Source organism: Lutjanus erythropterus, chromosome 11 (genome assembly GCF_056507025.1).
Source record: "Lutjanus erythropterus isolate fLutEry1 chromosome 11, fLutEry1.hap2, whole genome shotgun sequence".
Lineage (NCBI taxonomy): Eukaryota > Metazoa > Chordata > Actinopteri > Lutjaniformes > Lutjanidae > Lutjanus > Lutjanus erythropterus.
In genome coordinates, this window is record NC_139327.1 from 1,145,894 (window position 1) to 1,722,609 (window position 576,716).

The window sequence follows — 576,716 nt, forward strand, 5'->3', positions numbered from 1 at the left end:
TGTCAAACACCAGAGAGAATCCACATGCAGAATCACCAAAGCCCAAAGCTTCAAGAACTCTGCATTTATAGTTTATCCAAAACACATCTGCGTGAAGTAGCGTATGATGGATTTGCCTTCAGCGTTGGCTGTGGCCAAAAGCACCCCTAAATGCTCCTGAAGAATCCAATCGAAGCCTCACACCAAGTGACTGGGAGCTTTTTATAGTTTTGCATTTTAACATGGAGTGATCATTAACTTTATTAAGCCTATGATGTTGAATAGTGAAGTGTGCATGGTGGGAGCCATCTGCTGCACTCAGCAGCCTCTGAATGTAAACTGAATGTGGAATCTGTTTCAGCTCAATATCAGGACTTTGAAAACACCAAAGGACTTCATTTAATTTCATTTGTTTAAAATATGAAGAATTGTAAAATATCACTCCCATGAGGCTGTTCAGTCAGACAGTGACAGATCACAGGCTGAATTTGACATTTCATCCTTGCATGCAGCCACAGTGAAGGTCAAGCTGCACACAGCCTGCACAGTTTATGTAATTTATTATGTTGATTAATGTTGAAATGGCATTGCTCTGCCTCAGTAAATATTATTAATACCAGTGAGGTATATTTCTGGTAAGATGGTTGAGTTATGATAATAATGTATGATATGTATATGTATGATAATGTAATGATAATATATATTAACAGGAATGAAAAAATGAAACTGAAATTGTTGCGACACTGCAGTAAAGTACTTATTCTGTAAGTACATATTTCTATGCAGGCACGTGCAGAGGGGGGGGCGGAGGGTGCTGGAGCACCTGCCCCTTTGACCCTTGATGCCCAAAGTGCCCTTTTGTCAAAGTGTTTTTTTGTTTGTTTGTTTGTTTGTTTGTTTGTTTTTTGTAAGTGTGTGTGTAAAAGTCTGTCTGTGTGGCCCAAAATAATAAATAAAACAAAATAATAATAATTCAGATCTACCCTCGGTTGGTCACATGATCCACGTAGACGTGCCCTCACTGCCCAGATGTGCCCTGTAGCTAAGCGCTGCTAAGCAACGGATCGCCCTCTACAGTTCGGCACGCGTGTGATCCGCGGACCACGTGTGAGCATCATAGTTTTACTGTCACTGTTACTTATGTATAAGTTATAATATGCGAAATCTCAATGCAGAGTTAGTGAACAGACAGGACAGATGCTGCTGTGTGCAGCGCATCTCTGTGAAGAGCGACTGATTTAAAAGCCGTCACATCGACTTGAGTGAAATCCAGACCATAACTTTTTTCACTGATGTAACTATGCTATCACCATAGAAACAGATCATCAAACTGTGATGTTGATTGAAACTTTGGTGATATCAGCTGTCTTAACTTCTACACAGCTCCTCTCTGCTCACCGGTGCAGCTCTGTCTCACCCCGTCTGTGACACAGTGTGTCTGCTGATTGATTGATTGATCATGACTTCTAACCAATCAGATGTGCTGCTGTAGGCGGGACATTGAGCCAGACTACAGAGCGTAGTTGTGTATTATACTGTACAGTCCGTATGATCTAATATATGTATAGTATATACATAGTACAGCACTGAATAAGTTTGAAGTTTTTAATATTATTACCATTATCATTACTATTATCATAATTATTACATTACATATGGTGATAATTACAGACAGACAAAGATTAGAGACAAGTGCATAATCCCACCACTTTTTTCTTTTTTGCTGATCCAAAAAATGATCTGATCCATGACTCAAAACCGTGATAACGATCCGTGAGCATCCTGTGTGTGTGTGTGTGTGTCTGACTCTGCACACACCTCTCATAAGTTATAGCCACTAGTTAACCACACACAGTGTGCTGAGAGGAAAAAGTATGTCAGGCCTCTTTTTGTTTCTATGTTTCTTTTGTCATGGGCAAAGTGCATTAGAGATCTGTATCATTTTACTGTCAAGTGAGTTGCAGTGTTTTTCCTATGTTTCTAGAGACAATGAGGCATAGGCTGTTATTTCACTAAAACTATGCAATGTACATGCATATTCACATAATTTTGGACTATTACAGTATAAATACAACATCAATAACAATAATAATTAGAAGAATTTGAATTGTGATTTTCTCAACCTCTCATTTAAACATATTAGTACTTGTTTCTAACATTTGTATATATACACACAAATTCAATACAATATGCATAAATATAAAATATATAACTTTTATAGCCTTGCTGTCTGGTGCAAAGTGGATAGTCAAACTGAATAAAAGCACAAATACATTTAAATACATGATTTCTATATCATTTAATTCTTTTTTTTTACTTTATTATGAGAACTACAAATAATAAAGGGCAGATTATGAACCAGCACCATGGAGCAAATTCGTGGCCCCCTTTTAACTTTGAGCACCTGCCCCTCCAAAGGTCTCTGCACGGCCCTGTTTCTATGTATATACTTATAATAAATACAGCAGGTATATTTAATGATCATCTTTTATTATTTGCACTAACAATTCAGTGTAACATTGAATAATAAATAACAGGCTCAATATATAATATATATATATCAATATATCAAATTATGTTGACTGTAGAACAAATTTAAAATATAGAACATACTTTGCAATATAAGAATAAGTAAACTATAAAACACAGAACAAATAAAACTTTTGGTTAATGCTCTGATGATGTACATACAAGTTTGTGAGTACTTGTGGTGCTGTATTGACACTCCAGAGGACCTGAAAGGAAACTCAGATTCTGGGTTTGAAACGTGTGATGTCCAGAGGGGTTGGGGAACTTGTCCCTGATGCTCCAAATGCAGCAGCTGAAGATGACAACTTGTTTCCCTGCGCTAAAGAGCTATGTTGCTTAAACATAAAATACCTATAGGCTGTGTAAGGCTGTATAACAGTACTCCTGGTTGTCATCCCCAGGCCCCCTCGGCATGCCCCTACAGTTACCACAAGTACACCATGACACCCCTGATACTCTGAGCTGATGCATCATCAGGGCATCAAACAGTCCTGACTGCTTCTCCAGGAGCTGTTTGGTGAGCTGCCTGTGCTCCTCCAGGGCTTTCTCTTCAAGATATCTCAGAAGAAATAAAACAAAGGAAAATACATATAAAGTTAATGAGATGTCTGATATTATGTTGGTAATATGTTAATATGTTAATATCACTGCAATTTATGGTTTGTAATGTTTGCATGATGCTGTTCCTCTACAGTATTTATTCTTACTCAGTAACGTCCTTGACGTTTCACAGGTTATGATGATTCAAGTTACTATGAGATTACTCACAAATTACAGACAACACTAACATCGCTACATGTAGAGCATGGAGCTGTAAACATAACTTTTAGTTGGATTATGATTATTCATATTGCACAGACCACATAGGAATATAACAAAATAATTTGCTAAATACATACCATCGTTACTTTGCTCTGGTTCCTTTGGAGGGCTTCTAATCGCTTCTTTTCATCCTCAAGTGAAGCTGCTGCTCTGGTCACCCCCTTGGCATTTGTCCCTCCTCGAGGCCCTGGCTACACTGTAACCTTGACCTCTCTGTCCCCTCAATGAAGAGGTCTTCAATGCCCTCTAACCCCAGACCTGTAATTGACACTTTTACTCTGTAAATGGTGAATAAATATGCATCCATCCCTAACTATCTCAATATCACACCAAACAACTACATTTACTTTGCCAATGCCGGCTTACATTACCATGCAAAGCAGCTCACTAAACGACAGCCACAATGTGGAGCAGTAAGCAAGTTATATTCGCTATCTTGCATGAAAGCTATGACCTAAACTTTTACAGACTAATAATGAAATACAATTTCTAAAAATGTTTAAATAAACAAACCTCATCACTTGACAGACAAGTTGATATGAAGTTAATTAGTTAACTTAGGTTCAGGAGCAGGGTTAGGCCTCAACCACACCTCTAATCACCTGACAAGCCTACTTATACCTGGCCAACCCATCCAGCCCCGTTTGTCTCAGATCTCTCGACAGATCCTCTCAGACAGACAGTGCTTTACAAACAGCTAAATGCATTCCTCGACTCGAGTTAACTTAGTAGTTAGCAATTATTTACTCACCATGGACGCTGAACTGCATATCATTCCACCTGATTCCGACAGCGATCTGTACGATGACCTGTACGAGACCAACTGTCCTCCACCAGTACAGCAGCCGGACCACAGCCAAGCATCCCACAGGAGCTCGGTGGTCCTGCTCGGTTAGGTCGTATGTCCCCCTGTGCCTGCTTCCTCTGTCATTGACTTCTCTCAGCTGATATCAGCTTTCTTTTCATCCCTGTCTTCAAAGGCTTCACAAGATCCCCATGCACATATATCCTTTCATCCCATCATCCCTTCCTCTACCCTTCCTTCAGCCATTCAAAGCAACATGGCTTCTGCTCCTTCACTTTCTTTCACCAGCAGCATGGCAGCTCAAGAGCCCACTGCAGAGACTTCCGGGTATGGAGGCGTAGGAGCAGACGTGTGGTACCACACCTGCTAAAACTAGTCTTTTTTTGATTCCCATCTTGAATAATTTGATACCACCTTACTTTAATAAGTAGGAACACTGAAAACCGAACTATGCCATTGAAAAAGGCTGAGGCTATAACAACCAAAGACGACAAAAGTAAGCAACTATCCCTGCCAAAAGCTAGCTGCAGCAGCGACAGACCTGATGAGCCCCCTCAATGGTTCATAACTGAGATGGAGAAAGGAATACAGAGAATTGAGATTGATTGAGGGATGCTTATCTAAACTTTCTGAAACTTTGGAGAAAGTCGTCAGAAACAACAAAGCCATCGGCCACCGAGTCAAGTGCATGGAGGGGAAACAGCATGAGTTTGATGAGGCCTTATCCGCCATGCAGCACGACCTCGATGGCTACAAAAAAGCTGCAGACGATGAACTAAAAGAGCTGCAGGAACAGTTGGACGACCAAGAGAATAGAGCCCATAGAAACAACCTGAGGCTGCTTGGCTTCCCAGAGGGAGTTGAGGGGGACACCACAGTGGCATTCATACAGGAATGGCTGCCCAAGATGCTCAATCTAGAAGGGGAAACTTTCGAAGTTGAGCGGGCACACAGGGCACTGCTACAGCGCCCAGCAAATGGTGCCAGACCCCGTGCCATTGTGATACGCCTCCTTCGATTTTGCGACACTGTCAAGATTATTGATGCTGTCCAGAAAAAAAGTTCACTACAATACAGCAATTCAACTATTATGATTTTCAGGGATATGTCTACTGCCCTGTACAAAAAGAGGAAGGCCTTCGCTCCACTCAAAAAAAAGCTTAAAGAAAAGAATATCACGTTCAGGCTACTACATCCGACCACCTTTACTGTGGACCTGGAGGGAGGAAGGCACACCTTTACAACCCCTGAAAACTACCTGAAGAAACATAATCCAGAGGTGCTATCACAGGATTAAGCAGCTAAATGGATATTACAGTTACTTACTCCGGCTGTGCTTCACGTTTTGTCTACTTTCTTCTTATTTTATTTTTATCTTGGGAAAGAGGTTACAAAGTCAGCTCTTGATGGACAGATTTGACTTCTATTGGTCGGGGAGGTTTTCTCCACCCTCTTCTTTCTTCTCTTCCTCTTCTTTCATGACACAGAGCTAACTTGGACCTATTCATGGACTACGGTGATTGCAGCAAATCTACTCTTTTGGACCTGTTCTTTTTGTGATGCCGAATACTGGTTCTCTTTCCTCTTACATCGATATGGGCAAGACACCTGGTCAGCTACTGTTCTTCTTTTGGACATTGCCCAGAGGAGCTTATTATTTACTTCATGGGTCACAAATACAACAGGAATATTAATCATTATTGGAAACATCATTTTGGCTATGATTCATATTACTGTTACAGTGCCTTTGGTATTTTTGTTATCACTATGGCCGTTTTGTTACCCATCAGAGAATGACTTGATGTTCAAAGTTTATCATGTGTTTAAATTGTTCTCTGTCAGTAAGATTAAGTGTATGGTACTTCCTCATTTGGGGAGGAAGTGGGGTAAATAGGATAGGGTTTGATTTGACCTTATTGGTTTTTGTTTTTTTTTCTTTTGGAAGTTTGAGACATGGCTTGGTCTAGACACTGACTTATTTCATTGTATCTTATGTTGCCATATGGATAAAAGAGAAGACTACTACACCTCTTAAGTATTTTACATGGAATACTAATGGCATCAACAAACTATCAAAATGTAAAAAGGTACTCAATTTCCTGAAAAACATAATATTGACATAGCTTTACTACAGGAGACTCATTTAACCAACGCTGAACATGCCAAATTGACACATCAGTGGCAGGTGCAGACCTTTTATTCATCCTTCACATCCCAATCTAAGGTAGCTGCCACACTAATAGGGAGAAATGTCCCACTACACGTAGAGAATGTTCAGAAAGACAAATAAGGCAGGTATCTGATACTTAAAGGGTCCATAACTGGTGAACCCATGACATTAGTTAATATTTATGGCCCAAATTATGATTGCCCGCAATCCTTTCAAAGTCTATTTTTTACACTTACCTGTCCTGCTTAATGAGCTTATTATCGGTGGAGACATGAATCTTGTTTTGGACCCACTTCAATATCGGCCATCCACTAATCCCCAAGTTCTAACTCAAGCAGCTAAAGTACTAAAGAAAGAAATGGTAGACTTCAAGCTTGTGGAGGTCTGGAGGGAAAGACAAAAACTACCACGTGAGTACACTTTCTACTCACATGCTCATAAAAGCTATTCCAGGATCGAATACATGTGAATACCTACGGATGACCCATTCAGATCATGCTCCTCTCATGCTTGTGCTAACTCTGAAGAACATTGCAAGTACTGACAGACTATGGTGATTTCCACTACATCTGCTAAATGATGCAAATTATGTTAAACTTATCAATAACAACATAAACAGTTTCCTAAGCATAAATAAAGGGATTGCCTCACCATCCATGGTCTGGGAATCCTTAAAAGCTTATTTGAGAGGGGAGACCATAAGTTATGCCTCATGGAAAAAAAAGCAGCACCAGTTAAAAATCAAAACACTTGAATTAGAGATTGGGAATCTCAAAAAGGAACATTTTCGAATACAAAAGGAAACTACTTTTGATTTGTTAAACAATAAAAGACTTGAGTATGACATGCTAACCACTAGGACAGTCGAGAATACCATGGCTAGAACCAGGCAACAGTACTATGAACATGGGGATAAAAGTGGTAAATTACTTGCATGGCAGATCCGAAAGAAGGACAGCTCAAAATGTATCCCAGCCAGAGATGATACCGCTGTAGTCCATGATCCTAAACTCATAAACAACACTTTTAAGGACTTTTATCAGAATTTGTACTGCTCACAGTGCGTAGACACTCATAAAATGAATGATTTCCTGGGGGGTCTTGCCATTCCCGGGGTGACGCAGGAGACATGGGACAATCTGGAGGCTGATATCACCAAGAAAGAAGTTCTAGATGCCACAGAAAGCTTTCAGGAGGAAAATCGCCAGGGCCAGATGGGTTCCTTATGGACTTTTATAAAGTTTTTGCACCTAGTTTGGTTACACTGTTAATGGATATGTTTAAGCATGCAATTGAAGGGAATCAGTTACCTAACACTTTGGAACAGGCTCTGATTACAGTTCTACTAAAGCCAGGTAAAGATCCAAAATTCTGTGGGTCCTATAGGCCCATTGCCCTCCTTTCATCAGAATACCAAGTGTTTACCAAGGTAATAGCTATGAGATTGCAGAATGTGATCCCTAGCTTCATAAACAAAGATCAAACCGGCTTCATCCAAAACTGGTTTTCCTCAGATAATATTCGAAGATTCCTCAACATAATTCATTGTGCCAAAAAAATAGATTCCCCTGTAATTGCCCTTTTGTTTGATGCTGAAAAAGCATTTGATCGCTTAGAATGGCCCTTACTTTTTGCAGTTTTGCAAAAAATGAATTTTGGTCCAAATTTGATACGATTGATAGGGGTACTGTATCTAAACCAGGGGTCGCATTAACCGAATATTTTCCGTCGTTGACCAGTTTTTTAAAACGGTGATGGAAAAATCTGAAGGTCATCTGTCATTTTGACAGGTTGCAATTCACGCCCCTGACCACTTGGTGGCGAGTGAGCATATTAATTAGCTATTAGGTACGTTCGAGATGAACTGCGCCTCGCCTAGAGAGTAGATGAGATCAGGCGGCCACAGCAGGAGGTGGAGACAAAAACCTGCAGTCAAGTTGGACAGTTTTCAGTAGACTTACGAGAGAGTAGAGGAAGAGACGCAAACATCCTGATAGATCACCTGTAGGTTACCTGTAGTCTGCAGATCATGTTCATAGCTGAAGAAAGAAAGTGCGTTCTTGATCACTGATTGACGTTAAAATAGAAGAGATCCTCCTTTTGACGCTTGTAACATCTGTTCTTTTATCTGCCTTGTAAAGCACTAAAATGTTCTTTTGATAAGTCATATATATAACCTTTATTATTATCAGACACAAAATATCTGCTTGCTGATTAAAACTTCATTGCACAACAGAAGACCGATATGTCCAGCATTAAATATTACAATTACACAGAAAATTAGTATTTTATACAACACGTGGTGTTTGTTGTCAAAATTAAGAGCCAATCAGAGCCTGTCAGCTTGTCAATCAGGTGACAGCCAGGCGTTTGCAGTTGGTGGAGAGCAGCTGCGGCATCTGTCTCTACAAACTGCGGCCGCCTCGATCTCGTGAGGTTATCGTTGCCCACATGTGCATGACGTCAGTGCAAGTCAGGATTAAGTTGGACACAAATCTAACCAGCATGCACTATACTGCGATCACCGCTGATCAATTCTGTGCAGGCCTGGATCATCTCAAATGCACCTAGTGTCACGGCAGCTGAGTGTCAGCAGCTGAAGTTTCTTCAAAAAGCCCAATAATGATGATGGTGTTGATAAAAGAGGTACGGTGTGGATTCTCTGTTCAGCTTGTTCGGACTGAATATTAATTAAAAATGAATGAAAAGTAAATGCTATTGAATATGTAATTATTATAATTTTAATAATTAAAGTGACGGGTAAAAATAGATTATGACGGGATTTTTATGACCCTGTCAGTCAAAATGACAGACAACGAAAAAGTCTAGCGCAACCTCTGATCTAAACCCATCAGCTATGATTTGAACAAATGCTAACATCTCCTCTTCTTTCCCCCTGCATCGTGGCACACGCCAGGGTTGTCCCTTGTCTCCGCTTCTCTTTTCGTTGGCAGTTGAACCTCTTGCAATTGCAACAAGACAACACTGTGTTATAGAGGGCATAACAGTGGGTCAGGAAAAGCATGTCATTTCGTTATATGCTGATGACATTACATTATACTTAACCAATGTGGGGTCATCGCTCCCAGCCCTTTGCACTTTATTAAATGACTATAAGTGCATCTCTGGGTACAAAATAAACATGCATAAAAGTGTGATAATGCCTCTAAATTCAGCTGCCCAAGAATTATCAAGGGAAAACATTCCTTTTCATTGGGAACCTTATAAGCTCTGTTATCTTGGTTTGCAAATACCCAACCATTTAGACCAAATTTTCTCCCTTAATTATGACCTGCCATTTAAAAAAGTGGAAACTGATTTGGAAAGGTGGAAGTCTCTACCAATATCCCTAATTGGACGAATAAACTGTATAAAAATGAATATCCTACCCAAATTCCACTATCTTTTCCAAGCGCTCCCAACACCAATCCCCAAAGCCTTTTTTAAAAACATGGATAGACAGTTCTCCAGACTCCTGTGGAATGACAATATTCCTAGAGTCAAGCTCAGCACTCTTTGTGGTTCGACTGAACAGGGAGGGCTTAACCTACCTGATTTTCAGTTATACTATTTGGCTGCTCAATCAAAGCTATCTGGACATGGATTAAAGACTTAGAACATACTCCGGCATAGAAACAGATTGAACAGTCTCATACAACAGAGGCCTTATCAACGATTCTGTTTATTTACTCCTACCACTGACAGAAAGACATAGCTTAAAACCCAATGATAAAACACACATCTAAAATATGGCATGAGATTAGAGCAAAATTTCAAAGCATCCGGAAAATATATAGATCCACCCCATTTCATTTTAATCACGTTTTACCTGGGGCATTGAGGGATGGTATCACCTGAGATTGGTATGACAGAGGTGTACATACATTCGGACATTTATATGAACACAACAATTTGAAAACCTTTCAACAATTGAGATCCTTCTTTTGGGCTTTCAGTGACACATTTCTTTAAGTATCTACAGGTTAGAGATTATATCAGAGTACAACAGGGTGGGAAACTTACTCCACTAGAGGATTTTCAAATGGATATTATGATGCAAGAAAAACATAACCCTAAAGGCTTTTTATCCTATGCCTACAACAAACTCATGAATCTTACAGAAAGTAGAGTTCTCAGTGCAAAGGTTAAATGGGAAGTGGGCATTGGTCATACATTTGAGGACTCTGAGTGGAAGTTGATCTGTGATAGCTCTCTGTCATTCTCCTGTAACAGTCCACACAGAATCTTAAAGTTTAACCTAATACACAGGGTTTATTTGACACCATATCGCCTCCACAAAATAAGCAGTAGCTATACAGAGTACTGTCCTAGATGTAAAACTGAAAATAGGGACTCTTGTACACATGTTCTGGACATGTAGATGTCTGAAACAGTATTGGAGATCCATCTTGGATATTATAAAGAGTATTGTCAGGGTGGAGATTCCAACCAACCCAAGACTGACATTACTGGGGGACATATCTGTTTTGCAGTTAATAAGAGAGGCAATATCCGCTTTGTCAGACTAGCCCTAATTGCATCTAACAAATGTATTGCCATCCGCTAGAAAAGTGAGGGGCCCCCCAGTGTGTCTCTGTGTCTTAAAGAGCTTTCAACATACCTACCTTCAGAGAAGATTATGTATAATCTCAGAAAAAAGCCATTACTTTTTGAGAAATGCTGGGGAACCTTTGTAACCTTTTTACAAAACAGAACTTCTCCTGACTCCAATGTACATGATTAAACCTAATGCAGCTCTGCAATTTTTTGGCTTATGTATGGTTCTGTTGACCAGTCAGTGTCTGGGAAATTTATCTCAGATTACATGTAGTGTGGTATTATGTAAAACTATAGTGTATTCCGTATGTCGGAATGTCTATCTCTTGTACGTACAAGACACGTACATGGACACTGCTATTATAGTTATTACTGTTAATATTTAACTTGTTTTAATCTGTTTTCTTGTTTTGTTTTTGTTTTTGTTTTTTTGTTTTTTGTTTTTGAATATTACTTTTGTTCATTTTGACATTTGAGAGGGGGTGGGGGATGGGAATAGATGTTTGATCTGTAATTGAACTGAATTCAGTTTGTTCGGGGAAAATAAATGGAAAATTCAATAAATATATTGTTGAAAAAAAAGAGCCCACTGCAGCAAACCAGAGGGCCCCACCACAAGCCGCACAGCCTCTTCTTAAGGCGGAGATATACTTGCTTTTAACTATGCGTTCACATACGCATGACGTCTAGCTCGCATATCCTGCATCCATTCAGAGTGTTGTTTGTGCACGTCCTCAGAAATTAATGCTACGAGTCTGCAAGATGCAATACATACCTGACTGATGGGGGCAGTGTAGGGGCAGAATGCAGTGACACAGTCAGAGGTTAGGAGATATGTCAATAGCAACAACAATGGCGGAAAGTTTTGAGGACAAGCTCATTGAACAAGTCCGCAGCTACCCTTATCTGTATGTCGTGTCGTTGCCACTACACAGCGAAACATGCTGGCAAAATGGAAACAGGCTCGAGACCACTACATACGAGCACGGTGGAAGATGATGGAAAAAAGGAGTGGGGACGGTGCCGATGGTGTGTTTTGCCTACTAGTCATCAGATGGAATTCATTTTCTTCTTCTTTTGTTGTTACGGGCGGTTTATGGTCTGAGTTCTCTGTTGTGCCCTTTAGTGGTGTTTTGCAGTAACACACGTAGACAAGCAGCCATGTCAAGAACAGCAAGTATATCTCCACCTTTACCTTTCCTACTGGTCTATCTATCCTAGCATGGAAATACTTCCCGACACTTCTCACATCTGTCACAACCTCCAGTCCACTCTCGCTGAACCTCACACTGTCGACACCCTGCTGGCTAAGGAAGTAAGGGAGGGTTTCATGATAAGGATTTTTGACAGTTCCCCATTTCCAACATTCTGCATCAGTCCCATAGGTGTTAAGGCAAAAAGAGGTTAATCGTTGATCTATCTTCACCACATACTACTATATTATAACTGATAACACAAGTAACTGTGATTGGTATTTCAATGATGAATGATGATGATTGTGAACAAATGAGCTGTGGTAGCGGACAGTTCTTTTTCTATGTCTTAAGTACAAGGCCTGAGTTTTGCAAGTAAAATATTTTGGCCGTGTGTAGTGTAGTGTATCTACTTGCCACTATTAATAGGGATGCACCAATACTGCTTTTTTTCAGACCAAGTACAAGTACAAGTACTTACGTTTGGTTACTTGCCAATACCCAGTACCGATACGACTACTTAATAATGCCATTTCAGTTCTTACAATAACTTTTATTTATTTATTTTATATTTCTGGGGGCATTTTATGTATTTAATGACAGGACAGCTGAATATCTGACAGGGAATGGGGAGAGAGAGTGGGGGAATGACACACAGCAAGGGGCCATGGGCGGGAGTCAAACCAATGGACGCTGCAGAGGACTCACAACCTCCGCACATGGGGTGCACGCTCCAACTGAGCTATCCAAGCGCCCCTTACAATAACTTTTTCATTAGATGTTCTCTTTCTAAATGTAACAAATCATTGTTGCTTTTTTGTGCTACAAGTGTAACCATGGTAAACTATACACATTACATTTTTAGGGTAGTTGTAGTAAGTCACTTTACTGATTTAATGTTTCTTATTAAGCTGTGCAGTTTACTGTGTATGTGACATTTTTTCAAGTTTAATAATTTCACGACATTATTATGGACTTGCAGAAGTAAGTTTATAAATCGTGTTACATATGATAATTATTTCATTATCATTTACAGCATTTTAACTAGTATTTTAATGACACATTTAAATGTGTAATATTTAAGTTTCTTCTTCATATCCCTCTTGTCTAGGAGCTAATTAGTTCCTACCTGTCATTGTTTAGGGGGGACAGGTATGAGTGTGGTGCCATGTGTGCATCAGTTTTGTTTACCCTGTTGTGAACCCCAAAGAGTGAAGTTGGGTGTACTGTGCTGTCATGCCATTTTAGTGAAGAATAACTACATAAAGACAAAATGTAGCAGCTTATTACGAAGAAAAGCAGGTTACAGACTGGTGGTGTTTTTTCTTCATCTCTGGATTAATTTTCCGAGACATTCAACTAGTTTACTTTAATTTCAGTTTTACATGGACTTACATGGAATTTTACAGACAAAGTCCAAAGTCGCTGCAGTCATTAATGGATGATGTTGAGGACAGCAAGTCCCTCGCTGATGATGACATGGTATCGGGTGTTGGGTATCGGAGTAGTTTTATGAGTATGAGTACGAGTACATGAGGACAGTATCAGACCGATACCCGATACTGGTATTGGTATCAGTGCATCCCTAAATATATATATATAGATATACATATATATATATATATATATATATATATATATATATATATATATATATATATATATATATATATAAAAATCCAAGTAACAGCATAAAATCAATCAAGTAACACTGAGGTATATTGTAGTTTTCTTTAATCAAAACACAATGTTGGCACAAAATCTTTCTTTCTGTACAGTAATGTATGTTCAAAACAGAATCCCCAAATGAAAGGTAGGCTTGCCAAACATGACAGTGATGACATTAATTTTATTACACAGTAGGAGTGACCCTAATACACCTCTAAGTGCTGAGTTATGACAGTATATCAACCCATGCTATTCAGTTATATTTATTTGTAGAACATGAGTAGCTATGCAATGTACCACTTTGTGCTTTCTTCACTCCATTCACATCCCTTTCTGACAATCTTATCTTACCTTTGTCACCTGTGTTACACTGGAATTGACCCTTCACTAAGCTTTACCTCCAAATAGCAACTGTCCAATCATATGATATCAATCATAACTAGGGCTATCAAGCTTTCCTTTTCTCTACTTGTTAAAGGTGTGCAGGAGGCTCTGAGAAGAGTGATACTCAGCTTTTCAAAGGCTGGACAGTGTTGTCTTTTTGTCATCTTTCAAAAATGTGAAACACAAGAACACATGTGGGGAATGGATTAAACTCTGTCTTCATCTGCTCTGACATAAGCTGCAAATGTTAGCATGTCTGGCTAACTCATGCTAACTTCCTGGCTGCAGTAAATTTACCTCCAGCCAAACCTGTTAGATCCCACTGTATCTACTTTTGTTCTGTGGGGGTTTGAGGAGGAGGATGTGGGCTGAGACAGGATCAAAGCGGGCCAATGACAATGCATCTGTCTCAGGTCTAAACTGGGTTAGTTTAAGTCTTATTCCAGCTCTCTTCTGCAATCGTGGTCCAGCTGGTCTGGCTGGGGGAGGAGTCCACTGCACTAATTGTGTCCCTGACTTCCTTTTTCCACCTTAATGAGTGTATTCCTGTCATCTATCATGTCAATATGCCTGCCGTATTTCACCATCCAACCACCCTTGGCTGATCCTCAGTCTTCAAGTATTAATGTTACATCATGTGTGCAGCTGCTAGGTAACTTTGCATAAACACTTTCACAGGGTTCTTGTTTTAAAATGTCAGATTAAAACAGCTGGAGACTTCTCAGCTGGCTCAAGTTGAGTTAGCAGTAGCTTACATTAGCTAGGTACACTCATGGAATCTGCTTGTGAGTCATTATTTTAGCCGATAAAATCCTCTATTGTCAGCTAGAAATAAGAATCTCCTTTTGTTTACTCCTCTAAGGAATCACAGACCTTGTGTTTCAATTACTCCCAATTTCAATGTTAAATCTGCCACTGTGTTATCACTGTAAACTGCATAAATGCAATGTGAGAATGGAAAGCTTGGCTTAACAACAGTAAGGAGGGCAGTGCTTGGTGAACGTTTAATCATTTGTATTGGCTGATTTGCCTTTTGGATAATAAATGCTTCTGGCAGCATCATTTTCACTAAAGACTACTTCAGATAGGCTTATTTTAATTTTAATTGAGTAACAATCTAATAGTCAGGTATCAACTAATGATAGCATTTTGTCTCCAGCTCATTCTCGCTCACAATGGGCATGAGTCTCCAGAAGATCAGAAAGGGGAAATGTCATACAGCTAGAATCTCACTTTATCTTCACCCATTGTTATTCAGTACTTAAATCAGAGTACACAAAATTCTGGGTTTTACAGAGTTCTAGTGTTAAAAACACAATATCAGCCAAATATGGAAATGAAAAGCCTGCTCTGTCAGCTAGCTTCCCAGAGATATGGTACACAAGCTGCAAGTGTCTCACATTAAATGAGAGAAAGTACAGATCTCAATACTCTTGAGCTACTCTTGTAAACAAGGTCCTTTAAAAAGGACAGAAAATGGAAAGAGATACCTCCCCAAATTACCTAAAAGTTGCCTTTTTGTGTGTATTACACAAGATGACACAGCCACTTGTCCATGTAGTCTGTCATTGGTTCATGAGGAATGATCCATCCCAAAGCATACAGCGAGAGGTGAAGAAATTCTCACGTTTGAAAAATAGTGGCTATTTTAGAGCCGAAACAATGCACAGCACATTATAAAAAAGAAACACCCATTTCTAACGTAGCTGGCATTTTAAAGGTGATGTGGTAACTACAAGGAATTTAACATCTAACAGAGCTTTCTGCTGTGCCAGCTCACAGTTTTTACTCTAAGATGCTCATAAGAAAAGCCATTTTCTTATTTCCAAATCATTAGCTTGACTAGCAGAGGGGCAGCTGAGTTTTCTCATTTAAAAAACTGCTTGTTTTTTTCTCTTCTTTTTTGTCTGATATTCTCTTTGTAACTGACCATCATTCTGCAGGTGCATGACGTGTGACATTGTTGGGACAGCAGCAAACCACTGTTTGAAGTCAGTTTATGAGCAGAGAAAGCAGACAAATGATTTATGATTGTCATAAATGATTTTTTGTTGGCTCAAGATTAAGAAATCATGCTTTGATTCCAGCTGTTTCAACCAGTTGTATAGCTTCAAAAGTCACTCTGTCTGAAATACCAATTGCTGAAAAAAACATCTAATCTGTGTAGGTAAAATGGCTCTTTGGAACATCCCTTTCATCCTCTTTATCCCAGACAAGGCCCCACAAGTTAGACATGGGTCTGCATGCGTTTCTGCAGGGGCCTGGTGAGGTCTGAGTTCTGGGAGGAGGACTGAGAATAGTGGGAGGAGGACGAGGCAGAGGTCTTGCTGTCCTTGTCAAACTGCACATAGCCATCCTGCTTGCTGTAGCTGCTGACACTGCTGTCACACTGTGTGTCGATGAAAGAGCTGGAGTCGCTGAGTGAACTCCGCTGAAATTCCCGCTCACACAGCTCAATGGAGCTGCTGCCCATGCCCAGGACAAACCGCTGGCTGTAGTCATACAGGCGATTAGGGCCAGCTCCAAGGGTGTTGTAGATGTTGGTGAAGGACATGCCAGTGGGCACCCGCTGCTTGCCGATAGTCATAGTTCCAGTGGGTGGGCTTCGGACCACATCGGGTGTTTGGCTGGGAGCCAGGGACATGGTGGGGTTGGTGTGGTGTTCGTTGAAGGTGTTGACACTGTAGTAGCCATTGGTGGGGTCCTTTTATGTGCAAAAGAACCAAGAAAGGTTTATTCCCAAAGTTGCAGTGGGACAATAAACAAAATAGTAAAATAATTATTAAGTAAAATAAATAGTCATTGACTCTCTGTACTTTCTCAGTTCCTCTGAAGATCAAAAGTAGACCTTAATTTGGAATTAGAAGAAGATGAAAAAGAAAGAAATTAATAAACAAGCAACATAAAAGAGCAGATGACATGCTTTAGTGGTGTGAGTCATGTGCTTGTGACTCAGAAAGCCTATGCAATTAATTTCTTAAGTAATTTAAATTCTGTAAGACTATAGTGGTCAAACCAGAACATTAAAATTTTGGATAAAGTATGTATGTTTTAAGCATGAAGATGCTACTTTCCAAAGCCTTTCTAAAAACTTCCTCCCACGTGACCTGACAGGTTTCTGCAGGATGAATGCTGCAACATGTAATCCCTGAGATTAAGGTTGCAACAGGTAAAACATGGCCACCTGTCGAAGTTAACTCAAAATAAATACGGTGCAGCATATCACCAGTAACTGCTACCTGCTGCTTATTATACACCCTGCTATCTTTGCTGTAGCTACCCTACTAGCTGTTTTTAGCTCAGTTAGCCATGCATGCACTCAAGTCTGACTAAACTTGCCACCTGTCCTGTATTGAAAAATAAAATTCATTGTCCCTTACTGAATGAATACACTACATAATTTGCACACCCTACTCTAATGCAAGAGTTTGTTTTCAGACACTTAGGGCCCTATCTTACGCCCGGCGCAAAGCCATTGCGCCGCCAGCGCAAGTGATTTTGCTATCTTACACCAGCGCAAGTGCCATTTTTGCCATGTGGGTAAGATAGCAAACGCACTTGCGCTGGGTCTGTGCCGCTGTGGGTGTGAGGTCTAAACATGAAGGCAAAACGAAGGCATGGCCGGGCGCGTTTGCTCAGCGCATTGGGGTAAAACGTGCTTGTGCCTTAGGGTCGTGTCTTGTGCTGATCGAGAGCAAGCGGGAGGCGCAATGGATTTAATTTATTCAAGGTGTGTCCAAATCCACCTTTGCCGTCTTGTGCCAGGGGCAGGAGTGATATTTTGCCCTGCTCCGCCCTTTGCGCCACCAGCACAAAGCAGGATACACCTATCAGATGTGCCCAAGTGCCTTCATTAATTCACAGGCGAGTTTAGGCCGAACATGCAATAAACCAATCAGAAAGTCAGCTCTCATCACCTTTTAAGAGGCAGGTGCCCAGAAGCGCAAGCGGTGTCAGCATGACGGCGGATTTACCAGGAGGAAACAAAGAGAAAAGATTTACAAAGCAAGAAGACAGATCTCCTGGTTCGAGAAGAGAATGTGCAAGAGCACGCAATATATAGAGACAGCAGGACGTCTCCAAAGCAGCTTCACGCTGAAATAGTTTACAGTAACGCCTGCAAAAACCAATACAATAAATATGAACTGCAAATGTCATGCAGATATGAAACTGGTAATGTTTTACACCGAAGCACCTTGAAATTGTGTTGTATTTTATAATTAATTATTAGCATCATCATCATTATTAATTTTACTGGCTGAGGAGCGGGGAGAGAGATGGTGCAGTAGAGAGGGGAGGCGAACAGATCCAGAGGCCGCGAAGCTTCCCGGTTCCGCTGGCCCACCTGAGCCAGGTGGAGGAGCAGTTAAGTGGTGGTCTGTGCTCCTCCTTCTTCTCCTCTTCCACCTAATCCTCATCTCCTCCTCCCATCCTCCCTCCTCTGCCCTGCTGCGAAACAAGTTGTTCTGTTCTGAAGTTTGAAGTGCGCAAAATTACGCACAGATCTATCCAACCAGCTCTGACAGAAGCACACATAACATTTTCTCTCAGGTTGGGCTGGAGTCCTGTGGTCAAATATAGTGTCTTGTACATTTTGTATGTTATAGATCATAACTGTTCAATCCTTGTTTTTCTGGATCATAACAAATAGGCAGACACAAACACTACAGCTGCTCCAGCTGTCATGCTGACTCATCTGATAAAGACGATCAGACAGCTGTGATCGTGGCCGTGCTCCCTTCATCGTCTATTTAGATTTATTAGGCTTTAAAATTATAATTATTTTCCTCTTTAGAGAGTTTATCTTTAAAGACACATGCGCACACAGCTGTTTAACATTGATGAAAAGTGTTACGCTTGAAACGCTTTTAATTTCAATATTTACATTTTATTGCTGATAAAAAAAAATATGTTCGAATAACACTTAACTAACCCACACTCACGTGGGAGGAAGAGAATGACCATAAATGACTGTGTTTTGTGATTGTAAAGACGTGTGTGTGTTTCGGCCAAGCCCGCCGGGTGCTATCTTGTGCTGAAAGACCACAGACTTTGCACTTCGACCAGGTTTTGGCTGGTCTAAGCGCAAGCGCGTTTTACTCCAATGCGCTGAGCACAAGATAGCAAACGCGCCCGGCCACGCCTTTGTTTTGCCTTCATGCTTAGCGGCACAGACCCAGCGCAAGTGCGTTTGCTATCTTACCCACATGGCAAAAATGGTACTTGCACTGGCGTAAGATAGCAAAATCACTTGCGCTGGCAACACAATGGCTTCACAATCACCAAACACCTTAATATACATGAGTCTTTATTCTCCACAGGAGTGTCGATTAGTGAAGTGTCCTTTGAACATATCTACCGGCAATAAAGTGTGAATATTGAAGTTAATAGTGCAGGTATGTGTGTGTCTTGCCCTTGGCTGAGGTGCGTACACTCATCTCTACAATCACCAAACACCTTTCATTTATGTTTAAAAGTAGTGCACGCGTGTGTGTCTTTGAAGTTAATCTCATTAATAAGTACAACAGTACTATTATTATAATTATAAAGCCCAATAAATCTCAGCAGACCTGAAAACGGGATCACAGCTGTCAGATCGTCTTTATCAGATGAGTCAGTATGACAGCTGGAGCAGCTGTAGTGTTTATGTCCGCGTGTTTGTTATGATCCAGAAAACCAATGTTTAAACAATTATGATCTCTAACATATAAAATATACAAGACACTATATTTGACCGCACGAGTCCGGCCCAACCGGAGAGAAAAAGCTCTGTGTGCTTCTATCAGAGCTGGTTGGATATATCTGTGCGTAATTTTGTGCACTTCAAACTTAAGAAACTCTCTCTGATTATTTCGCAGTGGGTCAGAGGAACGAGGATGGGAGGAGGAGATGATGATTAGGTGGGAGAGGAGAAGAAGGAGGAGCACAGACAGCCGCGTATCTGTGCCTTCACCTGGCTCAGGTGGGCCAGCGAAAACCGGGAAGCTTCGCGGCTGGACTGGATCTGTTCGCCTCCCCTCTCTACTGCACCATCTCTCTCCCCGCTCCTCAGCCAGCAGAGTTAATGATGATCATGATGAAAATAATTAATGATAAAATACAGCATACTTTCAACGTGCTTCAAGGTTAAAATATAAGTAGTTACATATCTGCATGACATTTGCGGTTCATTTATTGTATTGTTTTTTGCAGGCGTTAATATAAAATAAATTATTTACACGTGAAGCTGTTTTGGAGACGTCCTGCTGTCTCCATATATCGCGTTTTCACTCCTCGAACCAGGAGATCTGTCTCCTGGCTTTGAAAATCTTTTCTCTTTGTTTCTTCCTGGTAAATCCGCTGTCATGCTGCCTCCGCTTGCGCTGCTGGCGCACCTCTCTCTCAAAGGTGATGAGAACTGACTTTCTGATTGGTTTATTGCAAGTTCAGCCTAAACTCGTCTGTGAATTAATGAAGGCACATGGGCAAATCTGATAGGTGTATTCCACTTTGCGGGGTAGGGCAAAATATCACTCCCGCCCCTGGCAAAGGTGGATTTGGACACGCCTTGAATAAATTAAATCCATTGCGCCTTGCGCTTTCCACTTGCGCTTTCGATCAGCGTAAGATAGGGCCCTTAGAATGACATGAGAAATAATAAAACCAAAACAGTTTTATGAGACATAGTGAAGAAGTATTAAATTAGAATGACAGGCAAGTTGTTTGTCACTCAGTGTCCTCCCCCTGGTCACAGAAACTCAGACATAGTTTTTTTGTTTGTTTTAATGCCTACAAATACCTTTAGCTCACGTCCACCTGTAAAAAGAGAGAAGCTGTCCAAATACAGATCTAAAGGGCAGACAAACCATAAGTAGACAGACTCAGTCCTGTCAGTGGCTGTGAGTACAAGGCAAACAGTGCAGTTTGCCATAAAGTATTTTCTGTTGGCTACGGTCGACTATCCAACCTGGAGCAAGTACAAGTGCAGAGGTCCAAGGTGGAGTTATATTGACAGACCAAACATTTTGCCTAATATCTCTAATCTGATGTTTGAATCCTTAATATAATTGATGCATCTGTGCTTTACTCTTATTGACTCATTTCCTGTACATTTATGTTCAGAGTAGCAGAAGGCTTTGAAATTGATGCATAAAAAGCACAAATTAATGCATAAAATTTCACCAGAATGCAGAAAATAAAATATCTGACACTCAAAATCTCATGGAGGAGGACTCCATCCACAGGGAAGACCCTGTGTTTGATCTGTGTCCCTGTGCTTGAGATTGCTGTCCTTATTTTTCCATGCTGAAGGTGGCAAACCTAAGTCTGACCAGGCTTTCAGCTTGGATCACCAGTGGAGTATTTGTGTTTACACACTGGGTGATGGAATCCATACAATGACTCCAGCCAGGAATCTGACTGCAGGAGCACAACAGGCAGGGATAGGAGAGACGTGAAATCACTGCTCAACATGCAAGATGTGTTTGGTGGCTTGTCCTGAGGAATGTCTTTAAAAACATATTTTACTTGTGCAAGGCTGTTGTCTAAATGACTCTGAGTGATAAATTCGGTTAAAAATAACCTACCCTGTACCACACTGCTGTTACAATGTCTTGCCATGTAAACTGGACTTACCTAAGGGAAGCAACAGAAAGCCTCAGCCATCGCCTGAACATGACCTCCTTCACTCTCCCAAGAAGTTGCCTGATGCTAAAGAAGCCCTGCTTTTCAGTATCAAGCTGATGATTTACGAAACACATACTGGTATTACTAACAAGCTTGAGTCCATCAAGTCAAGCTCAAAGCTCAAATTTGCAAATTGGCCTCTTTGGTTGATTCTCAGATCTTGAGGTGTGCTCACATTGGAATAATATATAGATTGTAGGCATACCAGAAAAGTCAGAGGGAACCCAACCAATGGATTTTTTGGCACAGCTTCTACAGGACTTGCCTAAGTTTGACAACAAACCCACTTTGGATTGGGCGCATCACTCTCTGCGAGCGATGCTCAGGGACAGAGACCCACTGTGACTGTTCATTGTCAGGGTGAAATTATTTCAGACTTGGAACCAAGTACTTTGGCGGGCAAGGGAACCTCCCCTGACCTACGGAGGCAAGTTTGGGCTACTCTACCCTGCTGTGCATCTCCCTCCTCAGTAGACAGTCTCACAGGTTGATCCTGATTCCGCATTAGCCTTTGTGAATGAAAACCTAAAAAGGGGGTTACACCAGCCTCAAAGTTTAAGCTAAAAAGGTAACACATTTTGTCACTCTATTATAATATTCCTGACTCTTATGTTCAGAACATAAATGGCTCATTTGACTCCCTTGCTTGAATTGCTTACATTCTCTATTCAGAGATTTAAAACATGTCAGCCTCCATTGTAAAGGTCTCAACAGTCTCATAAATCACAGTAAAATACTGCACTATCTTCATCATTCTGAGGCTCAGGTGGTTTACTTACAGGAGACTCATTTTAAAGCTGCCGACTGCTCTAGGTTAAAAAGTGGTTGGATAGGACAAGGACAATGGGAGACCCGTAAAGCCGACATTTGAGGGGAAATAATCACAAATAACGACCATGAAAAAAACTCAGAAAAATTAACTAGCTTCTTTGGCTCTTTGTATTTCTCAACTTGAAGCTCTATATGCCTTTTATCAGTCTCCTGCAATATATAAGTCACATGCATCTTTACAGTTGGAATCTGATGTGCTTACATCACAGTATGGCACTAATTTCTATTAAAGACAAGGTCTTCCTTCTATGAACATGGTAATAAGGCTAGTAAGCCACTGGCATACCAGTTATACCAGATGACCTCATCTCATAAAATTTCTTAGATTCAGACGGGCACAGATAGAACTACAGACTCCCTTGAGATTAATTATGTATTCAAACAATTTTGCATCATCCATGCCTAACTTTGATATTTTTTTTTTTTTTTTTGATAATTTGAGCATTCCCTACTTTAAACATTTAGCTTGTGAGGAACTGGAGACACCAGTAACTATTACTAAGATTAATACTCATCCCTACAAACTGGAAAGAGCTTGGAAAGCCTGATGAGTTCCCATCAGAGTCTTTTAAAAAAAATGGCATCAGCTGGCTCCATTGCTTTGGGATATGTATAATGAACAGTGTTAGGCACGTTACTTTGAAAAAGTAATTAGTTATAGTTACTAGTTACTAACTGAGTTACTCCACCATAAAAGTAACTAGTTACCAGGGAAAGTAACTATTGTTACTTTTTTTTTTTTTAAGTTTAAAAATGTCAAAGAATTTGGATATTTTTTCGAACAGGTTTCACAAGCCAGGTGCATAGAGGAGACTTGGACGGCGTGGCTCTGTGTCCTTCTTTGTTAGCGGAGCTCACATTAACAGCACCTGGCCTGCTATCATCATTACCGGGGTCAGCAGTGTTTTTGGCCACTAGTTTAGTAGAAGCGTGTGCCGTCGAGAGGTGCTTCATTAAATTGGAGTTGCTTACACCGGATGTGGACAAACTCTTTGCTCTGGGACATAATGTACACTCAACATGTACATTTTTACCTTTTACCTTGATGAGGTTAAAGAGGTGCCTGCATTTCCACCTCGAAAACGCCGTCTTTCCCTGCGACTCCTGACTCACCATCTCTGATAGTTTGTGTGTGTGCTGCTATGTGCTGAGTTTGTGTGCAAACACCCGCCCACCTGATGTCTCTGGTTGGCTTAACATGAAATCTTACTCTACCTTAGCCAATTATCATTACTTAGGCGGTTATCTCGTCCCTCCCCTCCCCCCTCACCAAAGGGAAAAAAACACACACATTTGCAGCTCCTGTGTCTGTGTGAGCCAAGTTGGATGACAGCTTCAGTGAGTAGCTTCAGTTACATGCAGTAATGGCGTGTTGGTAACAGTAACGGTGTTGTAACGATAGAAAAAGTAATTAGTTAGATTACTCATTACTGAAAAAAGTAACACCATTAGTAACAGCATTTATTTTAACGCCATTATTCCCATCACTGATAATTAAAATCAGACTTATTTGCACATACGTTACAATTTCTGAACATGTATCTTAATTGATTAACAACATGCTGTGTGCGCTGTTGTATGTACCACCCAGACTACTGTGCTGTCCGTGGTTCTGACACAGAGCAGAGGTGATGGGCAGACAGACAGAACATGTCACTTATTTTTCTTTTCGTTGTTGAAGTTTGAACTTTCAGCCCTAATGCACTTTCTTCTGATTATAACAATCCACAGACAGAGGGGGAAGGGAAGGAAAGTAAAGGCAATGAGGCAAGAGAGAGATACGCACAGCAAAGAAAAGATCAGACTATGATGTTGACATTGAGCCCAAAACACACTAAATGCAAATTACACGCATTGTTCGAAATGGCAGAACACGCAATGAAAGCGTATTGACACGCATCGATCCCCCTTCTCTGCCTCATCCTTTTCTTTATATTAATACTAAAAAAATAAATAGATGCATGTAAATAGTGACTTTTTCCTAAAATACTGCTGGTTCTGTGATGTTGGAATTTTTAATCTGAAGTCTACAATGTCCCATAGAAGCTTCAATCGACGTGCGTCAGTTGAAGCTCTCAGTGTGTTTCGGCCTTTCGTGATTATTGTTCTTGTTTTTTGCTCTGATTAATAAATGCAGTCTTTGATTTTGAAACAGTAGCCTTACAGTCTTGTTACTTAGTTACTGACAGTATTTATGTCATAATAACAGTAACATGATTTTCAGAGTCATCCGTAAATTGGCCATGCTGATGCGCACATCCCTGTATGGTATGTTTTAGAGGCTGTGTGCACCAGGAAATAGGTATCCTCTGAAAACCACTGTGTAATTTGAACCCTAACCGAAATGTTCAGTAGTTGACCACTTTAACTGAAACACAGGTGACAGATCAGCTGGCTGAGTGAACAGAGAACAGATGTTCAAGAAGGATAAGTGACTGGATAAGGATAAGGATAAGAGACTGTTTGTATGTATATTTTTCTGACATTTACTTGATTGGGAGGGAGGGAGAGGGGTAGGCTGGAGCTGCTCAGTGGCTGTGTGTGACTCGGGCTCCCATTCACTGTGCAGTATGTTCAGGCATGTTGTCAAGTTATGAGACTTACACCAAACAAGTATGGAGGCATTTTATGTTTTTTTTTTTTACATTTAAAAAAATTAACCATTCATTTACATTGTTTGGAAGATTCTATAATGTCATTTTCCTGTGAATCTCCAGGAGTGTTTGTGGACTACCAAAATAAAAATGACCCTCAACTGGCATGAGGGTAAGTAGACTATAACTGATTTTTTTTGTGTGTGTGTGAACTGTGTGAACTAAGATGTGCAGCTGAATTGGCTTCAGTGTCAGTAAGCTTTAACACGGAAAAGTTAGGACTTAAGCTGGTCGCATGCTACACAGACCCAGCTATGCTAGTATAAAAATGGGTGAGGTGACAGACATGGTTCAAACTTCATGTGAATGGGAAAGGACTTTTCATCAAAAATGATGCAACAGATGCCACAAAACAGAGGAGAAGGGCTCTACTTCTTTACCTCTGGAACTGACATGCAGGATATATTTTCAACCTTGCAGAACACATTAGTAGCAATGGACTACACAGCTGCAGTGGAGGCGCTGAATATGTACTTTGGTCCCCAAGTTAATACAGTGTTATTCTACATGTCTGAAGCTGTTTTTACACATGCACTCTGAACATTCTCTTTGTGAGGATTCAGATGTCACTGACCTGAACTTTAAACTCTGAGACACTAGAAAGAACAGGGTTGACTAAATGAGAGTAATAATACCCTGACTTATCAAATCAGAGAAACACAGTGTTCACTCACCTTGGTGTGCTGGAATTCCTTCTCTTCCTCCTGGAGCACCTCCAGCTGCTTCAACACAGGCTCCTGCTGGAACTCACCATGGTCAATCTGCATTATATTTAATCAGGGTCATCAGTAGTCATACACAGTGAATACAGTAGCCTTAGAGAATGATAATTAGTTTTTGACAAGCTGATGACAAAAGACTATGTCAGAGCACTCACCATCATCTGTTTAATGTTTGTGTGCTCGTCACTTTCCCGTGCTGCATTGTGATCCTTGTGGACGATCTCCACCCGAATGTCATTTTTTGCTGAAACCACTCCTTTGAGATCTGGAGGAAAGGAGAGACGGAGCAGTGCAGCTGATGCGCATTGGTCCTGTATCACACCATGTCGCTGCCTAATTCCCTCACGACAGCTCCAAAACTCACAGCTTTCCTCAGATCTCATTGCAGCGGCAGTAATGAAGACTATGGTGCACACAATTAAGTAAAATAAGTGTTTCCAGCTAACTGCAGTGTGGCATTAGCTTACTACATGAGAACTTGGATAAATCCCATCTAGGTAATACTCGCTTGTCCTTTAACCTCATGGAGCAATACTGATTAATATGTGTATTCTAATAATACAGCTGTATGTAGCAGGGCAATGAGAATATGAATATAAAATGTCTGGCCTGTCACAATGATCAGGTTACTTTAGCTAAACAACAGATTTGCATGATCCTGATATCTTCTTTTCTGTTGGCTTTCTGAAAGTGTGTGGAAAAGTTTTTGTTAATAGTGGCTGTGTATTTCAGTTTGTAAATGCTCACCCACTACTATGGCCATTAAGCTAATTACTAACAGTCCAACAGTACCAACAGTACAACATTGTTAAGTGGAAGAAATGTGTTATGTGTATGGTTCAGTTCTTGTTTTTCTTGGTTTTGGTGTTCTCAAAAGTTATTACTAAAATATAATAATATACTGTTTAATAATAATATTTAATAATATTTAAGATAAATGATACAGGCCGGCTTGTCAATAAAGTAGACATTTTTTTTGTGAAACAGAGCTTGTCTGAAAGCAGATTTATGTCACTGAGAAAGGAACAAGTGGCTATTTACCATAAGTGGCATTGATTTATGTTATATATTTTAACTATGTAGTAGAGGCCAACAAATGTAATTACCTGAGGCCCCCAGAATAGTTGCTGTGGCTGTGCTATGAAATAAATTTAACACAGAGAAATGACCAGCAAGAATTAGAATTACTAATTCAACTAATGAACCCATATTGAATAACAAGATTTTCCACTGAAACTCTTCTGCAGTTTTTACACAGAGATCCTGTAATATTGCCACAACAAGGGCTCGCCTTTAAGCTGACTTTCTGTTTTCACATTGAACAGAGCAGTGCCAGTGTAAAGCTGCCCCAGTGTGTCCTTTTACACAGCGTGCCAGCATCGTTGAATCAAAACAGGCATGGCATAACACAACAGCAAGTGATTCTACTCTTCTACTTTTGTCTTATCAGACACAGGGCTGATGACCTCATGGATTTATACCATAAAGCTTTTTATGTGTTCCTGGACAAATGGGGCATTGCTTCTGCTGCAACAGTTAGGATATAAAGATCACTTTGTGATGATTTCTCTTTTTGGGCTTGATTTCTCTAGGCCTGCCTGTTTGCTTACTGCATGCAGCTCTGTGTCAGTGTTGTAAAAAGTGTCTGTTCTTCTTTCTTTGCTTAAAACAGCTGTCATGAATTTGTTGGTTATTTCCTGTTAAATTTGATAGTTTCTGTTCCTCCCTCATGTGTTTTGGTTTTACTTCCTGTCTTTGTCTGTTTTCCCGCTCCTTTTGATCACCTATTATTTTCACCTGTCATTGACTGCCCTCCCCTGTGTCTTGTTATCCTCCCCTCCCTAGTGTATTTAATCCTGTGTCTTGTCCTCTTTTGTTGTTGGTTCATACTCGTTTCTTGTCCGTGTTTCTTCTCTTAGATGGATGTGTTTGGGCTTTTCCTTCCCTGGAATTTTGATTATTGCATCTCCTGGAGTTCTAGTTGCTTTGTAAGTTTTTGTATTTGTTTTTCTCTGACTTGTTTGAGACTCCCTCCCTTACATTGGTGTAAGCTTTTGTTTGTTTTTGTTAATCATTAAATTTCTTGGAACTGCTCTGCTCTCTGTTGTCTGCATTTGGGTCCTCCACCTAGTTGAACTGTAACACTAACAGGTATGTGGAATAAGTGCATAATTTAAAGAACACAGTCAGAAACAGCAGTGAATGTGCAACTCAGCAGCATCCTGATATGACATGCAGCCTTACCCTTTTACACAGACATTGACTCAGCTCTGTTACTGCCTCCCTTAGTGGAACACATGCAGAACGAAACTGACCCCTCCAGTCTGCCTCTACCTTTTACACAGATGGTAAGCCAAGATAACGATGCAATATTCTGGCCTGGAACAGGTTGTGTAAAAGGGGCTTTTATTTCTGTGTCTCTACACGTATACTGACCTAATGATTATATATTTAGTGTAGGCTCAGTCACACAGTGAAGCTATACTGCTGGAATGCTTAAGGTGGGGCTGGCATTTTATTTTTGGCATCACTGAGCAAAGGTTCCATAATAACATTTAAGCATAATGCAATTTGTCTGAGAGAAAACTAGACTTCTGCTCCTCCTCTTGGGTCTGTTTTCAGGCTTTAGAAAATCTAGCCCATGATGAGAGACTTTATCTCTCTCAGTAAGATAGTTGATTGTTGACTTTCATTCTCCAAACATCAGTATTTGACGACCTGAGGGGTGTACTACGAAGGAAGCTCAACACAGCCAGGCTTTCTTTGCATAATCTGGATCGACAAAGCCTAAAACCTCAGAGATAACAGGTATCATGATGGTGGTTATCAACTTGCTTTGTTAATCCAGGCTCTCATCTTAAGGCTTTGTGCACGCTCACATAAAAGGGGCGTTTGTTGCGTCATTTGACTCTTCTTCCGCATGAAATGAAGCGATCGCGAGCCACTTAAGTCAAAATCATCAAGTTGTTATAATTATGAGCTGTGGAAAATATACAAAATACATTACGGCAAAAAGCAACACTGTTGCTGCAAATAAAGCAGGAGAAGAAGAATGATGTCAGAAAATTACTGATGGACTAAATGTGGTCTTAATGCTGCCGTTTATTCTAACATGAAAACTGCACATTAAACAATAAAACTCCATACAGCAGATTTAAACATGAGGAAGTCTGTCTGACACTGTCCTATGATGACAGAGACGTGGACATCACTGAAGTTTTTGACCAAACCAACGTAAAATGAGTGTAACTGATTTAAGATTGTCTGTGATAAATGATGATGAATTTTCTAATCAGTGATCTGAGCTGCAATATCACCAAGACAAAACAGATAACAGTAAAAAGTATTCAAAGTGTCTGTAGTTGCTTCATCATTATTTTACTGTGTGGATTATATACCATGTCAATAAAATGTTAAAATGATCTGGAGCAAACGGGGAAAAATGACTCTGCATCACCAAACGGAGGTTACCATGACAGCGTGATGCATTCAGTTTGTGCTGCTGTTACATTTTTACATTATATGGATTTGTTCTGTGATATTACGAACATACAGCTCAACAACTTTTCATTTTTAATGTCTTCCCTCAGTTTAAAAGCTATATCGCTCATAAACAACCTTGTTAGAACAATAATTAGTTAAAGAACAGCACGTTTTACAGACAATTTAATCATAAACTCTGAACATAACCTGCTCCCGACCAGGTTATGAGTTTAGTTACCATGGTGATCTAGCCAGGTTAAAAGAGAGCCACCTTCGTGACACTGAAAATCCTGGCTTTAGACTCAACATAGCTCGCTAACCCATTAATCTCGCTTCGTAGTACACCGCTCTGGGAATGAGACTTCACAATCACCCACCTTTGAGCCACCAATTTAAAGCATGGGTAATTTGACAACCTCTGAAAAAGACTCAACAATTGATTCTTTCTCTACAATTGCTCTTTGTAATTTCATAGTGAAACAATGACTATAAAAGTTGCATAAAACCACACGTGGATTGAAACACAAATGCTTCTTTCAAATGTATTTACACTCCAGCTAACTTTGACATCACACAACAACATATACAACATATGGTATGTTTTCATTTTCCAGTTTTTGTTTTTGCCAATTGTTATCACTGGAAACTATGCTGGCATGTATCCATGTATGTAAGTGGACATGCATGTTACACTATGCTATGAAAATGGTTGATGAGGAAATATTACCGTGTGATATTTTTTTTTTATTTATACAACAGCAAAGTTGGGAAAAAGACAACACTCGCCCAGTGAAAGCATCAGCAGGCATTGCTTATCATGCTGAGAGCACAGACTCATTCAAACACTTTTTAAGGCCTTACTCTCTGTTTTCACATCTCTCTGGCGTGAAAGGGACACAGGAAGAGAAGACATGACCAGATGGACATCCTCTGTGTGACAAAAAGAAAAGAACAGTTAAAAGTCACCCTTTAAAGAACAAGTGAGAACAAGACCAAGTGTTCTCTCCGATGTTCTCCCTCTGTTCCAGCGACAGTGCTACAGGCCATCAGGCTCTGCCTGAACATGTAATCATATGTGGGATGGGAAATCCTGCCCTTCACACAGTGAAGCAGATATGAACAGAGGCAAAGAAAATTCTATATTTAGACAAAAACTTTAGAAATAAAAGAAACAAGGTTTTCTTAAAGGATCTTATCGGCCAAGCCAGAGCTGGAAGCTGGATTGTGCATGAACCTAAATCAAAGGTTACAGCAACATTAACTAATAATAGCAGATAGTTCTCTCTGATAGACTGTATAACATTATGGATAAATTTCATGAATGGGTATGTACTGATATGTTGTTTTATGTATTAACTTGGGATGGTGCTCCAGTCTGTAGAGTTTGAGAAAGTGGTTCTTTCTCAGTAAAGTTTATTTTGAATTAATTATGGGACTTATGAGAGGTATATGTTTTCTATTACACTCTACAGGGATACATAACAAGTCTGTTGAACAGTATGTGGCAGACCTGAGATTCAAAAGCCAGTCATGTAATTCTGGCACACAGTGTGATTGTGCCAATTCCCACTAAAGGTATGTGCAAACTGACACTGAAATGGAGAGAGAAAAGTGATTCATGCACTGTTTTCTATAGTAATGGAGAAAAGACAGCCCATTTTTGGATCACGAGCATGTGAGAAGCAGTGGCTAAAGAAAGTTTGCATTATTGACAGGAATTCAGTGCAGCTAGCCACTGAGTCAGAGGACCAGACCCAGTTGCACAATGAAATCATAGCAGGGTTCCTAGAAGTGTTTGAGGGGATGAAGACGCTAAAGACAAAATACAGCTCAATTAATGCATCAAACTCTTAAGCTTTAAGCCAGGGGATGCAAATCAGACTGGATTTTTCTGCAGATGGTCATATTCAGCCTTCTTCACCAAAACTCAAGAAGCAGCATCATTTAGAAGCTAGCATGATGCATGTTACATTAAGGGATGGGAATCTCTTTGTTTGACTTTTTATTTTAAGAGTTAATTGCATTAATTAATGAATGAATCATTTTGAAAGCATCATACAGTCTCCTGCCTGTATATGAATAACAAAATAAAGGGGAGGTACAGTGTTTTGCTGTGTGTGTTGTTATTAACATTCTGTCTCCAGCAGAGAGCAGCCTCTCTACTGCACTGTTAACTCTGAGGCAAGACATCGCTGTCCAGCATGCAGAGCTGGTGTCGAGTTTTAGTGGTGAACAGACTGAGCAAACAGTGATTTTCTTCACCACAGTGGTGTTTTAAGTTGTGTAATGCTGTAAGCTACTCTTGTTTGTTATAGCCAGTCGCTGGTCAGCTCCTCAGCTCTTAATGTCTCTCAGCAATGGTAGAAAGGATTTACAGTACACTTCCCTTTTGTCTCACAAACATGATTATTTAGAAACTAAATCAAAACATGATTGCCCCCACTGCCTTTTGAGAATATGAAGTACATCTCTCCTTATTAACTGCAGTGTGTGTGTGTGCTGTAGATGATCCAGGTGCTGCGCTGCCCTTGAAGCAGAGTGCCTTTTTTGCTCTGTCAACATCATATTAATTAACATTTAGAAAACAGATTTTTGACTTTTATGAACTGATTCAGAATCTTCCACGTCCGCATCTAAGAATCAGTTATTTCCATTATTTCTCCCACGCCTAATTATTCTTATTCCATCCAATCTGAATTTAAATGGGAATCTGCATACATGTTATATTTTGGGTGCAGCATGAAGAAACTACAATTCTAATTTCTTTGAACAACCCTATGTTATATATTGATAATAAATTACCTTGATTCCTTGATTGATTTATTATTCAGACTTACCCTGAAAAAGCAGAGTGGCAGAGGAGATGCCACAACCAACAAACAAGACTTGACAACAGAGGCCATTAGGTTAAGTTATCTATGTGGGCAGGTTTATTCCAAACACTAAGGCACTCACAAGTCTGTTGTAAGAAAATACAGAATGGCCACATAAAGTGCAAAGACTGTCAAGTTGTGATAAAAAAATCTTCTTCACACATGGGATCCCGAGACAATTTTATCTGATACTGCCAAACAATGTGATGTTTGAAGTTGACACATGAAGTTTGCCTGGAATTATGGATTCACACATGTAATGTTGAGCCACATCTGTGAGGTCCTATGAATTGGAGGCAGAACAAGGAATTGTTTCACAACAGGACAAATGACACCTTTTGGCTGTTCCAGGCACATCATCAGCTAAGACAGGACCCAAGGTTAAAACTGAGGGCACACTAGAGGGGGCTGAGCGAGGTGAGAGCGATCTCAACACATTTCCTAAGAAATTAGGTGAAATCGGCCCCCAGGTTGCTACACCATATAAGAAAAAATCAAGTCTCAGGAAGCAACGAGAAAGAACAACAACAACAAAAAAATACAATAAAATAAAATAAACAAAAACAAACAAACAAAAAGACATGGCTTCAGAAAAGCTAATGGTGTAAAGCTATATATGATTATAGAGAAAGAATGATTTATGTAGCTTGTTATAAGGTCTGGGGTTTAAAGCTCCTTCTTTAAAGAATCTCAAGAATCTTTACTTCCCAATAATAAAGAAATGTTTAGTGTTATATCTATTATCCATAGTAATGAAAAAAGGGAAGATGTGTTGATATGAGACTCAATTTATCTGTTCAGGAGAGCACAGAGAAAGAAGTGTCTGTGTGTTCAGCTCTCAGTACCTCTGGAGCTTTTGACTGAATCTCTGTGGTTTGTAGTTTGTGTTTTTTTCTCCTGCATTACTTTTTGTACCTTCTGCTTTATTTTATTATATTATTACATTTTTTCATGCTTCAGCTGATAATAATAATAATAATAATAATTCATTATACTTATATATCGCTTTTCAAAATACTCAAAGACGCTTGACAAAAAGAAAAGAGAAAGGAAGAAACAACATACAACAATATAGCAAACAACAAAAAGGAAAGAGAAAAAAACAAACAAACAAGGGATGAGGAGAAGAAACTGTCAATGGTTGAAAGCGGTGTTGAACAGATGAGTCTTGAGCAGTTTTTTCAATATGGGGAGAGAGGGCGAATCTCGAATGGCTTATAGGGAGTGAGTTCCAGAGGGTGGGAGCAGCGATGGAGAAGGCCGTGTCCCCCCAGGATTTGTACTTGTTCCGGATGGGTGGGGACAGGAGATTAGCATCAGCAGAGCGGAGTGCACGGGTGGGAGTGTGTCGGTGAAGAAGTTCAGACAGGTAGGGTGGGGCCAGGTTATTTAGGATTTTGTATGTAATAAGGAGGATTTTGAAATGAATTCTCTGGGAGATGGGCAGCCAGTGGAGTTTGTGGAGGATGGGGGTGATGTGGTCACGGGTGCGGGTATGGGTGAGTAGTCGGGTGGCAGAGTTCTGGATGTACTGGAGCTTATTGAGGGTTTTTGATGGTGAGCCGTAGAGGAGACTGTTGCAGTAGTCCAGACGGGAGGTGATGAGGCGTGGATGAGGGTTTCTGCAGCTGTGGAGGAGAGGGATGGACGGAGACGGGCAATGTTCTTGAGGTGGAAGAAAGCTGTTTTGGTGAGTTGTCTGATGTGCTGGTTGGAGGAGAGGGTTTGATCAAAAATGATGCCAAGATTACGGATGTGAGGGGAGGTTGGTACTGAGGTGGCGTCGATGTTGAGAGTGAAGGTTTTGGGTGGATTTGGTGAGTGCTTTTGGACCAATGATGATTATTTCGGATTTGTCGCAGTTTAGTTTGAGGAAATTGATTTGAATCCAGGATTTTATTTCAGTGATGCAGTTAGTCAGGGTAGAGTGGGTGGCAGTGGAGATTGTCTTGGTGGAGATGAGGAGCTGGATATCATCGGCGAAGCAGTGGAACTGGAGTGGAACTATCACCATGGTGATAGTTCTATTTAGTTAGTACTGATGTAAACGAAAGTTTAACTACGGTTCTATGAATCCTGGATGACCACCAGAGGCAGCACTTTAAGCACTGAATAACTCCATTTCATGCATGCGCAGATCAAGTAGTAATACCAGCAAAGTCACCTGTGACTTGAGAGGCTATGTTTTCAGGTGTCGTCAGAGGCTCTGTACTTTGCAGAAACAGGGTCCTAATTCCTGCCTGAACATGAAACAGAGAACAGCCGCCACCTGTTCCCATAGCATCCAGAACAGTGTCATGGACGGTGCCTATATATTCGTTCAGCAGCGGGCTGGCCCTTGCAGAGGCAAGGGTTGAGATGCCAGTCCCGGCCAGCCAGCTGAGACCTCCTGTCAGGAAGGCACTATGGCGAGCAGCAACAGAGTTTGTGCAGAAGAGGAAACCACATATGTCCTGGCCAGTTGCTGGCCCTGATGAAGAAGAACCCACTGATATGATACCATAATCAGAGGTACTGGCGGGAATGCATAAAGAAGATCCTCTGGTCACTTGAGGGCATCCTGCCCTGGAGGGCTGGGCTCCTCCATCCAGGTAAACCAGAGGGGACAATGGGTAGTCTCTGCCTAGGCAAAAAGATCCACCTCCGCCTTGCCAAAGAGGTCCCAGATGCGGAGCATCACCTCTGGGTGAAGCCGCCACTCCCCTGGAGGAGGCTTGCAGCGGGAAATGAAGTCCACTACCTTGTTCTGTTTCCCCAGTAGATACATTGCCCTCAGGCTGGCTAAGCCTCATGCGGGCCTGAGCAGACCACTGCCCCCGAGCTGTTCTGTTCTGCCACACTGCACCCTACCCTGAGAGGGAACCATCTGTTGTGATGCTCTCCCGGGAGGGTGGAACGGAGCCCACGGGCGTGCCCAGTATCATGAAGGCCCTTTTTTGCCATGGGGGATAGAGCAAGGAGGCAGCGCTATGACAGGGTGAGCATAAGATGTGACATTGAGTTACTTTGGCGGCTCATATGAGATGCTGCATGCATCATGTCATCTCTCTGACACAACATGGGGATGATGGACACACCATTGTCGTCTCAACAGCAGTTGCATGGCCGCCAGTGTCTGGCCATCAGACATTGCGTGAGAGAGAGCTCTGGAATCTCTCCAATGTGCATGCAACTCCTTCAGGTATTCCTCTGAAGGAGGCACAGTAAATGTAGCTGGGACCGAACTGCGCAGCTGGTTGGGCTTGCAGCACATCTAGCTGCAGGTGAGCCTAGGCCACATGAATGATGGCCCCATGGAGCTACCCTCTGAACATCCCCCTCTGAGCATCCCCCTGAACTGTGGGAACCTGCCTCTGAGGTATGAGAGACAGTGTCACAGGAGACTGAGTCTGCCCCATATTCCACAAATTCCCTGTCGTCGAGAGAATGTCATCCTCTGGACCCAACATTGAGGAGTAGACACATGCACACTGTTCCAGTCCCAGTTTGGAGGGCTAGAAAGATGAACTTAATCTGATTAAGTTCTGCTGTCAGGAGGTCCACTCTGGAAGCAAGCTTACACTCCTTCTTCCTGGAGGAAGTGCCTTCAGTCTTCACAGTGCAATGCTTTGGCCAACTAGGTCGGGCTATTGACAGCCTGTGAGCTTGAGATAGCTCTTCTGCTGAGGGGACACCACCTAAAAGTTGTTCTACCTCAACCAGTCTCACAGCCCCCACTGCCAGGGGCATGAAGCTGCAGTTCATACAAGGGTCCTCTGAAAGGCCTTCCTTCAGGTGCGCAAGACCAAGACATGAGGGCCAAAGGTCATGACCATCTTCAGGCCGCAGAGGAGTCATACAGGTGGTACAACAATGAGAATTCATCATAATGGTGGCCACCAATTATGAAGAACAACACTTGAAAAACAACGTATGCTGGGAGTGGGAGCAGAAACACTGTCTTCACCAACCAAAGTTGTGAAAAGAATCCAAAAGAAGCAAAAATTAAAGCAGCTCAAATGAAAGTACTGCCATTACCTGTAAAAAATAAAACCCATCCACATATGCTGTGACTACAAAAACAGCAAGTATGATCAAGTCTTAAAACAGATTAGCATAGGTACAACTGTACAAAACAAAATAAGCCAAAATAAGGAATGCTGTAACTACAAAAACAGCATAGCTACGACCGAGTCGCCACCAAGAGAAATTAAATTAGCACAGCAAAGCACTGCTGCCAACCGTTAAAAGCTAAATTAAATCCAAAGAAGGAATGCAACTACAAAAGACAGGTATGGTCATGTTGTTACCCAAACAATCAGATTAGCTCAAGCAAAATCAATGCAGCTAACCATAAAATAGGATAAAACAAACTACACCTTTGCTAGGAGAGGGACCAAAAACACAGCCTCAACAACAGGTTGTTATTGTTAAACTACTGAGTAAACCAGGTACAATCAAAGATGCTACCATTCATAATAAAGTTAGCTCAAGCGGACACACTGTCGCTAACCATAAACAAGATATCAGAGCACAGCTAAGCTGGTAGAGGGAATGAAAACACTGCCTTCACCGACAAAGTACAATATGCTCTGAGTTTGGTCAGGGTCCGACATTAACAGCTGTTGCCTGGGACAACTAACAATAACCAGCAGGCAAGCAAAACCTGCCCAGATATGCCAGATTGGGCAAGCGCCGACTCAGATCTTTTTTTTATTATCATTATTATGTTTTTCCTCTCTCCTTTCTGTTACTTTGGAGCCCCGAAGTGGTCAGTTACAGCGTGCCTCTGCCTCCATTGGCTGAAGGTCTCTGCTAACGTGCAGACGTCAGACATTCATTCAAATATAATGGTAGAAAGCTGGAAGCCAAAGTCAGCAAAATTAGCTTATGAAACAGAAAAGAGATGCAGAATGTTTCTCCTTTTGTGGAAATAAATATATCCGTGCCTGTACTACAATGCTACAATACCGGCTATGTACTGCACTGTCTGCAGAGAATTCCTGGCTAAAGCCGATAAAAATGGATAATTTTGCTGTGGCAATGACAGTGTTAAACAGGTGGCTCAACTGTTCAGAGAGTGTACGGAGGGTGTAACTGGTAGAGTTGGGCAATATGTAAAAATTTTCAAAATGATCATCATTAGCCCATCCATCGGATTGGCAACATCTTCGTCCCCCTCCCACCTCCTAGCGTCCTCTCAGGTCTCTGCTGGGAGATGTGCGCAAGTGGCAAATTCACTATGTTATGAATGCTGCATGCGTTCATTACATCCAATAGACAAAATAAACTCACAAAGTGTCTAGAAATTACATGTTCTCACACTTATTTTCCATTTTAAATGGAGAAATACAACCAATCACCTTCTGAATTCAAGTTTCTCTCTTTTACTAAACTAAGACAACCTTAATTGGCTCGTTAACTCCTCGGAAAATACTGTTGCCTTCTCAGCTTCGTAGTTCCTAACCGTAGTACGGAACAGCTGGTACCTTAGCTTGGCTCGTTTGGCGCTGGTAACAAGCAGTCCGGGCTGATTTCGCACTCACAGAGGAGGGGAGGCGGAATACCTGAACACATGAACCGGGACTATTAGGCTCTTCTCTTTCTTCCAGCATTACAACACAGTACTGTTATGGCCGTAGACTTGAGCTTTATCACTCTGAATATGCAACTTACAGATGCTATAACTAGCGTAACTTCTACATAGCTCACCGGAGGGGAAGGACACGCATGCTCCTCTGCGGGCGTGCACACAACAACGACACAGCCACGCACTGGCTACTAACAAAAACACACTACTCATAAGGCCACCTTCTTAAAGGGGAATGCTCAGGCCGGTAACAATACACTTAATTCAAACTTGACAGAAAAGCATATGGAACTCACTAAAACCGTCTTTGTTGGTCTGTCCACTCTTCCAACAATCTTTGTTTTATGGTAACAACTTTGGTTTGGTCAAAATACATCCTTAATTCACCATGCAAAAACAGTGTAAACAGTCTAACTCTGCAGGCTGTTTTCCTCTCACTCGTCACCCAGCCCAGTGCACTCATGGTCAGCTGAGTGGATGTGTACTACGCTGCTAGATGAGAGCGCGATGCAGAGCAGAGGCTTTCACTCTACAGACTATTACATTAGCAGAATAAAATGATTTTGCCCTAAAAATCAATGCCCTAAAAAAAAAAGCAATCGGTGTTGGACTCAGCCCATCATTAATAGACGATATATTCCTCCAACCGCACAACCCTATTAACCGCTACTGTTTAATTACAATGGAACAGTGCTTAAACATTTCACTGATCTGACTGCACTGATCTGTACAAATTCACGGTTAAATATAATGTTGAGCTGAGCTTGAAGTTTACTGAACATGTTAAAATAATACAAACAAGATCAAAACAACAGCACATTAACGACAAATAATGAACATAAATTATATCATATATTATATTATATATAAATAATATAGGAAAAGAACGTCCTAGACAGGGCAAGTAGGAATTTAGATGGGGCAAGTAGATTTGAGGAGTACTTGCCCTGCAGGGCAAATAGGAAAAAAATAACGTCGGACCCTGTTGGTACTTTACCAGTCGAGAGTCCATTTGTAAGATGATGATGATCTGAAGAATCCAGCATCCACAATGCTGGTGAAACAGCAACACTCCGCTTCCCAGAGGGACAGTTTGCCGCAGCCCTTTGAGGGCGAGCACCTCACAGCTCCGACTAACAATGTGTGATCACAAGGCTACCAGCAACAGGCTGCTAAATACTTTGACTTCAGCTACTGTTAGCTAGCTACACTTAGTTAATAGCAAAAATTAGCTCTGAGCTAATACTATGACTGTAGTACACCTGCAAAAGCGAGAAGGAAAAAGGAACAGATCCTCTGACAACACTGGAAGATATAGCCTGTCTGGGGTCATCAAGGGGGGGGTCACTCACAGGTGACTTTGTTGGTATTACTACTCGAACTGTGCACACGCAAGATGGAGTCATTCAGTGCCTAAAGCACCTTTAAACAGCTTTAAGGTATCAAAATACCTTCAATTGCAAATAATTTGTTTAGGACATAAAATGTTTATCCACTGTTCTGATGCTCAACTAAAAACAAGGGTGTCATCAGTCAATGCACACCTTCAAGTAAGTGCAAACTCCACTGAGTCAAACAGAGCCAAGCCAAGCAGGACATGTGCATGGATACAAAAGGAGCAAAAGAGTTGCAGTAGTTATTGGTGCTGGCAACAAACACTCGTTGCCTCCACCAAAAAAATTTGCATGTCCACCCAGGTGTCTTGTTTACATCACTGCTGATTTAACACTTGGTGCACCCTCAAAAAAAAATCCCCTTAAGCACCCTCATACATATTTTGTGTGTATATATAATGTATTTTTCCCCTTTTTTTTTTTTTGCTATTTCTTTTTTCTGACTCAAGTTTTAATCATAAAAATCATTTCCGTCATAATTTTTAGGATTTTAACCCTTTAAATGCCTGTTTGTGTACAAGATGCCACTGTTTTTAAAATGAAAAAAAACAAACACAATAAATGAATTAAAATTAATATACTAAATGCAAAGTGGATTTTTTGAGGGGGGTTTATTACAGTCTAGTATATGTCAATAATTAACAACATTGACTTAGATGCATTTGCATTTTTTGTGTGCAGGGTCAGATTTATAAATTACTCCCATTAAGCTCCCTCATACACATTTTTGTGTATATTCATATTCATATGAATGTAAATATAAATATAATAAGTATATATTTTTCCATTTTTTTGTCTTTTTCCTTATTTCCAACTCCAGTCTTATTCATAAAATAATTTTAATCAGCATTTTTAGGATTTTAACCCTTTAAATACCATTTTGTGTACAAGATGCCACTGTTTTTTAAAACAAAAAAAAAAACACAATAAATGAATTAAAATCCATCCACCCATCCATTTTCTGTAATCGCTTATTCCCAAAGGCTGGAGCCTATCCCAGCTGATGTTGGGTGAGAGGCGGGGTTCACCCTGGACAAGTCGCCAGTTCATCGCAGGGCTGACACATAGACAGACAACCACTCACACTCACATTCACACCTACGGGCAATTCAGAGTCATGCATATCATGTATGTCTTTGGACTGTGGGAGGAAGCCGGGGAACCAGGAGAGAACCCACGCAGACACGGGGAGAACATGCAAACTCCACACAGAAAGGCCCTGCTCCAGCCAGCTGGAGGATCCAAACTCAGGACCTTCTTGCTGTGAGGCGGAACTGCTAACCACTGCACCACCATGCCGCCCTATGAATTAAAATCAATATACTATATGCAAAGTAGATTTTTTATGGTGGATTATTACTGTCTAGTATGTGTCAGCAATTAGCAACAATATTTATTTTCATTCATTTTCATTTTTTGTGCAGTATTAGATTTAGAGTAAAGAATCTCCCCTATAGTCCATGTAAAATGACCATTGTTTTTTATCACTCTTACTACACTTAAAAGTTTTCACCTTCTTCCTCAGCTTACACAAAAATATCATTCAATCTTTATATAAATGCAAGAAATAGACTACTGAATATAAAAACACAAAATTTATCACAGACAAGCACATATATAAATAAATAAATAAATAAATAAATAAATATATACCTGATCCACGGTGTCGACCACTCCCTTCCAGAGATTGTAATCCTTGATCAACTGGGGTTTGCGCTTTTGGTCATCCACGACTGCTGGCTACTTACCTACTTACCTACACCTACACCTACTTACCTACACGCACACTTACTCACTTACACCATCCACACCTTCACTTACTTAGTTTTTCTGTGAGAGCACCTGCACAAAGTCACTGTTCTCAATATCTAAACAAACCAGACTTTCTTTTACTTTTCCCACACTGCTGCATCTTTGATGCATGATGCTGTTATTACATGAAGGTGTGTGTATGTGTTTGTGTGTGTGTGTGTATGTAAATGTGCTGCTGCAAAATGCAATATTTTTATTGCTTGACCAATCACATGACTCTGAAGTTAGATGAACTTGTTTTAAAAGCAAAAGTCAAACTCAAGCTGAGGTTACACTTCACATATGGGTTTACAGTGAGCTATTTTTGTCCATATGGATTTTAATGTCTGTACTTTGGATACACACACAAACTAATTTGTTAAACATACATATGCACTAGATGCTGACATCACTGGCAACAGATAGAAACCACTTAAGTTGAATTTATTATTTCAGCTGTTTTGCAGGAGCTTGCAGAATCAATTCAGCTCAAGGGTTGAAACAGGGCTGTAATGAAAACCAATGGCAAATATGGGAAAATGGTGTCATCTAGTAGTAAATATTTTCTTTGCGTTTTTAATCCTCTTTCACACTGGACAGAAAAAAAATTGAAAGAAATCAATTTTTAAGGTTTTTTTTAAGGGGATCAAAGAATTGTGGTTTTAATGGAAGTCAATGAACACAAAAATGTGTCGAGGGAGCTGAAAGGAAGTAAATTTCTGACACAGTGTTTTTTAGACCTATTATAAAAGCTGATGCTGAATTTCAAAAACTGACCAAAAAAGACATAGAAATAGAAATTTTATGCCATTTGCATGAACACAGCCAAAACAGTTGTAAAAACAAAACTCAAAAACACAAAAATGTGTATGAGGGTGCACAGAGGGTTAAAGTGGAACTGACTACTGCAGAGTCACATGACCTGGCAATGAATAACAATTACCCTTTCCCATTGGAAACAAAACCAAGATGATAGTTGATGTCAGTGCATTTTCATCTTTTACAAAAGGGGCTGCAGTGGTTTAGAATGAATTATGCTGGTGTGTATGCTTGCTTCAAAACAGTGAGCCTCATGCAAAAACCACTCATATGGAAAGATTTGTTCTTAAGTGGTGTGTACTAGAGATTTAAGAGAACTTGTCATAGTTACTAATTTTCTTGTATTTTTTTTTTTTTTCCCACATACGAACACAATGTACCAGATCCAGATCTGTTGTAGGGCCATGTGCAGTCAGTCTGCTGTTATCACTCATATATATCTGCAAATGCAGGTTTATGAAGTCTCTGTCCAGAGAAATATCCTCTCTTATTCTGTCCTCAGTCTCTGTGATGGAAACTTTCCCTTCACCCCCTTCTCCTTGCAGTCATCTTTTGCCCCTTGCTGTGGCAAGGCGTGTTTTTCGTCTTTGAAGCCATTTTTATATTGAGACATTTCTTCTTTATTTCAGTGACAGTCTGACCCTCAGGTAACATGGCATAAACAGCACTTTCCTGTTCTTTTGTTTAAGCAGGTCTTTTCATTCCACTGCTGATGCTGTTACAATGACAGATTTTCCTTCATGGATCTCTGAAAGCAGGATGTCAAACTCTGAACTTGTAAAGTTCTTCTTTTTACACTTTGATGATACTTTTATGAATGAACACTTCCTGTCATATGGGGCATGAAGTGCAGTCTTATATGGTGTTATTGGGGCATTAATTATGATAATTTACAACTGTCATGCATGTGCAGTCCAATACACACAGGTGGATCATTTACACAGTTATCTTAAGTTACGACCATTTGTTGAATCTGACGCGGTATGTTCATACGAGCCATTCATATGAAAAAAGTAAGAGAAACTTAAGATAAGAACATGAAAATGTTCTTGCATGAGGTCCAGTGTCTTTCAATCCTGTTGCTGTAACCTTGACTATGCAAACTATGCAAAAGTGAAACATTTCCAAAAAGCTGCACAGAGCCAAAGAAAATATGTTTTTTCTTGTAACTCAAAAGGCATTTAAGACTTCATCACACAATTCAAGAATTCTCTTGTTGTCTCATGAATAGGATCCACCATGTTTACAAGACACTAGCACAGAATGAAAAAACTGAAAATAAAAGCTACCTTCTGGTGTCTATATGTGACCCAAAGTTTTAATTCAGAAGAATCTTACTTCTGTGGAATCTGGTGCAGCAGAAAGCTCCTAATGTCCCCAGGAGGATGGAGAGGGCAAGGAAGGCACCCACTGCCACACCAATGATGACGGCCAGTCGCAGAGTCTCTGAACAAACACAGCAGGACATTTCAAAGGGATTTAGCTGTGCTTCTTATTTCTTCCTCATTTTCTTGTTTTCAGACACACAGACACCTACACATGTGCACTCACGTACAAGCACACACACCCACACAAACTGACACATTAGCAAGTGGTTTGACAAGCTGGTTAGGAGATGTAACTCAAGTGAGGCACTTAAAAATCTTCAGTTTGAACCTCTTTGGCCAGACTGAAAATTGGAAGTAATGTTGAAAAGATGCTCAACTCAATATAGTGTCTTTAAAGATCAATAGCTTTGAAAATGATGCTGCTGATTTTAAAACATTGAAATATGTTCATCAGTAATAAAAGAATTGCGTCCTCATTTTCTTTGTTCACGTCCTCCATTTGTTAACTTTTTATAGTTCTCATGCCTGATTGGAGAGTTTACAATTTAACACCTGAGTGTCTGTATACCTGACAGCCTTGTTTGATCCATTGTTTGAATTGTGTGGTATTTTGACAAGCAGAGCTTTGAAAGGACAAAGTGACATAATGTTAGATTTCTGTATCTAATGTGGAGAAGTGTATTTAGTGATTTTAAAAGCACTGTTTAGCGTTTGGAGTGAAGTTTTGCTTCTTTAGTGTCAGGTGTCACTAACTGTGTGTCATTTTTCATTTTCGTGTGCAGGAAATTGTAAAAAACTGTAAATGAACTCAGGAAAATCCTCCAGAAACTAGACAGGCTTTACTTTGTGTTATCTAATCTCTTTTTATAATGAAGCTGTACCACACACAGACAGATGTTAGTGCACTTATTTATATTAGTATTAATTTAGCAAGGGGCTGCAGAGACCCCTACATTTCAAGGGGTTATCCTTCAATAAATTCTCAAATAAATATTTATATGAATGCATCAAAATGTTGTTTATATCATGCATATGGATGCACATACAAAACATGTAGGTAGTTTAAAACATTCTCTTCTTCATTGAATTCACGCTATTCCGCTGAATATCATTTGGAGGCGTGAATCTACCATGAAATCTTGCAACGCACCCACAAAACAAATGAAGTTTAGTTAATTGTAATGTAACTTTAGACTGCAGATCAGAAAACACTGTGTATTGTTTTTTGAAAGCACTTAAGGCTATAATAAACTTATTTTGTTGTGAATTCAGCAATTTGTGGTCATGTAGCAAGCATAGATGCTAGGAAGCTGCTTACACAGCTGCTCCTACAAGAAAATGCAGGGAACAATTCAATAATTTGTGTGTAAAAATTGTTGACTAAATGATAATTGAGTAACAATCAGCCATGTCATGTTCATCTTCATTTTATTGTGATGACTTGTGTCCTGTTCAGTTGCAGAGAACAGCAAAAAGCTCTTAACATGAAACCAGCTGTCAGCTTTAACTACTGAATACCAGCAGTTTAACTGCTGTCAGTGATTTTTGGAGTGATAAGACTGTGTCTATATTAGGACACTACATGCTGGTTTCACAGACAAGGCTTAATCCTAGTCCCAGACTAAAATAAACTATTAATTTAAAGTGACTGATCTTAAAATAGTCCCAAATTTATCCTGTTCTGGATCAAAATAAGCCAATTACAGGGGGAGAATTAGAGCTACACTAGGACTTAATTAAAGCTTAAATTAACCCTTCAAAAAGACACGTTCAACTTCTGCTTAGTTCTGAGAGCAAGGACTATTTGGAATCTAAGTCAGAGATGCCCAAACCTTTTTCCCTGGAAGGCCAAAGCCAAAAGCAAACACCTATTGTATTGTTGTATTGGATTGTGTAGTTAAGCTGCAAAATGGTGCCATGATCCAAACTTTTCTTAAATAACTGACTTCCTGAACTAAGTTTCACTATGCTTGACTGCTCAGATTATGAAAATAATTAATAATTATGAATGAATTATTACAATTTTCAAAAACTGAACAATATCCGGCGGGCCAAATTGAACCTTATGGCAAGCCAACTTTGAAGCCTGGGAACCACAAGTTTGGTTGTCTCAAAAATCATACCAGTCCTACAGTTTTCTATTCCATTCTAGGTTTTGTCAGCTCCATTAGTTACTTACCTTACTCCACTACTCCATAGTCTCTGACTAAGCCAAATTTAAGCCACTTTCCTGAAAGGTTATAGTTTAAAGTGTAACTTGCAGGTTAAATGTCCTAATGAGATTTATGCATAATCTTGTGTAAAATTACATTTTTAAAACTTAATTTAAGATTTCTTTGGCATTGTGGTCAGCAGACAGTCAGACCGCTGTTTTAGTTACAGAGGCAGCAGTGAAGGAGTTTGTGTCCCTGTAGCTACATAATGATTCGGCATGGTCACTGGAAGTGAAATGCACTGTAAAACTAGCTAAAAAACACCAACCCAGAGAAAGATAACCACTCAGACTCAAGACAAACTACAAACAAACTACTTGCCCGTAGGTCAGAGGCAGACTCTGGCACAGCGAATACGTCTTCTTTATGTCATAGACGCGACATTGAAAAAAAGTGTTTTTTAAGAGCTTTGCTCCAACAGACCGAATTTTCCTATAATTTTTGGTCTGTATGTCAAAAAAACTTAACTAAACTTAAATTAAAGTTTTTAAAATGTCATTTTACACAAGATTATGCATAAATCTCATTAGGACATTTAATCTGCAAGTTACACTTTAACTAGTACAGATCAAGGCCTAGCTCGTGGATCAGTCTGTCTGTGACACAGGTTTTATGATTTCTGTCTAACATGTTGTTGTCTTCACCTTGTTCTTTGAGTCTTATGATCTCAGTATCAGAGCCAAAACTGTTCCATGCTGTGCAGTTGTAGATAGTCTGGAAATCAGCAGGGACGATGTTACTCATTGTCAGTGTGGAGATGACCCCTTCCTCCGTACTGACTGTCTCCACTGTGTAGCGTCCAGACGTCCCTGACTCTAAAACTGTCTCTTTCCAGGACCAGGCCTGAGGGACAATATACACATGTTAGTGGGAGCATACCTATAACAAAGAGGTGAATGCTTATTCACACATACAGAAACAGAAAAAACCCACACTCGATTTCAAGTGCCTCATTCAGCAACATTCTTTTCAACTGTCTTTTATATTTTCTCATAATTTTAATTGCGAAAGTGACTGTGAAAGTCTTGGTTCTGTTTTAGTGTAATCACATTTCAGACGTATTCCTTACATTGACAAAAACTCTTTAATATGGAAATGAATTAATAAGTAAATGGAAGGAGGGACTTTGAGACTCACAATGCGGTCAGGAGGAGGGGTGCTGCGGATGAAGCACTTGATCTGACCTTTTTCGCCGTAGAGTGCCTGTTGAGTCTGGGTGCTAGAGATAGTGGGAGGACCTGCAGAGGCACAGCCAAGGCAAAAACATTCAGTCATCACAATAAAAAGTTGCCTAAATAGCTTCCTGCTGATGGTGGACAATGGTTTCCAAACTGGGGGCCCCCCTGAGGGGGCACAGAGCCACTGCAGGGGGTACGCAGAAGACTCAAATTTTTGTAAGCTTCTGAAAGAGGGGGCAGGCCAGAAAAAGTCTGAGAGCCACTGCGATAACCTGTCCGTGATGGGCAGCTCTAATGAAAGGGCCATGCTCTCGTGCCATTAAAATTAACTACTGGCTTCAGCTAATACAGCTCTCATACTAATAGACCTATCAGCCTACATTTTATGTGCACACTTATGATGATACACTCACTTCTCATGGTTGTATAAGTGTAAACAGCTGAACTTGACTCCACTTTACTGAGAGCACTCTCCCTCATGAAGGCAGAGTTGAAGAGCTTAGAAACAACACACACAGGAGCTCTGCTTTGGTTTTGAGAAGCTGCAGCCTTTATTCACTGACGAATTCAAACTGAAACTGTTCAGGTACAGCGCTGTCACTGTACACTTACTGCCAGAGTGATGCGCTTGTGCCTTAGGGTCGTGTCTTGTGCTGATCGAAAGCGTAAGTGGAAAGCGGGAGGCGCAATGGATTTAATTTATTCAAGGTGTGTCCAAATCCAACTTTGCCCCGCCCTTTGCGCCACCAGCACAAAGCAGGATACACCTATCAGATGTGCCCAAGTGCCTTCATTAATTCACAGGCGAGTTTAGGCCGAACTTGCAATATACCAATCAGAAAGTCAGCTCTCATCACCTTTTAAGAGGCAGGTGCGCCAGCAGTGCAAGCAGTGTCAGCATGAAGGTGGATTTACCAGGAGGAAACAAAGAGAAAAGATTTTCAAAGCAAGGAGACAGATCTCCTGGTTCAAGAAGAGAATGCATGCAATATATGGAGACAGCAGGACGTCTCCAAAACAGCTTCACACTAAATAATTTACTTTACAGTAACACCCGCAAAAACCAATACAATAAATATGAACTGCAAATGTCATTCAGATGGTTATGTTTTACACTGAAGCACCTTGAAATTGTGTTGTGTTTTATAATGAATTATTATCATCATTCATTTTCTGTAACCGCTTATTCCGTAAGGGTCGCAGGCTGCTGAAGTCTATCCCAGCTGGCATTGGGCGAGAGGTGGGGTTCATCCTGGACAAGTTGCCAGTTCATCACAGGACTGACACATAGACAGACAATCACTCACACTCACATTCACACCTACGGGCAATTTAGAGTCACCAATTAACCTAGTATGCATGTGTTTGGACTGTGGGAGGAAGCCGGAGAACCCGGAGAGAACCCATGCAGACACGGGGAGAACATGCAAACTCCACACAGAAAGGCCCTGCCCCAGCAAGCCGGGGAGCTGGGAGATCGAACTCAGGACCTTCTTGCTGTGAGACGGCAGTGCTAACCACTGCACCACCGTGCCACCCTTATTATCATCATCATCATTATTAATTTTACTGGCTGAGGAGCTGGGGAGAGAGATGGTGCAGTAGAGAGGAGAGGCAAACACTACAGCTGCTCCAGCTGTCATGCTGACTCATCTGATAAAGATGATCTGACAGCTGTGATCACGGCCGTGCTCACTTTGCAGGTCTATTTAGATTTATTAGGCTTTATAATTATAATTCTTTTCCTCTTTAGTGAGTTTATCTTTAAAGATGCATGCGCACACGGCTGTTTAACATTCATGAAAAGTGTTCTGTGATTGTGGAGACGCGTGTGTGCCTTAGCCAAGCGCAAGACACACGTGATCGCTTTTAACTTCAATATATACATTTTATTACTGATAGAAAATATGTTTGAATAACACTTACCTAATCCACACTCCCGTATGAGGAAGGGAATGATCATAAATGACAGTGTTTTGTGATTGTGGAGACGTGTGTGTGTTTCGGCCAAGCCCGCCGGGTTCTACCTTGTGCAGAAAGACCACAGACTTTGCGCTTCGAGCAGGTTTTGGCTGGTCTAAAGCGCAAACGCGTTTTACTCCAATGTGCTGAGCACAAGATAGCAAACACGCCAGGCCACGCCTTCATTGTGCCTTCATGTATAGACCTCCTGCCCACATCGGCACAGACCCAGCGCACTTGCGCTGGCATAAGATAGCAAAATCACTTGCACTGGCGGTGCAATGGCTCCACAATCACCAAACACCTTAATTTATATTAGTCTTTATTTTACAGAGGAGTGTCGATTAGTGAAATGTCCTTTGAACATATCTACCAGCAATAAAGTGTGAATACTGAAGTTAATAGTGCAGGTATGTGTGTGTCTTGCCCTTGGCTGAGGTGCGCACACTCATCTCTACAATCACCAAACACCTTTCATTTATGTTTAAAAGTCGTGTACGCGCCTGTGTGTCTTTGAAGTTAATCTCATTAATAAGTACAACAGTATAAAGCCCAATAAATCTCAGCAGACCTTCAAACGGGATCACAGCTGTCTGATCGTCTTTATCAGATGAGTCAGTATGACAGGTTGAACAGCTGTAGTGTTTATGTCTGCATGTTTGTTATGATCCAGAAAAACAATGTTTAAACAATTATGATCTATAACATATAAAATATAAAAGACACTATATTTGACCACACAAGTCTGGCCCAACCTGTGAGAAAAAGTTTTGCAAAGAAATTTTGCGCACTTCACAATTTAAGAAACTCCCTTTGATTATTTTGCGGGTCAGAGGAGCGAGGATGGGAGGAGGAGATGATGATTAGGTGGGAGAGGAGAAGAAGGAGGAGCACAGAGAGACGAATATCTGCTCCTCCACCTGGCTCAGGTGGGCCAGCGGAACCGGGAAGCTTCGCGGCTGGACTGAATCGGTTCGCCTCCCCTCTCTACTGCACCATCTCTCTTCCCGCTTCTCAGCCAGCAGGGTTAATAATGATGATGATGATGATGATGATGATGATTAATTATAAAATACAACATAATTTAAAGGTGCTTCAGGTTAAAATATAAGCAGTTACAGATCTGCATGACATTTGCGGTCCATTTATTTTATTATTTTTTGCAGGCATTAATGTAAAATAAATTATTTACACATGAAGCTGTTTTGGAGACGTCCTGCTGTCTCCATATATCGCGTTTTCACTCCTCGAACCAGGAGATCTGTCTCCTCACATTAAAAATCTTTTCTCTGTGTTTCCTCCTGGTAAATCTGTCGTCATGCTGCCTGTGCTTGCACTGCTGGTGCACCTGCCTCTCAAAGATGACGAGAGCTGACTTTCTGATTGGTTTATTGCATGTTCGACCTAAACTCGCCTGTGAATTAATGAGGGCACTTGAGCACATCTGATAGGTGTATCCTGCTTTGTGCTGGTGGCGCAAAGGGCGGGGCAGGGCAAAATATCCCTCCCGCTCCTGGCACAGGATGACAAAGCTGGATTTGGACACACCTTGAATAAATTAAATCCATTGCACCTCACGCTTGCCACTTGCGCTTTAGATCAGCGTAAGATAGGGCCCTATATCACGCTCACTAAAGTTACACACTCATTGCAATTAGGGATGCGTGCAATTATTTGACTATCCAATTAAACAGCACCACCCTTGATAGTCAGCTGCAGAAACACTAGTCGTTTAAACTATTTATTAATATTTTATTCATGCACAAAGCCAGTTAACTGTTGCCTCTAAGATGTTATGCAGCCGTCCGCCACTAGTTGAGGCTGCAGCCCCATCAGACAGCAACCCCTCTTGCCATACACTGTAAGCCTGTTGCCCAGGCAAGCCCTGACGTTTATATCAACAAAGTTGGACAGATGATAGCTCGTAAAACCAGCGTGGTTTGGCAGTATTTAATCCAGACAATGGAAATAATGTTGAATGTAGACAGTGACAGAATAATAATCATGTGACCCCATTAAGCACGGACACAGACATTAACCTGCAAGCAAAGCAGCTGCTGCTGCTTCTAGCACTGCACTGTGTAGCAGGCTGGCAGCTAACATCAGTTCATTTACCCGCTGACACTGTGATCTTCAGCCTGAAAAGGTGAAGCATTAATTGAGTTGTTGTCATGTTTTGTACGTTAATGTGTAGTAGTAGTAGTAGCGTGCCTTTCAGGGGCATTTTAAGTACAATTTGGTCATTGTAGACTGCACTTAACGGCTTTGTAGTATCTGTTGTTCCATTAGTTGTGCATGTATAGATGTGTATCATAGAAGAAGTTAAGATTGAGTATATATGTGACCATGTTGGAATGTTACAAGGTTAAAGGTTAAAAGGGTGGAAGTGAATTAGGTATAGGAGAGGGTTCAGTCGTAGGTTTATAGGGGTCCTGTTTACAGGGGGCAATATATCTGTAATTCCTTTGTTTGGAGAAAGAGATGCTCTGGAATTGACAGAGACCATATGCTAAGAGAAGCCCTGTTGTTTATGCAATTATATGTTAAAGAGATGTATGCATACTCCTATAAAGGTTGGTTGAAACCACAGTTCTGGGAGAGACTCATCCTGGCTTTAAGTCATCTCCCAGGCAAACCATGGTGCCTGTATGATAACTGGTCTTTTTGTAATAAACCTATTTTATACAAAGCCAGTGTCAGCGAGGTTCCTTCATCATCTACACATCATCAAGGTTGAGAAACAACAGCTTCAAATGGCTTTTAATATGCACAGTTTTTTTAACATTATAAATTAATAAATTCTGATCAATTTTAACTGCTTTCTGAGTGTTTTCTTAGTGTTAGACTCATTGACTAGTCTAAATTAAATATTGTGTTTATTCGACAGGGAAATTAGTCGCCAGGAACATCCCTAATTTCAACACACTACTCTGACCGATGAGTAGTCTGCAGTGTTTTGCTAGCTTACCTTTATCACTGGGACTTAACCAAAAGTACTCCCAAATAGGGGCAGAGGTCTTTTTTTTAACTCATTAGTCAGGATAGTCATCATACATTCTAACATTGAGATCTGTCATTTTAAAATGTATTTCCTCCTCTTCATTCACAGTAACGTGAAGCTGATGTGATAGTTTGCAGTGTGTGATGCACTTCCCCCCGTCTGTCTGTGTCGTGCTTACAGCCACATCCAGGGCTGTTCTGTGACTTTGTCTGACAGAAATGACAATTAAATAAAACTATTTATCATGTTTGATGAGCACCAACATGCAGTAGTGTTCATAATCTATAGCTCAGAAAAGAAAACTGCATTTCATATGCGCATGCACACTTTACCGCAGCAAGCTCTGAAAATACCAGTCTGTCTGTCTGTTCAGACAATATATGGACATGATGTTACTCGTCTGAAGTGTACATCATTTTAAAACAAGATTATCTGTCACTCAATCAAGGTTTAGTTACAGCCAGGATTGTAAAAAGTATTCAGATCCTTTACTCCAGCAAAAGTACTAATACCACACAGTAAAAATACTTCACGACAAGTAAAACTCCTGCATTCACAAAACCTTACTTAAGTAAAAGCATAGAAATATCAGATGTATGTACTTAAATAAAAGTAGTCATGCTGCAGTGAAATGTTCTTTGTCAGTGTTATTATATCTTATGTGTTTGGATTCATATTATTGCTGCATTAATGTAACTGGTGTTTACTGCTGTAGATGTTTAAGTTAGAGGCCCCTTTTGGCTACTTTAATCTACGATGTGTCATAGTCTATAAGACCATGATGCATTCTAAAAAGTAAATAAAAGAGCCTTTTTCAGCTTTGTGAATCGAGAAATCCAGTATTTGCCCCTGGGATGTAGGGTAAAGGGATATGGCTGGATAAAACAGAACTCAAGTAAAGTACAAAATAATTACAGTTCTTGATGTAAATTTACTTAGTAACTGTCTACCAGTGATTACAACTAATGCAAGATGGAAATTAAAAGACTGACTTTGACTTCTGATTGATTAAATATTGAATTTAAAATCAGTTACCTAACTTATTCCAGACCCAATGCTCATTGTTATGTTTTGGTATTTTCAACTGTTATGACCCAGGTTGTAAAGAGTGTTATTGTATGGCAATATATTCTAGGCAATAAATATCTATTTTTTTGTAGCTCATTCTGTTTTATATAGATCAACTTCAATCAGTCAATCGATTAAACTTTATATAGCACTTTTCATGCAAACAGAATGCAACACAAAGTGCTTCACACAATAAAAACAATAAAACACACACACACACACACACACACACACACACACACACACACACACAAAAGACATTGTAATGGTAAAGACTAAAATAAGAACAGCACTCATACATTTTTTTTTAGATCAATCAATAAATAATGAATAAGTTAAAATAAGATGAAATAAATAAGTAACAAAATAGAAGGATATGCCAGCTAGAAAAACAAATTAATACAAGTAAATGAATAGATAAATGCAGAAGAATAATAAATACAAAATAAATAAAGAGATAAAGTTTAATTAAAAGCCAGAACAAAAAGGTAAGTCTTGAGTTTGCTTTTAAAAAAAGATTCTCTGCAGCCCTCAGGTCTTCAAGCAGGCTGTGTCATGGTGTTGGATTTTGTTGGTTATTTCCTGTTTTATTTTGGTAGTTTCTGTTCCTCCCTCATGTGTTTTGGTTTTACTTCCTGTCTTTGTCTGTTTTCCCGCTCCTTTTGATCACCTATTATTTTCACCTGTCATTGACTGCCCTCACCTGTGTCTTGTTATCCTCCCCTCCCTAGTGTATTTAATCCTGTGTCTTGTCCTCTTTTGTTGTTGGTTCATACTCGTTTCTTGTCCGTGTTTCTTCTCTTAGATGGATGTGTTTGGGCTTTTCCTTCCCTGGAATTTTGATTATTGCATCTCCTGGAGTTCTAGTTGCTTTGTAAGTTTTTGTATTTGTTTTTCTCTGACTTGTTTGAGACTCGCTCCCTTACATTAGTGTAAGCTTTTGTTTGTTTTTGTTAATCATTAAATTTCTTGGAACTGCTCTGCTCTGTGTTGTCTGCATTTGGGTCCTCCACCTTGTTGAATTGTAACAGGCTGTTCCACAGATGTGGACCATAGCTGTGAAACAATGCCTCACCGAGGGTTCGTTCTAACTTTGGGGATAATTAAAAAGCCACTACCTGAAGACCTGAGGGTTCTAGAGGGCTCATATGATAAAAGCAAAGCTTTAAAAATAAAATCCAGTTTTTGTTATATTTCTAATATGCGGTTCAAAACTAAAATTCAAATCAAAGATAACTCCAAGGTTTTTCACTTGTTGACTGGCTTTTAGTGCCAGCTCTTGCAGTTTTGCACTGAGTCTCTCTCTCTGAGCTTCAGGACTAATAATTAAGACCTCAGGTTTGTCCTGGTTGAGTTGAAGGGATTTTTCTGCCATCCAGGACTTGATGTGTAAAATACAGAGCATCAGTTGGCCCAGAGTCATCAGGAGACACAGCGATGGACAGCTGTGTAGACACCAAACACTGCATATGACCACAAACACACTATCATCACTGTGGAGCATGGTGGTGGCAGCATCATGCTGTGGGGATGTTTTTCAGCAACCGGCCCTGGAAAACTTGTAAAGTTGGAGGGTGAACTGAATACAGCAAAATATAGTGAAATTCTGGAAGACAATCTGTTTTAGTCTGCAAGAAAACTACAACTTATTTATTTATTTATTTTCCAGCAAGACAATGATTGAAGCACACAGCATAAGCTGAGTCAAAGCCCAGACCTCAATCCAACAGAGACTTTGTGGCTGGACTTGAAAAGGGCTGCTTATACCTAATCCCCATGCAACCTGACAGAGCTTGAGCAGTTTTACAAAGAATGGAGTAAAATTGCACCGTCCACATATGTAAGCCTGATTGAGACCTATCCACACAGACTCAGTGCTGTGATTGCAGCCAAAGGTGTATCTACTAAATACTGACTAGAAGTGGGTGAATTTTTATGCAATCACTTATTTTACATTATATGTATATATATACTACCAGTCAAAAGTTTTAGAACACCACAATTTTTCCAGTTTTTTTTATTGAAATTCGAGCAGTTCAAGTCCAATGAATAGTTTGAAATGGTACAAAGGTAAAAAAAAATGGCTACCCAAAACTGAAAAATAATGTACATTTCAGAATTAGACAAAAAAGGCCTTTTTCAGGGAACAAGAAATGGGTTAACAACTGAAAGGTGTTCTGCAGCAATGGAGGTTGATCAAGCCTTGAAAGTTGGTGCTACCAATTTCTACAGGTGTCCCAACTTTTCTTGATTCCTTACAACCCCCTTTGTCTGTATAAAAGTAGTGTTGGAACACACTATGGTACCATACCTTCATGAGCACTATTTGAACAGTACTGTACTGCAGAAAGTAGTGTGTTGCTATAAAAATGGCGAGAAAAAGGCAATTAACAACGGAAGAAAGACAGACTATCATAACACTTAAAAATGTAGGTCTTTCCTACAGAGAAATAGCAAAGAAAGACAAGGTGTCAGTGAGTACAGTTTCCTTCACCATCAAAAGGCACTCAGAAACTGGGGGAAACTCTGACAGGAAGAGGTCTGGCAGACCCAAAGCCACAACAGAATCACAAGACAAGTTTCTGAGAGTCAACAGCTTGTGTGATAGGCGGCTCACAGGACAACAGCTTCAAGCACAGCTTAATGTGGTCGTAGTAAACAAGTCTCAGTTTCAACTGTGAAGAGAAGACTTCGAGTTGCAGGTTTGACAGGTTGAGTTGCAGCAAGAAAGCCATTGCTAAGACGTCAGAATAAGAAAAAGAGGCTTGCCTGGGCCATGAAACACTGCCAATGGACTACTGAAGACTGGAAGAAGGTGTTATGGACTGATGAATCAAAATTTGAAATCTTCGGTTCATCACACAGGATTTTTGTATGCCGTCGAGTAGGCGAAAAGATGGTTCCTCAGTGTGTGACATCAACTGTCAAACATGGAGAAGGAAGCGTGATGGTCTGGGGCTGTTTTGCTGGATCCAGGGTCAGTGACTTGTACAGAGTGAGAGGCACCCTGAACCAAAACGGCTACCACAGCATTCTGCAGCGCCATGCAGTAACCTCTGATATGCATCTAATAGGTCAGGAATTCAACCTACAGCCAGGGGCGTTTCTAGTCACCTTGGGGCCCCTAGGCCAGAGTGACCATGGGGGCCCTCCCGGCCCAAAAACACCAAGAAGATCATTCAATCCAGAAATCTTTTATTTTAAATAACAGAAGTGCACAATCATGAAAGAAAACTTTAAATACAATATAATATAACAAACACAACTGAAATGTGCAAAGTTTTCAGAATGACAAAAAAACAATTAAGCAAAAAATAAAAAAGTAAAAAAAAAATAAAAATAGTTAGTGGTCTTTGGTTCCATATCCACATCCACGTCCTGGTGAAATTTGTTTTTAAAACTTTTGCTTGTGGGCCTTGGCTTGTGCAAATGCAGTAATGATGTCTTCCATGTCCAAAGAACGTCTCACATCACGTTCTATTGAGATCAGTGCCAGTCCTGTGAGCCTCTCTTGACACATGGTTGACCTCAAGAAGGCCTCTTCTGGACTGCACTGAGTTTGCTCAGCACCCTCATGCTGAAATCGTTTTGCTGCTTTTCTCTGCCCTTTCTCTGGAAGCTTCTTTCCGATTTCCAGTTCTTCAGCAATTTCCACTGCATCAGACTGACAAGAAGCAAGCCCGCTGTCCCTGAAGTTTTGAAGGTACTGTCTCACTCCCCTGTTTCTGCTTTCAGTGTTTCTAGAGAAACATCTGGACTTTGCAGCAGCTTACTCACAAGGTTAACCTGGTACAAAACATTGTACCAGATCATGGTACACAACAAGAAGCACCAGGACTTAAGCTCATCATGCAAACCATTGGCAGTGGACATTGTTTCAGAATCCTTCTTCTCCAATGTAAATGTCTGAAGAGCCGACAATGCTTGCAGAATCTGTGGCAGCTGGTACCGCACCACCTTCACACTTTCAATCTGAGCCTCCCACCTTGTTGTTGACAAAGGTTTGAGAGAAAGTTGCTTAACATGCTCCTTCAAAATTGCCCAGCGATGCACAGATGAACTGAAAGGATTTTAGAGTCTTTGCAGCACACCAAAAAAAGAGATGGACAGGACTGAGGACTTTGTAGCATCGGCCACAACTAGATTCAGGGTGTGGCTGCTGCAGGGGACACACAATGCTTTGTTGTTTTGCTGCAATATTCTTGCCTGAACTCCTTGCTTTTGTCCCATCATGTTGCTCCCGTTATCATATGACTGGCCACGACAGTCAGAAATGTTAACGTTGTGTCTCTGAAGATGTTCAAGCAGAGTTTCAGTCAGACCCTTTCCAGTTGTGTCCTCAACATCAAAAAATACAAAGAAATGCTCTGCAACAGAGGCACCAACTGATAATTCACAATTCACAATTCTCAGAACAATGGAAAGTTGTTCCTTGTGACTGATGTCAGGTGTGCAATCCATGATTATAGCAAAGTACTTTGCTTTAATCACTCTTCTCACTATTTTCTCCAGAATCTTGTCTCCAACCAGTGTTATAATTTCGTTTTGTGTGACCCCACTTAAATAGTTTACCTTTGTTTCTTTGTTTTGGATCCTTCTGATATGCTCGCTTAGCACTGGATCAAACTGTGCCATCAGTTCCACTAATGCAAAGAAATTCCCCTTGTGAGGGTCATAGAGCACATTTGAAGGCCCCTTCATATCTTGATTGTGCTCAGTCAGATGGCAGATGATCGAAATTACTCTTCTGATTACACCTTTCCAATGCTCAATCTCAATCTGCATCAAACTCTGGTGGGTTTGATCTATGGCTGTCTGAGTTTGCAACGTCTTCTGCAGATCATGCCAGCTTCTTATGTTCTCACAATGTGTTTTTGAATATTCATGATCTTTGAGGTGCTGAGCTACATTTTTCCATGCACAGTAGCCAGTGGTGCTTAAAGCATTTTCCTGCTTTCCAAACAGTGTGCAACAGAAACAGAATACTGAATCTGAACTAACAGAATACACCAACCACGAGCGTTGTATTTTCTCACCATTTTTCACTGGTATTCTGTAATTTTTTTTGGTGAATCTCCTTAGTGGGATTTCTGAATTCCATGAAGTCCATGTCTGTGATTTGGAGTGGTCCCTTTGTCACAATTTGACAACAAGTGTTGTCATCGATGAATTTTGGCCACAACGCAGGGTCATCTGAAATTATTTGAGGGCTCAGAGTAGCTTCTATTGATGTGACGTCAGGGGTTGGTGAAGAGGACGTGGTATGATGATGTGGTGTGGCCTCAAACTGTGATGGTGGTGGGGCTGCCATGCTGCTGCTGCTGCTGCATGAAGGCATGTCCTGCTCACCTGAGGCTGATAGAAAAAAAAAAATAAAAATAATGCATTTAGTTTATATAGCGCTTTTTCATGACACCCAAATACCCACAATGTAAAAAGAAGAAAAAACATACTGTAATTGTATGACATTTATTTGTGTTATTGCATTAAATCAGATCATATCATGATAGATTTAAAAGGAGAGCAAATCACTGTAATTTTAATTTGTTTAAAAAAAAAACATCCTACCTTCATGTGTAGAGGTAAGTTCTTGTTGTTCTTGCTGTTGTTGCTGTTGTGGTCCTAAGAATTTCAACAAAGAACCTCCGGGGTGGAAAAAACAATGGGAGAAGCACAACGTATTTAGTCAGCTGGCTTTATGTTCATGCTGCAAGAATTGTGTATGCTACACACTCAACATTAAGATCTGTTTGGAATAATTAATGAACAGCAAACTTCACTGTTCCTGATAATATTTTTGATTAATGTGACATACAGAAAATTCAAGGAGATATATAATATCGCCCTCTTCCAAATACAAATTAGTTACTAGTTGGCTTACTGTTAATTACTGTTTAAATAAGCTAGGCTAAGGTGCAGTAAACATCATGTGCAGTTGTGCTTCGTGAGACTACAGACTGGGACAAAGTGGCATCACAACTTTTTTTAAAATAATGTCAGATTATACACGTTTGAACTTACCACTTTCCTGTTTTCTTTTTTCTTCATCTTCTTGGTTTTTTTTTTTCTTTTTGCATGCCCTGACGGATATGCTCGCTTCATTTTTCCTCGAGTTTGAAGTACCGCAGAAAGCCGGCCACGGGCAGTCGGGGCCCCATTAGGGGGGTTCCAAACGGACTGTCTATGGAGGTTTCAAGTTGTGTCATTGATATGGATCGATATTGGCCGTGTCTCGGGGTCCCTTAACACACTAGGCAGTGACAGCTAGTGGGGGCCCTATGCAGGGGGTTTTCCAATGCATCAACGTTGCAGTGTCTAAAGCAGTTCAGTCATTTTGTCATTGACAAAAGGACCAATGTCAGCACTGTCCTGGGGCCCCTTCCACCTCGGGGCCCTAGGCAATTGCCTAGTATGCCTACCCCGTTGCGGCGTCTCTGCCTACAGCAAGATAATGACCCAAAACATAAGTCCAAGCGATGTCAGAACTAGCTTAGGAAAAAAGAAGAAGATGGTAAGCTTGAAAACATGGAGTGCCCAACACAGTCTCCAGACTTAAACCCCATCAAGCTGGTTTGGGATGAACTGGACAGAAGAGTGAAAGCAAAGCAACCTACAAGTGCCACATATTTATGGGAACTTCTGCAACAGTGTTGGGAAGAACTTTCTGAAGAATATTTGATTTCCATTGTAGAAAAAAATGCCACTTTTGATGAGTCAAAAGTTTAGGATACATTTTGGTTTATAAATTGATTCCATGATTTATTTTTAAACTTCAATTGTTAATATTTTCTATGCTTTCATTTCAGAGTACAATGAGACATTGAATTTCACAATTCTCAATTAAAAAACTGGAAAAATTGGGGTGTTCTAAAACTTTTGACCGGTAGTGTGTGTGTATATATATATATGTATGTATATGTATGTGTGTATAAATATATATATATTTAGACCATCACCCAGTGTAAGATTTATTGGTAATTACCAAAATGATTTTTTTATGTTTCTCTAATGGTTAATACACCAGTATGTAGAAGCTCTTTAACCATAATGATATTTTTAATGCTAAAATATAATTATTGTTATTCATGAATTTTCAAATTTACTGGTTTACAAAAACAGAAAAAACAGTAAAGCACATTATGATTTCTTGATTAAGATGTCAAATTACAGTTATTTACTTGCATTCCTGAACAGAAAAATTTGTTTTAGTGGTTGAATATTATGTTTGATTTATTTCTGACTTCTCAGAGAAGCCCAGTGAGCCGGCTCAAATTTAAAAAGGTGAATTCAGTTTGAAATTCCTCATTCCTGTTCAAAATGGTAAAATGTCACTGAAAATGAAAGAGTCCACATTAAAGCACTTCAATCACTGAGACTGGTACTTACAAAAGGCAGGAAACAAAAGTTAACTAAAGCAGATGTCAGACACCTCAACATTTGAAGTACTAGAGACAGAAGGAAGACCACTGCAGATCTTCAGGCAGAGATAAATGCTTCTAGATCAGAGTCTGAGAAAGTCTCCAGAATGACCACAAGCAGATGACTGATGGAACAAGGCTTAAAGGGAAAACTAGCTGCTAAGAAGACATTGCTGAGGCCTGCAAACATCCAGAAACACCTCAGATTTTCCAGGGAGTACAAACACTGGACTGTTGATGACTCTGGACGGACGAGTCCAAGTTTGAACTCTTCAGTCAACATCGTCGTGTTCATGTCTGCAGAAAAGCTGGAGAACGTTTTGATGCCAGATGCATTTCACCCACAGTGAAACACAGTGGAGATTCCATTATGGTATGAGGTTCCATTTGTGGAAACAGCGTGGGCAAATTAGTGAAAATCAACTGTATCATGAACAAGAACGTCTACCACAACAGTGCATGATGGAATCCCCTCTAGACTGAATCTGATTGGTTGTGGGTTCATATACCAACAAGACAATGAGCCCAAGCAAACTTCAAAGCTGTGCAGAGACTATTTGACCAAGAAAAATGAATCTGGAGTTGTGGAACTGATGGACGGGCCAAGTCAAAGCCCAGATTTGAATCCTATTGAACAAATTTGGGATTTAGTAGGTTCACAGAATGATCACACAAAAGTAAGTCTGTGGGTCTGCTAGAAACTATTTGGAACTCAATAACAAAAGAGACTGTGGAAAAGTACAAAAAAACAATGCCAACAAAAAACCAACACTTCACAGACTCGCTCCCCCTCCCTCCTTCTTCTGCAGCCCATCTCTCCTGTCACAGTTGTGATTAATCGGCATGAAGTAATTAAATATTTAAAAGTACACAAATTGGACTTGGAGTAAAAAATCGTGCACCACAGAAGTGTACGGTACATTATGATTCATGATCATAAAGTTTTTATATCAAGTTGACACACCTGTCCATATTTACATGCTTTCCCTCTCTGCTGTGGGTCAGCTTTATTTTTACTTTTACCTGGTGTATACATATATATATATATATATATATATATATATATACACACACACATATATATATACATATACATATATATATATATATACATATATATATATATATATATATATATATATATATATATACATATACATATATATATATATATATATATATATATATATATATATATATACACATATATATACATATATATATATATATATATATATATATATATATATATATATATATATACACATATATATATATATATATATATATATATGTATATATCACATCCCGTCACAGTCTATGGGAAAATACAAAGGTCTGTAAAATTCCAAATAGTCCAAGCTGTTCTAAAGCATCCTAATTACACTGATTCATTGGGAACAGCAGTTTTAATCAACTCAACAGGTGAAAAACAGCAGCTCTCTGCAGTTGGTTTGTGAACAGTCATGGCTAAGACAAAGGAGCTCACTGAGGACCTGCGGCTGCGCATTGTGGCTGCTCACAAGTCTGGAAAGGGCTATAAGGTCATATCTAAATGTTTTCAAGTTCCAGTGGCTACAGTGCAAAGTATTATTAAAAAATACAACACGTTCTACACTGTGGAAAATCTCAGAGGACGTGGTCAGAAGCTAAAATTGACACCTGTGCTGGCCAGGAGGATAGTGAGAGAGGTGAAAAAGAATTCAAGGATCTCCAAGGCCATCCTGGTGAATCTGGGCTGTGCAGGTGGCAATGTCTCAAAGCAGACCGTCCAATGGTCCCGCTTGGCCGTTGCAAATGCTCATCTGGACAAAGAAGAAGACTTCTGGTCTTCTGTTTTATGGTCAGATAAAACAAAAATTGAATTGTTTGGCCACAATGATGTATCCTTCATTTGGCATGAAACAGGAGAAGCCTTCAACCCTAAGAACATCATCCCCACTGTCAAACATGGTGGTGGGAACCTAATACTTTGAGGGTGTTTTTCAGCCAATGGACCAGGGAACCTAATCACAGTAAACGGCACCATGAAAAAAGAGCAATACATTAAGATTCTCAACAACAACATCAGACAGTCTGCAGAGAAACTTGGCCTTGGGCACCAGTGGACATTTCAGCACGATAACGACCCAAAACACACAGCAAAAGTGGTGAAGAAATGGTTAGCGGACAAAAACATGAACATTTTGCAGTGGCCGAGCCAGAGTCCTGACTTGAATCCAATGGAAAACCCGTGGAGGGAGCTAAAGATCAGGGTGATGGCAAGGAGACCCTCCAACCTGAATGAGTTGGAGCTCATCACTAAAGATGAATGGGCAAAAATACCATTGGAGACATGCAAAAAGCTGGTCAGCGATTATAGGAAGTGTTTGATTGCTGTAATAGCCAATAAAGGTTTATTACGATTGATTATTGAGAAGGGTATGAATAATTTTGGACATGCCACTTTTTGTTGAAATGTAAATTAAAGCTGAGAAATATTTTTTTCCACAATGATGCCTCTTGTACATCGTCTTATTATCTTTTGGGAGAAGCCTGTGTCATTTCCGGTCCCAAAAAAAACTTGCTGGTTGAATAAAAGTAATTTTAAGCAAAATTTGCCAGGGGTATGAATAATTTCGGGCTTAACTGTATATATATATATATATATATATATATATATATATATATATATATATATATATATATATATAAATGGGGGTGATGAAGCTGTAGAGAAGAGAACCCCCCGGGGTCTAGACACTGGTGGTGAAGAAGTGCAAAGCAGAGACTGGTGAGGTGAAGTGGCTCTGGACTCCTGCTGCCTGGACCTGAAGATTGGAGGAGAGGGTGTCAGGGAGGATCGAGGTGAACATCTTGTGGCTCTAGACTCCTGCTGCCTGGACCTGAAGATTGGAGGAGAGGGCTTCAGGGAGGATCGAGGTGAACATCTTGTGGCTCTAGACTCCTGCTGTCTGGACCTGAAGACTGGAGGAGAGGGCTTCAGGGAGGATCGAGGTGAACATCTTGTGGCTACCTGGGTCCAATGACTGGAGGAGAGAGGGGTGGAGGAGGGTCGCGCAACTGACTGAATGACAACTGATGGAGCAAAGACAGAGGCGATTTAAAGTTTTGGCAGCAGCAAATTGACAGGCTATCGCGACCATGGCAAAATCTGATTGGATAGTAAAGACGAAGGTGAACGCCCACAAACAGCTGATTAGAGGGAATAGGAGGAGAGAGCTGGAGTAAAGGAAAGTTATGAATGAAGGCAGTGTAATAGAGGGTCTTCCTGATTGAACTTACGCTGAGCTTCATTTGGATGAATTGTGACAAAAGTTTGTCTCACTGCAACCTGTGGACAATTCAAAACTCCATCACTCTGTATTTTTCAAAATATGAAAAATCAATGAACATCTGTATCTTTACAAGTTTTCTTTTCAGTACTACCAAAATGGACATAGACATTCGATATCAAACGTTTCAAATTGTGTTCAGATTAGTGAGACAGAGAGACTGCAGTGATATTTAATATCTTGCTTTAATTTGTACTGTATGAGCAATATTTTCATTTTCGAACTATTTGACAAAACACCTGAAGCCAGCATAATGATGTATGATTTTTTTCAGAATTATGTCACCAAGATCTTGACTTTTGAAAGCACTTTAAGTTTATACAGATAAAAAAGGCTTTTTGGCAGTTTTGCACATCTAATGTGATTGCCCCAAGCTGAAATGATGTGAATGGAAACCATGGCTTGACAGCGCCGTCAGCCCAGCCGAGACAGGAGACGGCAGCAGCAGCGGCCCTGCCAGGACAGGAGATGGCAGTGCCGTCACCGCCGCTGGGACAGGAGACAGCAGGACGGCCCCGTCGGAACAGGAGACGGTGGCGGTGATGACAATGACCCCACTGGGTCAGGAGATGGCGGCAGCAGTGATGATGACCCTGCTGGGAAAGGAGGTGGCAGCGGCAACCCCACTGTAGCAGGAGATGCCGGTGGTGGCGGCAATAGCCCCGCAGAGACAGGAGATGATGATGGCGGCCCTGCTGGGACATGGGATGGCAGCGGCGGCAGCAACGTACAAGTCCAGGGAAAGTAATAATCCAAGTGAATCCGTGCAGGGGAAAAAGACAACCAACAAAATTCCACAAGAAAACACAGACAAACTGATGAGTACGAACCAGCAACTAAGGAGGAAAAGACACAGGATTAAATACACTAGGGAGAGGGAGCATAACAAGACACAGGTAAGGGCAGTCAAGAACAGGTGAAAATTATCAGTGATCAAAAAGAGTGGGAAAACAGACAAAGTCAGGAAATAAAAATGACAAAGACTATGGCTGTTTTCGACTAAGGATTTTCATAGTCGAATCTGATTCGTCAGATTTTGCCGTAGTCGAAGAATAGTCGAACCTTTTTTCCCCCTCTTTGTGGCTTTTTCTCGTTTCACATACAAGAGTTAAAACACTCAAACTTGGTAGGTTTAACAAATACCTTTATTTAAAGCCATGAACAAAACTGAACTTCAAACTTCACACAAAATAGGAACAAAATGGTTAACAATAATATGCCAAAACCTGCCTTTGCTCAAACCTCTTGGCCCTTTAATTTACAGTTCACACGGGAATCGGGATAAAATAAACGAACAGCGCTGGCACTATAGTGCAAAATTTAAATACTAAATGCAATAAAATCTGTCTGAATAAAAAACAATCATAAAACAACGAAAAAATAAACATAATAGAAGTCAGAATCTTCAGAAAGTGCACAACATGCGGCAAAAAAGACCGAGAAATATATAGAGAGAATTGTCACTGAGACGCTCCGTGCGCAGCCTTCAGCTTAGGTTTACACTTACAGTCATTGTCCCAAACAAAAAATAAAAATAAAATTCTTCACACACATTAACAGCCCGTGCTCTACTTTGGTTTTCTGATTTTTCTCAAGTTGTGTGCCAGGAAAACCAGCTGGTTTACATTACCCGGGAAAAGTGCGCTCCTTGATTTATTTGCGATGAAACCCGCCTTTGAAAATATCCTCTCAGCTGGCGTGGACGTGGAGGGGATGCTGTGAAATCTTTTCGCAGCTCTTGCCAACCTGGGATATCTGTCCTCATTTTTTTGCCACCATTCCAGGGGGCCTCTGCTGCATTTCGTGAAGTCCTTCAAATACGCCTTCATCTCGCTTGTGTCATCCTGTTCATCCTCATCTTCATCGCTGGCCAGCAGCATAGCCACCACAGTGTCCTGTTTCGGGGTGGTCGGCCCAGGATCCACCGTCACCATGTCACTTTCCACCTCCTCGCAATGTCTTTCAGTTAGACTCTCCGCTGCCTCTGCTACGACAGAGTAAGCCTCATCCCTTTCTTCGTCCGAGAGAAAGGAGAGCTTTTTGAATCGGGGGTCAAGCACCGCAGCACTGATGTATACGCTTCTCTCCAGCCCTGGTCCTTTCAGTTCCCAACGCCTGTCCATCTCCTCAGCCAGCGTACACTTGAGTGTCTTCGTGGTGCGACTGTCGTCCTCCTGCACTATCAAATGTCTTTTTTTAATATTCATCAGCATTGGAACAGTGGCAGACAGTGATGCGTTGTTTTCTTGAGAGAGAAGCTCTGTCAGAGTGATCATTGGCTTCAGCACTGCGACAATGTCCTCTGCTGTGCGCCACTGTGCCGTGGACAGCTCCAGGTCACGATAGGCCCGTTTGCTTACAGTATCATCGGTGAGGACGGCTGAAACGGGCCCCTTCTGCTCTATTAAACGATCGAGCATCAAATAGACAGAGTTCCAACGTGTAACAACATCCTGCACCAGTTTATGCTGTGGAATATTCTGTTGCTTTTGCTTATCTTGAAGTGCGGTGGTGGCCTTTGCGCTTTTTTTGAAATGTGAAACCAAGCGCCTTGCAGCAGCAACAGTGCGGCAAATTGGGTCCTGCTTCAGTGCGGTATTTATGCATAACTGTAATGTGTGTCCGGCGCAGCGCACCGCTTTCATATTTCCCCAGGATGGCTGCTGGACCAACTTGTTGGTGCACGCAACCATGTTTGCTGCGTTGTCATGCACCACAGAGACGATCTTGGTACTTGGGATGTCCCACTCGCAAATGATCTCCGTCAGCTCTCTTGCGATGTGATCGGCTGTGTGACTGTCCTCCATTTTTTTTGTTTCCAAAACAAAACTCTCCATTCGCCAGTCTTCGGTGATGAAATGTAATGTGACTGTGAGATAAGCCTCCATCTGAAGCGAGGTCCAGATATCAGTTGTGAAACTGACGGCTTCACAGTCCTGTATTGCCTTGTGTATCTCTGACCGCGTCGTTTGATATTTTGTGTGCACGACATCCATCACTGTAGCTCTTGTAGGGACAGTGTAGCCTGGCTCAAGTGTGCGCAAGAGTTCTTTAAAACCCTCACCCTCAACAATGCGCACAGGCCTCATATCAAGTGCAATAAACTCCGCAATTTTATCTGTAATCTCCCTTTTTCTCTTCTCTGTCAGGGGGGGTCTCAAATCAAGTTTTTTTTGTGTTAGTCTCGGGGCCGCTGCTGATGCTGACGTGCTGGCTGAACTGTCCTCATAAGTCGGGTGTAACTGTCAGAAATGAATAATATATGAAATGTTAATAAAAGGGTTTTATGCCTGTATTGAAAAGGGTGGCAGAACAGTTTTTTGTTTGTTCATTGATGTTGTTTTTTTTTTTTTTTTTTTTTTTTTTGTAAAGTTAGTTAACAAGCCTTACCCGTTTCAAATGATACAGCATGTTGGTTGTCGTTGTATGATAAGAGAGAAGCTGCTGACACAACTTGCACCTAACTTTCTTTGGGTCATCTTTAACATGTTCAAAGTACTCCCACACTTTCGATGTTTTTTTACTAGCCATTGTAGGCTAAGCTAATAAATCAGTCGATCCCGTTGTGTGCTGCTGCTCACCTCCGCTCATTTGGATCATGCAACTGCAGTGGGTGATTTAGGCTATTAAGGCGTAAGGAGCTATAAGTCTAGATCTACACACATAATTTTGAACTCTTTATTACAAGAAAGTACACAGATTTTGTATCAAAAATAGGCTTTTATATATTGAAAAAAAGACATTCTATGTATCAATTTCTGCTCAGCAGTCATGGGCACCCCTGTCTAGTCAGAATGGTATGGTCTAGTTACATAACAACATTTTCCGACTATTCGACTGCGAGGTTCATAGTCGAATCAGACCTCTCCGAATCGAATCACCGAATATTCGACTATTGAAAGTCAGCCCTAACAAAGACGCACAAGGGAAGCAGTACCAAACAAAATAAAACAGGAAGTGACTATGAAAAACCCAAACCATGACACACACCAGCCCAAACAAACCGCACTAAACAGCCATGGTCCATTTTAACTGGACCAAATAGGGCAGGTGTGAAAACACCTTTAGACAGCTATCTGTTTTCTAGTACTGATTAATTTAACAGGTGTTTTTCTGTCACAGGTGTGTTTTGGACCCAAATGCAGCACACAAACATGGTAAACAAGGATAGTTCTGATGACCTTTATTAAAGGCTTTGCAGCAAACTGTAAAGCAGGCAAATACCAAACAATTAAGTTAAATATACAAGCCTTGGACTTCCAGTGGCTTGGGGCTGTCTAGAGAGGTCCTGCTGAATGAAACAACCAGGGCAGTAGGGAAGTAGGGAGTGGAGTCTGAATGCTCACACAGAACAGTTCAGTGATGAGCAATGGTACCAGAATGGGGTAGGCAGGAGATGCTGTCAAAGAGGCAGTGGGTTGTAAACCAGGTAAGTACAGAGTTCTGGCAAACAATCCAGCAGGGAGCACAAAGAGGGTGAGTCAAGGCGAGGCAGAGTCAGGGATCCAGTGGAGAGGTGAGTAGATACACTCCACTGGAACACACAGGCTGGGAAACAGAGACACTCACAATGCAACGTAATTGGAGGGAACACCCAACAGCCCCGGGGACAGGCAGACAGGAAACAGGAACGCTGAGGCAGATCTTGTGGTCAAAGAGCACATGAATATCTGATTAAAATTGTACATTAACTCTTTCCCCACACTTGAAGAGACACTTGTTAATTCTTGTTTTCACTGCCAAGCGGTAGGGGACAATGTGACAGATCATCTGACAAAAATTTGTCCTTCAAAGACGATGGGAACTGCCGGAACTGAACAGCAGAAGACGATTATTTTTTGTAGCATGAAAACATTGGTGTGCAACTGCAGGTCCGTGGGTCAGAAAGCCCTGCGACCTGGCCACAGAGCCCAGACACAGAGCAGAGCTGCCCACACTTACAATCCCCGTAATCCACAGCAGTAGGCGGCACAGTGAGACTGCTAACATACCAGCACCTGGGACACTGCAGTTGGGGTAGAGAGCGCCGTGATCTGGGCACAGAGTAGGGCTGCATGCACTGCAGTCCCCGAACAGAGTGTTTTGTATGGGAGGCGGGGGACACACACAGCCAAAGCCAACGTTAGCCACACTTTTGTCACAAACGAAGTGAAAAAAAATAAATAAATAAATAAAAATAAAAACATGAAGTCAGTATTCTGCCTAAAAATATCTCTTTCACAAAAACTCATTTTTTTGTTTTAAAAGTGTTTACATATTCATAGAACTTTTTCTCAATAGGAAAGCGTAAAGATGGAGCCAGTCTTGGAAGCAGTCTTGTGCATGAACGTGCTAAACAAGTGGCATTATATTTTTGGTGAAAAGTGAACTGAATGAATCAGTTCGCAATTGAATGTGTATGTCGTTCACTCCTGAGAAAGATAACAGCACTCACATCATCAGCTGATAAAAAAAATGTGATTCCAGCAGAGAGAGTGTGTGAATATGGACAGAAGTGTCTATGTGATATAAAAACTTTTTTGAACAACAAAGCCTCATGTTTCCCCAAAATCAATCAATCAATGAAGTATATAAACTATGCTGCAGGCTGGAGTCTCTTAACAGTGAAAAACACACAGACAGATCCACATTATATGCTCTCCAAATGTCTGTATCCAATGGAAGCCCAGTATGACAAAAAAAACTTGTAAGTCATTATAAGAAGAAACTCTGTCAAAATAATGTCTTGGAATTTCAAAATAATGATTTAGAATTTCAAAATATTGACTATGTATATCAAAATTATGAGAAACTTACTCAATATTACATACATACTGAGTCATTATTTATTTAAAAATTTCCTTCATAAAGCTCTGACAACTTGAAACATGCAAGTTATACATACATGTATATATATGTGTGTATTATATATATATGTGTGTGTGTGTGTGTATATAGAGATAGATAGATATAGATATAGATATAGATATAGATAGGACAAAACTATAATATTAAATGTCATGCAAGCCAGAGTGTTACCATGGCCCCCTTGGTGGGTTTATTGTTACAGTGGTTGGGGGCAGATAACTCTCTGCATTTCAAGTAAAAACACACTTCACAGTAATCAAATTACTGTTGTAGTATCTAATAATGTTACTCAAGTTTTATTTTTTTTTGTATGTAGTTCGAATTATTTTAGATATCAGGTATCGTTTGCATTCAAAGCAAAAGTCTGTCTGTCTTTTCAGAAGAACATGCTGCTTTTTGAATATTAAAATGATCTGAATTGTAGTAAATATTTTTTATATTTACAAAAACATGAATGTTGCACACCGTGTAGCATAACATCATTGTATAGACATAAAAAAAACAAGAAAGAAAAAAAAGAACCTGAAGACGAACTAATGAAGATGAACTAATTTATGTATGGAACTTTGAACTTTAGTTATAAATTAAAAGTGTTAATTATGAGTGTGAACTAGTTAATATTAATAACTAATTAATTTTAATCTCTGTGAGCTGAACTTAGAGCTATCTCTTTTAAAGTGTGAACTTACACAACACTGATTGTAACTAACTCCTGCTAACTGCTAAGATTTAGATCATCACAATGCATAAATCTGATTTATATGTGTGGCCAGATTTTCTTCCCCCTAAGCACCTCAAAAGTAATCTGTTTCAGGTTTGTGTTATTCATTCAAGCTTCTTGCATTGCATTACTTTTAGAGTGGATCACGATGTGTACGAAGTCCCATTCACATTCAGTGCATGAAAAGTCACTGTACTTACCATTCACAGTGAGCGACACCTCCTTCTCCCCGGCGCCCACCCTGGGGACTACAGCCCGACACACATATTTCCCAGCATCCTCTTGCTTTACTGCTTTCAGTGTCAGAGTGTTCTTGTTGCTAAGCACCTGTGTTGTGAGGGAAACCATTTCAAAGGTTAGAGGAGACAGTAGACTTTTCTGTTTTCTGACTATATAAAAGTATAGCAACATTACACTTGATGCTGAAGATGCTGCACAGTTTGCAGAGCAAAAGAGGCGACTAGCTGAGTGATTCTGTCATTTGTTTGATTCTGATTAATTCTGTTCTACTTAGTTTTTATAATGAACACTCTATCAGCTACAAGAGGAAAACTCTATTCATTCTTTTGAGCCTTCGGGCATTCTTAATAAAACATTTGTTGAGAGTTGTTCAAAATTACAACAAAAAATGACTCAAGTAATTGAAACACTGCTAATACCACTTAATCACAGTCCAAGGACAGCTGGGTTTGTCTGCTGAATATCTAGCTATAACAAATTTGTCCTTTAAAACATTTTTCAAGTACAGCTTAATAACAGAACATTGGAGAAGTTGCAAAATTTTGACTTCTATAATTATTATTATAGAGAACCACACAGTCCTAAATTAAATGTGTCATAAAACTTTGTAGAAAATAAAAGAAAAACAAAAGAAGTGGAAAATAAACCAATGAAGATTACAGGATGGATAGTGATGTCACTGTAAATTACCTCCATGTGTATACAACACCTGAACTGAATCTTGAACCACCCTGCTGCAGGTCGAGATCATTGTTCTGATGCCCTATTAAATGGTGACAATGAGCTGCTGTGCACAATGAACTTGATTGTGAGTAATACATACCACTCCTGACCCACGTTTCATCCACACGATGGTTAGAGAAGGGTTTCCTGTCCAAGCACAGTTGAAAACAGCATCTGATCCCAGGTCCACCTGCAGAGACTGAGGCTCTGCTGCCATCCTTGGCCCAACTAGACAAACACATGACAGAAATGATTTGTGCCTTGTAATTAGGGGTACTTGATGTTTAAGAAGAGAGTAAATTTTAGAAGTTCAGCTGACAGCAGACAACACAAAAACAATGATGTGAGGGCATTCTTCTCCAATTTTCACTGTATATAGTGTTGCAGATTCAACTTATTACTAAAAATGACGGAGCGAGACTCTTGGTTTAAATCAATCCTTTAGTGAATTAAAAAAGAGAGAAACATACATATAGCATGTGCTACACGAGAGGCACAGCATGGCTACCCACAACAACAACAAACTGATGTCATCACGTCACATTCACCCTTTGCTCCTAGAGCATCCTGGGTATTGAAGTCTGTTATATCTAAGTCTAAATAAAATGAACTGGAATGCAGTCCCTTATTAAACTACATTTTAACTGTTTTTATGAATATTAACATTAACTAACTTTTAACTTATTCATTCTTACAAATAATATGTTCCTTCAAAATAAATTCTCAACATATAGTCAGTATTGAATCTGGATAATGCTTTCCTGTCTTTTTTACTTGAAACCTGTGGCTGCTAACTGAGAAAAACTATTTTATCAGCATTATAGTACCAATTGCTTTCTTGTGGGAAGTTGCTGGTATATCATTAATTAATGCATCTTTCAAGTTGCAAAATGTTACTTATGAATGTATTAGAAAACTGACAATGTATTTCATTTTTCATCACAATTTTCTCTTGCAATATGATATCTGCTTGTAGCAAGCACAATTTAACTAATGGTCCTGTTCAGAAGTTTATTCATGTTCTGTTTAAACACCCAGCACTTCTGGTTAGGGAAAGATGGTGATCTCCATAAAAACAGAAAAAGTCAAAGTGATTTGAAGTGTGACACAATAAATAAACTTACTTCATTAATAGTTAACTAAAACTATGATTTTTCTGTAACAGAAGGGCTTGCTACCTAAAACTAACCACACACAGGACTCAGGACATGAACCCTTGTCCCTGATATCAAATATCTGCTCTCTATACATACACACACTCAGCATGGACCACCTCTCTACAGCTTGTGGGCAGTATATAGAACAGATATAGTACATGTATACCTTTTCCTTCACTAAAACCACAATTCAGAAAGCAATAATAATCCAGCCTGTGATTATGTTTACTTACAAAACATAACTGGGAATGTTTTGCTGTGTTTTCAGATCTTCCATTTTTCCTGGTAAATTTTTGTTACAGAATTATAATGTCAACATAAAACTAACACTACCTTTATCTATTTCAAATAAAGAGTCACTTAGCATTTTAAAGAAAATAATTCCATCATTTATCAACAAGGCTTTTATTGCGAAATATATGCAGGAACATATAAAAAATTCAGTGACTTGCATTGTTCCACAGAAGCACTCAAAATGTAGCTACTGCCATCTTGTGGCATAAGTGCACCAGTACAAAATACAACTTGGCTGAGACATGAACACACAGTGACTGAAATAGAACAATCATCGCTTAGATGAGTTATCCAGAAAAAAATGTAAAAAAAAATGTGTTGGTGAATTAAATGCAGCAGTTGTTAGCTCTCTCAAACTTAACCAATTAATAAGAACTTTTAAAAACAGATTTACAAAGTATTGTACATAAAAAGAGCAAAGCAAAAACATTGTATCAGTTACCAAAGTAGGTAATACACAGGTACATTCAAATGTGAATAAAAATGGGTAGAGAGGCAGAGAAGTAAATAAACAACAACCAAAATAAAATAATGAGGATGACTTTTGATTTGGTGCCTTTCAGCTGGAGAAAAATGTCAGACATTCAACTTTAAATGTCTCCTGAGAAATTTTGAAAGGTTTGTAAGCTGGATTTATCAGTGGCATGGAATACCTCAGTGGGAAGCGGGTAAAGAGAGAACAGGATGGGACCTAAAACTGGGCCCTGGTGGATTCCATGGTGTATAGAAGCCAAGGATGACACAGAATCATCTATTGACAGAAAAGTGTCTGTTAAATAGGAGGTGAACCACTTAGGGTCTACACCAGAGATGCCTTTGTGTGTCTAGGGTGACTAGACGTCCTGAGAAATTCAGGACAGTCCTGAAATTGCAAGCACTTGTCCTGAATCCTGTCCTTATTGCACCAAAAATTAACTGTCATAGCAGGGGTGGGCAGTTGTTTTTCATGTGGGGCCACATGAGAAATTGATCAGGCTACCGTGGGCCAGACACAAATGATTAAAAGGTCCTTATAATGGCCAAATCTCTAACAATGGAATAGTCAGAGGTGCTCTGTATTGGGCACTTCTACTGTTGGTCACCCTTTCTGAATTGTCATGTGATGAATTGTGGGCTAATATTTTGTTGGTAATGTCCACAACCTGATGTTTTACAGTGTACCATGCAGGCTGCATACAGGTTGTAATGATAGCTGCAGTAAAAGTAGAAGAAGAACAGCATAAATAACATGGATGTACAGCATTGAGTGAATAAAGTTACAGTTTAATATAAAACATACAGCTCATTAACATGAACAATGAACACAGCACAGACCCCTTTCAAAATAAAGGTCTGATAACAGTTTAATGGTGAGCAAAATGATATTGTCTGTCTTTGCTAAATTTTTAATTTTTAGTATATCCATGATGACCTTGTGAGTCACATGAAACCCACATCCAGCCCCCAGACAGCAGCGTTTAGTTATTAAAATAATGTCCTGTTCTTTTTTGTGAAATATGTTAGAATGTGTTTGTAAGCTCCACAGCTTACTGACAGTCTTATCTGAGAAGAGAAGCTGTTTAAAATAACTGTAACATACCTGTCACCTGTAATTGCTAAATATCATCCCTGGAATCTGGAACTGATCTTCTTAATATTACTGACAAATTAAATTATTGTATTTTAGTTCTTCTGACATGACAAGTGCATTCCCTACTCTCAGTCCTGAATTTCACCCATTCTCAACTGGTCACCCTAGTGTCATCAACTGTGTCAAAGACAGAACTCAAGCCCAGGAGGACCAGGACTGAGCAGTTATCTGAGTCAACAGCCAACATGAGGTTGTTGCTCACCATCAGGAGTGCAGTTATTGCTATTGAGACTGTGGGATCAGTTGATGGCATACAACATTTTCAATTACTCTGGAAAGAAATGGGAGTTTGGAGATGGGTCTGTGATTGTTAACAACAATGGGAGGAAGTTGGTAAAATGTCCAAAGTTCTTAATTTTATTGAGTATTTCCAGCAGAGTAAGAAGGGAAATTTGAGGACAGCAGGTAACAACTAATGTACTTCAGTGCTGTTAAAAGTTGATATAACTGAATCAACTTTGTCTTTAAAATGGGATAAAAACCACTAATTTTGTGTGAAGCAAACCTACCAGAATTCTGAGGTGCACTAACAACATGGTCCACAGGATTTTAGGATTGTGGTAGTCACTGTAGATCAGAGTGGACACATTTTTTGCTGTTGCATTTTTAACTGCAGCATTATAATCCCTCATGCAGCCTTTAAAAATTTGGTGGTATACCTGTAATTCAGAGGATTTCCACTTGTACTCAAGTTTTCTGAGTTCTCCTCTGAGTTTATAAGTATGTGTATTCAGCCAGGGAGAGCATTTATTAGATTGATAGGCACAAAGTTCAAAGTAGGAAAACAGATGCTCTTGAAATGATTTAGCTGTCAACAGTGGGTGGATGAGTCACCGGGGCAGTGGCAGAGGTCAAATGGCCTGGTTAAATGTGCTGGCGGTTGAGGGGTAGACACCTTGCTAGAAGGCGGGACAGACAGTAGATTTAAAAAGATGCTAAAATGGTTAGAAATACACATATGACTGGTTTCTAAGTCAATAATATACACTTCACTAAAGGTTTACACAAGTCAAGTTTGTGACCTTGAATGTGGGTTGGCCCAGTATGAATAACAAAGTTAAAAGTTTGTGAAAGTTTGAAAAACTGCAGCTAAAACATTGCTTGATTAATATATGTGGATGTTAAAATGACCAAGAATGATATCTCTGCTATATTTTAACATGGCCATTAATGACAGGTCTGAGAGTTAATAAAGGAGCTGTCTGATTTTGGAGGTCAGTAAACTAAAATAAATCAAGTGGTTTGATGCTTCTCATAAAAAAGGAAATGCATTTAAACGATGAGAATTCAGCACAAGGCACAATAGTGCAGGGTAAGTTATCCCAATAAATTACTGCTACTTTTAGTGAGCAGATTGAATGATCTTGCATTCAACAGAACAGTTTTAATGTGAGTGGGAGTCAAGTGTGCCATGATGGCCATGATAGACAACATGAATTGAAATTGCTGTACTGGTGTGAGGTGTAGTATGGAGTGACGAGCCTGGGGGCGAGAAGAATGCCCAGATAAGGCTGGTGCAGGTGGGGTTGAAGGTGATGAGATGTGGGACCCACTTGATGTGAGGGGAGATGGGGGATGCTGGGATACCTCAGCTAGAAGCAGAATGTCCTGCAGATTTGAGGATGTCAAATTCGTTTTCCAGCTAGATTTTATCGTTATGAGGTGTAAAAGAAGAGTGCCTCATTCTCCTCCTAGGGTGTGAAGATGATGAAGAAGATGATGGTGTCCATGAGTTTTTCAGCTTCCTAGATCTGGTAGAGTGTGATGATTCTTCCCTCTAGCTCTGTGATCTTATCAGTAGGACAAGCACAGCTGGCACAGCCAGATGGGGAGGTGAGTGGAGCCATGGTTTATAAGTGAAGTCGCCAGGGAGCAGGAACAGAAAGGAAGCCAGTACAAAGGCTATACAGTATGTCACAAAAGTGAGTACATCCCTCACGTTTCAGCAACCATTTTATTATATGAATGATTTTTTTTATTATTGTGTCATGCACCAGCAAGTGCCCAGCCCAAACAGGCTTACAAGACACCATTATTTAGATAAAACAGACCAGAAACCAGAAAAACAAAACCAAACAAAACAAGAACACAACCTAGCTCACAATGAATGTTAATTAAATAACCTTTCCTGACACTTTTTCCAAGCTTTAGAAACAAAATTGGCCAACTTATAAACATTAAAATTAAACAGCCATTCCATTCTGTCATCATCAGAGCACCAGAGCATTGCTGGATTTTAACCTGTCATCCTCCTGGATGTTTTTAAATCTACCAACTTTAAGGTTCAAAGGAAGGATTCCTGTTCTCAGCTGTGCAACTAAAGACCTCTGTCTCCTTTTAAGAATGGCTGTCACTTAAAATTCAAATTGTATCTTCTCAAGGGACAACACTATAGAAATGAAACTTGGATATAACTGAGAGTAGTCAGTGTACAGCCTGTATAGCAGTATAGATTTACTGTATATAACTCAACACACAGCCATTATTGGCTAAATAGCTGGCAACACAAGTGAGTACACCTCACAGTGAACATGTCCAAATTGGGCCCAAAGTATCAATGCTTTGTGTGAGCACCATTGTTATCTCGCACTGCCTTAATCCTCTTGGGCATGGAATTCACCAGAGCTGCACAGGTTGTTACTGGAATCCTCTTCCACTCCTCCATGATGACATCACGGAGCTGGTGGATGTTAGACACCTTGTGCTTCTCCACCTTCCGTTTGAAGATGCCCCACAGGTGCTCAATTGGGTTCAGGTCTGGAGATATATTTGGCCACTCCATCACCTTCACCTTCAGCTTCCTCAGCAAGGCAGTTGTCATCTTGGAGGTGTGTTTGGGGTCATTATCATGTTGGAAAATTGCCATGTGGCCCAGTTTCCGAAGGGAGGGGATCATGCTCTGCTTCAGTATGTCACAGTACATGTTGGAATTCATGTTTCCCTCAGTGAACCGCAGCTCCCCAGTGCCAGCAGCACTCATGCAGCCCCAGACCATGACACTACCACCACCATGCTTGACTATAGGCAAGACACAATTATCTTGGTACTTCTCACCAGGGCGCTGCCACATCTGCTGGACACCATCTGAGTCAAACAAGTTTATCTTAGTCTCTTCAAACCACAGGATGTGGTTCCAGTAATTTATGCTTTTGGACTGCTTGTCTTCAGCAAACTGTTTGTGGGCTTCCTTGTGAGCTAGATTCAGAAGAGGCTTCCTTCTGGGATGACGGCCATGCAGACCGACTTGATGCAGTGTGCGGCGTATGGTCTGAGCACTGACAGGCTGACCTCCCGCTTCTTCAAGGAGGAGGACTCAACTTCTTTGGTGAGGCCTGTTCAGAGTGGAACCTGTCTTGGAAAACCGCTGTATGACCTTGGCCACCGTGCTATAGCTCAGGTTCAGGGTGTTACCAATTTTCTTATAGCCTAGGCCATCTTCGTGGAGAGCAACAATTCTATTTCTCACATCCTCAGAGAGTTCTTTGCCATGAGGTGCCATGTTGAACATCCACTGGCCAATATGAGAGAATTGTACCCAAAGCACCAAATTTAACAGCTCTAATCCATGACACAAAAATTTGTATGGTCCAGTTAAGCAGGAAAAAACATGAACATGATGAATAGGACAGGTGGCTTTGCATGTTTGAACGACATGTACAGGTATCACTAAGGGTGTACTAACTTGTGTTGCCAACTATTTAGGCAATAATGGCTGTGTGTTGAGTAATTTTGAGTGGATAGAAAATCTATACTGCTACAAGCTGTACACTGACTACTCTAAACTATATCCAAGTTTCATTTCTATAGTATTGTCCCTTGAGAAGATATAATAAAATGGTTGCTGAAACGTGAGGGGTGTACTCACTTTTGTGTGTTGTGTAGTGGAAGCTTCAGATGATGACCAAGTGTGTCTTTTTCATGATGGAACACTTTACTCTCCAATGTGCTGCAGTTTTACAAAGAAGAAAATTGTAGAAAGGTAAAAAAAACCCCAAAAAACAGGGCCTTGCATCTGGCAACTCGTGTTCATAGCATCATTAAGCTTGAGACAAGCACTCAACACATTACTTCTTGCACTTCAAAGCTTCAGCTGACATGGTTCAAATTACTATCAAATTACCATCAACAAGTAACAGCTTCACATATATTTACTGTAAATAACATAAATAGCATATAATAACATTTCTTTTAACTGCTTCTAAACTTAACATAAATCATGTTATTTAATTATCATAAACTTCACTTAAAATAAACATTTAATGATAATTCACAACAATGTGCTTAACCACAAGTTAGCAACCAGTCATGGGGAGTAGTCTCAGCTTGCAGGGAGGATTCAGTCTCAGGCTAAGTTAACAGAACAGAAACCAGAGGACTGCTGTGCCATCATTCTCACAGAGACCTGGCTCAACACCAACATCCCTGATGAAGTTATTGCATTAGATGGGTGGAGCATGTTCCAGGCTGACATTACACAAGACTCTGGTAAGATGACAGGGGGCGGTCTCTGTGTTGTTGCTACTGTTAATATTCCTCCTGACGCAAAAAAAATGCACCTTAGTAATTAAATGAGGTAACTGACAGTTGCATGTTGTATAGTTGCAACTAGATGGTGTTTTTATTGTGGCCGGTGATTTTAATCAAATAGACCTCTGAACTGTTCTGTTCCCATCTATCAGCCTGTCAGAATTCCTACTAGGGGAAAACAATACATGTTCCTGGCAGCTACTGTACAGAGCCCTCCCTCATTCTCCTCATCCTCCAGACTGCCGACAGCCAGCTGATAAAAAGTGTCAGACCATCACAAAAAACATTCAAAATTCAACATTGAGGAATATGCACATCATCAGTGAAATCATACATCAGAAAATGTGTTGATAATGTGGTGAAAAAGTACAATAGTTTTAGTAAGAAGTAAAATAATAAGGCCTGAATTAATGGAAAGATGAGCACTCTATTCAAAACCCAAAGCTGTAATCAAGGAGGCAAAGCGGTGGTACCAGGAGAGACCAGAGAGAGACTTCAACACCAGCAACACTACAGGTATGTGGGAGGCAATTAAAAATCCATCCATCCATTTTCTGTACAGCTTATTCCCAAAGGGTCGCGGGGGGCTAGAGCCTATCCCAGCTGACATTGGGCGAGAGGCGGGGTTCACCCTGGACAAGTTGCCAGTTCATCGCAGGACTGACACATAGAGGCAGACAACCACTCACACTCACATTCACACCTATGGGCAACTTAGAGTCACCAATTAACCTAGCATGCATGTCTTTGGACTGTGGGAGGAAGATGGAGGACCCGGACACGCAGACATGGAGAGAACATGCAAACTCCGCACAGAAAGGCCCTGCCCCAGCCAGCTGGGGGATTCGAACTCAGGACCTTGTTGTGAGGCAGCAGTGCTAACCACAATTAGAAATGTCACAGGCTAAAAAGGCAAGAGCGCCCCCATCATTTGTGAGGCCAAATTACCAAAACACTTTTAATGCTTACTTTGATCTCCTCAACAAAGAGTCTACTCCGTCTCCTGCCTGTCAGTATCCACAGAGGATGTGAGAAAAATCCCGATGAGACTTAACATGGAGTAAAGCTGCTGGGCCTGATAACATCCCTGGCCATGTACTAAAACATGCCAACCAGCCAGTAGAACATAACATAACATAACATAATAGAACAACATATCTGTCACAGGCAAGTATTCCAGCCTGCTTCAAGACAGCCAACATCGTCCCTGTGCCTGAAAATTTGCAGTGTCTAGTGTAAATGACTACCACTCAGAGGAAATCACACATTCTGATGAAGTGCCTTGAGAAGCTGGTTCTGTAGCATATTAAGAACATCATCCTAGCCAGCCTGGACCCTCATCAGTTTGCATTCAGAATGAGCAAATCCAAAGAGGATGCCATGTCCACTGCCCTTCATAGCATTCAGATGAGCATTCAACACAATCTCCTTCATGAAGCTGATTGGCAAACTGAACACTGGGCTTGAGTACCACACTTAAGACGGTTCGGATCCACACTAGGGCTCAACAATAGAGGCCCCCAAAACCATCACTGCAGCCAAAATATGTTGAAAATGCTATTGATAACTTTCCACCAATACTGACTGGATTTCAAAGAACAATGAGCCTTCAACGATGAGGAAAAAAAACAGTCTTGCAGAGTGGTGCACAGAAAATAACCTACTGCTTGATATCAGTAAAACCAAGGAGCTGATTGTTAATTTTTGGAGAAAGGAGGCAAAGAGAAGGTGAGGAGGACAAGGAAGGTGCCTGTGCAGAAGACAATACTCACCCAAGCTACAGCCTGTTCACCTTGCTGTCTTTGGGCAGGAAAAACACATTTATGTGACAAAGTTCAATTCATCCTCAGCATTTCACCTAATTTATTGTTTGTTCAATATACTAATATATCTCAGTCAATTCCAATTAATCAGTCAATCAATCAAAGAAGGAACTACAGTCAAATCTGTAAATGAAAAATATCCCAGAGGGGCAATTTGTTATACAGCCAGCAGTCTCACACACATAAAACAAAACACTTACAATAAAGGCAGAAGTATACAACATTCAAAGTTAAAGTGCCTTATTTAGGAGGCCAATGGCAGTTGAACAAAAGAGTTCCTTAGCCTATTGGTCCTGCAGGTAACTTGGCTGACCCATACCAGCTGATAAATGAAAACATTAAAACAGATTGTAAAAAACAAGAATAAAACATTTTCATAAAAGTGTTGTCCTAATTAAAAGCACATAATTTTCGGTAAAAAAAAATGCATTCTCTGGTGGGCTTTCTTACAGACAACATCCACCTGGAGTTCAAAGGTCAGCTTGTTGTCAAGAATGGTGCCAAGATACTTGTAATGCTGAACACACTCAATCACCTGATCATTTATCACCACAGGTGAGACAACTGTCGGCTTCTTCCTAAAATCAACAATCATCTCCTTGGTGTCCAACACCAATTTGAGAATTCTGTCACTACAGGGCCATGATCAGGACGGTCACTATTTAGGATACTAACAATCACCAAATCATCAGCGAATTTTAAGATATGCCACCTCAAATACTGGCTTCGGCATTTGTTTGTGTACAACACAAATAAAAGAGGTGAGAGGACGCAACCTTGGGGAGACCCAGTGGAAGAAATAAGAACATCAGATAAAAAACTGTTAACTCTGACTCGTTGCGGCCTTTCAGTAAAAGGAACTTTGTGTAATAATTACAGGAATTTATTGATATAAATGGTATATACTATGTATAAGCCCATCACCCGCGAGAGGGTTCAGAAGGGGCTGATGCGTTATGATTTGGGTGGCAGTCGTGGGCAGGGGCCCCGACAACCCAATCCCAGGACATGGAATCTCACAGTGGGGACATGGAATGTCACCTCGCTGGGGGGGAAGGAGCCTGAGCTGGTGCGGGAGGTTGAGCGGTACCAGCTAGAGATAGTCGGGCTCACCTCCACGCACAGTCGGGGCTCTGGAACCCAACTCCTTGAGTGAGGCTGGACTCTTTTCTACTCTGGAGTTGCCCACAATGAGAGGCGGCGGGCTGGTGTGGGCTTGCTAATAGCCCCCCAGCTCAGCCGCCATGTGTTGGAGTTTTCCCCGGTGAACGAGAGGGTCGCCGCCCTGCGCCTTCGGGTCAGGGATAGGTGCCTCACTGTCGTTTCGGCCTATGGGCCAAACGGCAGCACAGAGTACCCGGCCTTCTTGGAGACCTTGGGAGGGGTGCTGGAAAGTGCTCCGACTGGGGACCCCATCATCCTACTGGGGGACTTCAATGCTCACGTGGGTGGCGATAGTGTTACCTGGAGGGGCGTGATTGGGAGGAACGGCCCCCCCCGATCTGAACGCGAGTGGTGTTCTGTTATTGGACTTCTGTGCTAGTCACAGTCTGTCCATAACGAACACCATGTTCAAGCATAAAGGTGCCCATCAGTACACGTGGCACGGGGACGCCCTAGGTCGGAGGTCAATGATCGACTTTGTGGTCGTGTCAACTGACCTCCGGCCGTGTGTCTTGGACACTCGGGTGAAGAGAGGGGCTGAGCTGTCAACTGATCACCACCTGGTGGTGAGTTGGATCCGCTGGCAGGGGAGGAAGCTGGACAGACTTGGCAGGCCCAAACGTACTGTGAGGGTCTGTTGGGAACGTCTGGTGGAACCATCTGTCAGAGGGATCTTCAACTCTCACCTCTGGGAGAGCTTTGACCAGATCCCAAGGGAGGCTGGAGACATCGAGTCCGAATGGACCATGTTCTCTGCCTCCATTGTGGATGCGGCCATTCGGAGCTGTGGCCGTAAGGTCTCCGGTGCCTGTCGCGGCGGCAATCCCCGAACCCGGTGGTGGACACCGGAGGTAAGGGATGCCGTCAGGCTGAAGAAGGAGTCTTATCGAGCTTGGCTGGCTCGTGGGACTCCTGAGGCAGCCGACGGGTACTGGCAGGCCAAGCGTGCTGCGGCCCGGGTGGTTGTGGAAGCAAAAACTCGGACATGGGAAAGGTTCAGGGAGCCATGGAGGAGGACTACCGGTCGCCTCGAGGAGATTCTGGCAAACCATCCGGCGTCTCAGGAGGGGGAAGCAGTACCCTGCCAACACTGTTTACAGTGGTGGTGGGGAGCTGTTGACTTCGACTGGGGATATTGTTGGACGGTGGAAGGAATACTTCGAGGACCTCCTCAATCCCACTGACACATCTTCCGTAGAGGAAGCAGAGGCTGGGGACCCAGAGGCTGACTCATTCATCACCCAAGCTGAAGTCACTGAGGTAGTTCGGAAGCTCCTCAGTGGCAAGGCACCGGGAGTGGATGAGATCCGCCCTGAGTACCTCAAGTCTTTGGATGTTGTAGGGCTGTCTTGGCTGACACGCCTCTGCAACATCGCGTGGCAGTTGGGGACAGTGCCTCTGGACTGGCAGACCGGGGTGGTGGTCCCTCTATTTAAAAAGGGGGACTGGAGGGTGTGCTCCAACTACAGGGGGATCACACTCCTCAGCCTCCCTGGTAAAGTCTATTCCAGGGTACTGGAGAGGAGAATTCGGCCGATAGTCGAACCTCGGATCCAGGAGGAACAATGCGGTTTTCGTCCTGGTCGTGGAACACTGGACCAGCTCTACACCCTCCGCAGGGTGCTTGAGGGCTCATGGGAGTTTGCCCAACCAGTCCACATGTGCTTTGTGGACTTGGAGAAGGCATTCAACCGTGTCCCTCGTGGCATTCTGTGGGAGGTGCTTCAGGAGTATGGAGTTCGGGGCCCTCTGCTAAGGGCCGTACGGTCTCTGTCTGATCGGAGCAGGAGCTTGGTTCGCATTGCCGGCAGTAAGTCAGACCTGTTCCTCGACTCAGGCAGGGCTGTCCTTTGTCACCGGTTCTGTTCATTATTTTTATGGACAGAATTTCTAGGCGCAGCCAGGGGCCAGAGGGAGTCCGATTCAGGGACCACAGGATCTCATCTCTGCTTTTTGCAGATGATGTTGTCCTGCTGGCTCCTTCGAACCAGGACCTTCAGCTTGTACTGGGGCGGTTTGCAGCCGAGTGTGAAGCGGCTGGGATGAGAATCAGCACCTCCAAGTCTGAGGCCATGGTTCTCGACCGGAAAAAGATGGCTTGTTCCCTCGGGTCGGAGAAGAGTCCCTGCCTCAAGTGGAGGAGTTTAAGTATCTTGGGGTTTTGTTTACGAGTGAGGGGAGGATGGAACGCGAGATCGACAGACGGATTGGTGCGGCGGCAGCAGTAATGCGGTCGTTGCGCCGGTCTGTCGTGGGAAAGAAGGCTCGATTTTCCGGTCAATCTACGTTCCTACCCTCACCTATGGTCATGAACTCTGGGTCATGACCGAAAGAACAAGATCTCGGATACAAGCGGCTGAAATGAGTTTCCTCCGCAGGGTGGCGGGGCGCTCCCTTAGAGATAGGGTGAGGAGCTCTGTCACCCGGGAGGAGCTCGGAGTAGAGCCGCTGCTCCTCCACATCGAGAGGAGTCAGCTGAGGTGGCTCGGGCATCTATATCGGATGCCTCCTGGGCGCCTCCCTAGGGAGGTGTTCCGGGCATGCCCCACTGGGAGGAGGCCCCGGGGAAGACCCGGGACACGCTGGAGTGACTATGTCGCTCGGCTGGCCTGGGAACGCCTTGGAGTCCCTCCGGAACACCTGGAAGAAGTGTCCAGAGAGAGGGAAGTCTGGGTGTCCCTGCTCAGACTGCTGCCCCCGCGACCCGGCCCCGGATAAGCGGAAGATAATGAATGAATGAATGAATGAATGAATGTATAAGTATGTTATTTATTATTATCACTCAACTTAAACTCATAATCAATAATAAACTCATAATTGTAATAATTATGTTTGCATTACCTTAGAAATAGCCATTTATAATTACATAGGGAGCGGGCCGCCATCTTGCACCGCTATGTTTTCTGCGGCTGCACAGAGCGGACACGTTACGCAAACTCCTCAGCGACAAAGAGGAGGACAGACTGCGGTGTTTACTGGTAAACTATCTTGTTTTCTGAAGGCTGACAATCACAGTTTTGACCAGGGATGATCATAGTTGTTATTTACCACAAGAAAAAGAAGCAGACTGTGAACTCTTGTTCTCAAAGAAGTGAAAACATGAAGAAACCAAACGGCAGCGTGAGAGAGACGGCAGAAAACAAGGACTAACATCAGTGTGGCGTTTACCACATGGAACATGGAATTACACATGTAACTGCACTTTATTATGAGATAGCTTTAGCTAACAATACAACATGGCCACGGGTATAATGCTAATGACTCACATAAGTAAAGTGTTCATTCTGTGTTTCTGTCGATAATATGTATTTGTTACCATTTTGTATGTTGTTTCAAAAGTTTGATCAGGAGCTGAAATATCTGGTGGCGTTACCGAGAGTATCTCACGGCTGCTCGAAGTTATTGTCCATAAATGTGTAGAGCTAATGTGGCTGTAGCTGACTGCTGGTTATGAGTTATAGCTTTAATTTAGTGTGGTTATGTATGTCTCTCTGCACCATCAGATGTAACAGGAGGTGTTACAGGTGTGTGTGTGTGACTGTCATGTAGCTCGTATTTTCTTTATGTTTCTGCAGCTATGACAAACATCCTGTAACATCACCTCCTTTGAAGAGAAAACCTTTTCATGTCTCAGCTGCAGCTTTATCTACCATCAACACTGCTTCTACTGGGGCAGACAGGTTAGTCATCACAATGAAATAACAGTGCTGTCCTGACAGGTTTGATTATCAACAAAACATCACTAGTCAATAGGTTTTTCATCAATAGCCAGTGGTGGACAAAGTACTCAACCCCAGTACTTGAGTCAAAGTACAGATACTCCTGGTCAAATATTACTCAACTACAAGTGAAAGTTGCTCAGTCAAAACTTTACTCAAGTTAAAGTATTAGAGTACTTGCTTTTAAACATACTTAAGTATTCACAAGTACATGTTTTTAAAAATACTTAAGTATTCAAATGTACAAATTACAAAGTACATTTTCTAATATCAATACATGCTGTATTGTTTTCATGATGCATTTACAGAAGCTTGTAACTCTCTGAAACCATCTAATGATGCACTGACCTGCTTGTAGAACCACTCTGCTACACAAAGTCTATAGAAACACCTATAAAAACTTCAGCATAGAAATACAATCAAAAATTTAAATAACTGAGATTTCTTTCTGTCTTCAGAGGCAGTATATACATGAATTATGCTGTATTTTTCACCCTTATAAAAACAATCCAACTTTAAAAGCTACCTGGAATAATTAATAATTATAATAACATCTTGAGATTTAATTTTGTCTTTCTCCTGCCGTCACCATTACTGCTTTTTGTTTGAATGAAAGAGGGAGAGCTTGCTTGTTATTGTTACAGAGCGCGCCTGGACGTATTTTTGCTTTTACATCAGTTTCATTTGAGAGGAGCTACTGTGATTGGTTTCCTTCTGTGAGGAACACAGCATGTGACCAATTGCATTTTAGAAAAGAAAAAACAGCAACAGCTGACTTCAAAGCTCAGTCGAAAAGTAACAACAACCTTCCTAGAAATGTAGTGGAGTCAAAAGTACAATATTTGTCTTTGAAATGTAGCGGAGTGAAAGTCATAAGTTTCCAAAAAAACAAATACTCAAGTAAAGTACAGATACTCAAAAAATGTACTTAAGTACAGTACTCAAGTAAATGTACTTCACTACTGTCCACCACTGTCAATAGCTTATGTTTAATGTTATATTTCCATATGTGTCATGTATAGAAAATGCTGTGGTTATTTTATTATAATGAAAATGTACCAACAATGCAGGAAAGAACTTAATATGAAAGTACATTTATATGTATATAATTAAAATAAATACAGCAGGTATATCTAATTATCATCTTTTATTAATTGCATTTACAATTCATGTAATATTGAATAATAAATAATGGACTGAATAAATAAAATATATATGTAATATTAGCAGAAAATGAAAATATGGAACATACTTTGTGATATGGAAATAAATAATCTATATAATCTAGAACAAATAAAACTTTTGGTTGATTCCCTGATGATATATGGACAGGTTATTGAGTACTTGTGGTCCTGTATTGACACTCCAGATTCTGGGTATGAAACTTGTCTGATGTCCAGTGGAATCAGAGAACTTGTCCCCGATGCTCCAAATACAGCAGCTGGGGATGATAAGTTGGTTTCCCTACACTAAAGACCCATGTTGCCAAAAAATAAAATGCCTACAGGCTGTGTGTTGGTACTCCCTTTTGTCAATGTCCGTACAGTTACCACAAGTACACCATGATACCCTGGTACTCCAGTAAAAGGTGGGGCACCATGTCTGAGCTGATGCATCATCAGGGCATCAAACAGTCCTGCTGCCTCCTCAGGAGCTGTGTGGTGAGCTGCCTGTGCTCCTCCAGGGTCATCTCTTCAACAAGTCTCTGAAGAAATAATACACAGGAAAAAATACATTTAAGGTTAATGAGATGTTTGATATTATGTTGGTAATATGCTAATATCACTGCAGTTTATGATGTACAGGCTGTTCAGAGTTGCTCAGAGTAACACGTGCTGCATGATGCTGTTCCTCTGCAGTATTTATTATCATTCAGTAACGTCCCAGGTAATGATGACTCACGTTACTCTGAGATTACATGTTCTTCTGAGATTACTAATCAGACAACAAACATCGCTACATGAAGAGCACAGAGCTGTAAATATAACTTTGTGTTGGATTAGTATTATTCATATCGCTCAGACCAGGAATATAACAGTAATTTTCTAAATACATACCTTCATTACTTCTCTCCGGCTCCTTTGGAAAGCTTCAAATTGCTCCTCTTCATCCTCCAGTGAAGCTTCTGCTCTGGTCGTCCCCCCGCACCTCTCCCTCAAAGGCAAGCACCTTTGCGCAAAGGTGCTTGCCAAAATACGACCACATTTGCCATTTTACATGAAAATTATGACCTATAGAGACTAACAACGAAACACATTTTCTAAAATTAGCCGTAAACAAACCTCATCACTGGAAAGACGATGTGAGCGTCACACCTTTTTGTTACGTGACGGCCTTCTTATGCTCAAAAAGGGAGTGATGGCGTAGGGGAAAATCCTTTTGGTTGCAATTTGAATTTTGACTGCCAGATGCCACTGAAAATCACACACTTCTCCTTTAAAAAAATCCACCAGCCAACATATCAGTCCATGATCAAAATTGTGGATGATCAACTTTTCTGCTAAAATGTGAGGTTGTATGCAATTAAAAGCTGAGGAGAAGTCAATAAAAACAAGACGTGCAAAGGTCTTTGCACCCTCAAGGTGAAATAAAATCATGTTTAGGAGGGTGCTTGTCACATCAACAAGACCTCTACTGGACCTATAAGCAAACTGCAGCGGGTCCAACTTTTCCTGCACTGAACTCATCCTTCACAGTCTTCTCAAGTGTGAAATACAGTATTCATATTAGATTTCTGCTATGACGTGCACAAAAACACACACACACACTCTGTGCTCAGGTGTTTGATGAAGTTAACAAATACTTACAGTAGACATCCACGTTCCTGCTGATGTTGGTGTTGCCCAGTGCATTCGTGACCTCACAGGAAACAGGTTCAGTGAAGAAAGAGTGATCCACAAGAACCTCATAGGTGTCACCTGACACGTCTGGAATCGCCTGACCTCCTTTCGCCCATCTAAAATCAGCAGAAAAAGCGCACAGAACAAAATATAAATGTTTTTTTCATGGCCAAAACAACGGCCTATTTATTTCAGCAAGGATTTTTCTTTAAATGTGCAATGGGTCCGAGATGAAAATGATTAATTCTGAATTCAAAGATCATTCTTTAAATCCAGAAGTGTATTAATGGGAATGATCCACCTGGCTAAATAAGCACCTGTGAACTAAACACTGAATCCCTAGCTGCTGACCTTAACATGTATGTGACCTTTGGTGGAGACAGCAGGTGAATTTCCCTTACAGGGAGCAATAAAGTATTGCTATGAATTAAAATGTTGACAGGAAGTCAAGTATTCTATGGGACAGAGTATGCTGAAGCCTTTCTGTTTCATCCATGAATGACTTTAGGAAGGTTTAGATTACACTTGTCCTTGTGTGGCATGATCATCTGCCGCACCCTACAACTGGATATTGAACTTCCTCACAATCTCAGATATTCCTGATTTGCGGTCTCACCTCTTCCACTCTAGTGCTCAACACCAGAGGGCTGTGTGCTCAGCCTCTTTCTGCTCGGGCTGTACACCCATGATTGCAGTCCCTGACACAGAGAACTCTTTTATTAATTTTTCAGATTGGAGTGGAGCTTAGGTGGAGCAGACAAACAGTTTTTGGTTCCTGGGAATCAAAATCAGAGAAAAACTTATAATGGACATCATCTCCACTCTGGTAAAGATGCCTCAAAACAGCTATCTTTCTTATAGAGACATTAAAAGGCTTAATTCCTGTGCCATGTTCTTGTCAATTTCCACAGAGGAGCAATTGAAAGCATCCTGCCTGAAAATATCACAAACTAGCATCTTGGGATCTGCATGGCCCAGAACAGGAGGACTCTACAGTGGGTCATTAAAACTGCCCAGAACATTATTTGTACCTATCTACCGAGCAGCAGTAATACTGGAGACAGAAGGTACCTGCACAGAGGACAGAGGATACTAAAAGACAACAGCCAACCCTGTTCATCCAGCTGCCATGAGGATGGAGATACAGAAGTATCCACTGCCATACCACCAGACTGAAGAGGAGCCTCTTCCCTCTAGCTGTGAGACTACTTCATTCATCCTTAGCTTGTTAAGAGAACTACAACAAAATCTCACTTTACAAACTTGTTGTAAATGATAAATACATATTCTTGTATCTTTTCTCGCCAATAACTGAAACAGCCACATAATTATGCTGTCAAAACACCCCCTACCTCCCCTCCCCTCTCCTCTTTAAAACTTAACCAAACATTTGTCAGCAGATGTTTTCATTTGTGGTTTCTTGAAAGGGACTGAAAGTAACACAGAACAACTGCATGACTTTGAGCTCATTTGATGTGAGCTGTGTTGGCCATTGCAGAGATGAAACAACATCTCTAGCTGCTTTCCAGACAGATTTGATTATCTTTAGTCCCCTGTTCTACCTGATGACAAGGCAGGTTTATGTTTGAGCCATCCTGTATTGATTTCAAGCTGCCTGTCAAAAACATGGACTCCTTTTCCTAATCTCAAAATCAGTCATTGTAAGGTCATGTGTTTGCTGCTGGTGTTATAGCCTCTACATCATGTTGAGGAAACTGAAAATATTATAGAACATTGACAGGGCCATTGTCTATACAGCCTGCACACTTTTTGATGCTAATATTGCTGCTTTAAAGGCTTTCTTACTACATGTGGATAAAAATATTATCAAAACTTAGTGATGCCAAACTACAAGTTTGTCAGTGAGAGCAAGAATGTGTTTGTACAGGTACTAACATTACAAGGACAGACAGCATTGAGAACTGATGCATTCCTTTTATTTATATCCTTTTATTAATACTTTACCCAGTAACAAGTAGTGTAAGGGATTGCAATTTCCAAAACAGTGATTATATTACAGTTACCAATCCAAGTAACTGAGTTACTTTTTGACCTAGGTAGGCTATCTTATGATGTTGTGTATATGCAGTAGGTAAGGACTATGGATGTGCACAATTACTTGACTACACTAGTTGGCACCACAAATACTAGTTGGTTACACAATCAGTTTTTTATTCATGCACAATGCCAGTTAAGCCTTGCCTCTAAGGTGTTACACAGCTGCCTGCCACTAGTCAAGGCTGCAGCCCCATCAGACAGCAGCCCTTCTCGCTGCAAGTGGCCCAGGCAACCCGGATGTTTTTATCAGCAAAGTTGGACAGATGACAGCTTGTAAAACCAGCACAGTTTGGCAGTGTTTTAATCTCGAAAATGGAGATAACGTTAAATGGATTTAGTGGTTTTAAGACTGTGACAGAATAAACTGGTATATAATCACTCGTCTGGAGCAACATTTGACCACATTCAGCACAGACATGGGCATTAACCAGCAAGGAGAGCAGCTTCTGCTGCTAGCACTGCTAATGCTAGCCACACTGTGTAGCAAGCTGGCAGGTAACGTCAGCTCCGGGTCATTTACCCGCAGACACCGTGAGCCTCTTCGGTAGGTTAATGTGCAATGTTTTTATTGCACAGTGCAAAGCATGTAAAATACGATTTGGCAACTGTAGACTGTAATTACTGGCTTCAAATGACTCTTAATACACACAGTATATTTCCAGACAGTGTTTAACATTATCATTTATAAAAATTTTACTCAATTTTAACTGCATACTGAGTGGTCTTTTACTGTTAGACTAGTCGACTAGTCTAAATGAAATTTTGCGTTTAATCAGGGAAATTAGACGTCGGGAACATACCTACTCAGGACAGGGCATGGCAGCTGCTTGCCAAAAGGCTAAACTAAAAATGGAGAATGAGAGACAGAGGCATACTATACACATGTGGAACTATTGTCATTACTTTGAGTTTGTCTGAGAGGTAGACTTTCTTACTACCACAGCCAACATCTGGACAGCTAACAACAAAAGCAGTTCCCTGGATTAGCAGTTCAACTTTGGAGCACAACAAGGCTGTTAACAAGGTACAAAACTGATATACTAACAGTGGCAGCTGGTCAGTAGAGGGCACCGCCCCACCTCTCCCCACATCTTAAAACTTCGGTGGAGAAGACTTAATTACTTTAAAATGTATACTGTACATTTCTTTAAATGAGCAGCGACATTATTGTGTGTTAGTGAGTAAAATGTATAATCTCCACTAAAATGTGCTGTTAAAAATGTTGTACGATGTCTTAAGTTATGGATAGGTCACGTGTTTCGGGGTTGGATTGTGGCTTGCCACAGGGTAGCTGTCTAGGACCACTCCTGTATTCCATCTTTACAAATGATTTGCCATCAGTTTCACAAAAAGCAAGTATACAAATGTACATGGATGATTCTACACTGTACTATGCAGAAAATACTACCAGAGAATTAGAAGGTGTCTTATCTTCTGAGTTAAATTTGGTCCTTGATTGGATAAAACCAAATAAGTTGGTGTTAAATCTCTAAGACCAAATCTATAATTCTGGGATCGAGCCATAAGCTGTGACCTATGTCTATACTGACCCTGAACTTGTCTGGTTAACCAATACAGCAGGTGAATAAGGTCCTGCAAGTGCACAATAATGTTGTGAAATTATACTGAAACATACACAGTAAACTGCGCAGCTAAATAAGGACCACAAAATCAGTAAAGTAACTTACTACAAATAACCTAAAAATGTAATGTGTACAGTAACCATGGTATTACCATTTAATGGTATTAAGTACTTGTATCGGTACTTGGTATCGGCAAGTACCCAAATGTAAGTACTTGTACTTGGTCTGAAAAAAAGTGGTATCGGTGCATCCCTACTATGAAATATTACATCAGACTGAATCACTAATGTACGTTTTAAAGAAAATGACTGCCAACAGCCAAAATTAACTGCAGACAAACTTCTAACTGATTTCTAATGTGAAATTTAGACATGCCACCTTAGAATCAAAAGGAGAATACAAGAGGAACAAAACAATGGGCTTCATACAAGAACTTTTTCACACCATCTTAAATTTCTTTTACTGTTTTAGACAAGTGCCTCGAACGAACATGCCATATTTGTAACTTAAGAAAACTGTAAATTATCCACCTGTGTATATTTGACTGCACGTGCATGAGTTGTACAAGTTTTGAGTTTGACGTTATGCTTTCTGAGATCCATAAAGGAAAATCTATCATTTTAATAGTGTCAGCAGTAGAATTAAAAGACCTGCTAAAGCAAAGAAATGGGAAAGGGAGAGCTGGTAGTGCTATATTACCTGAGGGTCAGACTGTCACTGAAATAAAGAAGCAGTGTCTCAATATGAAAATGACTTAAGAGGAAGGAAAAAAAACAAAACAAAAACAAAAAAACTCAGCACACAGTAAGAGGCACTCAATAACTGCAGCGAGAGGAGAGGGTTAGGGGAAATATTCATCATTGTAATGGGTGTACTTTGGACCCAATGGCAGCACACAGAAAATCTGGGACAGTTGGTAATGACCTTTATTTTAACACAAGCAGAACAGGAACTAGAGCTAACAAAGAAACACAGGTTACAGTTCGCTCTTCAGGTTTGGAGCCCAAACACAGTCTCAGGGTGTCAGACTCGAGGAATGGGTAGAGCCAAACCTGGACGCAGGGACCAAGGGAGAAGACGTGAACCCTCAGACCCATACAGTTCTGTTCTCTTACAGGCAGGAGTGACAGAGAGAGGCTTACTGGAGGCAAGGTTGATGAGGCGACGAAGCAGAGGAGCAGATGAGGAGTGTGCAGCAGGGAAGTCAGGACCAGATGACACTGCGATGACAGACTGACGCACCAAGCAACCACAGGAACAGGCAGGCAGAAACCAGGAATGTAGAGGCAGATCTCACGGTCAGGGACAGGGACAGAAGATTGAGGTGAACGTCCAGGAACCAGGCAAGACAGGAGAGTCAGACAGGCAGAGTAAGCAAACAGGAAAACAATCCAGGAAAAAAGGCTGGAGAGTCTTTCAGGGAATACAGAAGAACTGTCGGGTAAGAAGTGAGAGTGCTGGAGAGGCTTGTATACTGGGCTGATTGGGGATGAGCTGCAGCTGAGCTTGCAGGTGGGTAGAGTTGGGTTGATGAGGTGGGAGTGGCTGGCAGGTAGAGTGGAGCAGAAGCAGGGAGAGTGGAAATTTACCAAGGAAGAGTGAGAGGAGGGAAACTGGGCCTGCAGAACTGTGACAATCATGGAGAAAGACGACAGAATGAGTGAGGATGTTTGCCTGGACAGAGACTTCATAAACCTACATGTGCAGATATATGACCAGTACACCTGACATTATAATTGGAAATGTAGTCAAACAGGATAATGTCAATATAATTATGAAGTGTAATTTCTTTTTCAAACTCAAAATGTCTTCAAACTAACAAAACATACAATCATGTGAAAACGTGTGGTTTGGCTACCAGCAGACTGACTGCACATGACTTTAGGACAGGTCTGGACATAATAAATTGTGTTTGTATCTGAAATAAATTTCTAAATACGAGAAAATTGGTGAATGCCAGAAGTTCTCTTAAATGACTTATACACACCACTTAAGAACAAATCTGTTCATGAGTGGGTTTTGTGTTACATCCCTGAACAGGGGAAGAGATAACTTGGATTAAAAACAGTAGCGACTGTTCAGCTCTCAAGTCTGCGTATTTAATGATTTGTACACAGCCTGAGAGCACCCCCTAGTGACTACATGCTACTTGCAGCTGTTTCCAGTGGAGAGGACTGTGTAGCTGTAACATGATGAAGTTACTGAGACAGACAGCTCCTCCTCAGACAGACAGCTCCTCCTCTTCATGCCTAACTGTGCAGCCCTGCTGACACAGGAGCCTGTGTGCTCCTGACCCACCAATTGTGTTTTAACAATTTTTTGATTTTTAAGTCTTGAAAGCTTTAATTTTTTTTTTGCATGAAATACTTTTAATCAGCCAACAAAAAGAAGAATTATACAAAAACATATGGATGATTTTGTCCAAACTTTGATACTCTGAGGATTGTTTGGCATTGGCCTGCTCTCTCCTGTGAGCCAGCTTGAGCTGTTCAGCTGCTTAGGCAGCCTGGCCTAGCATGGCCTAGCACCCATTCACCATTAGGCCTTGCCATCACCACCAGGCATTGCTGCAGCCATCACCACCAGGCCCTGCTGCAGCCATCACCACCAGGCCCTGCTGCAGCCATCACCACCAGGCCCTGCTGCAGCCATCACCACCAGGCCCTGCTGTTCTTGACACCAAGCTCCACTTTGGTCCCTGTGGCTACTAGCTTTGGCCACAGCTGCCTGAATTTCCATTTCAGCGGTAGCCACCTCAAAGATGGGTCCAAAAAAAGTGCAGGCTGACTTGAGAGATGAGAAATCAGATGAAGATGTTGTCTTGCTTGCTCAGGTAAAAGAGATGCTCCAACAGCAGAAAGTCATGTATTCAGCGCTTCTACAGCAGCAACAGGAGAATTTTAAAAGTTCTGTAAAAATAATTTTAGACTTAATTTTAAACTCTAGACTGGACACAATCACATGGGAAGTGCAAGAAATTAAAACGAGCATTCAGTTCACACAAAAGGAAGTGGACGATATCAAGACACATAACATTAAACAGACAGAACATTGTAACTCCATGCAAGCTGACATTATGAAGATTTGTGACAGCCTGCTAGCTGTTTCAAATAAAATGGAGTACCTAGAAGGTCACTCTCGTAGGAGCAATCTGGTATTTGATGGTATTCCAGAGCAGCCTGGGGAGACCTGAGTTGATACAGAGGGAATGATTAAAAATGTCCTCGTGGATATTCTTCTAAAGAAGGAGACAGAAATTGAAAGAGCGCACCGCACTGGGAAACCAGTAGCTGGTAGCAACAGACCCAGATCCATTGTGGTAAAATTTCTGAGATATAAGGATAAAGCTGATGTTTTGGGAAGAGCCAAAAACTTGAAAGGATCTAGGATCTACATTAATGAAGACTTCACTGAAGCAGTCAGTCTGAAAAGAAAGGAACTGCTCCCCAAAATGAGAGAAGCACGTGATAGAGGCGAAATTGCCTATCTGAGACATGACAAACTAATAATGCGGCCACTTAACAGTACCCCAAAGCCACCTCAAAACATCAACATCTAATAGGTATACCTGCTAATGTGCATTCTTTCTGTTTCACATACACATGTCAATTAACAATCTACCTAAGGGTTTGATTTGTAGTCTCAGGAATAAAATTCATGAACTCTCTGTATTTCCGCAACTAAACAAAGTTGACATTCTTGCTGTGTCAGAAACACATCTAGACAGTGGTTTTCAAGACTCAGAGTTGATCATTAATGGTTATTCCATATACAGAAAGGATAGAAATAAATTTGGAGGTGGAGTAGCAATTTACACTTGATGTCATTTTCCTTGTAAAGTCAGGTATGATCTTATTAAGGATAACATTGAAGCTATATGGATTCAAATTCATCTGCCACATTTAAAACCTCTTCTAGTTGGCTGTTGTTATACAGGGTGTCCGCGGGGTCTTAAAAAGTATTAAAAGTTGATAAATCAATTGTGGGAAAATTAAGGCCCTTAAAAAGTATTAAAAAGTCTTAATCGCAATTTTATGAGGTATTACATTTTATTGGTATTCAAGCTTTGACTCCAAAAAGTATCCATGAATATTTATTTTCCTCCTCGCGACTATTACAAACAATTATGTGTAGGTGGCGTACTCGGAGCTAGATCGCCTCGGGGCCATGCGTGTACGGGCGAGACGTCACGCGACTGTGAATGTTCTGGCGCCCAAACAGAGGAGAAGAAAACAAAAATGGGGAAGTGCAAGTTCTCGGACTCCTGGCTCGAGATGCCCGAATTCAAAGACTGGATAAAGCCGGTCGAAAATAACAACCGGGAAGCCTATTGCAAGAAAACAACAAGCGTTGCATCGATGGGCATAAATGCAGTTAAGTCTCATATGCAAGGTACTAGCCACAAGACTGCGGTTGGCCGCATAGCATCTTTCTGTGCTCCACCAGCAACACGACCACCTGGTACCGTGACAGCTGAGCTAGAGAAAACAGCTACGACCGCGATCTCTGCTTCATCGTCTGCTGACATAAGGGTGGCTATGGGCGGCACGCCAACGCTCCGTGCGGAGCTTATTTGGTGTCTCAACACAGCAGTGAATCACCACTCATTGAACTCAAACGAAGGCATTTCTGATATTTTTAAATCGATGTATCCGGATTCGGACATTGCTAAGACATTCACCTGTGGCAAGGACAAAACTGGATACGTCATGAGATTCGGGTTAGCACCGTACTTTAAGCAGTCCAACACTTTGCGCCGAAGGCACAAAGAAAAGCTCAGAGATAGGGTTGCCACCTTTCAGAAATGAAAATGAGGGACGCCCACCACAGCTCCTCAGGCCCATGACCACCACGGGCCAGACTCCCTGGGGTGGGGCGCCCGCAGCAGTGGTATGTTTTATTTTGTGCCAGTGTTTTTAGTAAAGGGGTGATGGTGGAGTATCGGGTGTAGTGGACATTTTTAAAAGGCGCGGGTGTTGTGAGCAGCACTGGTGTGTGGTGTCTGCCTCTAGGCAACCGTGACAGCAACACACGCAGGCAGCCAATCACAGACACACAGAGGACTGGAGTGGGGGGTCCTGCGTAGATCCCGCCACGACAATTTTGCTGGCCTTAGTATTTCCAGTGTTTTATTTTGTTCATTAATGTTAGATTTAGTGTTGATGTGTGTGTGACAGATGTGTATTGGACATTTATGAAAATACGGAACAAATCGCGTCCCGCATTGGTTCAATACGGGACACAACATTTAATTGTCAATTAAAGGACGATTCCGTATTTTACGGGACGGGTGGCAACCTCACTCAGAGAGCTGATGGAAAGCAAGTCACACAATCTCAGGCACATGTCCTAAATTTTGATTATGATGTAATAATTTCTTGTTGTTTTCCGCAAGTTGGCCTTGAATAACTGTTGTTACTTGTTGTGACCTGAGGGGAATGTCAATAAACCTGCCTTTAGTTTAATTTATTCTTTCGAGCCTTATTCCTTCTCAGCTTACCTTATTTCTGTTAAATTGCAAACTACAACTTAAAGTTGCGATGAGGTCTTAAAATTTTTTTGAAAGGTTTTTTAAAAAGTCTTAACCTGTTATAGAGCTCCTAACTCTGTGGAATACCTCAATACTTTGTGTGAAATGATGGACCATATTACAGAAGAAAATAGAGAAATCAGATCATATTTACAGTAACAACTCTGAGCTGTGCTCCAGACCTGTTACAGTGCCAGTAGGTTTCAGCGACCATAACTTTGTTGCATTCTCCAGGAAAACCAAATTGCCTAAGGCAGGTGCTAAAGTTGTTCTTACTAGAAATTTTAAACATTTTAATAAAAACGCCTTTCTTGCTGACCTTGAAAATACATCGTTGACTGACGTATGCACTATTGATGATGCAGAGCTTTCTCTGGATACATGCATGAATTATTTTATGGTGATTGCTAACAAACATGCTCCAGTGGTGAAATTTACAACAAAAACGATGACTGGAGGCACTACTGCAAGTTGAGAAATAACGTCACTAAGATAAATAGAGTTAGTAAAAGAGCTTATTATCAGAGGAGACTTGCTGATAGTGGTCAACATAGTAAGAAATTATGGAATGTTCTGAATGAAATCATGGGTAGGAAAAAGTCTGTTAGTTATTTTATTGAATCTGAAGGTGTTTATTTAACAAAACCTTTGCATATTGCAAATTATTGTAATGACTATTTCATTAACAAGTTGTCTAGAATCAGAGATAAAATGGGTTCTATGGTAGTCTCTGTTTCTGAGGAGCTCATTAGAAAACATATCATGATTGTTAAAAACTGCACTTTTGAATTCCAGCAGGTTGATGTTGTTACTGTTGACAAAATGTTAAAATCCTTACCGGGAAATAAATCAGCTGGCACTGACTTTTTGGATAGTAAATTGCTGAAGATCTCTGCTTCGCACATTTCTTCAGCAATTTGTCATATCTTCAATAGATGCTTAATCAGTGGCACATGTCCCAAATTGTGGAAAATGGGCAAAATAATTCCCCTGATCAAAGACACTAAATGTACATTTAGTGGTCCCAATAGTAGGCCTATTACCATCTTGCCTGTTCTAAGAAAACTGTTGGAAAACATAGTTTATGAGCAGATCCAGAGTTACTGTTTTGACAATAATTTAATTTCAAATCACCAACATGCATACAGGGTCGGTTATTCTACCTGCACAGCACTGACACAAATGAATGACAATTGGCTAACAGCCATGGATAATTCAAGGCTTGTTGGCGCAGTATTAATTGATTTTAGTGCTGCTTTTGATCTGGTGGATCATGATCTATTAATGAAGAAGCTTGACTACTATGGTTTTAAAGCATCCAGTCTTATGTGGGTTAGTAGTTACTTGTTTAACCGAACACAAAAAGTATTTTTTAATGGCACTTTCTCAGACAGTAGACAGCTTGAATGTGGACTTCCACAAGGTAGTTGCCTTGGGCCACTCCTCTTCTCGATATTCACCAATGATCTCCCATTTGTTTTAAATAAGTGTGATTTGACTATGTATGCAGATGATTGCACCATGTACTATGCTTCACCTTCTTGTGATGAATTGAATAATACCCTATCATCAGAACTCAATGTCATCTTCAATTGGATAGAAACGAACACACTCAAATTAAATATATCAAAGACGGTCTCTATAATATTTGGATCTAATTATTATATGGCAAGAATCCAATTCTGGACTTACAAATAGATGGTCAACTGATTCAACATGTAAGAAAAGCAAAGCTACTGGGACTCTGGCTTGATAACACTTTGTCTTGGTCTGAACATATAAATAAGATTGTTCTGAAGATGGGAAGTGCAGTTTCTATCGTCAGGAAATGTGCACCTTTTATTCCTTCATCACTGCTCTGTCAAACAGTTTGTTCTCTGGTTTTGTGTCATCTGGATTATTGCTCAGTTATCTGGTCATCCGCGTCTAAACAATTAATAAGAAAATTACAAGTGGCACAAAACAAGGCTGCTAGACTTATTCTCCATTGACAAGTACAATTGATATGCATTGCACTTTGGGTTGGCTCTATGTTGAGAAAAATATTTTAATGAATTTATTGGTCAATTTTTATAGTGTTGTGAAAAAACGATCTGCACATTTTCTTGCCATGTCCTAAATCCAATTTTTTGAAGAAATCAGTCTTGTATAGAGCCACAAGTTTATGGAATCTACTCCCAAGATATATTCACGAAGCCAGGGACAGGAATTGTTTCAAGAGAAAACTGAGACCACACTTGATGATAATTTGAGTTAATTCATTTGTTGTAACTCTGTCATTTATTTTCTCTGCTTTCATCTTTTCTTGTTTTAACATACTCTATTTTTCAATTTTGTATTTCTTGTTTGTATACTTTTTGTATTATGTTGTGAGGGTGGACCCCACTGGACTAGCTGTTCGCCCAGGTGTCAGCTAATGGGGATCCACAAACAAATAAACAAATAAACATGCCGGATTCTGCGTTACTTGTAACTTACCCTTTCAGTTCCCTTCAAAATAAAACACCAAAACAGCAGCAATACGAACATTCACCACTACAACAAATCAAACATTCAAAAGTGCACTAGTCCATACTGTACTTTAAGTACCCACCACACACGCCCCTTCAAAAACAGATGTCGTCCCGACATCTTGCACTGAAAATATGGCTTATTATGTCTACCTGTAGCAACATAAGCACTCAACTCTGACCAAGAATTTTAACGTTTGTGAACACTTTTAACAATCGCAAACCATACTATTTTAACACTTGCTTATCATTCATAAACATTTATCTGACAGTCTGACATTAATACTCTGGTCAACAACAGTCAACGTGTGTGACACACATTTTTTTTTTCTTTTAAGGACCAATGAATTTCTATGTTAACATCCATCCTTTCCACACAGTACATTACAATATGCTGTAGCCTATACTGTGTCCTAAACTGTTCAAACTTTTTTTCGTTTCTCATGCTAGGTACCTCAAACATTTCACCAATATCCATATGCATATTTTCAACTTTTGAAAACAATCGAAGTATGCATGAATATTCTTCATGTCCATCAAGTGCGTATATAAGTGTTATCTATTCTTCAACCAGTCCACAAAATAGCGAGGATGTGAATATGCTCTATTTTCAAAACAGTCTGTGAAATGTGTGAACGAGTATTTTCTGTTTCCTCAATACAGTCCATGAAATGTGTGAATGTATATTTATTGATCAGCGAACAGTCCATAAAATGTATGAAGGTATATTTGCTGTTCAGGAAACAGTCCATGAAATGTATGAATATGTATTTGCTGTTCAGGAAACAGTCCATGAAACCTATGAATGTGTGGTTGTTGTTCAGTATGCATGTAAGGGCACTGGTTGGTGGTGGAGGAACAGTGTAGTATCCCTCCATTGAGTCTCTGCTGTTCTCTGTTCATATGGCAAAGGCTGGTACCAGAATGTCTGAGGGGCAGATGATCCGATGCTGTTACAAACTGGTTTACCCAGTTCGTCGTAGGTGAAGACTCTCGGTGCTCATCTCTCCCTCCTTGGCCTCCCTGGAGTCTGCACAGCATCGTTGTTATTTCCACTTATACCAGGTGATGAGGGCGTCATTATGCTGTCCTCCAAAGCAACCTCATCTGGAAAGTTGGTCTCCACTTGATTTGGCATGCTTCCTTGATCCAGCACATATGATTCACTCTGACCCTCGTCCCTCTGTGGCCCTGGTTCCTCTCTGGACTCAGAATTTATTACAACATTGACATATTCCATTTCAGTTAGGTCTGTGTTTTCAGCCACCTGAGGCTGCATTGCTGGTAGAGGTTGCACTGGCAGGTAACAGTACCCGTCTCCTTCATCATCACTGCTGCTCTCAGGTTGTGCTGCACTGTTTTCATCTTTGTCTTTCCTGTTGTTCCTTTTTTTTTGACTGTTTGGCGACTCTGAGTGGAACCTCTAATGGTAAGTGGCTACATGGAAGCAAGAGGTTACGGTGCAAGATTCTGCTGTCTCTCCCCTTCCCTTGCCCAGGCACAACTTCAAGGTCCTTGTTAACCTGATGCACCACTTTGTAGATACAGTCTTCCCAGTGACTACGAAGCTTGCCTGTTCCGCCCCTGGGAGTCATGTTCTTAACAAGGACGTGGTCGCCACCTTCCAACACAGAGCTCCTGATTTTCTTGTCATATTACCGTTTACCCCTCTCCGCAGATCTCTTTGCATTCTCTCTGGTAATCTTGTATGTTTTCCTGCATTTTCCATCTTTTCATGTACTGCTGGTGGTCTGGGGTTCCAGTCTCTGGTGTCAGCCGGAACAGCAGGTCAACAGGAAGTCATGGGGCTCTCCCAAACAGGAGGTAGAAGGGAGAAAACCCTGTAACCTCACTTCTTGTACAGTTGTATGCATAGGTAAGCTTGTTTAATGACTCTTTCCAGTTGGATTTCTCCCTCTCTGTGAGTGTTTTCAACATTTGCAGGAGCGTTCTGTTGAAGCGCTCAACTTGACCATGACCTTCTGGGTGTTATGGTGTCGTTCTTGAGCCTGCAATCCCACAGTTCTTTGCCAACTGAGAAAACAGCTGGTTTTCAAATTCGCCCCCTTGGTCATGATGTATTCTCAAGGGAAATCCAAACTTCAAGGTGTAGTCATTAAAGATCTTGTCAGCCACTGTCTTGCCTGATTTTGATGTTGTGGCATAGGCTTGCGCAAATCGTGTGGTCGATTATGACTAATATGTAGCATCTGGAGGGTACATGGAGGAAATCAACAGACACCAGCTCAAAAGGTTGAATAGTGACAATGCTGGTGAGTGGTGCTCTGGTTTCTCTGCTGGGTTTCTTACTCTTTAGGCAGGAGCAGCTCGAGGAAACATACTGCTCAATCTCCCTCTGCATATGCGGCCAGAAGAATCGATCTCTCACCAGTGAGGCTGTTCTTTCCACTCCACACTTGATGTCCCATATCGTTGTGTAATGCTTTTAGTACTGTGCTCTTATATTTTTCAGGGAGGACAAGTTGTGTTCTTACCACTGTTTTGTGATGCATAATTCTATCCTCGTCCAATGTCAATCTCTCCCACTCACGTAACAGCCGTTTAACACTTAATCACAGGACCCATACACAGATCCTCTCTTTGGGCCCAACAGATCTCTTTAGGAGGGATGGGCTGATGCTCTGATTCAGTTGTCACGGCAAACTGGGCTGACAGGGCCATAGACCAGGTGATATTGGACTCCTGTGTCTCAACAGACTGTACTGTGGCTTGCACTGATCGGGATGATAGCTCTTCTGTACACTCCTCCATCATAGTCTCAATATCAACAGGCATTCTGGAAAGGCTGTCGGCATCAGTGTTCTCTCTGCCTGGACGATACTTGATAGTGATGTGAAAATCTGCCAGCTTGGCTACCCACCGACATCCAGTAGCATTGAGTTTGGCTGTTGACAACACATAAGTCAGTGGATTGTTGTCTGTGTACACAGTGCAAGAGGAGCCAATCAGGTAGTCTCTAAATTTTTCACAGGCAGCCCACTTTAGAGCCAGGAACTCCAGTTCCAGCACTCCAGCTCAGTGTCTTTTAATGAACACAACCTTTAACACAAACTAAATACATATCACCATAGCCTTGCAAAGAAAGAGACAGAAAACACATTTGTGTATCTTGAAGACTGTGGACACCCCCAGAGGCCAAGTTATTGTTGGAATGTGGACAAGACTTCTCTAGTAGATTGTAGTTATACCAAACTGTAGAACTGTCACAGTGTGAGTTTGACATGATACCCCATATACTTCTGAACAGTGGACCAAGCTGCATAAGATTACCTATGATTGGGCCAAACATTCTATGTGCTCATCTAAATTTCACTCAACAGAACAGAACGTCTATCTGATGCCAAAGTAGCTGCTTCCTTGTCATACCAAATTGTCAGTAGCTTCGTCTTTGACTATACCAATGTAATTCAAAATCAGGTACCACCAGACCTCCAGAAGATTTAGAGTGATTCAAATGCAAGTTAAGTTGACTGACTCAACTAATAAGCTGTTTGAAGACTTAAATCAGTTGATTAAATGAGTTGAGCCTGGCATGCGCAAGCTTGGTAGGAATGAAAAACCATGGCCACATGGCCCTTTGTGGAATAGTTTGGACATGCCTGATTTTGACAGAATATTACTTGTTTGTACTACTGCACAATGATTAGTTTAAAGTGTTTTAACCATTAATATATGAAATTTCTATCACATACAGATTCCTCCAAAACCACCCAAAGGTATTTCCAATCCACCCTAGAAATCACAATAGAAATTACATAGAAAGTGTTACCGAGATAATTATACCAAACAGGGGATTTCAGTGCCAAAACAGTCAAACTGTTTTTTGTTCATAAAGAGACAGAGCAACTTTGCATCCTTGTGTTCACATCAAATGGATGACAGGCAAAGCTTAACCAGCACAATCAAGTCTCTCATTAGACATTGAAAAAGTGACAAATGAAGAAACCAGAGATGACAACTTTGCTTCAAAATAAAAAGCCCTCAATGGCAGCCATGGCAGCAGAAGCAGTTGACAGCAGTGTCATAGCTCCCCATAGAGGCACTTGATTTGTGAAAAAAGTCATTTCCTTTTATGATTCTCTTCTGTCCTTCCTTTCTGTCTCCCATCCTTTACAATTCAATTCAAGTCATCTCTGGCTCCTTCTTCCCTTTCCCTCACCCTCCTTTACATTCATCCTCTGTTCTACTTTCTCCTCCTCCATCCAGTACTTCATTTCTTTTCACCTCCTTGCAGTGTTTTGAAAAACAAACAGGCAATAATGAGACTGCCTCCAGATTCATCCCATGAGCCTGCCAACCAGCCAGAGGTGTGGATGTCTGTGTTGGGTTATTGAGATAAACTGTTATGGTTACCCCTCCCTCTTGTCTTGTATCTATCTGTCTGCTGACAGGATACTGCTCTTGGCCTACTGTTGTTTCATCCCACACACCCAAGTCTGGGCAAATAAACATGCACAGATAGCACAGAAATGGCAATAATGCATGACCCACAAATGTATACACACAGAGGCTGGCAGACACACAAAGATACCACAGGATACGTATCATCAAGGTGAATGATCTAATATCCAACATTGTGTAGATTAAAATACACCACCCTTTTTCAAAGTCACGAAGCTGCAAATTTGAGATTAAAAATACCTTTGCCTGAATCCTGTCTGAGTGCACAACGCATGAACAACAATTAATAGATAGCCTGATAAAGAGCAGTAGACTGATGAGTCACTGTCAGCCTCCAATCATTTCTTTCCCTCTGGATTGACCTCTTTCAGTCAATCTGGGATTTGAGAATAGAAGAAGTGGAGGCAGGAAAGAGAGATGAAGAACATGTGCAGCTTATGTGATAAAGAGGAGCCACAACTGAACTTACTTCCACTTCAAACATATATATAACCAACCAACTCCAGAAAGTTTTCCCAGTGTTTTAGGGCGGGGGCAGCACACCTGCTGAACACCTGTTAATTTTCGCAGTAACTAATTACTTTTATAATGCAGTAATTCAGTTACTTTTTGAGAGAAGTAACTAGTAACTAACTAGTTACTAATTTTCAGTAACTTGCCCAACACTGATCATCTCTAACCCAAAGCAAACACAGAAACTCTTCAGACATGAACATTTTTGGTTTTGGGTAAGCTGTGGTGGCCGGGACATTGTCATGTTTTGGTATGAAGTTAATGTTGCAAAAACTAATCATGGTCATATATAGGCTGTCTGTCAGGTGTGGTGCACTGGGATACATATAGGAGCTAGTAAAGGCACAGCTTCCCAGATGAACAACATTCTGTCAATACTATTTGTGTCAGTGAGGGTAGACTTGAATATTAGAAATACAATACAGCAACACAAACAGCCTGAATTAACACCTCTCCAAAAACCTTTAGCTTTCTTGAAAGCAGGCTTTGTTGCATAGCTCTTGCATTAGACTGAATTAATTCATAAACTGGCAACTAAATGTATATTATTGTTGTAATTTGTGCTGTGGTTTGTTGTAATCTTTTTCATTTTGACTGTAGAAACAACAGGATTGAATAAAGTTATGTTGTAAGAGCTCCTGTACCCCACTAGCATAAAATAACATGACACCATGGTTTGGTTTTCCTTCTTTCCTCCCCAAACTATTTATTCATGTGATTATTGTTTGTGAGCTCCCAGCTTTAGGATAATTAGGATATTTAGGATATTTTCCCACTTTGATTTTATAAGAAAAGTCAGTAATTGTGAACCAATGAAACAAAGGCAGAGTGTGTCTGAGAAGAGAGACAGCAGAAGTGAATTTGACGCTCACCTGTAGTAGATAACAGGTGGGTTGGCTTTGGCAGCGCAGTGGAATCTGACCAGGTTTCCCTCCAGAACAGGCTGCGGCTCCACGGTCAGGTTGACAATGGGAAGGTCTGAGAGATGGGGGATATCATTAGAGGATGAAGGAAAAAAGCAGTAAATGGGACTTGGTCATGATTTTAAAGTTACCAGTGGCTGTGGTTATACACTGTTACATGTGCAGTAATGGAGTCAGCAGAAAGATATTTGATTCCCAGGTCGTCATATTATCTAGACTTTGAATTGCTGGCATGCAGGAGGTTGACGTTGGAGTCTCATCCCAAGTCCGTGAAATATTGATGTTTTGAGAATCAGACTCAATAATCGCATATCTTACCAACATGTGACTGGGCAAAGTCTCACAAATTAATAAAGCCTGAAAACAGAGCAAAGAGAAGAAGCAAAATTCTAGTGTTCTCTAATAGACAGTTCTCTACAGACTCCAGTCTAGACCAGTATTTGACCTGAATGAGTGTGACAAAGCAATGCAGGGTTAGATGAGCTCTGTCTCAGCTCGTGCTCTGAGGACATGCAAACACTATGGGGTATATGAAGGCATATGTGCATATGCAAGGTGGTTATGGACAATGAATGAATCAATGTATAAAATATGAAGGCATTCAAAATATGCTAATTATAGTTTCCTGTAATATGTATATTTGGTCTCACACCTATGTATTAAATTTATAGTTTGCCTTGTAAGGCCATTTGGACTGAAAGATACTAATTTACATTCATATCCCAATACAGACCCCACACCCCGCGAAATGTTCACAATACCTTGTACTACTAGTAAATTTCCTCAATTCCCAATACCTAATTCGATACCAGTAAAAGACAAAAATGAGAATAAAATTCAACCAGTTTTAGTTTAAATAATATAAATAATAGCCTATGAATATCAACATTCATTCATTCATTCATTGTCTGTAACTTATCCTAGAAGGGTCACGGGGGACTGGAGCCTGTCCCAGCTGAATAGCAACATATAAACTACAAATGTCATGTAATAAATAGCTGATTCAAGGTGATTCTCAGGCTGGACCATGGAATGATGAACTCACAGCTTTTAGCTCTCAGTTCAAACAGAAAAACATCTCACCAGTTTCTTCTGTCTTTAATCAAAGTCAACTCTGATGAAGACAGAATAAGCTGTTGAAATGTTTGTTTGTACACTAAAAACTGCAAGGTTATGATGGTAAGACAGCATTTCTCCTTGTATTGTCAAGATTGACAGGGATGACCAAAACTGTTTGTGCAAATTACAATTTATATTGCAGGTGTCATTACTGTCAGTGTTGTTCTTTTAGATTCATCTTTTGATTTAAAATTGTACAGTACAGGTGGTATGAAAATGAAAATGTATCAACACTGCAGAAAAGTACTTATTCTGTAAGTGTATATTTCTATGTATACTTACAGAATAAGTACTTTTCTGCAGTGTTGATACATTTTCATTTTCATACCACCTTACTTATTGGAACTGCAGATGGAGACAGATATTAAAGTGATAGTTTGGATTATTTGAAGTGGGGTTGCATGTGATACTTATTCTGTAAGTGTATATTTCTATGTATATAATTACAATACCCCTCCTTGAACCGCCACCTTATCGTGGTGGAGGGGTTTGAGAACCTAAATGATCTTAGGAGCTATGTTGTCGGGGGCTTTGCCCCAGGTAGGGTCTCCCAAGGCAAACAGGTTCTAGGTGATGGGTCAGACTAAGAGCGGTTCCAAAGCCCCCTATGGAAAGTTCGACACCAGGGTCAGTTACGTCGCCCGGATTGGCGTCACCGGGGCCCCACCCTGGAGCCAGGCCTGGGGTTGGGGCTCGCAGGTGAGCACCTGGTGGCCGGGCCCAGCCCGAAGGAGCGACGTGGGCCCGCCCTCCTGTAGGCCCATCACCCGTGGGAGGGTTCAGAAGGGGCCGATACATTGCGATTTGGGTGGCAGTCGTGGGTGGGGGCCCCGACGACCCAATCCCAGGACATGGAATCTCAGAGTGGGGACATGGAATGTCACCTCGCTGGAGGGGAAGGAGCCTGAGCTAGTGCGGGAGGTTGAGCGGTACCGGCTTGAGATAGTCGGGCTCACCTCCACGCACAGTCGGGGCTCTGGAACCCAACTCCTTGAGAGAGTCTGGACTCTTTTCTACTCTGGAGTTGCCCATGGTGAGAGGTGGCGGACTGGTGTGGGCTTGCTTATAGCCCCCCAGCTCACCCACCATGTGTTGGAGTTTTCCCCGGTGAACGAGAGGGTCGCCGCCCTGCGCCTTCGGGTCGGAGATAGGCGCCTCACTCTTGTTTCGGCCTATGGGCCGAACGGCAGTGCAGAGTACCCGCCCTTCTTGGAGACCTTGGGAGGGGTGCTTGAAAGTGCTCCAACTGGGGACTCCATCGTTCTGCTGGGGGACTTCAACGCTCACGTAGGTGGCGACAGTGTTACCTGGAGGGGCGTGATTGGGAGGAATGGCCCCCCCGATCTGAACCCGAATGGTGTTCTGTTATTGGACTTCTGTGCTAGTCACAGTTTGTCCATAACGAACACCATGTTCAAGCATAAGGGTGTCCATCGGTGCACGTGGCACAGGGACGCCCTAGGTCGGAGGTCAATGATCGACTTTGTGGTCGTGTCAACTGACCTCCGGCCGTGTGTCTTGGACACTCGGGTGAAGAGAGGTGCTGAGCTGTCGAATGATCACCACATGGTGGTGAGTTGGATCCGCTGGCAGGGGAGGAAGCTGGACAGACTTGGCAGGCCCAAACGTACTGTGAAGGTCTGTTGGGAACGTCTGGTGGAACCATCTGTCAGAGAGGTCTTCAACTCTCACCTCCGGGAGAGCTTTGACCAGATCCTGAGGGAGGCTGGAGACATCGAGTCCGAATGGACCATGTTCTCTGCCTCCATTGTTGACGCGGCCATTCGGAGCTGTGGCCATAAGGTCTCCGGTGCCTGTCGCGGCGGAAATCCCCGAACCCAGTAGTGGACACCGGAGGTAAGGGATGCCGTCAGGCTGAAGAAGGAGTCTCATTGAGCTTGGTTGGTTCGTGGGACTCCTGAGGCAGCCGACGGGTACCGGCAGGCCAAGCACGCTGCGGCCGGGGTGGTTGTGGAGGCAAAAACTCGGGCATGGAAAAAGTTCGGGGAGGCCATGGAGGAGGACTATCGGTCGGCCTCGAGGAGATTCTGCCAAACCATCCGGCGCCTCAGAAGGGAGAAGCAGTACCCTGCCAACACTGTTTACAGTGGTGGTGGGGAGCTGTTGACTTCGACTGGGGATATTGTTGGACGGTGGAAGGAATACTTCGAGGATCTCCTCAATCCCACTGACACACCTTCCGTAGAGGAAGCAGAGGCTGGGGACCCAGAGGTTGACTCATTCATCACCCAAGCTGAAGTCACTGAGGTAGTTCGGAAGCTCCTCAGTGGCAAGGCACCGGGGGTGGATGAGATCCGCCCTGAGTGCCTCAAGTTTTTGGATGTTGTAGGGCTGTCTTGGTTGACACGCCTCTGCAACGTCGCGTGGCAGTTGGGGACAGTGCCTCTGGACTGGCAGACGGGGGTGGTGGTCCCTCTATTTAAGAAGAGGAACCGGAGGGTGTGCTCCAACTATAGGGGAATCACACTCCTCAGCCTCCCTGGTAAAGTCTATTCCAGGGTACTGGAGAGGAGAATTCGGCCGATAGTCGAACCTCGGATCCAGGAGGAACACTGGACCAGCTCTATACCCTCCGCAGGGTGCTTGAGGGTTCATGGGAGTTTGCCCAACCAGTCCACATGTGTTTTGTGGACTTGGAGAAGGCATTTGACCGTGTCCCTCGTGGCATTCTGTGGGAGGTGCTTCGGGAGTATGGAGTTCGGGGCCCTCTGCTAAGGGCCATACGGTCTCTGTATGACCGGAGCAGGAGCTTGGTTCGCATTGCCGGCAGTAAGTCAGACCTGTTCCCAGTGCATGTTGGACTCAGGCAGGGCTGCCCTTTGTCACCGGTTCTGTTCATTATTTTTATGGACAGAATTTCTAGGCGCAGCCAGGGGCCAGAGGGAGTCCGGTTCGGGGACCACAGGATTTCATCTTTGCTTTTTGCAGATGATGTTGTCCAATTTGGTCCTTCAAACCAGGACCTTCAGCATGTACTGGGGCGGTTTGCAGCTGAGTGCGAAGCGGCTGGGATGAGAATCAGCACCTCCAAGTCCGAGGCCATGGTTCTCGACTGGAAAAAGGTGGCTTGTTCCCTCCAGGTCGGAGAAGAGTCACTGCCTCAAGTGGAGAAGTTCAAGTATCTTGGGGTCTTGTTTACGAGTGAGGGGAGGATGGAACGCGAGATTGACAGACGGATTGGTGTGGCGGCAGCAGTAATGCGGTCGTTGCGCCGGTCTGTCGTGGGAAAGAAGAAGTTCAGCCGAAAGGCGAAGCTCTCGATTTTCCAGTCAATCTACGTTCCTACCCTCACCTATGGTCATGAACTTTGGGTCATGACCGAAAGAACAAGATCTCGGATACAAGCGGCTGAAATGAGTTTCCTCCGCAGGGTGGCGGGGCGCTCCCTTAGAGATAGGGTGAGGAGCTCTGTCACCCGGGAGGAGCTCGGAGTAGAGCTGCTGCTCCTCCACGTCGAGAGGAGTCAGCTGAGGTGGCTTGGGCATCTATATCGGATGCCTCCTGGGCACCTCCCTGGGGAGGTGTTCCAGGCATGCCCCACTGGTAGGAGGCCCCGGGGAAGACCCAGGACACGCTGGAGTGACTATGTTGCTCGGCTGGCCTGGGATCGCCTTGGGGTCCCTCTGGAACACCTGGAGGAAGTGTCCAGGGAGAGGGAAGTCTGGGTGTCCCTGCTCAGACTGCTGCCCCCACGACCCAGCCCCGGATAAGCGGAAGATAATGGATGGATGGATAATTACAATAAATACAGCACATATAACTAATTACCACCTTTTATTAAGTGCACTTACAATTCAGTGTTTGTTAAAATAACAGTCACAGTGGGGAGGCTTGGTGGGAAACATATAATGGTTGGAAAGCTCACCATCTACATCTGTTGGTTAAAACATGAATGCACTTTCAGGAGGCAAAGTCCCTCCTCGCCCAGTGCCCCCCTTGGAACCCCATTTTGGAAAAAAAAATATGTATGGTAGTCAGCGGTGAGAGACAAATAATTGTTTTTCATCATGTTTGCATTGTGCCATGAATTACACATATGATAACTTGATAAGTTAGCAAAATATAATTTGTTGTTAATACACAGCATTCCTGTAAACAGTGCATTGTAAGATTCTTTGTAATTTTTTTATAATGTGTCTTGAATAAATTACTTGAGGCTGTGATTATGTTATCACAGAAACTATAGGGTCCTACCTTGATAGTGCCATCAGTCTGTCACTGGCCCGTGCCGGGCCCTTATCAAAAAAGACACTTAGACACCAGCCCCCCTTGAAAGACACAAGGGCTAACAATTTTGCTGGGGGAGACACCCTGCTTTCATATTCAAAAAACACATTTTCATATGGTGAGAAGCTCTGTCATCCTTTGGGGACTTGGACTAGAACCACTGTTCCTTTGAGTAGTAAGGAGCCAGTTGAGGTGGTTCAGGCACAGCTGGGAGGAGGCCACAGGGCAGACTGAGGACTAGGTGGAGGGATTATATCAAAACACTGGCCTGAGAATGCCTGGCCACATTAACCAGTCAGAGCTGGTTAATGTGGAAAAGGGAAGTCTAAGGTCCCCTGCTAGAACTGTGACCCAACGGATAAGCCCTTGAAGATGGATGAATGGGTGGACATTGTTTTTTCTTACCGGTCACAGCTGTAGCACCCCTTTCACCCTCCGTTTTAGCTCCTGTCCCTTTGAAGGTCCCAAATTATGCCCCTTTCTGACATGTTTTTATATGTCTCAGAAGTCCTTAAAACATGCTTTTGTTTAGTTTCTTTCTTAAAACACCACTCAGATCATGCACTTCAGCATGCCTTTATTATTTATTTCAGCCTCTCTCAAAACAAGCTGTTTCTGTGCCTGTAGCCTTAATGTAAATGAGCTGTTACTAGTTGCACCCCTCTCGGAAGGTGGGCGTGACTGGAATCAACCGGGTCCATTCTGCTATGTTTAAGCTGAACGCTAACACAAACATGATTTGTATCAGATGCGCTGAAATTCAAACGTCCAATTGTGATCCAGAATGTGATCCAGACGGAGAGGCTCCTGCAGAAGTTCAAACACTGTGGATGTTGCAGGACGTGTCTGAATGGTAAGTCAACAATTCTGTGTCTCTTGGTACTTTACAGGTAGTCGATGTGTGTGTTGGTACAGCATGTACCTTGGTAGCTAGTTCATTATCGAGGGAAATTTTGGTGAATAAGTGACATCATAATTTGTGAATATAGTTAACCGTCATGCCTCCAGTAAGACACGTTAATACTGTGTGGACAAAGGACCTCTACAAGTTTTATGTATCCCAATTACTAACATTTTGATGATTCCTGACAATAAATTATTTTCTTGTTTTGCAATATTCTCTGCAGAGATGCTTATCAAACAGCATCCTTTATGTAGCCAGGTTTTTTAACATAATACTGACCTTGTTTTGGTATACATAAAATTTGTCAGTATCATCATTTATTATTATTTTTATGATCAGTTTTCAGAAGTCGAGGCTGTGCAGTGATCTGTAAACTACACTGTCCTCCATCTTCACATAACATGCAATAATTTACCTGTTCCAAAGTTCCAACATTATGTATTTGAAATTTGGTAAAACTTCTTGCTCATCCACCACAGCTTGTCTAATGTCTTTCAGGTTTGAGTTTCAGAGGGTTTATATTTTGGGTTTTTTTTTGGGTTTTTTGGATGTGCACAACAGATCTTAGAGTAGACTCAGGATGAGCTGTAAAATTATTTTAAAATCTATATTTTGTGTCAAATTATGGTAAGTTATTGTATATTAAGTAGGATAATGTACAGTGAGCAGGTCAGTATTGTAAAATAAGTGTGTCAGGGTCCTGCATCACCCTGTCAGGGTTTATTTCACAATACTGACAGAAAAGATTTTCACAATATATTGTAATATTTGTATTAATGAAGATTAATATGTAAGGTTCTTTGCAGTTTGCTTTACATCACTTCAGTGGGCATAACATTACAATGTTCACAAAACACCATGAATGGAATAACACAACATCCCGAAATAAGCAGATACTGTGCATATTAAACATGAATTCACACTTTTTTTACACATACCGTGAAGCATTTATTGAATCATATATATATATACATACATCATTCATGTAATCTATATCAAAAAAAGTTCAACACACCAAAGAACCAAAGATTGATGTTTGTGAGGCTAAACTGTTAACTGGACATCTTCTCCACTTGCTTCATTCGTTACAGGCATCAGCCTATCAGAGCGTTGTGAACTGATGCTGGGTTTTCCTCATCACTCCTCATCAACGCCTGTCTGGTTCTTCAGATTTGCACCACGTTTCCTGACGCCCAGGGCCTCTATGTTGGATTCAGACCTCCCCTTAGTTGAACCAGGACACACAGGTGGCGATGACCTTCTCCTTGTCTGGCTCCTCATACTGTGGACTCAGGTCCTCTGGAATGGGGATCTTCATCCATGTCTGGTGCGCATCCATCAAGTCAGCCACATACCCTATGCAATATTACACAAAGGTTTTGTATAGACTTTTAAAATTTTTTCCTGTGCATTATGTTCATGTGTGTATTTATATAATTTATTATTTTTCTTTTTTTTGTTTTGTTTTACAACAACTTTTACTAACTGTTACAGTGAAACAGTAAATACAGCATGTACATGACTTAATTTTAGTGACAAATAAAAGAATGTAACACTTACGAAATGTCATACATGGCAGTCTGGTAGAGTCTGGAAGTACAGCAGTACAGAGAAAATCAAAGATGTAAATAATAAACTGTACACATATTCACAAGTTCAAAGTAACCACAATTTCATTTACCTGCACAGCATTCTGTTATTATCTTAATAGAATAATTCTGTATATGAGTAACACACCTGCTGCCAGTCATTTATTCTTGTCCCTTGTCTCATCATAATTAGTACACTGCAACTGTAACAACACCAAAGGTCTTTCAAATGCTATTGAGATGATATATGCAATCATACACTGCTATTGGCCTAATACATTTATAACAGTTGCTATGTGTGTGACTTGGTCATTGTTACAATGCCAGGCAAGGCATCGCCGTCCACGTGGCCATTTGGTTCATGTCAATCATTTTATAAGGACAAACTTCAGTCCGCTTGATGTCCTCTCAGACAGTGCAATCCTGTCCCAATTACCGGCTGCTACGTGAGGAGATCCTGAATCTGCTTGCACTTGTGCCCCCGTACATTTAGAGCTACCAAGTGCAACTTCGCTCTCAGCCCAGAGGTACAGCTTCTGGCAGCTTTGCGTTTTTACGCAGTGGGTAGCTTCTTGGAGGTGGTGGGAGACGGATTCAGGCTGAGCAAGGCATCAGTTTCATGGAGTGTTGAGGCTGTGACCAAGGTCCCTGTGCGTCACGCACAAGGGGACATCAAGATGCCTGCGAGGAGAGAGGACATCATAGAGGCACACCAGAGCTTCCACGTTCTGGCTGGCATTCCCCAGGTTATTGGACTGGTGGATGGGACCCTTATCCCCGTGTCCAACCCATCCATGTACGACCAGGCCTTCATATTTTCATCCTGCGTAAGGGATGCTCCGCCATCAACACCCAAGTGGTGATGGACCACAGAGGGCTCTTTGGGGATGTTGTTGCCAAGTGGCCCGGCAGCACGCACAACAGTTAAATCTGGGCCGACTCGGCTGTGGGACAAGATGCTGCCAGAGGAGCATTCGGCAGAGGTTTTTTCCTCAGGGTTAGTGGCTACCCGCTCCGAAGCTATCTGCTGTCATTGTTGTCACACAACATTGCTGTGTGTGTGCGCGAGCATGTCTTCCTCCGGAGGAGAATGAAGGAGAAGATGACGACGCATACGATGATGGTGTCAACCCCCCGCCCGAACATCGTGCAGCACTGTACAATGCCGGTTTTCAAACGACAAAACATCATAAATATTTTTGCCTGAAATTCCTGATTTTTTTCTCCTCCACTTTTCATATGCAAACGGTCCATGTCCCACAGTCACCAAAGCATCACAATTGCCCTTTATTTCTCCCCACAATAAGCCCACTATCATAAAGTGTGGCACCCAAATTCATTTTTAAAACAATTAGCCAATAAAATGTAGGGTGGCCAAGATAGGCAAAACTTGCTGTGTGACGGACCTTTCCTTATATGGACATGAGTGAATCTCTTGAGCGCACCTGGTGCGCTTCTGCAGCTCAGCTTTGTCTCTGGGAGACTGTAGAAGCGCGCTCAAGAGACCCCCCATACCCCTTTGTTCCCAATCTCTAAAGTTAAGTTTTAAATAAATGAGTTGCAAAGATGTAATCACATATCAAGTGTTTCCCTTCATTTTAACAATGAAAAGCGGCATGGTTTTACTACAACTTCAAAATGTTTATACTACACAAGCAACCTCATTTCTCCCCACAACAAGCCCACCATTATCAGTTTTACCATATATATATAGAGAGAGGACAACATGATGTAGAGCATAAGTAGGACGGGGATTTTGCATGAAACAGAGCCAAAACACTCGTCTGGACGGAGATTTGGTTTTAAAACACTGTTTCTAAAAAAGACCTGTGTATGTGTGGACTAGGTTTCAAATAGTTTAGCAGATGATCTCTGGGAGGCAGAGCATTTATGATATAATATTTGATGGAGGTAAAATTATTGTGGCAAGGCTTGTAATATTAGAACATCATTTATTTACCTTTATAAGTGATCAATCAATGCGCTCCAACTTATGATGTACCTTAACAGCTCCTCGTTAGAGCACGTGCTAAGGGACAGTTTGGGAAACACTCGTAGGAAAATAAGTTCCTTTGCTAAGGTATATCTTAGAGACCTAAGATACATCGAACCTGGGAAACGCGGCCCTGTTTAGTTAACTGGCTTCATATGAGGCTTAACGTTCACACACATTATCTTGACTCTCCCTCAATATTATACTGCAGTGTATGGAGCACACAGTAGATGCTACTCATATTAGCCACGATGCTAATGGCAGGATCGAACAGCTAAATACACAATAAAGCAGCATAAAGATGATAAAACTTACCGCTCCCATGTCCAGAGCTGGGTCACAGACGGTACTGTTTTGAAGTGAATCCTGTATTGTACTGGCTCTTGTTGAAGAAGCAGTTCTAAGTAAAACGGTTAGCGCACACCCACAAACACACAACACTTTACCGAGTGTTGTGGAGACATTTCATTTAAAAATAAAATAAATCCACTGGGTCTTCTCTGGGTCAGATGAGGAAAACACATGAAGACCTTTGTGCTCGTTCCTGCAGCCAACAACAGAGCAGTTGGTGTGCTTTGCTCGAACCTTCTACATCTTCATTTGTTTGCTGGAGCAGCATTAGTGAGGAAAAAAAGGTGACTGCAAGGCAGACTCACAGGGATTCAGTGAGTGGCACAGACAGCCAGCACAGGGAGTGTCAGCTGCCTGGAGGAGGCGCTTCTCCCCATTTGATGTCACATGGAGAGCCAAATCTAAATGGAGCATTTTGGCACACATTCACTGAAAGGTGGAGCAAGCAAGAGGGGGAGTCTGTAAGGCAGGCCGGGGACACATATTTTCACTGGAAAACCATGAAAAAGTGCATTTTGCATAATATGGGACCTTTAAGGCCCCAAGCCTGTTGAGGCTTTTTCCAAACTGGGTGTACTAATAAAAATGTTTTACCTAGTCATGTCAACAAGTAACAAAACCAGGGTGGGAGGAGTGTCTGGCAATCCAGGAGGAGTGTTTTTTGTAGTAGTGAGTAACTCCTTTTGACATGGACTTTGCAGAACTTTGAAATGCAAAAAAGCTATTTAACACAGTAAGAGCTCACATTGGGAAAAATCTGAAAAGCAGAATATAGACAGTTTAACTGTTTTTTGTCAGATTTTGCTTAAGATGTAGCAAATGCTTTGAGATTTTTTGGAAAGAAACCAAACAGAGCAGATGGCAGAATGCAGGGACAATTTGGCAATCTAACTGTAGTTTCTGCCAGGCTTGGCATCTCTCAAAACTTTCATAATTCACACTTAACGCATCAAGGCTCCCACTGACAGCTGTGTATTTGGCTAAAAGCCATTCACATTGCAGCAATATGAGTAGTTAGGTCAAGTTGTTATTCTTTCTTGACAGATATATATCAGTCAATTTGAAATACATGTCATCTCACAACAGGCGCACACCAAAACTAAGCTAATACGTTATTGCCTTAGAATTTATTGTAGCTGAGTTTCAATGCTGTTACCAACTCTCAGTGATTTACAGAGTTTCTGATGACAGGTATCTTAACTTGTTGCTAAAGTAGCTAACTGCTACTGCTGGTTAGCTTTGTACTAACCCAGTGTTTGAGCTCGCAGCATGAGCAGAGTCAGCTGCATGGCTACCTGAGCTAACTAGCAGTTAGTGGCTAAAGTGGCTAACAACAAGTACAGCTTTGTCCATCAGGAAACTCCATAAATCAGAAAGTTGAGGCAGAGCAGCTGAATGACAAACCTGAAAATATTATTCATTTTCACCAAACTCAGTGAATAAAGTTATAAAGTTGTGTGGTAGCATACAGTAATCAGCCCCCTAAAACACTCTGCTGTGGCTGATTCTATCATTTTTCCAACCTAATTCTTGTTTCATTTGTGGTCTGATAAACAGTAATTCAACCTATCTGGCAATTTAAAAACTTAGTAGCACAAATTACTGAAAGCGGAGGCAAAGAAGCCAGTGGACATTTTTTGACTAGTTGATCTGTCTATCAGTAAGAAAATAGTCAGAAAGCAGTTAAAATTGAACATAACTTACTAATTGATAATGTTAAACACTGAAAAAATACTGTGTATTAAGAGCCATTTGCTACAGCAGCAGCAGCTGCTCTGTCTGTAGGTTAATATCAGTGTCTGTGCTTAATGTGCTCACACATCACTCCAGACGAGTGGTTATATATCAGATTATTCTGTCAGTCTACATTCAACTTTATTTCCATTTTCTATATCAAAACACTGTGAAACCCCGCTGATTTACAAGTCGTCATCTGTCTGACTTTGCTGATGAAAAACATCGAGGGTTGGGTGGGCCATCAGGGCTGCTGAATGATGCGACTGCAGTCCCGACTAGTGGCTTGTGGCTGCATAACACCTTAGAGGCAACAGTTAACTGGCATTGTGCATGAATAAAATACTGATAAATAGTTAAACCAACTAGTATTTCTGGGACTAGCGAGGGTGGCAATGTTTTAATCGTGTACATCCCTAGTCTGTCTCCATCCCTAGGCTGCAAGTAATGATTATTTTCATCATCGATTAATCTGTTGATTAATTGATCACAGTTTTGGTCTGTAAAATGGTGAAAAATGGTGAGCATTGTTTTCCAAAGCCCATGTTGACATCCTGAATGTCTTATGTCCAAAATACAAAACTGTTCAGTTTAATGTTATAAGAGGACTAAATAAATCAGACATTATTTACATTTGAGAAGCTAAAAATCAGAAAATTTAGACACTTTACGGTTAAAAAAAAGACTGGTGATTATGTTAATAATGGATTAATAATCAATTAATCATTGCAGCTTTATTAGCAGTTACCTGAGCAGAAGACAGTTTCTAGAAGCTGCAGCTAGACTGCAGAAGTTTTATTTTTGTTTCTGAGGATGGAACAATTTCACACAAATACAAGGAGGCTAGACCTATACAATTTATTTATTTATTTTACAGTTTAATGTTAAGACTTTTATGTTATTGATTTCTGACTTTCTAAACAATAAAAAAGGGAGTTCATATTTATCTGACTGCTTGCATTCACTGATGAAAAAGTAGCTATGTGCAAATTAGGGATGCACACGATTAGTCGACTATACGATTAAACATCCACACCCTCGCTAGTCGGCATCAGAAATACTAGTCGTTTAAAATATTTGTCAATATTTCACTCATGTATGATTCCAGTTAACTGTTGGCTCTAAGATTTTATGCAGCCACCCACCACTAGTCGGGGCTGCAGCACTGTCAGACAGCAGCCCCTCTCGCCCAGCTCGTATACCCTGACCGCCTAGGCAACGCTGGATGTTTATATCAGCAAAGTCGGACAAATGACAGCTTGTAAAATCAGCACGATTTGGCAGTGTTTAAATCTAAAAATTGGAAATAAAGTTTAATGTAGACTGTGACAGAATAATAATATGATATATATTCACTCGACTGGAGAAACGTGCCCACATTAAGCACAGACACAGACATAAACCTGCAAGCGGAGCTGCTGCTGCTGCATTAGCCACACTGTGTGTCAGGCTGCAGCTAACGTTAGCTCTGGGTCCTTTACCCGCAGATACTGTCATCCTCTTTGGTCTGAAAAGGTGAAGCATTTAGTCATTAGTCATTAGAGTCATTTTCAAGTGGCTCTTAATACACAGTATTTTTTTGACAGTGTTTGACATTATAATTTAATAATTCTGCATTTTTTTTTAACTTTAATGTTTTTTGGGTTTTTGCTTGAACTTTCGACACCATAAATTGTGCATGTCAACTTCTGACTTTTTCACAGAAAGAAAGAAAATAAATATCACATTCAAGAAAATAAAAACACAGTAAACAAAATAAAAAAACATAACAGCCATGGTTATGAGTGTCTGTAGTCCAAGAAGGGCATACTCAAGTTCATTATCTTGAGGTTTAGATATCAATAGGTCATGCACATTTTCCTTTTTGTCATAGATCCATTTCTTCCATTTGCACATACAGACATTTTCTCTTAGTATAAGCAAATAGGTCATATTTTCCATGTTATAAAGCTCTCTCACAATTGGTAGGGGATCTGCTTTCTACCAGTTTCTAGTTATTGCCTTCTTGCTTGTTACCAACAATATCCTGGTTAAATATTCATATTCATTATATTCATTCATCATTATCAATGACATAATCATTTATATTACAAAGTTACATAACTTTGCATTCCTTTGGATATATTGGATATCCCAAAATGTCTTTAATTATAATTCCCAAAATAAATTTAATTTATGGCACTCCCAAAAAAAAGGTGTGTGGTTTGCCTCTCTATTCCCACATATCCTCCAACATGTTTGTTGTGAACCACTTTGTTTCCACCCAAACTCCCTCCATGTCCTTGAACTTGTAGGAGAGTGTTGTGCTTCGCACATGTTGAGCCATTCATCTCTTGTAATTTCAATGTTTAGTTCTGTTTCCCATTTAGCTTTGATGTACATAGTTGTGCAAGGTTTACAGTCTCTTAAATTTCAGCACAGTGTAGAAATAATTTTGATGTCCCGTTGTATGTCTGAATCATTATCTCAATCATTCCATTTAACGTTTTCGTGTATTGCATTTCCTTCATAAAATTATCCCTCAGCTGTAAATATCTAAAAAAAAAAAACTTTTCTAACCCATTTCTCTCCTTGAGATCCTGAAAACGAATTATATTTCCATCTTTCATTATCGTAAACAGTGCTATAATTCCCTTACTCTCCCAGTTTCTTCAATTTTGGTCATTCCAGCTCGGTTTGAATCTGTCATCATAGGCAAACCAACTCAACACGTTCAAAATATTCAATGTTTGGGAACTTGTTGGGTCTACTGAGTTTTGTAAAACCTTGACCTGTTTGATATTACCAATTAGGGACTGGACTGGAATATTAGCCACGGTCATTTCAATATCTTTTCACTTTGCACAAAAATCTTTGTCACACCATTTGATTATTGGTGCAAGCTGTGCTGTGTAGTAGTAAGCTTTTAAATTTGGGAGTGCCCTACCACCCTCACCTTTGGTCAGTTGCAATGTATTATGTTTGTATTATGTTAGATAGTTATGTTATTATGATATCTGTATAGATAAAAACAATAATGTATTGGTGTGACTTAATCCGAGTTCCATGTCAGTGGAAAATTTCTCTTAATTTCTTGAGATGGAGTATAATGAAAGGCCAAACTGTGTTTTATTTACATTTATGTTGTAACCTGCATGATCTCCACATATGTTTATAAGATGCATCAAATAAGGAAAACTTGCATTAGGGCTATCTAAATATATTATAATATCGTCCACAAATAAGCTAATTATGTGTTTCTGTCCTTTAATATATATATATTCCTCACTCTGTCATGGTTTTGGTTTTTGTTGATTTCCTGTTTTATTTTGTAGTCTTGGTTCTCCCTCATGTGTCTAATCTTTACTTCCTGTCTTTGTCTGTTTTCCCACTCTTTTTTGACCACTGATTATTTTCACCTGTCCTTCACTGCCCTGCGAGCTATTATTTTTCAAAATTATTGCCACAGCCCATATAGAACCACAGACAGCAATTATTTTATCAGTTTTAACGTTGGAGTGTCTTTTGATTTTTTTATTCACTTGCACATACCTTATGTGCCTTAAGGCTACAGGGGGTGCTTGAGTTCAATGTGCCGTTTCAGGTTTGCTTCAGGGATGTCAAACTCACTCACAGAAGGGGCCAAAATTTAAAACACAGTCTAAGTCGTGGGCCAAACAGGATTAACATTTATTAAACTGTCTAAAACTGACTATGTTTTATTCAGAAATATGAATTTAAACAGCCAGACTGCAACAACTTCTTCCTCAAAATAAATAAGATTTAAAATATTTTTTTTCAACAATAACAAAGGAAAACAAGAATATTTCAGCTCAGAATATTTCAACTCAACAATATCCAGGTGGGGGTTACATTTGAAAATGCTTGCGTTTTGTCTATCACACACTTTAATCATGCAAATCCTCAATGGCACGGCATATGACAAAAAATATGCTCATATAATAATATTACAAACCCATCAGCCCATCAGGTACAGATGATCATACTGACCCGCTCAATTTAACATTAAGGCCAAAACACACTGAGAACTTCAATAGAAAAGTCAACTGTGGCTTCTATGGTGCACTGCAGGCTTCAGATTTAAAATTTAACACCACAGAACCAGCAGTATTTTAGGAAAAGGTTAAACTGCACACTGACACACACTGAGGAGATGAAGAGGAGATAGTCTGGACTCTTCATCATGACTTACAATAATGCAGCAATTAAGTATTTAAAAGTACACACATCAGACATCGACATTAATATTATGATTCATGATCAGAAAAAGTCGACACATCTGTCCATATTCTCTCTCTCTCTCTCTCTCTCTCTCTCTCTCTCTCTCTCTCTCTCTCTCTCTTTCTCTCTCTGCTGTAGGTCAGTCTTATTTTTATTTTTACCTGGTTTCAGGTGGAGCTGCAGTTCATCTCCCTCCTCATATACTTGTGTTTCTTTGCACTGAGTCCGTTGCCTAAACAGACAAACCTGTTTACATTGTCGTTTGACAGAAACTCGCGTCTTCGCGCCTGCGAGCTGACTTATTTCTCGAGTTGCGCGGCAGCTGTCGCAGTGCATTGTGGGACTTGTAGTATGAGTGATGGGAGTGCTATTTACCGACGGGCCGTTCATAATAGACACGTGAAATTATCTCGCGGGGCGTATATAATTGAATCGCGGGCCAGATGTGACACATCAGTTACATGTGTGCTGAGGTAGTGCTGCTGCTACATGTTGCTGTTGTTGTCGCCTTCATGCTGCTTTGTGTTCTGATGATGCATGCAGCGGTGCGACACTGTCGTGGCTGGTGTTGCCAGATTCGTTTTTTTTTTTCCCGTTGCATATTAAGGCCTTTTTACGGTGTGTTTTAGCCGGGTTTTCGCCTGGAAGGCTCTATGGAAATCTGGCACCCTATTGAACGACGTTAAAATGAATGAGCGCCGTTCACAGACATCAGAATGAACGCGTTCACAGTAACGTTCATCAGGCAGAAATACTGTACGTTCAGTTCACGTTCGCCCAAAATATGAACGAGTTCATGAACTATCGTTCATTGAACGCGTTCAGGCACAACACTGCTGATCTGGGTGTGTGTGGCGTGACTATGTGAAAACAGCATGTAGGGACTTTAGGAGACTTGGATTAGGCCAGACAAGCAGACAAGGCATTTAATGTTTTTTTTTTTCCAGTTGTTTTTTACGTTTGAAAACTGGTCACCATTCACTTCCATTGTTTGAGAGATTCAGCAACACTTTTCATGTCAAACTCCAGCAGTGTTAACCTGTTGGTTTATATCTGACAAATCCCCCTGTCACTCCACAACCTACAGTGTATAACCAAATGTTCACATTAATTGTAATAAGTAGTGAAAACTACTTCCTATCTATCAAAACCCTTTGATTGATTGAAATTTACCAAATGTTAAATAATTGTTTTTATTCTTAAAATTAATTGTTTCCAAAACTAAACAAAAAAACTAACAAACAAAAAAAAACCCTCATAATTTCAAGGCAGTTGCCATCACTAGATTTTGGAGTTTTGAATCAAACTCAACCAAAAACTCACAGTTTTCAAATAAAGAAAGTTTTGCCGACCTATAATGTTTTGTTGAGATACTTTTAAAAATTGTTCAAAGTAAACTATGGTTCTTGTCTCTGTTTGGGTGCTTAGTTGCAATTAAAAATGTTATATTAATAACTGTCATTCACTTAAACAATTTTTGAAATCCACATTTTTTTTGTTTCTAAAACTCAAAGGTTCATGTTTATCCAAAGAAGAAGCAAACTAAACTCTATTGAACTGAGTTGCCATGAAATTGTATCAACATTTTTTACAGTGTGTTAACTTGCTGCAGTGAGAGTGGTGAATAAAAATTGTATTTACTAAAAATATTTGTGTTGGCTTACATTTTTTTTACGAGTGCTTACACACTCAAATTTAAAGTAAGACAGTTAGTGAAACCTGACACTGAGCAAAGCCTCAGCCCAGATCTTCACAACTTTATAGTTGTTCTCAGCCTCACACTTTTTGCAAAATACTACACAGTGTTTTTCAAATCACTAAACACACTTCTCTATATTAGACACATAAATCTAATATCATGTCACTTCTTTGCCCTTTAAAAACACGCCTTTCAAAATACAACACAATTTAAACATTGAATCAAACACGGCTGTCAGGTGAACAGACACTTAGCTGCTTAACTGTAAACTCTCCAGTCAGGGATGAAAACTATAAACAGGCAGCAGGTGAGTTCACCTGTACCAGATTTATCAAATGTGCACCACTGTGCACCATATATTCATGTACTTTACACAGTGGTTCCCAAACTGGGGGACAGAGCCACTGCAGGGGGGGATGCAGAAGACCAAGGGAGAAATACTGAATGAACCAAAGTTGAATGAATATGATTTATGTTGGTGAAATAAACAAATACAAGTTTGCTGATTTTATCCCTCTAAACTTTATTTCACTAAAATTAATCCTTTGAGTCTTTTTTTCATCAGTTCCACCCCTGATTATTGTTAATGATTGATAACAATTGTGAGGTTGGGGGTTTGGCTTCTCAAAAGGGGGGCAATGCCAAAAAAAGTTTGAGAACCACTCCCCTAACAATATCTCGAAAAAACCCAGACTTTTCATAAAAAAGAAGAAAGGTTTAACATGTTTTAGATTGAGCTCAGCAGTGTCTAACTGCTTCAAACAAAGTCAGTTTGTATGAAGCATGTGTGTGCTTATAGTGACAAAGTGGGGTTTATACTCATTTTTGTACAGTTTTGAATAAAGTGTTCAGATCTGAGGTGTTTTGCTACTTGTTTGTGTGTGGCTGTGTGAATTGTCTGTAGTGTTTTGACAAAATGAGCCCTGTTTTAAAAATTGTGCTGAAGCAATTGTGAAAAACTGTAATCAGTCATTTTAATTTAATTGTAAGAGTTCATGTAACACTAACTATACTAAATATAGCTCTCCAGCTTTAAACTCAACTCAAAATAATTGTGGTAATGTTTGAGTACTGTTAACAAATTTGAGTTTACAATGTGATTTACTGGTTAGCTTCTTTTTTTTAAAACATCCTATTAGTTATTATTATAGGCCCTTCTTATAGACTCTTGTCTATAAGAAGCTTATTGTAAAACACTTGGAAAAAACAAAAGCTCCTACTCTACAGATTTGGAAGGATTTGATGAGATACCATTTGCCATTGTCTGGAGATAACAAAAACAAAGCAATTTATTAAGGTTTGAAACACATACTGTGTGTTGCTTTGTAAGATTTAAAACAGTAATAATGGCTCTGAGAAGGGAAGGGGGACTCTGGTGGAGATAAAGGGCATAGAACGATTGTGAGGTGTGTGTGTGTGTGTGTGTGTGTGTGTGTGTGTGTGTGTGTGTGTGTGTGTGTGTGTGTGTGTGTGTTTGAGTGTTGTAGGCAGGTAAGTTGAAAGGAGAGGTATGTAAATTGCATGTAAGATGAATGAATGTAATGTGAATGTTTCTCCCTTTCCTTCTTCCCTAAGAATCTAATACACTTATTCCCCATCTGCACACACATGCACATGTACACACACACACACACACACACCACAAATGATAATTTGCTCTCTTGCTTCCTGGTTAACTATTCTGTCTTGTATTTGCTGTTTTGTTTTGTCTGTACTGTCCTGTCAATGTCCTGTCTTTTGTCTTGGAATTAATAAAATAATGTAAAAAAATCTAGGGCAAAAGACAAACAACAACAAAAAACAATTTTAGCAAGGTTTCTGGCTAACCAGTTAAAGATTCTGGGCTCTATCTTATGGTGATCGAAAGCGCAAGTGGCACGATGGATTTAATTTATTCAAGGTGTGTCCAAATCCACCTTTGCCATCCTGTGCCAGGGGCGGGAGTGATATTTCGCCTTGCCCCGCCCTTTGGGCCACCAGCTCAAAGCAGGATACACCTATCAGGTGTGCCCAAGAGCCCTTAATTCACAGGCGAGTTTAGGTCGAACTTGCAATTAACCAATCAGAAAGTCAGCTCTCATCACCTTTGAGAGGAAGGTGCACCAGCAGCGCAAGCACAGGCAGCATGATGACAGATTTACCAGGAGGAAACAAAGAGAAAAGATTTTCAAAGTGAGGAGACAGATCTCCTGTTTCGAGGAGTGAAAACACGATATATGGAGACAGCAGGACGTCTCCAAAACAGCTTCATGTGTAAATAATTTATTTTACATTAATGCCTGCAAAAAACAATACAATAAATGAACCGCAAATGTCATGCAGATATGTAACTGCTTATATTTTAACCTGAAGCACCTTTAAATTATGTTGTATTTTATAATTAATTATTATCATCATCATCTTTATTAACTCTGCTGGCTGAGGAGCGGGGAGAGAGATGGTGTAGTAGAGAGGGGAGGCAAACAGATCCAGAGGCCGCGAAGCTTCCCGGTTCCGCTGGCACACCTGAGCCAGGTGGAGGAGCAGTTAAGTGGTGGTCTGTGCTCCTCCTTCTTCTCCTCTTCCACCTAATCCTCATCTCCTCCCCTCATCCTCCCTCCTCTGTCCCGCTGCGAAACAAGTGGTTCTGTTCTGAAGTTTGAAGTGTGCAAAATTACGCACTGATCTATCCAGCCAGCTCTGACAGAAGCACACATAACTTTTTTCTCTCAGGTTGGGCTGCACTCCTGTGGTCGATTATAGTGTCTGTATCAGTGGTGGACAAAGTACTCAACCCCAGTATTTGAGTCAAAGTATAGATACTCCTGGTCAAATATTACTCAACTACAAGTGAAAGTCACTCAGTCAAAATTTTACTTGAGTTAAAGTACTAGAGTACTTGGTTTTAAAAATACTTAAGTATTCAAAAGTACAAATTACAAAGTACATTTTCAATATTCAAATTAAATTCAAATTCAAATTTCAATTCAAATCAATACATGCTGTATTGTTTTCATGATGCATTTACAGAAGTTTGTAACTCTCTGAAACTATCTAATGATGCACCACTCTGCTACACAAAGCCTATAGAAACTCCTATAAAAACTTCAGCATAGAAATGCAATCAAAAACAAAAAGGACAACTATTGTCATTTTCTGATGTAACTGTATTAAAATCACTGCATAAAAACAGATTGAAGTTAACTGTAAGGAGTTCTCCAAGTCTGTTAAATAACTGAGATTTCTTTCTGGCTTCAGAGGCAGTATATACATGAATTATACTGTATTTTTCACCCCGATAAAAACAATCCAACTTTAAAAGCTACCTGGAATAATGAATAATTACAATAACATCTTGAGATTTAATTTTGTCTTTCTCCTGCCGTCACCATTACCACTTTTTGTTTGAATGAAAGAGGGAGGGCTTGCTTGTTATTGTTACAGAGCGCGCCTGGACGTATTTTTGCTTTTACATCAGTCCCATTTGAGAGGAGCTACTGTGATTGGTTTCTTTCTGTGAGGAACACAGCATGTAACCAATTACATTTTAGAAAAGAAAAACAGCAACAGCTGACTTCAAAGCTCAGTCGAAAAGTAATGACAACCTTCCTAAAAATGTAGTGGAGTCAAAAGTACAATATTTGTCTTTGAAATGTAGTGGAGTGAAAGTCAGAAGTTTCCAAAAAAAACAAATACTCAAGTAAAGTACAGATACTCAAAAAATGTACTTAAGTACAGTTCTCAAGTAAATGTACTTCGTTACTGTCCACCACTGGTCTGTATATTTTGTATGTTATAGATCATAATTGTTTAATCATTGTTTTTCTGGATCATAACAAACAGGCAGACACACACTACAGCTGCTCCAGCTGTCATGCTGACTCATCCGATAAAGACAATCTTTAGGCTTTATAATTATAATTCTTTTCCTCATTAGTGAGTTCATCTTAAAAGAAGAAAAGTGTTCTGTGATTGTAGAGACATGTACGCTTCAGCCAAGCGCAAGACACACGTGAATGCTTTTAACTTCAATATTTACATTTTATTGCTGATAGAAAATATGTTTGAATAACACTTAACTAATCGACACTCAAGTGGAAGGAAGAGAATGATCATAAATGAAGGTGTTTTGTGATTGTGAAGACGTGTGTGTGTTTCTGCCAAGCCCGCCAGGTGCTATCTTGTGCTGAAAGACCACAGACTTTGCACTTCGACCAGGCTTTGGCTGGTCTAAGCGCAAGCATGTTTTACCCCAATGCGCTGAGCACAAGATAGCAAACACGCCCGGCCACGCCTTCATTTTGCCTTCATGTTTAGACCTCCCGCCCACAGCGGCACAGACCCAGCGCAAGCGTGTTTGCTATCTTACCCACATGGCAAAAATGGTACTTGCGCTGGCGTAAGATATTGTAATACACGGTACTTTGTGTGTTTTAACTGTTACCTTATGTATTACTTAATTAAAATATAGAAGGGCTGTGGGTGAAGGAAGAGCACGAGGAGAGCTTCGACTCTTTTCCACTTTAATGTCCGCAGGAACATAGGACAACTGACTACTGACAACAAAAGTGACATTTCACATCTAATGTATCACTCCGCCAATCTTGATCACAACTCATATCACCTGCACATAAGGTGCGCCACATTATATAGGTCCAGATTAAACTTTAACAGCAGAATACAACTGTATTTACCATTAATCAAATTATGTGGACACAAAATAATGAACAGTGAAAAATAAGAGAATCTGCTGAATATATCCTCACAAAATAAGTCTCATCTTACAATAGCAAAATCACTTGCCCTGGCGGCGCAATGGCTCCACAATCACCAAACACCTTAATTTACATAAGTCTTTATTCTACACAGGAGTGTCGATTAGTGAAGTGTCCTTTGAACATATCCACCAGCAATAAAGTGTGAATATTGAAGTTAATAGTGCAGGTATGTGTGTCTTGCCCTTGGCTGAGGTGCACACACTCATCTCTACAATCACCAAACACCTTTCATTTATGTTTAAAAGTCGTGCACTCGCGTGTGTGTCTTTGAAGTTAATCTCACTAATAAGTACAACAGTACTATTATTATAATTATAAAGCCCAATAAATCTCAGCAGACCTGCAAACAGGATCACAGCTGTCTGATTGTCTTTATTAGATGAGTCAGTATGACAGGTGGAGCAGCTGTAGTGTTTATGTCTGCATGTTTGTTATGATCCAGAAAAACAATGTTTAAAAGAGTTATGATCTATATCATATAAAATATACAAGACACTATATTTGACCGCATGAGTCCGGCCCAACCTGAGAGAAAAAGTTATGTGTGCTTCTATCATAGCTAGTTGGATATATTTGTGCGTAATTTTGCGCACTTCAAACGAGGAGCAAGGATGGGAGGAGGAGATGAGGATTAGGTGGGAGAGGAGAAGAAGAAGGAGCACAGACCACCGCGTATCTGCTCCTCCACCTGGATCAGGTGTGCCAGCGGAACCAGGAAGCTTCACGGCTGGACTGGATCTGTTCGCCTCCCCTCTCTACTGCACCATCTCTCTCCCCGCTCCTCAGCCAGCAGAGTTAATAATGATGATGTTGCTAATAATTAATGATAAAATTCAACATAATTTAAAGGTGCTTCAAGTTAAAATATAAGCAGTTACATATCTGCATGACATTTGCGGTTCATTTATTGTATTGTTTTTTGCAGGCATTAATGTAAAATAAATTATTTACACGTGAAGCTGTTTTGGAGACGTCCTGCTGTCTCCATATATCGTGTTTTCACTCCTCGAACCAGGAGATCTGTCTCCTCACTTTGAAAATCTTTTCTCTTTGTTTCTTCCTGGTAAATCCACCATCATGCTGCCTCTGCTTGTGCTGCTGGTGCACCTGCCTCTCAAAGGTGATGAGAGCTGACTTTCTGATTGGTTTATAGCATGTTCGGCCTAAACTCGCCTGTGAATTAATGAGGGCACTTGAGCACACCTGATAGGTGTATCCCGCTTTGCGCTGGCGGCGCAAAGGGCGGGGCAGGGCAAAATATCACTCCTGCCCGTGTTTCAGGACAGCAAAAGTGGATTTGGACACACCTTGAATAAATTAAATCCATTGCGCCTTGTGCTTGCCACTTGCACTTTCGATCAGCGTAAGAGAGGGCCCAATGTGTCACACTCAATCTCCACCATCCAGCAATCGTGCAAACAAAGACAAGTGAGATACATACTGGTATGGACTGGATTTGCCTCAAGGCACACCGTTCTGGAGCTACTAAACAAGACTTTGCTGACATCAGTTGGCAAACTATATGTCAAAATGCATTCTCCCAGTAATCTAACTCAAAAATTCAAATACTCCAAGACAATGTCCTACAGAGAGCACACTTCACCACTCACCAAATTTATGCAGAGAGAAATGCCTGCACTACCACTGCAAGAGAACTTCTATGCATTCTGGCTCTGTATACCAGTTGGGCAGTTTTTGGTTGGTGGTCATGGGAAAGCATTCCCCTCTCCCCTTCCATCTCAGCTTGAGGCTATTCTCTCCTCACTTGCAATCACACAACATCTCTAAACCTTTATCTAGCATTAAATGTGGCAAAAAAACATATCTGGAAAGACAGAACAAAATAATCAGTAAACCACTGGGCTCAATCTGTTAACAGACCATGTCATCTCAGAAAAGCTCACAGCAGTCCTACAGACAATCCGATCCCATTCCAAAACACGAGATTTCCATTGCTGCAGTTCATCCAGAGCTGATTCCTTTTTTCACACCTCACTCACTCACTCTCCCTCAATCTTCCCAAAGCCAATATGATAACCTAGTTAGTTAGTTTGCCTTTTTGTTTGTATCATAATGTCTAGGTTTATTTTGTTGTGTAAATACATTTGTTCTGCACATGCAGTAAAGAATAAAAGGGAAAAAATACATGTGCCATTGTTGTCCATTCTTATGGTTTGTATAACATATTGTTCCACATGCAACCCTGGCAGTCTCAAACAGCCTTGGGAGAGAGGGTCGCACTGATTATTTAATACATTTACTTGATAATTTGTCTTGTCATCCGATCTGCCAGACAGATGATTAAACATATGAAATGATAAATTCATGTCTGAAAGTGTCACTTCTTTCTATGTATATACAAAAATGTATATTTCTATGTATTTATGTATTTTGCAACAGTCACTCAGATGCAGACATTAAACAGACCTGGTAACAAATAAATACTCTAAAAACACTCATAGCAGTATGTAGGTTTACTTTCATATCTTATTAGTAAGTACAAGGGTTTAGTACTTCAATCAGTCTCTCTTGTATGAAGATATTGCTACAGAAAAACACAATCAAATGACTTTGCCAAAGCAAAACAAGCAGATGTACACTGACAGTATGCAATTACCAGCTGGGATTATTCTACAGCCTGTTACACTGTGTTCTTGCTGAATACTGGGCTGCTTAAATGTTCCACAATTATATGGCAAGTAGGTGGTAATTAGAAAGTAACATACTTTAACCTTCTTTAAAATGACCCTGAAATAATCTTAACACCCCAAATTTCATGGTATGTGAAAATTATTAACAATATATATCAACATATTTGAAATTATGCTGACATGACCCCCAAATTATTCCAACATTTCTATATATTTTTCAGAGATCAGATCAGTATTGATATTATTTAATTAGACCTCATTTATATCTAATTTTTACATCAGGGCAGCAAGGCATGAATTGTAACTGCTTATCTTATATGTTAACTACTAGATAACAGGCATGTAACTGAATTGTTACAGCAACCTGGTCAAATTTAAAGATATTGAACAGCTTTAGTAGAGACTTCTATATTAGAACCCTGTTTATAAATCACTGCCAAAAGTTTTGATTTGACAAGTTGGGAAGGGAAAATATAGAGATATCTTTATTTAACAATTTGGGCTCTATGTTTACTGTGCAAGATAACTGGATTTGTGAGATATTGCAAAGATCCATCTTGCCAGGCTTCAAATGATCTGTTTTTGCCCCATCAAAAGTGGTGTAACCATTCAGTATCCTTGGAGGGACCACTGGCAGCTACAGACATGGTTTTAGGTGTGATGACAGTGAGAAGTGTCCATGGAAGCGACTTGTCTTAAACAAACAATGGCGGCTCCTGAAGAGGTTAGTGTAGAAGCTGTGATAGCGTCAGTTATATCAGAACTGGAGAGTATTTCTTCATTGAAAGAGCGAAAGGCTTTTCTCCATGGAAAAAATGTTTTTGCCCTTCTCCTGACTGGCTTTGGTGAGAGTTTGACCAACTGGCTCTGCTGGTAGTAAGCTGACAAGCCAGATGGTTTGTTACCCAGAACTGAAAGATTCTTGAGACATCTTGCAAATCCAGCTGCCTTGCAATGTAAATCTCCTATGACGTCATATAGTTCTTTGATCTGATTGATTTTTTGAAAGTGCCTGCCCCTTTTCAAGCTGTGTCTAAGGATTACTGCCCAGATGGTTCTGTGTAAACAACCATGTTGTGTGTCAGGTTAGTAACTAAATGAATTACAGTGCAACAGCTTCATGATGTAACTTAACCAACACACACACACACACACACACACACACACACACACACACACACACACACACACACACACACACACACACACATGTTTTCCTCTTTTAGTGTTTTTAACAATGCCCTGATCTTTTGGTTGTATCTCCTGACACGTCATTTTGACCCTGTCAACATTCTGCCTCTGCAGCCATCGATGGCAGTAGCCTGGAACAACGAAACTGCTTGACTGAGGCACTGGAGCAACAGAGTCGGAATTACACCCTTTTTACTCTGAGGATTGGCTGGCATCTTGCTATCAGCATCATTGCTAATGTCATCATTGCTAACACTGTTAACATCATCACTGGTAACATTAGTGTATACTATAGGAATGGTATTGCTACCTAGAAGCTATATTTTGTCTGCAATGTGTAACCTCCATATCACTTCAAAACAGATTTAACATCAATAAACATCAATAAAAAAGAATAGATAATCAGTGATTATCAGTGATTGCAGCTTGCAAGCAGCAGCATTTATGAGTGCAGACAAAATGAAGGGCATTCTCCTTTTCCAGTGAGCTACTGTCGGTATTTATATGCACCTTCTTATTTATTTAGTATTATTATTGTTAATAACAGTTTATTTCTTTAATAAAATATTGTCCTCGGAGGGGAAAAATCCTCATTTTTTTCAGGTCAGTCTAAATAATGAATTAAATGGTGTGTGATATTCCTGTTTTTGTATGGCAGCAGGATCATTTACATCAGTTTAAATCAATAAGGATGTTTTAGACCACAGCAGACAGGAAATTGAACACCGAGGAGATGACGAGGGAGAGATGACAGCTGGACAGTTCATAATGATTCCCAATAATGCAACAAATTGACAGATGTTTCATTAAGGAGAAGAGCATCTGTCTGTTACTGAGACAGATATTTTAGTCACAGAACTGTACAGTAACATCAGGATTTATCATCAAAAAAGTTTTGATATCAGTCAGCACGTCACACACACTCTCCCTCCCTCCCTCCTCTCTGCAGCTCGTCTCTCCTCCCTCTTTGTTATGATTTATCAGCATGAAGTAAGTAAGTAAGTAAGTGTTAAGTGTTAATTAAGTGTAAAAGTACACAAATCGGACTTGGAGTAAAAAAATCACACACCGCATAAGCATACATTAATATTATAATTATCGCTATACCTATTTATATCCCTGAAGAATATTTTATTTGTTAAATGTAGTGAATTCTTTAATTTCTGTGAATTCTTTAAAATTCTATTTTGGTTCATGATTTATGTTGCACAATAATTGGATTCTATTTCTGTATTTAATGATGTTGCACTCTTGTCAATGTTAATTTTATTTATTGTAAAGTTGTCATATCAGTAAAGACTCATGTCAGTAATTAGCCTGTTCAGATATTAGCCTGTTAATGATAAGCCAACAGGTTAGCCCAGCTAGCTTGCCCTGCATTTATGTGAACTAACTGTGGTTACTGAAACATTAACAACAGTATTTACAAAGTCACACAGAGAGTACGCTGATCTCATTTTACAGTCCTTCAATGCTTTTAGTTAATGACTGTTATTAGTAACAAGTCACAGATCTGCAGTAGTGAGCTGAAATCCAACTGAAGACATAGACCAGAGCCCCATTTGGCCCTTTTCCATACACAGAGCTGGCCTGGCTTGACTCAGTTTGACTTGACTCATCAGTCCAGCATGGCAGGAGTAAGCATTTACATTACAACAGCGCTACCTGCTTGAAGGTGTGTCTTTTACCTGAAGACCAGCTTGAGGAGGCTCAGGTTGAGCAGCTGTAAGGCTGTGGATAAACTGTTCATGCATGTCTTTGGAACAAATACACTATTTCCTTAAATTCCTCACAAAAAGTCCTGTGTTGTTTTGTTATTTAAATGCTTTTATTATAAAGGAACACAAACAGGAAATGTCGGTTTTTACTCCAATGTCAGCGCATTGGAAAGTCTGTGGTCTTTCAGGACAAGATAGCACCTGGCGGGCTTGGACGAAACACACACACACACACACACACACACACGTCTTCACAATCACAAAACACTTTCATTTATGGTCATTCTCTTCCTCACACCGGAGTGTGGATTAGTTAAGTGTTATTTGTACTAACTTTTGATCAGCAATAATGTGTAAATATTGAAGTTAAAAGTGTTAGCGTGTGTCTTGTGCTTGGCTGAGGCGCACGCACATCTCCACAATCACAGAACCTCCTTCATTAATATTAAACAGCTGTACCCGTGTGTCTTTAAAGTTAAACTCACTCATACCAGAAAAAAATATAATTATAAAGCCTAATAAATCTGAACCGACCTGCAAAGTGCACATGGGACAGGATCACAGCTGTCAGATCGTCTTTATCAGATGAGTCAGCATGACAGCTGGAGCAGCTGTAGTGTTTATGTCTATGTGTTTGTTATGATCCAGAAAAACAATGATTAAACAATTATGATCTATAACATACAAAATATACAAGACACTATATTTGACCACACGAGTCTGACCTGACTATTAACATATTAATATTTCTCCTTTTTTTCAATATCACAGTTACTGTCAATACCAGTACATCTGTAGGTCTGCTGTATGTCAGTCTGTCTCACTATGGACAGATTTTGTGAACATGACATCATCACAAATGAAGCTCAGTGTAAGTTCAATCAGGAAGACTTTCTTTTACGCTGCCTTCATTCACAACTTTCCTTTACTCCGTCTCACTCCTGTGTTCACCTTCCTCTTTACTATTCAATCAGATTTTGCCACGGTCACGGTAGCCAGTCAAATTGCTGCTGCCAAACTTTAAATCGCCTCTGTTTTTGCTCCATCAGTTGTCATTTAGTCAGTCCCGCGACCCTCCTCCACCCCTCTCTCCTCCAGTCATTGGACCCAGGTAGCCACAAGATGTTCACCTCGATCCTCCCCAACACCCTCTCCTCCAGTCTTCAGGTCCAGGCAGCAGGAGTCCAGAGCCACTTCACCTCACCAGTCTCTGCTTTGCACCTCATCACCACCACCACCAGTGTCTAGACCCCGGGGGGTTCTCTTCACTACAGCTTCATCACCCCTCGCTTTTTTGGGGATTGTGGCAACTGTTGGTCCTGATTTCATGGCAGGTTTTCTAAAAAAATTGCCATGCATGTTACAAAGTTTTTAGGCATTTTTCATTTTTTTGCAATGAAACTGCAGGAGCATGTGAAAAAGTTGCAGTTTTCTTTCCTTTTCTCTTTTTTTAACTGATTAAAAATCAAAGGCAACTTGCTCTGGTGACAATAAAACCAGATGTTCTGGCTGTTCTAAGTAACCTTGCCAAAAAGGATTACAGGATTATGAAATTATTATTGCTAAAATTCTAACAAAATATGCATTATTTGTAATTAAAGAAGAGTACTGGTAAATGTCAATAACAATGGAAAACAGTTATTTTCAGTCCCCTCAGCAAAATGTATATGTATGACATTTTCATGGGCAACTGATTGGTGGAACTTGTGGGAAACTAAAATGATTGGTCAAATTTGTGGAAATTGTAGGGTCGTGCAGAATTCACTGGGACTGGTTGAATTTGCATTAATTGTTGTGATCACAACATTGCAATTTCTTGCAGGGATTGAATAATTTAACTGCAGCACACTGCTGGCTAAGGATAAACATATAGTCAGTAAGACTCTTATACACATTAGTGGTAATGACTTAAGTGCTATTTTTACCTTGTCTGCAAGATAGCAAATGCACTAGCACCTGGTCTGTGCGGCCGTGGGCTGGGAGGTCTAAACATGAAGACAGAACAAAGGCGTGACCTGGTGCATTTGCTATCTTCAAAGTCAAAGTCAGCTTTATTTGTCAATTCTTCACATGTGCTTGACATACAAGGAACCGAAATTACGTTTCTCGCTGTCCCAAGCGTAGACAAGGACAACAGTAAAAGTGCAGATGCACAACAAAAGCAACAAGACAAATCCTAAACACTAGGGTAGTATTAAATAAACAGTTTGTAAGTCGCTTAGGGCTTATCCCATAGCTAGTGCTATTAACATAACAAGATGTATCCAGACAAGACAAGACTTAAGTACAGTAACAGTGCAGTAAGGTGTTTCACAGTGTGCATTGAGAAGTACTGTATTGTGAGGTAGCTCCTCAGGTTGTAGTAGTGGATGTAATGGTTTTTAGTGCAAAGACAGTCCATGGCAAATGTAGTAGCAGTAGTAATAATAGTAATAGATGGTAAAGAATAGCAGCAGTTGTGTGCAAATTGCATGTGCAAAGGAGTGCAAAGTCTTTACACATTCAGGCTCAGTTCCAGTCCAGAGGGGGGGGGGTCCAGTGTGTTCACTTAGACTCCTAACAGTCTGGTGGTCCTGCTGGCTGAGGCTGAGAGTGGGGAGAGGAGAGAGTTCAGCAGTCTCATGGCCTGGTGGATGAAGCTGTTGGTGAGTCTATTGGTGTAGGAACGGAGGCTCCTGTACCTCTTTCCAGAGGGCAGGAGGCTGAACAGATTGTGTGCAGGGTGGCTTGCATCGTTGACTATTGTGATAGCCTTGCGGGTGAGGCGGGTGGTGTATATGTCTTGCAGGGGAGGGAGTGATACACCAATTATCCTCTCTGCTGCTCTCACGATGCGTTGTAGAGCTTTCCTGTTGTAGTCAGTGCAGCTCCCGCCCCACACAGTGATGCAGCTGGAAAGGATGCTCTCGATGGTTCCTCTGTAGAATGTGGTCATGATGGGTGGTGGAGCACTTGCTCTCTTGAGTTTGCGCAGGAAGTAGAGGCGTTGCTGTGCTTTCTTGGCCAGTGATGCAGTGTTGGTGGTCCAGGAGAGGTCCTCACTAATGGAACTTGGTGCTGCTCACCCTCTCCACTGCAGCGCCGTCGATGGTCAGTGGGGGGTGTTGTGTGAGGCCTCTCTGGAAGTTGACAACAATCTCTTTGGTCTTACTGACGTTCAGCAGGAGGTTGTTGTCTTTGCACCACTTGGTCAGGAGCTCGACCTCTTTTCTGTAGTGGGTCTCATCGCCCTTGGTGATGCGCCCCACCAGGGTGGTGTCGTCTGCAAACTTCACAAGGTGGTTGGAGCTGTAGGTTGGTGTGCAGTCATGCGTCAGCAGGGTGAACAACAGGGGACTGAGCACACAGCCTTGTGGGGCCCCTGTGCTCAGGGTGATGCTGTTGGAGACGTTGTTGCCAACACGCACCACTTGAGGCCTCTGGCTGAGGAAGTCCAGCAGCCAGTTACAGAGGGAGGTGCTGAGGCCCAGTTTGTTCAGTTTGCAGATGAGTTGTTGTGGTATTATGGTGTTGAATGCTGAGCTGAAGTCTATGAACAGCATTCTCACATATGAGTCTTTCTTGTCCAGGTGGGTGAGGGCTGGATGGAGAGCAGAGCAGATTGCATCCTCTGTGGATCGTTTTGCCCTGTATGCGAACTGATATGGGTCCAGGGTGGGGGGCAGGGTGGATTTGATGTGTGACATGACTAGTCGTTCGAAGCACTTCATGACGATGGAAGTCAGTGCCACAGGACGGTAGTCATTGAAGCAGGATGGGGATGATTTCTTCGGCACAGGTATGATGGTGGCAGCCTTGAAGCCTGATGGGACAATGGCTTGCTTCAGGGAGGTGTTGAGGATGTTTGTGAAGACATCCTTCAGTTCCTCTGCGCAGTCTTTCAGCACTCTACCAGGGATGTCGTCTGGACCCGCTGCTTTCCGGGTGTTGATGGCAGAGAGTGTCCTCTTCACGCTGGCAGCAGTCAGGCACAGGGGCTGGTCGTGCGGAGGTGGTGATGTTTTCTGTGGCCGAGTATTGTTCTGTGCTTCGAAGCGTGCAAAGAAGCTGTTCAGGTTGTTGAGCAGAGTGGTGTTACTCTCACAGCTTCGCAGCGCCTGCTTATAGTCTGTGATAGCTTGAATGCCCTGCCATAGGCTCTGTGCATCCTTGCTATCCTTGAAGTGGGAGGTTATCTTGTGTGTGTGGTCTTGTTTTGCTTTCCTGATGCCACGGGACAGGTTGGCTCTAGCTGTTCTCAGGCCTGATTCGTCCCCAGCTCTGAAGGCCTTGTCTCTGGCCTTCAGCAGCCTGTGGACGTCCCCTGTCAGCCATGGCTTTTGGTTAGCTCGAATCGTGATGGTCTTCATATGGGTCACGTCATCGATGCATTTGGTGATATAGGAGGTCACCGTGTCTGTGTATTCCTCAATGTCTGTGATATTGTTGTATGTGGCTGCTTCTCTGAACATTTCCCAGTCGGTCAACTCGAAACAGTCCTGGAGAGCAGAGGTGGCCTCCTGTGGCCACACCCTTACCTCTTTGAGAGCTTTTTTGGTGACTTTCACTCTCTGTCTGTATGCTGGCATTAGCATAACAGTGAGGTGATCCGAGGCGCCGATGTGGGGGAGGGGGGTGGCTTTGTATGCTCCTTTGTGTTGTGTGTAGACTAGGTCCAATATGTTGTCACCTCTTGTGGGAAAATTTACATGCTGGTGAAACTTTGGGAGAACAGTTTTGAGTTCAGCATGGTTGAAATCGCCGGCGAGGATGATGAAACCGTCTGGGTGTGCGGTTTGTTGTTCACTGATAGCCTGGTACAGTTCATTCAGCGCCGCATTTCTATCGCCGTTGCTGTTAGTTGGGGGAATATAAGTTGCGACCAGCAGGATCGAACTTATCTCCCTGGGCAGGTAGAAAGGGCGACACTTCACGATCATGAACTCTGCTAGTGGAGAGCAGTGTTTGCATACTATAGTAGCGTCTCGGCACCACGCATCGCAGATTAAAACACAGACTCCGCCGCCACAGGTCTTTCCTCCTTCTACGAGAGCTCTGTCGGCTCTGTAGCATGCTAACTGCTCCAGTTGTATAGCTGAGTCCGGGATGTTGTCATTTGGCCATGTCTCCGTGAAAACTAGCACACAACAGTCACTCACTTTGCGATTCGCTGATCTCAGAAGTCGGATGTCGTCCGTTTTGTTGTCCAGTGATCGTACGTTGGCCAGAAGAATAGATAGAATGGCTGGGCGAGTTGGCTTAGCCTCTAGCCTAGCTCGGATACCTCCGCGCTTGCCTCGTTTTCCCGTCCTTGCACACCGCTTCCGATGCCTCCTTTTCGGGGGAAAAGTAGCAGGTGAGTCCGGTGAGGCGGCAGGCCAGTGTAGTATTCCGAGCTCCCTTAGCGTCTGTATTTCCGTGTTCGAAACTTTGCAGTTCTTGCTTCTCCGAATGTGTAGGAGAGCCTGTCAACTGTACCTATATTCCGACGTAGATTGTTGAGACAAACTTGCCGACAAACACTTACTTGATGAACAAAACATCGCTTTTCCGGGAGAGCGTGAGGTCGCTGCGTCTACACGCGCCGCCATCTTGATACATCTTGTGCTTGGGACATTGGAGTTAAAACCCTTTGTGCCTTAGACCAGCTAAAACCTGGTTTTAAGTCGGTGGCGGAGTTAGTCTGAATGCACAGGATAGCACCCGGTGCGTTTGGTCAAGTCACACACACACGTCTCCACAGTCACAAAACACCTGTCATTTATGTTTAACAGCCATGCACACGTGTGTGTCTTTAAAGTTAATCTCACTAATATGGAATTATTATCATAATTATAATGCCTAATAAATTTCAACAGACCTGAAAAGTGCGCATGGAACCACATCACAGCTGTCAGCTGGGGCAGCTGTAGTTTGCATTTGTGTGTTTATCCAGAAAAACAAGAATTAAACACTTATGATCTGTAACATACAAAATTAACTTTATATCTGACCACACAAGACTGATTGGATATATACTTCAAACTTCAGAATTACTTTGATTCTGCTTCCTGCACCCACGGGGTTCGCCTCTGTCCTCGACCACACCATTTCTGTGCCCCACTCCTCCCTCTTCTCTCCCACTCCTCAGCCAGCGGAGCTGCATAATAATGATGATGATGGTAATGTATTATAAAATACAATACATTCTCAAGGTGCTTCAGTGTAAAACATAACCAGCTACATATCTGCATGACATTTACAGTTCATCATTGTATTGTTCTTTGCAGATGTTCAATAACCTATTTATACATGAAGCTGCTTTGAAGACGTCCTGTTGTCTCCATATATTGTGCACTCTTGCACTCTCACTCCTTGAACCAGGAGATCTGTCTCCTCACTTTCAAATCTTTTCTCTTTGTTTCCTCCTGGTAAATCCATGCTGCCGCAGCAAGATTTTTTTTCATATAGTCCTTCAAAGTGATGAAATAATTATTGTAGGTTATATTTATATTCATGTGGACAATGGTAATGATAGCCTTAGTACTGCGTTTATCTCATTACTGGATCCAGTTGGCTCTCATCAGAACATGAAAGCACTCTGTTTCAACCACACCCTCAACCTAGTTCTGGCATGTGGCATGGAAATTGAACATTTACATGACAAATCTGTCTTCTACCAGACCATAATTTAATACCTTCTGAATTCCTATTACAGGACTACATGACCACACTAGGTGTCTTTCTGATAGTGCTGTAGCTAAATTTAAGGAAGTTATGCCGTCCGTATTTGAAAGTCTCGATATAACAGAGGACTTCTTTGCCAACACTGGTCCTCTCAGATTGATTTTGTTAATAATGCTGCAGGCTCATTGTCAATGACTTGACACAAATGCTCCCCTAAACAGGAACATACTTGTGGAAAATCCCCCAAGCTCTCTCTCTACCTGTTCCCTCTACCTGGATGGAAAATCCCCAGCCACTCCTACCTGCCTTCACCTTCCTGGATGGGTGGAGCCCAGAGGCTATAAAGCAGCCAGGCCACATGTGGCCATCCTCTTTTCCCCTTCAGAACAATGGAGCATGTGGATGTCTCAGCCTGTTGAAATGTTTGAACTGCGTATCTGATATGTGAGTTACCTGATTTAAATGCATTTAAATGACTTTAGTTAATGACAATTCAGTTTTCTTTGATGTATGTTTTTAGATTCTTAGGTTTATTGTATTCATATTTGACGTCCAATAATCTTTTGGATTATTAACTGTGTTAAAGAGAAATTATGTGTAGTTTAATATTGTTTACTCCTTTCTTTCTGTTGTCAGATGAAACCAGTTCAAATCACTTCAGACGACCTTACAACAATAAAAGATTCAATTGGAACCTCCTGTATGTGCTCATCTGTCCTCACCGACACACCATTGAGTTGATGTAACTCCTTAAACCAGTTCAGCCTAAACCCTAAATAATCTTCAATACTAAAACAATGGAGATTAGCTCCATGGAGCTTTGTGTAAATTTGAAAGGATACGATGTTCCTCAAAACAGAGAGAATCTCATTTAGTCTGGAAAGGAAGTCTTAAAACATATAGCAAGGCCCTCCATGATGTTAGAGCAGCATATAATTCATCATCCATAGAGTCAAACAAGAACAACTCACAATTTTTTTTCAGCACTGTTACCAGGCTGACTGAGATTCATAGCTCTGTTGAGCCATGTATTCCCATGGCCCTCATTAGTAACGACTTCATTAGAACCCTGACTGATAAAATCATAACTAAACAATTAGACAAAGTTCACCAACTTCTGGCCTCAACAAGTACTGATATATTTATTTCCAGAAACACTAGAGACAGCTGTAAAACCTGACATATATTTAGACTATTTTTCTTAAATTGATCTGCATCAAGTAACTGTTTCATCATCTAAACCTTTATTTATCCTTTACATGCTTCCTTTGTTCCTTTGGGAAATATTATTAGGTGCTATGCAGATGATACCCAGTTATACCTACTGATCAAGCCAGATGAAATCAGACAGGTAGCTAATCTTCAAGCATATTTTAGGGAAATAAAAACCTGGATGACCTGCAAATTTCTGCTACTGGACTCAGATGAAACTGAGATGAAGGTATGCTGCCCCAAACATATGCAAAATTAACTGTCTAAAAATTTTGTTACTCTAGATGGCAATGCCCTGGCCTCCAGCTCCACCATAAGGAATCTCAGAGTTATCTCTGATGATGTTAGAATCACCAGTACAGAACCCAAATGCACAACAAAGGCCGTGGTGTTTCAAGCAAAGTTCTCTTTACTGGTAAATTCAGGCGGAGTCAAAAACCAGGAAAACAGTCAACAAGGCAAACAAATCCGACAAGAAGCAGGCAGGGAATCCAGAGTCCAAAACAGGCAGGGTCCAAAAACAGGTGATAGGGAGAAAAGGCTGGATAGCTTGGCAAAAAAAAAAAAAAAAAAAAAAAAAACACAAGTCGATCTGGCAGAGAGCAGGGGAAAATGGACTGGTATATAAACACTGAAGGAGTGATGGGAGAATGGGCCACAGGTGTGGAGATGGGCGGGGAAAACCAGGTGCAGGCAATGAACAAATGCATGGGCTTAGAGAGAGGCGTGATCTGAAATGACTGGAGAGTTAGTGATGAGGCAAGAAAACAAAACCAGATGAAAAACAAACTAAGAGTTGGGATTCCTGACAGATGATATTTCATTACCTCCCCCATAAAACCTCAAGGACTGTCTGTTTTAACCTCCATGGCACTGTTAAAATCAGGCACTTCCTGTCTCAAACATGCAGTCAACTAGTCAGTGCTTTTTTGTTAGTTCTAGGCTGGATTAGTGCAATTCATTACTATCAAGCTGCACCAGTAAGTTTCTTAAGACTCTCCAGCTGGTCCAGAAAGCTGCAGCACATATACTGACAAGAACCAGGAAAAGAGATCATATTTTTCCTGTACTATTTTCTCTGTATTAGCTCCCTGTAAAATCCAGAATGGAATATAAAATCATACCCCTCAAACACAAAGCCTTATCTTAAAGAACTCATGCTGTCTTATCATCCCACTAGAATACTGTGCTCTAAGAATGCAGGGTTACTCATGGTTCCTAGAGTGTCCAAAAGTAAAAATGGGAGCCAGAGCCTTCAGCTATCAAGCTCCTCCCTTGTGGGATCAGCTCCCAGTTTGAGTGGCAGACATCCTCTCCTAATTTAAGAGTAAACTTTAACCTGTCCTCTTTGATAAAGCCTATAGTCTCTATCTATATGTACTCATATCCTATTAATGCTTGTTATTAACTCAACATATTCTCCTATGGTTTTGTGCTGTCTCGTTTCCTCTTCCACTTTCTACAGGTACCTCTGCCTCCAGAGCTGCAGAGTCTGGATTTGTGGCTGCAAGACACCTATAATGGCTGCTCAAAACCCACTACTTCAACTAATAGTATTATTTATTGGTGGTAGTAATGGTTGTGGTGTTAGTATTACTGGTTTCCCCATATTACTGTTGCTGTTATTATCATTATTGCAATTATTGTCAGTATTACTACAACCAGTACCACAATTGCTACCATCACTATTACTATTACTTTGACTCTGGAAGTAAACATTTCATTGTGCCACTGCATGTTTCTTTCCTCTCCCCTCCCTTTCCTCTCCAGTTGGGTTTATAAAGAATACTTTCTAGACCTGCTGTCTTTGAAAAGTGTCCTAAGATAACTTTGTTATGATGATACTTTGCTTTTTATTATTATTTGTGGTTGAGGGAGGGTCTTGCATTTCCCCCTCAGTCACTCAGGGATGGTCAAAGAAAAACATCTGTAGGTCACGTGCGGGTCAATATGAAAAACAATCAAACAAGCAAAACAAAACAAAACAAACAAAAAAACAAACAATGTCACCCCCTCCCTACTGTAGCCCTCCTACCAAACCATTGATAATAAAGTCCGTTGGACAACGCTCCAATTTCTTATCAAGCACATTAACCAAACCAATTTACATTAAAGTATTTATATTAATATCAACATAATTTGGTTAGGAAACTATTACATGATAATTGTTTGTCAGAGTATGTTTAGACTACACTGTAAACCTGAATAAGTTAGCAGAACTCAAAAAAAGTGAGGCAATCAGTTGCCACATTTTTTTTGAGTTCATAAACTCAAACATTTGAGTATATCAGAGCTTAAATATTTGGAGTTGATATTAGATATACTTTTAAATTACTCATAAATTGAATTACTGATTAGGCCAACTCAAAAATTGTCAGTGAATGGTACTCAAATAATTCATTCATCTTTCTCGTTGCAATAACTCAAGATAACTTAATAAACTCAGGATTTCATGTTCAATGAACTTAACATTTATTAGTTTTTTCTTTCAATCTTCTGATTACACATGACTCAAAAACATTGACTTGCTTAAACTCAAAATCATTTACCTGCACACTTAAAATATTTGTGGCAACTGATTGCCTTAAACATATCAAGTACTCTTGATTTAAAAGTAGTAGTGGAAAATATTCAAACTATTAATACAACATTACCCTTTGAGTTTAGAAGAATTATTTACCCACACCTGTGCCTTGTAGCATAAAATGAAATATAAATAATATTTGAAAGTAAACAATTACAAAGGCACAATTTGGGCCATCTGGTTGTAAACTTGCAGTGCAGCAATGTAAACAATTTTCAAAACCATACATACACAAGACACAGTGTGTAGCCTTCCTTTGGCTATCTGGTTTAAATCTAGTAACTTCAGGATGCACTGTGTAGTTTTAGAAAAGAAATTCAAACTCAAAAGCAAAATTCACAATATCCCAACATCCCATCCTCGGGTGATAAGAAAGTCTCTATAACACTGTTTGCAACTAGGTAGGTAATTACTTTACTTCAGTAAAACAGCCTGAAACTTTGAGGCCAGATTCCTTCCCCAGACTACACCTTGTAAAAACAAAATGTCATAGTGTAAACACTTTGCATATCAGTTCAACAACAAAAAAAAATGTAAATTACATTAACAACTTTGTGCCATTTGGCTGAAAACCAGTTGAATACTGTAGAGCAGCAGCTTGAACATCAACAGTTGAACAATAGTCACCATGGACCATGACATGGCTTGTTGTGGACTATGCTCTAACAGGGTGAGCCCTCAGAATCCACAACTCCTTTTCAGATCTAGAGTTACACATGTAACATGAGGTCATTTTTGAGAGTCTGTAGCTTTGGTGACAGTTTAGAGTTATCCAGACCAAGCAAGATTTTCTGTGTGAACTCTAACGTGTTGGTCAGTCCCTTCGGATAGGCGAGATGTAGAGCATAAATCAGGCCGAACATTACCAGAAAGGCATCAGCAAGTCTGGGGAGGTCGACCACCACATCACCCTCTGGGATGACGGAGATTTTTGCTGGGTGTTAGTGAACTGGGCTTGTGGCATCGTCACTCACGGTTGTAAGGAGGACCACTGACGCATCCCCCAGGTCTGGCTCATCCATATCATCCTGGAAAAATGAAAGGGTCAATAAAAATATTAAAAACCAAAGAAAAATAGAATATTTAGTATTTTTGGAAAGAACAGAGGTTGACTGAAAGAGCTGTGAAAAAAAATCTGAAAAAAAATCTTTATCTCATATGTTTTTAGAGCAGTTGTTTTGAGTGGACAAAATGTCCTAAGGGTCTCAAGGGATGGATTTTGAAAGAGGGTTAAGGTTTCTAAACATCTTGCCAAACGTTTGCAGTTGAACACTGGCCCATTTACAGAAATGTTAATGTGTGTTTTCCTTATACATAAGTAAATGAAATGAAAATATGAATAGGTTATTTACACTAAAATAGGTAGTTTCTTCTTCTTTCTTTAAATTCTCAACATTACACAAAGACTTCACTTGTGAAATGTATAATCACCTGTGTATCATGGACTTTGAAAATGTCAGCCAACGCGTCTGGAAGCTTTCTGCCTAAATAAGGCCATTAAACGAGGAGTGTGGCAATCAAGTTCGGCATAGAAAGTATTGGGAAGGTTCTGGTTAGTAATGCGTTGAAACTCTGCATACACCTGCATTGTGGAAAGGACAGTACAGAAAGCAGAGAGAAAGAGGAAAGAGATTATTTAATCTAGGATGAATGCATGGATAACACTGCACACAATGTGATATACAGTACTGTGTGGTACAGATGAAAACAGATGAATGAGTGGATCAACATTACCTCGGACTGCATACGAAGATCAGGCCACAGCTCCATGAGTTCTTTGATTGGAGGGCTGGACATCACAATAGTCTGTCGTCACGAGGTAAATGTGGTCTGCATCATCTTGCTAATAAGTGGGAGATTTCTATCAGTCTTCTTTACTTCCTTCACAATGGCCTTCCTCAAAACTTCAAGACTTGAGGGATACTCTCCTTGAGGAAAGTTGGGCAGAAAGTTGACTTCTGCACGCCTAGGTCTTTTGATGTTGGAGTGTGAGGGTTCATTCTCAGGGTTTCTTTGACTTCTTTTCCTAGCATTTACAGTGACCTCCTGACATCCAGCTCTTCTCATCTTGGTCCTGTAGTTACCCATTTTAAACTTGATGCTGTTTTTCCAGCCATTCCATCCACTGTCAGATCCTGCTTCTTTTAAACAGGGATGTTTCCTCACAAGAGCTTCAGCTACCACTGCTATCTCTTTATCACTAGGGTAAGCCTTGAAACCATATATGGTAGATGCCAGTTTGTCTAAGATATTATGCTTTTGATCCCTTGACAGCTAAAGAGTTTTTTCATTCTTTTCAAATTCAGCATTCCCATCTTGAAGTGTCAGCTCAACGTCATATGCAAATGTGGGAATTTCAAAAGCACCTGGAGGCCATCTGCTTAGACGTTCTGGGGATGACACGTCTGAAAGGGTATCAGTTGATGCAACAGAACTGGAATCCTCTGTAAGTGAAATATGAACACAGGCTTTTTGTGGTAATTCTTGAATGTCAATGAGGCAAGTGAGTTTTCCATCGAAGTCTGGATCTTCATATTTCAAAGTGAAGTCACAGTCCAATCCCAGTTGTTCTTTTAAAATCTCAATCAGTCCATCAACAGAGGCTGGACAGGAGCCGAGTTTTAATTTTCTGACACGGTCCGCCTCGATGACACGAAGGATCATGTTTTGTGGGGCTTCAGCTGCCATCGCTTTAATAAATGAAATGAGAGGTTAAAAGCACATCAACATGTATTATGGTGCATTTATAAGGCTTTTTAAATGTTTATAATCATTTATGACAACCTCTAATGTGTTCAGCATTGACAATGCTTTATACCTCACATGCCAAAGTGACAGAAAATTGTGAGACCTGGGTTACACAGTACATTATAACTACCATAAAATTAGCCAGCTATATTAATGTGCTTTTAATGCAGTATGTTCTTTAGAATGTGTTACCAAAGAGTGCAATCCCAAAATTGATGTATAATGATTGATCATACTGAGCACATCTTCCAATAAATGTGCAATTACTGATTTGTGAAGAATTACTTACCATAGAGTGGTCTTAATTTTGTCTCACTTGTATGAACCTCTTGGGAGTCACCAACAGCAGCCCATCTATTTTGTATGCAGAGAGTGGGCTTGTATCATTGAATTCCGATTGCAGGTGGATAGACAGGCTTCCCTGTGTGGCTGACAGCTCGTAGGATCAAAGATGCTCTACATACCAGGAGTCATAATCATAACGGAGAAAAGAGACATTGTGATTCACAAGGTAGATCTGTGTTAGTCTGCAAAATTTAGGCAGTCCCCCACTGACTCCAACAGACACAAACATTCCACTGGTATAGTCTATGCCATTAATGGTCACCTTTGATGTACGATAGACAGTGTCACTAGTTGTTTGTCCTCTGATGTGAGCCTGAGCTACTTCTGGTAGAGTTGAAACCAAAACAGACTCAACCCTGGATGTTTGCGTTTTTGGAAGTTTTAAGTTTTGCACATCATGCACCACTCTCTTGAAGAGGCGATGCTTAGCCTCGAATCGCATCGTCCAAACATGCACCAGGGGCCCAAAGCACTTAACTAAGGTGGGATAATGCTCTACATAGTGATGTTTAGGACGAAGTCTAAACTCGGGGAAAGCTTCTTGCAGTATCTGTCTGTGGTCACTGATTTTGCAAACAAAGTAGTCAAGTGTTTCATCAGAAAATGATGGGCACAATGCTAATTCCACCACCTCCTTCAAGTCCATCAAAACCTCCCATGCAGCATTACTCTCTGGTACTTTACTGCCTACAAGTAACTGAAGTAGAGAGTGGCATTTTCATGCCCGTTGCCTCCTATTGTTCCTCGGGTCATGAATGTTTTGGGAACTGGATGAGGTTTATTTACTTTATCAGTGTGCTGATATGGGAAAGATGTGATCCTTTGGTTCAAATAGTCTAAAGTGAAGAACTTAAGCCGAATCATTTCTTTAATGCAAAGAGCAAGTTCAATTGGAACGATTCCTTCCAAAAGATCATGTAGTAGATCTGGAGGAAGACCTGTGATAGGGTGGAAGTAATCAAGTGACTCACGCAAGACACAACCACCTTTAACCCCAAATTGGCTGCTTGAACTCTCATCTTGGAGGACATTTTGTACATGAAGGTCATGACTAGCTTTGGTTCTCTGGACAAATTCATCCTTTTTTACCTCAGTTGCTTGAAACTGTTCACTTGTGGCCATACAGAATCTGCAAACATAATCTGCTCTGAATGACTCCATAAAGCCGCCTAACCCATGCGCAGCCAGATTGTCAACAGAAACACAGAAGATGGTGCCTTTCACATTCTGACCAACAGATTCAATGAAAACACCATCCTGTTTGAGTGTGTGAACATCAAGGACCAGTGGAGCAAGGTACAGCTGCAGGTCTGTCACTTTAGCTAGCACAGCCAGTTGTATAGTGTGCATTGCTCATCGATACTTGGGCGGCACATTTGCTAGGACCCAGTATACAGCACAAAGTTTGCAAACTTTACGTGATGTGCCGAGAGGGTTAGCTATTTCCAGATCGTCAATATATAGCTGGATTGCTAGGTGTAGATCTTCTGTTGAGAGTAATTCATTCTCCTGGAAATGAGAGCCATCACAATATGACACATAATAACCAGGCTCAGCGTTTGGTTCTCTGATCTTGCTCAGAATATCTGTTTTTAAACAGTTCCTGAAGCATTTGAAGGATTGGTACATGATGGTATGACCAGGTGATTCTAAATGGTACTCTACTGGCATTACCAATGGATAGTTGTGCTCTATAAATGTCTTTCTTCGCTTGTAAGAGGACAACTCTGCACCTTTGCAGGTGGCACTAAATACAACAGAGTCCATGACAGCACTGACAATGTCATTGAGTGTGGAATCTGTAATATTGTGACCATGTCTCTGCAATATATCATTAATGGCATCCTTGATCAAGGGCTGAGATAAAGAGAAGATCTGATTCAAGTTGTCAACTATTTCTTGTGTAGCTGTGTTCGACACATGAAAGATAGCCTGCATCTTTAGAAATAAAGAAGCTGCATTAAGTTTGAGCTGATTTTTTAGTTTCGAAGTATCACACTGCTCATCATCCTACATTTGTGTGCTCTGAACTGGACATTCTTCATCCGAATCAATAGTGACATTAGAGCTGGTAGCATGGAGATTCTGAGTATGCTCATAAACGATGTCACTAGAAAAGTCTGATGCAAGACTCCCTTGGTGCACTCTACTTTTATGGGAGTTAAATGAAGAGTATACATTTGTGCTATAGTCACAACCTCTGTATGGGCATACCACTGTCTCATGCTTTTTTAAGTGTGATCTTATGTGAATGAGGAGTACAGACTCTGAAAATGGTTGCTCAAATGTGCATAAAAGACACTTGAAAGTCACAAGTTCCTGATTTTCCCTTGCACTGCTGTTTTGTTTTTGAGTATGATATCTTGACAGATGAGTACTCAGTGCACTAAGTGTCTGAAATGTGCACATGCAATCATCATAGAGGCATGGGAGTGGGCTAATTTTCGAAAAGTGGCTGTGCTGCAGTCTACAGTGTTTAAATAGATATGTTCTTGTGGTAGAAAAAGCTGAACATAACTTACAGTGCCAAGTCATGTTCGTTGCAGCAACCTACAAACACACACACAAAAAAATGTTTTACAGGACACCTGTTATGAAGTTTAAACCTCTATCAGAACCATCAAAGTACAACAAAATACACCAACATTGCTTAAAACAATATTAGATGTGTTAGCCTATTAGACTATTCAATCTGCAACATTTTACACAAATAGCCTACATTACACACACACACACACACACACACACACACACACACACACACACAGACAACCTGGCAGTTGAACCTGAATTTGCCAACAGGGGAAAAAAAAATGTATCACCTATCTGTGCTAACCACAAAGAAAAAAACAATTTCATTTAACCAGCTAATTTAACTTTTAGCTAGACAACACGAGGTGCTACAGTTAGCTTTCTGCTGCAGAGAATAACTTCTAGCTAGACACAACACATGGTGCTAGAGTTAGCTTTCTGCTTTCACACACTGATGCAGCTTCAACACAGATTAAGAGTTTTAATTATGAGCAGTCACTGCATGTTTGGCATCACCAGTTTTTACAAATACATGACGTTTGCCATGCAACACAGCTAACATTAACTGGCGAGATGACTTTGCATGTTAGCTTGCTGCTAACCTAACGGTTAACAATTTTACATGGCTAACGTGACTCACTTAGTCCGTTTTAAAAACACGTTGAACCGCCTGAAACAAACATTCAAGCGAGTTTTATGTTGACTACTTACATTTAACCTAATGGTGCAGAGCTCAGTGCTAATGTTGCCTTCTTCGGTCGGTTGGTCTGTTCCCGCTTTACTCCCGAGTCCTCCACCAGTCCGCCTCGCTGTCTGAAGAGGAAGTGCACGAAAATACTACAAAATAAAATCTTGTGAACACTTCCGGTGGAAGGTGTGCGTGTGTAACCTACACATTACAAATCCATCTGATGCAACGGATTTATTCTTAATTGATTCTTGGTTTGATTTATTCATGTTTAATAGATAATTTTTTTTTATAAGTAACTATGAGGTAATTATTTTAAGTAGGTTACCCAAATCTGCAAAAAGTTCATATTAATCAAAAATTACAAGTTTAATAAACTGAAAAGGCGGACAATGCTACTGGCAATCAACAATTATAAGTAGAACTTTTAAGAAAATTTTAAGTTAACTATACTTACACCAATCAATTATTTTGAGCATTCAGATTTACAGTGTATTAAGTTGTATGTAAGCTATGTTTTTAAGTTACTCTTACTTAATATAGCCATAGTTCAATTTAATCAAAACATATTAGTTAAAATTACTCAAAATGGAACAAAATGTTAAATGAACTTGATATAATTAAGTTATTAGAACTTTTTTTAAACTTTGAGTATGCATAGTATGCTTTCACAAGAAACCCGTCCAAACCACTGTTACATACACAGGTACATCAGTAGGCAGTAACACAGGTGCAGTTATACTGTAGGTGTGCTGATCAGAGTTGGAAGTGTCCATTACCTGAGCAAAAACACTCCACTACAAGTAAAGGTTCTCCATTCTAAACCTTACCAAAATGTATGTAAGTGTAATATAATATAACTGCCCAAACCTCTCTAATTTAAATTATTTGTGCTTGATGAATTAATGTTTCTCTAGAATTGTAAAAATAAAAAAAGAAAAAGACATGCATTTTGAATCTTATCAATTAGTAATGATTAATCAATGAATCAAATGTTCACGGTTTTAAGTGTTAAGTTAAGGAAGAAATTTGCAACCCTAGTACAATAAAAAATAGTTAGGATGCTGTGTAAAACATAAATAAAACCAGAATGCAATGATTTGCAAAAACCCGTTTTGACCTATATTCAACTGAATACATTTAAAAAAAACAAAACAAAAAAACTATTCACTAGGGGTGTGTATCTCACTGACTGAGATGATTCGATACGTATCTCAATACATGTTCAACGATACGATATACAGTGTTTCCCCTATAGTGTATTTGGCAGGTCAAATGACAAGAAAAAGAAAAGGAGAGGGTTCATCTAGAAAGGAAAAGGGAGCTCCAGCAGACATAAAAAGAAAAGGACAGAGAGGAAAAAGTAAAGGAGAGGGCCCATTTAGAGAAGTTTAGAGGAGGCCAGGTTAGAGGTTCAGAAAGCCACTATAACTTGAAGCAAAGCTGAACAGAGTTTTGATATTAGAGCACACAGTTTCACGCTATCTTGTGATGAAAGCATTGTTGATATATTCTTTGAAATGTTTGAGAAGGGGGCTAAGGAAGGTGAGTGCCACGGAGGCAAAGTAGCCATTTCTTTTTAAAAGCTCAGAGAGAAGTGGCAGCCTCAGACAATTCCCGTGGGCCTTGAGTATGATGCTCTGAGTAAAGCTGTGTTAGAAAGTTACAGCAGCATACAAGAGGCCTACAAGTGACAATTATGTGATGTAAGATGGCAGCTGGGTGAATCACACTGGGATCTGTGGCAAAAAAGGAAGTCACATTCAATTGCTGGGGTAATTCTTAATTCTGCAACTGAAAGATCTAACACTACTGGAACAGCTTAAAAACTGTGTCCCCAGTGAGACAGAGGTCTACTGAATGTGATTTTACCAGCCAACGGCATTTGATGGAATTGGCTGATAGCTATGAAGTGGCTTATGGTAGTAAATCTGGTGGAATAGTAGGCAGGAGAAGACCCAAAGAGAAGAAAAGTGGAGAAAAATACCAAAAGAGGAGGACAAGTGAAAACACAGTGTGGTGCCCTTCAGCAGCAGAGTCAAACCCTCATCAGAGTCCCCCACTTCATTGATAGAGCTTTGCTGCCACTGATGTCATAAATTGGGCCACAAGAAAAATGGTGTCCAAACTTAAACAACAGGTTGGGTCCAGCTGAGCCAGTTGGGTTAGCATTGGTAGTTAGGGAGGCTGTGGATGACCTTCGTGGCTTTGATTATTTTACCTCCAAAAGGGCAGTTTCTGATTCAGTAAAAAGTCTACAGGTGTAGATGATATTGTTAAGTTCTTCTGGGCAGGCTTCAGATTTAAAATTTAACACCACAGAACCAGCAGTATTTTAGGAAAAGGTTTAAACTGCACACTGACACACACTGAGGAGATGAAGAGGAGATACAGTCTGGACTCTTCATCATGACTTACAATATTGCAGCAATTAAGTATTTTAAGGTACACAAATCAGACATTGAGTAAAAAAATCACACACCACAGAAGTGTGCATTAATATTATGATTCATGACCATAAAAAGTTTTTTATATCACTGCCGCCTCACAGCAAGAAGGTCCTGAGTTCGATCCCCGGCTTGCTTGGGCAGGGCCTTTCTGTGTGGAGTTTGCATGTTCTCCCCGTGTCTGCGTGGGTTCTCTCTGGGTTCTCCGGCTTCCTCCCACAGTCCAAAGACACGCATGCTAGGTTAATTGGTGACTTTAAATTGCCCGTAGGTGTGAATGTGTCAGCCCTGCGATGAACTAGCGACTCGTCCAGGGTGAACCCCGCCTCTCGCCCAATGTCAACTGGGATAGGCTCCAGCAGCCCGCGATGGCGGAATAAGCGGTAACAGAAAATGAATGAATGAAGTCGACACATCTGTCCATATTCTCTCTCTCTCTCTCTCTCTCTCTCTCTCTCTCTCTCTCTCTCAGGTGGAGCTGCAGCTCCATCAGCACTCGCTCATCTCCCTCCTCATATACTTCTGTTTCTTTGCATTGAGCCAGTTGCCTAAACAGACAAACTGTTTACATTGTTGTTTGACAGAAGCTCGCGTCTTCACGACTGCGAGCCGATTTATTACTCGAGTTGTGCGGTAGCTGTCGCAGTGCATTGTGGGACTTGTAGTATGAGTTGTGGGAGTGCTATTTACTGACGGGCCATTCATAATAGACACATGAAATTATCTTGTGGGCCGTGTATAATTGAATTGGCCTTGAGTTTGACACGTGGGCTAGGGGGTGGGCTTACCTGGTCACACACCAAGTGTTGATTTGAAAGTAGCATGCTAAAGTTAATGTAAAAGAGACAATGGGGAGCAGCTAGGAGACACTGAAAAATACATCCAAGTGAACAACTGTTTGTTGGAGCTCTGCATCAAGTGAACTGGAGTTTTCCCACTTATCAATGCAAAGATTTGTTTTGAATTACTGTCTACATGTTCAATGTCTACAAAATGAACAATCAGTTGAGCACTGACAGAAAGAGCACACACTTTACCTGCAGCCTTGCAGCCGAACACTTAGTTTCTCATTGTTTTACATGTGCATGGGTGACCAAACCCGGGAAGCCTAGACAAGAGCCAACAATGATAATGTGATTCAAAAAAAAAAAAATAAAGGGTGGTATGCAATTTTGGAGACAAAAAAAACTTGCTTAGTACACATTAGTCTAGTTGTTGGCTTTTTTGGGGGGTTAAGGGGGAAGCACACACTTTACCTGTACACCTAAACACCAAGTTTCCCCAGGGTTGTGTTGCCATGACAATTTGGACATTAAATATCTTGCACTGTATTCAACTGAATACAAGTTGAAATGTATTTGCAAATCACTGCATTATGTTTTCATGAACGTTTTACACAATTTCGCAACTATTGTGGAATTCTGTCTTTTTCAAAGTAAGGGCAAAAAAACACTTTACACTTCACTCACTTTACAGCCCCCATAGTCCCTGTACGTAAAAAGGCTGCAGTATCTAGTCTAAACGACTATCATCCTGTGGCACTCCCCCTTTCTGATGAAGTGCTTTGATTAACTGGTTCTTCAGCACATCACACACATCCCAGTTTGATGCCATGTTTGTTGATTTAGATCAGCATTCAACACATTTTTCCCCAAAAACTAATTAGCAAATATGTCACTCTTAAATATGAACATATGGTGTTTTGCATGACTGTAAAATTAAATTATTATTAATGTGTCTACAGTGGTATGAAAAATGGTAAAAACTGTCTAGTAGTATCAGAGTCAGCTTCAGTCTTGCAGATGCAGGCAGTGATGTTGATAGGTTTTCAATTTAGTCAGTTCCCTGGTCCCACAGGTGGTCATCTGAGTGGGTTCCAGGCAAATTAAGTGTCTTCCCAGTTGAATTTTTAATTTTAAGGGGTTTTTTTTTTCCCACTAATTACAGTATTAACGTGCTGGTAGAAACATGTGCTCTTAAAATACTTGCTCATGCGTGTTTCTCTTAGACCTAGCATTAGCAGTGCTGATCTCAGCCTCTTTAATCCTTGTATCTATTAGTCTTACTTGTATATTTGCCTTACTTGTATATTGCCTTGTGTATATTCTTCTCTTGCCTTACTTGTGCTCTTTAAATACTTTGTTTTTAATTATTTATGGCTCAATCCCGGACCCGAGTACCAATTTCGTACCATAAACTGTAAAGGTGAGCTGGTATGACAATAAAGTACCTTGAATCCTTGAATCTTTGAATTAAAATTTTGTTGATGTTATATGGTAATAATTATAATGTTTTATAGATGCAATTATAATTATGTTGTATTATGTTTTAAAACCTTAAACATCAACAGTGGTAAAATGCAACATACATATTACTGCAGCAGTAATAACCTGCAGTGTTAGACTAACAACAACAGCCACTGTTAGCTTCCACGTAAAGGCTGACCTGGACCTGGCATCATGCGGTCAGAAACAGGGAGGCCAGACACACATCATCACTAATTTCAGTACTAAAGTAGTCCATGCTGACACCAATAATATATGAATGAGGTAGTCAAAGATCACTTATAAGAGTCAAGCCATGATATTTGAGGTTGCCAAAAAAGATGAGTCAGCATTGATTAATGGTGTCTGGTCCTACACTTGTGCAGGGTAATGATAAGAAATACAGTAGGCTTTCATTAATGAACTGCTGGCTGGAGCATTATCATAGGGAGCAGAGATTTGGTTTTGTGGCCAACTGGCCTTCTTCTCTGGACTTGAGTATCTATAAACAGGTGTTTCAAACATTAGGGAATTAGCACTCGGCAGGTTGCAGGTGATTAGAGAGTCTGCTAGATTTATTATTATTGTTCATTATTTTAGTGCTGATTTGGAGTCCACTAGGTTAATTAACGTCTAGCCAGATAATTTGTACAGATGATCAGACTGATAGCTCAGTTTACACTGTTGAGACTGTTAGTATCACAGTAACATAATTATCCTCCCCTGGCAGTGAAAAAAAAAGCACCTGAAGTCTCAAAATTCACTTAGGATAATCCCTCCTTCTGTTGTCAGATATGTAGGCCACCAAAACAATAATAAACAGTATCGTGTTCCTGTTATTACCTTAGTTATTAGTAATAAATACTTGAATTTAAAAACCCCAGAATATTGTATTTAAAAAATTATAGCATAAACCACAGTTAACTGCGACCAAATTTTGAAAAACAATTTTTGAGTTGTAGAATTTGTAGAATTTTTTTTTTTACTACAAATGTATCTTAGTATCTGAGTTGTACACCAAATTTCAACAAGTATACTTATATATTTATTATATGTGTGTGTATACATATACATATGAGAGGAGAGGGAGATGAGAGTGTGTTGATCAAGCTGCAGCTCCACCTGAAACCAGGTAAAAGTAAAAATAAGTCTGACCCACAGAAGAGAGAGAGAGAGACAGTGTGTGAATCTGGACAGATGTGTCAACTTGATATAAAAACTTTTTATGATCATGAATCATAATGTTACCACGCACTTATGTGATGTGTGATTAATTTACTCCAAGTCTAATTTGTATACTTTTAAATACTTAATTACTTCATGCTGATTGATCACAACTGTGAGGGAGGAGAGACAAGCTGCAGAAAGGAGAGAGGGAGGGGGTGTGTGTGTGATGTACCGACTGATATAAAAACTTTATTGGTGATGAATCCTGATGTTACTGTACAGTTCTGTGGTTTATACACTACAGATTAAAATATCTGTCTCTGTGACGTCTAAACTTACAGGCGCTGGTCTCTTCCACAAAACGTTTGTCACTGTGCTGCATTATCATTGTCATGCTCCCCTCTTCATCTCCTCGGTGTGTGTCGATGTGCAGTTTGCTGTCTGCTGTGGTCTAAAACATTCTCATTGATGTAAACAGTCAGAGTGACACTGATGTAAATGATCTTGTTGCCTTAATACAAAAACATGAATATCACACAGCGTTTCATCACTATGTAGAATAAAAGTGAGGATTTTTCTCCTCAGAGGACAACATTTTATTAAAGAAATAAAATATTATTAAAAATAATACTACTAAATAAATAAATAAATGCATATAAATAGTGACCTTTTCCTAAACTACAGCTGGTTCTGTGGTGTTGGAATTTTAAATTTGAAGCCTGCAGTTCCATAGAAGCTACAATTGACTTTTCTATTGAGGCTTTTAGTGCATTTTGGCCTTCATGTTAAATTGAGCAGGTCAATATGCTCATCTGTGCCTGATAGGCTTTTCATGTTATTATTTGAGCATATTTTTTATGCCAAATGCAGGGCCTTTGAGGATTTCTGAACAATATTTGTCATTGTTTTTGGTTAATGTATTTTATTTAATAAACTTAGATTTGAATTACATTTTGAACACTTGAAAAATATCCCATTAAGGTACATTCTGACCAAACCTGTGATTAATTTGCGATTATTGTGATTAACTACAGACAGTCATGCAATTAATCGCGTTTAAATATTTTAATCGATTGACAGCACTAATATATACACATATATTAGCTGTAATGTACTAGCCACATAATCAGTGGTCATCCTGCCTGGGGGACAGAGCCCCACACAAACCCTGCGTGGTCCCTGAAAGCATTCTGCCAGAGCAGGGTATAAAGTTTTGGCTGCAGAGTGCTTCTCTAAGACTGCAGCAGCTGCCTTCCATCAATATTAAGAGCCAGTGGTTATCATTGGCTGCCCTCAGAGGTGAGGTGCTGTGCTTTCTAAGACCCCCAGGAGTCTCTACAGCTTCTCCATCTTGACAGCACCACCATCACTAATTCATCCAGCACCTGTCTACTCTTAACCCTGACCATCAAACAGCAGAGCTCATAAACTCATGGCTGCCTTTCTACATTTGCTGAATTACTTCTTTGTATTTTAACATTCCCCTTCCAAAGCCATCTCTCCCAGTGTACGATATCACCTCATGGCTATACAGAATGTGCATGTTAAATGCAACAAAGGGAACATGTTTAAGTGCTTGGCTCAAAAAATGGTTTGACAATCACTTAGACCAATGTGAAAAATTACTTGCAGCATTACTTAACACACACCACATCACCTCACCAGGCAGAATGGATTGGTTGCATCCTAAAGACGGTTACTTTTAAGTTACTTTGAGGGTGTTTGGATCACTGTCAGCTGATGCCAGGGAGTTCTATTACCAGAACTACAGTTATAGTTCAAGGCCATCCAAACACATGAGCGGACAGTATCGAGTATCAAACACTTGCGTCTCAAGTCTTGACTCTTGAAAATAGTGCTAGGATTGTTTTGCATGACAAAAGGATTGAACAACTTTCTTACAATAACCACAACAGCCATTAATTAGTTAGCTCATGCATCAGTCTCTCCAAGCTGTACACTATAAACTCCATTCTTTAAATGACAAAACTGAAGTAAAACACTGAAAAACAATGCATGGAGGTGGGGGTGCAGGTGGATAGATTTGTCAAGAAATATCATCTCTGAAGAGATTTTTCAGCCTTATTTGTCATGCCTTGAGTTTTGAAGGAGTTTCCAAATCCATAACTTGGAGCAGATTCTTTTTGTGACCAAATAATATCATCTGACAATTGAATTATTCATTGAAGTGTCTGGATCACACTATGAAGAGGTAGAGAAAACACATAGGGTTTTTATTAAATTGTACATAATTTTATGGCTCAGATAATTTGTAATCTTGATCTAATTTTATTTGTGCCCATGTGTTCCTGTGCTTTCCCCCACCTCTTTGAAGATTTAATTGATTTCTGATGTTGTTTCTTTGGCTATTTTAAAACTGTATTAATGAGAGTATTTCTATTATCATCTAAAGAACACTATGAGGACATGTTTTATCTAAATTATTTGAAGTCTGGGTGATTTTTACTTACGCTGAATGTCGATTGTGACTGTCGCGTCTTTTCCGTTGGGGGCTGCTTTGTTTGAAGCTCGACAGGTGATCTGCTGACCTGACTCAATGTTGGAGGGAGAAAGGTAGAGTGTGCTGACTGTGCTCTCCCTCTTACCATCCCGCAACAAGGTCTGAGGAATCAAGGACAAAGAGAAGTGTTTCAAAAAAGTCATATTCATGTGTTATCCATGTGTGAGGAAGCCTCAACTCCCTTTTGTATTTGCTAAGCCCTTGTGTTTGTTAAGCAAGGTGGACAGATTCACTCACACAACTTCTTTATTTTCTTTATTAAATTTTTAGTTTAATATTAACAAAGAAATACAACCAATTGTACTCAGCATTAGAAACACACTTTTCTTAAGAGTCTATTAAAGTAATGATGTAATCAAAGCCAAAACCTGTCAGGGTGTGAGTCCTTGCGGAGGCCATCTTGTCCTGGTGTTTAAAGAGGAAGCACGCCTGAAAAATAGTCCTTTTATGTGCTGCAGGAGTAGGCGGATTCTCAGACTTGATTGGCCAAAGGGTGAGTGATGAAATGACAGGTAATTAAGACAAATACTGTTTGATACTCAAATGATTTGATTATTTTGAGTGTATGGTATTTATGAAAATCTACTGAAGAATGAAATGAGGCTTTGTTGGTTTGAGCAAGCTAAGAAGAACAATATATATTTGTGATTAATCTTGTCAACCTCCTTCCTGCAGAGCTGACCTGATAGGCCAGTTTGAACTGGCAAGGCAGGCTCTCATGCTATATATGAGAGAGCACTGAGAGAGAGAGTGGACTGGTGTAAGAAGAGCAGCACCAGATTTGTTCTAAGCTGAGTACTGAAAAGAAAAGTGTATTGTTAAGTAATTTTTTTTGTTTTATTTTTTTTGGAGACTGACAACAAAAGTTTGACGAATTTTTGCAGCAAAACTCCCTGCCAGCGTCATGTTTTTGTCCTCCTCCTGTCTCATCATGCTTCCCTGCACCTCACCGTGCAACACCATGTAAGAACATCATTTCCTCAACATGGAAATAAACACAAAGAACTTTGGTAATGGTCAATTTGACCTTGAGTTTATGGAGAATAAAGAAATGTTATTTTTAAACTTTAATTAATTCATTTATTTAGAGACAAGTGAACTTGTGTGTCCCTCAACGAATCATTATCTTTCAAAAGAACTGTTTTCTCAGAGCAGATGTTAGACTGCCTTTTAAATAGCTGGATAAATTATTCACTTGCAGGAGAAACCTGAGATACATGAAAGCTGTCTACTATAAACACAGTGCTGGTCTAAGAGCAGCAAATGGTGAAGGGGGTCTTTCCATATCAGCTTATTTGAACAATGAGTGCTTTGAACACGTTAATTTAATTTACAGGTTCTCATTTACTGAACCCTCTCAAGGCCACTATGGGAGCTGACCACATAATAATCACAAATATGCAGACTCCATTTAGCCATCGAATCCACTTCAAAGCCAGGCAGTGGTAAAAGGTTGTCACAAGTGAGGCTGTTTTATGTTCAAACAATTTAACGCAACAAAGAGCTGACAGGTCCACAATTTCAAATGAAATGAGTAAAATGGTGTTGAAAAAAGACCAACATATTATTTTTAAATTATTACAGGGAGTCCAGATAAAAAACATCCTGCACTTGTTTTGAGGTACAGACTACTAAGGTTTTTCACCTTCTTGTACTCAGTATTCATGAACGTGAAAAGTCACCATGTGACATTTACCTTGATTTTTCATAGCTCCAACTTCCACTTTATCTCTGTAGAACATACGACTTAGGTCTGGGCGATATAGCTGAAAAGTCTACCACAATAGTGATGTTTTGTATCAGAAGATATCGAAAATTATCGACCATGTAGATTGTGTACTCCAAAGGGTGAAAGCAGGTGAGGTTGTAAAAGAAGTTTGTTGTATTACCAGTGTTGATTAGGATGCTATTCCTAAAGTTTACACACAATGCTGGACTGATGCTGTCGATCCATCCATCCATCCAGTGAGACCTGGTGGTTTAAACAATGGGAATGGCTGTGTGAGAGCCATGTGGTCTGTTCATGTGAGATAGTGGTGCCAAGTTAGCAAAAAGGATGGCTAGTTGCATATAAGACCCCTGATACATTACTGCAGGAAGGTGCCACAGACTACACCAGTGAATATCCAGGGTTTGGACATTGAGATCATGGGAGAGTACAAAGACCCGGGTGTTCACCTCAACAACAGACTGGACTGGACTACCAACACAGATATTCTGTAAATATTACATTTTATATTTTTTAAAGCATTCTTACTTTACAGCATTTCTTCACACCTGCCTAAAACTTTTGCACAGTACTGTATATCCATACATTTGTCCATATAGCCATATTTTTTTTTTTCACATATCTCTATGTGAAAGCTGTATATTGTGTATATAGTATGTATAGCCTTTTTAAAAGTTAGAATCTATATTTTTCATATTTTTATTCTTTAAGGTTTCTAATCAATAATTTTAAGCCTGAAATGTAAAAAATGTGTTTTACATTTGTCACCATCAGTGGCAGAGTTGACAACTGGCTCCAGACCAGATCAAGATGTTTTTATTTATTTATTTATTTATTTTATTGCAAGACAAGGGACAGAACACAGAACAGATTACAAAACAAAACAGTATAAAAGATCACCATGAATAACACAAGTATGAGTCAGTTTTGTCACATATAACAGCTGGTTAGGTGCTGATGGGTGAGCTGGAGGAGGTGATGCTGCTGTGATCACAGCTCTCACAAGACAGTGTGAGATCCAAGATGGCAGCCCCCAGCTGCTAGTCTGCTGAACTACACAAACAACTTTCATTGGAATCACTTTTTTTCTTCTGCTTTTCCTCACGCAAAACCGGACAATATTAACAATTGACCTGGATTGCCTTGAGGAGTATATAGACAAGTGCTACAACGGACTTTGCATCATGTATAAGGAAAAATCATCCGACACATCAGAAGCCAAAACCTCATCTACTCCAAATGCCAAAAGACTCCATTCACACTCACTCTCCAGCTCAAGTACCAATCCATCCTCTTCTCCCAAACCACCATGCTGCAATGAGGTATGTGACATTTTCATTTCAATCGAAAATAAACTCTCTGGTTTGCACAGACGCAAACAACTACTCCCAATGTGTAAACAGATGATTATACAAGTCAAAAAAGAAGTGCTGTCAATGGACAAACTACACATAGATGGACAGCTGTATAAAAACAAAGACATAACCCCCTGGCTCTTCTAACAGCCCCACCACTGAATCACTCTGCCACACACTATCACCTCGCTCCCTCCCCTCCCCACTGCTCTCATTCTCTCTACTCCCCTCCCCTACCCCATTACATGACTAATAACACACACACTCATGCATATACACCCCCCTCCCCATACCTATCTTTACTCTAATCCCCTATCTCCATCCCTCTCTTTCTTCTTTGAGTATTGATCAATATACCCTAACGCAGTGGTTCCCAACCTGGGGGCCATGCCCCCCACAGGGGGGCACCAGAGATCACAGGGGGTGTGCAAGGCTTTGTCTGCTTCGAGGTTGTGAGGTTGCCAAAATTATATTTTTGCATGTTAAACATAACATCATAATAACACACCTACTGGGATATTCAAAAGCCTGTATATTACCACTTAAAATGATTTTTTTTGGTCCGCAAAAATATCAACCTATTTAGTAGGCCACATCTGTGAACTGTGAACCTCTGTGACCTGGCGGCATGAGCAACGTCAGTCAGTCACATCAGGTCAGCTAGCATCCAGCTGGCTAGTGCTTCTCAGACTATTTTCTGCTGTCAGCGGTTTGCTTATGAATGAAACACCATGTGCCAAAGACTCATCCGTATCAAAAAAAATTAAGGCAATATCTCGAGAGTTACCTTAACTTTGCTTTTATCGAAGGACAGGACAGTTTTTGGCCAGAATGTGTCATTTGTAGTGAGAAGCTAGCTAATGACAGCATGAAGCCAAGCAAAATGAAACGACACCAGGAGACTGTGGGTGAAAGTCTGGATTTTTTTGAGAGGAAGAAGCAGTTGGCACTATCAAAAAGATCCACGGACATCAGAAAAGCATTTAAAAGAGCAGGCAGTGACAGAACCACGGAGGTGTCATTTGAGTGTTCGCTATTAATTGCCAAAGCTAAAAAGCCGCACAATATGGGAGAGCAGCTAGTGAAACCTGTCTGCCTGAAAATTGTGGAGAGACTGTGTGGATCGCAGGTGGCAGACATAGTGAGAACTGTCCCACTGTCTGACAACACTGTCAAAGACAGAATTGATAAAATGGCTGGGGATTGCCAAAACCAGCTCAACGAGAAGCTTAGGACTGTTCCCTTTGCCATTCAGCTGGATGAAATGACCACAGTGACAGACGGGTCCGTGCTCATCGTCTATTTCTAATATATTGACTGTGATGACTTGAAACAAGACATTCTTATGTCTACAAATCTAGCAACAACAACGGACCAGGATGTTTTTTTTATAGCTGTGGATTCTTATTTTTCATCCAACAATCTGCCCTATGAGAATCTTGTCATGTGCAGCACTGACGGGGCTGAAGTGATGATGGGGGAAAACAAAGGAATTAACTTGCAACTGAAGGAAAAAGCCCCGGGGTGCATTATATTCCACTGCATGTGTAGCACTGGCCACTAAAAAACTTTCAAAAGACCTCAATAACACCCTGGCTACTGTTGTTAAAGTTGTTAACTTCATTAAAGCTTGCCCATCTAACAAGAGACTGACTGCCCAGCTGTGTGAGGATGAAGCGCATGAAACGCTGTTGTTACACACAGAGGTATGGTGGTTGTTGCTTGGACAAGTGCTTATGTGTTTTATGGAATGGAACTGCAGGAAAAAATAAAAGAATTCTTGCAAGATGAGATGAATAAGTGGATGCAGGGGCCTGAATCAAACATCATGCAGTGCAAAGATGCTCTGGATTCTGCAAAGTGCAAAGATGCTTCTGTCAATTCTGTGTTGACATATTTTGCATGTGGATATGCAACTTCCTGTTTAAGTTAATCTTCTGTAGGAGATCTATGACAGAGCTGTATGTGTAGGCTTAGCTGCTGATTAATCACTTAACTCTGAAAATTAATCATTATTCCTTTGTAAGTAGGTGTGTGTGTGTGCAGGCCTACTCTCTTATGTTGTTAATGAAAACTGCAACCACTGCCCTAGAGGAACCTTTTACTGCACCCAGGTCTCACTGTGATGTACTTTGTTTTGTATTTGCTGGCTCACAGGCAAAAAATATGAAAATATTTAATCACCTGTCTAAATTACAAGCAGATATATGTTTATCACAGGAAACATGTTTCTGATCCAGACTTCAAAACATTAAAATCACCTCAATTCACTCACATATTCTCAGCTCATTACAACACAAAACAAAGAGGGTATGTATTTTTAATAACAAAAAAAATCTCATTCATCAATCATAAAACCATCACTGATCCTGAGTCATTTTATAATCATTAACATATCAATCAGCAATAGTTCAATTACAATCTGCAGCATCTATGGCCCAAACAATGATGATCCATCCTTCTTTAATAACCTTTTCTCAAACATTTCAAATGGCCCAGTCACAATAGGACGTGACTTTAATACAGTTATTCATCCAACAATAGACAGATCAAATTTCTCAAACAATAAACGTACCTGGCAGTCTACAGAAACAATAAACCAGTTCATGAAGGATTCTGGTCTTGGCGATAGTTGCCGATTGCATCACCCAGACACAAAGGAATACACTTTTTTTTCACCTGTTCATCACTCATATTCACGCATTGACTTCTTGCCTACCAACAATTCAATTAAATCCAATATCTCAGACTCAAAGATCCACCCCATCGTTATAAGTGACCATGCACCCATAACATTTACATGGAACAGAGCCACCCTACATATCCCCATCACTAGATGGCGCTTCAACACATCCCTGCTCAGTGATCCCGTTTGACAGTCTCATTAAGAGGAAGTGGGCATCCTTCTTAGAGACGAATGATTCCCCAAAGTCATCACCAACTCTTTTGTGGGAAACAGGTGAAGCAGTATAAAGAGGTCAAATAATAGTGATGTGTCGGTCGCGAACGATCCGGATCTTAGAGCCGGCTCTTTCAAGTGAACGATGGGAACCGGCTCTTGATTGGGAGCCGATTTGTTTTTTCTCCTCTTTTTTCTGTTAAAGTCGCACATGATTGGTGGCGTGTGTGTGTGTCCACACTGAGTAGAAGGGGGAGGGGAGGGGTTATAGAAACACAACACAGTGAGCACATAAGCAAGTGGGAGGGAGACGAGAGAGAACATGTGCTACAGACAGAGACAACACGCTTGAAAGGTGAGAAAATACACTTGTTTGAGATGAACTGCGCCTCGCCTGGAAAGTAGACGAGATCAGGCGGCCGCAGCAGGAAGTGGAGACGAAAATCTACAGTCAAGTTGGACAGTTTTCAACAGACTTAAGAGAGAATAGGATACCTGTAGTCTGCAGACCACGATCATAGCTGAAGAAATACAGTGCGTTCTTGATCGCTGATTGAGGTTAAAATAGAAGAGATCCCCCTTCTGATACATGTAACATCTGTTCTTTTATCTGCCTTGTATAAGTCATATATATAATCTTTATTATTATCAGACAAAATATCTGCTTGTGGACAGATTAAAACTTCATTGCACAACAGAAGACTAATATATCCAATGTTAAATATTACAATTACACAGAAAATTAGTAATTAATATAATATGTGGTGTTTGTTGTCAAAATTAAGCACTCTGCTTAAAATTGTAGCACTCTCCTCCATTTTGAGTATATTGAGTGTATAAATAAAGCCATATAAATAATAAACATTTGATATAATGTATGTTTTTTACATTACTAATTCATTTATTTTGGTTAATAAATTAATTTGAGCAACAAAAAATCTGAGGAGCCACTTGGGAGGCAAAAGAGCCGGCTCTTTTTAGGGAGCCGAGCCAAAAGAACCAGCTCGCTAAAAAGAGCCGGAATTCCCATCACTATCAAATAATTTACTTCTCTGTTTATAAGAAAAAGAACAACAAGCTAAACTGGAACAAAAAATAAAAAAAACTCAACAAGCCACAACCCAACCGAGACAAGTCTAAATGAATTAAGAAAGTATAAATTTCAACTAAATGAGATTTTAAATAAGAAAACTCAATTTCTGGTGCATAGACTTAGACAAGAACATTTCCACCATAGCAATAAATTGGGCAAATATTTGGCAAATAAAATTGAACATAATTAATTTTGGACAAAGCAGGTAAATCCACAAATTCACCAGATGAAATTAACAAAATCTTCAGAAATTTTTGTCAATTTATATTCATCAGAAATAAATCCAAATCAAGAGGACATCAAATCATTTCTCATCAGCATTGCCCTACCACAGCTTAGTAAAGAACAAATCAAAATACTTGATTCGCCACATAGACAATGACCTCTCTACTGCTCTCAATCATATGCCTGATAACAAAGCACCAGGTCCCGATGGCTTCCCTGCTGAGTTTTATAAACATTTCTGGCTCATCCTAGCTCCACTTTTCAGCAGAATGATTACTGAAATAAAACAAAATTCCCATCAAATATGAACGCAGCACTAATTTCACTCCTCCTCAAACCTAACAAAAATCCAACTCTACCATCAAGTTACCGTCCTATCTCTCTTCTCAATGTAAACATTAAAATCATCACCAAGGCACTAGCCTCTAGATTAGAAAAAATCATCCCATCTATAATCCACCCAAATCAAACTGGCTTTATGAAAGGTAGACATTCATCCAGTAATACACGCAGACTGTTGAACTTAATGCACTATTCATCACTACAACAAACAGGTACCATCATAGTCACCCTAGATGCAGAAAAAGCCTTTGACAGAGAAAACTGGTCATTCCTCATATCCACAATGCAGAAATTTGGGGAATCATTTATCAATTGGATCAGGATTTTGTACACTTCACCTTCAGCCACTGTTATCACTAATGGACTAACTTCACCAAGTTTAACACTGCACAGAGTGACTAGGCATTGATGCCCATTCTCTCCCTCTGTATTTACCATGTTCAGTGAACCTTTAGTTGCAGCCATTTGTCAAAACATCTACATAAAAGGAATCCAAACACCCACTGCACACCATAAAAATCTTTATGCAGAAGACATATTGCTGGTCTTACAAAACCCTCACTCATCATTGAAAGAAACAAACTTATTGAAACATTCTCTAATATCTCCAGCTACTCGATTAACTGGAGCAAATCATCAATCCTTCCATTACATAGTAACAGCTGGGATGTGGCAGCCCTCACACCACCTATTTCTTCATGCACTGGTCATATCACATATTTAGGCACTGATATCTCCCCCAGGCTGTCAGAGCTGCTTAGCCTCAATTTTACCCCGCTTCTCAAAACAGTAAGTGACGACCTCCATTGCTGGATGAACCCTCCACTATCCATTATGGGAAGAATAGCGACCATTAAAATGACAATACTTCCAAAAATAAATTATCCATTTACAGTGATTCCAATTCAACCTACCCCCTCCAGGTTCCAGTCCCTGGACTCAAGAATTACTCAATTCTACTGGAAAAACAAGACACCACGAAGTAAACTGACCACCCTACAGAAACCAAAACCAGAAGGAGGACTTGAAGCTCTTTCTACCATTACTCCCTGGCAAATCAACTTCAATATGTATTCAAATGGATCCTCCCCAATCAATCAGATAGCACAAGGTTAGATTTAGAACAAACAGTTTGCAAAGACATCCAAATCTCAGATTTACCATTTCTCAGCCTGTCTATCAAACACCATCGCTGTTTCAAAATGCCAATAATACCGGCAGCTCCGACAGCCTGGTGGAAATTCCATAAAATCTCAAACACAACTGTTGCACCTTCTTATTTTATTCCAATCTGGAACAATCTTGACTTTTAAGTAACAATAAACCACTCAGTTTCTAGAATATCTACAGCTTAAATTGACCATTTCCATTTACCTTCCAATAAAAAACTCCCATCTAAAATATATAGGCTAATATCAAAATCAGACACAACACTATCTATACCAGCAATAAAATTGGAGCAAGACCTGTCAATCTCCCCTGATGCCAGCTTCTGGATCCAAATTTATAAAAACATCTACTTCCTGACAAAAATGCCAAATTACAACTCATACAATGTAGGACACTTCACAGAACTCACCTCATGGGGCAAAAACTGTTTAAAATGGGGCTTTCACCTGAAATCTGTTGACACTGCACTCAAAATAGCCTGTATCACTGTATTAATTAATTAATGAATAAATGTTATTGTTATAAATATTATTATTATTATTATTATTATTATTATTATTATTATTAGTTTTTATTTATTTTTCTTTTCTTCCTCCCTTCCCCCTCTCCTCCGCTCTACCCTGTTTCACACACACCGTACACCAAGGGTGTCAAACTCATTTTAGTTCAGGGGCCACATACAGCCCAATTTGATCTCAAGTGGGCCAAACCAGTAAAATTAAAGCATAATCTATTGATTAGTCTTGAGTAAGGACAGAACAGTTGACATAATGAGTAATCAGATAAGAAATATTGCGTGGTCTGCATTTTTTTCTTTTACATTACTTTTGCTTTATTTAAGAACAGTGGTAATATACAAAAGAGAAGATAAGACAGGTCTATTAAATGAACAACTAGAAATTGCTAAAGTAAAAATACTCAGTAAAGTAACTTTACTTTTACTGTAGAATAACTTTTACTGTATTTACTTTACTTTCTACTTTTTTTTTCAAGTACAAAGGTAAAAGTAAAGGTAGTAATGTCTGCAGAAACCACAAACAGAAGATTGAACTAACTCTTTTAACTGAAACAGTCACCACAATGTTTTGTTAACATGTCAAAATCAAACATTTTTCTTCTGGAGCAGGACAGACGCTCCCAGACCCCCAGAGGACAGGGGACTGGTTTACCAACATGCCACCTTTTTCTCCTCTCATGAGTTTGCAGGTCTGTATTTAGTTATCAAAAAATACCAATAAGAATACCATTAAAGTACAACAACAGCAATAAAAATGTTGATTTTTCAAAACTGGAAACAATAACATACAAGAATTTTAAATCGTAATTAGGTATTTTTACATTGTGGTATTAGTGCTTTTACTTAAATAAAGAATGTGAGTATTTTTTCCATCACAGCAGGTCAGTGATCAGTGTTTCAGTGACTCTCTGTGGATCAGTGAATAGTGTTTTATTTATGGCGGCCCGCCACATTAAAAACATCAGCACCACAACATGATTTTCTAGTTTTTCAGCTGCGCACCTTTTCAGTTGTGTCTAGAAGGTAACTTTATTTGCACAACTCTCAACTCTATTTCCATAGACATATATACGTAGAGGCCGCATTGAGTGCTGAATCATACATCGACGTCACCGCCATATTGGATGTGGCAAGAGCGAATGGAGAAGATGCCTCATATATATGTATATATGTTCATCAGTGCCCCCCCGTACAGATAGATGTATGTATATATGTTCATCAATGCCCTCCTGTACAGATAGATGTATGTATATATGTTCATCAATGCCCCCCCATAGAGATATATGTATATATGTTCAGATATATGTATGTATATATGTTCATCAGTGCCCCTCCTGTACAGATAGATGTATGTATATATGTTCATCAATGCCCTCCTATACAGATAGATATATGTATATATGTATGTATATATGTTCATCAGTGCCCCTCCTGTACAGATAGATGTATGTATATATGTTCATCAATGCCCTCCTGTACAGATAGATATATGAATATATGTTCATATATATATATGTATATATGTTCATCAATGCCCTCCTGTACAGATAAATATATGTATATATGTTCAGATATATATATGTATATATGTTCATCAATGCCCTCCTGTACAGATAGATATATGTATACATGTTCAGATATATGTATGTGTATATGTTCATCAATCACTGAATATCAAAATGATTAATCAAAATCAGTTAAATGTAAATGTCCGTGCTCTTTATTCAGAAAACCCACCTGTCACATCTATGTTTCAGGATCTGATTATTATAAACACAGATGTTTAATATTAATATTTCAATATTTATCATCACAATAACAGTGTTACATACATTGATAGCTGTAAAAACTCATAAAAACATTAGAAAAATACATATGTTGGTTTGGTTCTTACCTGTGTCCTAAACATGTAAGGAGTAAACATTTCTAATCATCACATTAAAAGTTACACGTGTTGTTTTTGATGCCTATTTGTTTCCTAAATATATTAGTGTGTGTGTGAATGGATGAATAAAAGGCATTAACTTAAATGACTTTGTAAAAAGGTGCTTTATGAAGTTCGGTCCATTTCCTTGCATTAGTTTACGGGGCAGATCTGCCACATCCAATATGGCACACATGCTCACGTCAGGTGTTTTGGCCCGCGGGTCATACATTTGACAACCCTTCCCTACACCCTACATACTGGCCACAAACACTTACACCTGCACACCCATCAAGATGTTTTTAAATTACTGATCAATAATGAAATACTGAGAAAAAGAAAACATACGTCATGAGATCTTTATTTATATTTGTAAAAATGTTAGAATTGGTGAGAAAAAACGATTCTGCTATTCTGCCATGGTTCCATGAACTCGGCAACATCACGGAAAAAACTATGTGGCTTAGTATTAAAAAAGAATCTCAGGGTATCATTTGTGTCTATGGGACTCTGGTGTATTTAACATATTAGCTTGTAATATATTAGTGGCCATCATGGTTAATACTAAAGTGTTAGAAGGTAGCATTACACCAGTACTTGAATTGTTTGAAGAGACCATGTTATTTTTCCTCTTGCACAATCATTAAATCAAACATTTGATTCATCTCCTCATCCATTAGTCATAAATGCACAATACTTGTAATGCACCCTCATGCTTTAGACAGGAGGCAAACTTAATCTGGTGCCCTTATGACTTTTCCTGAAGAGCCAGCTTCACAACACATTAACTACTTAACCATTTCAGAAACCGAGTTAAGGGGAAAAACAGTGTCTTTTTGACCAGTGTCATAATCAGGCAACACTTTAAATTTCACAACTTTTGCTCTGTGAATTAATTGTATAAAGAGACAGAAACCAGATGTGTTTTGACAGTATGACATTTCCTCCAGAGCTATCATTATGTCAACTGTTCTGTTCTTACTGAGTACTGCAACTCTGCCATCTTTTCAGTTATTCAGGTAGATAAATACTCCCATTCATCCACCAAGAAGCAGTCCATATGATCTTTAGCAGGTTTTGATGGGAAAAAGTATTAAACTAAAAAAAAAAAAAAACTATTAATTTAATATCTTTCTGCTGTCAATAAACCTAAAAATGTCTTTTAAGTCACTGGTTCTCAACATGGGAGCCCAAGGGTGGGCCCAAAAATCCAAGGAGGTCCCCAAGGGGTTGTCTGGTTTGCACTGTAAAATAAAGGCACAATCTTTCAAAAAAAAAAAAAAAAAAATCTGCATACAAAACAATTTATTCATCCTCACTTTGATTGAAGATAAATAAAATGCAAGGTTACATTTTAATTTATCCTCAATGAAAAAATAGTATGCCACACCTCTGTGACAGCTCTGTGATAATGAATCATTATTATTCTTTTGGTAAAGATGAGAGAATGTAAACCTAAGATTATGCTAGAAAAATTACATTTGCTAAGGGTAAAGTTTCTAAGAATAGAAACCAAAGACATAAATAAAAGTGGCTTCCTCCCACTGTACAAAATTAAAGCTAAAATCTCCTGGATACTAGCAATACTGCTAGTGCTGGTGACACAGTTTGGAGCCAAAGTCTGTGCAGTAATGAGCTAAATTGGCATGAAACCTTGTTTTTATATCATCAAAAAACTAATTTAAACCAAACTGATCAGAAAATTATAAGAACTACCTAAAAAGTTTGATGTTTTAATTTGGCCTCATCCCACCTATTAACATTGGGGAAGCAGGATTTATGACCTGTACTCGAGCCTGCCACCAGGGGGTGATTGAGATGCTTTGTCATCACTTTAAAGGAGCTCTGAGGTTGTCTGTTTGTCTATATACAGTCTATAATGCAAAGAATTATAACTGATGTTAATTTCTGACAATAAAACTTTGGAATAGATCATCATTCTTTTGGTGTGTGCATATGTGTGGGCTGAGTACATGGTGAAAACTGAAGGAGAAATTTAACTTGCAACTAACAAGTTTTTCGCCATATGGGAGAAGAAAGTATTTAAGCATAAGTGATGCCAGTGCGCCTAGAAACCGGTGCCAAAGGGCAGCCCTGCCGGAGTCCAACATGCACCGGGAACAGGTCTGACTTGCTGCCAGCAATGTGAACCAAGCTCCTGCTCCGGTCATACAGAGACCGTACGGCCCTTAGCAGAGAGCCCCAAACTCCATACTCCCGAAGCACCTCCCACAGAATGCCACAAGGGACATGGTCGAATGCCTTCTCCAAGTCCACAAAACACATGTGGACTGGTTGGGCAAACTCCCATGAACCCTCAAGCACCCTGCGGAGGGTATAGAGCTGGTCCAGTGTTCCACGACCAGGACGAAAACCGCATTGTTCCTCCTGGATCCGAGGTTCGACTATCGGCCGAATTCTCCTCTCCAGTACCCTGGAATAGACTTTACCAGGGAGGCTGAGGAGTGTGATCCCCCTGTAGTTGGAGCACACCCTCCGGTCCCCTTTCTTAAATAGAGGGACCACCACCCCGGTCTGCCAGTCCAGAGGCACTGTCCCCAACTGCCACGCGACATTGCAGAGGCGTGTCAACCAAGACAGCCCTATAACATCCAAAGACTTGAGGTACTCAGGGCGGATCTCATCCAACCCCGTTGCCTTGCCACTGAGGAGCTTCCGGACTACCTCAGTGACTTCAGCTTGGGTGATGAATGAGTCAACCTCTGGGTCCCCAGCCTCTGCTTCCTCTACGGAAGGCGTGTCAGTGGGATTGAGGAGATCCTCGAAGTATTCCTTCCACCGTCCGACAATATCCCCAGTCGAAGTCAACAGCTCCCCACCACCACTGTAAACAGTGTTGGCAGGGTACTGCTTCCCCCTTCTGAGGCGCCGGACAGTTTGCCAGAATCTCCTCGAGGCCGACCGGTAGTCCTCCTCCATGACCTCCCCAAACTTTTCCCATACCCGAGTTTTTGCTTCCACAACCACCCGGGCCACAGCGTGCTTGGCCTGCCGGTACCCGTCGGCTGCCTCAGGAGTCCCACGAGCCAACCAAGCTCGATAAGACTCCTTCTTCAGCCTGACGGCACCCCTTACCTCCGGTGTCCACCACCGGGTTTGGGGATTTTCGCCGTGACAGGCACTGGAGACCTTACGGCCACAGCTCTGAATGGCCGCGTCCACAATGGAGGCAGAGAACATGGTCCATTCGGACTCGATGTCTCCAGCCTCCCACAGGATCTGGTCAAAGCTCGCCCGGAGGTAAGAGTTGAAGACCCCTCTGACAGATGGTTCCACCAGACGTTCCCAACAGACCCTCACAGTACGTTTGGGCCAAGTCTGTCCAGCTTCCTCCCCTGCCAGCGGATCCAACTCACCACCAGGTGGTGATCAGTTGACAGCTCAGCCCCTCTCTTCACCCGAGTGTCCAAGACACATGGCCGGAGGTCAGTTGACACAACCACAAAGTCGATCATTGACCTCCGACCTAGGGTGTCCCCGTGCCATGTGCACTGGTGGACACCCTTATGCTTGAACATGGTGTTTGTTATGGACAAACTGTGACTAGCACAGAAGTCCAATAACAGAACACCACTCGGGTTCAGATCGGGGGGGGGGGGCTGTTCCTCTCAATCACGCCCCTCCAGGTAACACTGTCGCCACCCACGTCAGCGTTGAAGTCCCCTAGCAGAAAGACAGAGTCCCCAGTCAGAGCACTTTCCAGCACCCCTCCCAAGGTCTCCAAGAAGGCCGGGTACTCTGTTGCACTGCTGTTTGTTCCATAGGCCAAAACGACAGTGAGGCACCTATCCCCGACCCGAAGGCACAGGGCGGCGACCCTCTCGTTCACCGGGGAAAACTTCAACACATGGCAGGTGAGCTCGGGGGCTATAACCAAGCCCACACCAGCCTGCCGCCTCTCACCGTGGGCAACTCCAGAGTAGAAAAGAGTCCAGACTCTCTCAAGGAGTTGGGTTCCAGAGCCCTGACTATGCATGGAGGTGAGCCCGACTATCTCTAGCCGGTACCACTCAACCTCCCGCACTAGCTCAGGCTCCTTCCCCCCGAGCGAGGTGACATTCCATGTCCCCACTATGAGATTCCATGTCCTAGGATTGGGTCGTCGAGGCCCCCGCCCACGACTGCCACCCAAACCACATAGCATTGTCCCCTTCTGAACCCTCCCGCGGGTGATGGGCCTACGCAGCCAGGGGCCGGAGGGAGTCCGCTTCGGGGACCACAGGATTTCATCTCTGCTTTTTGCAGATGATGTTGTCCTGTTGGCTCCTTTGAACCAGGACCTTCAGCTTGTACTGGGGCAGTTTGCAGCCGAGTGCGAAGCGGCTGGGATGAGAATCAGCACCTCCAAGTCCGAGGCCATGGTTCTCGACCGGAAAAAGGTGGCTTGCTCCCTCCGGGTCGGAGGAGAGGCCCTGCCTCAAGTCGGGGAGTTCAAGTATCTTGGGGTCTTGTTTACGAGTGAGGGGAGGATGGAACACAAGATTGACAGACAGATTGGTGCGGCGGCAGCAGTAATGAGGTCGTTGCGCCAGTCTGTCATGGGAAAGAAGGAGCTGAGCCGAAAGGCGAAGCTCTCGATTTTCCGGTCAATCTACGTTCCTACCCTCACCTATGGTCATGAAGTTTGGGTCATGACCGAAAGAACAAGATCTCGGATACAAGTGGCTGAAATGAGTTTCCTCTGCAGGGTGGCAGGGCGCTCTCTTAGAGATAGGGTGAGGAGCTCTGTCACCTGGGAGGAGCTCAGAGTAGAGCTGCTGCTCCTCCACGTCGAGAGGAGTCAGCTGAGGTGGCTTGGGCATCTATATCAGATGCCTCCTGGGCGCCTCCCTGGGGAGGTGTTCCGGCCAGCAGAGCTGCATAATAATGATAATAATGATGATGATGATGATAATAATTCATTCTAAAATGCAACACAATTTCAAGGTGCTTCAGCTTAAAATATAAGCAGTTACATATCTGCATGACATTTGCGGTTCATTTATTGTATTGTTTTTTGCAGGTGTTTGTAAAGTAAACCAGTAAGATTCAGGCTAAAAACATAGCATAAATAACATTTTTAAGCCAACTTTGCATGTTGAACTATTACATTTGAATGACATCACCTATTAAAACAATTGAAACCAACATGCCACTTAATGATATCGGCACCAACTAGGTGTACTTACAATTTTTTACAAAGCAACTGCATAAGTAGGCATCATAGCCATGGGAATGTACATGTTTCACATGTGCAAGTTTCACCCATATAGAAAAAGATCTGAATAAATAATATATGCCAAAATGTACACAGCATATTTTCTTACATGATTATGACTCTAAAAATTAAATTGTATTTGTCGATGAACACCCAATATTTCTCAATGAAAGGAATTAAAAACTATATAAGAGGGTCATATCTAGAAGGGAACATTATTGATTTAAATAACCTTGTGAGAGTTTTGCAAATCAAGGGTTCCCTTCTAGACACAGCCAAGGAAGGTACATGCAGCTCCAAAAACAGAAAATCAATATGTCGTGGTTGATGCTGATATTGTGATGGCCAGCCACAAAAAAATGTATGTGTGGAAAACACTGAAACACTCTTTCTGCTGCAGGCTGGCTTTTTTTCTTTTACCTGGTTTCAGGTAGAGCTGCAGCTCCATCAGCACTCATTCCTCACATCGATGCCTTTTTTATTCCATTTACTCTCCCCAAACACAAAGTGCGGCTGCAGGAAAAAAGCTCTGGTTCTCATTTGATGCTCCAAAATCAAAACAAGTTCGAAGTGCGAGCATCAAGGCAGTTAAATGTGCATCAAGATGCTTTCAGTGCATGCTCTGCCTTTCAGAACAATGGGTGTACTTGAAAACGCAAGCATCAGGCACTTTCAGTGCAATGGTTTTTTTTAAGACATGTTTGGGCTTGTGTTGTTGAGTGCACTAGGGTCATTGATATCATAAGATGACAATTTTTTAATCACGTAAAAAATTATACCTGTGTTTGCCCTAGTAGTGATGTAGTGAGAATTAAAACATTTAATGGGCAATTAGATTCATGCATTGCAAAAGGAGGCAAACATAAGTAGTTGAAAATTAGCAGGAGGTTGGGTCAGGTGAAAAGGCAGCTGAGAAACCTTTAGAAAAGCACTGGCCGAGATTATGAGAACAGCCTTCAAATTCTACTACAAACAACTTTAATTCCTGTAACATTGTAAGACTGTGGTGGAGGAAGACTATATGGATGAGACGAATGGATTGAATCAAATGTTTCTGGCTGATCGGATGCCTTTACAAGACCTTTGTGAAATGAACACAGACAGATCCTACAGTGAGGAGCCAATATACTCTCACTACAGCAGGAGGATCATTTCTCTGGTGCTGGTGACTGGTGTCATCACTATTTTAGGCACAACATTCTTACTAAAATTAGCATAATTCATCTTACATGACAATACAGGGTAAAAAACCTATTTGTCAAGGCTGGTCATCAATGCAATGTCAGGATGGGGCAGCAGGGTGGCCAAGTGCTCAATGAAAATGGACTGTAATCGCAAGACTGATGCTGGTTTGCATCTGCTATGCCAAAGCGCCCTTATGCTGTACACTTCCAGCTTTGTTGAGGACTAATACTCACTTCTAGAGGCCCTCATGGAAAAATCCCAACTCTACAAAACAGTGGCAAACAGTGACTATCATAGCTGGGACTACAGTTTGGCCAAAATTTTGCTAGACACACCAAAAAAGCAACAAAATGGAAAAAAGATTTTGCTGTAATAAGTTGTGTGTAATAAGTTGTTAGTGTTTTTTGTACTTAAACTTGTATTAAACAGTAGATAATTGCCATTTACTCTGTTACCATTGTTTGGATAAATTAGAATTAAGGTTGTGTTTGGTATTAAGAGCTCTAATAATCTATATGAATCATTCTGAGTTTCTTTTTATCATTCTTATTTCTTTGTTTCAGTACCACACAGTTACATGTAGCATAGATATCCAGATCTATTATTTCTGTTTTCCGACACAGCTCTGTCTGCTGAGCTTTGCTGTTGTAAGACGCTTTCATAAAGAAGATTCAAGTGTCTGAAAATTGTCTTCTAACAGACTCGGGGATAAGCGTAATTTCAGTCTCCTAAATAACACAGTCCTTTGCTGATGTCCACCTTGAAAAAGGCAGCACTATAAAGGCACCTAGCAACAGCACTGGTCTTGCCTACTTCATCTCAAGCAAGATATCGCTGTCATTCAGGAAGGCCCATGGGGACTATTTTTGGTCCCACCCAGTGTAAATCAGAATGTGATTGGTTAATTCACCTGTCACTTCCTAAACAAACACACAGGCTGTGGCCTTCTATCCCTATGCTGAAGTCCTAACCAATGAGTGAGCCAACACTCACACTATATATATATATATATATATATACATATATATATATATATATAGTGTGAGTGTTGGCTCACTGTCAGAGAGAGAGAGAGAGAGATTGAGGCAGTTCATATATCTAACATTGCAGTTGTGCAGCAATTTTAGGATGGTTGCATTAATAGCCAAATGATCTTTGCAAAAAGTTAACATGAACATGAATATAACACTATTTGTAACAAAAAGTGTCACCTCTGCCACTCTGTGAGCCCAACACCTCAATTAAACAGTATTTCAGTTTGTACACAAATTGAATAGATTGCTTTGCACTAAGTAAACTTTCAAATTATGTTCAACAACTAAATCTCAATTTAACCTTGTTCTTAAATGATAAATAAAATCACCTTGCATCCTTGAATACTGATTCTAAAAAAGAAGGTATAGTAAACATTATTTTTGTAGTATTTTGTAAATCCAGAGATCATTTGAAAATCAGAAATCTGCCAGCTGATGTTCACAAAACACCAAGTGGCAGGAGGGCGGACCATTTCAGGAAAATCATCTAATACTCTTCATACCACACAGCACCAAACCTCATGTGAGAGGGCTAGTCTCATGCCATACCTTAGAGTACATGGCTCCACTCAGCACTACACCGTTGCGAATCCAGATGATAGATGCAGCAGGTTTGGCGTTGTCTGCGTGACATGTGAGGTTGAGGTGCTCACCAGCCCTTAAACTTACCACCGGGGCCCCCACTATCACTGGGTCATCAGGAGAAACTGTGGAGGGACAGTTAGATGTTAGATGGTGGCATGTTTAATTACTTTGTTAAAATTAAATACTGCATAAATGTTGTGAAACTACCACCAAGGAATTGCTATGCCAACACCCTAGTGTGCACTTTTTGTGCACACTAAAGGTGCACAAAAAGAAAACAAAAAACAGATTTATCACATATTAGAGTCCTTATCACAACCAAAAAGATCTACATCAGGGTTGGCAGGACTCCAAAACAAAACAAAGGACTCAAACAAATGCACCTGCCAAGGATGCACTCTCTAAAATATTAATAGAAAATGTTTCAATTTTTAATATGAATTTGGATTCTGATCCACATCAGCACACAGAGTGATACAAAATACAAATAAAATATGGAGTGATTCTTAGAGTGATTACTTTAAAAAGTGTTTTTCACAAAAAATAAAAACAAAGGATGAAAATCTGCTTAGTCAGACATTGGTCAAAACAGCACTGATTGGTTTAGAACCAATGAATGCAGGAGAAAGAGTTTTGCTTCGATGGCTTCCTTTAGATCTTATGAGCCAAAACATAGAATATTTCATAATACCAAAAACCCAACAGTTCTTCACTGGTCTGTAGAGTAATGTTCCCACAAATGTGTTTGAGGGATGCTGCTAACAGGACCAACATCAGAACCTCCTTTGCAAAACATAAAACACAAAAATTCACTACACAAACAGGAAAGGCATGTAACAGACAACAAAACAAATAACTGCTAATTGTAGGTACCTAAAAGTGAGATAATTAGAAATGCTTCAAGCTCTAGGTTCTTAGCACTTCTGTATTCCTTTGAGGTATGAATTTGATGGTTTTAGGGTTTCCATAAAGAGCCACAAGTATGCACAAGGCCTGAAGCTCTGTTTTTTAGTGTAATCTAATTAGCAAGTTAGCTAATAATAATGTACAGCAAAAAGTTTGTGTTTAAGAGCAGAAACATTTCTTTATTTTCTAATCTATCCACTGTGCTATGTACTCTAGTAACAGAAGTAGGCAGCAATACCATGTCTACTTTCTTTACAGTGTGGTCAGTACATTATTTGTACAGACCACTGCAAGATAGAGGCCATTTCCAGTTTGTCCCTGGTAAGATTTACGGCTAAGCTGACATAAAAAATTCAAACCAGACAAAAATCGGACTCAGGGGCAAACCGTGACTGCTAAGTCTTGGATTTTAGATCGGTGAAAACTCAGCCAGACACACCAAAAAGCAGCAAAAAGGCACAAAAGATTTTTGTTAGGAATAAGCAGCAGGCAGCCAGGTAGCTAATGACAATAGCAAGTGTCTATAGTGTGTATTTGTAACATGTCAAACCCATAGACTTATGTTATAATTATTATTATTATTATTATTATTATTATTATTATTATTATTATCTTTGTTTATTTATATTTAATTTCCTTACAATATATGTGTGGTCAAACCCACTAGAGGGCAGCAAACACTGCTATCCTGCTATCAATCACACCATCACCCGCCATACTGATGGAGTCCGTGCTGCTGTACACATCGCTGTTCGCCACTGTAAGTTTTTTGGAGGGTGACGATCGTTTTGCCTCGGTCACGTCACGTTGTGCAGAGGATTCATTGAGCCTACACTGACGTTTGAATCCATGTGTCTCTGTGTTTGGCCATTAGGCGCAGCCAGGATGTCGAAAAAAAGAGAAGTCGACATAAGAGTGTAAGGAATGCATGACAGCAATCCTGCAACACCTTCACTGGCTCCCAATCCACTTCAAGATCCTCCTCATCAATTACAAAGCTCTCAGTAATCTTGTAAATTTCCTTCTTCTTCTCCTCCTCCTTTTTCTTCCTCTCCCCCTCCTTCTCCTCCTTCTTTCTGCTCCTCCTCCTTTCTTCTCCTCTTCTTCTTCTCATTCTTCTTATTTTTATTATTATTATTATTATTATTAACCTCAACTGTAGAGCCTCAACAATGCAAAGATTTATATTTTAAAAAGCTTCCATTTAATGCCAAAGAGATACCCTTTTGATTATTTATTATTTTCATCATGTATTATTTCTGTGTCCTTAAAGTATAAAATTGATATAAAATTGATGACTTGCATTCATTACCTGTGTTGAATTATAGACATTTTATTCAATTTCTCCCCTCCTGTCCCCACGACCATAGATATCCAGTTCTATTATCTCTGTCTACAAACACAGCTCTGCCTGCTGTGCTGCACTGTTGGAAGTAGCTTTAAAAAAGAAGATTCAAGTGTCTGAAAATTGTTTTCTAACAGACTCGGGAATGAAATTTCAGTCTCCTAAATAACACAGTCCTATGCAGATCCTCTGCTACACTGTGAAAGTCTGCCTTGAAATGTCAGCACTACCAAGTTAGCCACCTAGCAACAGTGTGTGTCTCGTCTGCTTTGTCTAGAGCAAGATATTACTAAGAGAAGGCCTAAGGGAATTATTTATGGCCATGCCCACCGTAAATCGAAATGTGATTGGTAAATTCACCTGTCACTTTCTAAACAAACACAAGGGCCGTGGTCCTCTGTCCCTATGATGAAGTCCTAACCAGTGAGCCAGCTCTGACCTTTAGCTTAATTTTACTGTTCTGAGGAGAGTAACCCTTTCATCTCTGAAGCACAGTTGCTAGGAAATGAGGTTAAAGCTAGAATCAGAATCAGAAATGGTTTTATTGCCACATAGATTTTCACTTACAAAGAATTTGCTGCGGCATGTTGGTGTATACAAACATAATAATACTAGAAATATGAATAAAGATACTGTACTGCAAATACTGTCAGAATAAACAGCATAAATAGAAGAGTAAGAGAATACACAATGTACCATGAGAAAAAAAAAAAAACAAAAGTACAAAAAATTTACAATGCAGAAGAACAATTACAAGTGTTACTGATATTTAAATAGACAGATGAGTGAGCTGAAAACCTAAAAAAATGAACGATATGTAATTTAGAAATATAATACTATATATATTATATGAGCTGTATATTACAAATAAAGTATAACAATTGAAATGCTGATATGTTAGGCCTTCTTTGAAGGGTTCCCCTCTGACTGGACTGGACCACTAATGCTGTGCATGTGACTCAGATGCTCCTGAGTGAAATGTAATGAGAACCTATGCCAATAAATCAGAGTGGAGCTGTAAGTTTACCACAACACAGTCTTGTAAATGTTTGACAATACAGGAAGCGTTGAGTTGGTATTCACAGTGGTATTCACAGCATAATGTAGCAACTTTGTACGGGAAAATGGGAGCGGATCAAAACAAGGCTTCATATTACCTTTCTTATTAAACTTTGTTACTGACTGTACTGACGAATTATAGCTGGCTAGCTATCTCGCTAACAGAGCAAACAGTCAGGGACAGGGTTATATCGGACTTATATTGAAAGCGGAAAATTATGAGTTCGTTGTATATTAAAGGGATAGTTTGCCCAGAAATGAAAATTCAGTCATTATCTACTCACCCTCATGCCAACTTAAGGTTGGGTTTAGTTTTTTAGTCCACAAAAAATGCTGGAGTCTCACAGGAAAACAGTATTGCAGAATATCCCAAACAATGGAAATGAATGCTGACTATTTCTCAAATGTAGAAAAATAGCCTCCATACTGCTCATCTGGTGTAATCCAAGTCTCCTAAAGACCCAACATGCCAAGCTGATGAAAATATGTTATTTACATCATGTTTTTACCCTGAATCTTCACTGAAGATACTTAGCTTGGAGCCCCGTTCACATGCACACTGTCTGAACTGGGTGTGTGTGGTGTTACGGTGTGCAAATGACACATCAGGGCTTCAGAAGACTTGGTTTATGCCAGAAAAGCAGTATGGTGGCAATTTTTTTTTTTTTTTCAGTCATTTTATACATTGAAAACTGGTCACCATTCACTTCCATTGTTTGAGAGATTCTGCAACACTGTTTTCCTGTGAAACTCCAGGAGTGTTTTGTGGACAAACAAAATAAACCTGACCCACAATCAGCATAAGGGTGAGGGGATGATGACTGATGGGTGTTGGGTGAATTATTCCTTTAACTTTCCAGCAATGCATTTCACAAACTGGTTAGCAACTTAACTCCGTACCGCCAACTGCTGTCACTCTCACATATTCCATGGTAACTTCTAGGCAAACACATAAGCAAACTTAAAAACTACAGTTGTAAAGTTTGCTATTTTGTAGGGATGTAACAATGCATTTGACTCACAATTCAATACAGTTTCCGATACTGGCTTCACAAGCCGATTTTTTCACACAACACAAACTATGCAATGAATGCATTTATATATTTATATATATATATATATATATACTTCCCTTTTAATTTTTTTTTTATCCCTGAGGTAAACTGTGCTAGACAACCCATGTCCTCCTCTTAAAAGTGCAACTGAAATGATATTTTAAAACAAATTCCACATCAGTGTAACTAAATGAATAAAACAAATAAATGAAATCTCTACAAATAAACTAAGTAAAGCTCTCATGTTTCTAACAGTTTCTTTGCTCAGGTGGTGTTGACTTGAGCTTCTCACTATGCTGCCAGGTGACATGATGCATCATGTTGGTTGTGCTACTTGTGTAAGTCATCGCCCTCTTGTAATATTTGCATGCAGCTTTAATCTTGGCTGTGATCTTCTTGTCCTTTTCATTTTTGAACACAAGTGGCCCTATCTTACACTGATTTAAAGCACAAGTGGATTTAATTTATTCAAAGCATGTCCAAATCCACTCCGTTTTGCGCCGGGGTGCAAGGGTATCCTGCCTTGTTCTGACCCTTGCACCACCAGCACACAGCAGGATACACCTATCAGATGTGCCCAAGTGCCCTCATTAATTCACTGGTGAGTTTAGGCCTAATATGTAATAAGCCGACCAGAAAGTTGGCTCTCATCACCTTTAGAAGCAGGTATGCCAGGAGCGCAAGCGATGGCAGCATGACGCCGAACTTTCCTGGCGGAAACAAAGGGAAATGATTTTCAAAGCGAGGAGACAGATCTCCTGGTTCGAGGGGTGAAAGTGGGAGAGTGCAATATATCATCCTCATCTCCTCCTCCCATCCTCACTCCTCTGTCCCACTAACACTACTGTGGGTGTAGGAAACAGAATTTGAAAGTGTTTCTTAAGTTTGAAGTGTGCAAAATTATGCACAGTATATCCAACCATGTCAGAAGCATACATACCTTTTTCTCTCTTTTGTATCGATTTTTAACTGTCTCACAATGCATTGTGTACTTTGTGTTCCAAAAAGCAACATTACTTTTTGTTCATGTTCATGCATAGATTGATTATTTTCTTGTTTTATCAATTTGTTATTTGGTCTGTTTAATGTCAGAAAATGGTTTAAAAAGTTGGCCAGTGTTTCCCTAAGCCCAAGATGACATCCTCGGATATTTTGTCCACAACCCAAAGACATTCAGTTTACTGGCAGACAAGTAAAGAAGACACAAAATATTCGTATTACAGACACTGAAATTAGAGTATCAAAATCATTTGTGACTAATTTAATAGTTGACAACTAATCAATTAGTTGCAGCTCTAGATGTCCAGAACGTTTAGATTTATGTTGACAATTTTCATTTTTGTGCTGGATTATAGTTTTAACAATGAGTGAGGTGGCTGTAACATTTCTTGAAGCTAGTTATGTTATGTATGATTATGCTTTATTGTGAGTCTAGCTCCTGTATTTAATGTCACTGAAGAATTATGACTATGCTGAAGGTGTGACTAAACTGAGGGTGTCCTTTTACATTTTTGTTACTTACCAGTACTTTACATTAAAGCTAGAGATTTCAATTTCAATTTTCTTGGCCGATTCCGATTTTTTTTTAAGGGTCTGACCTGTCGATTCCAATGTTGGCCGATTCAGATTTTTAGTCAGTAATTAACAGCATTCACAAATATCTTTGCAACTTTTCTTGTAAAAATTTAATTGGATGTTCATGGGTGCCCCTAAAGCGTGTTGGACCGCTTCATTTTCTCATTTTCTTACAATCCAAAAATCCCCCCTCTCCATTTCTTTCCAATCAAATAAATCCCCCCGTCCATTTTTTTCCAATCATAAGACACCTCCTCTCCATTTCTTACCAATCCAAACACTTCACTCTCCCCCTGCTGCTTCAACCAATCACAGTCCCTGTTCGGTGCGCTGTTACTAAGTCAGAGCTGGCAGAAAAAAATCTCACCGGCATCTGTCACGGTAAGTTCATTAAAAGTTTTTCACATTTCATGCTGTTTATCACAAGCAAATATCGTGTGTTTAACTTGTAAAATGCTGATTTAACTCGCCCACAGTCTTACTTCGCTAGATTCGCTCTGCTAGCCGAGAACATAAAGATGTTAAAGATGATGATCATAAAGATGATGACTTATAGGCTAGCATTTCAACTGTGACCCTACAATGCAGTATTATGTTGAGAAAAACAATGATTATAATAGGAAGGGCTAAAGGATACATCAAAAACAAAAATCATATTGCAATTATCTTGACAGATGTTGTGATATGACACATTATCAGTGTTAATCTTTTTTGCATGACAATTTTCATTTTCACCAAAAAAAAGTTTCAGTCATGATGATGTGACATTTTTGGAGGTCTGTACAAGGGTTTTTAGGCCAGAGCATCTCTGCAGCACTACTCGACTTCATTATAATGCATTCATAATAAGATGCTTCCTGTTAAGCAATTTGTAGATGATAGAAATGACTAATTTATGGTTATTTTATTTTATTATATAATATTATACATAAGTTTTGTGTCTTTGGAGAGGAGCACCTCCTATTGCCTCACATGGCATCCCAACCCAAGCAGCACCACGCCATGGAGAATGATGGTGAAAAATATTGATCAGTTTCCAAAAGTCCAAGATGACATCTTCAAATGTCTTGTTTTGTCCACAACTCAAAGATATTAAGTTTACTGTCAGAAAATACTCATATTTAAGAAGCTGACCATAATATATATTATTAAGATTGCCTTGTATTCATGGATGTGGGTTTGTTTGTTATTTTTTCAGACACCTCAGGAGCACACGGTCAGAGCTGCTGCTGCTGGTCCAGCTTCTTCAGCAACTGTGGCCTCTGCTGCAGTTTCTCCATCTAATGCTGCACCCTCTTCTTCTACAAGTCACGTTGGACCCAAACTAAGCCTTCAAATGGTACTTAAAACTGCTCTTCTCTGAAAAATCAAATCAAGTTCCACTTTTTAAATACATGTGTACAGCTTTGACCTGTACACCTCAGTGGTTGTTTAATTTGTGATATTTTATCATTCCCCAGTTTGTCAAGTCGCAGAGCGCTGCACTCAAGCCTAACCTCGGCCTTGCCATAAACCTCAGGTATGATTCCATATATTGCTTATGAATGTGGTAACCATTTCCTAATGTTATTTACAATACTTAAAGAAAAACTAGGATCTGCTGTTGTGTATCTCTTCCAAATTCTGTGAATCTCATAGTGTCTGGTTTCATTTCACCTCACTTTATTATCCCTTGAAGAGGAGTTTTCTTATCTTATGTTTTTTTTATTATCCATTGTGATACATGAGAGTTTATCTAATTGTATTGAAAATTTTAAAATGTGTTGGAATAATTTGTATTGTTATGCCTCTCATAGAATGTCTGTGTGTGTATATATGATGCCTCTTGTACATCTTATTATTATCTTTTGGGAGAAGCCTGTGTCATTTCCGGTCCAAAAAAAAAACTTGCTGGTTTAATAAAAGTAATTTTAAGCAAAATTTGCCAGGGGTATGAATAATTTCGGGCTTAACTGTATGTAATTTCTCTTTTCTCTCAGCCCTCATCCAGCACCGTCACCACCTCATCTGACAGTTCAACCTCAACAAATCCCAGCGTCCCTGGGACAGTGTGGACAGTTTGGGACTGCAGAGACTGGGCACAGCCAGTATCAGGGCTCTATCTACTGCCTCAGTACAGAGACAATCCTAAAAGAACTGTATTTGGAACAGATCAAAAAATCCAAAATGTAAATATGTAATGTAAATCCAAACAGTGTGTTATGTATGGTGCTTTAAACTGTCTTGATCGTTTATTTTTTTATTTATTTAGAGTTTTCAGGTATTTGATAATTTTCTAGCTATTTTTAAGGTTGAATGTGCAGCATTGTAAATGCACCATTCAGAGTTGAATGTTTACCTCACATTTTTAATGCCTTATTTTCTGATTGTTTCACAGCGGTTACATTCCAAAGCACAAATGAACACACTGACACCTCTGCTCAGTACCAGATGTTGTATGAATGAAAGTGATCCACTGTCTTCTCTGTCTGTGTGTGTTTCTGCAATTTTCATACAGAGAGGAGGGGAAAAGGTAGAGGAAAGATGTGTAGAATGTGATATGATTTTTATTATTGTTGTTATTATTATCATTATTATTATTATTATTATTATTAGTAGTAGTAGTAGTAGTAGCAGTAGTAGTATCATTATTATTGGTAGTATATATCTCTTTCCTAACTGATGTGAAACAATAAATGTTGATACAGCTGTGCTCTGAAACTTGCAGTCAGTCATTTCTCTGAGTCAGAGATATTACTTGAATAGGACTTATGGTTTTGTTCAAATCAGTAAAGATAACACAAGTGTTTGTCCCAGCATACACTTTATATAAACTAGTTGTCCACTTGTAAAACAGTCTGTCTGTGGGTCGAAAAAATAATTGCATTAAATTCAACAGACCGATACTAACCCTGTAAAGCCTGACCCATCAAAAAAGGGCCAGAAAATTCAAATTTTTTGGAACTGAGATTTTGTTTATGACATTTTTTTGTATCACATATGATACATTGGGCGATTTTGGCAACTTTTTGCTTACAATGTTAACTTTAGATACAAAAACCAATTTTGCCCATAACAATTTGACAATATAGAACATTTCAGGAATTTTTTCTCTTTGTTTTTTTTTCCATAAAATTTTTACAGCCTTTTTATTGCTTAAAGATACACCTTACACTTCTCACAGTAGACATGTGAGAAGTGATTGCCGGTGCAGTGCTTGCATCTCTGTCGGGTTTCCCATGTTGGAAAATGATCAATGCCATCCCTTCTCAAATCAAGAGGCACTCTGCAGCTTGCATGGCATTCTTCAGGAGGTATGCAGAGAAACTGTTCTCACAGTTTTTGTAACCATGGCCTGAGCTTCCACAGTTAGGTATCTAGGTATCTTTCTTTGCATCATCAGACACACTGAGGTTGTCCTGAAAGTGAATTATTGTCAGCAATTTCAGAAACTGATCTTGAGACATCAGATCACAAACTGCAGGGAGTTTTGTTTCCATCTCCCAGTAGGCTCTCACACAAAGCATCTGTACTAACCCCATATGCATGTACATGCCTAGAACCTGCTCTATCTCTTTGTTTACTTGCACTCTTTTTGTACACTGTGCAGGTTTGTTTGTTCTGCATTTTCCTGTAGCATTTCATCAGTGACAAACTGTTTGAAATACATGTATGGTGTCCAGTCACACCTGTCCTCTGTGCCTTCCTCAACACATGCAATGAAATCGACCGATGGAGCTTGATATTGTATTTTTCTTCATCTGTATTCTTTGCTTTTTGCATTGCCCTTCACTGACTCCTTTCTGACTGTGTGTGTCCTGTGTTGTTGTTGGGACCTCAACTTCTGTGCTTGTCTGGGCTACACTTTCATCTCAATAGTCTTCCTCATCACTGCTATCTGACCTTTCATCATCATGCATGGCCTGAGGAGCCCATTCCTCCTCATCCTCCTCATCATCTTCCCCTAACTGCCCCATGTCACTTGAATTGTCATCCATTATCATGTTGATGACATTTTCCATGTACTTTCTTTGTCTCTCATCTTCTTCTATTCTTTTTGACATCTAAAAATACACATAACAAAGACACATAACAAATTGGTCAATATAGCATAACGATTATGCTTTCAGAGGAATTGTTATTGTGAAAATATCCAAAATGTATTTTAAGATGGCATTTCAATCATAAATTAGATTAAATAAATCATTAAAATAGTATGTGTATTGTGGTAGGAATGATGTAGATAACATCACAAAAATGTGACATGACCATTCAGCGATAAAACACCTTATATACCTGGAGTATCAAATTTGATATACACATTTTTAACACGATTTTTCTGTAATATAAAGAATGAATTATTTAGTAATTATGCATTGTTTCAATACAGAAAATATTTATTTTTAAAAATGAGTTACAATATAAATGTTATTCTTACTGTAACTTCTTGAAAATTAGCAAAGATTTTCCTGCCAAAAGTGTGTGGAAGATTTAATGACAGCAGCCATTTTGAAAAGGCCAAAACAAAAGCCCTTCCACTGCCTGCAGTGGAATGATAATCCACTAGATGGCAGAATACATGTATCAAGTCGTATACAACAGGTTTTTACGTAAAGTATTGATCATGTTGATCAAACAGAGGTCTCAGAAACTCGCGTAGCAAATATGATACAAATTGTTTTATAGGTCTAATGAAGGTTCTGTTCCATTCAGAGTGAGGATGCTGCTATTGTGCATGTTGTCTCACTGGAATGGCTCTGCTGCACTAAATGGAATGGCACCATTAATAGTACTGAGAACACCTGTGTTTACCCTACAAGTTCATATCAGTATGGCTACTATGAAATAGGTAGATTTTTTACAAACATTAGGCAGTGAAAGTCATTACAAAGAACATTAATTTACATGAATTATAATGAAGTCTACACATAACAGCCTTAAACCCTCATCTTTTGAACCTAATATTTGCTTTATACTCCCCTGTTAATGAACCCTCATACTTACCTGTACAGAAAAGAGAACAATCTAAGAAAAAAGTTGGTTTTACCTGTCAGACAATTAATTTTATTACAGTGCCTGGAAATCTGACCTAAATAAAACTGTTGTTTACACACTCACCTAGTTCATAGCCCAAACAACCTTTTAACATTGAACAAATATAGTAGTATTACTAAATTTGTACTCAATCTCAGATTTTTTAGAATTAAATTCATAAGTATCTTAAACATTTCTAAATAAACAAAAACAATATTATTGAGTACAACAACACAGTAGTGGACAGTGTTTCTTATTAAGGTCAGACAAGGTCAGACATCTCACTAATCTCAACCAGTAAACTTAAGCTTCTTTGTACTAGGTGGGAGTCGAACCAGCGACCTTCAGAACTATATCAGTCTTCTCTCATCCAACCAAAACCCTAACATTTCAGCAATTAAATTAAAATTCTGCTATGTAGCCACCATTGGCAACTATGTAATGTTTTAATGATTTGGGTATTTTGGACTGTCTCTCATTTTTTCTCTCATTTTCTCTTTTCTCCTCATTTTTATTTTTCCCCCTTCTTCCCCTTTTTCCCTTTTCTTCCCCCCTACTTACAGAGTTTCGATCCCTAGCTTAAGCTCAGTTGGTAGAGCAAGCACACCATGTGTTGAGGCTGTCAATCCTCTGCAGCAACTGCTGGTTTGATTCCTGCCTGTGGTACATTTGCTGCGTGTCATCTCTTCTCTCTCTCCCTTTTTCCTGTCATATCTTAAGCTGTCCTATCTCAATAAAGGCAAAAAGCCCAAAAAATAACTTTTTAAAAAAAACTGAAAAATTAAAACACTGACTATTTAATTTTCAGTATTCAAATACTATTTTACATTTTCTCCAAAGTCCTCCAGGTTACAGCCAAGCCTTATAATAGTTTTATATTAAGATTATGAATAGGGGGAACGCAATCTCATGAGATCTTGGAATTTTGCGGAACACAATTTCACGTGATCTTCTGTGGAAGCAGATGTAAACAAACCGGAGACAGACATTCTCCAGTTTGCTGCACTAAAGCTTTGCCATGAGAAAAACAGATGCAAAAGTTAAACGAGTCTGGATGAGAAAATGTTTGAGGAGACACATCAACACAGGTTGTTTATTCTTCAGCCAGAACAGGAAGTGAGATTTTAAGTGTCCCTCTGTGAACAGCAGTCTGCTGCTGGCTAACATTAGCCTGAAGAGGTACAAAGTTTACGGCTGTTTTGCAACATTCTCAGCTGCTCTGTCTCCTTGTAACTGTCTTCTCCTTATCCTACTGTTGCAATCTGTTGCTGACACCAACTTCATGCAAGCATGTGTCAGAGTTGGAGCTGTGTGCGGTGGTGGGTGTGATATCATGGTCAGGTTGTCTGCTGCGCGTATGACGTGACCATTGTGCAGAAGACGTGTGTGACACTGACCGGCCGGTCACTGGTCAGGGCCGGTCACGCTGAAAACCAGCCAGTTCCAGTCTCTGGCCGGTCGATCAGTGCATCCCTAATTAAAACAAATGCCAGTTTAAACAGTTGGCACAAGTTCAAAGCAAATTAAGTTTGTTCACTGGATTGGACCCAGCGCAAGAGAGAATGTACAGAGTACTATAACTGTAACTGAAAGCTGTATTTGGAGATCAATTCTCGGCTATATTAGTGGAATGCTGACCAATAAGTTGTTTCAGTTTGACCCTTACATTACAAGCACTGCACAATTTAAACTATGCTTTCAACTGTGGCAGAATTTTTGCAACAAAAATTCAAAACCTCTGAAAAATAAGCAAAGACCAATTTAAAAACTGACTGTGCTGTTAACTATCTAACATAATTTTCTCATCTTAGGTCCACCTTTTGAGATTCCATTGCATATACTTTTAATGCCACAAAATCTTAACACAACCTCTAAACACAAGTGTGGCTAAAGCCAAACAACTTTGAGACATGACATAAAAAGCAGGATAAAGCAAATGGCAGGAGCAGCAACAAGACTGCTCAAAGACCCTGATTATGTTCTTGTATGAAACTGGATCTGATCAGCCTGGATTCTATTCAAACTTGAGTGAATTATTGATTGAGCTTTCAGGCTCATTAGATAGCAGATCGGGGGCAAGCCTAAATCAAAGGGAACATGCAGATGGCACATTCTGAGCTCTGAGAATAAAGAGGGAGAGAACCAGTTCAACACAGTTTTCAATTTAAAACTCATAATGCACTTCATGTGCAAATTTGAACTATGTTTGGAACTGGAGACAGTCCTAACGCCTGTACTTTTAACGTCCAGATAATACTTCATTTGGTGCTGTGTGTTTTCAGACATGTTATTCAATGTAGCAAAACCACCAAACCCACTGTTCCATGACACAGTCACTTCAGTATGGAAAATGGATTTCTGCTTGTGAACAAATGTGTAACAAATGATTTGATAAATTGCAATTTGACTGAATTTTTTGAGTCACATCTGCTGCCAAAATAATTAGTGGTCTGAGAAAGAGTACGAGAGGCAATGATGGTGAAAACTGTCTACCAAGCCTTATGTGTACTGACTGGATAATGAATGACATTTATAAATAGAGTACAAAGGTTTTATTTTAAACTGACATACTACTGCAGCTGTTAGTCATTTTAACAGGATACACACACACACACACACACACACACACACACACACACACACACACACACACACACAGACACTTGGGGTGCAATGGATTACAAAAATTTATGGTTCAGGTGGGATTAGAGTTTTATTATTTTTAAAAATGCACTTGATTCAGGGATGCTCAATCCTCACATTCCAATAAGTGAAAAGAAAATATGGGGTCACCAATGAGGATTTCTTTAAATTCTTACAAGTTCGAAATTTTATTCTGCATAATTTGAAAGGTTTCACTTGTGGACTGGCTATTTCTCCTATAGAATCCCTATTGGTAAATAATATGCAACTTAAATCTTTCACTAAAAAGCTTTATAAGAATCTCTGTAATCTCAATGTAGATAATTCTGCTAAAGTAAAAGGCAGACGGTAATGTGACTTGGGTACAATAGAGCCTGAGGACTGGGATGCCCTGTGCAGCCAGCCCTCCAAGGTCCTCGTGTCTAATTCTGCCTGGGAGAGGCAATTCAAGATTTTGCATAGGCTGTACATCACTCCTGAAGCCAGACACAGAATGAATCCAACTCTGTCAGAACTTTGTACCAGTGTTGAGAAAGTTCATTTTCTACATGAACTAGTTCAAAGTTCAGTTCACAAATTTTAAAATGAACTAGTTCAGTTCATAATTCAAAATTTTGAACTAAGTTCACAGTTCCAAAAATGAACTAGTTCATAGTTCTTTTTTTTTTTCAATATGTTGCTGCGAGCTATTATTTTTCAAAATTATTGCCACAGCCCATATAGAACCACAGACAGCAATTATTTTCATCAGTTTTAACGTTGGAGTGTCTTTTGATTTTTTATTCACTTGCACATACCTTGAAAGGCTACAGGGGGTGCTTGAGTTCAATGTGCCGTTTCAGGTTTGCTTCAGGGGTGTCAAACTCACTCATAGAAGGGGCCAAAATTTAAAACACAGTCTAAGTCGCGGGCCAAACAGGATTAACATTTATTAACTCTAAAACTTATTATTTTATTAAATCTAAAACTGACTATGTTTTATTCAGAAATATGAATTTGAACAGCCAGACTGCAACAACTTTTTCCTCAAAATAAATAAGATTTTAAATATTTTTTTTCAACAATAACAAAGGAAAACGAGAATATTTCAGCTCAGAATATTTAAGCTCACATATCCGGGTGGGGGTTACATTTGAAAATGCTTGCTTTTTGTCTGCACACAAGATATCACACACTTTAATCATGCAAACCCTCAATGGCACTGCATTTGACAAAAAATATGCTCATATAATAATATTACAAACCCATCAGTCCATCAGGTACAGATGAACATACTAACCTGCTCAATTTAACATTAAGGCCAAAACGCACTGAGACCTTCAATAGAAAAGTCAACTGTAGCTTCTATGGTGCACTGCAGGCTTCAGATTTAAAATTTAACACCACAAAACCAGCAGTATTTTAGGAAAAGGTTAAACTGCACACTGACACACACTGAGGAGATGAAGAGGAGAGACAGAGTCTGGACTCTTCATCATGACTTACAATAATGCAGCAATTAAGTATTTAAAAGTACACACATCAGACATCGACATAAATATTATGATTCATGATCAGAAAAAGTTTTTTACATCAAGTTGACACATCTGTCCATATTCTCTCTCTCTCTCTCTCTCTCTGTTAGCTGTGGGTCAGCCTTATGTTTATTTTGATGTGGCCCGCGGGCCTTGAATTTGACACGAGTTACATTGACACATCAGTTACATGTGTGCTGAGGTAGTGCTGCTGTTACAAGTTGCTGTTGTTGTCGCCTCCATGCTGCTTTGTGTTTTGATGATGCATGCGGTTGTGCGACACTGCCGTGGCTGGTGTTGCCAGATTGGGTGTTTTTCCGTTACATATTAAGGCCTGTTTACGGTGTGTTTTAGCCAGGTTTTCACCTGGAAGGCTCTATGGAAATCTGGCACCCTATTGAACGAAGTTAAAATGAAAGAGCGTGCCGTTCACAGACATCAGAATGAACACGTTCACAGTAACGTTCATCAGGCACAACACTGCTTTGTACTACATATCAATCTGCTGTTGGATCATTTATTCATTGTTTGTGGAGCTGTCCTCATGTCCAGCAGTTCTGGATTATAATTGTTCAACAGTTTAATGCAATTTTCAAGTGTCATCTACATCTGAGCACAAGGACTTGCCTGTTGGGACTAGATGATGAATTACCTGCCAATTTTCGCAACGGAGACCTTTTACACATTCAGCTGCACTGTGCCCGGAAATGTATCCTGGCCTTATGGATCACTAATAAAGCTCCCACTCTCAATCAGTGGAAACAAACTATGACCAGTATTATTCCATTCGAAGCTTACTCTACAGCATTGAAGGATAAACCCTTATTTTACCAGACCTGGGATCCATTTCTTGACTACCTGAGCACCACTGCACCTCGTAGGATGATGGCAGGGCTTATAGACCTGGCCTGGGAAAAGGATCACACTTTCTGAACTCTTGTCGTTCATTTTTATTGCATTTTATTTTATTTCATTTAGTTATTTAAGTTCATATAAAAATTAAACTGTACAAATAATAATACTATGCAGTATTCTTGGAATACTATGGTATTGGTATTATACAGTACTGTACTATTTATATTGTTGGAGCCACAGTAATATTTTTTGTTTGTTTTATTTCTTGTAAAGATAATTATATCTAAAATGCAGAAATGCAGTTTTGTTGTTTGAACATGGGGTGGAGCACTAGGTAAAACACAGGTAATATTAGGTGAAGCTGATTAGCAGCAGGTGTGTGAACAGGGGCAAGCAAACAGTTTTTTTGACCGTGTGTGTGGCAGCATGGTTTTGTTGGACAATGTATTGGAACCGAAACTGTTAAATGGACACTGTGATGGAAACCTGTCAAAGAAAGAATAATTAATTTAATGATTTACCTGTGTGAAGGTGAGCATGTGAAAATAAATGGGTCACTGCACCCAAAGAGACAGGCGTATTGGACACTGGTTTATTGTTGTTGCCAAGAACGGGCGTCAGAACAAGTTCTCCCTGTCCACCCTCAGTGGCTTTAAACGTAAATGTTCGAGTTTTTATTGAAAGACTCTACATTTAAGTCACAAAACTCGCTTGATGGACCTTGCCGGGAACGCTGTTCACAGGAACAGCTGATCGATTGGACGTCATCGCTGGATTTCTGTGTTTGGAGTTGGATCGTTTGGACACCGTGGGAAAATCAGGACAGTGCCTGCTAGGATATCGAAAAGGACAACGAACTCAACAGAAGCCACGGACCACCACCGGGACACTTTTCGTTGCCGACCAACACGTGAATGGACCGAGGTATGTGTAGCGCTACCAATTATGGCCATTTAAATGTTGTGTGCACACATTATGACTGAAAATCCAATGCATTGGTACTGGTTGACTGGTCATTAAATAAACTGTGGGGTGGTCTATATAAGGACTTTGAGTGTTTCTGATTGTGTTAATTATGGATTCTGATAAAAGGGTAAATCAGGATAATAATGTTGATAATGGGTCCGCCGCAGCTGACACGCAGCCCAGTGGGGGCACGGCCTGTGGTGAAACAGAAAATCAATCTGTCACCAAACGTCCCATCAAATTAACACAAAAAGCATTCATAAATAAATTGGAAACATTGCAAAAATCACGAAAATCAAAACTAAACAAAACATCTAATCTAAAATGAACAAATTCAAGAGCTCATGCAGGACAGAGAATACGAAACTGAGGTGCACTGTGCTTTTGATAAATACAAAACTCTGTGCAATGAAGCAAAGGAAACACATGAATCTCTGTTACAGTTTTTACCTCCTGCAGAAAAAGAAAAACATGAAATATGGTTCAAAGCAAAAATGCTGAATGTAAATGAATTTACTGACTGTGTGAACAAGTGGTTGTCAAATCCAAATATTCCCAAACTTGTTGAGAATGAGGACAATGAGGATTGTGAGGAAAATGAAGTGAAACCCAGTGACAGCATCTCCAATGTTGAAACAAATGTATCTGGTAAAAAATCAAGCCGGAAAAGTTACACCAGTTCAAGATCCGGCAAATCTTCTACTGCATCAGCCCGCATTCAGGCTGAGGCAGAGAGAGCTGCGCTTGAAGCTCGCGCTGCAGCCTTAAAGGAGAAACACGCTCTGGAGGAGCAAACAGAGATGCTGAGGAGGAGGAAGGAAAGGCTGGAGCTCGATACGGAAATGGCCGCTTCTGCTGCTAAATTAGCAGTATTATCAGCTTCCAGTCACCAAGCGCTCTCAAGTACACACTCAAATGGAATGGAGTCTTATTTTGAAAAGACAGCAATATCAAAGGATACTTCCACCACTCTCAACCCTCATGAAAAAGCAGGATTAAAGGACACGTCCACCATTTTCAATCCTCAGGACAAAGGAGCCAGATTAAAGGACACGTCCACCATTTTCAACCCTCAGGAAAAAGGAGCAAGGTTAAAGGAAACTTCCACCACGCTCAACCCACAAACAAAAGAATATCAGCCTACCCGTGTGGACTCACAAAAACCACCACCACCACCTGTACAGCAACAAAAGCAACATGCATATAGGAATGCAATAAAAACCAACAATCAGGAAGATCATTCAAATAAAACATGGAAAAAACATGGAAAAACCTTAAGTGAACCTCAGCGCTGTGTAAGCTACTGCAAAGACAAAATGAAATATCAGCATTTCTAATACAACAACAAACTGCTCATTTACTACCACCAAGAGAAATTCCATTTTTTAATGGGAATCCTCTGCAGTATAGTATGTTTATCAGAGCCTTTGAACATTGTGTGGAGAATAATGCAAGCAATAAAGGTGATTGTTTGTATTTTCTGGACAAGTACACAAGAGGCCAGCCAAAGGAGCTCATACGTAGCTGTCAGCATATGGCTCCAGACAGAGGCTACGTTATGGCTAAACAACTGCTAGAGGAACACTTTGGCAATGAACACAAGATCACTGCAGCATACATGGAGAAAGTTCTCAGCTGGCCAGTAGTGAAACCCGAGGATGTCAAATCTCTTCAAACATATGCACTCTTTTTGCGTGAATATTGTAATGCAATGGAGGATGTGCAATACATGAGAGAACTGGATATGCCAATAAATATGAGAACAATGATTTTGAAGCTTCCATACAAGCTAAGAGAAAAATGGAGAGTTTCTGCCTGTGAAATAATGGAAAGGTTCAATCGCAGGCCACAGTTCATTGACATTGTCAAATTCATCGAACATCAAGTGAAAATAGTGTCTGACCCAATCTTTGGAGACATTCAGAATACACAACTTGTCACAGTAAGCAAAAATATGAGCAGGACAAAATCACAAAACAAGCCAAGATTTAAAGGAGACAGCTTTGCAACCACTGTAACATCCATTGAAACCCCTGCATATGAAGAATCCAGAAAGTCTAACATGGTTCAACAGCAAAGTAGTGCATCTGCTAAGAACACCAGCATTTGCGTGTGTTGCTCTCAAGGTCACTCACTGGAGCAGTGTCCACGATTGGAGGAGAAAATGCATAGGGACAAGATCAACTTTCTAAAGGAGAAAGGAATCTGCTTTGGCTGCCTTCAAATTGGGCATAAAAGCAAGGACTGCGATAAGCGCTTGACTTGTAAGGTGTGCAGCCAAAACCATCTCAGCATCCTTCACATCCATCAAATGGTGAAAGCAAGCAACACAGATCCAAAACAGCCAAAGGAACCATCCGTGAGCAGTGCATTGGTGTCTCTGCAAACGTGATCATACAGGGGCCGGGAACAATGATGGGATTCTTTCCATCCTACCAGTTCAAGTGAAGTCCAGTAAAGGAGACAAAATCATACAAACGTATGCATTCCTTGATCCAGGCAGTACAGAATTTGAATGGAAGGAAAGCTCAAATCAGTCTACGAACCATGGGCTCAAGAGCATCAGTTTCCAGCTACAGGTTGACAAAAAGGATCTCATGGCTTATGCAGTGATTGTTGAGGACACACCAAGTGCTACACATCGGCTGTTTGAGAAGGCCGATCTGTACATCAAAAGAAGATGGAGGCAAGTACAGTACATCTCCGACCTTTTTTGGAAACGCTGGCTAAGAGAATACTTACCGTTGCTACAAGAGCGTCAACGATGGACTAAAAGAAGACGAAGTCTGGTGCCTGGAGATATTGTGCTTATTGCAGATCCTACAGCCCCATGCAATTCCTGGTTGCTTGCAAAAGTCCTACAGACATACCCAGACAGGAAAGGACTCGTGTGTTCTGCACAAGTGCAAACTCAGACCAGCATACTGGACAGGCCAGTGACTAAACTATGTCTTCTTCAAGAAGCTGAAATATGAGTTGTATCTAAACAGATATTGTTGGTGACCTCTGACCTATGAAAGAGTTTTTGGTTTATTGACTCATTTTCAATTGATTTATTGGCTCCATTATGTAAATATGTACTGAATTGTTTATGCCCTCCTGCCATTAACAATTAGGGGCCGGTGTGTTGGAGCCACAGTAATATTTTTTGTTTGTTTTATTTCTTATAAACATAATTATATCTAAAATGCAGAAATGCTGTTTTGTTGTTTGAACACGGGGTGGAGCACTAGGTAAAACACAGGTAATATTAGGTGAAGCTGATTAGCAGCAGGTATGTGAACAGGGGCAAGCAAACAGTTTTTTGACCGTGTGTGTGGCAGCATGGTTTTGTTGGACAATGTATTGGAACCGAAACTGTTAAATGGACACTTACCTGTGATGGAAACCTGTCAAAGAAATAATAATTAATTTTATGATTTACCTGTGTGAAGGTGAGCACGTGAAAATATGGGGGTCACCGCACCCAAAGAGACAGGCGTATTGGATAGCAAATGCACTTCTCTTCCTCACACAGGAGTGTGGATTAGTTAAGTGTTATTTGAACATGTTTTTCATCACCAATAAAGTGTATATATTGAAGTTAAAAGCGTATGTGTGTGTTTTGGAGATGTCCTGCTGTCTCCATATATCGTGTTTTCACCCCTCGAACCAGAAGATCTGTCTCCTCACTTTAAAAATCTTTTCTTTGTTTCCTCCTGGTAAATCCATCATCATGCTGACACTGCTTGCGCTGCTGGTGCACCTGCCTCTCAAAGGTGATGAGAGCTGACTTTCTGATTGGTTTATTGCATGTTCAGCCTAAACTCACCTGTGAATTAATGAGGGCACTTGGGCACACCTGATAGGTGTATCCTGCTTTGCACTGGTGGCGCAAAGGGTGGGGCAGGGCAAAATATCACTCCTGCCCCTGGCACAGGACAGCAAAGGTGGATTTGGACACATCTTGAATAAATTAAATCCATTGCGCCTCACACTTGCCACTTGTCGCTTTAGATCAGCGTAAGATAGGGCCAACAGTGTGACATAATAGAAACCTGCAAATTTCCTAAACAAAAAAAAACGAAGGTTATAATATTGTAACCCTTGATCTGTTACCTCGAGCGAAGCTGTCAGCTGGACTCTATGGGTAATATACAGTATCTCACAAAAGTGAGTACACACCTCAGATTTCCGCAAATATTTAATTATATCGTTTCATGGGACAACACTGAAGAAATGACACTTTGATACAATGTAAAGTAGTCAGTGTACAGTTTGTATAACAGTGTAAATTTACTGTCCCCTCAAAATAATTCAACACACAGCCATAAATGTCTAAACCGCTGGCAACAAAAGTGAGTACACCCCTAGGTGAAAATGTCCAAATTGGGCCCAGTTAGGCATTTTCCCTCCCTGGTGTCATGTGACTTGTTAGTGTTTCAAGGTCTCAGGTGTCATTTCTTCAGATAGGAGCACTCCAAAGGATCAGGCTGAACCTACCTTGAGGTCCATAAACGCATCCTAAATGATTCATCCTATTCTGTCACAGCAGCTGGTGCATTACTGGTTGGTGTAATGCTGGTGAGATAATGCACCCCAACACACCACTCTCAACTGGTGGACAAAGCAGTGTGAACTGGATAGAAAAAGGCAGCTAACACAGTGGGAACTAGACACGTTTCTCAATGTCACTGTGTTGGCGAGACGTGTTTTCTGATGGCATCCCACTGAACATTGCACTTTTGAACATCTCAATTCATCGACATCCCTCATTCATCTGATTTATTTCTTGTGACTAAAGTAAACAATTACAAATTTTGAAATAAAAAATAATAAAATAAATTAAAATAAAATATAACATGCTTTCTAATCAACAAATAAATCCAACGGGTTCATTTATATTTGTATGTTGTAAATATGTGTGCCATTTATGTCTCACTGGTTTTTGTTCAAATTCAAGTGTGTGTATAGGACCTTTTCATACAGATGCAGTTCAAAGTGCTTTAAAACACAAAAAGAAAAAAGGGCAAGAAAGTAAGACAAACATGAACAGAACAGAAGTAAAATCAGAACAGACGCATTAAAAATTGCAAAAACAAAAACAATTCCATATGTACAGTAAATATAAGATACAAACATAAAAGTACCAATTCAACAATATAAAATACTGTACTCCATTGTAAGTAGAAGTCCTGCATTCAATATCTGACTTCTGTAAAAGCAATTTAGCCAATAATAAGCAAAAGTATCAATAGATACTGCAGAAAACCGGTATATTGTTGTATATGCTGTTATTGTTGACTCTGATACATTTATGTGCAAGCAGCCTTTTGCTGCTGTAGCCCCCTCCTAAGGATAATGAGAATCTTAATCTAAGGGGTTGCGAAATGTTTAATAGCGCAGTAAAGTAGAAAAACAAGGTTATCAGTACAGAAATTTGCATTTATGTTTTTTCTCTCTTTGTTCTAATATTTGCTTTGTGAAATACTGTATAATTTGCTGTATTTAGCCAACATTATCAAAATGAAAGCACCAAAAATGTCCCTTTGGTGGTACTGTTAACTGATCATCTGACACAGAGCCCCAACTAGACACTCCTCCTGGCGATATCTGATCAAACTCCTGTAAATTATCCTTTAACATCACGGACAGGAATACCTAACTCCTGTGGCAATTCTGCAGTGTACGCCTGTGTCATCATGTCGCCAAAAAAGGTGAAGACCAAGTCTAAAACCAACTTTTTCATGCTCGAGGAAGACAACAATATGGATGCTAACATCCTAGCTAGCTCAACAGTATTCAGAAACTTGACGTGATCAGAAACTACTTTGCCACCAAGACTGATTTGGTCCTGAAGGCAATTCAAGATGTTAAGAGGGGCATATGAGACTTCTCGGGTCGCATGGATGAAGCAGAGGAGCATATCAGCAACGTTGAAGACACCGTTAATTTGGAGAAAGGCAAAACTGATGCTCTAATTAAACAAGTGGCTCTCCTCACTAAGAAGCTTGACAACCTTGACAACCGTTCTCGACGATCCAACCTGCAACTGGTTAACATGCCTAAGAAAATGGAAAACAATGATGCAGTCGCTTTCCTCGAGAGGTGTCTACCTGAAGCTCTGGGACCCACAACATTCCTGGCACCTCCTATCATCGTGAGAGCGCACTGGCTCCCTGGCCGATCACAGCCAAATAGGCTCACCACAACAAGAGTACTCATCTTGAAGTTTTTAAACTTCCAAGATAAAGTCTGAGTAATGTGAGCAGCCAGGGCCAAAGGCAAAGTGCTGTGTGGCGGACAGAAGGTTATGTTCTTCCTGGACATATCAACGGAGCTTCACTAGCAGAGGAGGTGCTTTGACAGGGTAAAACAGCAGATGAAATCACTGAACATCCGCTACGGAGTTGTTTACCTGGCCAAGCTTCATGTAACTATTGATGGACAAATAAAGGAGTTTGAATCCTCATCAGACACTGAAAAGTTTGTCCAACAAAATACAGCACACAGAGGATTCACAGACTAACTAAATTGGACTACTATTATTATACTCCAGTGCCATGTAAGTTTTGATATTATTAAATCTGTTGGCCAATAAGTGAACATACATGCAAAAAAAGGTTATGTTTTCACCACCAGGTTGATGTTTTTCTTTTATTCTGTTTGTTTTTCTTGATGTATTTATATATCATGCGCTCAGTTTTCTTAAGATTGCTAGTATTAATTTTGTTATAACTAGAGGTGACTGTGAAACCTGTGAAAGAAGGTCTGCCTTTGTTTATTTGAGAATTGGACATGAACTATTTTGTAGGCTTTTCTGGAAGAGTTCTATGCAGCAAGAGAGTATTTTGATCATGTTATAATTGCTTGTTTGTGTTGAATTTACACTTTCGCCAGGAGACTCATATGTCTTGTTAGTTTCATTTTTGTTAAGGATATTACCACTTTGACTGCTTGGTCTGGTTTAACTGCTCGCTTGGTTACATTGGATCAGTGTGTACACTTAACTTCACCCCGTGGTCAAGGGGAGGGAGGAGGGGAACGAGAGGCTGTCTTGTTCAGGATGACAACTGTGGCGACTTGTTTATGGCAGGTTTTAAGTTTTATTTGTGTTTTTTTATATTCCTCACATTATGATATTGTTTACTGGTATGCCTGTACCAAATGTAACTTCCAAAAAAAAAAAAACCCTGACAGGTTTATCTACATCCAACAAGTGATAATATATGCACAGTGTAGTTGAACACTAATTTAAAATTATTTCACAAGAATTAAAAAATCACTTGGAATGTAAGCGGGGGGGGGGGGGGGTGATTAAGGTTATTACTAGGATTAAGCAACTTGAGTCATCTATAGTTTTTATTTAGGAGTCACATTTACTTAGAGAGGACTTGGTGAAAGTATGAAGGAGATGGCCAAGTGCTGGCATCATGTTTCTCTTCCTACTGTAGAGGAGTCATGGTGTTGATTCACAACTCTGTGCCATTCCAAGTTAACAACACTAGCCGTGATACAGCTGATAGATATGTTGTGGTTCAGAGAACCCTTTTAAGGGAAAATACCAATTTGGTTCATGTATATGGCCCCAATGACGACAACTCATCATTCTTTGGAAATCTGTTTTTGCTGGTGGCCACACTCTCAGGTAAAATAACAATGGCAGGCAATTTCAACTCCAAAGCTTGATCGGTCATCAGGGCTGGACACCTGCCATTCTCAAACCAGAAAGAAAATACAACAGTAAATAAATGATCTTAATCTAAGCACCAACATCGCTATTCTACAATGATTTTCAACTAAACAGATGTTATTCTAATTGGCGCTTGCATCCTAAATGGTTACATAATTCTGATTCCATAAAATTTGTAGGGGAACACAATGATATCTACTTCTCATTAAATACGAATCAAACAACTGTGGCCATTAGGTGGGAGGCATTTAAAGCATATATTAGAGAACAAATGATTAGTTTAACTAGGTCCAAATTTAACAAATTTAAACAAAGAATGAATGACTTAAGGGGCCTTCACATGACAAGAAATTTGCTCTTCGCTCACCACCAGGTAGGGCGCAGAGCCCAGCGCACACGGTGGAGCTCAGGTATACATCCTCACCAAGTGTGAGCTATTCACCATTGCTAGGCAACACCAAACAGTACTTGTCACTTCGGAAAGAAAAAGGACGAAGACGACAAAGCAGACTCCTCTTCTGCAGAAACAAACCACAGCTCTATGTAACAACATGATAGGATTTACTGTTGCTGAGCTAAAGGACAGTTTATATAGCTACAAAGCACTGATCCTGTCACTGTGTCTGCCTGGAATAGCGAACGTACACAAACAGCTAAACTAACGTTAGCATTGTATTTAGCTTAACAGTAGCTCGTAAACTCTGCCGGCTTTGCTTCCGGCTTTCTTAGTGTGTAGACGCTCTGCTGCTTGCGCTCCGCTTTGCTTACATTCTTTTGCGGATATACTTGTTTTTTCCTGCTAAAAGCTACAGAAAGTAGATCCTGGATACTTATAAATCACTGGGTTTTTAATTTGTGATAGATACAGAGGACTACTACCATATTTTTTGCCACTTTTTTCAAGTGTACGAACAGGGCTGAGGCACAGTGCAAGCCTTTTGCTGTGTCTGTGACTGGAGCCTGTGATTAAGACAAGGACAACATGGCAAAATCTGTGAGCTGCACAGAGTGTGAGCGACTAACCGAGACGATAAGGCAGCTTCAAAAGAAGAATGAAACACTACAACAAATTCGTGAGAGTGAGCAGTTCATTGACTCTGTGGCAGCTACTATACAAGGTGCTGATGGACAGACTTCTATATACGGAAATACATCAAATGTGGAGCATACCACTGCTGACCTGGCTGACACAATCCCATGGATATGTCCTAACACCACTGGATCAGCTGCAGAGGCTCCCAAACTGGCCTTTCCTAACGACTCTTCCTACTGGCACAGGACTGGTGCTCGACCAAAAGCATCAACTCCGGCTAGATCTTGGGCTGATGTTGTTAGACCCACAGGCAAATCCAGCAGGCAATCAGTCAGGAGAGCCCCAATGCTCACCCCTCCACTCGAACTGTCTCTACAAAACAGGTACGATGCACTGGCTCCAAATGAAATGTGTGATAATACTAACTACACGAATCCCAGGGAAGCCAATCACACTCGTGGTATTAAGGCTATCCAAAATCCAAACAATAGCCCAAAAAACAATGCTAGACGAAGGGCCAGAAAAAACCTTGCTAACTCCACACCTGAGAAGCCAAGGGCAAAGAGAAATATCCTCAACCCCACATCTGATCAGCCAGACACCATCCTGATCGGGGACTCAATAACTAAGCATGTAAGAATGGCAAAGACTGAAAATCTAACAGTGTCTGGCACATCTGTCAGGGAGCTAACAGAGCTGTTGCCAGTGATCCTCTCTACACACCCAAGTAACATGAGGATCATTATCCACGCTGGGTCTTTTGATATTCTCCGAAGGAAAACTGGCTCTGAGACCCTAAAAAAGGACTTTTCCCTGCTCCTGGAGAAACTGACTGATTGTCAGTCACAAAATGTGTTCATTTCTGGCCCCATTCCAACTCTGGGGAAAGGAATTGAGTCTTTCACCAGACTCCTTGCCCTGAATACATGGTTGACATCGGCGTGCTTCACTCATGGGATAAAGTTTATTGACAATTTTAACATCTTTTGGAACTGTAAGGACCGCTTTCAGCGAGATGGGATTCATCCAAACATCACTGGATCCAGACTACTCGGGGCCAACCTACGTCATGCTCTTGGAAAGCTAAACCAAAACAAGAATGGACAGATAAGAGCCAAGGACAAACACGGGGCACAGAGACAGACAACCTGCATCTCTCCCCCTTCACCTGACCCTCTGCTCCACATCACCCAAGGCATTCAGAGGATGTCCCTGTCCCAGTCAAGGATCCAACAACCCCCCTCCTGCCCTCCACCACAACCACCACAGAGCCAGCGTCAATCCTCCCCACCACCACCGCAACCACCATGGAACCAGCATCAACCTTCCCCTCCTCCACCACGCTCACCAATCAAGCTCACGCTGAAGCTTAGTCAAACTGACAAACTCTTAAATAGCAGCCCCAGACCCAATCACCCAGCTGCTTGTCAGAGATGAGACAGACCCCATGCCGCTTCCTTAAACATACCGGCAATCTTAAATAGCCGGTGGCATGGTCAAACACATCTTGAGATTGAAAAGTATCAGCCAGAGGCGTCTCCAAGGTCTGTCATTCCTGTTTTGACTAGCATCAGGAAAAACAATGTGTATTCAAAACGCACAGCTACGTTACCTAATCTGATTCCAGTTATGCGTCAGCCACAGACTGTGTCAGATAACAGCATTAGTACACTAAACTTTGCTTTATTAAATATCAGGTCTCTGGTTGGCAAGTCACTATTAATTAATGATTTTATTATCAACAAAAACCTTGATTTTATGTTTTTAACAGAAACTTGGTTAAATGAAAACAATAGCGCAGCAGTTCTTATTGAATCAGCCCCCCCAAACTTCCATTTTATCAGCTCAGTTAGACAACTTAGGAAAGGAGGTGGAGTAGCCACTTTATTCAAGGATGTTTACCAGTGCAAACAGTTATCATATGGGAAGTTTGAGTCTTTTGAATATGTAGCACTGCAGTTGAGATCCTCCTGTCGAGCAGTATTAGTAACCATTTACAGGCCACCAAAATATAATGCACATTTTGTTGATGACTTTTCTAGACTATTGTCTGTTGTGTGTATTGATTTCAACTGTGTTGTTATAGTGGGTGATTTTAATATTCATATTGATAATCCCAAAGATGGCAGTGCAAAAGAACTTTTCTACATCCTGGACAACTTTGGACTTTCCCAGCATGTAACAGATCCAACACACAATAAGGGACATATTTTAGATCTAATTATTTCCAAAGGGCCCAACATTTCTGAGGTTGTGGTGACTGATGTTGCCTTTTCTGATCATTACTGTGTTTTCTTTAAAATGGCCATCTCCGCTAACACCAGTAAAACTACAACAGAGGTGATCAGAAAACGCTATATCAACGAAAACACCTGTACACTATTCACCCAGGATTTTACACCTACACCAGCTCTGCCCTCAGTCTCTGTCGATTATCTGGTTCATAGTTTTAGCTCTAAAGCTATGAATATTATGGACACTGTTGCTCCTATGAAGGTCAAAGTTGTCTCTGGTAAGAAAAAAGCACCATGGAGGAATGCCACACTGATAAAAGCTCAAAAAAGAGAATGCAGAAAAGCAGAACGCAGGTGGCGAAAAAACAAACTCCAGGTTCATTATGACATCTATAAGGAAAGTCTGCGCATCTATAACTTGGAGCTAAAAAGGGCAAGGCAGTCCTTTTTCTCTGAGATTATCAACAAAAATAAATATAAAATAACAACAATGCACGGACCTTATTCACTGTTGTTGACAGACTGACAAACCCCTCAGCATCAGTCCCTCCTGAACTGCTGTCCACCAAGGGATGCAATGACTTTGCCTCTTTTCTTACAGACAAGATTTTAAAGATAAGACAGACAGTCAACACAGTGGCTATTTCACCTATTTCACCTGTGCCTCATAACACTGCTCCAGTTAATTTAGCACTTTTTCACCCCTTAGATTATGCAACTTTGACGGACATAGTCAGAAATCTTAGGTCCACTACCTGCTGCCTCGACACTCTGCCTACAAGCTTTTTTAAGGATGTTTTTAACTGCATAGCATCAGATATACTTCAGATAGTAAACAGTTCTCTTCAGTCAGACCTTTTTCCAACGGCCCTGAAGACTGCAGTCATTAAACCTCTTTTAAAAAAGCCTAACCTGGATGCCTCAGTAATAAACAATTACAGGCCCATATCAAACCTACCTTTTTTAGGAAAGAGCATTGAAAAGGTTGTTTTTCAGCAACTTAATGCCTTCTTGGTGCAAAACAATTTCTTTAATGTCCATCAGTCTGGATTTCGAGCACATCACAGCACTGAGACTGCACTTGTAAAAGTTCTGAATGACATTCATCTGAGCAGTGATGCATCAAAGATTTCAGTTCTGGTATTACTGGATCTCAGTGCTGCATTCGACACAGTCGACCATAAGACTCTGCTCGACAGACTTGAAAAGTGGGTGGGACTTTCTGGTACTGTGCTAAATTGGTTTAAATCTTATTTACAAGACAGGGATTTCTTTGTGTCACTTGGCAATTATGAATCTGTGTGAACAAAAATGACATGTGGAGTTCCTCAAGGGTCCATTCTTGGGCCTCTTCTCTTCAACATTTATATGCTCCCTCTTGCTCAGATTATGGAATATCACAACATCTCCTACCATACTTATGCAGATGACACACAACTCTATATTACAGTGTCACCAGATGACTACAGTCCCCTACATCTGTTAAATAAGTGCATTGATGAAATCAATACATGGATGTGCCAGAATTTCCTACAACTAAACACAGACAAAACTGAGATAGTTGTTTTTGGCCCTAAAGAACAAAGATCAAAAGTCAGTGCTCACCTTGAATCCATGATGCTAAAACCTAAAAATCAAGCCAGAAATCTTGGTGTCATTCTGGACTCAGACCTAAATTTCACCAGTCACATAAAGACAATTACTAAATCATCCTACTACCACCTTAAAAACATAGCAAGAATTAAAGGATTTCTGTCTGGAGAAGATACAGAAAAACTTGTTCATGCTTTCATTTTCAGCAGGCTGGACTATTGTAACGGTGTCTTCACAGGTCTGAGTAAAAAATCAATCAGACAACTGCAGCTCGTCCAGAACGCTGCTGCCAGAATCCTCACCAACACCAAGAGAGTGGAGCACATTACACCAGTGCTTAAATCATTGCACTGGCTTCCCGTGTGTCAAAGGATAGACTTTAAAATCTCGTTACTAGTTTACAAAGCACTAAATGGTCTCGGGCCTAAATATATCTCTGATTTGCTTATACGTTATGAAGCACCAAGACCCCTCAGATCATCTGGAACAGGTTTACCCAGTGTTCCCAGGATCAGAACCAAACAAGGTGAAGCAGCCTTTAGTTTCTGTGCTCCCCACCTGTGGAACAAACTTCCAGAACACCTGAGGTCAGCTGAAACTGTCGGTTTATTTAAATCAGGTCTTAAAACATTACTGTTTACTGCAGCCTACCAGTGAAGTGGATACGTTACATATTTTTAGGATAATCTGTAGCTATTGTTTTTATATTTGTCTACTGCCGCTCTTGTTTTATGTTTGCTTCTCTCTTTATATGCATTTCTGTAATGTTTTAAACTATTTATTGTCCTGCTTTTAGCTTTTGTTTTTAATTATCTCAAATGCAATTTTAATGCTCTTTTATTGTTTCTAATTTAATGCATTTTCAAGTTCTGTAAAGCACCTTGAATTGCCTTGTGTATGAATGGTGCTATATAAATAAAATTGCCTTGCCTTGCCTTGCCTAATCACATGCCTGGTAGCCCAATCTGACTACTGACATTTCGCCAAACAATACTCTTCCTGCCGAGATCGTGGTATGATTTTAATGTGGTGTTATACAGTTTGGGGAACTCGGAAACACAGAGAATGTCTTTTTCTCCCATTTTCTCTCCCTCCTCTGTTTGTATGTGTTGCTTCTGGCTATGTCACATAGAGCTGTTATCTCATTGGTTGTGCTTTGAAAGTTCAGTGGCAAACAAGGTCAGTGCAAATAATTTGAACTTTGGGCACAGCGGTCAGTGGCAGATCTGGGCGGTGCGCCACGCCGAGAGTAGCGGTGCCACTTGGTTGGGCGACACCACTCTCTCCATATGAAAACAATGGGACAGCCAGAACAAAGCATTTTTACCACAAGTGTAGAGGCCTTTAGACTCCAAAATTAGGGAATTAGAGAGAGTGGCTATGCTTGATAATTCGAATTGAGAAAAACAAGAGCTACTCGCCCTTAAAGCAGAATATGATGAGCTTTCCATACTAAAAGCTGAATCAAACTTTTTATGACCAGGGTGAAAAGCTGAGCAAATTGCTTGCCTGGCAAATAAAGAAACCTGACTCAGAAAGAGCCATAAATACAATTAGTAATGAACAGGGAGAATTAACTACAGATCCCAATGAAATTATTAATAATTTTGTTTCGTACTGTAAAACCCTTTACAATTCCGACTCTCCACTGGATCTGGTAAACCAAAATAATTTTCTGGATAGACTGGTCATTCCCTGTATGTCTGACAAACAGAAACTGAACTAGATAAGGAACTAGATTTAGAGGATATTTTTAATGCAATTACCAGCACGAAAGGCGGTAAAGCATCAGGACCCGATGGCCTCCCAATACACATTTATAAATTATTTAAAGAAAAATTGATAGGCCCATTGTTAGATGTATATGGGAGTTCTTTAAAATGGGCTGTCTCCCCACTTCATTACAAAGTGTCCTGATCACTCTTATTTTAAAATCGCCAACTGAATGTGGTTCTTACAGGCCCATATCACTCTTGAACTCTGTTGCAAAAATTATAGCTAAAACTCTAGTTATGAGACTTGAGAGGGTCCTACCAGCCATTATACATTTGGACAAAAATGGCTTTGTCCAAAGTTGTCAGGGGTTCCACAATGTGAGAAGAGTTCTCAATATAATACATGCTTGTGAAGGGTCCCCTGACACTGCCATCTTGTCACTCGATGCAGAGAAGGCATTCGAGTGTGTCGAATGATGTATCTACTCAAGGTACTAAAGCATTTTGGATTTGATGGTTATTTTCGTAGATGGGTTGAGATTATGTTGGTTGGTGCCTCTGCTATGGTATCCACAAATAACCTTGTATCTCAGCCTTTTGAGCTCTTTCAAGGTACAATACAAGGATCACCAATTTCACCTTTACTTTTTCTAATAGCCTCGGAGCCACTGGCAATAGCATTTAGACTGCAGTGACGGCTGCAGCATGGTATTAGGACAGGGGACCTGGATCATTATACCACAATGTATGCAGATGATACCATTGTTTTGGTTTTTTTTAATCACATCTGATAACAGATTTGATCTGATAATAGACACAGTTGATACTATTAGAGTTGATTAATCAATTTGGTAACATTTCTGGTTTCAAAATCAACAAAGATAAATCTTCAATCTTGGTTAGCTCATGTTAGCAAAAGTGTCAGAATGTGTCGCAAGATGGACATTGTTGCCTCTATCTATGGTGGGAAGAATAAGCATAATAAAGATGACCATTACCTAAAATTATATATGTTTTTCGGTCAATTCCATTAGCTCCTCCTCCTTCATTTCCCCCTAAAGTCAGAAAGCTTTTGTCAAATTTTCTTTGGAATAATAGGAAGCCAAGACTCAGACTCTCTCTCTTGTATTTGCCTTGCGATGGGGAGATTACAGCTGCCAAATTTGTAGTGGTACAACTGGGCCGCCCAGTTGACAGCCACAATGTTTTGGTTTTCTAATGATATTTTGTTACCCTGGTTAGAGATTGAAAAGCTATCCAGAAATGGTTTGGCACTGAATAGCTTTTTATACGCTGCACCTTCAAAGAAATTTAAACAAAACACAGTTAATCCTTTTGTAAAAAATACTGTTGTTGTTTGGCATAAGGTATATAAACATCTGGGTGATTCCCCAGTGCTGTCTTGTTTCTCCCCAATTGGGGGTAATGAGCACTATAGCCCGGCAAAAAAGGACTTGGGCTTTAAAACATGGTTAAACAGGGGCATAATAACGCTACAAGATTTGTATAAAGATTACAATTTAATGTCATTTGATGAGTTAAGGGCTAAGTCTGATGTGCCACAGAAACACTTTTTCAAGTATTTTCAACTTAGAAGTTTTATTTATTTTATTTATTTTAAGGTTTATTTGTAAAGGGACACGTATGGAGCATAAATCAATGCCACACACCATAGCATTTATAGCCTAAGCTAATTTGCAATGCCCGTCCCTCGCTGGGCCTTAACATACAAAAGACTCAGCAACAAAACACAAGTAACAATGCAGTACAGACAATGAGAAATACAGGACACTACATGATAAAAATTACAAAACATAATTAGCACCATAGAGTAAGAAACACCAAATTATTCATGACTACATGACTGATTCCTCTCCAAAAACTGTTTCAATTTGAATTTAAAGTGATCTAAATCAGGATCCAGTTTGAGTTCTACAGGTAAAGAATTCCACATGTTCATTCCACGGACAGAAAAAGCTGTTTGTCCAAATGAGGATTTACACAGGGGAACCTTACAATTCTCACTGGATGCTCCACGTGTTACTGAGCCTGAAGCTCTAAGTGGAACCACAAGGTCACTGAGCACCTGAGGAGCCTGATTATGTAGGCATTTATGGATGAGTTTGAGATTAGCGAGATTAATGAAATTATCAAAACTTAACATATTTAGTTTCTGAAGAACATGGCAATGATGTGATCTTATTGGTTTCCTGTATAAAATTTGAATTGCTCGATTTTATATCATCATGAGAGGTTTGGTTATTGTAGATGCTGCTTGTGACCAAGAGGTTACACGGTAACTCAAATGTGAAAAAATCGGTAACCCTTTATTTTCCAGGCCTGTAATTATGTAGTAATATAAGGGAAATTACCAAGAAATTACAGTAAATTAAGAAGTAAAATACAAGTCGTGGCAAGTAATGGGAGTAGAATAACTTGAAAATTACCATAAATTATTAGGTAATTACTAAATAAAATGAGACCAGAATTAGGATATTAGGTTGGTTTTTGTGTAGGAATTAATCGATCTTTAATATCAAATAATTGGGTAATTACTTGGGTGGTTACTCTGTAAATTACGACTAGACGTGAGATGTTGGGTCAGTAATTATATGGGAATTTATTTATTCATTTCTTACTTATTACCAGTCTTACCTGTTCACAAGCCAAGACGGTTTGCAGCAATTGTTGTAGACCTTTCTGCCTGTAAAATGTGTCCACTTTCTCCTTTGAAACATATGGCCAGCTTCATCACAAATAAGGGCACACTGGATGAACATGAGCACGTACCAGTAATATCACTGTAGTTAACCCATAATTACCTTTTTCACTGCCTGTAAAATGTAGTGAACACTGTTCATTTTATTTCAGTGTGCGTTCTGCTGAAACTACCCATTTATTTCTACTGAACAGTGTTCAATACATATATTTTCAGGCAGTGATGAGGTAATTATGGGTAGAGTACAGTGGTATTACCTGGTAGTGGCTTATCATAGCATGCATGAAACTGTTTGCAGCATGAAATGGGAGACAATCTCTGACAAGTCTAAACGTATGTAAGTTTGCTTTTGCAACCCTGCTCACCATCTTAACATGCTTGTCAAATTTTAGGTTGGAATCTAATATGAGGCCGAGGTATTTTACCTCTGAGACCTGTTCAATATGTTGTCCATTAATATTCAGATTTAACACATTAGCTTCTGCTGATGACCAAGCCCTAGAGGAAAAGCAAACTGACACCGTTTTCTTAACATTAAGTGTAAGATGTGATTTTTCAAACCATGCTGCGATGGACTGCAAGTGGGATGACAGCTGTATGGAAGCTGCCAGAGCAGTTTTTACCAGATACATGTATTATTGTATCATCCGCATACATCTGAAAACCTGCTCCAGCACATGATTGTGGTAAATCATTTATGTATAAGCTAAAAAGAAGTGGACCAAGAACAGAACCCTGAGGTACTCAGTTGTGTACTGTTTTAGTCTTTAAAAAAGAAGACTTCTCATTATTAACAGTGACACACTGCTGTCGGTCAGACAGATAAGATTCAAACCAATGTAATGTTTTGTTGGCAAAATTAAATGTGGAGAGTTTATGAATGAGGATATCATGATTTAAAGTATCAAAAGCTTTTTTTTTAGGTCCAGAAATACTGCCCCAACTACCTCACCTTTATCAAACGACAATTTGAGCTGTTCTATAAGAAAGCAGTTAGCAGTCTCTGTAAAATAATTCGGACGGAAGCCAAACTGTAGGGGATGTAGATAATTATTTGATTCTACATAACTGAGCAACTGATGAGCAACAACTTTTTCCAGGACCTTAGAAAAGACAGGTAATAAACCAATGGGCCTATAATATGCTTGATCAACTGTTCCTGATTTGAAAATGGGTATGACTCTGGCTAGTTTCCATTTACTGGGAAAAATCCCAGTAGTAATGGAAAGGTTGATTAGATAAGTAAGAGGTGTTACCAGAGTGTTCTTGTATTTTTTTTAGAAAGGCAGTATCCAGATGAAAGAGATCTTTTGTGTGACTATTAGTGAGTTTATCTATTATCGCTAGGATTTCAGTCTGATTTATTTGTTGTAATGTAAAGCTGTTGGCAGATACATTTTTTGGGACAGATAGCTCCACACTAGGACCTTTAAAGGTGTTGGCAAGCTCCTCGACAGAGGAAATAAAAAAACTGTTCAGGTCATGAGTAATTTGTTTTTTGTCAGAAACCAGCTGGTTCCCAATTTTGAGTTCACATATTGTTGTGGATTTGCCCAATGGCTTTATTAAACTATTTATTTGTTTCCATATACCAGAACAATTCCCTCTGGCCTCTGTGATTGCTGAGATGTAATATTCAGCTTTTGCATTTCTTAATTCTTTACACACATGATTTCTTAGACCTTTATATATAACCATATCGTTATTTAAGCAGCTTTTCATTGCAGTTTGTAGAGCCAGATCTCGTTGTTTCATTAGTTTTTGAATGGATTCATTTACCCATGGTAAAGAGGATTTTCTGTTTGATTTCTTGGGCTTTTTTAAAAACTTGCCAACAATCCCTTTGACTGTATTCATTAGTTCATCACAACAACTATGTACATCATCCTTATCCATAACTCTGTCCCACTGCATTTTGTTCAGTTCACCCTCCAAGGCTGGGAGATCACTTTTTTGAATAGTTACTATATTGGTTGTAGATTGACTTAGAGTAAGAAAGCGCTTTTTAGTCAACTTCTGTGATGTTAAAATCATGTTGTGATCAGAGAAGCCAGTCAGAAGGTTATATGATTTAGTTATCCGTTCCTCCCTGTTTGAAAAAATTAAATCAATTTGTGACATGCTAGAATTTGTGATTCGTGTGGCACCTTTAATAATTTGGTTGAAGTCAAACTTCAGACTTATGAGCAATTGTTTTTAGTAATTTCTCTAAAATATCATAAAATGAACTGTCACAAGCAGGAGAATTATATAAAACCATGCTCTTTAAGTGCATTCGAAGTGATAAACAAACATTAAGACAGAGATATTCAATTTGAACATCATAATCCAACACTGTTTCTGTACATTTAAATGAGTTTGAGAACATGAGAACATTAAGATGTCCACCAAATATGCCCTTTGGTTTAGTATCTCTGTCCCATATGATTTTTGCATGATTTACAGTTTGGAAAATTTGGTGCGGTTTGTGTTTACTTACTAATTTTCTGGAGATGTTTGTTTGAGAGAAATGTCCAGCTTGTCTGGTAAGAGAAGGGACCTTTAATGGTCCAAGTCCAGTGTAAGGTGTGTCTGTGGGTATGGTGGAACCATTGTCATAGGGACTAGGACCAGGGGAGCATCATTTAGTAATGGACCGATCAGCACTGGACTGATGGATGGTCATGCTACGGTGATGAGATGCACTGATGGATCTGACAGCACGTGAACGGAAGACAGAGAGGCAGGCAGAGAGCATCCGTGCACCAGCTCTGTTTGGATGGAGACCATCTACACCAAAGAGATGACCACGTTGCCAGAAGAGGTTGAAGTTATCAATAAAGTTCAGTCCGTTGGTGGCGCATGCAGATGAGAGCCAGGTGTTGAGGCTGACCAGTCTACTGAAACGACCCACTCCGCGACCGAGGGTGGGTGTGCTAATAAAGTCTTGTTTCAGCAGTTCAGACTGCTGTTTTTGAATGTCATTTGTACCGACATGTATGACGACCCTGTCAACCTCAGGGTAGGATTTTATTATGTCTGGGACTTTATCAGTGATGGTTTGTACAGGAGCACCTGGAAAAAAGACAGTATGAGCTCTGTGCACTCTCACATTCCGGATTATTGAGTCGCCAATAATGAGCGTTGATGGAGAAGCTTGTCCCGACCGGTGTGGGCTGTGGGAGCTGTCAGAGGTCCCGGGGGTAACCGGCTCAGCACCGCGGCGGTGAGATGGATCCTGACGCCGAGTGTTCCGTCACTGGACATCAGCTGCTCCCAGGGCAGTAGGTGATTGAGAGTGATCAGGCTGTAGGTCCTCGTCCAGACCAGGTGATGCTCGTCTGCGTGGCGGGCGCGTGGTGAAGTTTACAGGTGACCGAAATCGTGGGTTTGTTCTGGAAGATGGAGGCTCCATGTCCCCAACCAGTGGAGGAAATTCCTGTAAATTGAGGACATCATATCGATTTACTGCCTGGATGTCCTGGATTACAGAAGCATGGACAGGTGGGCAGGAGAATCTCCCCCTTTTTTCCTGGTTGCCGACAACAACCCAGGGCTGCGGATGTGGCTCCGGTTGTATTGGAGTAGAGCTGACTGGGGCTTTGGGTTTAGCCCCGAGCCAGAGCCAGGCGTCCTAGGAGACGGCGACGGAGGCAGAGAGAGAAGCAGCGGCTCGGGCCGTAGCAGCGGGCGGAGTTGACGTTGTAGCCGGAGGTGTAGCAACGCCAGGTAGATATGGAACAGTGGCAGCCAGATCTTCAGGAGTGGTGACGGGGGCTTGTGAGAACCAAAGATGATAGTGTCCAGTTGCCTTTCCGCTTCTTGGATTTTGTACAGTGTGGAGATTCTTTGCTCCAATTCAGCGATCTTCTGGCTGAGGCCGACGCAGCTCTTGCAGGCCGGTGGTGAGGTGAGTGGAGTCATGGCTCCTTGAACCCGTGCTCAGCCTGTTTCTTTGGTAACTTACGATCCAAACAACCAATGGTTAAAATCCTTTATCCGGTTAAAAGATACTGCTAAAATGACCAGGGCCTAAAACGTGTATCGTTAAAAAGTAGCTTAAGAACCAGATAAAAGTTTGTTTTATGGGAGCTTGTCTGACTGACAATCACAGACACACATTTAAAGAATTCCAGGCAGCAACCTCCTCTATCCACGTTAGAAACATTTGTTACAAAAAATAGTTAAGCAAAGGGTTGGTGACTCAGTTATATAACTTATTGGTTGAAAACCATAATAAGACAGCTCCGAAAGTAAAAGACAGGAGTGGATTCAAAACTTAAAGGACGATATCTCAAGCAGTGATTGCGGTAGAATATGTTTAAAGGCACATACTCAAACTATCAACAAAATTAACTGAGATTAATACAATTCAATTGGATAATGAGAATTTATATCTTCCCTGTACAGTTAAATAAATTTGATCCTAAGATATCCGATCTATGCTATAAGTATCACCAGGACACACTGTATCATTTCTTGTGGAAATGTAAGGAGATTAAAACATTTTTGGAGTTCAGTGTTAAAATATATCTCCCCAATGACATCTTCCCCAATTCCTTTGTATCCTAAGATTTGTATTTTAGGCATTTATATTTTTAGGCAACTTCTCTCTATCCAGTAGAGAAAGAAAAATGATTGACCTTTGTCTATTTGTGCATGAACTGGAAGTTGAGTCAAGTGAATGCTGGCGTGTTTTAGCTGCCGCTGCTCCCCAGCTTTCTTAAAGCTTTTTAGTAATTTTATTGCCTGTAGACTCTGCAGTTGTTTTCTATATGTTGAGCATTCGTTAAACCAGTCCTCCTATTTTGTAATTTAGCTGACATTCGTGTCTGTGTGTGTGTTTGGACTAAGATTAGCCTACCCGCTGCCTCCGCCGCTGCCAAGGCTTCGGCAACTATGTGGGCTAGTTATGTGTGGCTTGTGCTGGCCTGGACTGTCCTGTCTTTAGTCCATCATCCAATGACAGCACTGCTCCAGTATTCTGCCACTGAGCTTACCTGCACGTGCCACCACCACCAGCTGTCCTCCTACACCCGGACATTGTACAAGTTTGCCGTCGGAAATACATTCACCGCGGCTCCCGTTGGAACCTCCGGTGGGACGTGTCCAACTCCATCAAGTCTTTCTGGTCTACTGCTCGGTGTCCACTGAGGAACACCGGTTGCTGCGCTGATCACAGTGTGCTGGCCCACCTGGCTAGGTCAGCTAACACAGCTGTCAACTACAGCAGGACTACTGTCAACTTCGCTCTTTTCAACATCCATTCACTCACGAGTAAGTATCTTGTGCAGGATCTCCTTGCTGACCGTAAGTTAGACTTTTTATGTTAAACTGAAACGTGGCAGCAATCGAATGACTTTACTCCACTTAATGATGCTACTCCTCCAGGGTTTGTTTACATCGCTCAACCTCGTGATTTCGGTCGAGGGGGAGGTCTCGTGATAATTTACCGTAAGAAGTGGAGGGTAGCACCTGTGAATGCTCCTGTCTGTCACTCATTTGAGACCACTCTCTGGATCTATTCCCACTATTGTTGCCACCTTGTATCACCCACCGAAGCCTAACAAGGATTTTATTACCGACTTCTCAGCCTTCCTGATGTACCTTTCCACACTCTCACCAAACATAATACTTGTGGGGGATTTTAATTTCAATTTTCCCACACTTGCTAAAGAACATATCTTGGACTTCTGCTGCTCAGGTGTTACACCTCTTGGGTGCAAAGCAGATTCCCTCCCTCTCTCAGACCATATGTTTTTATCATTCAGTGTTAATTTCTCACTCTCCGAATCCAACCCTCCAAGCAATATAACTTTCCGTAAAATTTAGGACATCAACTTTGACAATTTATCCTCTTGTATCAACAGACTTCCCAGTGTTGACAGGTTTTCTACCCTAGATGAATTGCTCTCACACTACAACAACAGCCTTCATAACCTTTTAAACAATCTTGCTCCACTCAAAACCAGATCTGTGTCATTCACTCATAGTGCACCTTCGTTCACTCCCACTGTTAGACAGTTAAAAGCAAAAGGAAATCAACTTGAAAGACACTACAGGAAAACCAGTCTCACTGTACACAAAGACATGTATTTGAATCATATTCTCCACTACAAAGACTGCATTTCTACAGCCAAATCCATATATTATTCTGGTTTAATCGGTTCAAATGAGGGTGACTCTAAGGCTCTTTTCTCCCTACTCACAAATACTACAAAACCGCCAGATTCACTTCCTCCTCACCTGTACTCTTCTGATTTCTGTAACACTTAGGTAATTTTTCTCTTCAAAAATCGAACATATTCACCAACTTACATCCATCTCTGCTCCAACTTCACCTGCCCCAGTTCCATTTGCCCCCACTCATTCACTCTCAGTATTCACCCTACCTTCAGTCAATGAAATATCCAAATTCATTAAGAAATCCAAATCGTCAACCTGCCAATTAGACCCTCTTCCCACTGTCCTTGTAAAAGCCACTCTCCCCTCTCTGTGCCCTCTCATCACAGACTTCATACACTCTTCCCTTACCACTGGTCTTGTTCCTTCTGCCCTCAAAACAGCTGCTATAACCACAATACTCAAGAAACTTGGTTCAGATTCCAGTAACCTCAATAATTTTCATCCAATCTCAGATCTTCCATTCATTTCCCAAATTCTTGAAAAAAAAACGGTTGTTGCTGAACTCCACCCATCTATCCTGCAATAATTTATATGAACAATTCCAATCTGGTTTCCGTCCCTTCCATAGCACTGAAACAGCCCTCCTTAAAGTCACTAATGACCACCTCCTTGCTGCTGGCTCCGGTTTACTATCCATTCTCATTCTACTTGATCTGACTGTGGCCTTCGACACAGTTTCACACAGCATCCTTCTGGACAGACTTTCCTCTCTTGGCATCACAAACACACCTCTTAACTGGTTTCATTCATACCTTTCAGGCCGCTTTTAGTTCATTCAGTTAAAATCATTCACCTCCTACCCAGTCCCCATCACCTCAGGTGTCCCCCAGGGCTCTGTCCTGGGGCCCCTGCTGTTCATTATTTACCTTCTCCCCCTCGGTCACATTTTCCGCAAACATCATATTCACTGATTGCTACATGGGTGACACCCAGCTCTACCTTTCAACCAAACCCAACTCCACACTCCCACCTTCATCCCTCACCAATTGCCTCCTTGAAATAAAATCCTGGTTCACCTCTAATAATAAAACAGAACTTCTCTTAATAGGCACAAAATCTACATTAAACAAACTCCATAATTTCTCTATTCCCGATAACTCCTCCATCTCTCCCTCCCCTCGGGTTAAGAGTATGGGTGTCATCCTCGACAGCACCCTGTCCTTCGCCTCCCATGTCAATAATATCACTCGGTCTGCCTACTTCCATCTTCCTAACATCAACTGGCTTCATCCCTCTCTTACTCCTCACTCAACTGCTGTTCTTGTTCACAGTCTGGTCGCCTCCTGTTTAGATTATTGTAACTCTCTTCTCTTTGGCCTTCCGCATAAAACCTTCCATAACCTACAACTGGTCCAAAACTCAGCCGCCCGTATCATTACATGCACCTCTTTAATCCATCACATCACACCTATTTTACAACAGCTCCATTGGCTCCCCATCACACATTGCATCAACTACAAAATATTCCTCCTTACCTTCAAAGCTGTCCACGACCTTGCCCCTCCATATCTCTCTGACCTCCTCCACATTGGTACACCCACCTGCATCGTCCCCCCCGCCCGTCTTGTTACCATGCTCTGCTCCCCAGCTCTGGAACTCACTCCCACCTGACCTCCGTAACACAGACTCACTACCACATTTCAAATCCAAACTCAAAACCCATCTGTTTAAACTGGCTTACTCCCCCTGATCACAATTGCATTGTCTAATTTTATTATAATTTGTATTTTTGTATTTTATTTTTTATTCTTTCTTTAATATTGTGTCTACTTTTATGTTTGATGATGTAAGATGACCTTGAGTGTCAAGAAAGGCGCCTATAAATAAAATGCTTTATTATTATTATTTACTACAAGCCACATACTCTATTGCTCTCAGCTGGATAAGTGTTGACTGCCCCTCTCTTGGCCATTGGTTAAGAAATGTAGCATCAAGTTTGGCTTTTGAGAAACTCACTTATATAGTTAGAAGGAAAGTTTCTGAGTTTAACAACATTTGGAGGATGTTTTTAGAATTTGTTAGAAAGGGTGATATTGAAGAGGCACTGGAAATGTGAGGTGATTATGAAAGTATCACATTTACTGTGAGCAAAGTATGATGAACTCTGACACCTGTGTTTATTTACCTAAAAGATTCACATTATTTAATTGTTTTTAGTTATTATCCTTTGTTGTGTCAAACATTTTTACCCCTTCTTATGATTATTTTTAAATTTAACTAATTATTATTATTATTGTTATTATTATTATTATTATTTATTTTAATTATTATTATTTTTATTGTTATTATTTTTGATACTGCTATATGTTCATGGTTGGGGACTGTTCAAATTTTGTTTGTATATTGTACTGAATGTTCAGTGTATAAATGTATAAAAGCAATATATATATAGAGAGAGATTTTTAAAAAACCCCAAAATGCCTGATATTATGGCCACATTTCTAAAAAGTTGCCACTTGTGGTGACATGTTAGGAGTAGCAACTTGACTCTCCTGCTGTGGGGAGAAACCCCTTAAAAACCCCAAATCAAAAAAAACGAAATCATTAGTTTAACTTGAAATATTTAATACAGACTGGTTAAAACAAAAGCTGAAATGTCATAAGAGAGGAAAAGCAGCTAACAAAGAAGATAATGGGACCAAATGGATGGACATGGTAACAAAGAGCAAGTGACACAGAGGCCAAAACAGGCCAACATGAGAGGGCTACTCGCTATCTACTCCATAGAGTAGGTTAAGTGTGAGGACCACAAGTTAAGAGCAAGACAAAACAACCTAGGCATATACGGGGTGAAAGAGGGGCAAGAACGGAAGACTATAATTACCTTCATAACCAACCTGATGTGCACCTCACAGACTTTATCCCATTTATGTGGGTTGAGTGAGATATCCTAGTCTTGCTCCCATTTTTCCTGTGTTGGAATGTTGGTATTTGGGGAGGAAAGCAGAAGCAGCTTATATATCCCTGAAACCATTCCAGTATCAGTAACCATTCCATTCAGTATCCATGGTTAGATCTAAGATATAAGGAGAAACACATAAAACAACTCACAGATTTTTTGAAGAAAAATGCTGCACAAGGCAGGGACGCTACGCAGGTTCAAAACTGTAGACATAAACTGAAAGAACCCATCTCTGATTATGCATCTCGCTTCCAAACATGTTGTCTAAAGAAAATAAGAGAGTTAGATGCTGTTGGATTGTTTACATTACCTAAGTCGAAACTACAGGCTGTGCAAAGCACTCTAGAAGGTGAGGGATGTGTTACACCTCTCCCACACATACTGCCAAGAGGCAGGGGCATGGCCAGAGGATACAGGGCCCAGGTTTCCAATGGCCCCCCCTAGGGGTGTGCGATATGACGATATTAGATCGTGAAGGATTAGAACATGTAGACGATCTGCCAAAGTGAGGAGATCGTATGGATCGTTCAGGGGTCCCTAACAGGCGGACCCACACGCCGTCCTATACAGACCCGGACCTATAACCAATAAATTATTAAGAGATTTTAAAATTTGACGGGACGCGTCTATTTTAACTGGCGCAACTTTTCTAGTCTTTCCGGCGCTGGTTTATCTGATCAGGAAACACACAGACCAACTGCAGAGAAGCTGCATGTGGAGGAGACTGTTGTTAATGACGGAGTTTATTACAACAGAAACTAACGTGATGCTTAATGACATCATCACCAACCAGATGCACTTACAAAATTAAACAACTGTATAAGGACGTAAAACAGGAGAGTCTGTGTTTCTCTGTGAGAAACTTTCAGATCTTCTCACAGCAGAGTGAACAGGTGAGGGAGGAGAGGAGGACAGACTGATCACTAATGAATCACTGATACTGTCGTCCTCTCGGACTGACTAAAAAAATAAAAATGCCAAAATTGGTGACAAACCAAACCTGGATGTCCACACAAATAAAGTCTTTGTGTGAAACACTGCAGAGTGTAACACCGTGCTGTTTACAGACAGTCTGCTGTCTGTAGTTTGACAGAGAGACAGAGAGGGTCGTGTCTAGAAGGGAACCTTAGACCCGCGAAAGATCGCGCGAGTTTGATTATTTTAGTAGAAATAACGGACACAAATCTTGCGGGAGTTGCGCAAATAAAGAGTTACCTTCTAGACACGAGCGAAAAAGGTGCGCAGCTCCCGAAAATAGAAAATCATGTGGTGGTGTCGATGTTTTTAATGTGGCGGGCCGCCATAAATAAAACAATATTCACTGATCCACAGAGAGTCACTGAAACACTGATCACTGACCTGCTGTGATGGAAAAATACTCACATTCTTCTCGTTTTTTTACATTGTGGTATTAGTGTTTTTACTTAATTACAGTTTTAAAATCTTACATGTTATTGTTTCCTTTTTTTGAAAAATCAACATTTTTATTGCTGTTGTTGTACTTTAATGGTATTCTTATTGTTATTTTCTGATGACTAAATACAGACCTGCAAACTCATAAGAGGAGAAAAAGGTGGCATGTTGGTAAACCAAAACATTCTGGTGACTGTTTCAGTTAAAAGAGTTAGTTCCATCCTCTGTTTGTGGTTTCTGCAGACTTTACTACCTTCACTTTTACCTTTGTGCTTGAAAAAAAAGTAGGAAGTAAAATAAAAACAATAAATGTAAATCTAAATACATAGCATAATACATAATATAAATACATGTAAGATCGTGATAAAATCGAAATTGTGATTTTATAATAAAAAAATCGTGATATGATATTTTTGCCATATCGCCCACCCCTAGCCCCCCCTTATACCAGGTAGGCTTTAACCAGCCCCCCTTGGGGGGAGGATGGGGTTTCAGTCGTGGAAGGAGAGGTCACTGACCTTTTGACAGGACTGATGTATGTCATTACTACCCAAGGCCGGGACACTACATCAGAGATTGCATGTTGAAGCAACAAGACGAGCATCATAACTCACTAGGGCAACCTCAGGGTTCGTCTCAAATACCTCTCCTTACCAGGGTCACAACCCCCCGTCACACTCAACAGCAAACGTCTGAAGCAAGTCAAACGGCTGAAGTAGACCGTGGAAGTAGGTCAACCAACTTACTTTGGAATCCATCGGGATACCAACAGTGGGACACGGGCGGCGTCACTTACTCTAAAATAATAACCAATGTGCCACAATTCCATGTTTCTGATAAACCTTCCAAAATACCTCAATTAAGCATATCCGTTGCAGGAAAAAGGATCCCCTTTTTAGTGGACATCAGGACACACTGCGATTGGTGCAAAGATTCTGAATCTGAAACCCGTTGATCTGCCATTTTTGAAGGAACAGACTAACCCATGGGTCATGGAAGAAATTCCATAATTTTTCTTCATGTCACCACATGGACTAGTGTTGTTGTGGAAGGATAACGATAACATTCATCTTTTTGTATGTGCAGTCAGCACAGACTTTGATGACATCGAGTCTTTATTGGACATTTTCAATGGAAGCCTTCTGATACGCACCAAAACACAAATATATCATCTGGTCTTTTGGCTCCAAACTGACACATTTCTTCATTAAGGTTTTGCGTAATACAACCAAACCCCAAATTTTTAGTGGAGAATCGAAAGACATTTCATTAAAGCCACCCTCAGTATTATTGGCTGCGGTCCCAGTGACTTTATGGGCATTGCATGCTAATCATGTGGCACATTTGCAGATACCTCCATATCAAGCTAAGATTGAGCCTGATAAATACCCCGTTTATGTTAAGCAATATCCCTTGTCAAAAGAAAAAGAAGGCATTGCACCAGTGATTGACAGTTTATTGCAACAAGGGGTAATTGTTAAATGACAGTCACCAAATAACACACCTATAAATCCTATTTTGAAGCCGGGGACAAATAAATATAAATTTACGCAAAACTTAAGGAAGATTACTGAAGCGGTGTTTCCCATTTCTCCGATTGTACCCGATATAAATGCCATCCTAGCAGCATTGCCTGCGGACTCTAAATTTTAAACAGTTGTTGATTTGTGTTTGGCATATTTTTCCATTCCTGTGCTTCCAGACACACGAAATCTGTTTGCTTTCACTTACAAAAATTAGCAATATGTGTGGTGTCACTTACCAATGGGTTTTGTTGATTGAGCCACTGTTTATTCTGCAGCAGTTAATATGCATCTGTCTCAATTGACCTTACCAGGCCTGTCAACATTACTACAGTATGTGGATGACATTCTGGTGGCATCTCCAACGGAAGCTGATTGTATCAAAGACTCTATTGCTCTCTTGACTTATCTGGCTGAAGGGGGACAGTTCTTTGGCTAAGCTACAATTTTGCCAGCGGTCAATTATTTGGGATATGTTCTGAAAGATGGATGTCGACAGATGTCAACACCTATCCCCTGAATGTGTGAAGGCAATCAAAGGCATTCAAAGACCACGAACAGAGACGGATTCATCTCTACGTCGTAGAAGACGGTTCCGTCGCCTCTGCTGTCTTAGCCCAGACGCATGGTGAAAGGTTAAGACCAGTTGCATATTATTCCAAAACCCTCCCCGTAATTATTCAAGGAATGGTTTCTTGTTTGAGAGCTGTGGCCACCGCTGCTATGATGGTTGAAAAGGCACAAACCATAGTCTCAGGTCATCCATTGATGTTGCATACTACACATACCGTGAACGTCATCTTAAATAACATAACTACTCAACACATGACCAGTCAGCGGAGGAGAAATTATGAGCATATCTTGACAGGGACTCAAGGCCTTACCATTTCCACTGCAGCACACACGAACCCAGCTTTACATTTAAATGCATTATTATATGGTAATGCTATTGAGGAGGAAGAGCCCCTACATGACTGCATGGAATTGATCGAGTCCACAACGAGTGTAAGAGCAGACCTACAACAAACATCGTTAGAAGAGAATGATCTTATTCTCTATTGTGACGGATCAGCCATGAGACCTGATGATAAGACTATCATAGCAGGATATGCAATAGTCGATGAGCAAGGTCATTGCGTAGAAGCATACAAGTTGCCAGTATCATCTGCTCAAGCCGCCGAATTAGTGACATTAAAAAGAGCCTGCATAATCGCTGAAAACAAGGCAGTCACAGTTTATAGGGATTCAAAATATGCTTTCTCTGTGGCGCATGACTTTAGTGAATATGGGAAAACAGAGGCTTCATAACCACAGCTGGAAAGCCCATCCAACATTCTGATTTGATTAAGGATTTACTAGCGGCTATGGTATTGCCTGCCCAAATTGCTATAGTCAAATGTGTGGGACACTCAAAACTCGAGTCTAATGTAGGAAAGGGGAATCAACTAGCTGATAAACATGCCAAAGAAGAAGCAATGAACACACCATTTCCACCATGGTTGTATACCACCTTAACAGCAGTACAGCCTTTTGATCCACCTTTTTACGGTGAATGATTTCATTTGTTTTCAGAGCCAGGCTACCAAGGCCGAGATTAGACTATGGCAGAAGAAACAATGCCATAAAGAGGCTTACGATTCATGGAACTTCACTGATGGTACAGTAGCCTTGCCTAAAATAGCGTATGATCCTCTTATAGCTTATGTGCATGGTCCCACCCATGTGGGGTATAAAGCAGTGGCAGGTTACATCTCCAAGTTCTTTTTCATGATAGGGTTGGAATGACAGGTAAGAAAATTCATACAAAGATGTTTAATCTGCGCTTGCTGTAACCCTCATGGAAGTCCATCAACACATGAACACCTTCCACCACCAAAAGGTCCATTCCAGTCCCTACAGATTGACTTTGCACACATGCCAAAGTGTAAGGGCTATTCATATCTACTAGTCATTGTTGATAGATTTTTGAAATGGCCAGAAGCCTTTCCCATAGCCTTTTTCATATGGGATCCACGCGAGCAGAACCCAAGGCGGCTTCTCCACTACCAAAAGTTGTGACCCAACCACCTGCAGTGATTTCGCCAACGTCAAGCAAGGACTAGATCATGACAGACATGACGATAGAACTACAAACGCAAAGAATGCGAGATCTTACTCTCTTAATCTTGTGATCACAATAGGGATCGTCGCATGTTGTGTTGTTGTTTCCCTATTTTTCGTGCATTAATTATGAAATCTGTATGTTCTGTCACTAACATGACCCTGGTCCAAAACCCGGTGAAAACGGTGAACATCTGCCCCTCACCTGACATGGACCGTTGTGATTCCACCTCTCTCTCATCTGATTCCTCGGAACGATCTATCAATGAGGTGGATTAAAGGACTCATGACAAGGACGAATGATGATATCACTACCGTGAGGGGGCATGGAGATGGTCTACCATGTGGATTCTGGACACTGGAAGAAGAGTCTGACAAGTCCCAAGAGGACACTAACCCAGTGACCAGATAATACTTCAGTAGTGACCTTGTATTAGCCAATAACAGAGTCTTAGGATTGTTTCAGGCAAAGTAAGGATAGACCCCTACCAGAGATATGGGTCAGGTGGAATACGTTTTATGAAGGTTATGAGAACAAAGTTATCAATGATGCTGTGTTGTCCATTATTGTAGAGAGATACGCATAAGTGTGTGTTATATCATGTTTGTGCACGTTATATTGTATGTACCCATGTCATATAGTCAGGATATGGTAAATAAAAGGTTTGAAACAACAACAACAAAAAAACAAAAAACAAACAAACAAAAAAAAAAAAACAGACAAAAAAGAGAAACCAAAAAGGGGGGATTGTTAGGATGTATTTGTGTGACCAGTGTGGTATGTCCTACGCTCATATATTATGTGTACATTGACAGGTATATGGTAGGAAGGGCGTCAGAAGGTCTGGTGGACACGGCTCTGTCCATAGGTTGTTTGCAGGGCCTAAAATAAACCAGATATTTCTAGTCAGCCAACCCCATATAAGCTGTTGCTGTTTGAGTGTTCTTGGTTCATTCCTTCTTACACTGCATGCTGTATGCCATGGAAGAACTTGAGCTTGTATTAAACATTGTTTTCGGGTACACTGGTGTCATCTCTTCTTTCGGGTTTCCCACAATAATCATCGTTTCAATTTCTGTCTTAATTTATATGTTCTATATTTCTTTATACTTCTATTTGTATAAATATATGTACTTATATTCTAGTCTTTCTTGAATGGGTGCAACTGTAACACTAATAATTTCTCTCCCGGGATCAATAAAGTATTTTTGAGTCTGATTCTGATTTACTTTTTAACAGCAGGCAAGCACGATATTCTGGGATTATCAACATGCTGAATGAGTGTTTCTATTTGTAGAAGTAACTAATAATGGATTTACTTAAAGGTCCCATATTATGCCCCTTTCTGATAAGTTTTTATAAGTCTCAGAGGTCCTCAAAACATGCTTTCGAAGTTTGTTTCATAAAACACCACTTGGATCATGCATATCAGCGTTTCTTTATACCTCGGTATTTCAGCCTCTCTCAAAATGAGCTGTTTCTGTGCCTGTAGCTTTAAATGCAAATGAGCTGTGACTAGTCGCACCCCTCTCTGGAGGTGGGAGTGGCTTGAATCAGCCGGTCCTGGCTGCTATGTTTACGCTGAAGGCCATGACGGACATGGCTGCTGTCAGACGCGGTAGATTTTAAACATCTAATTGTGATCCAGAATGTGATCCAGAGGAGGCTCCTGCAGAAGTTCAAACATTGCGGATGTTGCCGGACGTGTCTGAATGGTAAGTCTACAACTTTCTGTGTCTTGATACTTTACAGTTAGTCGATGTGTGTGTTGGTACAACGTTAAAATGTAACTAGCTCGGTAGCTAATGCTAACTGTAACTCACTCCGCTTGTTCATTATTGAGGGAAATTTTGGCGAATAAGTGACATTGTAATATGTGAATATAGTTAACCGTCATGCCTCCGGTGAGACACATTAGTACTCTGTGGACAAAGGACCTCTACAAGTGTTACAGGTGTCCCAATTACTGACATATTTTGCAGATTGCTGACAATAAATTATCTTTGTTTTCCAATATTCTCTGCAGAGATGACTATCAAAATAGTCCTTTCTGTAGCCACATTTTTTTTTTATCATAATACTGAACTTGTTTTAGTATATATAAAATTTTTCAGTCTGTCTGTATAATTCATTGTCATTTTATCATCAGTTTTCAGAAGTCAAGGCTGTGAGCAGTGGTTTGTAAACTACAGTTCCTATTATGTATTAGAAATTTGCCAAAGGTTCCTGCTCATCCATCACAGCTTGTCTAATGTCTTTCAGGTTTGAATTTCATAGGCCTTATATTTTGTTGAAATATTTACATTTTTCTAAATTTTGTGGATATGCTCACAACAGATCTTAGAATAGACTCTGGATGAGCTGAAAAATTGTTTTACAATCAATATTGTGCGTCATTTATTTATATTGTTATGTTATTATTATACTCTGTGCAATAATAATTCAGTAGTGCAATGCAAGGACTACACTGGCATCACAACTACATAATTTATTTATATGAGCATTTAAATCAACCAGTGCTCTTATTATAATACATGTATCCTATATCACTTGTCCCCATCTTCAGCATACTGTTTTACACTAGTATGTGTACCACTGCTGTATATATTGTTGTACATCACTTACATACAAATGCATATGTTTACATATTCTTACATGTCTTAGTTTTTTTCTACTGTTGTATATAGTTTAATTCACAATGCATGTTAACTAATATTTTTATTTCTTAAAAGATTTATCTCTACAGAATATTTTTATCGTAATTTCTATATTTTATATCCTTATTTTTAGAAATATATGTACATACTTATATTCTAGTCTTCCTTGAATGGGTGCAACTGTAACACTACCAATTTCCCTCCTGGGATCAATAAAGTATATCTGATTGTGATAAGTCATTGTATATTGAGCAGGATAATGTCCTCTGCTTTGTGTCAGGGTCCTGCATCATTCTGTCAGGGTTTATTTCACAATACTGACAGAAAAGATTTTCACAATATTGTTAGTTGTATTTATGAAGATAAATATGTCAGATTTTTTACAGTTTGCTTTACATTACTTAAGTTGGCATAACATTACAGTGTTCACTAAACACCATGAATGGAGAAGCACACCCGAAAATAAACAGATACTGTTCATATTAAACATGACTTCACAGGAGACAAGTTTTACAGATACTGTGAGGCATTTATTGAATCGCATATATCACATCGTATAACATGTCAAATGATGTACCTATCATCCATGACAGTAAACTGAAAGATTCACTGAATCCATTTGAAAAAAAAAAAAACTTTGACACATCAAAGATTGATGTTTTTGAGGCTAAACTGTTAACTGGACATCTTTTCCACATGTTTCATTCGTTACAGATATCAGCCTATAAGAACGTTGTGAGCTGGTGCTGGTGTTTCCTCGTCACTTCTCATCAAAGCCTGTCTGGTTCTTAGGATTCGCACCATGTTTCCTGACGCCCAGGGCCTCTATGTTGGATTCAGACCTCCTCTTAGTTGAACCAGGACACACAGCTGGCGATGACGTTCTTCTTGTCTGGCTCCTCATACTGTGCACTCAGGTCCTCTGGATCTTCATCCCTGTCTGGCACCGGGTCCAGAAACACTTTCTCAAAGATGGGGTCCATTAAGTCGGCCACATATCCTGTGCAATATTGCAGAAAAATTTTGTTTAAACTTCAAAAAAGTCAGTGCATTATGTTTATGTGTGTATTTATATAAGTTATTAGTTTTCTATTTTATTTATTTTTTTTGTTGAAACCTTTACAACAACTGTTACAGTGATACAGTAAATACAACATGTACATGTACATGACTTAATTTTAGTGACAAATAAAAGAATGTAACACTTACAAAACATGGGCTGAGTCTTCACTGGTTTTGTTCTACAGGCTCCTCTCATGGTCTTTGGGAAGTGCACTTTGAAGAGTTGGTCTCCACCAGATGTGATGTGTGGTTTGTCAGCAGGTTCACTGTAATACATAACAGCCAGGCAGAGTCTGAAAGTACAGCAGTACAGAGAAAATCAAAGATGTAAATAATGAACAACAGTAAATATTTTTTACAAATTAAATGTAACCACACTTTCATTTACCTGCACAGCATTCCAAGAAATGGAAACACTAAGAGTCTTTCAAATGACAATATATGCAATCATACACTGCTATGGGCCTAATATATTTATAATAACAGCTGATGTGTGTGACTTGGTCATTGTTACAATGCTGTTTTTGTGAGTAAAAACTGATAACCCATGTAGTCACATGATTTTATGAATTGTATTGATATCAAAGCAAAACAGTTGTCATTATGGACGCGTCCCTCTCCTCCTCCTGCATGTCCTGCACCCCCATTGTGTTGTTTGTAATGTAATGCAAGACTACTGTTACCTTACTGTTGTCCTTTAGCGCATCAGTGTTGAAGCACCGTAAACACTGAAGAGAGGAGGGGGTGGTGTTGGTGAGGAAGCTGTTGAACCGGAGAAATTAAACTTATTTTCTGTTTTGGTTCTTACATTCTAAGCACAGATAAACACAACTCCATACCTGCGCTAATCACAATGCCTGATTTAGTCTGAATACAAGTTTCTCAGCTTGATTTTGCAGCAGGTCGCTACACATTTCAGGCATGAGAGACTTTTTTAGTTTTTTTTTTTTAGTTTTTTTTTGCACGATTAAAATACATATAAAAGGTAGAAAAAAAGGAAAGAATAATGAAATGCAGTGCAGGGAGAGGCAAAAAAGCCCAAAGGGCTTATTTGAAGCCTCCACCTAGTAAAATGTTCACAAAGTAATTAAGAACTCAAAATACAGAAAAATACAGAAAAGTACATAAAATAATACAAGTGATGACAAACTACTAATGACAAAATATGTTTGATTGCAACAACAAAAAAACAGCAATTATAAAATCAATTTAAGAGCAAAAAATGTGAGTATGTGATATGTATGACAATGTTAACATGTATGATGTGTATGTGACGGGAAAATAATTTATACTATGTTGACCCTTGAGCAATAATAAAAATGCTTCACAATGAATAAAACAAATTTCAGCATGGACAATAATCCAGAAGGAAATCCTTTTACAAAACAGCAGTTAAATGTTTTTTCAGGCATCTTTTGTAACAGTTTATAGAGATACAGGTTTTTGCCAGGTGAAAAAAATCATTCCATAGTTTAGTTCCCCTAAATCTTATTGAAAATTGACCTCTACAAGAAATTTAGAAAGATGAAGAGCTAATGATTTACGAGTTCAATATGAATGCAACTGTGAATTTGTTGTAAAATAAGTTGTGAACTGCTCAGGAATATTCCCTTCAATTAAAAGTGTTCTGTAAATAAAAACACATATTTGAAAAATATTAATATCATAAATGGTGAGAATCTGAAGTCTCTGAAATAACGGAGCAGATGAAGTGTGCGATTCTGATTGGGTTGCGATCCAAACAAATCGTTTCTGGAGGACCAACGTTTTGTAGAGAGTAGTTGGAAAAGTACTCACCCAAACTATGTTACAATATGAAAGATAGGGATAAATTAAACTATAATAAAGAGTTAAAAGACAGTTTATGGTAAGAAGATGACTAATCCTCATTATTATACCAAGAGATTTATGGATTTTTTTTTTACTTACCCAGTCAGTTTGTTCTCTCCAGTTCAAACTCTCATCAACAAAAATGCCCAAAAACTTTGTACTGGAAACTTGAGAAATCTCAACAGACTCAATTGTAATTTTGGATAAATTTTTAGAATATGTTTTTTTGCTGCTGAAAATAATAAAGCTAGATTTTCTTATATTCAAAGATAATTTATTTAATCTGGACCATAAAGCATAGTTGATTAAGCCAGCATTAGCATCCTTCATCAATGAATCAAGATTTGAATGAGAGAGAACAAGAGTTGTGTCATCAGCAAACATTATTGGGCAAAGAGTATTTGAGACATTAGATAAATCATTTATATAGATGAGGAATAATAATGGTCCCAGAATAGACCCCTGGGGGACCCCACAGGGTAATCTAGCTTTGTTAGAATAGCAACCTTTAACACAAACAAACTGACTTCTGTCAGTGACATAATTAGTTAACCAATTGAATGCAACATCTTGAAAACCATATTTGTACAATTTTGCTAATAAAATATGATGGTTTACTGTATCAAAAGCTTTTGAAATATCAATGAAAATACTACAAGTATACTCATTGTTCTCAAGTGCAGAATAAACTTTGTCCATCAGGTGAAGCAAAGCCATATAAGTGGAGTGATGTTTTCGAAAACCATACTGATGTTTGTAAAGAATTGAATTTGAATCTAAATGAAAAAGAATTTGTTTATATACAATTTTTTCTAAAATTTTTGAAAAACATGGCAAAAGATATAGGTCTATAGTTGTTAAAACAGCATGGGTCATCTGCTTTAAATAAAAGTATAACTTTGGCAATTTTTAAATCCTCAGGCACAATGCCTGTTTTCAAAGACAATGAAAAAATATGAACCAGTGGCTGCAGTATGGACTGTTTCACCTGTTTGACAAGACATACAGAAATATTATCATGACCAGCTGATGATGGTTTTAATTCATCAATTATGTCACTTATTTCTTGGATATCAGGGGGCTTAAAAGAAGAAATAATAGGAAAATTACTTGGGATAAATTCCAATGGGTTACCATGACAAGGAGAGATCTTATTTGCTAATTCAACGAAAAAATCATTAAATTTCTGAGCTATATTAAATGGATTGTTAAAAGAATTGTCACCATCCAAAAAGACTGGAGGTAACTCTGGTGAACTCTTTTCTCTTTGTAGCAGCTGATTAATCACTTTCCATGTGGTTTTAATATCATTTGAACATCTCTTAAATTCTTCACTGAAATATTTCTTTTTTGCAGATCTAATTGAATGAGTATATTTATTTCTGTAGGATTTATAAATACTATGGGTGAGAGGAGTAGGATTTGAGACATATTTTCTATAGAATTTATTTTTTTTCCTCAACAGCTTTGATAAATCAACTGTAAACCAAGGCTTATTAAAGTCTTGACTGTATTTCTTGGTAGAACTGTCAATTGGAAAACACTCATTGAAACTAAAGCTTATAACCTTCATAAACTTTTGATATACAAAATCAGCATTATTTTCTTCATATACATCATTCCATGAAATACTGGCAAGCATATCCTTAAATTTAGAAATATTTAACTTGCTCATTATTCTTTTGTGCATTATTTTCCTGGAATATTTTGGTCTATTAGCCTTGATTAAAGAATAGTGAAATATGGGGAAATGATCTGACAAATCTGAATACAAAACCCCAGATTTCATCTCTTTGCTCAGAGAGTTAGTTAAAATGTTATCAATCAAAGTTGCTGAATTTCCATATACTCGTGTGGACTGAATAAGAGGGAAGTAAGTAGAATAAAGAATATTAAGAAAATCCCCACTAAGGGTCTGTGATTTATGTTTAAAGAGATTTATGTTGAAATCTCCTAAAATGTAACAGTTTTCCTTCCTTATTTATCAGATCAAGAGAACTTGACAAACTGTCATTAAAATCTTTGATGATAGAATCAGATGGGTGATAAATAACACCAATAATAATATTCTTTCCACCAGAAACACCAAAGAGTTCTACAAATACTGATTCCACCTCAACCTTATTAGATTTCAGAGAGAGATCAGTCCTGATTCTAAATTCATAATCATAATAAATAAACAGAGACACTCCACCTCCAGATCTATTCTCCCTGACATTGTGAACCACATTGTATTTAGGTAATTTAAAATTCTTTTTAGATGCTTCTGTAAGCCAAGTTTCTGATAAAGCAATAACAGAAAAATCATGTTTGAGTGAAGATAAATAATGTGTGAATTTGTCATGATTGCTGGAAAGACTTCTTATATTCAAATGAAATGTAGAGAATATATCAGGAGGTAAAGACATGCATAAATCATTAAACTGAGTTTCATTATAATAACTACAAAGGTTAGAAACATCAAATGATGAAAAAAATTGTTGGTCTGGGTCAACATCAAAATGATAAAAATCAATTGTAAATGGATCAAAAACCTTAGAGGTCTGTTCTTCAAGATCAGATGTGTTATGGACCATAATATGTGAGAGGGATAATATAACATAGTAAGATTAAATACTTAAAATGCTGTACATATGCCAAATTATGGAGACTAATGAGCCAAACTCTGAGCATTGGCCTTCCTTCGTTGAGATGGGTTTTGAGCAGATGGATGTACAATAAGTTTGTCATATCTCAAATATGCAATATCACCTCTCTCACAAGCTGCTTTCATTGCAGGGAGTAGTTCTTTTCTTCTTTGCCGGACAGCTTCAGGAAAGTCCTCATTAATGAAGATGCCAGAGCCCTTCACGTTTTTAGCTTTATCCAAGACAGCAAGTTTGTCCTTCATCCGCAGAAATTTGACCATAATGGGTCGAGGTTTTCCTGATGGTGACATTGGCTTCCCAGCCCGATGAGCCCAGTCCAACTCTATTTTCAGCTGATCCAATTGTAGTTTCTCACTGAATAGTTTTCTCACTTTTTGTTCAGATTCAGACACCTTTTCTCTCCCAGATTCTTCAATGCCATCCACAACAATATTATGGCGTCTTGACTGGCCCTCCAGATATTCTGTTTTGTCTGACATCGAGATCAAGCTTTTACAAACTGTGTCCAAATCAGTCCTGGTATCGCTACAATTCTTGGTCCAAGTTTTACACGAGACTTTGAAATCATCAAATTCCTTCTGAGTCATTTCTAGACTCACCTTGAAATCATAGACCTGCTTTGACAGATCATCAATCCTCTTGTTTGAAGAGTCAACTATGATCTGCACACAAGTTTTGAAGCTTTTTTTCCTGTTGTTCAAGCAAGGTTCTGTAGAAATCTTTTTGTTGGTCCAACAAATCACGCACTTAGGCCATAGTGACGTATTCCTCAGTGATGTTGTTTGAGGCTTTAGGACGCATGGTTGGTCTCTGAGGCCTACCAGGCCCAGAGTTCAGCAGGATAAATCCTAAATTGAGCCAAAACCTCCAAAGATACTAGCAATTGTTTTTACTGTTGAGTAGGTTTGAATACTCTTGATTCAAACAGCAGCAGAAATTTTGAGTTTCATGCAGGATTCCTCAGATTTTTGTTAGATAGAGAATCAGCCACAGGTTCACAGAAACACAGCAGCAGCCATCTTGATCCAGACAGGAAGCATGTTCAAGCAGCTTGGTGCTAATCGAAGTTACACAGCACCGCCAGGCAGAGGAGAGAAGAAGCGTCCATAACAACAGAGCTGATAACACAAACCCAGCAGCATGAAGTCACACAAAAACTGACATGAAAAACAGTCACCAGCATCCAACTTACTATTCTGTTTAGTTAACTGGCTTCATATGAAGCTTAGCCTAATGTTCAGATTATCTTGACTCTCCCTCAATATTATACTCCAGCGTCTGAGCACACAGTAGATGCTACACATATTAGCCACGATGCTAACGGCAGGATGAGCGGCTAAATACACAGTAAAGCAGAAAGATGATAAAACTTACCGCTGCCATGTCTGCAGTTGTGTCACAGTCGGTACTGATCCATCCTTGAGCTTCAGTTTTGAAGTAAATCCTGCTTTGTACTGACCGTAGATGAAGAAGCAGTCCGAAGTAAAATGATTAGCACACACACACACACACACAACACTTTACCGGCGTTGTGAGGACATTTTACTTAAAATGAATAATAAAAATTAATCCACTGGGTCTTCTGTGGGTCAGATGATGGGAGTAAATGCAGACATTTGTGCTCGTTCCTGCAGCCAACAACAGAGCACTTGTTATGCTTTCCTTGTGCCTTCAACATCTCTGTTTGCCTGTGAAGCGTTCACGGAGAAAAAAATGGCGACCAGGAGGCGGACTCGTAGATTTTCAGTGGGCGGCACAGACACGCAGCACAGTGTCTCCGGCTCAGAGGAGGCGGCACAAATCTAAACGGAGCGTTTTGGCCTGCATTCACTGAAAGGTGGAGCAAGCAAGAGAGGGAGAGAGCGGACTGTTCTCATTTCAGGGGAGTCTGAAGGCAGGCCGGGGACACATATTGTCACTGGAAAACCTTGAAAAAGTGCATTCTGCATAATATGGGACCTTTAATGTTTCGTCATTGCCCAATGTTAAAAGTAATGTCTGCAACGCTGCTGTTACACTGTGTTCCATCTAATGGTGTTAATTGGCAGTTTCATATTTATCGTTTTTTTTTAACATCCCTGCGTTAGGGGGAATCAATACGTACTAATCTTTTTTCAATTATTTTCCTTTCTCAACATGGATGCAACACTTGCCAGTGAATACTGTATCTACTTCTTACTCCAGTGATGAAATAAATCCATGTCATGACCATTTAAAGTCAAATACTTCAGTAAAAACTATCCAGTTGAAGCAAAGGGTTGACAGTTATTAAATCAATATTTATCTCAGCTTCTTTTTAATTTGAGAGCCAGTATTTTCCTGATCAGGCATCTGACAAATGGAGTCTAGTAAACAGGGTGGAAGTTGGACTTGAAACATGCCACTGCAATCATTAGTAGTGCGTCATGTGTCTATTTTTCAGGATTATGATTGAATAAAATATTTAAATATTAATGAGATATGATTTTCATGTTTATATAGGTAAATTTATTGATATATTAATCAAACACTAAAAAAACTATTTAGATTTAGTGATAAATTAATTGTTAGATTAACCAACTAATCATCATCATTTCACACAACTTGACACAATTAAGTTCTTTTCCTTACTTTTCCCAAGGCAATGGTTATCCTAATTTTCTTTAGTGATCCTAACTAGTTAGAATTTACAATGTGATCATATACTGACACTTTGCAAAACACTGTGCTGATATGAAGCTCCTCATCAGAGTCTGATCTGTCCTGTTTGGATTATATTGTGGAGCATTTTACCATTACAAATTCAAAAACAAAGTTCTACATCTTCCCAGGGAGAATACAACATTTTTTACTAAATGTATCAGCTGTGTTGCCTCACACTTGGAACAGTGCCAGAAGCTTCATGTACAGTTTTACTTCCCAAAGCAGGCCTGTTTCATTGGGATTAAATGTCAGGATAATGTCAAAATGACTAATCTTCTCCACCTTGTAGTCATGTGGAAAGAGTCTAAACAAATGCTGCCCCTCCTGTCTATAATTAATCATTTTAATGGATCCCAATTGTCGAACATCTTAACTCCTGCCCCAGCCTTCTGCTGCTTCCCCATTAAGTAACCATTGTGAGATTAGTAGGAAAAACTGGAACTAATGAGGGACTTTTGAGCTGGGGAAGTTGGCTAATGAACGGATACCTTTGGAATATATCATGTTTTAAATAAGACAGAGCTGAATCAATAACGGTAATCAGTGTTCTGGCTTTCCAACAAGATTCAGGACCGACTGACAAGCCAACAGAAAACAGATCCCGAGGAACTTTATATATGACATTATATGATTAAGCTCTGATTTAAGCATGTGTCACTGATTTATCTCTGCTTGATCTTGTATAATTTCATGTTTATCTTTCAGCTCTTCTACGTGAGTCTAATTGCCCTCAGATTCATGATTTCAGTTAAGTGATATGGTGTAGATTTGGGACATACCTAGCACAGTGAGGCGGGCGGGTCGTGATCTGATAGCCGCCTGGATGGCTTGGCACTCAAAGAAAGCGTCATCTTGAATCTCTGTTCTTTGGATCAAAAGGTGATACTCTCCTTTACTGTGGTCTCCAACAATGTCATATCGTGGGTAGCCTGCAACACAATGGAAGTACATTGTTTGGAGAAACAAACCATCATTTATTATTCATCCATCACATTCACACAATCCAAATAGACAAGTTATTTTGGTGTCAAATCTGTCTCTTATTTTTTTTATTTATTGTTTTTATTTTTCTTCTTTTTTATGTGCAAAGACACAATTACAGAAACAGTGAAGACAAGTATGTAAACAACTCAAACAGGATTAGACAATAGACAATAGACCAGGGGTATTCAACTAAAATTCAAAGAGGTCCAGTTAGAGAAAATTTCCTAAAGCAAAGGTTGGAACATCATAATGTCTAACTTGTGTTATGAGAGTGATATATACTGATATATACTGTCAAACTCATTTTGGTTCAGGGGCCACATACAGCCCAATTTGATCTCAAGTGGGCCGAACCAGTAAAATTAAAGCATCATCTATTGATTATTCTGGTGATTGATCGAGTAATCAGATAAGAAATATTGCGTGTTCTGCATTTTTTTCTATTACAGTACTTTTGTTTTATTTAAGAACAGTGGTAATATACAAAAGAGAAGATAAGACAGGTCTATTAAATGAACTATAAATTGCTAAAGTAAAAATACTCAGTAAAGTAACTTAATGTAGATTTACTTTTACTGTATTTACTTTACTTTTCACTTTTTTTTCCAAGTACAAAGGTAAAAGTAAAGGTAGTAATGTCTGCAGAAACCACAAACAGAAGAGTGAACTAACTCTTTTAACAAAAACAGTCACCAGAATGTTTTGTTCACATGTTAAAATCACAACATTTTTCTTCTGGAGCAAGACAGACGCTCCCAGACCCCCAGAGGACAGAGGACTGGTTTACCAACATGACACCTTTTTCTCCTCTTATGAGTTTGCAGGTCTGTATTTAATAATCAAAAAATAACGATAAGAATACCATTAAAGTACAAGAACAAAAATGTTGATTTTTCAAAAAAGGAAACATAACATGCAAAATATTTAAATTGTAATTCAGTAAAAACACTAATACCACAATGTAAAAATACCTAAGTAAAGAATCTGAGTATTTTTTCCATCACAGCAGGTCAGTGATCAGTGTTTCAGTGACTCTCTGTGGATCAGTGAATAGTGTTTTATTTATGGCGGCTGCCACATTAAAAACATCGATACCACGACATGAATTTCTATTTTCTGAGCTGCGCACATTTTTCAGTCGTGTCTACAACTCTCACGAGATTTGTTTCCGTTATTTCTACTAAAATAATCAAACTCACGGGAGCAGACCTCAGGCACTGCTGTGGCAGTCATGTGATCATAGAGAGTCAAGTCCCCCAAGCCCAGGAGATAAAGGTTTTGAGCGAGTTCAAATGTTACATTGAGGCTAAATGGTGGGCAACCACCAGACCCTCGGGAGGGGGTCTGCCCATCTTATTTAGCGTTTTTTTCCTGTTTTTCCTTCACGTTCTCATTTGTCTTATTTCTTTTCTCTTTCCTCTTCCTCCTTCCTGTCATGGTCTTATCATACAATGCTGCTAATTGATTAGCTGTTAATAATGCAACCAAATAGAACAGTACATGAAGCTTTGCATGTTTGATTGAGGCCAGATATTTTACTGCCTGAATTTGACTGTGGGTCTCAGATTATTGCATAGTCTTTTTTATTTATTTTATTTTGGTGTTTTATCATTGCATTGCACTTGAGTTCTTGTAGTATGTATTGCATTATGTTTTTACACTGAATTTTATACACATCTATTTTACAATCTAATGTAAAATCTCATTTAGCAGGCACTTTTATTCAAAGAGATGTACATCTGAGAGTAAATACAACACAAGCAAGGATGTAGTCAGGAGAGGACAGAAGCAAGTGCCATGAAGTTCAAGTCTAGAAGGTCGTAGATGCCTACAGGCAGTGTAAGTGGCAAGGCATAGGCTGCATAAAATGCACTGGATTTTTTTTAAGAATATCTTATGCAGTCAGTGGTAGCTCATTCCACCATTGAGGAGTCACAGACTGGAAGAGTGTCTAGCTAGTGACATGGGGCCCTGTTGTGGTGGTTGAATCAGCTGTGGATATTGATTTCTTGTTGAATAGAGGGAGTGGCTGGGATAAATTCAGAGCTTAAATTGAAGGTGGTCTTCTTTCATCCATGTTGAGATATCAGCTAGTCATGAAGAGATGTGACTAGAAACTGTGTGGTCTTCAGAAGGGAATGACAGGAACCCAACCCTAGCGTCCACTAAACAAATGTAAGTGCAACCAGCCACCTTTGCCTTGGATTGATGGCATTTGTCAGTTTCCTCTGCGTTCACATCAGTGATCCTGTAACTGATCTTGGCAGTTAATTTTAAAACGTGGATTGTGGATCACATGATCACATGGACCACTGTGAGTCACAGGACCGAACCACCCAATCTGTTTTCTTTTCTTTGAATATTACTAATATAGTTAATAAATTAATAAATAGGATAGAATATATGATGTTTATAAATATTTATTGGATTGCAAGAATTGGCAGGATTTTATATACTCTTTGTATATATCTATGATTATTACCTTTGTTGATTGGTTAATGAAATGTTCCTCAGGGTTCCATTCTTGGACCTCTCTTGTTTTTTAAAATATATGAATGATTTACCCAGGGTTTGTAATAATATCCTGCCTCTTTTATTTGCTGATGACACATGTCTTATTGCTTCACATGAAAATTTTGGCACACTGATTCAAGAAGCAAATGAAGAACTGTCATCAATCTCTAAATGGTTTCAGATGAACAAACTCCCTCTCAATATAAATAAATCTAATTTGATAACATTCTGTAATAAAAATAAAAAGTATTCAAAAGAAGAAGCCAAATTATGTATAGACAGTATTGGAATTACTCAGGTTCCTCATATTAAATTCCTTGGTGTCATAGTAGACGAAAAATTAACATGGAAATACCATATTGAATTTGTCTGTAAAAAGACGAAGTCAATTGGAATTTTGAGTAGAGTTCGTTCATTGATAAATCATTCTTGTATTCTAACTTTTTATTACAGCTTAATTTATCCTTATATTATGTACTGTAACACCGTGTGGGCTGCCACAAGTCCCGCTTTTCTCAATATGATTTTGTCAGTTCAAAAGAAGTTTTTGAGAATGATGAGTTTTGCTAAAAAATCTGATTCATCTGCTCCTCTTTTTATAAAATACAAACTGCTATCAATTTTTAATGTAAACATATACCAGACTTGTGTGTTCATGTACAAATATGTACACCTAACTCATCAATTGCCGAGCACTTTTCTGAATTTTTTTAAGTTTTCATCAGACATTCATTCCCATTATACAAGACACTCAAAAGACTTCCATCTTCCATATTGTCGGACTTCCCTGAACCAATACACATTGAAATAAAGAGGACCATCTCTTTGGAATAATTTACCTATATCTCTACAATCAATTTCTACATTATCTTTGTTCAAAAAACATTTGAAAAAGTTTTTAATGAGCAAATAGCAGTTTTAATAATCTTTTTTTTTCCTTTTTTGTTTGTTTTGTTTTTTTATGTTTGTTTTGTTTTTTTGTTAATGCATCGCACCCTGTATACTTTCATTTCTGTATATCAGTTTTATATCTATTTAGTCTTGACACCTTGAAGTTGTCAATGTTAATTATATAGGGGAGGTATCTTTATAAGCAATGTTTTAATCTTTTGTTATTTTTTTTTGTCTTTGTATATATATATAATGTGCAAATAAACTAAACTAAACTAAACTACATGCTAAATTAGATTTTTACTGAACCTTTGATTGTGAGTGTTTGTGTTGCAGTGGCTCAGGATCCTGAAGAGCTGTTTGGGTGGACACTGTAAATAAGTGTCATGCTGTGTACTGAGTCATATATAGATTGGTGTTGTTCAGTTGGTTGTTAGGGAAGAAGATAATTAATTTTTCCTTTAATGCATTATTTACATTTCTACTTTATTCTTAACGTGGGGGAGACCTGTAAGCAGTAGGGCTGTTCTGCATGTTTTCTTCCTCGTAATTTTATGTATATACTGTGCATCTCTGTCAGAAACCTTTTTGCTACATGTGTTGGTGTATCCATTGTATAAAAGCCATAAAGCCCTTGTAGACATTTTTTCCTAGGGATTGGCTTTCACTGGTACAATTTTTACAGTGATGAAATCATGCCAAATGCCACTCAGAAGTAATAAGTGATTCATTGCATTACACTTCAAATACTGAAAAATAAATTAAAATGAAACCATTCAATGACTTGTAGTGGAATATTCCAAATAAAATTATTTCATAATGGTGTTTTTCCAGAAATAGAAATAAACATTAGACCATAGTTTACTTTAATTAAATACATGCCATTTCTACCACTGTGTCAAATATACTATGTACTATATACTTTGGGTTGGTGGGAATGTGGAATTTGGGTTTTTCTTTCAGGCTCCCTCCCATTTCACATACAGGTAGATTTACTTTCAGGAAGATCCTAGCACGCTTGGACAAAGAATGTCTTTGAACATTGGATAATCCCTCATCTGTTCTCTAGAGTCCAGTCAATGGATGCAGCTTGGAGGGCGGGGGAGCAATCTGTGTGTGTGTGCTTGGTTGGAGAGGAATGAAAGAAGAAGAAAAACATATGGAGAGATGAAGAGAGGGTGCATGCGGGTCAGCTTGTTTTCAAAGGGAGCAAGCTGGAGATGAAGGAATGAGGAGAGGGGACAAGAGAAGGGGTTCATTCCAAATGAGTAAAATAAATAAAATGAATGCTTGTTAATTTCCTCTGAAATGCGGCTATTGATTCGACTGAGTAACAATGAATCACTAAGGCACTTTGGAAGTTCCTCACCAACATTGGTTCGGAGTAATAACACAGAACTTCAGAAAATGGCATCTCATTATATTTGAGTACAATTAGAATAATGCTCTGTGTAAGCTCAAACAGGAAGACTCTTATGCGTCATTCATTCATAACTGTCCTTCTCTGCCCACTCTCTGTTTATCCACTCATTCTAACTCAACTATCCATAGGCATTCACTCTTTAAATTAAACAACCAGATTTAGCCCCCATCAGCCAATCATGTCGTTGTGCCAGAACTTTAAATCTCTTCTCCTCTCTGCTGCTTTCAGCTATCATTTTTGCATGGAATTGCTACAAACGACGTTGTAACAAGTTGATGTCTATTCCCTCAGCCAGAGAAGAAACACCTCTATCATTTTGTTGTGCAAGCTTTGCCACAAATGGTTGTTTTTATTTAGTTTGTGGCCACATTAAGCTACACCTTACACTCTCCTGGCATTTATCAATGTGAAATTTAATTATCAGTCTTCAATCTCAATCAGTCCTCTCCGACTGTATGGTGCCACTGCAACAACAACTGCTGCTGCTACACAAGGGACAAACCTCTGCAGCAGTTCTGGGCCTGTGCCGGTACATCTTCTCCACTGAAACTTCATCTGAACATTGGGCTGCCTGCTAACAGCTAACATTAGCGCCATGCACTCAGCTGCTAAACAACATTGCCCTCTACTTTTGTTCTGTGTACTGGCAGCTATTTTCTCTTCCACAGCATGCCTCCACTTACCCAGTAGAAGCCAAGTCATCCAGTCTGAGATTCTTACTCTGAGACCCTCCTGGTTGAGGTCTCTGCTGTCCTCCCAGCTGATGTCTTCAGCATCCTCCGAGCTCCCAGACATAACTCAGCTAGTGGCCACACACTCACTACCTCTTCAGAACAGCCTGTCCTGGTCTGCTGTAGTATGAGAGAGCACCAAAATTCCCAATCAACCCAGGTCTCCACTGGAATCATCGCCGGCACCTTTTTTTCTTTTTAACTGCTGGATCCAAGCCACACATTCCAGCCTCCAGCTCCAGCTCCATGCAAACATTCAGTCCCCGGAAAATGCTTCAAACCCCTGCCTCATCATTTAGCGCTCCTCACTGCTGACAGGCCTTGCATATGCCTCCCTGTCTATCCACAGGAATACCGAGTTCCCACCAGTGCCCCTTCAGCCTCAAACCTCCAGATTTCACTGGTCGTCGCAGCTCTCCAGCAGTCCCTGGCACTGCATTCATCCAGATTCAGATCCATTCTCAGCAGAGAGCACAGTTTGAGTCAGTAACACCTCTCCTCACACAATGTTCGCTTGCAAACAGCAACAATGTGTGTGTGAAAAGGGGCTAAGTTATCCCAGGGTTAACTCTTAGCCCAGGTCTTAAGCCTCTATGACAAATGGTTCAGGAGTTAGGTGAATGACTAAAGAATAGAGGTGGGATTAACTGGCACCATTGTAATAGGAACTCTTTGCTGAGACCAATAGCGCCTCCCACAAGAGTCTGTGACTGACTGTTCAAGATTTGAGCCACTTCATCAGCTGTCCTTTAACCAACCTTTCCACAAAATGTTGTGTCATTTGGATGTTATACATCTTTTTTTGATAGGCTGCTGCTGCCATTTGACACACCCACTTTTAGCCAATTAGCATGAACACATACATACACATTTTCACATACACACTTGGCTTTCATGCCTCTTATGGTGACAAACTGTGGCTGCCAAAGGGTGGGAAATTTTTATGGACAGACCAACTAAAAAAACAAAAATTGCAGGACTGCACTTCAGGTGATTGCTGCAACATGGATCTTTTCTCTTGTAACACTGTAGCCACTGATGCAGTGGCTAAGGAACAAGTTTGTAGCGAGTTAGTTTGTAAATACACATCATGCATCATGTTAATAAGTCTGTGAGCAATTATTCAAGAGAAGTTGGAGTTTATTTGACCGGAACAACAAGACTTGCTTGAGGTTACATACATGTTGAAATTAATTAACAAAATGTTCAGCCTCCTTGATGGTTGTTCTCACACATTCAGAAATATTATTACTTTTGCTGTTAGCATTTAACCGACAGCTTGCTTCATGCCCCAAAAATGTTAAGTTAAATAATTAAATTAATGTCAGAAACATGGCATCCAGATGTCTATAGGCTTGAGCTAAAGACTACTAGTTAATTAGGAAAATTGTTAGTTGGTGGTAGCCCTATTAGCAGTTTACTGCATATATTATTCAATTTCAAGGCCAAATTATCCATAGCAATTAAAAAAAAAGCAATTCTTTAATGTTGTAAATCGTCAGCTGTCATCTGATATCATTCAGACAGAATTGTGAAGTCATTACACTTTATTTCCATATTCAGTCAACAGATTAACCTGGGTCGATTTTGAGTCGATGCTGGTGTGTTGCCATGCCAACAAACTTTGGTTTGGTTTGTAACAGAGTGAGTGCGTGAGGGGTGATAATGTTACTTTAGTCAATTACAAAGTATGTAGATCAGCTGTGTGTTGGGTTTGGTGCGTGTAATGTTATAAGAATACCTTCATGTACTTCACAGTACTATTCTTCACAGCAGAGTTGATCCACATCGTGAAATCAAACATTAGCTAGTTAGCAGCTATGAGTCAGGCTAAGGACAGTTAAAATAGCCTAAAACCAGAGGTCTTTCAAATATGTGTTTAAGCTGCTCAGCATTCAAACTTTGTATTGCACCCCTCTAAAAGCCATGGGCAGAGAAATAAACAAAATTGGCTGATTGATTGCGTTTTCGTTTGGTCATGAACAGTCATGAAGTTAGTTCATAGCTGCTAATTAGCGATAGCTAGCTCTGCTGCTGCATAAACACATCACATATACAGGGACTGTATTTCTTTTCTGTGGCAGCAAACACAAGACATAACCTGTCAGTAACTATTAGGGCTGGAGCGATTCATCTGATTACCAAAATACACTGATTTGTATATCGCGTGTTGATGTGTCATTATGAACCGCCTGGTCAAAGCATGGATTTTCCTGCAGAACAAGCTGCAGAGAACAAGACTTGCTGCGATCATCAAAAATGTAGTGGTATTTTATACAGAGATGCAACAGCTTGGCTTTCTCACAAACTGGACATGAGTGCTGGAAGTGAAGCACTGAGTGACCTGTCTTCCTTCTGCACTAACTACATGAAACCCAGGGAAGCCAATCACCCTCATGGTATTAAGGCTATCCAAAGTCCAAACAATAGCCCAAAAACCACTGCTAGACGAAAGGCCAGAAAAAACCTTGCTAACTCCACACCTGAGAAGCCAAGGGGGAAGAGAAATATCCTCAACCCCACATCTGATCAGCTAGACACCATCCTGATTGGGGACTCAATAACCAAGCATGTAAGAATGGCAAAGACTGAAAATCTAACAGTGTCTGGCACATCTGTCAGGGAGCTAACAGAGCTGTTGCCAGTGATCCTCTCTACACACCCAAGTAACATGAGGATCATTATCCATGCTGGGTCTTTTGACATTCTTCGAAGAAAAACTGGCTCTGACATCCTAAAAAAAAGACTTTTCCCTGCTCCTGGAGAAACTGACCGATTGTCAGACACAAAATGTGTTCATTTCTGGCCCCATTCCAACTCTGGGGAAAGGAATCGAGTCTTTTACCAGACTCCTTGCCCTGAATACATGGCTGACACCGGCATGCTTCACTCATGGGATAAAGTTTATTGACAATTTTAACATCTTTTGGAACTGTAGTGACCGCTTTCAGCACGATGGGATTCATCCAAACATCACTGGATCCAGACTACTTGGGGCCAACCTACATCATGCTCTTGGAATGCCAAACCAAAACAAGAATGGACAGATAAGAGCCAAGGACAAGTACGGGGCGCAGAGACAGACAACCTGCACCTCTCCCCCTTCACCTGACCCTTTGCTCCACATCACTCAAGGCATTCAGAGGATGTCCCTGTCCCAGTCAGGGTTCCAACTACCCCCCTCCTGCCCTCCACCACAACCACCACAGAGCCAGCGTCAATCAGGCACAAACACCACCCAGTTGGAAAGAAACAATAATCTCTGCCATCCCAAAAGAAAATAAGGATAAATTAGAATGTGGCTCATATAGACCAATATCAGTCCTTAACATAGATTATAGGCTGTTTACTTCTATCATAGCGAGACGATTAGAAAAGTTGTTACCTAATTTGATACATAATGACCAGACAGGATTTATCCGAGAGCGCGAAACGCAGGATAATATAAGGTGGACATTACAAATTATTAATCATATTCAAAAGAATAAAATAGTGGCAATGGTAATTAGTATTATTGCGGAAAGGGCATTCAATTCAGTGAATTGGAGCTTTCTTTATCAAGTTTTACATAGATTTGGCCTACATGAAACAATAATTAAAACAATACAGGCACTATATAATAAACCCACTGCTAGAATTAAAGTTAATGGCTGCTTATCAAACAGTTTTATTTTGGAGAGAGGAACAAGGCAGGGTTGTGCGTGTTCACCACTATTATTTGCATTATATTTAGAACCATTTGCTCAATATATAAGACAAAACAAAGAAATAAAAGGTATTAATATTTATGGGAAGGAGCATAAATTAGTCTGCTATGCAGATGATATTTTGATCTTTCTGGGTCAATCAACAACCTCTCTACCTAAACTAATGCAATCCTTTGAATACTATGGCCAATTATGGGGCTACAAAATCAATTTAAGTAAAACACAACTGCTTAAATACAATTACAAACCACCAGAAGAAATCAAGAGTAGGTATCATCTAGCGTGGCAAACTGAATATTTTAAATATCTGGGAGTTATAATACCTAAGGATCTCACAGAACTATTAAAACGCAATTACTCACCAATACAAAGGAAAATTAAAGAGGACATCGTGAGATGGAACCTAATCCCATATTTAAGTCTTTATTCAAGAATAGATTCAATTAAAATGAATATACTACCCGAATTATTGTATTTATTTCAAACTCTGCCAATAGAAATAAGCCAAAAACAATTTAATGAATGGGACGAAATTCTGTCCAGATATATATGGCAAGGTAAAAGGCCTCAAATTCGGTTTAAAACTTTACAGTTGGCTAAAGGAAAAGGGGGATGGGGCCTTCCCTCTCTCAGGGATTACTATTGGGCAGCACAATTAAGGTCTATGATTTACTGGTGTAATCCCTCATATGATGCTCAGTGGAAAAGCATTGAAGAGGGCCTGACCTCCATTCCCATACAAGCAATTATAGCTGATAGTAACATGCACTTTATAAAACAAATATAGAAAACCCATGGATCAAGTTGACTCTTAAAATTTGGAAAACAGTAATAACAGAATACAAATTAGAAGACGATATAGTAATCCTTAAGTGGTGTGCATATGATACACATTTTACTCCAGATAAATTAGATAATAGATTCAAGGATTGGACATATAAAGGATTAACGGCCTTATGTAAGATAATGAAAGAAGGTACACAATTTAGTTTTGAAAGGATTAGAGAGAAATACTAATTAGAAGCACAGGATTTTTATCGTTATTTACAGATGAGACATTTTGTCAGTGACAAGATAAAATGAATAACAGAATCAAGCAAACAGCTGTTAGACCTATTTAAAAGGGCATATGATTCAAATAAAGATAGAGGTATTATTTTGGGTCTATATTAAGGGCTTATGAACATGAAAATACATTCAACCCTATATATAAAAACAAAATGGGAAAAGGAGGGAGGAATAGATATAACGAAGGAAGAGTGGAGATATTTTATTACACCTTGCCAAAAGTTTCACTATGAAGGTAACTCCCTGGCTTGCTGGAGAAACTGTGGAAATACGAATGCAAATCATTATCATGTTTTTTGGGATTGTCATGTTATTAAAACTTACTGGAAGGGAATACATTATGCAATACATACATATCTATGCAAAGTAAAATTTTAGTTTGTGGACTCATGCCCAGTGGATGGCCAAAACGAGACAAATATCTGTGTAGTATTTTGTTGGTGGCGGCCAAAAAAAGCCCTTACAAAAAAATGGCTTTCATGGGAGAGCCCAACTTTAAACATGTGGATGGACATTGCAATGGACATTTGCAAGATGGAGAGATTGACAGCGGATGTGAATTACAAGAGGAACCTATTTTTCTTACGTTGGAAGAAATGGATGGATTACATAACACCACACAGGCCAGACTTTGACACTGCTAACCATAGATAATTCATCTTGTGTATGTACCAATAACCACATCTCACTCCCTGTGTGTTAATGTTTATATGTTTTTCTTTATTTGTGTTCTTTTTGTCCTAAAAAAGGGGGACATTCAGGCTGATATTCTGTGACTAATAATTGAAGTAGATGTACATACTACTTGTCACTGAATGTCAATAAGAAGTAAATAAAAAAAAAAAACATAGCAAGAATTAAAGGATTTCTGTCTGTAGAAGATACAGAAAAACTTGTTCATGCTTTCATTTTCAGCAGGCTGGACTATTGTAACAGTGTCTTCACAGGTCTGAGTAAAAAATCAATCAGACAACTGCAGCTCGTCCAGAACGCTGCTGCCAGAGTCACCGACACCAAGAGAGTAGAGCACATTACACCAGAGCTTAAATCACTACACTGGCTTCCCGTGTGTCAAAGGATAGACTTTAAAAAAATGTTACTTGTCTATAAAGCACTAAATGGTCTTGAGCCTAAATACATCTCTGATTTACCTGTACATTATGAAGCACCAAGACCCCTCAGATCATCTGGAACAGGCTTACTCAGTGTTCCCAGGATCAGAACCAAACAAGGTGAAGCAGCCTTTAGTTTCTCAGGGCTTAAAACATTACTGTTTACTGCAGCTTACCAGTGAACTAGATATATAACTTATTGTTAGGATAATCTATAGCTATTGTTTTTATATTTGCTTGCTGTTGCTTTTGTTTTGTTCAATTTTTAAATGCATTTTAATGTTTTAAATTATTTATTGTCCTGCTTTTAGCTTTTGTTTTTAATGATCTCAAATGCAATTTTAATGTTCCTTTAATTTTTTTTATTTTAATGTATTTTCAAGTTCTGTAAAGCACCTTGAATTGCACATCCTACATTGAACATCTACAACAACAACAACAATGGCCTTAACCCCCCCCCCCCACAGCAATGACTGGCTACCATGCAAGTCAATTTGTGCTGCTTCTTTGTTTTTTCTTTGTTTGTTTTTTGTGTTTGTTTGTTTTGTTTTGTTTTTTTAGGTTTAGTATAGGTTCAGGTATCGGTTCCAAAAAGCCAAATGATACTGACTTGATTTTAAGAAGAGAAGGTAGGAGACCAAACAAGAGAAGAAAACAGACAAGTAGATGAGACACTTATGAAAAATTACATCAGTGATTCACTCAACCTCATAAAAACAGATGAAAAATAATCCAGACATAAAACAGGAATGACAATTTCTTCTTTTCACACCATTGCTGCTGTGGTGAGGTTTAGTATAAGTGTTTCCCACATGTAAAGGAAATTCACACCCAGCTCACTAAAATAACATGCTGCTAGGGGTTGATGTCTGGCTTCTCAAGCTAAAGGGGTGGAAACTGAAATGCTATAATGGGAATGTGGACTAGTTGACAGGCAGAGTTGAGGTGTCAGTGGGATCTTAGCTTACCAGAAAATGACAGAGCTTAGAAATTTAACACATACGTCTCCTGCCTCAGTAGTATTTAATTTTCAGAGGACACTTAAACTGCTCAAGAACATTTTGTTGCATTATTAACTTCCTTAACTTGCTAATGATGTGACCTAGTGGCACAAAATATTTTAGGCATGTGGTCCTTAAATCTTCTGTTTTTTCTTTTTGTCACAATTGAACATTTTCTACCTGTGTTATTAATCAAATTCAAGGGTGATAGTAGTCTGAATTGAGCAGATCAAAATTAACATAAATTAGCATAGACAGAAGCTATTTTATTAATTATCGGAATGGTGACCAGTCTGCTTGTCTGACATAATCCAATCCTAAAGTCCTAACATGCTGTTTGCACACCATCACACCACACACACCCAGTTCAGACAGTGTGCATGTGCACGTGAATGTGAGTCCTAGCTAAGGATCTACAGTGTAGATTCTGTATTTTTTTAATCAACTTGGCATGTTGGCACTTTAGGAGACTTGACTTACACCAGATGAGCAATATAGAGGCATTTTATGATTTTATTCTGTTGTTTTTTATGTTTGAAAACTGGTCACCATTCAAAATCTGCAACACTGTTTTCCTGTCAAACTCCAGCAGTGTTTTGTGGACTAAAAAACCCAACATTGAATTGGAATGAGGGTTTATAGATAATGACTGAATTTTCAGGATGTAAATACAGAAGTTTCTTAATGTTGGAGCTCAACTAATTGAATATTTTGCACTGATTTGTAATTGAGGTCCTGTATGAATAAATTCAGGCACATATTGCATGACTAATTATCATTAGCAGGAAACTCCAGAGGGGGTAAAAGTCACATAAAAAACTGCCATGAAATGTAGATCAACCAACATATTTCTTTTCAGAGCCCATTTCCAGTGCAGAGACATTACATTTCATTTTTTACTCCTTCATTAAATCCAGCCTCTAATTTGAAGTACTTCAACAGCCTACTTCAGTACCCAAGTGATTGTCTTTCAGTGCTAATTTCTGTTCCAATCCCACAGGCTCATATATTCTTTTTGTTTCTGTACTTTAAATTCTTATATTAACGTACTTAAACAACAGTGTGGTGTCAGCAAAAAGGGCTCTCATCTGTTGTCCATACAAAAAGGCCAATTACATTGTCACCTCCAAATAAACACAGTTCAAGAGGAAGAAACACACACACACACACACACACACACACACACACACACACATATGGGGTGCCGTTTGTAAAGTTGCTCATACTGAAAATAACAGCAACATTTTGTCACATTTAGCTTCAAATTATGTGTTAAAAAGTGGTGTGAATTTTTGAAAGTCACTTTTTAGCACATTTAACACAATATTTGTTAACTTTGAAAATTTATTAAATAATTAAATCTAAATCTAAATGTTAAATCTAAATGTTAAATCCAAATGTTAAATCTAAATCTAAAAGTTAAATCTAAATCTAAATGTTAAATCTAAATCTAAAAGTTAAATCTAAATCTAAATGTTAAATCTAAATCTAAAAGTTAAATCTAAATCTAAAAGTTAAATCTAAATCTAAATGTTAAATCTAAATCTAAAAGTTAAATCTAAATCTAAATGTTAAATCTAAATGGTAAATCTAAATGTTAAATCTAAATCTTAAAGTTAAATCTAAATCTAAATGTTAAATCTAAATCTAAAAGTTAAATCTAAATGTTACGCCTAAATGTTAAATCTAAATGTTAAATCTAAATCTAAATGTTAAATCTAAATCTAAAAGTTAAATCTAAATGTTACACCTAAATGTTAAATCTAAATGTTAAATCTAAATCTAAATGTTAAATCTAAATCTAAAAGTTAAATCTAAATGTTACGCCTAAATGTTAAATCTAAATGTTGTGGGTGAAACTAAATATTTAGCTAATATGCAAATTTAAGATGCCGGCAAGCGGAAGTACCAAAATAAAAGCTCGAGGAATGTCAAAGTCTGTTTATAGTGTCAAATAACGAATAAACAACAATCTTTTCTGGAGAAATTGACTCTTGGACATAGATTACAGTGATAATAAGTACCCAAAATAACAAACCCGTTTGGAGAAACTATATTTTACGAGTACCTTGAGTTTTTAGTGTCACTTTTTTGCGGGACTTATAATCTGTAGCCACTACAGTCAGTCACAAGGGGGCGCACTTTGACTGATCTATCCCCGCCTGCCTCCACCCGGTGCAGTCAGCTGTTGGTCATCCATACCCTGCTAGCATGGAGAAAACATCGGGAGAGCCGTTTTGGTGGCCATTCGCACATTTTCGGCGACCACCACAGGGCCGGTGCCACCACAGGCCACCTCGGTAAGTGTGTTTTCCAAATCACGTAGCATCGGGTAACGTTACTTATCCAGGCTAACTTTACAGATTTTCTATTAGTAAGAAGTGCACCAATGCGCTTCATGTGTAACGTTAGCTTACTTGTTTTATTTATACTGCTGGCCCAGCAGCATAAATGGGCCGTTCTCCAAACGGGTTTGTTATTTTGGGTACTTATTATCACTGTAATCTATGTCCAAGAGTCAATTTCTCCAGAAAAGATTGTTGTTTATTTGTTATTTGACACTATAAACAGACTTTGACATTCCTCGAGCTTTTATTTTGGTACTTCCGGTTGCCGGCATCTTAAATTTGCATATTAGCTAAATATTTAGTTTCACCCACAACATTTAGATTTAACATTTAGGCGTAACATTTAGATTTAACTTTTAGATTTTGATTTAACATTTAGATTTAGATTTAACATTTAGATTTAGATTTAACATTTAGATTTAACATTTAGGCGTAACATTTAGATTTAACTTTTAGATTTAGATTTAACATTTAGATTTAGATTTAACTTTTAGATTTAGATTTAACATTTAGATTTAACTTTTAGATTTAGATTTAACATTTAGATTTAGATTTAACTTTTAGATTTAGATTTAACATTTAGATTTAACATTTAGATTTAACATTTAGATTTAGATTTAATTATTTAATAAATTTTCAAAGTTAACAAATATTGTGTTAAATGTGCTAAAAAGTGACTTTCAAAAATTCACACCACTTTTTAACACATGATTTGAAGCTAAATGTGACAAAATGTTGCTGTTATTTTCAGCATGAGCAACTTTACAAACGGCACCCCATACACACACACACACACACACACACACACAGCTCTAGTACCCTCTCTCTACCAATGCCAAGTTCAGTTGATGGTGATGTTTGGTTAGGCACCAGTGGGTCACTCGGGGCCCAGTCATTATGACTTTCAGTGACACCAGGGAGAGGCCCTGGAGTGAGATAGAAAAGATGTAATAGCAGAGAATTGTCCTCTGTGGCCCAATTAGGGGAACACTGCCATGACAAAATGGGAGCAGAGAAAGGAGGCCAAAGCAGACAGGGGAATGCATCATGTTAACATGCTAAAATATGTCAGCATGGCACCACATACCTAGCAATTGTTCAAAGACCCAGCACTGAATGATATTTGCTTTCATGTTGTCCTAAATGATCTTGAGTATATGCTGTCTCTAGGGTTGGGGGCCAAAGTGTGGTGCCTATATGCCAGATTACTGTGCCTCATTTCAGTGCAAAACTGCTGATTGAAATGGTTGCGCTGGTTGTGCAGATGTTACAGGCACATTTCCAAACTGATAGGTTAAAGGTAGAATCAGTAGGATTTGGGCTCTCTGCAGGTACAGACACCAATAGACACTTTTAGTGGAACATAGGTGATGATTGAATGGGATAAGTCTATACATTGTTTTTTTTTTTTTGTTTTTTTTTTTGTTTTAGGAAAATGTTGCATATTATTCTTTTAACCTTAGGGCAACACCCCAGCAGGTAGCTGTCTGCTAGCACAAAACTACATTAAATGTTTAAAAACAATTGTGTGTAAAGGGGGGAAGCCTCTGGTGACATACAGGATACACTCTAAAGCAAAGAGATGTACTTTGCTCAACTGCTTGTGTGGCTCTGTGTCCAGCACAGTGCTGACAGTGCTACGGTCCCTGGCCCCGGACATGGAGTGTAGAGATACAAAACACTAGGGATGCTTTTCATCCAGTAAATTGGTCTCCTCGTCTCCTCCACTCGCTTCCTTTCCTCGCATCTTAGCTCCACCCAGTGAAAGAGGGATGCGAGGACGGAGGAGATGAAACTCCAAAATGAAAAATCCTTGTTCCACAGTGTCAGTCCAAAGCGACGTCACTTACTGATGACATGTTGCGCAGCTGTATTAGCTGTCAAAGGGACTGCAGCTGAACGTCCATAGAAGCCTTTACTTATGAACAATTTCTAAAAACTCACAATAGTCTTTAATTTTGTCATTTGTTTTAAATATCTGGATCATTTAAATTATCTTTTAAATCATCTAATATATGCATGGATTTGTGTTGTTTAATAATCACTCAAAAAAAAAGTTAAGGTCACCTTTATATCCTAAAGTGCCAGACACATCACGCACAGACTGACGGTGCATGATATTGTGTTTCATCATGTAACTGTGATTTCATTGTGTTCAGGATAACGTGGAGTGTGTCATTTATACGGCACGCCACTTAATTGATAAAAGACTTCTGCATAGGATACACCATTGTATTCTCGCTCTGAGTTCCTCCAGAAGCCTCCTCTCTCCTCGCTCCTCGTCTCCTCCAGGTGCATTTTAAACAATTGGAAAATCCTTCATCCTGGTGGAGGGGAAACTTGAGGTTAAGAAACATGAGTGAGGTATCTCACTATGGGACACGCCCTCTGCGCTGTCCCCCAGAAGCCCTTTTTCACTACGCCAGTCTTGACTGGCCGACAGACGTCACGTCATCCTCTCCAGTCTAAGTAAGCACACCTCTTCCTCGCTCCAGGCAAGGAGGGTGGTCTGGTGAGATACCTCACTCATGTTTCAGAGAACCGGGGTTAATTTCTTAACCTAAAGTTCTCTTTCAACATTCGTCTCGGTATCTCACTATGGGATATCGCGACTCCCGTATTGCCAGCGAAGCTCACCTCGAAGACTGGCCTTCAACACATAGCCAATCAGACTGGCACAGTCGGAACTGAACCAACGCTCAATACTGTATGAGACAGCGTAGGCGCGGTAACATCCAACCTGTAGAACCTGGCGAAAGTGTGAGGCGTAGCCCAGCTGGCAGCCTCACATATTTCCTCAATAGAACCCCCTGAAACAGTGCCCAAGACGTGGCTATGCCACGAGTGGAGTGGGCACGCAGACCAACAGGGGGGCGCAACCCCTTGCTGTCATAAGCCATTGCAATAGCACCCACAATCCAGTGTGACAAACGCTGTTTAGTGAGAGGTTTCCCCAGGTGTGGCGTAGCCCATGACACAAACAACTGCTCTGATTTCCTAAATCCAGCTGTCCTGTCAACATAGGTGCGTAATGCCCGCACCAGGCAGAGCGCATTGAGCCGTTCCTGATCCTCCGTGGAGAAAGGAGGTGGACGTCCCTCGGCAGAAGCCAACGCGAGCAATAAAGCTGTCTTAAACAAGAGTATCTTTAACTCTACCTGCTGCAACAGCTCAAAAGGTGGACATGACAGTGCATCAAACACCAAGGACAAGTCCCACGGAGCGGCCAAATTTCTCGACATTGGTCGCAGGTGGCGCGCTCCCTTCATAAATTGACAAACAAGAGGGTGCTGACCAGCCGTCTTGTCCCAAAAGCCTATGTGACATGCCGATATAGCGGCTAAATACACCTTGACCGTGGAGAAAGCCAGACCTTTATCCAGCAGCTCCTGCAGAAACGTCAGAATAACGGGTACCGGGCTTTGGAAAGCCACCACCCCCGCTTTTACGCACCAATCCTCAAATGCACACCATTTACCGTCATGCGCAAGGCGCGTAGAGGAAGCCCTGGCGCTCTGGATGGTTGCAATAACACTCCGTGGGAGCCCGGCCGTAGTTAAATTCAGCCTCTCACGGGCCAAGCCCATAGAGCCATGCGCTCCGGGTGAGGGTGAAATATCTCCCTGTGCACCTGCGTCAGGAGATCCCTGTGGATCGGCAGGGGCCACGGCCGGCTGCATAACAGCTGAAATATTTCCACCAGCCAGTGTTTCCCCGGCCAGTGTGGAGCTATTAAAATCAGAGTTAGACCCCGCTCTCTCACCCTGGAGAGAGTAGGAGTGATCAGTTCCAATGGGGGAAAGGCGTACAGGAGGACCCGCGGCCACTCGTGCGACAAAGCATCCAACCCCATCGGAGTGCTCCGATCGGTCAGCGAAGAAAACAGAGGACACTGAGCATTCTCCTCCGATGAGAAGAGATCTATCTCCGCCTGACCATACATTCTCCATATTTGAGCCACCACCTCGCTGTGGAGTTTCCAGTCCTTGTAGCGAGGGTCGCCCCTGGACAGCAGGTCCGCTCACTGGTTGAATAAGCCAGGGACGTGTGCGGCTCTCAGCGATAAAAGGTGTGAGCTGCTCCACAGAATTAGTCTGTGTGCCAACGTGTGCAGATGGAGTGAACGCAACCCACCCTGTCTGTTGATATAGGCCACCGTGGTATTGTCCGTCCTGACCAGAACATGCTGCCCTCTCAGGAAGGGCAGAAAATGTTTCAAGGCCAGCGAGACAGCCAGGAGTTCCAGACAGTTTATGTTAGCCAACCGCACCTGCAGACTCCATGTGCCATTCACCTTCCTGCCCTTGTGTGTGGCTCCCCAGCCCACCAGAGAGGCATCTGTCGTAACCACTTTCCGTGACAGGACCACCCCCATGGCAACGCCTGTAGTCAGGAAAGCCGTGCGTCTCCATGGGCGCAGCGCCAGGACGCACGCCGAGGAGACCAACACCTGACGGTGTCCATGACGCGTCGGGTTCAACTTCAGCGAGGCAACCCACCTTTGAACAGGCCTCATGTACAAACGGCCTAGTGGGACAACCGCCAGTGCCGATGCCATCAGTCCCAGCAGCCTGAGGCACGTCCTGAATTTCAGCATCGCCCCTCAACGGAAAAGTGACAAGCGTGCTTTGAATGTGACCGAGTTCAGTGACAAACCTATGAATGTTATGTCCTGAGTTGGGACCAACATGCTCTTTTCCCAGTTCACCGTAAAACCCAGGGCCGCCAGATGTGAAGTGAGCAGTCTGGTGTGTGCTTGAACATCCTGGGGTGACTGTGCTGCCAACAGCCAGTCGTCTATATACATCATGAGGTGCATGCCCCCCTCCCTCAGGGGCGCTATGGCTGCCTTGGTGCACTTTACAAACACCCACGGACTTAGTGAAAGGCCAAACGGGAGCACCAGATACTCGTATGTCACGTCTCGAAAGGCAAATCTGAGATATCACCTGTGAGGGGGATAAATAGGGAAGTGAAAGTAAGCGTCTTTCAGGTCTATGGACATGAACCAATCGCCTGGACGCACAAACCGTATCAGAGCCGCGTGTGTAAGCATCCTGAACTTGTACTGTCTTAAGTATTTGTTCAGAGCCTGCATGTCCAATATCGGCCGCAGACCCCCCCCCCATTTCTTTGGGACTAGGAAATACCTTGAGTTGAAGCCGCTCAGGCTCTGTTCTCGTGGTACCACCCGAATGGCTCCCTTTTCCAGCAGTGACGATATTTCGTCCTGCCAAATATGAGCCCTGTCCTCCTGAGCCTGTGACTGCACCACTCCATTGAAACAGGGTGGAGCGGATGCAAACTGCAGCCTGTAACCCTTGCTTACAGTCTTTACTACCCAATCTGACGCCCCACACGCACGCCACTGGTCGGCCCGATTCGACAGCAGGCCCAGGGGTGACTCCGCCGCAGCACCGGGCCGGGCGGGCACATTGGGCTGCGCAACTGAGGCACTCATCATGCCCACCGAGGCAGCTGGACCCGCTTGCTGCACCATTGGTGGGGTTATGCCTCCCCCCTGTGGTGGCATGCATGGCCGCACAGCCATGCTCTGTTCCCACTTTATTTCTTTCACTTTGTTCATGTTTTTTGTATTCTTTATGAACGAAAGAACTTGCGCCCTCGGAGCGTGGCCTGGATGCGCACCAACCATTTTTAATAAATTTATTGGGAGGGAGGGACACTTTGTGTTCGGGCACTGGTGTGTGCTTGTGACACTCAGCTGTGGGTCCACAGAGCTCTCCGCTGGTCTGACCATCCTCCTTTTTGCTCGGTCGTGAACTGTGAGCGCCGACATGGTCTCTGCACGCCTTTTGCAGGGACTGGAACACGCCCTCTTTAACTGTAGGAACAGAGCCTCGGGGGTTTGTGGGGCAGGCGTCTGGCCGGGACCGCTATTTTCCCCCAGTGACAGCGCACTAGGTGGCACGTCTCTTCTTCTTGGCCCCGACAGTGGCAGGATGGGTGGCATGCTCTCCTGGTGTCACACTGGGGGCGAAAGGTTTCTTGGCCCACGCACCTTTAAGCTCCGGAGGCCTGCTCTGACCCTGGCTGCTCGCTGGGGGTTGAGGTTGACGTTTGGCGATGCGGTAGGCTGGTCGAGGCACAGCTTGGGCAAACATCTGCCGGGGTGCAGTGGGGGGAGGGGGTGGCACTCGTCTGGGGAGACACAGCTGGAGCGCTTCACCTTCCCTCTTCTTTTCCTCACAGCGTTTTTGCATCGTGGCTACCGCTGGGCCGAATAAGCCTTTGGGGTCCACAGGGACGTCGAGGAGCTGGGTTTTCTCCTTCTGGGAGAGGCTGGAGAGGTTCAGCCACCTGGCCCCCTCCTGAGCGACCATCAGGACCATGGCTCTTCCAGAGGCCTGGACAGCGCACCTGTGTAGACGGAGGCAGAGGTCGGTCACCACGCACAATTCGTCCCACAGGGCTGGGGTTGGTGAGGCTGACGTGTCATCTTGTAACTCGGCCTGGTAGGCCAGCAGTAGTGAGGACGCATTCAGAGCCTTCACAGATGTAGCCACCGCCTTGTAACCTTTTTCAGTTAGCGATGACTGAAACAATCAGCCTTGGAAGGCAGAGCTGGGCCCGCAGAGGTCATGGTGGACCTCTGTGTAGGGTGGAGGTGAGAAGCCAGCAGAGGTTCGACTGGAGGCAGGTGGGAAAAAACCGTTCATCTCCATGTTAGCCCAGTCCAGCGCCGACCCCCCTTGGATGGGGTTCTTGGCGGTGAGAGGGTTACTCCACGACCGGGTCGCCTCCTCCAGGCACTCAGGGAAGACCGGGAGGAGCTGTCTTGTTGAGGATTTGGCTTTAGGCAGCCGCTTCCCCTCGTAGCGAGACGTGGTGGTTTCAGCAGGGGGTTCAGGCCACGCTATGCCCAGCTTTGCAGCTGCTCTTTTGCAGGCTTCATGTAGGTCCATGCTGGCAGTCAGGTTTGGAGAGCTGCTGCTAGCATCACCCATACTCGGCTTTGCAGCCGGCGGGAGGGCGAACGGTTCCGCACCGTCGTCCTCGTCGTCGTCAGAGCCGAGGCTGATGCATTCCTCTGCCGAGTCAGACATAATCCCCTCAATGTCAACGTGGTCAGCCAGCAGGCCCGCCTCGTGCTCGTCGGGGTCAAGTGGCACTGCGGCGTCGAGCTGGTCAACCCAGCTGGGCCCTGCGGGGATGGTGTGTCCTTCAGGGCTCTCCGCCACCTCCTGTGGCGGGGCGCTGGCTACCCCCACCACAGGGTCCACCGCCGACAGGTTTGCTTGGCGCGCCAGCCTGCGTCGGCAAGTTTTGCTTGACAGGCGTGCACAATGCTCACAGGCAACCGGGGATGCCAGCGCGTCCTGGGCATGTTGCAGCCCCAGACATGCAGCACACACGGGATGAGTATCTGCCCCGGCAATCTTGCTACCGCATGTGCACACCCTTACCGGTAGCTTGTCCTTATCCATGGCGAGGGAAGGCAGGCTCCGTTATAATAAGTCACAATTAAAATTACAAGATGTGTGGAGTAACTAGTATGGTGGCTAGTTACTGCAGCAGCTAGCTACTGTTTGGAGACAGACCAGCTAGCCAGACTCAGACAGTGTGCAGCGTTCAGGTAGAGTTCGGCGACAGAGTGGTTAGCTAGCTCTGAGAACTGTAATGCTAGCCGTTAGCCACACAAGCCGTCCGAGAGGTTGCTTCTAGGAGTGAGAAGAGTGTTTAGACTGGAGAGGATGACGTGACGTCAGGCTCTTATAGCAGGAGGATGTCCCTCCTCAGCGGAGCAGACGTCAGGTCTGTCGGCCAGTCAAGACTGGCGTAGTGAAAAAGGGCTTCTGGGGGACAGCGCGGAGGGTGTGTCCCATAGTGAGATACCGAGACGAATGTTGAAAGAGAACTACTTCGGGTCGACGAAGGAGAGAGGAGATGAGGCAAAATTCAATGTAATGAAAAGTGTAGTATTTGTGGTTCATGCTTTGGCTGTAGTATCATACGTTGAAGCCCTACCGGTGCTGCTGCGAGGGGCTTTTTAAGTATGGATTCAAGGGGCTTATGGTCAGACTCGAAGATCACATGGCGGCCATATACATATTGGTGAAAACGCTTACACCCAAAGAGGACTGCGTAGAGCTCCTTTTCAATTTGAGCGTAGTTTTCTTCAGACTTGTTAAGTGATTTTGAGGCGTAGGCGACTGGCCTACCCTCTTGTAGGAGAACTGCGCCGAGGCCATTCTTGGATGCGTTGACTTGCAGTACCAGTTCCTTCATTGGGTTCAAATATGCAAGGACTGGTCCTGGTTCTTGCACAATGAGGTCTTTCATGCTCTGGAACGCCAGCTGTGTGTTGCGTCCCATACAAAATCACTCCTTCAGTAACTTTTGTAGTGGTGCATTCACCTCTGACAGTCTGGGTGCCAATCTGGCCAAGTAGTTGGTCATCCCCAGTATTATCTCAAGCTCTGCTTTGTTCCTTGGTGGTTCCATTTGCTTGATGGCTTGCACCTTGTCTGGGTCTGGTTTGATGCCTTCTCGGGTCAGCGTGTGGCTGAAGTACTTGACCTCTGGAACACAGATGACACATGTATCTGGGTTTAATCTTACTCCTCGTTCTCTTGTTCTCGTCAGCATGGCATGCAGATTTGCATCGTGTTCCTCTCTTGTGCTGCCATACACCAGAATGTCATCAATGATGGCTGCGACCCCACTGAGGCCTTCGTAGGTCTTGTCAATCCTCCTCTGGAATTCATCTTGTGCAGAAATGACACCAAAGGGGAGGAGGAGGAACCTGTATCGGCCAACCACAGTGTTAAACGTTGTTAACATGGAGGATTCTTCTGTTAGTTTGATTGCCCAATATCCTGACCGTGCATCAAACACACTGAAATACTGTGTGCCAGCCAGCTTGTGTGTAATATCATCTAGTGTGGGCATTGGGTAGTGTGGCCTTTGTATTGCCTTATTTAAGTCTTTGGGGTCAAGGCATATTCTGAGCTTGCCTGTTGTGGGTTTTTCAACAACCACGAGTGCATTTACCCATTCAGTGGGTTCTGTCACCCTTTTGATGATTCTATCTCTTTCCATCTCATCCAACTCCTCCTTTAAGTGGTTGCGGAGTTTGTGGGGAATCTGTCGTGGAGAGTTCACCACCTGCACTGGCTTCAGATGAATGGTGCATTCACCCGGAAACTGTCCAAAGCCTTGAAAAACATCAGAATACTTCTCCATAACATTAGGGGATTCATTTGGTGTTGCGTCGACAGATAGCACCAGTTTGACTAATCCCATGTCTAGGCAGGCTTGCAGGCCTAGAACAGGCGGGGCTTGTGTGTTGACAACATAGAACTCTTGCATGATAGTAATGTTCTTGTATTTACATTCAAGGTCACATGTCCCTTTTTCTTGCAGTGTTTGTCCTCCATATGCACTGATTTTTGTTTCAGCTGGTATTAGGTTTATATCTTTAAAGTTCTTGTTAAACCTGCGTGCAGGTATCGTGTTTACATCTGCACCTGTATCCAGCTTAAACTTAAGTTTGTGTCCTTGTGGTCCCAACTCAAGTTCAGCAAATGCTGGTTTCTTGTTCTTACCAATGGGTTTCTCTGTGACCATATCAATATAGAATTCCTCCTCACGCTCACGCTGTCATCTTTGTGTATGCCATGTACTCCTCCTGCGCGTCTTTATTGTGGTGGTCTCGTTTTGCAACCTTTGGCAAAGTGATTAAATTTTTTGTACTCATTACACTGTTTGCCTTTTGCTGGACAGGCCTCACTGACATTGTGTTCCCGTGCACAATATCCACACATCTTATTGCTTGATTTTCTGTGTTCTTTGCCACGTCGTTCCTGTTTGTGGGTTGCTGTTTCCTTCCTATTTGTTTTATTGCTTATAGCATGTACAGCTGAGTCACTGCTGGTGCAGCTGCCATCCTTTGTTTTGATCTGTTCCTTTGCTAGCTCATGTGATCTTGCAATTTCAGTTGCTTTTTCTAGTGTTAAGTCTGGTCCGTGAGTAAGCAGTTTTTCACGCACTCTTGGTGACCTTGTTGCAAAAACAATTCTGTCCCGGACCATTTCATCACTATTAGCATAGTTGCAGTCTTTAACCAGTAACTTTAGCTCTGTACCAAAATGCTCAAAAGACTCGCCTATTTGTTGCATCTTCTCGTGAAACTTGTGTCTAGCAAAAATTGGATTAGCTTTGGGAATCACATAGTCCTCGTATTTTTCATAATGCGTTTTCAGTAACTTAGCTTCGTCAGCTGCGTGGGTCCAGGTTGTAGACATCACGTCCCTTTTCTCCAACCCATAACAGAAGATAGCTGCATTTTTCTCCCTCGGTTAGGGAACGTAGCAGGCTGGAGAACATGAGCTTGACGTGCTGTCTGAACTTTCTTCATGCATCCAGTAAGTTTGTCGAGTCCCAATCCATTCGAGGGCTCAGGACGCCGTGAGGGTCCATTCTCGTTGTCTCAGCGTGAGTTTGAACAACTATTCTGACACCATGCTTTCGTGGTTCATGCTTTGGCTGAATAATCTCTGAGACATGTAAAATCAACTTAATCCATCTTTATTAACTGTAACGGCACCACCTATCTCTGTTTACCTCCGGGTATCTACATTGCACGTCACATCACGTGATGTCAACTGACCAATGACTGTTTACATGACGGCAGGAATGCTACAAAAAGCACCCTAGATGTGACATGTCTGATGACAGCACTGATGATGGTGACAGCAGCCTTTCATCAGGTTAGAAGATGACATCATATTTCTGAAAAAGAGCTGCTCAAGTTTTTTTTTTTGAAAAAAAAGTCTCTTGCAACCATACGCTAAACCCAACAGGATGTTGGCCATTTTGAATTTGGTGGCCGTTTTTGGCGTTTTCCACGTGTTGTATTTTAAAAAACTCCTCCTACAGGATTAATCAGAATGGCTTCAAAATCACCATGTACTATCTAGACTACTTTGTGATCAAAAGTTATTAAAAGATTTAATCAGAATTGAATGCTGTGGCCATGACTTCCGGTGAGTGACGCTAAAGATGGCAGCTTAAATCTTTGAATTGAATTCAAAACTAAATAAACCGTGTGATGAGTGGGGAAAACAGACGCAGTAAATGACAGACACGAAAACTCTGAAACAAAATACAAGAGGAGCTCACTATGGAAGAAAACGCAGTCGACAAAGAGATGCTAAGAGCTAACACTGTGTCACTGCACGAGGGGCTAACTAGCATAACCAGAGAGTACTAAAAAACGACTAGTACTAAAAAAAGTAGTAAAATACATTTGGCTCATTATATAAATACAACATTAACAGAATTAGGAATAATAGATGTTTGGAGAGATATTCACCCATTAAAGAGAGACTATACATACTCTGCCCCCCATTTGGTACATACAAGAATTGATTTTTTTTTCATGAGTTCTGAGGATAGATTTAGAGTGGTAGAATGTAAGATAGGAGTAGCAGACCTGTCAGACCACTGTACCCTATATCTTACATTAAATTCAAATAGGAGAAAAAAGAACACAACCTGGCGACTAAATCTCGGGCCTATTAAATGACACAACACTGGTAAAAGAATTAAAAAGAGACATAAATACATATAGAAAAGAGAATGATAACGGAGAGGTTGATTCCACCATGTTGTGGGATGCTATGAAAGCAGTAATGAGGGGCAAACTAATATCCTATGCCTCTTATATAAAAAAAAATAGGATTAAGGAATTTCAGGAAAAGATTGAAGATCTTAAAATACTAGAACAACTACATAAAAACACAAATGACCCAGAGAAGTACATTCAAATTAAAGAAGCCAAGAAAAAAAATGATGAAATATTAGGGAAAGAAGTAGAAAAGAATCTTAGATTCCTAAAACAAACTTACTATGAAGGAGGACCAAAAGCAACTAAATCATTAGCCAGGCACTTTAGAAATAAACAACAACTTAACACAATTCATAGAATTAGAGAACCTATAACAAACTCATTAGTACTTAAACCAGAAGAGATTGAAAATGCATTTGAAGGATACTATAAAAAGCTTTATTCTCAGCCTGTTGCTGCAGGTGAGACAATAAAAACATTTTTAAATTCACTTGACCTGTCAACAATAGGGGAATCACAAAATGCTTTAATATGTTCACAGATTACAGAAAAAGAATTAGAAAACACCATTAACAAACTAAAAACTAAAAAAATAAAGCCCCAGTAAGTGATGGCTTTCCAATTGAATGGTATAGAACTTTCAGAACAGAACTAAACCCACTATTATTAGCATCATTCAATCAAACTTTAAAAAAAAGGCATACTTCCCCCCTCATGAAAAAAAGGCCATTATCACTGTTATCCTATCCTTGGAAGGATTCCTATGGAAGGTAAAAACAAAGAATACTGTAAAAATTATAGACCAATATCGATATTAAATTGTGATTACAAGATATATTCGTCAATTTTAGCTAACAGATTTGAAGCCTTCATGACAGAATTAATTAATGAAGATCAGTCTGGCTTCATTAAAGGGCAACAGACCCAGGACAATATAAGACGGACATCACATATAATAGAAAGTGTACAAAGGAAAGGAGAAAGTGTCATATTACTAAGCTTAGACGCTGAAAAAGCCTTTGATAGTGTTAGCTGGAGATTTTTGTATCTCTGCTTGGAGAAATTTGGCTTCAAACCAGGGTCAGTCTCGTGTTAGAACACTATATCAGGACCCAATAGCAAGAATAAAAATAAATGGCAGCCTTACTAAGTGGTTTAAGTTAGAAAGGTCCACTAGACAGGGGTGCTGTCTCTCCCCCATCCTATTTGCAATCTTTATCGAACCTCTAGCTCAAGCAGTGAGGCAAAACGAGGAACTAGAGGGAGTAAATGTAAGAGACACGGAACACAAAATTGGACTGTTCGCGGATGACATCTTGATATATTTAAAACGACCAGACTTCAACCTACCAAAATTGATGTCCTTATTAGAATTCTCTGGGTACCTCTCTGGTTATAAGTTAAATGTGGAAAAAACACAGATTTTATCAATTAATTACTCCCCATCAACAGAAACTCAACAAAGATATAGCTTCAAAGGGGACAAAAAATCCATTCACTATTTAGGAATAAAAATCACAAAAAATCTATATGAGTTATATGAAACAAATTACAAACCTTTAAATCAGGAAATCTTTAAGGATATGGAAAGATGGGAAGTTTTGATGTTGGATTCCCTCACAATTTATAGAGTGGGACAAAAAAATTCAAGATTCATTTGGAAGGGATGCAAACCAAGAATTAAATATACAACACTTCAGATACCTAAAGATGGGGGAGGCCTGACACTGCCAAACCTGAAAGAATATTACTATACTGCACAGCTCCGGCAATTGATATGTTGGTGTGCTACAAAGAAGGAGTTGGAGTTAAATATAGAGAACTGTCACGTGCAGAGTATGATTGCTGATAGAAAAATGTTCAAAGAAAAAGAAGGAAAGCTGGACTTAATCACCAAATTCACCTTGGAGATCTGGTTCAAAGTAGTGAGGAAGTATAGATTGGAAAACGAGATAAAAGTTTTGAACTGGATGGCTTATGACACTAATTTCAAGCCAGGGATCCTGAACCAAAAATACAAACAATGGGCAAATAGGGGTCTAACTATATTAGATACATTAATTGAAAAAAGAGAAATCAAAAGCTTTCCAAAATTAAGGAGAGAATATGAATTAGAGCACCAAGATTTTTATATGTATCTACAAGTTAGAGATTACTTTAACAAAGAAATAAAGCCAGACCTCCCAGGTGAATTAAATAAAGTGATTGTGACCCTATGTAATGCTTACAAGAATAAATATGGAAGAGTAATATCTGAATTATACCAAGGTATGGTAGCAAATAGAAACACTTTGACATTGTATATAAGAGATAAATGGGAAAAAGAACTACAGGAAGTAATAACTGAAGATATGTGGTATAATATATTTAAAACACAACAAACAACTAGCTGTTCCAGAATGTGGAAAGAATTTTGCTGGAAAAACGTGAGATTTTTCATCACACCAAAAATGAAAAAGGGACGACCACCTGATTTTCAACTTTGCTGGAGACTGTGTGGGGAACAGAATGTGGGCCACGTGTTTTCTGGCACTGTACCAAAATTACAAAATATTGGGATGATGTGTGGAAAGAGATGAAAAAGATACTGGGCTATGAACTACCTAAAACATGCACTGTACTATATCTAGGAAATGTAACACGAGAAAACATCCAAGACAAAGACTGGTATCTGATCAAGATTTTATTGGCAGCTTCAAAAAAAGGCATCACAAGGAAATGGCACAGAGAAGACCCCCCTACTAGGACGAACTGGCTGGAAATTATTGATGAGATACACGCTATGGAGAGACTCACATATAATATTAAACTACAACAATCAATATGGGAAAGCAGATGGAAAAAATGGACTGTTAGACTGAAAGTAACGTCACTGACACTATGTTTTGTTTTATGTGTATTGTGTTGGTTAAACGAGAAAACTAATAAAACATAAGTTAAAAAAAGAATGCTGTGGCCATGAGGTGGCGGCGAAGTTTGATGTCTCACCATGAAACATGAAATTGCTATAACTTTACCATAAATGGTTCGATCTGCACCAAACTTCACACAGTTGATAATAGTCCTGCCCTGAACATATGTATATAACAACATTCCGTGATTGTCCCCTGATGACGACAGGAAATGACATGTTCTAGACTTTGAGGTTCTGCTACCAACACCTTGACTGTATCAAACTCAAGTCTTGTCAGGAAGAGAAGGCCTTGGTTATGCTATATTGTGAAGATCGTGGCGTATCATCAAATGGCATTGCCCTGAGAGCATGGTGAAGTCAATGGTTTGCCAAAACAGAGAAAGTGGCATTATCTTCGGTGTACTTGGTTCAGTATGACTGAAACTTAACATGTTTGTTAAAGGTCCATGCCTGAACATATGGTATGAGTTTCATCAAAGTGCAGCACCCATAGCAAGTTTTGCCGAAATGCATGAAAATCGGTATGCACCCAGACGCACAAAGAAGTCTCTTGGACAGATAGGCCAAACCCAACAGAAAGTCAGCCGTTTTGAATTTTGCTGCCATTTTGGGTGTTTTCTACATCAGATTTTAACAAACTCCTACAGAAATGTTGTTGTCTGATTGATGTCAAAACTGGTGCAAACCATCTAGACAAGCGTGTGATCAATACTTATTAAAAGATTTGGTCAGCATTAAGCAGTGTGGCTGTGGTGCCATGAAACACGAAATTGCTCTAACTTGGGTGTACATGGTCGGATCTCCACCAAACTTCACAGGTGTCATAAAAGTCAGAGTCTGAACACATCTACATGATAATCAGGACACATACTCATAAAGCCACCTAGTGGCTACAGGACGTGATGTCTTATTCCATAAAGTGCTGTCTGAAGGCTGTGACAATTGAGAGCTGGGTCTTCGCCTGGGTTGGATGCTGTCACGAGGCCACGGCTGCTGGTCTCCCAAGTGGCACGGGGGTGCGAGGGCCCGTAAAACGCTGCTTGCAGCTTTAATTTGTCCTGTAACTGTTATTTTGTGTTAAATTAGTGCAGTTCAGTTGATATTGTTTTTTTTTTTTATGTCAATCAGTGAGTAGGAGGATAAAATAGATTTAAGCTTACAAAAATGCACAGGGAAAGCATTTCAGTGAGAAATTATAAATAAGGGGAATCATAAATATAGTTGATACATTTAGCTAGCACACTTATTACAATAAAACCTGTGAAAACGTGCTGGTGGTTACTGTTGAGAGAAGCTAAAAGCAGTTGTGGGTAAACAAGTTTCTGCCATTGTTTTTTAGCTGTGTCAATGCACACAGCAGTACAACAGCATGGCAGGCTGTAAACTTTACAAACAGAATATAAATCACCACAAACCACAAAACTAAGTCCGATAAAACAGCCAAATCTGACTTGGATCAATTTGAATGGACAAGATTGTCTGAGTCTGATATAGCCCTGGTATTTTCTATTACTAAATCTCAAAAACATGCAGATGAAATGTGCTGTTCTTGACCTAACTCTGTAACTCAACAAACATACTCCACTCAGATGGCTGATGGAGGGAATCATTTCCTCAGGCAGCTCAAGTCATGAAAACAGCCCAGGAAGTCACATGTGGTTTGGAAAAGAGCAAAACACGACTAACCATCTGCCAGAGCAGCAGATGTTGTGATAAATTGCAACTTTCAAATGTTGACTTTTTGTAACCCAGCTGGACTTACTGATGAGGAGGCCCAGATTTTTATATGTCAAGAGACTGAAAAGCCAGTCCGTATGTTTTGAAGGACACACACTCAACCACGCATTTTGCAGATAGAGAACTGACAAGGTGCCATTCAAAGTATTCACCCAAACAAAAAAGATAACCAGTGTAGGGATGTGTTTTGGCACACAAACAAGAGTCACAAAATTTCAAGAAAAAGTAAGACAATAGAGCGGTTAACCAAAAATCAGTCCAAAAAACACCTGCACATCAAATAATGCCCTAGTTTAAAAGGTTAACCCATCTCCTTTGGTAATTCCATCACAAATCACATTTTACATGTCATTGTTAGTTATGTGTCACAAGTAAACAAGGTGGAGGACCCAAAAATACAGACTGCAAAGCAAAATCAGTTCAAAAGTATTTAATAAAGTAAACAAAGGAACAAAAGCTTACGAAAACACAGGAGGGTCAAAACCAAAAGAGTCCAGAAAAACAAAAGAATCCACAAAAGGGCAAAACACAAAAACAGTCCAGGTAAAACAAATACGAGGGCCAACACAAGAAGGCATACTAAGAGAAGGCAAGAAGACACACAAGGGCAACCTCCAACACATGAAGACATACTAGGAGGCAGGTTGACACACAAAGGGCAACAACAGACTGACAAAGAAACAGAGAAACAAAGGGACTAAATAGACAAAGAACTAATCAAACACAGGTGGACGGTGTAGTGGTAAAATATATGCTGAACTATATTCTATTCCTTATAGTCAGTTCTCAGTTCTCATGATTTGTCAGACACCAATTGGTTAGTTGTCCTTGAACACGCAGCTGCTTCTTCGGAAGAACAACACCTGATATCACGAGCACATCCTGACCCTTTTGATAAGCACTTCATAATCATCCTCTCTCAACCCTTCTTTGTTTTCTTTATTCCATAAGACAGAGGTACACTTGTGATTCTTTGTCAGTTCCTTTTACACTCTGTGTGACTGTGTACTGATCCTTTGCAAAGCTCTATTAAAACACCACAAAGACAATCTTGGTCTTCGTGCCTGTTTTCATTTTCAGATTTTCCACCACAATTTGGTGTCAGAAGTGGGATCGCTCGTCTGAGGGTTTCTGGACTCGGGGTCCACGGTGGCAGTGCACACCCTGAGGAGATACTCCCTTCAGCCTCAACCTCCCCACAAAGACAGGTGAGAAGGAGGGCCTGAGACCTGAGACCAGACTCACTCAGCGCTGCGATTCAACAATCCTGATTGGTGAGAATTTGAAAATTGATTTAATTGATTTTTAGGAAAAAAAGGGGGAAAAAAGGTAAAAAGTATGTCGAGATATCGGGGTTGAGTTTGGACAGAGATTTTGGTCTACCAGGTCAGATGTGGAAGCCTGACCGTTTTTAACCAAGGTTTAGTAGAAACCTGTAGGTGCACTGACGAGTCCACCTTAAAAGAGTTTACTAAGACCACAATACTGTGTGGGAAAAATGATCACAGGATAATTATTGTATTGTGTGAAGTAAGACTCGGGGTTTACTAAGACCACAATAGTGTATGGAAAAATTATTATGGGGTAATAATTATATTGTGTGAATTAAGACTCCAAGAAAACGCGCGTAGAAGAGTAGAGAATTCCTCTGTACTAATCACTCTGATTTCTGATTATCTTGTGACAAAAAGACAAAAAAAAAAGGTTGAGAGAATTTAACAAAAACAGCAATGTATTGAAATCAATTATATTCTTTTGAGCATACTAATCCTGTTCAGTTCTGATACTTTCATATTGGATTGTGGAAATTAGTTGAGGATAAAACTTCTAACTTTCTTCTATCTTCAAATTTTTTTGGTCGTTATTCTTCAATTTACCAAAAATAAGTACTTTTAACAGCAAAAATCAAACCAACTAAATAAAAATAAATAAATACACAGGATAATGTGGATTCATCTGCTCCAAACATAATTTCATTACATGAAAGTGAACTATGGTGATCCATTTGTGAAACAGATACATTTTGGGGTGACTGAATGTAACTTTTTGAGAACAGAAAGTTTCAGTATAAGACAGCTGAACAAACTGAAGAATTGTATGAGACAAAAAAAAAAAAAAAAAAAAAAGAAGATACTGAACATAAGAAAGGTAAGAGTAAGATCACAGCAGATTGGAGAGCATGTAGTTTATGGAAGAACAAAGCACAAAGGAGGGACAGAAAAATACAGGCAGGGACAAACAAAAACTCATCTGTGTCTCAGTGTGTCAAAGATGCAGGATTCCGACCTCGACTGTGTGCCGCTGCCAAGAAGACGCCGTAACACCGACGGTTGGACCACAGCCAGGGGCACCACCATCATAAAATACTGACCTCCCTTCATCTACTGGCCTCCCTCCATCTCCTGTTCCCCTCATCTAATTGGATACATCTGATCTACAACAACTTCTGAATGGGGACATCAAACAGCAAACAACAGCAAAAGGTCAACAGGGCAACCTTGCCTCTCCTTCCCACACCACGTCTGGTCTGAAGTTCAGAAAATCTTCAAATCATTCATCTCCCTATCACCAGTGAGCTCCAACATGGGGGAAATGTACACAAAGCTCCGAATCTCCCTGTGATGGAGACAGCAGGGGCTGATGGACATCCCATCTTGATCCGCAGACCATGGACTATGGAGGACATTAAACAGACGTTAAACTCTCCTCCCATCACCATCAGATGGAGGTGTAAAGTTTGCCGCTGAACTGACTGTGTTTGGACATTTCACAAATGGTGAAACAGACATATGTAACATGGGACAAAAGGACACACTGTGCATGCTGAAAACTCTTCAAAGTGGAAGAGAAAGAAAAAAAGGAGAACGATCTAAATATGGCAACACTGTCTATGTTCCAAGGACGTTCTGTGGAGGTCTGCGTACAGCTGATCCAGATGTTTGTTTCCATTGTGGCAAAAGAGGACATTGAGCCAAACACTGGCCAAAGACTGATCCAACTCAAAAGATGATTGACTCGCAGCAGCGGCTCAGGAGGGGGAGGAATCAACATATTTAACTTTGGCCTCACTGACGCACGATGAGAAACAGCCTACACATCAGACTGGTGATCTCACACACACACACACACACACACACACACACACACACACACACACACACACACATACATTGATTGATGATTCCATTGCTCAGCTAGAAGAGAAGCGGAAAACAGCTAATAGGCACATACGCTAAATATTCAGTTGATGTCTATGTAAATATGCCCACACACACACTCTTTGTACATGGCAAAAGTGTAACATTCCTTGTTGATTCTGGTGCAACACACTCAGTTATTAAAGCTGACACTTTTCCAACATCTCCAAAGATGAGCGAAAGATAGGGGCATCAGGTGACTCAGTTCTGGAGAAATACACAACTCCACTATCATGTAATGATAATGTTACAGGCAAATTTAAACACTAATTTTTGCTGTCAGATTGTTGCCCAATAAACTTGATGGGGAGAGATGGGTATTTGTCTTATTTTCACACCAGAGGGGATTATTGTTACTCAAAGAAGTGAACTGGGTCTCTCTGACAATCACATATTTGTGACATATAGCCCTGACACACTGCCTTATGTGTATGAATGGAAGCTCTGCACATCAGCTGTGACTCCTGTACCTACTGCTCTCATTGACAACGCACACACACTCACACACAACACAGAGACCGACTACATGAAATCACATGACTTACACTGCACTGCACACACATATGAAGGAAAAGATGCAGTTTGAAAAACGATGGTTCAGAGAAGTTCGTCTGAGAGAAAAGCTAATGTTAAGTTGAATGTTTTGGAACAAACATGGATGTGCTGTTTCAGTAAACTTTACCAAAATTGACAAAACCAAAATGGGGGTATTTGTTTTCACCATATTTCTCTTTCAGTGATTCAGATTCCAACTTTCTGTTTGGGTGAGAAAATGTGTCAATGCAGAATCATGGGAGTCAACATCTGACCCATATATTCAATATAATCCTATTTTGAAGGTTTATCGACAAAAATGCACCTTTGTTGTTCACACACTCAGATCTGTTCAACTGGTACCAGACACACAACACATATCTGCCTATTTACATAAAACATGTGACATCACAAACAACCCAGCCTTACAGGAAGTCCCTAAGACTCTGTGGGCCCAAGGCAAACATGATGTTGGTCTAATCAAAGGCATGCAACCAATTGTGATAACACCAAAATCTGATTTCAGGCCCTGTCAGCCACAGTATCCACTCAAGAAAGAGGCTGTCAACAGGATTACACCAGTCTCTAACGCTTTATTAAAGGCAGGTGTGCACACACCAATTTTCCCGGTAAAAAAAAAAAAAAAAATCAGGGATAAAAATCAATCAGAAGAATGGCGTTTCGTGCAAGACTTGCAAAGCGTAAACGATGCTGTCCAACAACGAGCTTCAAATGTTCCTAAACCATATACCATTCTTTCTCAAGTGCCACCAGGAAGTAAATGGTTTTCAGTAGTTGATTTGGCAAATGCATTTTTCAGTGTTCCGGTTCATCCAGTCAGTTTTGGTTTGCATTTTCTTTCAATGACAAAAACTACACATTCACATGATTATGCCAAGGTTTTTGTGAATCACCTACCATTTACAACGATGCACTGAAAGAAAGTTTGAGCTCATTACAACTATCACCAGGAAGTGCACTACTACAGTATGTTGATGATTTGATGATTTAATGATTTGTGCTCCAACTCACTCTCAATGTGAAAAAGACACAGTGACACTGTTGAAACATTTGGATGAAGAAGGTCATAAAGCTAGCTTGTCAAAACTGCAGTTTGTCCAACAACAAGTGACATTTTTGGGTCATGTGATCACATCTGAGGGCAAATCCCTCTCCCAAAAAAGAGTAAAAGCATTTCAAACATTTTCAAAACCAATCCCAAAGAAACTAGTCATGTTTTTCCTAGATATGTGCTCCTATTGCAGGCCCTTCATTCCCAATTAAGTCAATTAATTGCCATTTAGAATTTACCCAATTAGAAATGTATTCATTGATGATTAATCAATAATCATGGAAGTAACTAAACCTCATTTGATATTGTTTTGTCTGTTTGTTGAATAAGGAAACTTAAACGTTGACTTAAAAAGAAAAAAAAAAAAAGAAAATTAGGAAAATAAATGGTGTTATGAATCTTATAAATTATCAATGATTAATCAGTTAAAGCTTTCAACTATTGGTTCTGGAAAATGCACAAAATTTGCAACCCTAGTTTGGAGAGGTGACAATGACATCAGTGGTTGAAAGTAACTAATACTCTAGTAGTTTTTCAGACAAATACTATGTACTTTTATTGAAGTATATTTCTAACGCCAGTACTTTTACTTGTAGTTGAGTAATGTTTTAGCAGTCTAACAGTACTTGTACTTGAATACAGATTTTTAGTACCCTTTCCACCATTGGTGGTAACTGCGCATGATACACTCACTGCCAAATCACTTCTTGCTTCACTGTCTGCACAAGCAGCAGAGCTCACAGCTCTCATAGAAGCATGTAATCTAGCAACAGACAGTGAATATCTAGTAGATATGTTTTTGGCTTTATGCATGATTTTGGTACAATTTGAAAACAGAGAAATTTTCAAATATCATCTGGTGCACATATAGCACATCACACTCTTGTTTTACAACTGCTGGATGCTGTTCTGCTCCCAAAACAGGTTTGTCATGTTCTCTAAGAACTTGCCATTATTTTCAATATTCCTCCCCCTAGTGGTTGATTTCGAGTAATTCATTATTATCTTCATGTTGTTTGCTACTGCTGTTTTCATTGGTTGTTTGAGTCACATGATACAGTCAGGTGATCATTTAGAGACTTCATTCGGGAAGTGCTTCAGTTGTGACGTGGACAGTTTGCAGCTGCAGCTACCTTATCTTTTCCTTCCTCTGTTGTGTCTTGGAGAGCACCACTTGTAAGTAATTTTTTTGTTGTTAGTTAATCATAGGCATCATGTTTGTATTCTGCAGAGCATTATATGCATTAGTTGATATGTGAACATTAAACCAGCGTAAACTAGCTGTTCGATAGCTTTCCTGCTGCAAGTATGCTAGTGCATTAACAGTTGTGTTTTTGAGCTTTGAACTTTGTGTATAGTATTTACAAAATGTTTACAAGGTATTTACAGCTATTTACACATTGTTGAAATGTGGTATTTATGCATTATGTTGTAACCATCATTTACATCATTTTATGTATAATGTTGTTTATATAGCATCCACTAATTGATGCTGTTTTTCTGTATTATTTCAGTCTTACAAAAGAATCTTGTGATGAGAATGACGACAACAGTAAAGGGCATTCCACTTTACTCCAGCCTCTGACTTTCTCTTCATCTGTGTTAGCTATCTGTCAATTTGTGTACAGACACACACACTGAGGACAGAATAAGGTTGCTGTGTGTAAATGTCATGCTCACACTAACAATGACCAAGTTTCACAGGAGAACACCAGAGGAGATGCAGCTGCCAAGAATTAATTATGTCTGAATTTCTTTCCATATGATGACCCTAACATTCACCACCAGGTGAAGGAAGCGCTACCAGCTCCAGCCACAGGACCTCTTTATGACCTGCAGCCTGGTGACTGGGTAGTGGTGAGAGACCTGAGACAAAAGACCTGGTGCTCGAAGCAGTGGACGGGTCCATTCCAGGTGCTGCTGACCACACAGACAGCAGTAAAGTTTGCCGAAAGAGTCACCTGGATCCATGCCAGCCACTGCAAAAGGGTCCCACCTTCACCAGAGGCACCTATAACAGAGTAGGTCATCACATCGCGAGGAAGAGAAGTAGAGGTGACAGTATTGGCATACTGTCCAACAAATTCCAGCCAAGTGGCGTGCTGAGTGAATCTCAGTGTCACCATCGCGGGACCAGCGATGGAACCCGAACGACAACTGTGGCACTCCCTCAGACACCCTGGATGGTGTGGCCTGCGAGATGCCACAATTACATGCTCCTGATTGGGTCCCACCATATGATGCTGACGACATCCCTGAACCTGCTGACGACCTGGATTTTGACATTGTGGCGTAAACACATATATCTTTTCTGCCTATGTTGCTTGCACTTATCATATAGGATGCTTCCATCCACAAAAACAGATGTTTTTTTGTTTTTTCTCTTTCCTTCACTCTTTCATGCGTTCTTATTATGTAACCATATGTAAGGTTTGTTATTAAAGGTGCAGGTGTGATTTTTTTTATATGTATGTAATCTTTGAAATCTTCCTTCACATGAGTGATCACGTATGATCAAAAGGGGGGATTGTAGTGGTAAAATATATGCTGAACTATATTCTATTCCTTATAGTCAGTTCTCAGTTCTCATGATTTGTCAGACACCAATTGGTTAGTTGTCCTTGAACACACAGCTGCTTCTTCGGAAGAACAACACCTGATATCACGAGCACATCCTGACCCTTTTGATAAGCACTTCATAATCATCCTCTCTCAACCCTTCTTTGTTTTCCTTATTCCATAAGACAGAGGTACACTTGTGATTCTTTGTCAGTTCCTTTTACACTCTGTGTGACTGTGTACTGATCCTTTGCAAAGCTCTATTAAAACACCACAAAGACAATCTTGGTCTTTGTGCCTGTTTTCATTTTCAGATTTTCCACCACAACGGACAGGTGAAACCAATGGGAATCAAAAAGAGCCAACTAAGACTAAAGTGCTGCAGCAGCAAAAGTGAGAAATAACAAAGGCTCAAGTTAAGTGTGTCTGGATGAGAAAATGTTTGGGGAGATCCAGATGATTCCTGATCCAGATGATTTCACAGTGGTTATGTTCTAAGCACAAATAAACATGCCCCACACCACCACACAACGGTTGCTGCAACACCTGATTGTGTTTGTCTGAAAGTGGCCTTTAAAGTAAATTAACGCTACATAAATACTGACAGCAGCACCGTTGGTCCAGGAGCTTATCAATACTGACCACTCAGGATCACTGCAAATTTAGTACTAGTTCTCAATCACAAATTGTAACTGTCTGTTTTAATATTTCTCTACAGTAGTATGCTAGCTAACGTTAGCCTCAAGAGCAAGAAAGTTTACTTTTGTTTGACAATACCATCAGTTGCAGATTGTGATTTATTTTAATCAGTCTTTTGACTAAAATACTGTCATTTTTAGTTGATCTGAACTGTCCTGGTTTTAGTCTAGTTACACTTAACTAAATTTAATAAGATTTTAATCATATTTTAGTTTGAAACTACAGGAGATTTAGTCAACTAAAATGTAACATAACACATAATTTAAACAGTTCTCTAGAACATCAAATAGCACACATCTACTAACATTAAATATCCTACATTTTTGCTCATTTCACATTAGTTTAAAGGTGCATTGTTCTTTATATACATATTTGCATCATATATGAGTGCAAACTGATTATATTTAGGCAGATGCTATTTGCACTGCGGTTACACCTGAAACAAACCATGATCTTTCCCTGGACCAAACCAAGTAGTTTTGTTTCCTACACCTAACCAAATTGCAAATGAAAAATGGAAATGCTCATTAAACAAAAAAGAAATTAGTAACTGTAACTGATAGGCAGCACTGACATGTAATTTTAAACTGCTGTCCAGGGCAGGACATTATAGCTAAAATATGAGGGTCGAGTGTGAATAGCCAAATTGCAGCCATGTACCTATTCGGATCTGGGTACAAATAGATACACTGTTATATTTACTGGGTCAAATGTTAATATAGTATGTATTATAGTGGGGCTTTTCCATTTTCACCTTGGTCACACCAAGGTAATCCATGCCACACTGATTTGCATTTCCAGGGCTACTTTCAATGCACCAAAGCTGTGCTCAGGCTTGCCTGAGATGTACCCTCTCCGGAGATTAATCCACAGCTTGGTGTTGGAGAAAAATTGTCTTGGTGGTGGTATTTCTTTCACAAAACTTGATGTAGTCCATAATACAGTGTGTGAGACTGTTGATGTACTCTCTATGAGAATCACAATTCCTCTCACACAGTTGTGCCAACAACAATCATGTTTTCACTGAACAGGAGACAGCTGTTTGCCTGTGTATGAGAGATTTGTACACAGGCAGGAGGTGAACCAAGTTGTGGTCAGATCTTTCCAGTGGAGGGAGGGTGATGTATTTTATTGTCTCTAGTATAACATGTGACGTGCTCGGTGAATGTGGGCAGAGTGGAGGTATGACTTAAGTCACCAGAAATAAAGAGGGCATATTGGTGCTGTGTCTGCAGCCTACTTGTGACGGAGTGGACATCAAAGGCCACATCAGCATTAGCACGGGGGGTTAATATATGCTGCTATTGTGATAACCTGCAAAAATTCCCTTGGCAGGTAGTAAGGCCTCATTCTAGTGGCTAACAGTTCGACATCCTTACAGCAGAATTATTCAATAGCGATGTGTCCAGAGTTACTAGTCTGGTTCCAGACTTGCCAAATTTCCAAAAATTTCCTTAGCTGACCATTTCTCTAGTCTGGCATTGAGACATGTGACAGTCGTTTCTCAAAAAAAAAAAAAAAAATTAAGGCCATTGTCAAGATGTTGCCAATGGATGCCAACCTCAGCTTAGGGGTAAAAACAATGTCAAGTGCTATAGACACTACTTTTGAAGGTGTTTTCAGTCAACTGATAGAGAAGTCACGTGAGCTCAGGCTGCAGCCGAATAATTACTGAAGGGCTGTGTGTTGTGGGATAAACCAGGTGAGCACAGAGTCCAAGCAATCAATCCAGTAGTGAGCAGACAGAAGGTTAGTCAAGGCAAGGCAGAGAGTCAGGAATCCAGCATAGACATGAGTAGATACACTCCACTGGAACACAGAGGAAAACTCAAACCGTAATGTCACTGGGGGGAAACACCAAACAGCCACGGGGACAGGCAGACGAAAACCAGGAACACCGAGGCAGATTTTATGGTCAAGGACAGAAGGCTGTGGTGGTTTACCAGGATTAAGACAAAGCAGATGAGTAAGAGACAGACAGGGTCAGAAACAGCCCGAGAAACAGTGCTGGAGCGTCTTGCATGGCGTGCTAAAGGACAATCTAGCAAAAAGTGAGTGTGCTGGAGAGGCTTGTATACTGGGCTAATTGGGGATGAGTTGCAGCTGAGCTTGCAGGTGAGTGGAATTGGGCTGATGAGGTGGGAGTGGCTAGCAGGTAGAGTGGAGCAGAGGCAGGGGAGAGTGGAAAATTCCTGAGGCAGATGGACAGGAGGGAAACTGGGAGAATGGGGAACTGAGCAAGGGAAAGGGCAAGTCTGTATGGTGTCCTAGCATGGTGCTCAGTTCCAGAATGGCTTCATTCTCTCCACCTCAGCTTGCAGGGAACATCAGGTCTCTCTTTGAGTAGCACCACCATGTTATGAAGCACTAACAGCTAATCCCTACTGTAAAGACTAGGGCCATGACTGCACATAGGGTCGCAAACAGTGCAAAAACCAGTAGAAAGTTGTTATCCTTTTTGACTGCGTGACATATCAGGGCTTTAGGAGACTTAGATTACACCAGATGAGCAGTATGGAAGCACTTTATGTTTTGTTTTTTACATTTTGCTAGTCACCACATACAAATTGTTTAGGACATTCTGAAACATTGTTTTTCTGTGAAACTCCAGCAGTGTTTTGACTAAAAAACTGGTTGGGTGAGTAAATGATGACTGAATTTTCATTTTTGGATGAACTATCCCTGTACCTCAAAGCACAAATTGTTGTGTGAGGTTTGCACTGAGTAGAGGGACAGAGTTGTCTCAGTATCTACATGTGCAGTTAAGTCAGAGGCTGAAATGAACACAAACTCACACCCTCCATTTTTGAGCATTGCTCATGTCCATATTCCTTGCAAGCAATTATATTCTGTTCTGTTCACGTCCTGGAGGCCTCACAGCCAGAGACCCACCTCACACAGCACATTCATGTGCAATCTGAACCAGTCTTGTATCTTGTATAATACAGTGCCTGAAAAAAAAAAAAACAGTCAGCACCTGGATTTATCTGAGTAAATAGTTAAGAGGCTTCCATTGGATTATTACTGCAGTGATTAATATGTTTGAGCTGGTAACAAGTTATTGAACTCTAACTGATGCATTGAGCAGCTTCTCATTTCTTAAACAACCATGTCAGAAGACATATCCTGTGGTCGAGGAAAAAATGTTACTCTGTTTCAGTAGGATCAAATTATTGTCCTGCATCAAGCAAAGAAAACAACTAGGGAGATTGATGAAACTATTAAACCTGTGTTAAGAACTGTCCAACACATTATTAAAACCTGGAAGGATAGTGGAGAACCATCATCTTCAAGGAAGAAATGTGGTCAGAAAAAAATCTTGAATGATTGTGATCAGAGATCACTTAAATTTTTGGTGAAATCAAATTGTAAAAAAAATCAACATCACGTACGGTTAAGTTTAATAGTGAAAATTTCCATATGCACACTGCAAAGAGAACTCAAGGGATCAGGACTAAACAGCTGTGTAGCCTTAAGAAAACCACTTATCAGTGAAGCTAAGCAAAAAAAAGCTTATTTTTTGTTGTTGTTGTTGTTGTTGTTGTTTTTAATTGACGAGACAGTGTACACTGATCAGCCATTATGACTCCATTATGTTCTTGAAAAATGGCGCCGCACTAGTGGCAGCCTGTTGCAGCAGCTCCTGCTCACCGTTGAGCCTTTTCCCAACTAGTTTTCGTTTCTTACTACTTTTTTACATTTATTCTTACGGGGTTGTGCTCCTGTTTGATCGGTGCACAATGGAGACCAAAGTCGCTGTGTTCGTTCTCGTCTTTTTCTTGCTTTTTTCACTGTTCTCGACCGGATCTGGGGACCCCGTACTCAGCCCTGGCCCCATTGTTTACAGTAGGGATCAGCTGCTGGCGCTCCGTGGCAACACAGTGCTGCCCCATGAGAGACCCGATGTCCCCTGTGAGTTGAAGAGGAGGAGGCGGGGGAGCCGTGCCGGAGCTGATCGCCGCACCAGGAAGAGGAGATACAGACCCGTCCTCCCGTCCATCATCATGGGGAACGTGAGATCTCTTCCAAATAGGATGGACGAGTTATCTGCGCTGACCTGGCACCAGAGGGAATACCGGAAGTGCAGCATCATGATGTTTACGGAAACATGGCTGACTACGCCGATTCCCGACATGGCCGCGGAGCTGGACGGCTTCAAACTGCTGCGGGCGGACAGGACGAGGGAGAAAGGAGGAGGGCTGGCAGTGTTTGTGAATGATAGATGGTGTAACTCTGGGCACATCACTATTAAAGAACAACTCTGCTGTAGGGACATTGAACTGTTAGCCGTTAGCATGAGGCCATATTACCTGCCGTGGGAATTCTCGCATGTTATCGCGATAGCTGCATATATTCCCCCCTCTGCTAACGCTGAGACAGCCTGTGATATCCTCCACACTGTCACAAGCAGGCTGCAGACAGAGCACCCACAGGCCCTGCTTCTTATTTCTGGGGACTTTAATCATGCCTCTCCATCCTCCACTCTGCCCACATTCACCCAGTATGTTACATGCTGCACCAGAGACAATAAGATTCTGGATTTGTGTTATGCCAACACCAAGGAGGCACCCCTCCCTCCTCTGGGAAGATCTGACCACAACCTGGTCCAACTTCTGCCTGTGTACAAACCTCTTGTGCAGAGGCAACCAGCTGTATCCCGCACAGTGAAGAGATGGTCTGTTGAGGCAGACGAGGCTCTGAAGGACTGTTTTGACACAACTGTATGGGAGGAACTATGTGACTCTCATGGAGAGGACATCGATAGTCTCACAGACTGCATAACTGACTACATTAACTTCTGTGTGGAAAACACTGTACCCACCAGGACTGTGTTTTTCCAACAATAAACCGTGGATAAATCCTGATATAAAGGTTCTCCTTAAGGAGAAGAAGAGGGCCTTTAAGTCAGGAAACAAGGGGGAGCTGAAGGTTGTGCAGAAGAAGCTGAGAAGGAAGATCAGAGAGGGGAAAAACACCTACAGATGGAGGAACAACTGCAGCAAAAGAACATCAGTGGAGTCTGGAGAGGCCTGAACACCATCTCTGGCCACAAGGAACCTGACTCCCAAGCTGTGGGGGATCAGAAGTGGGCAAATGACCTCAACATATTCTTCAATAGATTTGATCAGTCATCTGTCAGTCCCTCGACTCAGTCCTCCATGCTGCAGCCCCCCTCCTCCGCACCCAGTGCACACTAGCCCCCACCACCCCCATCACCTCCTCCTCCCTCTCTACAACACTCAACTCACAGCCACCCCCCTCTGCTCATCTCATAAGCCCAACCCCCCCACCCACACCCTCCATCACACAGCCCCCCTGCTCCAACCTGTCACTCACAACAACCCAGGTGAGAAACCAGCTCCGGAGGATCAAGGCAAGGAAGGCTGCAGGTCCTGATGGCATCCTGATGGCTCCTCAAATCCTGCGCAGATCAGCTGTGTGGGCTTGTTGAGCACATGTTCAATCTGAGCCTGAAGCTGGGGAGAGTGCCACAGCTGTGGAAAACATCCTGCGTGGTACCTGTGCCCAAGACTCTGCATCCCAAAGACCTCAGCAGCTACAGGCCAGTGCCACTTACGTCCCACCTGATGAAGACCCTGGAGCGGCTGGTCCTTGTTCATCTCCGCCCCCTGGTGAGCCCATCGTTGGATCCACTTCAGTTTGCCTACCAGCCTGGCATCGGGGTGGATGGCGCTGTCATATTCCTCCAACATTGAGCTCTCTCTCACTTGGAGAAACCTGGGAGTACTGTGAGAATCATGTTTTTTGATTTCTCCAGTGCTTTCAATACCATACAGCCTGCACTTTTGAGGGACAAGCTGGAGCACACTGGGCTAGACCACCACCTCATATACTGGATTGTGGATTATCTCACCAACCGTCGACAGTATGTGAGGACCCGGGACTGTGTGTCCGAAATGGTCATCTGCAGCATCGGGGCCCCGCAGGGAACGGTCCTGGCTCCGTTCCTCTTCACCCTCTATACTGCAGACTTTTCATACAACACATCCACTTGCCACCTGCAGAAGTTCTCTGATGACTCTGCAGTTGTCGGCCTCATCACAGATGGGGATGACAGAGAGTACAGAGAACTGACACAGAATTTTGTGGACTGGTGCCAGCAGAACCGCCTCCAGATCAACGCAGGGAAAACCAAAGAGCTGGTGGTGGACCTCCGCAGACGAACACACTGCCCCCCGACACCGATGAACATACAGGGAACGGACATCGAGGTGGTGACATCTTATAAGTACCTGGGTGTTCATCTGAACAATAAACTGGACTGGACCCACAACACAACCGCACTTTACAAGAAAGGCCAGAGCAGACTTTATCTGCTCAGGAGACTGAGGTCTTTTGGAGTGCAGGGGGCACTCCTAAAGACCTTTTATGACACAGTAGTGGCATCAGCCATTTTCTATGGGGTGGTCTGCTGGGGGAGCAGCATCTCGATGGCTGACAGGAAGAGACTCAACAAACTGATCAAGAAGGCCAGCTCTGTACTGGGATGCCCCCTAGACTCAGTGGAGGTGGTGGGTGAGAGGAGGATGATAGCTAAACTGCTATCTATGATCGAGAACGACTCCCACCCCCTGCAGGACACTTTAACAGCACTGGAGAGCTCCTTCAGCAACAGACTCCTTCACCCAAAGTGTGTGAAGGAACGTTATCGCAGGTCCTTCCTCCCTGCAGCTGTCAGACTTTACAACCAGCAGTGCTCACAGTAGACCACACACACACCGAGTCTTACAAACTGACTGCACTATAATGTACTTCAACTGGGTGTTCCTATCTGCAATGTCAATACTCCAACCAGGTGTATTATCATCCACTGTGCAATATCTGTACCAAAATTCCTAACTCAGTGTGCAATATCTACAATCCCCCTGTGCCATGGTGTAAATTTGTAAATAATGTATATTTGCTGTTACCATTTCCTATGTCATATATTTTCCCAGTTATATCTCCCTGTTTATATTGCTTGCTGCTATTTATTGTCTCTTTTTGCTTTTGATTTTACCATGTTTGCTATCCACTTTGCTGCTGTAACACTGAAAATTTCCCCACTGTGGGACTAATAAAGGAATATCTTATCTTATCTTATCTTATGACCACCTGCCTAATATTGTGTTGGTCCCCCTTTTGCTGCCAAAACAGCCCTGACCCATCGAGGCATGGACTCTACTAGACCCCTGAAGGTGTGCTATGGTATCTGGTACCAAGATGTTAGCAGCAGATACTGTAAGTCCTGTTAGTTGCGTGGTAGGGCCTCCATGGATCGGACTTGTTTGTCCAGCACATCCCACAGATGCTCAATTGGATTGAGATCTGGGGAATTTGGAGGCCATGTCAACACCTCAAACTCATTGTTGTGCTCCTCAAACCATTCCTGATCCATTTTTGCTTTGTGGCACAGTGCATTATCCTGCTGAAAGAGGCCACAGCCATCAGGGAATACCGTTTCAATGAAAGGGTGTACATGGTCTGCAACAATGCCTTGGTAGGTGGTACGTGTCAAAGTAACATCCACATGGATGGCAGGACCCAAGGTTTGCCAGCAGAATATTGCCCAAAGCATCACACTGCCTCCGCCAGCTTGCTTTCTTCCCATAGTGCATCCTGGTGCTATGTGTCGTGGATTTTATCCTTTGTCAATACATCAGAAGAAGGAAGTACACAGGAATCCAAAATGTCTTACACTGAAACTGGTGTAACAATACTTGATCAAGGAGAATGACAAAATAACCAGTACACAGTTGGTATTGATGTTCCCTTCAGTTCTGGAGTTTCAGTCCTCCAAGATAGTCTTTAAACATTCACAGAGAAGGTCATGATCAACCTATGCCCAAATAAGGTCAGACCCAGCACACTGAATTAGCCTATTGGTCTGTAAATCTAAACACAAGAATTATTAATACAAAAGGTCTGAAATCACAGTTCAACAGCCCTGGTTCCACAGCTCAGGGTCAGTGTTATCCAAACCAGATTACAGTTACAATTTGGCCCTTGTCAAACTCACTCAAATCCTTACACTTGTCAATTTTTCCTGCTTGTAACACATCAACTTTGAGGACAAAATGTTCACTTGCTGTTAGGGATGTAACGATACATTCAACTTACGGTTCAATACGATTTCTGATACTGGCTTCATGATAGGTTTTTTTTTCACGATTTTTTTTAACAGAATGAGCTTGCAGACAAAATATGACTGAAAAATATTCATGTAATTATTTATCAGACAAAAACCCAATATGTCTGAGGTAGGGTGTTAAATTATTTTTTATCTCTGAGGTAAACAAAAAAACAACCCATATGTCCTCTTCTTAAAAGTGCAACTGAAATGATATATTATCTTAAATACAAAAATAAATTAAAATTGGATTTTTAAAACAAATCCCACATCAATATAACTAAATGAATGATACAAATAAATTAAATCTCTGCAAATAAACTAAATCTCACATGTTTTCCTAGTTTGAAAATCTGCTCTCAGTGTGGATTGTCCTTTTAATAGTTTCTTTGCTCACGTGGTGTTGACTTGAGCTTCCCACTATGCTGCCAGGTGACATGATGCATCATGTTGGTTGTGCTACTTGTGTAGGTCATCGCTCTCTTGTAATATTTGCTCACCGCCTGAGTCTTGTTTGTGATTTTCTCGCCCTCTTCATTTTTGAACACAGGGGGCCCTATCTTACGCTGATCTAAAGTGCAAGTGCAAAGTGCCAGGTGCAATGAATTTAATTTATTCAAGGTGTGTCCAAATCCACTTTTACTGTCTTGTGCCAGGGGTGCAGGGGTGCTGGCAGAGTGAAAGTGCAAGAGCATGCAATATATCATTCTCCTCTCCTCCTCTCATCTCACTCCCCCGTCCCGCTAACACCACTGTGGGTGTAGGAAACAGAATTTGAAAGTGTTTCTGAAGTTTGAAGTGCGCAAAATTACACAGGGTATATCCAACCAACTGTGTCAGAAGCACACATACCTTTTTTGAGCTTTTTCTGTGTTCCTGCTGGATAAAAAGCAATTGCCTTGTACCTTTTACTGCAATAAGGAGCATCCCTCATGCCTGTGTGTGTGTCTACTGCTCGTCTCTCTCCCACACTGTACACACAACTGACACAAATATATGGACTAATCAATTAGTGGAAAAATTATTGCCAGATGGATTACTACCTAAATTATAGGTCCAAACATGTGAAAACAGGTGGAGCACATGGACTGATGTCAAGATTGCAACAGGATTAATTTTTCACCATTTTCTGGTATTTTATAGACTAAATTACAATCAGTCAATAACTGATTAATCAAGAAAATATTTGGTAGATTGATTGACTATCTATAAAGTATTTTGATTTGGGTCACAATAGTTTGTCATTTTTTAAAAGTTGGGTGCCCAGAAAAAAGGTTTGGGAAACACTAGTTTTGGAGGTTGATCATCTGGCTGCTTGTGTTCTTTTCTTCTTTTTAGTCATCTCTCCATGTTCCCAGATCTCAGCAATTAACTTGTTGAGTATTATTACCTATAAAGACGGTGGTCAAAGCTTTTATTTACCCTTAGTTACAGCCTAATGTTGCCTTAACACACTCCTACCATTTCCACACAGTGGGTCGTACATCAGAGAGTTTACATTTATAGTGTCAAACAGAAAACTGGTATCCGATAGGCACTGTATTGGCCAATAGCCAGACTTTCAGGCATGTCAGCAGGTAACAGGAGAGAAAAAGTAGAAGTAGAAAGTAGAAAAATAGAGTTGACAAGAAGTGACTGAATGTTAATTATCTTTGGTCTCTTTTCTACAGTGGCTGACAAAGGCATAAGCACGGCATATACAGAAAGGCGCTGCTTATACAAAAACGTGCTGCAAATACAGCAGCGCACTGCATATAGGAAAGCAAATGCAAAAGGAAAACACTGCATATCCAGTCCAACAACGGAAGTACTCCAGGCCTCTAGGGACAGTGCTGAGCTTCCACCCGAGAGACAGATGATGGATGTATCAACGTATGGTATGGAGAGTTGGAGGAGTCGGGAGAGGCCACATAAACAGGTACGTACTCTTTTTTGTCTTTTCCTTTCTTTCTTTCTTTCTTTGGCCTTAATCTTTTATAGTATTATGAAAGAGCAAAAAAAGAAAGAAAGAAAGAAAGAAAGAAAGAAAAAGACAAAAAAACAATATGTACTTTTTTTATTTGGCCTCTCCCAACTCCACCTTTCCTCCAACCAGAACATTCTTCTTCTCACTCACTTCCTCTTCTGCACCATACCATACATTGATATGTATATTGTCTGTCTCTTGGGTGAAAGCTCAGTACTGCCCCTAGAGGCCTGGAGCACTTCTGCTGTATGACTGAATATGCAGCCTCTTCCTTTTGCATTTGTTATTTTATATGCAGAGCATTTCTGTATATGTAACTTGTTTTTGTATATGCCATGCGTTTGCCCTTGTTGGCTACTGTACTTTTCTCAAATGATGATGTAATTGTATGATTCTTGGTGGTGAGATCAGACGGCTAAGTAAATGACACATTACCTGACAGATCCCTGTTAACACCCAGGGCCATGCCATCACGCAGCCAGAGCACCATGCCATGGTAGCCAGGGATAGAGCAAGGCAGGGTGACCGGCTGGCCTGCCACCACCACTAAGTCTGTGGGTTGCTGGGTGAATACAGCAGAGCTCCCTGGCAGGACAAAAAGTGTTAAGTCATTAGTCCAACTTGTACAATAAATACCAAATGACACAAACTGCAAATGAGCAAGCAAATAGTAAATTCAAATCTAATTAGAAAAAACACAATGTAAAGTCAAACTTTATGAAATTGACAAAAAACAAACATCCTGGCAACTCTGCCATTATACAATATTTCAAATAATGTAAAATAGTCTTCCTAAAGCTGCACGTAAAATAGTACAACATAAGGGTGTCATGATATACCTGTATTGATGATAACTGTGATATTCAAAAAATGAAATATTGATATCATTTGAATAATACACACATGATAACACTGAGTAAATCAGTGTTTCCCAAAGGGGGAAGGCCCTACCAATAAACCTTGGGAAGGGTTAATTTGCACATAAATGAATGTTCCTGACCATTTGTACTGCTGATTCTACATTGCCTTATTTTATCTTGACGCATGTTATTGAAATCATACATATTTTAAATACTTTATGAATGAGGAAAAAAATGGATTTAGGCAGTTGTTTTAACAGTTGAGTTAACAGTTGTATTTATTTCTTCTCAATAACAATGGGTTATTTCATACATGAGACAAATAAGTGTATTTTGTTGGAATTAACAGGCTCTGATATTTTTTTCCTATCATCAGTAAAACATTTCAAATCCTAAATTTGCAGAATTTCTTCCACAGTCTTTTATTTATTTGGTGACCCAAAAAATGTCCTGTGATCCACCTGTGGGTCCCAACCCAGTCTTTGGGTATGACTGATGTAAATAATCCAACACTTCTTAAGCATACTGTAAGCTCTTAAATATTTTTTTCCATTCTTGCTTTGTCTCCTACCAAACACACACCCACACACACCTTTTCACTATCCATTAACTGGAACTGCACTTTTTGTATAGCTTTTGTACAGTTTTTGTACTATGTCCACTGCTGTACACTTGTATTTTCAGTGTAAATCCTCTCCCAAAAAACAGACACACAATAAACAAAGATAAAAATGTGTGTACAGAGATTCACACTGAAGAACTGTGCAAGTTGCTTACAAGATGATCACAGGCTACTTGCACATTGCAAGCTTTATGTCCACAGTGGAGACTACAGTGCAAAGTCAACTCAAGCTGTGTACTTACAAATCCAGCTGAGGACAAACTGAAATAAGACATATAATTTGTATTTTTTTTCTCATTAAAGGAGAAATATGTAATATATTTACTGGACTAAATCATAAAATGACCATGACCATCTCATCAGAGATTAAGGAAACATGCTTAATTGAGATACTGGCTTCTCCAACAACAACACACCAGCATGTTCTTTGAAATGCCCAAAGAACTGTTTTTGTTTGTCTGTTTCACGTTTATTAGAGTTCAAATGAATGCAGAATGTTCACTGAATGAGTTGATGTCTGTTTGTAAGTGATAAGAAATCATTAATAATCTTTTAGAGGGCATGTTTATATTTCTAACAGTTAAAATGGACAATATGTTAACGGAGTCTGGCAGGCAGGAAGACAGTCAGTCATTGAACTTAACTCACTTATTTTATAATTTTGTGCTTTCTTTTTTGACTGAATTTGAGCTCCAAAACGAAAACCCCACAGGTGCACTTCTTCATTTACAAATAAAGCATATTTTTGGTGCGGTTACTTAGAACATTCAGAATAGATTGCAGTTTTATTCTCTGTGGAACATGTTGCCTTTAATTAATTAGACAAAAAATCACAACTTTCCTTTGCCATCATCACAAAACATCACAACATGCATCACACTTATTTAGAATAGCTGTTGTGAAATCATGCCTTTTAGGACATAACAATCACCAAAACAGACCATGAAATCCTGTAGGGAATGATACAGTGTTTTATGCATGTTAGCAAATACACGAAGAATGGTCTCTTGGCCAGTGTTGTGCCTGAACGCGTTCAATGAACAATAGTTCATGAACTCGTTCATATTTTGGGCGAACGTGAACTGAACGTACAGTATTTCTGCCTGATGAACGTTACTGTGAACGCGTTCATTCTGATGTCTGTGAACGACATGCTCATTCAATTTAATCTCCTTCGATAGGTTGCCAGATTTCCATAGAGCCTTCCAGGCGAAATCCTGGCTAAAACACACCGTAAACAGGCCTTAATATGTAACGAAAAAAACACCCAATCTGGCAACACCAGCCACCACAGTGTCGCACCGCCGCATGTGTCATCAAAACACAAAGCAGCATGGAGACAACAACAGCAACATGTAGCAGCAGCAGCACTACCTCAGACTCTTCGTATGATCATTTAAACAGTTTTATGAGACGCTCGGTGAAGATTCCACTGGGAAAAATCCTACATTTTTGTGCAAACTTTGCCCGCCGGGTTTCAAAAAGCAACTCTGCACATCAGTTACATCAACAGCAAACCTGATAAGAAGATGGCATTTGATGCATAGTTTCAGTGTTAAAACTGATACAATAATTGTTGTCTGTGGTTCTTTATGGGCTGTGGCAATAATTTTGAAACATAATAGCTCGCAGCAACATATTGAAAAAAAAGAACTATGAACTAGTCCATTTTTGGAACTGTGAACTTAGTTCAAAATTTTTAATTATGAACTATGAACTGAACTAGTTAATTTTAAAATTTGTGAACTGAACTTTGAACTAGTTCATGTAGAAAGTGAACTTTCCCAACACTGCTCTTGGCTATATGCCAAATCTCTAATTAAAAACAATGTAAGATAATGAAGTCTGATGAGGTAGGATATTTCATCTTTTTTAGCTGCTGTTGGACAATAGTGCAGAAAGCTTGAGAGTTCCAACCAGCAGTCTTTTGCAACAGACCTTTTAAATTGTCAAACATAGGTGTAACCGATAACATTATTATTGGCTGCATTCCATTTGGCTGCACCACTAAAAGGTCCTTGCAGTTGAGCATGTTGACCCAGTGGCCCATCTTAGAATTGAGCCATCATTAGTGTTATGTGTTACATTTCCATTTGTGCTTTCCCTGCACAATTATGTCTGCATCTTCTGACATTTACCAGTAGAAGTTGGCCTTGGTATTCATCCCGCTACAACTTGAATACATTTCCCCTCCACCTCGACTCCTTTAGTCTTTAAAATTCTTTTTCAGAAGTCTTTTATGAAAAAGTTGGGATCTCTTTACTGGCCGTAGCTGATGGCAAAAACCAGTGTCTAAGCAAATTCTTAAAAAAAATAAAATAAAATAAAGCCGGTTAAAGCTGAACAGTGTAAGATGAGGACAAAGACAAATCGGAAGTTCAACCAATCAAATTCCCAAAAGCTATTGTTTGTCATTTTCACTGAATGTCCATCATGGGCCTTCTTCTCCTTCGAGTCTCTAGTTTTATTTATTTATTTATTTATTTTATTGTTGGTGAATTTAGATTTGTGTTTTTAAAAAGCTAAATTATATTCTCAAAACTTTTATTCTTTTTGAGAGTGTATGAATTGAGGACAGCATGCTTAAATTAATGACAGTTTTTGCACAGCCCTTTAAGCATGTAACCTTTCTATTCTCTTTATAAGAAGAAAATGCAGCTATCTCTTGGTTTGCAAAACATTATGCATTAAATAACAAAAAAGATTAATAGAGACCGAAAAAGTCTGTTCACACTAAAGTTCACACTACACCAATAGGTTACCAATAGGTTACCAATAGGATGGGAAAGGAGCACCATTTGAAGGAGTCGTGTTTTTATATTTACAGAGAAAAGGTTTCATCAAGGTTGTCACCATTCAGAGAACATCATGTCACAGTGGAACACGGTGGAGATTCCATTATGGTATGAGGTTCCATCTGTGTAAACGGCGTGGGCAAAATAGTGAAAATCGATGGTATCATGAACAAGAATGTCTACCACAACATCTCAGTGCATGATGGAATCCCCTCTAGACTGAATCTGATTGGTCGTGGGTTCATGTACCAACAAGACAGTGAGCCCAAGCAAACTTCAAAGCTGTGCAGAGACTATTTGACCAAGAAAAAGAATCTGGAGTTCTGGAACTGATGGACTGTCCAAGTCAAAGTCCAGATTTGAATCCTACTGAACAAATTTGGGGTTTAGTAGGTTCAAAGATTGATCACACAAAAGTTTCATCTAAAACAAGTCTGTGGGAACAGCTAGAAACAATTTCTAACTCAATAACAAAAGAGATTGTAGAAAAGTGCATAAAAACAATGCCAGCAAGAATGCAAGCTGTTATCAAGGCCAAAGGAGGCCATACAAAATATGAAGTTTTTTGGTTGTTATGTGTGAAAAAGGACTGTTTAGTTATTTCAGTTTGTTATTTGCCAAATAAATAACACGTTTTAAACAAGTTTTTTTTTTAATTCTAAAATCTTGTTTTTATGACAGGTGATCTAATAAATTTATTAAGCACTTTATATATATACACACATATACATATATTCACAGGGCAGTTGGGGGTACATTAAAGAATGACACCATGGGCCCTAACTTACAATTGGCGCAAGCCGTTGCGCCACCAGTGCAAGTGGTTTTGCCATGTGTGTAAGATAGCTAATGCACTTACACCGGGTGTGTGCCACTGTGGGTGGGAGGTCTAAACATGAAGGCAAAACGAAGGCGTGCCCCAGTGCATTTGCTATCTTGTGCTCGGTGCATTCGGGTAAAACCTGCTTGCGTTGTGACCAGCTAAAACCTGGTCAAAGCGCAAAGTCTGTGGTCTTTCAGGACAAGATAGCACCCAGCAGGCTTGGCCGAAACACACACACGTCTTCACAATCACAAAACACCTTCATTTATGGTCATTCTCTTCCTCACATGGGAGTGTGGATTAGTTAAGTGTTATTTGAACATATTTTTTTATCAGCAATAAAGTGTAAATATTGAAGTTCGCGTGTGTCTCACGCTTGGCTGAGGCGCACACAGGTCTCCACAATCACAGAACTCTTTTCATTAATGTTAAACAGTCATGCGAGAATGTGTCTTTAAAGATCAACTCACTACTAGGCCAAAAAAACTACAATGATAAAGCATAATAAATCTAAACAGACCTGCAAACGGGATCACAGCTGTCAGTCTTTATCAGATGAGTCAGCATGACAGGTGATTCAGCTGTAGTGTTTATGTCTGTGAGTTTGTTATGATCCAGAAAAACAATGATTAAACAATTATGATCCATACAAAATATACAAGATACTATAATTGACCACACAAGTCTGACCCAACCTGAGAGAAAAAGTTATGTGTGCTTCTGTCAGAGCTGGTTGGATAGATCCGTGCATAATTTTGCACACTTCAAACTTCAGAAACTCTCTCTGATTGTTTCGCAGTGGGACAGAGGAGGGATGATGGGAGGAGGAGATGAGGATTAGGTGGGAGAGGAGAAGAAGGAGGAGCACAGACAGCCACATATCTGCACCTCCATCTGGCTCAGGTGGGCCAGTGGAACCGGGAACCTTCACAGCTGGACTGGATCAGTTCACCTCCCCTCTCCACTACACCATCTCTCTCCCCGCTCCTCAGCCAGCAGAGCTGCATAATAATGATGATGATAATAATTCTAAGTTATAAAGTACAACACAATTTAAAGGTGCTTCAGGTTAAAATATAACCATTTATATATCTGCATGACATTTGCGGTTCATTTATTGTATTGGTTTTTGCAGGCGTTAATGTAAAATAAATTATTTACACATGAAGCTGTTTTGGAGACGTCCTGCTGTCTCCATATTTTGTGTGCTCTCACGCTTTCATTTCTCAAACCAGGAGATCTGTCTCCTCGCTTTGAAATTCTTTTCTCTTTGTTTCCTCCTGGTAAATCCGCTATCATGCTGCCTCCGCTTGTGCTGCTGGTGCTCCTGCCTCTTAAAGGTAATGAGAGCTGACTTTCTGATTGGTTTATTGCATGTTTGGCCTAAACTCGCCTGTGAATTAATGAGGGCATTGGGTGGCTGGTGGCGCAAAGGGCAGGGCAGGACAAAATATCCCTCCCACCCCTGGAACAAGGCAGCAAAGGTGGATTTGGACACACCTTGAATAAATTAATGTCTTTTTGTCTTAGGTTCAGTGGCTGCAAAAGCTGAAGGCAGTGTTGACTTTCCGCTTTATGGCTTTCAGAACCAAAACTCAACATTTGTGCAAGTGGGTCCTCAAAGGTCTTTATTCTCCGAAAAACTGACAGTCATACAATTATGGCATTTGCTGATGTATGAAGGTGATAGTTGATTAATTTATGGCATTTTGGCCATGAGCCAAAAAAACCCTTTTTTTATTATTTGATCATAGTTTGAATACAATATGCAGACTCAATCAGACTAATTGTGATGGGCTTTGATCCTCACACACTGCTGTGCTGCATACATCTGACGGTGAAGTCAGAGAAGTTTTTAAATACGAGTTTGGCACACAAACAGATGCAGGGGATCACGATAAGCATGGAGGTAGCAAACAGTGCCAATTGGGATTCCTGTGGGGGGCAATCTATATATGCACGTCTGTGTCTCCTTCACTCAAACAGGGTTTGTAAAGCTCTATGGGGAGCACTGTAATGTCATAACCTAACCTCGTCTTGTGCTCACAACGGTATGTCTGCACAGCAGGGCAGGCACTAATGGGAGGACGAACAGAACAAAAGAAACTCATCATTACATCTCCCAGCTTCTTGGTGGAAGACAACTGTATCAGTCAAATCAAAATAAACATATTTCTTTGCTGAAAGTTTCACCCCGCTTTTCCCCTATTTGCCTGGAGATCTCATCCATTAGGCATTGATTTCAAGGTGCCAAACTGTGATTACCACAGTGTGGAAATTTTCTTCCACTTGTTGACATGGAGACATGTTGACATGCTGACAGCTTAGATGTGTGCAATTTAGAGATAAAGGATGGCAGTATGGTAGTTTGCTAAACAGGAGAGCCACTTGAAGAAAAAATGAAATAAGGTTACCAGCTGTGTTCAGTTTATAGCTGTATGACAGGAATGAAAAAATATAATTTATTGTTGCTCTAAGTTGATTCTATTGAAGGTCTATGATAGAACAGTAGAACTCTGATTTCATTAACTGTCAAGTTGGAAATGTTGATTTAAAGTTATATGGCCTTTGGATTTGAAGAGTTCAGGAGGAGGAGAAAATGGGAAATACTGAAAATTTGGACAAAATCATAGCAACTGATAAACATAACAAAACTACTAGTACTTGTGTAAATAGGTCGAAAAAACTGTAGAGCAATTCACTTCACTAATCTTAATTCAGCCTCACACACAGCTCAAGAGCACCACTCAACACCTAACACAATGTTTACTTTCAATTTGCCAGACGTCGATGGGGGAATCGCTTCTCTTATTGGCTCATGAATTTACTGTAACACAATTAAGCTTATGAGGGTTGCTTAATTCCCTTCACTGCCAAGAAAACTGAAACAAAGGCAGGGGGCATTTAGAAGCTTTATCCCACAGGGGTCTGTGAGAGGTCTACCGGGGAGATGGTAATGTGTTCCTTAAACAGCTTCACCAATTTAGCAAAATAGTGCTGAGAGTGATTTAGTCTCATTGTGGTTACCAGAGTCCACCTTTCTTTCATAGCACTCTATAGAGAGTCTGCAGTGCCATAAGCTACAGCACAGTAGAGGACAACAAAGCTCTGCTCCCTGTACACACTGCAGCCTTCATGTGAATACTTTATACAATTCATACAAACATGTTGACTGGAAAAATGAGTTTCTCAAAGCCACTATGTGTCAGTTTTTTCTACGAAGAACTTTTAAATGATTCTGATGGCATACGAGTTTGTTTGTATGAAGATGAGACAGTCACAGTGTAAACTGCTGTAATTAATTTGTTTCTTTCAGTCTGTTCAGCTCAGCATCTCTAAGTCAGAGTGGCGAGGAGGTTGTGTAGAAGTATGCATTGCTTTTTTTTATATGATACAATTTGAAATTCTGACATCAGAACAATATTCATTATTTTTTTCACATAGATTTGACTGTCAACTCAAGGTCTTCATGGGCCCACTTGATTCAAAGTGACTAACCCCGCATTTATACCAGGCGCGGCTGTGCTGCGGAACGGCTGCGCCGCGGCAGGCAGGGAAATAGAACCCATTCTAGTCAATGCTGTAATTTACACCAGAAGCGCCGCGGTGTGTCTCAGCAGCGTCCCAGAAGCGGCTCGGCGCTCCGCTCCGCGGAGAATAGGCAGCAAGTCTATTTTCAACGGATGGCGCGTCAATTGACACAGAGCAGTCCGAACGGGCAGGAAGTCAGGCACGGAAAACAGGGGAGAATCCGGTTAATTTTCAAAATAAAAGACCCCGTGCAGACTCGCGATCATAAAGACAGACAGAAAATAAACAATTTAACTACGTAGCCTGCTTATCCATGGTAGAAGCACAAAGAGCAAGGAAAGAGGACTTGATCAACAAAATCAGAGCAAATAACATAATCAGACGGGCAAAACACTCAGCTGCTGAAAGGCTCCTGAAATGCTGCTGGTGTAAATTGAAGTAGTGTGCATGATGGAGCAAAACCGCGGCGCAGCCGTTCCACGGCGCAGGCGCGCCTTGTGTAAATCCCGGGTAAAACCTGACCTGAGATAACAGACAAAAAAACAACAGAATAATAACGTAAAATGCTTCCATACTGCTCGTCTGGTGTAATCCAAGTCTCCTAAAGCCCTATCATGCCAAGTTGTCCAAAAAATGTTATTTCTAGCACGTTTTTACCCTGAATCTTCACTGTAGATCTTCAGCTTAGGAGCCACATTCACGTGCACATGCACACTGTCTGAACTGGTTGTGTGTGTGGTGTAATCAGTGTTTCCCCTATAGTGTATTTGGCAGGGCACCCCGCCCTCCCAACACACACCCCCGCCCTGCCAACGGGACGCCCACACAGAAATTCAAGTTTAATTTTTTTTTAATTTAATTATTTAATTTATATTTAAAAGGGCCTATAACATGTGCTCTTTTTATCAAATAAAAAAGCTAACTCCATTTTGTGCAATTTCAGAGTCGAATGCGTTGCTATCGTTTCATTATATTCATTACAATGCATTTCTCCTCTCCTCTGTGACGGGTGGGTCTCCCCCCTCGCTCCTCTCTCACAGCACACACCCATACACTGGTACAGACACACCCACCCACACTCAGAGAGTGGAGGAGAGAGAGTTTCCGACCGTTACGGTAAAAAACAACAACAAACAGACAAAAATTATAAATGGAGGTTCCCCAAACTGTTCGCAAAGATATCGGCGTTTTTTAAACGAACTGTATGTGGCGAGGCGAGAAGCACAGGTAGCTCTGCAGCCAGTGTTAGCCAAAATGAGAGCATCTCTCCCAGCCCCGACCACAGTGCTTGACCCAAACACACCTGTTCCAGCCCTCCCACCGAAGCACGCAGTAAAAAGCTGCAGACGGGTCACCACCGTCAGTGTGGCTTTGATCCAGCATGGCTGTCAGACTGTAGATACTCCACATGGCTGTACAAGAGTGAACTTGGTTAACACCGTTTCCAACTGATAATCTCACTTTAACAAAATCACACTGTGGATGGCGACTAGTACTTCCAGTTAATTATGACACTTTTAAAGTCTTGTTAACAGTTTCAGTCTGTAGTTTATATTTATTTCAAATGGCACAGGATATCTCCTTATCTATGTTTTCACTATGGATCAAGTAGATCAGTATATCAATTCATTAAGAAAACTGTCATTTTATTCCTTTTACCGTATTTTCTGCACTATAAGGCGCACCTAAAAGCCTTTAATTTTCTCAAAAACCGACAGTGCGCCTTATAATCCAATGCGCCTTATATATGGATCAATATTAGTTAATTATGGCTACCGTAGTCAGGGGGCGTCGCTGAAGTAACAGCGGTAAAAACTGTAAGGGGGAATTCCAGTCCCACACCACTTGTGTGTGTATAAAGACCCCAAAATGGCACCTTTCAAGAGACACGCTTAAGACGCAGAGTTCAAACTCAAGGCTATCAATCACGCAGAAGAACATGGGAATAGAGCAGCAGCGAGAGAATTCAACATTAATGAATCAATGGTACGGAAGTGGAGGAAGCAACAAGGTGACCTGCGCCAAGTAAAGAAGACTAAACAGAGTTTCCGAGGGAACAAAGCGAGATGGCCACAGTTGGAGGACAAACTCGAACAGTGGGTTGTTGAACAGAGAGCAGCAAGTAGAAGCGTCTCTACGGTCACTATTCGAATGAAGGCAACAACACTAGCTAGCGACATGAACATCAATGAATTTAGAGGCGGTCCTTCTTGGTGCTTTCGTTTTATGAAAAGACGTAATCTCTCCATCCGCACACGAACTACTGTCTCGCAGCAACTGCCAAAAGATTACCAAGAAAAGCTGACCTCTTTCCGCGCATACTGCAAAAACAAGATCACTGAAAAGAAGATCCGGCTAGAGCACATCATCAACATGGACGAGGTTCCCCTCACCTTTGATATTCCTGTGAACCACACTGGAGAAAACGGGGACCAGTACGGTGAATATACGCACCACAGGGAATGAGAAGTCATCCTTCACTGTAGTTCTCGCATACCAGGCTAATGGCCAGAAACTTCCACCCATGGTTATTTTCAAGAGGAAGACCTAAAAGAAAACTTTCCAGCCGGCGTCGTCATCAAAGCTAATCCGAATGGATGGATGGATGAAGAAAAGATGAGTGAGTGGCTGAGAGAAATTTACGTCAAGAGACCGGGTGGCTTTTTTCACACAGCTTCGTCCCTATTGATCTATGACTCCATGCGTGCCCATATCACCAATGGTGTCAAAAAAACAAGTAAAGCACACTAATTCGGTGCTTGCCGTCATTCCGGGTGGATTGACTAAAGAACTCCAGCCGCTAGATATTGGTGTCAACAGGGCGTTCAAAGCTGCGTGGGAGCAGTGGATGACTGCGTTCACCAAGACGGGGAGACAGCGCCGGGCGACATACGCCACAATCTGCCAATGGATTGTGGATGCCTGGGCTGATATATCAGTCTCAACTGTGGTCCGAGCTTTCACTAAGGCAGGAATTGTCACTGAACTGCCAGACAACAGCAGCGACACTGACTCAGATAATGACGGCTTTGACGAGACGGAACCAGGCACGTTGGATGCCGTACTCGCCCAACTGTTCAACTCGGACACTGAAGAGGAAGAATTCGAGGGATTCGTGGATGAGTGAACTGAAAAAGTGAGCTTTACGTGTTTCGTTCACGTGTTTACAACTGAACAAGACTGGGAGATAGTGTGAATATGGACATTAACTTTTGAACAACGTTGAGTTATTGAGTTATTGTTATATTGTTATTGCTTTGCACTATTTCGAGAGTTACTATATTGTGATTGCACTAACGTTTGATTTACCGTAGCGGTATCAGACTGTTTCTTTTACGTGTTTACTGAATCAGGGAAAAGTTACACTCCACGTTTGTGAATGCACTAACTACGTGATAAAAAGTTGCACTACCTGTTGTACCTTGCTGTTGGTAAAAGATAATACTACGCCACTGACATTACCTCGGGGAAAAAAATAAAACAGCTGTTCATGTAGCTTTGAACTGTGACAAATGGAGTTGGAAATACAATGTTTTCAACAAAAAAAAAAAACCGTATTGTGAATGCACTAACTTGTTTTGGGAGTGAACGGAGTTGTCGGAACATTGGTTTGTATTCTATTAATAAAGTTTGACTGACTGACTTATCTGTATGTTTTGTTGACATTCCCTTTAGCGCGGCTCCATCTAGTGGATGCATAACGCAACCCCAGCCACTACAGTAGTTTCTATTCTATGCGCCTTATAATGCGGTGCGCCCTATATATGAAAATAGTTTTAAAACAGGCCATTCATTGAAGGTGCGCCTTATAATCCGATGCGCCTTATAGTGTGGAAAATACGGTAATGCATTTTCATTTGATCTGGCTGGATTACTCTTTAAATTGATTGTAAGGAGAGAGAGAAATTAAGTGATCAGAATAATTGATGAGCTACAATGACTTTTAACAGGAGAGAGAGCCCGCAGTAATGGGGTCCTTTGGCGAGAGGGTCCACGCTCATTCCAGCCCAGGCACAAGCACCACCACCACCAACCCCCCCTGCCCGCCCCCCCCGGCCAAAGCAAAAAAGCTAGGGGAAACACTGTGTAATGGTGTGCAAACAGCATGTCAGGACTTTAGGTGACTTGGATTAAGTAGTATGGAGGCATTTTATGTTTTTTCCAGTTGTTTTTTACATTTGAAAACTGGTCACTATTCACTTCCATTGTTTGGGAGATTCTGCAACACTGTTTTTCTGTGAAACTCAAGCAGTGATTTGTGGACTAAAAAATAAACCCAGGGTGAGATAGAAAGTAAGATCCTGCTCAATTGGTCTGTGTGTCAGTGTGTTTAATATTTGTCACATGAGAGTGTTTTTTGAGGATCAAAATTAGGACCAGCCACATGCTGGTGAAAAATGCAAGTGGCCTAAAAATTTGTTTCATTCATAGATTTGTTAAAATTTTGTTAAAAAAAAAAAAAAAAGTTCCCTAGCCTTTTTGTTAAGCTGTCTGTCATGATTCAACACCCCTCTCAGTTGATACCACGCCCCCCACGCGAAATCTGGGCCAAAGTCTGAAACTGAAAAGAAAAGCTCTGAAACTGAAAAAGAAAGATCTGAAAGTGAAAAAAAAAATGAAAATGTAAAAAATAAGATTTGAATCTGAAAAGATAAAACATGCAAATGAGAAAAATAGAATCTCAAATATCAAAATATATGAAAGTGAATAATGAAAATAAAAAAAATATTCAAATAAATTACCAGAGTGAATCATAATTATATTTAACCTGAAAAAATTTTTTGTGCACTTATTTATATTTTTAATACACTGATGTATTTTTCAAAATTCAACATCAAAACTTGAATTTTCAGTTTCAAATTTAATTTTTTCAAGTACAAAACTTTTGGCCCAAATATAGCTCCATAATCCTGTATCCTAAATGAGAATATGTGAACAAACTTTAAAACTGTTTAAAATATCAGTATTTCTGCAGTAAGATGATGTGCTGCTCTGTTTCATATGAAGAGTGCTGTGGTTTTGATTAGTGTGGAGAAACAGTGAAGTGTTATCTGCTCTCACAGTGACATGACGTCTCTGTGAGTCAGACTCGTGTCTCTGTTCTCTGCTGTCAGACATGTTTCTCATAAATGATCTGCAGCAGCGTTTCTCATCTTTCTTATTAAACACACTTATTCTATACTTGTTTTCAGCGCTGTCTGTTTTAAGTAAATGAAGAGGAGGCACAGGAGGGTGGGGAGAGTGCTTGTTTTTGTGATATTTATATATATATATATATTATTTTTTATTTTATTATTTTCTTTGAGAAAATGTGTATATTCAGCTATGTATTGGATATATCAGAATAACCTAAAAGTGTTAAGACGTTATTAATAACCTATATCACCCAGCCCTAGGTGTTAATGAAACATGTTTTCATAACCATTAAGATTCTGCATAACCCATCACAGATCCATTTTTACAGAAAGCCCTGCTGTGTTGGTTATTTAGCTGTTAAATACATGTGAGTGTGGGGTTCAACATGTTATTACCATTTTTCTGTCACTGTCACTAATCTTAGAATTCTGAGATGATGTTATAGTCTACCTATAACAAGGACAAAATAATCAAACAAGCCATCAGTTTTGAATGACTCTAGGTGACTCTAGGTGAATAATTACAGTGAATTTTAATTAAGTGTTCTGTGTGTGTGTGTTTGAGAGAGACACTATGCAGCTGTGGATACTGAACTGAAAGTATGATAAATCTTTTATAATATGATAAGAAATAAAAATATAGAGTTTGTTACAAATTCAAAACAATGTGTTCTGACCTCCACTGGACTCCATGTGAAAAATGAATATGTGTGTTGCAGACATGCCTTGATAGATAACACTGTGGTTTAGAAAAAAGACGTCCTTCCTTTCAGTTTTTCAGCTCCCTGCATTGGAAAATAAATGTGTCTTCTACAAGGGTGGAGGGTAAAACAAGGGGAAAAAATCTAGAAAATCTCTGATTCATAGATTGATCCTTCTGTGGAAACAAAAGCCTTGGAAGCACAATCTAAGGCACAAAACAAGATAGAGGTATGCAATATATGGTGTTGTGTGTGTGTGCGTGTGTTTGAGGGGGGCACTTCCTAACTTAACTATGAAAGCACCCAGTTGTGTACTCCACTGCAACAGGAGAATTTCAATGCAGTGTATTTTGCACTCAGCTACACTGCGGGTGTGTACACACACCGCGCTGCAGCACAGCAGCCTCCATTAGTACTGCCTTTATTGTTGTAAAGCCGGAGGTTTACTGTGCTTATATAGTGTCTAGAGAAAAGGAGAGGTATTGAATGGTTCAAACCTCTTTTCATTTTTTTCACAAGACAGAACTTTAACCAATGGAGAGCAGCAATAATGGAAAGATTGTATGTTGGGAACTGGCATGGGATTGATTGCCAAAAGAGAGGGGCAAGAACAAATGTAACTTATGAGTTGTAGTGAACTGTCCATTAAGGAATTCACTGGCTTTTTTTTTTTTTTCTTTTGGGGGGGGGCGGGTGTTGCTGCCTAAAATGCAAGATTTAAAGAATAGACATGCATGTTGTGATGTTTTTAGGCATTTAGGACCAAGTGAAAGTTGCAAAAACGTTGCAATTTTTTGTAACTTGACACTCCAGATGGTTTGTTATACAGTACCATCTGGGAATCCTGGGAAACTGTTTGCACTGTTTGCACTTTCAAGCAAACTTTTGGTAGGGATAAGCCAACTGTAACATCTAACACAAGCTAACTTCAACCAATCAGGTCAACTCACCACACTGAAGCCAAAGTTGGCTGGAAGAAGAGCAAAAACTTTTCCATTGATAAAACCTTTCAGTGTCATTCTTTGCCTTCTTTGAAGAAATACTCTCCAGTTCTGATATGACTGATGCTATCACAGTATCTATGCTAACCTCTTCAGGAGCCACAATTGTTTGTTCCAGAGCAGGGGTCGCGTTTTCCGTCATTGACCGGTTTTTTAAAACGGTGACGGAAAAATCTGAAGGTCATCTGTCATTTTGACAGGTTGCAATTCACACCCCTGACCACTTGATGGCGAGTGAGCATATTAATTAGCTCTTAGGTACGTTCAAGATTAACTGCGCCTCGCCTGGAGAGTAGACGAGATCAGGCGGCCACAGCAGGAGGTGGAGACAAAAAGCTGCAGTCAAGTCGGACAGTTTTCAGTAGACTTCAGAGAGAGTAGAGGAAGAGACACGAACATCCTGTTAGATCACCTGTAGGTTACCTGTAGTCTGCAGATCATGTTCATAGAAATAAAGTGCGTTCTTGATCGCTGATTGAAGTAAAAATAGAAGAGATCCTCCTTTTGACGCATGTAACATCTGTTCTTTTATCTGCCTTGTAAAGCATTAAACTGTTCTTTTGATAAATCATATATATAACCTTTATTATTATCAGACACAAAATATCTGCTTGCTGACAGATTAAAACTTCATTGCACAACAGAAGACTGATATGTCCAGCATTAAATATTACAATTACACAGGAAATTGGTATTTTATACAGCACGTGGTGTTTGTTGTCAAAATTAGGAGCCAATCAAAGCCTGTCAGCTTGTCAATCAGGTGACAGCCAGGCGTTTGCAGTCGGTGGAGGGCAGCTGCGGCGCCTGGCTCTACAAACTGTGGCCGCGTCGATCTCGTGAGGTTATCATTGCCCACATGTGCATGACGTCAGAGCAAGTCGGGATCAAGTCGGACACAAATCTAACTGGCATGCACTATTCGGCGATCACCGCTGATCAATTCTCCGCAGGCTTGGATCATCTCAAACGCACCTAGTGTCACGGCAGCTGAGTGTCAGCAGCTGAAGTTTCTTCAAAAAGCCCAATAACGATGATGGTGTTGATAAAAGAGGTACGGTGTGGATTCTTTGTTCAGCTTGTTCGGACTGAATATTAATTAAAAATGAATGAAAAGTAAATGCTATTGAATATGTAATTATTATCATTTTAAAAATTAAAGTGATGGGTAAAAATAGATTATGACGGGATTTTTATGACCCTGTCAGTCAAAATGACAGACAACGAAAAAGTCTAGCGCAACCTTTGTTCCAGAGTCATTTCCACGGATGCTTCTCACTGTTGGTGCATGTAGAATCACTCCTGTAGCTGCCAGTACACCCTCTGAGGACACTGATTGGCTGCACCACCTCTGGTGCAGACACAAGCAGATAGCTTAACAGATTGGTGCCTGGCAAGATGGATTCTGATGGGACTGCATGATCTTATGATCTTGTGAATCCAGCTGCCTTGCAATGTATGATTTTTCTGTACAGGTCATAAAAATCATCAGAAACTTGTTCTGGTGAGAAAATAATTTCACCGTGTTTTGAGTGTACCAATAAAACTTTTCAGTACCAGTGCCCCAAACAAAAGAATGTACCAAAAACTTCATATTTTGTATGGCCTCCTTTGGCCTTGATAACAGCTTGCATTCTTCCTGGCATTGTTTTTATGTACTTTTCCACAGTCTCTTTTGTTATTGAGTCAGAAATTGTTTCTAGCTGTTCCCACAGACTTGCATTAGATGAAACTTTTGTGTGATCAATCTTTGAACCTACTAAATCCCACATTTGTTCAATAGGATTCAAATCTGGACTTTGACTTGGCCAGTCCATCAGTTCCAGAGCTCCAGAACTTTTCTTGGTCAAATAGTCTCTGCACAGCTTTGAAGTTTGCTTGGGCTCATTGTCTTGTTGGTATATGAACCCATGACCCATCAGATTCAGTCTAGATTGATTTTCACTAATTTGCCTCATACCATAATGGAATCTCCACCATGTTTCACTGTGGGTGAAATGCATCTGGCATCAAAACGTTCTCCAGCTTTTCTGCAGACATGAACACGACGAAGCTGACTGAAGAGTTCAAACTTGGACTCGTCCGTCCAGAGTCATCAACAGTCCAGTGTTTGTGCTCCCTGGAATATCTGAGGTGTTTCTGGATGTTTGCAGGCCTCAGTAATGTCTTCTTTGCAGCTAGTCTTCCTTTTAAGCCTTGTTCCATCAGTCATCTGCTTGTGGTCATTCTGGAGACTTTCTCAGACTCTGATCTGGAAGCATTTATCTCTGCCTGAAGATCTGCAGTGGTCTTCCTTCTGTCTCTAGTACTTCAAATCTTGAGGTGTCTGACATCTGCTTCAGTTAACTTTAATTTCCTGCCTTTTGTAAGTACCAGTCTCAGTGATTGAAGTGCTTTAATGTTTTACCATTTTGACCATATGGCCCTTAGCAGAGGGCCCCGAACTCCATACTCCCGAAGCACCTCCCACAGAATGCCACAAAGGACATGGTCGAATGCCTTCTCCAAGTCCACAAAACACATGTGGACTGGTTGGGCAAACTCCCATGAATCAGTGTTCCACAACCAGGATGAAAACCTCTCCAGTACCCTAGAATATACTTTACCAGGGAGGCTGAGGAGTGTGATCCCCCTGTAGTTGGAGCACACCCTCCGGTCCCCCTTCTTAAATAGAGGGACCACCACCCCGGTCAGCCAGCCCAGAGGCACTGTCCCCAACTGCCAAGTGACGTTGCAGACGCGTGTCAACCAAGACAGCCCTACAACATCCAAAGACTTGAGGTACTCAGGGCGGATCTCATCCACCCCTGGTGCCTTGCCACTGAGGAGCTTCCGAACTACCTCAGTGACTTCAGCTTGGGTGATGAATGAGTCAACCTCTGGGTCCCCAGCCTCTGCTTCCTCTACGGAAGGTGTGTCAGTGGGATTGAGGAGATCCTCGAAGTATTCCTTCCACCGTCCGACAATATCCCCAGTCGAAGTCAACAGCTCCCCACCACCACCGTAAACAGTGTTGGCAGGGTACTGCTTCCCCCTTCTGAGGCGCCGGACGGTTTGCCAGAATCTCCTCAAGGCCGACCGGTAGTCCTCCTCCCCGAACTTTTCCCATACCCGAGTTTTTGCTTCCACAACCACCCGAGCCGCAGCGTGCTTGGCCTGCCGGTACCCATCAGGTGCCTCAGGAGTCCCACGAGCCAACCAAGCTCGATCAGACTCCTTCTTCAGCCTGACGGCATCCCTTACCTCTGGTGTCCACCACCGGGTTCAGGGATGTCCGCCGCGACAGGCACCGGAGACCTTACTGCCACAGCTCCGAATGGCCGTGTCAACCATGGAGGCAGAGAACATGGTCCATTTGGACTCTATGTCTCCAGCCTCCCTTGGGATCTGGTCAAAGCTCTCCCGGAGGTGAGAGTTGAAGACCCCTCTGACAGATGGTTCCACCAGATGTTCCCAACAGACCCTCACAGTACGTTTGGGCCTGCCAAGTCTGTCCAGCTTCCTCCCCTGCCAGCGGACCCAACTCACCACCAGGTGGTGATCAATTGACAGCTCAGCCCCTCTCTTCACCCGAGTGTCCAAGACATATGGCCGGACATCAGTTGACACAACCACAAAGTTGATCATTGACGACCTAGGGCGTCCTCGTGCCACATGCAGTGGTGGACACCCTTATGCTTGAACATGGTGTCCGTTATGGACAAATTGTGACTAGCACAGAAGTCCAATAACAGAACACCACTCGGGTTCAGATCAGGGGGGCCTTTCCTCCCAATCACGCCCCTCCAGGTAACACTGTCGCCACCCACGTGAGCGTTGAAGTCCCCCAGTCCCTATTCCAAGCATCCCTCTCCAAGAAGGCCGGGTACTCTGCACTGCCGTTCGGCCCATAGGCTGAAACGACAGTGAGGCACTTATCCCTGACCCGAAGGCTCAGTGCGGCAACCCTCTCATTCACCGGGGAAAACTCCAACATATGGCGGCTGAGCTGGGGGGCTATAAGCAAGCCCACACCAGCCCACCGCCTCTCACCATGGGCAACTCCAGAGTAGAAAAGAGTCCAGCCTCTCTGAAGGAGTTGGGTTCCAGAGCCCAGACTAAGCGTGGAGGTGAGCCCGACTATCTCTAGCCGTTACCGCTCAACCTCCCGCACCAGCTCAGGCTCCTCCCCCCCCCAGTGAGGTGACATTCCATGTCCCCACTGTGAGATTCCATGTCCTGGGATTGGGTCATTGGGGCCCCCGCCCATGACTGCCACCCAAACCACATTGCATCGGCCCCTTCTGAACTCTCCCGTGGGTGATGGGCCTCTTAGTCTGACCCATCACCTAGGACCTGTTTGCCTTGGGAGACCCTACCAGGCCCCCGACAACATAGCTCCTAAGATCATTCAGGTTCTCAAACCCCTCCACCACGATAAGGTGGCGGTTCAAGGAGGGGTATATACATATGTATATATATATATATATATTTATTTATATATATATATATGTACATATTTTAACGTGAATCTAACATATTAACGCAACACTAGAGCCTCAAATATTTAATGTACACAACATTAACAAAAGGCTGCCCATGAATCATTTTGCAATCATGTGACCTAGCTAACTTACTAAATCACTGTAAACATATAAGTGTACAGACACTCTGTGAGCCACAATGGATCACTTTGTACCTTCTTGAAGAAGAGACTCTGGAAAATCCTCCACCCCAAAAACCACCAGCAAAAGTGCAGCGGGTCAAGCTAACACACCTAACATTAGCCATAGTACAACTGCTGCTAACTTACCAGCTATGAGAATGTATGAATGGGAAAAAGACCCAAATATATTCAACAGACTATATAGTTGGAGATCCCAACTCCAGCTCTGTATCAATTAAGACAGGCTTGGTCAAAATGCAGCCCGGGGGGCTGGATGCAGCCTGCTGAAATGTTTCATGTGGCCTGCAAGGCCATCATAGAAATACCAAAAATTGTAAGTCCAGCAGAGACAGACAATAGCATTTTACTTACCAGTGTTTTACATCCATGTTGTTTATGTTGTCTTTTTCTACTTTTATCACTACTATCGTTGCAGCCTGTATACAGCATGCATGGTACACTGGAAAACATCAAATTGTGGACATTTCCAACAAAATATTTGTCCACAGTTCATCACATGACACTACAGGAAGGGAGACCAACAATAGAAGTGCCCAATATAGAACACCTCTGACCATTCCATTATTAAAGATTCGGCCATTATTAGGGTTTGCTAATAATGTGTGTCTAGGGTTTGCTGGCTCTGCTCCAGAGTAGGGTTAGCCCTGAGTTTGTGGGGTTATCCCCTGAAAACTGACTAAACCCAGAGCTAAAAAGTGTCAGTGTGAAACGGAGCTCAAAGAAGGGAGTAGTCATGGAACAATCTAAAATGTTCATATCATGCTTAGCTTAACCCTGGCTTAACAATGTGTGTGTGAAAAGGGGCTACATTAGCCCTAATTTAACTCGTAGCCCAGGGTGAAGAATATGCAGCATGAAAAGCCCTTTAGAGGTTTAGTGGTCACAGACATACACAGATTACACAGTTGACAAAGCTGTTTGAAGGACACCATGATGTTCACTTCATGTCCAACAAAAAGAGAAAAAAACATCCAACAGATGCCTCAAACATCATGCAATTCTGACTGAAGTATGACTGTGTTAAAATTGCCACTGGTTTGAAAGCACAGCAATGGATGAAGGACAGCTATTTACAGGGGAACTGGGATGCTATTGTATTACACAGCTGAGCATTGATATGTCCCGGACACGGTGGATCTCACCCTACATTTGCAGTCTGTCTGCAGGCTAAGCATCTGATGTGTGTGTGGCAAGTAAGAGGTTGTATGGCTGACAGACTGCAACTGGGGTTGTATGTCATGTAACTGGAAACTTGCACAGTTTTGAAAGGACAGGTACAAACAAGTAACACTTCTGTACACTTCACACTCTTAAATGCCCTTTAGAGATCTCTTGTTCATTCTGCATTAACATGTGTCCTATAACTGTTTGGTGTCTTAATGTGATGTTACAACTGCCACCACATTTTGTGTTTAAGTGTCAAATAAAAATGAATGCATTATGAATTAGAGCCCTGCCTTTGCCTTAAGTTGCTTGGGGATATCCCATAGATATATTATAAAGAACTAGAAAAAACTGGAAGCAGTTTATTTCCCTGTTTAGTTCTATTATAATTCTATAGTATGTCCGCTGGAAAGCTTTGCTGATGCTATCAAGGTGCAGCATGAAAGTAATTATATTATTATTTTATATTATTATATTATTATTTTATATTATTAAAGTATTTCATAACCTACTAATCCTAACCTGTTCTGTTCAGGCTGGATGTCAAAATTGATTCAAAAGAATCAAACATGCGTACAAAAAAAAAAAAAAATCACTGTTTGAGTGCGCTGTTGTTACACACATCTGTCACAGAGACTAAGGTGCACAAAATGCACAGGAGGAGACGGAAAAAATGCAAAGAAATCATGAATGGTGGTGACATTGCATTTAATTGGCAGTGGTGTTTCTTATTCTTTGAAAATTATGTAGCACTGTATTGCTGTATTCTATATTTATTAAATGCTGAAGTGCTCTACACTGAATCTCTGTGTGATTTTATGCTAACAACAGCAGTCACTTCCAGGTAAAAAAATGTCAGCAGATTTATGGAGATACATAATGCCCAAGTTTGACAAAATTCTGTCTGAACCTGACCCAAACCATCCTTCATATTTCAGTGAAAAACAAAAGACAAAAAAAAAAAAAATAAATAAATAAATACTACAACTACTACTTGTAATAATATTAGTAATGATGATGAGAACAACAACAACACCACCACCACCACCAACAACAACAACAACAACAACAATAATAACACAGCACATGAAATATGTAAGAAATACAGCCCTACCTGACCCAAACCTGTTGGGTCCCGTCAGGTTTGGGTCAACACTTACGGAGCCCAGTGTTTCCCATTAATTATTTAGACTGCTGGCTGCCACAGTCTCATTTTTTTCATAATGAACTGAAAATATTTTTATTACCCAGACTTATAGATTTATTTACCATACAAGAGAACTGGGATGAGAATTGATAAGATTTTATTGATACCAATGCCATTATCAATCTTACTTATCAATTCAACTCTTTATCAATCTGTTGATTTTCAGTGTGGAAAAAAGTAGGCCTATTATTACTATTATCATTATCATCAGCATTGTGTGAGGTTAAATGAGGCTGCAACTGAATTTTAGTGATGACAAGTTTTGTGTCAGAACTGTTGACGGACTGTGTTTGGAAGTTTTCACCATTTTGGCTTGTTTTATGTTCATGGTTTCTTTCAATCACCGTGGGGTGCTGTAGAGTTCAGACCTATGAGGTTCATGTGCTGCAGATACAATGCTGAGACACAGCCCTCATTTGCGTGTGCCCATGATGCATGGCTGACAGTTTTCTAATGTATGTTCCAAACACAAATGTGATATTTTGTGGATATTTTTAACGCACAGTTGTTACTTTCTGTTTGTATCTATGCCATGTTTATTCAGAAAACCATGCTTTGTGTTGGTAATGGTCATGTTTGTGCTGGTTTAGAAACATTTTAGATGACACCATGAGTGAGGGGTCTTGTACATTTCACCACTCCACCTGGAGTTTCTGTGAAAGAGGTGGGGACATTACACTTAAAATTAAGTTTCAGAGAGAAGGAAAATATAGTGGTATGTGCCAATCAGAAATACACGATATACACTTGACCTTACGTGTGGTCATGTGACTAGCATGACACAAATTGTACAATGAAAATTAAGCCAGACGGCGACCATTTATAGTGATTAATGTTTCCAGTTTACTTTTAGCTTTTTTTCCACGTTATTTCATGTATTTATTTTTGGGGAAATACATTGAGGGGGTGCTGCACCGCCACCAGCACCCCTACTTCCCGCGGTACTGTCTCTACCTGTTCATTTACATTAATGACAGACACATAAGATACACATTCACTGGTGTTATGTCCCTTCACTAAATACACTGATTGTGGTGCACATTCTCCTGATAAGCTTAGTGCATGTGATTGGTTCTCGTGTCATTTGGTACTGCATTGGTTTTGATCATTTCAAGGCTATGACATCATTTACAACAAGGCTCCTCCATATGTGGCTGTCCTGCTGCTATGAAAACAGAAGCGCAAGTGAAGAAATCCAAAACATGAATTGCATTTTTGGGCAATTTTGTAGAACATCCTGTTGATGAAGAAAGTTAAATGATCAGAAACTTTGTCCTGGCAGATAAAAACAGAAAAATTCAGGACAGGGGGAGAAGCTGTGTGTGCAGTTAGAGACTGTGCAGGGGAGAGTGTGTGGGGAACAGTGTTGGGGCTAGTTACTCAAAAAAGTAATATATTACATATTACTCTCAAAAAGAGTAATGCCTTACTTTACTTTATTACTCCCTGGAGAAAGTAACTAGTTATATTACTAATTATATTACTAGTTACATTTTTTTTCTTCTTTTTTTCGCAACGAGCTTGATGTGTCTGTGCTGTCGCTCCAGGCGCTTCTTCAAGTTGGAGGTAGAGTTACAAGCGGTGGAGAGCAGCTTTTTCCCCCGGGCAGAGTGTGCACTTCACCATCAAGTTATTTTCCTTCCGTTGAACATATTCAAAATAATGACTGAATCTCCACCCGTCGAAACTAGCTTTCTGCTGCTGGGAACCTTCCTCTGAAAAAGAGCTTGCCGTTTTTGACACTTCCATTTTTTCTCATCTGTCTTTGCGGGTGCCGCTCTGCTGCCGGCTGCCGGGTGTCGACCAATCGGTGATGGTAAATGATACCTCGTGCCAAACCCAGACCAATCACTGTTCCATTCACGCCCCCCTCCCCTTCCTTTCTGTTCTCTGTGTTGTGTGCGTTGTGTGTGATGAAGGTGCTACTGGCAAATGTAACGCAAGTAACTAGCTCGGGAAAACTGTAATAATATTACCATTTTCAGACGAGTAATGCCTTACACTACTAGTTACTGAAAAAAGTAATGTTATTACAGTAACGCGTTACTTTGTATATACAAACAATTACTTTTTGCTTAGAATCAATTAATCAATTCAGATAAAGAAACAATATAATAATATAAACAAACAATGTATAAACAAAAAAATCACAAAAAAGGAGTAAAAGTCAGAATATGAGCTGAGAGGAGAATTAACAACATTTATCATGTGTTCCTGTGCTTGTCCTTTATGCTGTGACATACTTTCACGTAGGTTGTGACTTCCATGGTGATGATACTGTTTTCTCCCAGAGGATATAGCATTTTCGTTAAAATAAAATTGACTTGTATGGCATCTTCTTTATCTTCTTTACCCATTCGTTTAGCAGACTTAAAGATGTTGAACAAGATTTCACACTGTTTTATTTCCTGATGTATTTTCACAAAGATCCCAGAACAAACTTAAGGCAAAGAAAAAAGTCACAGATTCATTCTTGTACTGAACAAATTCAAAGTCTAGGCAAATGCTTTTACGCTTGTGTCCTGTGACACTAACTTTATTTACTTATTCTGTCAACCATGAAAGGAATGCACGCACGCATATACGCACACACAACTGGTGAGAAAAAGAAAAACATCTGGAACACAATGCAGCACCAGCTTCCCATAAACTTATTCAGGGACACTCAGTTCTGTCCCACTCCCTGGCTCTCAGCTTCCTCTGAAATGCTTTTATCAAGTCCAGCAGTTCAAACCCCACCTGGTAACAACACACACACAGCTAATGGAATCAGCCATTTCACATACACAAAACTCACACACTGAATCTCCACTTGCTGTCTGCTCTGTCTCCCTCTCTCTCCCTCTATCTATCTGTTCTTTCTCTCCATTTAAAAGGCTGCCTGTTTCTTCATATTTCTAGTTTTCAGTGTTTCATTCATGTTTCTGTTTATTTCATGGGCCTTTTGACAGGGAGCGTGTGGCAAGAATACTGGAGGGCTTTTTGTTGGGTCTTTTGTCTGACCTCAGCTGTCAACATGGAAGAGGAGACTTGAGGCTGCAGGTAACCCACCCCCCACCCCCCATGCAATTCCCTCAGCACTGCCCATCTGCTGCTCCTTCACTCCCATAGCTCCTCTTTATCTACTCCCCTCATGCTGTTCTTTCTCTTCTGCATGCTCCTCTGGTCTCCCTTCTGTCCTTAAGGGGAATATTGCCTATGGCATTGCCAAGGGCCACCGTTCAGTGTTTTAGATTGCCTTGGCTCTGTGAACTGTTGCCCAATGGACTGGGTCTGAAATACATCAAGAACCATGCTAGCTTGCATTTGTATGTTACATACACACATTTTGCATGTACAGTGGGGGTGTTACTATGGTGAAAAAGTCAATGAGGCTGCATTAAGCTGTTTATAACATGGCGCATTTGATTTTTATTGCAAAATAGGGAAATTTTGCACGTGATTTATTATGCATGCTCAGTGCTGTCACTTGTGGGTGAAAATCTGGGCAGGACAGGAAACTTGCACTAGTAGAAAGATATTGGAAAGAGTGGGAGCTACAAATCATTGTTTTGTGGACTGTGCTTCATGTGATTTTTTTCCACAATTTATAGATCCAGATATTACAACTTTGCAATGTGGTCAGTATGGTATAAGCAATCTGACATAGCTTGAGTGAGTGCATATGCCCGGAGGCGAAAGGAATGTGGCTATATTAGCAGAAAAAAAAAAAAAAAAACACATTCTGCATCTAACTGCAGTTTGTGCTGCAAATAGCAACACCAAGAAGCTTCCTTTGGATTGTGTCCATTTGTTTGAAAGAAAGAGCGAGTACTGTCCCGGCCATGCAAGACTGAATGGGAGAGGAGCTGCTGGAAAAATAACATTTCCTAACACCCTCGCAAACCCCCACATTGCTGCACAACCCTAACTGCCGTAACACTTGATTCAGTCTGAATGTGTCCTTTAGAGTGATCTAATGTTACATAAATACTGATTGCAGCACTGTTTGTCCAGGAGCTTGTCAATATTTTAGTACTGACCAATCAGGAACAGTTACCAATTTAGTGCCAGTTCTCAACATGCTTTTCCATTTCTCTGTAACAACAGGTTTTGTTGCCCCAGAGGACCCCTAATACTTCCAACCCATGTCACCTAAGCAGGGATACCTCATCATCTGCCTTCCCTATGGTTGACTGCAGAAGATTTGTGCCTAAAAGCTCACATACAAAAATAGATACGCTATTTCAAACAACGTAACTGTCAGCATATTTCTGCTTGTCCTTTAAGTTGGCATGCATGTTGAACAATAAATCCAGTAGAGGGTACTTAGAGGTACAGTCAAAAGTTACCCCCAAAAAAGAAGAAGAGAATAGTAAAATTTTCTGTCAACAACCATGGCTACAGGTTATAATAATGTGGACCTATGTCTTGAGAAAGAGGCAAAACTAAGGCAGTGCTGGAAACTGTGGTCTGTGTAGTCATTAAATACACTGCAACATGTGAATTTCTTTGCCATGTCTCACTTGAATAATTGGCTACACTGCCTCCCACAACTACCAATGGTACTGCAACATTTTGTCTGTATCCACAAGCTTTCAGAAAATGTGCAGAAATAGACAATTTTATTTTTTTGCTATGCCAACAGCTGCGCATGAAGGATGCAGCAGCCAGTAGCTCTGCCTGACTTCACTACTTTCCTCCTTTGATCAGTTTTTTTACAGCTTTATTGCCAAAACACACATCACCTGTGACAGACACAAACTTACAGGTACTGAAAAATGAAGATGTTTCAGTTGCATTAAAGAGCAGTAGACCCTGAGATGATCAACAAATGCAGTTAGATCTGCTGGATGCACCGCTGTGGGTGACTGTGGGTGACCACCCGAGGAGGAGAGGAGGTGAGCAGGTATGAGCCATGCTACAGCTGGAGCTCAAGGCTGGTCTGGATAATGTCTGGCCAGGAAAACAGATGAAATGGTACTCAGGCTGGCCAAACAACGGGACATCAGAGACTGTTGTGCCCATACCTGTGCCACAGCATCCTGGATCGGGCTGTTGGACCTGAGGGATGAATCACACTCCCAGCTGACAGGACACAACAGGAGGCGGGAGGACTGACGCTTCATGTTCAAACAGTCAAAGTTGATGGACACTTTAATGATGATAATTTTTTGATGTTTAACTTTTTAAAACTACTCACCTTCAACAATATCTAGTTTCAAACCCTTAATATATCAGCTTTGGGCAAATTAATACCTTAAATGAAAGCCTCTGCATGTGTTTTAGAAATTATTTAGTTTTTAAAAGTTTTCCTCACCGTTGGTTCTGTTTTAAATTGATTATTAACAGTTCTCTGACTTCTGGTAACTTTCCTAATTGTTTCAAAAAGGCAACTATTCATCTACTTCAAGAAAAAAGAAAGAAATTTGGAACCTCTATTACTGTGTAATTACAGACCATTTTCTGAACTATAATTTTTTATCTAAAGTGCTGTAGATTAGATCCAGATATTTTTCAGTTTGCCACTGCACAGAGACAGCCCCTGTGGAGGTTGTACTAATTACAGCAGATAGAGGTGACTGCTCTGTCCTAGTGCTTTTAGACTTGAGCGTTGTGTTGGACACGATTTATCACTCTCTTCTCCTGTGCTGTCGAGAAACCTGAGTTGCTCTTAAAGTAACTGCCATTTTTATCTTCTACATTCATACCTGCTCAATAAAGCTTTTAAGATAAGAGAAAGCTTTATTGGTCTCTAGTGGGGAAATCTGATTTGCTGTTACAACAGCACAAGGACAGCAATAAATACAGATAAACAGACAAAGTAAAAGAAATTAACAATAACAGGACCTTGGTTCTATAGAATTATACAAACTATCTGGAGACAAACTTACGAGGTAAAGTGACAGCAGTGAGCTTAACTGCAGCAGAGTCAAGAGTCTTATGCTGATATGCTGTTTTATATATGTATACATACACGGATGTAATTTGGGGGGGGCACGGGGGACATGTCCCCTGCACTTTTTCAAAAACCTGTTTTAGTCCCCTGCAGTTTTAACCGTCCGAAAACAATGTTACGTTAGCATGTGATGTCAGCACTGGGACCAAATGGACGCTCAAGCCGAAGACTGTTTCCCTCAGATTAGACTGCCCACAAGCTCCGTGATTGGCTCTGCCGCTTCTTGTGTGATGATCCCTGCTATCAATCACACCATCACCCGCCATACTGATGGAGTCCGTGCTGCCGTACACATCGCTGATCGCCACTGTAAGTTTTTTGGAGGGCGACGATCGTTCTGCCTCGGTCACGTCACGTTGTGCAGAGGATTCATTGAGCCTACACTGACGTTTGAATCCATGTGTCTCTGTTTGGTCATTAGGTGCAGCCAGGATGTCGAAAAAAAAGAAAAGTCGACATAAGAGACTCAGAGTCAGAGTCAGAGTGTAAGGAATGCATGACAGCAATCCTGCAACACCTTCACTGGCTCCCAATCCACTTCAAGATCCTCCTCATCAATTACAAAGCTCTCAATAATCTTGTAAATTTTCTTCTTCTTCTCCTCCTCCTTTTTCTTCCTCTCCCCCTCCTTCTCCTCCTTCTTTCTGCTCCTCCTCTTGCTTCTCCTCCTCCTCCTCCTTCTTTCTTCTCCTCTTCTTCTTCTCATTCTTCTTATTTTTATTATTATTATTAACCTCAACTGTAGAGCCTCAACAATGCAAAGATTTATATTTTAAAAAGCCAAAAGAGATACACTTTTTATGATTTTATTTATTATTTTCATGTATTATTTCTGTGTACTATAACTGTACCATCAAAGTCACTGATTGTTGTACCCCATTTTTTATCAGGTTACATATAGTAGAGAGGCTGGAGGAAGTAGAGGAGCAGAGGCAGACTTTGAAAGAGGAGATGGAGGAAGAGAGGCTGGAGGAGGTAGAGGAGCAGAGGCAGACTTTGACAGAGGAGATGGAGGAAGATAGGCTGGAGGAGGTAGAGGAGCAGAGGCAGACTTTGACAGAGGAGATGGAGGAAGATAGGCTGGAGGAAGGTAGAGGAGCAGAGGCTGAAGGCTCACAGGTGAGGTTGAGAGAATAAACATGTTAGTCATGAGATTGAGCATAGTGACAAATGTTATAGTGATGATAATCTGTATAAGGATAGTTCTTTGAAATCTTTCAAAGGTTTTGTCATTACTGTAATCAACTGACTTATAAATTTTGTTATGTTTATCTTAGCTGGATCAGCAGCAGCCAGGGGTCATTGGATGCTCAAGCAGTAAAGGAGGACAAGAGGGAAGAGCAGGGCCAGATCAGATAACTGAGCTGTATCAACCCAATCCAACACAAATAGCAGTGCAAAAACTTTCAAACAAAACCCTACATTTTCAAGAGAAATGGTTTAAAGAATTCCCTTGGATTCATTACAGCCACCGTGTGAATGGAGTCCTGTGCTTTTACTGTGCAAAAGCATTTCAACTTAAGAAGTCTTCACTTACAAAAAACACTGATTCAGCATTTGTCTCTGCTGGGTTTAGAAATTGGAAAAAGGCTGTTGAGAAATTCACAGATCACACAAAAAGCAAGTCCCATAAACTTGCAGTTACCACACATTTTCAAAAACCAAATCCAGTAAATTCTCAGCTTTCCAGTGCACTGGCAACATCACAGGAAAAGGCAAGGGTATCCTTGATGAAGATCATGAGCTGTGTACAATACCTAGGCAGACAAGGCCTGGCTCTCAGAGGCAATGAATCTGGGGAGGGGAATCTTTCTCAGTTACTAAAGTTCAGATCAGATGATGACTCCTCTTTGTTCGAGTGCCATTATGCTCAGCTCAGTGAATTAAGCCAAACTCCATTGTACGAGATATAGTGTTATGTCCCGGTCTACCACAGGGTCATAACAATAGCCACTGAAATCAGATCACAATCACAGTTACAATACTCCATCATCATTGATGGAACACAGGACAGTACAGGGGCCGAACAGGAATCAATTTGTCTTTGCTACGTTGACTAGGACCTGATTCCTTGTGAAGAGTTTTTTGGTTTGTATGAAGTGTTGGTCACAACTGGACAAAACCTAGCAAATGTAGCCAAAGATGTGCTACTCCATCTCTGTCTGTGGTTTACTGGCAGCTCCAGCTGCTGCTGATGTACAGCTTTCTGTAGCTGGTGGTGCTGGTGGCTTTTTTAAAACTTGTGGATGTCCATGGAGAAGTGCTGCAGCCGAGTGATAATGAATTACATCAAAACTTAAACGTCGGAGCTTATCAATACTCTGGTCTTTAACAATTCAGCCGTTCAATATGTAATTTCAGTACCCACCCCTACATGCAACACACAATGCACTGTACAGTTGTGCAGATTTATGCAAGGCATTTTAATAATCAAATTACTCAAGTTACTCAAGGAATTATTTCAGCCCTAGAAAATTGCAAAAGAAAAGAAAGTTTTTTGTATAATTCATTAAAATCAAAGGCAACTTGTTTCAGGTAGAAAAAAACACACTCTGTTCTGAGTGTTCTAACTAACTTCACCAAAAAGGCTCCAAATATGCTCTATTTATAAATGAAGAAATGCACCTGGTGGGTGTTCCACAAAGAAGCAAAATCTTTGAAATCTCTTGAAATGTATCTGTTCGATGTTTGCCTGGGGAACTGATTGGTGGAACTCATGGGAAGCTACAATGATTCGTCAAAATGCGGAAAAGTTGCAGTCATTGGTCAAAATTGCAAGATTTTGCAGAATTCAAAGGGACGAGTTAAATTTGTGTTAATTATTGCAATTGCAACATCAGAACTTCCCGGAGGGACTGTCTATTTAGCTGTAGAAGAAACCATGTCATGCCATGTCATGAGGATTCATTTTGATTATCACTTAAAGCTGATTATTTTTGGATTGATTGGGGTCTAAAATACCAAAGAATAGTGCAAAATGCCCATCCTAGTTACACACAACCCAAAGTGATGTCTTTGTCTATCTTGTTTGGTCAAATAGTCTAAAACCCACAGACATTCAGTTTACTACAATATACTGTAAAATGCAACAAAGCTTTGCATTAAAGAAGCTGCAACCACAGAATGTTTGCATTGCTCTGTAAAGGACATGAATTACGTCTTGATTTCTGGATATTTTTGCTGTTGATGGACTAATCATTTCAGTGCTAGATTATAGCATAAGGTAGAGTCAAAAGTGAAGGCTGGACACAGTATGACTCAATCATCCTATGAATTCATCATTGAGTTTTCTATCATTGTCAATGACATATTGCTTTTATCACTTCATTTCTATGTCTGTGTCAAGCACACTGGCCTGGAATTACAATTCAGAAATCTGAGTTTGTAATGCACTGCAGTCATGGAGGCAGTATTCAGTTGCTTTGCCATAGCTACCACAGAGATGGATAGCATGGGGACATAGCTTCAGATACTCCAACAACTCTTCCTGCAAAGCCCCCCCGCCCCCATTCCATCTTCTACTTGGTACCAAAGAAATCAGGTAAATTTAAGCCATCTGCCAATGTAGTAGAAATCACAAAGAGTCATTGTGGCACATGAATCACATCCAGCCGTACCTCAGGGTGAGGCCTCTGCACAATTGGTGTGACTGCATTATTTCTGCCTGCCAGAGAGCCTCACTGCTCAGGGGCTTTACATTCCCAAATCTTTCTACCTATATATATGTATGTATGTATGCAATCACATTTCCATTTCTCAGTACAAGAAAGTAGTGCAGTAGTGACAGTCTGCTTATCTACACAGCACTCCTGCATGGTTTATTGAGTAAATCTATGTTGGAAAGGTCAAGTCAGGGAAGATTATGGCCCGCTCTGCTGTTGAATAGCTGACCTCATCAGCACTAATGTACCGCTGCAATCTGTGTTGTCACCTCCACATCGAGGTGGTAGGATTCGGGCAGGTTGAGGAGCAGGGTGTGAAACAATGCTGGACAGTGTGACGACCTGCTGATGCATCACTTTTGTTTTGATATCATTAAAGAAGACAGCTGTGATTAGACTGGGCCACATCTGCACTGTTATGGGATGTATTCATTCCAGGGATGATAAGAATTAATTGATTAATTGGTTGTTACGAATTTGATTAATCAATCAATTTTAATCTGTCTACTATCAAGTAAACATCTGAAACATGTAGCTCTTTGTATGTTTCATATGCTATACTCTTAGAAATAAGGGTTCCAAAAGGGTTCTTCCTGAAGTGCTGTGGTTCTATGGTTCTACTCAGAACAATTTGCTTCTGAAGAACTCTTTTTGGAAGAAAGGGTTTGTCTAGGATTTTTTTGTAAGACTAAGGGTTCCATTAAAAACCCATCCATCCATCCATATTCTTCTGCTTTCATCCGGGGCCGGGTCATGGGGGCAGCAGTCTAAGCAGGGATGTCCAGACTTCCCTCTCTCTGGACACTTCCTCCAGGATCCTAAGGTGTTCCCAGGCCAGCCGAGTGACATAGTCACTCCAGTATGTCCTGGGTCTTCCCCGGGGCCTCCTCCCAGTGGGGCATGACCGGAAACACCTCCCCAGGGAGGCGTCCAGGAGGCATCTGATATAGATGCCCGAGCCACCTCAGCTGGCTCCTCTCGATGTGGAGGAGCAGCGGCTCTACTCCGAGCACCTCCCGGGTGACAGAGCTCCTCACCCTATCTCTAAGGGAGCGCCCCGCCACCCTGCAGAGGAAACTCATTTCAGCCGCTTGTATCTGAGATCTTGTTCTTTCAGTCATGACCCAAAGTTCATGACCATAGGTGAGGGTAAGAACGTAGATTGACCGGAAAATCGAGAGCTTCGCCTTTCGGCTCAGCTCCTACTTTCCAATGACAGACCGGTGCAATGACCACATTACTGCTGCTGCCGCACCAATCCGTCTGTCAATCTTGCATTCCATCCTCCCCTCACTCGTAAAACAAGACCCCAAGATACTTGAACTCCTCCACTTGAGGCAGGAACTCTCCTCCAACCTGGAGGGAGCAAGCCATCTTTTTCCGGTCGAGAACCATGGCCTCGGACTTGGAGGTGCTGATTCTAATCCCAGCTGCTTCACACTCGGCTGCAAACCGCCCCAGTACAAGCTGAAGGTCCTGGTTCGAAGGAGCCAACAGGACAACATCATCTGCAAAAAGCAGAGATGAGATCCTGTGGTCCCCAAACCGGACTCCCTCTGGCCCATGGCTATGCCTAGAAATTCTGTCCATAAAAATAATGAACAGAACCGGTGACAAAGGGCAGCCCTGCCGGAGTCCAACATGCACTGGGAACAGGTCTAACTTACTGCCGGCAATGCGAACCAAGCTCCTGCTCCGGTCATACAGAGACCGTACGGCCCTTAGCAGAGGGCCCCGAACTCCATACTCCCGAAGCACCTCCCACAGAATGCCATGAGGGACACAGTCGAATGCCTTCTCCAAGTCCACAAAGCACATGTGGACTGGTTGGGCATACTCCCATGAACCCTCAAGCACCCTGCAGAGGGTATAGAGCTGGTCCAGTGTTCCACGACCAGGACGAAAACCGCATTGTTCCTCCTGAATCCAAGGTTTGACTATCGGCTGAATTCGCCTCTCCAGTACCCTGGAATAGACTTTACCAGGGAGGCTGAGGAGTGTGATCCCCCTATAGTTGGAGCACACCCTCTGGTCCACCTTTTTAAATAGAGGGACCACCACCCCGGTCTGCCAATCCAGAGGCACTGTCCCCAACTGCCACGTGACGTTGCAGAGGCATGTCAACCAAGACAGCCCTACAACATCCAGAGACTTGAGGTACTCAGGGCGGATCTCATCCACCCCTGGTGCCTTGCCACCAAGGAGCTTCCGAACTACCTCAGTGACTTCAGCCTGGGTGATGAATGAGTCGAGTTCCCAGCCTCTGCCTCCTTACGGAAGGCGTAGGAAGGATTGAGGAGATCCTCGAAGAATTCCTTCCACCGTCCGACAATATCCCCAGTTGAAGTCAACAGCTCCCCACCACCACTGTAAACAGTGTTGGCAAGGCATTGCTTCCCCCTTCTGAGGTGCCAGATGGTTTGCCAGAATCTCTTTGAGGCTAACTGGTAGTACTCCCCAAACTTTTCCCATACCTGGGTTTTTGCTTCCGCAACCACCCAGCCCGCAGCACACTTGGCCTGCTGGTACCTGTCTGCTGCCTCAGGAGTCCCACGAGCCAACCGAACTCGATAAGACTCCTTCTTCAGCCTGAGGGCATTCCTTACCTCCAGTGTCCACCACCAGGTTCGGGGATTGCCACTGCGGCAGGCACCAGAGACTTTACGGCCACAGCTCCGGATAGCTGCGTCAACAATGGAGGTAGAGAACATAGTCCATTTGGACTCAATGTCTCCAACCTCCCCCAGGATCTGGTCAAATCTCTCCCGGAGGTGAGAGTTGAAGACCCCTCTGACAGAGGGTTCCACCAGACATTCCCAACAGATTCCTCACAATAAGTTTGGGCCTGCCAAGTCTGTCCAGCTTCCTCCTCTGCCAGCGGATCCGACTCACCACCAGGTGGTGATCAGTTGACAGCTCAGCCCCTCTCTTCACCCGAGTGTCCAAGACATACAGCCGAAGGTCAGTTGACATGACTACAAAGTCGATCATTGACCTCCGACCTAGGGCGTCCCCGTGCCACGTGCACTGATGGACACCCTTATGCTTGAACATGGTGTTCGTTATGGACAGACTGTGACTAGCACAGAAGTCCAATTACAGAACACCACTCGGGTTCAGATCGGGGGGGCTGTTCCTCCCAATCACGCCCCTCCAGGTAAAACTGTCGCCACCCACGTGGGTGTTGAAGTCCCCCAGCAGAACGATGGAGTCCCCAGTCGGAGTACTTTCCAGCACCCCTCCCAAGGTCTACAAGAAAGCCGGGTAGTCTGCACTGCTGTTCCGGCCCATAGGCCGAAACAACAGTGAGGCACCTATTCCTGACCTGAAGGTGCAGGGCAACGACCCTCTCGTTCACCGGGGAAAACTCCAACACATGGCGGCTGAGCTGGGGGGCTATAAGCTAGCCCACACCAGCCCACTGCCTCTCACCATGGGCAACTCCAGAGTAGAAAATAGTCCAGCCTCTCTCAAGGAGTTGGGTTCCAGAGCCCAGACTGTGCGTGGAGGTGAGCCTGACTATTTCTAGCCTGTACCGCTCAACCTCCCACACTAGCTCAGGCTCCTTCCCCCCAAGCGAGGTGACATTCCATGTCCCCACAGTCAGATTCCATGTCCTGGGGTTGGGTCATTGGGGCCCCCGCCCATGACTGCCACCCAAACCACAATGCATCGGCCCCTTCTGAACCCTCCCGGGGGTGATGGGCCTATGGGAAGCCATTAAAAATCCTTTTCATAAAAAAAAAAAAAAAAACTTTTTCTTAAGAAGAGATAGTTCTTCAAGCATTGTTGAAAATTATGCACAGATCTATCCAACCAGCTCTATTAGAAGCACACATAACTTTTTTCTCTGTTGGGCTGGAGTCCTCTGGTCAAATATAGTGTCTTGTATATTTTGTATATTATAGATCATAATTGTTCAATCATTGTTTTTCTGGATCATAACAAACAGGCAGACACAAACACCACAGCTGCTCCAGTTGTCATGCTGACTCATCCCATAAAGACAATCTGACAGCTGTGATTGCGGCCGTGCTCACTTCACAGGTCTGTTTAGACTTATTAGGCTTCATAATTATAATTCTTTTCCTCATTAGTGAGTTCATCTTTAAAGACACATGCGCGCACGGCTCTTTAACATTGATGGAAAGTGTTCTGTGATTGTGGAGACGCGTGTGTGCCTCAGCCAAGCGCGAGACACACGCGAATGCTTTTAATTTCAATATTTACATTTTATTGCTGATAAAAAAAAAAAATGTTCGAATAACACTTAACTAATCCACACTCCCGTGTGAGGAAGAGAATGACCATAAATGATGGTGTTTTGTGATTGTGAAGACGTGTGTGTGTTTCTGCCAAGCCCGCCGGGTGCTACCTTGTGCTGAAAGACCACAGACTTTACGCTTCGACCAGGTTTTGGCTGGTCTAAGCGCAAGCGCGTTTTACCCCAATGCGCTGAGCACAATATAGCAAACGCGCCCGGCCACGCCTTCATTTTGCCTTAATGCTTAGATCTCCCGCTCACAGCGGCACAGACCCAGCGCAAGTGCGTTTGCTATCTTACCCACATGGCAAAAATGGTACTTGCGCTGGCGTAAGATAGCAAAATCACTTGCGCTGGTGGCACAATGGCTCCACAATCACCAAACACCTTAATTTACATGAGTCTTTATTCTCCACAGGAGTGTCGATTAGTGAAGTGTCCTTTGAACATATCCACCAGCAATAAAGTGTAAATATTGAAGTTAATAGTGCAGGTATGTGTGTGTCTTGCCCTTGGCTGAGGTGCGCACACTCATCTCCACAATCACCAAACACCTTTCATTTATGTTTAAAAGTCGTGCACTTGTCTATGTGTCTTTGAAGTTAATCACACTAATAAGTACAACAGTACTATTATTATAATTATAAAGCCCAATAAATCTCAGCAGACCTGCAAACGGGATCACAGCTGATTGTCTTTATCAGATGAGTCAGCGTGACAGGTGGAGCAGCTGTAGTGTTTATGTCTGCATGTTTGTTATGATCCAGAAAAACAATGTTTAAACAATTATGATCTATAACATATAAAATATAAAAGACACTATATTTGACCACATGAGTCCGGCCCAACCTGAGAGAAAAAGTTATGTGTGCTTCTATCAGAGCTGGTTGGATATATCTGTGCGTAATTTTGTGCACTTCAAACTTAAGAAACTCTCTCTGATTATTTTGCAGTGGGTCAGAGGAGTGAGGATGGGAGGAGGAGATGATGATTAGGTGGGAGAGGAGAAGAAGGAGCACGGACAGCCGCGAATCTGCTCCTCCACCTGGCTCAGGTGGGCCAGCGGAACCGGGAAGCTTCGCGGCTGGACTGGATTTGTTCGCCTCCCCTCTCTACTGCACCATCTCTCTCCCCGCTCCTCAGTCAGCAGAGTTAATAATGATGATGATGCTAATAATTAATTATAAAATAAAACATACTTTCAACATGCTTCAGGTTAAAATATAAGCAGTTACATATCTGCATGACATTTGCTTTGCTTTGTTTTTTGCAGGCGTTAATGTAAAATAAATTATTTACACATGAAGCTGTTTTGGAGACGTCCTGCTGTCTCCATATATCGCGTTTTCACTCCTCGAAACAGGAGATCTGTCTCCTCACTTTAAAAATCTTTTCTCTTTGTTTCCTCCTGGTAAATTCGCCGTCATGCTGCCTCCGCTTGCGCTGCTGGCGCACCTCCCTCTCAAAGGTGATGAGAGCTGACTTTCTGATTGGTTTATTGCAAGTTCAGCCTAAACTCGCCTGTGAATTGAGGGCACTTGGGCACACCTGATATGTGTATCCTGCTTTGCGCTGGTGGTGCAAAGGGCGGGGCAGGGCAAAATATCACGCCCGCCCGTGGCAAAGGGGGATTTGGACATGCCTTGAATAAATTAAATCCCTTGCGCCTTGCGCTTTCCACTTGCGCTTTCGATCAGCGTAAGAGAGGGCCCTATATGGTTCTAGTTGGCACCTTTGTTTCTAAGGGTGTATGTAACGCTAAGAGAACGAGCAAGAAGTTGCTGTGGAAATCAACCTTTGATTGAAGGGAAAAATATAATTGTTGTTTGGTAAATGAAATTTTTAAAAGATTTTGTAAGTATGATTAATGGATTAATTGATCGTTAATTTTACCAATTTTATCGATTAAGTGGATCAAGGACTTCCTGACTAACAGACCCCAACATGTCAGAATGGGCACCTCCACATCATCCACCATCGTCCTCAGTACTGGTGTTCCTCAGGGCTGTGTGCTGAGTCCAGTCTTGTATACACTGTACACTCATGACTGCATCGCTACTCATGGCTCCAACACCCTCATCAAATTTGTGGATGATACAACCGTCGTGGGGCTCATCAAAAACAGTGACAAGGCACCATACAGGGAGGAGGTCCAAGCACTGGCGGCCTGGTGCAGTGACAACCACCTCAACACCATCTCCATCAACACCAAGAAGACAAAAGAAGTCATCACTGACTTCCGGAAGTCGAGGACCACACTGCACTCAGGCCTGAGCATCAATGGGGAGGAAGTGGAACGGGTCACCAGCTTTAAGTTTCTTGGCCTGCACATCTCGGAGGACCTGGACTGGACTGTGAACACCACCCACATCATCAAAAAGGCCCAGCAGCGTCTCTTTTTTCTGAGAACGCTGAGGAGGAACAAACTCCCTCCACCTCTGCTGAAAAATGTCTACCACTGCACAATAGAGAGTGTCCTCACCTATGGATGTACGGTGTGGTATGCCAGCTGCATTGCATCTGAAAAGAAACAACTGCAGCGGGTCATCAAGACAGCTTTGTGCCCTTTCATTGTACCCCTTGCAATGACAGTAAAGCTTCTTAAATGCTTAAATGCTCTTAAATGCTTAAGATTAAGGAAAAAGCTTAATATTTGCAAACCCTAATTTATATCTCATCAGAACCATATGAATACAACCGACTTGACTTGAGTCAGTTAAATCAAATCTATGTCCAACAGTTGTGTTTCCCATACATTCCTATATCTGTGGTGGCCCCCCACAATAAGAACATCAGCCACCCTCTCTCTCAGTTGGTGTATTCATTCATCTGAAAGAGAGAAACCATGTGCGACTGATTAGTAGAGAGTGACTGATTAGATCTCCCCCTGTTGCTTATGTTACTCACACTCTGCTGAGAAGCAAAGTCTTCTGTTTAATGCATATGTCTATTTATGCAGTTGTTTTGTAAAGTTGCTTGTTAAATGATTGTTCATGTGCCACTTGCAGCACTTAGGGCAGGGCTCTGCAACCTTAACAATCAAAAGATCCATTTATGGACATTTTTCTTTTTTCTAAATCTGTCTAGAGCTGCACCAACTGTATTGAAGTCTCTCTTTTCTCTAAATTAATTTGGCATCCATAATGAGCTAATGTAGGCTCAAGATGAGCCACCGCAAAAACTTAGTGGAAAAGGCATTGAGCCATAGATGTGGACCATGACACACATTTTAGTTGAGAAAATATTAAAACTTTTTTTTTTTTAATTTGGTGTGCAGGCTACATACTTTTACAGTTGGAGAATGTAAGAATCACTTTACACTATAAAAATAGAATAACAGAATAAATTTCAAGGCAGCATACTGCAATAGAGAGTTTGAGATTTGTGCCAACTCAAACTTTATGACTTTTGAAATGAACTTTAAAAATTTTTGCCAACCTTTCATCTTTAGTCGAGATGATTGACTTTTCTTCTAAATTAACTTTTATCTCCGAGTTTTAGAAATAAAAAATGCATTTCACAAATTGGTCACAGTGAGCTGTAAACCTGATTTGTTATTATTTTGGTGCCTGAAAATGAACTGATTTTAATTGAAAACATTTTAAAACATCATTCACATTCACATCAATGCTTTTAATCAATAATTTCTTAAATACAATTTTTGGGGTTTCTACAACTTTTGAGTTTTCTCAACTTTTTCATTTTTGCAGTGTAAGGCTAACAATGATGATAGATGAAAATTAAAATGCAAAGAAATAACAGTTATTTATTTCTATTTCATTTTTTGCTGAAGCCACCAGAAGCCACTGGAGAGGGGATAAAGAGCCTAATGTGGCTCCAGAGTCACAGGTTGCAGACCCCTGACCTGGGGATATGACAGGCTGTTTATGAGCTGGAGTGTATTTGTTACATGCATTCATGGTGGTTTGCATTTAAGTGAAATTATTAAACATTTTATCTCACTTTTTTCTTTGCTATGGCTATTGATGTGTTTATCACTACATATCACTACTACAGTTTTGCTGTCATGTCATAGTGTGAAACACAGTTTTACTGTCATGGCTACTTTTATATAAGTAATAATACTGTTTTACTCTGTGAAGAGCGACTGATTAAAAAGCCAGGCATTTGCACTGGTATCATTATGCTGTCATCACAGACACAGATCATAAGATGTGATATTTACTTAAACTTTGGCAATAGGTGCCGTTTTAACTTCTATACAACTCCTCTTTACAAACCACTGCAGCTCTGTGTCTGCCTGTCTGTGACACACTGTGTCTGGGTTGGCATTGACACTGAGCCAGACAACTGTACAGGTAGTAGTAGTGTATAATTAACTATTATATGTATAGCATATACATAGTACAGTACTGTATAATACCGTAGAATATTCTAAGTATATAATACATATAGTATAATATAGTATTATTATTGTGTACTTTTTATTATATCTAATTATTACATATACATTTTTGATAAAAGACAGAGAGATCAAAGCCAAGTGTATTTTTAAAAATAATGTAACCCTAATCCCACCACTTTTTTCTTTTTGGCTGATCTGAAAAATGATCCAATCCGTGACTCAAAATTTTGATACTATCTGAACTGTGAATTTTGTGATCCACTGCATTCCTACTATAAGGATAACAGTCAATCATACTGTAAATATCTAAAAGACTATAATGATATGGCTCAGAGTTATCAGACTAGCTAAAAAAAACACATTAAAAAGCCCAGAGTTGAAAAAGACAGCAACAAAGAACTAGAAACATTTTGAAATCTGGTCCACAACAAACAGGCAGTTTTTACTGTGGAACAGATGTGAAAATGTGATTGTGACTGTGAATGCTTCCACTGAGTAAGTCAGAATATTTGAGGCGAGATGACAAAATGTTAGGATGAAGCTGTGCCATGGACTTCTGCCGCAAGCTGCTTCAGTGTCAGCTGGGGGGGCTCAGGCAGGTTAAGTAACATGTCCTCCTGAGATGTGGGCACAGCATCCCAGGCACCATTCAGCCTGACACACCTGACCAGTTATGAGCAGGGTTTCCTGGATAGAAATGTCAAGACTTGTAGCTCTCCCCCTCAACATCCCCCTCCCTTTTCACAAATTACACAAGCACAAAAGCATACTTCATGCTTGCGTGTGTGCACGCACACTTGCACACACACAAAAGAATAAGCCCATTTGCCCTCGTCTCCCACAGGTAGGTAAGACAAGGCATGTCATAACCATACATGTCAGTTTCTCACTAACCGTGCTTGTCAGTGAGCCTGCCCTTGCTTCATTAAACAATCCTCAGCGGTGTGGGAGGCCGTACAGCAACAACCAACACAGAGCTCACAGGTTGGGTGGAGGGTGTTACGGCGGAGCACCACTGCTTAGAACAGCACGTCTTCCATGTTTTCTTCAAAGGCTTTCCTCCACAAGCTCATCGCTGTTAGTATAGCTATAATGACCTGGGATTACTTATACCTGGAGATCTGCAGTGAGTTTCATAAACTGTTAACATCATCAGTGATTTTATTTCCCTTCTTATGTCTGTAATTTGTAAAGCAAGCCTACACACATAGTATTTTCAAGAACACATTGTTTATTTGTCAGTTGTGTAGAGTGATATATTACCGGGAGGTTCACTTTAAAAATGTATTCCAATACAGTTACTAATTACCAGTTAAAAATGAAGTCACGTAATGTAATCACGATAAGTATCACGATATTAAAATAATTTAACTTGATTACTTTCCATTACTTTTGGATTACCTCAATATAAAATATGGTGAAACTGTTTAGCCTAATCTAGTGTTTTTAGGGCAACTAACTATGATTTTCATCATTGAATAATCTATGGATTGTTTTCTCAATTAATTGATAAGTTGTTCAGTCCATGAAATGACAGAAAATGATAAAAAATGTTGACAGACAGACAGATGGATAATTTATTGTCCTCCAGTAGAGGAAGTTTGTTGAAACTCAAGAGTTTGAGTTGGGCTCAAAATTCAATAATCTATTGCAGTATTTTGCTTGCAAATTTTGAGTTGTCTCAACTTTTTCATAGACCTACATCAATGATAGATGAAAATGAAAATGTTAAAAAAACAAAAACAACATAACCATCATTTCATTTCCACATAATTTTTTTGCAAGGAGTCACTGAAGAATAGCTTAAGAGCCACATCTGGCTCCACAGCTGCAGGTTGCAGACCCCCAAACAGTGTTTTAATGTAGCTGCCATACTACCCACAAGGAAGCTGTTCATTTTTTGTTGTACAATTTGTTTCCAGCCAACAGAATAGCTTTGTTTGAAGTATTTTGTATGCAAGAGGGTGTTGAAATTATTTGTATACAACAATGATGCCTGAGCTGATATGACACTTGCCATTAAATGATCCCCACTCTTGGAGTGCAATGGAGGTTGTAAACAACCTTATGCTGCTGGCTCTTACAGCAACTTAAAGATATTTTGCAAAAGTCCCTTAAGTCCCCACAATCAAACTTCCCTGGATTGTGTTTAGTTTAAAAAGCAGCAGAAGAGTTTTTGTTTCAACATGGCCACTTATGTCTATAAGAGCTTTCCTGCCCACAGTTCACAGAAACCAATGAGAGTCCAAGTTAAAAGGAAGATCCCTTCAATCTTTTCTCCTGCGTAAAGACAGAGCCAGCTGAGACAGATTGTGCTTGTGATTGGCATTTTGTATAGCTGATGAAATCCTCAAAATGACCATGTGCAGTTATTATATGTAACTTGAAGCTAGAACAGTGAAATAATGTACATTTAGGTAGTTTGGTGTGAGTTCTAATAGTGGTGTGTATCTCACTGACTGAGACCAATTCGATACGTATCTCGATACATGCTCAACAATACGATGTATCTTAAAATTTTTAAATGGCCAACGAATGCAATGTGTGAATCTTTACATTTCGATTCAACTAATGCTTCATTAGTTGCAGAAACAAATCTTGATAGTTTTACTAAATATAATAACAGTAGAGACAAAGAGAAGGGGACATTACATTGGTGTTAACATCTTATTATGAATCTCATGTGTAAATGAGATCCTGTAGTCTAAATGAGAATCTGTGAACAAACTTTAAAACTGTTTAAAATATCAGTATTTCTGCAGTAAGATGATGTGCTGCTCTGTTTCATATGAAGAGTGCTGTGGTTTTGATTAGTGTGGAGAAACAGTGAAGTGTTATCTGCTCTCACAGTGACATGACGTCTCTGTGAGTCAGACTCGTGTCTCTGTTCTCTGCTGTCAGACATGTTTCTCATAAATGATCTGCAGCAGCGTTTCTCATCTTTCTTATAAAACACAAACTTATTCTACACTTGTGCGTTATGAAATTTTGGTGTTTTCAGTGCGGTCTGTTTTGATTAATGGAGAGGAGACAGGAGCGGGAGGAGGGAGCGCTTGTTTTGTGTGAGCGCAGCAGCAGGCGTCCAGCAGGCAGAGGCAGGAGGGGAGAGAAAACAGAGGAAAGTTACAGAGGCAGCTCCCTGATGCCAAAAATGAAACATATGCGTGTCTTAATGAGATGTATCGATACGTTAGTGCTGCATCGATTTGTTTCTGATTAATGATACAGGCCGCCTGAACCGACGCACTTGTATCTTACACACTGAAGTCTGAAGCACCTGATGCATGAATGAATCATTACACCTCTAAAGTGTAAATATTAATTTGCTCTGGTATTGTTACCACATTTGAGCTTGTGATCTCATTATGTTTTCCACTAATAAGTCACAGTTATAGGACATCTGTAGGAAATAAAAACCTTATAAGTCAGTGTGTTTAAACCTTTATATCTCAATGCCAGTAACACTCACAGTGATTCCGACTGTTGGGGAAAAAAACTTTCAAAAGAGATCAAAAGCATACATGTACTCCAAAAGGTACAAGAACAGCTCTCAGTTGACTTTGGGTACGCCTTGGATAGGCGTGTTATCCTAATTTTGAAGTGTTTACAGTAGATTTCATGTTCTGAGGGGTGTGCCACAGACCACAGAGGGTTGCAACATGATGTAAATGTGCCGCTGTCATAGTTATTATAAAACAAAGTGATTGGCTGGGGCTAACTCGGATCATTAAACAATGACGAGTCAAATTACCTGTCCAACTATGTTCTTTTTTTTTTTATCCGTAATTTAATTTGTACACTGCGGATGAGTGTCACACACTCTCCCAGCAACAATCCCTCTTGCAAAAAGGAAAAACAACTCTCAAGTCAGACACTGAGGAGTGTTTTTGCACTGAACCTTTCTAGTGGATCTGTGTCAAAGGTTGTATTAACTTTACAGAGTGAAGTGTCAGATTAGCATCTGTTGATTGTGAGGACATACATTTATATTTCCAGTTTTTGAGCTGTTTGAAATTAAAGGCATATTTCACCCAAAAATGAAAATTCAGTCATTATCTACTCACCCCCATGCTGACTGAAGGTTGGGTTTAGTTTTTTAGTCCACCAAACACTTCTGGAGTTTAACAGGAAAACATTGTTGCAGAATCTCCCAAACAATGGAAGTGAATGGTGACCAGTTTTCAAATGTACAAAAAACAAGAAAATGTTATCATAAATATATAATCCAAGTCTCTTAAAGCCTCAGTATGCCAAACTGACTGAAAAAAAAACACCACTGAGGCATTTTCTGTTTTGATTTGTTTTGTTTTTTTTCATTGTTTTTTTTACAGTTGAAATACAATTAAATTGAAATACAATTGAAGACAACTGAAATACATTTGAAAACCGGTCACCATTCACTTCCATTTTTTGGGAGATTCTGCAACACTGTTTTCCTGTGAAACTCCAGCAGTGTTTTGCGGACTAACAAAATAAACCTGACTTTCAATTAGCATGAGGGTGAGCAGATAATGACTGATTTTTATTTTTGTGTGAACAATCCCTTGCCCACGATTCAATTATATACAGCCCGTGAGATAATTTCATGTGTCTATTTTGAATGGCCCGTCGGTAAATAGCACTCCCACCACTCATACTACAAGTCCCACAATGCACTGCGTCAGCTGCCGTGCAACTCGAGAAATAAATCAGCTAGCAGTCGCGAAGATGCAAACTTCTGTCAAACGACAATGTAAACAGTTTGTCTGTTTAGGCAACTGACTCAGTGCAAAGAAACACAAGTACATGAGGAAGGAGATGAACTGCAGCTCCACCTGAAACCAGGTAAAAATAAAAATAAGACTGACCCACAGCAGAGAGAGAGAGAGAGAGAGAGAGAGAGAGAGGGAGAGAGAGAGAGAGAGAGAGAGAGAGAGAGAGAGAGAGAGAGAGAGACAGAGAGCATGTCAATATGGACAGATGTGTCGACTTGTTATAAAAAACTTTTTATGATCATGAATCATAATATTAATGTAGACTTCTGTGGTGTGCGATTTTTTTACTCAAAGTCTGATTTGTGTACTTGCGTAAGTTGCGTGTACTGTGCTGTCTTCATTTTCCAAGACATTTAACTAGTTTACACCTGCCAGGACTTATTGGACAGCAGCTGGCTGTGGTCTACCGGTGCACACATTTATTTCAGTTTTACATAGACTTGCATGGCATTTTACAGACAGTTTCCAAAGTCTCTGTGGTCATTAGTGGATGATGTTGGGGACAGCAAGTCTCTCACTGATGATGACAGTGTGTCCAAAAAGAAGACGGTAAGCATCAGCAAACAAACTCTGCATCATGGTGTTTCTTTAGATCACGTGTCAAACTCAAGGCCCAGCCCGCGAGATAATTTCATGCGTCTATTATGAATGGCCCGTCGGTAAATAGCACTCCCACCACTCATACTACAAGTCCCACAAATGCACTGCGTCAGCTGCGCGCAACTCGAGAAATAAATCAGCTTGCAGTCGTGAAGATGCGAACTTCTGTCAAACGACAATGTAAACAGGTTTGTCTGTTTAGACAACTGACTCAGTGCAAAGAAACACAAGTATATGAGGAGGGAGATGAGCTGCAGCTCCACCTGAAACCAGGTAAAAATAAAAATAAGACTGACCCACAGCAGAGAGAGAGAGAGAGAGAGAGAGAGAGAGAGAGAGAGAGAGAGCATGTCAATATGGACAGATGTGTCGACTTGTTATAAAAAACTTTTTATGATCATGAATCATAATATTAATGTAGACTTCTGTGGTGTGCGATTTTTTTACTCCAAGTCTGATGTGTGTACTTTTAAATACTTAATTGCTGCATTATTGTAAGTCATGATGAAGAGTCCAGACTGTATCTCTTCTTCATCTCCTCAGTGTGTGTCAGTGTGCAGTTTAACCTTTTCCTAAAATACTGCTGGTTCTGTGGTGTTAAATTTTAAATCTGAAGCCTGCAGTGCACCATAGAAGCCACAGTTGACTTTTCTATTGAAGTTCTCAGTGTGTTTTGGCCTTAATGTTAAATTGAGCAGGTCAGTATGTTCATCTGTACCTGATGGACTGATGGGTTTGTAATATTATTATATGAGCATATTTTTATGTCAAATGCAGTGCCATTGAGGGTTTGCATGATTAAAGTGTGCGATATCTTGTGTGCAGACAAAAAGCAAGCATTTTCAAATGTAACCCCCACTTGGATATGTGAGCTGAAAAATTTTGAACTGAAATATTTTTGTTTTCCTTTGTTATTGTTGAAGTAAAAAAAATATTTTAAATCTTATTTATTTTATTGAGGAAAACGTTGTTGCAGTCTGGCTGTTCAAATTCATATTTCTGAATAAAACATAGTCAGTTTTAGATTTAAATGTTAATCCTGTTTGGCCCGCGACTTAGACTGTGTTTTAAATTTTGGCCCCATCTGTGATTGAATTTGACACCCCTGCCTTTAACAGACAACAAAGTCAATTCTACCTTCACTTTTTCCTCGCCAACCAAAAAAAAGTCCTGTCTTGTAAATCAATATTACTGTGATTCATGTTTATATTACTGGCAATATTATATTACAATGATCAGCTGTGGCAATTGATATTTGTCTCACTCATCAAATCATCACTCATTTCTCAATTTATGTCAGAAGCTGTTCTCCACTGTGGAGTTTCTTCATCGAATTTAACTTTAATAGAACTCTGTGTTCTTTGTTTGATATAAAACATTTGCAGTCCTGCTCTCAGCGCACTTCCTTGTTTAATAACAGAATTTTCTTCTTCTTTATCTGCACTGACACAACAGAATAATGATTAGTATGCTACTCTGTCATGCTCATTTCCATTTGTTTTTGAGCGTTGGTGAGCCTCCTACAACTTTCAAAGCATCAATGGAGCATTTGAAAACTACCTGGTGACTCTGGGCAAGGACTTGACTGGGGCTGCTCTCACATTTCCTCCTGCTGTGTTTTCTGTGCTCCCTAGCTGTCAACACAGAAACACCACAGTGTTTTACATGCTCCTACATATTTCACTGTGCAGAGTAAATGTCATGGCTCAAAAAAGCAGATTTCCTGTCAACAGGGCGAATGATCACGTTGTGACTGCATACCCTTGTTGACATGTGAGTGTGGTGGTGATGATGATGATGGTTGACCATGGATGACGCATACATAACTAAATCATGGGAAGAAATACTAAGCATGAGGGAGCAGCAGCTTTTGGAGGCTCCCCTCACATTCAACCAAAGATTTGTACACATCAGTGTTGATATCTGAAATTTGTGGAATTAAAGCAATGTGAAATTAAAGGTCATGGGAAATTGCACTGATTCATTCCTTAGAGCTAAAGTCCTGCCAATAGAGCTCCTTGAACTTGCTTTGGAGATTTTAAACCCTTCCAATTTGATCTATGGCTATAGAATTTTTTCACAGGACTGGCATCATCTCAATTATATTCCTTATCCCAAGCATCATCATCTTCCACTGATCTAGACTGGGTTTTGGTGAAGCAGTGGGTATTCCACTAAGATAAAAAACGTTAAGAAGAATTTTATGACTGGAAAGCCTTTGATCAATGTGATGCAGCTACCTGTATTTCATAAACACACAAAAATAGAAGAAGCTCATTTGAAAAATTCAGTTGTCCTAGCTTTTCACCAATCCCCATTGTTGATTTTCACAGTCAACATCCATACAGAGAAGAGAAAGAAAAAGGACTGAAAAAATTTAGTTTGTTTGTCATAAGCGAGAATGACAATATAATACTACTACTACCACTATCAATAATAATAATAATAATAATAATAAAAATAATAATAATAATGATGGTGATGATGGTGATAATAATGATAATAATAATAATGATAAGAAGAAGAAGAAGAATCATAATAACTTTATTTATGTAGCACATTTAAAAACTAAGTTCACAAAGTGCTTTGACAGACAAAGCAAAAGACCAGGATCCCCCAGAGGCAAAGTAACAACAGAGGGCTAAAACAATAAATCCAAACAGGAGCAAGAAAACAGACTAAAACTGAAGTAAAACTAAGACACAAGCAAAAGAGACAAGTGCAAATAAAAGAATAAGACTGATATATATGAAAAAGACAACATCAAATTAAAGCAAGTCTATAAAAATGGGTTTTAAGAAGTGATTTAATAGATGTTACTGAACATTAGTCACCTTTAGATTTAAGCCTCGACTTTGGAACCACCAGGAGGGCCCTATCCAAGGACCTAAGGCTGCGTACTGGCTCATAAGGGGTCAACATTCCAACTACGTAACTTGGGGCCAGACCCAGGTGGGCTTTGAAAGTGATCAGTAAAATCTTAAAATCAATTCAAGGATTGGAGCCATGTGATGTCATTTGTTTAGACCACTAAAAAGCCTCACTGCTGTGTTTTGAACTGGTGGGAGGCGGGAGAGTTATTTTTGATTGAGGCCAGAAATGAGTGAATTACAATAGTCGAGTTTGGAGAATATGAATGTGTGGATGACTTTTTCCAGGTCAGAGTGCGAGAGCAATGGTTTGATTGTAGAAATGGTACACAGATGAAGAAAACATGACTGGATAAATTCTTTGATGTGTGTTTGGAAGCTGAGATCTGAGTTGAGTTGCACCAGAACGCTCACCACACATCAACTTGAGGTGGAGAGGGAGGCAAACATTGAGCCATTCACACTTGGGGATAATTAGATGGCCAGATGGAGAGATCCAGGTGGGGAATTTTACCAGAACACTGTAGATCCCTGCCACTCTTTGCAATAAGTGCCATGAGATCTTTAATGACCAATCCCACATCTGCTGAGCTTCAGCCATTCAGCAGAAACAGGTTACAAGTTGGTATGTCCGCTGTATGATAAATAGCATTCAAAAAAAAAAAAAACACTTGAGTACAATTGACCCTTCACAAAGCACCACCCTCCTTAGTAACTGATGCCATGCCTGTCAAGCTTTCTCTTCTCACACTGCATTTATGCAGTTTACAGTGAAACAGTGGCAGATTTAACATCTAAATTGGGAGTAAATGTTGAAGCACGAGGTCTGTGATTCTGTAGAGAAGAAAACAGAAGCAGCTTCTCCTTACTCACTGACGATCGTGGATTTTGTCAACCAAAATGACAAGTTAATTCCATAATTGTGGGACCTCCTGGCAGGAAGCAAATACAACTGCACAGAAGAAAGTGAGGTTGGCCAAGGACAGCTATATCTATCTATAGCCCCTTTGACATAGCTTGTTCAACGTGGGAATGTTGCCCCTTTATTCCGGCTCGTCACCTGTATAACAGTACAGAGACGTTTGCTTTCCGCCTCTGATCTTGCAGCAGAGGTAGTAACAGAACTGCAACATGTAATTGTAATTTCAATTTCTTTGTGTTCAGATACTTGAGATGCCCCACCTCCCGCTTTCTCACCAAGATACCAGGTCCTTTTGTGTTTTAAATTGTGATGTCTAGACCTCTTAACCTCCCACCTGAATACAAAACCCTGCAGGATACCTCTTGTGAAACACACCCTAGGGAGTCGGCGCAGATACCTGACAAAAGAGTGTGAAAACACTATGGGTAGGGTGCCAATACCTGCTGCAGACAAAATGGTGTGAAACACACCTTAGGGAGTGTTCCTCAGGTATAAATGTTTAGGTCTCCCCATGTTCGGGGTCTTTCTTCATTCTGACCGCTAATGTGTTGATTGACCTTTTCTTTGCAAAGAAAATAAAAACCTTGTCAGTCGGCAGAAGTGTCTTTTTCATTCTTCACCAGTAGCAGAGAATTTCCACAACAAACAGAGAAAAGTTGATGCCTGTGTAAAAGGGTGTGCCAGCACAGTGAGGCAAGAGACTATTGAGTCCTGGGCTCACTGCTGTTTGTGACTATGTTCTTTAAGTCATATTCTTATTTCACTTTCGTCAGTGCTGACACAGAGCTGTATGCAGTAAGACCACTTATGTCATTTAATTATGAGGTTATTCTTTTCCAATTCTAATTTAAACCTCATCTGCCAGCATCTTTTTTCTGAAATAACAAAAATAAAAGGATTACTGTCCCGAAAACAGCAAAATAGAGTTATTCAATTTGTTGCTGTCTCTAAGCAGAGAAAGGTCACAGCTGGCTTACTCATTGCTCAGGTCTTCATCACTGGAACAGTAGGCCACAGCCTGTGTGTTTGTTTTGAAAGTGACAAATTAACCAATCACATTTTGATTCAGAGTGGGTGGGACCAAAAATCAACCCCTTAGGCCTTCCTGAAGGCCAGCAATATCTTCCTCAAGACGAAGCAGATGAGACCGACGCTGTTGCTAGGTGGCTAACTTGATAGTGCTGACTTTTTCAAGGCCGACTTTTGAAGCATAGTGGAGAATCTGCAAAGAAGAAATCTGTTATTTAGGAGACAGAAATTGCACTCATCCCCAACTTGTTATAAAACAATTTTCAGACATTTGAATCGTCTTTTTTAAAGCTACTTCCAACAGAAAAGCACAGCAGACACAGCTGTGTTGGAAAACAGAAATAATATAACTGGGGATCTATGCTACATGTAACTGTGTGTGATACTGAAACAAAGAAATAAAAATGATAAAAAGAAACTGAATGAATCATATAGATTATTACACCTCTTAATATCAAACATAAATTTAATTGTAACTTATCCAAACAATAGTAAGAGTAAATGGCATTTATCTACTGTTAAATTCAAGTTTGAGTACAGAAAACTCTTGAAAAAAAAATTATTTATTCTGCTATCATTGTGTGGTGTTTGCTGCTACCTAGCTGTTGCCACATATTCCAGCAATGTTTTTTTTCCTTCAGACACATACTGGCAGGGAGAGACAAAATACTGGCAGAATCGTCATTCTCACTGACACTGAAAACTCATATTGATTTTTCTTGATTTTTGATTTTAATATTGAAATTGTGACACCCCTATGGCACATGTACTTATTTTACCCAAACAATGATCTTTCCTTAAGCTTAAGAAGCATGGCATCATGAACATGGACAATTCTGCATTGATTCACAAATGTCAAAAAGATTATGTCAATATTAATTAAAAACATGTTGAACTCAACTGCAATGGCAGCTGTCTAAAGCACACACTACAGTGAACCTTTAAAGGATAGGTCACACAAAAATGACAATTCAGTCACTATGTTCTCACCCTCATGTTGATTGAAGGTTGGGTGTAGTTTTTTTTTTTTTTTTGTCGGCAAAACACTGCTGGTGTTTCACAGGAAAACAGTGTTGCAGAATCTCAACAATGGAAGTGAATGGTGACCAGTTTTCAAGTGTGAAAAACAACTGGAAAAAAAACAGCTCATCTGGCATAATCCAAGCCTCCTAAAGTCCTGACATGCCGTTTGCACACCTTCACACCACACACACCCAGTTCAGACAGTGTGCATGTACACATGAATGTGGCTCAAAGCTGAGGATCTACAGTAAAGATTCAGACTAAAACATGGTGTAGATAATATTTTTTCATCCTGAAAAACAAAAACAATACTTCTGCAGTCTATCTGCAGCTTCTAGCAACTGTCTTCTGCTCAGGTAATTGCTAATAAAGCTGCAATGATTTATCGATTATTAGTCCATTATTAAATGAATCACCAACTATTTTGATAATTAATTTAATTCTCAAATGTAAATACTGTCTGATTTAATTAGTCCTCTTATGATAGCAAACGGGGCGGCACGGTGGTGCAGTGGTTAGCACCGCTGCCTCACAGCAAGAAGGTCCTGCGTTCGATCAGCTTGCTCGGGCAGGGTCTTTCTGTTCTCCCCGTGTCTGCGTGGGTTCTCTCCGGGTTCTCCGGCTTCCTCCCACAGTCCAAAGACATGCATGCTAGGTTAACTGGTGATTCTAAATTGCCCATAGGTGTGAATGTGAGTGTGAGTGGTTGTCTGTCTATCTGTCAGTCCTGTGATGAACTGGCGACTTGTCCAGAGTGAACCCCACCTCTCGCCCAATGTCAGCTGAGATAGGCTCCAGCAACCCGCGACCCTTACAGAATAAGCAGTTACAGAAAATGAATGAATGAATAATAGCAAACTGAATATTTTTGTGTTTTGGACATTAATATGGGCTTTGGAAAACAATGCTCAACATTTTTCACCATTTTACAACTTGTGATGAAAATAATTGTTGCAGGATTACCACAGACTAGGGATGTACATGATGAAACAACACCACCATCGCTAGGTGTCACCAGAAATACTAGTCAATTTAACTTTTTATCAATCTTTTATTCATGCACAATGCCAGTTAACTGTTGCCTCTAAGGTGCTAGGCAGCTGCCAGCCACTAGTTGGGGCTGCAGCTGCATCAGACAGCAGCCCCTCTCACCCAGCGCATATGCCCTTATGGCCCACCCCCACCCCTGGATGTTTTTAATCAGCAAAGTCGGACAGATGACGGCTCGTAAACCAGTGCAGTTTCGCAGTGTTTTGACAGAAATAACAGAAATAAAGTTAAATGTAGGCAATGAGAGAATAATCTGATCAATAATCATTCGACTAGAGTGATATGTGACCACATTAAGCACAGATACTGACATTAACCAACAGGCAGAGCAGCTGTTGTTGCAAGCTTTGCTTACATTAGCCACACTGTGTAGCAGGCTGGCAGCTAACGTCAGCTTCAGGTAAACAATGGTGTTAACCCCCAGACATCAGGTGTGTTTGAGATGAACCAGGCCTATGCAGAATCGATCGGCGATTGCCACACAATGCATGCAGTTGGATTTTTGTCCAACTTGATCCCGACTTGCTCGGACATCATGCACACATGGGCAACAATAACCTCACTGCAAACGCCTGGCTGTCACCTCACTGGCTGTCTTAATTTTTACAACAAACACCATGTGTTGTATGAAATACTAATTTTCTGTGTAATTGTAATATTTAACGCTGGATATATTAGTCATATTATATTAGACATTTCATGTCTGATAATGATAACGGTTATAAATATTACTTATCTACCAAACAGTTTCAAAGTGCTTTACAAGGCAGATAAAAGAACAGATGTTACGTGTAACAGAAGGGGGATCTCTTCTATTTAAACTCCAATCGGGGACCAAGAACACATTTCATCTCTTCAGTTATGAACGTGGTCTGTAAACTACAGGTAACCTACAGGTGATTTAACAGGATGTTAGTGTCTCTTTCTCTATACTCTCTTAGGTCTGTCTGAAAATTTAAATTTGGTGTTTAATCAACAGGGAAAGACTGGTTGAGTCTCTTCCCTTTCTCAGAGTTGGGCGACAAAGTTGACAGCATCTCATCAATTCTTAGCTGGGCTGGATTTTCTATTTTCTTAAAGGTGTCAGGCGTTATGTGGCTAATGTGGTTTCTCAAGTTAGTGGTATTTTCAAGGTGTTTGACTTTATACACAGCGTGTGTCTTGTTCAGTTCATGCCTCCCAGAAAGTTCATAAAGTCTGAAATGTGCCAAGACATCTGCTTTTAAAATACTAGGTACTTTTTTATCACTTGCGCTTGATTTTCACCTCCCTCCGCCATGCTGCGCTTTCCCCATTCTCCCACAATTCAATACGATGTTGCTGTGGTGCTGGTTGCTGTGGCGCTGGTTGCTACCAGGAAGTCATTTCGAATTTTAGAACTTAATTGTTCAGCCGCAGCCGGAAAATCAAAATGGAACATCTCTACGCTACAATCGATTATTTTGTCACTGCATCGATGCAGAATCATCTATGTCCGCATCGCGATGCATCTTAAAAATTATTAATTTCGACAACCCTACTTGGCATGTTGGGGCTTTAGGAGACTTGGATGGCACCAGACAAGCAGTATGGAGGCATTTTAATGTTTTTATTCTGTTGGGGTTTTTTTTTACATTTGAAAACTAACCCTAACAGGGTGGGTAGATAATTAATTAATTAATTAATTTTTGGGTTAACTATCCCTTTAATCATAGTTTGTAATTCTTTGTGAAAGGCAGCGGTTGCAGCATGTTTTGATTTAATGTCTATGACCTTAAATGACATCTATGACCTCTAATGACCTTTGCGAGACGAATGTTAAGTGTATTGTAAATACTTTCTTTGTCATCACCCAGAGACCTGACGATCTAGGCCCTTTTTCAAAAAGGAGGATTAGTGAAAGCTCTGAGTTTGTTAAGCCTGAGATGGGGAAAGTCTGGGTTTTCTGTTTCAGAAAGAGAGATAACTTAAACTCTTGGTCTGTCACTACAATAACTGACTTTGTGAACCTAACCTGCTCACTTGCAGATTTCCTTCTACAAACTGAGTTTCTCTCTGACTCCCAGAGCCTGAAGCAGCTATCTGACCCACCAACATTTCATTTCCTCATTCATATAGTTGCATTAATGAGCTCACATATGTGCATTAACCAGTGTTGGGTGTAACACGTTACAAAGTAACAAAGTAACGTGTTACTGTAATAACATTACTTTTTTCAGTAACTAGTAGTGTAAGGCATTACTCGTCTGAAAATGGTAATACTATTACAGTTTTCCCGAGTTAGTTACTTGCGTTACATTTGCCAGTAGCACCTTCATCACACACAACGCACACAACACAGAGAACAGAAGGGAAGGGGAGGGGGGCGTGAATGGAACAGTGATTGGTCTGGGTTTGGCACGAGGTATCATTTACCATCACCGATTGGTCGACACCCGGCAGCCGGCAGCAGAGCGGCACCCGCAAAGACAGATGAGAAAAAATGGAAGCGTCAAAAACGGCAAGCTCTTTTTCAGAGGAAGGTTCCCAGCAGCAGAAAGCTAGTTTCGACGGGTGGAGATTCAGTCATTATTTTGAATATGTTCAACGGAAGGAAAATAACTTGATGGTGAAGTGCACACTCTGCCCGGGGAAAAAGCTGCTCTCCACCGCTTGTAACTCTACCTCCAACTTGAAAAGGCACCTGGAGCGACAGCACAGACACATCAAGCTCGTTGCGAAGCGACAGAGTGACATGAATGCAGCCCCGCAAGCAGCCAAAACTTTCATTTGAACATAAAGTACTACCAACATCAAAATCCGAGATAAATAAGCTTGTTGCCTCGTACGTAGTAGAAGAAATGTTTCTACCGTCGAATTGCTGTCTTTTCGAAAGATAACTCCTTTGTCTGTTCTCCCTCCATCTGATGCATCTCAGGCAATTATAGAGTAATTAAGAAAAAAAATGTAACTAGTAATATAACTAGTAATATAACTAGTTACTTTCTCCAGGGAGTAATAAAGTAAAGTAAGGCATTACATTACATATTTTTGAGAGTAATATGTAATATGTAATATATTACTTTTTTGAGTAACTAGCCCCAACACTGGCATTAACACAGCACATCTCCAGATATATATCAAATATATCAAAGTGCATACTGAAACACTTTATTTTACCTTTTTAAAATCATGAAATCCCAGTTAGATATCAGTTTGTTGCCACAGGACTTTAACATGAGTACTTTTATGATCAATGTGTCATAAATGTAAGGACAGAGACAGCGATCTGTGACATCATGGATTCATCATCAGCTCAGCCAGCTAGAGTTGTAATCCTCCACTCAAATCCTCTCTCCAAACAATGCAGCACCTCATTCTCTCACCTGCAGCCTAACCTTTAATTGACACTTGAGCCAATAGCAACATTGATTCGCTGTCCAGATCCCACAATAACCAGTGAGAGTCTGAGTTGAAAGGAAGAGCCTGTCTCTCTTCTCACACGTAAAAACAGAGCTAGTTGCAACAGAGTGTAGGGATGACTGGCACTTTGTGTAGCCAGTGAAATCCCCAAGGCTATACACTTTTTTTCTATATGCTCATGTTAAATTCTATTACTCAATGCCAGTCACACCTACAGTGATTCTGACTACTGTGTGTTACCTAGCAAAAGAGGCCAAGACCATGCATGTAATCTATGTGGTTCCACAGAGCAGCTTTCAGTTTACTTTGGATAGAATTTGGATAGGCATTTTTAAGCAAAATATACATACATGGTATCTGGTTAAATATTTATAATCAGATTGTGTATTAAATCATTTTTCTGTATTATAATAGGCCATGATCTTTCTCTTACCTTAATCAGCCGTGATACTGGCAGCACACAAGTATGGCACATTTGGATCTCAGAACACAGCATTTGCAAGGACTACTTGGTATCATAGGAAGGGTCTAAAATAGTTAAACATCTGAAAGCTGAAAAAAAAAACTTCTGGCCAATCTTGACACTTTTTACAAGTTATGGGGCTGGCTTTAAGACCATGTGGAAGAACTGTAACTGTAAATGTAACTTGCAGGATAAATTCAGATTCTATAATTCTCAATAACTCCCACATCAAATGAATTTATGCAGGACTGTTGAGGTTTTGTGTGTACGTGTGTCTGTGTATGTGTGTGTTTCTGTGTCTGTGACATGATGGATCCTTTTGGACAGAGAGGTGCCAGCACTGCCACATGGCATTAGGCTCAGGAGGGAGAGTGGTGCATATTGGGAGCACAAACCAGGGGGAGTGATCACAGATATTATACTGGCTGATTCTGAGTGTGTCACTCTGCTGACACAGATGTGTGCATGTGTTTGTATGGCTTGTTCATGTGTACAGTCTGGTTGGAGGGCATACACTGTGAGTTCACCCCATGACATTAAAAAGTGATTGTGGTATTTCTTCAATTGTACACTTACTGTGAGTGGAGGCAATCATTCAAACACATAAAAAAATATATATGTGTGTGTGTGTGTGTGTGTGTGTGTGTTTTGGCCTGTGTGATTCTGCACACCCTTATTCACTTTAAATGGAGCTAAAATTAATAATGAATTATGTTAAATGTGAGTGAGTTTGTTTGTTTGTTTGTGATAGGAGTAGATATTTATATCGGTAACATTGGACAATATGTGTAATATATGTGAAAAGAGCCATGAAAGTAGTAAAGAAAGGACTCTTCTTGCACTCCTCAATTATACTCCCGAGCTGACTTGTACACAGACAGCTGAAAATGCCACAGATGCTTATTTTTTCTATTTTTACTACTTTCTGGAGTCTACTTGAAGGACAGTGTCCATGAAGCCTTCAGACAACCTGCCTGAGCTTCCACTCTGAGGAGGAGGAGTTGGGGGGAAACAACACGCTCCAATATTTTGAATGTGAACTCCAATCTAAATTTGGATGATTCTGCCCATACCGATACCAGTGCTCTTTTTTCTCCAATATTTATGATTATTTTTATCATCATCACCATAATAACCATTATTAGTACTCTAGTAGTAGGTAGGGGTGCAATGGATCACAAAATTCACGATTCAGATCGTATCACAGTTTTGCATCATGGATCGGGTCACTTTTCGGATCAGCAAAAAAGAAAAAACAGGTGTGATTAGGATTAAATTACTTTAAAAATGCAGTTGGCTTTCTTCTCTGTCTGTTGTCTGACCATAGTAATGTGATGTAATAATAATAATGATGACAGGATCAGTGTTCCGGCCACAGCAATACCTGATCAGAAATCACAAGCAATAGCCAATAGCCAATCAGCACACTGTGTCAGACAGACAGACAGACAGACACAGAGCTGTACCACTGAGCAGAGAGGAGCTGCAGAAGTTTAGACAGCAGATATCACCAAAGTTTCAATGAATATCACAATCTTATGATCTGTTTTTTTTACACAGTTACACCAGTGAAGATACCCAAAGTCATGGTCGGGATTTTACTTGACGCAATGTGACGGCTTCTGTCACTCTTCATAGAGATGCATTGCAGAGTAAAACACAGTGTGCATACGTCTCGCCTTTCATTGCAACTCTGCAGTAAGATTTCAAGTATTATTATTTATAAAAGTAACAGTGACAGTAAAATGGGGGGGCGAACCCTATAGACAACTGCGATTCATCTGGAAAGCTTGTGTAGTTGGTAATGTAACTAGTGTAATGGTGTCTTTCAACCAGTGTGGGGTGCTGTAGGATTCTGGCTTGTGATATTTACATGTGCAGCTGATAGGCCCTCATTTGAATAAGTTCTGATGACGCATTGCTGAGAGAGTGCTATTTTATGAGCCAAAATTCAAATGTTACTGTGTATTGTGTTTGCAATGTGTTTGTTCAGCGTCATTTTTGTGCAGGTTTACTGTTACACCATGAGTGAGGTGCCTAGTACACTTCACAGCAGCTGTATTGTAGCACAATAATTTCAATCGTGCTTCATTTATATTACACACAAATACAGAGCATAAAAGAAAAACTTTCAATTTGTACTGCTTACTTCTTCACTGCTTTTCAAATTACAAATGGCAATCACATTGTATCATAGAATTTAGATTGGAATGTGGATCAGCATCATAAGTCAGATACCTGATGAATGCAATATGTCAGCATTCCACCCTGATACCGATATCGGATCAAATCAGTTCCATCTCTAGTAGTACCATTTTTTTCCCCAGCTGTTCTGTGTTTCTATGTTAACTACACTCTACTTTGACACAGCAGAGTGTCCCAGCTTCCCTAAAGTGAGACAGAATACATTTATTCTGTTTGTCCGACCTCATTTCAGGTGTCTGCTTCATCACTGTACAGAAACTTATCCATGCACAAGAAGAGACAATTTAAAACAGAGAACAAAAAGTACAAATACAAATACAAAAGTGTCTCTTGAACAGCATGATTGCTTTGCAACTGTGTCTAAAGGGCACAGGAGAGAACTGCAGCTTCCATCACTTTCCTCTGTACTCCTAATACCAATATTAGTTCAGCTGCTGTGTAAGAGATGTATTTGTCTTTACATTAAACAATTAAAATCTCTCACAACTATGCACATTTTTTGCACAAAATGATCAAGATGATATAGGGTGATGCAAAATGGCAGTAAAAATGGTCAGGAAGGCTAATTTATTCAGCCAGAATAAATTCACCAGAATTTCTTGAGGCTTATTGTGACTTGAGTTACAGTGGTTTGTCATTTCAAAAAACTGGGTCCCCAGGACAAAAGTTTGGGGTACAATGAGGGGCCTCTCTCAGTATGGGATTCCTCACTTTCAGGCGTGTAAGAAAATACTGATTCAAATACTGAAATGATGTTTTCTGATACCATATTGATTTTCAAAAACACTGTATTATGATATTGTGATATGCGTTTTGTGCAAGATTTGGACCAGTGCGTCATTTTGTGTTCTGTTTAAATCCCTGACTGCTAGATAGCAGTATTGTTTACCTTCACTGGTTCTGATCGCATAAAAAAGTGAACTTTTTAAACTCAGATTTTAGCCATATGGTGGTGTGTTCTTTATATTATGACAGTTTTCCTAACATTAGAATTTTTAAAAAGCAATGTATCATCTTGATTTCAGTATCATAGTGTATTGCAATATATTGGATCATAACCCCCCTATCATGACACATATTGTGTTGCCAGATTCTTGCCAATGCACAGCCCTATCCACTATGGCCCCTAGTAAGTTACAAAAGGGAAGAATACAGTTCTGAAGAGTGTACAGTTTCCTGACATCAACTGAAAGACTTCTGAACAGCAATATCATTTTGCTCACTTGTTCCCTGTTGTAACAAGCAATATAACTTGGAGGAAGATTTTAATGTGGAACTGTCTTCCAGAACCATAGAAACTCACTGATTAATGTTGAAACAGTATAATGGCACTGTGTTGTAAACAGTCTTACATTTTCTGTTGAGGATCAAAACAACCAGTTATGGGACATATTGCCTCCTCTTTGTTAAAGCAAGCTATAGATAAAGATAATTGTCTGGAGGTGAAATTGTGTTTTCATTCTACCTGTCTTAAAGTTAATTGTTTTGATTAAGTGTTATAAGTTCCTTTTTATTAACAGCATAGTTTCTATCACAACATTCTGATCAAATCGTTTTGGAAAATGTATTTGCAGAAGAGTGCATTTGGTTTGTTTAGTTTCATGTTACTCAAATTCAAAATGCACTACAGAATTATATCATGGATGGATACATGTACATGTATTAGGGATGTTTCTGACAACTAATTTCCCTCTTGATTAAATGCAAAATTTATTGTTGACTAGTCTAACACTAAGAAAACACTCATAAAGCAGCTAACATTGAGCACAATTTATTAATTGATAATGTTAAACACTGTCCGAAAAGTACTGTGTGTATTAAGGATCATTTTAAGCCGTTAATCACAGTCTACAATCACCAAATCATATTTTAAATGCTGCTGAAATGTGTGACACTTTGTACTGGGCAATATGAACATTGTACATTAATCTACAAAATATGACAACAACTCACTAAATGCTTCAACTGTTCAGACCGAAATGGATCACAGAGTCTGCAGATAAACGACATTGTTTACCCAGAGCTGCAGGTTGACACACAGTGTGGCTAACATTAGCAGTGCTAGTAGCAGCAGCTGCTCTGCCTGCAGGTTAATGTCTGTCTGTGCTGAATGTGGTCACATGTTGCTCCAGTCAAGTGATCATATACCAGTTATGTCACAGCTACATTCAACCTTATTTTCATTTTCTATATCAAAACACTGCCAAACCGCACTAGCTTTACGATCTTAACTGGTATTGTGCATAAATAAAATATTGATAATTTGTTGATAGTTTAGCCAGTTTGTATTTCTGGTGCCAATTAGCAAGGGTGGCAACATTTAATCGTTTAGTCAACTAGTCGTGCACATCCTTGAAACATCTGTATATACTATATATATTTATTTTGTTTTATATTTTTGGTCCTATTCCATTGTATTGGTGTGTAGTATGAAGAATGTACAACTAGTTGTTACGGTTTGGAAATTTTGTTGGTCACTTCCTGTTTTATTTTGTAGTCTTGGTTCTCCCTTGTGTGTTTTGTTTTTACTTCCTGTCTTTGTCTGTTTTACCACCCTTTTTGATCACTAATTATTTTCACCTGTCATTTACTGCCCTCACCTGTGTCTTGTTATCCTCCCCCTCCCTAGTGTATTTAATCCTGTGCCTTGTCCTCCTTAGTTGTTGGTTCATACTCGTCTCAGTTCCCTTCCATGGACTTTGATTCTTGCCTCTCCTGGAATCTTGGTTGCCTTTATTTTCCTGCCTCTTCAGTAAGTTTTTTGTGTTTGTTTTTTCCCTGCCTTGTTTCTAATTCGCTGCCTTTCATTTATGTAAGCTTTTATATTTGTTTTTTTTGCATTCAATTTCACAGAACTGAGGGGTGTACTACGAAGCAAGATTGTGTTAGCGAGCTATGTTGAGTCTAAATCCAGGGTTTTCAGTGTCATGAAGGTGGCTCTCTTTTAACCTGCTAGATCACCATGGTTACTTATACTAAACTCATAACCTGGTCGGGAGCAGGTTATGTTCAGAGTTTCAGATTAAATTGTCTGTAAAACGTGCTGTTCTTTAACTAATTATTGTTCTAACAAGGTTGTTTATGAGTGATATAGCTTTTAAACTGAGGGAAGACATTAAAAATGAAAAGTTGTTGAGCTGTATGTTCGTAATATCACCGAACGAATCCATATAATGTAAAAATGTAACAGCAGCACAAACTGTATGCATCACGCTGTCATGATGGTAACCTCCGTTTGGTGATGCAGAGTCATTTTTCCCGTTTGCTCCAGATCATATTAACACTTTAAATTGACATGGTATATAATCCACACACTAAAATAATTATGAAGAAACTACAGACACTTTGAATACTTTTTACTGTTATCTGTTTTGTCTTGGTGATTTTGCAGCTCAGATCACTGATTAGAAAATTCATCATCATTTATCACAGACAATCTTAAATCAGTTACACTCATTTTACGTTGGTTTGGTCAAAAAACTTCAGTGATGTCCACGTCTCTGTCATCAAAGGACAGTGTCAGACAGACTTCCTCATGTTTAAATCTGCTGTATGGAGTTTTATTGTTTAATGTGCAGTTTTCATGTTAGAATAAACGGCAGCATTAAGACCGCATTTAGTCCATCAGTCATTTTCTGACAGCATTCTTCTTCTCCTGCTTTATTTGCAGCAACAATGTTGCTTTTTGCCATAATGTATTTTTTATATTTTCCACAGCTCATAATTATAACAACTTGATGATTTTGTCTTAAGTAAGTGGCTCACGATTGCTTCACTTCATGTGGAAGAAGAGTCTAATGACGCAACAAATGCATGTGTTACACCACTCACACCACAACGACGGGGTGTAGAAAGAGTTCACTTTTATTCTCCAGGTAAAACGTGCAAGTCACGATGTAGCACCGGGCGCACACATACACCTCCGACAAAACGGGGCTCCGTCTAACAACAGAAAACTCATTCTTCTTCTACTACTTGACTGGCAGTCATTAACCACACACAATTTCACTCTGCCCCCTGCTGGCAAGTTCAATTACAACTGCTTAAACAAAGAACTATAAATAAGTGCCTATTACTGAATTAAATGTTAAACAAAATAATAGGGAATGCACTAATAAAAAAAATATTTTTTCTCAGGTGCTACACATGTTTTATGTGAGCACACACAGTCTGAAGATGAAAGCCTGGATTAACAAAGTGAGTTGATAACCACCATCGTGATACCCGTTATCTCTGATTGCAGTTTTAGACTTTGTCGATCCAGATCATGCAAAGAAAGCCTGGTTGTGTTGAGCTTCCTTCCTAGTACACCCCTCAGGTCTGCTCTGTCTCCGTTGTCTGCATTTGGGTCCAAACCTGAAAATCCCTTGAGCATAACACTAGTTTGCCACCTCTGTTGATGTTTTTTGTGAGGTCACCTGTATTGTAGTTGAAAGGGTTCCATTTTGGTTATATTGATTGTATTCTGTTGAGGCATAAGAACAATTCACATATACATAGTAATATATTGTAGCTTATGTGGTTTAGTGTGTTATAGTTTCTTTCTTCATTTGAGTACATCCCACGAGTGAACTTTGAATATGAACAAATTAAATGAGCTACTGGGAAATAAACCTAAAAGAGACCCTTAACAATTCACTATTCTGAAATATGAAAAGCTTTAATAAGAACAGTGGGATTTTTCCCCTAATGAGCCTCCTATCGATCCCAGATTAAACCCACTTTGTGACAGATGGCTCAATTGAAATTGCCCATTGCAGTGGGTTTGAGACTGGGTGCTAAACTGGAGCTTACGAATGCCTGGTGCTTTCAAAATCCAAGCTTTCATCTCTGCGGGTAGTCTGGAATGGACTAAGTAACAGCAAAGCCTTCTAAATCTAATCATTGTCAACAGGGATAGCACTATTTTTTTAAGAGTAGTCATGGTCTATTTCTTTGGTTGATTTGTTATGTTATTTTGTGTCACTCCAACACTGGACAATTATACATTTATAAGCATAACAATGGTGTGCTAGCAATTTGTGGTCATCCACTGCTATCTACCACTGGTGGCATTTCATGCTGCCAAAAAGAAAGAGCTGAACCTCTTTTGTGGTTTTTGGGTGCCTTCTATTGATACTCCAACTTTACTATAGCAAAGTCTATAGGTAGAGAGAAAAACATGATGAACCATAGCTGATGTCTTTGTGGTCTGCTCCAAGTGAAACATGACAAGTATTGATAGGTTTTCTATATTAATAAGGTATAGAGAGTGCTAAAGCAAGCAGCGCATTTTCATGTGCACTCAAATATGCACAGGTGGATCTTTTACACAGTTCTTTGAAGTAATGAGTATTTGTTGAACCTAGGCCTGGGGCAATTTGTCGATGTCAACATCATCAATTATGAAAATTCATTGATTTGCATATTGTGCGTCAACGCATCACTGTGAACTGCTACGCCCAGTCAGAGCATGGATTCACCCAGAGAACAAGCTGCAGAGAGTAAGACTTGCTGCGATCATCTACAGTGGGAGTATTTTAGACAGCAATGCAACAGTTTGGCTCTTTAGCTCCACAAACTGGACATGACTTATCAAAGCAGGACAAACTGTTCCACATGAGTGCTGGAAGTGAAGCACCAAGTGGCCTGTCCTCCTGCCGCTGCTGCAGCAGCATCAACTTTACACCATGAATCATCTAACGATGTTATTCTGCCATTTTGTACTTTTTGTTTACTTTATCAGCCAAGTATGAGTCAGAAATGGTTAAAACTAACATTGCAGATTGTCTGTAATTCATTTCAGTCAGCAGAAATATGACAAAAAGTATTGATGCAAAAATACACTGTCAGTGATCATCTTACCTGCATATGACTCCAGTGATGAAAGAGCTTCATGTCATAACCAGTTTAAGTTTGAAGTCAAATTACTGACTGTTCAGTTTCAGTGAAGCGCAGACAGTGATTAGTGATTAAATTAATATGCATCACAGCTCCTTTTAAATTTCACCTCCAGTATTTTCTTTATCAGGCATTTGACATGGAGTCTATTAGATAAGGTGGAAATTAGACTTTAAAATTAACTTTAAAACATGCCACTATTGTCATTATTATAACGTGTCTATTTTTCAGGTTTATGATTGAATAAAATATTGAAATAGTAATGAGACAAGTTTCTGATGTGTATTTTAAGGTAATGAATTGACTAAAAAGAAAATGAATGAGGATCACTGTTATTTATTTAGAATTTACAATATAGAAATCTACGTTTTTGGAGAAACTCTCAAAAGCTAAATTCTAAGTCCTTTAGTCTTGATGTTGCCTGTTCATTGGTTGGAACCTGCACATTCCAGTGGAAGGTGTGGTTATTCAGAGGGTTAATGTTTTGGAATAGAGCCAGTGATGTCTATGCCCCAGTAACAACATTTAATTCCCACAAATGACCACTGTCATGTAAATGTTCACTATCAAGTTTAAAAAATGGTCTCACTACAATAAAATGGTGATTATGGGGACTAACATTATCACAAATGAACATAAATGAAAAAAATGAAAATAACATGCAAATAAACTCTGAGCCCCCTACAGGCTAAGAAGTATGGGCATGTGTCACACACTCACTCACACATCTGCGACTAAATGCATGATCCCCTCTCAGTTCACACCTGGCAGAGACAATAATGAACACAAAGTAGAATTATCACCTCTATGATAGTGTCAAGGAAACTAAAAGAGGAATAAGCTTTTCAAAGTAGAATTTATGGCAGAACTGTTCTATTGGTTAACATCAGATGCTACAGTGTACCTAATAAAGTGACTGTATATTCAGATGTGTTGCTCTGAATGACTCGAGTCAGTTTATTGTTGTTAAGCTGTGGGTGTTCCAGGCTTCGGGCAACAGATGCCAAATGTGAGTGAAGAAAAATGAAGCAGAAATGCCTGTTTGGATGGTGCTGGCTGTCCTGTTTACTTAGCCTATTGTTGGAGACTGATGCAGCACCGCACACAGCGAGATAAAAGAGCTGTATATCATATACACAGAACTGTCTCTATTGGGGCCAAAGTGTAGCTCAATCACTGTGGATCCCAGCTGTAATGGTTTGTCTGCCTAACAGGGTGGGTGCTGGCTTTGTGTGAGGGAAAATAACTGGAGACTTGGTGGGTGTGGAGGTACGTGGGCTTTGATGCAGCATTCGTCATCACTAATAAGACAGCAGAGGATGGATGAAATAAAAGCAGCTGGAGGCGGACTCTCACCGCCTTCCTTTATTTCATACTCAGTTCCTGAGAAACTCACTTATTGTTTAATACCAATCCATAGAGGTATAGAAATTATCATGCAGACACTTGGAGGTATGTATACACATCTTGGAGGGCTAGACAAACTCCACTGGAGAGATCATTTTGTAAATAAAGTGCAAATAGAAACATTTCTTTTTATGTGTATTCATGGCAAAATAAGGAATTTAAAAGTGTTCAAGGTTTAACAATGGTTTTTTTAGGATTAGGTTTAATGGATGCTCACTGCACCTCATTTACAGTAGTGTAAGGGGAATCAGGGAGACACTGTCATTATGGTGTAACATGCAGATTTTTTAATTAAATATGTGGAAGCCTTCAGTGGAAGGATATGCTGACCACAGGCAGGTTTCTGTTCCATTTGATTAACATTTTAATGGGGAGCAAACAGAGGCCTACAGCATGGCCTGGCTAATTGGAGGTGACGCCTGGAGGAATGAGCCCACCCCTACCCCCACCCCCACCCTGCCAGCTGCTGCCTCACTTGACTGTCAGTGTGGCCTGAGTCCATGGCTCCACCAGGCAGGAGTGTCAATTTCCATTAGCTTTCAGGTGCCATGCTATGCTGCCCTGCATGCCTGACCAATCCCTGCCACATTCGGGGCCTCTTAACCCTAATTGACGGGGTCTAGTTTTTGTGGTGTCTTGTAGCTTCTACATGGCATCAGTGGGGTTGGGGAGTGGAGTGAACCAAAGCTACAATAGTGGGTGTGAAAGAGAAATAAGCCATTCTTGTAACTACACCAGCACACCATAACTAATATACATGAAATAAACACAGAATTGGAGGGAAAAAATACTTACTTAATTATCTGTCCATGCAGCAAGATGATTTACTTGACAAAATGTCTTGTTAAAAAAGTTGGTTCCAGTCTATAAATACATAGGCTCTGGTAAGTGTTCAAAAGTTTGAAATATGTAGAAAATGCTGCTTTTTAGATCACAGTGCTTGAGGTCAGTACAGCAATAAGTGAAATACACTGATTAACAAAATATTATTAAAGGGATAGTTCACCCAAAAATGAAAATTCAGTCATTATCTTCTCAGCCTCATGCCAACTGAGGGTCAGGTTTAGTTTTTTAGTCCACAAAACACTGCTGGAGTTTCACAGTCTTGCAGAATCTCCCAAACAATGGAAGCGAATGGTGACCAGTTTTCAAACTTAAAACACAACAGAATAAAAACACACAATGCCTCCATACTGCTCATCTGGTGTAATCCAAATCTCCTAAAGCCCCTCCTAAAGTTATTTACTCCATGTTTACCTGAATTTTGTCTCGAATCCCTTTAATTCAATTATTTTGCATTCTCAGGACAATTAATACTCAATATGAAGGGGTCAAATTACTTTAAATAAGAGAAGTATTATTCTTGTTTCAAAATAACAATTCACTTAGCCCTAGTTTCTAACCTAGAACAGGTTTGGAGACATGCTACCACCTACAACCTCACATGCCAGATGGTTTGTTACACAGAACCATCTGGGAAGCCGTCCATAGAAACTGGAAAACTGGAAACTGGAAAAGGGCAAACTCCTTTGCGAAAACCTCTAGCAAGTGATTGGATGAAACATCTGTCATGTCTAACATGGGCTGACCTCAACCAATCAGATCAACTCACTGCATGGAAGCCGAAACCAGCCACCAATAAAAGCCTTCAGCTCCATTCTTTGCTCTTCTTTCAATGAAGAAATACTCTCCGGTTCTGGTATAACCGATGCTATCACAGTATCTACGCTAACCTCTTCAGGAGCCACCATTGTTTTTTTGCGAGACAAGTCATTTCTATGGACGCTCCTTGTCGTCAGTGTACCTGAAACCATGCCAATAGGTACCAGCAGTCCCGCCGAGAACGCTGATTGGTTCACACCGCCTCTGGTGCAGACACAAACGGATAGGTTAGAGCCTGGCAAGATGGATTCTCACATGATCTTGTGATCTCATAAATCCAGCTGCCTTGCAAGGTAAAACCACCTAAGCCAGGCATTTCAGGTTTGCTCTGGCAGTGCTGTCACCTGACTTAAAGGCAGTTTTTTTGGCTCTGGACAGGGCCCTCACCTCTCTTCATTCAGGCTCTCAGGTTGGAGAATGACTTGTCTGTCGGTTATCCTGCTGAATTTGACACTAACATGTTACTAATGTGGCTATTCCCACAGGTTGGGGTGATGTTGGTCCAACATCATTATAATTATAATATTGAGGGACAGTCAATAGAAACTGTATTAATGTTAAGCCTCATTTAAATAACAAGAGTAGTAGATTGGACTCCAGCAACCAGTAACAGTTTTTGTTTTGTGTTTATTTTTGTGTTAGTTAGGGTGTGTTTTGCAAAACGTCACAACTTCTTTGGAATTGGGGTTGTGCTTTGTATATTGTATGTTACAAAAACACATCTCATCACATCTCATCTCCAGAACACTTTGTGCAATTGCAAGCATGTATGGTGAATAAGTATATATATGACGTCTGAGTGACCATGACAAATTTGGTGCCATTTGGTCATTAGGTGATGCTTTAGTAGCATTATCTAACTATAAATGAAGGAATCTCTGTCTGTTGTTCACCTTCTATTTTCTTTCAGTTTTACAAAAGCGTGAATGCACCTGAGGTCCTTTCATGTCTTCTTATTTTTCCCTACGTTAATTGGATTATTTTAGTAGACCACTAAAGTGAAATTAATCCTGAGCTGAAACTTGAGTTATGCCTGCAAATGAAAGCTTTGAAATATGTAGCTGTTTTATATACAAATATATGTATAGTTTATATAGAACTGTTTAACTGCTCTGAAGGCTTACAGATTTGTAAGCCTTCAGAGCAGAAATTGTCCCTTGACCACACTTTCCATAGATGATTTGTTGAAAAAGAGAAATAGAATACATCAGATGTTAGTTCATAATGTTTCTCTTAAGATCACAGGGATTCATTCTGCCCAATGGCTGAAAAAAAACTATCAGATAAAAGGTTATGGAGTCTTTTGCTCTTATTTCAGAATCATTAGGTTGCGAGACATCACTGACTGGATTTTTAGTTTCCTAGTTTTTAGAAAAGACTGTCAGTGCTTGCAAAAATGGCATGCTTCATTTTGTTGTGTTGTGTTGTGTTCTTATTAAGGACAATAATAAAAGTCTAATCAATCAACTCATGGGCCACTGCAGATAAGACATTGTTCATACTACATGATTTTATAACAGGGTTATAAAAAGACTAGAAGAGAATAAAGAGAGTTGTAAAAAGTAGTGGAAGGTGCATAATTGGATCCTTTAGCAGTTATAGAAACTTCAGGGCACAGAATCCAATCAAGTGTTTGAAAGGTCCTCTATTTTAAAGGTAAATTTTAGTGAATTACAGTAGGCATTTGAATAAGGATGAAACTGTATCTCTGAAGACATTAAGCATTAGACTGAGCTTGAATAGAAAATAACATGCAATTTTGACTAAGGCTTTTGGCATACAAAGCAATTTTTCAAACAATTTCAAACACTGAGGTGCTTATCCAGATGGCTGTAAGTGTAATCATTATTATAATCATTGGGGAGAAATACTGTGGTGAATGTAACATTCCAGAATCCAGTCCAGAATAAAAATAGAACATAACAATTTTTGGTATGTTTATGCTTTAACCACAGGAGAGTTACTGCTGGGAGTACAGTGTTTATCGATCAAATGATTTCAGAACCTGACATTTGCAGTGTCGCTTGGGGGGGGGGGGGGGTCGGTGGCCACCATGAGGAATGGTTGGAAGAGAGCTACTGATTTTCAGGCCTAGAAGGCTGCTGTGGGTGGTCATGGCATTTCCTCTGCCTACAGGGCACTGCGTTACAATTTGTAATGACACTGTGATTGAGTCCTTCCTCCATCACGTTTGACACCTGAGCGGGTGTATATATTTTTAAACATAAAAACTGCAACATATATTTTCACTTATCTTTAACAAATTAAAGAGAATCCCTTTTAATTCATTTTTTATCTCTGAGGTAGAGTAAACTCTGCAAAACAACCCATATGTCCTCTTCTTAAAAGGGCAACTGAAATTATATTGTATCTTAAATAACAAGAAATAAATAAAAATTGGATTTTTAAAACAATTACTACATCAAAATAACAAAATGAATAATACAAATAAATGAAATCTCTTCAAATGGACAAACTAAAGCTTGCATGTTTCCTAGTTTGAAAATCTGCTCTCAGTGTGGATTGTACTACTCTTACTAGTTTCTTTGCTCGGGTGGTGTTGACTTGAGCTTCTCACTATGCTGCCAGGTGACATGATACATCATGTTGGTTGTGCTACTTGTGTAAGTCATCGCTCTCTTGTAATATTTGCACACCACCTGAGTCTTGTCTGTGATCTTCTCGACCTCTTCATTTTTGACCACAGGGGGCCCTATCTTACACTTATCTAAAGCGCGAGGGGAAAGTTCTGGGTGCAATGGATTTAATTTATTCAAGGTGTGTCCAAATCCACTTTTACCACCTTGCACCAGGGGTGCAGGGGTATCCTGCTCTGTCCTGCCCCTTGCACCACCAGCGCACAGCAGGATACACCTATCAGATGACAGATACGCTGTAATAAACTGTAACTTTGTATTAAATTAGACAAAAGCTAGAAATAACATAGACATGGACAGTAAACAAACACAGTTATGCAAGAGTTGAGGCAGAGCAAGTGGAGCTGGAGATTATCTGAGGGATAGCCCGAAAATATTTTTTCCATAAAATGTAATTCAGTTTGGTGACTGGAAGTGACCTACAAGTGTAATGGTGGGATGAGTCCAAAGCTCTCACTAACTATTTCTCATGTTAACAATTTGGCCAGGTTACCAGATTTTAGTTATGACCACTGGCACAGGGAATGTAAACCACCCTGTGGCAAGACAATATCTGGACTTCCAGATATAATAATAGCAACCCATCAATATCACAAGCATCTGGCATTGACCACATCCCATCTTCCATAAGAAAAGATGACAGACAAAGGAAACTTAACCCCACAGGAAGGCTATTGGACTTATAAACTACAGGCTACCAAACAACCAGGCCTCAATGAGACTTAGACTGTACTGCTTTTTCGTAAACATTTGTTTTTTTGTTTACTGTAATCATTGCCAGTGTTTGTATATATCTGTTGCTCTTTAATTCAATTTTGATGAATATTGTGAGCTAAACAACGCCATACTGGCTGCAATACAGAGGCTTGAGCCATGAATGTACTTTGTTCAGTATTCTGCCCTTAAGACCAGCATTCGGAACAAACATCTTCAGCTCACGGCATGCCTGGTCAGTACAAGACTCTGTGCTGAGCTTCCTCATGGTCTCAAGGTCTCATGTCCTGAAACTCAAGGGTCTGTAAACATGCTGCCTCCTACTGCCTGCCAGCCTGACAGACATCTGCTTTTCCATCTTCCCTTCAAAACACACCAGTCAAATACACTTGGAAAGGTTTAAGACTGTAATGTAAAATTTACAAATGACTTGTGCATAGGACTGAGCATATCAAGATATATTATATTGATGTATATTATTTTGATATCCTGATATAGGACTAGATATATCGTCTATATACTTTTATATCATGATATAGCATAAGTGTTGTCTTTTCCTGACTTTTAAGACATTACAGCCCAATTCTGGGGGGGAGTGACAGCAATGATGATCTTATGTATTCTAACACTATGTCTTTGCACTATTCGAGTTTATGGTACGCTATCTTAGAGAAATTGTGTTTATTTAGATATATGTCTTAGAATATCCTAAAATATCAAGTTATTATTTATAAGCCATATGGACCAGCCCCACTTGGGCAAGTGAGATTTATTATTTGACAAAGCTTGGAGTGGCAGTCAGTTTAATTGATGATGGTGTTCAGTTTAGAATGTTCATCTAGTGGCTCTGCTGAAGCAATTGGCTGATAAATAATGATACATGGGGGCATGAAAACACAAAGCTTGACTGCAGTTCATTTGGCTACAGTTCAGAGTTTAAATATGAAACATGTTGCAATTAATACAATACAAAAAATATAATTAATGCTATGATGCATTGCACTCATGTTAAAAGGATCCCTTATTGATCTTTTTGTTGTTACTTTTGTTGTTTTTGTTTTTGTTTTTTGAATCACAGACAGGAATAAAATGTTAATTGTGGAGAGGAAGTTGTGTGATCAGGGCTAGGGCTTGGCAATATCTCAATATTATATAGATATTGTGATATGAGACTAGATATTGTCTTTGATTCTGGATATCATGATATAATGATATGGAGTGTTGTCTTTTCCTGGTTTTAAAGACTGCACTAAAGTAAAGTCATGTCATTTTACCAGACTATTCTAACTCAAAAACCTCACTGTTACTATTTGTGAACACACCAATAGTCATCAGTACAATATTGTCTATATATTGAGATGTATATATTGTATATTGTATAACTTTTTTTTGCAAATGAAGATTTGTCGGGGTTTGGGATTTTTTGTTAGTTATTTCCTGCTTTACTGTTCCTCGTGTGTCTTTACTTTACATCCTATCATAGTACTTTTCCCATCCTTTTTTCATTACCATTTGTTTCACCTGTGTTTGGTTAGTTGCTTGTCTATTTAGTTCTTCTGTTTCTCTGTTTCTGTGTTTGTCATCACTCTTTTGTGTCAATCACCTGTGCTTTGGATTTCTGCTTCATTTTGGACTTCTGGACATTTGTTTGATTGATTTTTGTGTTCCATTTTTGCCTTCTTTTGATTTCTTTGCCTTTCTGGATTCATCTTTGGGTTCAACCAGTGATACTATATGCAACAGTTTTGTTGACCCTGCTGTGAACCCCAAAGAGAAGTTGCGTGTACTGTGCTGTCTTCATTTTCCAAGACATTTAACTAGTTTACACCTGCCAGGACTTATTGGACAGCAGCTGGCTGTGGTCTACCGGTGAACACATTTATTTCAGTTTTACATAGACTTGCATGGAATTTTACAGACAGTTTCCAAAGTCTCTGTGGTCATTAGTGGATGATGTTGGGGACAGCAAGTTTCTCACTGATGATGACAGTGTGTCCAAAAAGAAGACGGTAAGCATCAGCAAACAAACTCTGCATCATGGTGTTTCTTTAGATCACATGTGTCAAACTCAAGGCCCGTGGACCACATCTGGCCCGCAATTCAATTATATACAGCCCGCGAGATAATTTCATGTGTCTATAATGAACGGCCCGTCGGTAAATAGCACTCCCATCACTCATACTACAAGCCCCACAATGCACTGCGTCAGCTGCCGCGCAACTCGAGAAATAAATCAGCTCGCAGTCATGAAGATGCGAACTTCTGTCAAACGACAATGTAAACAGGTTTGTCTGTTTAGGCAACTGACTCAGTGCAAAGAAACACAAGTATATGAGGAGGGAGATGAGCTGCAGCTCCACCTGAAACCAGGTAAAAATAAAAATAAGGCTGACCCACAGCAGAGAGAGAGAGAGAGAGACAGAGAGAGAGAGAGAGAGAGAGAGACAGAGAGCATGTCAATATGGACAGATGTGTCGACTTGTTATAAAAAACTTTTTATGATCATGAATCACAATATTAATGTAGACTTCTGTGGTGTGCGATTTTTTTACTCAAAGTCTGATGTGTGTACTTTTAAATACTTAATTGCTGCATTATTGTAAGTCATGATGAAGAGTCCAGACTGTATCTCCTCTTCATCTCCTCAGTGTGTGTCAGTGTGCAGTTTAACCTTTTCCTAAAATACTGCTGGTTCTGTGGTGTTAAATTTTAAATCTGAAGCCTGCAGTGCACCATAGACGCTACAGTTGACTTTTCTATTGAAGTTCTCAGTGTGTTTTGGCCTTAATGTTAAATTGAGCAGGTCAATATGCTCATCTGTACCTGATGGACTGATGGGTTTGTAATATTATTATATGAGCATATTTTTATGTCAAATGCAGTGCCATTGAGGGTTTGCATGATTAAAGTGTGCAATATCTTGTGTGCAGACAAAAAGCAAACATTTTCAAATGTAACCCCCACCCGGATATGTGAGCTGAAATATTCTGAACTGAAATATTCTTGTTTTCCTTTGTTATTGTTGAAGTAAAAAAAATATTTTAAATCTTATTTATTTTATTGAGGAAAACATTGTTGCAGTCTGGCTGTTCAAATTCATATTTCTGAATAAAACATAGTCAGTTTTAGACTATAAAAAAATACTTTAATAAATGTTAATCCTGTTTGGCCCGCAACTTAGACTGTGTTTTAAACTTTGTCCCCTTCTGTGATTGAGTTTGACACCCCTGCTTTAGATGTTTACTTGTATCGAGTGGCTACGAGGGGGGGCGCCTGGACTGGAATGAGCGTGGTCCATCATTGGGGTCCTTGCAGGACCGTTTCACCAAAGGACCCCATTACTATGATTACAGAGCATTTGAACCTGAATATACAGTTAACACTTATTTGTGTTCAATTTTTTTATCTTAGCAATGGAACACTGTTTTTATTCATTTATTCATTCATTTATTTATTTATGCATCTATCCATCCATCCATCAGGGGCGGCATTATGGGTGGGCCTAATGGGCCTGGGCCCACCCACTTCTACAACTGGCCCACCTTAAATGACTGGGAGAACATATATTTTCTTAATTTTTATTTTTAATTATTAAAATCAGCATTTTAATACACCTTTAAGACAAAAAGTTTCCCTTTGACAAAAAGACAACATTTATTTGGTTATTATCACATGTGAGGTCTGGACCAATCACAGTGGGCCATAATTCGTCGCACCAGATATGTTATGTTGTGCATGCACGTCACACTATGGCGGTTGTTGCAAATGCATTTTTCATCAAAACTAGGACGTCTATAAAATGTAGACAGTTCAGAAGGTAGAGCTGAATATTGGTGCCTGACTTGATTGTCTTCAGATGACCTTCACAGCACAAATAGTTAAGTTTGAATGAACAGCGCATCGCACTGCGCTCTCTCTCCTGTTAAAAGTCATTGTAGCTCACCCATCATTCTGATCACTTCGTTTCTCTCTCTCCTTACAATCAATTCAAAGAGTAATCCAGCCAGATCAAATAAAAATGCATTAAACTGAATAAAATGACAGTTTTATTATTGAATTGATATATTGATCTACTTGATCCATAGTGAAAACATAGATAAGGAGATATCCTGTGCCATTTGAAATAAATATAAACTGCAGACTGAAACTGTTAAAAAGATTTTAAAAGTGTCATAATCAACTGGAAGTGCTAGTCGCCATCCACAGTATGACTTTGTTAAAGTGAGATTATCAGTTGGAAACAGTGTTAACTTTTGTAATTAAAAGGCCCAACCGAAGTTACCGTGGCCCACCCAAAATTAAAATCCTGACGCTGTGCTACCATTCATTCATCCATCCATCCATCCACCCATCCATCCATCTTCATTAATCAATTCACTCTATTATCTCTAGTATCTACAGTCTGACAGCCATGCTGGATCAAAGCCAGACTGAGGGTGGTGACCCGTCTGCATCTTTTTACTGCGTGCTTTGGTGGGGGGGCTGAACAGGTGTGTTTGGGTCTAGTCGTGGCGATGTTAACAGGGGCAGGAGATTGGCAAGCCCTTTTGATTAAAAATACAAATTAAATTATGGAATAAAAAAAAAATCTACAACTTAAATTTCTGGGTGGGGGTCCTGTTGGCAGGGCGGGGCATCTGTTGGGGGGGGTGGGGCGCCCTCCCAAATAAACTATAAGGGAAACACTGGTACGAGTACGTGAGGACAGTATTGGACCAATAACTGATGCTGGTATTGGTATTGGTGCATCCCTAATTAAAATATATTTTTAACTTTCTGCTTTGCCCCATTTGCATTTTTGGCTCCACCATCCTGTTTTATTTTGACACACTGTGACAAGATTTCCTGCTTTTCTCAGTTTATTGCCATATTAAAATGAATATCTTTGGTTATGGACTAATAAATCAAAACATTTAACAACACCACATTGGACTTTGGGAAATTGAGATGGACTTTTTTTTATTATCTTCTGACATTTCATAAATGATTAACTTTAGTCTAGTTATTTGATAACCACTAACATAGAAGCTAATTTGTACAGGGTCAAGTAAAGATTGACTTAGGGGAAGCAGGCATACAAATATCACAATATTGTTACTGTCGCTTGAAAATACTGTAGGCATAACTAATGGTGCTTACACAAAATATCAACCCAATGATATTTTTTTGATAAATAAACATCACCAGTGTGGATATAATGAGTGTGTGGGTCAAGGCAAATAACAACAACTACAGCAGTCTGGCAAGTTCAGAAAATTACATCACTTCTCTGTAATGCAGCCTTTAAAACCAGGAAAGGACAACACTCATGACATATCAAGTTATATTAATATCCAAACTCTATCACAATATCGAGTCTCATATCATAATACAATGTAATGTTGATATATTGCCCAGCCCTACATTATCACAATAAAATTTTTTACCACCCAGAATGTTAGCATATTCATTATCTAGTTTCAAAAGCACACCTCATGCCTTTTGGGGCTTGTGCTGGTGCTGTAAGGAAGAACAGTGATGGCAGTGATGTCTTAACAGACAAAAAAAGAGAGGGGTGCCACCTAAAGCCATTAGGATTTGATCAATACTGACTGAAAACAGAAATGTGCCCCCTCAGCATTAAGAACCAGAGAGTACAGTTCCAAAATGTTGCATAAAGTTACTGCTAATGCAAACCGAACACTTCCTAGTGCTACAGCTTCACATTAAACTGGCTTCTTTACTAAAACTTTGTTTTGCTGCCCCCAGAATTATTAGACCTGTACTATTAACAGTAACAGGTGTCATATGCACAATAATGGTGTACCTGCATGATGGCGTCAAAAACACTTAAAGCTGATTAATGTTTCCTGCCAGTCAGCATCACTGCATTCTGACAGATTTGAACCATCACTCCTCAGTCTCCTTGGCAAAGCTCATAGCATTTTCTAGTTAAGTAGCCAGTGAAAAAATGAAACAATATTGGCCCAATTAGGCCAAATTGATAACCTCTGCTCTGTCTTTCATTTCTGCACACAGTTTGACCAATACTTTGATTAATATAGCCCTCTACAGTGCATTTGATAGACAGAAAGTCGATTTGTTTGTTCACCCATTATTTGATCTCATGATTCAATGGCTTACAGTATTATTTCTTTAATCAATGTTTGATTTTACTTTTCTCTAATCATTCGTGGGAGGGCATTTTTCTCTCCTTGGTTTAAGGTAAAAGGAGGAATATATCTGTCAATCCAAATTGAGGGAAATTTTTTCTCTGTGTTTTAAAATAACTGTCTCAGCCTTTTGCGCTTTATAATCATACTGCAAAACAGAGAAGGGATTGACTGGAGCAATAAAACTGGTTTTAAAAATGGTTGTAAGAGACTCCCTCTGTGTCTCTGCTAATGTCTAAGAGCTAATTTAAAATCACCCATGTTGGTATTCGAGCAAAGTATGATTGGTTGTTGGTGGTGCTGGAGTGGGTGTGGATGGGGAGCCAACTTTGGAAAATTTTGTGCCCCTGTCTATAACTCCTAATGGCTGGCCTGCACACATAGGTAGAGGTTTGCATGTAATATGATTAATGATGGTGACAATGATGAACAAAAATTATTTATGCATCTTACATTTTTCATAAGTTGTTCCAGCCAAGCTGAAAGCCCCAAAGGCAACTGTCATTTTAAAAAAGACCAAGTCTGGTGCATTATGTGCAGCTAACAAACAGTTTTTCTCACATGAAAGAAAAGGAATGTAGATAGAACAGTTTGTTTGTTTTTTTTTCATCAAACATGAGTTAGTACACTGGATTTATTTTACATGGGCAGTATTATCCCAATAGTTCCCTTTGGCATTAATTTTCCTTGTATAATCAGTACAGTTTGTTCTTTAAAAGAAATTATTTTTATTATATAGGTGTAAAAATACACATAGAGCCATTACAAAGAAAATAACTATCCCTGTGGTGATGGCTTTTCATACTTTTATTCATTCATTCAGTGTTATTAACATTGTGATTAAATTGTTTCTGTGCATAATACACATTTCAAGGTTTGTTAATGAATTAATCCAAGCCAATATTATAATTATCCTATATATTACTATTGTTTATGTTAAAGGTGTCACACAACTTGCATGGGCTGTGTGCATAAAGCAACATTATGCTAAGAACTGCAGTGACCATGCTTATACAAACAACCTTGAGGAGAAGAGACACCACCAGACTGATGACAATGTATGGAAGGAAAATGTTGAAGGCAACCTTGTAAAGAAGTCAGAAATGAAAAATACGATTCATCTATTCATCAAAGTTGGAGGCAGAACTTTTCTCTTGAGCTGTCTGTGTCAGGGTTGGGCAACATGTTAAAATTTTCTAACCAACCATTTTAAGCCCATCCATCGGCGCATGACGGTATCTTCGTTCCCCTACCACCTCCTCCCATAGTCTTGAGTCTCAGCTGGGAGATGTGCACAAGCAGCAAATTAACTACATTATTTACACTGCATATGTTTGCTACGTCTAATAAACAAAATAAACTCACAAAGTGTCAAGAAATTAATTATTAATTAATTAATAAATATTATTATATTAAATATTCTCACACCTGTGTTAATCAGAGACATACAACCGTTCACTTTCTGAATTCAAGTTTCTATCTTTTTACTGAAGTAAAACAAGCTTAACTCCACATAAAACACACTTCATTCAAACTCAACAGAAAAACATGGAAAACTCACCTAAACAGTTGTGAGTCTGTTTGTTAGTCTGTTCACTTTTGCAACAATCACAAACTCTTGTTTGGCCTTACTTAAATGCATGAAAAGAGTGTAAAGAGTCTGACTGCAAATATCGCCCTCCTCAATCCCCCAATTACTGTCAATCTGGCAGCAAATGCACAATGCAGGTTACTGTGAGTCATTTGATAAACACTGCAGCTTCTCAAGACCAAGAAAAGTCTTGAAGGATGTTTACCTACAGAGATGGGTCAAGGGTTAGCCCAATCCATAATCAATAATTCCAACACTGAATGCCTTTTGGTACTTAGTTATTTTTCCGTAGTAAAAACAGTCGTCATTATCAGCATGCCGCTAGTCATCCACTAGCAATCCCATGATGCCTAAGGATGAGTCTTCTGTCCAATCAGAGGCTGCGTTCCTGACTTGTCATGTGTGACAGTGCTGGTCTCAAATGCATTGTTCAATGGAATAACACTGACCCTTTAAAATAAAATTTGTGATGATAACAGTAATGAGCTCAACCCTGTGGTAGGCATCACATGGTGGTATTTAAAAAGTTCAGCGCAGCTAACATGAGGTTCAGTGGTCTGAGTTAGACACATTAGCTCTATTGCTGGTGGTAGAACTGATGAAGGTCTTTATTCAATAAAACTTTTTTACAGATTAAAAGAAGGATGACATGATGTTCTGTTCTGATGCTCTGATGTTCTGATGCTCTGTTTAACTGTCATCTACTGCCCCTCCTTTAGATATAACTGGTGAGTACATACATGCTTTTGTTTAGCAGACTCACAAGGCAAAAGTCCAGCCACACAACAGTGATGCCACCCAGTCACAGTTCACAACAGACAAGGATGCTAGCTAATTATAACTGAGATTCAACCAAACTGGTGGTGGAAAGGTCAGATATATCAAAACACACAGTACTCTAATCATAAATCTGCATTGTCTTTTGCTTTTACTGCTTGACAACATGGCTTTTAGTCTTCACAGCCACAATGTATTGTGACAACAGAAATCTCAGCACCTGGCCATGTAATCATTGAGTCATCTGTATTGATTGTCAGCCCAACAGATAAACTATGACCATTTCAGGCAATTAAGGAATGAAAGCCTCACTGATTGCCCCTTTCATTTGAGTCAGTGCATGCAAAACTACCCAGCAGCAGAACAGCTAGTCTCCCACTGCTCCCATTTACCTTTGCTTCATGGACACTGCCTGTGATAATTCTCCCATCATGCCAGCCATTGTCACGTGCAAAGCACACCATAGTACAGCTGAAACATCACTGGGGCCTGATGCTGGGAACAGATTCAGTATGATCTGTACTGGTGGGAGGGGGATGAGGAGAAAAATGATAAGGCATTGATAAACAAAACAGTCTCCAGAGTCCACTGGCAAATCAAATCACAGCCTTTGAAGAAGCTCACCACATGACCTGAGATGTTTCATCCACTACATTTGCTACTTGAGTTAACAGAAAGTGTAGCAAGAAGATCTTTGCATTTAACCAGGAGATAAGTCCCTGTCTCATCCATACAACACTGTCTTTTCTCTGCTCCATTTATTTCCTGCCTGCTGCGATTTGTAATTTCTCCATATACAACATTAAACTGATATTTTTATTATGTTTACAAGCAGGGCCTGGTGATTTATCAACTGTTTCATCCACCCTCCATCTCCCTTGAAACAATGCACAAACAAAACAGCCATTGTGGTTATTGGTAGTGCACATTCATTATTCAGTATAAGTACTGAATGCACAAAGCAAAGGATATTTAACAAATCCTGCAGGGAGTTGTAGGTTTTCAAGATGGAGTGCATTCAGAGGCCCTGTGAAGCATGCAAAGAAGCAGTGCAAGACAATTAAAGTGGCTGGCATGCTTTCATGTCACTCATAAAATCCTCTGATATTTGTTGGACTTCCAAGTTAATTTGAGTCAGGACAGGGGAGAGCCCAGGATGACACATGCTTTCATTTTGGAACCGCTGTGCCAAAACACAGATTAGAAAGTGTCCAGAGACAGCTGGACACCGTGGCCATAACAACAGCCCCGCTATTGTGAGGAGTACTGTGCACTCTTTACATGTTTGCCAAAGTGGCATTTCGTGCTTGGTTGTGCTTGTGTTGCACCTGTTTATGTATTGTATAGAGAGCGTCAGTGTTTGCCAGCAGGCTAATGCAAAGCGGGTCCTCTCTGCTCTCTGAAAGGTGAGGCCTTTGTTAAAGCTACCAGGAGCCTATTGCAAGGAGCAGCTGTTATCTGCTGTGAGCAGGAGGTGAATTGCGAGCGAGCGCCAATCCACAGCAGCGTCCCCAGCCCTCTGAGCAGTCAAGTATACTCACCTCAGAGACAGTTGATGCTTGGCAACCATGGCAAGTCCCAGCATTACCCACTAGGCTGGCGCAGAGAATGGTCACAATTACAGTCATTACCATGCTTAATTAATAGATTACTGTCAGATGGAGCAAAATGATGCAGCACTACTTTTTTTGCCCAAGCCTTTATCTTCCTGTGATTTTCCTTTTGGCCAAGTGCATGTAGTCGCATTCCTCTTTGTTACTCATGAGGGGAGAAAATGACAGTCTCTCTGTTAATATCTTACTTCCAGCCAAGAAGTTAGGCCACCATAAAGGATCTCACACCAGGCTTGTGGAGCAAGCAGTGATGTCAGGCTGATAGAGAAGCTTATTTAATTAATGTCCTAGCCATGTGGCACCACCAACACACTATTGGCTGACTGCTGCAGCAACAGCACATTTCTGGTGACAGGTCCAGCTGTTGCCTGTCTCTACCCACAATGATAATCGTATTATTGTGAAGTACTACAAAAGAGTGTCGTCTTTCTTTGTTTGTGTTAGTCTTCACAGTAAATGAAGGCTAAAAATGTCTGCCTTTATACAAACATGTTAACAGAAACAATACAGTACTATTAGGTGGAAAATGAAAAATTAGCAGCAGCCTACTCATGGGCTATATTTATCTGTGCAGTAGTACACTGCCAAACAGAACATGTTAACATTTTATTTTGCTGCTATGATTAAAGTTCAACTGAATTCACAATAGTCATTATGCAGTCAAAAGTCATTATCAGTGTTTTTTGCATGTACATTTTTAATTATTGAAATAATAATATCATCGAAATTTCAATATGGCCAAGTGCAATATCCAAATCACAGAACCTGCATTTCAATTGATAAAGGAAAAATGTGTGACAAACAACATTTTAATAAAGTCATATAGTGCTGCAGAGAAGCCCTGGCCTACAAATCTCCAGATGTAAGAAAACATGTTGCAGTTTCTTGATTTTGATTTTTTCTTCAGTGAAAATGAAAATTGTGACATAAAAATGATTATTCCCACTAATCATATCACATATCACAATTGCAGTATCAGTCACAATAACTGCAATATCACCTTTTTATATATTGTGCATCCTTAATCGAAAGGCACACAGCATGCTGCTGCTGTGATTAGTGGATGACACTGAGGACAGTAATAACGGTGAACCAAGAAAGGAGGGTAAGCAATTAACTCCTTGAACTCTGTTTGTTGGTTCTTTCAATGTTTTATCAAATTGCTTATCTTGAAGTAGCTACTTTTATTAGAGTGATATCTGAGCTGATATCAGAGTAGTTTTATGAGTAAGAGTAGACTGCATGACCAGTGCATTAGACAGATGGTATTAGTGCATTCCTTGTAGTGGCAGTCTGATAGTTGTGGAAGTAAATTCAGCCAATTGTTTACCAGCTCCTACACAAACTAGAAAATTCTCTCCTCTCCATCTGTGAGTTTTGAGCCCTTGAGCCAGGTGTTCACTCTCCAACTGCTCCAGTGGAGCTGCTAAGTGACCAACATTGCAGGCCTGTGTTTGTTCTATTCAGCTCCCACACATGTGCCTCTGCTTGCCAATATACCCACAGGCATGAATGGCTGGATTTGGTAATGAGGTAAAGTTTAATTGATTTTTTTTTTTCTTTCTTTTTTGGACAGAGCTATATATAAGCCAACCGTGTTAATTTATCATTTGTTCCTACATTCCACTGTTCCTTAATTCATGCTGTAATGACTGTTGGAAGTAGCCTCAAAACTACAAAAGCAGTCAGAGTCGTGATTGGAAAAGAGTTGATTCTACCCCCTGGACTACAGCTCAGGGTGTGGAATCACTGATCTAGTATCAGACAGGCAGTCAATTTACACAGCTTGAGCATATACACTTGAGCAAAGCAACATGTCAACATCATGCATATTGTTTATTGTGGGGTCTGGATAAGCACAGTTTGTTCGGAAAATTGTCAGTGGTATATTAGGGAATCAGATACTATCTGAGCACCTACAGACTTGAAACCAATTTATTTACCAAAGCATATTGGCTTTAGTTCCAATATACCTGTCATTATTTTCATTTCCCTATAGTTCTTAAGTTAAACTTAAAAAAATCCAAATTGCCTCCAGTTAGTAAGTGCTTCACTGGGGATTTCCAAATGCAGAGCAGCTGCTTGAATGGTGGCAAGTTTAGCTGCTAATAAACCTACACCTGTTACATTTTTTTCATAAGATTCAGCTTACCAGAAACAATGCTTTGCCTAGATTCTCCTCAGTAGTGAGCATACACTGTCATCCCCTCAATATGAAGCGCAGCTCTACAGACTTTGGATTGGTTCGGCAATGAGTTTTAACAACTGAAGCTAGGGATGTAACGATACATTCAACTCATGATTGGGGTCGATTTCCAATACTGGCTAAATGATACGATTTTTTTTTAAACAGAACAAGCTTGCAGACAAGTTATGACTGGAAAATATTCCTGTAATTATTTCTCAGACAAAAAGCACAACATTTCTGAGGTAGGATGTAGCTACAAAACACAAACTATGCAATGAATGTATATTTCAAAAACATATATATTTCAATATATAAAAACACTTATCTTTAACAAATTAAGGAGAATCCCATTTAATTTATGTTTTATCTCTGAGGTAGAGTAAACTGTGCAAAAAAAAACCCATATACCCTTTTCTTAAAAGTGCAACTCAAATTCTATTTTGTCATAAATAACAAAAATAAATTAAAATTTGATGTTTATAACAAATCCCACATCAAAATAGCTAAATGAGGGGTGCCTCTCTAGCTCAGTTGGTAGAGCGAGCTCATCATGTATTGAGGCTGTCAGTCCTCTGCAGCGCCTGCTGGTTCGACTCCCGCCTGCAGCCTATTTGCTGCATCTCCTCCTCTTTCTCTACCCCTCTTTCCTGTCATATCTTCAGCCATCCTATCACATAATGGCAAAAAGCCCAAAAAATAACTAAAAAAATAACTAAATGAATAATGCAAATAAATAAAATCTCTTCAAAAAAACAAACTAACTAAATCTTGCATGTTTTCCTAGTTTGAAAATCTGCTCTCAGTGTGGATTGTCCTTTTAACAGTTTCTTTGCTCAGGTGGTGTTGACTTGAGCTTCTCACTATGCTGCCAGGTGACATGATGCATCATGTTGGTTGTGCTAATTGTGTAGATCATCACCCTCTTGTAATACTTGCACGCAGCCTGAGTCTTGTCTGTGAGTTTCTTGCCCTCTTCATTTTTGAACATGGGGGTTGTATCTTACACTGATCTAAAGCACAATTGGAAAGTGTTGGGTGCAAAGGATTTAATTTATTTAAGGTGTGTCCAAATCCACCTTTGCTGTCTTTTGCCAGGGGTGCAGGGGAATCCAACCATGTCCTGCCACCAGCACACAGCAGGATACACCTATCAGCTGTGCCCAAGTGCCCTTATTAATTCACATTCAGTGCAAGTTTAAGAAAAACATGTAATAAGCTGACCAGAAATCCAGGAGTGCAAGCAATGGCAATATGATGGTGGATCTACCAGAAGGAAACAAAGAGAAAAGAATTTCAAAGCCAGGAGACAATTTTTCTGATTTGAGAAGTGAACAGGACCTCTCCAAAGCAGCTTCATATGGAAATAGTTCAACGCCTAATAAACATCAACGCCTGCAAAACGTAACATCATCATTATTATGCAGCTCGCTGGCTGAGGAATGGGACAGAGAAGTGAGGACTTGGGGAAAGAGATGGTGCAGTGGAGAGGAGAGGCAAACCGATCCAGTCTGGCTGCAAAACTGCCATCTCAACAGAGCAGTTACATGGCTGACCATCTTCTCCTCTTCCTCCTCATCCTCATCTCCTCCTCCCATCCTCACTTCTCTGTTCTGCTAACACTACTCTGGGTGTAGGAAACAGAAGTGCGCAAAATTACGCATAGTATATCCAACCAGCTCTGTCAAGAAGCACACATGTTGGGCCGGTCTCACACAGTCAGATATGAAAGTAGATTACGCACTCTGCTCTTTAAAAATGGCGTTGTGATTAATTTTTCATCTCAACCAGTTTCAGTTGTCACACATTCGTATCAATTTTTAACTGTCTCATGATTCATCAGTACATCCCTAACTAAAGCTGAGATTGTCCTTAGTCTGTACTGACCAAAATCTTGACTAATTTGTGAGTCCCCTCACTATCAATTATGCATACAGGGTTGGTATCATTCAAAAAATATTGATAACAGTACAGATACATTTGATAGACTTCGATACCAGCTCCTAAACGATACTTCCTACAATCCCAATATTATGAAATCCATTTTAACAAAACGAAAATCACATTAATGTGCAATTACTCTCTTCAATGGAGGAAGCTGTTCAAGGACCTGGGAGCAGCTGGGGAAACTGTTTTTTCTCTGCACATTACGTTTGGGCCATGTCTACCAAACTGGTGTATGAAAAGTGAAACATGGCGATGGACGATGATATTGTTTCTGGATTTAAAAGGGACTTCGTCTCTGCACTGCATGTCAATGACTTAGTTATGTTTAAAAAGAAAATAATAGGGGGAACATGGAGATAGAGTGCAATGAACAGCAGCAACAGCTTCTGTTTACTTTCTCTGCCGCGTGGCAAAAACAGAACTTAGGGAGGATCTCCATGGCAACTCTGAATGGACACACTGCCTCAAATACAGAGGGCTTTCGAATCACAATATTACAATGGTAGTGGGTTCAGTGGTCAACAACTGTCAGCTATCACGATGGACGATGGTATCATCCATCAACCTAACCCTACTGCACACTTTACTCAACCTAATAACCAGACTAAAATTAAGAAAATGATGAAATATTTGCACAGCATTAAACTACAGAAAATACAGAAAATATAGAAATAATAATTATAATTATATATAATAATTATAGAAATAATTACTGTGCATTTGGTATTAGGAAATTGTGGCAGAGTGAGACCTCATACTTTTTCTCTCAATAGCAACTAGCCTGGGTCTGACTATCAAAGTCAGGGGTTTCTGTGCTTTTACCTGTCGGACTGTAAGTGGTAGTTACATTATATAATGTAACTATATATGTGAGTATATTACACAGAGTAAATGCTGTAATTATATGACACAGATCATATACTGTGAGTATATAATACAGAGTAAATACTTTAATTAAGATTATATACTGTTAAATATGTAACACAAATTTTATATATATGTTGTAACTATATAATGCAGATTATACATGCCAGTATAACAGATTATAGTCTGTATATATGTTTGTAAAATAACCCATGTATTTAAGGGTTAATCATTATCATAGATAATAATACTAATCCTCACCATGTTTTTTTTTTTTTTTCGGAATATTTTTTGGGCTTTTGCCTTCACTTGGATAGGGACAGCTGGAGATATGACAGGAAAGGGGGAGAGAGGGGTAGAATGACAATGGGCCACAGGCAGGAAGTGAACCAGCAACTGCTGCAGAGGACTAACAGCCTCAGTACATGGGGTGAATGCTCTACCAACTGAGCTATGGGAGCATCCTCACCATGTTTTAATATTGAATCCATCATCAGTCATTGGAAGTCAGCAGGCATTTACTACAAGTGAGTGGATGTTTTTATGAGAAATGATACAAGGGTTAGTGAAATGACAGACATGATAAAATAAAACACATTCTTTCAGTTTTTGCCCAAACATCCCTGAAACATCATAGCCATCTACTACAAAACAAAGCAAACATTTTCAGTGTGGTGTCTCAGTGTAGAATAGTCCCTCACTACCACTGGTCTTTTTCTGTAAATGAGAACACGGTCTTTGTCTGTTTGCCTCCAGAGTTAATATTAGAAATTGTGCTGCATGACTGGCTGTTTTCATAGGCAAATTGAATATTATTCTGTATGCAACAATAGGCCCTCTCACTGTGGCCCTCTCACTGTGTTGGTTTAGCTCAGCATGCAATTGTTCCTCCAAGCCTTGTTCAATACCAATCAGCCATGTTGTTGAAGTGAACCTCCACAATACCACATCAGTATGCTGCAAACTCCAGCAGCACCACACATGGCAGCTGTGTGCCTTTGCCAATAGGAGGCACACCACTCTAACATGATTACCCAGGATCCTTGCCATGCTGGCATTACACACCCCCCACACCCACACACACATATCTACACACACACACGCATCCCTGTGCCACCTTCCCCCATCTACTGCAGGCCCACAATCAGTGTCTAACCTGTGTAGCCCCTGTGTCCGTGACTTACATCTCCTCCAAAGAGGATAAAAACAAATCTCTGCTCCCCTCTACAGTTAATTACAGTGGAGACAACCTATTCATGTAATTATTTGTATGCTGCCCACACGGTCCAATTTGCACAGAGACAAGGCTCAGGCCCTCCAGGAGACCTTACATGTAATATGCTGATTGTTCATCAGGAGTTTCGTTGAAACAGGCATTTCGTCCTTGAATGACCAAATGAGCATTAGCCATAGTGGATTTAATAACGAATTCAGCTGCTGTAGTGCAATGACAAATCTGTTCAGAGGGCTGTTTCACCAGAATGATTAATTTAATACAGGTACTAGATAACATTCAGGCCTAAACGATAGAGGGACTTTCACAATCTCTGCGCAATGAAAGGTGAAGACACTCTCAAACACACAATAAGAGGTTGATTGCTGTGATAACGTGTCCATTTTTCTCTTACCAACATGGATAATACCGTATGACGGTCACAGACTAATATCAGCGGGGGTGAAAAAAGAAAAAAAAAAAAGAAAGCTTGTGTCTTCTATCTTGAGCAAGAGAGCCATAAATGAGAGCGACAATATTACTGAGGATGTTGCACTCCCATTCATCAACCAATAAGAACTTCCATTAGGAAAGACATTCAGATTCAGTTCATTAGAGATCCAGCCGAACAGCAGGGACTTTCATTCCACTATCAATACACATAATGAGCAAAGGACAATAACTCCACCACTCAAACATGCTGCATCCAAACATATTGTCATTGTTCCCTCTGAACTTCCACTGTGACATTGTTGCTGTGGATTTCAACATGCAGCTAATATGTATAATGTCTAATAGGTGCAAACTGAATGCTGAAAAGGTGTTTTTTTGAGTCCAAAACACTAATGTTGTACCTGCCTGTGTACAAGGCTATCAACAAATATTCTACATTCAAATTTATATTTGAATTGTATAAAGAAAAAAAAAGTGAGCACGTGCAACTGTCTTTTCCTCATGAGTTATTGCATGGGCCTGCACCACTTTACTGAATGTGCCTGCATGAGACATGGGAGTCACACTGCACTATAGATCAAGCTGAACATTCTAAACAGAGGGAGAGAGAGTGATTTACACTTCCAGCAGTCTGATTAGATCTATTTCACATTTTGGACAGTAGATGGCAAAATTGGGGAGCCTCATGATGACAAAGTTGTGTGCAAGATAGTAGGGCTGAGCAATTAGTCAAAATTCTATCAAAATCGCAATAAGGTCTGCTACAATTTTCAAATCACAGGAGGAACAATATTTGATAAAACCCCAACTAATGATTATTTTCATTGTCAATCTATCATCAATTTTATAATTAATCAATTGGTTGTTTGGTCCATAAAATATCACCTGTTTTTACATCTAGACCTATTTTTCAACTAGTGATCAATCTGGCAATCATTTTTTCACTAATCCATAAAATATAAGAAAATATTGATCAGTGTTTCCCAAAGTCCAAGATGATATCCTCAAATGTCTTGTTTTGTCCAAAACTCAAAGATATTCAGTTTACTGTCAAAGAGGAGTAAAAAAAAAAAAAAAAAAACAGAAAATATTCACATTTAAGAAGCTGAAATCATAGAATTTGGACAATTTCTTTTAAAAAAGAAAAAAGATCTAAACTGATTAATCATTTATCAAAATAGTTGCAAGTAATTTGATAGTTGACAACTGATTGATTAATCAACAAATCATTGCAGTTCTACATTGTGTGGTACAGATCACTGCAAAAATCAGATCTTTAATATGTTTTTCAATAAAAATGAGAATAATGATGTAAAAATTATCATTCCCTCCAGTATTGTAAATTATATAGCAATTGCAATATCAGTAAAAACTGCAATTAGGTTTCTTATTTTTTTTTTTTATCTTTCATCCCTTCAAACTACATAAGTACTGCATGGGCAGACCAGACCAGGACAACACTGTGCTGCTTCAAAAAGAGACAGTGAATCGGAATGTGAGTAGCCTTCTTTTCTGTTTTTCATAGCTTTAATTGTAAATCATCCCTCAGGGTTAAACCATGTTTACACCATGTTTTTATTATTGTTCAAGAGCATGATACATTTTTTTAAAAACTGGAAACAGCCCTTATATTGATCTTTTCAGAGCCAAGAGATTCCATTTACTGAAACTAACTGTAATTTTATCATTATAAAAGATACTTCATTCAATCTTGACAAAAAAAAAACAAAAAACAAAAAAAAACTCATAATAACACTATCTTGGGGCCCTATCTTATGCCTGGCACCGCCAGCGCAAGTGGTTTTGCCATGTGCGTAAGATAGCAAATGCACTTGCACTGGGTCTGTGCCGCTGTGGGCAGGAAGTCTAAAAATGAAGGCAAAATGAAGGCATGGTCGGCACATTTGCTACTTGTGCTCAGCACATTTGGGTAAAACCCACTTGCATTTTAGACCAGCCAAAACCTGGTCGAAGCGCAAAGTCTGGTCTTTTCAGCAAAGATAGCACCAAAACACACACACCTCTTCACAATCACAAAACACTCTTCCTCACACGGAAGTGTGGATTAGTTAAGTGTTATTTGAACATGTTTTCTATCAGCAATAAAGTGCAAATATTGAAGTTAAAAGCGTTTGCGTGTGTCTTGCGCTTGGCTGAGGTGCACACACGTCTCCACAATCACAGAACACTTTTCATTCATGTTGAACAGTTGTGTGTGCCTGTGTCTTTAAACATAAACTCACTAATAAGGAAAAAAATATATAATTATAAAGCCTAATAAATCTAAACAGACCTGCAAAGTGCGCACGGGACAGGATCACAGCTGTCAGATTGTCTTTATCAGATGAGTCAACATGACAGCTGGAGCAGCTGTAGTGTTTGTGTCTGCATGTTTGTTATGATCCAGAAAAACAATGTTTAAACAATTATGATCTATAACATATAAAATATACAAGACACTATATTTGACCACAGGAGTCCAGCCCAACCTGAGAGAAAAAGTTATGTGTGCTTCTATCAGAGCTGGTTGGATATATTGTAATTTTACGCACTTCAAACTTCAGAAACTCTCTCTGATTGTTTCGCAGTGGGACAGAGGAGCGAGGATGGAGGAGATGAGAATTAAGTGGGAGAGGAGAAGAAGAAGGAGCACAGACAGCCACATATCTGCTCCTCCACCTGGCTCAGGTGAACCAGCAGAACCGGGAAGCTTCGCGGCTGGACTGGATCGGTTTGCCTCCCCTCTCTACCGCAACATACTTTCAACGTGCTTCAGGTTAAAATATAAGCAGTTATATATCTGCATGACATTTGTGGTTCATCTATTGTATTATTTTTTGCTAGCACTGATGTAAAATAAATTATTCACACATTAAGCTGTTTTGGAGACGTCCTGCTGTCTCCATATATCATGTTTTCACTTTTCAATTACTAAATCAGCCTACTACCACCTTAAAAACATAGCAAGAATTAAAAGATTTCTGTCTGGGGGAGATACAGAAAAACTTGTTCATGCTTTCATTTTCAGCAGGCTGGACTATTGTAACGGTCTGAGTAAAAAATCAATCAGACAACTGCAGCTCGTCCAGAACGCTGCTGCCAGAATCCTCACCAACACCAAGAGAGTGGAGCACATTACACCAGTGCTTAAGATAAGATAAGATAAGATATTCCTTTATTAGTCCCACAGTGGGGAAATTTTCAGTGTTACAGCAGCAAAGTGTATAGCAAAAATAGTAGAAACAACAGCAAAAAGAGACAATAAATAGCAGCAAGCAAATCACTGCACTGGCTTCCTGTGTGTCAAAGGATAGACTTTAAAATCCTGTTACTAGTTTACAAAGCACTAAATGGTCTCGGGCCTAAATATATCTCTGATTTGCTTATACGTTATGAAGCACCAAGACCCTTCAGATCATCTGGAACAGGTTTACTCAGTGTTCCCAGGATCAGAACCAAACAAGGTGAAGCAGCCTTTAGTTTCTGTGCTCCCCACCTGTGGAACAAACTTCCAGAACACCTGAGGTCAGCTGAAACTGTCGGCTTATTTAAATCAGGTCTTAAAACATTTTCTGTTTACTGCAGCCTACCAGTGAAGTGGATACGTTACATATTTTTAGGATAATCTGTAGCTATTGTTTTTATATTTGTCTGCTGTCGCTTTTGTTTTATGTTTGCTTCTTTCTTTATATGCATTTCTGTAATGTTTTAAACTATTTATTGTCCTGCTTTTAGCTTTTGTTTTTTATCTCAAATGCAATTTTAATGTTCTTTTATTGTTTCTAATTCAATGCATTTTCAAGTTCTGTGAAGCACCTTGAATTGCCTTGTGTATGAATGGTGCTATATAAATAAAATTGCCTTGCCTTGCCTTGCCTTTTCGTACCAGGAGATCTGTCTCCTCACATCACCTCTTAAAGGTGATGAGAGCTGACTTTCTGATTGGTTTATTGCATGTTCGGCCGAAACTCGCCTGTGAATTAATGAGGGCTCTTGGGCACATCTGATAGGTGTATCATGCTTTGCGCTGGTGGCAAAAAGGGCGGGGCAGGGCAAAATATCACTCTCGCCCCTGGCACAGGACGGCAAAGGTGGATTTGGACACACCTTGAATAAATTAAATCCATTGTGCCTCGTGCTTGCCACTTGCACTAGATTTGTGTAAGATAGAGCCCCAGGTTCCACTGTTTCAGCAATCACCAACTCTGGTTGGGATGAAATAAACCCATAACTCATTTCTAATAAATCAATGTGGTTTGTGATGTTAGCGGTAAAGATCATTTTTACGTCATTATTCTTAGTTTGATTGAAAAATATGTTAAACTGACTATGGTGGCAGCATTCCTGTAGCTCAGTTGGTAGAGCAGCCACCCCATGTGCTGAGGCTCCTCTGCAGCGGCAGCTGGTTTGACTCCTGCCTGCAGCTCCTTGCATTCCCTCTCTCTGCTCTCTAACCTCTTTCCTGTCAACTCGTCAGCTGTCACTGTCAATAAAGGCAAAAACCTCCCCAAAACAATCTTTAAAAAATTACTCTAGTATGTGTTTTTCTCTGCTCCTCACCTGTGGAACAAACTTCCAGAACACCTGAGGTCAGCTGAAACTGTCGGCTCATTAAAATCAGGGCTTAAAACATTACTGTTTACTGCAGCTTACCAGTGAACTAGATATATAACTTATTGTTAGGATTATCTATAGCTATTGTTTTTATATTTGCCTGCTCTCTAACCTCTTTCCTGTCAACTCGTCAGCTGTCACTGTCAATAAAGCCAAAAAGCTCCCCAAAACAATCTTTAAAAAATTACTATGTTGTTTTTTTCTTTTTTTTTTTTTGTTTTTGGTAATTTTTTTTTTTTAGATCTGTAGAATCTGATTTGTAAGACAGGACATCTCTGAATCTAAAAAAATCCAAAACAGGGACAGATGCATTTTTCTTCTTTTTAACTAATTCATCCTGATGTCATGTTTTTTCTTCTCATGAAAGCTATGTTATGTCTACTCAGCTGCACTGCCACACAAAGACTGACCCCTGGTGGTGTAAGCCACACTCTACAATACAGCTTAATAGAAAGACGTGCCTCTGTTGACAGTATTAAAAATCACACCCTCAGGATTTCTTAATACTTTGGTATATCATAATACCCTAACCAACGTACTGCAACATCTGTTAAATAACGTCAGAAAAATAAGAATAAAGAAAAATAAGAATAACATGTAATTTACAGGCTTTGTTCTTTTAGTTCTGATATTTTTTTTTATTAATCATTAATATTTCATCATAGTAATTTCAAACTTAAAAACATTTTTCGCACTTATTTTTTATGACCTCTCACAGCCCACCTAAAGTAACTTCATGTAAAATCAGTAGACTAATCATTACCCATCCATATAGACATGATATTGTTTCAGATATTTCCCTTTTCTTCTTGCTTCCTAACAATCTCTCAGCCGCTGAATGGTGCCTTAAGTTTATTTCATTGGCTAATAGACTTTAAAATCTTGTTACTTGTCTATAAAGCACTAAATGGTCTAGAGCCTAAATACATCTCTGATTTACCTGTATGTTAAGAAGCACCAATACCCTTCAGATCATCTGGAACAGGTTTACTCAGTGTTCCCAGGATTAGAACCAAACAAGGTGAAGCAGCTTTTAGTTTCTCTGCTCCTCACCTGTGGAACAAACTTCCAGAACATCTGAGGTCAGCTGAAACTGTCGGCACATTTAAATCAGGGCTTAAAACATTACTGTTTACTGCAGCTTACCACTGAACTAGATATATAACTTATTGTTAGGATAATCTATAGCTATTGTTTTTATATTTGCCTGCTGTTGCTTTTGCTTTGTTTGCTTTTCAAATGCAATTTCTGTAATGTTTTTAACTATTTATTGTCTTCTAAGTTGTTGTAAAGCACCTTGAATTGATTTGTGTCTGAATGGTGCTATATAAATAAAGTTGCCTTGCCTAATGTTAAAGTTTTCAACCACTTTGTGCTCTCACAAGTTAGTTCATCTTGCCAAGATATCGTTCACTGCATTACCTGCTATCCAATGGATCTCATTCATATGTATCAAGTGTATTATTTGTATGTTCATTAGTTACTAGTTGTGTGTGTGTAGTTCAATAAATATTTCACTGATGAAGGACTTCATTACGTGGTTGTGTGTATTAAGTATCATGGTCACTGCTGCTGGCTGAAGGGCTTTCACAACCTCCAGATTGAGACTGAATGAATTAATTGGTTATCTTTTTCCCTTTTCGAAGGATAGTGCCCTGAGGTGAATTTAATGCTAAATTAGTCAGTATAAATACTGATCATTTCTGATTCATGAAGTGAGTGTAATCCCTCTACTTCATCTTTACCAATTAATGTGGTTAGGATCATTCAGTTTCCTCTCATGTGAATGATTAGAAAAATCGAACAGCACAGCACTACATAGAGAAAGAGGAAGAATGGGCAGTAACAATATTTCAGTGGTTTTCAAAGTGGGATCCAGAGACCAACAGGGGTCCATGAGTATGTTGGTGGGGATCTGCAACAAAATGATGAATAAAATATTTTAACTTTTATCACATTTTTTGGAGGCTGGAACAAGAAGGGAAGAAAAAGGATTGGTCGTTTTGATTGACTGTAATTTATAGTGATCCTACTTTAATAATTTATTGCAGGGGTGTCAAATTCAATTTCAACCACGGCCACATCAGCATTATGATTAGCCTAAAAGGGCTGGTTGTAAATGTAAGACTATATAAATGTATCTACTTATGATTTTACACAATTGCCACTGCATTTGATTACTGGATAGTAATAACCAGGATGAAAAATAACTGTAAGCAAAATTCAATTACAATTATTATACATATTATACTTTTTAAAAAAAATTAAATATACATTAGTATAAGTTTCAGAGGAGGCATGAGAAGGCAGAAGTTTCAAGCGCGGAGGCATGTTGTGTGCAGCATTTGAGTCCAAAACAAATTTTCCTATGGGGACAGTAAAGTATATCGTATCGTATCGTATCGTATCGTATCGTATCGTATCATATCGATCCAAATCCAAAATGTATTTTGAAATGATGGCATTTTGCAGGGCTGCTACTATTAATGTTACTCGTTACAATCACTTGGCTCTTGGCCACTGCTAGAAATGTCTATATGACATTGTCAGGGCACACTGTTTCTCTATTGGCTGACTTGAATGGCTGTGTGGCACACCTCTTTTTCAAACATTCGTTGTGAGACCAGGTAAGCCCACCTCTTTGCGTAAGTGATTAAGTAAGACAACTTGAAGCAGCTGTGGGGGAGATGCCAAGAAAGAGGCAGGAGTGAAGAGTGTTTTTTGTTAAAGCGCTGTGTCAAGAAGACTGCTATTTCCCTGCTTTCCCCTGTTTTGTTTTGAGTTATTGTCAACAAAATGAACTGTCCACGAAGCACCAGCTGGAAGCAGTGAGTTTGCCGAGTGACTGGCCCACACACCCATTTACCTTTAGCTTGGCAGCCTAAAACTCATTCTTTCTCATTGTTTTATCTATGCAAAGGCAACCAAACCCTGGAAGCTAGACAAACCCTAGACAAACAGATGCCAAGCCTCCAGGGTTGTGTTGCCATGACAATACTGAGACTCTAGCTAGTGTATACCGGCAACATATTTTAGAAATGGACAGGATCTCACCACCCCAAAAGTGAAACTAAAGCATCTTGGTCACCCCCTGGTGGAAGGCTGCAGTAGTCATAAATCCTGCCTACCGATGCTAATAGATAGTACATGGTACAAACTAAAACATAAAAGTACACATCAAATACATTTTTCCAAAAGACGTTTTTTGACATTTTACGTAGTTCTTATTACACTGACATTTGTTCAAGTGTTTATTTTTCTCAGTTTGACTTAAATTAGTTACTTGATTATATAAAAACAGGGTTTTATGCCATGACTAACAGCTGAGCTCTGCTTGCGATTGAGAACTCAATACTGAGGCTCAATCACTGGTCATTACAGTGCAGACTTCAGCTCCAAATGAAGTCAGGAGACATATTGTCCATCTTTATTTAAAGTCACTGGCGTATACTGACATCTAGTGCTTGGACGCCTTTAGTGCACAGATAACAAAATCAGGATGCAATCTGAGACATGTAGTTTATGGAGATCATACTTCCATAACGCAGCACAGAATTGCATTGAACAAATTATATTCTTGGGGCTTTGGCAGGCCACATAAAATGGACTGGACTGGATTTGGCCCGTGGCCTTGAGTCTGGCATGTGTAATTTATTGACTATGAGGACTTATTATCTTCAAGTCTAAAAATAAAAAAAGAAAACAACAGTCAAAAATGTTATGCCTTCAGTGTTGAGTCAGTTTTTCCCTGTGGTATAGAAAATCAATATTTTTCAAGGTACTGTTTATGTATGCTACCACAACATCTTTCTGTGCTCTCTCTCACTAAATTTTGCCATGGTGAATCAAAAAAAAAAAAATTATCACATGACTGCACATACGCACATAAGCACACAAGCATGAGCGAGGTCTATGCTAAGCAGAGCAGAGAGGCCACTGGTGAAATAAAACCCTCATGAGTAAAGAGCCAGTACTTTATCAATACACCTGATCAACAAGCACAAACATAAACACGAAGCCAGCGTCAGTTTAATCTGCTCTGGCCGGCATCTCTAATCTACCACCAGCTGTTTTACAGAAGTGCAGTGCATCAGCTCAGCTAATAACAAATTGAAACACAATAAATCCTAAGCTGTCTATATGTTGTTTAAGCATTTGACTTAGTCTGCCAGGTATGTTAAAATTTGTCAAACTGCTGTAAACTGACTGCTGTAAACATCAAGTCTATGTACCCAGTCCACAGAGCGGACCACAAAACAACAAGGTAACATTAACAATACCTTATAATCTTAGCAATAAAAGCAATAAAAATGTTGATTTTTCAAAAAATAAACAATTCATTGTTCTGTTAACAGACCTGTCTTATTTTTTTTACTTTGTATACTGGTATTGCTCTTAAACTCAAGTCATATAGTGGAAAGCAGAGCGCAATGTTTCTTTTCCAATTAATTGCCAGAATAATCGATAGATTCTTCGATTACTAAAATAATTGATAGCTGCAGCACTCATATGAAGACAGATATCATATTGCGGAATAGCCTAAAACTAAAACTTTTTAAGCCATACCACCAGCCCTATGACAGAGCACAGCACCCCCACCCAAACCTATTTTAATTGAAAGCCAGTATACATGCAAGCACTAAAGAAACAATGGGTCATCGTCGACCTTGTTGTGTTCTCCAGTCCACTGACCAGACATCATTGTGCTGGCTGGTGAGGCTAATATATTCTGGACAGGACAGAAAGCACAACCACTCTGGGAAAAAAAACCAACAAAACACAAGTGCCAATGTGAAGATTTAAAAAAAAACACCACTGAGGGCCCTTGCAGGAACATCAACTGTGGGGTAATAACACATCTGCATTAACAAGACGACATCTGACTAAATTAGTATTCATAAATCATGTTGCTTTCCATATGGGAATACTAATGTGGCTCTCTCATGTCCCATGGTACACTCAGTAATGAAGGTGGAGGAAATATTCTAAGAGCGTCAAAAGTCCTTGCAACGATTGCCAAAGCAACTCAAAAAGGCTTGTGCATAGTTTATCATTCTCTGAGGATGCTCATGTAGTGGAGTTATATGGAACACAATATGCAGCCACGTCCTCTCTTCCACTTTCACTGTGAAAACATCCTTGTCGTAAAATTCAGAGGCAATGGGAACACCCGTCACTGCAGGCACCAAGTCACTCAGTCAATGCTGGCCATCTGTACAAACAAGCACCACATATCTATACACAGTAGCGGGAGTCAGAAGAGTCCTTCTACAAGTCTCAGTGTAGTCAACAGACAGAGCCTTGCCATTTGAGTGACAATGATTTCTCCCACTTTTTTCTTTTTTAATGAGGAGGCAGCAAGTGAACATGGGAGGGAAAGCAGCCTAGTCAAAGCACAGCTGTCTGTCAAGAAACGGCCATTACTACACAGCACACCATGCATCTCTGGAGTCTGCCACATATATGCAGGTATGTGCATTTAGTGTGAATGTTTATTGATTGACTGCATGTCTGGCTAGTAATAAGCTGAAACACAGTGTTTTACCATGTTTGAAACACAGACAGATGATAGTATGTGTGATGCTGCGGATATACTTTAACAGCATGATCACAGCTCATACATCACATTGTTATTTACAAGTGACACCTAACCTGTAGGTCATTGTTCACTTTCAATTAAATCTGATCCATTCAAAGTCTTTAGGGGAGTGGAGTTGAAGAGGCGTGGTCAGTTTACCACAAAGAATATCTTCTGAAATCCATTAGATGAAAAGTGAACTGAGCCCCATCACTGCAGTCATCCATCCTTAGTCATCAGTGCTATCACACTATGTGAGGTGGTAGCAGAGGCCTGATTTAAATACCATCAGACACCCATATGTCATACAAATCTGCCATCACGTCATTGGTCACTACCCAGGAGGCTAATTTAGCTTATTAAAATTTGATAGTGGGCAGCTGTAAAGGTTAAAAAATAGCTAAAGTAAAAAGGGTATGACCCTTTACCTTATAAACAATCAAAGGCAGAGGCAGCAATGGGATTCACACACGATGGAAGAAACAAAACAGAATCAAACTGGGAGACGAGAAAAAAAAGAGGTGTGACAGCTCGCCAAGGCTGATGAAACAGCTCTCTCCTGTCTCTTTTGTCTTGGTGGTAATCTGCATTCCGGAAAGATGCTCTGCTGAAGTGCATCTCATGCAAATGAGCATGTGTAAGAGACACAGGGGCTGCCATGGTGCATTCTTTTCCTGAAATGCAATCAAAAGTAGCCTTGGATTGTGTTCCTATTCATTTAGCCTGCTTCACTACTTTTTTCATTAGCAGCGTCTGCTTTTGTTGCTTCCCTCCCCAGCTCTTGTCTCCTTGTTTTCCTACACACTGTGCATGAGTGCAGGAAAAAGTGCCACACACACACTTACATCAAACTCAAAACTCAGCTCACAGGAAAGGAGTTGCAATGTAACAACAACTCCCCCAGTACAATATGGATTTTTCAAAAACTCACCAAAGAATAGAAGGTGAGGTTTGGAAAAACAGTTGTTTTCTGCACATATTTCTGTGTGCAAATAAACTGATTCATTCCTGCAATCGGCATAATCAGACAGATCTTAACACTAAGTTTTAGTTGATTATTTTATAGCTTTATTAAACCACTACAGTAATGTAATGTAATGACCAACTGACATTTTATACCAACATCTACACTGCATTTTGGATTAAAAACAAATTTGGCAAGGAATCTTCATGATTGCTTTTAGAGCACAAACAACAGCATTTTTCCTTTGCAGTGGTAAGAAAAATGTTTAACTTCAATTCAAACTGAAGAAATGCTACATGTATCCTTTTGATATAACAAGTTAGGACTGTCAGCTCTCACCTAAAGAAAGCCAGCATTTCTCTATAAATCAGCACCAATTTGATGTTTGAACACTTTAAGAGATGAATGAGCTTTTCTTTTGGTCTGTTGGAGAGTTGGTGTCAGTGGTAGTAGTTTACATCCCTCTCACCTCAGACTGTCAAGAGTCCTCTTTGCCCTCACCTGTCAGAAGAGAGGAGTCAGGTGTCAGAGCTGGTGGTCACCTCAAGTCATAGGCTTGATTTATGTCACTATTCTGGCAAGTGTAAAGACAGTGACTAGACACAAAGAGATTTACAAGGGGGGGGGGGGGGATTGGTGAGGTGCTGCTGTAAATAAATCCGAATAGCTCAAAGAGGTGTGGGGGACTTAAAGCAAAGAAAATAAAGGCCAGAGTGAATTATGCTGATAAAAATGTTGATTCAGAAACATCCATAGAAATGGAGCTCCTCTCAAGAGTGCAGTGACATTAATTAAGTCACAGGTGCAGCATCAAAAAGACATTCATTTCACAATCATTAATTTAAGACAACATGACAAATATTTATATAACTTTCTTTTTTTGCAGAATTTCAGTGTGTTAAGTTTAATGTGTTTAAGCATTTCTTCAATTAGCAATTATAAGCAATTAGCAATTAGCATAGCACAAGAAAAAGCGACCCACAGGTGAATATAGCAATCTGAGCTTATACCTTAGCAGTTCCACCGCAGCCTTATTTCACAGGCATGAAATACATTTCCTCCTGTTTATTCTGCCTGTACAGCTAGACAAATGCTAACTTCTTCCATGTAAATAAGCTACCACATCAATGAGAAGAGACACTTATTTTCATTCACACAAATTGCTGTCTGTCTTAGGTACAAAGCCAGCGAGGACTGAAATAGTATTGAGTACTGCAGACCATGGAGTAAAACATGTGAATGTGGTCTTTGTTTTTGAGTATAAAGAAAGGAATCACTACGAAAAGCTTTCACCTGTCTGATGTTAAAGAGGTATTGGACACTTAATTATTTGAGCTCTTTTTGAGCTGTAAACTAAATTACATTACTATTATTATTATTATCATCATACTGTGATGAGACATCAGTGCTGGTGTAAACACTGACATTTCTTAATAACATTTTTATAAAATTAGCATTTCATGGGTTGAAAATGTCTCCACTGCCACCTGTTTTAAATCATCCTAAAACTTGCAGGGCCAATGCTGACTGCATGGGGGGGCTACATGTCATGAAATTTATATTTTGTAAAAAAAAAAAATAATAATAACAAGGCAGGTTAACACCCTCTCAAGCTGGGCTCATACAACAACAATTTTAGGTCAGTTTACCTGAGATTCACCCACACTGTAAATCAGAGAGAAATCTGGGTGGACCTCAGTTTGGCTTAGATTATTCAGTAATATAAGGAGTTTACAGATCTTAACTTACTTAGAATCTTAACCCCTAGGACAGACCCGGGCATTATACGGCCTGTGGGGTCAAAGACAAACCACACCTTACTTAGGGGGCTAAAGAGACGATTAATGACGAATAATGAAAATTTTATTTTGAAATGCTTGTGTGGTGCGAGTGCGCTTCCTCCTGTCACAATCGATTGACGCGTGTGATGTTTGTAGTCACTGCATCTTGTGCTGAGGTGACTGAGACTCGCCCGCGGCAGGTTGAGCAAATGGGGATTTTCATTTTGTTCGTGGAACACAGTTGATGGAGGCATAAGTATAAGGTTGATGCTGAATGTAGACTGTTTAATAAGTCATGGACTGTTAAGTATTTTTTTCACGGAGGTCAGCAATAAGGCTGTGTGCTTAGTTTGCAGCGAACATGCTGCTGTGTAGAAAACAGTATTATTTTTTGTCAAGATTTTTGTGTTTTTTGGATTGACAACCCACACTGAATTATCGAAAAAACAAAAGTACTCCTGTTCTCATAAATTGAAAAAAGTAATCTACATGTGTTTATAGGTCAGGACAGGAGATATTGTACTGTTTTGGATTTTTTCCCATCGGGTTTGTTTTGTTGCTCAACAGTTCTTATCAAAGAAGCAAACAGGAGTTCATGATGAGTTGTGTCCAAGCATCACGTGTTTGTTCTGTGTGTACAAAACACAGTCATGTCATGCTATTTGTTTTCGGCACTGAGAATCCACAGTGGATTATTAAAAAACAAACTCATGTCCTCATCTGAAGACAGTCATTTGTGCTTTTTTTTTTTTGGTATATTTTAACAGATCTTGTCAAAGATTAAAACAGGTATACAGGATGGGTTGTGTCCACAGCATCCCTGGTGTGCTGCTTTACATTACCTGTACAGTATTTTCAAAGACTCCTGAATAATTTAAAGTTCTTAATAAGATGCTGTTTGGAATGATTTTCAATATAATTAATACTGAAGACAAAGAGTAAGTGTACAGTATATTTTCTATATTTAATCTTAGCGATAAAATTGAGGTAGAGTGTGACAAAAATTTGTGCGGCCCTCGGCAACAATCACGGCTTCTCATGTGGCCCCTTAGGAAAAATAATTGCCCACCCCTGCCCTAGGAATTGCTCCGAAACTCATCTGGGCCACCCAAGTAATTTCAAAAATGTCTGATATTTATGAGTTAAAATCTAGATGATTACATCAGTACGGAAGTGAAAGAGAGGTATTGCCAAGCAACAGGAAACATTTTAGCCCTTGTGTCTAATGTTAGGTAGCATATCATTATACTGTACTGTGCTGCTGGATGAGAGTACGTTGCAGAGCACTAGCTGTTATTCCACAGATTATTACATTAGCAAAATAAAACAACAAATATCACCCCAAAAATTGACCAAAAAAATAGGCAGCGATGGATTCAGCTCGTTGTTGATAGGCAATGTATTTGTCCAGTTGACCAATCATATACTGTAGTGTGCGATGTGCCATTTTTTTCAAATCTTTTAGTGTGTCCCGTATAGGGATGCAACGATTATAGATTTTGACTGTATGATTATAGTCTGAGGAATAACCATGGTTTCACGATTATCATGATTATTATGCATTAATTCATTTCACAACACTCCTAATGAACTAATGTATCAAATCACATGAACATTCTTTAGAGATTTTACTGTGTTATTTACTGCTGTCAGAAATAACACAGTAATCAAATAATACAGTACAAAATAATAAATAAAGATAAAGAAAAAATCTGTCTCTTTCTTTGGAATTAAATAAAAGTGACCTCTGCTCTGTAAACATGCATGTCAGTATTTCCTTTTTGAACAAAACAAATGAAGTCAAAGGCTGCAGGACGTCTGTCTGCACGGCTCTTATGATCAAAAATATCACAACATTATTTAGTCATTTCAGTTTGTGTATTCTTTCTACATTTCTTTTGGACCTGAGAAGAGAACTTGACATGGTGGAAAAATATTTGAAATAAAGTATTTTAAGTATTATTATTAATATAAGACTAAGATTAACTTTACAGATCCCCCAAGAGAAAATGTTACTCATGTGGGTAATTATTGTCATCAACTGTCATCCATGTCTGTTCTTTAATTCATTTTTAATCATCTATTTTCAATAATTAATCTAATTTTACATGTGGCCTGGTTAAATCTTGTCTGTTATTGTTTTTTTTAAGTTTTATAATAATAATAATAATGATAATAATAATAGATTACATTTATATAGCGCTTTATCACAGACAAGCACTTCACAAGTTTTAGTAAAAATAATAGAAATAAATTGAAAACATCACTTATGCTGCATTAATAATAACTGAAATATTATTAATTAGATCCCAGGTAGAGTGCTGGAAGTCTACATGCTCCTGATGTTATGTTAGTGTTTTACACCTGGTATATTAACCCACAATGCCTAGAGTTTACTCAACACAGACAGGAAGAAACAACCTGTAATGTTAAATGGTCACTGACTGAAGTCCTTGAGAGGAGCACTTTCATCTTCCATAGAAAAACAAGGCGCTTTGCTAAAGCTCAACTCTCACCGCTACGCCACTGATTGTAAGTGACACGTTTATATTTAACTCCCTACCAACTCAGTGTTTCATTAAGTAACTTGCCATTAACGTAATTTAACTCATTTATTATGTGTTACCTTTTCTTTGGCGTGTAAAGCTGGGTGGTGATCCCACAAATGCTGCATCAAGTTTGACCCATTAGCCGCAACTTTTTGAAAACTTTGTTTTCGTTCTGTGCAAAACTTGTTTTGGTTCTGTGCAGGTAGCGCCGAAAATAATGACCAGCGTAGAGTCCAGTGTTTTTTGCGAGTGAGAACAGAAAAACTCGGTGTAAGGGAGCCTTTGGGATTAATTAACCGTGACGTTTTAAAGCACGGTTAATAGTAAAATCGGTTAATCGCTGCATCCCTAGTCCCGTACGGATCACCCTCTACAGTTCAGCACGCGTGTGATCCAAGGAGTACATGTGAGCATCATAGTTTTACTGTCACTGTTATTTTGTATAAATTATAATACTCGAAATCTCAATGCAGAGATGCAGTGAAAAGACAGGACAGATGCTGCTGTGTGCAGCGCATCTCTGTGAAGAGCGACTGATTTAAAAGCCATAACTATGGTGATAATTACAGACAGACAAAGATCAAAGACAAATGCATTTTTAAAATAATTTAACCCTAATCCCACCACTTTTTTCTTTTTTGCTGATACGAAAAATGATCCGATTTGTTACTCAGAACCATGATACGATCCAAACCGTGAGTTTTTTGATCTGTTGCACCCCTACTGTGCGTGTTTGAGATTAGAGAGAAGGATATCTGTGAAGTTTCTCCTTATGTGTGTGATGCAAAATTGGTTTTAAAACGTGTGTGAGCCCATCTTAATGAGAATTGGGCAGTCCACCTCCCATAGCCTCTGCTCTTGAGTATGAGTCTGTGAAACAGCACTCATTTTCAATGCTGATTGAGATATATTATTCACTACAGTTTAAGCTGCTTTTTGCTTAGCTTTCTGAAGCCAATTTTAGTGATTCTGATAACTGTAATGGCACAACTACAGCAGCCAGGCTACAGCTCCATACCAACATTCCCCTGCAGACACACAAACACAGGGGAAAGAGTAGCCTCTCTGAGCTGCTATCCTTAACTTGGCTAGCTACAACACAGGTACAGGTACAACACAGTCTTTTTCAAAAATGGCTACAAATGTGCCTCTGGTGACTGTCAAAACTACAGCAGACTCTTTGTGTCTCAAGTGTTTCTCCAAGATACTAAGAGTCTGAAACCAGCTGTCCCTGGCTGGTTAGCTGTCCCCTTTCTCAACATGCCCTAGTTTTTTTTTTTTCTTTTTAGCATTTTTCAAAATTATGTCGTGGGTGTATTTCTGCAGGATCAGACCTGGGGGTGCATTCAAACTTTAAATTTATAGTTTACCCATTCAAGCAACATTACCAGACAACAGGCATTAACCCGTGTGAGACAAAGAATATTATTCAAGTATTAGCTCCTGTTCGGTTATTTTTAAATGAACTATTCATCCTAACTTGACAGCGAATAAAGCCTGTCAGATATAATTTAGTCTAGGTCATCTAAACTATGTGCAGAACAGAAAATTGTTTTCTTTTCCCCTCTTATTTCATTATTTCCTTTTTACAGCTACAATAGAACACATATTCAGGGACTGAAATGCAAATTATTTGAGGGAATAAAATCATAAATTGTTCTTGGGGATGAAATAATATCACTTCCCTGTGGGTGTCGAGGCAAACCAGAAAGTTAAACAAACTATTTTTGCAGGGGGTATAGAATAGCGAGAGCAAGAAAGGAAAGTGAGCTCAAATAATGAGTTAAAATAGCTGTTTGTGTTTTCCATTTACCAACAAATGCACATACCACCCACACACCCTTTGGCTGTGATATCCTGATACAATTTGGATTCTAATATGCATCAGTTTTAGAGAAGAAGGAGAGACAAGTAACAAACATAGTGCACTCCTGCTGAATTGTGCTCGTGATGGTCTTGGCTTCCAGATGTTTTTGAAATCTACAGAGTCACAGTCCAACATTTGGTCAAAAAGAGAGAAAAAGATACTATTCATGCATGGGAAATGGATAGAGAGACTTGAAAGGAACAGAAATTCATTTCAAATCAGTAACTCAAGTATATAATTTCTTTATGTAAAATGACCTGAAAGCTATCAACCCTCACTTCCCTTGTCTCTTCCTCACTCATACACACACATTTGACCATTCTCCCCTACAGAAAGATGCTAGCAGAATTGAATAATAGAATAGAACAGAGAAAAGCCAAAAAAGTGGATGACTGTTTGCTTCATTGGATAAAGCACATTCAGACCTCCAATAAAGAGCATCTTACTACTGACATGAATGTCAGCTAGCAGACGCATAACTGGGAAGGATCGACTAAGGAGCTTGTCTCATTGGTTGCTGAGACTCAGATCAATATGTGTCTGCTTCAGAAGCTTTAGTCTGAAAGCACTCCGCTGATAAGAATATTAACATTAAAGGTGGCTAGCTGTCATTTACTGTCATTAAAGGTTCAGTGTGAAACTTCCTGGGACACACACACCTAACTTTAGTCACAGTGGTGACATAATATGGGATGATAAAAAACAAAACAAAAATAAAAACATGAAGTCAATATTCTGCTTAAAAATGACTCTTTCACACAAACATAATTTTCTCAGTTTTTTGACTGAAAAGTGGATTTTTTGATGCAACAAACCAACATTCAAGTGCTTATAAAAAGAAAATGAATGAAGCTCAAACAAAATGTTTTTTGTGTCTACAACTACATTTGTTCTTTTCTTTGATATATCCCATGTTAACATTAGGGATGTTCCTGGCAACTAATTTCCCTGTCAATTAAATGCAAAATTTAATTTAGACTAACTGACTAATCTAGCACTAAGAAAACACTCAGAAAGCAGTTAAAAAAAACTGTTAAAGAAAGCTGTTACACTGTCCAAAAAAATACTGTCATTTGAAGCCGTTAATCACAATCTACAATCGCCAAATCATACTTTAAATGCTGCTGAAATGCATGCTACAGCATAAATCTTACATATTAATGTACAAAACATGACAACAACTCACTAAATGCTTCACCCTTTCAGACCGAAGAAGATGACAGTGTCTGTGGGTAAAGGACTCAGACCTGATGTCTGCCAGCCTGACACACAGTGTGGCTAACGTTAGCAGTGCTAGCAGCAGCAGCAGCTCCACTTCAGGTTTATGTCTGTGTCTGTGCTTAATGTGGTCACATGTTTCTCCAGTCGAGTGAAAATATATCAGCTTATTCTGTCACAGTCTACATTCAACATTATTTCCAATTTTTAGATTTAAACACTGCCAAATCGTGCTGATTTTACAAGCTGTCATTTGTCCGACTTTGCTGATATAAACATCCAGGGTTGCCTAGGCGGTCAGGGTATACGAGCTGGGCGAGAGGGGCTGCTGTCTGACAGTGCTGCAGCCCCGACTAGTGGTGGGTGGCTGCATAAAATCTTAGAGCCAACAGTTAACTGGTATCATACATGAGTGAAATATTGATAAATATTTTAAAGGACTAGTATTTCTGGTGCCGACTAGCGAGGGTGTGTACGTTTAATCATATAGTCGATTAATTGTGCACATCCCTAGTTAACATATCCATAGAACTGAATATTCTGTGGGTGCTGAAATTATCAGTGCATTTTGTCAAAAATGCTGGCACTGGTAGGTAACTGTTTCAAAAAAACATTGGCAAAGAAAGAGTCAAAAGTGCTCTTTATGTCAGTTTCGATGATCAGGCTGTGAATTTAAACTAAAATCATATCATCTTACACACATGAGCAAAGTGAAATTATTGGCTTGTATCCCTAAATGAGAACAGCCAATTTGTCTGTCTGTCTGTCTGTAATTCCTGATAAATATTCTTGTCCTCTGGGTTAATGACAGTGACAGAAATAGAGATAATGATAGTGATGTACATAACACAGCATCATTAGGATCAATTAACACATGAAAAACATTAACAGGATTCATATTAATATAGCCAAGAACTAAATGCAAATTAGATCATTTAATTAACCCTTTTCAAAAGGTGCACAATGTGACATTATCATCAGAAAATTGGTCCATACTGGGGTGAAACAGAGAATAATGGAAATAATGAGTTTCACCAGAGAGAAGGAGCAGAATTTTAACATAAACAAAACTCTCAAACTGCAATCTTAAACCCTATTGTGTGATGACTCATATAATTGTATAACCTCTCTCTATGCACCTCTCATTTTTCACACCCTCAGCGTATCAGTAGTATTTGTTGGCAGGATGATGATAATAAATGAAACATCACATCTGTGAACAACGTGCCACCTGCATTGACCTGTACAGAGGACTGATGGAGCCCAGTCTGAGCTCCACTCGGCTGTGCTTTCTCTCTCTGCTGCCACATGTTACAGCATCAACACAAAGAAGTGAATGAAGGAAGCCTCTGACTGCTCAGTGTACACACACACGCACACACGCACACACACACACACACACGCCTTTGGCCTGAGCCTCTGGGCTTACCCATTGCTTTGCAGAGGTGTGAGTTACATCCAAATCTATATTGATGGCTGTAATCTCTCTCACCCATCGCCCTCAATAAAATCTACGGCAGCCCTGACATCCCCATGGTTCAGCAATTATAATGGGGCCATAAACTGTGTGATTTCCAAAGAAAGAACTTGAGGGAAGAAGGAACATGTGCTTCTTTCCTTTCTCCTAAGAGGCAACTTTTTTTTATATACTACATCCGAGTGCACACTGGTCGATATAATTACAGCATTATTCTTGCACCCTGAGGATAAAAATTAAAGAATCTCATGGCACTCAAAGGATTTCCTCGTTGACGCTATGTGATAAAAAATTACTGAGAATAGTTTTCAATACTGCAGTCAAAGTGCCAAGTATGCTGTAGGTGGACCAAATCATCATCACGCCAATGATGAAAAGTGAAAGTGAAAGTCATCTACATTACAGAGGACATGGCGAGTTGGAGAGGAAAAAGCTATGGTATTTTTTTTTCTTCAGTCTTCTTTTTGCTTATTTGTTTAATTGTACTACAAAATGTGTCATTAGGGCCAGATGGCCCTATATGCAAACAATGCAAGTGCCTCCATCCAGAGCTGTTCTGTGACTTTGTGTCTGACAGATTTGAAAATGAAATTCAACTATTTACCACGTTTGATGCACACCAACATACAGCAGAGTTTGTAATCTATAGCTCAGAAAAGATAACCACGTTGCGACATGCGTTCATATGTGCGTGCAGACTTTTCCACAGAAGCCTCTGTGGAGACCAGTCAGCCAGTCTGTCTGTCTGTCTGTCTGTCTGTCTGTCCAGTCAATATATAGACATGGTATTACTCTTCTGAGGTGGCCAGGAGTGTAAAACATATTCAGATCCTTTATTTCAGCAAAAGTACTAATATCACACTGTAAAAAGACTTCACTACAAGTAAAACTCTTGCATTCACAAAACCTTACTTAAGTAAAAATATGGAAATATTTTCAGATTTAAAAAGTATAAAAATATACATGTTACAATAAAATGTTCCTGTCCGTGTTATTATGTCTGATGTTTCAGGGTTAATATTATCACATTAATGTTACTGCTGTTTACTGCTGTAGATGTTGAAGGTTGAGTTCATTTTAAAAACTTCATATGCCACTGACAGCTGCTTTAATCTATAGCAATGCATCATGGTCTATAAGACCATCAAAGGTCTGTGGCATAACTGTCCTGTGAGAACCATGTATCTCTAAAAAGTCAGAAAACAGCATCGGCTCTGTGTGTCATTACTTCAGTCTTACATCCCAAGCACTCTGATTTGTGTATCTGTTTAGCTTGCCTGATTGTTATTATATCTTAATATAATGTCTGTACTTCCTTATTGTATGTCTGTACTGTATTTCTCTCTTCAACGGTACCATATGCCTTGAATGGGTTCCTTAAATAAACATAAATGTGCAGAGTTGTAGAAATATTAAAGGCCTCTTTGGGCCATTTTTTGGTGATTGATTACAGACAGTAGCGAAGTCAAAAGGCTGGTAAAATCATATTTTTATTGACTTCCTGCACATGGCTCAAGCATAACATTTTATAATCTCTTTCTCCCTGTCTTCAGACCTGAACGTGCTGGAAGCAATAATTGACACGTCTCTGAAACTCCTCTGATGCCCTTTTAAGTAACAGATCTGAGGAGTCAGCAGCCCTTGGACTGTGATGGGTAATGCTATGTCATAGTTTTTATCTGGCTGCCTGTTATACAATCTGCTTGATGTAACTGGGGACCAGATTTTATAGTCATTCGAAAGGGAAGCTGTCTCCATCAAACTAGATTTGCTTCAGCAACATCCATCTGAGATGTAGCCGTGTTCATTTTTAATGTAATGTGTTCTTTTTTATTGCCACGTTAGATACCTCATAACACATCACTCCAATCTTTTCTGGATGGTTATAATTTACAGTATGCACACAAGGGCTGCAACTAACAATTATTTTCAAAGTCCATTAATAAGTTGAGTATTTTCGTGATAAATCAGTTAATAGTTGGTTGTTTTAAAAATGTTTAAGTGTGTCTCCCAAAACTTAAGATGACATCTTCAAACATTTTAATCCAACAATTGTACTTTTTCATAAAGCAGTAAAGAAGAAAGAATGAATTACTGAAACTGATTATCAAAATAGTTGTCCATCAATTTAATCAGCAATTAATCATTGCAGCTCAAATACACACTGCGAAAAAATTATCTAGGCCTTTAGAGCTGCATGGATTTCAAAACCTCAACTTTTGTGACTATTTAAAGCCATTTGTACTTTTACATTTCAAAACACTTGGTCACCATCAGTGGTCATCATACCTAAAACCACACCTGTAGCTGCCAGTAGTCCTTCTTAGGACTAGGGATGGGAATTGATAAGATTTTTCCGATTCCGATTCCATTTTCGATTCTGCTTAAGGATTTGGTTCTTTATCAATTCTCTTATCGATTCTCATTTAGAAAAAAAGGAGAACAAACAGGAAGCTAGACGTGAACTGGAGCAAGTACTGCCAGCCTCTGAGCGAGTCAGACTCTGTCTCTCGTCATGGTCATCTAAATGTAATGCATGAGAAGGCATTCATTTAATGTTAACAGTTAACACTTAGTAATAGCAGGTTTTACAATGAGGCAAATGGCGCTAACATGATAGGCAGTGTTAGTTAGTTAATTAGTAAATCAATATCACATGTGCTTCCCCTGGGCGCATGCACGCGTGCACATGCACACACACACCTGCTATACTATAAATACTCAATGCTACAGCTATGGTAATACCTAAACCTGGGTTTCCCTCAGGCCAGCTGCTTTGGGAAGGCAGATGGGTACCGTGTGAGTAGCATACTTTAAAAATAAGATTTCAAAATATAAGTCTCTTAAGAAAAACGCGAGAATTCACAACATAAAATAAATAAAACATAGGACATTGGTGTTGAGTTTTTTTTTGTGCTCACACATCAGTGTTTCCCCTAGCTTTTTTGCTTTGGGAGGGGGGTGTCTGGGCTGGAATGATCGTGGTCCATCGTTGCAGTCCTTGCAGGACCCTCTCACCAAAGGACCCCATTACCATGATTACAGAGCATTTAGACCTGAATAAACGGTTTACAACTATGGCGGCTGTTCAGCAGAAATGATGATCGGTGTACTGAGGAAAGCTTATCATTGTCTTATTTTATACATGCAGATGCATTTTTCATCAAAACTAGAACATCTATAAAATGTAGACAATACAGGAGGTAGATATTGCTGCCTCCTGTTAAAAGTCATTGTAGTTCACCCGTTATTCTGATCACTTTGTTTCTCTCTCTCCTTACAATCAATTTAAAGAGTAATCCAGTCAGATCAAATGAAAATGCATTAAAAGGAATAAGATGACAGTTTTATTATTGAATTGATATGCTGATCTACTTGATCCATAGTGAAAACATAGATAAGGAGATATCCTGTGCCATTTGAAATAAATCTAAACTGCAGATTGAAACTGTTAACAAGACTTTAAAAGTGTCATAATCAACTGGAAGTGCTAGTCGCCATCCACAGTATGATTTTGTTAAAGTGAGATTAGCAGTTGGAAAATGTTAACTTTTGTAATTTAAAGGCCCAACCGAAGTTACCGTGGCCCACCCAAAATTAAAATCCTGGTGCCGTGTCTGCCATCCATCCATCCATCCATCCATCCATCCATCCATCCATCCATCCATCCATCTTCATTAATCAATTCACTCACCAAGTTTGGTCTTTTACAGCCATGCAGAGTATCTACAGCAGGGGTGTCAAATGTATGGCCCGCGGGCCAAAACCGGCACACCAGAGGGTCCAGTCCGGCCCGCGGGATGACTTTGTAAAGTGTGAAAATTACAGAGAAGACATTAATTTTAGGGTTGAAACAATTCCTGGAGTAATTCGAGTAATTCAGTAAATCCGAACAACTGTAGTAGAGTATTGATGAGTGCTGACATTTAAATTTTGATGTAATTTATTATCACACAGCTGCAGCATCTCTCCTCTCTGCATCAGTGCAGCTCCTCCATACACACATGTACAGTACAGACACACACAGAGGAGGTCAGTGTGATTCTCTGACCCTGTCTGTATCTGATCTGTTGACTTTCTTCATCAGCAGGATGTTTTATAAAGACAAAAAGACTAAACCCAACTCGCATTCTGGGTTTTTCCCTACATATTAATTCACCCGCGATTCAGTTTTCACAGCAGCAGAGAAGCTGTGTGTGGAAGAGACTGTTGTTAATGACAGAGTTTATTACAACAGAAACTAACGTGATGGTTAATGACATCGACACTAACCAGATGCACTTATAAAATTAAACAACTGTATAAGGAGGCCTATACGTAAAACAGGAGAGTCTGTGTTTCTCTGTGAGAAACTTTCAGACCTTCTCACAGCAGAGTGAACAGGTGAGGGAGGAGAGGAGGGCAGACTGATCACTAATCAATCACTGATACCGTCGTCCTCTCGGACTAATTAAAAAAATAAAAATGCCCAAATTGGTGACAAACCAATCCTGGGTGTCCACACAAATAAAGTCTTTGTGTGAAACACTGCAGAGTGTAAAAAAGGTGTGCATCTCCAAAAATAGAAAATCACGTCATGGTGCCGATGTTTTTAATGTGGTGGCCTCCATAAATAAAACACTATTCACTGATCCACAGAGAGTCACTGAAACACTGATCACTGACCTGCTGTGATGGAAAAAATACTCACATTCTTTATTTAAGTAAAAGCACTAATACCACAATGTAAAAATACCTAATTACAATTTAAAAATCTTGTATGTTATTCTTTCCTTTTTTGAAAAATCAACATTTTTATTGCTGTTGTTGTCCTTTAATGGTATTCTTATTGTTATTTTTTGATTATTAAATACAGACCTGCAAACTCATAAGAGGAGAAAAAGGTGGCATGTTGGTAAACCAGTCCCCTGTCCTCTGGGGGTCTGGGAGCATCTGTCCTGCTCCAGAAGAAAAATGTTGTGATTTTAACATGTGAACAAAACATTCTGGTGACTGTTTCAGTTAAAAGAGTTAGTTCCATCTTCTGTTTGTGGTTTCTGCAGACATTACTACCTTTACTTTTACCTTTGTACTTGGAAAAAAAAGTAGAAAGTAAAGTAAATACAGTAAAAGTAAATCTACAGTAAAAGTAAAGTTACTTTACTGAGTATTTTTACTTTAGCAATTTCTAGTTGTTCATTTAATAGACCTGTCTTATCTTCTCCTTTGTATATTACCATTGTTCTTAAATAAAGCAAAAGTAATGTAATAGAAAAAAATGCAGAACACGCAATATTTCTTATCTGATTACTCGATCAATCACCAGAATAATCGATAGATTATGCTTTAATTTTACTGGTCCGGCCCACTACAGATCAAATTGAGCTGTGTGTGGCCCCTGAACCAAAATGAGTTTGACACTCCTGATCTACAGTCTGACAGCCATGCTGGATCAAGGCCAGACTGACGGTGGTGACCCGTCTGCAGCTTTTTACTGCGTGCTTCGGTGGGGGGGCTGAACAGGTGTGTTTGGGTCTAGTCGTGGTGACGTTAACAGGGGCAGGAGATCGGCAAGAGCTGTGGTCGGGGCTGGGAGAGATGCTCTCATTTTGGCTAACACTGGCCGCAGAGCTACCTGTGCTTCCCGCCTCGCCACGTACGGTTCATTTAAAAAACGCCGATATTTTTGCTTGGCGGGGCGAACAGCTCTCTCTGAGTGTGGGTGGGTGTGTCTGTACCGGTGTATGGGTGTGTGCTGTGAGAGAGGAGCGAGGGGGGAGACCCTCCCGTCACAGAGGAGAGGAGAAATGCATTGTAATGAATATAATGAAACGATAGCAATGCATTCGACTCTGAAATTGCACAAATTTTAGCTTTTAGCTTTTTTATTTGATAAAAAAAAAAGAACACCTGTTATAGGCCATTTTGATCAAAATAAAAATTAAATAAAGCAATAAAAAAAAATCTACAACTTGAATTTCTGGGTGGGGGTCCTGTTGGTGGGGCACCCTCCCAAATAAACTATAAGGGAAACACTGCAAATTTCTGTCTTCCTGCAGCCTACTTCTCAACACTATGATTAAAATCATACATCATGTCCATTTTGCCTTAAAATAGGCCAAAGATCTCTGCAGTTCCAGAATCCTTGAAAGAGCGGCCACTTTTGTCCTCACACAATTGAACCCATGTTTAGTACAGATGTGTCATGGTGGTTTGTTATGCCAGTGAATAATATAGTGCCTTTGAAAACAACTGAACAACTGCAGTTTCTGAAAATGTCAGATTAGGGCCAAGGGAAAAAAAAATTAGACCTGAAATTCCACTGCAGCATTCATGGCTATCCCATTTACAAAGAGAAAGAGAAATAAAGATACAGTTAAGTTACATTACACTGTTACTGTTACAAACCATTGCACAGTGGTGAACCATGGCCCTGGACCTTCAAAAGAAAACAAATGATACAAGCATATTCATTGATTTATGTTAAATACATGTTTTTAGCTGGACAGAAAATAAATGTCTCAAATATCTATTCTCACTGAAATGGGTCCTTATGTTATTCTATAGGAAAATCATTGATATATTTATCCATTTCAAACAGAATACTTAAATGCTGCAATACCTAACATAAACTCAACCAGTCAAAAATTAAGACACAAAACTGAACAAAAGTTCAGATATACCAGATATACTATGTGGGCATAAGTAATCCAGAAACAACAACAACTTCCAAAATATCAACCTACATGCAGAAAACAGTTAGCGCTAATGATATGAATGTAAACAAGCTAGCACCCGATAGCTTTTCTTTTGCAGTGATGTAGTCATTTTATGGTAGGGTTCACTTACCAACATGTAAACGTTCCACTAACATGAGGCCCCCACTACACACCCCCTGACACCATTTTGCAGGGGCAATTGGTCTCTTTTCAGAAACATCTTCAATCATATATACTGCAATTATCTTAAAAAATGTGACTAGAATAATGAAACAAGTACATTCATATTTCTCAGTCAGCAGAGAAAATAAACTGGGGTTCATAGGCAGAAACTCAACAATAAAGCACAGTAACTTTCAAGGAGAACTGCCAGCTCTGTGTTCAAATCCTGAAGTTACATTATATACTTATCAATAATGAGGTCACCCTAAAACTCAAAAAGGAAATGCACCCTGTTGTGACTTCACATGACCGGGTGCTTGCTGTGTAAAGAACAGTCGGCTGCTTTACTTTAACTTCATGTGTCTGAATTTTATTGAACACACGTAGCCTCCGTGGGACATACATTCAGACTCTTTACAGCACTCTAACTTGTTATTTTACTCCGCCTCTGTATCACTGACTTCAACCAAACAGTATAAGTGCGCAGCACTATATACTACATCCCCCTTTTTCAACATAGAAGTTGTACATGGCTTTGACATAGCAAACTCATGTTTGAAAACTTAACTTTGCATCTCATTGCCAACATTGCTTGGGTCACAGGTTTGTTCTAACACAAGAGCATACAAACTCACATTTCACATTAGTGTGAAAGATCTGTAACTCATCTAATACTGTTTTGAAATGACACCAAGAACAATATTAACAACATCTGTGTCTACTATCATCATATCATGTCCTGTCTGGTTCCTCTTTGTTATAACAGAAATATACATATATTACAACAACAGAATACTGATGAACATTTCAGTTAAGAACATCTCACTGCTCATTATTTTTTTTTTTTTTTTTTTTTTTTGGAGCAGTATAGAATGGGGTCAGAGGTTACCAGCACAACCTTTACCGTCGGCCTATCACAAAGTTGGGCTTGTTGGGGATGACAACTGAGTGTCAACATCCTCTGCTGTACCTGCTTCTGGTGTGCTGGTTTGCTCACCCTCTAGTCCATCTGATGTCAAGTACACCTGTGCGTTTGGTGGTGTTCTCCTCAGGTGACGTCTGTTACGTCTGTAGTGCTGTCCAGAAGATGTGACTATGTCATACGACCGTGGTTCATCTCTCTGCGCAGTGACCGCAGCTGGATGCCAGCCCTGTGCCGTCTCCATGTGCACAGTGCAGCCTGGCAGCAACTCTGGAAGCTGCTTTGCACCTCTGTCGTAATACTGCTGCTGTTTCTTCTGCAGATTTTGAAGAGTTGAGTGTACATCTTTAGGCACTGCATATTGGAGACCTGAGCTAGAGCTTGGTAGTGTACTTCTGAGGACTCTGCCCATGAGCATTTGTGCAGGGGAGTACTCCATGCCAGTTACAGGTGTGTTCCTCTGGGTGAGAAGGGCAAGATGAGGATCCATGTTTGTTTGTAGGGCCTTCTTCAGTACATGTTTCACAGTTTTTACAGTTCTTTCAGCCAGTCCATTTGACTGTGCATAACTGGACTTGAATGAGTGACTTTTATGCCCCATGAGGTTGCAAAATTTCTCATTTCTTGACTTGCAAATGGAACATGGTCACACACAATTTCTTTTGGTATCCCTATTCTAGAGAAAACTGACTTCATTTTGTTAATAACAGTGTGTGATGTCTTGTCCTTAATGTTGAGCACCTCTGGGTACTTTGAGAAGTAGGCCACCATTAACAGAAATGACTGACCTTATATTTCAAAGATGTCAGCCCCCACTTTAAGCCAAGGAAGCTCAGGGACATCGTGCAAAATCAACGGTTCCTTCTGGTTTCTGGGCTCATTGTTTTTGGAAGGTTTATTCTGTCTCCTGCAAAAATTACTCCCTCTCTAATAGCTATTGTGTGTCTGATTGGCCAGTACAGTATCAGTCTTATGTCCACCTGTTTTCTGTGTTGGGGCCAGCCGCATCTGTGTGTGTCTTGCAACAGCTGCAGTATGTCATCTTTCTGTGTTTCGATCTTTAGCTTTTCTAGAGTTTCTACACTCAAAGCGTCTTTTGTTTCTAAAGCATAGACAACCTTCTCATCTGTGATGTCATCTACTGTTGTATGTTGTTCATGTGTGACAGCTCTGGAGAGTGTGTCTGCAATCAACAGATCTTTACCTGGTGTGTAGGTGACATTTAGGTCATATCGCTGTAGCTGCAGTAGCATTCTCTGCAGTCTGGAAGGAGCTGTTCCCAGTGGCTTTCTCAGGATGTTTTCCAGTGGCTTGTGATCTGACTGTACATTAACCTTTATTCCATATACATACTGATGGAACTTTTTAACAGAGAAGACTATCGCCAATAGCTCCTTCTCTATTTTTGCATAGTTCTTTCCTGTATCTGTCAGCACTCTTGATGCATAGGCTATTGGGTGGTTGTCCTGCAGGAGACACGCCCCCAGACCATCCTTAGATGCATCAGCCTGTATGATGAGCTGTTTGTTTGGGTCGAAGAACCTGAGTACAGGAGCAGTTGTGAGGGCATGTTTCAGTCTTTTAACTGCCTCCTCATGCTCATGTTGCCACTGCCACATATTGTCCTTCTGCAGCATCTGTCTCAGTGGTGCAGGTATGGTAGCCTCTCCGTGGATGTACTGTGCTAGGTACTTTATCATACCAAGCATCCGCTGTAGTCCTGCCTTGTCGGTGGGTGAAGGCATCTCAATGATGGCTTTAAGTTTCGTCTCATCAGCCTTCACGCCCTCTGATGTGACAATGTGGCCCACGTAGTTCACAGTTCTCACTTTGTACTGTATTTTCTCCTTGTTAAATTTTACGTTGGCCTCTTTTGCTCTGGTCATCACTCTGTGTATTATCTCATCATGTTCGTCCTCTGTCGATGCGGCAATGATCATGTCGTCTGCTATGATGTGAACTCCTTGGATGTCACCAAATGTTTCACAGTTGCGTTGCTGGAAGACTTCACTCGCTGACTTGATTCCAAATGGGAGGCATTTGAACTGATACCGCCCCCATGGTGTGTTAAAGGTGCACAGTAGCGATGACTCCTTGTCTAGCTTTACTTGCCAATATCCATCCTTTTCATCTAGCACTGTGAATATCTTCTTACCCGCCAGTTTGCACAGTTGTAGGTGGAATTGAGTAGTGCTGTCTTAGTATTGCTTTGTTCAAATCACTGGGGTCCAAGCAAACTTAATTTCTTCTTGTCTTTCTTTTCTGTGACCACTAGGCTATTTACCCATGGTGTTGGTTCAGTCCCCTGTGCAATCACATCTGCTTGTAACAGGTCATCAAGAGTGTCTCTGAGCCTATCCATGACTGCCAATGGTATTTTCCTGCAGCCATGTATGACTGGTGTAGCCTTGGGATCTGTATGGATGTGATGTTCTCCTGAGAACTCCCCTAAACCTTCAAAGACAGCTGGGTACTGAGCTATTAGCTCTTCTTTCGTTGTGGGACGTTTAGCATCAATAGTGTTAATATCCACTCTTTTCACTACATGCAAGTCTTCACCGGCCTGCCTGCCTAGGATAGGTATGGACGAGTGCCTTGATACATAGAATGATAAACTTGCCTGAGTCTTGGGTGTAGAGCACTTGAGCATGAGTACCCCATCCGGCCTCAGTCTCATCCCTCCATATGCCAATAGCACTGTCATTGTGGGTCGCAGCAGGAGGTGTGTTCTCTTTTCACGCCTGACCTTCCTTTTTATGGTCTTGTACATCCTCAGTGGTAGTACATTGGCTTCTGCCCCTGTGTCCAACTTGAACTTGACAGACATATAGTCAACATTTATTTCAGAGTACCAGGACTTGTCAACTTTAGGGTCAGGGTGATTAGTAGTCACTGTCCCAACAAACAGGCTGTCTATTTCTGGACTTACATCATGCACTGTCTTTCTGTGCTGAGGTTTACCTGACCCACACATCTTTGCATAATGGTTTTGTTTCCCACACTTACGACAGGATACCCCATATGCTGGACATTGTCTTGGCTGGTGAGATTTTCCAAATTTTCTGCATGTGTTCCTTTGTCCACTGTTCTGTGTGTGTTGACCTGTGTGTTTTTGTTCTTTATAAGCTGATTGTGTGCTCTTTTGTCTTTTCTTATGCACTGCATGCACAGCTCTCTCCTGGGCAGCTGCACTCATCGCTTGTATTTGCGCTCTTGCAGTCTCAGCAGCACGACATATGTCTATGGCCTTTGCTAATGTGAGACTCTCTTAAAAGTCTCTCCTTCAGGTGCTGGTCGTTCATACTGAACACTATTTTGTCTCTGATCATGTCATTTTCTGAGGCACCAAATTCACAGTCTTTACTCTTTTGCTTGAGTTCTGTCACATATTTCTCGATTGTGATTAAATCTGCCATAGGATGTGCCCAGAACTGATGTCTCTCAAATACTGTGTTTTTCTTGGGCTGACAGTACACTCTGAAAGCTGCTAGAATTTCTTCTACAGTCTGTTCTTCATCATGATCAATGTTTAGCGTGTTATATACTTCGAGAGCATCTTCTCCCAGAGCGTGCAGTAAGGTAGCAACTTTTATGTTTTCCTCCTTACTTTCTGCTCCGCTCGCAGTCATGTAGATTTGGAAGCGCTGTTCCCATCATCTCCAGTTTTCTCCCAAGTTGCCAGTGAGCAGCAATGGCGATCGCAACCTGAACTGAACTGGTCCATCCCTCCACTCTGTTGTGTAACTCTCCGAGCAGCGCACCTGTTAGCTTAATCTTCAGCTTATTTAGCACAACTTTGGCATGTAACAACTCTGGCTAACTGATGAAATGATCCCACTTCTGACACCATGTTGTGACTTCACGACCGGGTACTTGCTGTGTAAAGAACAGTCGGCTGCTTTACTTTAACTTCATGTGTCTGAACTTTATTGAACACACGTAGCCTCCGCGGGACATACATTCAGACTCTTTACAGCACTCTAACTTGTTATATTACTCTGCCTCTGTATCACTGACTTCAACCAGTATAAGTGCGCGGCACTACACACCCCATGGCCAAAGTTTTTTTAAAAAAAAGGTACTCACCAAAGAATGGTCACACAGTCCAGTTGCTTCTTCCACCATTTCCTACACTACGTTGTGTTTCCCAGACAGTGTCAGCCTCCCTCTTATCACTCAGCATTAGCTCGCTGAGAAACTTTCAACTTTTACGGGTCCCATCTCTGGCTTCACAACGAGTATTGCTCGTGTCTACATGGTCGGCTTTTTTTGCTAATTGGGTGATTTCAGAAAATTATTCCACCCACAACTCAACAAAATATGATTGGTTAAAACAACTGTCAAATCAAATTCCACATTCAGTGCGCATTCTTCCCAGCTACTGAACGGCATGTCTGTCATTCACCCTTTGTTTACAAAAAAAGCCTGTTCATCCATTTCTCCATTCTGTCATGTGAACCCTCTGTTTGCCAACAAAAGTGAGATCAGGTTTGTAAAAAATAACCTAAGAACTCTAACAATTATTTCAGTAATAAAAACTATATAATGTGGATGTAAAATGCTTTCTATCTTTTTTTCATGAGGCCTTTACGGATGGGCGTGGTTTTACCGGCTCAGCCAATGCTCTGGGTACATGCACACAATGTGAGATCAGGATCAGTTTATTAAATGCATGTCAGTATGAAGGCATACAGAATATACTATTCATTTTTATATAATGTGTATGTTTGATCTCAGACCTATGTACATGGAAACTGATAGTCTGCCTTGTGGCCATTTGGACTGGCAGATACTGACTTACATTTATATCAGAACAACCCCATTTGAGATTTCTCTTCTTGGACAAAATTTAGTCCATCTAGAAGTCAGTACGTATTAGCTCTATTTGTTGTACATGTTTCTAGTATAACTTTATGATGGTCAATTTGTCAGGTAAAAGTCATTTGAAAACCTGCAGTTGTGTCAGCAAGACAAGGGTTAAAAAAGTCAAGTATACCATTTATTAGACAAGCAAATCTGGAAAAAATACAGGCCAGGGTCCGGACACAGCCAACTGAAAGGTTTCATGTGGCCTGCAAGATCATCATGGAAATACCAAAAAGTAAAAATCTAGTAAAGACAGTCAGTAGCATTTTGCTAACCATTAAACCATTATCAGAGCTTTATTTTGAAAGGGGTCAGTGCTGTGTTCATTGCTAATGATGATGAACTGTATCTTTTATATTAAACTGTAACTTTATTCACTCAGTGTTGTACATCCATGTTGTTTATGTTCTGCTTTTACTGCTACTATCATTACAACCTGTATGCAGCCTGCATGGTACACTGTAAAACATCAAGTTTTGGACATTGGCAAAAAAAATATTAGCCCACAATTCATCAAGACAATTCAGAAAGGGTGACCAACAGTATATAGAACACTTCTGACCATTCCATTATTAGAGACTTGGCAATAAATAGGACCTTATATCAGCCTGGCCCACAGCAGCCTGATCAGTTTGTCATGCATTATAACCTGACACACTATGTGGAACATTTGAGACTCAGTTTCTGTACCCCCTACGCTCACGTTTTGTCTGTTTTTATCTGTTTTTATTCCTATTTATTAGTTTATAATGATGCTTATATTTTATTATGATGTTTACTATTTTATTGATTGTTTCTATTGCACTGCAGTCACTGATTGAGAAACAAAATTTCATTCTCTTGTGTATGTAAATGCACAGTGAAAATGACAATAAATATTCTTGATCCTTGATTCCCTGCCTATAAAGGGATGTCTCCTGCCTTACCTATCCCCTGTAAATAACAGTTTTCTCATAGTTATATCTGTTTTTAGTGCTGTTTAACTATGTTTTTAAGTTTATATTTTAGCTTAAACTTATTGTGTAATATGCTACCATATTCCTGTGTCACTTAATTTGTGTAGGGGCTGGAGTTGGAGGTCACAGTTGATGGAGGATTTTGTTATTTACCTCTTGCTGTCGGGTATGCTTTTCTGTGTTTTATTTTATATTTTTATATTTATATTTTTATTATTTTATTAATTGAATGCAACATGGCCTTTGCATGCCTTTTGCTGTTTGCTGTTGTGCTTCATGGGAGAAGGGCTCGGGTAATATGGTCACAATTGACAGAGAATTTTGTTATTTACCTCTAGCTGTCAGAAATAAAGAGAGATCGCCTCGAAAGATATCCATGATCTGGGCTTCTTCATTACAACACAGTGCTGACAACACTAGAGTCCACCAGTCCACCAGTCCACATATACTTAAATCAATGATAACTGCCACCAAGTCAAATACCAGGTAATGTCTTAAAGGGATAGTTCACCCAAAAATGAAAATTCAGCCATTATCTACTCAACCTCATGCTGAGTGGAGGTCAGGTGCTGGAGTTTCACAGGAAAACAGTGTTGCAGAATCTGCCAAACAGTGGAAATGAATGGTGACCCGGTTATCAAACATAAAAAAAGAAAACAGAAAAAAACAAAAGATGCCTCTATACTGCCCATCTGGTGTAATCCAAGTCTCCAAAAGTCTAGACATGCCAAGCTCAAGCAGTGTTTTGTGGACTAAAAAACTAAACCCAACCTTCAGTTGGCATGAGGATGAGTAGATAGTGACTGCATTTTCATTTTTGGGTGAACTATCCCTTTAACCAAATTCCCTTCAGGTCCAGAGGGTGTCCCTTTGTTATACAGTACATGATACATACATAGAATTCAACATATTTTGAGCAGAAATGAAGTGCTGCGAAGCATGAATATCAACTCAAAGTCAAACAGTTTTAGGAAGAAAACTCTGGTAATTTGTTTTCAAAGAAGCCTGAAAGTCATTCATCATCAGTCACACAGTATAATCATTCTGTGTATACAATTATTCAAAATGTTGCCTCCAATTACAGTTCCTTTGCCAGACTGCTTAATTTTAATTTAAAAAATGACCTGTCTTCCTCTGAGTAGATTGCTGCATAAAAATCCTCCCACTCATTCATGAAAACAAGAACAACAACAATGTAAATGTGTGATAATGGAGAAGTTGTCCCTTTAACTCACTTCACTGTGCCTCAGAGATCCTCTCTGTGAATGTGTGCTGCATACGATGCCTCTCCCTCCCACAATTAAGTAGTGTTGTTACTGCACAGGTTCATGCATTAAATGAGGAAGGGCACCACTGGGAGAGAAAAGAAATCAGCCACGCAATTATCCACACAGATGTTTTACCAGGGAGTATTAAACAGTGGTAATCAAGTGCCGAAACTTTACAGGTGCTCTCCCACTTCATTTTTCTCCCCCAAACCTCCCTCTTTTGAAAACACATGAAATATTATTAGCCTTTTGGTTGATGTTGTTACTACAATGCTGGTACCACAAGAGACTGTTCCTATGCATCTATAACATCAGTACAGCTGATAAGAACCTTGCATGATTTATGATTCACAGCCTCATTAGATGTGATGCACTCAAGTACAAGTCGGAATGTTGCTATGAGCCGAGTATCTGTATGCTTGACTATTAACAAAAACAATGCCTGAATTAAATAAATAAGTATCCATGGGAAAAAGCTCGTTCTTTCTTTTATTTCTCAGATGTGTTTTAAGAGTTATTTTTCCAGTATATGTTTCATGCTGTCCCTGCCTTAGTGAAGGTTAATTGACAGCCTGCTGAGAAACAGAATGCCTAATAAAGGTCAGTCTTGCTTTTTGTAGGATGGTCCTTCCAGATGTTATGGAAAGGTCACACTCTTACCTTTAAAAGAGGGACTAAGTGGTCAAGATAAAAGAAATAAATTAGGTTCACAGCTTGAGCGTTTTTGGATAATGGCGGTGCTACAAAACAGAGCCAGATAGAATTGTAAAAGATTGAACATTTCTTTGGAGGGAAGTTAGTGCTTTGACAGTTTTATTCCTCTCTGCATACCTTGATGTGTTACAGTTTTGTTAAATCCATTCCATGCAGAGACTGCTTTCCATCTTACAAAGATATTGATATAACCAAGCTGAAAAGAGGTGATTCTGTGTCTCACTCTTGGGAAACAGTGTTGACTCCTAGTTGGAGTCAGAAAAAATGATCAGCTCTCTGACTGACTTCTTGGTTTTTCTTGCAAATGCTGGAAAGTAGCAAAAATAATTGGTTCTTTTTCTCTTCGCTCACTACAAGGTAGTGTGTGTACACGGCTGTCGTATATGAAGTCTCTTTACAATCATGTCTGAATTGTAAATGAGTGCTTAGTAGGTCAGGGAGCACTCACTCATCCTCTTCAGTTCTCATGCTTTTCTCCTCATTTCACAGACCCCAAGCCACCTTGATAGAAGATTTTTCTAACTTTGTGCTACATTTGTGTGCCTCTCAGTTGTGTAAAACATATTATTGTTTGAACATTTCTGCAAGTTTTGTCTTGTGTTACTTTTCTGGTGCAATTCTACTTTTTTTCTGTGCTGCTGTTAGCTGCTAAGCCTCTCACCTGTGTCTTGCAAGCTGTGCGAGCTTTGCTGCCAGAAGTATCTGGGGGATATGTGCTCTCAGCAAGAATGTGACTTCCACTTCTCCACAAACACGAAGTTGTTTGTGCAGCCTTCCTCAGGCTTGGCACACTACAAATGGTAGCTCATCCTTTTTTGTGATACATTTACACTGCAACTGAATGTGTCCCAAATCTGATTGTTTCCCTCGCATCACACAGATTGGATTACTTTGCTAGGCAACTTCAATGTACTTTGAAGCTCAGTTCATGATAGAACCTTAGTATTTAGAGCCCACATTCTCCCCACCCACTGATCTGATTAGATTTTGGAACACCTTACTGCATATTTTTGCATAGAAAAGCAACAAATAAACAAAAAGATAAGTTATGTTACTAATTATCAGTGGATTGAAACAAATACAGATGTCACTTTCTGGTTTTCCCTTTGGGGCCCACAGACACATGACGACTATGCTGTCATATCCATTCATCCACAATACATATTGTTACGAAACTGAGCAACTGTGATAAACGTCGACCAGTTTTTCAACAGTTCTGAGAAAAAACATGAACAAGGACAGGGTTTTGCTTTAGGGCTATAACTAATGATCTTTATATTATCAATTAATCTAATTTTCTCAATTAATCAAACAGTTCCCAAAATCCAAGTTGGCATCCTCAAATGTCTTGTGTAGAGCACAAGATTTTTTTTTAATTACTTCCTAAAATTATTTTTATTTTTAATTACAAACCAATTAATCGATTATCAAAATAGTTTGACGAATTTGCAGCTCTAATTTGCTTAACATCCAAATAAGTTCTTCCTTGCCTTCATCTCAACCATGTCCTGAAGTCCAAGTCTGCTCATTAGTCCCACACTTTACAGTAAATCCTGCAGGACCATCAAAGATGAAGCCCATTTCAGCCACCCTGAAGTCAGACATGAGGTTGAAGTAAATGTTTTTCTTCATCATCTGGCTGCTTCAACAAATGGCTCTCAGAATTCATGCTAACCTCATTACCTCCTATCATAAGCATCCAATTACCTGTCCTCCAGGGAGAACACAAATCTCTTGGGCTTCTCTCACAGCTCCAGTTCTCCAGATGCTACAGACAAGTTCTCTAAGACACCAGGGACTCTTTCATGTGGGTGTTGTGTGCATATGTGAGTATCCTTCTTCCAATAAATCTTTTGATTGCCTTACTTTGTTCCACACTGATGGGGAAGCACTTTACTGCTGGATTTGCATTTGCAGATTAGGTCTCCACTGAAAAAGACAGGATTTGTCCTAGATCCCCGCTCATTTTTATTCTAATGTGTTGCAGGCAGTCAATTCTGTAGACAACTTAAAGATGACAGAAAATCTCCATCTGCTTTATATCTCCAGCATGCAGTAGCAAATGTTTTGTAAGACAAAATGCAAAACCTAAAGTTCAATTGATGTTTCTGCTTTGTCTGCTTTGTTTTATGTGTGGCCAGGTTTCAAACCATAAATCTGACAGCTGCATGCCACAGCTGTTCCACACTACATCTTATCACAGTCCTGTTTGTGCATGGGTAGAGGGTATTATCAATAAGAAAAGGAGTCCCAAGATAAAACCCCACTACAAAGAAAGGTTTTCATGGTTCTGTACTGATGTGGGTGTATTACCTGGCATAGAGTGCCATGAATATGGGATTAACAAATTCTTATGACTTGCAATGTAACATAACTTTAATAGTTTTAGTTATTTTAAAATTTGAAATATATGTAAAGTATGCAGAATAATGTCAGTACATAATATGTCACTGACAGTTTTGAAGTTATATGTTATATGTTATATGAAGAAAAACTCACACTATCAGAACAAACACAATGGGAGTCATGTAAGGACTTTTTCGTATTCTTATCTTAAATTTCTCTTACTTTTTTTGCACAAAGGCCTCACACAAACATGTCACGTCAGATTCAACAAACACTCAAAACTTCAGATGATCCACCTGTGCATAAATTACCATAATTAACGCCCCAATAATATCATATCAGGCCTTGCCTTTGGCCCCATATGTCAGGAAGTGTTCATTCATTAAAATGGCATCAAAGAGAAAAAAGATGAACTTCATGAGTTTGGAGTCTAACGTTCTGTTTACGGAGATCCATAAAGGAATATCTGTCATTTTAACAGTGTCAGTAGTGGAATTTAAAGACCTGCTAAAGCAAAGAAACGGGACAAGTGAATGCTATAATGCCGTGTTACCGGAGGGTCAAATTGTCACTGAAATAAAGAAGATATGTCTTGATATGAACAAGACTTCAGCCACAGCAACCTAAAATGTCTTCAAACTAATAAAATATACAGTCATTAGTGAAAAACTCCCATTTGGATACCAGCAGACTGACTACACATGACTGTACAACAGGTCTGGACGTCGTAAATTGGGTTTGTATCTGAAAGAAAACTCAAAATACCTGAAAATACCGACAAGTTCTCCTAAATCCCTGGTACACACCACTTAAGACCAAATCTGTTCATGCAAGTGGTTCTTGCATGAGGTCCAGTGTCTGAACTGTGTTGTTCTGTGTTGACCTTCAGTCTGTACACTCTGTGCATAAAAGTCACATGTTCTGAATGCACAGAAACCTGCAGGAGACAGAACTTGACTGATCATTGCCTTTCTTGGATATTCTTTGACAAATCTTTATGAAGCCCCTGAGCAAATTTTCCATGATGAAGATGTTCAGTGGCTTTAGTATGAATCTTACTTTACCTTACATCTTATCTTTCTCCCCAAATTTGTCATTGCCAGTTTCAGTTCCCTGCATGTATTGTCCCTGTCACTGAAAACTCATTTGGTGCATAGAGGGGAGCTTGTTAAGAAAAATATTGGGCTGTAATTGGCTTTGGGCTGAAATATGCTAAGAAGGGTCTGGTTCGGGTTGGTTTTGGACAAAATTTTTAGCATCAGGCCTCAACGGGCTCAACTATTCAGGCATGATTAAAGTGCTACTGGAGAGAGGTGCCCTCAACTGATTAATGCTAATTAGGAAACTGATTGTTTGGTGAGGCTGGGACAGGTGATGACTTAGCGTATCAGTGTGTGCATGGAGGCGTGTGAGCAATGAAGGTGAAAGAAAGTCTGATGTAATAACATCTTCCAATCATTTCCCAGTATTAGACTCATGTTTCACACTTGGCTTTCCCCTGATGCCTGTGTCGTGTTGTACACAGCCTTATGTGTATTAATTTTTCTCCTAATCCTCTGACAGTTAGCTTGTTCCTTCAGCAAAAACTCAATGAGCCCTTCACTGCTACCTTGGTTATGAAGAAAGATAGCTCAAGGACCTTCAGGTCTTTTTGCTGTGATTGACTTTTTCCAGCATATATGCTCTCCAAGTGCAGAATATGATCTTATAGATCGGAATTTGTCATCTCCAGGTTAATAGATCAACCACCAGCAATATAAATACAAATATGCAGTATACTAGAAAGACTGACATAGCGTCATCTCCCAGAAGCCAAAGCTAGAAAGAATCTTAGGAATTGAGTTGCAAGGAACTGGCACTAAAACCCTGACAAGAAGACCCGTTATCTTTCGAATCTTAGTTTTGAAAAACACATTAGAAATATAACTAAAACTGTATTTTATTATCTTAAGAACATCACCAGAGTGCGGCCATTTCTCTCCCAAGCCAACACAGAGACACTGATGCTTTTATTACCTTCAGAATTGACTACTGTAATGCTCCACTTTCTGGTCTTCCCATAAAAAACATTGGTCAGTTACAAATATTACAAAACTTAGCTGCACATGTGCTGACAAGGACCAGAAAGAGAGCAGACATTACACTAATTTTAAAGTCTGCACCAGCTTCCTGTGTGCTTCAGAACTGATTGCTTTTATCCTATGAACCCTATAGAACCCTCAGGCCTTCTGGCCTTTTAATTATCCTCAGAGCAAAAACTCACACTAAGGAATCATTTTATTTCTGTGGCCCACGTCTGTTGAACAGCCTGAATACCTGAGGGCTGCAGAGAGTGCTGATATTTTTTAACATTTTTAACCTGGCTTTTAATTGATCTTTATGGAAGCCCGTTTCCGCCACTGAAAGAAAAAAATATCCTCAAGGTAAATCATAATTATGAGATAAAAAAGTCATAATTATGAGATAAAAAGTCGAAATGATGAGATAAAAAGTCATAATTATGAGATAAGAAGTCATAATTATGAGATAAAAAGTCAAAATTAGGAGATAAAAAGTCGAATTTATGAGATAAAAAGTCATAATTTTGAGATAAAAAAGTCATAATTATGAGATAAAAAGTCATAATTATGAGATGAAAAGTCGAAATTATGAGATACAAACTGCGCATGCACTTCAGTGACGCTGTCTTCAAAGGACCCTCCATCACCTTTCAGGCACAACCATGGAGTGCATGGCATGCTAGTGATATATAGTGCTACATAAGGTAAGTATTCGAGGTGACTTTTGTAAATGTTAGGAGTTTGGTATTATTTTAAAGTCTTTTAATCAACACTTGTTGTAGTTTTGATCATATCTTTTGACTATCTTATGTAGCACTATATATCTCATAATTATGACTTACCTTGAGGATATTTTTTTCTTTCAGTGGCGGAAACGGACTTACATAGATCTTTATATATTTATTTATTGTGTATTTATTATTATTGTGTATTTATCTGTTTATTTATTTTTCCTGCCATATTCTTCTATTTCACCCACTGATTATTATTAACATATTTCTTTACTTACTTATTGATTGATTTTGAATTATTTTCTATTTTGAGTTTTTAATCTTGCCTCATTTAAGATAGTGTTTCATTAGTTCCCGTTTTTAATTGTGCTGTTCTTATTTCAGTCTTTACAATTGTAAAGTCTTTGCTTTGCATGTATGTGTATTCGTGTGTATGTGGGTTGTTTTGTGTGTCAGCCTTGAGCCAGCTGGCACGTGCATTTGTTCTGGAAGTGAGTTAAAGCAGGATGCTGCTTCTGCATAATACACCACTATTTTTCTTCTTTCAAACACAGCTGTTTGCAGGAATCACAGATACAAGGTAACAAATCTGTTCATGGCTTTGTATGATCAATAATTTGACGAAGGTGAAACACCAGTAACCTTCTACAAGTCCTAGTGTAAAAATATAAATTTCAGCAGACGGGATTAATAAGGTGCTAAATTTGAATTTGAAAAGGTCCCAAGAACATAATAATACTTGCAGTTTAGAGATGTTTCTCTAATCTGTCTTGTCATTATTTACTTTTTCTGTTCTATGAGATGGTTCTGAACATGTAAAGGTTCAAACACTGTGTTTGATATCTCATGATGTGGTGCAGAATCCCACCGTTTACAATAGGAAAATTGGCAGATTAAATATTCATGTACTTGAGAGCACTGTAGAATGCCCTTAATTATGCCTACTGCCTTATGTCTGATCTGGGGATATTCCCTGCCACTAGAGTCAAGGCAGTTCATCACATTATAAAGCATCATTCATACATAACTGTGATTCCAGGAGCTTTACTGTACATATTGCATAAGGGACAGAGTAGGATAATGAAAAGATAACTGAAAGTTTAGTCATGATTGTGTATAGACATGGATAGTGATTGGTTGAGCAGGCCAACCAGTTACACTTGTCTGTCCAGTCATAGCCAGTTAGTTGGATTGCTCCATTTCTGACTGTTGGTGATCCCATGTTCTGATTAAAGCTGAGACCTATATACACTATAGCTGTGGACACTCATGGGTTGGAATGTCAACATGTTGACAGGCGTCACAGCTGGTGTGTTCCCATCACAAGATGGTCTAGTTCTAATTAGTATCAGCAACAGCTCCCCTCCCTGCCCACAGCCACTTCATTATAATAATAACAATAACTTTGCACCAAAACACTCCACAGGATAACAAGCATTCTATCAACAGGGAAATAAAAGCATCTTGTCTTCGAGGCCGGTCTCTTTGGGGAGTTCCACCCAGCTCACAGTTGGCTCTGTGTGTGTGACAGGTGGGCCAGCTGATAGTGACCCCTGCAATGGTAGCATTCTCCCTTTACTAAAGCATGTGTGCAGCTTATTAAAAAACATCATGTCCATGTCATATCCTAGGCTCCATATATTACTAAGTATGTTGTCAAAAACTGTATATATAAAGACATATGCTTCCTAATGAATGCTGTTCATTATGAAACATCTTACTGATTCCAAGATATGATTTATTAACAGTGACATATGCTCTAATTTCAGAAGGAAATATTTTGTGATTTAATGAAACTAAAGATAAAGCTATACAACACATCTAAATCTAAAATTTGGAATTATGGTGATTTTTTATTATAATGTCATCATAGTCATCATCATAAAAGATGAGTGTAACCAGTACAAAATATCTGTTACTGTCTGCAAATCATGCATTTTATGTCAATAAATGGTTTGTTTTATCTGAAAATTAAATACCCTCTGCATGCTTCTTTTGAAATTCACTTCAGTGTAAACAGAGACTTTTTCTCACAACCATTTATGTTTAACCTTGTTATGATGCTTCTCCGTCTCCATGAAAACTAAAGAAAACAATCAAAATTGCAAACCCAATTATACCTCAGTGTGTCTCACCCACACTCGTTTGCATCACAAACCTCTGAAGATTAAGAGAAGCGTTAGGAAGGTAAGAAGAAAATTCTTCACACTGACATAAGGTACGTAGATGAGAAACGATATGAGTCACACAATTGGCTACAATCTTGCTTCCTTTCTTCTTCAAAGATAGCATGATGTTGAAAAGATACCATCTGTTTTCAAGATGAATACATCTCCATATCTTGGAGAAAATGTGTTTTGCTGTGATTCTTGACTGTTAGTGATTGCTATGTTAAACATTATCTGTCATGGTTGAAGTCATCATATTTTCAAATTCAGAAAAGTGGAAATGCTTCTTAACCACATGCCAACATTTGATGCAGTGAGTGGTGAAGGAATAGAATCTTAATGGAATGTGAACAGTAATTTCTCTAAATATCAGCATTCAGCAGCAAAATAATGTATTGCATTGCTAAGGAGCAGCTCACAGTCAGTGCATCAACCTCTGTGCATTAAGCTTCAGTTACGGGCTTACAATTAGTTTTATGAAGTCGTCTGTCTTCTGTAGAATAATTTACTACAAGATTTATGTGTCAGAGTTGGTATGAGATGAAAAAGTAAATTGGAAAAATGCAAGTGTGAGAAGGTGCATAATCCTGTCAGTGAGGGTGAGGAGTTGGAGCTTTTAACAGAGTGCGTGTTGGGCGACTCCTCCAGACTGCTTCTCCAGCAGAGCTGGGAGTTTCCTGTTGATGCCAGCTTCAGCATAAGCAGAGGAGCCTAATTCACAAAATGTGCTCAGAGGCTTACGGCTCATGGTGGGAAGCTTGTCGTGCCTCTTTGGAGCCGCTAAAAGCCTAAGTGTGCTGCAGAGGCCTGAAGTGGCTGTTATTCAACACAGACTTCCTACTGCCAGTTACGTCGGCCAAAAGAACAGAACTGCAGGCTCAGTTGGTACATGAGACTTTGCATATTCCAACTGACTACTGTGTGAAAGGTTCAGTGTTCAGGCTGCTGGAAAAAAACTGTTTTCAGCAAAAAAAATTAGGCATGGGGAGTCCTGTCCAAACCTACAACCTTCTCACTGTGAGGCAAAAGTACTAACCACTGTGCCAGTGTATCATTGCTTAAAAATATTCAATTACAGGCAAAAGTCCTGAAATCAAAATGGTACTTCAAAAATATGTATAAAATGTAAAGCAACTGTGGAAAAACCCTGTATGACTGAGGAGAACAGAAGGCTTCTGTGGTCAAAGAATTAGCATTAAACTCTCCATCCATCCATTTTCTGTAACCGCTTATTCCCGAGGGGTCGTGGGCTGCTGGAGTGTATCCCAGCTGACACTGGGCAAGAGGCAGGGTTCACCCTGGACAAGTCACCAGTTTATCGCAGACAGACAGACAGACAACCACTCACATTCACACCTACGGGCAATTTAGAATCACCAATTAACCTAGCATGCATGTCTTTGGACTGTGGGAGGAAGCTGGAGAACCTGGAGAGAACCCACGCAGACACGGGGAGAACATGCAAACTCCGCACAGAATTGCCCTGCCCCAGCAAGCCGGGGGATCGAACTCAGGACCTTTTTAAACAAAAATAAAAGAAAAATGATAAATTTTGCATTTCACTTCAAAATGTATAAGTTGGGAGCTGTTGTGGAACATCACAACAGAGAGAAAATGATGTGCAGCTGTCCACAGTCAGAGTATTACTTTGCTTCTGTCTTTGGTTGTACTTAGATGATGATGAAGATGATGCCTTTATCAAGTGAGCCATTCACAAGTTTATTTCAAACTAAATCATTCTTGCAATGCTTTGCACATTGTTTTCTGTTTTACTGGTTCCCCATTTGCTTTGTTTTTCCTCTTGAGTTATCTGAGAGAGAGATCTGGATGGTCACCGCATGGTCAGCCTTTTCCCTCCACCTTCACCAGTCTGAATGCTACAGCTGCTATCTCTTTCTGGGAGCCAGTGCTAGGTGTAAATCAGCAGCAGTTTACCTTCACAGCTGATTCCCTGCAGGTATGCCCATTTCCTCATTCAGAGTGATGCCAGCATCTGGCTTCACTCAGCCTCTCAATTCAGAGACAAAGCCTCCACTCTAACCTTCCAGTCACTTCCCTAAACATGTAGGCCTGTAGGAGGAGAAGAAAGGCCCCCTCTAATTGAAACATTCAAGGAAGGTAGTATTTAGACAATGGAAAATCTTGAATTACCATGTTAAATAATCATGTGTGTAACATTACATGCTGCTGTCCCCACAAATCCTTTTACATGTGGCATATAGGTGTTTGTGACACATTAAATAGTCTTACAGCCCTATCTTACACTGATCTAAAGCGCAAGTGGAAAGCAAGAGGCACAGTTGATTTTCCAAATTTTCCAAATGATCATCATCAGCCCATCCACTGGCAATTAATGATATCTTCTGACTCTGCAGGTTGTTTTCCTCTCACTCGTCACCAAACTTACTTCACTCATGGTCGGCTGTGTGGGTGTGTACTGCGCCGCTGGATGACAGCGTGGTGCAGAACAGAGACTGTCACTCTTCAGACTATTACATTACCAAAATAAAATGACAAATATTTCCCTAAAAATTGGCCAAAAAAAGCAGTCTGTGATGGATTCAGCCCATCGTCAATAGACATTATATTCGTCCAATTGCCCAACCCTAATTCAAGGTGTGTCCAAATCCACCTTTGCCAGCTTGTACTAGGCGTGCAGGGGTATCCTATCCTGTCCCGCCTCTTACACCAGCAGTGCACAGCGGGATACACCTATCAGCTGCAGTAAAAGCATGAGAGCGCACAATAAAAGGAGATGGCAGGGTGTCTGTTAAAGATGATCTGACAGCTGTGATCCTGTCCTGTGTGCACTTGGGCTTTGGGCTTTATAATTCTAACAATAGCTCCTGATTCCTTATGAATGAAAATAATTTTACACATACACTTGCACACGCTGTTTAACATTAATGAAAGGTGTTTTTTGATTGTGTGCGAACCTTAGCCAAGTGCAAGGCACAAACACCTGCATGCTTTTAACTTTAATATTTACACTTTCCTGCTGATAGAAAATTTGTTCAAAGTTTGTTTTCAGCATACACTATGTTGCAGTCTTGATGTTATTGCTCTGCTCATATTCTCTTTAAAGGCATGAGCATTTTAAAAATAGGATCACAGCTCTGGCTTGACTCTGTTTGGAGCTGCGTTAGTCAGTAACCAATGATTTACGATCAATAAGACTATTACACTGTGCAGAAAATATAAAATGACAGGGTTCTGCGATTTCTCAGATTTGTGAAATGTCTGCTGTTTGAATTAGGTGTTTCAAATGTCGACACTTTAACAGCAGCATGATCGGACTTGACTTTGGTGGGGTTCACAATACTTTTTCATTACAGTGTGGGTGTCTTTCAAGCAGATGAGCACATACAAGTACAAGACAAAGGCTTTTCCTGCAAAGCTGTCTCTGCTCTCCTCCCACATGGTTTGTCTGCTGGGTTATTCATTGTTGCAGGAGGCTCTGATGGCAGTGGTCCAGGACATGTTTCTATTCACTGTAAGATATTTCACAAAAGCAAGCTTTACTCCAAAGGTTCATTTTGCTGTGAAACAATCACATTAAGATCCACTTGAATGATGAGATGTTTATTGTCCACATGCAATGAGGTTTACACAAAGCCCACACATTCACCAACCTTTTTAAACAAGTGTTTGTAACATATTGTATATCTTTTGCAAGGTTTTCTGTATTTGTGTCACATCTGCTGAAGCTTTGCCTTCAAAGCACTGAAAACCAGTTTCAAAATATATATTTATTTCAATACATATTCTTCCATAACACAATGGTGCTCTTTAATATGTTGAAAGGTGCTAAGTATGAATGAGTTTGAGAAGCACAGGTTGAATTTCATACTGTATTAATGCTTTTGGGTTCAAAGAGATGATCATTTGTAGTGCATGTTTTACAATCTAAAACTAGAAAAGAAGAAGATAGTTAACATTTTGGGCTATACACCCAAAAAAGAAGTTGTGTTTTGTTCAATTACACTGTAATCTCAGATAAGTAAGCAAGGCAATCAGTTGCCACAATATTTTTGAATTTGTGTTTTGATCAAAGTTGATTAAGCCAACTCTAACATTTAATTCAACTCAGAAATGCAACTCAGAATTTTGATTTACCTCTCTCATTGCAATAAGTTAACAAAAGTGAATAATTTGAAGTAATAAAACCCATTAATTTATGTTTAGTAAAGTTCATATTAATCAAAAAATGTGAGTTTAACATGTAAAGAAGTAGCTAATTTCAACTTTTTTTGGGTACCTGTGTGTCTGTCATTTTACTTGCACGTAAGTGTGCACTACACTGCATAGTCTACTTTTAAAATAATAATTGACTATTGCGTACAATTTTAATTTACTCAGACCTTTCAATTGCACATATGTAGTTAATATGCCTTAACGGGCCAATGAAACCATGACATACTGACAAAAGGAAGAACACTTTGTACTTTTACTGTTTTTTTTTAGAACCAGTACTTTTACTTGTAATCAATTACTTTTCTACTACTTTTCCCACCAAATGAGTTAAAACACACACACACACACACACACACACACACACACACACACACACACACACACACAAATTTATTGTCAATCAACATTTTCAAGGTATCAAATCTTGTAAACAAATTTTAACTTCTCCCAGCTTTAAGTTCTCACTTATAATTAATTTGAGTATTTGACTTTACAGTGTTGGTTTATTTTATTAAAAAATATATTTATATATCCACACTACACTTTTGCAGCCACTGTACAGTCTAGACTGTAAAGTCTCTTCTTTTGCCATCAGTACTAGTTGTGATGGAAAAATTCCATTTTTGTAGCTCTCGGTTTAAACAAAAGGATGGAGTTCAAGATGGAATGCTATGCTAGCACGTGACCTGCAGATAAGATGGCTGCTTAGTGCAGTTGCTCTCGCCAACTTTTCCCCAACTTTAATTTCATTATCCATCTCTCACGGACTTGTAGTCCAGCATCCAGTATCTGAAGAGCGGTTAAACCTACTTTCTTTCATGGCGGATGGTTTAAGAAGCAAAACGGTTCAAGAACCGATAAAAGACGACGAGAAGTTTGAGTCACTCAAGCTAGCTCTATCCTCCATGCTAACATCTGCACTGAAGGAACAACGCACCTTTATTGAGATGCAGTTTGCCAAATTTGAAGATCGCCTGGACACTATCAAAACGGAGGTAACAAAGAACTCAAATGACATAAAAAAGCTGAGAGCGGATCACAAAGGGCTGTCCACTCACCTGGCTAAGACAGAGGAAACCTTTCAAAACACATGTGCCAGACTCGAAGCGAGCATAGCGGAGCTAGAGGACAGATCCCGCAGAGATAATATTCGCATTATTAACCTACCTGAAAAAGTCGAGAACAACAACGCTACGGGCTTTGTCTCATCCTCGCTTCCTAAATGGTTCCCTGTTCTTGCCGATGGAAAACTGGAGGTGATGAGGGCTCATCGTATAGGACCGGAACGCAATACGGGGGGACCACGCACCTTGATCTGCAAGATGCTACGGTACACTGACCGCGACCGCATCCTGAAGGCGGCCAGGGGTTCTTGGATAGAGGTTGACGGCAGAATGATCCGCTTCGCAGCTGACTACAGCAACCACACAATGAAACGGCGCCGGTCATTTTCACAAGCTATGGAGTCTGCGAGGAAACTCGGGTTCACTCCCTACCTGATCTACCCGGCCAGACTGAGGCTGTCCCGCGGGTCAGAAGTGCACCTCTTTGAGTCTCAACTGGAGGCTGAGGATTTTCTTAACACACAGACCCAGCGGGCTGAAGGTGGTGTTTAAGATGTCTAGTGACTGGATTCATGAAAGACGATTTACTAATTAAGGTTCACTGATTCTTCTGACTTTGCTTCTATTGTTATTCTTTCTTCAAGACAGCATGTGACCTAATTTTATTATAGGAGCTACCCGTCTTGGGAGGGTATGCTGTTTTACTTTACGGAAATACCACCTTTCTATCCGGTTAATATTTTCAATTACTTTTAAACTGGATGGATGATGTTTATTTCATAGTGTGACTAAAGGTAACTTTAAAGCACTTTTGTCAAGTGACTCGTTACACTGAATATTTCAACGGGGTAATGGCTAGGGCAGTACTGTAATAGCCAGCTTTCTCAGCTCAGGTGCCCAGTTAGTGGGCGTTTGTTTAGTGGCCGTTTGCCACTCTGGGTAATAATATCTTTTGGGTTTTTATTTTGTTTACTTATTTCTTTGTTTGTAGCTTTATGGCGATATGGGGTTGGGAAATTTGGGTCTCCACAGTTATGATTGTCACACATCTGCAGGAATGTAATTATTTGCTCAGTCTTCTTCGTAATTATGTCTATGTTACAGGTTGCTAGCTGGAATATAAATGGCCTAAATGCTACCATTAAACGCTCAATGTGTCTGGATTGGCTTAGGAGACATAAAATAGACGTTGCCTTCATTCAAGAGTCGCACCTTAAACCCGCTGATAAATACAGATTAGTAAATCGATACTACTATACTGCAGCTGTTGCTGCATTCAATTCTAAAAGCCGTGGTGCCTTGGTGCTAGTAAGGCGTAGTCTGACCTTAACAACAATTGAAAGCTATGGAAGTGAAGATGGCAGAATCGCATATATTAAAACAAATATTAACGGTTTGAAAGTTGCGTTTCTTTGTATATATGCCCCCAATCAGTTTAGTTCAGATTTCTTTGAAACCATTGGTAGGACTTTATGTAACCTGCAGGATTTTTCTGTAATTATTGGTGCTGACATGAATGCCATCCTTGATCCATCTTTGGACAGATCTAACATACTTCCACAAAATACTCATCCATCTATGGTAGCATTCCAAGGGCTGATAAACGATTTTAATCTTACAGACCTATTTAGAGCTATAAATCCTTCTGCAAGACAATATAGTTTCTATTCGGATAGGCATAAAAGCTACTCAAGGATTGATTACTTATTGGCTACTGTAACTTCAATCTCTCAAATTCATTCAGTTGTAATCCACCCTAACTCTTTATCTGATCATTGTGTGATTACATCACAGTTTACATTAGCAGGTGCTGCTACTAGAGCCACAAGATGGCGCTTTAATGTAAGTTTACTTAAAAACAATGATTATTGTAACCACTTCAGAAACACTCTTAAAGTTTTTATTTCAGAGAATTCCAAATCAGTAGAGGACCCTCGAGTTCTGTGGAGTGCAATTAAAGGTTTTATCAGAAATACAACAATTTCTTTTGCTTCTTACCTTAATCGAACAAGACTGAGCAAAATTAATACACTTGAACACGTTTTGCGAAAACTAGAACTTGAACAACAGAGAGATGGTTTTACTGAAGATCGAAAGAGGGAAATTAGTTCAGTCAGAGTGAACCTCAACAAGTTACTAAAAATCAGAGCAGAATTCCAAATTCATAGGGTTAGGAAGAATTACTATTTTCATGGATCCAGACCAAGTCGTCTCCTCGCTTTGAGTTTACAGAAATGCGAAAAATATGCTAATATCATGGCTATTAGCTCAGAACAGAGGTTACTTACTTCTCCTAAAGAAATAAATGCAGAGTTTTCTTCATTTTACTCTAAACTTTATAGATCTGAAATAACATTAGACAATGATAAATGTAAGTCCTTTCTGGAAGGTCTCAATCTCCCATCTCTCACTCAAGAAGACAATGAGCGGCTTGGTGAACCAATCACTCTGACTGAATTAAAGAATGCTATTGCAGGGATGAAAAAAGGCAAATCACCAGGATGGGATGGGATCCCCCCAGAATTTTATCTTGCCTTTTGGGATGAATTGGGACAATACCTGTTAGCCATGATTTACAAAGCTATTGATATAGGTGCCTTTTTTAATGATGTGAATTGTGCTTTAATTGCTGTACTGCCTAAACCCTACAAAGATACAACTAAATGTAGTAACTATAGGCCATTATCCATCCTAAATGCTGAAATTAAAATCTTTGCACGAATTCTCGCCTCCCGTTTAGAACCTCATATAACAAAATTGATTCATTGCGATCAGACAGGCTTCATGAAAACACGGCTCGCCTCTGATAATGTTCGCCGATTACTCCATGTAATTCACAATGCTAAAGATATTGCTTCCCCTTGCGCAGTGTTAAGTCTTGATGCCGAAAAAGCCTTTGATAGGCTAGAATGGGAATATTTATGGGAAGTTCTGCAACATTTCCAATTGGGCTCGAATTTTACTAAATTAATTAAATTATTATACAGTAACCCATCTGCAATGGTAAATACTAATGGCATTATATCAACCAAAATCGCTTTATCACGGTCTTGCAGACAAGGTTGCCCTTTAAGTCCCTTCTTATTTGCTCTGTCACTGGAGCCCCTCGCTCAGAGAATTCGGCAACATCTGTTTATCACCCCCATTACTTTTAATAATACCACCCATTCCATATCGTTGTATGCTGATGATATACTTTTATATTTCGACAGAGCAGCCATGTCAGTACCTCATATTTTAGACACGTTCGAGGAATTTGGTTCTCTATCGGGGTATAAAATCAATTGGACAAAATCAGCACTTTTTCCATTAAATTCAGAATTGGATCCCAGTACATTACCCCAGCATATTCCTATTGTTAATCAATTTAAATACTTGGGGGTAGACATTTTCCCTTCATTAACTAGTATTGCTAATAAAAACTTTCAAGGAATTTATAATAAAATTGAATCAGATCTTGTTAGATGGTCATACCTCCCAAAATCACTGCAAGCTCGTGTATCAATAGTTAAGATGGATATACTACCGCGGATAAATTTTTTCTCTTCCATGTTACCTTTACCTCCCCCAACTGATTATTGGGATAAAATTCACTCCTTGGTATCCAATTTTGTTTGGGGTGGGAAACGACCACGCATTAAGTTGATAACTCTCCAGCGTCATAAATCAGAAGGTGGCCTTTCAGTTCCTAATTTCAAGCACTATTTCTGGTCTTTTGTCTTAAGACCATTATCAGTTTGGCTGAATTCTGATTCTGTCACCTGTTGGAAGGCTATAGAGGTCAATTTAGCATACCCACATAGACTACAAGACCTGATTTATTCTGCTGTTCCCTTGAAACGGGCTAAGTTGCGCCTTGGCCCCATAATGAGTTTTCTGTTGTCAATATGGCGGGTGGCAGAAAAGGAATCTAATATAACATGTAAATGGCACCTTAAGAGCCCAATTTTTCATAACTACTCTCTTCTCACTGGGGGGGTCCCATTTTCATGTCCATCCTGGAGCACTAAAGGGGTTAATACATTTACAGATATTTATAAAGAAAATGGTCTCTGCAGTTTTAATGATCTAAGAGTGACTTACAATTTACCAGGATTTTCCTTTTTTCTGTACCTCCAACTGCGGTCATCCATGAAAGCATATGGAGTACCATGGAACACCCCATTAACCACTCACCCCTTCCACTCCATTTTGGTCAACAGAGGACGGAAAGGAGGAGTGGTCTCTAAACTGTATTCACTCTTCCGGAATGCTTCCTATAAGGCTCTTCCCATTATACAAGTATGGTCTGAGGACTTGAAACAGTACACTGGAGAGGATTTGCTCGACTGGGAGAGGATATGGTCTTCAATTGTCATTGCTTCCAAAAACCCAGAATACCAACAGATTCACTTCAATTTTATTCATAGGACTTACCTCACACCAAGGAAGGCCTATCTCATGAAACGGTTATCATCCCCAAACTGCACCTTGTGCACAGATGGACTCACAGGTTCCTACATGCATATGTATTGGGAATGCAGGGATGTGAAACGTTTTTGGGGTGAGGTCTGTGCCACTCTGTCTGATGTTTTGGGTTTAACTGTGCCATGCTCTCCCATCTTACTACTTCTGAATGACACTGCCTCACTGAAACTAACATGTATTGGTAGACGTATTTTCCTAACGGGCATCACTGCTGCTAAAAAGATGCTAGCGTTACGCTGGAAACCACCACATACAGTCACAAAATCTCAGTGGATTAACACTTTTAGTGATATCATTAATATGGAGCTTTCAGTGGCGAGGATGCATGGTGCGCGATCTGGCACTATTCTGGCATGGCAAGATATGGCAGATAAAATTAAAGAGTTAATGTAATTGTCTTTTTACAACAATAACAACAAAAAAAAATTGTTTTCCTTACATCCTGCGCATCTCACTGAATAGGGATTATGGAGACCCAGGGAGAGAGGGAGGGGAGGGAGGGATCGCCATAGGTCTTTTGTTTTCATTTTGTATTACCCCATGTACAGACATAAAATGTCAATAAAAAAGTTGATCACAAAAAAAAAAAAAAGATGGAATGCTATAGCCTTTTTGGTTCCATCCAAAGAATTCAAATTGCTTCTGCCTCTGTCAGCTGTCAGCAGCACCAGCTATTTTGACTGGTGCAAGTTTGTCATAAAGGGCATAAATTCAGCTCAGAGGAAAAAAATATGTTGAAGGACCAGTGTGTAGATTTTGTAGCATCTGTTGGTGAGCTTGTATATTGCAAAGACCTCAAAGTATGTAGTGACTGCAAAACTCATGAAAATCCTGAAAAAGGCTGTATCTAAAGTCAGCATTTTGTTTGCCTGTTCTGGGCTACTGTAGAAACACGGTGGTACAACATTGCAGCCTCTGTGAAAGAGGAGCCGCTCCCTCTGTACATAAAGACATCATTCTAAGTTAACAAAATCACAATTATTGTTATTTTAAGGCGATTATACACTAAAGAAAACACACTGATGAATATTATATTCCACATATGTCATATTCTGCCAATAAAACACCCTGTACCTACTGTAAGTCACTGCTACTAACAACTGATAATTTCTCAGCGGCCCTCAGGTCTTCAGGTTGTACCATGGACGTGGACCATCATAATAAAATAATGCCTCATCATCATCAGTTTTTGTTCCAACTTTGGGGATATTAAAAGGCCACTGCCAGAAGACCTAAGGGTTCTAGAGGGTTCATAGGATAAAAGCAAATCTGAGAAATAGGTGGGACTTAGACCGTTAAGAGCTTTATAAACCAATAAAAGGATCATAAAATCAATTCTGAAGCAAACAGGAAGCTAATGCAGAGACTTTAAAATGAATGTAATGTGTGCTCTCTTTCTGGTCCTCGTCAGCACTGAATTGTAACTGACCAAAGTTTTTCCTGGTAAGACCAGAAAGTGGAGCATTACAATAGTCAATTCTGCAAATAATAAGAGCATCAGTGTCTCTGTGTTGGCTTGGGAGAGAAACAGTCACACTGGTGATGTTCTTAAGATAATAAAATCCAGTTTTACTTATATTTCTAATATGCGGTTCAAAACTAAGATTCAAATCAAAGATAACTCCAAGGTTTATCACTTGTTGACTGGCTTTTAGTGCCAGCTCTTGCAGTTTTGCACTGAGTCTCTCTCTCTGAGCTTCAGGACTAATGATTAAGACCTCAGTTTTGTCCTGGTTGAGTTGAAGGGATTTTTCTGCCATCCAGGACTTGATGTGTAAAATACAGTTAAAAAAGTGCATCAGTCGGCCCAGAGTCATGAGGAGACACAGCGATGTACAGCTGTGTTTATTATGGACATAACTATGGAAAGTGATCCAGTGCCTCCTGATGACATTTCCAGGTGGCAGCATGTAAAGATTAAAAAGTGTGAACCTTGGGGGATACCACAATCCATTTTATAGCTTTTTGATGAACATTCATCCATTGTAACATAAAATTCTCTGTCAGAAATATGAGATTTAAACCAGTTAAAAACAGTACCAGAGAGGCCAACCAGATTGTGAAGTCTTGCTAAAAGAATTAAGTGGTTGACTGTAACAAAGGCTGCAGTAAGATTGACTAGTACTAATATAGAGTTTGCTTATGTTCATATTTGACTGCATTCATTAACAACCTTGTTGTTACTAAAATGTTACTCAACTACAAGTAAAAGTAATGGCATTGGAAATACATTTAGTTAAAAGTACAACATATTTGTCTTAAAGATTACTCAGAGTATGAGTTACTTTTAATAACTGATGTTTAATGCTTTATCCATAAGGGTTTCTGTTTCTCCAAATGTTCAGTCTGAATTAATCCCAACTCCATCTCTGTTCCGCTCCATGGTCACAGTCACCTCCACAAATTGGGGTTGCAAATTTTGTGCATTTTCCTTTGCCAGTTAAAAACACTAACAATCAATTAAAAACAATTAATTAATAATTTATTAGATTTTTTTCTTCATTTCTTCTGGGTTTTTTCTTCATTCAAAAAATGGCTCTGCCACAAAACAATATCAAATGAGATGTAAAAGGAGATCCAGATTGCTGCCATGACTATTGATTGAATATCCATGAACACATTTTCAACTGGTTAAATTCTTAACGACAATTAATCAACAAAGGATTAATCATTAACATCCCTCTTCCAAATGTGTGCTGCTGCAGCATATTTTGTTTTTCATTTGTATGTCCTGGTTTTCATTGGCCTGTCTGTGATCAGATCACCTTACTGGCTACAAAAATGTAGATGAATGGATATTGATTCAAGGTGTACTCAGTACTCAACTCAACTAAGTAGATTACATAGTGAAATACATACTTAAGTACAAGTAGAAATACAGACTTGAAAATCTACTCATAAAGTACAAGTAAACAAAAAACAATTTAATTAAAGTAGTTTGAGTATTTGTAATCAGTTACTTCCACCAATGCTGAATTTTCAGTTATGGTACTTTCTTAAACTGAGTGACACCAAAGACACAGGTAGGTCAACAGGTAGGACAGAGCAAACAGGTACACACATCTGAAGGCAGTACAAGATAAGGGGAAAGACTAACACATTAAGAAATAGTGTGAACTTTAACATGACTGTATGGATGAATGTTACATCAATATCAACATATTCATGGACAGCAACATTACCACAATCCTCAGTATGTATAACCACAACGAGTGCAAGGAGTGCAAATGCTGAGACACCTTTTGAATCTATCTCCAGTGTGCTAATTAATTGGGGTTGCCAACCTAAAATTGCTCTTTAAGACCCAATGAAATGATGCCCAGAGATGCAGCAGAGTAAAGTTGCTATTTTGTAATTTCCCAACAACTTTTCTGAGCCAGTAGCTTTATGGGCACTGAAATTTTTCTGAGGTATTCCATCATGAATTTCACACCTAATAACAGCCAAATAACAGCTGAGGCAGGGAGTGAAAAACACAGCGGAGGTTGGTCATAAATCACAACTGTGACCGCTAACAGTCGAGAAAAATCTGCCGCCTGTTAATAAGAATTGATCAGAAATTTACTGTGGCGGTGATTGCCGTGACAGGATGAGATTACAGTCACCCCGTTCTGATTTGTGCCATCGGTGAGAGCCAATGAAATTATTATGCTAATTAGGTATTGCATATTTCACAGATACTACTAGTTTTTCATGCCTATGGGTGTGTTGAGTGAACCAGAAAGCAGGCAGCACAGGGTCTCAAGAAAAGAGGCTTCTCTGCAAAATGTTGGAACACTGTGACAAAAGAGGCTGTATGCAAACATAAGGTCTAGGATATACACTGATGCATGAGATAAAGAAAAAAAAATCATCCTCCTATCAGATTTTGTTTTAAATACATATTGCATTCTTCTGTCCTAGTGTGTGTATATGAGAGGACCATAAGGTCGTAAATATTTGAAGTGGCCAGTGTGGTTTCAGGAATGCCATCCAAAATCCTTTGTCGCAGAACCCTCTCTTCTGAGGTGACAGCACAACATGAATTCAGTAAGGCTGAAATCCTGAGCTCAGATAAGACCATGCAAAGAGGATTTACTGGGAAAACAGCATGTTGAGACTCAGACCACAGACTTGTCTGTGTTATTAAGCGGTTTTTCAGACAGCTGTGCAGCTGGGTGAGGGTTTCCTAAAGTGCAAGTGTTCAGGATTCAGCCAACAAACAGATGTTTACTTCAATATGTAATGTGTGTGCTAGACGAAGTCTGCTCACCCTAGAACTTTGAAAAAACAACGTGGTTAACATAATAGATACCGTACTGCTTGGAATATCAGTGCCACAGAAAAGTGCTGATCATGAGGAAGATTCTTTTTACTTTTACGTTCATCTTCTCAGTTCCATTATTGTAACTCATTGTATTCAGGGTCAAATGAAAAACTGTCCATTTTAGAATTGATTTTAAGATTTTACTGATCACCTTTGAAGCACTTTGTGATTTAGCATCCAGTTATACTGCTGAATTGTTGCTCCTCTATGATCCAGAACGCAGCTTCAGACGCTCATTTATGGCTCTGCTGGCTGGTTGTGACTGGCTGCACAATCACTAACATCTTTCAAATCACTTCTCAAGATATATCTTTTTTTAAAAGTTTGAATTCCCCACATCTTATCTTAACAACAACAAATTGCTATAGGTTTCCCTAATGATCACTAGACCACCATAAATGTCCACATGGGTTCTATGGCAAGCTGATGGGGAACCATTTAAACCAGAAACGTCAGCACTTGAGGAAGTTATTGTAGAGTCACTGTATTGATCAACACCCTCATCAGCTACTGCAGATATATTAGGGTGATTTGTGCAGTGGGGCAATAAAAACCTGAATTATTACACCTTTAATTAACACTACCACACAGCTAGCCTCTAGTGTAGAGTGAGCTATAGAGGAGAATAATTTATGACTCGGCTGTTAAATGAATTTACTGGTCATAGGTTAATGAGTCACTTTAAGCATGCACATCTTGCACAGGTTGTACACTGAACATAAAATCATGTTCAGTGAAAGAAACATTCCCTCCTCCCTCACAGAGCTTAGCATCCAACCCTAGTTCCACAGACAGTTTTTTTTTTTACATAAAACTTTGCTTGTGAGCTGATTTATTTATTTGGCTTTTACATTGTTTTTGTTTTTTTTACACTATTTGCTGTTTGAACAGTTTTACAAGTGGCATCACAACCAGTGACCACTATGTTACAGCTGTGTTTTTCTTTTAATGCTGAACAATTGAACAAAATAATATGACATGACAGTAATATATTTAGCATTATGTCAAATACCCATTCATTATTACAGTTCTACCAATATCAGTTTCACCTGTAGTTTTCTTTTTGAACAAACACACAACATCATCATAACCCTCACTGTGAAATTTTTGCTGCTAATATTCTGCGCGAGGCAAGACTGTCTACATTGCTTTTATTTTAATTACAATGCTACACCATGAGTGTACTACAACATATGTGCAATTATCCTGTACGGTTATCATGTATACCCATATATAGTCCAGTCTCCAAACATTTTCATATAATGTGAATATATAAATGAAAATAGTGTAAAGTTTTGTCAAATTTAGTACTTTATATATTATATATTTATTTATTTTATATGTATATTTTTTGTTCTATTTTATGTTTATTCTATAATTATTCTATTGTCATTCAGTCCCTTTTCTAACTGTACTATTTGAGCTGCTGTAACATGGAAATTTCACTGGTGTGGGATAAATAAAGTTTATCTTATCTTGTCTTATCTTATCTTACTACTGCCTACTACTGCCTACTACTGCCTAGTACTGCCCAGTAATCTGGTCAAGTGCTTCTCAAAAACACCTTAAAAAGCTTCAATTTGCACAGAACAGGGCAGCCAGATTAGTTCTTCGTTGTTCTTTCCGTGCCAATGTGTGTGAGATGCATAATCGACTATCTTGGCTGATTGTGGAGGCTAAACTAAAATCTAGGACCCTATTTTATGCTGATCTAAAGTGCAAGTGGAAAGCGCGAGGTGCAGTAGATTGAATTTATTCAAGGGCAGGGGCGCAAAGGTATTTGCCCTGCCCTGCCACTTGTGCCATCAGTGCAAAGCAGGATACACCTATCAGGTGTGCCCAAGTGCCCTCATTAATTCACAAGCAAGTTTAGGCTGAACATGCAGTAAACCAATCAGAAAGTGAGTTCACATCATCTTTAAGAAGCAGATGCATCAGGAGCGCATGCTGTGTCAGCATGATGGCTAATTTACCAGAAGGAAACAAAGAGAAAAGATTTGTAAAGCGAAGAGACAGATCTTCTGGCTTGAGGAGTGAGAGCACAAGAGTGCACAATATATTGAGACAACAGTCTCCAAAACAGCTTAATGTGAAAATAGATTATTTTACATGAACGTCTGCAAAATACAATAAATGAACCATAAATGTCATGCAGATATGTAGCTGGTTATGTTTTACACTGAAGCACCTTGAAAATGTGTTGTACTTTATAATAAATTATCATCATCATCATTATGCAGGTCTGCTGGCAGAGAAGAGTGAGGAGTGGGGCAGAGAGATGGTGCAGTCCTCCTTATAGAGGTGGACCAATCTACAAAGCTGCCATCATAGAGGAGTAGTTATGTGGTTGTCCGTGCTCCTCCTCCTTCTCCTCTCTCTCCTTTGTCCTGCTAACACTACTGTGGGTACAGGAAACAGAATCAGAAAGTGATTCTGATGTTTGAAATGTGCAAAATTACACATGCGTATATCCAACCAGCTCTGACAGAAGTACACATGCATTCAGATATAAAGTCTTGTTCATTTTGTATGTTATAGATCATAAGTGTTTAATTCTTGTTTTTCTTGATCCCAATAAACACGCAGATGCAAGCACTACAGCTGTTCCAGCTGTCACACTGACTTATCTGATAAAGCTGATCTGACAGCTGTGACCCCGTCCCGTCTGCACTTTGCGGGTCTGTTGAAATTTATTAGGCATTATAATTATGGTAATAATTCATTTTTCCTTATTAGTGAGATTAACTTTAAAGACACACACATGGCCTTAAACAGGAGATGTGTGTGTGCCTTGGCCAAACCCGCTGAGTGTTATCTTATGCATTCAGACCAATTATGCCACAGACTTTGCGCTTCAACCAGGTTTTAACTGTTCTAAGGCGCAAGTGGTTTTTACTCCAATGTGCCGAGCACAAGATAGCAAATGTGCTGGGCCACGCCTTCATTTTGCTGTCATATTTAGACCTCCCAGCCCACAGCCGCACGGACCAGGCACAAATGCATTTGCTATCTGGCAGACATGGCGAAAGTAAGATATAAGGTGCAATAGTGTAAGATAGGGCTCCTAGTCTTTTGTTATTCATGCATACTGTCATCTTGAAAAATACACCTCAATTCTCTGTTGATAAACTAATATATATTGCTTTTTGTCATGGGTATGTAACACAGTATGTAACATTTTTGTTTTCTTTGTTATTTTATTTATTTATTTCTTGCAGTGTGTTTGTGACATTTTGCTTTTTCACTTATCTTACTGTCTTAATTTTGGGCTGATATTGAATATTATTGTTTCATTGATACTGCGTGATTTTGAATTGATGTATTTTTGTTGGTTTGTATGTGGACCCCAGGAATAAATTAAAAAATAATATATCATATGATGCACATATGAAAGGAAAATACAAGGAGTCCTCCAAACTAAACAACAAAACCTGCCTGTTTATCATCACCCTCCAGAACAATTCGTGTGAGCATTACCTGAGGAATCTCACCATATCTGGGTCATTTTCAAGGTTTTTACTTTGCTTCACCTTAATCTTTTTTGAACACCATTAAGGGAAAGTATCAGTGCTTATCATTTTATGGCCCCTTTCCTCTGCCTCGCCTTGCCATACATCATTTTTTACACTCCCCCTGTGCTGGATTGCTTTCTGCTTAGATCAGTAGTAGTAAAAGCACCAGCGAGCTTTTTCTTGTGCTGTTTGGGGTGATCCACAATATTTGTCAAATACACATTCACAGATATCAGTTACACATAAGCTGTTGTTACTACAAGGCCCATTGCTCTGTGAGCTAAAAGAGAACAAAAAAGCTATTTCCAGCACACACACAAAGACAGCAGTGAGATGTGGGGTATGGCTTTTGGATTTAGAACATTCTCTGTCAGAGGGATGTTTCATGTGCTTTCAAGCAGACTAACATTGTCTAAGTAATAAAGTTTTGACTGTTTTGTTTCATTACAAATTATAACCAGTGATCTGGAGACCAGTGAAGCAGCACAGAAACAAGCAGACGGACAAGTTAAAAGGAAAAAATGGTTTATCTTCACCATCTGCAAGTAATATCAGCAGATTACATGATGAACATTTGTGAGGAAATATAAGGAGAAAAAAATAGACATTGCTGGTGCCCTACAGTGCACACTTCTCTCTCCAGCTGCACTCACTTATGAAGCTGAGGCAGTCCATAATCAGAGGCAAATCAGAATTCAGCAATAACAACAGGACGCAGTTGGAGCAAGATCAATAAATCATCTCCTTGAAATCCCCAAGCAGAAGTGAAGAATAATCTGCCAAATGAATCAGGACATGTCTCCTCTGAGTGTTATCCATCGGAGACAGATGCATAATTAACGTGCCTTTGGCTTTCATCTCCTTCATCACAGTGAAGTGCCACTTCCTCAGCAACTCTGGCTTTATCAAATACTCCCCGTCCCCACTCCTGTCACTCCACTCTATTCCTCAGTGCACACACACACGTACACACACACACGTACACACACACACACACACACACACACACACACACACACACACTCTTGTTTCCTCATACACAGACATGCACAGACACTCACTCAGGACAGCAGCAGTTTAGACATTTGGGTATTTTCAAAGACCAGCTGCTGACTTCACACTTTCACATCCTGATCAGATAGAAGAGGATTAATATTTCTGAAGGAAAGAACTTTAAAGTGACAACATGTGACATTTTCATATAAATAAATGTCTGCATTGCATCTCTCTCTCGAATATAAACTATAACTCAATACGGACACAATTCACTGGCAGTTCATGATTTCTTTCTCTGCATGCTATTTTCACAAGGATTAATGCATTTATGTCTCTTGTTTTCTGAGAATAAATGTTTGAGTGCAGGTGTAAAAACATTAGTAATGAGCACATAGTAATGAAGGTGTTACTGAATCATGCTGCAGATTAGCCCTTTAATTAATTTTCCTTATTAAAAGAGATGGATTCCAAGAAAGAAAGACAGCATTCCCCCTGGGTGAATAGAGTAAAACCCCAACCCCAATGAAGGAGGAAAAAGACTGTGTCCTCCTATGTCGCTAACCCCACCTGTCTCTGTCTCTGTCTCTGTCTCTGTCTCTCTCACACACACGCACACGCACATACACACACAACCACACACACACACACACACACACAAAGCTGTCATGACTGCTCCTCAGGAAAACAGTACAGTTGAATAGGCAGCTTCGACAAGACATGTGCCATTTGAAGGAAAATAGAAATAAACAGCACAAAATGCCTCCAAAAGAAGCTCCTGAACTGTGATGGGCAGGCAGTTCTGTGAAATCATGTGCTAAAGGTGATGTAATACATGATGTCTGGTGCAATGGTTCAGCTGGAGAGAAAAGTTGGTGTCAAAACTGACTTCCACACAAAGTGACAGCATGAAGAAGCAGGTTAAGCCGTTCCCAGTTTTTATAATGCTCCAGGGTTGTCAGGAACCAAATAAAAACACAAGAAATATCTCTCCTTATTGAGCAGTTTTAACCAGAATTTATATTATTTAAATTATTTCTGGGGTGAATAGAATTCAACAGCCTGAGAGGAATGACATACATATATTTAATATAAAAAACAACAACCAAAAAAACCAGAATACTACACCTTCCTACACTGAATGCTTAATACCACCAATTTTAGCTTGTTTATATCAAAATACATAAAATTCTGCACTCTTTGGATGTGATTGGTAAGAATTATCTGCAAACTAAGAGGCAAGCAGCTGTCTAGTGAAAAAAATGATCCATGTGAAAACAGAAATCAAAGTATTGTAATGTAAGGCTGCGTTGAAAATAGTTGGAATTATTATTTCAACTTGGAAAGATGTCATGTTTTGTCATTGTCTCTGGAGCTCATTGCCACTTGGTGCCTAGACCTATTGACCCTGCCAACTTCTGTTGATGCTGCACAAGTCCAACAGCATCAAATGGGCACCAAATGTGCTGGAGCAGCCAAAACATCCTGGGTGGACATTCCGTCTCCATCCATCCTGGACAAACAGCGGCAGACTCCTCAATCTTCCCTGTGCCAACAGTCATTTCTCTATGGCTGAGCTGCACTCTGTAATAACATTCAAACATTTAGAAGAAATGCTATTGCACAGATGCTTCTGTACATCACACATGTGAGCTCAATAATGTAAGCAAGCATTCATTTTGTTTGGGGCTTCTCCCTGGCCTGGATTCTTTGTCAAGAAAATTATTTCATAAGCATCTGAATTCAAAGTGATAAAATTCAGTAATATCTGAAACCTTACCATGATGCAATTGCAAGACAGTGCTTCATTATCTATCATTTTCAATCCAAGCGCACTGGTGTACTTATCCCATTTTTCCCACTCTGTTCTCCTTCTCCTCTCCCCCAAGATTCTGCATTATTTTCTTGTCTTGTTCCCATGAAAGAAAGATTGGAGAGTATGTAAAATAAAGAAATAAATCATCTTAACACTTGGTGCGTGGGGGTTTTTCAATGGATTCGTGGGGGTCAGTATGCTGAGCGCTGAGAAGTAAAGGAGGGGCGAGGAGCCAGGAGCTGCAGAGCTAAAGCAGTGTTGGTGGGTGCAATAGGGATTAAGGGCACAGCTGACTGAATGTGGTAGATACAGAGGATTTAAGTGAGATGTGTATGGGGGTTGTGAGTTGCGAGTGAGACCTGATTTTGGCACCATTATCACCCTTTGTATTGTCACTGATCTGCATTGCAAACTGGCCTTTTCTCCCTGGATGCTTCATCTTATCCCACAAGTCTTTCAAAGACCGACTGAAGAAGGAGGTGTACAAGTGCAGGACAAGGCTCTAGAGAACAAAATCCACAGTAGACACTAGGGCTGGGCACTATATCAATATTATATTGTATCATGATATGAGAGTAAATATCATGATAGATTTCAGATCTTGTAATATCGTGGTTTGACATAAGTGTTGTCTCTTTCCTGGTTCTAAAGGCTGCATTACGGAAAAGTGATGTAATTTTCTGAACTTACCAGACTGTTCTATTATTTGCCTTAACCCACTTTTTATCTACATTACTGATGATTATCAGAACGTCTCATTGGGTTAACACTTGGGGAAAGCAACAATAGTCATCCCTGAAATATTCTGGCAATATCAAGGTATTTGGTAAAAAACTTTCTGATATTTACTAATTTTGTCACCTCAGCCATTGGAGTACACGACATGTCATCAGTCACAACCTACAATACGTCAATACATGATCGGGTATTGGTCCATTACTGTCCAACTACTCCAATACCCCCTCACCCAATACCACATCACATAAAGTTGCTGCTCGACACAAGTAAACATCTAAAGAACCAACATGAGGCAGAGTTCATGGAGTTTGCTGATGCTTACCCTCTTTTTTAGTTGTGCCGTCATCATCATCAGTGATGATCCACTCATGATCACAGCGACTTTGGAAACTGTCCGTAAAATTCCATGTAAGTCCATGTAATAAATGCACAATGTACTATGTGTTCTGTATAAATGCACTGTACTGTAATAAATGCACAGAGTGCACCTGTAGACCACGGCCAGCCGCTGTCCAATAAGTCCCAATGAGTGTAAAGTAGCTGATGTCTCAACTAATTAATCCGAAGATGAAGAAAAAAAAACACTGTCTCCAGTCTGTAACCCTCTTTTCTTGGTAATACACTGCTACAACTTCTCTTTGTGTACTTAATCTTCACCAAAACTGTCTGACAGCACAGTACACACAACTTCACTCTTTCAGGTTCACAGCAGGGTCAACAAAACTGTTGCACATGGCACCACACTCATACCTGGCCCCCATAAACAATGACAGGTAGGAACTAATTAGCTCTTAGACAAGAGACATGAAGAAGAAACTGAAATATTACACATGTAAATGTGTTATTAAAATACTAGTTAAAATGCTGTAAATGATAATGAAATAATTATCATATATAACATCATTTATAATAGTAAACTTAATTCTTCAAGTCCATAATAATGTTGTGAAATTATTATACTGAAACATACACAGTAAACTGCATAGCATGTTTTTAAAGTTATTGTAAGAACTTTAATGGCATGATTAAGTACAAGTATTGGTACTTGGTATCAGCAAGTACCCAAATGTAAGTAGTTGTATTCGGTCTGATAAAAAGTATTATCGGTGCATCCCTACATACAATGAAAATAATAATAATGATGTTAATAATAATAATAATAACGATTATCATTATTATCATGATCAGAATAAAGCAAGGAAAAAAGAGCATATCCAAATTCAAATAAAAATTACAATTATTTTGTAATTAAAAGGAAAAGCATCAAATTTTCATATTTGTGAAGCTGAAACCATCAAATATTTTTGCATGAAAAAAATGATGATTATCAAAATAGTTTACAATTACAGTGAAATAAGCATGTGACCTGTTTTGTCCCCTTTAAGAACTTGTATCAATAAGCAGGACTGGAATCAGAATTGTTAAAATCCTAACCAGACCAAATCCTATTTAGATGTAGCTAATAGAGGTGTGCCATATCATATTGTTAATGATATACTGTCATATTTTTTTCACATATTTTTTTTTACACACCACCTTCATGTTGATTTTGATGCAAAGAAAAAAGTCAGAAATTCTGTGGCATAAAGCCTCCAACTAAAGCCTGTAAAGGCAGAAAACTGAGTGGGTTTTAACATGAATATTAACCCATAATAATAAGAATGTTTATAACCTACAACACAATGCTGTTTAATTAAGTGTTGTAGTATTTCACCCACTTTTCATTTGGTTTCAGTCACTGTGCACAAAAATTGTAGGATTTATTATGTGAATGAAAATGTGACATTGTATGCCAATGGGGAATAAATTGCTCCCAGTGTTTCCACTGCTTTCTGTTGGCTTGGCTCCTCATGCTGATGAGAGATGGCGATACTGTTTTGGGTTGCAGCCAGCTACTGGCTTGAAATTATTCATGGCCACACTATCAGTGGGAACTCAAATCTGTAATTAGCTTTTATACTACATTATATTTGTATACTTTGCACACTTGGTTTCCACTTACATTCTCTTAATACTCACTGAAGAGTTAAAGGGTCTCTCCTACTCAAAGGATCGGTGCCTTCTCCTCTGAAGTTCCTGTTCAGTAGTGATTTGACACATGGAAAGAGCATTCACATGAAGGATGATTCAAGAGAGACATATTCTAGTTTCATGTCATGTTTAATGACTGGCTCTTTGAGAACTTGTGATTTCACCGACATCTTAAGACTTTGAGTGTTCAGTATGTGAAATCCTCAAACTGGAGTGTATTGAAACAATAGTGTCACTAACCAACCAGGAGCTTTTAGCAGTGGAGTTCCTTCACTGGCTACATTGAATAAAAACCTATAGAAAGATGACTGATCAGGAGAACATCAGTGACTGTGTTTCAGGTGGACGGTGGTTGAGCTGTTCCACTGCACTGAATGAAACAGTTCAAACCAATAACAGATAGGATTTACTTGAATCCAAGACTAAATTAAGACATTTATTTATTTTAATTTAATTTGTTCTAGTGCAGTGTTTTTTATATGATGAATGGGTGTGGCATTTAAGGAACACTTGCACCCCTTGTTTTGACCTCAATGCATAGTGCGGAGCGCAGTGTGGTGCCAGAGAACTGGTACTTTTTGGCCCCAGTGGGAGGAGAGGCACGCTAGAGTGTGTGCTGATGCCAATCCAGCAGCGTACTGTGAATTTAGTTCCAATTTTCTTTACTCTGCAGCAGCTATCTGTTCCATCTGTAGTCTCTAATTGGAATGATGATGCACACTATCAAGGCACAGTTATGCACAGCAGATCCTTTTGTGCAACGAGCATGTATATCACATACATCAGGTATACTGGCCAGTATAGCTGATGAAGGTCGTCCAGACTGAAACGTTGGATATTTAATAAATCAATAGAAAGCGAGACAGTGTACAGGAGTCTTTTCTGATTTTCTTCAAGATGATTATGTACCTTAAAATATCAAAATATTAATTTTAAAATGATATTTGTGATTTAACAATGATTTTATTGCTCTTCCAGGGTCTATAATCAGAACTGTGTCCATGGCAAGAGTCTGTTATGAAGATATAAGAGACCTTAGAATGCTGTGATTGACCAATCAGAATCACGCATTTGACAATGCCATGTAATAAGATATGATAAAGACAGTCTGGGTTATTAGTAGTAAAGTATTATAATGTATAATTTTCAGTCATTGTCATTTAAAGTCAGATCTAACTGAATTAAATTTTAAAATGGATTTAGAAAAAAATACAACATGCTAAAAAACTAGACTGCATATCTATTTTCATCTTAGTTACAGCAGAACAGTGGCATTTAACTACAAATGAAGTCAAAGTTTGCTCTTCTTCACTATACATTTACAAGTGAAGAATGACAGCCCATCTGTGGCTGAAAGGAGAAGGAGAGCAGTATTGAATTTAAAATCCTGCTCTATTTGACCTTACTGTCTGTGATAGAACACCACATTGACACAATGTTTAGTAGAACAGACTTGCAGTTTCACACAGGGCTGAGGCACTCATCATGCAGCTGTAATGTCAAGAGTTCAGATCTCTCTGTGTATTGAACTTATTTTCCAGGATCTCACCTTGAGTACATATTCATAGTGATATGTGTGCCATTGAACAGGGCACCAAGAAATCTGCTCTATTTCCTTTCCTGTAGAAGTAATTGGATGGCAGCTGACCAATCCCAATACATTGCAGCATAATTAACTACTTCATTAAGCTTAGCTACTCCCAAGAAACCAGTGGAGCACATGTATTTGACTTCATTCCTGTTGACTGCCAAAAGAGACTGTATTTATGTGCCAATTTTACACTTGGACTGCTTATTTCCTTTTCCACTGTGTACTGAAATATAGTTGTAAATACTTACTGTACAAAAACTGCATCCTTATTTTATGTAGCTCATAATCATGTTGAAAAGGACACTGGCAGGTCATTTCTCAACCTGAGGAACAAATTCAAGACAAGCTAAGGGGGAACCATATGAGATGGTGGTCCTGTTATTGGAGGCTCCCTACACAACAGGAGGACTGGTGTACTTTATCAGAAAATATAATGCTGTTTTAAAATGTGAATGGTTTACCTAGAGGCTTCACAGACTCTCTTCCTTGAGGCGGTGTGTCTAAATGAAGTCCGTGTGAAAATGGCAACAAAAATGCTGCCAAAATGAGAAGTCAGCGCTAAATCTTTTCCCTCAAGCTCACCTGCCTTTTTAAAATGTGATTGATTCGTGTGTGTGTTTGTGAGTGTGAGTGTGTGTTTGTGTGTGTGTGTGTGTGTGTGTGTGTGTGTGTGTGTGTGTGTGTGTGTGTATGTGTGTGTGTGTGTGAGCGATGAGCAATGCTGCTTTACATTCTAAAGGGGCTTAGGAGTGGTAGATCACTCCACTTGTGCTGTATATTGAATATGTAGCACCATTAAAAAGTAAAAAGGGCCTCCATTTCAGCACAGTTAGGATTATAGGCTACTTTATGACAATCACTTACCAGATAACTGAATCATAAAATTACATTTTAGGACTCGTGAAATACAATCAGTAAGAACAGACCAGCAGTGGATGAACATCAGTTCTGAATGGAAATGATTTGTTTTGTCCCTTTTGCTTGAGAGGAGACTGAGGCACACTGGGAAGGTATTTAACTATTTTCCAATAAGCAGCCTTGTGAAATTACAAAACAAGCTGGATTCTCTGTGTTACTTCAGTAATTAATGTTCAGGACTTTGAATGTCGTCTGAGCTCAATTGCAGCATGATTTCAAAATTTATATAACAAAGCTACTAAAGATTAGAATAAGGCAAGTATTCTTGTAGTTGATTTGCACAGCTATTTTCTGGGCAGGTCTATTGTGCAGCAGGAATCTCCTTGTTTAGGTTATGAATACAAAATCATGTTAATGTGGCAGAGGGGAACAATGGCAATGATTAAATGTGTGGTTGTGTATGCATTGTTTTGCTCATTGGCATGCTAAAGTAGCGCTTACCTTATCAGCAACAGATTGTATTCTGCCACTGGTAATTACTTTACTAACTTTGACATTTCCATGACAGTGACAAAGGGAAGGTAAATTGCTCCACTTGTTTGGTAGTTCACGTGTTCATATAAATAATGATATTTAAGCAGCTAGGATGTCATTCATTTTGTCCCACAGAGGTGACTCACCCTGGAGAAAATATAAATCTGGAACAGAAAGAGAAAGAAAAGTGTTGTGTGACTGATGCTGTGGGCATTGATTATTCAAATACCCTCACAATTCAGGACTGTAAACCTGCTCATAACACACTCAGTAAATGACACACTCACTTCTGAAAATCGAGGGTCCAATACAATAGTGTCTAATTGTATCCTCAGATGATCCAATCAGCCTTTTCCCATAAAAGTTGCCATTTACACCAGTGTTTCCCCAAATTTTTTTCCTAGGGATCCACTTTTTAAAAATGACAAACTGCCATGACCCAAGTCACAAGAGGCCTTATCAGTAAATTCTGGGGGGAGTTCATTTGTGCATAAATGAACACTCCTGACCATTTTTACTATCATTTCTATGTCACCCTGTATTATCTTGACACTTCATTGAAAACATATACACGTTAAGACTTTAGAAATGAGAAATAAATTCCTTTAGGCTGAGTTACCAGGCCATCTCATTGTTATTTCCTCTTATCAGGCAAAGAACACAGAACATTTTAGCTGACTTCAAAAATGAGACAAAATAAGTGCATTTAGATGGAATAAACAAGCTGTTGTTTTTTCCTCTCGTCACTAAAACAATAGACACATCTTAAATGCTTTTTAAAGGCTGTACTGCAGAGATACACCTTAAATTTTAAAAGAATGGGTCCTGACCCAGTCTTTCGGAATGACTGCTCTACACTACACTTAAGCAATGAAACACAAATCTGTTCAAGTTTCGTTTCAGAAATGGTGATGGTGACAAACAAGTGCTTATAGTTGGTAAAGTATAGTTAGTAGTTAGCTTATAGCAGGGGTGTCAAATGTACGGCCCGTGGGCCAAAACCGGCCCACCAGAGGGTCCAGTCCGGCCCGTGGGATGACTTTGTAAAGTGTGAAAATTACAGAGAAGACGTTAATTTTAGGGTTGAAACTATTCCTGGAGTAATTCGAGTAATTCAGTTACTAAAATCTGTTTAAATCCAAACAACTGTACAGCACACTGTGTTTGGCATGTGGGGGTTATTAAAGATCAGAGTATTGATGAGTGCTGACATTCAAATTTTGATATAATTTATTATCACACAGCTGCAGCATCTCTCCTCTCTGCGTCAGTGCAGCTCCTCCATACACACACGTACAGTACAGACACACACAGAGGAGGTCAGTGTGATTCTCTGACCCTGTCTGTATCTGATCTGTTGACTTTCTTCATCAGCAGGATGTTTTATAAAGACAAAAAGACAAAACCTAACTCGCATTCTGGGTTTTTCCCTACATATTAATCCACCCGTGATTCAGTTTTCACAGCAGCAGAGAAGCTGCGTGTGGAGGAGACTGTTGTTAATGACGGAGTTTATTACAACACAAACTAACGTGATGGTTAATGACATCGACACCAACCAGATGCACTTATAAAATTAAACAACTGTATAAGGAGGCCTATACGTAAAACAGGAGAGTCTGTGTTTCTCTGTGAGAAACTTTCAGACCTTCTCACAGCAGAGTGAACAGGTGAGGGAGGAGAGGAGGACAGACTGATCACTAATCAATCACTGATACCGTCGTCCTCTCAGACTGATTAAAAAAATAAAAATGCCCAAATTGGTGACAAACCAAACCTGGGTGTCCACACAAATAAAGTCTTTGTGTGAAACACTGCAGAGTGTAACATCGTGCTGTTTACAGACAGTCTGCTGTCTGTAGTTTGACAGAGAGACAGAGAGGCTCGTATCTAGAAGGGAACCCTAGACCCGCGAAAGATTGCGTGAGTTTGATTATTTTAGTAGAAATAATGGAAACAAATCTCGCGAGAGTTGTGCAAATAAAGGGTTACCTTTCAAACACGACCGAAAAAGGTGCGCAGCTCCAAAAATAGAAAATCATATCGTGGTGTTGATGTTTTTAATGTGGTGACCTCCATAAATAAAACACTATTCACTGATCCACAGAGTCACTGAAACACTGATCACTGACCTGCTGTGATGGAAAAAATACTCACATTCTTTATTTAAGTAAAAACATAAAATCGTCTGATCGATACTGAACTTCTTTGTAATAAAGTTTTTATTATATAATCAAGTCAGTGTCTGCAGATGTTTCTTCATCATCTTCACATCATCGCTACCCAATAAACAACACAGGAAAGAATAGATTGATTACATGACAAATCTCGAGTTTTCACAGCATACTCTGTGGCATTTCATGAAAGCACAGACAAAACTAACAATGCTCAGCAAGCAATTTTCATCAGATGTATTAATGACTTTGTGTACAATGCACAGCTAACTGATGTATATAAGAATGTATAGAAACTAGGGCTGTGCATCTTCACTGATCTCATGATTCGATTCGATTCAATTTGATTTCATGATGCATCGTGATGCATTGCACCCTCAATTTTCTATATTACTGCACATGGCTACTTTATCGTCAATGAATACAAGCACTCAGATAAATATGAACTCCCTCCCTTTTTACTGTAGAAAGTGCTTCATAAATCAATAACATAAAAGTCTTAACATTAAACTGTAAAATAAATAAATAAATAAATAAATTGTATAGGTGTAGCCTCCCTGTATTTGTGTGAAATTGTTCCATCCTCAGAAACAGCTGCAGCTTCTAGCAACTGTCTTCTGCTCAGGTAACTGCTAATAAAACTGCAATGATTAATCAAATTCATTATTAAATAAATGTTTTTAATCATAAAGTGTCCAAATTTTCTAATTGTAGCTTCTCAAATGTAAATATTCTTATACACACACGTATACATATATAAATATATATATGCACACACACACAGACACACACACACACACACACACACACACACACACACATATATATACATATATATATATATATATATATATATATATATATATATATATGTACACATACATACAGTGTGCGAAATACCCGTCAATATTTGGGGGGTCCCCATCTCCTGATTGTTGCGCAATACCGATCTAAATTTTCTCAATATGCAGTAGGCCTATAACATTACAATATTTCATGGATGCAAGCCAAGACAATCAGTCTATAGCCTACATGATAACACACACGCAGGCACACACTTAACACTTTTTGATAATCCGATAGTATTTGTAAAGCAACACTGACATAGGAGGTTGCATTGGCGAAAGTTGTATGGATGCACGTTGTTTTATTAGAAGGAGAGGCAAAGTTGTGCATTACAATGCAGACACAGTGACAATAATTGGCACCAATCTGGTGCACTTACAAGAGCAACTGACTGAATAAATGTCAGGTATAGCCTATCAGCACGCAATCAGTACACTTGCAAATGAGAGGCTGCAGTATGACCGATCTGTGACATTATTTAACCATCCGTCTACAGCAAGTACAATCAGACAGATACATAACTGAACATATACACAACAGGCCATCTCTCAAACTGAAAAAGCACCACGGCGGATGCTGACAGACAGACTACAACAAGCCAAACACGAGGCTGCTTCACTAAGACCACAACCAACCACAAGACCTACATAACCAAAGGACACAGTGACACACAACAATCACTGCTATCATCACAATTCAGTCACTGCAAAGATTGAAAAAATACCCTCTTACCTTAAGTTAGAATAGACTTTCTTGTGGTTTCCGTCCTGGTTTCCAGGAAGAAGAGAGACGATGTCCTGCTTTAATCCAGCTTCTGACAAATGGAACTGGGTTCAAATTTGTCCAGAGGAGGTCTGTTGAGGTCCACAAACAGGAGTGAAGACAGGCTTGTCTGGTTGTCTGTGTTATTAACTGCGGAAAAGCCTCGTTCGCACTCAGCTGACGTGGGGAGATACATGTGACTTGTTATGAACAGTCTTTCCAATGTTTTCCCCGGTTAGCTAGCTGAGCTAAAGTTAGCTCAGCACCTGCTGGTCTTCAGAGAACTTCACCTTGTTCTTCTGTGGAGTCACTGGGTGGGAGAGGATCCTCTGTTCTGGTAGCAAGTGGAACACTGTGCTACCTGCACCAGCATCTTCATCTCTGAGTGACAGATACACTCAAACCAGATACACTCTGGTTTAGCTTTGGCATGCTAGCCATTTTAAGTATGACCAGTATGACTTCTCAACATTATGTCTTTCTTCTGTTTGGCGCACACATGGCTAATTTGCATACATGCACAGGCATAGGCAATATTTTATTTTATTTTATTTATTTATTTTTTTTTTTTTTTTGCCAAAATTTTAGATCCCCTTCAAATTTTGCTTTTGAGGCTCTCAGAGGGTCTCATGGGTTAATCGGGGGGTCGGACGCCCCCCGTATTTCGCACACTGTATATAGTATATATTTATATAGATAGATAGATAGATAGATAGATATTCTTATTGAGTCCTCTTATGACAGTAAACTGAATATCTTTGTGTTTTGGACATAAGACAGACTTTGGAAAACAATGCTCAATGTTTTTCATCATTTTACAAACCAAACCTGTGATGAAAATAATGAAATGAAATGATGTGATGAAAATAATTGTTAGTTGCAGCCTTACTGCAAACCAGAAATACTAGTCGGTTTAACTTCTTATGAATATTTTATTCATGTACAATGCCAGTTACAGTTGCCTCTAAGGTGTTATGCAACTTCTGGCCACTAGTCGGGACTGCAGCCGCATCAGATAGCAGCCCCTCTTGCTCTGATGTCCCACCCACCCCTGGACACTAGTGATGTGTGAGCACATTAAGCACAGACACTGATATTAACCTGCACGCAGAGCAGCTGTTGTCGCTAGCTGGTACCATTAGCCACACTGTGTAGCAGGCTGGCAGCTAACGTCAGCTCCAGGTAAATGATGTTGTTTACCTCCAACACTGTGATCCTCCTCGGTCTGAAAACGTGATGCATTTGGTGAGATATTGTCATGTTTTTTAGGTTAATGTGCAGTGTTCGTATTGCACGGTGCATTTAAAATACGATTCAGCAACTGTAGACTGTGATTAACAGCTTCAAATGGCTTTTAATACACACAGTATTTTTTGGACAGTGTTTAACATTATCAAAGAGTAAGCTGTGTTCAACTGCTGTGTTCAACAGTTTTTTTCGGACAGTTAGCTAGAGTATTTTCTTACTGATAGACTAGTTGACTAGTATACATTAAATTTTGTGTTTAATCAACAGACTGGGTGATTCTCTTCCCTTTCTCAGAGCTGGACAGCAAAGTTGACAGTGTCTCCTCAATTCTTGGCTGGGCTGGGTCCGCTGTTTTCTTAGTAGTGCCAGGCATTAGTTTCTCAGAGTGAAAACGGCTAATGTGGTTTCTCAGGTTAGTGGTATTTTCAAGGTGTTTGATTTTTGTGTGACAGACTTAACACACAACGTGTGTCTTGTCCAGTTCATGCTTCCCAGCAAGTTCATAAAATCTGAAATGTGCCCAGAGATCTGTTTTTAAAATACTAGGTGCATTTTTAAGCACTTGCTCTTGATTTTCACCTCCCTCCCTCCCTCCCTGCCATACTGTGCTTGCCCCATTCTCCCACAATTCAATACGATGTTGCTATGGCACTGGTTGCTACCAGAAAGTTATTTTGAATTTTAGAACTTTATTGTCTAGCTGTGTCTGGAAAAATCAAAACGGAATGCCTATATGCTATATTCGATTATGTTCTGTCACCGCATCAATGTAGAATCGTTCACATCCGCATCTTAGCAATGATTAATTCTGACACCCCTGATAGAAACTGCTGTTTGCTTTTTTGAATGAAGAAAAAATGTTAGTAATTGAAACACAAATGTACATTTTCAGAAATATTGCAGTTTCTTGAAGTAGTTGAATGTAGAGGTGGCCCCCCTATGAGATGACAATGTGATCATTTTGAGTTTGAGACCTCTACTTTACTGACTTCTAAATAGAAAATACCAGCTCGGTTATTTCCTGGTGTGGGCAGTTGCTTTACTATTTTACTTCTTGGATTGTTGCAATAAGATAAAAAAAATACCCTGAATTACTTGGTGATGTAGCAGGTATTGAAAACCTGTAAGTGCTTGTCCCTGGCCAGAATCCTTCGTTAAAGAGGGAGCCAGTCTCGTCTTTGTGTCATTTCAGTCTGAGGTGAGATTGCATGTGATGAGTGTCATCTAACGCTCTAATAACTGACATCATATAGACTTTGATGCAGCAACAAACAAACAGCTGACCACACAGCAGTTTTGTTTGAAAGATGGGAAAAGATCAAAGCTCCCTGGTGGGTGTAGAGAGTGTGGAGGGTGGAGGGTGACACCTTTCTCTGTCTCTGCTGTCTGCAGGAACCTCTCCTCTCACTAACTGCACCATCATCATTTGTCACTTCAAAATCTGTGTTTGACAGCTTCTATTGGACAGTGGCACTGTGTCCATTGTGACAATGATTGGCATGGGAGGGAGATAACAGGACAACAGTTAAGGACAAACACTGTACCTCCTGGAGAGACAAAATGTGGGGGAAAAACACATGATGAGATGGCAGTGCCCTGGGTGGCTGTGGATATCAAAGAAGGAGAATTGCTTAACCTCTATGGAGTAACGTGGGTGTCCACATGTCCACCATTCACCTTTGTCTCACACAGCTTAACACCAATAAGTAAGGCATCAGGCGTAGCCAGCCTGTGTTCTAAAGCTGTTTTAGGCAAATCATCAAGCCTTTATATCACACATTTGGTCTCTATCAGTATCTCATTACTTGCTGTCTGACAGGGTGTCAGGTCTGGTCCCACAGAGGAAATGAGAAGTTTAACAGCAGAAAATAAAGCAATGTTTCAAACCGCTGCTAGTAGGCAACTCCATACAAGTGAGGCAGTTGAACCCTGCCTACTACCCTCATGTTACATACAAATGGATGACATGATAAAGGACACAACCAGTCACACTCTACTGGAGGGATGGACAGCATTCTTCCATTCACTCCAAAGTCTCCCTAAGTTCAGTTGGCTTGTGATGTGGTAACCATGAAGGCCAACACATATGATTAATATCCTTTTCATACTCATCAAAGTATTCAGTGAGCCCTCATGTTCATCCTTCCTTCAACCTAAGTTTCAGAGACATTGTTTCCTGCATTCTGGTGGCTTTTAAAGAATTAAAATGATGCTCCCATAGCTCAGTTGGTAGAGTGTTCACCCCATGTACTGAGGCTGTTGGTCCTCTGCAGCAGTCGCTGGTTTGATTCCCACCTGTGACCCATTTGCTGCATGTCATTCCCCCTCTCTCTACCCCCTTTCCTGTCATATCTTCAGCTGTCCCTATACAAATAAAGGCAAAAGCCCAAAAAATAATCTTAAAAAAAGAATTAAAATAACAAAATAACAAGTACACAAAGTACACTGCAACATGTTGAATAATTTAAATTTTATTTTTAATCCTCTTGGAACAATATAGAATAATTTATCCCTCTAACATGAACTTAATAAACCAATATTCATCAGTTTTTGTGTGCCTTGAAGTTGAGTTTTTTTTTTTTTTTCATTCATTTAGTTGCTGAAACTGCCCCTAAAAGCTGATTGATGTAGCAGATTTTACAAAATGTGTGCCCCTCCTCCCTCAAAATTTTCCTTACAAAACAGGAATTATTCATAGGATGTCAGACTTGGTGTAGTTGTATTGTTGTCAGGGTGAAAAAGACAACAACTTTCAGAGTCGTCTGGGCTTATACACAGTGTCAGTGTTGTGATAATGAAAAAAATTGTGAAAAATATGGGAGAATTGCAGGGCAATGAAAGACATCTCCTGAGATAATCGGGAGGGTTAGCAAGTATTCTCATGCTCTGTATGGAAGTATTGCCATTCCTTCTGTCTCTCCTCTCATTTATTCATGCGTATCTTTTGCCACTTGTCTACATACATAGTATACAGCTCAAAGTCTGACAGTAAAGTGGAACTTTACTGATGAATTCAGGAGTTAAAAGGTAATTATAAAACTAAGAAACCAACAACAATAAAAACATGCATCTTCAGCAACCAGTGCCTGAGGAAACACAGTACACGTACAAATAAAACATGGCAAGCAGTTGTCTTTAGATGGCCCCTGAAATACAAAAGTGTCCAATATACCTGACCCTCTAAAGATTTATCATAGATGTTTTAACTCTCACCCATAATCAATAAAGGCACTGCTCTCAGCTTTCCAAGGACAGACGAACAGCAACACTGTGATTTAAATTCTACTCAGAGGTGTGAACGTCCTTAATGTATGACTGGCTACATTCTCTGTTAGATCGTACTGGCCTTGCAATGATAGAGCATAAAACATACAGGGCTGTAATAGCTTTTGATTCACTTAGCTCCAAAGTATGAACAATGCAACAACTGTAGTCAGTGTAATTGTGGAAAGAATAGTTAAAGAGAGTCAGTGAACAGGAGCAGCTTTTAGGTTTCTGGGCTAGATGTGGATATTTTCCTCCTCTTTTCGTTAGGTGTCTAAGAAGATGCATTAGCTGCTGGCTACATTTCTGCACTTGCAAGTTCAATTCATTCAGCTAAATGACTTTTAATCCTGAGTGACCTTTTTTCTGCTGTGGTGGCATTTAGTGCTGAGAGAGAATGAGAAAGAGTGAGAGACATGGGCCGTGTGAGAGGGATCTCTCCTGCAGCTCTCAATCACTGGAGAACAGATGTTTTTGGATCTGTGCATATACATACATACACTGACTAGATTTTTGGTAATGCAGTGAGGATAGAGATGTGTCCTACAGAGGGTAGGGAGCGATGGTAGCAGAATGTGCATGTGCAGGTTAGCTAAAGTAACAAGCAATTCCTATGAAAACCACTCTGAAGAATTTACTGTTCCCATAAATACACACGGGTCATTTACAGAGCGAGGCCAGATTTACTTATTTCTTCTTGAAAGTCACTTCAGTGCAGATGTAACCAAATGTTAAAAAATAAAAAACAATATTCTCACCTCATGGATAAACCTAAAACATACAGGCTGTTTGCCTCTGATTTCTGATTTATTCTTGTACAAAGAAAGAAGATTGATCACATTCTCCATCATAGTGAAATATCAGCCACATGTATCTGACATTCTTTTCATCTTTCTTTTCTCTCAAAAGTCTTCCTGCAATAGAGATTTTCCAAATTATGAAGCGTATGGAGCACTGAGGAGGTTTGAGTGGCATTATACTCTCTGAGCCATTGTCTGTTAATGATTTCAAAGACCCCATGAGTAGCTGCAGCTCTGTCATGTCAAGATTTTTGAGTTTTACATGGCTTGACAAGTGCCGTACTCCCACAGGGTACAAGGGGAGAGACACAGTGAGGCAGCAGGAGAGGGAGGGGGAGGGGAGGAAGAAGACGGGGAGGAAAATAGAGGTAAAGTGAAGGACTGAAATGAGACCTATTTTGTTGGCCTATCAGTGACAAAATTGAGGCAAATGTGCAGTTAGTTCACCTCTCAAACTTTTGTTGTAATGTGCCACTCACTCACAGTAACAGTGTTCAGACACACAGATTCCTTGGTTTCATTTCCCAAGTTTAGCTGCCTTACATGTGAGTTGATCAGACTGACAGAGTTCCTGCGCCCCCAGAGATGCCAGGCTTGCCAAAGCTCCTTCGCTACCCCTCCCCTCCTACTCAGCATTCCACTTGACAAGCTCGAAGTGGCACCTTGGCGGTGCAGCATTTTTATTGTTGCTTTCCCCCCAAAGTACCTCTCTCGCATTCATACAACAGGAAAACCTGGTAATAAATACATGTGATATTATTTTTCAGGTTGTTGTTTCCTTCTTTAGTGTCTTGGATTGCCCTTCTGTCAGCTCTGAGTACTCAAAGCAGTCATGGCTCTGCTCATCAACATGTTTTCACTTCCAACTGGCTCGCCTGGCCTTTAGGAAGTAGCCTTGACTGGAGGTCGGCATTGACCTCACACACTGCCCATGCCTGTAGAGATTCAACATTAAGGCAGAGAGTTCTTAGGCAATTAAGCAGAGCTTCATACAAGGGCAAACCACAAAAAACTTCAAGTGGCAATGCACTACCTTGCCAAGAGCTATAAACAACCTCAATTGCCAAGACCTGCAACTCTGTGGCTCTGCACTCCCAAGAGAAACAATCATCTCCTCTTGGTTCGTTGAAAGATGGATGTGATGTTGAAACAGCAGTCACATAAACCATGTCTTTTGTTCTTTCTTTCCCTAAAAAAAGCTGCAGCAGCTTAAAATGTTGCAATAATTAAGAAGTCTGTTTAATGCACCGAGTGAGTGAGACCTACAGTATCTCACAAAAGTGAGTACACCCCTCACATTTCTGCAAATATTTAATTATATCTTTTCATGGGACAACACTGAAGAAATGACACTTTGATACAATGTAAAGTAGTCAGTGTACAGCTTGTATAACAGTGTAAATTTACTGTCCCCACAAAATAACTCAACACACAGCCATTAATGTCTAAACCACTGGAAACAAAAGTGAGTACACCCCTAGGTGAAAATGTCAAAATTGGGCCCAGCCATTTTCCCTGCCTGGTGTCATGTGACTTGTTAGTGTTACAACGTCTCGTGTGAATGGGGAGCAGGTGTGTTAAATTTTGTGTTATCGCTCTCACACTCTCTCATACTGGTCAATGGAAGCAAACAGTTTGCTAAAGACAAGCAGACTAAGGACATGGATTACTGGAATCATGTCCTGTGGTCTGATGAGACCAAGATAAACTTATTTGGTTCAGATGGTGTCAAGCGTGTGTGGCGGCAACCACGTGAGGAATACAAAGACAAGTGTGTCTTGCCTACAGTCAAGCATGGTGGTGGGAGCTACAGTTCATTGAGGGAACCATGAATGCCAACATGTACTGTGACATACTGAAGCAGAGCACGATCCCCTCCCTTCAGAAACTGGGCCACAGGGCAGTATTTCAACATGTTAATGACCCCAAACACACCTCCAAGACGACCACTGCCTTGCTAAAGAAGTTGAGTGTAAAGGTGATGGACTGGCCAAGCATGTCTCCAGACCTAAACCCTATTGAGCATCTGTGGGGCATCTTCAAACGGAAGGTGGAGGAGCGCAAGGTCTCTAACATCCACCAGCCCCGTGATGTCATCATGGAGGAGTGGAAGCGGATTCCAGTAACAACCTGTGAAGCTCTGGTGAACTCCACGCCCAAGAGGGTTAAGGCAGTGCTGGAAAATAATGGTGGCCACACAAAATATTGACACTTTGGGCCCAATTTGGACATTTTCACCTAGGGGTGAAAACCTGGATGTTTTATCAGCAGCATCGGTCAGATGACAGCTCGTAAAACTTGAGGTTCAAGGTGCTGCTGCTGCAGCATATTGTTTTGATTTTTGTTTGTATGTCCTCATTTTCATTGGCCTGTTAGTCATCAATCAACTTATTGGCCACAAAAAGCAGATGAAAGGTTTGGATATTAAAAATATCCATCCAATATAAAAGTATTTACTTAGATATACTTATTTGAGTATTTGTAATTAGTTACTTCCACCTCTGCATATCTTTAATGGGTGAAAAGGACTTTTCCTGCTGCTACGTGTAGGTAGCTCAGTTCATTATGACAAACTGTAGCCAGTGTGCATTTCATTTCACATACACCCATTTGACACATTGGCATTAGTAACCCACACAAGCCCTTTACCTTTCTTTCCTCTGTCTCTCTCTGATAATAATGTTCCTGCTGCTCCGATAGTGTGCTCCACATCATCATTTCCTCTTGATTTTACATTAGACTCTGTCTCTTTCATTTCCTTTGCAGTCTCACAGGCAGCCAGGCCTTGATGAAACCCTCCCGGATAAGCCTGTGTAGTTGTACTGGAGGCCTTGAGAGCTGGTACCATTACAGCCAAGATGTGGCACCCCATCAATGTGAGGCCCAGTGCGGGCCAAAGGGCAGCCCTGGGTTGCTGGTCCATGACCTTAAAATAAATTTCAATGAGGTCTTGACGCAGGGATCACAGAGTCCCAGAATCACAGTCCCCAACATCAATGGCACCCTGAAAATTTATATGATAAAAACAGTTGAAGTGATTAGCAACAGGATAATTAGTTTCCTGAAAAAATATGAGGAAAAAGTCAAACATGAAATCTATGAAGTCTATGAAGTCTATGCTGTTTGTGAGGAAAGCATTCAAGACAGAATGATTGTGTAAGACTGATATGTGATTTGTGAGGGCCAACCCTGCCTACGTACCTTCTGACTATATCATCGATCCTTTAAGCCCATGTGAGATGGAGTGAAGCCTGCGATCCTCGAGCAAAGTTTTCTTTGCCATTTGAAAGTCTTGGTTTGAAACAGGAGACTTTAGACTATAAAACACCGTAGAGAACCTTTGCCTGAGGATTTCAGGCTGCATTTCAGCTCTCACGAGCTTAAAAGATCAATAATGTAGTCAGAAGGTAAACCCAGAGCAGTCATAAAAGTCTTCAGCAAAATCATAAAATTTACAACTGACCAGCAGCCACTGCAAAGAGACCTCAAGTGGGCTGATGTGATCATGTTTTATTTGTCTGTTAAACATGTCACTGCAGCCTTTTGAACATGCCAGAGGTGATTGATCAACTCCTGCTGTAGAAATGTTTACAAGGATTTGATCAAGATGACATAAAAAAAAAGGATTGATCAGAGGAAAGTAACATTTTCCTGATCCAATGATGGGATGAAATAATAATACAGATATTAACTTTCTGGCAATTTTAATATTCTCTTATATGATCTATCCTCTACTGGTTTTGCCAAAAGCAGCAAATACGAATTCCCAGACAGCCACACAGAGGTTCTACAGCCCAGATTATTGAAATGACGATGTTGGATATGGTCTAGATGTGAAAAATGATTGGGAACAGTTTCACACCCTCTACAATACACATGAAAACACATTTCACATAGCAGCTCTCCTGCTCTCTAGACAGGTTTTTTGGATGGCAACAGATGAATAGTGTATTAATTCATTACATCTGGATTGCAGGAAAATGTCTACTAATAACTGTGTTTTCATAAGTGAGTGTGATTTAATATGTACCATTCTTTCAAGATAGTGTCTTATTTTGATTCTAATCAAATGTCTTCAGCAAGGACCAGAGGCCATAAACATGCTGGGCTCTGGAGAGTCATAGAAACAGTATTCACAGCAAAATGTCCGTTAACTGGAAGACAGGGCAAACAGGTTTCTTTCTCTTTTCATATTTCCTTACAATATTAAATAAAATCTGCAATTACTTCATGCAGTTATTGCAGCATGTTGCGATGTTTTACAAAGATATACTATAGAGTTTTGGAAGGATTAGACTTTTACAAACACTCTAAAGATATAACTTTACTAGATAAAAAAATACTGTTCTTTTTTGCTGCTCTCATGTTGGTGATCAGTCCATTGCATGTAGTTCCTCTGGGGTGTTGGAGTTATAAGTGAACTCTTGAAATAAAGATAAAGAAAAGCAGAGCCGCAGGCTTCGCTAGAGGCTTCAGGATCTGACCGTAATCTGTGAGAAATGCATCCATTTGTTGCCCACTCTCATCTAGCCTCAACACTCTGCTGCTCTCCAACCTCTTTACACATTGACAAAATGGTGCAAATCTGAAATAGGAAATAGAGAAGGTGAGAAAAAGACTTCTCAATCCCATTATTTGACCTGAGATACTGTTTATTTTCAGTGGAGCTGTCTGCTCTGCTCTTCCAAACCTTCACAACTTCTTGATGTTTGACAACCAGACAGCTGTGGAGATAGCATTATTTTCACAAAGCCCACCCACTCTAAAAGCCCCCCCACCTAAATCCACTCTGCTGTTTTCTCCCCTACTGCCTCATAGAAAGAAAAATATTGAGTGTATGCTCCTTCACCTTTCTCTTGCAGCTATCTGATCTGACATTAGGGCCTTTTATAAGGTTACCTCCCACTCATCCTCATTACTAGACCCTCAGTGGTGCCATTATCACTTCAGATAAGGCTACAATAAACTACACTCCCAGTCCAAGGGCTTTGCTGTTTATCAACTTCCACTCTCCCCCAGCTTGCCCTGAGAGGCTGCCTCGCTTCTCATCCTCGCTTATCAACTCAGTTACTGTGACAGGGCTTGTGGACCTTAATCGAGTCTTAGCTGGAGTCTTGTCTTCTCCATGTAAGGCCACAATTTTTTGTCTTTTTTTGTTGTTGTTGTTGTCCCTTAATGAAGAAGCAGGAGATATATTTAATGCCTGCTGGATACGGGCTAATGGATGTGGGGGACAGTGGGGCGCGTGGTGACGGTTTATGATTTGGGCCTGAGCCAAACAAGAGTGAATGTGCCCAGTGAGCCAGAGAGATTTGGATCGTGGCCATATTTAATTTACGTCATTTCAGGGTGGGAAACCCTCCCATGAAGATTGAAAAGCAGACGCTGAGACAGGGAAGTGACAAGAGACATATTAAATAAAAGAAGATCAGCAGAGCAGAGAATTCAGCATAGAATACAAGGCTGCAAACTTGATTCTACTAGATAAACTTATACAATAAAAGCATTCAGCTTGTTATTTATATACTCTCAAAAGCATCTGTGCACAGTAAGTTCTAAGTAAGTTGACAGCTTATTTTGACTATGTCAGTGTTTATTGTAATACTCTAAGATGGCGTTGCAGATGGCTGCCTCTGTGCTTTGTCTTGTTTTGTTACTGTTTTTTTTTTCAACAGTACCCAGAGCTCTTTCACCACAGATGATCAAGGAAATACAAGCAGATATATTTCACACTTTTTTCTGTTCATCAATGTGAAAAAGGCAAAGGTGCGCTCACCTTTGTTCATTCAGTGACATGCCAACAGGGAAACGTGTCAATTCGCTGGCATGTCTCTGCACACACTTTTCCAGTGTGTGTTTGCTGAGCAACAAACTGGACGAACTGCAGCTGCTGGTGGGGAAAAACAGGGACTTTTCTTCATCTTCTGTTTTGTGTTTCACAGAGGTTGAGCTGGCAGGCTTCCAACTCTTCACAGTGGAACGCAACACACAACTTTACAGCAAAATGAAAAGTGGATGACACGTTATATTAACGTTCTGTAATAAAGGTTACACATCTGAATCAATGCATTACATTAACACACGTCTTTTGGTTTTCTATCTTGCATGTTGCAAATATTATTTATAGTTCATTACAGCTACAACATTACATATTTAAATAATACTGATACTGTACATATTCTCATTTAATTGATTTTATTTTTTTCATGTTGTCAATTTTCAGTTTATGCCTTCATCGTTATAGCCTTACCTTATGCCTTCAATACATTTTTTACTTTTTTTTTTTTTTTTTTTTTTTTGGCAAAAAGCAGAACAGACAACAGACAGGGTCATCGCTGGTGAAGAGAAATGCCTGACATGTAAAATGAAGATGAAATGAATCTGGGTTACATTGCAGTATCAAAATCGGTGGGTCCTCTGTGTCCATGATCGCCCCTTAAAATTCCTAAAAGTGTTTATGATCCTCAGCTTTGATCAGTGCAAATTCAGTGTGTTTCCTAAGGAGGAAGATGCCTCCCATTCAGTCTATTTTGTTAGAAAATACAGAAGAGGAAAGGCAAATTTCTCCAAACAAATGGAAATAAAGAAGGTACTTCAGATTCAAATTAAGGACTTCCATTTTTTTCCATTATTTTTCAAATTTTTTGATAGCATGACTCAGAGAATAAGTAAATCATTCCATAGTATAAATTCCTTTAACTATGTCTATCCACTTAGGTATTATAGGAGATTCTTTACTCAGCCACTTTCTTACTTTTTTGCTTCCTGCTAGTAATGTTTGTAACAAATGTCTGTCCTGTTTTTTCATTCAGTTGGTACATTTCCCCAAAATATAACACTGATGTTAAACTCAAGCTCTGGGCTGATTATAAATCTGATCTCTAATACCACATCTGTCCAATTGGAAGAAATATTAGAACATGCCCAAAAAAATGTGAAAATGACCAGCAGACATATTACCACACATTCCTCAGCACTGGATTGCTACGTTGTGATTTTTAGAGTTATAAAAAACACCTTAAAAGGTTTTTCCAAGTGAATTCCCTCCACAGATCTGAGCTTGATGTTGTAGACACTGTCCTACATGTGTTTAACCAGTCATCTTTGGTTAACAGTATGTCAGCTTCTTTCTCCTACCTTGATTTAACATATAACTTTAACACATTTTATATTTTTCAAGTACTATGTTGTGCCCCAATATATAAAAGCAAATTCCTTGTGTGTGAAAACCTTCTAAGCAATGAATCTGATACAGCTAGCTGCATCTAGCAGATAAAGCTAATGTTATCATAAGGAGGAAAGGCTCTCTGTCATTTCTACCTGTAATATAAGAATATACTGTTAGTATATTACTCACAGATCTAACAGCTCATAACTTATTTAAATGATGATGGAGCTAATTAAAATGCTTACACTCAGATGGCTACTAGCATTACATGTTGGATCAGCATCATGGATGTTCACTTCACTACTGTCATTAATTTGGATCTTTGTGGACAATTTGGCCTCCAGCATCTGCTAATTTATTTCAAAACACCACTTTGGTATACATTTTTGACTGCTGTCTGATTTCTGCATTTATTTGCATCTACATCAGTCTCAGTAAAGGGTTTCCCACCCCAAGCATGAAATGTCTGCTATGTGAATAAAGAATAAGCAATGATTGGCATCACAATAATGGTGTTTGCCACGGCTTTAGTTTGATTATAATTCAACATTGAACATCAAATCAAGGGAGGCAATATCAACTTTTTGAAAATGTATCTTTCCTGATGACTGGATCAGCTGGAATGTGTTGTGTGTGTGTCGCCATTTAATTAGCTGTTGTGCAACAGGAGTCACATATTGTTCATAAAGCTGCCAGAGACTAAGGCAGGTGTTGGTTACCATTTTCAAAGGAGGGATGAATGTCACAGCCATCCATCAATCTTATTTACCCAGCCAGGGAGGTTTGACTTTGAAAAAGCCGAGTGTGTCTGAAACCTTTCACAATATAAGACTGGAAACTTCACACACAAACTTTCTCGGGCCTTATCAGAAGGGACGTTATTAGAAAGGTCCTTGCTGAGCACAGCTTTACAGATCTGCAAAGGGTTGAAGTGGATGGGTTCAAAGAAAGCATACAGAGAACATTTATTATAGGCTCCCGTGGTGATTGCTTCTGCTCCCCATTAAAAAGATGGCACCTCCCCCACCCCAAACCCATCCACCCCTACCCCATCCAGTTTACCGTGTAGAAAAATAATGAGGCGAGATTAAACGGAGCACGCTCAGATGGGTTTGTGCCTCATGGGCATCAGATCACAGACAAATGCCAAGCAATAATGACAAGAGCATCATGATGCACTCTGGGAAGCAGACGCTGGTCAGTAAACTGAGGTACTGACTGAGCTACTTTACTGACTAGCTATCTGCTGATCCACTCAGCCAAACAGGGAGAGAGCCAATTTTATGCAGCAACCAGACTGGAATAAACAACAAAAGCCCCAAACAAGTGTCCACTGGGAAGCGTGAGGTGCACTACTATATTCAAGCAGCACAACACCTTTGTGATGGGCTGCATGGTAATGGCAAGGAAACACATCATTATCTGGAAGGTGAGATACTTGGTTGCCGCTCTCCCCGTCTACCAACACCCTCCCCACCCCCCGCAGGAGTTCTTGTGTACAAGTTAAAAGGCTGATTTACATTTATATTGCGAAAGTGAGGCATAGGGTTGTAATTGGTGTTGTGGAGCCTGATCCGCACACAAACACATGCTTCTCTGCACACACTCATGCACCGCGCACACTCATGTCCACACACACACAAACACAAACAAAAACCCTTTTGCACCATTGTTCATGTGAAGAAGCCCTTAACTATGAGAATGTGTGTGTGTGTGAGAGAGAGAGCGTATCTGTGTGACTGTGTGAGAGTGACTGAGGGAGTCGAGCTCTGAATAAAGAGATAGCATAAAAACTTATACATATCTACATCAACAATGTAGAGAGGCAGCTCTGTCCAGGTAGATAGTGCTGTGCCTAGAAAATGCGGGCAAACACTGCCTTCCCATATCAAATCAGGAGCTCAGTAATTCAAAGTGCTGCCGTCCTGCAACACAAAACAGCCCGGCCTGTGCACAGCCTAACAGCTCTGTCAATAGCTGCAGCCGTTTGTTTACCCTGCTGCCTCTGAGCAGTGCTGGGAAACGCCGATGGAACCGTAAAGTGCAACATGGCCATAGATCTCAGCGACAAAGAACAAGATTCATGTCTGCAATATCACAGGAAAAAATATGTTGATGTTTGTATTATTTAGCCCCACACTGCTCTGGCTATGCCACTGAATGATGAAATGATTGCAGCAGACAAAATCTGAAATCCGAGTAAATAAAAAATAGAAGATACAGCATGTTCTGCAATCACCCACAAGTGGACTTGCACAAGCACACACCCACACACACATGGCTAAACAATGATGCTCAAGCACACAAGCAGCACCTCCCCACTTATAGTCTGTCATTGGTTGGCAGGCCCTCCACCTAGACAGCCTTAAAATGTGTCTCTCTTCTTCTGCTTTCAGCTTCTTTCCCACTTTCAGTGCAGAATAAGCTCCAACTATACAACATCAATCATTAACAGGAGGCTTTCTCATTAGCTGCAGCTCAGAATGCCAAACACACCACAGAGGGGACTGAGCGGATGTGACTGCCTCTCCCTCTATCACAGTGACCCCTAAAGGAAATCAATAAACTGATCAATATACATTGATTTTCAGTTGATCAGGAGGATTTCAGGTACCAACCTGACTGCATTTGGTCATTATAGACTCCTGTGCTGGTATTAGTGGAGAGGTTAGTGGCTGTGATGTGACGCTCTGGGAGCCTGAGGCCTCTCATCTCTAACTTCCTGTGCATTAACATGTTCTGAGGTCATTAATCCATCAGTAATATGAAGCAGATGAGCACTGCACAATGCAGCATTAAAGGATTGCAGAACTGTGCTTCTACAGGGAGCAGCACACCCCACCAATGTAAAAGACTCACTGTTGGCTTTAAAATATCCTGCTGAGAGCGAGAGGTAAAACATACTCTGGGTCAGTGTCTGTTGTCTTTAGCTATTTATAGACTAGCTAGTATTTAGTATTATGTGAAATATTTTCATTCAGACATTCACTGGAAGAGCTTCTATAAGAAATGCTATAGGACTTGGGAGTGGCTTCGTAGTTGTGAAATCCCTCTTCAATATGACATTTCTGCTATCTCGTTATTTTGTCGCTTTTAAGGTGCAAGAAAAGCCTGACGAATCTTACTGCAACAATACCCCTGAGCAATGATTTCCATTAATATTTTGATGGAAGTTCAGGCTGTGCTGCAGGGCTGGACTGATACATCAGTGCACCGATACTGGATTTTATTAAAACCAGATATCATAACGTCAATTTTTTTTAACAGTATTGGTGTGTCATTTCCCGAATATACATTTTGTAATTACATTACAATGTCAAATGGTATTACTTCTACATTTCTCAGGATTCTCTTGAGTCAGCCACTCTTAAGACATCATCACTAGGCATCGTAACTGACAGTGAGGGGAAAGGGACCAGAAGGAGATGTGATATAAGCTTTTTGTTTACCTGATGTTTTACTTTAGTGATAAAACCATCAACATGTTTGTGTGACACACTAAAATAAAGAGTTACATTAACAGCTAAAGGGGCCTTCACATTAGGGATGCACTGATTGACCGGCCAGAGACCGGTGTCGACCGGTTTTCAGCATGACTGGCCCTGACCAGTGACCAGCTGGTCTGCGTCACATACCTGATTCTGTGCCACTTAAATTCACACACATGCTCTGCACAATGATCACATCATCCAGACAAACTGACTGTAATGTCACACTCACAACAGTGCAGATCACCACAGCACACACTTAGACATGAGACACAAGCTTGCATGAAGTCAGTGTTAGCGACAAACTCCAAGATCAGGAGGAAGAGAGGACAGACAGTCTACTACAAGACAGGGCAGCTGACGGTGTCGCCAAATGGGTAAACTTTGTAGCTCTTCGGGCTAATGTTAGCCAGCAGCAGACTGCTGTTCACAGAGGGACAGTTAAAATCTCACCTCCTGTTCTGACTGAAGAATAAACAACCTGTGTTGATGCGTCTCCTCAAACATTTTCTCATCCAGACTCGTTTCATTTCTACTTCAGCTTTTCCCACTGCAAAGTTTTACTGCAGCAAAATTTTGTACCACGTCATTCTCAGGTTTCTTTACATCTCCTTCTACACGACTACGCAAAATTGTGTCCTGTGAAATCTTGCGAGATCACGTTCCTTCTACAGACGTAATATCATATACATAATCTTAATTTAATAATATAAGAAGGCCTGGCTGTAATCTGGAGTACTTCTGGAGAAAATGTATAAATTATTTAATAGTCAGTGTTTTATTGTGAATATCCAACTTAGTTTTAAATGAAAAGTTGCAAAAATGTTTGTGAATGCTGCCACTCTCTCCATAGGAAAACAATGAGACAGCCAGCGCAAAGTGTTTTTACCACTGATCATGTGTTGGGGCCTTAACATCAGCCAATCTATGCTTCTAGTAGAGGTGGCAAAAGTTAACGCATTCTCCGCTCAAGTAGATTTATAGATATTTGTGTAAAAAAAGCCTGGTATAAGTAGAAGAACTGACTTAATTTCTTTACTGAAATGTGTTTGATCTACAAAAGTGAGAAGTCACACTCTGAAGGACACTTTGACCACCTGTTTCTGTGCAAAGCCAACTGAACCTCACCTTTTTTCCATGCTCAAGTCTTTCTGTCTGTCTGTTTCGTCTTGTTACAACGTTTATGTCATTTTCTGCTTATTACTTTTGTGTGTAATATGCACTGATAGATACACCAAGAAATCATTTTTCATGTGTTACTGTCAGTTGAAATCAGTCTCGATGTTGGGAAGGCGCAAAATAAAAATAATCAATGATGAAAACTAAAGTAACAAGCCTAGAAAGTCAGATATCTGTATTAAAATGTAAGGAATAAAAGTAAAATGTTGTCCGAAAAGTAAATTCTCAACTAAAGTACAGATACCTGAAAGCTCTACTTAAGTACACTACCCAAGTATTTGTACACTACTGCCCACCTCTGGCTACTGGTCAAACCAGACCAAACTAAAAGTAGTCACTCAGTAGAGATGGTGAAGCACCTACAGCAATGTCACCACAATTAGAGCTTGCGATCTGTGCCCGAACCCGATGGGACCCTGATGGGTTCGGGTTGGGCCGGGCCTCACATATTTCATGGGCTCACGTCGGGTTCAGGCTGTACTACATTTATGTACTCATTGTAATTTCTCTCCCAAATTTAGTCATTGTCAGTCCTGATTCCCTGTCCCATGTATTGAACCTGTCACTGAAAACTCTAACTGTTTGGTACTGTTTGGAAGCTTGTTAAGAAAAATGTCAGGTTCTGGCAGAAATATGCTAATGAGGGTCAGATTCAGGTTTGTTGGCATTGGGCTTCGACAGACTCAGCTTTTCAGGCAGTAATCACAAATGCCAGATGCAACCAAGAGAAATTCCAATGGTGCAGGAGAAACTTGCAAAAAAGGCAAAAGGGCGTATCTAGAGCCTGTGTTTGGTTTGTCCATTCAGTGCTACTGTAGAAACATGATGGTGCAACATTGCAGTTCTTGGCTATATTATCAAAATCCCTTGATACAGTAAATCATGAAATTCTAATTGCCAAATTAAGCTTTTATGGCTTTTTAAGGTTCAGTATTCAAGTAGCTATGTGATTTCCTAAGAAACAGAAAACAGTATGTATCAGTCCAGAACTGCTCCTCTCATAAAGCCAACATCCTGTGTGGGGTCCCACAGGGGTCAATCCTTGGCCCCTTCTTTTTCTTATTTATATAAATTATTTAGCATTTGTTTCCAAAACTGTAGTTATTATCTTAATTGCAGATGACACTAGTGTGTTTCAGTTCCATAAAAACTTTGAAATCTTGATGAAGTCAATTCATGCAGAGATGTCTGGTTGCAAATTGGTTCAAGGCAAATAAATGGTCTCTTAACATAAAAAAAAAACTTCATAATTTTTGCTGCTAAAAACAAGTGTTACTGTAGAGATAATGCAAAAAGTAGTAGTATTAGTACTAGTATTAGTACTTGGTGTTCTAGTAGATGAAAAACTCATGTGGAAGAAACATATTGATTACATCTAAAAAAAAATTTCAAACAACATTATAATCATCTGTAAAGTGGGTCTTATGATTAATACTGAGACTTCTCTGACATTACAGCTTAATACATCCATATCTTTCCTATTGTAATATTGCATGGGCCAGTACATATTTGTCATCCATTAAGCCACTTTTTCTTCCTCAGAAATGATTCATTAGAGCTGCAACATTTTCTAATTCCAGCACACCCTCTGCCCCACTGTTTCATAAGCTGAATATTTTTTATCAATATTTGACATTAATAGTCTTCAAATATGATTCAGGAATTATTTTCATTTAAATTCAGATTGTCATTCATATAAAACCAAAAAGTTTAGTCACTTTTACATTTCCCATGTTAAAACACATCTCAGCCTGTTTTCTGTCAAATATTTAGGACCTATATCGTTGAATGATTTAAATAAGCTCCCAGGTCAGTCCCTGTCAACATCTGAAAAACATTTTTTGGAAAATTCTAGAACTGGCATCAGTTTTTAAGATATTTGTGTATTTGTTATTTTCCTTCTATTTCTACTTGTTTCATTTTCCTTTTTCTTTTCATATTACCTATCTGTGTGAGACTCATTCTATAAATACAGGATTTAAGGTTCTGAACCTAAATATCAAGACTCAAAATTGCAATCAGTAATTGTAATTGAATTTTCATTTGCTTTCATTTAAAACTGGGGGAGACCCATGATAAGCCTTGAAGGGTTTTAGTCTCCCTTGCACAATCTTATTATGTTTTATTATTATGTTTTTTTGTTTATGTCTCTTTGAATATGTGCTAAATCAAATCAAATCAAATCAAAATCAATCAAGCCTCCATGGCGCCCTCTGTAGATACAGTATAAGGGGGCTCATTCTAACATGATGTGGTGGGACTCCTCCAGCAGTGCAGAACAGTGAGTAGGTTGAATGCAGCCTGGGCCTGATTCTACCTTTGTTCCAACCTCCTAATCAGAGCCAGGCAATACAAGGCACCTGTGGGCCTTTCCTCTCCCTCTTTTCCTGCCTCATGCCCTGTCCCTGCTGTGGCTGTGAATGTTTGCTCACACCAGGGGGGTGTACTACAAAGCAAGCTCAACACAGCCAGGCTTTCTTTGCATGATCTGGATCGACAAAGCCTAAAACTGCAATCAGAGATAACGAGTATCACGATGGTGGTTATCAACTCACTTTGTTAATCCAGGCTTTCGTCTTCAGACTCTGTGCGCGCTCACATAAAAGGGGCGTTTGTAGCATCATTTGACTCTTCTTCCGCATGAAATGAAGCGATCGCGAGCCACTTACTTAAGTCAAAATCATGAGGTTGTTAAAATTAGGAGCTGTGGAAAACATACAAATGAAGCTCAGCGTAAGTTCAATCAGGAAGACCTTCTATTACACTGCCTTCATTCATAACTTTCCTTTACTCCAGCTCTCCCCTTCTATTCCCTCTAATCAGCTGTTTGTGGGCGTTCACCTTCGTCTTTACTATCCAATCAGATTTTGCCACGGTCGCGATAGCCAGTCAATTTGCTGCTGCCAAACTTTAAATCGCCTCTGTTTTTGCTCCATCAGTTGTCATTCAGTCAGTCGCGCGACCCTCCTCCACCCCTCTCTCCTCCAGTCATTGGACCCAGGTAGCCACAAGATGTTCACCTCGATCCTCCCTGAAGCCCTCTCCTCCAGTCTTCAGGTCCAGGAAGCAGGAGTCTACAGCCACACGGTGTTCACCTCGATCCTCCCCGACGCCCTCTCCTCCAATCTTCAAGTCCAGGCAGCAGGAGTCCAGAGCCACTTCACCTCACCAGTCTCTGCTTCGCACCTCTTCACCACCACCACCAGTGTCTAGACCCCGGGGGGTTCTCTTCTCTACAGCTTCATCACCCCCATTCATATATATTTATAGTATATACATATTGTTTCACCTCAATGGGGTCTAACCGCCAAAGACTGTTCATGTTTCATATATGTCATGCATGTGCCAATAAACCATTTCCCTTTTACTCTTAGTCTCTCCTGATTGAAATTACATTATGGCAAAAAGCAACATTGTTGCTGCAAATAAAGCAGGAGAAGAAGAATGATGTCAGAAAATTACTGATGGACTAAATGTGGTCTTAATGCTGCGGTTTATTCTAACATGAAAACTGCACATTAAACAATAAAACTCCATACAGCAGATTTAAACATGAGGAAGTCTGTCTGACACTGTCCTTTGATGACAGAGACGTGGAAATCATTGAAGTTTTTGACCAAACCAACGTAAAATGAGTGTAACTGATTTAAGATTGTCCGTGATAAATGATGATGAATTTTCTAATCAGTGATCTGAGCTGCAATATCACCAAGACAAAACAGATAACAGTAAAAAGTATTCAAAGTGTCTGTAGTTTCTTCATCATTATTTTACTGTGTGGATTATATACCATGTCAATTTAAAGTGTTAATATGATCTGGAGCAAACGGGGAAAATGACTCTGCATCACCAAACAGAGGTTACCATCATGACAGTGCAATGTATACCATTTGTGCTGCTGTTACATTTTTACATTATATGGATTTGTTCGGTGATATTACGAACATACAGCTCAGCAATTTTTCATTGTTAACGTCCTCCCTCAGTTTAAAAGCTATATTGCTCATAAACAACCTTGTTAGGACAATAATTAGTTAAAGAACAGCACGTTTTACAGACGATTTAATCATAAACTCTGAACATAACCTGCTCCCGACCAGGCTATGAGTTTAGTATAAGTTACCATGGTGATCTAGCCAGGTTAAAAGAGAGCCACCTTCGTGACACTGAACATCCTGGATTTAGACTCAACATAGCTCACTAACCCATTAATCTTGCTTCGTAGTACACCTCTCTGGGGTACATATTTGTTTGTTGTTTTCTTAATTATTTTCTTTGAGTTTTCTTTACTTCAGGAGCAGAGAGCCATATTGGTGAGAGGCTAGGCACCCGTGGTGAGGTTCCTTCACGTTTGTGTGTGAGTAGTTGTACTGGGACACCATAGACTGCACCATTTTTCTGTTTGAGGATTGCTGTGTTGTTTGCTGTGCCCACTTGCAGTGAAGAGTGGTAGCACCCCTGGACACTCATGAGTAGTCTGCCTCTCCCAAGTGGCTTAGTTTTCTTAGTTTCGTTAGTTTTGCTTAGGTTGGGCTGAGTTTTTAACAATTGTATTGTTCACACAGGCCTCTTTTAACCTCTTTTGTAATAAAGTAATTTTATCTAGTTATTTTTGTCATCGCTTGTTTATTAATAATCATTTTCTTTTTCAGCAGCTCCAGCCCCTGCTATTGTTTTGATTATTTTGTTTATCAATCAAAGTTTCTGTTTTAATTGGGTACGTCTCAGCCTGTTTATCAGTAACGAACCTGTGTGCCTTACATCTACCCTATACACAATATTCACGGTGCTTTAAGTATTTCCTGGGGTGAAATTCCCCAGGTGGTGTTGTCTGGCATATTCTCTATTCTTCCCTTATGTCATAATTCCATACCACCAATACACTCAGCACCCCTCGCCTACAATAACAAAACACATTATACACTAATGAAAACATACTTATGAATATTATATTCAATTTCTGCCTTATTCTGCCAAAAGATCCACCCAAATCTTACACACTGGCCCTTTAACAGAAAGTCAGTGTTATTGGACTTTAAGTGCCAGGCTATGATGGGGGATTCAGGAGCTTTTATATCTTGAAAAGAATAAATTCTACAGAAAACCTCTTCATACATTTTGGACATGTGAATATAAGCTCTCAGTAGCTTAATTTCACAGGTTTTGATATTAGTGTCAGCCATGAACTGTACACTGCAGTGTGTGGTAAAAGTGTTATCACAAAAAAGCTAAGGTGAACAACTTAATGAAAGATGTATGTGTGTGTGTGAGAGAGGGTCCTTAAAGAAGGATGAGGCATAAACAAGCACAATCACGCTCCACTGGGAAAGTCAATATGGTTTCCCTGTGTTCAAAAGATGACTTGACGTGCTGGTCATGCCCCCTGAGGAAACCCCTGTCTTCTTCTACCACGGGTGGGTAAGTGTTGTGTCATGGTGTGTTCACCTGACTGACAGCAGTGTTATCTGGAGGTCAAGTCCTGCAGATCCCTGAATGAATCTTGTCGTCGATTCACAACAACAACCATTTAAGACACACACAGGAGGAACATGTGCTGAAGGGAAAGTTCAGACTCAGGTTGATGTCCTGGTAGCTAGCTCAGCACTGATTGCTCATCATATAATCAAGTGAAAAGCTGATGAGCATTTAATTTCTCATCAACCACTACACACTGGGAACAAATAGTGTTTACAATAACCTGGTGCCATACTAAAACACGCTCATCTGTAATAAAGGATCAGGAAAAACTATCAGGGTTTGTGGAACTCACTTAGATTTTACTTATTTCCTCACAGTAATCAAAGAAACAAGGAGGTACTCAACATGAAAAACAAGATCAGATAAAGTAGGTATGAATATGCAGTTTTTACACCATGATTTATCATGATTAATATGCAAACATTTCGTTAATATCATTGAATTGACAGCCAACCAGTGAAAGCAGGTCCATGGGGTTTATCCATTCATATTTGCCCTGAGGTTTTCATATGAAGACAGATTTTGCCTTCATTAGGAATTATATTAAAGGCATACTTCAAAACTAAATTGATTAAAAAACAACAACAACAACAACAAAAGCAAAAATATAATGTAATTTTTTTTGAGCATTTATTGTGCAGAAGAACAACAGAAGTAAGGATAGTGCCTCAGAAGTACAAAAATTCTTACAAAAATAAAGTGGATATTGTAAACAGTACTTCAAGTAAGAGAGATTCTCTATAAGACAAATGGCAAAAACAGTGAAAAGGTTCTGTAATCCTGTAAAAATCTGTAAAAAAAAAAAAAAACCTAAGTAAGAATGTGAGTATTTTTTCCATCACAGCAGGTCAGTGATCAGTGTTTCAGTGACTCTCTGTGGATCAGTGAATAATGTTTTATTTATGGCGGCCCGCCACATTAAAAACATCGACACCACGACATGATTTTCTATTTTTGGAGCTGCGCACCTTTTTCGGTCGTGTCTAGAAGGTAACTCTTTATTTGCACAACTCTCGCAAGATATGTTTCTGTTATTTCTACTAAAATAATCAAACTCGCGCGATCTTTTGCGGGTCTAGGGTTCCTTCTAGACACGACCCTCTCTGTCTCTCTGTCAAACTACAGACAGCAGACTGTCTGTAAACAGCACAATGTTAAACTCTGCAGTGTTTCACACAAAGACTTTATTTGTGTGGACATCCAGGTTTGGTTTGTCACCAATTTTGGCATTTTTTATTTTTTTAATCAGTCTGAGAGTACGACGGTATCAGTGATTGATTAGTGATCAGTCTGTCCTCCTCTTCTCCCTCACCTGTTCACTCTGCTGTGAGAAGGTCTGAAAGTTTCTCACAGAGAAACACAGACTCTCCTGTTTTACGTATAGGCCTCCTTATACAGTTGTTTAATTTTATAAGTGCATCTGGTTAGTGTCGATGTCATTAACCATCACGTTAGTTTCTGTTGTAATAAACTGTCATTAACAACAGTCTCCTCCACACGCAGCTTCTCTGCAGTTGGTCTGTGTGTTTCCTGATCAGCTAAACAAGCGGCGGAAAGACTAGAAAAGTTGCGCCAGTTAAAATTTTTCTGCCCAACGTCTGACTTTTTAAACCCGAACCACGTCCAAATCACGGATGTAGCACCGTTTTTTTTTTTTTTTTACCAGCCCCTCCTTCTCTGCCATTACTGTGCTTGTGGCCATTTTCATCGACGGTATGACGGCAGAGCACAAATCTCTACCGTGGCCAAATTTATATCGTTTCTACCGTCATACCGTGTATACCGCGCAGCCCTATGTTACATTAAACATATTACAGATTTCCCTTTTAAGATTAACATTTGTTCTCCTCTTTCAGTCAGCTAGAAAAAATAAAGTTGCCCTTGACAATTGCAAAGATACGTAAAGACCACAATTTGAATACTGAGCTCAGGAGCAAAAAAATGAAATTCTCTGTCCTTTAATGCAGTCGTCATTTTCTTGCTCACTCTGATGATAGTCCCATACTGTCTTACTGTCTAAGCTTTAAAAGCTTTTAACCATTTAAGGACATTCCCAAGTCAGAATGTGTGGCTGCTAACTCGGACATCACAGATGCATTAATGCAATTATTTACAACCTGTTCAACACGATTAGAACACATTGTTAGTGTCATTATGCTACATGAATCATGGGTAATAAAATCCTTTGATCTTTCAAAAAAAATCTCTCTACCATCAGGACAAGAGGATGCCATTTGTGCCTTTAAGATACACAAGCATTCCAATGTAAATCTAACCACCAAATCACTGCTGTGACTTTCATTCTCAACTTTATCCACAGTGACATGTCCATTTTCAAGTGTCAGTCAGTAGTCTTCTGTCTCTTTCACAGTATTCCTCTCTCCCACGTTTGGAGCCAAACTTTTGGTGCCAAAGCCAGCCTAGGACAGTGAGAACACAAGAGGAAGCCTGCCATCTCCAGAAGGAGAGTCAGATGGCAGCAGAGATTCTTTGTCTCCTTACTTTCTCCCATCTCCTCCTCTTTTGGTTCAAGCTTGATGTCCTTGCACTCTGATTCCGTCCGCAAGAATGCAAATCATCACTTGATTTTTGGTCAAAAGGCAAAGTGACAGCAGTTTGTATGTATACGCATGTGTTGGCCTAGTCTCATCTGCATGCATGAAGAGGTTGCTTATTTGCAATCTCTTTAAACGCTACATGATAACCAGTTTTGCTGAGCGTGGGGACCTAGCACAGTGTGTACAGGTTATTAATGGGACTCCAGGTTTTCCTAAGTTTTGACAGCTGCAGGAGGATACTCTGCCCCCGTGTGATTCTGATCCTAACCCCAAGCCTCCTGTGGATTACAGCTCCAAAACCCCAGAGGACTGGATCATACATAATGTGCTGCTTCTCTAATTAGAGAATCCTATGAACTCTGAGGCTCTTTTATTTCACCTGTATATTCCCAAACACTGCAGATTAGCCTGAAGATGAGCAACTCAATTTTTCAGTCTTTTGTGTGGTGCACCTAAAAGTATACAGAGCTGTAAAACATTGCTCCTAGGTATCACACGCCTTCACCATCTTTTCCACAATAATAACTTTCAAGACTTCAAAGATCTTATTCAGAGGTAAAGAGTGAGAGCACACCAGTTTCTGAAATACATATAACTTCAATCCATTATCAAAACCATAATCATCAAAAAAAGAAGTTTAAGCAAAATACTTTCGACTCAATCTCAACTTTATGATTTTTTTTTAATTATCAAATTCAAAAATAAAAACAAACTGTTTCAGCAACTAGCTGATATTCTCAGGACACATATTACTAGATAAAATGTACAAAATGAGACTAATAAACACAGACATTGCTCACAAGGCACAATAGGCACTGCAGATACAAAACCTCTCTTCCATCTTGGACTGCAGAATCTCACCATCCCCACAGCTCTGTCTGCTCGGAGACGTTCCACAAATCAACTTTTCAAACCAGGACCAAAAAAGCTTGCTCATTTCTCCAACTGTTGCCAAGAACTGGAAATCAAAATCCTCAGTGAATATTAATGATTGGACCAAACTCCTTTTAGAATACGTATCCGTGGAAAACATCACTGTGACCAGAAATGGTCCACATTTTAGTCCTTCTCAAAGGTAGAAAAAGGTTTAAACAAGTGCCACTAGTGCTACTCCGCTCTCAAAATGGTAATGACGTCGCTTCTGGATCAATATCAGTTATAACAACTTGCACATCACCTCCAACTGAAATGTCAGCCCTCATGAGAAAACAATATTGTTCTTCTCTGGCCTGCTTTCATCTGTTTCACTTTATTTCTTTGGGGTATCATTCTTTTTTCTTCTCAGTAGGACTAGGTATTGATTCAGATTTCCCAAATTGATCAATTCGATTCACAATTCAATTCAGTATCAATCTGGTTGGGGATATTTCTGTTACAATAAAAATTCTACTTGGATATACGAGAGATAAGAGATTTTCAGAGTACTAAAGCCGTAGGAACCCTCTGCCCTTATACATTAGTAAAGTAGTTAATCGTGTACTTTTTATTAAACATGACCTGACCAACACATTAAAATTAGTGAAATTTCACGCCACAATTTTACGCTACAAGAAAGGCTGGTCATGTGAGACTAACAAGATTAAAATTGCACGCTGTACCACACATCTGCGGTAGAAAAGAAAGATATTTAAATATTGATTTGTTTGGTTTTTTTATGAATTGATATTGGACCAGGCACAGGAAAATCTATTTGAATTGATTAATGGATGTTTTAACACAGCTCCACATCTCAACATACTTCAATTTGAAAATGAAACATATTGTAATGAGTATGATGATGACTATTATTGTTATTCCTACTACTGCCACTGTATAGTGCTAATGGTCATAATGCCAATAATACCAAACCTGCTTTGTTTCTATTTTTGTCTTGGTTTAGTTTTTCTTTTTGTTTTACTTATTTATTTGTTTATTTATTTACATGGATGCTATGTTTATTGTTAATATTAGTCTAACTTAATTGTATGTTTTATTATTGTTATGTTGCTATATTGCTATAGAATATGTCATCAGTTATTTGACTTTTCTCTTTTGTTCTAACTACCCACCACTTCATTTTCCAGTGTTGAGACACACATACATTTTTGCGGCCTACAGTAGGGACACCCTCACTTGAATTCTCTACAACAGCGATCAATAGACCTGATCAGCCTCTGCTGCCCCTCTCTGCTGGAATCATCTTTGGACTCTGTGGCTGTGCAGGTAGACTGAGACATCTCTCTAAAGTCTACTCCGCTACAACTTATCCTCACCCCCAAAATCTCTCTCATGTTTGCTTTTATAGTTCTTCAGTCTCCTCCTCTTCTTCTTCTCTGCTTTCCTCAATTCCCACACACTAATTCTATTACTATTTACCCAGTGTAACTTATACCCCTGCTGTTTGCCGTCAGTAGTCTTTGCTCTATGTTGCACTGTCTGAGTGGTGTGAAGCAATATGTCTTACTGGCATATCTTTTCTGTCATTGTTCACCTCTTGTATATGTAAAAAAAAAATTGGTTCTGCAAATGAAGCAATCACTTGGAAACTGTGGCAAATGCCTCCTGTCAGACTTACACTTTAGAAAAAGGGGGTAAAAGCGGGGTCGACTCAGTTCACTCTGACACCAGCACACACTCATATACTCATAAAACCAGGCAATAAAGCTGCTGTCCTCTTGAGAGTTGATGTACGGTGCCTGAAAGAGAGCTACTGAGAGCCATATTAAAGGCTTTATTACCAGTGTCAGAATCAAATTAGTGTTGGTGGGCCACAGCTTACTGTGTGCATGTGTGTGTGTGTGGATTCAGGAAGACTAGGTAGGTTTTCTAACACAAGACATGCACAGTTGACTTTGAACGTTCAACCTCAACACTGAGTTGAGCAACAAAATTTGGAAAATATCTATTTTGTGCTGGTACTGCTGACGAGCAAGCAACTTAAAACAAGAAGTCAGCGGCACAACAGGTGAGTTCCACTGAATCCCAGAATGATATGAACAGCATAATGCTTTATTAATGGAGCATATTGGCATTATAAAGTTTTTGCCTGATATCACAGCATTTCTGTACAAAGATTGTGTTGCTGAGGAAGCTGAAAAGATTGTTATGTGTCTGACTGTTTTTCTATGCAGTTGTACAGGCCTGGTGAGAAGTCCGGAGGAGACAAAAATAAATCAAACGAGGATTCAGGGATATTTTCACTCCTCTGATTTCTAAACAGCCATCTAGAGAAACAATTATTTCAGTTGTCACCAAATATTTCTGTTACATTTATTAAGTGTAAACGCACATGGCAGCATGAATCCAGTCATTTCAGATTCAGTGACTAGACTTCAGCTGTGGCAAATGTGAAGTCATCACTAGCCACAGGAGAGGGGCAGCAGCAATCAATAAGAGCAGTCAGAGCTTTTAAAGCTCTTCCAATCAGCACTTTTCAACTGTCACTTAATTTACTCTTTTATTTCACTATTTATTGCATCAGCGACGAATGCTCAGACAGGATAAAAGAAAAGTTTGACTTGAACAAACATACAGTCTGTTCAAATACTGGCTCTTTCATGCAAAAAACAAGCTGATTTAAAGAACCAGACCATCCAGATTGTCTAGTATGCACATAACCTGAGACACACACTGTAGAATGTACAGCAATTACACACAGTATCAAGGACTTGGAAAAAGATATATTTTTAGTTGCATTCATGAACCCAACTCTCGCAATTGCTGTGAAGCAGATAATGCATCTCTGTGCTTCTGTGTGTTATACTCTTTCTACCTTCCTGTGCTCATGTTGATAAATGATCCAAAGCTTTCCCACTGAAGCACAAACTGAGATATCACTTCAGAAAAGGAGACGCAACAGAATCTGTCAAAAAAATATATCATTTTGCAGAATGGGGTGCAAAAACGAAATTAAACAAACAAACAAACAAAAAATAAATAAAATAAAGAGCACCGATAACCAGTTCACCTGCAGCTTAGCTGATATAACATGCCCCATGGGAAAGGGAGTTGGAAAATGGCTTGCTGGTTGCACAGAACGGCTTCAAACTGCATCCAAACTTGCAGACAGTGACAAGGGGAAAGAGAGAAAGGAAAAAAACCTTGTTCACTCACCCATGCCAGCAAAGCAGCAGAAAAGAAGAAGCAGCAGCCAGGAAATCATTGTTGTAGATGAGTGTACAGATGTCTTGTTGTTGTGAGATGATGCTGATGTGGAGGCAGAATTAACAGTTGAGTATCTGGAGTTGAGAGACTGTAGATGCCTCCCACTGCTCCTGTTTCTCCTTTCTCTCCCTGAATTTGTCTCGCGTCTTCACTGCTGAGTGTCTCTCTCTCCCTGCTCTCCTCCTCGCCGTGCACTCTGCATCAGCCTCGCTTTACTACTCTGGCTCCCATGCCTGCTCGCTCTCACTCTGCTCTCTTGTTCACTGCCCCCTCTCTTCTCCCTGCATCTCTCTCTACGGTACAGTCAGTGAGGAAAGTGCTTAAGAGGCTGGCTCCTCCCTCTCTCCGCCTGCTCATCTGCCTTTCTGCCATCAACAGTCTAGACCAAGGCAAAGAATCTCCTTGATGATCCACCATGCATTATCATTTAATGGGACAGTAACATAATGTTCAGCACTTTGTACAAATGGACAATAAAATATTTATTGTATTTGTTGACACTGAGAATGGAAATTCAGTGAAGGCAAAGAGCAATATCAGATAAAGAAATACATTGTACATCAAGATAAAATGAAATGATACCAATCTTTTAAGGCATGCAGATTTGTCATTTCTGATTGTTTTTTTTCTTTGGGCAACAAAACATATTGTTTCACAGAGACAATACAATTTTCTGTGTTCTGTATGTGTTCTTTTTATATTGACTTAGGAAAAGCCAGTAGACAGCTGCTCAAGGTTACAATCATTCACATGGATTAATATTTTGATTGTTTATTTTTGGACATTTGCAATCTTGGGAAAAGAAACACATTATCCAAGGAATCCATAGAAAATTAAAGGGATAATTCACCCCAAAATGAAAACTCAGTCATTATCTCCTCATCCTCATGCAAATTGAAGGACGGGTTTATTTTTTAAGTCCACAAAACACTGCTGGAGTTTCACAGGAAAACAGTGTTGCAGAATCTCCTAAACAATGGAAGTGAATGGTGACCAGTTTTCAAACTTAAAAAATAAGAGGAAAAAATATATATATATAAAATGCCTCCATACTGCTCGTCTGGTGTAATCCAAGTCTCCTAAAGCGCCGGCATGCCAAGCTGACTTGAAATACGTCATTTACACCATGTTTTTAGCCTGAATCTTCACTGCACACTGTCTGAACTGTCTGAACTGTGGTGTGACGGCGTGCGAACAGCATGTTGGGGCTTTCAGACACTCGGATTATACCAGATAAACAGTATGGAGGCATTTTAGGGGTTTTTAATAGTTGTTTTTATGTGCTTGAAAACTGATTTTTTTATTAAGCTGAGACAGTTTGCACAGAGGGGCTTACACCATGAACACCACAATGTCAGATATGGTCAGCATAATAAAGTTAGTTATCACTCAAAGTTAAAAAGCAAACCTATAAAAAAGCTCCCACTCCCTTGGTGTGAGAGTTTGGATGAATTATTTGGGAGATTGTGGCTGTCTTTCGTCAATGACAGGTGCATTTAGCCACAGCCGACTGTAACAAGGTAAACCCATCATATGCTGCCATCTCTGTCAGTATTGGACCAGGAAAGTGTTTTGGATTAAGTATTAATCCAGGGTTCAATCTCCTGAAGTATTTCCACATAAAGCTGGTGGCAGACATTGTGTTACGTTAGTCTAATTCATGACAATACAGGTTACTGTACCAACTCCATTAACAGTCTGAAGTGTTTGAATTCATGGCACCTTGTGCTTGTTAATCAATTATTTAAAGCGCTCAGTGTGCTCCCCCAGTGCACACACAGTTGTTAAATATGTTGTAAGAAAGTAAACTAGGCCTACATAGTTTCTAAACATATTCCCACATGTTGTGAATATTTTAAAAAATGTTTTTCTCGGTTACCTGTTTTATATTTTCTGAGAAACAGGAAGTGATTTGGAGGTGTATTCCCAGGAATCCTGTTTTCTGGAATTAAACCCTAGTACATAATGGTAAAAGCTGTATGGAACAGCTTGATGCCAGACCAACCCATGTCTCAAAGCTGATCAGTAAAATCTTCAAATCAACTCTGACACACTCCACAGGGTAGACATGTCAGAGTGGAGCCATGTCATATGGTGGTTTTATTTCCTCACCTTCGAAGCCATGAGATGGATGTGTCTGCTGAACAGCCGCAGTGCTATCTGAAGGTTTTTGCCAGACCTGCACTGAAGCCAAATTACCCTGTCTCCATATTTCTGCTAATTTGTTTTGCCAAATATGTAATTACAAGAAACTTAATTGCTGTCTGGATTATGCTCAAAGGCAGCGTGAGCGTCTTTTAAGTGAGGGAATTACTTAGTTCTTATGCCACACAAAAGTAGTGGGGAGGGGGAAAGGGGTTAGGTTAGAGAAACAAAACACTTTGGTTCAGGTTCAGGAAAAGATTGTGGCTTCAGTTACATGTTATTAGTTATTAAAAATATAAAGGGCACCATATTTGTCAAATGTCACAATATGCTCCAATTAAAGTAAAAACCAGGGACTAAAAACACTCCTACCCCAGAGTGGAATTTACATTAAGACTGATTTATGAAGTCTCTACTTTCTTTTAGCCAAAAGACATTGGACCTGTACAGTAGAAGTTATGCTGAATTGTGCTGTAGTTCTCTGACAATTGCAGTTTGACATATTTAATATATAACAGTGTTATAATTTGAATGCAGTAAAAATGGCCAACTTTTTATACCCTCAGTTTTATGTGTATGGGCAAATAATATAATAATAATATGATTACAAGGTACTTAAAACTCAATAAATTTACCATTTAGACTGTAAAAAATAGTGACTAAGCCACTCTAATGATCTTTTCTTCCACTGTGGTCCACCATTTATAATTCAGAGGTGCAGTTGTGCTATCTCCATTTAACAACAATTTGATTGCATGTCTTTTCTTTATACAGCAAAGGAATTTCATCAATACATTCTCAAAGAACAATGAAAAAAAAAGTGTTAAAAGTCTGCATCAGCTGTCTCACGCCTTAACAGGAGGATAAACGTCAGTCACCTATTTACAAGACATTATATGGAACCACTGGAACCAAATCATATATTCCTATGAACATATTAGTTTATTATTGTTGTTGTTGTTGTTTACTTGTTGCACTGATGTGGGGTACAGATCATTCAGGTTAAGCAACCAACAATCAATATTCAGTTGTGCATTATTTCTTTTTTTTTTTATTTCAATGGTCAAAATGATTTAAACAGGCATGGATTTGCAATAGCTGTGACCAGCTACTGAGGTATATGTACATACATGCTGTCACCAATGAAAAATGAACTCTGCTTAGTCCAGTGATGACTTCCACAAGAGTCTACAATAAATGGTTTGTGAGTTAGGAAAAAGGCATGGCTAAAGGCAAGGGGTGGGGTATAAGTCACTATTGAAATAGAACTCTGCTAAATGCAGTGATGCCTTCCTCAAGAGTCTACCTCAGTAGTTTGGTCATGTAACATGAATCTATTTAAAGATTATGCACTTTGGTGTTACAGGACACTCCCACTGCCATGCCCCCTTTTTGATCATTGCCTGCCTCTCTCTGCACACAAATTGCATTAAGTGTTTCCCCTTCCATCATCTGCTGCTACATGTGTGTTTGGACCTATTTTTCAACTAGTGATCAATCTGGAAATAATATGGCCACTAATTTATTCGTTGTCTGGTCCATAAAATGTCATAAAATGTTGACAAAATGCAAGATGAAGTCCTCAAATGTCTTTTGTTTTGTCCACAACTTAAAGATATTCAGTTTACTATCAGAGAGGAGTAAAGAAACCTTAAAATATTCTCATTTAAGAAGCTGAAATCAGAGAATTCAATTTTTTTTCTTAAAAATTTACTCAAACCGATTAGTCAGTTGTTAAAATAGTTGGCAATTAATTTAATACTCGATTAATAATTGAATAATCATTACAGCTCTAGTGTTAAAGGGCCATCTAACTGTTTTTATTCCCTCTCATCAAGAAACCAATATAGGACATTTTTAGCCTACTTCACACAAGATAAAATAAGTACATACTTATACATAATACAGACATTTTAAACACATTTTAAAAGTGAACTGCAGATAGAAATCTTAAATTTGCAGAATTTCTTCCATAATCTTTTATTTATTTGGCGAACCAAATGAAAGGTCCTATGACCCACCTGTAGGTCACGAACCAGTGCTTGGGAATGACTGCAGTAAAGAGCTGAAATCCAACTGATGACTGCTCTCTAAATGGAACCCTGTAGTGGTTAACCCCCGCCCACCAACTCACAGCCCCTCCTGTACTCAAAATTCATTCATCATTAAAATGGCAATTTAATGTCCAACTATCATCACTGGAAACGGAGGTAAATGTTGGTATTCGGATTGGCAGGCTAGATCAGTGTCTCATAACATTACCCAGCTAACTGTATCTTGCAAATGAATGAACATACAAATAACATCTAGTGCTGGACTTACGTTTGTATGTGGCTTACTAACTAAACAAGCAACCACTATTTACCTTTCTCATTCTCTTTTTCTGGATGATGGATGAAAAAATGATGGATGTTCATGCTGGTGGGTGTGCACTGGGTGTGAGGCTGAGAGCGGGAGTGTCCCAGCAATATTTCAGAGGAGGGGCCAAGTTCAAGCTATCGACAGATTAAGGCTCAGTAAACAGTAATAGTAAATAGTATCTGAATTAAATTTGACTTAAACTCATAAATAGGTGAGTGTAGTGTTTTAAGTGCAAAAAGAATAACGGTCAGGTATGATTTTTAAGGATTTTTAATAACATAAGAGAGCAGCAGCTCCAACAGATTTCAGGGACGATCATAACAACAACACAACACTTCCTGCTTTTTTCCTATGGTGCACTAGCCTACAACAACAACAGTGAGGAAACGCTATTTTAAATCTGAAGGTCCAGTGTGTATGATCTATTAGGATTTTAATAACAGAATGCAGCAGATGTGAAATTTAATTTTCATGAGCATGTTGTCATTAGTGTATAATCACCTGAAAATAATATTTTTTTTTCCCCATTACCCCATTACCAAATCATGCTAGATATGACTTTTCACATTTTGTGTGAGTTCTGTGGTACCTGTAAGTTCTCCTACATGCTTGGAAGGGGAGAGTGGGACTATGAGCTCTATCTTACACCCAGTGCAAAGCGGATGTGCCAGTGGCGCAGGTAGATTTGCTATCTTATACTGGTGTAGTTGTTAGTTTTGGCACTTTGTAGTCAAAATCACTTGCACCTTAGACTAGCTGAAACCTAGTTAAAGAGTCTGTGGGGCCGTAGGTCCATTTGCACAACATAGCACCGTTGTGTTTGACTGAAGCACACACACTCGTCTCCACAATCTCAAATCACCTTCATTTATGTTTAGTCTTTTCCCCACACGATTAGTAAAGTGTCATTTGAACATATTTTATCATGACGTATCTATTAGCAATACAGTCTAAATATTAACGTTAACAGCTTGCATGTGTATCCCTTTGTTTCGCTGTAGCACACACACATCTCAATAATCACAAAACACCTTTATTTATGTACAGCCATGCACGTGTGTGTGTAAAATTATTAGCATTAATAAGGAATAAGGAATTATTACAATACTTATGAAGCATAATAAATGTCAACAGACCTGCAAACTGCACATGGGATCACAGCTGTCAGATCGTCTTTAACAGATCAGTCAGCATGACAGCTGGAGCAGCTGTGGTGTTTGTGTCTGTGTTTATTTGGATACAGAAAAACAGGAACTAAACAATTATGATGTATAGTATACAAAATAAACAAGAGGTTATATGAGACTGCTCCAAAACAGGAAGAAAAAGGTCTGTGTACTTCTGCGCCTGATGCTAGTTGGATATACCCATTGGATAACCTGCACGTAATTTTGTGCACAGGTTGTCAAACTTCAGAAAAAACTTCATGTGCATTGACACATGTGACACCACATACACCCAGTTCAGACAGTGTGCACGTGCACACAACATGGCTCCAAGAATCTACAGTGAAGATTTAGGCTCAAAACATGGTGTAAATGATGTTTTTCAAGTCAACTTGGCAAGTCAGGACTTTAGGAGACTTGGATTACACCAGACGAGCAGTATAGAGACATTTTATGCCATGATTCATTTTTTGTTTGATCTGCAAAAATAGTGGAAAAGAAAATGTTTTGAAACGGCCAAGACATGTCGTGTACATCTGTAGCCCTGCTTTTAGAAAGGAGTTTGGTTCAACAGTCTGTCCACTTGAAATGGGTCTGCAATCTGCATTTCTGGAGCCACATGTGGCTCTGTAGCTCCTCTCCAAAGGCTCCTTGTGGCTTTGGAAAAAACAACATGAAAATGAATAAAGGTTATTTTTTATGTATTTTAATTTTCATTTATCATAGGTTTACACTGTTAAAATGAAAAAGCTAAGAAAACTTACAAATGTACACATCACATTCACAGCTCACTTTGACCAATTTTTGGAATACATTTTTTTTTTTTTGTTTCCAAAATTCAAAGATTCATTTTAACTAAAGAAGAAATGTAAATAATTTCAACAAAAGATTGTTGGTCAGCAAAACTTTTTTGAGTTTATTTCAAAATTTGAGTGGGGCTCAAAATTCGTCAGATTCAGATTCTTATGTTCTCCAACTGTAAAAATATGTGGGATTAAAAAAAGTTTTGACATTTTGTAAACTAAAATTAGCGTCACAGACATCTATGGCTTGGTGACTTTCCTCTAAAAAATTTTTTTTCGTGAGTCTCTGTGGATGCCTAAAAAACAAAAAAACAGAAAAGTCTTCAGGGAAAAGAGAGAATATAATAGTTGTGGCTACAGAGAGATTTTTGTTTTCTTGTTGGGGCCAAAAAAGGTTGCAGACCCCTGATTAGAAAGACCACTGGAAGCAGAACATGTTTTAATGTTGTTTATTCACATAAATTGAGCTGATCTACCTTCTAATAATCAACCTTGTAAACAGCATAAAGTAATCGAGGAAATTAGATTCTCAGTTTGGAGTAAAAGTTTACATAATAAGAACAAACTGCAATCAAAATAGAGACAGCAGCTCCACTCTACTGTGTGAGACACACACCAGGCACAGCAGTGCAACTTCTTTGAATATTTAATTCCTGTTCCTCTGTTCTGTCAAGTTTATAACTACACTTTTTGACATCACTGCACACATAATAATGTTTAAAATTACTTAAAGTCTTACACACAATAAAGAAATCAACTGGAAAGCTTGTGCTAATCAACATAATTTAATAAGTAACAGCCTTCAGGGAGTAACTAGACTTGTGGGTGCAGGTCTCTACATGGGAGAAAAGCATACATGCTGGTGGGTGGCAGGTGAATGATTTATGTGTACATGTGCACATTGGATGCATGCAGAACCCATCTGTGCATCACTAACGTCTGGTAATATATTTCATTGCAGAAAAAGAGGTCAATAAAAAGATACATTCACTTCACACACACAATATCAACCACCACTGTCTGGGAGAGCAGAGTAAGAGACCGCCAGACATGAATTAAGATCACCCATGTCCTACATGAATGACAAGGTATGGGATTCATATATTAATAAATACTAGGTAATATTTATCACAAACACATCTATAAATAACAAAATAAATACAATGTCACAATTTAAAGAGATAGTTCACCCAAAAATGAAAATTCAGTCATTATCTACTCACTTTCATGTCGACTGAATGTCGGGTTTATTTTGTTAGTCCACAAAACACTGCTGGAGTTTCACAGGAAAACAGTGTTGCAGAATCTCCCAAACAATGGAAGTGAATGGTGACCAGTTTTCAAATGGAAAAAAACAACTGAAAAAAAAAAAATTATAGATAAATAAATAAATAAATAAATAACTAAATAAAATGGCTCTATACTGCTCATCTGGCGGAAAAAACAAATGTAAATACTGTACAGATTTGCCAATCATATGCAAATGATGGAAATTGGACCTCTAAATGTCATCCAGTTGCCATGGGATTGCCATAACAGCTGAACTGAAATGTTTCCAAATTGTATTCCTGTTGCTTTTGAGTTGGTTTGGTGCTTTTTGGCAATGCTAGGACCAAAAGCAGATGTATCTTGGTAAAGATCTAGAATTTGTTCAAGTATAAAAGTTATAAAATCATACAGAGTAGAAGTTTTTTTTACTATATTTGAATGAATCAATCAAACAGAGCAGGTAAAATATTAAAGTGGTTTAACGGTATGCCAAAGAATTTTCCCAGCCTGTGGTTGAAGACCTTCTAGCCTGAGAGGTTGCTCACTGCAGAGCTAGTGGGTTGGTGAGGCTGGACCTAGACGTCCAATCCCACCCCAAGTGTAATTTTTACCATTATATTGTATAGTTTGTTCACTTTCTCTATGAACAGTATAATATTGAGAATTTATTTAAGTTGCATTTTTCCTTTAAACATTGTTTATTCCAGAAAAGTAACAGTTCTTTTATTTTGAAGTTTTAGTTAAGACAGTTTGGAGTGTCGTTGGCTGCTCTCACGTGAGTGGGGCTTTTCAGCAATAACACTGGTGAGTCGTCAGGTGAACAGTTCTGGATGGGTGGATGTCAACTGTGCCTGAAAATTGAGGATAATTCCTTTTTTGCAGCATGCAGTCAGTGCAGTCATTTGTTTTATTTGTCTGCATTTTACTGTGTAAAATGTTATTTTTACTGCTATTTTTAGTTTAATTTTACTTAGCTGAACTTTTATTTTCTTGATAATGTGTTTAGTTTTCACTGTGGATTTGGGGAGAAGGCACCAAATAAAGTAGTAACTGGAGAGCCACTTGTGTCTGCCTGTGCTTCAAGGGAATTCTACCAAGACCATCAGGAGGCCGGTTTGATTGGCTTACCTGTATATTCTTACCAATCACACTACTTAGACGGAACCTCATTAGATCCAGAGAGGTGGAGCTGGACTAAGTCAAATTTGGCTCTGCAGGAAGTGCTACTTATCTGCTCTTGTGAATGACATGAGTTGAGCTTCCAGGATGTATCCCTTACACAGGAATGCCTCATCTGCAGCTAGTGTATGACTCTGCTCAGGAGAGTCCTGGAGAGAGCATCAACTGACAACCCCACCATGGATTGTTGATGGATGATCAGTCGTAGAGGTATAATGGTAATGTGTTTCCTCTCCAAAGTTTCCAGGCAATTTGAGAATTGATTCTGAAATCCCTTTGGGATTTTATTCTACCCATCTGTGGTGCTGGGTCACTGAATACATAGACCGAATTAAATTATATGAGATATACATTAATAATCTATGCCATTTACAGGATGATGAAGCAGAGAAGAAGCCTGAGGAGCCAGAGGAGGGGCTGGAAGAAGTTGAGCAGCAGGAGGTGTAAGAGAGAGGTGAACCGGAAGGAGTGACAAGCAGCACCCAGGTTAATACCATTCCAGGAAAGATATCTGAAATCTGAAATGTTTTAGAAATCAGAGCCGACAAACCCAAGAAGATCACATGACAATGTTCTGAAGAAAAAAAATAAAACTTGAGCAGATGAGGAGGAGAACACATGATGGAAACATCCTGTTTGAGTCAGAGCACCAGCTAGAGGAAGCATGCTACCAGGCTACAATGGAGCCAAGCCCCTCCCTCTCAAACCTACCCCTGTGATACCCACCTACTTCCCAGCACTTTCCCTCTGCACCATAATAATTTCTCTGTATTACCTATTACTTTTTACATCTCTTATCGCTTATGGGACATAAGCGTTTATAGCGTTTGTACTTGTACTTTTTTATCCAGTCAAATATATAGTCAAATACAGTGCTTTACAAATTTCTTAGACCACCTGTCATAAAAATGAGAAAACATAAATATTTTAGAAATCTTTCAAAAACTTGTTTAAAACTAAAAATGTTATTGTTATTTATTTTGTAAATAACAAACTTAAATAACTAAACAGTACTTTTTCACACATAACAACCAAAAAACTTCATATTTTGTATGGCCTCCTTTGACCCTGATAACAGCTTGCATTCTTGCTGGCATTGTTTTTCTGTACTTTTCCACAGTCTGTTTTGTTATTGAGTTAGAAATTGTTTCTAGCTGTTCCCACAGACTTGCTTTAGATCAGTGATTCCCAAAGTGTGGGCCGCAGCCCCTTGGTGGGCCATGGTGGTACTGCAGGTGGTCATCATGACCGGGGGTCGTAATCGGAGGAGCACGTACTGTGTAGTGGTGGGAAAAATGGAGCGGTGGCTTACGGGTGTAAAAAGAAAAACAGAAAAAGAAGCATCAAATGAAAACGATAATCAAAACGAATCTCTGAAAACAAAATAGAGGTGTCATCGAAAGTATTCCAGTGAGTACATATCGTTTGGTTTTACAAGTGTTGGACCAGAGGACAACCTGCAACCTGTCTGCGTGTTATGCTCTGAGGTGCTGTCTAAATGAAGCTCTGAAACCTTGTAAGTTGTGCCGTCATCTGGAAACTAAACATGAAAAATATTCATCAAAGCCACGAGAATTTTTTGAAAATAAACTAAAAGACTATCAGAGCCAGCGAAAAACAATTGAATCAACGTGTGTGCACACCGAGTTGCAAAACCAATAGCAAAAAATGGGAAGCCACACACCATCGGAGAAGATTTAATTCTGCCTGCTGCCAAAGAGATGGCTGGAGTGGTGATTGGTGAGAAAGCAGCTAAACAACTCAACATAATTTCATTGTCAGACAACACAGTGAAACGGCGTATTGATGACATGGCTGACGACGTGTTGAAGCAGCTAGTGAGCAGAATACGAGAGAGCAGCTGTTATGCTCTCCAGATTGACGAGTCCACAGACATTGCAGGCATGTCAAATTTGCTTGCTGTTGTGAGATATGAAGGAGACATACATGAAGAGTTTCTGTTTTGCAAACCTTTACCTGCACAGTGCACAGCGGAGAAAATATTTGAGACTTTGAATGAATTTATGATTTCAAATTAAATAGACTGGGCAAAGTGTGTAGGACTCAGCACTGACGGAGCTCGGGCCATGGTGGGGAAACTGTCCGGTGTTGTCAGATGGGTCAGAGACGTGGCGCCGCTGGTTACAGCTGTCCACTGCTTTATCCACAGAGAGGCACTGGCCACCAAAAAGATGCCGGCAGATTTAAAGACAGTTTTGGATGAAGCAGTAAGGGCAGTAAATTTCATTAAAAGTTGCCCACTACAGTCACGCTTGTTTGCCCTATTATGCGCGGAGATGGGGAGCGACCACCGACAGCTTCTCCTGCACACCGAGGTGCGCTGGCTGTCATGCAGCACAGCGCTTTTGAACTGGCTGACCGATTCTGTGACTTTGAGTGGCTGTGTAAGTTGGTGTATTTGGCCGACATTTTCAGCTACTTAAACGGATTGAATGTCTCGCTCCAGGGGAAGGCAGTGACCATGTTCCATGTCCACGGCAAAGTAGAGGCCACCATAAAAAAGCTCGTGCTGTGGGACAAAAGAGTGGCTCAGAACAACTACGAGTGCTTCGACAACCTGTGTGAGTTTCTGAACACAGAGGAGAGGGAGATCCCGACCACTGTGGCAGGTGCCATCAGAGCTCACCTGGAAATCCTCAGAACGCAGCTCAGAGAATACTTCCCTGTGCTGAGTGTGCAGCACAGCTGGATCCAGAACCCCTTTGTCACCCATAACGAGGATGCTATTGCAGGTCTGACTGCCAGGGAGCAGGACAGCCTTGTGGAGCTGTCTTGTGATACTGCCTTAAAACTGATTTTCACACAGAAAAACCTGGGCCAGTTCTGGATGCATGTGGAAACAGAGTATGCTGCTCTGTCCAAGAAGGCACTGAGGTTTCTTATGCCCTTTGCAACCACATATCTATGTGAAACAGGATTTTCAGCCCTTGTGGCTTTAAAGACAAAGTATAGAAACAAACTGGATCTTCAGTCAGATCTCTGTCTGAAGCTGACTTCCATTCAGCCTGACATCCCTAAACTGACAGGTGCTATGCAGCAACATCACCCCTCCCACTAGGTGAGTTGCAGCTGACTGGTGAAGTGTTGTATGTAGTCCTTAATTAAAACAAACAAACAAACACACACACACACACACACACACACACACACACACACACACACAGTTGTAATGAAAAGTTTAAGAATTTATTCTGTCTTGAATGGACTTGTAATATAATGAAAAGTTGGAAAATTTATTCTGTCTTGTGATGACAGGTTTACATATTAATTCTGTCTTGAAAAGTTTGTTTGAGAATTGATTCTGTCTTAAATCCTATTGTAGTGAAAAGTTTGGGAATTTATTCTGTCTTGAATGCACTTGTAATATAATGAAAAGCTGGATAATTTATTCTGTCTTGTGATGACAGGTTTGAGAATTAATTCTGTCTTGTGTGTGCACCACAGATTAAAAGTTTGGGCTTCCTCTATCCCCCTGCTTTCATTTCAATCCTGAATCTTTATAATAATAATAATAATAATAACAACAACAACAACAACAACAACAATTATTGTTGTGTTCTGAGAATGCATAATTTCGTCTATGTACTGTTTATAGGACAAAGGTGGGCCGCGGACATTTTTTAGATTTTCAAGTGGGCCCTGATTTGGAAAAGTTTGGGAACCCCTGCTTTAGATGAAACTTTTGTGTGATCAATCTTTGAACCTACTAAACACCAAATTTGTTCAATAGGTTTCAAATCTGGACTTTGACTTGGACAGTCCATCAGTTCCAGAACTCCAGATTCTTTTTCTTGGTCAAATAGTCTCTGCACAGCTTTGAAGTTTGCTTGGGCTCATTGTCTTGTTGGTATATGAACCCACGACCAATCAGATTCAATCTAGAGGGGATTCCATCATGCACTGAGATGTTGTGAGATAAGATAAGATAAGATAAGATAAGATGAACTTTATTGATCCCACACCAGGGAAATTCACTTGTCACAGCAGCTCAGCAGTACAGATAGAAAGTGACAATAAGTACTTAAAAATATTAAGATAAAAAGAAGAAAGATATGTATGTATATATCAGTTTAAAAATATAAAATCTAAGAAAAATAAAATTTAAAGTAATAAGAACAGGACTGTACACACAGACTATTTACAATATCTATATATCCACTGTAAACTTGTTGCCTTGAAGAGGCAGATTGCACAAAGGGTATGATAGATTGCACTAAATATTAGTGTTAGCAGCAAGAGATTTAACAAGTGAGAGATTTCACAAAGTGAACATACAATATTGCACAAGGAATATGCAGCAGACCTAACAGTGCTACATTAAGTCACGCTGGTGTTGGTGTTGAAAAGTCTGACAGCTGATGGGATGAAGGACCTGCAGTAGCGCTCCCTCTTGCACTGTGGGTGCAGCAGTCTGCTACTGAACGAGCTGCTCAAAGCTCTTACAGTCTCATGCAGGGGGTGAGAGGTGTTGCCCATGATAGATGTCAGTTTTGTTAACATCCTCCTTTCACCCACCTCCTCGATGGTCTCCAGGGGACAGTCCAGGACAGAGCTGGCCCTCCTGACCAGCTTGTTCAGTCTTTTCCTGTCCCTCTCTGTACTTCCACAGCCCCAGCAGACCACTGCATACAGGATGACAGATGCTACCACAGTGTCATAGAAAGTTCTCAGCAGTGTCCTGCACACACCAAAGGACCTCAGTCTCCTCAACAGGTGAAGACGACTTTGGCCTTTCTTGTACAGGGCGTTGGTGTTAGTGGACCAGTCCAGTTTATTGTTGAGGTGAACACCCAGGTATTTGTACTCTCCCACAATCTCAATGTCCAAACCTTGGATGTTCACTGGGGTAGTCTGGGGTGCGTTCCTGTGAAAATCCACCACTAACTCCTTTGTCTTGCTGGTGTTGATGTGGAGGTGGTTGACCCCACACCATTTGACAAAGTCAGTGATGACACTCCTGTACTCCAGTTCATTCCCTCCAGACACACATCCTACAATGGCAGTGTCATCAGAGAACTTCTGGAGGTGGCAGCCATCCGAATTGTGTCTGAAGTCCGACGTGTACAGGGTGAAGAGGAAGGGGGCGAGGACTGTCCCCTGGGGGGCCCCCCGTGCTGCAGACTACCACATCAGACACACAGTCATGAAGCCTCACATACTGCGGTCTGCTTGTGAGGTAGTCGATGGTCCATGCAGTCAGGTGGGGGTCAACTCCAGCTCCTTCTAGCTTCCCCCTGAGCAGTGATGGCTGTATCGTGTTGAAAGCACTAGAAAACTCAAAAAACATGACTCTCACAGTGCTACCAGAGCTCTCCAGGTGAGATAATGATCGATACAGCAGATAGATGAGTGCGTCATCAACTCCAATGCCTGGCTGATAGGCAAACTGCAGGGGGTCCAGTTCTGCTCTCACCAGGGGTCGGTGGTGATTAAGTATAATCCTCTCCATGGTCTTCATCAGGTGGGAGGTCAAGGCTACAGGTCTGAAGTGGTTGGGCTCCCTGGGGTGTGCTGTCTTTGGTACCGGAACCACACAGGAAGTCTTCCACAGGACAGGAACTCTCTCCAGACTGAGGCTCAGGTTGAAGATGTGCAGAACTACCTCACAGAGCTGAACTGCACAGTCCCTCAGCAGTCTGGAGCTGATGCCATCTGGACCTGTAGCCTTCCTTGCCTTGATCTTCATGAGCTCTCTCCTCACCTGGTCAGCTGTTATGGAGAGGCTGGAGCGGGGGGTGGGGAGTGACTTCAGCTGAGGAAGAGGAAGATGGGGGGAGGGTGGTTGAAAGGTGTGGGGAGGGAGCAGCTGAAAACCCTGATGTTCTGGGAGGGGAGAGGGGGGAATGCCAGAGCGGGTGAGGAGGTCCTGGGTCGGTGCTGCAGAGGGTGGGGGGGAGTGGGAAGAGAATCAAACCTGTTGAAAAACAGATTTAGTTCATTTGCCCACTCCCGGTCTCCAGACTCGGGAGTGTGGTAGACGTTCTTGTTCATGATACCGTCGATTTTCACTAATTTGCCCACGCTGTTTACACAAATGAAACCTTATTGTGATATATTTGAACAAACACTTAGTGCTCTGCTAAGGTGGCTGCAATGATTAGTGCTCGATTGCTCATGTCTGTTGTTTCAGGAGCTACCACTAATGGCTTCAGTTGTACCTTCAGCCTCGTCTTCGTGTCTTAATGATTATAAGTCAGTATTAAGTTAGGTACTCACCCTGCATTCAGGAGTCAGATAAGAGTGCAATAGTGTGACAGTGGCAAACAGACCACAACATGGTGTCAGAAGACAGAGTTACAGAGTGACGCAGACGCGGTACAGCATGCTAACAAGTAGCTAACGGCAGACAGTGATGAACTGGCACGAGCATGGAGCAGTTAAAGCCGCCGTCACCACTGATACTCACCGGCAACCTTGCTGAAAACTGGTGCAGATGGGAACAGCGTATTCGGCTATATGTAGTGGCCTCAGGTGCGTGTGATAAGGAAGAGGAGGTTAAAATAGCAATTCTTCTTCACACCATCTGCGAAGATGCACTAGAAGTGTATAATACACTCACGGTTACTCCAGCTGCTGACAATGCCACAATGGAAGACGTTCTCAATGCTTTTAAAGACTACTGCAGCCCTTCTGAAAAATGTTGTATTCGAGCGGCATCTGTTTTGGTCGCATCCAATGACAGGAGGGACATCCATGGACAAATTCATCACAGAGCTGCGCCAGAAAAGCAAAGACTGTGAGTTCAGCACAAGTGAAAATAACATGCTCAGAGATAAACTGGTGTTCAGCATGACTGATCCTCACCTGAAGGAGAGACTGTTGCGTGAAAGTGGCCTAACACTACACAAAGACATAGAAATATGTAGAGCAACAGAGCTAGCAAAGGCACAAACACAGGCTATGCAGACTACACATGTCATACAGGAGGCTCTGGTGGATGCTATAGGGAAAGCAACAGGGCAAAGGAAAGCGAGCGCCTGGAACAAGAGCAGCAAGAAGCATGCAGCAACCAGCAACTGTCAAAAATGTGGAAGAAAACATGAGCCACGTCAGTGCCCAGCTTACGGAGAAGTGTGTCACAAATGTGAAAGAACAACCATTTCTCCAAGGTATGTCGAGCAGCCAGCAACAACACTGGCAATACTAAAATGAGAATTGTGAACTGTATAGAGAGTGAAGTGGATTCCTTATATATAGGCCAGCTGAGGAGTGACGTAAAGGGAGCTGAAGGCCAGACGAGGGACAGTACATGGTACACAACGGCCAGCATCAGAGGCAAGGATATAAAATTCAAGCTCGACACAGGTGCTGATGCAAACGTGCTCCCAATGTCCATTTTCCAACAGTTGCCAGGTCCCCTTCAGCCGCAGCCTGCAAATACAGTATTAGTTGCTTTTGGAGGAGCTCACCTGCCCCCTGAGGGCATTGTGTCTCTGGAATGCAAGACAGCCAAGCATACTGCTACACTAAAGTTCCATGTGACTAGTATGGCTGACACATCGATCCTGGGCAGAGCAGCCTGTGTGGATTTGCACCTGATAAAAAGGGTTGACGCGCTCACAAATACATTGCCAAAGCCACCAAAACCTCCAGCTACCAAAGATGAGTTGGTTGAGAGATATGCAGTGGTCTTCACAGGGCTGGGTGAGTTTCCAGGGGTTCACCACATACATATTGACCCGGATGTTGTGCCTGTGGTACATGGCTGCAGGAACGTTCCCCTCTCAATCATGGACGGATTGAAAGACACACTACATGACCTAGAGAGAAGGGAAGTTATAATGGCTGTCACAGAACTGACAGAATGGGTGAACAGCCTTGTTGCCACTATGAAGAAAAATGGTTCACTGAGGGTGTGTTTGGACCCTTGTGACCTGGATAAGGCTGTTAAGCGCCAACACTACTCCATTCCCACCCCTGAGGATATGCGCAGCAAACTGTCAGGAAAATCCATCTTCACCATCCTCATCGAGAAAGATGGATACTGGCAGGTTAAACTGGATGAGCCATCTTCAAAACTGTGCACCTTCAACACACCATGGGGCCGATACTGCTTCCTCAGACTCCCCTTTGGGATAAAATCTGCAAGTGAAGTATTCCAACAAAAGGACTGTGAGGCCTTTGGTGACATACAGGATGTACATATCATCGCGGATGACATGATCATCGCAGCGTCATCAGAGCAGGAGCATGATGAAATCCTACACAAGGTAATGGAGAGAGCTAAGACAGCAAATGTGAAATTTAACAAAGAAAAGATCCAGTTCAAAGTCAGCACAGTAAAGTACATGGGGCACATCATCACATCAGAAGGACAGAGAGCTGATAAGGCAAAGGTGAAAGCAATAGTCGACATGCCGCCCCCCAGAGGACAAACAAGGCCTGCACCATATGCTGGGAATGACAAAGTTCTTAACATAATACATCCTGAACAAAGCCTCATTGACAGCACCTCTCAGTCAGTTGCTCAAAAAGGACGCAGTGTGGCAGTGGAGCCCACACCACAGTGTTGCTCATGTCTGTTGTTGTTCTGGGAGCTACCACTAAAGGCTTTAGTTGTACCTTCAGCCTCGTCTCCATGCCTTAATGATTATAAGTCATAAGTATTAAGTTAGGTACTCGCCCTGCATTCGGGAGTCAGATAAGAGTGCAATAGTGTCACAGTGGCAAACAGACTACAACACTCATACCATAATGGAATCTCCACCATGTTTCACTGTGGGTGAAATGCATCTGGCATCAAAACTCCAGCATTTCTGCAGACATGAACACGACGATGTTGACTGAAGAGTTCAAACTTGGACTTGTCCGTCCAGAGTCATCAACAGTCCAGTGTTTGTGCTCCCTGGAATATCTGAGGTGTTTCTGGATGTTTGCAGGCCTCAGTAATGTCTTCTTAGCAGCTAGTCTTCCCTTTAAGCCTTGTTCCATCAGTCATCTGCTTGTGGTCATTCTGGAGACTTTTTTAAGACTCTGATCTAGAAGCATTTATCTCTGCCTGAAGATCAGCAGTGGTTTTCCTTCTGTCTCTAGTACTTCAAATCTTGAGGTGTCTGACATCTGCTTTAGTTAACTTTTGTTTCCTGCCTTTTGTAAGTACCAGTCTCAGTGATTGAAGTGCTTTAATGTGGACTCTTTCATTTTCAGTGACATTTTACCATTTTGAACAGGAATGAGGAATTTCAAACTGAATTCACCTTTTTAAATTTGAGCCGGCTCACTGGGCTTCTCTGAGAAGTCAGAAATAAATCAAACATAACATTCAACCACTAAAAACTCATTTTTCTGTTCAGGAATGCAAGTAAATAACTATAATTTGACATCGTAATCAAGAAATAATAATGTGCTTTACTATTTTTAAATAATAGTAAATTTAAAAATTCATGAATAACAATAATAATTATATTTTAGCATTAAAAATATCATTTCAGTTAAACAGCTTCTACATACTTGTGTATTAACCATTACAGAAACATAAAAAATCATTTTGGTAATTACCAATGCTGTTAATTTAGGGCAGCTGTGACATAAATCTTACACTGGGTGGTGGTCTAATAAATTTGTTAAGCACTGTATATACATGCACTTGTTGACCAAATTTACTTTCTTTGATTTGTAATGTGTATTTAAGATGTAAATGAAAAATAAATCAAATCAGAATGAATTCTACATATTTACCTATTTTTCTTTCACCATCATAGCTGCTAGTGAAATGCATATATTGTAACAGCAAAACTCTTTCACATATGTCTACATGTGTCTTCTTTAAATGTAAACAAAGCTTTTCATAAAGTGTTTCTGTATAGTATAGTCTCAGTTTTCTTTACAATGCACAGAATTGTGAAATGCTATTATAACTGAGCATCCTGGGTTCACCTACCTGTATAAACTTAATAAAGAAAACAAGACAATAAGCCTAAGCTTCTCACTTCAAATACTGGGCCTCATGCAACTACCACTCGTACGAAAAAATGTGTTCTCAAGTGGTGTGTGCGAATAATTTAGGAGAACTGGTTGGATTCACCAATTTTTTCATATTTTGAATTTTCTTAATAACATGAAACTCACAGTCATGTGCAAGTAGTCTGCTGTTATCCAACCAAAAGTTTTTCACTAATGACTGTATATTTCATAAGTCTAAAGACATTTTGGGCCCTACCTCAAACCCTGCGCAAAGCCACTGGTGGCTTTGCCTGGTCTGTGCAACCATGGGCGTGAGGTCTAAAGATGAAGGCAATACAAAAGCGTGGTCAGGCACATTTGCTATCTTATGCTCAGCACATTGGAGTAAAAAACAGTTGCACCTTTCACCAGCAAAAACCGTGTCAAAGCACAAAGTCTGTTGCAAGAGGTCAGTCTGCACAAGATAGCACCTGGCGCGTTTGGCACACACACATACCTCCACAATCAAAAAACACCTCCATTTATGTTTAGTCTTTTCCCCACACAGGAGTGTGGATTAGTGAAGTGTCCTTAGAACAAATTTCCTATTACCAGTAAAGTGTAAAAATTGAAGGAATCAGGAATTATTATTATTACTGTAATTAAAGCTGCCCGCTGCCACCTCATCACTGGACCAGCTCTGAATTGTCACATGTTTTGGACGCCACAGGAAGGAGTTTGATGCCACCTCCTGTCCCCACTGGGCAGCACTACAAAACAGCCACTAATTATATATTATGTTCCAGTATATAAAGTGTAGACAACACTGAACATTTCACGTAAATCAGATGTTGACTGTCACACAAGGCTTAGTTTCTATTGCTAGTGGGTGGTGCAATGAGTAGAACTCCTGACTGGGATGTAAATTTGATCAGGAAGGAATCAAACATGTGAAGAGGCTGATGGGGTCATTTATATTCAAATTATAGTAACTTCCTGTTTCATGGAGAGACATCACAACTCGACACCATGCCACATTCTTCATAGTAGCCAAATCTTTCAAACATTTGATCACAAACTGGTCTACAGGGCACACACTGATTTTGAAGCCAATCTGATCAGTTCCCTTGGAGTTCGGTAAAATACAACGTGTGGAAAACGCCAAAATTGGCCACAAAATTAAAAGATGGCTAACTTCCTGTTGGGTTTAGGCTGTGGTTCCAAGAGGCTTTATGTACACTTGGACACAAAACATGTGCCTACTGATTTTTGTACATGTTAATGAAACGTACCACAGGGGCTGCTTCATTGAAAAACTGTAGGGGGCACAATGGATGGTAGATGTATTTAGGCTGGGCCTCTGATCAAAAATGTTACGTTTGGGGTGGATTTAACCATGAAGCACAAAAGTTACGACAAAAGACCAAACCTTGATGTCACACCACAGTGACATCCTTCAACGCTAGCTAAATCTTTTAATAACTTTTAACAGAGTTTTACCATGAATGATGAGCAAGGGAGAGACACTTAAAACTACACTGCAAATAAACTACATGACACTAGACATTACAGTATGATGAAGTCTGTCTTGTGCAAACTGGACAAAAGCTTTAAATACAAACATGAGATCAGGCCAGAGCCACTATAACATTTGGGAAAACTACAAAAGTAAAAGAGGTTATCCTGCACTTGTCAACTCTATCATTAATATTCATAAACATTTCATACAATTCATTAATTAACTGATGAATTCTTAAATGCTCCTGTGAGTCCATAAAAAGCCTCTGTCATGGAGCAGCTGTCTCTGTGGCTGAGGAAGGAAGACACTGTTGTGGAGGCAGCAGTGAACATATATAGTGACCAAGTCAAACCAAATAACAATAAAGCCTAAAACTATTGGTATTAAAACATTTAAAGGGATATTTCATCCACAAATCCATCTGTTTATCCATTCGGACAGTTTTAGTGAGTTGCAGAGATTTGAGGATGTCTGTCTTCTCTTGAATATCATGGAACTCAATTGTGGTATTGTGGACTTGTGGTAAAAAAAAAAAAAAAAAGTTTAACAGCAGTGTCTCTGTCTCCACTTTCATGTAGAAACCGTTTTCTTTCTGCAGTTGTATCTACAGGGTTTGGCAAGGTTACTTTAAAAATGCATTCCAAGTTACTAATTACCTGTTAAAACGTGTGGTCAGTAACTTAATGCAAGTATCACAATATTGAAGCAATACAATTTGATTATCACAAGTCATATCATATGTTCAGGCCTGAACTCTTATCAAGCAGATTCAGCAATACACTGAAGTTCAAGCAACTTCTCGTATTATGTTGAAACAGATTGGTATACTGTCATGGCTACATCATTTGACGATACATCACAGACTATTTGATCACAAACTAGTCTAGATGGCACTCACTCATTTTGAAGTCACTATGATGAAATCAGTTGGAAAAGTGATTGGTGCAGAGACGTTTTGTGCATCTGGGAATGATTTTTTGTGTGTCTGGGCATGATACATACCAATTTTCGAGCACATTGGTGAAACATGCCATGGGGGTTGTTGTTTAGAGGGCTGCCCAAGGCTATATAACTAATTTCACCAGGATTAATGCATGTGCCAAGTTTCACATGCCATCAAGCACGTTCAGCCCTTCAAAAATGTGCTATAATGGAGTAGACATGTTTTGCTGGAGCTTGGTGCCATCTCCTTCACTTCATTAAAACTGCTAGCGCAACTGGACTTCATTTTCACTATTCTGCTACGTAACTTCTACCATGACCTGACATAGTTCATCTTAGACCATGAAGCTGAGGAAAGATTGAAGCCAAATCCAAAGAGAAGAAGAGAAAAGAAATCCTACTCTGAGCAAATCCAGTAGGGTCCTTGCACCATTTGGTCCCCCTCCTTGCCAGAGGGTGGTGTTGTGTTCTCATTTGTGTTCTTTCCACAGTATGGGTGTCAGCTGATGAATGGCTTGGAGGCTGAGGCTGCCTACTTTAAAATGGCACCTGCTGGCATCAGAGCGACTCCTCTGTTTCCCGACTCCCAACCAGACCGTGCCTCGCTGTCCAACATAGTCCATTTGTGCTGTGCTGCCTTGAGAAAGCTGATGTTGTGATTAACATGTTGCCTTTTCAAAATGTGACCTATAAGAGAGCAGTCCTGGTAGCTGTAGGGGTGAGAAGCCCATTTATTTTATAACCCCTTTTTCTCCTGTTTATGTTAGGGAGTCAGGTAAGATACCTGTATTTCTGTTACTTTACTTGGCTAGGTAAGTTAGTTAATTTATCCCCAGATCTTTTTGTTTCTTATTTTCGGCCATGCTCACCCTGACGTTCAACTGCCATGTTTTTCATTAGAGTGATGAATAAAGCATTCTTTGTTGGACTGCACCTGCTGCGGCACTGGTCATCCTTGGGAGTGGGGAAAGAGGACAGTCACTTTTGTGTTGTGCTCAGGTTTTCCTCCTAACTGGGCATAACATAATAAAGAACAATAAATCGCAATACACCTGCAAAATGCGCCTGGGATGGGATCTCTTCTTGAAGCATATTGCCGATGGTAGGCCGAAATCATTTTTTTTAACATGCAACTATAATGAACCAGTTAATTAGGTCAGTGCTTGTCTACATACAAACTATAAAAGTGCACTGGCTTCTCAAACACACGCCTACATATATAATAAAATATAGGCATTTCAGAACTCGATACCTAAATTCACACTGTGAAAGAGCACAAGCTTTTCAAATCACAGACACTCACCCAACCAGTGTTCTTTCTAGTTTATATCTGAGTCTTCTGATGAGACTTCCAAGGCAAAATGTCTCTCCACAGGTGCACTGACTCAAAAAACGATTTTCTTGATCAAGAGGAATTGCTCAAAGTTCAATACATCAATCTCAACACAAGATTTGAGATAATCTGTGATTTTACTGTCCACTAACTCTGTAAGTCTGTAAGTTGTTCTTCTGCCTCAGATGCAAAATAGTCACCATCACTTTCTTCTGGCGATAGGTGCTTGTGGTGGATACTATATTTCTATAGTTACAGATTTGAGAATAAAGGAGAATCTATCTATTTGTTAATTAATTAACTATTAATTAATTTACTGTTTCAGACACCTCTTCAAATTAAACTGTGTTAATATAGCAACATTAAAACCATTTCAGAAAACAATAGATAGATACTGCTGATAAAAACTCTGAAAATGTAATAGAAAAACAGATTGCAGTGAGGTGGGCATTAGTTTTGACTTGCAATCTGGATATTTAGGCAAACCAACATGACAGGAGTCTCTAGGGACCTGTTGTACATGTTGTGTTTATAATTGTCACACGCTGTGCTGAGCTCTGCAACTGCTGCTGTCCATGGTGCTGAAGCTCCACAACATCACATCATCCTAAGTCAAGAATCAAGTCAAGTCAGGAGCCTTTTTGCTAGAGAGTTTTGAGATAGATTTAGTGTTAAGTCTACTCACTGTCTGGTGTTAAGTTTCACTTTAGTTCAGTGTCTTCCCTGTTTGGCAGTAGTATTTAATATTTTCCCTGTGCAACCAAGTTCAAGTCCAAGTTCAAGAAACCAAAAAAAAAAAGTCTGCTCTTCATTCTTTTAAAGTGATCTTGGGTCCATATCTCCATTGCTACAACAGCAAAGAAACAAAAACAGCACACACAAGGCAGAGGCAGGACTAGAAATAAAGAAGTCTTTACAAAGCCAAATGTCTAAATCCAGATCAAAACCAGGTTATCCCAAAGCTAGCCAAAAGTACAAAATCAGAGTTTTTATCAACAACAGAACACAGCAGGCAAGTGTGACAAACAGACATAAACTCACAGATAATCACATGTAAACCAGTGGGACAAAGTGGCAAACATCATATATAGTAAATCATACAGACAGGTAAAATATCAAAGTAGTTGGTGGTGAGCATGGTGGGAAGACACATAATACAGAGAAGTTAGAGATGAGGTGGAGCATGTGGGTAATCAGAAACAGAGAAACCGGGGCTGATGCAGGAAGAACTGGATGTACTGTGGGATCTGGACCCACACACACACACACACACACACACAAACATACACAGAACAGAAGAAAAGGAAGTGAAGTGTTAAATGAAAATAGAATAACAAATACATATGCCAAGTTGACTTGTAAGAAGATATTTACACCAGGTTTTGCATGCACACTGTCTTAACTGTATGTGTGTGGTGTGTGAACAACATGTCTGGGCTTTAGGGTTATTTGGATTACACCAGATGAGCAGTATGGAGCCATTTTATATTTTTATTCTGTTGTTTTTTTTCCATTTGAAAACTGGTCACCATTCGTTCTGGAGATTCTGCAACATTGTTATCCTGTGAAATTCCAGCATTATTTTGTGGACTAAAAAACTAAACCTGACCTTCAGTCTGCATGAGGGTGGGTAGATAACAACTGATTCTGATTTGCAGAATCATATCGCATATTATTTCCCACCTATGCATCAGTTCTTCCTGTACATCGGGTCCAAGACCAGCAGCTATATGAGAGTATTTGGCATGCTTCACTTGTGTATCAGGCATCTTTACTGTTTTCACAGTTGCCATATTGGTGACTATTCCAAACTAATCATTAAAAAAAAACTACTAACCACCAATTTCTTCAGCCAGTTTTAAATTAGACAGCAGAATTAGTAGACAAATAGATTCTTCATGTGTGTCTCAATTGGGCCCCCCAGTCTTCATGAATTTAAAAATGAATGGGTTCCTATGGGAGCACAGACTCAACTGTCTTTGAACCTACTTAACTTTAAAAGCTTACTGATCTGACACGTGCAGCAACAGACTCCATTCAAGATTTAAATTACTTCCAAGACTTTGATCATTCCAAATTGTTTGGTGCATTTGCTGAAATGCTTAGTTTAAGAGATTTTCATCTCCAAAATAAAGGGTTTTACAGTTTTAATTTCATTTCTTATGGAAATGTATCTCCATAAGAACACAATACAATAATAAAATCTGTTTGAACAAATCTGAAGACACTTGTGTATGTATTAAAACACAAGTAGTTAACTGACACTCCTTTGTCCTTTCCATGCACACACACTCGAGTCATGCACTAACTTTTGTTTCATGACAGCTCTTATGCCCAATTTGATCTGACTACTGATCTGCAGAGAGCCATTAAGCTCAGCGGTTGGCTAACATGAATGAAAGAATCTTTTTGAACAGATCTTTTATTCACCAAGTCACAAATCTTACAAAGTGAAGAGAGGTGAGGAGCACCTTTCTCCTTTCTCTTGCCAACAACTGTCAAATGCACACATGCACACATGCACACGCACACACACACACCGACACACACACACGCACACACACACACACACACACACACACACACACACACACACACACACACACACACACACACACGTTGACTCCGTTTACTTCTTCCACTAAATCTCCTTTTGGACCCATTAGCATTGTAAGTGACAGGTAGTGTTCATTTGTGCATGTGGCCAACCTTGCATGTCCATACCAGTCGACACAGGTCCATGCATCAAGTTTGCAGTTTATGCTGACAGTTACACTATTGTGGTGCAAAAAGACATGTTTCAAATGTTTTTTATTGGAAGTATTTGTGCAAATGGTTTGACATTCTTACAGAATAAGAAACTACTCCAGGTTTTATAATATTTCACAGACATGACTTAACATGAAATAAAGACAGAAATGAATGAGAGTAGAGGAAGAGAGAAAAAAAAGAAAAGAAAAAAGAACCCATCTAATCCACCCACTTGCCCACCTACCCAGTACTACATGTAATTATTGAGTTTGTATTCATTTTGTGTGTTGTTTCAGAAAAGACATAAATGGTGACCAAGTCTTTAAAATGGTACAAAAAATGTTTACACTAAAAGATGTTGTGAATTAAGTTTTAAACCTCATGATGCTGTCAGTCTCTGGGGCCTCTTAGTGGAGGTACATTATTCCAGCTGTCAGAAATAGGCTCCATTTACATGCACACAATATTCAAATGACTGAGTAAGGAATTGCTTTGATCAAGATGTTTCCATTAGTTCCCCAAAGAACTATTTTATTAACAGTAAGCAAAATTATTAATAGTAAGCAAAATTTGATTAATGGCTAAAGACACCATCTCAACAACTCTGATAAATCATCTGTGATGGAGTCAACACCTTTAATCAAGATTCCCCTTTAGATATTAAGTTATGGGGCTGAAACTGGCCTAAGATATAAGAGAAAGGACATGAAATTCTGTCAGTGTTCATTGCACTAAGATGCACGCTGAAACCTCTACAGCCAAAAATGTTGCTTTCACTGGCAGCCTCTGGTATCAGATGCCACTATCTGGAGCTAATCAGCTAGTCAGAGTTACAAAAAAAAGGTGTTACAATGTCCTGATGTTTTTAATTGTTTTATTGTTTGTGTCTTGTGTCATTTTAATAAAGGATTCCTTCAAAAGCATAATTGATACTGAGTGAATTATCCTGGTTAGATGAGGCAAACTGAGATTAAACTATTGCTCTGATATTACAGGTTCTCCACCATATCTTCAAACCCAGTCTTTTATCATCTGTTAGCTCTTTCACAAAACATTTCTCTGTGTTGCTTTCAAAATTTTCCAGAGAAACCTGCCATCAGTAAATGGACACTATCACAGCATGAAGTTCGTTTGTAGAGACTTGAGAGCGTTCATACATGACAAAACAACAGAACAGATGGAGTAAAGTGTCTTATCAGCAGGATGGTTTTGGCATGTGCTGTCAAACAGCTAGTTTGTCATATGCTTCAGGAAATTCTTTTAGAATAGAGAATTATTGTTGGATGAAAGGTGTTTCAAAAAACCCTTTATTAAGGTGATTCCACATGGTCATACTGTTATTATGTTTATTCCAACGGGCTCAACCACACTGTATTACTGTCTAAAATACATTATGACTGAATTATTATTGCCAGCAAAGCCCCTGTTCGGAAATGAAGGCTCTGGTTGATCTGAATCAGCAGGTGATTAGAATTTATGTCCTGTTCATCCTCACGTCCTGTTCTTGGTATTTTCAGTTTCAGTCAGTTACTTATACACAAATTTCTATATATTTCTTTATTTCTTACTATTTCCTCCTCAGTGATCACTCTTCCTACCCAAAGACAGCTCACAATTCCTCTTCGGAATAGGGTTTTATGTTCCCCAGCGACAAGCACCAGGGATACACTTATCATGAAATTTCGAACATGTTAACATGTCAGATTTAAAGGAATGCATATAGACAAATGAGGACAGACTTGGCAAGGCACTTTCTCCTGCAATTTGCAGGTTTGCTTTTTTTTTTTTAGCGCTGTCAGTTTTCATTTCACAAAACATTTTTCACACATCATCTTAAGGTAATAGGCAAAATATCAAATGGCATTCGAATGAATTTCACTTCAAATGAACATGGACGGCAGCAATACAATAGCCGAGAATAAGTTCTTCACTCTGGCAAGTTTCTGATATTTAACTAATTTGTAAACATCTGGTTCTTACTATAAAGAGTAGTATCATGCTGAATTGATAATGCTCGCTTCAACCTGGGGTGTCAGTAGCCCCACAGGGTCGTGAAATGATTTATGGTGCATGATGATTCATGATTTTGCAGATTTCATGTTTGCAGCATTCTCTGATTATTAATCAGCTCAAACAACTGAAAAAAGATGTTTCCTTTTGGCTGAACCGTTCACCACCACTCTGCGTGTGGAGTCACTGATGAGGGAGGGGTTTGTATTGCCATGATCCCAGAAGATATGAGTGTGACGTTACAAAGTGGGAGTCTGTTTCAAGGAGAAGCAAGTGATAATGTGTTAGAATGGGAGCTCATTTTGTGCAGGAAATCACCTGCTTGGTTATAAAAACAAACATGCTGCTTTTTGAGGGAACAGGCTCTTTTAAGGGACAGTTCACCCAAAAATGAAAATTAATAAACAAAAAAATGAAAAATGAATATCATATATTCACCCTCATGCAGACTGAAAGTTAGGTTTAGTTTTTTAGTCCACAAAACACTCGCAGAATTTCCCAAACAATGGAAGTGAATGTTGACCAGTTTTGATACACAAAAACACAACAGAATAAAAACAAAAAATGCCTCCATACTGCTCCATACTACTCTCCATTCACTTCCATTGTTTGGCAGATTCTGCAACACTGTTTTCCTGTGAAACTCCAGGAGTGTTTTGTGGGCTAACAAAATAATCCTCACTCTCAATCAGCATGAGCGAGAGCAGACATTGACTGAGTTTTCATTTTTGGGTGAATAGTCCTTGTCCTCTCAATGCTACATGTACAAACGGTACATTTTCCATCATAACTTAGTCATTTGTCAACTGATATACATCACATGGAATTCAACAGAAAAACAAGGGTGGCACAACAATAATGAACGCCCGTTAAAAGATGTTTTAATTAAATACTCTCATGTCTGTGTGATTTTTTTAAAGTAAACACAAAGAACCTAATGAAATTCTAAAGCCTTTTAATGTTAATTCATTCAGACATGTTTTATTGACACACATTAAATTCAGAACAAGAGAGAGTGACCATGAAGTAAACATAAAATATTCATGTATTCAATTGAAAGGTGCTCTGTGTAAACACTAACAGCAGCCTTGACACAGCACTTCATATCATTAGGACTTTGGTAAGAAACCTTAATGGTTGCTTCAAAGGATAGATTTCAATCTAGTTTCTCGAGTTGGTAGTCTGATGCCCATATAAACAGTGAAACTGGTTTAGATTTGAATTATTATATTTATCCAAAATATGAGTTAGCTCTTTAAGTTACTATCCCCCCACAACAGCCCAGCAAAGAAACAGCGTCCAGGGAAACAGACAGCATTTTATGTTAAAAGGACAGTGAAACATAGCACAAAACATCAAGAATGTGATGTCTTCCATCACAAATGGAGGAACAGTGTAAATCCGTCATGAGACCTGTGGATTATTGCTTTGAAGCCTTGAGTTTGGCATTGAGGCTGTTGCCAACTTGTATTTTTGGAGCCAGAGGTAACCACATTAAGATGCAAGCATGGAGCTGAGGAGGATATTCATTGCTACACCTTTTATTCTGCTGGAGTCTGACTGAGAACTCGATTACACACCATTGTAATTAGTTGTCAATCACAAGGTAGTACCAGGTAGGTAGAGACAGGAGTCTACCAAAGCAGAGAACACTGAAGGTGCAGGCTATGCAAAGATGCCCCTGAGACAGATGCAAACTGTGATGTCACACACTGAGAGGAATAAGACAGTGGCTACTGGGACAGTGTATAGTAAGTCCAGGTGGGACAAATCATTAAAACTGGCTCAGAACAACAGAGCTAAGATGCTGTGGGACTTAAAACATGCAGACATGTAGCTGCTGGCTAACCAACCAAACATAGTGGTGGTTGACAAGGAGCAAAAGAAGACAGGTGTGGTAGATGTGATAATCCCTGCTGACAGTAACATCAGAAAGATCTACAAGTACCAGGGACTGAAAAACCTGAAGCAGATGTGGAAGGTATGCATACTGGGGGCTGAGACCCTCAAACTTTAAGAGTGGCTGTACCACACATACACACATAAAAAGCAGGATGGTGCAGAGGTGGGGTAGTGTCACTGGCTGTGTCACATCAGTCTGGGGGTTCAAATCCTGGTCAGGGCAAAACTCCTCCATGTCAGTTGCTGGGTGAGAATACCCAAGCAGATGGATGGCACAGGTCCATAGAGGCAGAAACCGACCACAGCATAGAAGACCCAAAGCACAAGGATGGGACACTGGTAGTATTACTGGCTTTCATATAGGATTTTGAGGATTGAAATCTTGGTCAAACCTCCAGTAAGTAAAAGTCTGCAGGCTTAGACCCCTCCATGACAGTTGTTGGGTGAGAAGACCCGAACAGAAGGATGGCACAAAGGGGTGTAATGAGATCTGACTGTGGCAACACAAGAACACTGCCTAAACACCATAAGGAAGAACTTTCCCCTTAATGGGATGTATAACTGGCAGGTAGAGGAAGTGGCTGACATCAAGAATTCATACCAAGGCTGGCCTGAGGTGAGGATAGTTGAGTGTGAGCAACTGCACATGGATATAATCTGACCAGTTTAAAAACTCAAGATTTTGAAGCATCCATAATCATTTTAACATTACATCACAACCCTCTGAATCCGATCAAATCAAATCAAGAGGTATTGTGAGGCACCAAGAGATTCCCACCCTTGCAGACTAAACAACACAGTAGTTGTGTCACTGCCTTTCCTTCAGCAGTTTGGATTACTTATGTGCATGTCCTTGCTCTGTTTGATTGAAGCATGAGGTACCAACATTCTATAGTGGTTAAGGATAACTATATGTTTCCTATGGACTGAGCTGAACTATCATATATGGGCAAGCACATATTCCAGGAAGATGACTTTGCAACAGGAATGCAGTGGCTCCTGTTCATGTCATGATTGCAAAGATGGAAGATGAAATTATTTGGACCATTACCTTCCCAGAATTATTGTCTTAATGGTTCAAAATAATTTGTTTTTTACTGACACAAATATGAAAATTTAAAGGTAAAAGTAAAAATATTTTGACAAGCCCTAAGACATTCAGCATGAAGTAAAAGCTGTCCTTAAATCCTGCACTGGCACATTTAGAAATGCTGTTTAACCTCGGTAGGGTCATTCACATTGTAGAAGTTGCATTGCATTGGCATTTATCATGACCTACAATCTAAAATGTGTTAAAGCCCCTTAATGAGGAAGGCACGCCAAACTAACGCTAAGAGGGGAAATCAGCATATGAACAGTGCTTGGCTCTCTGCTGCAGAGAAGGCATTTCAGTCAGCACTCTGATGTCTCCAGTGGGCTCAGTTAAGTGCAGTGTTAAGTTCAGAGAACCAACCTACACACAAAATACTGTAGATACAGGAAGGTACCAGCTGTCCTGCCAGCAGCACCACTTACTGTCCTGCAGGTATGACTGTGACGACTTCTGAAGGAGGTCTGCCAAGGCTGCACTCCCCCTTTTGAAGGGCTGTACCTCATTCTTTTCCTCAAGTGATAGAGAATATTCAAAATCTTGCAGTCTTTTTTGGAGGTACAATGCAAAAGTTTTGTCTGTATACAGGGCAACAACACGCCACAGCTGGTGCTACACTAAGAGTGTTAAAAATGAGAGCGCTTTACTTATAGCTTAGCAGCATTTTAACAAGCAGCCATAGCAGATTCAAAGGGGCAGAGCTGAGGGATTTTCAGTGATTACTTGTGATTGTGTACTCTCATAACAGCATAACATTATTGTTAGTCAGTGCTGACACATATTAGCAGTGTCATTATATAAGAAAAATAGGATTAAGCCTTAGTGCATTTGCTTTATTATGAGAGGGCACCTGAAATAAAGTGGAAAATCAGATTACAACAGCTCTGTAGTTTCATAGTAGATAAAGTACTGTAGAATGAGAATCAGGTGTCTTGGATGTATTTTTCATATTCTCTCATCGACAATTTGTAAAACAAGTTACAGAGAAGGTACCCAAAACTAGCCCTTTGACACAAAAAAAGACAAGCAACTGTAGCCTATTTGTGTGACAGATGTTTGAGGACAGTAGGGATCATGAAAAAGTTTCAGAGCTACAGAGACAAAGGGTTCTGACTTACACCTATAGTGCAGAGCCACTGGGGGAGCAGTTGCAGTGCAGTTGCCATTTTGGCCACATCTGCAAGATAGCAAATGCACTTGCGCCCGGTCTGTGCTGCTGTGGCAGGGAGATCTAAATATGAAGGGAAAACAAAGGTAATATAGGTGTCTGCATGACAGCTGCAGCAGCTGTGGGATTGGGATCCAGAAAAACAAGGATTACATCGGCCCAACGTGGGAAGAAAAAGGTCTGTGTGCTTCTGTCAGAGCTGGTTGGATATACCCAGGCGTAATTTTGTGCACTTCAAACTTCAGACAGACAAGGATATAGGTAAGTCTTCTCCTGAGTCCTCCAATTCTGCCTTCTCCACAGACAATAGAATGAGCGTGGTCCATCGTTGGGGTCCTTGCAGGACCCTCTCGCCAAAGGACCCCATTAACATGATTACAGAGCATTTGGACCTGAATAAACAGTTAACACTGATTTGTGTTCACATTTTTTTATTTTAGCAGTGAAACACTGTTCTTATTTAATTATTAATTTATTTATTTATTTATGCATCTATTCATCCATCCATCAGGTGCAGCATTATGGGTGGGCCTAACCCTCCCACTTATACAATTGGCCAACCTTAAATGACTGGGAGAACATATATTTTCTTTTATTTTTAATTATTTTAATTACTTTTATTTTTAATCATTAAAATTACCATTTTAATACACCCTTGAGACAAAAAAGTTTCCATTTGACAAAAAGACAACATTTATTTGTCTATTATGGCATGTGAGGTCTGGACCAATCACAGTGGGCCATAATTTGCTGCACCAGATATGTTGCGCTTGCGCATGCACGTCACACTATGTCGCACGGTTGTTCATCAGAAATGATGACTGGTGTACTGAGTGTAACCAGTATTTGCAATGAAATAGGCTAAGAGACTAATAGACAGTTACACCAATATCTTAAATATGGGTCCTTCAAGGAGGATAGTAAGTAAACGAAAGACTCTGTTTAGTGAAACCATAGAAGAATGGATTTATTCCACAGCCAAACATAACTAATGTTTACTTTTCACATATACCACCTTTGGTCAACGAAAATTATGACGAAATATCGTCGTCAACAAACCTTTATCACGTGACGAAAACGAGACGAGACAAAACGTAAATGGTGGTTATGTGACGATAACTATAATAAAATATATAATGCAACATTGTTGACGAATAAAAACGAGATGAAATGTGGTTTACAAAATAAAATCTCTGCTAAAATATCTCTTCATTTTCGTTGACCAAAACGAGACGAGACGAAATAACGTTTTAATGTTTAGTCGCGTTTATTATTTTGCAGTGTTTCTGTTTCCTAGGCTGTGTGTCGCACTGCGCTGACGCAGGCCACGTCACTTCCAATCCCCACTCGCAACATTATTTAGATGCAGCTGCGGTGGGATCATGGCTGGGCAGCCGGGGAGAAAACGAAAGCCGTTTCTCAATATGTGTACTTCTCTGTACTTCTGTTCTTGTGTACTTGAGAAACGTCATCAGTCTCAGTCCAAGTACTGTTCCAATTCAAAAGTCCGCATCTCGCCAAGTACAGTCAAATACCCGGATTTGTTCTTGCCCCACCCGTTTTATCGAGGATGCAAGCCCTCTCCTCCAGTCTTCAGGTCCAGGCAGCAGGAGTCCAGAGCCACTTCACCTCACCAGTCTCTGCTTTGCACCTCTTCATCACCACCACCAGTGTCTAGACCCCGGGGGGTTCTCTTCACTACAGCTTCATCACCCTCATTTATATATATACATATTGTTTCACCTCAATGGGGTCTAACCGCCAAAGACTGTTCATGTTTCATATATCATGCACGTGCCAATAAACCATTTCTCTTTTACTCTTAGTCTCTCCTGATTGAAAAATAGTCATGGGTTATTCTGACTAAAGTAAGACTAAAATGCTCAGACTTTTAGTCGACTAAAACTTGACTAGACAAAAAAGAGTATGAAGGTGACTAAAACTAATTAAAACTAAAATGACAGTTTGACACAAAGACTAGACTAAAACTAAAATCAAAACAGGCCACCAAAAACAACACTAGAAGCCAGGACCAGTTACTTCAGGGCATAGTTGCCTCATCGTGTCCACTGTCAGCAGGACACTGGTAATGTTACTGCAAACAACATGCCCTGTGCACAGTAAGTCCTCTTTAGTTTCTAACTTCCAGATTATTCAGCAGGTCGTGGAACAAGCAGTGAAGGTACATGAACACAGCTTTAAAGTTAAAAAACAAAAAAACAGTGGGTTTATTTCCCCAAATGCAGATTTTACAAAGCAAATAAGTGAAGGTAACTGAACAGAGTTAAAGCAAATCCACTTGGCTGGAATAAAACTGACTGGGAGTGGAAACATATTTGGAGTTCTGTCTGAAAAACAAATGTTGGGAGTTGGATTAAAGACAAACATGGTGAAATCCATCCTGTAAATGGAAAAAGTAGTTAAATAATTGATGTGTGTTGAAGACACAACTGGAGAAGGCATTGAAAATTAGGAGTTAGGTGGATACCAAGTGTCATGCTTTCCTCTGAAGAGGGTGTTATTGATGGTGTGTCATATGATTTGGTTGCAAGGCGATTTAAAGAGTGTGATGGAGTAGTTGACAGTCATAGAATGTACAAAATGAGTGATGAAGAGAGATATGAAACACTATCTGTTATGTTGCATGTTGAATCATAAATCCTGCCAGACAGCGTATTCTTAGATCATATCAGTTACCCAATAAGGCCTTTTGTTCTCAAACCCACACAGTGCAAACATTGTTGGAAATCTGGTCACAGCTGGCTTGTATGCAGACATCAGTTAGAGATTTGTGGTAAATGTGAAGATGAGATGTGCAGAGAAAGAACCTAAGTGCTATCAACGTGGAGCGAGTCATGAAGCATGATAGACAGACTGTCCAAAGAGGAAAAAGGAGATACAAGTAAAGGCTGCACGATATTAGGAAAACATGCAATAAGCGATAATGTTGTTGAGTGTTGCGATGACAATATGATTTGCAATAAATAAACAAATACTATTTGTATATATAAGTATATGGTGTTACTGTCTTTCTGCTTTGGATTCGCTGCTAACATAGACCCCCAGACAGTGAGTAACCTATGCAGACACCGAAAAAAGAATGAAATGCAATATTTCAATTTCAACATGTTTTTATTGAAAAAAACTGCACCTGGCTACAGCTGCTATATTGGGATTGAACCAACTTAGGCGCATGGCAATACAGTTTCTTGATGACTGACAGAACATCTTAATACCCCCTTAAAACATTTCTGCTACTCTAAACAGAAACATCCCTTACTACCTGGAATTGTTGAAATAAATAATTAAAAATCTGAAAACAATTTTAGTAATTTTCAATTTTAAATAAATGTAAACATAATAATCTAAATCCAAGTTAGAGTTAGACTTACAAAACTCTGATGAATGGATGCCTGCTGAACTGTTTTGTTGCTATTTGACTTAACGTCAGTAGTTTTGCTTTTACTAACGCTACCTTCTTGAAGTGCTTCACACAGATCTTTGTGGTTGTGTAGTAGGTGTCTATGGAGATTAGTCGTGTTTCCTCTGCTGGTTGCTACAACTGTACCGTACAGAGTACCTGTGTTTGTAACATGTCATCTCTCTTGTAATCAAAGTACTTCCAAATAACAGACGTGCTGTTTCTTTTAGCCCACATTTTCGCCCACATCTTTCTCTGTCCCCTCCACCATAACAACACTCACCAAGATCTCTCTGCACATGCTTTGCGACCTCAGCCACTCCCATCTACCTAGGGGGTGGACATCTAGGGCAGTAGGGCTCCATCTGATTGGCCAAAGATGTTGACATGCAGAGCATGAAGGCATGGCACATGGAAACACACCATTTATCGCAGTTCAGTCAGAATTTTGCAACATGCATATTGCGCATGTTGATATCGCAATGACAGTAAATTTACGATATATTGTGCAGCCCTAGATACAAGTAATGAGAACTGCATCCAAGAGAAAACTATAACATGAGGAAAAAAATAGGAAGAGAAAGACTCAACAAGGAAGGGAGAACAGTTCAAGTAGGAAGCATGATGAATATTGTTTTTGTAAGGACAAGATTAAGTTCCTAGCTTTTTTGTCCATGGTGATTAACTGTGCTGCTGAGGCAGAGAGAAAGTCAGGGGGAATTGAAATTGTTGTTGATGCTGCAAGGAAGTTTTTGGATGTTGTTGATCACTGGTGAGGAAGTGCAGGGGCTGCTGAGAGAGGCTTTCAAGCCCTCTCAGAGTCCAGACTGAGTAGTTTGTTAAAGAATGGGATGAGGGGTTGGGATGTTTGTTGTTTTTTTTCCCCCCAAATTTAGTCTAGATAGGAGTATTTAGACTTGAGTCTTTTCACTCAAGTGGTAGGCTGTAATACAAATTCTTGAAATCAAACCACTTCTTATGATGTGGGTGAGCATGTGAACCACACAACCCCGAGTCCAAAATAGCTGTGATGCTGTTTAAAATGCAAATAAAAACAAAATGCAACAATTTAAAAATCCTTTTCAACCCACATTCAATTGAATACAGTACCAAGACAAGACATTTAAAAGAAACATCTGTAGTATATTTACTGTAATAAATCATGAAATGACCACAATGTGTCATCAGAGATCAAGGAAATGTGTTCAGCTGAAATAATCAGTTCACATGACATGAACACTACAGCCATGTAAATTTGAAATTTCAATTCCAGAATGGAATAACTGCTTTGAATGTCTGTTTCACATTAGTTCAAATTAAAGCCAAATTTTTGCCAGATGAGTATGTGTTTATGAGTCATATGAAATCATCAATAATATAAAAGGTCTAAATGTTTATAACTGTTCAATTGAGCACAATGTTAATGGTGTCTGGGGAGGAGGGGGCAAGGGGAAACGACTCACTTCAGCTAAAGATGTTATGTTAAACAGGATTACAGCCTATTTAATATACAGTCGATGGCTCCAACTCACTATCTGGACTGCTGGATTCTGCTTGTGCAATGGCTCAAATGTTCAAACAGATAAACTTCATTGGGTTTTTCAGTTTTTCTGAAATTGATGCCTGGAGCATGTTCCAAAAGAATTATTTACATTTTACACAGCATCTCAACTTTTTTGGATTATATTGTCAATAACTTATGCAACAACTCGTAGGTTGTTATGAGTGGAAAAAGAAAAAAAGTCAAACATACAATTTAAAAAATAAAGGCTCCTGAATATAAACATCTGAGTATGATTATTTAACAACATAACATAAAACTTTATTTAGTTTCTAATGGCAGGGTAAACACTGAATATATCTTTTAATAAAAGTGTACAATTGTGGGGTTCAGCCTGTACCAATTTGTCCGAGTGGAATCGAAAATGGTATTGAATATTTCTTCAAGGGATTGTATCAAAGTTAGAAATTCCAGTATTGTGACAACACTATTGGCTAATCTCACTAACCACTTCCTGTGGTTGTCTTTGTATCCCTCAGCAGACCCAGGGGTATCTGGACCAGCAACATGTGATATACAGGATAAACAGCACTGTGGAACTGTGGTGAGCTGACTGTGAATCAGTGAAGAGACACGTGATGAATTAACATCTTAATTAAGCCGGTGCCATTTTATTTCTAACAATATCAAAAATACTTCACTGTACTTCACTCTCACTAAAACTATAAACTGAATTCTGTGCATGAGATAGATGCATACATGTTAATAAAGAAGTAAATTATGTGCAAAATATAATATAAATAATTGCAAAATAAGTGCAAATAATAGATTAATAATCAGAAAAATCATTTAAATTTGTCAAATTACTCACACATAAATTTATGAGTGCCAAAATATCAACTTTATAATAAAAACAAACTATTTGGACATGAGTGCATCAAGACCCTTGTGCTATTATTACCTGTTCAACTCTGCTATTGACAATATACTCGTAATTCAGGAAAACATACAGAATGGTTCAATGGTTAAATGTAACTAATAATCAGAGTAGTTTTTTGTGACAAATACTTTGTACTTCTACTTAAGTACATTTCAAACACCAGTATTTTTACTTGGAACTGAGTAATATTTACTTACATATTATATGTACAGTACCTGTAGATCGATGAAGAGACACACGATGAATTACCACCGTAATCAAGCCAGTGCCATTTTATTTCTGACTCATGCTAGGTAAGGCTTGAAAGGAAGCTACAGTCGCTGAGCCTGATCCACAGGAGCACAAGCGCACCATCTATTGACTCTTACAGTTACAGTAACAAATCTGTTACAGTAGTTCTTTACAGTGCTATCTCAAAAAATAAGGGGCATATCTACTTCTTAATAAAAACTCAACATTTATTGTGTATATGTAATAGTGATTTCAACCTTTCACATTTTACAGTAAAGGCTCACTCCCAGTGTTGTGTTAGGAACCAGTTATCAATAGCTTAGTGCAGCAAATGAACAGAAAACAGATGTGCTCCTGTTACAGTGATGTGCTGGCAAAGACTGATAATACTGATGATGATTGTGGCACCTCACCTGAATGAATGTAGAACTGAAAGCAGACAAGCATTGACAAGCAACATGAACTAAATCTAATGATGATGGCTAAAATCGTATCATCCAGTTGTTGAGCACGGTCTACTACTCTGCTAATGGAGTAGTTGTACATGGAATGGCCAAAAAACATTGTAACACATTAAGATAAAGGAACCAAAGAGAGACAATGAGATTGTTTTTGTACCACAGGTTGCCAAGTCAGTGCACACATCATATCAGCATCTATGTAATAGTTTTACTATGAAACTGAATGTTGGAATCATAACAGGTTCATTTCTCTCTCAGTGGTCTGCCTGATGAATTTTCAGCTAATTTGTAAATAATTACAAAGTCCCTGTGTGATCTGCGAGCTTCCACCTCCCACATAACTACATGCTTTCTTCTTTACCCAGAAAACCTCCCACACACACTGGGAGTGTGTGGATGTGCCAGATTATGGCAAAATGTGCATGATTGCCAAAATCATGTCGCAATTAAGTCAGTAACTTTATTTATATAGAAATTTTCAAGAGCAGAGACTTCTCAAACTGCTTCACAAGAAACAATCGTCCAACATACATATAGACATTAAATAATGACCAACCAATAATAATCATAAAATAGAGACAAACAGAAAAACAATTACACACAAACAAGTCTACACAAACTCTTGAGCTGAGTTTTAAAGATGTCCACAGTATCTACAGATCATAGATCCAAAGGCAGAGTTTCAAAGCTTAGAAGCAGATCCCATATTCTGTTCCTGTTCAGAGGCTGCGGGTGCATCTCCAGCAGAAGGCTCACCCGGTGTGCACTGCATTGTCAGATGGAGCTGACTTTACAAACAAACAGTTATCACCCAAAATTTGAAAAGAAAAACTCTTTTGATTTTGTCATCTTTCTTCAGTATGAGCCACATTCTGCAACTGCCAACTGTTGAAGGCAAATCCACCACATATTGCCAGTATCTGCCGATATTTCAGCCAAAGGTGTTTTGGATAAAGCCTGAATGTTTCTGTACACTTTGGGCTTCTCTTGAAGTTTTGTCTGAGTTTTAAATATTGCAGCAAACCGCTTGTTGATCCTCAGTCCATGTGATCCCTGGTTCAGACAGTGCAGCCACACTTCACTCCCTCATTGATTTGGTGTCAGTTGTGCAATTGTTTTGTTACATGGTCTATGTTCCAAACCTAAGGCTTTGTGTTTAAATATACTTTAGTACACTTTAGCCTTTAGTATTTAGCCTAGGTCTGCAACCTTTACAATCTCAAGAGCCATTTTTGGCCAATAAAATTTAAACTCTCTCTTTCCCCCGAAGACTTTTTTTTATTTGGCATTCATAACAAGCTTATGTTGACTCAAGAAGACAAGCTACCATCAAAATTTAGAGGAAAAGGCACCGAGCTATAGATGTAGGCTATGCTACACATTTTAATTTATCTTTAATTTAAAGGCAACATACTGCAACAGATCTTTGAGTTTTCAACCCAGCTCAAACTCTTGTGCTTTGAAATAAGTTTCAAAAGTTTTGACCAACTTATAATCTTTAAAATCTGCTTTTAGAAGAAGATTCACAGGATTTGGCAATAGTGAGCTGTGAACCCGGTTTGTCATTAGTTTGGTACTGGTAAATTAAATGGTTTTACCTGAAAATATGAAAACATATATTTAAACATCATTCATTTTCACTTGAATTGTAGAATACAATTTTGGGGGGTTTCTAAAACTCAAAGATTTCAGTTTATCCAAAGAAGAAAAGTAAATTAATTCAACAAATATCAGTAGCTGATATTGTAACTGATATCAGTAATATCAGTAACTGAATAGTTTCAAAAATCTATTGCAGTTTGTTGCCTTGAAATTTTGAGTTAGATCTCCAACAATGATAAATGAAGATCACAACTTAAAAAAAAAAAAAAAAAGTTATTCATTTCCATATAATCTTTTTCCCGAGTCACAGGGAGCCATTGGACTAAAAACTGTAAACGTTCTGTCCTTACACGTGTTGCTTTGAATACATTTAATTTAATGACACTTAATAAGGGGAAATAGGCTGCCTGGATTGTTTTGTTTTTTGACTCCTGTCCATGTGAAGAAAAAACTCTGACAGTATTTGGGTTTGGGCTAAAATATGCTAATGAGGGTTGGCTTCAAGTCTGTTTTGGATAGAATTTTGTCAGACTTAGTCGTTGTCAGGCTCAACTCTTCAGGCCCGATTGTAGCTCCATCAGGGATGCAGCAATACCACTTTTTTCAGACCAACTATAAGTACAAGTACTTACATTTAGGTGCTTCCCAATATAGAGTACAAATATGAGTACTTAATTACAGTTCTTAAAACGACTTTAAAAACATGTATTTTCATCAGATGGTCTTCACTTTCTAGAGGTAAAAAAATGTTACTGCTTTTCCATTGATAGTGTAACCATAGTTACTGTAGATGTTACATTTTTGGGGTGTTTGTATGAAGTCTGCTAATTTGTGTCTTATTAACCGCTACACAGGCTCGGGGTGGCCATAGGGAGTACCGGGGAAATCACCGAACGGCCGCTGCGCTCTCGGGCCACAGCGCCATAAAAACCAAGCCATTATTCTAGTAAAAATGCCGTATCGGAGAAACAGCGCCATCTCCTGTCGTTGTATGGGAGGTAGTAATACCACTCAGTGGCGCGGCCGCCCCCTTGCTGATCCCAGACAAGTTTAAAATGACGGCAGTGGTACCATTTCGCACATAAGGGCTGATTCCAGATCAGCCACGAGGTCCGCCCATTTAGCAATCAGCACTCAATTTCCTAATAGGCTCAGCTGCATTGAAAAGAAACGTCGGGTGAGGCTCATCATTATGGACAAGAAGAAGGAGAAAGGTGGTGCTGAAAAGCAAAGATTCAGAAAAAGAAAAGCTGCAGAGCCATCTGCAGCGAAATTTCCTAAGCTTGACACGTTTGGTTTCCTCAAGCCTGCTGTCAAACTAGGGACAGGTAAATACACTTATCCTGCACCTGCACAGTTATCTAGCTAATAACGTTAGCCAACGCTCACGTGTGTTGACGTCTAGAAACGCTTTAATTAATATGCGCAAAAAGCAATCGGAATGTGAGGCCCTGTTTAATGTGAGAAACGTTTGTCTTAGTTTCACAACAGATGGCTGCAGCCTCGCAGCAGACAGCAGTTCACAGTGAAGAAGAACCAGGTCCAAGCAGGAGTAGGCCCAACAGCCAGCCTGCACAAGGTGGGAGTAGCATTGTGTTTATGTTTAGCTACTCAAAGTTAGTTGAGTAACTTGAGTTCGCCTACAAACCACTGTTCATTTTTATATAGATTCCCTATGCTGTATTTTTAGCCCACCTCATTCACACTTAAACTTTTTTTTTTTCTTGTTGAAGCTGGTGTTAGTTCCATCACCAGCAGCAGCTATGAAGGTGTTTTGGCAACTCCAGAGTGGGTTGGAGGTAAGATTGCTCAGTCCAAAAAAAAAGAGAATTCTTATTTAAAGAGGAACTTTTCTATTTGTGATGTTAAAGGTGATCGCTCCAGTATTCTCTCAGTTTGCTAAAGTTCTTATTGTGATTAAATCAAGGTGCATCAGATACACAAGAAGGTATGGAAGGGAGAGCAGTAACTAATGCAGCAGCTCAGTGGCAGGATACTGGACCTGAAGCTACCAACAGGACAGACCAAGAGAACCCTGCAGGTAGTTTTGATTACTTTGCTCGACCTCAATCCAAGGACCTGGACACTTTTTTTTCTTTTCACCCCCAACAACCGTGAAATGTGCCTATACCAAAAGTGTTTTACTACAAACATGGTACTAAGCGCAAGTGGCTTACATACAATGAAGAAAATAAACATCTGTACTGTTCTCTTTGTCTGGCATTTGCCCCCTTTCTTAGTGAGAGTCCTTTCATTAAGGGTGGGATGAAGGATTGGACACGTTGTCACCAAAGGGTAAAGGAACATGAACAAAGTAAAACCCATAGAGACAGTGCAAATGCGTACTTCATGAGAGCATGAAAGGGAGATGTCAAAAGCTTGTTGACAGGAAACCAAATGTCTTTACATGCGGAGCAAGTGAAAAAGAAACGTCAGGTGATGGAGCGAGTTGTAGATGTTGTGAAAGTTATAGGCAAATGTGGGCTGAGCTACAGGGGAGAGGAAGAGTCAGGGTATGCCTTAGAAAATGTTGCTGTTAATCATGGCAATGCCCTTGAATTGATTCTACTGTTGAGTAAATATGACATGTGCCTCCAACAGCATGTAGAGAAAGTCATTAAAGACAGCAAGGAGCAGCATGGAAGTGCTGCAAAAGGCAGAGGATCTTTACTGACCCTGCTATCCAACTACACCTGGAACAAAGTGGTAGATGCCATCAGTCAGCTGATAAAATCCACAATAGCTGAGGAAGTGAGAGAAGCTGGCATGTTTTCAGTTCAGCTGGATACAATGCAGGATATCAGCACCAAAGACCAGTGTTCCATCATAGTACGATATGTGACCGATGTCATTCATGAAAGGCTGATTGCTGTAGTGGACTGTGAGTCCTCTACAGGAGAGTACTTTAAAGACCTCCTGAAGAAAGTGCTAGAGAAGCTTAATATTGACATCAGCACATGTGTGGGCAACGCGACAGATGGTGCAGCGAATATGCAGGGGCAGTATCAGGGGGTTTCTACTTTACTTTCTGAGCTGTCTCCGCACCAGATTCACCTATGGTGCTATGCACATATTTTGAATCTTGTCCTAGCAGACACCACTGGCAGTGTGGTGCAAAGTGCATCCCTCTTTGCATTGCTGAATGATATTGCAGTTTTCTTACGCGACTCATACAAACGAATGCAGAAGTGGACAGGGATCAGCCAGGACAAGCGGCATAGACGACTGTGCCCAATAGGGGCAACTAGGTGGTGGGCTAAGGACCAGGCACTCAGTAAAGTGTTTGGGAGGTTTGGGAGTCCCGAGGGAGCCTTGTTTGTGGAGGCGCTCCTTACTCTAAGCACTATTGTAAATGATGACACACGGAAGCCTTCTGTGAAGGCCAAGGCCCAGGGCTTTATCGAAGGCCTTTTGAAGTATGAAACTGTAGTCACTGCTCAAATACTCCTCAGAATCTTTGAGTAGACCACCCCTCTCTCAAGCTACTTACAGACCAAGGGGATGCATATCATCACAGCTCAACGTCTGGTTGATGGGGCAGAGGAGAGTCTCAGGAAGTGCTCTAGGGACTTTGAAGGAGTTAAGCATGCAGCTGAAAAGTTTGTTAATTGGGCAAATGAAAAGTTGGAAAAGAGAGGAAGAGTGTGAGCTGATAGTACAGACTACCTTTCCTGAAAGAAGGGTCAATAAAAAGAAAACAATGCCAGGAGAGGTTGCAGCAGATGAGCCACTACCATCAGCAGAGGCAAACTTTAAGGTGAAAGTGCATGATGTCATTACAGATACAGTGACAAACTGTATCCAGACAAGGTTTTCTGCTAATGCCACAATTTGCCTTGACTTTGGCTGTCTAGATCCTAGAAACTTTGCTCATGTGAAGGACAATGGTCTACCTAGTTCAGCTATGGAAGATATAAGCAAATGTCTGCTGAGGTTTGATGATACAGCTACTGCTGGCACCTTACGTGAACAACTGTACAGTCTTGCATCTCAGTGGGATAGACTTAAAAAGTCCCCTCTGGAGGATTATAAGGTCAGGACAGCTAGTGAAATGCCACAGGGAAGTGGGGAGGAACCATCATGGAGCTGGAGGACGTTGAACTAGAAAGCAAAACTTGTTCCTCCTGTAAGAACTGTGTTGTTTGTGTTCATCTTATCCTCTCTCAGTACAACCTTCTAACAGATACTTACCATGTGATCGGACTAGCCTACAAGTTTCTTTTAACCCTGTCCATCACACAAGTGGCCTGTGAGAGAAGCTTCTCTACATTAAAGTTTATCAAAAACAGACTCAGGAGCACTTTAACCCAAAACAAACTTGGGGCATTCATGCTCATGAGCACTGAGAAGGAGATTCTCATGTCTCTGGACAACGATACTGTTATAAACAGAGTTGCAGAGACCAGTGTACTGCTCAGGCAGGTATTAATGGTTTAGGGGTCAGAAAATAAGGTAGATGATGAAAAGGACAGAGGTGTATGTGTGTGTGGAGTTGTTTGCACTAAATGTGAGGATGTTATACTGATTAGCTGTTAGAACTGTTATTGAGTGAAACATAAAATGTTGTCACTTTTGCTTATTCTGTTTGGTATTGTGTTGTATAAAATACCATATTGTTTGATGTGTGCTTTAAGTTTATGTTATGCTCTATACATTACATTGTGAAACAATGTATTTACAGATTTTGCACTAAATTAGTTGTTAATATGTCTATACCTACCTCATTTGTACTGTATAAGTTTGGACAATGAAACTAATAGCTTATTAAAAAGTGCACTACGCAAACATTTCTTTGTATTTCTCAGCAATATCTGAATATAAGCTATATTCTGGACCCATAAAAATTATGTTGTTTAAAAGGATTATCTAAAAGAGTGGCAATAAACGTCTAAAATTGGGGGGAAAAAAAACGCTTTTTTACGCGCACGCACGTGCATGAGGGCTATTCTGGTGAAATCCCCGGGCTGAAAATGAGTCCCACCCCGACCCTGCCGCTACAGTTCACTATGTACATTATATATTTCAGTAGAAATTATTTCAAAACATTATAATGAACTTGCAGAACTGACCCTTCACTAAGCCCCTCCTGCAAACACCAAATGTCCAATCATAGCTTAGCAATCATAACTAGGGTGCCATAGGCCTGTCCAGCTTTGCACATGTGTACATGTTAAAGAAGTGTGCAGTGAACTCTGAGAAGAGTGATACTCTGGGCCCTATCTTACGCCCGGCGCAAAGCCATTGCGCTGCCAGCGCAAGTGATTTTGCTATCTTATGCCAGCGCAAGTGCCATTTTTGCCATGTGGGTAAGATAGCAAATGCACTTGCGCTGGGTCTGTGCCACTGTGGGCGGGAGGTCTAAACATGAAGGCAAAACAAAGGCGTGGCCGGTTGCATTTGCTATCTTGTGGTCAGCACATTGGGGTAAAACGTGCTTGTGCCTTAGGGTCGTATCTTGTGCTGATCAAAAGCAAGCGGGAGACGCAATGGATTTAATTTATTCAAGGTTTAGGTTATTGCATGTTCGGCCTAAACTCGCCTGTGAATTAATGAGGGTACATGGGCACACCTGATAGGTGTATCCTGCTTTGCGCTGGTGGTGCAAAGGGCGGGGCAGGGCGAAATATCACTCCCGCCCCTGGTTCAGGACAGCGAAGGTGGATTTGGACACGCCTTGAATAAATTAAATCCATTGCGCCTCGCGCTTGCCACTTCTGGATAGTGGTATTGCTTTTGTTGACTTTCAAAAAGTTAAACACAAGAGCACATGTGTGAGGGATGGATTCAACTTTGTTTTAATGTGCTCTAACGATGAAGAGAATGACCAGCACTCACCCAGCAACATGAGAAGTGTCTCTCATCTGCCAGATTTCAGTCAGGAAACAGAAAGTCTACTTTCTTGTGTTGTGATATACTATACACGATATAGTCTTATCTAAATAATAAATGGACACATGCCACAACGGTCAGTCTGTAGTTTCTTTCGGGAGCTTCCGTTTATTCCGCCTGCATGCATACAATGCCGGGTAATGCTGACATCCGGTCTGGTGACTATCAACATAAGAGTCTTCTACTTCTGGTAGTAGCAGTAGGACCTTCAGAATAAAGGTGTACCCAGTACCGAACATTACACCTCCCTTTAGCAAAAAAATAAGATGTAGCTATGCATTAAATTGCATGCAGAAAAATATAGGCACCTAAATGACAAACCTATGCCATAATATTCAAGTCACAGTATACTGTATAATAATCGGCAGTGCAAATAACGTCAGAACACAATATAGCATCAGTATACTCAAAAGAGCTGCAGTATTAAGTAAGTGTTCCTCTCCTGGAACAATAACAGTAGCAGCGAACAATTAATTCCATCAATCAAATCAAGTGCAGAGATACTCCTGTGATATTAGTAATAACCTCAAAAGGGAATTACATTATATTGGCAGTATTAAACTGGTGAGCATCATATGACAGGTAGTATGAGTACAGTTTTGTTTTGTTTTTTAACATGAACCATAAACAATTATCTTCTCAGAAATCAAGGTATGTATATTGTACATCGATGAAGTCATAGGGCGGGGCTAGACTCGCACCCTTTACAATCAATTATAACTTGCCTCGGCTTAACGACACGTCCATACCGTGTGCGTTGGCACGGCTCAGGTTCACTGGCAGAACCAGCAGGATGTTGCTGTGCACCTGCGTTCTCTCGTGCGGTGACAGGGTTGTCCTCCCTGGTCTCAGGTTGCTGCGTGGTGGGTGAATGGGAGTCGAGTAGATGCTGTCGGTTTCACCTGAACGATTGTCCATCATCGGTCTCGATGTGGTAGCTCCGCGGGGTCTCCGCTGGTCGGACGACTGTAGCTGGTTTCCACGTGCCATCTCCCTGCTGGAAACGGATAGGCGTGCAGCGTTGACAGCGGTCTAGTAGATCTGTCGTAGTGCTGTTTCTGGCGCTGCTGGCAGGTCTCTCTCCTAGCACGCATAGTGTCTGTGGGGGTCACTCGAACACGACAATGTCGTCCACGATGCCAGCTACTCCTTTCAGGCCTGTGTATGTCTCGTACACCCTCCTCTGGAATTCGTCCTGGGCAGACACGATGCCGAAGGGCAGCCTGAGGAAACAATATCTACCAAATATGGTATTAAATGTAGTGAGCAGTGAGGACTCCTCACTTAGCTTAATTGCCCAATACTCTGATCTTGCATCCAGGATGCTGAAGTACTTTGCCCCTGCTAACTTGGATGTCACATCCTCCAGTGTGGGCAGCGGGTAGTGTGGCCTCATTATTGCCTCATTTAGGGGTCTTGGGTCTAGACATACTCTCAGTTTGTGTGTCTTTGGCTTTTCACACACTACAAGGGCGTTGACCCACTGAGTGGGCTCGGTCACTTTGCATATTATGCCATCCCTTTCCATCATCTGATGAGTCGCAGGGCTTTGCATGCTTTGTAGCCTAGAATGAGTGGCCCTTTACAGTTCACAATATAGAACTTGCCTGTGGTTGACTTGGCTTTGTATCTTCCTGATATTTTGCAGTAGCCCTTTACCTCCAGTGCGTGTCCACCGTAGCTGGTTAACTTATGGTCAGCTGCCATTAATTGGGTGCCGGGCATGGGCATCGATTTTTCCAGCGTGAGCTCCGGCCCATGGCTGAGTAACTTTTCGTGCACTCTAGGTGAGTTGGTAGCAAAAACAATACGGTCCCTTACCATGTCATCACTGTCTGAGTAGTTGCAGTCTTTGACAAGCAGCTTTAGCTCTGTAACAAAGTGCTCAAATGACTCACCGCTTCCCTGTGTCTTTTCATGGAACTTGTACCTCGCAAATATGGGGTTAGCTTTTGGAGTGAGGTTTTCAGAGAATTTGTCATAGTAAGTCTTTACCAACTTAGCCTCATCCTCCGTTAGCGTCCATGTATTGCTGATGTCCCTCCCTTTGTCACCGATCCACAGCAAAAGGAAACTGCATTTTTCCTCTTCTGCTCTCTGTTTGAGAGGTCCTGAGAACATGAGTTCAGCATGTTGCTTGAATCTCCGCCAGGCATCTGGTACGTTGGATGAATCCCAGTTCATCGTCAGGGTAGGGGCTCCGAAGGCATCCATTTTCGACTGTCCCTCGTTTTTTTTTGTTTTTTTTTTCTTGCAGACATTTCGCGCAGGTCTGTAGTCTTACAACCTGTACTCTGACACCATGTTTTGATATACTATACACGATATAGTCTTATCTAAATAATAAATGGACTCATGCCACAACGGTCAGTCTGTAGTTTCTTTCGAGAGCTTCTGTTTATTCCGTCTGCATGCATACAATGCCGGGTAACACTGACATCCGGTCTGGTGACTATCAACATAAGAGTCTTCTACTTCTGGTAGTAGCAGTAGGACCTTCAGAATAAAGGTGTACCCAGTACCGAACATTACATCTTGAACATGACAAATGATATGGAGTGAGCATTAAGCAGCACCGTTCTGAGAGGTGTAAGGTCCCGCTTTTCAACAGTGGAATTCTAGCCTGCAAAGTCAACAGCTCATCAGGAGATAGTTTGGAAAAATGAGAGTCCAACATACCCAAGCACCAGAACAGATAACTAGAATTTTGATTTTACTTGCGAGGATGACTGACTGCAGGCACAAACAGGGGCGACAAACACTGCAACATGGATTTAAAGCATTACCATCCAGGAGGCTTGGGCGGTATCAAGGTTTTACAGCATACCAGTATGCTGAGTAGAGTATTTGGAAATTTCGAGTGTATGATTTTCAATACTGTCATTGTGAATACACAAAATAAATCTAAAATATCCTGTAGAAGTTGCAACAGTTTTTTATTGGTGGAAAATAAAAATAAAATGAATTTATTAAAACAGGGACCTTAGCCATCAGAAGAATTATTTGGAGGTAAAAAAGAAATATTTCTGGGGCGCCCCTATAGCTCAGTCGGTAGGGCGTGTGCACCATGTATTGAGGCTGTTGGTCCTCTGCAGCGGCTGCCGGTTCGAGTCCCGCCTGTGGCTCATTTGCTGCGTGTCATCCCCTGTCTCTTCACCCCCCTTTCCTGTCATACCTTCAGCTGTCACTGTCAATAAAGGCAAAAATGCCCAAAAAAATAACCTTAAAAAAAAAAAAAAAAGAAATATTTCGCCGATTATTTCTGCTCTGCAGGTCTCCGAACTAATCAGTTAAAGACTAGTTGTGGAATAGTTGTGGCAGAGAACATTACCACATAGAAATTCACTTTAGATGACTTCTTCCAACTAAAATTAACAGTGTATTAGTTACATGATTTGCAACTGCCAGTCAGGTTAACTGCACACAATCGCTGTTTAGCCCACTGATCTGTTGCTACACGATGCGGCAAAGTGTCATTATTTTCTATTTATTTATTATTCTATATCAGCCATAAGTATTTGAACCCAGCAAAACTTTTCTAAGCAGGCTAATTTCATATTAAGTCACAGAACTGTAGGCTAAACAATGTCATACATGCTACAATGACTTCTATCACCAGCAGCTCAGTTTTTATGTTGTTATTGGTTGATTTTTACACAAATACCATCATATACTGTATACCCTGGTACCACATCAGTAAAGTTATGAAGGTATGAAAAAATAGATACCACCCAAGAAAAGGTGATCATACACCAGCTTTGCAATTTCATTTGACAAAGAGGAGAAAGGATAGAGCAAGACAGAGGACAGGTAGGACTGAAAGGTGTAGTCCTGCAGCAGCAAAGTCTGAGACTGGGGCCACCCTGGAACCAGAGAAGCGCATATACTTGTAAACTAAATGAAAGGGTGGAAGTGAAGAAGTGAATGAATTCTATCAGCCTCCTCCTTACATGAACACACACTGCTTCTGCCTGCCTCTCTCAACCCAAACAAACGTTAATCTTCTGGGATCGGTGTAAGAAATTCTCCTTGTTGTGAAAAGCCTGCTGCTGCTTTGTGCCATTCTCCTGGCTGGCCCAGTTTTTCAGAGCTGGAAAAGGCCATTTGAACCATCAGTGGACTTTATGCCAGACACACAGGAGCAGCTTGACAGTTGTACTGAGCAGTATATCTCAGTCAATCTACGATCCGCTCCCAAATGTCAACAGTTTGACTGGACCAAATAAATAAATGATCACAAAGAAATCATTAAAATATGAAGTGACACTGTGGAGAAGAGGAAAGAAATGCTCCTTAAGGATAAACAAACAAAGCCTGCAATGTTGGAGCAGAAAAATCCATACACTCCACTGGGTCAGTGTGTGTGCCATCAGGCATTTCAAAACAATTCTACATGATGTGATACATATAGTACATAGTGATGGAGAAAGATTGTACCTAGAAATAGCACTGTACTACATCTCCTCTTTAAGTTTATATGTATCTGTTACTCCATTTCATGTAAAAATTAAAATAAAATAAAACATATCAATAATAAACTGTAGAAATCTCTCAGGAAACAATGAATTCACATCAAATCAATCTTATTTACAGTTTTACGAAATGCTTGTATCCAAGGGTGGAAGAAACTTCTTACAAATACTCATTAAAAAGTTTTTTGGGTACTTGTACTTTTATCAGTAGATTTTGAAGTCTGTACTTTTACTTGTATTTAAGTATGCATTTCACTATGCAGTCTACTTAGTTACTTTTCAAATCAGTGCTGAGTACAATTTCAATTAATATCCAAACCTTTTATCTGTATTTTTCTGTCCAATAAGGTGATCTGAACACAAATGAGCCAATGAAAACTAACACATATGGATAAAAAACTAAACACTGCAGCGGCACAGGTTTAGAGTGAGGATGTTAATGATTAATCATTAATAGATCAATCACTGTTGAAAATTTAAACAATTAAAAATATACGCACTGATATTTAATCTATTTCTAGTCTAGAAATAGTAGTAATTTCACTTCCTTTGACATTGTTTTGTCCAATGGAGCCATTTGTTGAATAGGGAAACTTGAAATTAGAAAGAAAAAACAAATGAAAGATCATTTTTAAATGTATTTTGTACCTTATAAATTATGAATGATTAATCAATTGTTAGCATTGTAAGGTACTGGTTCAGGAAAATGTACAAAATTTGCGACCCTAGTTTGCAGAGGTGACTGTGAGTAGGGATGGGTACCGAATTTCGGTACTTTTTTGGTACCGACCGAATTCTCGCTGAAGTACCAAGTATCGATTCACGGGAAGTCTGTCCGTACCACATTTCGGTACCCTGAATGCACCTTGACGTTATGCGTCAGCAAGAGCGGAGGACACGGTTACGTCAGTGGTTGCTTGATCTTCAGAGGCGAACCATGGCAGATCGCAAGCGCTCCAAAGTCTGGCTTCATTTTACCAAGCTGGATGCCGACAACGCGCGGTGCAACATTTGCGATGCAAAGTGCAAAGCCAGCAAAGGAAACACGACCAACTTGAGGAAGAACTTGGTTAAACACCAAATACTCCTCAAGGCGGAGGAGTGCACGATTTTTGACAGTTTAAAAACACAGGCTAACGTTACCACAGCTACTCGCCCAGCGCCAGCAGCAAACGTTACCGCCAGCAGCTCGACATTTGCAGCCAGCTTCCAGGAAGGAGAGCAACCGGCCTCGTTTAAAAAGGTAGACGACGATGCGTCTTAATCTTCCAATAACATTGAAACATTTCATACAGTTATTTATTTTGAAAGTTGTTTGTTACTGTACAGGCAGCAGGTGCAAATGTTAAACATTTTATACAGTTATTTATTTTGAATCTATTTATTTTTTAGTTATTTACTTTATCCCCACACACATTTTTCTCAAGTTCTATGTTGGAGTTATTTCACTTGATGTTATTGAAGAATAAATGTTCAAAATTCCGAAGTTTTGACTATTTTTTTAACTATGCAAAATAACTTCAATTACCAAACACATATCCCCCCCCCAAAAAAAGTATCGAAAACAGGTACCGAAAAATACCGGTATCGATTCGCAGGTACCGAGTATCGGTATCGTATCGATTCAGATGAAAGAAAGGTACCCATCCCTAACTGTGAGCACTGAGCAGAACAGAGCAGGAGTCGGGAGAAATTGAGACTTAAGATTTGGAGAAACAGAAACCACTTTGATTGAATTCTGCTATTGATAATATAAAATCAAAGTTGGATAAAAAGTAACCAATACTCAATAATAACCAATAAATGGCAACAATTTTTTAAAGGAGTACCCTGTACTTTTCTTAAGTGTTTTGCTAACATCAGTACTTTTACTTGTAATTGAGTAATATTTTAGTAATGTAACAGCAGGGGTGGAGGCAACTAATTGTAAATACTCAAATTACTGTAATTAAGTCATTTTTTGAGGTACTTGTACTTTTATAAGTAGATTTTCAAGTCTGTACTTAAACTTAAGAATGCATTACAAGATGTAATCTACTTAGTTACTTTCAAAATTATTGAGCACTGAGTACAATTTAAATTAATATCCAGACCTTTCATGTGTTTTTTAGTAGCCAATAAGGTGATCTGATCACAAACAGGCCAACAAAAACAAAGACATAAGGACAAAAAACTAAACAAAATGCTGCAGCAGCACACATTTAGAGTAAGGGCATTAATGATTAATCAATCAATTGCATTAAGAATTTAACCAATTAAAAAGTATTCATAAATGTGTGATCAATAGTCATGGCAGCAGTTGCACCTCATTTAACATTGTTTTGTCTGGTGGAGCCATTTTTTGAAGGAAAATTAAACTGCAAGCATTCAACTAGACTTAAGATGGGAAAAAAATAAATAAATAAAAATGAGGGAAGTATAGAAGTAACTAATACTCTGAGTAGTTTTTGTAACAAATACTGGAAAAATAGTTGCAATAAGAGAATTCTTATGCTTTAACATAATCAACCATGACATATTACATCAGGGCAGCTTTTTGCTCATCAAAATAAATCAAGTCGGATCTACCAGATGACCTTTGAGGATGGGTCTGTCCTAAATTCAAATATAATCAAGCTGTATGGAGACTTCAGCTCACCCTCCTTTGTGCCAAACTAGAAGCATAAGTGAGTAAACGCTACAATGTGTTCAGCCCACGGTAGACCTGACGTCACCTCCTCACTGCATCGATCTGACTCTATACCCGGCTCTTCAGAGGTTGTGCTTTCAAGATAGAACAGCACTAATTACACAGACAAAAGGAAGGACCTGAATGTGTGTGCTTGAGCTGGTGGACAGCTTTGTTGTCACCTTGTAAAATGTTTCCACTTATACTCAGTCAAGTGTTCAGTTATATTCACCCAGCAACATTCTGATATAGGGTTAAAAAAAACACAATACATCAAAATAGAGCAGAACAATATCTATTTGCGATTATTTTGGCTGACAGTGTAACTGTCAACTGGGAATAATAATTTTTAAATCATTATTCTGATTAGTTGTCAACTATGAAAATACTTGGTAACTATTTTTATAATTAATTCATCAATTTGGTTTTTTCTTTTTAAAGAAAATAGTAAAAATTCTCTGATTTCAGTTCCTCAAATGTGAATATTTTCTAGTTTCTTTACTCCTCTCTGACAGTAAACTGAATATCTTTGAGTTTTGGACAAAACAAGACATTTGAGGACATCATCTTGGACTTTTTGGAAACATTTACAACAACTAATTGATAAAGCTTAAACAATTGATAATCATTAGTTGTAACCTTACAAAGATGTTTTATTCAGTCTATGGAATCTGGTGTGTAGGATAGCACCACAATAACTTTACACAGAAAAATAAGGTTTTATCAAATAGTGCTCCTCTTGAGATTTTAAAATTTCACGTTGCAATTTAGATACATTTTTTGTTTTTGTTAAAATCAGTTACCAGAAAAAAAATACACAGTGCCATCAAAGGCAGCTACAGTCTATATACACACAGAAATTGTGTACACAGAAATTGTACTTACTCCTACCCTCCTGCCTACCTTTGGAGAGTGATTAGTGTGATGTTGTGGGTTAACAAAAAGGATACATTTGTGTGACATCTTTTTCTTTTACTACCTTGTGTTCTAGAATATAACTATAGTCTAAAAGTGGTTTTGACAAGCCTTCATTTCTGATTGTCACTATGCATTATTAGAATAATAGTGATAATGATGTTTACATTGAAAAAAGAATATTTTCCTGTATTATTGTGGAGTAAGAATAACCTCCACTGTCATGTGTGACCAATTAACAGGTTGTTAAAATGCCACTATATAAAGGCTGTACCCATGTGTAATAAGTGTGCCTAATGATACAATTGCTGCTTTGGCTTTGCTGGAGGATACTGCAAATGTACAATTTAGGCAACAGTGAGTATTCACTGACTGTGCTGATTTTCTGGCCCATGATGATGACTAAATAATGTATCGCTTTCAATTTCCAAGAGCTGTCCTCTTGGAATTTTGTGTGCACTGAACTGAGCCATTGCCAGCTGGATGGTTTCTTTGTAAGATGTGATGAATTATTGACCTTTGATAATTGTGCTGTTTCTATTTTGAGCAGTGTAAACCATTTAATTGCACACATTTTATATCTCAGGTGACAATGAACTGCATTAAAGTCATGGCTACTGACACCATTAGCAAACCCACAGGAAGCACAGCACATTTGCTGTGATGTGGTGCAAGCATTTATTCGTTTGTTGAAATTTTAGGAAAACAAACAAAAACAAAAACCACATATTCTATTAGGGAGCTGTGCCTTACTGTTGTGCCTGTCAGATTGCTGCAACATAGACCTTTTTCTCCAGAACACTTGTAACTGTGCTGTAGCAAGTTAGCTGAGTTAGCTTTCCTATGAGACACAACCTCTATCATCAATGGAGGTCGACTGACAGAGAATACAGCACCTGAGGGGATTTAATTTTATTATAGCTATTTATTCCTGTTTTTTAAACAACACTTGTGTGAGCTTATACTGCATTGAAATAAATTAATAAAATGTTTAGTCTCAAACACATTCAGCATCATTACCCTTTCTGCTGTTAGGTGGCTGAATTTGTGCCCTACAAATATTTTTTTATTAAATTTGTATCATAAATGTGCAATGACTAGTTGACTATTAACTTAAACTGATGACTACTGGTCGACGAGGAAAACCTTTATTGGGGGCAAACCTTTATTGAAACAAGTAAAGTTCTTTCAGCGTGCAGCTTAATTCACTCAGTGATTCTCTCAGTCTCAGTTGCATTGGTCTGAGTTCCATGGCAACTTTATCAATAGCATTATATTTTCATTTTGTGTCTGTAGGACACAGTCTGTGAGGACAAGTCCCTTTGTTGGAGCAGGCTGTGGCTCCCCCGGACCTCTTCATCAGAATCTGAATAAAATATTAATTTATTATTTAATTATATTATTATATAATAAAGCACAAAGCAGTCTTGTTTATACTTTTATAAGATTCAAACTGGGCCATTTACCAAGTTCCATCAGGTCAGGTGCATCTGTGTTCACAATCTCATTTGGCACAAAACCACTAACGGCAGATTGGCCCAAGACACAAGCCATGTGCTCATCAAGCAGAGAGAACGCTAAGGTCCCCTCTCCTCCTCCAGTATCCTGCATACTGTCACTGTGCAAAGTAATGTGCTTTTTGGCCTCGCACTTGAAATCACACATTTTTTTAAATCTCCTCCAGGATCTGTAGCTCAGAACCAACAGTGTTTACTGCTTCAGCCCCTTTCTACCTTTTTCATTTTGTTGGTGGTGCCAGAGTTTAGACTTCCAAAAAATACAGATCTTCCTCTACCATTATTTCACCTTCAATCTGAAAAGCTGTACTGCTTCTTTAATTGTTTTTTTTTGTTCTTGTTTCTCCACCATTTCTCCTCAAAATTAAACTGTCCTTTTGTATACAAACCATGGAATTGACCCCTTGCTAAGCCCCACCTCCAAACAGCAACTGTCCAATCATAGCTTAGCAACCGTAACTAGAGCTGTCAACCCTTCCATTTCTCTCTATGTTGAAGGTGTGCAGGAGGCTCTGTGAAGAGTGATACTCAGCATTTCATGAGTCTGGACAGTGGTGTCTCTTTTGTTGTCTCTCAAAAACATGAAACACAAGAGCACATGTGGAGAATGGATTAAACTCTGTCTTCATCTGCTCTAACATAAGCTGCTAATGTTAGCATGTCTGGCTAATTAATGCTAGCTTAGTAGCTACAGTAACTTTACCTCCAGTCAAACTTGTTAGATCCCACTGAAACTGCATTTGTTCTGTGGGGGTCTGAGGAGGAGGATGTGGACTGAAGCTTGCTGTCTCAGGTCTAAGCTGGGTTAGCTTATCTCTTATCCCAACTGTCTCCTGCGATCATGGTCCAGCTGGTCCGGCCAAGTGACCCGTCTCAAAGTCCGCTGCACTAAATTGAGTCCCTGCGCTTCCTTTTCCCATGTTAATGAGTGTTTTTCTGACATCTATCATGTAGATATGAATGCTGTATTTAACCATCCAACCAATGTTTGCTGAGATGAAAGCTAGCTTTAGCCTTAGTCTGTTAGCATTAAATTTATATCATGTATTCAGCTGTTAGCTATCTTTACATAAACACTTTCACAGGGTTCTTGTGTTAAAACATGTCAGATGGAAACATTAAAATATCCGCTGGAGACTTCTCAGCTGACTCAGGAAATTAGCATCAACATTAGCTTAAATCAGCAAGCCACACATATGAAATCTGCTTATGAGTCATTGTCAGCTAAATATGAGAAGCTGCTTTTGTTTAAATCTTTGAGGAATCACAGACCTTGTGTTAAAACAATCACTCCCACTTTTCGTGTTACATCTGCCACCACAACATTTCATCATAAACTGCACAAATGCAGTGCGAGAATGGAAAGTTAGCAACAGTAACTAAGGAGGGTGGTGCTTAGCAAAGGGTCAACTGTGGGTGTGTTTTTTTAGACCATTTATAGTAAATTGTGGGGATGGTCAGAAGGCTCATGCATGTGTGCACAATTTCAGTATAATTGAGATATATAAGGAAAAAACGTGGGAACAAACATATATGGGTTTTATAAACTTGTTGATGTTTCTTGTTCTGTGTGTACACAGATTTCTACACCTACTGTAAACCTACGCTGGGGTGTGTTTAACACCACTTGTTTCATATTAATTTAACTCTCTACAAGATACATGACCTGACCATGACTGAGCAAAGGTCATTCATTCAAGGGAAATCAAAAACTACAGTCACATTATTAATAATGTCCTTGAATAAGCTGATTTGGTCCTTGTGTGGATAAGCTCATTGTCTCACGACCACTGTTGAACTTTGATTGCATGCAATTAGTTGATGGCTCAGTTGTCAGCGTTAAAAAACTCAGAGATTTCTTATTTAAACAGATTATTCCTGTGTCCACAGTGAAAGTGAAAAAGAGTGGAAAGGTATGGAAAAGCAGTGTCCACAGTGATTAAACGAGTCAACAGAGGGGCGAGGCAAGAGAGGGAAATAGAGAGAAAGAGAGAGGAAGACGAAATACAATTCTCCACTGAGTGACACTTCAATTAGCCTGCTGTCCTCCCCGGCTCTAATAGTCAGAGGGTGAACGATGTGGCGACAAGGCAGGTCATTAAAACATCTTTAAAACTCCTAAGGTTTAGTCAAGGCCAGTGATTAAAGATCTGTTCCCTGACAGGTTGCCAGACCTTGTTCCCATCTCCCCCAAGAAATAAAAGCAATTTCATTCTAATGACAAAGGCCAAGTGATTGCACACATAACAAAGAGGGAAAAAAGTTCTTAGTGCTGCGAGTTGGATACCTGAACGCATGTTTGAAGCCACACTTTGGATAGAAAGGCAGGTTGATGCTGCTCCCCTCTGTCTGCTTCCCACACATCTCTAATAATTTAGTCATCATAGAGCAAATATATCTTGATTAAGTCTACATTATCTCTGTAGGACCATACATTTGGGAATGCATTGGTATTCAGAGCAGACTTATTCCTACATCTCAGCTGAGCAAATCAACAGGGACTTCTTCAAAGTAGAACTATGACTAAAGCAAGAAAGTGTCAGAGATTAAACCCACACAAACTCAACACCCATTTTTATTTTGTCTTCATTAATTAAGACACCCTGACAACAAAAACTAGGTCTATGGCAAAAACTCCAACTCCAATCTTTATGGAGAAAGTTGTTTCACTGCTGGACCACCCTGTGACTCTTGGAAATTGAAGATTTTACATGATAGAATAAAGAATAATTTAATTTCAATAATATTTTATTGGTTGGGGTTTATATTAAGCTTGAATACGGTAACAACTAAGGGTGCTTCATTTTTTCAGGAGGAAAATGTCATGTAATTTTGGAAAGAAAATTGAGAATATAAATATCCACTTGTGACATCCCAAAAAACAAAAAGATAACTTTTTACTAACTTTCATAACCAAGCATTTAGCTACAAACTCCTCAGACAGATTAGGTGAGTCTGAAAAAACTGCACAAATCTGACTGGCTGGCCTTATGGAAACAACATAGCTGAAAGTTGTGACCTGGTCTTGGTAACTTGCACTTTGCTGTCTTAAAACAAGAAGCTGCTCACCAGACAATTGGACTCGAGTCATAGGAACTCGGACTCGAGTCAACTCTAGTCGCAAATTTGACGACTTGCAACTCGACTCGGACTTGGAGGGTCAGAGACTTGAGACTCGACTCGACTTGAGACAAGATGACTCCCCTCAACTTGAGACAAGATTGATGACTCCCCTCGACTTGAGACACGACAAACGAGCCCCTCCCGCATCACTCTTTCACCTGACTGCTGCTCTCTCCTCTCTCTTCCTCCCCCGGCGCGCGCCCGCTTCGCCACGGTGCAACGAGCCCCTCCTTCACCTGACCGCAGCGCCTCTCTCTGCCTCCTCCTCTCTCTGCCTCCTCTCTGACAGTCAGTCAGCTGTTCCTGTCAAAAACATGACGTGTCGTGGCTTTTATACCTATGGATGTTAACATTAGAGCTGGACAGTATTACGTTACAGGGCTGGTAAACATATAGCTTCGCTGTTTGTTTTTGTTTTGTTAGTTTTTTTTTTTTACCCTGCGCTACGTTGACTTTGCTCGTGTCAGCCATAGACTGTAAAGGTCTCAGCTTTATGGTCATCACCTTTTTAAAAAATGTTTAATAAATCTTTAAAGCCTCTATTTTCTTCTTCTCTTCCTCTTCCTTTTTTTTCTTCTCTGTGTGGACTTCTACCGACCGCACATAGAGCATACTGAACAAAAAAAAGACAACGTCAAAGTTTGATGGCCAAACCATTTGTGTGTGTTTTTTTTTTTTTTTTTGGGAGGGGGAGGTTCTTCACTATATTAAGGACAACTGGGGGGGGGGGGAAGCTATTATGATAACTCAAATATTAGATTTGATTTTTTTTTCCACAAATAGGCCTGTTTTGAAATATTTTAAATAATTACTCCAAAATTTAATGAGGTCCCACCCACAGATATAGAAATAGAAGTATATAGTTTCTTTATCTATGGTCCTGGCACCCCCTGCACCCTCCAACCTGGGCCCAGGAATTTAGCCTTTCCCCATCTACCTTGGTCGAAATGATCAAACATGTAATGTAAGAATAGATAAAATTAACAGCTTTATGCTTTAATCTTTTTTGGATGAGGAACAATAGTGAGAGACTTGACTTGACATAATCTGCATCTTGACTTTACTTGACTCGACAACCTTGTAACTTGACTCGACTTGACTCGACAACCTTGTGACTTGACTCGACTCAACATAACCTTGTGACTTGACTTGAGTTGACTTGCCCATGACAAAAAAACTTGGGACTTGCTTGAGACTTGGACCGAATTACTTGATACTTGCTTGGGACTCGGATTGGAGGGACTTGTGCAATTGTCTGCTGCTCACAGTTATCCATGTCAGAAGCTAATATAAAGAGAAAATCCACTGCCAGGCAACGGTTGTACAACTGACCTTTCACCACATCTGTCAAGCATTCCATTCTCACAATGCCCATATGCAGGTTACAGTGATAATGGTGGCAGATTTAACATGAATATTAGAAGCAATCTTTGAAACATCAGGTCATCAGGACCCTGGATTTTGTCAGCTAAAGTGATGACTCTTGCTAGCTGATTACTTCAGTGTAGCTGGCTGAGTCAGTTGAGAAGAAACTTCTCAATGATCATCTGACACATTTTATGAGAATCCTGTGGAAGAGTACTGTCATGTTGCTAAAATATTACTCAATTACAGATAAAAGTACTGGTGTTAGGAGGGCACCGCTATAGCTCAGTTGGTAGGACGTGTGCACCATGTATTAAGGCTATCAGTCCTCTGCAGTGGCTGCTGGTTTGATTCCTGCTTGCAGCACATTTGCCCTCTCTCTCTCTCTCTCCCCATTTACTGTCATACCTTCAGCTGTCCTATCTAAATAAAGGCACCCCCCCAAAAGAAGTACTGATGTTAGAAATATACTTAAGTACAAAATATATGTCACAAAAACTACTCTGCAAACGAGGGATGCAGATTTTGTGCATTTTCCATACCAGTAGTTGAAAATGTTAACAACTGATTCATCATTAATAATTCATAAAATACAAAACACATTTTTTCCTCAGTTTGCTGGTTTGTGATCATATCAACTTATTTGCTATTAAAATGCAAACAAAAGGTTTGGATATTAATTCAAATTGTACTCAGTGCTCAACAAAAGTAAGTCGATTACATCTTGTAATGCATACTTAAGTGTACTTAAAACTACAGACTTGATTATGTACTCATAAAAGTACAAGTACCCAAAAAACTACTTATATACAGTAATTTGAGTATTTGTAATTAGTTACTTCCAGTCCTGAGGGTCCTATACATGTAAAGTCATGTAGCAGTGGCACACATTATACAACACTGATTGGTGATTAGATGAACCATCTGTCACGTCTAACACTTCTTCTTTCAATGAAGAAATACTCTCCAGTTCTGATAGAAATGATGCTATCACAATATCTATGCAAACCTCTTAAAAAGCCGCTGTTGTCTGTTCAAGACGAGTCATTTCCATGGAAGCGCACCTAAAACCACACTCATGGCTACCAGTAGCCCCTCCAAAAACGTTGATTAGCTCACACCACTTCTGTTGCAGATAGAAATGCATTGCTTGGAGCCTGGCAAGATGGATTCTTGCATGATCTCGCAAATCCAGCTGCCTTGCAAGGTAATGCAGATAGAAGACAGTGGACTATAAAGTGCTTCAGAACATGAACTGTATTACATTTACAAGAACAAGTCTCCAAGTTTCTAATGTAAAAAAACAAGGAACAAGTTTTAGAAGGACAAACGGATGGATAAATAAATGAGCAGTGGATGGAAGGTTGAATAAATGAGAGAATGAATGTGTATTCAGTTAAATTATTACTAAAGGGATTCAATGAAATCTTTGAGGGACATTTCGTGTGAGCACTGCTCATCATTCCCCGTCTGTCTAAATTTGGTTTCTACTGGAATATTACATATGGACGTCAGAATGTTCCTTCACAAACAAGCCCTGAGAGAAGGTGAAAATGTGCTGCTGCTCTCCAGCTGTCTGAGGTTCAATATGAGGCTCAGTTCAGCTGGACAGCTGCTGGAAGAGAGCTTAGACCTTAACTGCTGCCTCCAATGTATTCAGTCAGTTAATGGTCTGCCAATGTGGAGGCAGCACACAGGGTCAGTGAGAGGGCATGTGGGCTGGCAAGCTGTCTTTAAATTGGAACAGAAGTTGACACAATTAAATACCTACAAAGACTCAACGCCATACTTTCAGGAACTTATTATTGCTGAGGCTGCTGCACAGTATAAATGTGCACAAGCTTAGACACTTCCCTTCAGCAAGGACTGGCTCAAATAGTGGCAGTGGCAGTGGCAGTGGCAGCTAGCAGCGGCACTTCCTGTGCCACCCTTACATACCACAGTGACTGCCGCTATTTGTGGCAGTGACATGCATGGATGTATAATACATCTATGGCAGGTTACATGTGAGATGACGTGTCGCTGGGGACCCACAGGAGACAAGTGCCGCAAAGTGCTGAGACACATAAATTCTGAAGCAAGTGGCAGCCTGGCTGAACACTGTGCACCGGCCAACACACCATTCTGCTGCTCTGCTGTTTTCTTAAAGTAAATCAGGCCCACAGTCTATTATTTATTTTGTTTACCCAGATAGAATCTCCTGTGACCTGTCTGTGGGTCACAACCCAGTCCCTGGGAATGACAGGTATAAACAGCAAAGTGAGTTGTTTTTTTTTTGTTTTTTTAATTAGGTTTTATATATTAGATATGAAGGTTTATTTTCACCCTGATTTTTGTGGAGACACTTCACTCTGATATCATATATGTATTTTTACTATTCCAAGCTAAATTCCAAGGGTGTGATTATGTGGAACTTGAATATTAGGATAAATCATGTCTAGTTTCTGCAGAGACCCTCAAGAGCTGGGCTGCATCACTAATTCAAAGCTGGAAATTCACCTGTAAGCAGAACACATCTAACCCACATGGGCTGATGTCTCCATGTTGTTTTGTTCCACTATCACTCCACTAAAGGTAATGCTGTCATCCTTAGAGAGCTTAGAGAGAACAACACAATGCCAAAAGAAAAGGATCCACTTGAACTGAGCAAGAGAACTTGACAGCCAGAAAACACACCTGTTTTTTGTTTGTTTTTTAACTTTTCGGGAATGGGAGAAATAATGAAAAAATATTAACAGATGGCTTCATCAAAGTTGTATGCAGAAAATGTCCATAATTGTTTTTGTACCTGTGAGTCATAGCTGCACTGGACTGGGCACAGGCGTCTCTCAGTTAGCAAGTGGGACTTTTTTTCACATGAGAGGCAATTACCAGTATTGAAAATTATTCTTCTAGTTAATTCATCTGCATTCAGCAGTTTGTTATGGTAGTGGCATTATGTGCTTGAATCAGCCTTTACAAATTTGTAAGAAAATTGAGAAACAGTCTGGAACTAAATTGCTTCCTTCCCTGCTTGTAATGTTCAGAGGCAGAATCTTTGTTTAAAATATGTAAATAAATAACTGCCTGTCTTTGAAGCCATTTAATGTCCTCCTTTTAAAAATGCTTCCTGAACTTTCACAATACTCTCCCAAACGTCAATCAATTTGCAATTCTAAGCTGTGGAGGAAATGCAGAAAATAACCACATGAATGCCTGAGATTTTCAATGTCTGCATGCCTCTGTAGGATTCAAGAAAAAGAGAGACATTTCATCATGATGGTTTCCCTCAGTCCATGTCAATGTCAGATGTACTGATAGGACACAAACAACACAAGACGTGTTTGTGTGTGTGTGTGTGTGTGTGTGTGTGTGTGTGTGTGTGTGTGCGTGTGCATGTATGTGGATGTGTGGGTGTGGAGGAACTGAACAGAAAACATGGAGAACATGAAAACAGAAAATGAAGCTCAAAGGAACGATGTAAATGAAAATGTCATCTCCTGACAGCATCAGTGCACACACACACACACAAACACACAGAGAGAGAGAGAGAGAGAGAGAGAGAGAGATGCTGCAGCCATAGTTCCTTCAAACTTCACTAATTTTCTCTTTTAATCTGCTTTTTTCAGGTTTATTGCTGAATCATGTGTTACCTATGACAGAGATGCAAATGAATTTGTTTGGATTAAAAAGCAGTGGACCCGGAGTTAATCAACAATGCACACAGCATCTTTAAACCACCTTGCTAGACCAGCCAAACACACTGCTACAAACCACCCCGGAGAAGTGGCGGTTTGCATGTATAAGAACCATGTGAAGGTGGGGGTGCAAGTGAGACGCATATGGAGTAGTCGGGTCTCCAGAGTTCCAGGTGGAAATGACCTAATTTTCCTTATTTCTGCCGTCTAATCTTAAAGTTGGTCGTAGAAATTGGTGGTATCAATATTAATGACCACATAAAGTACTGTTTGGGTAAAGCTATCTCTATACCAACCTCACAAACAGAAAATATGCCAGATAGGTGTCAAGCTAAGCACGCCAAACATTCTGACTTGGGGGTTGGTTGTGGGCCTGATGCCGAGGAAGAGACACCACACGTGGGAGAAGATATCCGAGAAGATTCTGGAATCAATCAACAAGTGATTCGACCTTCTTGAGCAAAAAATTGAAACTGTCATGAATGCTCATTCGGCACTGGCTCAAAGAATCGTCGCCGCAGAGGAACAAGGCTCTGACCACGAGCGGCGGATTCAGACGCTGGAGCAGTGTGTGACAGAAATTAAAAAGTCAAATGAGAAGCTTGTAATGAAGATTGACGATTTGGAGGGGTGCTCAAGGCGAAATAATATTGAGATCGTCGGAATACCAGAGGGGGAAGAGAAAGGCAGACCTACAGAGTTTATTGTTGGATTAATCCCGAAGTTACTCGGAGTGAACAACTTTGCGCAGCCTGTGATGGTGGACCGGGCACACCAGATTCCAGTGCCAAAACCTACAGAGATCCAAAAGCCATGGAGCATCATCACCAGGATTCATTATTTCCAGGAAAAAGAGCTGATTCTACGGCTGAGTCAGCAGCAGCAGATAACGTTCAATGGGCATCGGATTCTCATATATCCTGACTACACCACGGAGGTGATGGCACAGAGGAGAGGATTCCGTGAAGTAATCCAGGTACTCAGAAAGAGGGAGATAAAATTCTTTTTGTGCTTCCCTGCCAAACTTCATGTTCACCACAATGAGCAGGTTAAAGTTTTTACCTCCCCAAGTGACGCTGAGTCATTTACTGAACAAGAATTAAATAACTAACTGTTTTGTGGATGCAGGCTTTTGAGCTGGGATTTTTCTTTGCCTACTTGATCTCCTCTCAGTAAAAGACAAGTATAGATGGTGGGGCTGCAGCGAGGATTCCGCTGTTATAATGACTTCTTCTGTTTTTCTCCTTCTGGTGGGACTTCCGACTGCTGGCCATTTGCACTACGTTTCCCTGTTGACTATGGGACATTTTTCTTTAATGTTTTTTTGGGATGGGTGGGAGGGGGGACAAATGGTGTTGAGTGTGAGTGTGAATGTTTGGGGGAAAAGAAGCGTTGCTCAATGCTTAATTTTAGTATTCTTTCTCTTATCTTTCTTATTTTGCACATTCAGTTTCAGTGTTGCTTTACTTCATACCATCCATGTGATAATTGTTTGACTGTTTTGCGACAATCAAGGCCCACATCATTCCATGAGAGATATTATTATAAGCATTTGATCATTTGACTTGTTTCAAGTGTGTCTAGCCAAAACAACACAATTACATTAACTGCTATCCATAAAATACTGTCAAAAATTGGACAAATTTTTACAGGTCCAAAAGACATAAATAATTGCTTCAGGGAATTTTATTCTGATCTCTGTACCCCTGCTTCCACAGCAACAGAGACAGATTACTCTCAGTTCTTTAACTCAATAACTCTACCACAGTTAAATGAGAGCAACCAGCGCTCCTTGGAAGGAGCATTCTCTGTTAATGAGTTAGCAGAAGCGATTAACTCATTCCCCACAGGTAAATGTCCTGGTCCAGATGGATTTGGAGCAGAGTTTTACCAAGCTTTTCATGAAATCTTAGTGCCTGTTTTACTCAGGATCATAAATGATTCTATTGCAAGAAAAACACTCCCACATTCTCTTTATGAGGCAAATATATGTTTGTTGTTAAAAAAAAGGGTAAAGAGCCTACAGATCCAGATAACTATAGGCCTATTTCTTTGATAAATCTTGATCACAAAATTTTGACAAAGGTACTGGCCAACAGATTAAGTAAGCATATAGCAATAATCATTCACCAAGATCAAGCTGGCTTTATACCAGGCAGGCATTCTTTTTTCAATGTGCGTCATTTGCTAAATATATTGTACTCTGATTTGTTTAAAGACACCCAAGCATTTGTCATAACATTGGATGCCCAGAAAGCCTTTCATTCTATTGAGTGGCCATATTTATTTGAAACTTTGAGGAGGTTTGGATTTGGGAGGACTTTCGTGGAATGGGTTGAGATGATTTATCGCTCCCCTAAATCATCTGTCATTACAAATAATATTTTACCAGAGCCATTCAATCTATACCGTGGTGTGAGACAAGAAGACTGCCTGTCCCCTTTGTTATTTAATTTAGCAATTGAACCTTTGGCAATTGGGATAAGAAGTCACCCACATATCATGGGTATACCAGTGGGTACATCTGAATGTCTTGTAATGTTTTACGCTGATGATTTACTTTGTCACCTTAATGGATCCTTAAGAGGGTATTCCTTGTCTTTGACAATATATCCAGTCATTCAGTAAAATTTCTGGTTACACAATCAGTTGCACTAAAAGTGAACTTATGTTTATTGGAGAAAATACGATTTTACAAGATTGCCCTATTAAGGTTGTCCAAGACTATATCACATACTTACTTAAGATCTCAAAAAATCCGGTCAGATCAGATTAAATTTTCTTGAAGGTATTGATAAATTAAAACAGAGTATAGAATACTGGAGGACTTTGCCTCTCTCCATGATTGGCAGAGTAAATGCCATTAAGATGATGTCACTACCAAAGTTTCTATATGTATATATATGTATATATTTTTCAAAATTTGCCAATTTGGATTTCAGCAGACTTTTTTTTTTAAAGAAATTAGAGACAGTTGTTCTAGATTTTATTTGGGGTTATAAAAAACAGATTATCCAAAAAGCATCTATTAAGGCCTACATTGGATAGAAGTCTGGGTCTTCCAGTGTTTAAAGATTATTATTGGGCAGCTAATGCTAGGGCACTGGCATTTTGGCAGTGGGGTTCCCCAGACCAGGTATCACTTAATTCTGTGCCTGTCTGGTTAAAACTAGAACCACATGTTTCACTATCTTCCTTACTCTTTACAAATTGTGCATCTTCTACTAAATTAGTAAGTAACAGTTTTGTTGTCAGAAAGTCACTTAAGATTCTCAATCAAATCAAACAACCTATAAAGTCCCCCGTATTTCAATTTATACACCTCTCTGCTACAATCATGCTTTCACCCCTGCATTGCTAGACAACACATTTGCTGTATGGAGCCTAAAATGACTCAAATGTATAAAAGACTGTTATTTACATAGTATGTTTGCTTCCTTTGGTGAATTAAGTCTTAAGTATAAATTACCTCATTCTAATTCTTTCGTTACATGCAAGCTAGACATTTTGTTAGGGAATACATTCCTCATTTTGAGTCCATAGGTGAGGAGCATGCTGTTCTGGAATTGTTTTCCCTTCCACCAGAAAGGAAGAAGCTGATTACTAAATTTGTAAATGTTTTTAAGAGGTCTGATTGTATTAAGAAGGCTTGGGAAAGGGAAATTAATGATGTGTTACCAGATAAAATATGGAAGGCTACACTCTCACATATACACAGGTGTTCAGTAAACAGTAGACACAAGTTAATTCAGTTTAAAGTGATTCACCGTTTTTATTACTCTAAGATCATGTTACATAAATTCTAGCCCTCTGTATCTCCAGTCTGTGATAAATGTAAGTGAAACGATGGTACACTTTTGCACTTTATTCTGGAGCTGTCCATTAATCTACCCGTTCTGGTCAAGAATTTTCTCCTTCCTCTCTCCTGACAGGGACCTGGCTCTTTTTGGATGTTCAAAGGACTTTTTAATACTTCTATCATACATTCAAACAGCTCTCTTGATGGGCATGGTGCCAGCAGGTGTTTTGGTTGGGTTTGGGGTAGGGATTTTTGTGGTGACTTGTATGTCAATATGGAAATATAAAATCATCAATAAAAATAATATCCAAAAAAAAAGAACCATGTGAACCCAGTTTGGGCTTAAGGCTGCTCCTGCCTAATGAAATTGATGAAAAGGGCCAAGCAATGGGAAACCAGAGACTGCTGTGTCACATCCTGCTGTAAAACATCCCTGATCAAGGTGCTGTACTTGACAAGCACATGCATTAACAGCTAAAAAGACACAACATGTCCTGTTGTCTGCATTTGGGTCCTCCACCTTGTTAAATTGTAATAGTACGAACTGACCAAAAATGGACCCAGCAGACTTTTCTGTGGCAGAGAAGCTGAGAATGACATGCAAGGAACTGGATCAGCTGCACTCAGCCATTCAAGGTTGCATGGACCTAAGATGCAGGTTTTTTGTGTATTCCTTTTGGAAAAGATTCTCTTGTCAAGGCCCAAACTTTTGATGTTTCCCCTTATAACTCGAAACCTGGCTCTGATTGCAAACATAAAGAAGGACTTGCAGAATGATATTGACTCATGTGATTCTGAGCTTATCATGGACTCTTTAAACCACCAGCCACTTGCTCAGCCTGCTAGCCTTCTCCTCTCTCCAGCACCCAAGTTAGCTAGCCGTCAACCTATAGGCCTCCAGCCTGTTAGTTTGAAGCCTGCTTCTCTGCCAGCCAGTTTCCTGCCTGATCCAGCCTTAGAGTCATTATCTGAGAGGCCTCCCAGACGCAAGCGTGGCGGTCGCCTCAGCTGCCCAGCGTTCCAGAGCCTCAGCTGCCCAGCGCCACAGAGGTTCCACTGCCCAGTGCCACGGAGGTTCCGTTGCCCAGCAACCCAGCCTTCATCTCCCCTGCCCCGGTGAGGCCACTGCTGCCATCACCTCCCGTCCCGGTGGGGCCTCTGCAGCCATCTCCTGTTCTGGCTGGTTCACTGCCACCATCGCGTCCTGTCCTGGTGGGGTCTCTGCAGCCATCTCCTGTTTCGGCTTGGTCGCCGCCACCATCGCGTCCTGTCCCGGGGGGGCCACCGCAGCCATCTCCTGTTCTGACTGGGTTGCCACCACCATCGCCTCCTGTCCCGGTGGGGCCACCACAGCCATTTCCTGTTCCGGCTGGGTCACCACCACTTCCTGTCCCGGTTGGGTCGCAGCCATCTCCTGTTCCGGCTGGGCCACAGCCACTTCCTGTCCTGGTGTGTCTTTTAACTGAGGATGACCTCGAGGAGGCTGGAGTCCAGTGGCTATAAAGCGGTGGATAAACTACTCATATACGTCTCTGGGATAAACAAGCTGTTTCCTTGAATTCTTCACAATAAAAGTCCCCCATTGTTTCATTATTTAAATGCTTTAATTATGAAGCAGTACAAACAGGAAATGGTTTCATTCAGGGGGCAGTAACTTAACTTTACACGACTCTTTAACACACATGACCTGAGTGTCATGACATTCATTTGTTCAAGGGGGAGAAAGGAGGGTTGGCAAGACGTCACCATAGCCCACTTGGAGGTGGCATGGGCTGGCTTTGGCCCCACTCCAGAGTAGGTCCATCTTGGAATCTTGGACGTGGCTCAGCGCAGCTCCACACAATAAAAGTGGTAATGGAAATGCAAATCAGTGCGGCACAGTTTGACTTGCCGTGGCCAAAAGCGCCAGTGGAAAAGCCCCATGAGAGGACTGGTTATACTGGGACAGAGAGGCTAAGAGGACTGGTTATACTGGGACAGAGACACTAAGAGGACTGATTCTATCAGTACAAACAGGCTGAGACACAGCTCACACTCAACTCCAATAGCTGGTCAAACTTATCACAAACCGATTTCCACAGAGTCTTGGTGGATTGGTTGAGGGACAGTGCCATGTGTCGTTTCTTTTCTTCTAGGGCTTTGGTAGCAACCTTGCAATGTTAAAAGTAGCTCACAAACCTCCCACCTTTTGAGGTAGACAGTAAATCTGTCATTAATGGCGAGCTTTAGTGTGTGTGTGGAGCAAGCCACTGAGTACCATGTCTTTCTGATTGGGGTTGTTTGCTGCCATGATGTTCCTCAGGCTGTCGGGCACACACACTATCACTTTACCCTCAAGCCCCTCTCCTCTACTGCCTTTTTTAACAAACTTATCAATAATGTAGTGGCAGGTGACGGTCACATAGTTCTCAGTGAGGGCAGTCCAGCTATGTGTGGTCAGCTTTACTGGAAGAGTTGGCAAGTTGCACGAGTATCTCTGACTCAGCCTCCTTGAATCTTAATGCACAGTGTGTTGTTGGTGCTTGGCATGGGATATGGTGTGCCAGCTCAGGCTTAATTTCTTGAAATCCTTGGCCGTTAACCATACTGATCATACTTTTCTAGAACTGTACAGGCTGACTGGGCATCATTTTTGGGAAAACTATCCCTGGAGATCACCTATTTGTTCATGTGTGTGACTTTGAGACTTAACCTCAAATCTTGAAGCTCCTTGTGTAGCATGCAGAGGACATCCAGTTTGTTGTTAACGGACGTGAGGACACTGGCCTGTATGACTGGTATTTAGGTCACTGGTATCTAAGGATGAGTCAGTTTTTATTCCCTTTGTCCAGCTTGTTTTCTACCTCCACTGCACACTGAAAGTAGTAGTATAAGCCCTTTGCTCTGAATTGTAGACACTATTCTTCTGTGCTGGATAAATGTGATGTCCAGTGATGATTAAAGTGGTTTTGGACATGCTGTTACGAGGTGTATCTGATCTAGCAGCTGTTGAATCCCAATCTCACCTCTGTGGTCTCGCTGTCTCACAACATCACAGCCGTCCAATGAGCAGCAGCGGCTCTAATGCAGATAGAACAGAGCAGTGCGCTGCCAGGCATGACTTCCTGCACAATTAGACTATTATGCAAAATGTCTGTCATTATATTAACTTCTGCTAACACTGAATAGACTCATACAAGTCGTTCCCACTACTAAAGCTACTTTTAGCAATTTATAAAATGAGGGTGCATTAAAAGGTTAATTGTAATCACACCACATTTAATTTGTAATACCTTGATGCGGAATTTCACTGTATGTTCTTCACTCCACTCTACTGAAAATGAGTAATATCATCTCAAAAGGAGACAAGGGATGTAAGAGTAGGATGTGGCACCAGCTAATGTTTCTTGGTGTTTGTTTTTTTTTTTTTACTGGTTTTTACTTCAGGTTCCAAGTCAACTGAATCAATGAAATTAATGAAATACCCTATGGTACAAGCCATTTTAAATAGTAAACATTCAGCCCATCTGAAATCATCTCTGACTTGACTCTCAACCAGCATGGCTGCCAATCACAGCTTATTAGCAGGGTGACAAAGAAAGATGACAAATCACTGTAGATATAAAACTCAAATGCTGCAGCATTCACAGATGTTCCACCAAAAGCAGAAAAAAGACAAGAGTTCTCACACTGAAGACTTGTAGTTCCAATGTGAACATGATGTCTGTAGCACCATGGAATCAATGGTCAGGCTGGGTGCAGTTAGTTGCATTGTGCAGCTGTTTAAGGTAGACATGTGTGACGCTTGTACTGTCTCTGGTCCTGATGCTTCAGCTTGTGAATTAATTCAGCCCTGCCTACAGTCAGTGTCTCATTAAAGTGTAAATTGACTCATCTTATCCAGTGATGTGCTATATGGGTCATGGCACACATGCACAGCTCTTAAGTGGGTCCTATTTGCACAGGATTAGTTTTACCTGGGCATCCAGTCACTTTTATTATTGGGGTTTATCCCTTAAATCAGCCATGACAGGAAGAACCCCCCCCCCCCCCCTTTTTCTAAGAACAAAAAAAAAAACTTCCATGCTTCCAAGCGTGAAGAGATGCAGTGTAAAATCTCGACCTGTTAGCAGTATATATAAGGTTGCAGTGATGTGAAATTTCACATCAAGGTAATTTATTAAATACACAAGGGAACATCATAACAGTGGTCTCTTACAAATGGGTTTAACTGTATCTGTTCATGTCTTGCTGTAAGTTAAGACATACTGAGTGTTTTCCCCAGCCTGCTCTTCAAAGATCCCACTAAACGTTATCGGACACATCATTGCTACTTTAAATTTTACATTTTTTAAATGTTTGACAAATCAAATCAAATGTAATATGGGTAAAATGCAAGCTACTGAGAAAAATACATGTTACTTTTATAGCTTTGAACTGAATGAGCAGTATCATGTTGTGCCTTTGCACTTGTTTTTCTTTCATACACAGCTGTTCAGAGTTGGCACTCAACTTAAGGTCACCTCACATGATGAGGAAAAAGAAAATATCAGCGAATATATTGATCTGTAAAGCAGAATCGTGTGGACATTCCTCCAAATTGAACAGTCTTTGTAAAGACAGTCAAAGCAAGTTAGTGAGCAGTGTCACATTTACAGATGTAACCGCTTCTGATTTGAATTATTAGTACGCAGGCCAATAAATAACACATTAATGCCTGTCAGAGTATGGTGTAAAATGCCAAAAAACAGATGGTGTAATTAGGGTATTGAAATATATTTCAACAACTCAGACAGCAGAGCAGACAACTTCAACAGCACCCCCACCACCTCCACATGTTTTTTTCCTGCTGCTGTGCTTCTGACTTGCCAGATTATAACAAGCCAACTTTGGAGCTTCTGGGACGTGGTGAGCTGGTCTTTATCTCAGAAAAACAGATGCATACAATGTTATCCCGAGGGGCTTTATGGATAGGTATGTGGGTGTTTGTAGAAGGTCTCTTTTATTTTTCAGCTTTTTATTTACAAATTATCCTAATACCTGTCCATTGTATCCTCTAAAAGCGCTGCTTCTGTTGTAAATCCTAGTTTTGTCATTTTGAACATTAAAATAACAGTCTGATCTCATGAAAAACAAGGTTGTTCAGTCTTGTCAGAGTCTAGAAGGTTACCTGTTTGTTTATATGTGAACAAACACACTGTCTTAACCGAGCTGTTGTGTTCAGAATAATTTCCCCATCTCCTCTGAAACATGTTGCTTCAGTCAACCATCTGTGCAAGTTTCAACATGCAACATCTAGTAAGACTGTTTCAATGGGCCTCAAGCAAGAACATTTTTGTATTCTTATCTTAATTTTATCTTACTTTTGTCATACGGTGGGCTTGTACAAACATTTCACGTCAGATTCAGCAAATGCTCTTAACATACCTGTGTAAATGATCTGCTTGTCCATGTTTGAGTGCACGTGCATGAAACTTGCAAATATAATAATCACCGCCCTAATAATACCATAAAAGGTTACGCTTCCGGCGTGTTATGTCAGGAAGTGTTCATTCATGAAAATGGCATCAAAGAGAAAAAAAAAGAACATTATGAGTCTTAGGGCCCTATCTTACACCCGGTGCAAAGCCATTGGTTTTGCTATCTTACACCAGCACAAGTGCCATTTTTGCCATGTGCATAAGACCAAATGCACTTGCGCTGGGTCTGTGCCGCTGTGGGCAGGAGGTCTAAACATGAAGGCAAAACGAAGGCGTTTGCTATCTTGTGCTCAGTGCATTCGGGTAAAACCCGCTTGCGCTTTAGACCAGATAAAACCTGGTCGAAGTGCAAAGTCTGTGGTCTTTCAGGACAAGATTGGGTGAAACACACACACGTCTTCACAATCACAAAACACCTTCATTTATGGTCATTCTCTTCCTCACACGGGAGTGTGGATTAGTTAAGTGTTATTTGAACATATGTAAATATTGAACTGAATAGCGTTCGCGTGTGTCTCACGCTTGGCTGAGGCGCACGTCTCCACAATCACAGAACACTTTTCATTAATGTTAAACAGTCATGCGCTAAAGATCAACTCACTAATAAGGAAAAAAATATATAATTATAAAGCTAATAAATCTAAACAGACCTGCAAAGTGTGCACGGGACAGGATCACAGCTGTCTGATCGTCTTTATCAGATGAGTCAGCATGACAGCTGGAGCAGCTGTAGTGTTTATGTCTGTGTGTTTGTTATGATCTAGAAAAACAATTATGATCTATGACATACAAAATATACAAGACACTATATTTGACCACATGAGTCCGGCCCAACCTGAGAGAAAAAGTTATGTGTGCTTCTGTCAGAGCTGGTTGGATATATCTGTGTGTAATTTTGCACACTTCAAACTTAAGAAACTCTCTCTGATTGTTTCGCAGTGGGTCAGAGGAGCGAGGATGGGAGGAGGAGATGATGATTAGGTGGGAGAGGAGAAGAAAGAGGAGCACAGACAGCCGCGTATCTGCTCCTCCACCTGGCTCAGGTGGGCCAGCAGAACCAGGAACCTTCACGGCTGGACTGGATCTGTTCGCCTCCACTCTCTACTACACCATCTCTCTCCCCACTCCTCAGCCAGCAGAGTTAATAAAGATGATGATGATAATAATTAATTATAAAATACAACATAATTTAAAGGTGCTTCAGGTTAAAATATAAGCAGTTATATATCTGCATGACATTTGCGGTTCATTTGTTGTATTATTTTTTGCAGGCGTTAATATAAAATAAATCATTTACACATGAAGCTGTTTTGGAGACGTCCTGCTGTCTCCATATATCGCGTTTTCACTCCTCAAAACAGGAGATCTGTCTCCTGGCTTTGAAAATCTTTTCTCTTTGTTTCCTCCTGGTAAATCTGTCGTCATGCTGTGCACCTGCCTCTTAAAGGTGATGAGAGCTGACTTTCTGATTGGTTTATTGCATGTTCGGCCTAAACTCGCCTGTGAATTAATGAGGGCACATGGGCACACCTGATAGGTGTATCCTGTTTTGCGCTGGTGGCGCAAAGGGTGGGACAGGGCAAAATATTACTCCCACCCCTGGCACAGGATGGCAAAGGTGGATTTGGACACACCTTGAATAAATTAAATCCATTGTGCCTCGTGCTTGCCACTTGCGCTTTAGATCAGCTTAAGATAGAGCCCTTAGAGTTTGACGTCCTGCTTTCAGAGATCCATGAAGGAAATCAGCATTGGAATTACAAGACCTGCTAAAGCAAAGAAACAGGATAAGTGAATGAGGACAGAGGACAGAGCGAGGATGATGCGTGAGGATGAACAGCAACTTCATAAACTTGCATGTGCAGATATACAGCCAATACACCTGACAGCAGGTAATAATAGATCACTGAATGAATGGTGAGAGACTCAACATGTCAGTAGCTTAATGAAATATACAGTAATTAGTGAAAACCTTTGGTTTAGCTACCAGGAGACTCTGCGACAGGTCTGGACCTTGTAAATTGTGTTTGTATCTGAAAGAAAATTCAAAATACACAAAATTTGGTGAATGCCACAAGTTCCCCTCAATCACTCGTACACACCACTTAAGAACAAATCTATTTGTATTAGTGGTTCTTGCATGAGGCCCGTTGTGAGCAGAACTGGAAATCATTTCAATTCTAGTGCTTAACTAAAGGCCAAACTGGCAACTTAAATTTAAAGTCCAGTCTTTATGATTATAAACTCAATTTGAGAAAATAATTAAAATCTCCCAATTCAGTTTCTGGATTCACAAGTGTCCTAAATTCTGCCCTGAAACATAAACTGTAGTGGAGCATTTACATAGCTAGGGTTTGAGAAAAGTGAAAAACCAACAGGAATCCTTTCTGCCGGCTCATTCTGGAGACATCCCCACTTGCATTAGTGCAGCTCCAGTTTAAGCCTTGAGCATGGAACAGGCTTATTCTTCCCCACTTCTTCATGGATTAGTTACTGCATATAGATTTAATTGAATTTCATACTAGTCATAGAGGAGGCACACAGTTCCAAATGGCACAATCCTCTCTTCTGTGCTCCGCCACCATCACAGCTGTAAATAACCAGCTGGTGGCTGCCTAATCTAATGCAATTGCTTCCCATCTGCCCCAGCTCTGCACTAAACACACTGAACAGTGCTTACCCAAACTTCTGATGGGTCTTTTAGCAGAGAACTCTAGTCGATGCTATATTCTACTTGTTCTTAGTGCTGCCTTTGACATCATCTCATTAGTGATTTGATGGGACTCACAGACAGAGCTTTTATTTTGATTAGAATTAGCACTTAGGAAGGCAGTTTTCTGTTGCCATGGGTACTTTATATCAGCTTTGAACTACTTCAAGGTGTCTGAGTACTGTTTCATTCTCTCCACATCTCGTCTCACTCTAGCAGATAATAGACACAACTCCTTTCCATCACCGTGCTCAAGATACTGTATGAACTACAGGATTGCTGAATTTACATTGATCTACAAACTCTTCTTTAAAATACAGATATTCTTTTGACTGCTAGAACACTGGAAATACCTCATTTTCTATTTTGATGTGAGGGCTGAGAGTATAGTCTCAGTCTGCTACTCAGACTTATTTATTCATTATATACAGTTGATAAATACCCCTAAAATATATGTCTTCTGTGCAATGTCTTCGCTGTAATGTTGTGTGTGTGTATACACACACACATATGTACATATGTACATATAAAAACAATGTTGTATTCATATGCTTTCTGAGTGTGTGTATTATATTATCTGAATATGTATTTTTGTGAATTGTGATATTCTATTACACTTATGACATTATTATTACATATATCCTACATTACTGTTACCGTACTGTAACTTCTGCTGCTTTATATATTTTGCATATTTATAATTGATATTATTACATATTTAAGCTATCTCTTGTTCTACATTATTTTTTCTACCACATATAACTATATTATTATTGTTGTTATTATTATTATTATTATTATTATTATTATTATTATTATTATTATTATTATTATCATTATTATTATTATTGCTGTTGGTATCACTCTGCTCTTGCACACCACATTCTTTTGGACTGTGTCCAAGGTCCAGTGATCTTTAGTATCTACCTGCACCTTATTTATTGATTGATTGATTGATTGATTGATTGATTGATTGATTGATTTACTTATTTACATTTCTACTGGGTGTACCTTGTGCATCCTGTTCCCTCTATTAAGGAAATACAATCAGCAAAGTCTGCAGATAAAAAGTGATGTAATAAGAGAAACAACTACGACTGATGAGGACAGCAACATATTTTGGAAATGGTTGATTTCAATCCAGGTATTTTGCAATTTAACAGAAAAAAGTTTTCTTTGTTAAAGCTTTAGTTTTTAATTCATTACAACTAATACATCTCTTAATAATGGAGTCTTTTCTGATGCTGTTTCAGTCATGTTCATTGATACAATGTTTGCAGTCAGTAAGCTTTTATCAATCTGTTGGATTGATATCGGTTCTTTTATTTCTGATAAAATGTCTATGGAGCAGTTTCATGTTAAAAATTGGATTAGTGTGTATTCTCTCCAGTGAACAGGGGCTCCTGGCTACATGAGCCTGATCTTTGTCCAAACTCCTCACAATGCAAGATTGGCCCTGCTCCATCAAACACTCAACCTTGCCATAGAGTATCTAGTGGAATAAGAAAAGCTAACGCAGCACTACCTAGCATTACTAATATGATATATGCAAATAACGCATACTTTCATTCCAGCTTGCCATTTGTCTGTCTTGATTGAGTGGTGATGTTTGATGGTTCAGGCCTGATTCATTGAGTAGTCATAAATTAATCAAAACATGAAAAAGCATTCAGCCACCTCAGATGCAGCAGAGACAATGCAGAGGCACATCAGTGTATCACGCTCTCGGTTTCTAAACCAGGATACAGTGTACAGCACAGTATCTTTGCTTAACTGATCTCACTTTGACCAGAAATGCCAAATCAAGTTACTAAAGAAATCTGCTGCTAATGACTTTAAAAACTCTACTTTACCTAATCAGATAATAATGTTAATAATGTGTTACACCTCATCTGCCTGATCTTTATATGACCAGAAGGTATTTATTGAACTTCCTAAACTAAATAAAAAAAAAAAAAAAAAAAAAAACAAAAACAGAGAGAACAGCAGAATAGCAGTTCACCTCAACTGCTTTGTGCTACCTACAGTTTCTGGGATCAATCTTGCACTGATCGAAAGTGCAAGTTGAGAGTGACAGGCACAATAGATTTATTTTATTCAAGGTGTGCCTAAATCCACCTTTGCCATCTTGAGCCAGGGGTACAGGGGTATTCTGCCTTGTTCCTTGTTCCACCCCTTGCGCCAACAGTGCACAGCGGGATACACCTATCAGCTGTGCCCAAGTGCCCTGATTAACTCATGGGTGAGTTTAGGCCGAACATGCAATAAACCAATCCGAAAGTCAGCTTTCATCAGCTTTAAGAATGCAAAACATCTAAGACGGCAGGACGTCTCCAAAACAGCTTCATGTAGAAATAGCTAATTTTTCATTCAACGGTAAAAGCCATGCAGATATGTAACTGGCTGTTTTACACTGAAGCCCCTTGAAATTATGTTGCATTTTATAATATACTATCATCATCATCATCATTATTATGCTTCTACACTGACTGAGGAGAGGAGGAGAGGAGTGAGTTATGGGAGAGAGATGGTGCAGTCGAGAGGAGAGGTGAACTGACCCAGTGGCCCTGTGCACAAAATGACACACAGGTATATCCAACCAGCATCAGGTTCACTGACCTTTCTTCTCCTGGGGTCGGGCTGGTCTTGTGGTCAGATATCATTCCCTGTTCATTTTATGTCATAGATCATAACTGTTTAATCCTTGTTTTTCTGGATCCCAAAACAAATGTGCCTGGCCACACCTTCATCTTTATACCTCCCATCCATGGCCACACAGACAAGGTGCAGGTTCATTTGCTATCTTGCAGATGTGGCAAAGATGGCAACAGTGCTGGTGTAAGATAGCAAAGCCACCTGCACCACCAGTGCAAAGGCTTTGCGCTGGGTATAAGGAAGTTTGATTCTTTATTAAAATGATGAGAGTTGTGCTCAACCCTTATCCTAACCCTGTGCATGGAGGAGGTTGAGGAGCATCAGTCTAAACTGGTACAGTACAGAAGGCACCGCATGCTACTTCTGTTAAAAGATAAACACAGCACAGCACAGCAGTTACAGGAAACTACCCAATCTCTTAGAAGTCTGTGAAAATGTATGAATAAATCAAATTTAAAAAGCAAATCTCTCTCCAAAGATGACATTAACATGAAAGGATTAAGGAATAAATAAGTTAAATGCCCTGGAAGTGGGTAAACAGGTGATGCAAAAGCTTTGTCTTTACAGTAGTACGTTGTGTCAAACACAGGTCATATGCCCCACAAAATGATGACTTTACACTTAGCATGTAAGAAACCCCTCACACACTGCATGAGAAAGTAAATGACAACACAGGAGCAGGGCAGGAGGAGAACGTTCTCCCTTTGAAGTGCTGCGATTGCCTTTCAATTAAACTCCAATGTTATCAGTGCATTGCAGCAAATTTATTCCTAATGAGCTGTGGATTTACAGGGCAAATCTGGGAATTCCATTGGTGGAGCGAACCAATTAAGATGATATGTGATAGAAGGCTGGCTTTTGTCATTAAAAGGCCTGATGAAAAAACATTGTGACTGTAACCTCAAAACTCCAGTGTGGCTGTGCAACCTCATTGATTGGTTGTTAAGAAGAGAGAGAGAAGAGAGACTAGAGTTCATTTGAAGTTTCCTCTGCACAGCGTTGGCTTCTATTCCCCCAGTATTGTAGGGCAAACACTGCAAGGCTTTTGGGAACAATCTCCTGAGCAGATCGTCTGTTATTAAATCATAAAAGCCAAAAGATCATCCTGCACAGCTGTACAGCAGGAGAGCTTTGTTCGAGTACATCAGCCTTCAGACATCTGATGACATGACAGGCCAATCTGGACCGTCTCTTTAGAATTAATGTAACAGTCATATTTTACAGTAATATTAGTAATAATAAGATACACTGCCAAGCAAAAACAAAGAAACACACTCACACACTCTAATATTTCCAATTAGCTTAGATTTTCTTAAGGCTACACAGCTTTTGGGCCCAATCCCTTCAGTTCTCTTCACATTGTGTGTCTGAAAATGCTCTTACTTTCACTATTAAACATAAACATGAGTTCTACTTTTTTTACAATTTGATTTCACCAAACATTTAAGTGATCTCTGATCACGTTCATTCAAGATTTTTTCTGACTACATTTCTTCCTTGAAGATGATGGTTCTCCACTATCCTTCCAGGTTTTAGTTCTTAACCCAGTCTTAGTAGTTTCATCAATCTCCCTAGTTGTTTTCTTTGCTTGATGCAGGACAATAATTTGATCCTTCTGAAACAGAGTAACATCTTTTCCTCGACCACAGGATATGTCTTCTGACATGGTTGTTTAAGAAATGAGAAGCTGCTCACTGCATCAGTTAGAGTTTAATAACTTGTTACCAGCTCAAACATATTAATCACTGCAGTAACTATTTGCTTAGATAAATCCAGGTGCTGACTTTTTTGGGCCAGGTAGTGTATAACACAGATGTACCTAAAGTGCTGCTTCTCTCAAGATTCTTGTTGCAAAAAGTCAGTATGATGTACTGATCTCTTTTATGATCCATTTTCATTGAGTTATTTTAAGATTTTATATCTCTGTTAAACCAACAAGGTTACTTGTGTGTTTACAATAATTTTGGGTAAGTTTTTTTTTTTTGAAGCAGAGTGCCATGTTGTTGGGAGGCTAGGCACCCATGGTGAGGTCCCTTCACTTTTGCATGTGAGTAAATGCACTGGGACGGAAGTTGAACGTCACACGAGCGCGCCTAGTTCCAATTCGCAAGTGCGTGCAGCGGCCAGAGCGAGTGAGCCGTATGAGCAGGTGTGTAAAATGTACGAGAAACAACCAGCAACGAGCAACCAACTAGGGCTGCAATGGATCGCAGTTGGCGCGTGTCCCATACAGATCGCCCTCTACGGTTCGGCACGCATGTGATCCGCGGACCACATGGGAGCATCATAGTTTTACTGTCATTGTTACTTTTGTATAAGTTATAATACCCGAAATCTCCATGCAGAGTTGCAGTGAAAAGACAGGACAGATGCTGCTGTGTGCAGCGCATCTCTGATTTAAAAGCCGTCACATCACCTTGAGTGAAATTGAGAGCCAGACTACAGAGCATAGTTGTGTATTATACTGTGTATTATACTGTACAGTGTATAATGATCTAATATATGTGTAGTATATACATAGTACAGCACTGTATAAGTTTGAAGTTTTTAATATCATTACCATTATCATTACTATTATCATTATTATTACATTACATAACTATGGTGATAATTACAGACAGACAGATTAAAGACAAGTGCATTTTTAAAATAATTTAACCCTAATCCTACCACTTTTATCTTTTTTGCTTATCCGAAAAATTATAAGCCGTCCATTTAATTGTTGTTGTTTAGTACAACTTGATCAGTCACAACACAATGTGTTGTGTTCATTTCTGTGTTCTACAGTATATAAGCTAGTAAAGCTACAATAAGTTTTGCTAAGTTAAAACAAATAATTCTGAAGTTACAACTGCACTACACCGGAAGTGCTTTGAGTTGTTACTCAATAAAAGAGTTAAGTAATTCAGCAACTGACTGTTTTTTTTTAATGGTGCAATAACTTTGTGGTGTATTTTGGGTTACTGTTGTCAAATGGAAAATCAATAATCGCTAATCGAGAATCGTTAATAATCGAAAATCGGTTGGCAATCGAATCGGGACCTCAATAATCGTAATCAAATTTGATCGGGAAATCAGACAGATTAACCACCCCTAATAGACAGCACCATTTTTGTTGTGAGGATTGCCGTGATGTTTGCTTTGTCTACCTGTGGTGAGTAGTGATCGCACCCCTGAATATTCTTCAGTGTAGTCCGCCTCTCAGCAAGTGGCCTCTGCTTAGTCTCTTTAGTTGTGGGTTATTTTATGTTGGACTGAGTTTTAGATTCTGTAAATTTATATTGAGGCCATTTTAGCATTAACTGTAATAACTAAATTTTACCCACTACCATTTACCGTTATTTACTTTTAATAATCTTCTTCCCTTTCAAGCAGTTCCACTCCCTGCGTATTTGGTTACTATGATTATTTTGCTTTTTACAAACAAAATATTTGCTTTAATTGTGAAAACAATTCCCCAGGTGGCGCTGCGTGGCTTTGTCTCTATTCTCCCCTTGAGGGGCCAGTTTACAAATTATTATTTGTAGACTGGCACATGAAATGGAAACTACTCTACATTGTAATAGAACAATAATTACACAATATAATGCCATAATATTAAAATTTGTATTGTGTTCAATCACACACACACATTCTCACATTCATTCCAGAGCAATGAAAAATTTCTCCTCCTCACCTTTAGATATAACACAGTCCAGTACAACACCACAAATCGTTAGCCTCATAGCATAATTGCCTAAGTCATTTTTTGGCCAAATTGAGATATCCGCCTAACTCTACTCTCCTGACACTGCTGCATCACCTTGCCTTATCGCCTATGTCCTAAGCCTATCAGAATGCTTGTTACACTCCAAAATCACTATCTGCTTAAGTCATCTCTTTGACTTAGGCATTTCTGAGCTACTGCCTAAGTCATGTCTTTGACTTAGGCATTTTTGACACTACATACAAAGATGGCAGCCCTGATGAAAAACAGGGCTCAGCTGTCTGCAAGTGAAGCATTAGCTCTTCTCTTTGATTCATCAGGTAAGCTGGTTCACATTTCCTCAGCTTTCTATACAGTAAATGTACTTTCAGTTGATCATAGGAATTATGAACTGTGTGTTTAAACTTTTAATCACATTTCCGTGACAAAGTATGATGTAGTGCTGTTGCTATTGTAAAGAGCTGACCTTCATTTAACAGGGTTTATAGTGTTAAAACACTCAGCAGCACTTTCTTTACTTGCCTAAACATAACTTAAGTTGTTTTACTTTCTTAAACATGACCAAAGTTGTTTTACTTGTCTAAGGTGTAGCATTGTTTGTTTTCATTTAAAATTCTTATGCTGCTGTAACAAATTGAATTTCTCCTATGGGGGAATCATAAAGTGTTACCTTACCTTCCTTTTCTTCTGCTTCAGGGTCAGGAAATGAACTTAATGATACCGATTTAGAGAAGGACTTAGAGAAGGAGTATAGACCTGAGAAAGAAGACCTAGATCTGGCCATAAAGCATGGTGTAACCATAAAGCAAAAATATCTGGTTGTAGGGCACACACAAATGGAGTGGAGGACTCCATGCATAGCCTCACTGAACGTGGTACCATGAAAGAAATTCACACTCCACATGATTACATTATCATCTTTGAGACTGCACGTTTGCATCCATCCCCATTCGAGGTCACCCAGGTATACCACGACCAGAGGCGCCGCCAGGGGGGGAAAAGTTAGGATGATTCTAAGGGCCCGGGCCTGACAGGCGGCCCTTTAAGGGCTATCAATATTATTTTAATAGTATTATCTATCGTAGGTTTTTTTAGGTTTCAGGGGGCCCAAGATTTCTGGCGGTGCCCCTGACCACAACAATTTCATGAAGTTATCTGGGGCCTATGTCATCAACATCCAACCAAATAGAAAAGTTGGCGACCCCACAGTCAGTGACCTTTGGGCTCTCCAGTACTTGGCAGATGGTAGAATTCAGTACAAGCAGTGGTGGAAAGAGTACTGAAAATCTGTACTCAAGTACAAGTACTATTACATTGCTAAAATATTACTCAATTACAAGTAAAAGTACTAGTGTTAGAATAAATACTTAAGTACAAAGTATTTCTCAAAAAAAAATACTCAGGGTATTAGTTACTTTTAACCAATGATGTCACCATCACCTCTCCAGACGAGGGCTCTAACTTTTCTGTATTTTGCTTTACCAATAGTTAAAAGACCAACAGTCAATTAATCATTAATAATTGATTTGATACAAAACAAGTGTTTTTCCCCTCATTTTGATTGGCTGTCTTTTTTTCTCTCATTTCAAGTTTTTATTTCCTTATTCAGCAAATGTCTCCAGCAGACAAAACAAAGCTAGATGAGGTGCAGTTACTGCCACAACTATTGATTAAATATCCATGAATACTTTTGTAACTGGTTAAATTCTTAATGAGAAATTAATTAATGATCAGTTATTAAATATATTTTTTTTGCTTTTTGTCCATATTCCCTGGTTTCTATTAACTTTTTTGCTACCAAATCACTTTATTGGCCTCAAAAATGCAGATAAAAGGTCTGGATATGAATTCAAATTGTACTCAGTACTCAACTATGACTAGTAACTAAGTAGATTACATGGCATAATGAATACTTAAGTACATGTAAAAGTACAGACTTGAAAATCTACCCATAAAAGTACAAGTACTCCAATAAACTACTTAATTATAGTAATTTGAGTATTTATAATTAATTACTTCCACCCCTGGGTACAAGTTAGAGTTTGAATCTGACTGGGAGGACCTGCCTCAGCGAGTCAGCATTCCCAAAGAACCATTCCACTGGGTCCAGCTCTTTCCTGTCCAGTTACCAATTACTCTCAGGAAATTCAATGACTTGGAGGCATTGGAGAGTAGCCTACCAGTACTATGACAACCTCCCTCATCAATAGACAGTGTGAAAATGAGCTCACAAAGCACCTGAGTGGGACTTGGGTTTAGATTAGACAAGTAAGACAACTTGGTTATGTTAAGCAAAGTAAAACAACTTTGGAACATGATATTGAATTGACTAAATGCAAGGCAGACACAAGCCTTGCCTTCTGTGACAAAAAGCAGTAGGTTTGATTTTATTATTGAGGCTTTACCATGTTCAAACAAAGAAATTAAACTGTTGTACATTTTTCTCAATTTTTTCTCAGTTTCAGCAGTCAGGTAATGTTGTCACTGTGAACTATACAGTTTGTTCTGTTTGATATCATTTAATATTTTGTTTTGAGATAATATAGTTGCTGAATTTAGGCAAATAAAACAACTTTGGTTATGTTTGCATGTATGTATGTAAGAAAAAAAAAAGCCTAAGTCATGGCATATTATCTGTAAGATTTGCCTAAGTCACTTTTATCTGTTATGCAATCGTTGTTGTGTCTTTCTTTTTTTTTTGCACACGTGTTCACACATCTAGTTGACCTTACTGTTACAGTATTACTAAAAAATCTTTACCGGTTTGCTGAAAAATGTGTTTTTTCTTATTTTCCGAAAACGTCAAAATATGACTTAGACAATTATGCTATTAGGCTAACGAAATACTGTTTCTGCACCAAAAGTAGCACGTATGTGCAGCTTTTTTAAACATGGCTAAACTCGCTAAAAATAGACGATTGGCCATTTTTGCATTGACCCATTTGCCTGTCTGTTTTTTTTTTTTTCTTATATGCACTCAGCTCGTGTGTGCAGGAGAGCAGAGAGGGTTTTTTTTTTGTTTGTTTGTTTTCCACTTAGTTATTTATTGATAATTTCTACATCCATATACTTACAAGCCTTACACGAACAACCCACAATCAAAACAATACAAAAATATGAAATATATGCGTTTGGGTATCACATTTCTAGCAGTTCATCTTTTGTCTTAGTGTCTTAATCTAGTTCTATTGATTCTGTCTGTTGTCTTCTTCACTGTTTTTGGCTTTGAATAATGTCCATTTCTCCCACTTTTTTTTCCAGCTGTGTTTATTGTAGTCTCAGGCGATATGTCAGTTTTTCCATTGTGTGGATTTCTTCTACAATCCCAATCCACTGATCCTGACTGGGAGGATCTACTCTACCCCACTTCCTCGTAATAGCTCTCTCACCGGCTATCAACAGTATTTTGATCAAAGTATCTTTTGTATAGTTTTGTGTACAGTTCTGCAAAACTTCTGTACTTTATGGCATTTCCAAAATATGTGTGAGTGGTCTGCATCCACTGTTCCACATTTCCTCTTCCTCTACCTTTGTGTAATGAAAAACTGGATCAAATTTTTCCAGGAAAATTCCCTCCATATCCATGAATTGGTGGATGTCTGATGAGTTTTCCACATATCTTGCCATTCCTCATCTGAAATTTTCACGTTAATCTCTGATTCCCATTTTTCTTTTATATACTTAGTTGAGGGTTTATGCACCATCAATTTTTGGTATAAATCAGATATGATTTTAATTTTTATTCCATTGTATAAATTTATTATAGTTTGAATCACACCATTCATTTCCACAGAGGGATCCATCCTGATTTCCTTTTTTATAATAGTCTCTTAACTGGAGGTACCTGTAGAACTCATGCTTATCTAAATCATATTTGTCTTTCATGTTCTGGAAACTCTCCAGCTCACCGTCCTTCTGTAAACCGGACCATGCTGTGACTCCCTTGTTTGCCCACTGTTTCAATCCTTTATCATACTTTGCTGGTTTAAAATTACTGTCAAATGCTACCCATCTAAGCACATCTGTTTCTTTCTTTATCCTGTAGTTTTTCAGTACTCTGAACCATAATTCCAGTGTAAACACTGTAATTGAATCCATGCAATTTTTAATTTTCTTGTATGCATTTTCATCTCCAATTATGCTCTGAATTGGGTATCCTCCAAACTCTTTCTCCATGTCTTTCCACTTGGCTGTGTAATCTGGCGTACACCATCATACAATATGTCTTATCTGGGCAGCATAAAAATATTCTTTGAGTTTTGGGAGTCCCATACCCCCTTTATCTTTTGGTAGCTGGAGAGTTTCATACTCTCTTCATAAACTAGGTTTTTTACCTCCCCAAATATAAACCTTGATATTATCTTGTCCCAGGTCACAAATTGTGTTTGGGGGACCTCTATAGGTAAGGACTGGAATAAATAAAGAAGTCTTGGTTGTACATTCATTTTTATAGTCTCAATTCTTGAGTTAAGGTCTAGGGGCAGAGTAGATCATCTCTCAATGTCTTTTTGTATCTCTTGACTTATCTTATTATAATTTGCTTTGTAAAGTTTAGACAGTCCTGTAGTGATGTAAACCCCCAGATATTTAATTTTCTTTGTATTCCAACTGAAGTGAAATGATTCCTGAATCTCTTTTGATGAAGTGTAATTAAGTGCTAAAATTTGTGTTTTTGAGACATTAATTTTATATCCCGAAAGATAACCATATTTTTCTAGAAGGTTCATCAACACAGGTACTGATTTATCTGGTTGTTCAAGGAAGGTTACGACATCCTTAGCAAAAAGTCCTATTTTGTGCTCCTTGCCATTTACCATAACCCCCTTAGTTTCTTCATTTTGCCGCATTGTTTGTGCCAGAGGTTCTAGGAAGAGAGTAAACAGAGTGGGTGATAAACAGCATCCTTGCCTGGTTGATCTCTGTATACTAAATTTTTCAGTCAGGCTTCCATTTATTTTGATTCTCACAGTGAGTTGATGGTATAATGTATTTATGCACTGTACTGATTTACTAGTGAATCCAAATCATTCTAACACTTTATATAAGAATTCCCTCTTTACTATATCAAATGCCTTATCTGCATCTATGCTTACTAATATAGTACTTTTTTTCTTTTTTGCTTGATCTACAATATGCAGGACTCTTCTAATATTATTGTGTGTTTGACATCCTCTTATTAATCCTGTTTATCAGTTCTGTTATAAAAATATTCAATCAGTTAGAATAATTGTCGTATATATTTTATAATGTACATTTAATAGTGAGATTGGTCTATAATTCTCACAAGGTTCTTTATCCCTTCCTGGTTTTGGGATGACTGAGACAATGGCTTCAGCCCATGATGGAGGTATTTTATTGTTGTGAAGTGTCCAATTAAAAGAGGCCAAGAGTAGTGGTGTCAGCTCTTCTGTTTCTGGCATCCCATAATATTGTTGGGTCTACTACTCCATCGTTATTTTCTTCTATATATCTTTTTATCTCTGCTCTTATTTTCTCTTTTCGTTCTTCATTGTTCAATATTCCCACATTCAGTCGCCATATAGTATTACGTTTTCTGCTACTTAGGCATATTTTTAAATAAAGTGGATTGTGGTCCGACACATCTGCCCCTCCTATCCTACATTCCTTCACTCTATGTTTATCACCTACATTCATTAAGAAATCATCTATCCTTGAATGGACTTTATGAGCGCAATGTGTGAAGTCTTTTTCCAAAGGATGTAGGCTTTGCCATATATCCATAATCCCCATGTCTTCTAATGATACATTTATAAATCTTGTGAACTGCATTTTAGTTCTTTTGTGACTTGTTGTATCCATACTATGATTCATAACTACATTTAAACCACCTCCACAAATTAAAATTCCTTCTGTTTCTACTGCTATTTTCTATTCTTCCCTTTACTATTATATACTTTCCTTCTTTGTCTTTGATTTCCTTTTCATAATCAAATTGTGTTTGATATTAATATTACCACTCCTCTCCTGCGCCCCTCTTTATATGTACTGTGATATAAATTCCTGTAACCATGCCTTTTTAATTTTTCATGTTCTGGTCTGGATAGATGAGTCTCTTGTAAGAATAGAATTTGTGCTTTTTTCCTTTTTCAACTTTATCATTACCCTTTCTTTTTTTCATTCATTCAGACCATTTACATTCAGTGACATTATCTTGATGTCATTAGTCATAATTATGGTTTACTACTCCCTGAAAATGTGCTCCCAAACAATGCAGAACAAAATAATCATGAACATCCATTAACCCAACATTAACCAGAAATCTCGCAAACTTACAACCACGGGGTATTCCTTCACTTCTCTCCAAATCCCTGTTGGCGGGTGGAGGGGAAATCCTCATCTCTAATAAGGGCCCCTCCCTGTGGGGTACCACTTTGTCTAGACATGTCCAACTTAAATACCTCGACCTCTCTGTCGGGTTTTTAGTATATTATACAAACTAAAGAAGTCTGAATGATTTCAGATAGTCACACTGTGGGTCTCTTCTTCTGTCCATCATTTTAACCCTTATATGAACATAATTCTGTACAGTGTTTAATAATTAGTCTTTATTAAATATTCTGTTATAGTCTTTGTCTATACTTATTTTTCCACTCTCCACGTTGTTCTCTCCTTCCTCAGCAAAACATTTCTAAGATCTCCATTGATAGTTTTGTAGCTTTTCTCTTGCTCGGTGCGCCATCACAGGTCTCCGTTCTTTCCCCTTCACTCGCTGCCACACCGCCATTCCTCGCTGCCTCTCCTCCACCATAGGTGCTGTGTCCCCACCTGGCTCATCTACAGTGTAGCCTCTCTCCTTCATGTCCCGCACAGCTTCCCTGGCACTTTCGTACATCTTCATTCCGTTGTTCCAGTGTAACCGTATTTTGGCGAGCGGTGTCTGGAAACGGATACCTTTCTCCTTCAGTACTTTTTGAATGCCCGCACATGCCTTTCGTTTCTGGACAATTTCTGTTGGGTAATCGTGGTCAAAGTATATTTGTTTGCCTGTTACTTGTATCTTTTTCTGCCAGGCTTTCTTCAAAATCATTTCTTTCATCTCAAACTGTAGGAAGTTGACCACGATTGATCTGGGGGGAAGCATTTGGGCTCGGTTTTTGGATGAGGGCTCGGTGGGCTGGATCTGGAGATTGGTTCCCTCAGGGAGCTCGAGCTCGGTTTTTAGAAGTTGCTCCAGATATCTGACTGTGGAGCTCCTTTCTGTATCCTCTGGTAGTCCAGGACTCGAATATTGTTTCTCCTAGATCTTCCCTCGAGGTCAGTTAATTTTTCTTGCATTCGACATGTCTGCTCCATCATCTCTGTTATTGTATCATTAGCGTCCGTCCTCCACTCCTCAACCTCTGCTATGTGTGCCTGAGCCTTGCTGATGCTCACCTGTTGAGCCTGTAGCTCTCGGTTGTTCTCTGTTAGCTTGCGGCCTATTTCTTGTCGGAGATTAGTTATTTCTTCCTTCATCTCTCTCTTCAGCTCATCTTTATATGTGGTCAGTTCGTGGCGTAGCTCTTGTTTAAGGTCCTTAATATGTCTGCTGATAGTAGCTAGCCCGATTTGCAGGGTCTCCGTGCTGTTGTGTCCATCCATCTTCTCATTTGGATCTTTTTTCTGTTCGCTGGCCTCGTGTTCGGAGATTGCTTCCATAACAAGTTGCTCTTCGACTTTGTCTTGCTTTTTAATATTTTTCTAACTTCTTCTCTTGCTTGTCCCACTCATGCCTTAATTTTGTCTGTCGAGTTCCGCTTTTGTTGTGGGCATATTTTACCCGGCTCTGGAGAGTTAGCTGACTATGCGCCTACTCTCTCCACCATCTTGCCTGTCCACCAGCAGAGAGGTTTTTAAGTGTGTGTTCACTATTTTTGTAGCTTCTAACTGAATCTCTAGTTTGAAGTTTAACTTTTCTCCTGCCTCACTGTTTCTACTTTCAGGTATCCATTTTATTTGACTGTTTCATATTCGCTCTCAGCTGATAGGAGTTGTGTGAAGTTACTGCTGCTGAATTTGTTTTTCATTTTTCTGATTCATGATAAATGTTTTTAAATCTAAATGGGGGGGGGGGGGGGGGGGGGTATTGTGAACAAATTACAGGAAATAAACTATTCATCCATTATTCAGATGCCTGACTAAGACATTTAAAACATTTATGACAAAGGCTTAAATTAATTAATTTTAAAGACCTGTATATGGATGGTATTTTTTGTAGCTTTGTTATTTTCAAATCAGACATCATGTTAAATCTTTGTGTCCAGCTTTTCCCTTCTCACCCCTGAGTCAACTGTGGGATGCGTTTCTCAGTTTTGACACTCTTCAAAATTCACTCATCTCAAAGGTCTATAACAATCTCCTGTCCTATGACAGTTCACCAGCAGCAGGAGTGTGAACTGGGGCTGAACCTGGAGGACAACTCGTGGGGCAATGGTCTCAACAAAATCCATACAAGCGCAACTTGTGCTCATCTCACATCTCATTTCATACAATTCAAGGTACTGTTTAGGATTCTTTTGTCATTTATCCCACTATCACTGACAGCTGTGACAAATGTCATGCCTCATCCTGCAACCTAACTCATATGTTCTATTCCTGTCCATTATTATTTAGCTTTTGGCAGAGTTACTTTGATACTACGCCAAAAATACTCTCAATAACTATAAATGTCTCTCCTACACTCTAAATTATAATACCCTGGCTCAACTTTAAAAAATTAAGGTAACAATTTGCATGGATCTTTTTAAGTAACTCCAACTCAGCTATGATTTGAGTAAATCCCAACAGACTTTTATAGTTAGACCAACTCAATCAGTTTAGTACAACCAACTTGATTTGTTTTGTCCTTTACAAGCTTAATTAAGTTGGACCAACCGGTGCTATTAAGTCGTCAAATTACTTCTTTTCAGTTATTCTAACTTATTTATTTTACTTTCAGTCTACTCAGAAAAGTCAATGCAAATTGTTACCTTAATTTGAGTATTAGTTACTTATTTCAGAATAAATTCCACATAATGCCAGTTTTAGGATCAAACTCTTTATTTTAAAACCAATGATCAAATTACGTCCAACAATTTTCATACCATCATCTGTGCCCAAAATAAATATAAAAATACTACTAATAATAAATAAATAAATGAAATATTTTTTATTACAGTTGTTTTTTTTTTTGGAGACATTACCTCTGGACGGGCTTTCAGACAGCTCAAGAAATATGTTTTGAAGCACCTGAAAGTCTTTTTCAGTTCTTTTGAGTAGGTCAGATTGTGTGTATCAACCCTATTAACGAGGATTACACAGGCTGCAGGTACGTCCAGGTCTTCTGAGACTTCTATTTCCTTAATCAATATTCTTGTGCTGGCTGGACTGGACATCAGGCACCTCTTCATCACATCATTAATGATGCCACCATCCGAAGGTCAGACTCAATGTAAACACTTGAATCATCAAATTTAAAAACAAAAGGAAAACAAACTATTTGTGTCTGAACTGAAGTGATTTACTTACCAAATACTTTGTAAAAAAGATCCTCCTCCTCTTCTCTGAGATACACCACTAAGCCACAAATAGCAACCTCTCCTTTCTTCTACAGAATCATCCTGTGAATAATAAAAAAAGAGAGAAATGTTAAACTGCTGATTTTATTGATTACCAACTTAACAAAATATGCCATCTGCCTACCTATCCACATTATAGAGCAGACTGTAAAATGGAGAAATAAGTTTCAGTAATGCCAAATCAAAGATTACCTCTAAAATGCTACAAGATGCTAAATTAGAACAATGGCACATACCTAATAGGAATATTAGCATATGTACTCAATTCCAATTGGGTTTAAGTATTCAGTATAGACCTTTACATTAGGTACACACTTTTGCATGGAAGGTGAATTGGTGAGTACTACAAAAATATTAAATTGGGATGTGGATACAGTTACAAATCTAGGTATAATACTCCTGCTAGAGTGCAGAGAGGTCCAGTTAGCTTATCAATTTGCTATACTATTCGATGTGAGAATTAACTCCCCTGCATACTATTTTATCACCCTATAGCCCTCACCTTCAACCATGAACCACATTTACATCACATTAGTTACATCATTATCAAATATGAATCAATGTCAAAACACAGATTCAATGCAAAATTAGATTTAATACAATGAAAATGAAATAAAAACAATATATATCTGAGGTTTTCATTAACTCAGTTTATGGTATCATGTACCATGGAGCTCATGTGTAATCCTCAGAAAGGTTGCGTCTGTACTCACTGTTCCTTCTAAACATCGGAAGAGTTGTTAGTAACAGTCTGTTCAAACCCTCCATCCAGCGGCCTGCTGAGCAATGAAGAAAACCCGTCCTGAAGCTCGGTCTGTGTGCAAAAAGCAGGTTTCTTTGCAGTGGCAAACCCTAAACATCTCTACTGCAGCATGTATGGCAGTCTCCAGAAGCACACTATCCAAAAGTTGAAAAATAATGATGAAAGATTAATATCCTGTCATTTAACCATAAATATCTATATCATGTACATATAAAAGTTCATATTCACTCAAAAGTTTGGTGCAAGAAACTCGTGTTTCCCACACACTCGCCCTCATCTGTCCTCGTCCTGACAAGCCAGGGCGAAAATCAGTTAGCAACAGTCCACAAGTGCTACAGCATATGTGCTAACTTAGATTAGTTACTCACTGAACACTCGCTCGCTGCAAAGTAGGGCTGCAACTAACGACTACTTTAATAGTCGACTAGTCACCGACTATTGAAACGATTAGTCGACTAATCAGATAATTATTAATTTTTTCTTAAATTTAGCATGAAGTTGATTTAATTATGTGGCAAATGATAATAAACACAAGAAAGATGGGTACAATGAAAAATACATGTTTTATTGAACATACTGCGGATTCGTACAAAAATTAAATAAAAATATCCTATCTAAAACCAATTAGGCACAGTGCTCGGTCAGTAGAGACATAAATCTATAAATAAATAAAACTCTGTCCAGTTTTTAGAGACAGGCAAATAAATAATAAATAATAAATTAAAATCAAGTAAACATTTTTTTTTTTCCTGTAAACCAAGAACAGGCTCATTAGCAGCAGTAGAACAGTAAATAAAACAAATATTATGTGCATTTTGTGAAGTACATTCAGTGGTCAACTGCACAGTGTGTTGCAAAAGAACTTTACAATTCTCAACAGTCTGAAATATAATGGTTTTAACAACTGACGTTTGTAGATACACGGCTGAAAATAAGCATTCAGAGTTGTCCATATTCAAGTTGTAAACATGGACTGAGTGATATAACCTGGACACAAACCTGTCATGGTGGACAGACCAGGTTTAAAATCAACATGAGGCTCAGGCTATGTCGTTCAGTTTATTCATACTAAGAAAAGTCAGCATATCAACATGGTCTCGTGTGAGACTTGCTCTCTTCTGGGAGCAGATATTTCCTGCTGCTGCGAAGATTCGCTCTGCTGGGGTAGATGTTGCAGGAATGCACAAAAGGGATCTTGCTACGTTGGACAGTGTAGGAAAACGCCCCTCATTTTCTCTCCACCAGCTGAGCGGGTCATCCTTTTTGGCTATTGGTGCCTCTGTGAAGAACATCTGAACTTCCCTCCTCACCATTTGGATTTTTTTGTCGTCCTGGGTTTCCTCCTCTTCCTCACTCAGGCTGTCAGTGTCGGACTGAAGCAGGTTATCCAGCGCTGACTTTCCCCCTGAGACATTGCCCCTCCTCTTCGGCTGTAGCTCAGGGTCATCATGTATCCCAGTCTCAGCCTTTGCTTCTTTTATGGCAAGAACTTCAATTGTGCTTTGCACCCTTGTGCCATCTTCAGGAGAGATAAACTTCATCTTTCAGAATCTTGGGTCGATGGCAGCTGCAAGAACAAGTGGGTTGTCTCTCTCTGCAGACACAGTGTTAAGATTATCCCACCTCTCACTTATTCCTTTTCCTGCAGTGGCTCGAAAGGCTTTTCCTGCGCTCGTCTCAAACTGTGTTTGCTGTATGGACCGTTGCAGGCCTTTGACCAGCTGTGGAAAACACCCACTGCTCTGGTTTGAGGTCACAGTAGTGCTTGCCTCTTGATGTTACCTCAGGGTCAGAGAGGGTTGCAGTGACTGGCCACCGCTGCTCCAGGAGTCTCTCCACCATGTAATACTTACTATTCCATCGCGTATTTACGTCCTGGATCAGCTTGTGCTCTGCGGTGTTCATTTGCTGCTGCTTCTTCTTCAGTTTTGAATTTGCCAGCTCACTTCTCCTAAAGTGCTCCACTAAGTTTCTTGCAGCACCAGTAGCTTTGTTGATGCTGGGCTCTTTGAGGGCACTGTTTATGATAAGTTGGAGAGTGTGCCCAGCACAGCGGACTGAAAACCAACCATGTTTTTCTTCCAGGAGTCGAGCTACTGCCACCATGTTTGACCCGTTGTCGTGTACTATTGCTTTAATTTTGCTAGGCAAGATGTCAAATTTCTCTCTCACCTCTTCCATCCATAACATGATGTTGGCAGCAGTATGCCTCTCCTCCAGAGGTAGAGTGGCGAGGTTCAAAGTCTTCATTTGCCAGTCTTTGGTAATGAAGTGACACAAAACTCCAAGATATGCCTCTGTGGCACGGCTGGTCCAAACATCACACGTCAGTGTGAGGGAGCTGTTGACCTCTTTTAGGATCTCCTTTACCTTTAAACACAAAAGTTGATTTTTGTAAATATTTAAAGTGCAAAAACCTACATGTCAACAGAAACTATTCAACATACAAGTTTTACAGTTTTAATAATTGCAGCTACTCTATGATTTTACCAAAATTAAGTTATGTATTTCAGCTATTTTAATATATATATGTAAATATGTAATATATGAATTAAATATATAATTGCTTTTAAATTACATTTGTGATTGCTTGTATGAAATGTGTGATTGTTTATATGAATTATGAAATGTGTGTGTGTGTGTGGGTGTGTGTGATTGCTAATATGAAATATATAATTGCTCTTAAATGAAATGTGTGACTGCTTATATGAACCATGTGTGTGTGTGTGTGTGTGTGTGTGTGTGTGTGTGTGTGTGTGCGTGTGTGTGTGTGTGTGTGTGTATTTTAAACAATTACCTTCAGAAACGTTGTACTGTATTTCTGCTCCATCAAGTGGGTGAAATGGGTCCTGGATGGCAGCATGTAGTCGGGGTTGAACTGGGCTATCATCTGTTGAAACCCGGCACCATCGACCATGGAGAGCGGCCTCATATCATAGATCAGCATCTGTAGTACTGACTCAGTGAGGGCAGTCGCCTGTTGCGGGGTGCACATCTGCCTCTTTTGCAGGAAGGGGTCCATGGTGCCTCTCTTCTTCGGACTGCATGCATTTAATTTAAAATACGTTTGTCAGGCACAGTCTGGCATAACACTCAAGCTCTCTTTTATAGCAAAAATACGCTTATAAAATGTACAATGTATGTCATAAAAACCATATTGGCTTGAATGTTACTTGAATCTTACCGAGGCGAGTCAGGCTCCATTTCGTTCAACTGCCCGACATGCTTTCTCTTTAAATGTTCGTGCATCACTGAGGTACTGCCATGATACATGATTCCCCTAAAGGAATACGGTAGGTTACAGCGTTCATCTCAACTCGAACAATGATTGGCTGATATCAACAAATTGACACCTGGCTACCCAATACACAAACAGAAAGCACACTTGAGGAGTTCAAGGCCCATTCAAACCGAGGGAAATTTCATAGTGAAAGTAAACATTTCTTCATTGTAATGCCCAAAAGTCACTATACGCACAGCGCTAAAACTGAAATACACTCCAAGAAATCATGTAAACAAAATGAATGTTCATGTTAAATAATGTGATTAGTTTTCTTAACTAAGCCTTTCAGTCATTTAGATGCCACTGTTAAACAAAATATAAAAAAGACTAGGCTCCTACAGAAGCTAGCTAAGTTTACTAACTCGGTGGGACAAGCTACAAATTAAAAGCAAAGCGTAGTGTATAAAAAATATTTTTTGCTTCTTGTATCAATATAGTCATTAGCTGTTGCCAGTAAAACAGAAAAGTACTCGCCAAGTAGATTTTCAAAGCAAACTCCTGTTTTTCTCCTTCCTTTCTCTTGTGGCAGGCACAGTCTGGAGAGCAAAACAAGTCTGGGCAAATTCAAATCCTTCTACTCTTTTAAGTTTGCTCACTACATATTCAAGTTGCTCTAACCTTATTCTTTCTGTTGTTGAATAATGGCAGAAATGTTTATTCAAAACCAAGATATTATTAACTTAAGACAGCTTTTTTTGTTTTAAGTTTGACCAACTTCATAAAATATCAACTCATTAAAATGTGTACGTGTAACAAACTTAATTTTTAAAGCTGAAAAAGCTCTTGATTGTAAACTATACTTACCAACCCCATGAATCATTTCTTAGAGTGTATATTGCATATTTTGGTGTCTGGAAGACTACAACCAATACACTTCCAAGCAATTGGATATGCTAGCTTTTATTTTCTTATTAGCAAGACACCATCTTCTTCTCCATTGGAAGGCTAGTTAAAGAAGATATTATTAAATATTAAGTGAGAAGTAATTATGAAAAAAATTCTACAATAAGTGGCAATCCTTTTTAACGTTCCTTAACTCTCTTCAATCTCTGTCTCCTGACTGACTGACAGCCAGTGGTGGACAGTAGTGAAGTACATTTACTTAAGTACAATTTTTGAGTATCTGTACTTTACTTGAGTATTTGTTTTTTTTGGAAACTTCTGACTTTCACTCCACTACATTTCAAAGACAAATATTGTACTTTTGACTCTACTACATTTCTAGGAAGGTTGTCATTACTTTTCGACTGAGCTTTGAAGTCAGCTGTTGCTGTTTTTTCTTTTCTAAAATGCAATTGGTCACATGCTGTGTTCCTCACAGAAGGAAACCAATCACAGTAGCTCCTCTCAAATGGGACTGATGTAAAAGTGGAAATATGTCATCCACGCGCACTAACAAGCACAAACAAGCTCTCCCTCTTTCATTCAAACAAAAAGTGGTAATGGTAATGGTGAAAGACAAAATTAAATCTCAAGATGTTATTATAATTATTCATTATTCCAGGTAGCTTTTAAAGTTGGATTGTTTTTATCGGGGTGAAAAATATGACATAATTCATGTATATACTGCCTCTGAAGCCAGAAAGAAATCTCAGTTATTTAACAGACTTGGAGAACTCCTTACAGCTTCAGTCTTATTTTATGCTGTGATTTTAATACAGTTACATCAGCATGTATTGATATTATCAAATGTACTTTGTAATTTGTACTTTTGAATACTTAAGTATTTTTAAAAACGTACATTTGAATACTTAAGTATTTTTAAAAGCAAGAACTCTAGTACTTTAACTCAAGTAAAATTTTGTATGAGCAACTTTCACTTGTAGTTGAGTAGTATTTGACCAAGAGTATCTATACTTTGAGTACTGGGGTTGAGTACTTTGTCCACCACTGCTGACAGCCCCCATTCTCCTTTTCTTTTTTTAAATCCTCCTTTCTTTTTTATTATGATTTTTTATTTTATTACTATTATTTTTGTTTGCTTGCTTTGTTCTTATGTTTTTGATCCTAAAATAATATGGAAAATGTGGCTTGTTTTTCTTTTGATCTACTGAGATGCACAGTACATTGATGTTATTATTGCTTCTATTTTAACTATGGTTCTCAGTGTTCAAATGACATTGCCTTTTCTCACATGCCATATTTCTTATACTAGTTCACACCGAAGAGAGACAGTCCAAAGTGTTTTAGAATGTTTCAGGAAAAGTTGCAGCAGTCTGAAGTGGTCCACCTCAGCTTGGCTCAAGCCAGCTCATGAAGTTGCCTGCAGCACCAGTGCCTGGGTTAGTAATTGTAGGAATGTGACGTGATTCAACAGCTAATCAGTCAATTACGAACTGTCAGTAATGGCAAAATTTTGGATGGAGGAAAGAGACAATCACAATCAGTTTGTTGGAGGAACAGTCGTGTCTGTGTGACACAAGGCTTTACAGATAAACTGAAACCTTCACTGCTCATTTACCCGGGATTTCCACCAGATGCAGCTTTGTGACGTCGGGTGTGCGCCACGTTTTTGTTCCATCATACGAGCGACTGCAATTTCCACCAGCAGCATTTCAGAAGCGTTTCAGCAGCAGAGCGTTTTGCCTGTCTGATTATGTTTACTTGCTCTGATTTTGTTGATTAAGTCCTCTTTCCTTGCTCTTTGTGCTTCTACCATGGAGAAGCAGGCTAAATTGTTTATTTTGTCTTTATGATCGTGAGTCTGCATGGGGTCTTTTATTTTGAAAATGAACCGGATTCTCCCTGCCTTTTCCATGCCTGACTTCCTACTCATTTGACCTGCTCTGCTCTTGACGCGGCATCCATCAAAAGTAGACCTGGCGCATATTCCCTGCAGAGAAGAGCACTGAGCCACTTCTGAGAAGCGTCTGAAATGTGCCACAGCGCTTCTGGTGGAAACACAAGCATTGTCTAGAATGGCCGCGAATTGGCCTGAGCCGTGCCTGGTGGAAATTAGGGGTTGGTCCTCTGCTCTGCTGCTTTCACCGTCACTCTCTACTGCTCCATCACCACTCAGCCACACTAACTCTGCACACACCTTTTATGTTTTTTGCCATTTCATCAATACTAGAAATGCAACTGCAGCAAGTACCTCACCATCACTGTGCTCATTCATATTTTAAGTTGTTATAAATTATATCCAGCTACAAAAAAAGTATGAACAGCCAGCAGTTAGAGCTGAAGTACAGAGTCATTGTGATGAAGATGATACAACATCTTGTCTAGTCTTATTGGTGTAAACTGGCAGCTTTCCAGATTATTGCAGACCGGCGCATTGCAAGTAGTTGCAAGTTTCAACTGCTGTGGTTGTGAATCTGTGGTCTGAACTGGGCTTTTGTCAGTCTGGGCCCAGATATTGCATCAGCTCACAGTTCATTATCATGTGAACTGAGTCAATATTGCCAACAATGTGATCCATTAGAGAAGCTTCTGTCCAGCAACACCTGAGGATGTTGTGTAGCTGAGAAAGAGAGCTGTGTGTGAGGAATGCCTAGCAACTAGCCTCCTCCCTGACTGAGCCTATCTCTCCATGTGATTAATGCGAGCTGTGTGCAGTGTGCACTCATCGCTCACTGCTTCTCAGGCAGCCACAACTGGTTGGCAACAAAATAGAGATATAAAAAGGTGAACGCATAAAACTCCAGTTGTTGTTCTCCCCTGCAGACATAAAAAGTCACACTGAAGTCTCTCATGCAGTACCTCACTGTGTTAATCTACCAACACTCCAGGCTAAAGTTCAGTTTATCTCTGAGCTGGAAGTGTTAATATTAATTGAATTATGAAAACAGTGTCAAAATTGAAAGAGTAGGCACCACACAAGCAATTAAAAGGACACAAACGTGCGCTGGAGGTTGATTTGG

At 40.0% G+C, this 576,716-nt stretch overlaps 3 protein-coding genes and 1 long non-coding RNA gene across 4 annotated transcripts; 2 read left to right on the forward strand and 2 right to left on the reverse strand.

Moving 5' to 3' along the window:
* Nucleotides 1–15,740: 15,740 nt before the first annotated feature.
* Nucleotides 15,741–477,873, reverse strand: LOC146318500 (kin of IRRE-like protein 3). Its single transcript, XM_084730401.1, has 16 exons — nucleotides 477,548–477,873; nucleotides 287,736–287,885; nucleotides 237,899–238,048; nucleotides 178,204–178,361; nucleotides 158,914–159,064; nucleotides 105,585–105,690; nucleotides 88,064–88,212; nucleotides 71,043–71,170; nucleotides 70,180–70,306; nucleotides 46,587–46,687; nucleotides 46,094–46,292; nucleotides 43,247–43,354; nucleotides 30,324–30,392; nucleotides 26,135–26,244; nucleotides 25,932–26,018; nucleotides 15,741–16,811 (listed from the first exon to the last, which is right to left on the reverse strand). The coding sequence occupies exons 1-16, from the start codon at nucleotides 477,594–477,596 to the stop codon at nucleotides 16,335–16,337; spliced, it is 2,319 nt and encodes a 772-aa protein (XP_084586527.1). The 5' UTR covers nucleotides 477,597–477,873; the 3' UTR covers nucleotides 15,741–16,334.
* LOC146318501 (uncharacterized) lies at nucleotides 229,406–236,129 on the reverse strand. The gene is made up of 3 exons (XR_014771568.1): nucleotides 235,812–236,129; nucleotides 230,107–230,252; nucleotides 229,406–229,897 (listed from the first exon to the last, which is right to left on the reverse strand). It is a non-coding gene; the product is annotated as an uncharacterized LOC146318501 (long non-coding RNA).
* Nucleotides 267,913–276,303, forward strand: LOC146318502 (uncharacterized). Its single transcript, XM_084730575.1, has 3 exons — nucleotides 267,913–267,926; nucleotides 273,085–273,574; nucleotides 275,734–276,303. The coding sequence occupies exons 1-3, from the start codon at nucleotides 267,913–267,915 to the stop codon at nucleotides 275,968–275,970; spliced, it is 741 nt and encodes a 246-aa protein (XP_084586701.1). The 3' UTR covers nucleotides 275,971–276,303.
* A 10,935-nt stretch (nucleotides 477,874–488,808) lies between the features above and the next one.
* Nucleotides 488,809–489,600, forward strand: LOC146318503 (zinc finger BED domain-containing protein 5). The gene has a single exon (XM_084730582.1). It carries the CDS (start codon nucleotides 488,809–488,811, stop codon nucleotides 489,598–489,600), a length of 792 nt encoding a protein of 263 aa, XP_084586708.1.
* The last annotated feature ends 87,116 nt before the right edge of the window (nucleotides 489,601–576,716 follow it).

What these genes read in the sequence shown, in the direction of transcription:
- LOC146318502 (XM_084730575.1), top strand. An exon ending in TCGTGCAAGACTTGCAAAGC is followed by an intron (nt 273,575 to 275,733) that starts GTAAACGATGCT and finishes ATTCACCACCAG; the next exon opens with GTGAAGGAAGCGCTACCAGC.
- LOC146318503 (XM_084730582.1), top strand. Translation starts at nt 488,809, where the DNA reads ATGCGCGGAGATGGGGAGCGACCACCGACAGCTTCTCCTGCACACCGA.
- LOC146318500 (XM_084730401.1), bottom strand. Translation starts at nt 477,596, where the DNA reads ATGATTTCCTGGCTGCTGCTTCTTCTTTTCTGCTGCTTTGCTGGCATG. An exon ending in CATAAGACTCAAAGAACAAG is followed by an intron (nt 43,355 to 46,093) that starts GTGAAGACAACA and finishes GTGTTTGTTCAG; the next exon opens with AGACTCTGCGACTGGCCGTC. An exon ending in GAGAGATGTGAAAACAGAGA is followed by an intron (nt 26,245 to 30,323) that starts GTAAGGCCTTAA and finishes CCTTTCCTCCAG; the next exon opens with ATCTCAAAGGAGTGGTTTCA.